The sequence below is a fragment of the Xyrauchen texanus genome, chromosome 20 (assembly GCF_025860055.1).
Source record: "Xyrauchen texanus isolate HMW12.3.18 chromosome 20, RBS_HiC_50CHRs, whole genome shotgun sequence".
Lineage (NCBI taxonomy): Eukaryota > Metazoa > Chordata > Actinopteri > Cypriniformes > Catostomidae > Xyrauchen > Xyrauchen texanus.
In genome coordinates, this window is record NC_068295.1 from 7837225 (window position 1) to 8320271 (window position 483047).

At 38.5% G+C, this 483047-nt stretch overlaps 4 protein-coding genes and 1 pseudogene across 6 annotated transcripts; 2 read left to right on the forward strand and 3 right to left on the reverse strand.

Moving 5' to 3' along the window:
* The first annotated feature begins 39799 nt into the window (after positions 1 to 39799).
* pcdh15a (protocadherin-related 15a) lies at positions 39800 to 289935 on the forward strand. The gene is made up of 39 exons (XM_052150614.1): positions 39800 to 40038; positions 72394 to 72512; positions 111386 to 111400; positions 112015 to 112080; positions 143748 to 143908; positions 146974 to 147129; positions 150243 to 150362; positions 152020 to 152130; positions 153386 to 153556; positions 164235 to 164343; positions 166631 to 166743; positions 168776 to 168982; positions 170201 to 170335; positions 175802 to 175951; positions 178393 to 178583; positions 178728 to 178860; positions 180059 to 180138; positions 187135 to 187228; positions 192126 to 192254; positions 200353 to 200658; positions 207317 to 207541; positions 211141 to 211257; positions 226390 to 226530; positions 227503 to 227615; positions 241779 to 241888; positions 242194 to 242334; positions 244171 to 244298; positions 246093 to 246308; positions 249007 to 249095; positions 252336 to 252512; positions 257986 to 258204; positions 264409 to 264417; positions 264819 to 264929; positions 267201 to 267203; positions 278092 to 278110; positions 279596 to 279637; positions 280139 to 280212; positions 284457 to 284568; positions 288820 to 289935. The coding sequence occupies exons 2-39, from the start codon at positions 72422 to 72424 to the stop codon at positions 289396 to 289398; spliced, it is 5163 nt and encodes a 1720-aa protein (XP_052006574.1). The 5' UTR covers positions 39800 to 40038; positions 72394 to 72421; the 3' UTR covers positions 289399 to 289935.
* A 60478-nt stretch (positions 289936 to 350413) lies between these two features.
* dkk1a (dickkopf WNT signaling pathway inhibitor 1a) lies at positions 350414 to 353743 on the reverse strand. Its single transcript, XM_052151634.1, has 4 exons — positions 353495 to 353743; positions 353047 to 353188; positions 352776 to 352937; positions 350414 to 351358 (listed from the first exon to the last, which is right to left on the reverse strand). The coding sequence occupies exons 1-4, from the start codon at positions 353681 to 353683 to the stop codon at positions 351108 to 351110; spliced, it is 744 nt and encodes a 247-aa protein (XP_052007594.1). The 5' UTR covers positions 353684 to 353743; the 3' UTR covers positions 350414 to 351107.
* Positions 353744 to 357251: 3508 nt separating this feature from the next.
* On the reverse strand, positions 357252 to 435625 carry prkg1a (protein kinase cGMP-dependent 1a). 3 transcript variants are annotated; one of them, XM_052151293.1, is made up of 18 exons: positions 435372 to 435625; positions 416499 to 416665; positions 409903 to 410016; positions 395749 to 395854; positions 390513 to 390576; positions 384753 to 384830; positions 384554 to 384648; positions 378872 to 378937; positions 372425 to 372499; positions 365301 to 365397; positions 364960 to 365099; positions 364286 to 364375; positions 363766 to 363907; positions 359544 to 359707; positions 359310 to 359432; positions 359094 to 359156; positions 358942 to 359008; positions 357252 to 358784 (listed from the first exon to the last, which is right to left on the reverse strand). In XM_052151293.1, the coding sequence occupies exons 1-18, from the start codon at positions 435623 to 435625 to the stop codon at positions 358686 to 358688; spliced, it is 2004 nt and encodes a 667-aa protein (XP_052007253.1). In that variant the 3' UTR covers positions 357252 to 358685. The 3 variants fall into 3 exon arrangements, with proteins under 3 accessions (XP_052007253.1, XP_052007254.1, XP_052007252.1); XM_052151294.1 differs by lacking the exon at positions 435372 to 435625 and adding an exon at positions 431354 to 431446; XM_052151292.1 differs by lacking the exon at positions 435372 to 435625 and adding an exon at positions 430065 to 430613.
* A 23596-nt stretch (positions 435626 to 459221) lies between these two features.
* Positions 459222 to 460757, reverse strand: LOC127660293 (NK1 transcription factor-related protein 2-like). Its single transcript, XM_052150428.1, has 2 exons — positions 460541 to 460757; positions 459222 to 459829 (listed from the first exon to the last, which is right to left on the reverse strand). Exons 1-2 carry the CDS (start codon positions 460755 to 460757, stop codon positions 459222 to 459224), a joined length of 825 nt encoding a protein of 274 aa, XP_052006388.1.
* A 15137-nt stretch (positions 460758 to 475894) lies between these two features.
* LOC127661061 (MORN repeat-containing protein 4-like) lies at positions 475895 to 479458 on the forward strand (annotated as a pseudogene).
* Positions 479459 to 483047: the final 3589 nt, after the last annotated feature.

Below are 483047 nucleotides of genomic sequence, written 5' to 3' on the forward strand. Positions count from 1 at the left end.
AACAGGCAATTAGAATCATCATGGCACCAACCAGTGATTGCTCAGGAAAACTGTGTATAGAATATATAGTTTGTTTTAGTCTTAAAGGAATAATACGGGTTTGATACAAGTTAAGCTCAATCTACAGCATTTGTGGCATAATTTTGATTGCCACAAAATTACATTTTGACTTGCCCCTCCTTTTCTTTAAAAAAGCAATAATCTGGGTTATAGTGTGGCACTTACAATGGAAGTGAATGGGACCAGTCTGTAAACTTTAAAATACACACAATTTCAAAATTATAGCCTAAAGACGTAAACAATATGCATGGTGTTATTTACACGTCTATTATTACACATATATGCATCTCAGACATGTGTGCAACTTGAGACCACATGCTATTCTGCAAGCATAATGACCATGTGGCAGGGCGGAGGGCGGGGCCGGGTCGTGATCCTACACACCCGGTCCCGTATTAGGCTAATTATGTCTCCGTGAGGTTTTAAAGGCTGACTGCAGAGGGCCGTGCGGGAGAGAGAGAGATTGTTAGCGGACATGTCCGTCATGTGTGTTTTTGTTGTCTTTTAAGTTTACCATTAAACTATGATTTATATTGTCAAGCCGGTTCTCCTCCTTTTCATTGAATACTTTACAGACCACAGACTAAATAGAGGGCAAATTTGATAACAAAGCTATTGGAGTGAAAAGTGTGCTGTAAGAGAGAGAGAGAGAGAGAGACTTATGATTTTAAGCTGCTGACTCGGAGTGCAAACAAACAGTACTTCCTCTTGATAGATGTGTATCTCTGCAGCTTAGCTGAGTGTTTGCTTTCAACCCCAGGAAATTGATTTATTTGTTTATTTTTTGCATAGTTTAAGGATATTACAGGTTTGCAAAGCAGCTCTGTATTTATATTTCTCAAACATTCTGGTTAGCAATTTGTTCAACCATCTAACCATAAGCAATTAACTTCTGCAATGAAACCGCTCAACATATGGACTTTTTTGTTTTGTAGATGATTTGCCTTGGGTGTCTATTTTAGTTTTTTGTAAATCTTTTTTTTTTTTTTTTTAGTAAAATCAAGATTATAGTTTGAAAAACTCCCTCTGAAAGAATATTTAGCATTCAAAATGTAAACAGCAGAGAACATTGTTCATAATATTTGACTACTGAATTGCATCATCTTTCTGTCTGTATACTGCATTTTACTTATGCATAACCAAAGCCTATGACCTAAGCTTACCTAAAACCTTAACACTAGTCTTTTACTGCCTTTCAAGCACTGATATTTCCTTCAAGAAATGCCAGTCAAGTTTCTTGGATAAAACACTTGACTGATTTCAGTCATTATGCTGTTTTATGGAAACATTGTTGATGTTACTTTCTAATCTTGCAGATTCGTCAAGCATATCAAACTCCATTAAAAATAGCAATTGTTTATTTGTTTTAGGATTGCTTGTGATTTTGTCTGTATCTGTTTGTATGTCATGCAGTGATGAATTATTACACTAAACTCAACTCTTCTTTATTTATATAGCACTTTTTAAACGTTTACGTTATCCAAAGTGCTTCACAATTTTTGTGGAACAAACTATAAAAAGGAAGAAAACAACAGAACATCAGAGAGATACCTATACAACACACTTGATAATTTCTTCACTCACTTCAAAATGTCTTAATTACTCAGACATAAAAGCTATTTCAAAAAGATAAAACTTCAACTTTGATTTAAAAAATCTCAGTTGAAGGGGAGGAATAGGGAGATCATTCCATAACTTGGGGGCAACCACAGAAAAGTCTTTAGATATCTGTAGAGATCTTGGAACTGCTAACAGCATTTGGTATATGTCTAGAAGAATAATAGGGCCTAAGAAGGTCATTGATGTACTGTGGAGACTGGCCATGTAGTGCATTAAAAACAAACAATACAATTTTAAAGTCGACTGTACTTAACTCGCAACCAGTGAAGGGAAGACAAGAAGGGAGGAATATATTCCCTTTTCCTGGTGCCATTCAGAAACCCGGCTGCCGCATTTTGCTCAATTTGTAGACGGGATAACTGCTTATTATCAGTTCCCGAGTAGAGGGAATTACAGTAGTTGAGGCGGGATGAAATAAACGCATGAATTATCACCTCCAGATTTTTAAATCCAAGAAAAGGCTTTATTTTAGAAATAACTCTAAGATGATTGTACCTGCTTTTAAATATATCATTGATCTGCTTATTTAAAGTTAGAGCTGAATCTAGTATTACACAAAGATTGCTCACATTGTCCTTTACACTGATCCCTAGTGGTACAAGTATCTGTGCTAATGCCTCTTTAGATTTAGATGGACCAAAAATAACAGCTTCTGACTTATTGTCATTTAACCAAATACATTTTTTAGTGGGAAGTAAAGCTGTGTGTCGTCGACTTTCAAGTGATAAGAAATTCCATGTTGGCGGAAGATAGATCCTAGAGGACGCACATATAATGAGAATAATATGGGGCCTAGTACAGAGCCTTGAGGAAGACCATATTTTAAAGGAGCTGAAGATGATGTTGAATTTCCAATTTTAACAGAAAATGTTCAGTCTGCTAAATCCCCTACATGCCAACCTCAGATTTCAACCAATCCAAAAGGATAGCATGGTCAATAGTGTCGAAAGCAACGCTAAGGTCTAACATGATTAAAATTGCAGAGAGACCTGAGTCAACGGCTAATAAAATATCATTAAAAACTTCCATAAGAGCAATCACTGTGAACACTGTAGTGTGTTTAACCTTGTGCAGCCCCATGTACACATGCATGTACGTTGCATTTTGGCTTTGCTATACGCAATGCAGAAATTAAATTAATTTAAACTGACTGAATACTGTTCACAAGACTCTAGATTATAATTTAAGGGGTAAACATTTGACGCACGAGTCACGTGACAACAGCATGGGTTGATTTCCATGAAGTGCTTCACAGGCTCAGAGCCAACAAAAGTGCCTCTAGTAAGAAAACTCTTTAAGTTTTTTCATTGAAACCTGTTTAGGTGTAAAGAGTAGCATCTCTAGTTTTGTTTGAGATGCCAATTTAAAAATGTATTCATTTTTCTTGAGTCAGCGTGATGATAAAAATGATTCATTCACACACATGTATTGTGGGACATTTTTCCACAAAAGACGAAAAAATATATAACTTTCAACATTAACAAATCTGTGGGTTATTTCCCATAATTTTAATATACATTTTGTTATCACGGTACAATGCGGTTCTATTCATTAACATTAGTAAATGCATACCTATATTTTATTGTGCATTATCACATTGAGTATCAATGGGTTCATCCAAAAGCTGAAAAATGTTGCTTTTAGAGGATTTATATGGAGTTATGATGAAAAGAAGGTGCATTTAGAACTGTTCTGAGACCAGTGCAAGCAGACAGCACACTGCTGGTTAAGTCATTCACTAAATAAGGAGCTAGGGAGTAAGGGGACATCCTATAGCTTTCTGTGCAGATCCTGTAAGTCCATTCACTCCTAAACTCTGACCAACAGTTCAGTTTCAGTTGATGTCTGGACCACTCAACATTTTTGACAGACATGGGACAATGCAAATCAGCACATACAGTATATTCAGAATTTATAATTGTATATTTTATTTTAACATGGTTGGGATTGATTGGATGATGCTGGCCATTACATTGAATCAGAATTAATTATGCTAATTTCTGATGTAATGTCTGTAACATCTCAAAAGCATGAATAACCAACACTCCTGGAATCATAACAAACAATTTAATGAAAAACAAAATTGACTTTCTATTGCTTGGTATTATTTAAAATTTAGCAACTTAGTCCTGTCACGGACATGTATTTTTAGGGAATGTTTGCGAATGAGTGGACGGAGTGAGTGACATTTATCCTTCTTTATTGAATATGATATCTTTTATATTATTTCGTTACCTTTAAAGTTTTGTTTTCTTTGTAAAACCTGTTTAGCTGACTTTAGTCAGCCATCAGGTGAAACAGGGATTTCTCGTGTTTGTCTGTCAAGCATGGCTGCAAATGCATTTCTGAAACCTCAGTGTCAGTTGAAGATTGCCTGCTGGCCATGAGCAGTGTAGATAACATTAGGTTGGCATAATGTATGAATAAGGCTATACTGTTTTCTTTAAGTGAAATTCAAATGGTGGATGAATTAATTGTGAATGGCCTAACAAATAATGACACATTTGTACTGGTGCTACCTTTGTTGAGCTAATGAGTCCAATCAAAATGATTCCGCGTGGATGCAAAAATCCTGACCCTGCACTCTGACCCCAGCTTAGCTGGAATATGTGAAAAATAAATAATTTCACCATGTATATGCAGAAATGTATGTATAATGTGTGACAATTGATCAATTAATTTATTTATTATGATTCTGAACTCTCAGAGTGATCCTTTGAACCTGTCTGTGAAGTTGAGCATTGAAAGCAAGGATTACACTATTTTCATCAGTTCAAACTCAATGAAATGCTTTGTTTGTGGCGAGTATGGACATGGCCGACAGACCTGTCCAAATAAATGTGAAAAGATCACGGTGAGGTGGCCATTGTTGATAAAGTGCAGAGCGCTTGAGTGACAGAGTGAGTGTGAATGGTGAGGAATCAAATATTTGTGCTGAACCACAGATCGCGAATGTGGAACCCACACCTAATCAAGGGCAGTCTGTATCATATAATTCAAATGGTGGTCCTATGGAGTCTGCTGAAGTGACAGCTGATCCAAGTGAGATGATTACAGTCCCAATAGAGTCAAACCCTGTGTAGGGGAATACTGAGATCGTGTGTGATGCCATCTCAGCTGTTGATGAAGGGCAAACACATTCTGATGTAACTGGAATTTATGATGATTTGAGCAGTAATAGCTCAGAAGTTTTTGTTTCCCAAGATTTTCTGGATTTAAAGTTACAAACTGAGGAATCGGACCATGATTATGAATATACTGAGAGTATGGATTTAAGCATGCAGATATAGCAAGCCTATAGTAAGACCAAATTGTATTCTGTTAAACAGATCAATGATATTCTTGATAGTACTAAATGGTTTTGTATGCTGAAAATGTAATCATTTCTTCCTGATTTGAAATTATTCTAGCGTCTGGTACTGTTGCGATGAGAAAGTCCTCTTTTGATGAGCTTGATAATCCCAAATGATAATGTCTTAAAAAGTTCTGTCCAATGTGAGAGAGTTCTTTGAATGTACATGGTATAATTTAAGTTAAGTATGGATTGGTTGACTCTGAGCAATTTCCACATATTACAGAGTTTTTTCTTCTTGTCTATACCATGGGACCCTTGACTTTTGGCTCTTTAAATATAAATGGGTGCCATGAGGCTGTTTTTATTTCATTTCTGTAAAAAGAACCAGTGTAATTTTTCTACAAGAAACTCACACAGACCTTAGCAATAAGCTACAGTGGCAAAGTGGATGGGATGGACAGGTCATTCTGAGCCATTTTTCTAATAATAATGCAGGAGTTGCTATCCTTATTAGACAAGAATATAGAGAACAACCAGTGAATTTGTTATACATTTAATGGCTGGTAGAATACAAAGTGTTGATGTGATGCTTCATGGTCTTATCTTCTCACTTTTTAATGTGTATTCCCCCAATAATGGGTTAGAACGGATTTCCTTTTTTGAAAACTTCATATAGCTATTAAAAATTGTCCTTGTGATAGAATAATTGTTTTGGCAGGGGACTTCAACTGTACATTAGATCATGCTCCGGATATGAACCATGTAGAACCCCATAGCAATTCTGCTGATGCACTTAGATTTTTTTTAACTTATCATGACATGGTGGATGTCTGGAGGTAGATGTTTCCTAACACCAAACAGTATACATGGCTCAAGGTTAATTTCAACATGGTGTCTGGAGCAAGACTTGACAGGTTTTATGTATAGAGAGGTGCTAGACAAAACATTTTCAACAGTTGCATAATTCCTACTGCATTGTCAGACCATCATTTTATTTATGTAAATGTTTCTGTTGCACAGAACACTTTTACAATTCTCACTGGCATTTTAATAGCAGACTTTTGCAGGATAAAAATTTTGTTTTCTGGGAGACCTGGAGAGAGAAAAAATAGAGTGGGACATTGGCAAAGTGCAAATTAAATTGCTTTGCCAGAAGTACACAGATTATTATGATATGGTTTTAAAAGATAAGATGAAGCAACTGGAGCAAGACATTCTTCACCTGAGCTTTGAAGGGGATGATGTGGATACTCCTGAAGACCTAGAAAGGAAAAAACTACTTTTACAAAATATCTTAGAAGAAAGGGGCCAGGAGACATTTATCTGCACAAGATTTACATCTTTTAATAGTATGGATGTTCCCGCAGAGTACTTTTTTAACTTGGAAAAGAACATTTCTTAAGTCATCTAAAGCATCCTGAAGGTGGAGAAATAAAGGATGAACATGAAAATATTTCTTTATGAAGAATTTTACAGAGCTGAACAATGTGATTCTGACATTATTGATACTCTTTTTAAGGATGTACACAGTCTCACTGAGGCAGAATAATCCAGGCTTGAAAGACCACTCAATCTTGGTGAGCTGACTGTGGCTGTTCAAGAACTATCTCTTGGTATAGCTCCAGGAATGGATGGGCTAACTGCTTTATAAGCAGTTTTGGCCTGTGCTTAGATTGGGGCACGCTACCAGTGAGTCAACGAAGAGCTGTTGTTACACTATTGTCCAAAAAGGGTGATCTTCGGACATTAGGAACTGGAGGCCGGTATCTTTACTTGGGGTGGATTATAAAATATTTTCCAAATTGTAAAGGGGTAAATGGAAAGGAGGAGAACCGGCTTGACAATATAAATAATATTTTTATATAAAACTTAAACAAAAGACAAACACACACACACACATGACGGACATGTCCGTTAACGATCTCTCTCTCCCGCACGATCCTCTTTATCCCTCTCGAAGGCTTGATTAGCCTAATACGGGACCGGGTGTGTAGGATCACGACCCGGCCCCGCCCTCCACCCTGCCACACAAATGTATAACCAAGACTTAAATGATGTATATCAACAGTTATTCATGAAGATCAGTTATTTTGTATTCCTAATTACACAATCTTTGACAATCTCTTTCTTATCCATGATCTGACATCTTTGCCAGAGTGCATAAGCTTGATGTAGGGTTTGTTTCTCTGGACCAGGAAAAAGCCTTTGACAGAGTCGATCACTCCTTTCTTTTTAGATGTTTTAATGCTTTTGGTTTTGGTCCTGTATTTACCTCATATGTAAAACTTCTCTATACAGACATTTATAGTATTTAAAAAAAGTATATGCCTTCTTACCGGACAATTTACTATTGGCCGGGGTATACGGCAAGGGTGTGGTCTATCAGGACTTCTGTATGCTATTGCTATTGAAACATTAGTGATAGCTCTGAGAAGACAGCTTTGTGGAATCTAAGTAGTTGGATCGTCTAACGAAGACCCAGTAACTGTTAAACTTAGCGCATATGCAGATGATGTAACTGTTGTCATAAGAACAAATGAGGATGTGTAGAATTTACTAACATGTCCTAAAATCTATCAGAAGTCTTCCCTGCACAAATAAATTGGCAGAAAAGTACTTCCTTCTTACTGGGTCAATGGAAAGATGGTAACCCTCCAGAACTTCCCCTGCATTGCTCCTGGAATTCAGAGGGGTTTAAAGTGTTGGGAGTTTTATTTGGAACTGATCATTATTTGCAGAAAAACTGGGAAGGTCTGTATGATAAAGTGTCTGGGCAATTACAGAGATGAAGATGGATACTCCCTCAACTCCCATACAGAGGAAGGGTGCTTGTTATAAACAATTTGGCAGCCTCTGTGCTATGGCACCGGTTGACTGTGATTGATCCATCTAATAATCTAATGAAAAGTTTACAGAAGGTTTTTGTGGACTTTTTCTGGGATGAGTATCATTGGCTTCCACCCAGTACTCTATCTTTGCCATTGAATGAAGGAGGACAAGGACTGATCAATCTGGCAGCAAAAGGTAAAGCTATGAGATTAAAAGCTGCTAAGAGACTGCTATTCAACATGGAATATAAGCAATGGATATCAGTAGGTCTGGCTTTACTCCGAACTTTCGGTAATTTCAATCTGGATAAGCAACTATTTCTAATGTCATCTAATGCTGTTAAGAGGTTTTCACCTAATGTCAAATTTTACCTCTCAGTTTTAACTTCTTGGAATGTATTCAAGTGTTTTAGGTCAGAAAATGAGCATTTCGGCTTGAGTAAACCTCTTTTATTAGTTTCTTTTTAGGTAATGATCATATGTCTAACACAGTTGTTGAAACTTTTATGACGGTCAGCCTATAGAGATTTCTAATCAAGTGGGGCTTAGATTTGTGAGGGCAGTAGAGCAATTGATAGGTAATCTGAAAGCTGCCTTTCCTCCTCCTCTTTTCCAGCTTGTGAACTGTGTAATGGTAGTCCCACTCAGTTTTTTTTCCAGAGCTTCAGGTATCTCCTTTTTGTCCAGACAATGCTCCAGAAGGCAATCTTCTGATCTTTAAGGGACTGCAAGGGTTACATTTTCAGGTAGCTGGAAAGAAAGAGTTATATTATGTTTGTGTTAAAACTGCTCATTCTTATGGAATTAATGAAAGATGTGATACTAAGTGGAGAGATTTCTTTACTGTTACTGATAATGTGTCTCCTTCTTGGAGGCTTTTATTTAAAGGCCCTCTTCCAAAATGATCAAGAGATCTTCAATGGAGGACTTTGCACTGTGTGTTGGCAACTAATGCTTTTGTGTCTAAGTTCAAATCAAACATTAGACCACATTGCAATTTTTGAAATTTAACTGAGACAGTTTTTCTTATTTGTGAATATCACAGACTGTTACCTTTGTTCACGCTATTGGAGGGAATCTTGTCAAGGTTAGGTTTTACCTTCAACAAAGTAATTTAATATTTTTGGTTGTAGGTATTTGAAAACACACAGAGAAAATTTTACAATTGCAAACATCATAATTGGGCAGGCTAAACATTCTATTTGGAAGACTTGTCGATTATCAACTGAAGGTTAAAATGTAAATGTTCTACATCTTTTCACTGCACTGATAGAGTATAGAATCAGAGTTGAATACACATTTTATCAATCTACAGGAAATATGTATGCATTCAAGAATAAGTGGTGTGTGAATGGTACTTTACTTTCTCTTTATGAGTATGGACCCATTTAATTCAACTGGTGATAATATGTGTATTATTTATTTATTTATTATTTTATTTATTTATTTTCCTCTGAAAATGTATAGTTTTTAGTGACTGAATTGTGCATGATAAAATGTGTTTTAAAAAGAAAAACCTCTCTCTCTTTCTTTCTCAGAAGGTTATATTGTTATACAAACATGAAAACTATAATATCATGTTCAGATATAAATAAACAAAACATCATGATATACATCATATATATATATATATATATATATATATATATATATATATATATATATATATATATATATATATATATATTAAAGTCTGTTTTGTTAATTATATATACATAAAAAAGTACACATATTTAAGTTTAGTAGCTTACTTTAGTGCTTCTGAAGATTTCAATAAAAGAGCTATTTCCTTTGTCTCTGGGTCACGTGGCCCGCAAATGCCGTTCTCACGACACTCTGTCACCACACCTCAACAGTCCCGGCACGCTGGACGCAGACCCTCCGCCCTCAGCCCCTCGACTGTTCCCCGGCCAGCCGGTTCTGACGAGTTCAGAGTATGCTGCTACATGACCTCCTCCTCAGTCACTGACCCGCCCCTTGCCGGGTGTGTGGAGCAAGGTAAGTGCTTTTCTCAGCACCAGAGCCTCGGGAAGTGTCTGCTTATCTACAGTACATGGCGAACATGCCAAATCCCTGCACGCAGAAATTGCTACTCTTCTACTCAAAGACGCGATAGAGCCTGTCCCTCCAACAGAGATGAAGAAGGGTTTCTACAGCCCTTACTTCATCGTACCCAAGAAAGGCGGCGGCTTACGACCGATCTGGGACTTGCGAGTTTTCAACCGGGCCTTGCACAAACTCCCGTTCAAAATGCTCACGCAAAAACACATTCTAACTTGCGTCCGGCATCTAGATTGGTTCACAGCGGTAGACCTGAAGGATGCGTACTTTCAAGTCTCAATTCTGCCTTGACACCGTCCCTTCCTGCAGTTCGCATTCGACGGCCAGGCGTATCAGTACAAAGACCTCCCCTTTGGCATGTCTCTGTCCCCTTGCGTCTTCACGAAAGTTGCAGAAGCAGCTCTAGCCCCGCTCTGAGAAGCCGGCATCCACATACTCAATTACCTCAATGACTGGCTCATACTGGCCCACTCCCGAGAGTTACTATGCACTCACAGAGACCAGGTGCTCAGGCACCTCAGCCGTTTGAGGCTTCAGGTCAACCGAGAAAAGAGCAAACTCACCCCGGTTCAGCGTATCTCTTTTCTCGGCATGGAGTTAGACAGTCTCAATGATAGCACGTCTCTCCAACGAGTGCTGGACTGCCTCGCCACCTTCAGGCCAGGCACAACGGTCCCTTTAAAACTTTCCAGAGGCTCCTGGGGCATATGGCATCCTCCGCGGTGGTCGCACCGCTGGGGTTGATGCATATGAGACCTCTTCAGCACTGGCTTCAGACTCGAGTCCCGAGATGAGCATGGACTCCTCCTCCTTTGGAGCCAGCCACGACTAAAGTCGCTGTGCACCACTCACATCCCCGGCGACCTCAATGTGATAGTGGACGCGCTGTCACGACAACTCTGACCGGGTGGAGAGTGGAGGCTTCACCCCCAGGCGGTCCAGCTGATTTGGGAACGAGGTAGACCTGTTTGCCTCCCGAGAGACCTCCCACTGCCTGCTCTGGTATGCCCGAACAGAGGCTCCCCTCAGGGCAGACGCGCTGGCACACAGCTGGCCCTCGGGGCTGCACAAGCACGCATTTCCCCCAGTGAGACTTCTTGCACAGGTGCTGTACAAGGTCAGGGAGGACGAGGAACAAGTCACCCTAGTGGCTCCTTACTGGCCAGGGAGGGCCTGGTTCTCGGACCTTGTACTCTTCGCAACAGCCCCTCCCTGGCGAATTCCCCTGAGGAAGGACCTTCTTTCTCAGGGATGGGGCACTCTCTGCCATCAGCACCCAGACCTCTGGAACCTCCAAGTCTGGCCCCTGGATGGGACGCAGAAGATCTAGCTGGTCTACCACCTGCCGTCGTAGACACGATCAGCTTTCCCACTGGGTAGTGGACGCCATTTCATTGGCCTATCAGACCCAGGCCGTGCCCCCCACCTTACGGGTCCGAGCACACTCAATTTCTGTGTTGCGTCCTCGTGGGCACTGGCCAGGGGTACCTCCCTGGCAGACATATGTAGAGCAGCAGGTTGGGCAACACCCAATACCTTTGCAAAATCTTTCAGTCTCGGGGTTGAGTCAGTATCATCCTGTGTTTTCTCAGGTCCGAGCCAGTAGAACTTGGTAACACACTGATGGACTGGCCGGGTGGATCGCTTGCACTTAGCGCCCTTTCCCTCGGTTGAGGTAAAACTGTGTGCTTTCTCTCCCAGGAGATTCCGTACATTCGGATCCCTGGACGATTCCTCCCTAGCCCTGTGAGTCCGCAATTCAGCGGAGGAATTCTCTCTCTGGGCAGGTGTACTCTCCACAGGGTCTTTTCCCCCTGAAAGAATATGAAACCGGGTAAGACCCCCTTCCCACGATGCGTGTAAGGGCCCCTGCCACTTTGGCTCTATGCGAGAAACATAGAGAGACTATGGCTAGGCTCGGCCCGTTCCCAGATTGGCAAGCGTCACCTTGTTCCCCTGCTTAGGGCAACCAAAAGGATCCGACGACTTTTTAGGTTGCATTGGGGAAGGGTACGTGCAGTCTGACAAAACTGGTCGCCTTTGCACGTGAAAATCCTGCCCGCTCATTTGTCAGCTGTACACATACGCGGCTCAGCGCATGGCATGATTTGAATTGGACCCCTAGTGTCACTTCTTCGACACAACGTCGCGAGAGCGACAGACGGGGAACATCTAGGTTACGTATGTAACCTCTGTTCCCTGATGGAGGGAACGAGACGTTGTGTCCTTCCGGCCACGTTGCTGAGCCGAGCCGCTGTAGTGGCCGAACCATTTCCGGCTCCTCTGAAAAATCCTGTATGAACTTGACTTATTTGCCTGCTTTTATACCTGTATGTCCAGGGCGGGGTATGCAAATACTGTCTTCCTAATTCCCATTGGCCTTTTTTCATAGATCAGAGGCATATTTTGAACTCAAGAGAGACCCCTAGTGTTGCTTCTTCGACACAACGTCTCGTTCCCTCCATCAGGGAATGGAGGTTACATACGTAACCTAGACGTTTTTCTTTCTATATGCGTTGACTTTCACACAGTTTTAACTAAACAGGCAGTATTAAATAAAATCATTGTTATAGCGAACCAGTGTTGTTTTGGTTTGAATGGCTAGTTAAAGTAAGCTTGGTCACCTGCATGGATTTTAGCATATCTTTTAGAGTCTAAAACCTATTTTTAATGAGATTGTGTCACAGATCCACGTTCATTTTTCAGAGTTCAGTGGCATCTATGTATGCAGATATGGGTATGGTCACTGTGACTATGTATGAGCAGCAGCTTATAAGAAAAAAAAAAAACTCAGAGGCACAGATGTCTGTCTGGCTATCGGGGTCACAAGAGTGTGTTGGTAGATGCACACTCCATACACATACTTGTTTTGACTGAAACAACAGGACATACAGGGACGGGGAGATAAAAAAACTAATGAAATGGCAAAAAAGATTCCAGTGGCGATATGGGATCCCAAGTCATCAATCACATGTTCCAGCCTCCAGGAATTAAATAAGTGACCTGTGGGTTACCAGACCAGATGCTGAACTACTGTATCTATCTCCCAACACATTGCTCACTATGACAGAAGATTGTCACGGACCGGCAGTGATATAACAGAGACCTGCGAAAGACTTCGATCTCATTCATTTAGAAATCATGATTATATATCAATACGTTTGTGTACATAATTGTTACTGCACTTATTAGTAAATGAGACCCAGTCATATTAGTATAATAAAAAATTTAAATTTGAATAGGTCAGTAGTCTTACACTGTACTTACACTCCTTCTCCTTTCCTGCCTCCCCTTGGTTTATTGCTTTGCTTTTATCTCCCTGTATCTCATGGATTTTAGCTTGCAGTCTCAGATAAGACCAGAGAAGCGTTAATCCACAGAAAGTTAGCAGAGTGAGCACGTGGAGAGGGAGATAACTTCAGGCCTTGAGCTCTAATTCCTAATTGGAGGACTACGCTCTCAGCCGTTTTGATGCTAGTCAAGGCAAAGCACCTCTAAGATATCAGCATACCTCTAAGAAAACAAAGCTGGATTTTTTACATCACACAGGAGGATGTTGAAAAGATGCATTGATTAAAGCCCAAAGGAAATTTTGGGTTTGACGCAAATGCTTAGCATCTGCGTACAGTCGAATGCAAGCCTTTAAACGTATCCTTCATTTGACTGTGCGTGCATACACAGGTGGTTAAGAGAGCCTGGACTATTTATCTTCAAGAGTTTAGACCCATACCCCAAATGTAGGCATTTTCTGACCTCCTCACACAAGCATTCTTGACATGCACATCCACTGTTGTTGTTTCTACATTTGTCTCCTGTTGTTTAGCGGCGATTACATCTAGCAATTCTTCGTGACAGCTATGACTCAAATGACCACCTTGTAGACCCACCAATTAGTACAAATAATTCCAGGCACATGCGCACACTGCGCATTAAGAATATGTGCGGTTAAAAAAATCTGTCTACATGCATTCATTGCTCGAGCACTGTAAATTTACGTCACTTGTCCTGTATGTAGACGCCCAGGGTTCGAGTCTGATCAAAGTGTACTTTCGGCCTTTGACTAATGAACACAGGAGTTAGGCTATTATATTCCAACTAATAATAGGTATTAGTTGCTATTTTATATATATAATTTATTTTTTTATTGTGATATATATTATAAATATATACTGTATAAAATTAATATTAATCAGTTCACAGTAACATGTGTGATCTTTTAAAATACATTTTAAAGTACTGATGTTTACTTTTCGAGTGTAAGCATGATTGATTATAATGACTGTAGTTTATATCTGACACAGTGTCAGGGGAACAAGTAAAGTTTTGTTTTGGAAAGACTTGGCCACCGTTATTCCATTTTTCTGACAGTCAGATTCCTAATGGAGTTCCTAGAGCTTTTGTGGCTGTGGTTGCAAAAATAATCATCTGCAGCAGGGCTGTGGACAATTGTTTGTGTGAACGCAGGTCTAAATGTAGGTGTGAGGTTTGACTCAAGTCTTTGAGAGCATGTGTATGAGGGAGGGAGAGCATGAGTCTGATTGTACAGCTAATTGTATGTGTCTGTGGGAAGGCAGTCTTATCAGAGAATAAGTGTAAGGTTTATCCCATAGGCTTTAGCTTTAGATCAGAAGATCTGAGCAACCCAGTCTCTGTTCTCACTGTGTTCCTATCATCAAGTTCTCAGAAAGAGTTGAACTCCAGCCTGCAGGCACATGGTCTTCCTGATACCACCCTTAGCTCAATGATCTACACAGCACTGTCAAGCGTAATGGTTCTAAGATCCGGCACTTAGCTTATAACTCAGCAACTGGGCATATCTGTAACAGCATCTAAACTATACTAAACACTGTGCTCAGTGCAACCCAGAAAGTTGGAATTTGCTACTTGATAAAGTGCAATTGAACGCCCCAGGGTCCGAAATTAACTTTTTAGCTAAGGTGGCTGGTAGATGAAAAACAAAAACAGCTTGTCTGATTTCTTGCAGGCCAATTAGTTATTTATTTATTGCATATTAAAAGTGTTTAGCGGGTGAAACTGCAAAATTTACTGGCCAAATAGAAAATTTACCCGCACTTGGCGACCGGCAGGTATTCATTTCAGACACTGAAAACGCCTCATCAAATGTCCAAACTCGTGTGAAAATACGTTAAACGTTAAACTGTTTTAGCGATTTCCAGGTTTAATCTTTATTTACACCAGCCAGTAGGTGAGAGACAGAGTGTGTATTAGCACCTTCCAGGGGGAGGTTGTTTATCCCTTGACCATTCTTAACTCACTTCCTGCTGAGTCAATGGTTCCAGCACATTGAAAAGCACATCAAAATTATTTGAAAAATTTGTTTTTTTGTTGACACAACAACTCTTGTGTTCTCATCAAGTGACCAATGAGCATCTTTTTTTACTTAAGAACTGACAAGACTTCATGCTGATCTGAACATTTATATGAGAGATCACACTGAGCCATAAATCATCACAAATACAGATTGTAATCCACAGTGACTCTGTCACCAAGCTTTGGCCAAGGGATCTTACCTTTACTAGACCATTGCATTACAGTGCAATTGGGCTGTAATGCTGTGATCAATAGAGGCTGATTGAGCTGTGCTGTTCGTCTCTGTAAATTTGTTTTCTTCCCACAGATCTACTTTTACCTATAAATCATTTCAGCACTTTCCCATTCTAATGCAAGACCTTGGGTATGAGGTTCGTTTTAAACTGCTTTATCTCTATATGTGTTAAAAACTTTTACTCTTTTATACATTACTGTATATGAGTATGTAAGTTTTGCCATTTTTGGACATAAAAATTCGTTTCCAAAAGAGATCACTCTTAAAACTTGGGTCTTTTTTTCCACTTAAATCTGGCAATTGGACTTTGAAAAATGTACAACAAAGAAGTGTTATGTTGAAAAATTAAGAAGGATTACTTAATCACTAATCACATGTAAGCAAATTCACTTTGTGGAATCATGGAGTCAGTGGTTCAAATCTTAGGTCTTAGCTGCATGTTGTGCCACTGTGATGTGGGTGGTTTCTACATATTGAGTTTATTTCAATAAACATTACAGACAGTCTGCTTGAGAGGAAGTGGAACAGTCACAGATGGAATTAAAGCTTGTTTGTTAAGGAACGTTGTGACAGACTTTTGCAGTTTTACTGTAACAGTCCATAATCAGCGGCTTATTATAACTAGCAAGGGCTAGTCATTTGGTCACAATGGGCTACTCTTTGTTATACATAATGTAAACTCAATGTAAATACTACATATTATATAAAATATTTTATCAACAACATAGTTTGTCTTGACATCTAGTTTATTTATTACTTTTGAACCACAAAGTAAAATATAATTTTTTATTTTTCCCAACCCAAGTTATTTTCGTAATGTAGGGCAAATATGCAGTTACTGTATAGCAATGAATAGTATAATAAATAATTTTGTTCAACAACCCATTTTTACAAAGAATAAAGCTTAACCACATAAAGCCTAACATGAAATAAGTCAGAAAATATTTGTTTTAAACCTGATTAAACCTATTTTTCTACAAAAGAATGACATCAAGCTTATAACATGTGCACATGACATGTTTCTTGAATTCAATACATACTACTTTTGAAATAAATAATAAATAAACAAAAAAATAAATAAACATTATTGTTTATTTTACTTCAATGTCAGCAAACATTTCATACAAAAAAGATGAGTTCATCAAACATGATGGTAGCTATTTTGGAAAATTAAATAACAAGGTGTTCTACTTCCAGTACAGCATAAAAACTTTCACCAGGAGACAGCAGACATCTCATACACATCATGATGAGGATGTAGAGGCTTCAGAAAGTAATGTATCAAATATGATACGCATAGCATTATAAGGATAATGAGTTACTCAAAAAATTGAATTAGAAACATGCAAAATGGTCCTATAAGAGGGCTGGGTGCCCTCATAATCATAATGGGCCCTATTGAGGGGGCCTTGAATAAGCTCTCACATATTTAAGCATATGATAGTTGATAGAATTTGGTAGTCCAGGGCCCCTGGGCACTGGCCCCATTGGCCCGATCCATAATTCACCTATGTCCATAGTGAGAAGATTAAGCTTGTCAAGTTGCATTTCGTCATTCATCAAATGAGTTTCACTTTTTATTATTCCGCATCTTCGGTTTCACCCTTTCCTACGTTCTCAGCATGAGTCACTCACAGAAATGTTTCGCTAAATGTCTGTGTATTGTGTGCTCACAACAAAACATCCCGCTCGCACACACAATCTGAAGTGTATTTCAGGTTATTTTGGATGAATTTGGGATATTAAACCATACATCCTCTCAGTGGTGGGTACGTTGTTTGATCTTCAAGCAAAATCTGAGCTTTGTTGTCATGTTTAGAATCTCCTCTGTGTATAATGGTTTAACATGACAGCTTGACTTTACAGCGATTCATAGAAAACCACAGCATGCTTCCAGTATCTGTTGCATTAAAAATGCATCATGTCCTGCAATTTCACGATTCACTCATAACAAAAGTATGGCCATTTATTTATTACTAATTAAAAGCAGCAGAGTAATGCATTGTGTCTATATTCATTTGGCCAAAGATGCTGTCATTGCTGTTTTTCAGTCTACCAATTGAGAGCAGATGCTTATATAAAATAGTCTATGCAACACTTACTTCTGGCCCTTTAATCTGATTGGATGAATAGCTTTAATTTCTGGCCACAACTCAACCATTCTAATAGTAATAAGATTAGTGTTTATATATATATATATATATATATATATATATATATATATGGAATAAAAAAGGTGCAATGAAAGTGAATGATGAAAGGTTAACATTCTGCCTAACATCACCTTTTGTCTTCCACAGAAGAAAGTAAGTCATACAGGTTTGAAATAACACAAGGGTGAGTAAATGATGACAGATTTTTCATTTTGTGTGAACAATCCCTTTAATTGTGCTTAGCTGCATTTTATTTCATGCACTATAGCTGAAGCAGGTGGGATTTTCTTTTTTGATGTCTAATTAATTTTGAGGCTCATTTGACCTGAGAATATGCACACACATCGGAAACAAAAATAACAGGCTTGAGAAATGAAGGCAATAGGAGCAAGGTGCATTTGTTCGGGTCTCACTGCTACCTTGGCTGTTTACAGTAATGTACTGTGAGCTTAACTTAAGAACATAATTCTTTGTTTAAAGCAGCCAGATCTCTCATGCAATTTATTGTGTATTTCAGCACTTTGGAAATCCAGGTTGGGTCGACAGCGTGTGAAATTAGCATTTCACGGCACCAGCACCACCACACATTTCAGCACCACGGATAGCACCAGTGTGCTTTCACTGACACAACAGCCCCCTTTTCACTATAATTTAGATATTACATGCATCTCGGTTCTCTTTAAGGTTTGTTTGTTTGCTTTAGTCACCCGTGACATCTCAGAGAGCAGATTCCTTGCATATGTATCTGGTACAGAAGTGTAGTCTTCTCTTGATTAAAATGACAGAATGTTTTCTCTGGGAAGGAGCAAACACAGGTGCCTAGTTCCTCCCCAATATGACCCCCTATCCTTAGCTCTTCTCCTTCATATGCACCTTTCCACTTTTATTGGCTCATTCATAGAGCTGTAAAGTTCCAGTGCTGTGGGATCATATACAGCTGTGCACTAAATGACCCACAAAGCTCTGCTCTTTTTTCTCTAAATTAACATATTCATTACCACTGACACAACGATTTGCCCAGCACCCGAAAATAATATATTTCTCAGTGTGCCATGGGAAGCATTGAAATTCAAAAACAGCCACAACTGTGATAGAAACTATATTTGAAAACTTTGTGAGCTGCCTACCAAGACAGCATTTGAAGATATCATACAGTAGGCGCTATGGTTGAGCGGTATACTGTACTAAATAAATATCGCGATACCAAAGATGTTTAAATGGTATTTAATCATCATGTTGCTAATTTCAGTATAGTGCTATTAATGAAATTTAAGTGATGGGACATTTTTTTAGATTTGAGAATTAATCACATTCTAATTTTGATATGGCCAAGTGTGATCATTGCACAACATAAGGATGTCGTTTAATTAAATAATATACAGTGCAGTCTGCATGCGCTGCACACTTTAGAAGGAACTAGGGGTGCCACTGTGCTCTCTTTCAAAGTTCACACACAAACGCAGAGAGAGAGAGAGAGAGAGAAAGAGAAATCGTGTGTGATGCTCAATGAGGTTGGTTTATTGTTTGAGCAGCTGTGAACACATACATTTATTCTCCAGTGGGATTTCAGCTTGTGAGTAGTACAGCATTTCCTTTGGAATGCGGAGCTTATTAAAAACTTAAAGAAGAACTAAAAGGTCCGCCAAAATAAAAGCACTGTTTACCTTATATTTTTTTTTATTTAATTAACTGTTCATGTCAATCATATTTTCGTTTGCTTAAAGTTTCATGCATTAATTTGTTTAAATATTGTAATGATAACAGTTTTTATTAAAACATAAAACATGGAATACACAAAAATGTAAATGGTAAAACACAGAATTTGTCAAGATTTTATGCAGTTCTTTTAATCAAGTCATTTTCTGTGTAAATCCATCAGTAATCTGAGGCTATTTATTTGTTGCCTAAGTATCGATTTTGAATCTATACAGAGGTACCAGAGCTGGAATGGTACCGAAGCTACAATTTTGGTATCGGAGCAACACTTGTTTTCGCACTCCCAAAGTTAAAGCAGTTCCAAAAGGTAGACAGCATTATTATGCTAAATACCACATTTTTGCCCAACTCAAAAGGGCCATATACACCAAAGCATTTTTCCATCCATTTGCACTGTTTTTTTAACTGTTTTTTTATGTATGCATGCGCTAGACAGACGTCTTTGACTGATGATGTGTCATTTCTTGCTGTTTGTTTTTTTCACCTCACATAGGAGTTAGATGATACATTAAGTTGAAAAAAGACCTTCAAATTTTAAAAACATATCTGAAGACACCTCTTTTTGTGCAAGAACACATTTGGTCTGAACGGCCCAAATGAACGCCTGAGAAGAAGAATTTCTTTTTTCGAAAAGAGCATTTTGTCCAAATTTTTAAGCAAACTAAATGAAGCCTTTATGCAGAGTAAGTATTATTTAGCCTATGGAAGACATTTTCCTATGTAGGCCTTATACAGCAAGGCTAGGTTGCAACAGTGATGGAATCTAACTGGCAGTGGCAGAGTTAGGGGGTAGCCAGGGGTGGCCTTGCCCACCACTCACAAATGCCATTTTGGTCATTTTTTGTCTTGGGCACAATTTCGTTTTTTTAGAGGTGGAACCGTCTCTCTACAACCACAACACACAGGAGACTTAATATGTGCGCACACCAAGGTCGCCGCACCTCTCTGTCCTGGGTGTCATGTATCCACTCCCCTCCGTTTTTGTATCCACGCGCCTCCGCTTTCTACCCCAACAACCACCGATGATACGAAAATGCTGTCCGAACATTTCTGTGCCACCACAGACTGATCGCTGTCCCCTGCTCGGCCACCCCTGTGAAAAACTCCTGGCTCCATCCCTGCTCACTGGTGGTTTTTGAATTCACTCTGTTAAATTCTTTTAATGACTTCTAGATTATTTTTATCTGGAGAGAAGCCAATGTTTTGTTCAGAAGAATTCAAACTACCATATGTAATGCATCAACAAATGAAGAAGTCACTTTCATGTAGCATCTTTTTTAATGAGATAAGACCCTACTGGGGACAAAAATGCTTAAATCAGCCTAAAATTATCTTGTTTAAAGTTGGTCTAGTTGGTCTCCCATCTCAGCCAAGCTAATGTTCAGTTGGTTTAGCTGTTTCTTTTCAGACCAAAGATCCTGTAAATAATGTTGTGTGTCTTAACAGTATTTGCTTAGTCTAGTTGCATTAAATGTAAAGTGTAACCCCCCTCACCTTGTGAAAATCAAAGCTCTAGACTGGCTGAGGTTTCACTTATGTTCTGCTGGAGTCACATCTTCACCCAGCGCTACAACAATTACTTTACATGTCAAAAAAAAACTCCTTGCTGTGAGATTAAGATGGATACACTTGCCTCTAATGACCTGGGGCTAATTTCATAGGCTGGCAAGTCTCAGCAAAAGACACACACACATTTCTATGCTCCACAGATGTGCCGTTTATAAACAGTTAAGTGATACTCACTGACAGTCTTGGCAGGATGGACCATCTGTGCTGTTCACAAGCTCCACAGGGCTTGAAGGAGATGTCTGTCACACATTATTAATGAGACTTTGTTTGTAAATGCTTCGTTCCAGCTAATTATTAGTACACACTGAGAGCTTCTACTCTCTGGAGCTCTAGTGAACTAGATAATGATTGTGTTTTGGTTCATGGCCTCCCAAAGCAACTTGTTGCTTTAATAAGAATTCCAATTCAACAACAACCTCAGAGAGATCTTGCAGAGGTCATAGGCAACTGGAGGAATATTTTCCCAAAAATGCTTGTGATATTCCATTGCTAATTGCAGAATTGAATAAGTTGTTTAACAAATAACATCTGAGCATGCTCATGAGAGCATTCATACAGTGTGTGCACAGTCTGAAATGGCTGTGCTGATACAACAATTCTGTGTAAATGCACAGATGTTATTTTTTCACAATAATTAATTATGCGCTGTGTATTGCTATGCACATGACTGTACAGCTAGTTTATTGATGACAGTAAGAAATGCCCACTGTCATTTTACAGCTCAGCCTGTTCGTTTTCTTTTCCAACAGAACTCAGTAGATCTGTTCCTAAACCTAGTGAGCTGTCTTGATGCCTTCTGTCTTCATAGGTAGCTGCCTTCTGACACAGCATTAAAAATGACAGTGATTTAGATGACAAGTCATTTATTTTTAATGAAAGTTGGCAATATGAAGTGACATAAGCGACCGCAGGTGATGCGACAGAGATTACTCAGAAATAAGTCAACAACTGAAGGATCTTAGAACTTATTTTACTATAATCACATGTAACACATGGAGCCAGCTGGAAAGTGATAGCTGTGTGGTATGTGTAAACCTCACTCCCCTGGCCTCAAGTGGCGCACTAGTGAGCGATGTTAGAGGTTGTAGCCTTTAGCCTTCTCGTTAGCATGCCCACCTCATATGCTGGCTGACGCCGGTTCAAATTCCACTTGGAGTGGGTTGAGCAGGATGGGTACAGTGGTGCCGTGACCGGATGGGAGTGAGGGTTAGGTGGTGTGTAACGGGGGCCAGCAGGAACGTGATAGTTGTGCGGTATGTGTAAACCTCGCTCCCCTGGCCTCAAGATGCTCACTACTGATGCTAGAGGCTGTAACCTTTAGCCTCCTCCTTAGCATGCCCGCCTCCCCTGCCAGCTGATGCCGGTTCAAATCCTGCTCAGAGTGGGTTGAGCAGGTCCGGTTACACACATCGACACAATGTGCTGATATATTTCCTATTAAATCAAGGTTGGGTGGGATGTACTGAAGGGCTTGTACTTTTTTTTATGGGGAGGGATATTCACATTCTAGTAAGCATTTGATTGCAAGATAAATCATCAATAGTTATCACCTGTTTTTTTTTTTGTTTTTTTCTCTGAAGGGAAATACTGTAAATTGTATATGGGTTTATCTGCTAAAGGTTATTTTGTCAACTTTTGGGTGTACACTAGCAAATAGATGGCTTCAAAGCCTAATAGACGTGGACTAAAAGCCACAAAACAAAGCATATTAAACTAAATGGAACCTCATAAAGGAATGGTCTTGAACAATATACATGGGCAGCAACTCAACAGTTCAATCACGCACAGCAGACATATAGTGCTCCTCACATAGACATGGCATCAACATGTTGGTAAGATAACACAACACTTAAACAGACAGAGAAATATATTTGAAGTAAGTTTGGAGCAGAAGAAATAGGAATAAACTTTGTTTATGCTATTTCTAGCCATTTTACATGCACATGTTAATTGTTTTTTTTTTTTTAATTTTTGCATTTTTTTTCCTGTAAAAATATAGAAAAAATCCTTAAAACAAGATTAATTTGATTGATCTTGTTTTAGAAACAACACTGCATAAGATATTTAGGTTTTTCAGAGAATGTATTTTTAACATGTGTATTTTGTCTTCCTGTACTGACAGTTTTTATAGTCAAAACAAGTGAAAAAATCGACCAGTGCTGAAGATGTAATCCAAAGTATTTAGAATACATTACTGACCTTGAGTAATCTAATGGAATACATTACAAATGTAACCCTCCCAACCCTGAACACGAATGCATGCACTCATGCACACACACACACACACACATTGAATCTTATTCTATTTAGTTACTCATTCATGCCCAGAAGACTCCGGTGATCTGTTCTGACCTCTTATGTGATGCCTTACGGCCTAAGAAAGCTCTCTTTCTCTTTTCTAACCCAGTTGTATATCTAAATCTGCGCCCCAGAGGGATATAGCAGTGTGATTAAACTTGGCTTAGCTATAGCAAAGCAGAGAGCAAGTACTCTCACTAACACTCTTATTAGTAATGTTGATATGTATTAACAGAAGACAGTGGAGGAAAACACCACAGTTTGCAATGAAAAATAAACAAGCTTTACTGGTCTACAATGCAATGGCTTCAGTCATTTTTATCTTACTGTAACTTTAGGCGACTCACGCAATGTTTAATAATTTATGACCTGAGGGAAAAGTGAGAGTTTCTATTAGCCAAGCCATGTCACTGAAGGGTTATCCAGTTTTTATTAATAGCACATAAATCACACAACTACCAGGGATATACAACTTGAAAATTTAAAATACAGAAACAGTACATTTGCTCATTTCTGAAAAATATACACTCACTCAGCACCTATTTATTCATGTCTTTCCATATAGAATTTCCCAAAAAATAACCAAATGACCAAATTACCTCTATTTTAGAGCCCCACATCTTTCAGCCCTTCAAAGCTCTCACAATGGAGTCTAAAGTCTTTGAAAGAAATAGGGTTAAGGGATGATCACTTCTGAATGGAACGCACCCCAAGTTGCTCCCAATGGCATGCTAGCACCTTGCATGGCAGCTCTGCTGGTGTGTGAGTGTGTGTGTGTGTGTGTGTGAATGGGTGAATGAGAAACAGTGTAATGCGCTTTGTAGAACCACTCTTTAGGTTAAAAATGGTGCTATATAAGTGCAGACCATTTACCATTTACCATCATTTACCAAACCCTTTCATAGGTACTGTAGGAGCCTAATGTTAACTCTTTGTTAACTTCATCAATATTTAAAGTGATGAAGTTAAAAATTTCACAATATATTATGACCCCATGTGTTTTGTATGCATAATTTGTAGTATTTACATTGAGTATACATTATGTACAACTAACGTTAAAATGGTACTGTCTCTTTAAGAACAGTGGCGTTTCAGCTAATGTGTTTCGTTTGAGCATTTTCTTTACCACATCTGTGCTCTGGGTTTGAATTAATCTGACTGTAAATAACAGAACAGGTATTAAAAGAGCCTTCAGTCAATGAAAATTGATTGTGTAGATTCAACTTGAAAAACTTCTAGTCAAAGTCTAGTCATAATCCGGTCCTGTTTATAATCTAATATTCAACTTGTCCATCATTATTTATTCATAAATGATCAAACTCAATGCAATGCATTCTGGCATTGCCTTATCCGTGAAGAAACATGCATTGCTGCATTAGAATTTGGCCAAAATTAGGTACTTTAGGCCACATCCACACTAATACATTTTCTGTTGAAAGCATATTAATTTTAGTATGTTTATGCCTCTCATCCACAATAGAAATGCATTTTCCTCCGCTGAAAACAGAGTGCTTTATAGACATTAGGAAACTGTAAACTGAGTTTATAAAACTTGAATGAATGAATTAAAATGAATTAATATGGATGTGGCCTTAGAAAGCAGCTTAAATTTGGTGCATATGTTTTGGAAGAGCCTTCAGCCGTCACAAGGTTGAGTAAATAATGACAGAAGATTAGCTCAGCCAAGGACACTCAAAGTGAAAAAGAGGCGAAAGTGCCATAGAAGCGACACAAAATTACGTGGCTGCTTAAGTAAATGTGCTTTTCATGTTGAATATGCTTTTAACACTATTAGTTAGGTTTAGGTACTGGTCTAAAGCATTATTCCTCAATTGGTTTTAACCAAGGGCCAAATTCTGGGCTAATGTCCTTGATGTAATGATAAAGTGTTTGTGCTGCTGCTATTACTATTATTATTATTATTACTACTACTACTACAACAATTGTTGCTTTTATTATTCTACTTTTGTTAATTATTATTTTATTATTTATTTTTCTTAGTATTAGTAGCCTGTTTTATTTATCCAAACAATTATGAACATTTTGTTTGTATATAGATACACAAAACTTTGCCAGCTGGAAAAAAAGAAGAAAAAACTTTAATGAAGAATCTGGATCTCCATGTCCTCAATGCGAGTCAACTGTACTGTCTCTAATTACAGATTCAATTATTAGACCTATTGGTATTAATATAGTTATTGTTCTTCAGGATAATATAACAAAGTATTGCAGTAATTTCAATAAAGAAAAGTCTGTGAGCCAGTGTTTTCTTATAAATAATTTGTAATATTAGGTTATGAATCAATTATTATTTTTTAATTTTACAGTGTTATTCTTATTGTGCAGTATTCCACATGTATTTGAATCACAGTACCTTGTGTTATATGATCCAGGCATTAATTTGTATAAAAAAAATACAAAAAAGAGTAGTTGGCTTCGGGAGTCCGCTTGGAATATACTTCTTGCAAAATAGATGTGCAAATATAAATAGGATGTATATTTATGCAACAGCGCTTTTCACTTATCTCACTCGCATAAAATCACAGATTATATACTCCTCAGAATGCATTAACACCATGGAAAGAACATAATGAAACAATGCCAAATTAGGTAAATAAATTATTTAACAGCGTTCAATATATTAATCTCTAGCACTGACACCTGGGCAGGAGACTGGATGGTATAAATGTTTGAAGAACAGCAACAGTGCCGCCTAATGTACAGGGGTGATATTGTTTTTCCTCTTTATTTTTTACATACTCTGTGTATAAACCTATCATTGGAAGTTTGCCTCGCAAAAAGATTTTGTGTGAACAGGTCTTTAGCATGGGCCAAACATTTGTCTCTTCCCCATGGGCCGCCTATTGAGGAACCCTGGTCTAAGGTAAGGATGGCTGTTTTGTTCACCTCTCTTTTCAGACACAATTGGTTAGGTTTAGGCTAAAGTTTTAGGTTAAGGAGGTACATTTTACTCATTAAAACATCCATCTAATATTCCCCATTTAAACCTCATCTGATAATAACATATCTTCACTCGCTTTTGGCACCCCCCGCTGGACATTTCACTTGAAAACTGCAGCTAAATGTGTAATGAAGCACATAATTTTGGTTTACAAACATTTTTTCATTGTAATGTAAATTTCATGAGAACAGGCTGTTCAAAAACGTATATTGACTGACCACTTTTAAAAATAGTTTCTACACAATTGTGAAATTGTAATTTTGTTCATAAAACCTATACATTTTACGATACAATGTATGCAAATATGAGGTTTGGACTTGACTTGAATTGTTATGAAATACTTGAATTGAAATGAAATCTTGAATGTCTTTGCAAACATCAGGATTTTTATAATGTGTAGATGTACTGCATGCTAGAACAGAGTTTGTTGTTCTTCTATATTGAGAATGTTTGATCCTGAGCTTGCTGAGGCATGAGCGAACAGCTACAGCGTGTTTCCTGCGTGCATGTGGGGTTTATTTTTGATAGCAGGGCATCACTGTGTTTCAGCTTACATTTCCTGAATAATTTTCTGTGGGAGGTGCGCCGCTTTAGCCGAACGGTTTTAATTTTGTATTGTTTTGGCTGACTTTGGAATATGTGTATTTTACCTCTGCTATTTTTTTGTTCTTATTCTTTTTCAGACCACCTACTCATAGCTTTATTAAATGGGGGTCTGTAGGTTCTGATTCATTAAAGCTGCAGCTCACAGCCCACTTTAGCTAGAAGACTAGACTGCATTAGTTTGGTTACTGTGAGTATATGAAGACACTCTATTGGCAGGTAGGTATCTGTCTAAGACCCAAGGAGACTTCCAAAATCCACTGGTCCAAAGTCCAAAATCTAACTAATGAACTAATTGGTCTGCTATGACTACAAATTACTGTGTTGACCTTGGAGTGGTTTTTCGATTACATTCCCTTTCTTCAGTCTCTTGTCTCTCTCTCTCTCTCTCTCTCTCTCTCTCTCTCTCTCTCTCTGTTGCTTTCTCTCTCCTTTCCATTTTCAGGCCGTTCAGTACATTTTGTGATTGCCACATGAGTCTCCTGGGGTTGGTTGCTGATCTACTGTGCTCAAGGTGTGGATGTGAACTATGATTCGGAGATGTGTATGCATGTATTTTTCCATGTTCAGTAGAGAGTTCCATGTTATCAGTAAGTTGCAGACAGCTATGGTAACAAAACAGGAAAGATAGATCGAAACACGATATATAGAAGCAGAATACGGTTGTCAGTCCTCAACTGTTTTATAGTGCTAAATATGGTTCCCCTTCTGTCACTCACTCAATGTTGTGTCGATGTAGTGACACTATGGGTTGCTCTTGAGAGACCCTAACACCTCCCATTCTTTGAGAAAAGGCCAATGAGAATTGTCGAGTGGAATTTGCATGCTATATGAGCTGGAATGCAATTACATTCAGATTTTATCTTTGGAGTACAGCAGTTGTACTATCAGCGAGCTAAATACTATTGCTCTTCCATTCACCTCTTAAGAAGCGTATGCTGTTGAATATACAATGCATTTCCAACGTCTTTCTCTCCTGCCCCTGGACTCTTAGACAGTGCTAAAAGAGTGTATATTCCTGCTAAAGAGTATATTTTCTCTATAGAGCACACACATTGACGTCGAACATCTTTTTAAAGATGCGTCTTTCTAAAGATGCCTTTCCGTCTTTGTGTGGGTCCTGGATGCGTTCGTTATCTCTCCGCTTCCGACGGCCATTCTCATTGTGAGAATATGACCATGGCAACGTTGCGGTCATGGCTTTCTTTCTTCCACGGGAAAGCCACTCTAGCTGCCCCCTGTGCCTTCTCAATAGAGGCTTGCCCGCTGGATCATGGACGCCATTGCATTGGCCTAACAGACACAGGCCGTGCCCGCCCCCTTGCGGGTTCAAGCACACTCTAGTGCCTCGAGTGTGGCGTCCTCCTGGGCACTGGCCAATAGCTCCTCTCTAGCAGACATTTGCAGAGCAGCGGGCTCGGCAACACACAATATCTTCACAAGATCGTGTGTTCTTTCAGGTACGAACAGGTAAAGTTCAGTAATACGGAACAGCTGGCCAGGTGTATCACTTGCGTATAGCATCTTTCCCCTTCCCATATGCCACAACATCGAGTGAGTGACAGAAGGGGAACGTCTTGTTTACTGTCGTAACCTCCGTTCCCTGATGGAGGGAACGAGACGTTGTGTCCCTCTTGCCACAACAATGTACTAGTCGCTGAAATGACCAGACCTTGTCTCGACTTCTCAGCACAAAACCTAAATGGAATCACATTCCAGCTCGTTTTATACCTGTATGTCAACTCACCGATTTTCATTGGCCTTTTCTCATTGGCCTTTTCTCAAAGAATGGGAGGTGTTCGGGGCTATCAAGAGCGACCCCTAGTGTCACTACATCGACACATGGTCTCGTTCCCTCCGGAACGGAGGTTACAATAGTAACCAAGATGTTACATTTACACACAGTTCAGTTATAAATGAGAATCACAAACACGTTCAAATAAACTAACTTTTTAGGACCTTTTTGAGACCTGAAATTATACATTTTTAGTCATACATTTTTTCACATGAAAGTAGTAAGATAATTGTCATAAAATAGGAGGGCCATTGACAAATAAAGCTGTCCCAGGTGATAAAAATTAAAAACCTTTAAGACATGCATGTCAAGTTTGCAGAAATGTAACTTTTTTGCCCAATTTGGTAGAATACATTTTTGAAAATTCATGAATTAAATTTTTATTAAAAATGTAACTTAAAAATGTCATGTGGTATAACCATCTAGTAAAAGGTAATACGATAATTTCCTTGCATTCTGAATACATGACACTGCATGAAAAGAGTAAAATCTGGAAAGATGCGAGAATAGTAAACTCCCACTTAACTTCAAGTTTGTGAGATGTTTTAGGGAAAAAACGGACCCAAGTAACATGTAACCGCTATAGACCACAAAAAGCCACATACCTCAATTCAGCGGACATGTAAAGGGAGCTGAGAAGTTGGACGGAAATTTACAGAGGAAATTCGGCTGGTTGTGATGACTGATGGCAGTCCTGCTGTGAGGGCCCTTTATGTGTTAATGACTGGCAATTGCGACTGAAAGGTGATAGGTGATTGCTGTGTTTTTAGAACACGGGAAGGCAAATAACTGAAAGTTTGGCTTATTGTAGGCTAGAGCGAACCACATTACTGTACAGACATGTGCTGTTAGGTCAATGAGTTCTGCAATGTGCATCTTTTTCCTGAGCAATAATGTGAAGGTGATCAACAGCTTTTTTTTGCAACCAACAGTGCTATAAAGACCAGCATGCAATTCCCATGATGGTCTAGGTCAAAACATACTCTGATTAATATTTACTGGAGAAAAATGTGTGACAAATTGCCCGGTCTCCCATTGTTGACTATTAATGACAGGCTGACGTTGACATTCAGAAGTTTGAGAACTCCCTCCAAATCCGTGAGGTAAATTGAGGTCCTCTGTCAGAGACGATGTCGTCAAGTAAACCATTGAGGCAAAACACTTGATGTAAGATGGTCTCTGTCTTTTCTAGAGCAGAAGGTAGTTTCTTGAGAGGGGCGAGATGGCAGGCTTTGGAGAACCTATCCACCACCACCACTGTCTTAGTTCCCCTGAGACACAGGTAAATCTGTAAGGAAATCAATGGCAATGTGAGACCAGGGACGTTGTGTGATGAGTAAGGGGTGGAGGAGTCCCGCTGGAAGAAGTCTGGAAGTTTTAGTTTGGGCACAGATAGAACACCTCTTTACATGCTGAGCAACGTCTCATGACAGGGAAGGCCACCAGAATTTTTTCTGAACAGATTGAACGTTGCGGTTCTCACCTGGGTGACCAGAGCTCAAGGAAGTATGGACCCACTGCATGACTTGAGGACAGAGCTTGACAGGAATATAGTCATGGTCTCTAGGGCCACCGGGTGGGGGTTTATCTGTCAGAGTGGCCTGCTCAATGTCCTTCAAGATGTCCTACTGAACAGGGGCAGCGATCACTGATGTGGGCAGGATGGTCAGAGGGGACTCAGGAGATTCAGGGGAATAAATCTGAGAAACGGCATCAGCCTTAGTGTTACTAGACCCAGGATGATACTTCACAGAGAAGTTGAATGTGGTGAAGAACTGAGCCCAAAGAGCTTGTCTTGTGTGGAGTCATTTGGAGGAGAATAAATATTCCAGATTGCGATGATCAGCGAGGGTATGGGTGTTGGGAACCCTCTAACCAATGGTGCCATTCCTCAAGTGCATACTTCATGGCCAGAAGCTCACGATTCCCCACATCATAGTTCTGTTCTATAGAGTTGAGTTTGTGAGAGAAGAAATCACATGCATATTTTATATTGTATAGTGTATATTGTTATTTTAGTTTTTATTTTATTTGATTCATTACCTGGCAATGTATTATTATGTAAACACAATCATGCCAATAAAGTACTTTTAAATTTAAATTGAAAATTGAGAGAGAGAGAGAGAGAGAGAGAGAGATATTTTGATTTTCAAAAACCCATTTTATTACAAAATGTACATGTCACAAAAAATAGATTAAGTATCAAAAAAAGATACTTCATCAACTAGAGACTTTACATCTTTATTAGACTGTTTTGAGTTACATCAAGTTGTGGATTGTCCTACACACAATAAAGGCCACATTTTGGATCTTGTGATTCAAAATGGTACACTTGTGTCTGGGCTGTCCGTATCTGATTTTGGGCTATCTGATCACTTAGCCATTCTTTTCAAGTTGGAGTTACCTGATTTACTGACTACTACTTCCCGTATTATTTATTACCGTAAGTGGAGATCTATTGCACCCACCGACTTCTCAGACTTTATTGACTCTGCTATTAGCTGTATTATACCATCTGATGCATTGGATGATAAAGTAAATCGGTTGTACACAATTCTTTCATCTGGCCTGGACACTTTTGCTCCTCTGATGTCACGTGCTGTATCTTTTAAACGATCTGCCCCGTGGTACAACGATGATCTGCGCGCAATGAAAACTCAGTGTCGCAAAATGGAGCGCAGATGGCGCTCTACTGGTCTAACTGTGTATCATCTGGCTTGGAAAGAAAGTTTGGGAGAATACAGGACTGAAATTGTATCGAGAAGGTCTGCTTATTTCTCCCAGATCATTGCAAGTAATCAAGATAACCCAAGAAAATTGTTTAATTCTATCAACAATCTTTTAAACAGAAATAACATTCCCAATGTCCCTCCTTCTGTTCAATTATGCAATAAGTTTCTTGTGTTTTTTGGCAATAAGATTGAGGGGATAAGAGATCAGATTACTACCACTAATACAACTGTTACCCCAAAAATAAGTAACATGGAATTTTCTGGTGTTTGTTTTTCAGAATTCTCCATGTTAGATTCTCAATCCCTGTGTAATGTGGTTCTAAAAATGAGGGCTGCCACCACAAGTGTTGATCCCATACCAGCTGGGTTGTTTCAGTCATGCTTTTCTTCTTTGTGTCCGGCTGTATTGAGTATTATAAATGACTCACTGTTTTCTGGTGTCATGCCATCTGCACTTAAAATTGCTGCTGTAACCCCTGTTCCAAAAACAAATAGCCGTGACTTTGAGAATCTAGCAAATTTTCGTCCCATCTCTGGTCTCCCTTTTATTGCTAAAATCCTGGAACGTATTGTTGCTTCACAATTGCTTTCTCATTTGTCTGCAAATAACCTCTTTGAGCCACTTCAATCTGGCTTTCGTAAAATGCATAGCACTGAGACAGCATTAGTCAAAGTCACAAATGACTTATTGATGGCTTCCGATGCTGGTTGCTTATCAATACTGATTCTGCTCGATCTCAGTGCTGCTTTCGACACTATTGATCATAGCACTTTACTCTCGGCTTAGAGTCTGTCTTTGGTGTATCTGACTCTGTTCTGAGCTGGTTTACGTCTTATTTTTCGGATCGCAAACAATTTGTTGTGCTGGGTGGCTGCAGATCTGAGGCTGGTATGGTAAAATTTGGTGTTCCTCAGGGTTCAATTTTGGGTCCCTTACTTTTCACTCTTTATATTTTTCCTCTTGGCCAACTCTTGAGGTCTCTAGGTCTTGATTTTCATTTTTATGCGGATCGACACCCAGATATATGTTCACTCAAAATCTGATGTAAATGTGGCAGTATTACATCTTTCTAACTGTATCACAGTTATTAAAAATTGGATGTCTGCTAATTTTTTATGCTTAAATAGTGATAAGACTGAGGTGATGCTTATTGGTTCAGCCTCACCAGTTACGCAGAGTGCAACCTGTAGCGTTACAAGTGGACGGCTCTGTAATCCAGTTTCAATCAAAATTAAAAAATTTGGGAGTAATTTTTGATTCTAATTTAACATTCGATCTTCACGTATGTAATACTGTTAGAGTTTCTTTTTTTCATCTCAGAAATATATCCAGATTACGGCCCATGCTGTCCTTTCCTGTATCTGAAAAATTAATTAATACTCTGGTTTTTTCTAGAATTGATTACTGCAATGCCTTGTTAGCAGGAGCATCAAAATCAATTCTGAATAAACTTCAGTTGGTACAAAACTCTGCCGCACGTATTCTGACTAGGACAAGACAAAGAGATCATATAAAACCCATTTTAGAGATCTTGCATTGGTTACCTGTTAAATTTCGTGTTGATTTTAAGATTCTGATGTTGACGTACAAGGCATTGAATGGACTCGCCCCTCAATATCTCGCCGAGCTTTTAAAGCCCTATATCCCAACACGTAATCTTCGCTCTGCTGATGCCGGTCTTTTGCAAGTTCCGTAACGAAGCTAAAAACAATGGGTGATAGGGCATTCTCCTCAGTCAGCCCCAAAGTTATGGAACTCCTTGCCTTCCGAAATCAGATCTGCACCATCTTTGAAAAGTTTTAAAACATCACTTAAAACTCATTATTTTACGGAAGCATTTGGGTAAAGGTAATATTGGTGGTTGTCAATGAGATGTATCTTATGGTCTTAATCTGTCTTGATATTTATTTATAATTTGTTTTTAGGTTTGTAATCCTGTGTGAAATATTTTGTATTGTGTGATCATGCCTTTTTATGTGTTTTTTATATATATTTTTTTTTTTTAATTCTTTATTTTTATTTATTTTTTTTTTTTAATTTTGCTATGTAAAGCGCTCTGAGAATTAACTTTTAAAAGCGCTATACAAAATAAAGTTATTATTATTATTATTATTATTATCAATTAAAAAAGAAGAAACATTCTAATTAAAAGGGGAAAAACAACTCTTCTTCAAAAATTTCACAAATGATCCCGTTTAAGCACCAAATTGCTTCAAATAATGGAAGGTCATGCATTAATCTGTAGTAATGAAAATCAATCATAACTCTAGATTTGACTAATTTTACAAAAACAGCTTCTATACTACTAAAAACATTTTGTTCCACTTTCTCTTTCCTTGTGGTATATATTGCCATTTTTGCTTGACCTAATAAGAAGTTCAACAATTGACACTTCTGGCGATGTTTTTTAACATATTTAAAACCACAAATAAACACTTTCATTGAAAAAACTACATTGAAAGAAATAAAAAACATATTCAGGATATTAAAAAGAGGTTGTAACCTATCACAATGCATAAAGGCATGAAAAATAGTCTCTTTTTGTGAACAGAAAGGACAACCTTCAGTAACGTCATCATTTATCAGAGAGACAAAAGCATTGACAGCAATGGCACCATGCAACAAACTCCACTGTAAATCTCCATTTTTTTTAACTAATGGTGATTTATATAGTGTTCTCCATTCAGGCTTTTCATTTACATCAAGATTAAGAACCTTTCGCCATGGTGTGTCACACTTGTTATCTAGAAATGTTTTGTTAAATGCCTTCACACAGCTCTTATACATATCTTTACCAAGTGCAAATTTTGGACCCACAATTATTAAATCTTTACAATCTAACAGTATGCCACTGCACTCACCTAAACTGGGAGAAAGACTCAAGTTTGGAAAAGGGTCTTTGCAATCAGGATAAATGGATCGCTTTGAGTATAGATCCAACAGTTCTGTTTCTTCACCAGTGAGGGCTGATCTCCATTTTTCAATTGCTTTAGTCACTATTCGGTGCGATTTGATTCTGAAACGCTCAGCAATGGCGTTCACATCTTTAAAAGCAGGACCCGTTATTTGATGCAAGTGTCCGATTGTTGTTACCTTAGCATCACACAAAGTCCGTTCAGGTATGGCAAAGGACATCTCACGAGATAAGTCCAGTCGTGAGCCAATGACTAAAGGTTCTCGTAGTAGCCAAAACAATGAAGATGAATTGTTTTCTCTGCTTGTTTTAAATAAGGACCAGACTTTGAACAGGTTGCGGTAAAAGATTGGAGAATCATGTAATTTTAGTCTCTGAGGATCCAACCAGAATAAAACTTTGTCCAGTCCTAGTCCTGCAATATTTCGAAGAATCGCACAGGCAGCACCCATCCAACTTGACTCATCAGAGCACCTTAAGAGTCTTTGTATAAATTGCAGGCGAAATGCAGCCGTTCTGCTCTGCAGGTGTATTAGACCAAGTCCCCCATCATCTTTAGACAGGTACAAAACACTTTTTGGTACCCAATGCAGTCTGTCCCAGAAAAAGTCAATTAAAATGGACTGGATTTTCGTTAAAACTTCAGCTGGGGGGTCTATGCAGGCCAAACGGTGCCAGAGTGCAGAGGCTACCAGATTGTTGATGATCAAAATACGTCCTTTGTAAGACATTTTGGGGAGTAAAAACCTCCACTTATCCAGTCGCCCTTTTACTTTCTCAATAGTACCCTCAAAATTATTTTTCACAAAGTGTTCATCACCTAAAAAAACTCCAATATATTTAAATCCATCTCTGGTCCATTTTAACCCCTCAGGAAGTCTCGGTTCGACTTTTAACCATTTTCCAACTAAAATGGCTTCACTTTTTTCCCAGTACACCTTTGCAGAAGACAGAGTTTTAAAATCATCTAAAATCTTCAACATAACACTGACATCATTAGAATCACTGATTAAAACAATGACATCATCAGCATACGCTGATATTTTAAAAGTGTTATTGCAGTTTGGCATACACAGTCCATGCACATTAGCTCTTAGCTTGCTTAACAGGGGTTCTATGGCTAAAGTGTACAACATGCCTGACAGTGCACAGCCTTGTCTTACACCCCTATTTACCCTAAACGGAGAACATAAATCACCATTAATCTTTAAAATACTCTCAACGCCACAATACATAACTTTAACCATGGAAATAAAATCAGAATTAAAACCAAAAGCTTTTAAGACACTCCATAAATAAATATGTTCGACTCTGTCAAAAGCCTTCTCCTGATCAATTGAAATCAAACCAAAATCCAAATTGAAGAGTTTTCCACAGTCTAAAATGTCCCTAATAAAAGAGACATTATCAAAAATTCTTCTTCCTGGCACACAATACGACTGATCAGGATGAACTATAGATGCAAGGACTTCACCTAATCTAATTGCGAAGGCTTTAGACAGTATCTTATAATCATTACATAGCAAGCTAACTGGCCTCCAATTTTTAATTTCATTTAAATCTCCTTTTTTAGGCAAAAGAGTGATAATTGCTTTACGGCAGCTCTGTGGCAGTTGTCCATTAACCAAGCTTTCATTAAAAACAGCTACTAAATCTGGACCCACCTCTAACCAAAAAGATTTATAAAAATCTATTGTAATTCCATCTATGCCCAGTACTTTTCCACTCTCCATTCTTTTAAGAGCATCCTCTAATTCTCCTAAACTCAGGGCTTTACCGATTTCTATGTTAGCATCTTTGGTTACTTGTGGCAAATTTTCAAAAAAACCAAACCTTTCATCTTTAGCCTCTAAAATTTCTTTTTCAAACAGGTCTTTGTAAAATTGTGAAGCTCTTTTTCTGATATCTAGGGGATTTGACAATAAGACTCCAGTTTCGGACTTCAAACCATGAATAAACTTTTTCTGTCCATTCTTCTTTTCCATATTAAAAAAGAATTTTGAAGGAGCATCCATTAAATCAGCACTCTGAAAACGGGATCTAATTATTGCCCCTTGTGTTGTCAAACCCAATATATCGGCCAATAGATTCCTTTTCTTTTTAAAGCTTTCTGAAAAATTGACATCTTTTGTGGAGTCTGCAAGCCCTTGTATTCTCATTAAATCATCTTCCAAGACGTTCATTGACTTATTTATGTCTCGTGTAGCGTTGTGAGTGTATTGCTGACACAACTGTTTGATTTGAACTTTTGTAAAATCCCACCACAGCTGCAATGACAAGAAAGACGATTTCATAGCTTTGGCATTTTTCCAGAATTCTTTAAAAACATCTCTAAAAAAAGAATCACCCAATAAATTATTATTAAAATGCCAATATGCACTCTTTGATTTTATGTGATTATTTGCTACAATACATTTGACCAAACTATGGTCAGAGAAACTTACTGGGATTATTGAGCATTCCCTAAACATACTTAGCTGGTGCTTAAAACCATAAAATCTGTCAAGCCTTGCCATTGATAACTGATTATCATAAGCATGAGCCCAAGTATATTGACTCTGCATGCCATGGAAATTTCTCCATATGTCAACAATACTATGAGACTTCATCAATTGAATTAGCTTTTTTCATGATTGCATATGCGGTTCGACATGATTTCGATCAATGCCATTCTCAGTACAATTAAAATCCCCTCCCACAAATAAAAGCTCGTCAGCATTACAATCATTTAAAACATTATCCAAAGTATTCAAAAAGATCATTCTCTCTAAAGCCACGGTTGGAGCATATACACAGACAAATATAAAAGTACTATTTTCAAAAGAAGCTTTTATCTTCAAAAGCCTTCCTTTAATTACTTCTTCTATGTTATAGGAATGTGGAATAAAACTCTTAGAAAATAAAACTCCAACTCCACCACTTAAAGAAGTATGATGACTTAAAATGACTAAACCACTAAATTCTCTAGCCCAATCTGTAGCATTTGATGCATCACTGTGGGTCTCTTGCACAAACAACACATCAAATTTTTTACACTTCATTGTTTCATAAACCTGTGCTCAATAATATCTCGCTCCATTAACATTTAAAGAAGCAAGGTTTATTTCCCCCATTAAAAAGAAAAGAAAAGAGCAACAAAGGCAATAAAGCCAAAAAGGATTTACTATGTTATCCATTAAAAAATTCCCCGGAAAACTCTTGACTAGTTACTTAACTTTGTTATTATCTTCTTAAGACGGTAAACATCCTGATTAGCGAAACGGTTTTCACTTCTGAAAAACTTTACTTTCTCAATGAACTGCATAATGTCAGGGAAATATTCATCCACTTTTACGTTCCTCATATTTTTCGTCACCTTTAAGAAGGATTGTATTTCCTCAACAGTGTACTCTCTGCTAGAGAAACCGCTTTGGGGTAAACTGGCATTAAAACTACATTCTGACATATCATTTTCACTCTCAATGTCAGCCTGTTTCTCACAATTTCCATCTAGTCTTTTAGCTTGACTGTCAGCATGACAACCCAACAATTTCCTTTTTTGGGGAGTTTTAAGAAAACAATCTTTATCTCCCGACTCAGAACCCTCCGCCTCTGGTAACGCCACCTCATTAATAGCCTCATCTTCACTGATACTATACTCAGACTCATCTGAGTCACACACTTCTTCTTCAGTTCTTCAATGAACTGCATAATGTCAGGGAAATATTCATCCACTTTTACGTTCCTCATATTTTTCGTCACCTTTAAGAAGGAGTGTATTTCCTCAACAGTGTACTCTCTGCTAGAGAAACCGCTTTGGGGTAAACTGGCATTAAAACAACATTCTGACATATCATTTTCACTCTCAATGTCAGCCTGTTTCTCACAATTTCCATCTAGTCTTTTAGCTTGATTGTCAGCATGACAACCCAACAATTTCCTTTTTTGGGGAGTTTTAAGAAAACAATCTTTATCTCCCGACTCAGAACCCTCCGCCTCTGGTAACGCCACCTCATTAATAGCCTCATCTTCACTGATACTATACTCAGACTCATCTGAGTCACACACTTCTTCTTCAGTTCTCACATCACTTCTGACTTCTTCCCCTCCAGCTACAACTTTTCCTTTTTTTTCAACAATTTCTCCTGTTGGAAGCTCAGAACTATCCTTCACAGTCTTTGGAATAACCGGCGCCTTGCTTGGGCCTGGCATCTCTTCATCAATTGCGGCAATGTCGTTCCGCACTTCAGCTACATTTTCAGATGTTACATTTAAAACAGATTCGTTTTGATTGTTTACACCTCTCGGACAAGCACGAACAAGATGTCCATTTTTGCCACAACCAAAACATTTCATTGTGTTCGTTGTGGCGTAAATCACATAATTAAAACCCTCATGACTGAAATTGAGGGTCAGATCAAGTTCATCTATGTTCTCTTTCAAAACCACATAAACATAACCTCTGAAAGACACCACATGTTTTAATAAAGATGACTTGCTACTAATTGGGATCATCTTTATTGGAGAGACCATTTTCCCGTACCTTACGAGCATTCCGGCAAGAACCTCGTTTTTTATAAACGGCGGCACATTAGACAGTGTTACTCTTTTGGAGGGAGTAGAAAGAGGGAGAACTGACGTAAAAATACCACCAATCTCAACACCGCTCTCAACTAACAGATTCGCCAGATCAATAGTCTTGACGAACAGAACATTAGCGCTGTTCATCCGCGATGCTGACAGAACATTTTCATGCCCAACAACTGCACTTACCGCTAAAACACACTCCTCTACACTTGCGGTAGTATCAATTTTCACCCCATGACGTCTTGTCAGAAACTCCAAACTTTCCGCACCTGGAGCGGCCATACTCCCAGTACACAGACTGGGAGTTAAAAACAGCCCTCCCTAGACAACCACTCTTTACTTACTGATACTACCCAAAAAAACAATAACAAAAAGAAACGAAAACACAACGCCTACAAACCACAATAAACAGAGATAGAAAAAAGGAAGAAAAAAAAAGATTACAAACACTCGTACCTTACTCAGCAACCAAACACTCCGCATCCACGCTCCACACTCGCTCAACGCATGCGCACACACACACACACAGAGAGAGAGAGAGAGAGAGAGTATTTTTTATACAGTTTTTTTATGTTCATAATGTGTTATTTGTTACTGTTTTACTGTTTTATTTTATTCTTATTATTTATTAATTTATTATTATTATTGTTTTGTGTATTAATGCTTTGGCAATATTGTATGCAAACACACGCATGCTAATAAAGTACTTTAAATTGAAATTAAATTGAGAGAGAGTGAGAGAGAGAGAGAGAGTGAGAGAGAGAGAGAGAGAGAGAGGAGGAGGAGGAGGAGGCATTGAGGGTTGAATGTCATGAGGGCTGTGTGAGGTGGGCAGCACTTTCATTCGAGCAGTGACGGTACTTTTCACCATTACTTTAAGAGGACAGACGAGCACCCTCCTGATTCTGAGCCGCTCGTGGACTTTAACCGCGTGAGGACAATCTACAAGAACTGATATCACCGGGACTCTCCTGCTTTGTCCTCTTATAAGAGAGAGAGAGAGAGAGAGAGAGAGAGAGAGAGAGAGAGAGAGAGAGAGAGAGAGAGAGAGAGAGAGAGAGAGAGACTGACACCGTGAGACTGATGCGGGATGCGCTGCTTGAGTCTGTCCGGAGAGACTCTGGATCTTTAACCGACATGGTGGGTTTGAGTGATACGGAGACCGTTTGTTAAATTCCTGACGGGAGTAATGAATGATTTCACACGCGCGCGGGAGTGAAAACGAGCGCGCCCGTAACTGTTGCTGTCAACGAGCTGTTTTAAGGGAAATGAAGAAATGAAATATCTCAAATAATCAGCGTGAGTAAACAGTATTATTATGATTAAAAGTATATCTAACATCTTGTCATGTTCTGAGAGAGAGAGAGTGAGAGAGAGAGAGAGAGAGAGAGAGAGAGAGAGAGAGTAAATTAATTGAACTGAGTGTGATTAGCTGATCTTTGCGTTTCTCTTGGACAGGGATGTTTTTGGGATTATATGTGATCTATGTCTTTAAGGTTAAATCCCTATTTACATTTAGCAGACTCGTAGCAATCTATAGCAGTCTTTAAAGAGATTAAATTGAGACCGCACACATGTAGCCTACATGTATTTTATTCCTCACTCAACCTCTCTCTCTAGATCCGCATCTTAAGCCTTCTGAATCTATATGAGGGAAAATCGATAATTTTCTAGAAAGTTTTTTTTATTCAATCAAGGCATATCTGGTAAATTAACTCAATGGCGTCTGGGTCTAACTTCATTAGTTTGAGTTGATACAGTCACCCTGTGCAGTGTGCTTTATTTGGAGATCAATTTCAACACGTTTCCTTGTAAATACAAGAAATGAAGGAGCTCTGAAATCAGTCAGGAGTTTCAGTCACTCTGAACCATGTCATAGAGTGACGACACACCTGCTTCGTCTTCTCTAACCGGAGTTCTTGACGTAATGGCACAATTTCTCTAAAATGGCATTAATGGTAATTTGTTGAAATTTGGTGAAAGCGTGAAGGCGTTCTTTTTAGAGGAATATTCCGGGTTCAACACACGTTCAGCGCAATGGACAGCATTTATGTCATAATATTGATTACCACAAAAATGTATTTCGATTTTTCCTTTTAATAAAAATAATTTCTTTAAATAAATTTAAAAAATCTGTGTTCCAGTGAGGCTCATACTATCAGGGTTGGAGGGTTACTTTCAAAATGTATTCCACAACGGATTACAGAATACATGCTATAAAATTTGATTTGTAACATATTCTTTTAGATTACTCAAGGTCAGTAGCATAATCTGAATACTTTGGATTACTTCTTCAACACTGACAGATTTTCTTCTCACTCAATCTGACCATAAACAAGTTAATAACAAGTGAAAAAACAAACAAACAAACATCTACCAATAAGACAAAATACACTTAGATAAAAAAGCCTAAATATCTTAATGCAAAGTAAATGTATCTTGTTTCAACAATGATTTATATATATAAAAACTTATTTTTCACTATAAATTGTGAGCGATCATGATTTGAAGCACGATCAACTTCCTTGCGCTTGATATTTAAGTAAATGAATTCTGTCAGAAGCATCAAATCACTGCTCCAAATGATTCATACTTTTTTTATTCCCTAAAATGAGTCGCTCTGTTGTTGATTCACTTAAAAGAACCCACTCAAAAAAGTCATTTGTTTGTAAATCAGACTACACTGGTCACGCTTTGTTTCGCACTGTATATTCAGTAACGAGGTGTTGTGGTAGGGGCGTGGTCAAGCGCCGGCTTGTGTATGGAGAGCGAGATTAAAAGATGAGAATGGTGAGGATCATCACCTGTCAATGATTGTCTCTAACAGCTGTTTGTCATTGCAGTGAGAGTGGGAGACTTTTTTTAAGAGTGAGCCAGACGCCAGTGAACTGGAAGAGAGACACACGCAGCAGAGTTCTCTGTGTACATGTTATCCTAAGCTGAAAAGCAAATTTGTGTTTGAGAAATAATCTTGCAAGTTTGAGTTGGATCTCGCAAAGAACTTGTCACACTAGGTTATGACACCACTGAATATGAGTGCAGGTAACACTGTTGTAGTAGGCTACTTTTAATACTGTTTTCTTTGTGCATCTCCAGAAAAAAAATCATGTTCATGAACCGTTAACAGAAATCTTTCAGTTCCAGTATTTTAATGTGATCATTATTAGAGAATTACCTAAAAATTAATTTGAAATCTGACAGTGGTCATTTCTTCTTCCCAATGGATTGAACCATCCTAAATATTGTCTTTATTTAGCTTCTAGATTTACAACTGAGGCTATCGTTGAGCAGTGGAAAACTAACTATTACTATTCAAGCTGTAGTATCTGCTGTTCTATCAGGAGTTTCTCTGGGAATGCCGCAAAAACATTTGTGACTTTACTGCATGTATGCCAACAGACTCCCCTAGAGGACAATAATTTTTTATTGCACCAACCATAGTGGCAAATTTCACAGACTAAATAAAAAAATTTAATCGCATTTGGTGCATGGCGGGAGTTATTATTTTGGGCCCTGTTTATAACCAGTGAAGTTATTCACCAGTGAGGTTATGCACTAATGAGGTTATTGGCCAGTGAGGTGATACTGTCAAAGTAGGGTTACATTGCCAGTAAGGTTGTACGCCAATGAGATTATACTCCATTTATCCTAGGCCAGTGTTTCTCAATTGGTGGGACGCATGTCTATTCGGACCGGGTCGCGGACAGCAGGGAAAGAACATGCCATTGTTGTCCCATTGAACATTTTTCTATGGCCTAAGTGATTTTCTAAGTGAAATTTCAGTGTTTTATACACACAAAAAGGCTTCTCATCTGCAATGTGATACTTTCGCGGTGTGATTAAGCTTGTTTTTTGCGTGAGTGTAATGGAACTCATGCCAATGATCTGCTCTATGATCAACTGTATCTCTGGTGCTGCGCATCAATGCCCATTTTAATTCTAGTGATCATTTTTCTTGTTTAAATCACTATGAAGGAAGTCAAACCTCTCAAACAGGCAGCCCTGACATTATACACAGCTGTGAGGTGGAACATAGTAACACTGAGCTATGTGCCAAAATAAAGTTGTTGTTTTTTAAATTACATCATTACCCATACAAACATGTTTAACGATTTTACAGTGGTAACAGTAAATGTGATCTTTTGACTAATGTTATAGTTTCATATTAAATACTCTATTATGTAGAATCTGTACTATTTTTCATGAACACTATAATTTATTATTATTATTATTATTATTATAATTATTAGAAAGACTAGCTAGGTTTACCTAGCCATGGTAATGAGGGGCCATTATGATCTTATGCCTGTACTTATACTGTATATCATTGCACTTTAAATATAAGGCAAAAGACATTAAAGGCTTTAAAATATGGACCTCCAAGACTTGTGGACAAGTTTTCCTACTTTGTAATATATGTTCTGTTAGAACGATGTTTGATATTAGGAAATAAACTGGATAATAAATATATTGGACTTATATAAATAAATATTCTCATCAAGTTTTGATGAGAAAAATAATGTCACTTGATAAATACATTCATACTTGAAAACCATGAACAAAACTGTGCAAGATAAAAGAAAATGCTATCCAGTAAATACAGGTTATGTGTTTCACTATGATGGGTCGCCACTTGATGTCCAGTGTAAAATCTGGGTCCCAAGGCAAAACCAGTTAAGAACCACTGGCCTAGGCTATACACCAGTGAAGTTGTGCATCTTATTGTGAAGCTTTGCCCAGCATGTTGCTTTAGTTAAATTACACAAGTGTATTTTTTATGCTTTCTGCTTGAAAGAAAGCACGAAAATGTTAAAGGGAACTCCCTGTTCATGTTAACATCTTTTGTGAAAGTTTTTGATGTTGCAAAACTGTCTCAGGACTTTTTTTTAATGTGGCCTGCGTGTTTGTGGTCTGTTGCTCTGCACAGTGGAAGTATTATGAGCATTATACTCTGATCAGTGAAGTGAAGCAAATGGGAGCTATACCATGACATAGTATAAAGTGGTCTAAGGCAATTACACAGTGGTCAAAGTCTTACACATGCACCTGACCTTCATCTGCCTTGTGTTGCAGTTGACCTCAGACCTTTTCATGCCCATAATACAGCTTGAGACATCTTACAACTGACCAGAGGTCTTATAACCTACTAATAGGAGGTGATAGAGGTCTTTGAGTATGTATGTGTGTGCATATGTGGGATAGTAAGAATATCATTATATATCGCAGTTTTTTTAACGTTTGGACTGGAGTATCATGCTGTGTGCAATCTGGGTTTAGACATGACTGTATTCATGTGCACTGTGGACACCTTAGGGAACTACTCAAGGCATTAGTCTTGAGTAGCGATGCCGGAAATGATTTCCATTCACAGAGCCAGACAGATGTTGATGGAAGGAGAGAAAACCTGGAAGGCAGAGAAGAAAATAGATAGAGAATAAGATAGAGCAGCTGGATAGAGTCTAAGATGGACAGAAGCACAGCAAGTAAAGCAGCACCTTGAGAAGGAGAGAAAGACGAAAAAGGAGCAGAAAGTTCTATGTAAAAGTTAGATGTTACACAGTTAGGGTTGGTTTCAGGATGGATTGACTAGTCATTCACCAACAGACTAGTCTGTAAGTGAGGTTGACTAGTTTATCAAGAATCATTTTATTTTTTGACCTTGTTATTTCTAGTGGTAGTGCTTCAAAGGGGATTAATTTAGAATTTTTCTAAGAGGATTTTGGGTGTTGACAGTGTGCTGTGCTTTAATGTGCTGTTAGACTGTTAGGATGGTAAATTTTCTTAGAGAAGTTAAGTCTTTAAATTGATCCAACTGCAAAGACAATATGCAGTAACTAGACATTTGGTAAAAAATTCATTATTACTGAAATCAGATCTTTTGAAAACTGAGTGTGGGAAAATAATATCATATAAATATAAATTCAGTCAAAAACTTCAAAGCCATTTTTTCAGTGTCACATTGTAGTTTGTTATTTGTTTTGGTAGGGAAGGAAAGATGTTCCACAGCAGGCATTAAAAGAATACTTAAGGAAAAACGCCTTTAACAAATAATTAAGACGCTAATAGGTTGTTGCATATCTGTTAATTACCCTATTGAATGACTGCGCAGTCTGTACTAATTTATTTATTAAGTAATTGTTAGTTTATTTACACATGCAGGGGAATGTCTTTGACCATTGCATCATGTTCTGCTCTGTTTTTTTCATTGTCTTGCACCATGAGAGTTGCATTTTTATGATGGTGTGTCTTTAATCTTTAAAAATGTGTATCAAGACCCTTACATTCTGTTCCATTCCATTGCGCACTTTCCAGCTATTTGTAAATACAAGAATGCACCCTATGTGAACGCCCCCTAAGAAATGCATCCATTCACTGTGTATGGTGGTTATCAGCATGGATATACATGGTTTCCTTAATACTACTGGTTCTAAACCTTATTGATTTGTCGAAGAAAATATTTGAAGTCTATCGATTGGTTGTTCAGGCAAGGTACCAAATAGTCAATTATGAAAATATGTTGTTTTGCACATTGTTGTTGTGTTATGGTGATTTGGCCTCTCTATCAATGTCGCAGCATTATTTGAGCCAAAATACTGTAGCTGATTATAACCCAAATTAAATCTGAATCAGTAAGAGCCTTATTACCACGTATGTTAAAACACAAGGAAATATCTTCCAGTACACTTCCAGTATACACACAGGACAACTAGATACTGTACATACAACAGTATACATACAACAACTAGACACAGAAACATATGTAAGAAAGACAGACAAAAAATATATACAGTACAAAAGAGTTGCTGCACATATTTACAGTCTTTATGCTATGTACAGATATGTGCAAATGGCAGTTAGAAGCAAGGGTGTGTACTGTTAATATGAATAAAATTGACCTCTCTGTCAAGTATGTAGTCTCTGAAGTGTAAAGGAAAGATCCAGGCCAGTCCTGATGTCTCCAGTATACACCTTTACCTCACTCAGCCTCCCTCAGCTGTCTGATTCATGTCTAATCAGCTTTTGTCTGCTGGGATTCCCCTGGGACGGCAGCAGCAGTCGAGGCCAGCAGAGGTTTAGTGCTCCAACATAAAGGGAACAGTCGGGGAGGTCGGGAATTCAGGCTCCAGGGCATAATAGAGTGCTCAGTTATTGGGCTGAGACACTACAGTTGCAGGCCCAGATGGGTTAAGTGAGCTGTTTAGAAGAGAATGGTTGAGTTTGGAGGACAAAATGAATGTGTAAAGGGGCTGCTGTTGAGCAGGGTTGATTTAGAGAAGATACAAGACACAAGGTCTGGGCTGAGGGTGGTGAGAGAGTGAGACAGATGCTCAGGGTGGTTAAGGGTGTGTGAATGATGACAGAATGTGCATTTTTGGGAGAAATATCACGTTAATGAATAAAAAGGATTGATTTATCTTTGAATTAGTCTTAGTATTCAAATAGTTTTCAAGACATTGGCTTTGAAAAGACTTTGCTACCTCTATGCATTTATTTCCCCTTTCTAAGTAGCATACTGAAATATTAATAGAGGTTTGCCAAAGCCAAGTGCACTGGGTAGAGGTGCATTTTCATGTCTAGCTAAGTGAAGCTTAGAATCTGAACTTTTCTCTTTAATGTACAACAGGGAGGCTTGTGCTGTCTGAAAACCATCAAATGACACTGTGCCTCTGCATTGGGTTTCAGAATATTCATTCTTGGGTTCTTGGAAAGGCTCAACATTGCTGCAACAATGGCGTTGTGAGTGCTCAGTTAAAAAAAAAAAAACATGGAAAAGAAAACGCCTCATCTCTACACTCTAGGGATGATGTTTTTAGAGCCTTTCAGAAGAAATGTTCCTATACAAGCCATTAGTTCAGTTCCACAATAGGGTCATTCATTCTATATCAGATCTTCCAGCAGAGTTCAAAGAAAATTTGATGCCTGTTGGTGCCTGTCAACATATCTGTGAATGATACTGTTTGCCAGACAAATGGGAAACAATCTGGTTATCTGATTAGCATAAAATATATGTACTACTAATTACAACAAAAGTCATAAAGTGTATCTTTAATAACACATAGTCATATTAAGCCTTAAGTATTATGGATATGATGAATTTAAGGTTTTCACTAAAAGAATCAGCGGTGTAATTATAGTCCCACATGAATTTACAAAATGTATTTTAAATCAGGGTAAGTTTCTGTCAGGATCCTGTCACCGTTGTCAGTCAGGTTTATTGTGGTGACAGGATCCTGACACCTATGTTCTATGTCTCTGTGTAAGCGCACTTTGTTTGTTTTCCTTGCCTTGTGCTCTTCTGTCTAGCCTGTGTTTCATGTTCAGATCATGGTGTCTGGATTGGTCTTGTTTCTGAGCCGGGACCCGGACACTCATGCTCCATGTCTTGTCTTTGTGAGCGGATGGCATCGTGTTCTGTTTTGGTCTCTTGCCATGAGTGCACTCTTTTCTGGTCTTTGTGTTTGAGCACATAGCTGATGATGGCTTCTTTGCCATGTGCTCTTTCTGTCTGGTCTGTTGTGTTTTTGTGAGCACATGGCTCTTGTTAAGTTGTTTGCTATGTGCTCTCCTGTCTTTCGCCCTGGCCCTGCCCCCTTTTTACCTAATTATTTGTTAATTTGCTTCACCTGCTTTACTATTACCCTCCTCATTTGCATACCTATTTAACCCCATTGTGTTTTTGTCTTGTGCCTGTTGATTGTGGTTTATAACCCTGTTAGGGTCACCTGTGTTTGCTCCTGTCTTGCCCTGTCATGCCTGTTCCATTCCAGAGCATCAAACCCAATCTGTTCTATAGTGTTCTTCCCTGGACCTTTGAGTTTTCCCTTTCAGGGTAGTTTTTGTTTGTTTTGTTTATTTTTTGAGGATTAAATAAAGCTGATCCTTCTCACTTTCTACGAGTCCTTGCCCTTTTTTCAGAACTGCCCAACAGAAGACTCAGCAGAAGATGGGCATCTTCTTTTTTCCTCCTACTTGCGCTTACTCCATCTGCTATCTTATGGTCTGGCTTGTCCACCTCCGCAAGGTCTGTTAGGGGGATGCTGACATGAGGGACTTTGCCTGTGAATTTCTGATCGCAACGGACAAGCTGGACTATAATGAGACTGATTTGAAAGAGGTTTTTAACATCTGCCTCTTTCAGCCTCTAAGTCAGCGGCAGATTGAAAAGCTGGGGAATCTGGGCTTCTAAGATTTAGTTTACCACATTTTCTATCTTGAGGAGCCAGAACTTCCACTCCAGGAAGAGCTCCCCCATGTGAACTTTCCCCATTCTCCCACCCTTGGTCAGCCAGATCCCCAGCCCTCTGATGATCCATTCTAAGAGACAGAGGAGGAGGAATAATTTTCCTGGCTCATTCTTCAGTGTTTCCAGCCTTAATTTCTTAATCTCTAGTCTTAATTTGTTTTGTCCCTTTTGAGGGTGTGTAATATAACGATGCTGTCACCTTTGTCAGACAGGTTTATTGTGGTGACAGGATCCTGACATGTATGTTCTATGTCTCTGTGTGAGCACACAACTTTGGTTGATTTTCTTGCCATGTCAAGTCTGTGTTTCATGTTCAGAGCATGGTGTCTGGATCCTGACTCTTCATTTTGGTTCAGTCTTGTTTCTGAGTAGGGATTCGGACATTCATGCTCCATATCTTGTCTTTGCGAGAGCACAGCTTCGTGTTTGGTTTTGGGTCACTTGCCATGTTCTTGTTTGGTCTTGTCTTTTTGTTTGAGCACATACCCAATGACGGCTTCATTGCCATACGCTGTTTCTGTCATGTTTATTGTGAGCACATGGTTCTTGTTAAGTTGTATGCCATGTGCTCTCCTGCCTCTTGTGCGGACTCCGCCTGCTTGTTACCTCATTATTAGTTTATTTGCTTCACCTGCTTTCCTTATTACTACCCTCCTCGTTTTCTTTCCTATTTAACTCCGTGGTGTTTTTTGTCTTGTGCCAGTTTGTTGTGGTTTATCACCCTGTTAGGTTCTCCCATGTCTGTTCCAGCTCAGAGCATCAAACCTAGTCTGTTCTGCAGTGTTCTGCCCTGGACCTTTGTGTTTCACCTTCGGGGTAGTTTAAAAAAAAAAATGTTTTACTATTAAAAGCCCATTCTTCTCACTTTCTACGAGTCCTCGCCCTCTCTTCTACCATTCCCCTCAATTTCTTGCTGGCATGATGTACAGAAAAACTAAGAACCATGGTATGGTAACTTGATGTTAAATATGTATTTAAATTTATAGGTCTTATAAATATAATCGGTTATCCAACTGCATCTTAAATGAACGCTCTGATTGGTGGATCAGCTTAGTCAGACTGTCTTTCTTGCCTGTACCATCATTGCCCTCCCACCTCTCACTGCTCCTTGCATGTTTAGAGAGAATCTCAGTACACTTTTTAAAATAATAATAACAATAATAATAAAAACACAATTCAAACAAAGGTGCTGTGGCATCGTGTTATTAGTTTGAAAAAGTTCCTAGTCAAAAGCCTACTCGTTGTACTGGCGGCCATATGTATCATCACTTATTTTAGGTGGGCATACGCAAAATCCTAAGAAACATAGGTGGGCATACGTAGTATGCGTGTATATGCCCTAGACTACACTACTGGTTTCATGTAGTGTTTTTGCAGTGCCGCTAAATAGTAGTGCTTGAAACAAAAGAAGAGTATCTGATAACACTTTACAATAAGGTAGCATTTTTTTATATTATTTAACAATATAGTTTACATGAACTACCAATGAACAATACCTTAACATTATTTATTAATCTTGGTTAATTTTAATTTCAATTTATAGTAATAAATTTTTAAAATCAAAAGTTGTATATGGTAACAACATAGTTAATGCACTATAAACTAACATGAACCAACAATGAACAATTTTTTTTTTATTAACTAGCATTAGCAAAGCTTAATAAATGCTGTTAAAAATATTTCACTTAGGACAAGAATAGTCTCAGAATACTATAACATATTATTTTTAATCTCTATATATTGTATATAACATGGTATGGGCTTGGTCTTGGCTGCTGCTGCTGCTGCTACTTGACTTGAGTAAATATGCTGCTGCTGTTGCACGGAACCTGTGTGCTGCTGCTGACAGTGAAGCGTGCTGCTTCTACTGAACAAACATAAAATCCCCCCATAGAGCAGATCTAGACAAATGATGCTGGGAGGTGGAGGGGGAAATGCTTCGTGTTACCATGCTGCTGCAGCCGGGCCACTACAGTGCGTAAGCGGGTAATATATAATTTGATGAGGAAAAAAGGGGTTCTGATTCTGTTAACGTAGCAAGGTGTGCTGGGGTGACCTATCAGCCTGCGCCATAGAGTTTCCTAACTGAACTTAATTTTTTATTTCAGTTAAGACAGCTCTCGGTGTAGTATAACAATATTTTTTATTATATATATTTATATATGACATGGTATGGGCTTGGTCTTGGTGGAGTAGATCTGCTCCACGCATGCAGCTGCTGCTGCTGCTACTTGATATTAGTAAATATGTTGCTGATGTTGCACGGATCCTGTGCACTGCTGCTGACTGAGAGGCATGCTGCTTCTACTGAACAAACATAAAATCCCCTAAACCACATTAAAAGAAAATAAATAGACAAGACCAGCAAATAAGTTGATCCATCCCTCCAACGGGCAGATCTGACCGCAAGACATATGGGCTGCAGTGAGGTGGATTTCAGTTGCCTCTAGCTAGCAGTGTATCCCTAGCATGTGTTAAAAATGTGTTCCCACTGGGGTTTGTCTAGTTTATCTAGTTATTAGTTTTTTTTTTATAGACGCCACAGTTGCGGCACCTGGACAGCACATTTGCGCTGTTGCAGTGTCGACCTATCGATGTTGCAGTAGTGGCACCTGGACAGCATATTTGTCCTGCTTGCAGTTTGTTTTTTCTCCCTTGGCTTGAGCCAAGTTAAACAAGACTAGCATGGCACAAGCTGACAGCACACCCTAGCCAGTTTAGGTGATGACTAGCACAGCACAGCTGACAGCATACCCCTGCAACCACCTGAGCAATTGTATGATCAGCTGAATCCAGAATTCATAGCTTGAGTATTCAAAATAAATTGAACTGAAACACGTGCTGCTGAAAACCAACATTCCATTCTATTATATAGCCAACAAGGTAACCCTGTATGCTGAAGTGATCTTGTTCCAGCTTTGAAGAGTGCTAGTGTATGCTTCTGCATACAAAGTGCCTTCTGTATACAGAGTCCCTTGAGTAGACATATTTGCTTCACTGCAGGCGAACCATGACTCCTCATAGGTTATCCGTCAACAGTTAGGAAGACCGGGTCATAAAAGGAGTTCTGGTCTCAAGTCCAGAGACATGTTTAGAGAGGACAGAACTGTGTTAATTTGGATTAGGCAATACGGGATCCTTATTAAAGTATAGGAGAAGTAAATAAGTGAAGTTTTTTTGTAAATGCTGCAATTGCGGCACCTGGACAGCATATATGCTTGCAGTGTTGTTAGGTTTTGTTGCTTGGACCTAAGATGCCAAAGTTGTGGCACCTAGACAGCACATTTGCACTGCTTGCAGTGAATTATGATTGGACACCACTGATTATGAATTAAGAAGTGTAAGCCACAGAGGGAATGTTCTTCTATTTCATATCTTATACTTAACAGTAGGTGCGATCATGCGATACAGCCTCAGACCCTGTTGGATAATGGTATGAATTTGTTGCTCCATTACACAAGCGATATGTCTTTCCAAGCTTATAATGCGTGAGTGACCCTAGATGATGCATACCGATTTAGGAAAATCAAATGTACGCCTAACTAAAATGACGGACAGGAGAATGCTGACGTTCAAATTAAGTCATAATATCAACAGGATCTTATGAAATAACTGCTTGTTTAAATTGCTAAAGCATGCAAAATACAGCCTTATGTCCAATTACTGCATGCCTGCTGATTTCGATTTAATGATAGACTGAAACCATTTGTGGAAGGAAGCTTCTATAATAGTCAGTATGATATTACCGTGAGAGGGTCCGAACAGTATTTCTCTGGAAGATGCCTAGCAGCATGAGTTCCTGCAAGGGAAGACTCTAGACAGACATTGAAAAGGTGGAATAGAAGCTGCATCTAAAACTGTGGTTCTCAACCGGGGTTGAGGACTCAGTAAGGGACCTCGGCACACTTCCAGGGGCCTCAATATCTTTAAAATGATTTAGATAGGAAGATTATTATGATTTAAATATTTATTACATTATAAAACTTACAGAAAATGCTAAAATTAATACACCCTTCAGCAACACTTCCTTTAAAGAATATACCGTTCTAGATGTTCTTTAGTACAAATTACAATGATTAATAGTTTTAATCTATTGTCGATAGTAGTTTCTTTCATTAAAACTTGAAAACAGGCTTTGTTATTATTACAGCAGAAATAGAGGAAATATATTATAATAATAAAGTACCCTACATTGTAGGTGTTTGAATGCTTTCTCTGACAGTGGGGGCCTTCAAAGGGTGGAGAACCTCTGATCAAAATACATTCAGGTAAATGTTCAAACAGCTTAATGGTATTCAGTGGTCATGCATGCATTTATACATAAATTATGGTGCAACAACTGATGATGGCCATTATGCTTTAAAATATAAAATAAAATGTAAAAATATATGACAGTTTAAAGCTGCTCTGAAGCTGCCATCATTTATGTAAAACCAGCGTACAAAACTTACACGAGACTGAGTTTGAAGAATAGGAAGATTTATGCTAAGTTCGGAATGGCACACCACCCCCGCTACCTCGAGCATGCTAGAGATGGAAATTACACAGGCTACTAAACCAGTTTTCCGCCAGCAATCCTGCATCTGTGTGGAAAGAACTGTAAAGCATTACCAAATATAAGACACCTCACCCTTGCTCTTTATAGAATCAATAAATGGCTGATGAACTGAATTTGTTTTACTGCAGATTTGAAAAGCCCAGTATCACACCCTTCCCCCACTCTCATATTCACTTTACACACACACCAACACCTCCTGGAACCCCCCTCCTGCTACTCAACTTGCACTTATGGTCTGTGAGGAGGATGTGTACCGGGTCTTATGGAAGCAAAAGACAAGGAAAGCTTCAGGCCCAGACGGTTTCTCACCTGCCTGTCTGAAAGTCTGCGCTGTCCAACTGGCCCCCATCTTCACACAGATCTTCAATAGATCACTGGAGCAGTGTAAAGTTCCCTGCTGCTTCAAATGAAACAAAAAAACTGAATCACAGGACTTAATGACTACAGACCTGTCGCCCTCATGTCTGTGGTCATGTAGTCCTGTGATTTGGGTTTTTCTGTAGACCGGAATGATGGTGGACCATTTGAAGCAGCAGGGAACTTCACACTACTCCAGTGATCTATTGAAGATCTGTGTGAAGATGGGGACCAGTTGGACAGTGCAGACATACCTGCCTACCTAAAGGACATCACTGGACCCCTGCTAGACCCCCTTCAGTTTGCTTACCAAGCAAACTTGTTTGTTGATGATACTTTCAACATGGGACTGCATGGGACTGCATCCTGTAACACCTCGACAGACCTGGGATTTATGCAAGGAAACTATTTGTGGACTTCAGTTCAGCCATCAATACCATCATGCCTGATCTTCTCTCAACCAAACTGACCCAGGTTTCTGTGCCAACCACAATCTGTCGGTAGATTAACAGCTTTCTGACAGATAGGCAGCAGCTAGTGAGACTGGGAAAAATCACATCTGGGACCCTCCCTATTAGCACTGATGCTCCTCAGGGACGCGTTCTCTCTCCACTGCTCTTCTCCTTGTACACGAATGACTGCACTGCAAAGGACGCCTCTGTCAAGCTCCTGAAGTTTGCAGATGACACGCAGTCATTGGCCTCATCTGCAACGTTGACGAGTCAGCATACAGATGAGAGGTTGAACAGCTGGCTGTCTGGTGTGGTCAGAACAACTTTGAGCTGAACACACTCAAAACAGTGGATATGATAGCAGATTTATATTCTGTGTCTCACTGTAATGTTCTGTGTGCACTTGTTTGTTTCTCCTATCACCAGAAATATTCCTTGTGTACATGAGCACACTTGGCAATAAAGCTCATTCTGATTCTGATTCAACTTTTGCCAGTATTGCCCATTCGGGCGACAATTCGCTGTAGGACTTTGTAAGTTGTTGAGAAAGTTAAAACCTCTGTGGAGGTGAAGTGCTCTAATCTTTAGGATGGGACTGGTTTGAGTTAATATTATAACTGGACACAAACCGCTATAAGTAAATAAAAATAAAAAAAGACAGATTGCACCACTGGCAGGTTTTTTTTTTTTTAGCATTTTCTTTTTTTTGGAGACCATTTTTTCACTCTCTTGTGAGCGAGAGGTTTTCTCCGAAGAGCCAGAGACTCTAACTCTACTAGAGCATGAGTTAAGTTCAGTGGTGAAATGCCAATGTGTAGATAAGCAGATTTACAATTTTCTGTCTGCTGTCTCCATTCTGCCAAAAGCTTTCTGCTTCCAGTAGTAAAAGAAAGTCACTTGGCATCTGGGAGACACCTACATTACTATAGCAACCATTGTAGACCTGCCAGAAAATGGTTACACTGTCTTATCTGATTTGATCACTTTCAAGTAATAATAGTTTTTAGTATGTTTCTCTCATTCTGTATGTTCTGCATGATTAAGAGGGCTTTCACACTGGTAGTATAGTCAGAAACAGAGCATGGTTTGCATGAAAAACTGGTAATATCAAAGATTTTTAGCGGACCAGGGAGCGGACGATGGTACCAAACCACAGCAAACGCACCCAGTGTGAAAACCACCTAAAGTTGTTGCTAGCTCTTGTCAGTATTATTTGTTTGATAATTTGTAATTTTCCCCTTTAGTCTCTTTAACAGACAATCAGATTGTTTCTTTATCTTTAAAAATAGTGCATTTTTATGCACCAAAATGTTGCTTTAGAAGACTTTAAAGTCTTTGAATGTTACAGTAAGTGCAATAACAGTAGGTTATACAGTACATGGTGCATTTCTGATATGGTTTTTAATGCTTGTACATCCCTTTCCACAAACTAATTACTGTGTGTATATGTATATTTTTACAAAATGTAAAAAATATTTTTTTATGTTTTTGCACATTAAGTTTAGATATTTCATATTTTTTACGTTATATTAAATTGTTTTCTAAATGGTTGGCACAGGCAGTAGTTGTAATGTACTGCATTGTAATTGCAGTGAAATATTAAAGAATGGCCAAACATAGCTGACATTTTAATGTAAAAAGGTTCTTTATTTAGTCAGTTGTAACACGTTTCAGATTTCAAGCTCAGAAAATAGTGGCTCACCTCAACAGCCAACAAATGTCTGTGGTTCATACAACCCTTAAAATACACAAATACCAACACTCATTGATGTGTGGCTTGATGTGTTGTCAATTTTGATGGAGTCTGAATGAGATGCTTTGACCTCCGGTCTGTTCTTACGCTCTCTGAAGTGGTTTTCAGACCTGTATGCTGTCCCTAGGCCTCAAACTTCATCACTCTGTCATTCACTCTCACTCTCATTGTTTTCTATAACCTATACTTTTATTACAGCATGCATTGTTCTTTCCTGTGTGATATTTTCCCCTTGCTTGTTTGATGTTGTAGTATTGATTTCAAATTGCTGGATACAGTTCTCAAATGGTGAAGTAACAAACACTCTACTGTGAATTCTCAAAAAATATTAACGTAATTGCATGCTGGTCTAGGCTAGTTTATACTGGTTTGTGCTGGTCTAGCTAGTGGACCAATGGGGGTGGGGGTGGCTACTTATTTAGGTAAGGTGAGATGCAAATACATTACTCTATCTCTGTGGATGATTGGCATCAATGTTGCTGTAGAGAATGTCTGGATGGTTGACATGGGTTAATCAGTGGAGTCATTAGTGTGTGGACCCCTGATGCTCCCTGATTACATCTCACACTAGGTAATGAATTTCTCTGCTGTCTTTGGCAGCATTCACTCTTTCTGGTTCAACTTAGCACTCAGGTGATACTGAGATAGAAGATTAGAGTGAAATAGAGTGAGAGAGAGATGTTAAATGAATAGTTCACCTAAAAATTAAATTATTTTCTCACCAGTATGTCATTCCAAAATATATATTGCTGTTATTTTTCTGTGGGACACAAAAAGAGAATTACTTTTTTCCCTTTTTCTCCCAATTTGGCATGCCCAATTCCCAATGTGCTTTTAAATCCTCATGGTCGCTTAGTGATTCGCTTCAATCCAGGTGGCAGAGGATGAATCCCAGCTGGCTCCGTGTCTGAGACGTCAAACCTCACATCTTATCACGTGTCTTGTTGATCGCGTTGCCACGGAGACATAGCACGTGAGGAGGCTTCACGCCATCCATGCTCAACTCACCACGTGCCCCACCGAGAACGAACCACATTATAGCAACCATGAGGAGGTTACCCCATGTGACTCTACCCTCCCTAGCAACCGGGCCAATTTGGCTGCTTAGGAGATCTGGCTGGAGTCACTCAGCACGCCCTGGGATTCAAACTTGCGAACTCCAGGGGTGGTACCCTGCGTCTTTTACCACTGAGCTACACAGGCCCACAGAAGGAGACATTTTTGAAGATTCTTTATTAGAGGTGGGACGATATATCGAATTTTGATATATCATGAACCAAAAAAATAAATAAACAAAAAACGAGCCATATCGAGGCAAAACGTGTTATTTTGACATTAGGGATGCACCGATACCACTTTTTCTCTTCCGATATAGGAAATCTCATTTTCGGCCAATACCCATCCCAAGCTGATACCAGTGTTGTTGTGTTTTTTTGCATAATCAGTTTAGAATATCTTTACATTATTGTGTGGAACTAATTGGGAGTACTCTTTAATATGTAAAGAAACACAAACCTCTACACATTATTTCAATATAAATGTATAGCTTATTAAGAAACGTTTTATTATTAACTAGCATACTGGATAATGTAGCAGCAAAAATTAACAGTAATTCCAATCATCAAGTCTTCAGTAGAAAAGAAACCAGTTTTTTTTATTAAATTTTTTCCCCCAAAAATGTTTAATCTGGCCTCAGATCTTTTTTTTTTTCAATTTAGTTGCAAGACATCAGTCCACTTTTCATTCACACAGTTCTTTTTTGGAACCCATTCAACTTAAATATTGTTATAAATTGTAAACAAATACTAATGATGACAATAATAATAATAATAATAATAATAAATTGTTATTAATATTATTATTATTATTGACTTTTAATTTAAATTTAAAATATAACAGTAATATATTTAAATCGTGCACTTTTTAAACCCTCACACTTTTATTTTGACATTCTAAACTCTCCAGGAAGTCCTGTATATGTGTCTATTTGTAGGCAAGTTCACAGTAGTTTAATTTGTTCTTATTCAAATTCTCATAAAATGCTCCTCCGGTGCCATTCTAAATGCATATTATAAGTGAACCGAAATATTGAGTATCTACATCTGAGATGCTGTTCTTGAGTAGCCCTCAAATATTGCGCACCATTGTGAATGCTAAAAATAACCGCAAGTGCATCACCAGCCTGTGTGTGAGTTTGTGTCAACAGAGCAACACCATTCACTAACGCACTGCGCAAACTATGTATTTACTTATTAAACACAGCCTTTTGTGATTCACAGAGCTATCGCACGTGCCTTTGAATAAAATGCACGAGTCATATGAACTGCTTTAATGGTGTTTTTATGGTTCTTTTATGTCATTTGTGGAGCTTGACAATAACAAACATGACTAACACAGTATCGGATTTGGATCAGGCTCATTGGACCGATACCCATTCCATTTAAAAGCTTTAGTATTGGTGCATCCCTATTTGAAATTTGCAACATTGTTTTCTGTTCACGTGATCTTAAATGAAAATTACCTGTCAAACATCTGCCACTTGATTTGACCCCAGCCGTGATTTATTTTTCTACACTGTTTAGAGGGTACACACAAGGTCCTTCAAGTGCTTACACACTTGAAGGACCGTGATTACTTACACACTTGAAGGATCGTGATTACACACGCCTGGCCCCCAATCGGGGTAATCAGCAGAGGAGGGGGATTAGTGCAGCTGGATGCGGCAGTTCGAGAGAGAGAGAGCCACACGTAGGTGCCGTGTGTGTATTTGTGTTGTGTGTCTTTTTTTCAATAAATATTATTTTGAACGTTCAGCCTGTTCCCGCCTCCTCTTTTCCCATTTTTAATCTTGTTACATTGGTGCCGAAGGGAGGAGGGATGCGCTGTCGTGGAGTCCTCGCCACTGCCGTCTGCCCAAAGGAACAGCTGCTGCTGTCCGCCGGCTCCACTGCCTGGATGTGGAGGAATGGCTGACATCCGCGAGGGGAGGAGGTGCTCCCTATCGGCCGCCAGAACACGGTGAAATTAAACTTTGTATCTGCTCCAGATATCCTCATTCTTGTATTATTAATTCTATTTAAAATATTGTAACAAGGTTAAAATTGGCAAGGAGGAGGCGGGAACTGGCTGAACAGTCAAAGTAATATTTTAATTTAAACTTTTACAAAAAGACACAAAACATAATTGCACACACGGCAGCTGCGTGTGGCTCTCTCTCGAACTGCTGCATCCCTCTGCACATATCTCTCTCCTCGGCTGATTAGCCCCATTGGGGGCCAGGCGTGCATAGTCACGGCCCAGCCCCACCCTCCTCCTCATGACAAATATGTAACTTTAATATGATAAAATTTAAGCGCAGCCTTTGTAAAAATATGAAGCCAAACATAAGTGTGTACAAATTACGATCAGATTAATGTGTAATATTAACCGACTAGTAATTCCAGTGTTGACTAGCAACATCAGTAAATAATTACAGAATTTCCATTTTTGGGTGAACTTTAAAGCAGGAAGAAGCACAGCGTTTTATATTACATTTACTGTAAAGTTTCAGTAACATCTTGTAGGTGTTTGGTGTTTATGACAAGTGACTTACTGTATGGCCCATTGGTGATCAGTTAACTGTCAAAGGGCCATTTTTTGTGTGGCTTTCGAAAGCATGTAGGGTGAATAAATGGCTTGTCAGTGAAATTTAGTCATTCTAAATTATTTAGTGATGCAAAACAGTGTCCTAGCATGGCATAGCATCAAAGTGTCTTTGATGAGGTTTAGCTTGACAGATCGTTTCTGAATAAATGGCAGTCGAGCATTGACTGTAATAGGGTTTAGCTCGAGATGTCAGCAATTTTCACTGAGTTCTTATTTGCCTGTGACAGAGGAAAGAGTGGGTGCTATTAAGGCAGGTTGAAATTACAGTTTGCATCTGTGGCCTTCTCACCTCAGATTGCTTTGCTGAAGCATAGTGATGTCTATCACTTTAAACCATTACCCTTCTCGCAAGCAAAAAAGCGAGGTAAGAAAGAAACTGACACTAATTGTTTTAACATAGTTTATTAGATTAACAGATGGAGAAAGCAAGAGCAGGACTCTGAAATCTACCAAATTAGTCACATTACAGCACAAAGGAATGAAACATCACAAATAAGATTTCTTTAGGCTCAAATGGAGTCTCCTGCTTCTCAGATTTGTCTGCTGAGAAAAAAATACAGTAGTCTCATATGTGTGTCCTCTATAGTTTCAAAGGAGAGCTCAACAATGTCTCTGTGTTCACATTTGCTGCAATCCAATGTCCAAGATTTCATACTATCCACATTATGTATCTTCTTACTATTCACTTACTGTATAAAATCAAGTTTCTCAATTTTGTTCTTGTTTTTTCTTCCTAAGGAATTTTCGGAGAAAGGTTAAGTTGAGTCATAAATAAAACATAACTGGGAATTTTACATTCAATGTCTTCAGACGGCTTTCAATAGGTTTTGGTGTGGAACGACCTGTAATTTAAGTCCTTTTAATTAAATGATAAAATAATTGTTTTGTCATACGTCAATGAGAGAATTTCATTCACACTAGAACTGGCTTTGTATAGCACTGCAGCAAAAAAACAAGTGTCATAAAGCTACACTTTGATGTTGCGTTGATTTAGCGCAGCTGTGAATATGTGTGCAACACGTCAATGAAATTGACCAGAATTTATAGCCTCTGCTGGTGACATCATTGGATGCACCTGTCGCAGGGCTATAAATAGATACGTCACAGGTGCATCGTCAGATCGTTTGTCTTCAGATCATTCTGTGTGTTTTGTGCTTCTTGACTGTCAGAACTTTCTACTTTCCTCTGTTAGGAGTTAGAATTGTTAGGCAGTGCGCCGAAACCTTTTTCTTTACAGTTGTGACAGGGTGGAGGGCGTGTCCGTAAACGACAGGTCCGTAAGCGATCTCTCTCTCCCGCTCCACCGTCCGCAATCGGCCTTTATCCCTCTTATCACTTAATTAGCCTGATAAGGGACCGGGCTGATCCTTCTCGTAAGCCTGAAGCACGGTTTCTTCGGCGCCTCTTTGGCTCACGAGGGGGACTCTGAACATTCCACGCACAATAATAAAGCGGCTGAGGAATTACTCGAGGTGGTTACTCGGGCTGTGGCCAGACTATAGTTAGACTGGCCACACGAACAAGAGACCACAAACGCTCCAAACTAGAAGACAGATTTCTGTCTGGTGGCCAAAAAAAAAGAAAAAAAGAAGGGAATGCTATATCAATCCGCAATCAGGGGGAGTGCCTTGGGCGATTCCGTACAGAAGGGACCTTTTGTCCCAGGTGCAGGGGACAATATTTCATCCCCGGCCCAAGCTGTGGAACCTTCATGTTTGGCCCCTGAAGGACTCTGGGTTTTCACCTGATGTTATTGAGACCATTCTAAGTGCTAGGGCTCCCTCTACTAGAAGAAGTTACGCCAATAAATGGAGTGTCTTTGAGAGATGGTGCAGTGCACATAATGCTGATCCAGTTAACTGCCAGATTGCTTCAGTTCTGGACTTTCTGCAGGAAAGATTGTCAGCAGACATATGCCCCACTACTCTCAGGGTTTACATGGCCGCTGTATTGGCTTGCCACGCCTTGATTGACGGGGTGCCGTTGGGGAGACATCTTCTGCTCGCTCGCTTCATTCGTGGAGCCATGCGATTGAGACCTCCTGCTAGGACCAGGATCCCTTCATGGGACTTAGCAATAGTCCTTGAGGGGCTGGTCAGAGACTCTCAAGTCAGAGAGTCAGAGACTCTCAAGATGGTTTTTCTTATGACAATTACTTCTCTAAAAAGAATTGGAGATATACAGGCTCTCTCTGTCTTGCCAGCCTGCTTAGATTTTGCCCCAGGAATAGCTAAAGCAATTTTGCACCCTCATCCTCACTACCTGCCTAAGGTTCCTTTTTCGAGTGTACTCCGCCGTTTACAACGCCGGAGCAGGAAAGACTTCACAGACTTTGTCCAGTCTGTGCCCTTCAGACTTATGTCCACCACACTAGCCAGTGGCTTAAGTCAGGGCAACTATTAGTTTGCCATGGGGGCCGCAACAGGGGCGGCGGCCGCCACAAAGCAGAATATGTCGCATTGGGTGAGGGACGCTATTGTCCTGGCCTACGAGGCGCGAATCAAGCTTTGCCAGTAGGTATCAGGGCTCACTCTACCAGAGGGGTCGCCTCATCTAAAGCCTTGGCTAGAGGTGTCCCTCTGCAGCATGGATGGTCCTCTCCGCACACATTCATAAGATTTTATAGTTTGGATGTTCATGCCAATCCGGGCTCTTATATCCTTGAGTCAACATCACAAGCTCATGTCTGAGACCTCTCGCGCTCTTGTGAGCACAACTACATAACCGTAAGGGGTCCAGACATCCACAGTGTGGTGGTGTGGGCATTCTCATTCCCAAAGCGCTAAATCAGCGCAGCATCAAAGTGTAGCTTTTTGACATGGAACGTCTTGGGTTACTTAACTGTAACCCCTGTTCCCTGATAAAAGCGGAACGAGATGCTGCACTTCATTGCCGCACTGGAATGCCCCAGGACTGCTCTTCAGACGAAATACCTGACGATGCAACTGTGATGCATCTATTTTTAGCCCTGCCACAGATGCATCCAATGATGTCACCAGCAGAGGCTATAAATTCTGGTCAATTTCATTGACGTTTTGCGCACATATTCACAGCTAGTCACACCTAAAGTTGTTCCCAAATGCTAAATCAGTGCAGCATCTTGTTCCGCTTTTATCAGGGAACAGGGGTTACAGTTAAGTAACCCGAGACGTTGTCTATTGTGAATGATCAACAGACATAATTATTTTCACTGAAGAACTTTCACTTAAATTACGCGTAAATGCAGAACTTACATTTCCACTGCATGGCAGGTTATCTAGAAAAAAATACATACAAATAAATTACTCAAAATGCAATGAACAACAAAGAAAAATAAATAGACCAATGTTTCCCCAAAGTTTGGGCTGCTCAGGTAATGTGGGTGTCCCATGAGTTCAATGGAAAATTAATATGTTTTACTTTAAAACTAGGCCTGTCAAAGTTTACATGATAACTTGTGCATTAATCATAACATGATTACATTTAAATGCTATTTAACACATTAACAAAATTATGTTTGAGTTGTAAAGACTAATAAGAGGAAGAGCAGAAAAACAGGCATCCATCATAATCACCAAATCAGCTTTATCTTACAATTAGTTCCCTCGCAAAAGCTTTATATATCTCTAATACAAATTTTTAGTATTTCATGGTTTTAGTACAACAACCTTAGTTCAGAATTATTTTATTTATTTATTTATGTTTACCAAAGTTTTGTTTGTTTTTTGCTCCAAATATCATGGTTAAAATATGGTTAATCTAGTAAAAACTTTTGGTTACTGTAGGTTTACTACAAATACAATAGAAATATGATTAATGTATAAATCACTGTAGTAAAACCATCATTTCCATAATAAAGCAGACTGTGTGGGAACAGCAAACTTATTCTGAACTCACAATGGGATTTATAAAAAGTAAACTTGATGTGAAAATGTGCAGACCTCCATGCAAGCTGTACCCCTTGCGAAAGCACTCTTACTGCTGTGTGTGAATCAGCAACTCCAGATGGATAAGTAATGAACTGAACAGACAGATTATAAACTGCTTTTCATTAAATACACAGCATTTAGAATAAAATAGTAAGCAGTTAAGCCCTTGAATCAAAATTATCATTATCCAGCTAATATTAGGCTATATTAATTTTATATACAGTAACTAACTGAAAAGGCTGTAACAAGCAAATATTGGTAGTGGATGTGCAGCCATTCAAATACAAAAAATTTAGTAATCCAATGATGTCATAAAATAGTTTAACACTGCACACATCATGTTATAATCTTTGTTGTGTTTCCAGTATTAAATATTTAACTTATTATACAGCACCCTTAAATATTCCATAGATTTATGCTTGCAACAATAAAAACAGTTGTCCAGGAATAAGATGTATTCTCTGAAAGCAAGTTAATATCTTAAAAAATTTATATTTCTCGGGTTAACAGATCTTGTTTAAAAAATGTCTAGATATTTTACTAAAACAAGACAAAGATTATGAAACGATATTTGCACCAGTATACTTATGGGCACTTGAGGCCATTAACAATCTGTATTATCTTCCTTGTTCATAGTTTCGTGTTCGACTCCCGTTAAATCTGGTAGTCACGTGTCTGTATACCAATATGCATATGGTAATTGTATGTAAAGGACGTTCCGCATAGTAAAAACAGGCATTGTACACTCCATATATGGCTATTTCGGGGAGGAGACGGGGTGGGGAATAAATCACATGCATGTATGAACAATCTTCTGTTAGCTGGTATTTAAAGAAATAGTTCACCCAAAAATGAAAATTTACTTATAATTTATTCACCCACAGGCCATCTGAGATGTATCAGTTTTTTTCTTCATCAAAACAGAATTTAAGATTTTTAGGATTTCATTTCTAGCCTCATCCTTCAAACAACGCATGTGAATGTACTCCATTTTTTGAAGGTCCAAAATGCATATTTAGGATGCATCAAAATAATCCACATGACCCCAGTCCACAAATAAAGTTCTTCTGAACCCAAACAATTGATTTTTTTTTAGAAACAAAACAATACTTATATATTTTTAACTACAAATGTTCGCTTTCGTACATCTCTGTGACGCACGCACGGATGACGTAAGCTATTTGGTCAGGTCACACGTCATGTGGAGGAGGAGGTAGGTGATGCGTGCATACTTTTGTGCTGTTTATATGCTAAATCTGACTTTTGTGCATATGCACACTTTTAGGATGAAATCTATGCAGAGATTTATACATGAGGCCCCAGGTCTGAAAAAACATGCACAAAATAAGGGACTTGCCTCACCCAAAATAGGTAATAATAAGCAATACAATTTTATTTTTTCCTCATGTGGGGAATTATCAGCATAGAAATGATAACAAGCAGGCCATACAATTGCCTATATAAAACAACACCTTTTCAATAACTGTATACTTAATAGTAAATATATCCCCAAAAATATTAAAAATATTTAAAAAATACATCTGGCCATCTAAAGTCAATTCATAGCCAAACTCTCTCTTTCCTGCATGCATGCTCAATCTGCTTGAGAGTGTTTGAATTAAACATAATTATATGCAGGCTGAATTATTTTATATTAAACATGTAATAACTATTTAAATATTAAATTTTAATTATTTGTTTTAATTACAGATCTGCTTCTTGGTCAGAACCCTGCAGCATCACATCTCTATCAATGCATAATATCTAACAATATTTCAGTGAATAATTGGAAACAACTGAACAAATTTTTCTTGTAGCTGGATTAACCGTGTATGTATACGTACTGTAGTAATTATATATCGTTTTCTAAAAGGACTTCAGCATGTCACAGAATGCTACATCCACAATGTGCATTAAGGCAAAGAAATGTGTGATGCAGTAGTTTCCTTCAGAATAATAGCACATGCTTATCATGTTCAACTAAAAAGAGAGAAACCAAATTTTTTGGGCAACAGAAAGTGGTGTAAATCCGGAAAATTACAGTAATAAACCATTTAGACTATGGTTTATCAGAAAGTAATTAAACAGCTATTAACTGGCTACCAACATTTAATTTAAAAAAAAATTAAAAATTATGTTTTCACTCCGGAACAATTGAAAGGGTCTTTGTTTCCGTTTTCGGTTACGTTATGAAACAAATGCCATTGCTTTTGGTTTTAGTTTTCTTTCCTTGGAAAGTTTTCAGTCCCTGCAGACAATAAAATATTATTTTACAAATTAATTTGAATTGTCTTCAACTCTCTCAAACCCAAACTTTGTTCAAACACAAATTTATACATGAAAACTGACTCGAACATGGCACAAAACAGAAAAGCTAGTTTGTAGGGTCGGATCGAGGAGCAGACCTCTACCGTTCATTAGGTAGTTTAAGTTAGTCAATGTTTGGTAAGACATAACAACATGTTAGCATATTGTAAATGTTCCTAAATCCCAATAGAAAAAAAATGCTCTTTCTCTTTGGGCTTAATGAATGCTAATTGAATCACCACATCAACATTCTGGTGTTGGTGGTGTGTTTTGATAACGAGACAGATCAGAGGAAACTTGGGTGTATAAGAGCTGTTGTTTGAGAGATAACAGTGTGGATTTAAGCTTTTGCTGTAGGGGTTGGTGTTTAGAAACTTCACGTCTGCTGGGTGATTTTGACAGCAGGAGGCAGCTTGTTCAGAGGTCTTTGGATCTTTCCTGAAATACTGCAGCTTTGATATCAAATGTTACGGTAGACGATGCATTGACCCCCGATAATAAAACCCTGCCCAGCCATCTGTGCTCGTCTTAAGAAAAACAAGCATAGAATTTGAAGAGTGTTTTATATGATGGAATAATGGACCATTACATGCAGTCAAGTCAAGTCAAGTATATTTTATTTGTATAGCGCCTTTCACAACACACATCGTTTCAAAGCAGCTTTACAGAAGATCAGGCATTAACAGACGATAAAACTGTAATGTCTATAATGTCGATGAGTCATCATTATGTAATTAGATAAAATACGATTGTGAATTGTGTTTAAAAATAAGTAATTAAATAATAATTGTATTAATAACCCCAGTGAGCATGCTGAAGGTGACTGTGGCAAGGAACACAAAACTCCATAAGATGTTGGTTAATGGGAGAAAAATAACATTGGGAGAAACCAGACTCATGCATCAATGCAGCACATTGATGATATAAAGGCTGCTTAAACATACACCACACATGCTATTCCACCTGTAGGAATTGCTGCAGGTTTCAATCTGGTCGTAAAATGTCAAAATTATATTATTTAGTCCCTTTGTAATTTAGCCTAATGAAGCTGTTTTAAATATATAGCGAAACACATTGCTCTGTAAGTTGCTTCAGTGCACCCTCTCTTATGTTTCTCTTGGCTGTTATGAGTGTCATTTGGTAACTCGGAAACCAGCATCACCCCATCATATGCCGGCACCACCTGTCACTCTCGCAGATACACAGATGAAAAGAAAAAAGTGTATTTAGTGAATAAAGAGGAAAGTTGGGTATATACAGACAGATTCCTCTTGAGAGCAGCCAGAGAATGTGTCTTCTGATGCCATTACTGTTAATTAGGCTTAGAAAGGACTCTGTGCATTATACTTTGATTAAAGGACATAGCTAGTGGAGCAAAGAATCCTACCAAAAGCACACAAGGAATAATTTGTCAGAGAGAAAAAGAGAGAAAGATCTACTTCATGGCTAAACCACCTGCCTCTGAGTGTCTGTGTATATAGTGGCAATGTGTGGTTTCTAGGTGTGTGTGTCTACTCTGTCTGGAGTTTTAAATCTGAAGTGTTTTCTATGATAGAAAAACTTTCAAAGTAGACCTGTTTCACAAGTCTTGCATCTGCAGTGTGTTAGTGATGGACATTAATTTTGCTACCCATATTAACTGCAATTAAACAGCACATGCAAGCAGTGCTGCATGTAGAGTTTCTCAGCTGATTTGTGCTGTGTTTTGCACGCTGAACTCAGCAAAAAATACAGTTATAATGCACTGTGTATCTATTTATCAACATGGCCTTTTACTATTCAGGCTTTTATGAAGCAAAATAATGGTAGCTGACATAAAATATGCTATGCTCCATCTAAGAGCGCCCACACAACTAGAGTTGACGCTGCATCAGAGAATGCTGCGAATGCAACGATTTTAATGGGTACGGTGCGTCAGAAGGACACAGAGGGAAAATGCAAGGGTTTGCAAATTGACCCTCTGTCATGCGACTAAAAGTTAAGTACATTTAACTTTTGCTGCAATGCACTGAACTGGGGTAAGAGTCGGCATGTAAGCTGAAAGTGTTGTAGGAGAACCAAAAAATTACTTGGTTTCTTTATCGATTGTGTTTTTCATGTCACATTAGCTTTTTATGACTGTCATTAGGTGTAGGTTTAAAGTTTTTCTTTTAAAGCCCTTTAAAAGTCCCTTTAAAGTCCTTTTAAAGGGCACCTATTATGGCATTTAAAATGTTCCTAATATTGTTTTGGGAGTCCCCAACAACAGTTTTACATACATGCAATGACAAAAAACACTTTTGTTGTCTTATAATATGCATTTATGTTTACCTGATTTGCTCACCGACTCCCAAATGATTCGTTCAACAACTCATTTTTCCAAACCCCTCCTTTGCGTGACGCTAATCTGCGGTGATTGGTCAGATGACCCAGTCAGTTGTGATTGGTATTCTCTGTGCAGAGATTGTCGGAAACGGAACGCTCATCACCGCTTTGAAGTTAAAAAAATCTAAATCAGAGAAGGAATTTGAGTTGATATATGTTAGCGATCATAGCCCAAAGTTCGGTGGTAAACACCCAATCAGTTATTGTTTGCGTTAGCCCAACGCATAAACATATTGGTAAAGCACTGCATTACTACAAGTTATTGCTCTATTCTTTATGACAATTCCAATAACATCGACAAACATTTCACATATTTCAAAAAAATTGACATTGGAGACCTAAAAGCTGTGCTGAGCGTAACTTACACAACACACACAAATACTTATTAAGCATGCTAAAAAACACATAAAAGCAACAATTATTAATAATACTACAGGTTGTGATTCGGAGGAGGAAGCTGATCCAAATAAACTTGGTACTGAACCTTCCTTCAGTATCAACCGGCTCGCGAATCCACACTTGAAAGCATTCATGTTCGTAAAGCAATCGTCATTAAAATGATGCGAACACAGCACAAGTTTCGGGCTATACTTGTGTGGTATAGTTGTAAATATAAACTCTAGCCACTGATTCTTCACATGCTCGTCCCTAGGGCAGTGAAAAAAAGGTCGCTTTTGATATGCACTTCAGAACACAGCGTCTTGTTGTCAACATGATGTTTTCAAGTTTTCCCTGGTGTCTGCGCGCGCAATGAGTGGGCGCGGACAATTTGATCATTTTTCGTCTTGACGTCACAACGAAAAGGAAAATGACTCATTGGAAAAACGATTCATTACATTGACTCAGAGCCGACTCCTACTTTTGAGAGACAATAACTTTTTTACGGTGAACTTTCATATATAAAATTTTGCAGGATGTTTTTGTTCACTTAAATCTATGTTACACACTACATGAAAGGTAATTTTCAAAATTCCATAATAGGTGCCCTTTAAAACCTTACCCAGATGCAACCTTATGTAACTCTCGTTCCCCTTCTGTCGCTCTCTCCACGTTGTGTCAGAGAAGCGACACTAGGGGTCTTGAGCGCTGATATTCACCTCTGAACTATGAAAAAAGGCCAATGAGAGTTGGCAACCAGTATTTGCATGTCCCGCCACCAGACATACGGGTATTTAAGCGGCGCAAATACGGGAGTTCATTCAGAAAATTTCTTTGGAGCCGATGGTCGTGTCTGCAACTGCTGCGTGTACACACCGAGTTCCTGCTATCCCTCTGCTGCATGCTGTTGGATTCTACGGCGCACAACAGCGGCTTTCTCCTGTTGCACGGCTGTGTACTTCCTGCCCCTAGGCGCTTCGACAGCGCAGATTAAAGAACTCTCACAAGTTTTTTTCATAAAAGAGTGATTTTATTTAAAAGATTAATTCCCAGGAGATCCCAGGTTTGGGACACTGGTTGATTCCTCCCTAGCCCTCGTGGGTCGCAGTTCAGCGGAGGAACTCACCGACCCAAGCCACTGCGGGTACCGCAAGCTACCCTGTACTGGTATAGGTGCTCCACAGGTAAGGCATCCTTCGGACTCCCCCTGTGTGTAACACCACAGTTCTGTCCCCTCTGGCGAGCAGACTCCCGTGTTTCCCTTAGGCAGTCACGGCTGCCTCGGTTGCCTTGCTGTATGTTCCCCCCTCTATGAGGCTGGATCCACCACCGCACCAACTTTTCCACATAGGCCCTAAGTCAGGCCTCTGTTGGTTTTGCCACTTAAACTTGCCTCCCCTCTCGCGTAGGCGTGGCCTCCGCAGGGTCTTCTCTGCCCTGAATAAGGGCTAAGACCCCCTTCCCTCAATGCGTGTAAGGGCCCCGGCCTAAGTTGCTCTATGCGAGAAACATAGAGATAAGAGAGGCCCGGCCAGGCTTGGCCCGTTCCCAGGTTGGCGGCCAGCACCTTTTTCCCCCCTCCAGGGTAACTATAAGGAATCCTGATGGCTTAAATGGGGCATTGGGGAAGGGTACGTGCAGCCTGATACAGTTTGTCGTCCTGCACGTAAGAATACCTGTTCGCTCCTGTATCAGCAGTTCACGTACACGGCTCAGCGCATGGCACTTTTAGAAGTGGACCCCTAGTGTCGCTTCTCTGACACAACGTGGAGAGAGCAACAGAAGGGGAACGTCTAGGTTACGTATGTAACCTCCGCTCCCCGATGGAGGGAACGAGACGTTGTGTCTCCCCTGCCACGTCGCTGAGCCGAGCCACTGTTGTGGCCGGACCATTTCGGGCTCCTCAGAAAAATCCTGAATGAACTCCCGTATTTGCGCCGCTTAAATACCCGTATGTCCGGGGGCGGGACATGCACATACTGGTTGCCAACTCTCATTGGCCTTTTTTCACGCTCAAGAGAGACCCCTAGTGTCGCTTCTCTGACACAACGTCTCGTTCCCTCCATCGGGGTACGGAGGTTACATACGTAACCTAGACGTTTAGTGCCACACAGTGCACATTTTGCTAAAGAACTTAGAAGGATGTAGCTGCATGCTAACCTAACCCTTTCCGTTAGTGGAGGGGACGCCCCCTTCTGGAGTAACCCCACCCTCGTTTGGAGATTTTGCCCCCATTTGGAGATCTCCATCCTGCAGCAATACTGCTTGAAGGAACTGCTGCACCTGTAAGGAAAACAAAATACAATTTTGCTAAATTCTTGCCAAAGTCATGAGATCAGACTGGATAAATAAAGTCCATAGACATGTTATGCATACAAAACACAAAATAATGCAGTAAACTACTTCTCCATTGTTTGAAAAAAAAGAAAATGATGGAAGTTCAACACACACAGGCAAACAAACAGCACTTTTTATTCATTCTGACTGAATCCAGAAGATTTAAGCTGTTTATAGCTACACTTTAGGGTTAATTAGGACTCTGTATAAATTAATTGCCATTTGGATTTAAATCTGGTCACATAAGATTCATGATGATTAAGTTTGTAATCAGTACCGCCGCTCCCTATAAGCAGACTATGCAGTCTGCGTAGGGCACCAACTTCCTAGGGGGGCACCATCTTAGCTTAGGAGGGAACCAGAAAGTCCACCAGCTGCCCTTACTCGCACGTTATACATTAGTCAAGGACCCAAAAGCAGTTGCGGAACACAGATGATCGCTTCACGCTCATATCACGCGAACCCCCTGTCCCCGTCCCGTCCGTCCCCGTCCCGTCCGTCCCGTCCACCTGGAACTCTGCGTAGGGCATCAGTTTGACCCTGTTTGTAATAATTCCCAATGGCCCACTCCAGTTATCAAATGTAAACTACTCTATAATACTCAATGTAGTACACCAGAAATGTTTGGTAAAGTAGCTTGAATTGCCTGCTGTGTAAAAGGGATAAGGTTGAAAATGAACACTTGAAGTGCCAAATGTGAGTAAGATGTGCCCAGACATAACATTGACTCAACCAATGAAGTTTGGGGGCAGAGCGACCTGTTTGAACAATGGAAGATGGAGGAATCTTTTGAGATTCTGATTGGTGTCACTAGTGACAAAGAAATGACACACACTACCTTTAATGAAGTAATGCAAAATACAGTTTCATGGCTGGCAAGTTTTCTCAGTTCAACTGCCTTTGACAAATGTGGCAGAATGTTACAAAAATAACCTTTTTTATTGTTGTTATATTTCACAGATGTTGAGCACTGTAGATATGTTATGGTGGGAGCTATCATTATCACCCTTCAGACTCCAGAGACCTGCTTTAGCTGTTTTGGGAATTGAGAATCTGTCAGTGGCGGTGATGCGGTCTGATGTTGTATTTAGATTACTTTGTTGACGCACATCAGCGTCTGGTTTTACAGGTCTTTTAGTGGCTTACGGCTGCCATAGACACATAGTGGTGACTGTGAGCATAAATGCAGGTGACAGATCAAATGAAGACACTTGTTTTTTAAGTTTAACTTTACATCAGCCTCAGAATGAAGGCAGCGACTGCTGAGAAAGGCAGCTGCACAGCGGGACATGCAAAAATGTATCTCATGTGTATCCTTATTTGTACAAAATCAAGTATTATCTGTGCTCGTGCATCAAACGTTTAGAAATCAGAGTAGATTAAACCCTCATTTTTAGGAATGACGTTAGAATTAGTATCATTTTCCAGAACTCACATGTAGGGTTTAAAATGAATTTTTTGGTTCACCTAACCATGACAGGGGAATTGCGAACATTTACCGGCCATAAATATTTCTTGAAACTATTTATTTTGCCTAGTTTTTACACTCACATCTGATAATACATTTTCCAGAGGGTTAGTATGTGATACAATCATTAAAAGACTTTTAATTAAAGTAAATTACGATATTTTACAAAAAAAGTACGGTTTTATTCAGTATGTGGCTAATATGTGCTCCCATACAGAAAAAAATATATTCATGCTGTAAACATTGCAATTGGAATGGCTTACTTAAAGTTCAAATATCTTAAATTTCTTACTTATAGTCTCTGTGCTTTAATCTGGATTAGGTTAAAACATTTTAACATAAGGTAGATACAGCCCAACTATTTCAGGCCACGTCCACTGTAATACATTGTCGGTTGAAAATTATTTGATTTTGCAACATTTACATCTCTCATTCACACTGGAACACCGGTTTCCTCCACTGAAAATAGAGAGTTTGAAAAACACTCTCTAGTACTGCATAATTTGTTAAACTATGACGTTGAGAAACTGACAAGGGATTAATGGGCAAGGAGGAGGTGAGAACCGGCTTGACAAATAATATTTTAATGAAAAACTTAAACAAAAGACACAAACATAAACACACGACGATCAGCTGCCCGTAAATGTTCTCTCTCTCTCTCTCTCTCTCTCTCTCTCTCTCTCTCTCTCTCTCTCTCTCTCTCTCTCTCTCTCTCTCTCTCTCTCTCGCATCACCATCCGCAGTCGGCCTTTATCCCTCTCGGAGGCTTAATTAGCCTGATAAGGGACCGGGTGTGTATAATCACGACCCGGCCCCGCCCTCCACCCTGTCACAGTTACAAATTCTAATTATCCTTTGAAATTAAACTCTTTGTCTTTTGTAGGTTGGTTGGCAATAGCCAGTAACTGAAGATGAGGAGACGCTGGTGGCGATCGGGCTTTCTGAGGTCTGCGATTTGCCTGCTTGTTATCTTTACCCAAATCTTGGCTCAAAACACTGAGGGTAAGACACAGTTCTTTAATTTATGAATTCCTTGTTACAGCCCTCTACATTGCATTGCATATGTGAATAATTTGCATGCTATGTGACTAAAATATGTCTGTTATTAGCCACTGGTTAGTAAATATTAAGATTTCAATTGCTAGTAATTGAGTGGGTAAGTGGCAAAGCACCGAGATCCTTTAACTGAATAAGAAGCTGGCGATTAAGAAGCAGGATTCAGCCTCGTGTTTTACAGCGTGTTGTGTCTTGTAAGCATGCACTTTTGCACAGACTGTTTTTACAACATGCTCCGTTTTGCAGCGTGGCTACAGACCTGTAACACGCTTATCCTGTTGAATGCCCGTTGGAAGGTAAAAGTGTTGCAAAACCCGAGAGCTTGTAAATTTGAATTTGAGAACTTGTACAATAAATATTTGTAAATACAACAAGTCAATATTTATTATGCAAATAATCATTCTGTGTATTTCGTGTCCAAAGACGAGATCCACGCACCCCATTTTCAATCCATGTCTCTTTAAATATCCTTTCTGTTATTTACTGTCAGTTGGTGATCAAAAAGGTAAAAATAAACATTAATTCTAATAGCACATTGCACGGATATGGTAAAAACAACTGCAACTTCTCTCTCATTTATGAATGATGTGCTCATTCAACCGCTGTTTTTTTAAAGAGACCATTTTAGCTCTTGTTAAACATATCGATATAAACTCTGTGTCGCACGAGTGCTTATAAAAACATATAACAAAATGTAGTAATGTAGTAAGTGTAATAAATGTGTACATACATACATACATATTTAAAGGCATAATCATACATTAGGAAATATTTTAACTTCAGAAAAAACTTGAAATGGGGGCCTGCGTAGTTTCACCAAATTGGCCCGTTTGTTAGGGAGGATAGAGTCACATGGGTAACATGATCTAGTGAACATTGGAAAATGGGCATGACAATTTAAGGAGAAAAGGGGATAAAGTAAAAAAAAAAGGGTTGGTAAATTGTATTTAATTAATTTAATAATTAATTCATTTATTTTGCAGAGTAGTTTTGATATAGCAGCTCTTAAATGATAATTTTTATAATATTGTTTTATTATTTAATAATTGTTATATGTGTAATTCTGTGTTCATTATTAGGTTCCAAACTTGAATATTATGTTAAAAAATATGTTTGAAATTTCAAAATAGAGGCAACAGTTTGTATCATTATAAAAATTGAAATTGAATGACATCATATGAATTGATTTATTGTAAAATGTGTTTAAAAAAAGATACAATACTAAAATAGATATTATGTGAAGTCATATTTATGAATACTACAGAAATGTGTAGATCCCCCCTTCTTGATTTTTGTATAATTTCTTTTTAGTTTTCAGTGTCATTATGCCTACATGTCGTCATAAGTCTTGCGAGTACAAACAAAAATATACTAGCAATGGGCCTTAGAGGGTTGTGTTACTACAAAAATAAAAGGTTTAGCAATTTGGCAAAATAAAACATTTTGCTCTGGGACCATCACTTATGGTTTATTCCTGAAGTTTTTGAAATGGGATATAAGCCCAGCGTTTATTCTCTGAGCAAAGTCACAGAGATAATTGTATATGTATCATTGTGTGGCAGCATCAGTCAGATCAGTCTGTCATCTCTACATACCATCATTACTAACAGAGCCAGATGCAGCTCTCCAAATGGTGCATCTGGTAATGTATGAATAATACCAGCACATCTGCCAAAGACAAACTGACAACCGTAATCAAAATGTGAAAACGATCATGGAAATGACACGAGGCTGAGTGGAAATAGAGGGAAATAAATTGTGGCTATTGTCAGACTGCTCAGATTAGCAGTTGAGGATAAAAGATTTGTGGGTGTCCATAGTTGACATTTTCTGATATCCTTGTCTGTTCATGCAGTTTATTGTTATGGATTTACTTTGTATGATTTTAGGAGCACAGTGAGAGTGCTATGTGTACTATCTCAGATGTTTGCAGGGCTCAACAAAAAGGAGGGCCTGAGGCGTCTCAGTGTAAGAGAGTTTCAGGCCAGTGCTACGTTGTCACTTTGTCTTATGTTCGTTGATCATGTGAATGCGATATTATGCCCTGCAAATGTAAACATTTGGATTTCTGTAATGTATTTAATGTTGTTGTTGTGAACTGTGATGATTTAAAAATGTCACTGCTCATTTACAAAAGTTGAACTTGGCTCAGCTTTGTTGTATTGCCAATAGACGCGGTTGATAGTGTCACGAAGGCTGATACTACTAGGTGATAAAAAAGCAAGAAGTGTACACAGCAAAGTACACTGCGTCTATCTGTACTCCTGCAGTCTATTTGGGATGGACTCCGAAGAAACTTAATCTTACAGTTCGAACACTTGACTTTAGTTTAAATTGTTGCCTAACAAAAAAGTTACATCACTTAATCTACCTAATTAAAACATGACTTGTTTTACACATAGTTAATTAAAATTGCCATTATGTTCATGCTGTTTGGCCAAAGTTAAACTGGCTCTCCCTGCTGAGTCTGGTTTTCCTCTCTACTAAATAACATCTTGGAGTTTTTGTTCATTGCCACAGTCTTTGGCTTGCTCACAGGGGGCTTAAAAAATAAAACATTAAGGCATGGGTTTCAATTAAGTTTTTCAATGAAGCGGTTCACAGGGAACTTTAAGACATTTAATATATTACAGACATTAAAGTAGGGCTCTCAAGATTCTGAAGTTTGGCTGACGATTACTTGTCAAACAAATAATTGCGATTTATGATTGATGAATTATGATGATTAATTGTCTGTTTTAGGGCTATGACGATTAATTGTCTTATCAATTTTCTTACTTCATATTTTACTTCAAATATATAAATCAGATAATAAAATAGGGATATTTGATTTCCTTTTAAGGCTTTAAAAACTTATAATTGACATGAAAAATAATGTTTAAATATCAAAATATCTCTATTTTTGGTCAGCTTTAGTTTTGGTCAGGTTTACATTAACACTGTTGTTTTGGAACGCCAGTATTTTATATTATATATTTGTATAAAAAAAGACAAAAAATAAAAAGAAAAGAATTGCAGCTCATTGACACACGGAGATCAACTGAATGACACACAAATGCGCCGTTGACGACTTTTAGCATATACAGGTATTCGCTTAAAATTCAGTTATTTGGTCATTAAAATGGGATTGAAATTTGAAGTCCACAATAATCGCAATTGTCTCAAATAACTGCGATCGAATGATTATTTAATAATCGTGACAGGCGTAATAGTAAGATTTTCTGTAAAGCTGCATTGAAACAATGTTTATTGTGAAAAATGCATAAAAATGAGTTGATTTGACCTGTAGGCCTACACAGTTAAAAGTAAAAACATATATATGGGTTTAGAACAGAAAGAAGTCCTGACAATTGCTTTGATACACTGCAGAAAGAAAACATTGTGTGTAAGTTTTTCTATCTTAGGTTGCTAAGATAGGATGGATTCTTGGATAATTTAGATTACTTAAAGAAGAGCACCATGGCAACCAAAGTCTTTTAATTTTTCTTTCTTTTTTTTTTCTTTAATTTTTCGCAACCAAAGTATTGTAATATCAAGGTGTTTATAAAAAATCATAAAGAAATTGAGACATTCAAATAGTTTTCTCAAGATAATTATCTTAAGATAGTTAAAACATTTCTTCTTGCTTTGTACTATAAAATTTTGACTTCAACTGTGCCTTGCTTTACCATTCGGCAAGATTTTTCGTTTGCAGGACTTGAAAAGAGACCCTTCAAACTGGACACTTTAGTGCTTCATGTCGTGTGCTGAACCGACATCAGACATGGAAAATGTTTCTTTATTGCAGATAATATGGATGCGATATAAATTCAGATAGACAGCCGCTTCAATTTTACATATAATAACCAGAAACACTATTCATTTGAATAGACAATGTGCTGCTTAATGCAGTGCCTGTGTATAAGCAGAACATCTGATATAAACATATACTATTTTAATACCAATAAAGGAGTCAGTATTTTTGAATAGTTTTGTTTTATGAATAAACATGATGATTGTACTGTTCATTTGTGAGAGTTTAGCGGAACTGAAAGTGTCAGAATAAACACCTCGGTAATGGCATGCTACCTGTTTTGTAAACCTGCACCTGCCCCGCATCTGGTAGACAAAATGTTTTAATTTGCTCACATAGCACAAGCAATCAAACTAACATTAGGCACTCTGAATTGGAGCATTTAAGAAAATTAGATACGTAGCCTAATGTTGTGGTGAACAGAAAAAAGTTGAGATTAACATTATTTGACATTTAAAAAAATAGCCTTGGCTATTTGACCCTCAGTCTGTCCGTGCCTATTGTTCCCCTTCTGTCGCTCTCTCCACGTTGTGTCAGAGAAGCGACACTAGGGGTCTCTCTTGAGCGCCGATATTCACCTCTGAACTATGAAAAAAGGCCAATGAGAGTTGGCAACCAGTATTTGCATGTCCCGCCCCCGGACATACGGGTATTTAAGCGGCGCAAATACGGGAGTTCATTCAGAAAATTTCTTCGGAGTCGATGGTCGTGTCTGCAACTGCTGCATACTACACACCGAGTTCCTGTCATCCCTCTGCTGCATAACTGTTGGATTCCATGGCGCACAACAGCGGCTTTCTCCTGTTTGCACGGCTGTGCATTCCTGCCCCTGGGCACATCGACAGTGCAGATTTAAAAACTCTCATGAGTTTTTTCCCTAAAAGAGTGATTTTATTTAAAAGAATAATTTCCTCTAAAAGAGCAAAACACAGCGGCGTTGAATGTCCTTTTAAGGACGCGTCTTTATTTTTTTTAATTTATTTTATTTAACCTTTATTTATCCAGGTAAACTGTTTGAGAACCACTTCTCATTTACAAACTTGACCTGCTAGCTATTGGCGGAGAGGAGATGGTAGATTGATGTAGCCAATTCAGGGATGGAGATTATTAGGAGGCCATGATATATAGGGGCCAATGGGGGGGAATTTGGCTAGGACACCGGGGTTACACCCCTACTCTTTACGAGAAGTGCCCTAGGATTTTTAATGACCACAGAGAGTCAGGACCTCGGTTTAACGTCTCATCCGAAAGATGCCCTTCCGCCCCTGTGTTGTTTCTGGATGCGGTAGAGTGCTCTCCGCTTCCGACGGCCACAGGCGCTGTCTCGTGTGTCTGGGTAGCGATCACACCGAGGCTGCGTTTGTGGATGGTTCATGTTCTCACTGCGAGAACATGACCATGACAACGTTGCGGTCGCGGCTTGCTTACAACCGTGAGCAAGCCACTCCAGCCGCCCCCCGTATTGCTCCTTCTTCCCACGGGATTGAGGACGATGCGGCTGGCGATGGAGGCGATTTGGGGATGGCTGCGGGTGCAGCTCCGCCAGGTACGCCCCCTCGGACCACCCGTGCCCCAGCACGCTCGTTGATTCCTGTCCGTGCTCGAGGCGGCGGCGACTCGCCTCACAGCCAGTCAGCCGACCCTCTTGCGATGGAAGCCGATGAGCTCGCCGCGACATCGGAGGGCGCGGCATCTGATGCAGAGGACTTCCCTGGGGTGCCGCCTTCGGGCTTGCACGCCCAGGCTGAGGCTGACGCACAGATGTCCGACATGCTTTCCCGGGCAGCCAACAGCGTGGGCTTGGATTGGAACCCTCCATCCTCCCCACAGCCATCACGGCTGGATGACTGGTTCCTGGGGTCTGCGCGCCGCTCACAGCCTCGCCCCCCCGGTTTCGTTTTTCCTGGAAGTGCATGACGAGCTGACGTCTTCGTGGAGAGCATCCCTCTCCACTCGTCACACCGCCACAGGCTCGTCCGCCCTCGCCACCCTCGACGGCGGAGCGCTCCACGGGTACGCGGCGATTCCCCAGGTGGATAGGGTGGTTGCGATCCATCTATGCACCGGTACCCCTACCACCTGGCGAGATCGCCCCGTACTCCCTTCCCGGACCTGTAGAGCAACCTCCTCACTGACAGCGAAGGCCTACAGCGCCACCGGACACGCCGCTTCCGCCCTGCATGCCATGGCTCTCCTGCAGGTCCACCAAGCCAAGGCACTTCAACCCATGCACGGGGGTGGCCCTGATCACGACACGCTGCGGGAACTGCGCTCAGCGACCGACCTCACCTTGAGAGCGACGAAGGTCACAGCGCAAGCGCTCGGGCAGGCGATGGCCACGCTAGTGGTCCAGGAACGTCAACTGTGGCTGAACATGGTTGAGATGCGTGAAGCCGACAAGACTCGCTTCCTCAACGCCCCTGTCTCCCAGTTCGGCCTCTTCGGCGACACTGTCGAGGACTTTGCCCAGCAGTTCTCCACGGTAAAGAAGCAGACGGAGGCCATCTCTCACATCATGCCTCGCCGCAAGCCTGCCGCCACGGCCCATGCCCCGTCTGCTCGCCGAGGGCGTCCTCCCGCGTCCAGAAGACAAGCCCCTGCTCCGCCTCAACCCGGGCCCAGCTCTCAGCCCCAGCGTCGAGCAAACCGCGGGAAGCCCGGAAGGCTCCCAGGCGCTCCTGAGACAACGCACCAAGAGTCCAAGAAGTTAGCTCCGGAGGTGGTAAGACCGCTCCGTCCCCCGGTGGAGGGCCGGGAGGAGAATCCTTTGTTTTTTCATTTGCTGCACCCCTTAACGGGGGCTGCGGTACCCAAATTCTCAATAAAAGAGCTATTTCCTTTGTCTCTGGGGCATATGGCCTGCAAATGCTGTTCTCACGGCACTCTGCTTTCAGGCCTCAACAGTCCCGGCTCCATGGACGCGGTGTCCCCGCCTTCAGCCCCATGACTGTTCCCCGGCCGGCCGGTTCAGACGAGTCCAGAGGACGCCAGCATCAGACCTCCTCCTCAGTCATGAACCTGCCCCCTGCCGGATGCGCGGAGCAAGGTAAGTGCTTTGAGTTTATTCTCAGCACCAGAGCCTCGGGACGCCATGTTGCCTCCAGACGCCACGTTACCTGTTCCGCACCGCTGCGAAGCCCGCCGGGTACGTCCAAAAAACCCGTCCCTTTGGTGCCCCTAGCATTGAGTTTAGAGGCGTGGCTTTCACTGCCCAACCCGTCACGCTGGCTGCACCGGACCATTCGACTCGGTTACGCAATTCAGTTTGCCAGGTCTCCGCCCCCCTTCGTGGGCGTACATTTTTCCGCAGTACACGGCCAACATGCCCATTCCCTGCACGAAGAAATCGCCTCCCTTCTATTAAAGGACGCGATAGAGCCTGTCCCTCCAACCGAAACGAAGAAGGGTTTCTACAGCCCTTACTTTGTTGTACCCAAGAAAGGCGGCGGCTTACGACCGATCTTGGACCTGCGAGTTTTCAGTCGGACCTTGTCCAAACTCCCGTTCAAAATTCTTACCCAGAAACAAATTCAATCTGTCGTCCGGCATCTAGATTGGTTCGCAGCGGTAGACCTGAAGGACGCGTACTTCCACGTCTCAATTTGCCCTCGACATTGACCCTTCCTACGGTTCGCGTTCGACGGTCAGGCGTATCAGTACAAAGTCCTCCCCTTCGGCCTGTCTCTGTCCCCTCACGTCTTCACGAAAGTCGCAGAGGCAGCTCTTGCCCCGCTCCGAGTAGCCGGCATACGCATACTCAGTTACCTCGACGACTGGCTCATCCTAGCTCACTCTCGAGAGTTACTATGCGCACACAGAGACCAGGTGCTCAGGCACCTCAGCCGTTTGGGGCTTCAGGTCAACTGGGAAAAGAGCAAGCTCTCCCCGGTCCAGAGCATCTCTTTTCTCGGTCTGTAGTTAGACTCAGTCTCAATGACAGCACGTCTGTCCAACGAGCGTGCTCAGTCAGTGCTGAAATGCCTCGCTTCCTTCAAGCCAGGCGCCGTGGTCCCGCTAAAACGTTTCCAACAGCTCCTGGGGCATATGGCATCCTCCGCGGCGGCCGCGCTGCTGGGTTGATGCATATGAGACCACTTCAGCACTGGCTCCGGACTCGAGTCCCGAGACGAGCATGGCGCCGCGGCACGCACAACGTGACAGACCTTTGCTTTCTAAGGGCTGGACAGACCCTTTGCTTTCAAACCCTGGACAGACCTTTGCTTTCTAAGGGCTGGAGTACCCTTGCAGCAGGTGTCCTGACGCAGGCACGCAGTACCCTTGCAACAGGCGCGCAGCTGCAGGCCGGTGGAACCGAGGCCCGCTGCGCTGGCACATCAACTGCCAAGAGCTGCTGGCTGTTTTTCTGGCCCTGCAGAAGTTTCTTCCGTTAATTCGGCACAAACACGTCTTAGTCAGGACAGACAGCACCACGGTCGTAGCCTACATAAACCGCCAAGGCAGAGTACGCTACCTCCACATGTCACAGCTCTCCCGTCGTCTCCTCCTATGGAGTCAGCAGCGACTGGAGTCACTGCGCGCCACTCACATCCCCGGCAACCTCAATGTGATGGCGGACGCGCTGTCAAGACAAAGCTTGCCCGGTGGAGAGTGGAGACTCCACCCCCAATCGGTCCAGCTGATTTGGGACCGGTTCGGCAAGGCCCAAGTAGACCTGTTTGCCTCCCAAGAAACCTCCCACTGCCCGCTCTGGTATGCCCAGACAGAGGCTCCCCTCGGGGAAGATGCGCTGGCACACAGCTGGCCCACGGGGCTGCGCAAGTACGCATTTCCCCCAGTGAGCCTTCTTGCAGAGGTGCTATGCAAGGTCAGGGAGGACGAGGAGCAAGTCACTCTGGTAGCCCCCTACTGGCCTACCCGGACTTGGTTTTCGGACCTCACACTCCTCACGACAGCCCCTCCCTGGCTGAATTCCCTGAGGAAGGACCTTCTTTCTCAGGGACGGGCACGCTCTGGCACCCGCACCCAGACCTCTGGAACCTCCACGCCTGGCCCCTGGACAGGATGCGGAAGATCTAGCCGGTCTACCATCTGCCGTCGTAGATATAATCAATCAATCCAGAGCCCCTCTACCAGGCATCTTTACGCCCTAAAGTGGCGTCTGTTCACGGACTGGTGTTCTTCCCGAGTCGAAGACCCGCAGAAGTGCGCAGTTAGGTCAGTGCTCGTGTTTCTTCAGGAGAGGCTGGAGAGGAGGCTATCCCCTCCACCCTCAAGGTGTATGTCGCCGCTATCGCTGCCCACCACAACACGGTAGACGGAAAGTCTCTTGGTAAGCACGACTTAATCGCCAGGTTCCTAAAAGGTGCCCGGAGGATAGCTCCCTCCCGCCCTAACCTGTTCCCCTCCTGGGATCTCTCAGTCGTCCTTACGGGACTCCAGAGACCCCCCTTCGAGCCGCTTGACTCAGTTGGACTCAGGGCCCTCTCTCAAGACCCCCCTGCTGATCGCGCTCGCTTCCATCAATAGGGTCGGGGACCCGCATGCGTTCTCTGTTAGCGACGCTTGCCTGGAGTTCAGTCCGGCAGACACGTTCGTGATCCTAAGACCGCGACCGGGCTATGTGCCCAAGGTTCCTACCACACCCTTCAGGGATCAGGTAGTGAACCTGCAAGCGCTGCCCCGGGAGGAGGCAGATCCAGCCCTTTCACTGCTGTGTCCAGTACATGCCTTACGTATCTACCTGGACCGCACACAGAGCACTAGACGCTCTGAGCAGCTCTTCATCTGCTTTGGGGGACAGCAGAAAGGGAATGCTGTCTCCAAGCAGAAACTCGCCCATTGGGTTGTCGACGCCATTTCCCTGGCTTATCACACCCAGGCCGTGCCCCCCCTTTGCGGGCCCGAGCCCACTCCACCAGGAGTGTTGCGTCCTCATGGGCACTGGCTAGGGGCACTGCCCTAGCAGACATTTGTAGAGCAGCGGGCTGGGCAACACCGAACACTTTCGCGAGATTCTACAATCTCCGAGTTGAGTCAGTATCGTCCCGTGTTCTCTCAGGTACCGAGCCCGTAGAACTCGGTGGCACGCCCACGATCTGACCGGGTGAATCGCTTGCATCTAGCACCCTTCCCCCTAACCAGGGGAAACAGTGCGCCTTCATTCCCAGGAGATCTCAGGTTTGGGACACTGGTTGATTCTTCCCTAGCCCTCGTGGGTCGCAGTTCAGCGGAGGAACTCGCCGACCCAAGCCACTCGCGGTACCGCAAGCTACCCTGCACTGGTATAGGTGCTCCACAGGTAAGGCCTCCTTCGGACTCCCCTGTGTGTAACGCCATCGGTTCTGTCCCTCTGGCGAGTGGACTCCCGTACTTCCCTTAGGCAGTCACGGCTGCCTCGGTTGCCGTGCTGTATGTTCCCCCCTCTATAGGCTGGATCCACCACCGCACCGACTTTTCCACATAGGCCCTAAGTCAGGCCTCTGATGGTTTTGCCACTTAAACTTGCCTCCCTCTCGGGTAGGCGTGGCCTCCACGAGGGTCTTCTCCGCCCTGAATAAGGGCTAAGACCCCCTTCCCTCAATGCGTGTAAGGGCCCCGGCCTAAGTTGCTCTATGCGAGAAACATAGAGAGAAAAGAGGCCCGGCCAGGCTTGGCCCATTCCCAGGTTGGCGGCCAGCACCTTGTTCCCCCCTCCAGGGTAACTATAAGGAATCCTGATGGCTTAAATGGGGCATTGGGGAAGGGTACGTGCAGCCTGATACAGTTGGTCGTCCTGCACGTAAGAATACCTGCTCGCTCCTGTATCAGCAGTTCACATACACGGCTCAGCGCGTGGCGCTTTTATAAGTGGACCCCTAGTGTCGCTTCTCTGACACAACGTGGAGAGAGCGACAGAAGGGGAACGTCTAGGTTATGTATGTAACCTCCGTACCCTGAGACATTGTGTCAGAGAAGCGACACTAGGGGTCTCTCTTGAGCGCCGATATTCACTTCTGAACTATGAAAAAAGGCCAATGAGAGTTGGCAACCAGTATTTGCATGTCCCGCCCCCGGACATACGGGTATTTAAGCGGCGCAAATACGGGAGTTCATTCAGGATTTTTCTGAGGAGCCGGAAATGGTCCGGCCACAACAGTGGCTCGGCTCAGCGACGTGGCAGGGGAGACACAACGTCTCATTCTCTCCATCAGGGAACGGAGGTTACATACGTAACCTAGATGTTTCCCGACCCGCACACACACACCGCAACTGACAATGTAAATAGTTTTCCATCCGTTACATCAAATATTCACCTAACGGATACCCACCCATGTGCAGGACTCTGATTGGTATTATCCCATTCCGAACTCAGTCCATTAAAATGCACATCATCTTTACGAATAACCCGTGTCGCCTTCAGAGCTTGTGCAACTGCTTTGGAGCAAAAACTCCACATGCGTTGGTTCAAGTTTTACACTTCCCATAATTCCCTGCTCTCATCACTGCCAGCTGTCCTTCATTGTCCTCATTTAGTCATTATAATTTGTGTATTTAAAGCCCTGTTGTCTGCTCATTCCTTGTCAGTTGTTGAATGTGTTTAGACCTATTGTGTTTTGTCTGTGCTCTTCATGGATGTTTATGTATGTTATTGTTTCCCATCGTGGATGTTTGATTTTGTACCTTGTCTATTATTATTTTTCATTAAAATCCTAGCTGCACCTAGATCAAGCTCTCCTGACAAATAGATCAACCGTTACTGATATCCTCAGAGTTGTACTGGCTTGATACAAAGAATGGAAACTTCAGAACATCATGGTTTGCAGTTTACATGAAAGTGGAGTAGATGGTTTATTTATTTATTTGTATTATTATTATTATTATTATTATTATTATTATTATTATTATTATTACTATTTGTAATGTAAACAGAGCTTGACATCATGTCCTGTTGCCAGTATTCATTGCAGGGTCCAAACTAATTTTGCATGCTCTAGCCTAGCCTAGTTTAAACTGTACTGAAACTGACTCCGTAGACAGCTCACTAGGGTTTATGAACTGAGCCTTTTGGTCCTTTCCAAAGGATGTTGCCTTCAATGTTGCCATCCGACGTGTCTGTCTTTTTGCTTAGCTTTTTTTGCCCTGTTTGCTTTGTATGCATGATATATTCTTTATGTGCCAACTAAAAGTACATGGAGAAGTCTGGGTGTCCATCTCAAGATATGAGCCAGATATCAACTCCAGCTATTTCATCCTGTCACTGAAATTAAACTCTGCTGGCAAGCCACGACTGCTGAGTGCATGAATTGGCCAACATTCCACACTCTGTTTTGACGATTGAAGAAGTGCGTCATTCGGGTACTCTTAGTACACTCGTTTCTGTTGCATTTTCAGTGTAAACATACTACTCGCACTACTTAAACTTCAAAATAAGTACAGTAGTGCAGAGGTGTGTGGTTTGAGATGCACCTCATGTCTTATGCAAAAGACATGGCTGTGTTAAGCTCTGGACTTGTACGCTAAAGGTTGTGTGTTAGAATCCCATCAATCCAGGTCTTAAGGTCATTCTTCTCTTGTCCTTTGACTCTTAAGATGGGGATTATTACAGTATAAAATATACTTGGCCCTGTAATTGATGTTTGCAGCTACAGTATTTTTAAATTTTTTATTTAATGCAAAAAAAAAAAAAAACCTTAGGCTGGTTTAAGCTGTTTTCAAATCTTTGCATTTCCCCTCTGCATTCTGGAATTTCATTATTTGTAAATGATATATACAATTCTGCCTTTGAATTAGGCTCAAATGAGGTTTCTTCGATGGCAGCATAATGGAGGCAGAATGACATGTCAGTTTATGTGACAGATGGATTTCCTGTAAATATTTTAGATCAGCAGAAATAAACTCATGTTTTGCTGTCAGCTGGAGTGTGTCTCTTTGACCTTTTTAATGGCTAGAGGAAGGCTCTCTAATCTCATATGCCTCTAGAAAAACAATGGATATCTGCAAATGCAATTTTAACACAAATGTTATATTTATGCAAATCATGCAAGTCAATCATTTACTCTGTTAAACACACTTAAATCTTTCCATGGTTCACGAATAGACAATCAAACTTAAAGGAATAGTTCAAGTCATTATTTACTCACCCTCATGCTGTTATTTTTTCAGCAGAACACAATAGTTTCTAAACATACAACGAAAACCTTAAAAGTAACGGATATAGGTAAGGTATATAAATAGTATATTCTTTCTGAATAATTCTGAAGCTATGCAATAGCTTTGTGTGTGGAACAAACTGGGGTTGCACGATTTGGCCAAACATTCATATTGCGATTAGCATGTGATTGGATTATGTGCTTGGAAAGAATGCTGCTCATTCACGTCAGTGCATGCAGACAAAATACTGTATTTATTTAATTAAATTGCATCTTTTGTGGTTTAATAATCACTCTAGTCATATCGCAATTCCAACTGAATTAAATTCATTGCACAGCCTTGGAACAGAACAAAATGTAAGGTGTTATTCACTGATTATCTTTACCTCTCACAAAACGTCTAGCTAGTGCACATCAGTGTCCAGATTCCAAAAAAGTGCACTGGCATTCACGCCAAAACATCATTGGTTCTTGTGCTTCATATTGAGCCATACTGATTACTTTTGTGATACTTTCAGGGTGTTTTTTTGGTGCTTTTTATTTTTAGAGCTTGACAGCCATGATCAATGTGGGTTATTTTTGTTTGGAAATTGCTGCGTAAAGATTTCCCCTTTTGTGTTCCACCGAAAAAATAGCAGCATATAGGTTTTGAACAACATGATGGTGAGTGAATGGTGACAACATTTTTAGTTTTAGGGTCAACCGTCCCTTTAACAAAAAAAGAAACATACTTGTATAGCTGTATAGTATAAAGTTTGAGGACAAACATAATTGTGATGTGGTTGTGCTGGAATTGAATCTGCAGTGAAATTAGCACTTTGTGGTTGTTAGTAATGGTTTTCTTGTAATGTCGGGGTTGGAATTAGTTCGGTCACAGTCAGTCGCTCACTGTCTGTGTTCAGCGTATCAAAGGAACAAAGCCCCACATGTCCTCTCATCACCACGGCGACCAGAGAGCGCTTTTCCAAGTCCAATCTCCCATCCCCTGTGTGGAGGGTGTATCAAATACAATTTTCTCTCTCTCTCTCTCTGTTTGTCTCTCTTTCTGTCTCACTATCTCTTGCTTTCTTTTATGCTTCATTTTATATTGGTATGGTTTTATTATAATCACTCTTATCTGTTTATCACCTCTGTCTCCTGCACTTCTGTTGTCCTGCTGTAGCTGGCTCTCTTTGATGTTTTGTTTCAGTGCTTTCTGGGAGTTGCCGTGGTGGAGTTTGGGTTTGTGATCTTCAGATCTCTTTTTGTCTGTTCATCTATTTATTTTTATTTTTGGGTAGCAGCACCAACTCTCTTTGCATATACAAAGTTTTTACCAGTTAATTTAATTTCCTAGTGGGAGAGCAGCTTGGCCAATACATTCCAGCTTCTATAATTGTATCTCTGTCTCTTCATTTTTTCCCCATACCTGGAGGTATAAAATCATTCATAAAGAGTTCCAAGCCATCAACCAAAACAACGAGCTCTGAGGTGATTCACAACATTACAAATTTGATTTGAAGCAAAAAAGATAAATTAAAAAATCTGACCAAAAGACAATGGTAAAAGACTGGTTTCACGGTATACCACGGTATGAAAATTGATGGTTATTATACCATGTACATTTGCTTATCTACAGTATTGAGAAAAAAATGCAATCGGACAGAGAATCTCACATGAGCGTGCGCATCACCTTTCGTCAATTTGCGACACACACACACACACACACACACACACACATGCAGCGGAGAAAATGTCAGAGAGAAGTGAGTGTGTGTATGAGTTAAACAGTGTTTCTCATCTGGTCTATTCGGACTGGGTCGCGGACAATAGGGTAAGAACTATGCCATGGTTCAACCATTGATGATATTTTGGCGGCCGCCCAAGTGATAGCCAGGGCTGGACTGGCAATCTGGAATACCGGACATTTTCCCGGTGGGCCGACACATTTTGGGACCGATCATGGGCAGACTGGCCAGCGGGAGAACCGAATGGGCCGGTGGTCGCGAATGTGCAATGGCCGATAATAAAAATTTGCCGCCATGCAGAATGGACCACAAACACGATATGCAGCAGCTGATGTGACCATTCAATAGTGAGACTTTTAGTCCAGAGGAAGTAGCGACCTCTCAAACGTCGGCAGCCACAGCACGGACCAAAAGAGCAACACTGTGCTATGTGCCAAAAATAATTATTATAATTACACATCATCACCTTTACAAAATTGTTTCACGATTTTACATGAATAAAAGTAAATGTTATATTTTGACAAAAGGTGAAATGATTTTAAGGCCTAATTTTATATTAACAGTGGCAGTTGTAGTTAAAGTTTCAAGATGTGTTTCAGGTAGTGCTTATTTTTTCAAAAATACTTAAATTTTTTATTATTATTACTATTATTTAAGACTAGCACACTGACCTAACCATGTTAATGAGGAGCCTTTCCTCCTGTGTAATATGTATGTTCTGTTTGAATCATGTTTGAAATTAGGAAACAAACGGGATAATAATGAGCTCATTTAAGTAAATATGTTCTTCAATTTTTAAAAGGGGGAGAGAAACTTACTGTTGCTTTTGTTGTTTATATCATCAACAAAAATAATGTCACTTTATGCATGTCCTTGTACTAGAAAACCATGAACAAAACTATAAAACATAAAAGGAAATGCAACCCACGATACATTAAATGCAGGTTATGTTTTTATTATGGTGGGTCAACGCTTGAATAGCAATGTAAAATCTGTCCTGAAGCAAAACCAGTTGAGATCCACTGAGTTACAGTATTTGTTCAATATTAATAATCATAGGACATTACTTTAAAAGCTCACACAGCTGATGTTATCTTTCATTTAGTAGTTAATTTAGCATGCTATGCTAACATCTAAACTAACATGGTTTAGTTATATAACATGTTATATTTACATGGTATTTTTTAATCATGTTTATAATTCAGTTTATTATTATAATTCTGTTACCTTTCTTATTTTTTCTATTTATTTTATTTATTTCCAAAATGGAGACTTTTTTTTTTACACGTACTTCAATAAAAAAAAATTCCAATTATAATAAAGTGTTTGCTAAAAAAATACAAAAATACAATAAAATAACCCTTCTGTTTTCACTGATAATAGTAATTGTGTAATACCGTGATATTTTCTGAGGCGGTTATCATACCGTGAAAATCTCATACCGTTGCAACCCTAGTACTGATATAAAGTTTAGAACCAATATATTAACATTTTATTGTAAAATATAGTAAAATATAGAAATATATACATAGTTTGAAAGCATAGAGAGACTGACTCGATTGCATCAATCACACCACGCCATGTCGCTGCATGGCTAGTATGGCTTGCTTTGCTGCCTTCCCTTCAGGATCATGGGTAGTGAAGATCTTCACCTGAAATTCGGCTATTATTCATGATTTGTTTTAAATGAAGATCAAATAATGCAGACTGATGGTTTCAGTAGAAACATATACCATCAATGAACTATCTTGGAGCTCACGGTACATCTGTCTTTAAAGGTTAATAAGTTATAGTTAAATATCTATTAATCTACAGAGAAAATGATTGGGACGTTTACTTCTGGAACCAGACTGTTGCACTCTATTCAGAATTTCCAAAATTCAACAATTGTCCATGACTGAAAATTTCCAAAACCAAGGCAAGCGATATGAAAGATTGCAAGTAAACAAACCAACTTGAACCAGCATGGAAATTCATGCTGGCTCTTCAGCAGGGTTGCTTTTCGGGTGTTAGATGGGCTGCAGGTTTTTTTACCTCTTTTTCCAATTAACTTTTTGAAAGCTAAAAAACTTGAAAACCATTTCAGTGAAATGTTCCAATTTCCTGAGTTTTATCTAAAAAAAAAAAAAATCAGAGATGGGCTCTCCGCAGATCATAAAAGGCATTTTAGAGGATGCCGGGAAACCCCCTGAAAACTGACCCAGGAACTTAAATGGAAGATATTAGCTTCACATATATGGCATGACTGAATCCTTTAGTTTAGCTTTTTTTTTTGTAACAGCTATCCTGTGCTTTTGTGGAGAGATCACATTTTGGCCTTGGTTTGGTATAAATTATATAAATTGTATGGTAAAAAAATTTACATGAGACATTTATGAATCAATAAGTGTTTCTTTCTTTGTCTGTGTTCTCACATTCCTTTTATTAGAAGGCTTGTTAATGATCTGTACTTATATAGCAACCTTAGAGGTTACAAAAGCGTTTACAGTGTCCCAATCACACACACATTCACACTCACATTCATACACCAATGGCGACAGAGCTGCCATGCATGGTGCTAGCCTGCCATTGGGAGAAACTTGGGGTTCAGTGTCTTGCCCGAGGACTTCGGCATGTGGAGTCGTGTGGGCCAGGAATTAAACCACCAACCTTGCGATTATCAGCTGACCCACTCTACCACCTGAGCCACAGCCACCCGGCTTGTTTTTGTGTTGTGAGCTTTGGGATCAGAGAACATGTTCTCAAATGGCGTTCATGTTTATGGCTGTCTATGTGCTGAGAGATGTCAACCGTTTACAGAATGTCCCTGAAATGTCATGAATTTATAATGAGCATGACTTCATCAGAGCAACTCACCCTGATGTCTGATTGAGGTGTTTTGTTTATCGGGTTGTTGTTGTTTTGGAAACATTTTGATCTTTCCTGTGTTGCCCTGAGTTGGCATCACATTGTCACGACGTCTGCATTTAACTCTACACTTGAATATCATGTGAATTTATAACTAAAAAATAAATGAATAAATCCTCTAGAATAATATCAACCTTTTTATTATCAGATAATGTCTCCAACATGATATGACAGATATGATATATGATGTGATATGAAAGTAAAAGTGAATTTATACTGCACCATTTGAAACAAAACAAACTGCTTTACAGAAGACGTATGCATGCGGTGGGGCCGAAAAGTCTGAAACATGTTTATCTGAACAATCAAAGCTGTGAGGTTGTGATTGTTTGAAATTTAGTTTGGTGCCACTTGTTGCACAGAAATTACAGTATATTCATAATGTTTAATCTCAAAAGCAATACCAAAATAAATAAAATGAAGGATGTCTGCACAACAAGGAAAAGCGTCAGACAATCAGTGGCAGCACAAATTATTTTTGTATTTTTTTACTGAAATATTACATAAACTGTCTGTGATTTGAAAGGGTCTAATCAAGGTTTTGCATCATCTGTTTAAATTGTATTTTGTGTTGAAAAACACAGATAATTAGTTTGTTTTTGTGAAGTGCAGGGAAGGACAGAAAATCTTCTTTCTCCCTCTGCAATGGATCCTGACGTTATACGTATGTGATTTTGGTAGTTTAATGAATGTTGGGCTGCTTCAGGGCAGACAATCTTTGATTAGAGTGCTATATCTGCTCAAATATTGCTCACAGAAATATCAAAATCTGCATATACATTTTTTTTTTAAAGGGATAGTTCACTCAAAACAATTATTTCATTTTGAACTCTTTCTTGGAACTCAAAAGGAGATGTTTAACAGAATGTCCAAGCTGCTCTTTTTAATACAACAAAAGTGGACAGTGGGGTGGACGATATGACCAAAATATTATATCAGGATATGAGTAATCTTTTAGCATGATAACGATATATATACAGTGATCACAATACAGTAACATTTTTCTTTAAAATCAATTAAAATCTTTTAACATAATAAATAACCATATTGTAATTCCTATATTTCGAAACTTCAAACTCAAATATAATCAAAGTAAAAAATTAAATAAATTAAAAACGTAACTCTTTTATTGTCTTCACTTTTGGGACCCTCTGGTATCTCTCGGGTCAAATTGACCCGGAACATATTTTGGGTTTTAAAAACAATTCTGAAATAAAAATGTACTTCATAAAGCAGTAACATAGATTGTCTTTATCTTAATTTCAAACAATTGAGATAACATATATGTTTAAGGATTGCAATCAGTCTCTACTAGAACACAATTAATAATGGAAGTGTGATTAATTTTTTTTGTCATAAGGTTATAATTGATCCACTATACTCAATACTTGGGTGTCATAAATCATGCTTATCTTGGAAAAAATGAAGTGAGACAATGTTTTCATTAACAATTCTTATTTTTAATGCAACCTTTCAATACATCAACTGGAACTTCAACAATCAATCACTTTTATCTTATGAAATGCAGATGAACAACTGAGTCATAGTCCTTCGAACAGGGGGTGGTGCTTGGGAAAAAAGATGTGTACCACAGATGTACTTTTTGCAGTTTCTGCATGTGAATCCTTGAGAATACATGGAAGCTCTTCAGAGACATTGTGGCTCTAAAATTGCTCTCCCTGTCTCAGCATCCCACAGACTTTCAGTCGACTCCCCTCTTGACCTGTAGACACCAGCAAGAATGATGATGCCGAAGTAGGCATGCCGATGCATGATGTCCATCTCTTTCTACTGGTCACCGAAAACACGTCTCCCCTCAAGATTGGTCATATCCAGAATAATTTTCTGAATTGAGTCAGGAATCAGCAGCTCAAAGGATGACTTGATATCCTGAACATGAGTCACTGCAAATCGTGTGGGCCCTGGAACCATCCGTATTATGTTAGCAGCTGAGCAGGGGGGCTCTCTCACTGGGGATGAAGACCATTCAATCTGTCCATTCTTAGACAAAAATGGCTGTGGGGCTCTTCCAGCGGCTGGCTGTGGGGCTCTTCCAGCGGCTGGCTGTGGGGCTCTACCAGTGGCTGGCTGTGGGGCTCTTCCAGTGGCTGGCTGTGGGGCTCTTCCAGTGGCTGGCTGTGGTGCTCTTCCAGTGGCTGGCTGTTGGGCTCTTCCAGTGGCTGGCTGTGGGGCTCTTTCAGTGGCTGGCTGTGGGCTCTTCCAGTGGCTGGCTGTGGGGCTCTTCCAGTGGCTGGCTGTGGGGCTCTTCCAGTGGCTGGCTGTGGTGCTCTTCCAGTGGCTGGCTGTGGGGCTCTTCCAGTGGCTGGCTGTGGGGCTCTTCCAGTGGCTGGCTGTGGGGCTCTTCCAGTGGCTGGCTGTTGGGCTCTTCCAGTGGCTGGCTGTGGGGCTATTCCAGTGGCTGGCTCTTGGGCTGCTCCAGCAGCCGCCTGTGGTGCTCCTTGTTGTGCATATTCCGAATGAAGACCATCTTCAAATTCACTTTCAGAATCAGAATACTCTGAATTTATATCTAAAGTATCCTCATATTCGGAGACATCTTCCTCTTCCACATCGCTGTGTGAGTGACTCTCTTAAAAAATGAACTCTACAGCCCTCTGACAGCTAAATCTTCTGGTCATACTGAGGGTGGAAGATTCTGTACTGTGATGTAGAGGTATTTATCCCTTTTGTCCCACCCCCTTGATGTGCAGGTGCGAGGCGCATAGTGCGAGAAAATGTTTGATGTTTCGAATGTTATGGAATAAGATTCTAAAAAAGGGGTTTGCAGATGGAAACATGAAAGAGGGTAAAGTGTGCGAGAAAGTGTGAGCAAACAGCTTCTCTCTGCTTAGATTATAATAATGTATGTGTGTGTGTGTGTGTGTGTGTGTGTGTGTGTGTGTGTGTGTGTGTGTGTGTCTGTGTGTGTGTTTCTGTCTGTGTATGTGTGTGCAGGCATGTTTCTGTGTGTCTCTGTGTATGCAGGTGAAACTGACCCAAAGACCATATGAAGGATGTAAATGTGTGGGGTATAGTAGCATGTGTGCTCAATTTTTTTTTGTTTGTTTGTACATGTTTATCACAGAAAATATTATATGTTGTTGACCATTCTTCTTATTATTATAACATTTTCTCAAGAAACTTAAGATCTTGTAAGATCAAGATCAATGCAACAAAGCAAATTATACAAAAGTAAAAAAAAATAATAATATATATATATATGTAATCCAATGAATATAAACACTTCTTGCCAATTTATTTTTTTACCAAATCAATGTGGAGTGCATCTTTTGGCTTTAATAATGTTATTTTGAGTGCTTCATTGTGAGGTAGTAAAACAGATTGCTTGTATTACAAGTGAATAACATCATGGGACACAGTTTGCAGATTACATTTTTCTGCTCTGTGTCAGCTTTCGTGAACCCAGTCTACAGATGTCATACCTGTTTTAATAATGAGCAGAAAAATTTGCAGTGATGTAAAAGCCCAAGCTTCTTCAAATCTCTCACATGAAGCCCTGCCTAATGACAGATAAACCCATGCCGCGGATATGGAAAGTTACGTATCTCAATTATAGCCCGACCGATATGGGATTTTTGAGGCCGATACCGGAATTTTAGAGGGGGGAATTTCACAGAATACTGACATGGTGGCCGATATAGTTAATATATCAGCTGGAATGAAATCTGGCTCTGGATATCTGGCTCTTTTACCTGAAAGGTGGGACTTCCTTTCTACATCCATTGACTCCAATTCATATTCATAGAAGTGGCACGTCTCTAAATAGTGCTAAATAGTCTCTGACCTTATCTATGTCTGTTGAACAAGAACAGCACTTAGAAAGCCTCCTTCACCTGAACTACCATCCTTGTGGTCTTCTGGAAACATGAAAAAAAAATTGTGAATTGCTCTCATATCAGTGTACATGCTGCCCAGACTCTGTGCTGGATTGGCCACATCCACTGGATGAGGTGTAAACAGATACCCACATGTCTCCTTCATCCGTGTCTGAGCAGCACATGAGAGCTCTAGATATTGACACTAAGCACTGGGGAGACACCACAGATGACCAAAACAGATGGAGATGTTTTCTCAGAAGCAGGTTGAGCAAGCCCACATGGAATCTGTGTGTGCAGAACTCCTCAGAAAGCTCTGCAGAATTAGAATGCCCATCATTCAAAAAGATCAGACCCCTTTTGTGTTTGTTTATTAAACATTTTGACTAATTTGATGATGCTTTTAGCTTCCAATAAGAATAGTTCTATTGCTATGTTTAAAAATGTTTACCATGTTCAAATCCATTCCACAGAATTACACAGATTTTCTCAGAAAATCAATGGTAGAATCTAATGCTCCTCTTTTAAAAACTCAAAAGACAGTGAATGAGTTTGAGTGATTTTGGCTGGACATTCTTATGCAACATTTATTGCTCAGAGGTTCCTCTTTCATAGCTCAGGAGACTTAATTGAGTATATATTTCACTGAAGTATCAGCTTTTTCTCAGATGTTTCTCCTAAAAAAGTAATTTGTTGACACACAGTTATAGTATAGAGCTAAAATGAATGTGTATAACATAGTTCAGTAAATTGTGATGTTTAACTTGACTTCAAATTGGTATATTTGATTTTGGATTGCAGAATATGGTACCTTGGCAATTTTGAGAGCAAGTTGAGGTGTTGTTGAGATGCCTTCTGGAGCCCAAGAGGAGACACATAAGAGATTACTAAGATCTTTTTATCTGAGCTGAGCTGCTGTAAAAAGGCAATGCCACCCTCACATACAAGACAAAGCAGCCAGACAACAAAATGGCAAAAGCTTTCAAACGCATTTTGACAGCAACATCATTTTTTGCACTATAGACAAGAAATTTCACAGTGACTGAGGTTTAAATACAGACAGACAAATTTTATTAGCATTGGTGCTCTCTAAAGCTGTTTATCATCAGACAGAAAAGCTGAATTCTGCATTTCATGTAGACGTTATTTTATACATAGGAAATATTTTGCCCACTCAGACACAACCATGGTACAGAAATCCCAGAGCCACTATTAAAGCAGCCAAGAGTTTATCAGGATCAAAGTGAGACTTCTTGACTGGCTGAGACAGTCTGTGTGACTGAGCTGCTTTTCACATTCACAAAGTAATAAAGCCCCTGTGAAACAGCAATGCATGCGGGAGAGCATGAGCATGGAAAATAGCCAGTATACACAAATGTCTGTGATCTGAGTTGTACACTTCGGATATTTATTATATACAGACAATATGCAGACACATATTAGGTATAACAGTAATATTTGGCATAATATGGAACTAGGTCTATCCCACGAAATTGATTGAGAATATGTCTGGGTCATATTTCACCACTATTGCATTTTGCTTAAAGAAAAAGAATACAATTTTTTTTACCATATAGATTCATATTTCCTCCCAGTACACATTACTATAATGCAATCAATAAATCAATAAATACATAATCCATCCATCCATCCATCGTCAACCGCTTATCCTGTGTACAGGGTCGCGGGGGGCTGGAGCCTATCCCAGCTAACATTGGGCGAAAGGCGGGGGACACCCTGGACAGGTCGCCAGTCCATCGCAGATAAATACATAATATATCATTTAAATTAAAAAATATGTATACATCATAGTAATATTTGCTGCACTGCCTTTAATTCATGCTGATTTAATGAAATAATACTGCAACAATACCTTTTTCAGCAACAATTATTGCATTATAGTAATGAGAATCTAATAAGAATCACCATTGAGAATAATGGGAATTGCAAAAAAACGGCCAGTTTATACTGGACCAGTAATATGCATTATTGTCATAAAAATAAACTGCTCAACCTAATTTATTATTCATAAATACATGTATTTATTTATTTTCTGACAGCAATTATTATATCATTTATGAATTTATTTTTAAATTTTTGCAGTGAATATTTTTTTTTCCTATTTGTTTTATTCTTTTTTTTTTTTTTTAACCATTATTGTGTTTTATAAGAAATATACTGTATATTTTTTTCAGTGGTGTATTTTTTTATTTGTATTTTTTTATTAGATGTTGATTGTTTTGCTTGTGTATTTAGCAGTTTCTACATGCTGTGTTATTATGGTCACAGTTCTAAGCTCTCAGCTGTCTTATTTTGTTGTTGTATTGTGGCACTAGTCTAATCACCCAGAGAAACATTTGAGGGCATGCTGGGAATCAGCACAATTCTCTGATCAGTGAATGGATGGGGGGCTTAAATCCTTTGCTCTGCTGTTTTTAAGTCTCATTCTCTGTGTGTAAATTAAGATTGAGAGACCTTCATTCCATCTCTCTGTCTCCCCCTTTCTTGCTCTGATGGTTATCAGGCTGAAGCAGACTGTTGTCTCTAAACCATCTCATGTGCCTACAGCTCTTGCCCAGAAGATCTGCATGAACATTCAGAATGATCTCTATAGAGGAGGCAGGGGCTAGTTGTCACACAGGGAAGTAATCACAAGTGCTATATATCAGTAGTTATTAGATTTTGAGTTAAAGACCAGTTACAGTAGTATGTTGGTTTCAAACACCTAGTTCATTTTTTTTTATTAGAATTATTATTGTGAAATATGTACTCTAAACAAAACAAAAAAATCATGTTTTTGGTTGTAGAACTTGGGTAAACAATGGTGTCAATTAATGAAGGTCGATTTTAACCAAAAGGTTGAACTGTATTCTCAAGATGTGGGTAAATTAATGGGTAAATGCCACATCAGGGCAAGTTGTCACTTGTTTTATATTGTAGTGTTATTTAATACATTAATAGTAATCTGTTTCTGTTTGCCTAAACAGTGGTTTGACATCTTTTATTTTTGCTGTTTCATGAATTGTTTTGTATTTCATAATTGTTTTAAGCCTAAAATAGCCTATTTAATGTCAGGTCTTAATTTTGCTAGCTTGCCCCATATAGTGTGACAGCATGACCTGCTATTGAGTTAAATGGTATGTTAAAGTTGAACTGTACAGTATCTTATTCCTGGGCAATAACAGTAGCATTCCCACTGTTATTGCCCAGGAGGAATAAGACACAGTTCATTTACCGCATGTTTACCTTTTGAACCAATTGCAGCGCATTTTTTATTTAGCTTTTGTCAATAGACAATTGTTTTTTTTTTTTTTTTTTTTGTAAGCAGGACTCACCGCCTAATGATATTTCATTTATAATAATAAAAAAAAGAAAAAAGAAGTGAAAAGTCTCCGCAGTCTGCACATGCGACGTGATAGGTCTAAATTACTAGACAAGTAATATAGTGTAACATTACACTCACCTAAAGGATTATTAGGAACACCATACTAATACTGTGTTTGACCCCCTTTCATCTTCAGAACTGCCTTAATTCTACGTGGCATTGATTCAACAAGGTGCTGAAAGCATTCTTTAGAAATGTTGGCCCATATTGATAGGATAGCATCTTGCAGTTGATGGAGATTTGTGGGATGCACATCCAGGGCACGAAGCTCCCGTTCCACCACATCCCAAAGATGCTCTATTGGGTTGAGATCTGGTGACTGTGGGGGCCATTTTAGTACAGTGAACTCATTTTCATGTTCAAGAAACCAATTTGAAATGATTTGAGCTTTGTGACATGGTGCATTATCCTGCTGGAAGTAGCCATCAGAGGATGGGTACATGGTGGCCATAAAGGGATGGACATGGTCAGAAACAATGCTCAGGTAGGCTGTGGCATTTAAACGATGCCCAATTGGCACTAAGGGGCCTAAAGTGTGCCAAGAAAACATCCCCCACACCATTACACCACCACCACCAGCCTGCACAGTGGTAACAAGGCATGATGGATCCATGTTCTCATTCTGTTTATGCCAAATTCTGACTCTACCATCTGAATGTCTCAACAGAAATCGAAACTCATCAGACCAGGCAACATTTTTCCAGTCTTCAACTGTCCAATTTTGGTGAGCTCTTGCAAATTGTAGCCTCTTTTTCCTATTTGTAGTGGAGATGAGTGGTACCCGGTGGGGTCTTCTGCTGTTGTAGCCCATCCGCCTCAAGGTTGTGCGTGTTGTGGCTTCACAAATGCTTTGCTGCATACCTCGGTTGTAACGAGTGGTTATTTCAGGCAAAGTTGCTCTTCTATCAGCTTGAATCAGTCGGCCCATTCTCCTCTGACCTCTAGCATCAACAAGACATTTTCAGCCCACAGAACTGCCGCATACTGGATGTTTTTCCCTTTTCACACCATTCTTTGTAAACCCTAGAAATGGTTGTGCGTGAAAATCCCAGTAACTGAGCAGATTGTGAAATACTCAGACCGGCCCGTCTGGCACCAACAACCATGCCACGCTCAAAATTGCTTAAATCACCTTTCTTTCCCATTCTGACATTCAGTTTGGAGTTCAGGAGATTGTCTTGACCAGGACCACACCCCTAAATGCATTGAAGCAACTGCCATGTGATTGGTTGATTAGATAATTGCATTAATGAGAAATTGAACAGGTGTTCCTAATAATCCTTTAGGTGAGTGTATATTAGCTTTATTTGATAAGCATATTTGTAATGGCAATAGAAAGACGATATTTCTTATTAAACAGAGTATTTAAGAAAACATAAGTAATGTAATGTGACCATGCAGTTTAAAACTTAAATAAATATGCCTAATAAATAATTACAATTTGGTTAGAGGAGATTAGAGTAAAAGTGTGCAATGATAGATTCCCTATCTTTCTCTTCCTCCTCCTCTTCCTCCTTCCTCCAATGGCTGGTTCGAATCAGCTCACCTATAGTCTTTTACAAGGCAGTAACAAATTGCCTGATGCACTGTATAATGGCAGCAAGGCTACAACTACACAGTGCCTTGAACTTTAACCAGATGATCTATTCATATTTAGGTCTATGAGTAGTTCAATACTGATGTCCATCATTTTAATCCTGTTCTGTGTGCATTTGTTCAGTTTCCAGCCAAACAACTTAAGGCTGTGTGAAAGTCGCTTATGATTCACATCGCGAACATTCACGTCACATGCATTTAATGCATCACTTTTTTAAGAAATCAAACTCTGAACATATTTGCCAAAATGATCAGCACCCTTGGACCGGACATCTCCCGCAACAAAGCACATAAGTTCTACTTTTTAACGAGCGATCTACATGCTGGTTTGGGAAACAGGCGTTACTCCATTGTAAAATAATGAGCAAAGTGTTTTAAGAAGATCGTAAAAGCTTAAGTTGCAACATTATCTGGAAACCCAGCCCGTTTCTTTAGTTCATGTAAAATGTGGTTGTGATTCCAGCTGTGAGACACTGAGAAGAAACTACTGACCAACAGTCTCATGTGGTCTGCGACCACTGTCTACTTCTATTCCTCTTAAAACACATTAATAGAATCTCCTAGTGTCCTTGAGCCAGTGTGTGTCTGTGTGTCTCTGTGTGTTTAAATTAACTGACCTCAGGAAACGGTGCCATTCGTGCCTGGATATTTCAGCATTTTTAATGTATTGGTTTATTTATTTAAAGAAATCACATTTTCCCCATCTCAAGCCCAAAGAACCAGGGTTGTAACCACCACAGAAATAAGGGGACCAACTTAGATTATGTATCCCCCCCACTAGGGTTGTGCCTGTGGACGATATCATCGTCCATCGTGATGGCTGACCAACATCACGATGTAGTGCCACCATCGTGATGCCACGCCCCCTTTCGCGAGTCTTGCTAGTGTGACTCACTAATCTTAGTCTCTTCTATAGTTAACCTAAAAACTTTGCAGGGATTGCTCTGTAAATTAAATTGAGAATATAACTAATGCATATATGCTATTTTAAATACTGTAGTATATGCCAGAGACGTGACGTGTTAGTCTGTGAAAATACCGTGTCAGGCAGGCTACACAAATATTGATCTTGACATTGTTAGCTTCTTGTCTTTTTTTTACATGTCTTACACTGTACATTTAGATTAAAATATTTTATGTTGTAGGCTACAAGAAAATAGCCTTTATTAATTAATTATTAATAGTTGTAGTGTCTCAGAAAATCTTGCTCATTGTCACATAGCTGTTGTATACACTGAAGCGGCAGTTTAAGATCAACCCAGACCAGCGAACGTCAAATAACTTTTGTCTGGTTAATACTTTTAAAGAAAAATTTCCTTGGCCATATATCCATAATGTCAAATCAAATGAAAGAAACAAGGTGAATATGAATAACACACATTTATTAAAACATAGAAGAACAACAAATAAAACAAGAAAACGGGAACAACACTCAGACCGAAACTCGGCATTAACATTTCACTTATAATTAGCAGCACAATTAACTTCAGCACAGGCTACAAAATAAATTATGTTATTGAAATATTGTAAAGTGGTCATATGAACTACACAAATGAACGTTTAAAAAATAATATGCAAAATCGAATAGCTCCGCAACGGATGGTGAAAAATGCGTAAAGAAGTCTAATATCTTTCACCATAGACCATGTTTAAATTTCGATGTTTCTGGCCAGAAATACCAACATATTCACTTTATCTGGTTTTAATAAGCTGCGTATTGGAGTAACTACACTACCCGCTGTGCTGAAGACCCGCTCTGATGGAGTACTGGTAGCACATATGCACAGATATTTCCGTGCTAATCTTGCCATGAACGGAAACCTTTTGTCGTTCGTTTTCCACCAAGTCAGCGGGTCCTCTTCCCCATCAATGGCCATTTCCTGCAGGTACATGGTCATTTCTGCCTCGACCTTTTGCTCATCAGTGAGTAAAATAACGAAATTATAGTTTTTAAGTGGAAAATAGTATTTATGTAAAGAGATATATTAAAATAAAAAGTGCACAACCCTTCTTAAGTGAAAGCTAAAAAAAAATTCTTCACGTGTCGTGCAACCTACTGATAAAGCGCCGACGAGTCATTAGTTGGGTTAGTAAAATAACAAAATTATTTGAAAATTATATGAAATTGTATAACCCCCTTGTTAGGATAATCCTCCCATTCAATGAAGGTAAAATTAGCCATATACTTGTGCAGATATTCATTAGTAAATGGAGAACAAACTGATTTGATGATGTTCGGGATTGAGAATGCTGACAAAGATCTGTAAACCAAACACAATCAGGATACATGTAGGTTCAGTGATGCTTCACGTTATCACACTACAGATGCTGAACAGATGAGACACACCCATTAAAAAGTTGAAGAATGTAGAATAAAAGCAAACTTTTTTTTTAAGGTTCGATTTACCTTTTGTTTAAAAAGATTGAGCATATGAGCTGACGTCACTCCAGTAACAGCTACTGTGATGTCTAGTTTTGAGGCAGGCTAAACAATTTGCATCAACACATTTAATTGAATAAGACACAATAAAATGTGCTCGCCTAAAAGTTGCTGGTTCATGTTTTGGAGACGAGTGTAACTGAACTATGACCAGACAAACTTAAACACACTGGACCACGGAACTGTCAGGAACTGGACCACGGATCACTCCTGACGACTGCTGATGCTGATGTGTTGTTAAACTCATAAGTGAGTTTGCACAGAGAGTACTAAGATGTTTAGACTGTGACATGATTTTACCTAAATCAATCGGAGGATCACCCACTGACTTACATTAATTAAAGAAATTACATCGTACTGGGATACTCTTGAGAAGTGATGGTATGCATGAAAAACTGTCCGTACTCTGTAGACTTTTAAAAGTGCAGGTACTGCGTAAAGATAATTGTCAGTCCACTTCAAGCACTATATATAATCAATTGATAAAGTTTATAATGGTGATGAATGTGGACATGCAATTTGGCTGATATCCCAAAGACATTTTTTTCTTAAATAATATGTAGCACAAGCTGATCGCAAGAGTCTCAAAAAAATATATATTTTTTTAGCCAATTTGCCAAGTAGAAGAATTTGTGAGGATGAGGAGCCTTTAAAGATGTGTGCCTAGGGCCTGTGGGATCTAGCCCTGCCATTTGATAAGTAGCTATTTTTACCAGTCTATCTCTCTTTACACTCCTTCACAGATGCTGTTCATCGCTCCTTGACTTCGCTAAATAGCTATTCGGCTTTGCTTTAATGCAGCTGATTGCTGCAGATTAGTTTGAATCATCTGACTCAGTGAGTGAGTTCTCCATTGTTTCTTGGTTTATGATTGATCATGCTCTTTCTAGCCATGTTATCTCTAGACCTCAAACTATAGCTTCAGTTTTTAGCTTTCCAAGATTTGCTCTGGCCTCTCAGATAAGTGGATCAAGCCGTAAGCTGCTTTACTGTGAGTGTGTGTGGGTGGGTGAATGCGTGACTATACACACTCAGCAGTTTGTCCAAATTCTGGAACCCAAATCATGTGACAGTAGTTAATAGAAAGAAATGTGCATAACACAAGAATGAAGACAGGTCTGTGTGTGTGTGTATGTGTGTGTGTGTGTAAATGTGTAAGTGCAAATGTGTGTGTGTGTGTGTGTGTGTGTGTGTGTGTGTGTGTGTGTGTGTGTGTGTGTGTGTGTGTGTGCGTGGGTGGGTACCAAAGTATAGTAATAACATGTTCTTTGAGTTGTTTTTGTGCATCATGAAAACATGTTTAGGTCACATTCACATAATAAAGCCAAAAAAGAAAACTTTAAGATTTTTTGGCTTGATTTTAAGCAAGATACTTCATCTGTGGCCAAAGAAAGTAGTTAATTAGTTCTAATTAACAAAAGAGATGATTATCTAAAATACTGTCTTGAGATAAACATGTGGTAACTATTGTGTAGGCGGAATAATTAAATCTGTACCGTTGAATGATTGTAATTTAATGCACACCAAAATGTTACTTTACATATTCCCTGTTAAGCTGCTTTGGAGCAATATGTATTGTGAAAAGTTTTCACAGTCTGTCTCCCTCGTGTTTCCTTGGACTCTTATTTTGAAGTTTTTCCCCCAGACTACGTTTCCCATCATGCAATGCCCTCATCACTGCCATTTGTTCCTCATTGTTCTCACCTGTTTTCCATTCCCTCATTAGTTCTTGTTTGTATGTAAACCCTCTAGTTTTTGCATTCCTTGTCAGAACTTATTTGTTGTTATTTTGAGTTCCTGTTGGTTGTTTAACTGTCATCATTTTTATTAAAGCCTGCCCATAGATCCTACATCTCCTGTCAGCAACCATTCGTTAAAGAAGAACTGACCAAACAAGGATCTAGCGGCTGTCCGTATCCTGCTTCTCAAGGGACCGTTAAGTTGAGGATCACACCAGTGAGTTCTTAGAACTAGTGAATTTAGTGCACTATCCAGACCGCTCTCTGGTGGTTTTCTTCCAGACCAGTCTGAATAGTGCACTGAAGGAACTGAAGCCTCTGGCTGATCCTCACTGGACGCTCTGTGAATATGTTGAGAAGGCTTTGGAACTTTGCAGTTCCCCTTTCACAGTGGATTATGGTGGGAACCCTGGGCCAAAACCTCCATACACAGCCTTCCATGGCTCCTTGCTCCAAGCCTGCCCCGGCCAATGAGCCTGCGCCCATGCCTGCCCTGGCCAACGGGCCAGTGCCCACGCATTCTCCCCAGTCTTTGGCTGTGCTCATGACCACTAAGGTCGTTCCCCAGATGCTGCCAGCTCTCGTTGAGCCTCTCCCAGCTCCGCCTGCCTTTGTTGATCCTCTCCCGCCTCCGCCCTCAGAGTCTTCCACGGCTCCGTCCGCCCTCGTGACTCCTCTTACCTCTTTCCATATAATGTTTTAATCATTTCTTTCAGCTTTAGTATAATTACAAACAAAAAAACTAATTCGAAACAACATGCTGTTTTTATAATATCACACATACTTTTTCGTAGTTAATCGCAGATTTTGAAAGTGCTGAAATTTGACTGTGCAAAGTGCAATTTTTTCCTTCTTCGGAAAGAATCAAAAGAAAATATGTAATATTATAATGCTTTATTAAAATTTTACAAACAAAGCCTTCCACACTAAAAAGACAGAAATGCACTAAAATATCACCAATTCAAGTAATACTAACCCGCTTTTTGAGCACAAACCATGAAAATGATATACCTGAACTTAAATGGTTGTATTTACTGGACCCTTTGGAGTATGGACACAGTTGTAGTATCTTTTGAAAGATATTATTATTTTCCAAGTTTCAGAATTAATATATGTTGTTATTGTTTTTAAGTTAGAGAAGCTTTTATAGTAATTTAAATATTTTGTTATGAACATATTTTTATAATCTAAAAAACAATAATAAAATTGCCAAGACAACCCAGAAAAACAATGTTCTCAAAGCCACAAGTCTAAAGGAGTTATGTGTGGGGGAATTGCGTATCAACAGGTTAAATCTAAAGTCTAATTAGGAAATTGACAAATTGAAAGAACTAGTGTCCACGTATGTTGCATAGTCAAGTCATTTTTATTTGTATAGAGCCTTTCACAACACACATTCAAAGCAGCTTTACAGAAAATAGACCATTCAAATCTCTGTACGTACTTTGCAGAATTTTAAAATGAATACAACATTTAACAGGTAGCCAATGTAATGACGATAAAATGGGGCTAATATGATAATATTTCTTGGTTGTATTCAGCACTCTGGCTGCTGCATTTTGAACCAATTGAAGTTTATTTATTGATCTTACTGGACATCCTCCCAGTAATGAATTAAAATAATCTAGTCTTGAGGTCATGAATGCATGAATTTGTTTTTTGGCATCAGCAACAGGTGTGTTGTAATTTAGCAATATTTCTTAGGTGGAATAATGTTCTTCTACAAACTTTGGTAATTAGATTTTCAAAGGACAGATTGTATCAAATATAACACCTAAGTTCTTCGCTGTAGAAGACGATGTAACAGTACATTCATCAAAAGTCCTTTTGATATTTTAGCGGCTTGTTTTTAGAGGTTTTGGTCCAATAATTAGTACCTCTGTTTTGTCGGAATTGAGTAGAAGGAAATTTCTGGCCATCTAATCTTTTATATCATTGATACACTCTGCTAATTTGGAGAATTGTGAAATCTCCTCAGGTTTTGAAAAATATAAATTTGTGTATCATCATCAGAAGAGTGGAAACTTATTCCACGATTCCTGATAATATCTCCCAGGGGAAGCATATACAAGGAGAAAAGAGGTCCTAAAACTGATCCCTGTGGCACTCGATACTTTTCTTTTGTTTTGGTTAGACAATTCCTCATATACAGCACTACTAAATATAATTACAGACAATAGTTGCTTTTATAATTTAGGAAGTATAATATTAATGGCCATTAATATATTGGCCTGCCCTAATGTGACTTATGTGTGTATAGCAGACAAAGATGATTTTGACATCAGTGCTTTTTCAACCATGTTTATTTGTATGTGTGAAAGTGAGAAAGTCACTGCCTTTATGCTCGCTGTGTGTCTGTCGGCTCACAGTAGGGTTTGTTTTCTCAGTGCCATGTGATGTTTCCTCTGCTCTCCTTTAATCGAAGTCTCTCCACTGTTGCTATCACAAAAACACCTCTTTAATAAACCTCTGCTCTGTCCTGGGACTCATAAAGGCAGGGCAGCAGAGAATGGATTCTCCTTTAATAGGTTAACTAGGATTATTTGGGTATAGACAGTTACTAGAGTAACTTTACTAGAGTAAACAGAGCTTACAGAAGATTAGCTGCTTTTTGATGCGAGGAGGAAGTGCGTCTGTGGCCTAGTTGTTCAGTAGAGTTTGTGTCTATCAAAGGAGTTACAGAGCCTCTTTTCTCCTTGGCAGATGGAAACATGTGTTCTAATTGAAGCAGATGTGGGCTAGATATTTCGAAGAAGAGCTCAGAAAGAGAGTGAAAAGGTCCTGCAGAGCTCTCTCATTTGATCTTTCAAAGAACTGCAAAATGAGAAACAGATGATGCTGATTCGAGTCATATAAAGTGTCCTTATCAAGTCAGTGGTCTTAAAAGCCAGAAATCAAGAGTTTTAAATTTAGCTGTTGTTTATGTAGTCATATTTAATGGTCGTTTTAAGGTTTAGTTTTAATGACATTGCATCACCATGGCAACAAAGTTGTAAAATTAGATATAACTTTACACAAAAAAGGTTAGTAAGCAATTTTATGTGTTGCATGCATGTGTTTATGTCTTGTATACTTTTGAAACAGTGAGTATTTTTAACATTTACAGATTTGCTCCACTCACTTCCATTGTAAATTGGTGTAATGTGATTACACTAGGCTGGGCTCAGAGGCGTACGATCAAACTGGTGTGATCTGCATTCATGTTCCAGCAAAGAGGGACTGAAGCAATAATGCATCAGGTGCTCAGATCTTTTCAACATCACAATATCTTTATTTTTTATGTTACAAACATTAAAACAATCACTAAATAAAAGTTTAAAGCTGTTATCGTCGGATCTGACTGTTTTGATGCAGCGATGCGACCATGTTTTCTGATGTTAAATAAAGAATATACTAGTAAGTCTACTTGAGGTTTCTCCCATTCTGTCAGTCACTCATTCTCACCACTTACGGTGCAACAAGTGGAAGGTCTATATTTTTGGACCATCTATGCTTGATGAACTCAGAATTGCATGCTGCATTGCAATGTAAAAAATATGGCAGACCTTAAAGCTGGCAATCACATCTTAGCAATCAAAATCAATCATTATAAGCATCTAAAAATCACTTGATATGTTTTTCTGCAGTGCATCTGCTGTGAAATGTAAAGTGTAACACCTGTACATGTGAAATGTGTAACATTGCTTACTTGCAGGCTGTGGGTTTACTGCGGGTCTCATCTAGTTGATGTTGCTTTATCCCTATATATCAGACTTTTTGCTAAACCTACATTATGTAGTGACAGATTTACAAAACAATCCACTGAAATGTGATTGGTAAATTGGTAAAGTCTAACTTACATGACCAGAGACCTTGCTAAAATGTACTTTTAATAACGCTTTAATAATCCTTCAGAAAGATATGCAGAGCAGCTTATGCTACACACATCCAAAAGCAGTACAAAGTTTGCAAGATATTCCCGTGTTTTACACTTATCATTACTTACCAACTGGTAGAATATTATCCATTCTGTTTCATTACCTCACAGTGACTGGGTGAGTTTCAAAACACCAAGTAGACATTGTTGACATGTAAACATGGGTGGCCTTGTTGTGTTAATGCACATTATCTGAAATGAGAATAGTTTCAATAAATGGTATGTTTAGAATGGGAAGGGAGTTTTATATTCTCAAAGTTACAATATGTCTACATAGCACATACATTTTCAGACATCACCTATTCACTTTAATGCTGTGTGCAATGCATCCCAGAGTTCCATCGAAATGTGAATGCATACATCTATTTGTGTTCATTTGGCAAGATGCTTTTATCCTATGCGACTCCCGGTCCATTCAATATATCATTTTATTTATTTAGATTTTTGGGGGGTATAATTGTGTTCTCAGAGAATGGTGAGTGAAGTGAAAACTACAGTACAACATGTGGTTTTCTGAAATTGACTGTCAGCATACAGAATCTCACTCATATATATATATATATATATATATATATATATATATATATATATATATGTATATATCCTGAGTACTTCAACAAATATGAAAATGGGCAAGCGAAGATGAAACTATACTTCAGAACAAAATATAATTCCTGTGCCTGACAAACAAACCACAGGATAAAGAAAGTCTTGAATACAAACAAGGATTAATATTAGGCATGCAAGTTATACATTTTGACTTTAGATGCCGCTACCGGTGCATCACGATAAAAGTAGAGTGAAAGCGATTCGAGACCAGCCACCTCACTATTTTGTTTTATCCATATTGCTGATGTGTTAAAAAATGGCAATGCTTTTTAAGGTAATGCTAATTTCAGTTCAATAAACAGTATGAAGTAGTTTTGTAATATATACTCACTGAATACTTTATCTTGAACACTATGGTCCTAATAAAGAGCCAGATGTGGTCTTCTGCTTTTGTAGCCCAACCATCAAATTGGTTACTCGAGTTACCATAGTCTTTCTGTAAGCTTGACCAGTCTGGCCATTCTTTATTGACCTCTCTCATCAACAAGGCGCTTCCGTCTGCAGAACTACTGCTCACTGGATGTTTTTTGTTTTTGGCACCATTGTGAGTAATCTCTAGAGACTGTTGCACTGTTAAAATTACTGAGCTCAAATATTTGTCCAAATTCTGATGGTTGATTTGAACATTAACTGAAGCTCCAGACATGCATTTGAATGATTTTATGCATTGCACTGCTGCCACATGATTGGCTGATTTGATAATTGCATGAATATATAGGTGTACTGGTCTTCCTCATAAAAGTGCTTAGTGAGTGTATAGGGTGCATATTTTAAGAACCCCATGAATGTAGTGAAGAGTTTAATTGAGTCTTTCAGAATTTACAAAATGACAATCACAATGAATTTTGAATTTAATTGACTAAAAGCTGCAACTAACAACTGCATTTTGGACAGCTTACTTTGTGCCTCTACCAATTTTAAGAAGAAAAAAAAAAGTAATAAAAACAAAAAAAATTCTTCCTGATGATTGTGGTTCTCTGTAACAATCTGGCCTGACTGTGCTTCCCATGACTGTCTATGTGTCATGTCTGTATATGCCATGTCTGTGTCTGTTGGTGTTTTCCCTCTCATTTCTCACAGGTGCTACCCAGCAGCAATCAACATTGCTATAGCTCATTTAACAGATCTGCAGCCCCTGTGTCCCTTTATTTTCTCCTTTATTTAAACTCTCCTCTGCCTCATGTTCCCTGCTCCTTTGTTTTGTGAGTTTGTATATTGGTTTGGTATTGGTTCTCCAGCCGGTCGGTTTGACTTTCATAGCCCTCGTCGGTATTGTTTACTAGTCAGTTATTGACTCGGTTTTTCTTTTCATTTTGTCTCCATTGAGAGAGTTTTGGTTTGTTTTTTGTTTTTCTGTTAATAAAACTTTATTTTGCTTCCATCTCTGCGATTGGGTCCTTCATCTCAGCTGTGATTGTGACATAAAAAATGAACCCTAGTTGGACCCAGCTGAGATGGATTTAAAAACAAAATCTGGTTCTCCTGCACGCCAGCGTGCGGTGCTTGTTAAGAGGCTGTTCAGGCTTCGACAGGAGGACAAGTCTGTGTGGGGTTATGCCGTAGAGTTTTTGGCTTTATCCTCGGCTTTATTGAGCTTTTTAGGGCAGGTCTAACTGAGCTCATTAAATCTTGCTTCCCAGATTGGGGTGAAGGTGGAAGTCTTTTCGAGACAATCAGGCTGGCCATGAAATGGGATGAGTTCATCACAGCCTGTACCTCGAAAGACTACCAAATTCATCCCAACCTGAGGATGATGACATCCCCCACAAGGAAGTGGATGCCTCGTCCACTGCTTCCGCACCTCAGAAGAGGAGAATAAGAAGGAAGACGCCTAGCCCATCGGCAGAGCCCAGGGGGCAGAGGAGCCCGCTGCTAACCACCAGAAGGCGTAGGAGCCACCTCTTTTGGATGTATTGTAACCCTGACACTCATTTTATGTGTCTTGTCTAGTCTGGGTCTGTGTTGAGCACATGGCTCCATGCCATTTGCCTGGCCATGTGCTCTATCTGTCTTTTTTTTTCTTGTTTGGGTGCACAACTTCGGGTTTGGTTCCTTTGCCGTGCACTCTTCTGTCTGTTGAGTTTCATGTTTGGAGCATGGTGTCTGGATTCCGACTCTCTTGTCTAGTTTGGTCTCAGTTCTGGTATTGGGACACTGGACAATCATGCTCCATGTCTTGTCTGTCTTTGTGTTGAGCACATGGCTCAGGATTTTTCTCCTGGCCATATGCTCTATCTGTCTTTATTTATTTCTCTGTGTGGGTGTACGGCTTTGGGTTTGGTTCCTTTACCATACGCTCTTCTGTCTGTTTGGTGTTTCATGATCGGAGCATTGTGTCTGGATCCTGACTCTCCGATCTAATTTGGTTTCAGTTCTAGGGCCAGGATCCAGACACTCATACTCCATGTCTTGCCTTTCTCCCCATCCTCCCTACCTTGTCGGTCCCCCTTGTGTTGGTGTGCCTGTTGCGGACATCAGTAGGCGTCTGTCAGTGGAGGGGTACTGTCACAGTCTGGCCTGTGCACGCTGTGGGTTTTTCCCCTCGGTGCTTGTCGTAGCTAAGACGCGTCATGCTCATAAGCTGCACTCATGTCCGTGTTTAGTTTTAGTTTCATCAGCGATCTGCATCAAATAAAAAAGTTCTGTTTCTCCTACAACATGCATTCACGTCTTTTGTTATTATTTTCGGCCCTATGCACATTTTCCTATTCCTATTCCCTATGCACATATTCGGCAACAGTTTAGCATTTTTCCTATGCTGACACAGCACTATTTGGGTAAAGAAAAGTTTACATCTGTGGCTTGAACAGCCAGATGCATTTACAGTTGACCAAGTTTCATCTGGAATTTGTGGTTTGAGAGATCGGATTTCAAAACATATTGAATTTGTTTCGGAGGGCATTTACAGGAGGTTTTTTTTTCATGATCGGATAGTAATCTGATCAGTGAATACACATGAAGTGGTCAAGAGTAAACAGGCCCAATCGACTCCCTTTCAGTTCAAGATTTGGAATTTGATATTAATTTGCCACACCCCACAGGATGGTGAATTAAAATATCACATCAAAAGGAATTCCTTGCTCCAACCCATGCTTTGCCAGAAATCGCAAATACAGCAATATTGAATAGTTATGCCTCTTTATCACCAGATATGAAGAATGCTGAATAGGCTTATTTTTCTACACTGTCAAAACAATTAACACAGTCATAAAAGCTGTTTTAAATTTGGCCATACAGACCCTTTTTAGAAGTTTAAATATTACAATCAAAATGTGATTTTATTGATTCTGTAAAATGTTGAACTTTCTCACATATTTCCTCTTCCTCTTATAATACCCTCAAAAGTGTACTAATTCTGAATGTGTATCTGAGAATTCCTCTGTCCGTTAATCTTGTGGCATTTTTTCTATACTGGTGAATGAGATCATGTTATGTCATTTAAATGTTTATTAGTATGTTGTTTGGCTCCATTTTTAAGTATTTGGGGCAAATTAGAGCATTCTTGGAAATTAAGTGTTCTTCCATCATGTTCTTTTATATGAAAGTTAATTTCTATTAAATACAATTTAAAAATATTTTTTTAGGTGGTATTTCAAATTCATTATCATGTAATGTATTGTATCATCAAATTAAATTCTCAATTTTAAAAAGTGCACAACTCTGTGCTGTACACACACAGTTTTCTCTGTGTTCCTCTCTATGACTGTCTTTCTTCTCATATGAATCTTTCCTTTTCTCCTCTTTTGTCTTCTCTCTGCTGCTGACACTAACGTCCCTCTCAGACTGGCACTATGAGGGTAAGATTGCTTCCTTTCCCCTATCACTTCATTTATCTTTTTAGACAGACTTTTGTCTTCTCTTTCTGTTTCCACATTCATTCCCTTAGTAATAATTAAAATCCCACTCCTGTATTCATATTCAACATAATTTCACGAGTGTGTTCAGTGAAAAAATTATTTTTTTTAATCAATATTTTGTTTGGCTTTCCATTAAAAATATGTAAACATCCTCAAAACATGATAAATTCACTTTTACGTTGATATTTTACATTGCATAAGGCCTGTTTTCACACAATACACCATCAAATTAGATTTTTTCTTGTCCCACTGGTAAACAACATGTTTTCTTATGTTAAGCATAAATCTAACATATTTAGTGGGGTTTATGCTTGGAAATCAGTGATCTGAATACAAGCATTATTATTTACGGTATCTTACCTTACACAATTTTGATTCTCAACTACATTTATCTTGTTTTAAGGGAACTTACACCATGTTTCTTTATATAAATTTTTTTATGGAAAACATGAAAAAAATACAGATTAAGGTAATGAATATTTGCATTTTTGTGATGAAGGTAGCAGTAGGTTTGACACTGACTGTGTTTCTATCTCCTTCTTTTTCTGACACAGAGTGTAAGTTGTCTCGGTCCGGTCCACCTGCTACTATCGTTACCATCGATGAGGAGAGTCCGAATGGTAAGCATCTCTGTCCTCTTTTTGTCATGACGTACCTGAAACATGCTTCTTCCTGTGAGTGATCACGACTGGCCCTCTATGAGCCTAATCAAGGTTTCACTTGTGATTTGTTATGAATGGTGAAAGTCACTTATCTTAAGTTATCTGGTTTCTGTGGTCCAATTCAGAGTTTCCCTGAATTTAGTGTTTCCATGAAGCTGCAGGGTTTCATGATTGAAATGCATTGACTTTGCAAGATTTTGAAAGAGATGCCAATGCCAATTGAAAAAAAAAAAAAAAAAAAAATATATATATATATATATATATATATATATATATATATATATATATATATATATATATATATATATATATACATATATATGTATATATATATATATATATCTCACTTATGTAATATATATATACATAAGTGAGAGCCACTTATGATTCACATCACATACATTCACGTTATATGCATTTATTGCATAATTTTCATTAATCTCTATGATTGAGCATCAATACATCTGAAACTCCAAAGCCATAATTATTTCTTTACTTAAATTCTGTAATAGTTCGGTAATACATTTCGGAGCCTCAACAATGTTACAAACAACTTCCATGTTTTTTAGAATTTCCACCTTATTTTCATTTTGAGAAGACAAACACCTGGACATACTGGCCAAAGTAATCAGCACCTTTTGACTGGACAGCTACCGTTAGGAAGCAATTAAGTTCAACTTCATAACGAGCAATCTACGTGCTGGTTTGGGAAACAGGTGTTAATCCATTGTAAAATAACAAGCAACATTAGTTAAAATGCTCGTTAGAGCTTAAGTTGCAACTTTATCAGGAAACCCAGCCTTTGTCTATTAAGATGCACTTAGCTGTGTACGATTACTCCAGAGCACTTGTAAATCTATGAGCATTTTCAAGGACTACTTAAGATGTGATGGCTTTGGGAAATGGGATGTAAAACTAAGATGAATTTCAAGATGTATTGTATAATCTAGGCTTACAATGCTTTTATGAAAGGAGGCCCAGATCTACGCAGTGCCCTCACATCTGCGATTAAAAACTTGCAAATAAAATTTTAACCCATTCACGTGTGAGCGATAATTTTTGTTTCTATCTTGGAAATTCCAACCATGCTCAAGAGATGCAATCCATCATTTAATGAGCTGTACACAAAAACAAGAGCAGGATATATTGAGAGGTTTTCAAATAAAATACAAAATATTATTCTGTTTGCCCGACAAGTCATGCATGTGAGTCCTTTATCTAGATGCTTCACTTGAAGAGAACAAGCTTAAAGACACAGTAAAGTTTTGTCGATATAGTGACACTAGGGGTCGAACTTGGGAGCCCCAATCACCTCTGATATTTGAGAAAGGCCAATGAAAAATGAAAACGCACATGTTATCACCTCAGGGAGGGCAAAGGCGCTGAGTGCACGTGGTACACCCAGCCAGCTGCCCGCATATTTACCTGTTCGTACCCACTAACACACGGGATGTAACTGGCTAAACCAGGAGATTACCCAGCCTGCTGCTCTACAGATGTCTGTTAGAGAGGTGCCGTTTGCCAGGCTCCAGGAGGATGTTTGTACGGACCTGGCATGCCAAAGCGATGGCATCCACAATCCAGTGGGCAATCCTCTGTTTGGAGACAGCCTTCCCCTTCTGCTGTTCCCCAAAACAGACAACAGCAATGTAAATACACAAGGCGCGTACTTTACTCAACTCAACTCAACTCAACTTTATTTATAGAGCACTTTCAAAACCACAAGTGGAACCAAAGTGCTGTACAGAAGGTATAAAAGTAAAAACAAAAACATAAAAACAATGCAAACATATGACAAAAAATCTTAAAAAGCATTGTCAAAAGCTAAAGTGAACAAGTAAGTTTTAAGCGCACTCTGAAAAGCACCCAATGAAGGACAAGTTTTTACAGACAGAGGAAGGTCATTCCAGAGCCTAGGAGCTGCAACAGAGAATGCCCGATCACCTTTACATCTTAAACATGATCAGCGGAACCATGAGAAGCAATTGATCGTTAGAGCGCAGAGATCTACTTGATTGACAGCGGCTGATTAAATCAGTAACATACTCAGGTGCTAGGCCATGCAGAGACTTAAAAACATACAACAAAGCTTTGTATTGGATTCTGTATCGTATGGGTAACCAATGTAATTTAATTAAAACCGAGTAATGTGCTCTCTCTTCTTAGTGCCCGTTAAAAGTCTGGCAGCTGAATTCTGAACGAGCTGCAAGGGAAAGAGAGAAGCCTGACTCACACCCAGATACAATACATTACAATAATCCAAATGGGATGACACAAAGGCATGAACAACCTTCTCCATATCGTCAAAAGAAAGGATAGATTTCAATTTAGAAACTGATCTAAGATGGAAAAACTATTCTTAACGACAGCATTGATTTGCCGGTCAAATTTAAGCTCAGAGTCAAAAATGACACCAAGGTTCCTCACGCTAGACAATTTTTTCCCAGGAAACAACCCCAGGCAGTCATCATCCACACAGCCCTTATTTCCAAATAAAATCATCTCTGTCTTATTCTCATTTAATTGGAGAAAGTTATTCGCAAGCCAACACTTAACTTCGGCCAAACATGCACGAAGAGACTGAATGGCACATCTATGGCCATGTATCTGTGGTAAGTAAATTGGAGAATCATCCGCATACAGGTGATACTGAATCCCAAATTTCTCAAAAATCGAGCCTAGAGGGAGCATATAAAGGGAAAATAAAGTTGGTCCCAGTATAGAGCCCTGTGGAACCCCACACACAAGAGGGGCAACAGAAGAAAAATAATCCCCTAAACTGACTGAAAAAGTCCTATCCTTCAAATAGGAAGAGAACCATTTCAGGGCTAAGCCCTGAATACCAACCTGATTCCTAAGACGACCAATGAGAATGTTATGAACTTTACACAGCAACGACAAGGCTGGGTCTGCATCCTCCTGGGGCAGTGCTTGCAAGTTCACCACTTGATCCCTAAATGGGGTAGTGGGAACCTTGGGCACATAGCGGACCAACAGTATGCCGGACTGAACTCTAGGCATGTATCGCCAACAGAGAATGCCTGCAGGACCCCAACCCTCTTGATAAAAGTGAACGCAGTCAGGAGGGATGTCTTCAATAAGAGGGCTTTTAGCTCGACTGACTCCAGGGGCTCAAAAGGGGAACTCTCTAGGTCCAACCAAACTACAGAGAGGTCCCACAATGGATTGAGGCGCAGCCTAGGATGATTAAACCTGATGTTCAGGTCGTGGTTCCCAAAGGACTTACCATCTACCGCATCGTGGTGTGCCACTATGGTGGCCACATACACTTTTAAGGTGGAGGGGGAGAGCCGCCCCTCTAACCTCTCCTGCAGGAAGGAAAGCACCGACTTGACGTCTCTGTGGGCTTCACCGCTGGTGGTAGCCCACTTAGTTCTACTGCATCACGTCCAGGAGCCAGACGTGGAGGTTCCAGAAGTCTGGGCATAGGTGCCAATTCGTGCCCCGTCCTTGAGAAAGGAGGTCCTTCCTCAGGGGAATTTTCCAGGGAGCAAGTTTGGGTGGGCCAGTACGGTGCCACCAACATGACTTGTTCTTCATCCTCCCTGATTTTGCAAAAAGTCAAGGGGGGCAGTGGTGGCTCAGTGGTTGAGGCTCAGGGTTACTGAACAGAAGGTTGGGGGTTCAAGCCCCAGCACCACCAAGATGCCACTGTTGGGCCCTTGAGCAAGGCCCTTAACTCCAGGTTGCTCTGGGGGGATTGTCCCTGTAATAAGTGCACTGTAAATCGCTTTGGATAGAAGCGTCTGCCAAATAAATAAATGTAAATGTAAGACAGGGTTTCAGATTGATTGTCAAATTTATAGAGATTAATGATGGAAATTCATGTATGTGATGTAGCCAAAAGTTTGTTTCTTTTTGCTGGAAACAGAATGCACAAAGTATTGTCATTTCATAAAATGCATCACACATTCATTGATTTTCCTAAATTAAGTTGTAGAACCTGGTGTAGTACTTTTTTCAGTTAGTGCAAATTGTCCCTTCATTTACCTGTGCATTTGCTTTCTGGATTTTGGAAAATAATTATGTAACATTTATGACTAAATATTAAGCATAATATTTGGTTAACTGATAAAAGTGTCATTAATTTGTTTATGCTCATAAATTGCTTATGATGTAACACAGGGCTAAATAGAAAATACATTTAGTGCAAAAAATAGTTACATTTGTGAATGGTAATTGTTATTAAAGTAATAAAACATGTCACTTTATTATGCATCAGTTCTTGAACACAGTTTTCCCTTGGCACACCCAAAGCCTTGTTTCTGGCTATGGCATTCCAATGATCCAAATATATCAATACAAGCTATTAAATGTCCCTTATTCTCTGATAAACTGTGAAACGTGCGAGAAAGATACATTTAAGTTGTACTTATGACTTTAGAGTGGTTCAAAGCCCTCGTTAATTTACAAAGTTTTTACTTTACTACTTTGATAGGTATGCTTTTTGGGAAATGTGCCATAGAATTCAGTACTACTTTAGTGATACTAACATTCTACTTAGTGCTTCGGGAAACCCCGCCATGGACAAATATATTAAATGAGACAAGGCTTCATGTCTATATATCCTTCTCTGAGTAGTATCATTTATGTCACAGGTATTCCTTAGTCCAGTTGCTTGATGAGAGAGAGATAATATTGTGACGAGGAGGAGGGTGATCAGCCAAGGCTAATCTGCCAAGGAGAGGGATAAATGCAGCGTATGCGTCAGTTCGGGAAAAAGTGTGTTTGTGTCTTTTTCCTGCCCTAATCGTATTACATCGTATATTTATATTTCCTGTCCCACCATCATATTATAATGAGCCGTCTGGAATAACATTTCCCGACGGCTCTGTGGTATCAACAGCAGGGTTGGATCCTCTTTTGTCTGAGCATCCTGCATCGCTCGATACAACCGCTCTTTTATAATAGCAAAATAGGGATATGAAAGTGCAATGTTTGGTTAGAGTTGTTGACCATCAATAACTTTCACTTGGTCATGGACATGCCTAAGGGTTTCATCTCTTGACTGCTCTAGAGGGAAATACATTTTGAAAATCCTCGAAGGTCAGGGGGAGCCGAAGCCTCCCCCTCCCTTATGTTATCCTGACCTGGCGCTGACAAGGACTGCCCCGGCTCTGCCTCCCCTGCCAAGGCATCGCACATTTCACATCAAACAACTTTCTCGCAGGACCTTCCACACATATTCCCTTTAATACACTTTTAAACTCTGGACAATTATCTCTTCTGCCCTCTGATATGCCGACATATGTTCCTCTGCCAGTTGGACGGTCTCCTCCAGCAATGCCGGGCTGTGCACTAGACCCACTTTGCCGTTCCATTCAGGAGACGATGGAAGGGCAACTTGATGAGGGCAACCGGGGGCTTAGGGGCTGCTGGGTCCAAGTTCGTGGCCGGGGTTTTCTCCTAGTGTAGTAGGCTGCATGTATCCCTCTCCTCGGCTGATTAGCCCAATTGGCTAATCAATTATCCCTCCTCCTCATCACAAATATGTAGTTGCAATAAAAGTTGAGCAGCAGTAGATAATTATTCTGTTGCACGGCATTGAGGAACTGATAAGGTGCATTTCATGAACTTTACCTGTCTAAAAATCTAGATGGTATTTTCAAATGAACCAAATATTTTGGAAATGAACTTTGGAAGCTGAATATTTGTTGGGTAATTTTTAATAACAAAATTAGTTGTGAAATGTTTCCAAATTATATATCCAATGCTAAAAAAATGCAATAGTGTTACATTTCAGCATCCCAAAATGCAAGCACTGTAAATGCAACACATTTAAATGCAAGCACTGTTAATACATTTATTTTTGCGATTAGAGCAATTGGCTATTTTGAATAAGCATTATCTTTATGCTCAAAAAGGTATATTGCTCTCTTATATATTTGTATAAGTTCACATATATTTGCCCAGTCACTTATGTCCTGTATTTACACTATATCACTTTAACCCCCCTTGAGGTCTTTTACCCCAAACAAATGATGTTGCTCCATCTATATTCAATATGTTTTGTTTTTCTTTTTTCAATCCTGATACACTTTGTGACCAGAAAAACAAAAACAAAAACAAACAACACATTTTCCTTAAGGTGTGCCTTTAGCCACGTTGTACCCTACTGTAGACTTGGTGTTTTGGCTGTTTTTACTTGGTTCAGCAAGCAACCACCTAGCAACCACCTAGATTACCTAAGCAACAGCATACCAACACCCTGGTAACAACCCAGCACTGTGGTGTGTGTTTTGCATGAGCTTTGAACGTGTACTGTAAAAATATAGTTATAGGCCTATTTATTGTTCATATATTTCTTGAAAGATTAGAAAATTTCTTAAAAACCCAGGGGTACTTCAATTGGGCCACAGGAGGTTCAGTTGGGCACCTCTTGGTATACAGTAATTGGCCTAATGTGAAACCATGGTTTAGAATAGAAATGATGAACAACTGATTTAGAAACATATTCAGATGTAAACAAAAGTTGTTTCAACAGTTGTCTTAAACTTCCCAGACATCATGTTGTTCACAGCAGCTCGAAAGACCGATACCTGTTTCTATTCTGGCTAAGAATGTGTGTGTGTGTGTGTGTGTGTGTGTGTGTGTGTATGTGATCACTTGTTGGAACATAGATGGTGTTTTTTGTTGTGGCTGCACACTGGGGACGATTATCATACAGTATCTCGGTGCAGGCGATGCTACAGTGCATCACACTCTGATAAACGAGCCGCGAGCCACTGTAGTGCTCAACCGAGCATTTGACAACACTGTCTGTTTGTTTATGTGATAAGTGTTGGCAACTGCTTGCGAGTTTACTGTCTGCTTTCTTCTCCCATCTCTTTTTTTGTCATCTCCATTTCCCTCTTTTCTCCCTCTCTCTTTCTCTCTTTCCTGAAGGTTTTTGTGGTTTTTCCTCTCTCTGTGGGTCAGAGAGTTCATTCAACATCCGTTTGTCTGTTTAGGAATGTGCAGTGAGCCAGAGGCCTTCTGGGAAATGTTGTTCCTGTAACAGGAAACAGTTTAATGTATATTTGCTCAGGCTGTTTACTTCTCTGTGTTTAAATAACTAGTTTGTTTTATTTTTGCTTTGAAATTTTGTGTTTAGACAGCACTCCCAAAGAGACCCTCAGGCTCACTGCAAGACAGGAACTCTTAAATACTGTATATCTGTAGCATTGATATGAAAGCAACTGAGGCAGAAAAGTTTACCTGCAGATTACCCCTGTGTTATGATTTACAGTATTTCAAATTTCACTTCAGGTAAAAACAGAGCCAGTGCAATATTGTAGGCTTCGGTATATTTGTGTACTAATTTAAACTACTGTTCAGTTGCTGTGCTTTAGAATATGATTTATTTATTTGACTTAAAATTGCACATATTTTGTGCTCTAAATAGTGCCAAACTTTATTTGAATAAAAGGTTTTGAACAATCTTGTCCTGTTCTTATTTTAATTGAACTTAAATTAATGTATTTATGCTGACTAAATACAGCAAAACTGTAATTGAGTATACTCTCCTTCAACACAGTTCTAAAAATATAACTACAGTATATTATTACATAATTCCATTATGGATTTGTAATATATGTTTTGGCTTTTTACCAAACATTGATAATTCTCTTTAGGAAAAAATAAATAAATAACAATATTTTAATTTAGTAGACTAGTGAATTGAATAAACTAGCCTACATGGACGGCTGATTTTAAGAAACAAAAACCATAATAATAATGGTCGACTTTTTTATATATATAATTTTTCTCCCTTTTTCTTCCCAATTTGCCACACCCAATTGTCAATGTGCTCTTAAGTCCTCATGGTGGTGTAGTGACTTGCCTCAATTCAGGTGGCAGAGGACAAATCTTAGTTCCCTACATTTCTGAGACAGTCAATTTGTGCATCTTATCATGTGTCTTGTTGACCACATTACCGGGGAGACCTAGCACGTGTGGAGGCTCACGCTATTCTCCGTGGCATCCACACACAACTCACCACGCATGCCACCGAGAGCAAGAACCAAATTATAGCGACCACGAGGAGGTTAACCAAACGAGATTCCAACTTGCGACTCCAGGTGTGGTAGTCAGCGTCTTTACTTGCTGAGCCCCTGACTCGTTGCTCATTGTAATGTAGTCTATGGAATTTTTGGACACTTTGAATAGGCTTAAATGATGCCTTAGCAGGGCTTTTTGATGGAAGAATAATAATGGTAGCCAAGCTGTAGGGTCGTTTCAAACAGTCATTTCCAAAGAAATGACCAAATGATCACTATTTTTGAGTTCCATGCCTCTCAGCCCTTCAAAACTATCACAATGGAGGGTAAAGTTTTTGAAAGAGATAGGGTGTAGGGATGATCACTTCTGATGGGTGCATTGTGGGTGAAAAAATCTTGAAGGATCATCAGAGACTCCAGCCACCTGAGCCATGGGCTGCTCTCACTTCTACATCAAGCAGGCAGTATCGCAGCATCAGGACCCGCAGCAGCCGACTTCATGACAGCTTTTCCCCCCAAGCAATCAGACTTGTGGACTCTTGATCACTCACGATATATATATCAGCATCACACTTTATTAGCCTCAGACTGGACTCACATTTTATACTTCTCTTAATAACAAACTTGCAACTGACTATCAACCGACAGCAGTATGTCAACACATTTGATTAATTTCCACTTATGTATTACATGGGGGGTACAGTGTTTTTTTATTGTATACAGTCTTCTTACTTTGTGTATACTGTATTTTTTATATTATTAGGTGTATATAGTATATTTTGTTGTGTAGCAAGATTTAAATTGATGTTAAGTTTAAATCAGATGTTTATTGTCAACATCTTCTCATTTGAGATGAGATGAGTTAGAAAAGATACAGTATAACAGCACGAGCCAGAACTACCTGAATTCTTTCACCAAACCCTTGCATACATACTGTATGAGTGTACTGTATTTGTTAAATTCATCAATATTTAAAGTGTTTGATGAAGTAAAATATTTCATAATTTATTATGACTTTGTGACGAGGAGGCCAGGCCGGGAGGATGCACACCTGGTGCTGAATTGTCCTAATCAGTCAGGAGGGGGATGAGGACCATCCGGAGACACCAGTTGAAGGGAGAGAGAGATGCATGTGTCTGTGTGTGTTTCTATGTTTCGTTGTACTGTTTAAATTTGAGTTTGAAATTAAAGTTCTGTTGATTTTGATGGGGACCTAAAAGAAAATTTTCCCCAGGGCCCTTGCTATTCATAATCCACCCCTGGCTTGAAGAAACTCACTTTATTATATTTTTAAGAACATATGAAAGAAAAGCCGTCTATGCAATGTTTGTTAAGAGGTGTGCATCGGGAGCATGTCTTGTGGAACATGTGCATGTAAAGAGTTTTCACTCTTTCTTTTCTGTTTCAGTCATCTTAAAAAAAAAAAAACAGTTTGCAAGTATAGTGTCATATATGAGAATGCTGCATGACCTCAGATCATCACAGGAAGTTCGCTCCAGTTCGCTTTAACATGCATTTTGAACAAAATTCTGCCGGTTCACTTTATAGCCTTTACATGTGTATGCAACCTAAACATGTTCACCTTGAACCTAAAATTGATTTATATTTAATTTATTATTATTACCATTATAATAATAATAATAATAATAATTTGTATTATCTTTACATTCATAATTGTCTATAGATCTTAAGGTGTATTAGTAATTTTCCACCTGTCGTAGAGAGGTACTTGCGTGACAGAAAATGTAAGGGTGGTTATATAAAACATTTTTGACCACATCATTATTTTAATTGATTTTTTATTTTGTTTGAAGTTCAATTTTAATTTAGAAATCACTTTGGTTTGAGTTTTTCGTGTTTCAATAAATTAATGTATTTTAAAACCAAATCAATTAAGCAAGAATATACACTTTATGACCACTCACAGGTGAAGGGAATAACCGAATCTCTTAACAAGGCCACATGTCAAGGTCTGGGAAGATTAGATGGTAAACGAACAATCAGTTCTCGTAGTCAATGTGTTGAATGCAGGAGAAATGTGCAGAAGTAAAGGCCTGAATGACTTTGACAAGGGTCAAATTGTTATGGAAGACTACTGAGACAGAGTATCTCTGAAACGGTGGAGGCAGTGTGATGCTCTGGGCAATGTTCTGCTGGGAAACCCTGGGTCTAGCCATTCAGGTGGACGTCAATTTGACACGTGCCACCTACCTAAACATTGTTGCAGACCATGTACACCCCTTCTGGCAACGGTATTCCTAGATGGCAGTGGCCTCTTTCAGCAGGATAATGCGCCCTGCCACACTGCACACATTGTTCAGGAATGGTTTGAGGAACAGGATGAAGGGTTCAAGGTGTTTCCCTGGCCTCCAAATTCCATCCACAATGCTTCCAAATTCTGTCCACATGAATGGCCACAGGGATTTGCTGGATCAACAAGTCTGAGACATGGCTTGAAGGATCTGCTGCTAATTTCTTGGTGCCAGATACTATAAGACATATTCAGGGGTCTGGAAGAGTCGATGACTCTGCGATTTGGCACTGTTTTGGTGGCACATAGAGGACCAAATGCATATTAGGCAGGTGGTCAAAATGTTTTGACTCATCAGTGTACACAGATTCCTCGGCCAGGGGGTTGACTATGTAATTGGATATCGCAATATTTTTTATAAAATATATTTTGAACACACAGTATTTCTTGCATATCAGCCAGCCATAATATCTACTAAACACTGTTTTGGTCTCATTCTCTTAATTTCTAAATGAACACAGAGGTGCTCTAGAAAAGGACACACAAGATGAGAGACAGAAATGTAGAGAAATTGCTTGTGGGAGGAAAAGTATAGAGTTAGTTTAAGATTATATAAACACTTGACATTTTGAAGTCAGATGCACCGGGATCTGTGCAGTCTCTGTTCTGCTGTATATGAGAGACACTTAAATAGATCTCATATCAGAAAGAATCCTACTTATTAAAGGCCTCTGTATGTTTGGAATGATATCAGAGCTCAATTGCTTTGGTAATAAATTCAGCTGGAGCTGCCGGGTATACTTTGATCCTGGCATCACAGACATTATATCTGGTCATCAAAAGTGACCCATTTTAAAGATATATTTAGGGATCTGAAATATTAGTGTCCGTTTGACCCAAGAGTTCTTCAGGGCTCTATGTGGCAAGGATTTTAATTCAGAACCAGATGAGTTTGAACATATACTGTAAGCATCAGGATCACTTTACTGGCCAGTAGAAGATTAGATGAATGTTAGGATTGGTTAACATCAGGCAGGCTAATTTGCTGTTTTCTTGACAATATTGTTTAAATTGGTAATCAGGTTTATTTGTCATTATGAAGACAAGTCTGCCAAGCTTCCTTGGATGAATGAATTTGGAAGGACAGGAGGATGTAGAACACATCTATTGCAAGCTTTGAGATGTGCAGCAAACTCCCTGTTGCACAATTGCCCTTCCCAGGCAACATTTCCCGAAGCCTGTCACTGCATGGACAAGGCGCAGATATAACACACATATTACAAGCTTATGGCAGTCGAAAGTTACGAAGGATTTTGTTCTTCTTCAAGAATAAAGAAAGTGACATTGATGAGTTTGCAGGTTAGTGTATAAAACTGGTGTAAATGCGCAAACTGAACGATTAGAAATGGTGAAATTTATTATGCTCTGTATGTAGCCTTGAATAGGTCTTACTTTCAAGCTGTCAAACCACAGAAAAGCGTACTTGCAACTGATGATATATTTTGTAGACTATATGAAAGAAACATATACAAAATATTTAATCTAGTAATAGCTAGAGTAAATGATCGTTGTCCTTTGGTAATGATTTTGGTCAAATCTAATGTAAAACTAAAAGAGTTACGCTCTATATAGCACTACAGAATTTTGACGCTTAGCATTGGCGGTGTGTGTGCGTACATTCATTGTTAATGAATAATTGTTTAGAAATTTAGAATTCTAAATTCTCCGCCAGACAAGTCTGGTTTAATTTTTAATTTACCCTGCTGCTCACACTTTAACAAAGTTGTGTTGAGAAATATGTTTGAAAAGACTATTTTAAGACTTTTATATAAGTTAATGTGCAACGAGCTGCCCTATTTATAACGGAAAAATCCTGATTTATATAGATAATCATTTGGAAAAACTTCTAATTATTGATGCGTGAAAAAGGCATCAATCCCATGTCTGAAATTTACATTTATGTTGTAGAGTTCAACTGGTACTGCAGAACATGAATGACCCAGTTGCACTTGGATGTACACAATTTGTTGAATCAGGGCCATTATTGAGCAGGTGGTTGATGACTTCATGTTGGATAGATGCTCAAAGCTTATGGTCTTCCATCACTGACCTGAGTGGAGTTTAGTAGGAAGTAATGTTAGAGTGCTGCACTTAGAGTGGACAGATCTATGTACCAGTGAACTTCTCACGTGAACAGATCGTTCACTGTATGCTGGTCTGGGAGCAAGAAAAGGAGGAATATGTTTTTACATGGTTGCCATCTTGAACTGGATCAGAATGAGAGGGGAGAAAAACATCCTGTGCTGGACTTTTTATGAAGTCTTTGGAATGGTCCCTAGATATTTAAATGACTCAACTGTGCTGTTAATTAGCGGGAGTATACTGACCATTTCATCTGGAAACTGTACCATCTCCTCTTTACGCATCAAGCTCTAGACCACTGGACTGTCTCTCTCCTATAGATGAGAGTTTTTTATTGAGTATTGGAACAGAAACAGATACAAGATGGCAAAAAATAATGTTTATGCACCAAGGGAATTTTTTGTTATTACACAGCTCTCTGGAAGACCTGATTCTAATTGGTCAATAGCTCAAATTGGAAATGTTTTTTAATTCAGTAGAACAATATACATAAGAATTTATTTCAAATAATATTCCAGGTTCAATAGAAATTAAGCTCAAATGACAGCATCTGTGGCATAACATTGTTTACCACAAAGATTATTTTAACTTGTCCTTCCTTTTCTTAAAAAAAAAAGCAGAAATCTGGGCTTCATTAAGGCACTTAGAATGAAAGTGAGTGGGGCCAATCTGTAAACGTTAAAATACCACCAACGAAGTGATCATCACATGACTTAAGGGCCATCTTCTGAAGAAACCCCCATGGTTGCCATGGAAACCTAAGACACTCCTTTTGTCCTTCGATATAAACAATTATATATATATATATATATATATATATATATATATATATATATATATATATATATATATATATATATGCATGCATAGAGCAGATCTTGTCAGATAGAGCAGACCAATACCATACCATGTCATATATATATATATATATATATATATATATATATATATATATATATATATATATATGACATGGTATGGTATTGGTCTGCTCTATCTGACAAGATCTGCTCTATGCATGCAGCTGTTGCTGCTGCTTCTTAAAATGAGTAAATAGGCTGCTGCTGTTGCACAGAACCCATGCGTTGCTGCTGCTGACTGAGAAGCATGCTGCTTCTACTGAACAAACATAAAATCCCCCTCTAGAGCAGATCTAGATAAGTCGATGTGGGGAGGTGCAGGGAGAAACGCTGCATGTTACCATGATGCTGCACCATGCCACTACAATGTGTAGGGGGGTTATATACCTGGATGACTTGTATGGTATTCAACAGAGAGAGCACACCATGAGAAATACTACATGCCACAATTTAACATGCTTGACTTGACCTTTGATTTCCAGTGTGATGAATGAACCGGCAATAATTATAGCCAAGATTTTCAACTCTTTAATCTTTTTCTTGACTTATTATTCAATCAGACTGCCATGTTTTTTACACAACATTGTATTAAAAATGCTAACTAATATAGGTATAATTTTTTTTCTAAGACTTCTGGATTTCACTCACTGAATTAAAAGTGATATACAATGTAGCATACTACAATTTGAAGCATTTTTTGTTGCATAATATATTCTTTCACATAATATTTTAAATAGTAAGCAGTATACTGTGTATAATGTGCAGTATGCAGTACACTAGTATTCCATTCAGAAAACAGCCTTTGTGTGTTTCTATTTACTCACTGTCGGCTATGATACAGTATGAGGTAATAGGTGGTGAATATTCAGATGATGCTTTAGAAGTCAGCCTTCATCACTGTGAACTGGAGACCTGCATTAGTAACCAAATGCGTTACTGGCTATTGAGACAGTGTGTGTGTGTGTGTGTGTGTGTGTGTGTGTGTGTGTGTGTGTGTGTGTGTGTGTGTGTGTGTGTGTGTGTGTGTTTGTGAGTCAGCAGATTTAATTAAAGGCAGTATGACATAATTACAATTTTAGTGTAAAATAGCAGGATTGGCTCCCATCCTTTTTTGTTTGTTATTTGCTTGTGCTATTAATGTTAGTATTTAATAATATATCTGCCCTATGATGGATTTATATAGCTATGTGCACCAGTATTATGCTTTATTTACATGAATTTTTATTGTCACATTTTAATTTTAGAAAAACTGCACACAGGAACTTCCGTAAACATCTTTCGATGATGATGCAAACAAAGTTTTGCGAAAACCAAACAAGTCAAATCATAGAATTGAGTCAGCTCGATCAATCAGATCCAGCCTGTTCTTATGATAATTAAGTGACCGTGACGAAATTTTAGCAAAATGACATTACGTGGTTCATTGCACATATTGCGGCAGTTTGGGAGTGCACCCCTAGTGTTCATTTTACCGGGAAACTTTTGTGATATGTACAATGAGCCACGTAAAATTTATTGAGATCTGGTATATATTGATAATTTAAAAAATGCTGATCATATAAAAATGCTTATCTTAGCCAATATGAATTTAGTCACCAGTTTTTTAGTATAATTAGTCCCCGGTTTTATATACTTTCTTTTAAGTTGTTTACAATAGCTAGTCCAACCACCCCCCCACCCCCCTCGATATTGGCTCCTGTTGTAGATCTTTACTTTCTTAAAAGTGTCTCAGATCTGACTGATTCATGCTGTACTCTCTAATCATCCTCTGTTAGACCTGCACAGCCTCCCAAAATTAAAACAGTTTCCAAAAACAAATTAAAAACAAGCCTCACACTATCAAACTGATCACATTTGTATCTGTAATTAGCTACAATAGCAAGTTCTGTGGTTGTCATTAGAATTAAAATTTCGTGTCCTGGTGTTTATTATTAATATAACAGATTCATTTATTCATGGATTTTGATTCCAGTGGTGGCTGCATAGGATTGTTTCCAATTTCCAATAACTCCAGAGCGTTGTAAAGTCCAAAAGTCAACATGTTTTGAAAAAGGATAGATGTAATAATTTCCAAAATTCACAACATGTTTTTATCTAACGAAATATTCCGCCTCAATCCATGTTTGTTGGCGTTTAGACTTTCAAAACCCTTTTCACTGTGGTGGAAAAAACTTGCTGTACACAAAGCGAGGCACGCACCTTCGGGGCAGTCTAGCAGCTAATATATAATATATATAGGCCTATGTATGTGTATAGTCTAGCACTATTATATATTACAAAAAAGATTGTATTATGTAGGACTATCTGCGTTTGCTTGGCTCCATTTGATCCATATTATTCTATTTTATTCAATACATTTTTAGGGTGATGACGCCATAAAATATGACGACAGACATTAGAAGCTTCATTCTAAAACCTCAATAGAAGTTTCGAATGTAAATATGACATTTGGTACAGTCTAGTATGAACGGTCAGAATGACTACTATGGCCATTCTAGTAGTTCTAGAATTCCAGTAGTTCTAGTGTTAAATGCAAGTACAAGTCTATTGCTTGATTAGTGTCCTTTGGAAGATCAAAGCCTGTCTCAGCCATGACAGTATTACAAATGTCATAGACAGTAATGTCTTTGTATTGAAGGCCAAGTTTAAAATATATCTCTATAAATTCATGCGCATCCAGCTAAAATAGAGCTCCTGGCAGGATTTTGAGGGATCTCATTAATTCAGAAAAACAGAACAGAATATTTTTTTAATGAAAAATTATCTCATAATTCTGAGATAATTAAGTCGTTAATTCAGAAAAACAGAACAAAATATTTTTTTAAATGAAAAATTATCTCGTAATTCTGAGATAATTAAGTCGTTAATTCAGAAAAACAGAGCAAAAACTTTTTTCCATGAAAAATTATCTCGTAATTCTGAGATAATTAACTCGTTAATTAGTAGATTGTTTTTTCTCAAGTGAATGCAATACGCTTCCGTAGTTTTCTATACTTATTAGAGTTAAAAATATATTTTGCAATTAATCTCAATCTTAATTTTAATGATCCTGATATGGATACTTAAAATCACAAGATCAATATTTTACTCTATGCCAGAGGTGATCATTACCTTTGTGATTACCCAGTCGGACTTGAGGTGTAAATGCAGCCTAATTACATTTCAGTTCTGATGATGCCTTAGACAGCAAGACAGCTCACAAGGTTTTGGAATCGAGCAAAAGTTGACTTTATATTTCTGGGCAAACTCAATTAATCTGTCAAGCTGAGCTTCAAAAGGTGATGCCTTTGTCTTTTTTTCCCCTGCACTTGTTGACTGTGGCTTTCCTCACAGATGCTCACTGAAATCCATCAGTAGCAGTCTGTTCTGCCTTTGCATTTCTTGTCATCTTCTCTATGGATGGATGAATAGATCGTGTGACTTAGGGGTTTGTGATATGACCAAAATCTTATATCACAATATGAGTAATTTATATCACGATAATGATGTATATCACAACGTAGTAATTTGTTTCTGGAAAAACAATACAAATTGGTTAATATAATAAACATCCATATTGTAATGCATAGTCAGTGAAATAAATACTTGAAATGAAATGACTTCCTCTTATATAATTTTCTCTTTATTTAGAACTTGACAAAAAATAATATAAACACAGTTTTAAATCAACCTTACCATAATACTCAATTTCACATTATGCCGCATTTCAGTCTGATATGTTGTTGACCAGTATTACTATAAAATTTCCTCAAGAAACTGAAGAACTTTTGAAAGCAATGTAACAAAATATTACATAATTTAGTAAAAAAAAAAATGACATGGAATGCAGAAAATAAATTTTAAATGTATTTATAAACACTTGCAAAAAATTTATAAATAAATACATTTAAAAGACGGAATTAATGCAGAGTGAATCTTTTGGCTTTTGTGAACCAGATGTCACACCTGTTTTAATGACAAGCTCCCCTTAATTTTCTTAACTTTTCTTTTGATCACATCAGCAAAAATGTATCAAATGATAGAGACGTACAGGTGTGCGGCAAAGTCATGCACACCTCGGCATGTTATAGTGATGATCCATGTGTCTGGATCACAGTGAAGCTGACCCGGCAGCGTGTGTCAGTCAGATCACGGTGGACTTCTGCATCCTTCGCTGTAGAGCGCTCAGAACCAGCCTGCAAAATCAGAATAGCAAAGAATCAGCCACGAGTTTGTGGACATATTTGTGACGTTGCCTGATATGCATAATTCCTTTAGTGAATCTGGCGTTAAACCAGAGCACACATAGGGCTGGGACGGTTACCGCATTACCGCAATACCGCGGTCACGTGACTCCAACCGCGGGTCTGAGCTTGTCACCGTCGTCACCGCAAAAAAACAAAAACAAAAAAAACATTGGCCTGCACATGTGTGCACGTTGTGTCTAATGACATGGATTCGTTGTGTCTAATGACATGGATTCATTGATTCTAATGATATGGATTATGTCTAATGATATTAGCCTACATGGATTCAAGGTTTTCTAAACAAAACTTATCAAAATATGGAGCAAATCCGACCTTTCGCGAGTTGGGGAGCGCAATGTTCCATGACACATAATAACATTCCATTTGTATTAGAGATGCTGCGGATGGGCTATTATTATTTAATCCGCAACCGCATCACAAAACTCATCTGTCCGCACCAACGTTTTTTGATAAATTTTCAAAACCGCATCCATGGCGCTGACTGTTTTAAGGTCTGAGCGATGCAAAGCGCTGCTGCCGTGAGGCTAGAAAGCTCTTGGCTGTTCTAGAAAGGAGACTGATCCAATGCGGCAAAGATATTTTAAAGGCTAAAGTCCCTAGTAGGCTATAGCCTATTGGCTATGTTGTATCCCCAGAATATCAGCAGTGAAGTCCGTTTCGATTGGCGCACAGGGATAAAAATAAATAAATAAATAGTAACGCACATCGGCAAACCTGACTACTAGGCTACTGTAGCCTAAAATTTTATCATTTTGTTTTGAATTTTGTTTAAAATGCATTTTAAGATTTCTATTTATTTCTCATGTCTGTGAGGCAGTAGGCCTAGCCGCCGAGTTTCGGTTCATTTATGAGAGAGCTCACGCGCAAGAGATCGCATCGGCGCTTCCACGACCTGCTGCTGATTATATGTCTGCTATATTTGCTTCTTATTTATTAATTCCAGGCAATTAGCTAATGAAACAGTGATTCAAATTAAGATACAATTTATACAAAACAAAATTTTAAGTTAAAGAAAGGCTTTCTACAAAACAAAACTTAATAAAGTGGTCAAAATCATGTCTGACCCATCTTCAATGCGAATGTATCTGAGAATAATCTTAAATAAGGAAATCTATACAGTGATTAGTTCATGCCAAATTACTGCTTGATGAAAATTTGACTATTTAAAATTGTGCTCGTTTTTTTTCTTCGGATGTAGGTGACAATATTTAAAGTCTGTCTATCAAAAGCGACTTCTGATGTGTGCGCCAAAGTCTGTCGGGGGGACTTCTCTGATCAAATGTAATGTATTTAATGCGGTTTACCGCTATACCGCGGGAATATCTTGCTTTTCAACCGCGGTTAGAAAAAATCCATACCGCCCCAGCCCTAAGCACACAAATAACTGGCAAATTCATTCCCCGCTCAACCCTGGTTTCAATTTCACGTGAAGTGTGCCCACTAATAGAGACAGTCACACTGTGCACATGGATAATTACATATAACATTTCTGTCGATTGACACTTTATAGTGTTGCCATGATATATATCGTCATATCACCCAGACCTAGTGTGACTGAAATTTAGCTAATAATTGAATGCAAGATGACTTTAACTGAATCATGATGTAAAAGCCACAGTGATGCGGGCATGTGAGTGTAGACAGCTGTTCGTAGCAGTTTGACAATGGTTTACGCTTGTGAAAAAAGCCATAAACATCTTTTCCACAAACCGCACTTTTGTGTAACTTAAAAAGTGACATTTTAGCAGTTCAGATCAAGATTCTCTTCATTCAGGATGTTTTGCCAAAGTTGCGATGTCAAGCTAGTTATACGGATTTCATTATCAACATTATAAGTAATATCTTTTAAAAGCACTGGCAGATTTAAAATAAAATTTTTATGCATCATAAAAATCATGTCTTGAGGATATCTGAGCAGTTTTGAGACAGCGCCACCTATAGTTTAAAAGATAATCCACATTTGTGTGCTGCAATGTCTCTTTGCCTTCAGACTGACATGACAACTAATTGGCTCAATGTGTTTAAGCACTGGCTTATAGTTTTAAAGATTGTGGGTTTGAATCCCCACATTGACAAATCTTGCTGTTAAAATTCCTGTTGCTACGGATATCTTTGAATTGTGCTTCAAAATGTTTGCTGGGCGTTTCCTCTAATCAAATTTTAATTTTAATTTTGTTGTAAAGTTACATTAATATGAAGTTGATCATGGTGACTATAATGATTGGCTGTGAATACTCTATGCTTGGTATATCCCTTTGGTGACTAACGAAAAGTCTTAGGTTCAAATCCATCCTGAGGCAATGTGTAATGTTGTGGTTGCACTTTATGTCATATGTGATCTTTGGGTTGTTGTTAATGCTGTGCAATGCTTGCCATTTCAGTGCTTGGTCCCGTAATTGCAGCCTGCAGCTATATTTATTATTATTATTATTCCTCCACAAGGGGAGTCTATGGCAGCTCATAGAACCGTTTGTAGGAAAATGATTACATTTGGCACACTGATATGGGTGGTCATGAATACCCCATACCAAATTTGGGGTCTCTAAGACATACTCTATCATGCCACCACCATGTAAAAAATGCACTTTTATTTTGTGTGTATATTTTTAACTGTATGTCCTAGAGACATACTATTTTTTTGTCTGATTACTCTCCTCTTGATGATTCCAACAGACTCTACCCATTACAGTAGCTGCCATCTTGGATTATGTTGTTTAGAGTTTTTTTTTCCATACTGTTTCTTCAAACTTTGTCTCAAAAATGGCTCAAATAATTATCCACACTGAGCCGCACAGAATGAATCATAGAAAATTTATATTTTTGACTTTGTTGAACTATTACACAAACACATATTTAATTAGGTGGCCTTGAAAATGGATTTGAGGCTATATCTCAGCAACATTTTGTCCTATCAAAACGAAATTTGGTATGCTTCATGAAAACAATGGTCTGAGGACACCTGCAGAGTTTCACGACAGTGCCACCTTTGGGTAAAAATATATATTTTTGCCCATATCTTTTGAATCATATGTTCAAAGTTTGGTGTCTGTGGATTCCTTGAGTCATGTGGATTTCAACGATACCAGTTTTTCCCATATCGGCCATACTCCCTCTCTACCATATTAACATTTATATTTTAAATGATGTATCTTTTAAGTTCATTTTCAGATTTAAAAGAAAATTGGTATGCATCATCAACATCATGTCCTGATGATAAATAAAGGTGTCTGCCCCACCCCAGACTCAAAGATCATGCAGGTTGCTGGGACCCTCATAGCTAAATTTAATATGGTACCTAATATAAGCAAGTAGCTAGGTATGGTAACTTATTAACGTTACTCGATTTGGATGTCAGTATTCATTAAACGTATAGAGTAATCATGTATAATTCGTATATTGAGTACATTTTGAGTCAAGCTTGTGGTTTCTGTTGTATTTTTTTGTCACGCTGGCTGTTGCTGAGGTAGTAAACAGCCTTGGCCCATCTGCTCACCGCATTGGTTGGGATCACTTCACCGGCTGTGTCTCACTGCCTTGAAACCAGGCTGCACATGAAACACAGAGTATGAATGCGAGTACTCAAATGTTGAATTTAATCAAAATGTCCATCCCTACTTGTAGCCGAGATAAATTAGATAGCTAATTTTAGATGACGCTCAATGCTTAACTGTTAATGACAAAATTAGCCAACTCAGCATCTGTTTTAAAGGATTTCTGGGCTTTAAGCTGTCTGCATCTTCCAAAGACATCTCCAATATTTATTCTTGTTTTACTAAGCATTTGGTCATGGTGGTATTTAGATGGATTGCGAGGCCTATTTAGGTCAGCTGGAATCTGTTATCTCTGATCCAGTTTGTTTGCTGGCTTCCATGGCTGCATCATGCAGTGTTGTTTGCCTGCAAACTTGTTAAAATCTGGCAACCCGGCATTGTCTAAATACTATTGGTGAGTGGGCAGTGGGTGGGATCAAACAGGCCAAAACATAAACATAAATTCTGGCCCGGAATGGAAACTTCAATGTAGAATATACTGGCAGTAGCATTGTTATCGGAGAAGCCAGTATTTCTACTTAGCATGTTTCCTAATTCTCTAATGACATATTATGGTAATTGTATGATTTAGTAGAGTAAAAATATTGCATATAGCACCTTTAAGCAGTTTGGAGATTGTGCCACCTATAATACAAAAGATCACCTTCACTTGTGTGCTGAATTTAACCTCAAGAAGTGTCAGTGCCACTCAGTAGGCATGTCAACTGAGTAGCTCAATGTGTTTAAGCACTGGTTTATAGTTCAAAATGTTGTGTGTTTGAATTCCAACCTCTTTAAGTCTTTCTGTAGTTCTGGTGATTTTTCTTTTATATTGCTTAATGAATGGTTGCTGGGCTGTTCCACAACAAAATTCTGAATTTGATCTCTGTTGAAAAGTTACATGAATACAAATTCAATCATATTGACTGTTGTGCTTAGCTGTTAAAAAACTTCTTAGCATAGTACGTTCCTCTTGGTTGTTGTTAGCCCAGTGGGTGAGTGGATCAGTGGTTAGAGCCATGCAATGTTAAACATATGGTTCACAGTTCAATCTCCACCTCAGCAATTCATGCGTTATGTAATGTAAGAAGTTTTGAAGATATTTGTATTGCGCTACTGAATGGAGGTTGGGCTTAACCCCAATCAAATGTTGATTTTCATCTTTGTTGAAAAGTTACATGAATATAAATCATGGTTGATCTTGGTAAAAGCTGTGCTCAGGTATGATTCATCTAAGCTTGATGTGTCCCTTTGTTGTCTTGCAATGTTATGGCTGTGTGCTGCAGTGCATAGCTTACTGAACTGTGGACCAGAAAGTCGTGGGCTCATATCTGTATGGGTCAATGTTGTCTGTGCTTGCTCTGTAAGATCTTAGTGTTGTTCACTGGTGCTTGGCCCCATAATTGCAGTTTGCAGCTATGTTTAAATTATAAACTTTTCTAAAGAAACTCAACATCTTTTAAAGCAATGCAACAAAGGAAATAATATGTTAGTAAAAAAAAAAAACATTCCAACAAAAATAAACACTTCATAAAGCTCTTAATGATTAAGTCATCTCTAAAGAGAATATATTAATATCTGAAGGCAAACATGGATGGTTTGTTTCCTAATATCTAAAATCATTCAAACTGAATTTTATTAAGGTGAAAGTTAAAAAAAAAACAACTCTGCATTACACGTAATCGTTGGCGCAATACACAGTGTTTTAGCTCTTTTCCTCATCAGTGTTGGTTAGAATGTTGGGTTCTCTAGCCGTTTGAGATGTTGGACTTCCTCTATAGCAGTTTACGGTAAAAAACTCAAATTAAAACTCAAAAAATTTGAATTCAAATTGGTCACTTAAATTGTGTGGTTTGTGCACGATATCGAGAGAAACTGGGTTGAGTTGCACAAGTGATGCACTCTGCACGCTTCAGAGACAGGAGCGTGCAGAGTGCATCACTTGTGCTATTCAACTGCTGGACTCTCTAGTGCACCTGTGTGCTCTGAAGAGAGCGTACACAACAATAATTAGAAACGAAGGTGCACGCATCAGATGTGAAGCATATTTTGTGAGATGTCAAATTTCTAACAGTTTATTGTGTCTATATTGCCTACAGCAAGGAATTTGGCACTCTCATTAATAGGTCAGTGTGACAGTGGGGGGCAGGATTTGTAATGTTATGTGGCAGAGGAAATACAACAAAATGCAATGACCTTTTCACTAAAGTGTTTGACATTCTCTCTTCAAACTGCATCTCTGTCTCTCTCGCTTTAATTTGTGATTTTCTCTTTAAATGGCTCTCTGTTGTTTCTTTGAATATTCATGCACAACTATGCTTGTTTCGTATACAGACTTGTGTCAATACTGAATAACTTTTATCCATCAATCTTAAAGATTAAAGGCTGATTTGGTGAATCTTCCGAAAACATGTCCAGGTCACAATTCAATAGGAAAATAGAAAAAATTAAATATCTATTTTTCATAAAGGAAATTAAGCCTATTTATAGGATTTATTTATTTTAACATTATATCTTTTAAAACATACATGTAAGATTAATGGGTGTATTTCTATTTCTAATAAAGAGACTTCAGCAAAATTCTTAATTTGCTCACGTTGCTGTCTAGGAGAAACAAATTTACTCTTAAAGAATTGTCATTGAAATGTTTTCTTTATGGGTGCTTTCCTACAACTGTATAATTTAGAGCAGTCTAATAATTAATACACTTATTTCCAGTTTATTAGTTTTATGCAGTGGAGTGAGTTTTGGATATGTGTCACAGATCTTAAGTAATGATTTGACTCTTTCTCCAGCATATTGTGTGCACACGTGTACACACACACACGTGTACAAGCACACACACACACACACACACACACGCAGACACACACACACAGGCACGCACGTACACACGCACACACACATACACGCATGCACATACACACACACACACACATGCGTGCACACACACACACACACACACACACACACACACACACACACACACACAGAGTAAAAGACCATCATTCTTCATTCCACCAGGTCTCTGAGAAGACAGTACTTCAAAACTCCCAAAGGAGCTTTACAACACAAAATAAGATTACCCTCTCCTGATGTATTTAACTCTGGAATTTCAAGGCGTAAATTACGCATTACTGTGTGTGTGTGAGAGAGAGAGACAGATAGAGAGAGAGAAGGAAATAAAAAAGCCTTAACACTTCTGCTGTGTAATGGTTTGAAGAACATATCAGAGGTATCATTTAAAGATTAGACTTGGCATTTCTGAGCACTGAGACATTGTTGAGATCTCCTTTGAAAGAGACACATGTGAGATTACTTGTTTCTTTATATAGTTCACACAATGGCATTTCTGTCATTATTTAGGCATATTCACCTGCATGCTCTCCATTTAATCTCACTGGTGTCTAAGAGAAACAATCAAGTAATTATTGAGATCACATTTGTGCTTTGAATATGAATGAATATGATTGAATATGTCATTTGTCTGCTGGGTGATGGAGTGTTGTGATTGCTTGCAGTTGTCCTGAATGATTGAATGGTAAACCCAGTCACATAACCCCTGTGCTGTAATGATTTTGTGACTTTAAAACTCTTAAGGCAAGGCAGATGAAGAACAAAGAATTTCATCAATAGGGTAAAGTGATATTCTGGGATTTTCACTTCAAATTTGATTTTTCTCCTAATCGATTCTGCTGGATTTCATATCTTTCCTGCAGTTCTAATACACACACACACACACACACACACACACACACACACACACACACACACACACACACACACACACACACACACACACACACACACACTCGCTGCAGGCCTCCTTTAATAGAGCTCAGCCTCATGAGGCATCTGAACACAATAGTCATTTCAAGTCAAGACATATTTATTTGTATAGTGCTTTTCACAACACACATTGTTTCAAAGCAGCTTTACAGAAAATCATGCGTTAACAAAAATGAAACTGTAATATCTATATGAAGTATTGGAGTCATCATTGTGTTGTTTGATTAAATATGATTGTAAACTGTGCATAAAAATAAATAAATAAATAATAACTGTATTTAGAACCCCGGCGAGCAAGCCTAAGGCGACTGTGGCAAGGAACAGAAAACTCCATAGATGTTAATGGAGAAAAATAACCTTGAGAGAAACCACACTCATTGTGGATGCCAGTTCCCATCTGGCTAACACCGTGGATATAATGTCAATATTACTTATGTATAGTGCAAGTCATGGTTTAAAATTATTAAACTAAGTAAGTGTTAAGGGTCCATGTTTAAACAAAGATTTTGTCTAAGATCTAAAAGCACTAGAAGAGAAATGGCTTATTGAAAATAATATTAAACATATTTAGTTACAGCTTTGGAGCAAAATCTTTTAAAAACAGGGATGAGTTTATTGATCAAATACCACAGTCAAATTATCTTTAAAAACAGACAAACTTTATTGCTATTCTAAACGTAAAACTAATCTAACACACAAGTAAAGTGACAGAATGTGAAATTAATGATCAATACATAGAAAATGAACTTTAGAGAATCTGTAGACAATGCCTTAAGAACCATTTATCCTTTGAGTCTATATCGATTTGTAATCGGATTGCCTAAAGTATTCAACTAATACACCAGCACTTTGAGCAAAAGTCTGGAGATATACGTGTTTGAAGAAAGTTCATTCCGTCTAAGTTTTTGACTCTGATGATCACAGAAAGTTATTGACTGTATGAAGCAAAGCCTTCTGCAAGGAGGGCTCCCAACTCCCGTTGGGTGTATGAACTGAAGAGCAGAGAGCGAGAGGCTTCCTCAGGACTTTGAGTTCAGAGTTTCCTTGGACACGATATGGCATGGAGGATCTGGAAGCAGCAAGCGAAGCTTCAGCAGAAGAGTTCAGAAGAGAGGAGCCAGAGAAGAGAGAAGAGGTCGAGAGCAGAGAAGAAAGAGTTCTTCCTGTTTGGAAACATTTTAACTGAAATTTGCCACATCCCCAAAGGTGTCCTGCGCCAATCAGAAATGACTTTTCATAGTCACGTGGTTGACTGGTCTGTCCCTTTTCAGAAATATTTACAACACTTTGTTTGGGTGATTATTGGGACATCCTGCTCAAAAATAGTGCATGTTTAATTGTGAATGTTTATATTTTGACATCAGTACAAGAAACATAACATTCTTTGTCATCAACATGCTCTACTTAACCATACATCCCTGGTTACAAATCATATTGGTTAATTCAGTAGTTTTACAACATGGATAATATATTACACATTATGAGAAACCTGATTGTTGGGGTATAATATCCAGTTAAACCTTGAAGTCACCATACAAGATTAACGATTTTAATCATCGAATTGTTAGTTAGAAATGATAATAAATCATTAAACATATTTTTAAAAGATACATCAGGCTGTAATCATTAATTTGTTAGTTATAAAAGTTACCACAGTTCATAGAAATTTTCAGAATAGTCTAGCAAGGCTAAGTGTGGTGTAAATTGGGGGTTCTCTGTATATTTTATAGGGTTAACACAGCAAAGTACTGTGAAAATGTACATTCACATTTATGCATTTGGCAGACACTTTTATCCAAAGCGACTTACAGTGCACTTATTACAGGGACAATCCCCCCGGAGCAACCTGGAGTTAAGTGTCTTGCTCAAGGACACAATGGTTGTGGCGATCAAACCTGTGACCTTCTGATTAACAGTTATGTGCTTTAGCCCACTACACCACCACCACTGCCTGGATGATGCAGTGTCCTTTTTAGCTGCTGTTTGCAGGATAAAAATGATGATGTCTCGTGATCTGATGCAAATTGGTTTATATCGGAGGACAAAACAGTTATTACTTCAAGTTCTTCAAGACTTTTTGGTTTTTGGAATTTTATTAGTGAAGCTATCTTTTGTGGTTGAAAGAATAGTTCTACCTGAACAATAGCATGGTGTAGATTAATGCTGATCGCAGCATAATGATCTGATATGTCATCACTCTGTTGCAGAATTTCTATAGTATCAAAATCAACTGCATATGACAGAATTAAATCTAGTTTATGATTATGCTTATAAGTTGGTCCTGTCACATTTAATATCGATAAATGCTAATTCCAATGTGTAATTTTCATTATCTATGTGAAAGTCACCAACCAATAAAGCTCTATCCACAGTAATTACAAGATCTGATAAAAATTACCAAATTACCAAGAAAATCAGAATACGGCCCGGGTGATCTATATACTGTAGCAAGGGCAAAAGATGCCAGAGATTTTTTATTTGTATCTAAAAGTGTCACATTAAGCATTATTAGTTCAAAAGACTTAAACTTATATCCTGTCCTCTGAGGAACACTGCGCAGGGTACGACAGGATGACAAATCTGTGTGGGGGTATGCCCTTGAGTTTTAATCAATGTCCTTGGGCCTGGGATACGATTAAACCTCCCTAACTGATCTCTTTTGGGCAGGTCTGAACGAACCTTTAAGTTCTTGGGTCGTACAGTCCAGCAGTCCAGTGGCCACCATCCAGTTAACTGCCCGGGATGGGGGGCAACATGTTTCTCAGCGGGTGTATCACTGGGTGGGGAGAATTGATTTTGGAAACCCAAACAGGAACAAGAGAGGGTGTCGCTTTGCTGTGCGAGTATGCAGCCGAGACATCACCAAAAGGCCCTGTTGCGGGGGCTCTACAGCCGGAACCAAAGTGTGTGTGTTGCTCGCTGTTCTACCCACATCCGAAATGCATGCAGTTGAATCACGAAAAGAGAATAATGAGGGGGGAACCTGATGCGCACTGAAAAATGGCAGATATTAAAGATTAAAAGCTGAATACAGCATGTTAAGCAGGCTACTAAGCTACAAACAAACACAGACTTGTGCAGCGTGCCGGCAGCAACCAATGAAAAGCAATGCAATCACACAATCCCAACAGCTGGATGACAGCTCATTTCTACATCCAAATAAGCATTCAGATCCTTCAGTTTTAATCGGACCTGTGTCAGTCAACAATTATAATCATGTCTCAGATTTTTCTGTTTTTAACCTAAATGGCAAAGCATTTTGCCATTCTTCAGCTGGCAGAAGACACATCAAATGAGTTAGAAAATAACCTCGCCCTGCCTCCTATCTCCGGCAGGATATGACGGTTCCGAGTACAACTTCTTCGGACCGGCGTTCCAATGTACAGTAAGCATTATTACTCAATGATTTTTATTTAATAATATGTATTAGTCCCAATACTGTCTCCTTTTCTCAAAAGGTTAAAGACCCCTGCCCTAATTATAAAACTGAGATATAGTATTAATGATGTCTTCCTTAGCAAACACCACTAATCATGCCGTTCATCAGGCAGCTGGTCATTTACGAATAGATGCGTAAAATGTGCACATTTGCAACAGACCTCACACCTGGTTATGGGTGTGAAAAGGATTCTGAGAAGCTGCCTGTGAATTGGTGTATGTGGTCTGTGTGCGTGTGTCCCTTGAGTCTCTGCAGTGCCGGGTGTGATATCCCCCTTAATTGCATTTGATTTTCCCCACTGTGAGGTAAAGAAATGATTCAGAAGAGCAATTTTCCTCTTGTGTCTGCATTGCTGTACTGTTTCATCCATACATCCGAAAATGATATAAGAGAAATAAAGAAACATAAATGAAGAACAACATACAGTAGATGCATGTTTGCTTTCTCGAAGCTGTACACAAAAATAGGTGTCTTTTAAGACCTCCGATAATTAGATCCTTTTATGTTAACATTGCCTATGCTCTAACTGCTCTAATGGCTGATATTAGCTGGTTCTGGATGGGTTTTCTGTGATTTCAAGGGGCAGCAGGCATGTTGTGACCTCTGTGCGCCCTCACTGGCAGAGCGGAGATGCTGTTTACCTAGAGATTCTGTCACGCCGCCCTCACTGACGGCTGATTTCTATGTGGTATGTTTTAGCTCAGCTCACATGCTAAGGCTCGTTTCACTCAGGTTGTGGATTTTCTTTCAGGTAATAATGGAGGCAAACAGCAGGTCTTCAGAGTCTGTCTACATCTAATGGTGTAGGAGGTCTATTATATCTAAGTTTCCCAGGGAACAAGGCTGTACTACTCATTTAAGAATGTTCTAGTTCTTCTTAAAGGTGGTGTGTGTAATTTCTGCACCACCAGTTTCGCCAAACAAAAATCAAAAATAAAAATTGTCTTAACAGGTTTCTTGAACAGTCCTAGCATACTTCCCATGACTTTTATGAGTCCTGCCCCAGACTCAGAGGCCACTATGATGCTGCCTTCAAGTTGAGGACAATGAGGACATATTGAACGGCAACAAAAGTCAATTTCTATTCTTTGCCACAGCAATCTTAATGGTTATAAGCATGAACTTTAGCTTTAAAAAGGTTACATTTATCATTTAGATTTAAAATAAAGTGGCATAGATGGATGTCTTTATGTACTAAATGAATACTTATGAGACAGTGATGCCCTACACCCTTCAGAAAGCTCGCTTCAAGCTCTCCATAATGATGCTAAATTTCCTATATTGTGTTTTAGCATGGCTGAAATTCTGTATTGACCAATTATTATGCATTCATAGACAATTGTATTAATTTACCATATTTGACATATTTTACACATCTTCTTGAATATAATTGACTACAATGGTTCTGTGGCTGAAATAATGGAATATTTTTAAGACACTTAAGAGCAATGTAAATTGTATTTTAAATTGTAATATGTATGCATGCATGTATATACACTCACCGAGCACTTTATTAGAAACACCTGTACACCTAATTATTTACGCAGTTATGTAATCAGCCAATCGTGTGGCAGCAGTACAATACATACAATCAAGCATATATGGGCCAGGAGCTTCAGTTAATGTTCACATCCTACATCAGAATGGGGAAAAATTTGATTGTAGTGAATTCCACTGTGGCATGATTGTTAGTGCAAGACAGGTTGGTTTGAGTATTTTTGTAAATGCTGATCTCCTGGGATTTTCACGCACAACAGAATTTAGAGTTTACTCAGAATGGTGCCAAAAACTAAAAACATCCAGTGAGCGGCAGTTCTGTGGACGGAAATGCTTTGTTGATGAGAGAGGTCAATGGAGAATGGCCAGACTGGTTCGAGTTGACAGAAAGGCTACGGTAACTTAGATAACCACACTGTACAATTGCAGTGAGCAGAATAGCATCTCAGAATGCACAACACATCGAACTTTGAGGCAGATGGGCTACAACAGCAGAAGACTACATCGGGCACTTTATTAGGACCACACACATATGTGATGTTTTCACATATCCTCATAAATATAAAATAGTTGTAGATTTAGTTTTAGATTGATGTTCAGTTTATTTTCTTTAGCATCCTCTCTTTGATCATAAATATTTGTGTTTGAGAGGCTGAGCTTGTAAGAATGAGAAGATCATAATTTCAGCCTGTGTTAATGTATGGTCGGCTGAGTTCTCTCTACAATGATAATTACACTTCATTTTATGGTCCAATGTATTACAAATTATTTCAACCCCCTATGAACCCCCGCAGATAAACACAAAAACATCAGCCCTCCCTTTATTCTCACAGAGCCCAAACCACAGGCGATTCTCAACCTAGGGCAGTCTGACTTGGGGTCTGTATTACACACATATAGCCTACTGCACATAAGGTTTAATCTTTTCTTTTTTTTTCTAGATGTTTATTCTTGTTATCTTCAGGTATATGTAATAGGTTGTAACTGCTCAGAGGTCCTGTAAACCAAAACAAATGGCCTGTGTGTTTGTGTGGGCATGTTTATGGGGTTTATGAGGACAATTATTTAGGTTACAAACTGGTAATTACAAGGGCATTATGCTATAAATGTGGTTTATGAGGACATTTCTAGTGTCCCTATAATTTAAATAGCTTAAAAAACATATTAAACAAGCAGAAAGTTTTTTGTGGGGGTTAGGTTTAGGGGTAGGGTTAGGTTGTACAGTATAAAAATCAGAATATCTATTTAGAATCCTCATAATGATAGCTGCACCAACATGTGTGCATGTGTGCGTGTGCGTGTGTGTGTGTGTGTGTGTGTGTGTGTGTGTGTGTGTGTGTGTGTGCATGTGTGTGTGTGAGAGAGAGAGAGAGCACACTTGGTCAATAAAGCTCTTTCTGATTCATTCTGATTCTAAAGCCACTTTTTGTCTATTAAATTCTTTCGTCTGCCACAATAAACTAATAATCTTCACTTGGGGGCTTTTCTCAGCAAATGTTGATATAAATCTGATGAATTGCGATTAATTTGTAATTAATTAAAAAAAAAATGTTTTTATTGGAATTTACATTATTAAATAACATTAGGGTTATTTGACATATCATGAAATAATAATAATAATAATAATAATATGTATTATTATTATTACTATTGTACTACTACTACTACTACTACTAATGCTATTATTATTCTTATAAATATTTAAGTTACATTTAGTTTTCATATTATTTAGTGATTTCACTCACTTGCTAGCTATGGGTATATTCACAATATAGCACAATATAGAGCTAATATTGTTAATTATTTATTATAAATATAATGTATTCTTGAGGTGAAATTTCAGAAGTGTTTGGATTTGTGTCTCTCTCAGGTACGATTCTGGTGGAAAACATGCAGATCAACGGTCGTGCTCAGGATCCACACAGAACCATCTCTTTGACACTGTTGGACAACTATGATTATTGGGTTATCCTAGACCCTGCACTACAGAGACTGTATCTTAACAGCACTGGACAAGTGCTCGACCGTGACGTGAGGACACACATACACTCTGCCGAACGTAACATATTGCTGCTGCTGTCCTTCGGCTGACACACACACAGAAAAGCTAGAGTATTCTGTATATATTTATATGGCGGTCTGCCTGATTCCTGTAAGAAAAACAAAAGCTCTACAGTAAATTCTGTCCCATTTAGTGAGAACACCAACACGTTTCACGGTAATGAGATCATCACTGCCATACGAGTTTAAGACTACAGTTTATGTAGTGACAATAGATGCACATAACATGGAGCTTATGGGATGTCAGTGATTTTATGCATCTTTACTGAGATGATTTGTAAGGTGTAAAAGAAAAGAAACTCTACACTACCAACAGAGGTTTACTCTTACAGTCCGAGGAGGTCAAACAGGCCTTAAGTGGCAGACACAATATGATCATAATTAGAGGAATCCTCCTCCTTCTCCCTCTTCTCTTCAGGAGGTAGTGTGGGATTCAGCCACTTCATTCAAGAGCGTGACTGTTTGTTTTGTGCGGAGCACTTGAGTGCAAACACCTTTATTTATCCACAAGACAGAGAGATGCAGAGAGAAAGAGAGAGAGAGAGCCATAACACTAATCCAGTTTGCCTTGTTTCATTGTCATGTATAATGGGGCGTTCACTAGGGATGCTACGATCAGGATTTTTACAGCTGATACGATCGCCAATCTTCTTGTCACCCGATCTGCCAATCCCGGTACCGATCATTTCACCTTTTATCAGGATCACTGTGTAACTGGCAATATGCATGCTTTCTGCACACTGTCTCTTTTAATACATTTTTATTTTTTTCCTGTTCCCAGTAATTTCATTTTGCCTTGTTTTTGCTGACAAAAACAGTTTAAAAGGTTTCAAAGGCTTAGATAAAAAAAAAAGACTTGAAATCATGTAAAGGCTAGCAAAATATTCTCTAGCTATATTAAGATTTTAAAAAAAATGCAGCTTAGTGTCAAACTGAAGACAAACTGATAACCCATAGGTGCAATTAAACTTAATGTGACATATTTGGTTATTGATTCGGTGTCATTATTTCATATAATTAATATTCCTTATTTTAGTTAGATTTTATATTTGCATTATATTTAATACATTATTTTGTGGTATCTTAATATTGTATAAAGAATTATTATATTTATATACGCCTGTTCGAACACACAAAGGAGTCTTTTGCGACATGAGCGGTTGGTTTATGAGATCGGCCAAATTATTGATCACCAGTGTTGGGTGTAACGTGTACAAAGTAATGTAATCCGATTACATTAAGTGTTACTAAACACAATTAAGTAATCTCATTACAGTTACAGACATGAATAAAATTAAGTTACTTGGATTACACATTTATTGCTAAAACAATAATATTAAGTAGAATGCATTTTAAAATGTATTACAGTACATTCCTATGTTGATACTTTATGTGTGTTGCTGTGTCAGCTAATGAGCATGCACCTTGGCATTGAGGACACGTATCGAGGCGATGGCAGATGATTGAGGTGTGTTAACATGGATGCAGTGGAGTGTAGTTGTTTATTCAAATTGAAAATGAAAGTGAAGCATTTCAAGTTTTTATGAGCTCACAGTCAATCTCAGCGAGCTCTGTGCCAGCATGCTCCCAGCCCTGACTGAGACAAGCAAGGCTGGGCCGCCGACAAATCCTCTTTAAATATCCGCACTCCGCCCCATCGGGTGTCCCTCTGCAGCTGCAGAGGGAAGAGAGGGGATCAGTTTCAGGTGTATATGGAAAACAGCGCTCATTCCCGTTTGACAGAAGGATATATTGCTCACAAGGTGGGATCATTTCCAGAACTAAGCAAACGGCTTTTGTGTTCTTTATGTACTGTACACAATAAAGCACAAACACATTGCTATAGCATTACAGATGAGCAAGTGATAAAGGATACTCAATTCTTCCAAGCACAAGCAGGGAGATAATCCACTCGCTGTAGAGTTGTGTTAACACACACATACTGCATATGTACACACACAAACAGAAATACATGCACACAGACATGCATGATGCTACACACAAGCAAACCTGTATATGCACAACAAAAAGTAACAACAAGCATTCAAATACACAATGGTTTTAACTTTTACTATCAAAGCTGTCTGCAAATGGGTTCTCAGAAATGTTTTCAGTATTAGTATTATTTTTCTGTCTTTTACACCAACACAAACACAGGTAAACTAGATTACTGTACACATACATAACCACACATAGCTAAGAAGGTTGTAGATAGAGGACACACACACACAGACACACACACAAACATACCTGAAGATACTACAGCATATTTGAGATAAGAAAGATGCATTTTTAGAAATGCATTGGAACTCTAATTAGCCAAGCTGCTGTATTTGTCATATTTCTGTACTTTGGTTAATATTTCAGTCAATATTAAAGTACTAATAGAGCTATTAGTGTCACATTTGTTTTTTTTCCGCAGGTTTGGTTGGTTTTAGAAAGTAACTTCAGAGTAAAGTAATTAGTAATATAATTACTTTCCAGATTAAGTAATTAGTAAAGTAATCTAATTACAAATTTCCAAAAGTATATGATAATCAGTAATTTATTACTTTTTATACACTGCTGATCACCGATCGAGTCATAGGATGTAAATATCAGCCGATACCAATCGGTGGCCAATCAATCGGAGCATCCCTAGTGTTCACACATACAGTGATTTAATCTCTGGAAGTTGCCAAGGGGCTGTATTGTTGGTCATAGTGACTGTTCCTACTGGTGGATTTCCTAATGTGATTGGTGGGCTGCACAGCTGGTCATACATTTTTTAAATTTGATCACAATACAGATACAGTAGTTTGTATTGCCATATCTAATTTGTCAAGGAACCATCCTTTCAAGCAGCAAAGTTTTCTTGCTGCTTAAAAATAATTATGAACTATATGTTAACTAGAAATAGTTCCTACAATGGAAGCTATAAATATAAATTTGTTAATTTGTATTGTCTAATAACTATTTCCTAATGTTTTAGCCCTACATATGCATACTCTCCCTATATTTAATTAAGTTTTCTGTATATGCTCTCTCTCTTTCAGCCACCCAGTTCTATCACCAGCATCGTAGTTCAGGTTCAGTGCACCAATGAGCTGGTCGGGACAGTTATTCTACATGAAGTACGGATAGTGGTGAGGGACAGAAATGACAACACACCTTGTTTCCAGCAGCCTCGTTACTATGTAGCGGTTAATGAGGTGAGTATGTATACTGTTATAGTATTGAGCAGTTATTACAGCTGTGATTTTCTAACATTTTGGGCTGCCAAATGTATCAAGATATTTCACACAGACCTGGCCTAAATATGCACGTTACCTTCATTTTCAAGATATATTAGAAATATTAGAGCTGTCAGAGTTAACACGTTAACGCATGAGATTAAATAAATGTTCCGGATTCAATACAAGTTAAGCTCAATCCACAGCATTTGTGGCATAATGTTGATAACCACAAACATTTATTTTGACTCGTCCCTCCTTTTCTTTAAAAAAAAGCAAAAATTTTGTTTCCAGTGAGGCACTTACAATGGAAGTGAATGGGGGTCAATTTTGTAACATTAAAAACTGACTGTTTCAAAAGTATAGCCACAAGAAATAAAGGATATGCATGTAAAATTGATTTTAATGTGATAAAATTGCTTACTAACCTTTTCTGTGTAAAGTAAACTTCATTAATATGACAATGTAATGTCAACAAACCCTAAAACCTTAAAATGACTGTATAAATGACGATATAAACAACTTTACAGCTCAAATAATACAAAAGCTTTAACAGAAAAATGTATGTAAGTACTTTAATAAATGTATATGCTTCACAAAATTGGACCTTATTATTAATATTGACCTTATTACATTATAAGTGTTCAAATGCTGTCGATTGAGCTTAACTTGTGTTGAACCCTGAATATTCCTTTAATTTAAAAAAGTTGAACATGTTATTTTTTCTTAAACGCGATGACCTTATTTACCGTTAATACAGCATAAACCAGCATAAACACTTGTTGGGGGACGGAACCTTTGCGATGTGTCCACCGATGTGTCATTACTCTGACGCACACCACAAACACACACAACAGTGCTTCCCTGTAAGAGATAAATTGATGGAGAAAGAACCTCTTACCGCTATTTGATGTACAAAACAAGCCCAGATGGGACCTATACAAGGAGCATTTTAATTACCACAGAAGCTCTCCAAATCTTAACTACCGCCAAAACACAGAATGAGATGTTTTTGTCTGCAAGTGTGGAGTTCAAAGTGGTATTTGACGCTTACGTTGATACTCTGAAGTGAATCATCAACATAGCTTCATGATTGCTGTAAAGCGTATTGGAAAGCTGATAGCCACAGTATGCAGATTAATAGTGTAGAGGATGTGAGTTTAAGAGATTTAATGACCATTGCAATGAATATTCAACTTATGGGATGACCATTTCTTTAAATTAGTCAAACTCCCACTTAGACTTTGGGAAACGTTTAATGTTATTTGAAAGGGGAGGATAATTTATGCATGCGCCAGGTGCTTTGACAAAATAAATCTTCTGCATAGGATGTACCTGTGCTTCCTCGCTCTGTCCTCGCCTCTTCGTGATTTAGAAAATTGATACGACTTTGATCGGTTTCCGGGTAATGGACTAGAGGATGGAGGAGCGAGGAAACGAGGATGCAAAATTTAAGAAAAGAGAAGCACCCCATGTCTGGTAGCTTGAAGGCCATCTATTTGTTAGTTTACCCCTAAAAGTTGACAAAAAAATAACTTTTAAGAGATATGTATTTAAAATTCACAGGAAAAGGTACCAAAAATATTGATGACTCATGGTCATATAAAACGTTTTGTCCAATAAAATCCTATTGGACAATTTGGACAGAATATCCCTTCCCTTAATACCACCTGCCAATAATGGCAAAGTAGCAAATCAAATTTCACAGCAGTGACGCAACCAAAACCTGTTTGTTTTTTAAAAAGAGACAAGCTCTTCAATAAATCTCATCCAAAATGTATCTTACAAAATGCATTAATTCAGGAAAGAAAATTGCCCTCTTAAAATTACTTCATGGAGCCTTTTAACTTTGTGGAACGGAGAGCGAGAAGGGCTGACACATACTGTATAAAGCCATTGTATAGTCCATTGGCATACTCCATCTGTTATTCAGATCTTAAATCGTCTTGCCTTGGCCTCGGCTCAAATTTCTACTCAACATTATACACACACACACACACACACACATACACTTGACCCTACTTTCCACAAGTACAGCCATGATGCCTATTTTTAGCTGTAATGGCTTTCATTTATTTGGAATATGTTTGAATATCTTCTATGCACGTACGTGTTAAGGGTGAGTAAACGGTTGGCTTCTTTATGGCTGTCAGTCTATCTCTCATCTACTTGAGGTCAAATATACAGTCATCCCTTTCTACTTTCCCTTTTGTATTTGCAAGAAGACATGATTATGTGACCCTGTGAGTGACTGTGCCCTGTTTTAGATTCAAAAAGTCAGTGACTGAGTTCTTGGGGTTTCTGGGTGGTTGAGCTTGTTTTTTGGACAGATTCCAAAAAAAAACCAAAAAAACCTTTTAAACCAGTTTAGCAAATACATACATTACATACTGTATATACTTAATATCAGTGGCTCTAGAATTTAATAATTAAGTCAAATTATAGATTTTATTTTTTTACAACGCCTTACTACATCTTGAAAATCAACTTATTAATGGAACTTGTGAGTGATGTTACTGGTTCCTGTTTTTTCAGGTGTAGCACCAGCAGCACAGCTGACTGGTGGTATTCAAAGAACATGGCAGCCAATAGCAAATTACATGTATTTTATTTTTTATACTATAGTTATTTTTTGTGACCTTGTATTAAATAAGAAAGAAGAAAAAATCATCAATATAGCACAGTAGGTGTATTGTATTGTTGATTCGTTTTTTTTTTTTTTCTTTTTTAAGAAAACTCTTAAAACTGGAAATTCCATCGCAATTGTAGAATAACCCAGGAGGTTATGTGTGTGTGTGCGTTTGTGTATTTGTTTTTAAGCATATGTGTGAGTCTCTTTCTTTGAGTCTTTCTCTCTCCCTCACTTTGTCTTCTCTTTTTTTTTTGTCTACTGTCCCTGTCTGTTCCAGGAGGAACCAAAAGACACACACACACACACACACACACACACACACACACACACACACACACACACACACACACACACACACACACTGTGTGAAAGAGTGACGCCTGTTAGAGATGCTGTGTTGTTGTTCCATGGTAATGTAGTGAGTGTGCGATTTTTGTTTCATGTGTTGTTTTCTTTCCAGCTCACTCCAGTCGGTACCACCATCTTCACTGGTTTCTCAGGAAACAATGGAGCCACTGACATCGATGATGGACCCAACGGACAGATTGAATATGCCATTCAGTACAACCCAAGTGATCCGGTACTTCTCCAGTTACATCCATGTTCTTTGTGATTAACTGTCAATTTAAATGCAGTGATTTTGTGCAGAGATTAATATTGAACCCTCTTACTGTAATATTTGATTTATAGTGACAAGAAAAAGTATGTGAACACTTTGAAATTAGCTGGTTTTCTGTATTAATTTGTTATAAATGTAATCTCACCTTCATCAAATGTACAACAAGTATAGACAAACACAATGTGCTTCAGCCTACAACCCACAAACAATTGTAATCTTTCATGTCTTTTATCACATCCCATTAAACAGTCACAGTGCAGTGGAAAAAGTAAGTGAACCCTTGGATTTAATAACTAATCAATCATCCTTTGGCAGCAATAACATCATCCAAGCATTTCCGGTAGCTGCAGATTAGACCTGCACAAAGTTCGCACAAATTTACAGAACTGTTCAGCTCAGCCATAATTCTTGGGATGTCTGGTATGAACAGCTCGCTTGAGGTCATTCCACAGCATCTCTATTGGGTTGAGGTCTGTGCTCTGACTGGGCCACTCCAAAAGGTGTATTTTCTTTTTTTTAAGCCATTTTGTAGTGGATTTAATTAGATGTTTAGGTTCATTGTCCTGCTGCATCACCTGCTGCATTCATTTTTCCAAGTGTATCATTTTCAAGCGTTCCAGGTCCTGAAGCAGCAAAACATCCCCAAATCACGATGCTCCTTCCACCGTACTCACCATTGGGATGATGTTTTCATGTTGGTACACCATGCACTTTTTATATCACACATAGTGCTGTGTGATCTTGACAAATTATTCAGTCATAGTGTCAATCCACAAAACATTTTCCCAGTAGTGTTGTGGATCGTCGAGTTGGTCTTTGGAAAACTTCAGGCTTGCAGCAATGTTTTTTTGTTGGAAAGTAGTGGCTTCTTCTATAGTGTTCTGCCATAGACACAATGCCTGTTTATTATTTTCCATTTAAAGACTCATGAACAGAGATGTCATCCAGCTCCATTGATTCCTTCAAGTCCTTAGCTGTCACTTTATGGTTCTTTTTTTTTTTTTTTCCTCATTGAGCATTCTGCAGTGTGGCCTTTGAGTCATCTTGACTGAATGGACACTTTTAGGGAGAGTAGCCACAGTATTAAATTGGCTGTGTCAACTGTGGACAGATGAATATCTAAGCTCTTCAAGATAAATTTGTAACCCTTTACAGCTTTATGCAAAGCAACAATTGTTGACTGAAGGTCATCTGAAATCTCTTTTTTGCAAGGCGTAGTCTTGTCCATCCGCAGATGCTTCTTATGCAAACTCAAAATGTTTAAGTGCTTTTTATAAGTCAAAGTATCTCTAACCCACACCTCCAATCTCATTTCATTAATTGGATGCCAGGTTTGCCAACTCCTGACTCTAATTAGCTTTTGTTGACATCATTAGCCTAGGGATTCACATACTTTTTCCAACTTACACTGTGAATGTTTGAATGATGTATTCAATATGTACATGAACAATACAATAATTTGTGAGTTATTAGTTAAAACAAATTGTGTATGTTCATTATTGTAACTTAGATGAAGATCAAACCAGATTTGAAGAAAAAACATAAATAAAAGCAGGCAAATTGTGCAATCTGTCTCTCTTTCTCTCTCTCTCTCTCTCTCTCTCTCTCTCTCACGCAGATTTCAAACAGGACTGTACGGGTTGCTGGGACTCTGTCTGGTAATATTGTTTTGGCAGAGCGACTGAACTATGAGGAAAGAACTCGCTATCTAATTGTAGTCCAGGCCAATGTAAGATTATTAACACATTAAATATATCCTTTATTGATGTACCCTTAATTAACTATTAATTAAAAAGTTAAACTGTTTCCAAAAGTCACCCCTTAGACTGAAAAATGTAATATTGTTTACATTAATAGACTTATAATGGCAGTCTATATGGCAAAACATTGCACTGGCACTGGTTTAAATATGCACTTTTCGAAAACTTATCTTCAAAACTTTAACTTTATGGAGTATGTGTTGGAAAAGACACTTGTGTGACAAAATTGTTTACTTACCTTGTCTGTGCAAAGTTAATTGTTGTTAACACAATTTTTGTTAGTTTTGTTTGTTTACAAACTGAAGTGTAATTTTGTCATAGATGCTGTCAATAGAGCTGAACTTAGTTGCATCCAAAGCAATCCTTTAAAGACAAACCATTTCCAGTTAAAGGCTGTTTTTTTGTAGTGGCTAAATTTTAGTGCTGGTACTCAGCACTCTTTATTTTCTCAAGTCAGATCACCCTTGCAGATCACTCTTATCCTTTACTGTTCATGACAGTTCTATACAGTACATACAAAAAATTATCTTGTCTTTTGGGTTAAATGGTGTTGGTTCTTTTAGGCTGCTAGTTTGCACAATGCACCTTTTTTTAATTCCAGACATTCCTCTAGCTGTCTCTGAATAACCAGCATCCTGATTTACTTCCAAATGCATCCCTCCACCCTCACATGAGTTGCATACACAAGTAGCTCTGAACTCATCTTGAACAGTGTCTCTGTGAGGTATGCAGGAGCCAAAGGCCATTGAGCATATTTTCATAAAGCCAAATTTCTCAAAAAAATGCTTTACTCAGGGCTGCAACAGCTCTCCTTCAAAATGAAATGACTCAGGATGCGGAAAACGATGGAATGGCTTTAAAATGTATCCCGCTCTCTCTCTCTTTCTTAAATCTGATTGGAGCTGTGATGCAGGACTTCCTGATTGGATCCTTCCATCTTTTTTGTGTGATTTTGTTTGATATTTTTGTTTGGTAGCTTAATGCAACCTCCTCTCTTTTTTTAAGTTTATAATGTGGAGAGTTTTGAGTTTGAAAAGTAAAAGTACTGTTTCCATAGTACATTAAGTATTGTTCTTTTAAGAAAGTAAGTATCGTTCAATTAGCTCATTATCATTCTTTCACTCTCGTTGTCTTTCACTCTCTGAATGCAGATCTGTGAACCTTTGTAAATGCTGTATCTAAAGGTCTGTAACTATGGTAACATGCCTGCTTTTTTTTTTCCAGGACCGGGCTCTGTTTTCAGGAAGTCGTCGCACAGCAACCACCACTCTAACCCTGGATGTTTTGGATGGAGACGATCTGGGTCCCATGTTCCTCCCGTGTGTTCTGGTCAACAACACGCAGAACTGTAACCCCATCACATACCGTGTGGCGATTCCTGAGCTCACAGACCCAGTAAGAACTCATTAAGAAATTGAGAAACCAGCCTAATCCGCTTTGCTAATCTTAAACTGATCTATCAATTGGACCTAGCTAGTCTCCCAGGCTGGCCAAGCTGGTGAAATGTCATTGGTCCAAAATCCCGCTCCACATAGCTGTACACTCACCAGCCACTTTATTAGGTACACCTGTACATCTACTTATTCATGAGATTATATATTATTGGCCAATCATCTGCCAGCAGTGTAATGTATAAAAGCATACAGATACGGGTCAGAAGCTTCAATTAATGTTCAAATCAACCATGATTTGATCCCAGTGATATAGACCGTGGGATGATTGTTGGTGCCAGACGGGCTGGTTTGAGTATTTCTGTAACTGTTGATCTTGGTATTTTCACACACGATAGTCTCTAGAGTGTAAATAAAATGGTGCAAAAAACAAAAAACATCCAGAGAGAGGCAGTTCTGTGGGCGAAAACGGCTTGTTAATGACAGAGGTCAGAGGAGAATGGCCAGACTGGTCCAAGCTGTCTGGAAGGTGACAGTAACCCAAATAACCACACGTTTCAACAGTTCTATGCAACAAAAAAAAGAATTTCCGAACACACAATACTTCGAACATTGATGTGGATGTGCTATAGTAGCAGAATACCCCTCCGGGTACCACTACTCTCAACTTAGAACAGGAAACTGAGGCTGTATTGGGCACAGGCTCACCAAAACTGGACAGTAGACAATATGGACAATTATTGCCTGGTCTGACAAATCTGGATTTCTTCTGAGGTACACAAATGGTAGGCCCACTCAGACTCAGTTTTCTGTTCTTGGCTGACAGAAGTAGAACCCAACGTGGTCTTCTGCTGTTGTAGACCATCCACCTCAAGGTTCAACATACTGTGCAATCTGAGATGCTATTCTGCTCAATACAATTGCACAGAGTGGTTACCTGAGTTACCAAAGCCTTTCTGTCAGCTCTAACCAGTCTGGCCATTCTCTGTAGATCTCTTATCAACAAGGTGTTTTTGTCCTCAGAACTGCCGCTCACATGTTGTTGTTTTTTTTGCACCTTTCTCTATATACTCTAGAGGCCGTTGCATGTGAACATCCAGGAGATCAGTTGCAGAAATACTCAAACCAGCCCATCTGACACCAACAATCATGCCACAGTCTAAATCCCTGAGATCACATATTTATTACACATTCTGATGGTGTATGTGAGCATTAACTGAAGCTCCTGACCCATATCTGCTTGATTTTATACATTACACTGCTGCCACAAGATTGGCTGATTAGATAATCGCATGAATAAGCAGATGTATAGGTGTACCTAATAAAGTGGCTGGGGATTGTATATATAACATTATATTAAACATCATGTTCGACAGTAGTTTCACGTTCGGTGTGAACAGATATATTGCCTGTCACTGAAAACTTGGTAAAGACACGGTGTAAGGTGCTCAATCTGGGTTTTTCTGGAACATGGTAACAGTCTTATTTTTTCTAGTCGAGGTGGTTTACCAGCCCCAACCAACTTGAAAAGGATGGTCTACAAGGTCCACCCTGTGGTGGACCAGCTGATACACCATCTAGAATCTTGACCAGATAATGACCAACAATGACCTGCTCAGACCAGCTAGAAACCATGTAAAACCAGCTATTTTCCAGCAAGGATGTTGTCAGATCTGGTTTTCTACCCTGAGCTATGACCATGATGCTCAAAATTGTGGTTGTGTTAGCTAGATATATAAATATGAAAATGTCTTAAACTGACTGGAACATTTGACCTGCTCACAGACAGAATGACCTGAGGAAGGGCAGCGGGCAGCTCGTGAGTTCTTGGGAACTGGGTATCTGCAGAGGAGTGTATACTTTGATGGAGAGAAACAAACTACACAACTCATATGGTACCACCATAGATTCATGGCAGACTCGCCAAAAATGGCAAACAGGGTGCAAAGGTTTTTATCTGTCTGCTGGGAAAAACTTCCAAGGAAAAACTAGCTGCTGCGTATGCCAAAGTTTGCGAGATTCAAGACATCAAATCATTAAGATTTCATTTGTTTGAAACATTTGTAACAAGTGAACAACACCTGAATATTTTGTATAAAATATATACTTTGTATAAATTTGTTCTCAGTGTTATGTCCTACTAATACAAAACAAAGCACAGTTGGTCAATTTACAGTGCTGTCAAATGGCCAGAACAGTATTTAATGTGGTACAGATTTGACTTTAATAGTCAAATGTCTGAATACACAAGACTAAATGGAAATTGAGAATAGTGGTACTAGGTGAAGGATAATGTACAGTTAGCCAGTCATTATCACAAAATAAATGACAGGGTGATAAGGATCTCGACTCAAAGGGGAGTCCCGTTTATTACATGGCTTACATATTATATGGATTACATTCCTAACAAATACATAAATTAAATGACATTAAATATTTAAATATAATGTCATTACTTGAGTTTGTGTAGACCTGCTTATGAAAAATGGAAAGCTCTTTTTTTATTTTTGTCATTGTGTTGTTGGTGTATTAGACCCTTACTGAGTTAAATGTCATTTCATATTTTCCATCACTTACGCTGCTCATACTGACCTATGCTTGGCAAGAGATGAGACACAGAATGCAGGGACAGGAAGGGTGAGAAACGAGGGATTTCGATGAAAAAAGAGGTGCATGATGAAAGTTGGCTGGTGCAGATTTAAAAATGAGATCAGGGACAGGGAGTAGAGACCAAGCAGGAAAGGACCTTCTCTGAGACCACAGGGTTCATCACCCATCAAAGACAGGATGTGGAGCTTAAATCAGCCCCCAGGTGAGGTGATCTGGGGGTGGGGAGACCTCTAAGGTGGATCTCTGTGGAGTTGAAGCGCATGATAAATGAGTCCAACACAGAGATGGCTGATATTTGCTCAGGGGCGACTTAGGCAGCGTAGTAATTTATGCTAAACTATGTTTCTGCCGCATATGCTGCACTCCTAAAGGCTGCCATTTCTGCACCTAATAAATGTGCAGCACATTTGCTCTCTCTGTTGCATACTGCACATGTTGGCAAATGTAGTAGATCATTTGGATATTCCATAAATGAAAAAAATTAACAATCTTAACATATGCACAGTATACTACAGTAATGGTAGTATGCTATTTTGAACATTTTCACATAATATTGTTAAAAAATAGTAGGCAAGATTCAGTGTATACTGTGCACTGCATTCCATTACGGACACAGTAACCCATCTTTGGCAGGAATAGTGAGGTATTATTAGAGTTCATTAATAATGGTACATATTTCTCCATTAGAGCTGGTATATGGGCACAGATTAATTGGTTTAATGCCTGCTGAAGTGTGGGGTTGCACTTCTCAGGTGGGCAAGAATGGGCAAGAATTCTTATTTACTGCCTTTTCATATTAAGATCTAGCGTCTGTATTTACACTTATATTTTAATGAAGTGGCCATCCCAAAATAGATGTTTCCTATAATCATACCAGTTGAACTGCGTATCTTATTTGTAGAGCACAAACTGTAGCACCAGATTAATGCTTTGGATGATCTGCAGCATTTGTGAAGTATCTTTATTTTTTTGCTTTTAGACCAGAGGAAATGTTTATTGGTCAGTTGTTGCTCTTTCATAGCTATAGAGAAATAATGGCATCGTAGGTTATGCTCTGATAGCATAGGTCAGATAATTTGGTTTTGGAAGAATTTGATGAGTTGTTTAATTTTCTATTAAATTGTCCGACTTTTAGTGGCAGACTTTGCTATCATGGCCAGTCTGAGCTCAGTCTGAGCCATATTTGAGGTCTTTTCTGAAACTATGTTGGAGACTTGTGATATTACTGGGGTCTTTATCTCAGAAGGAACATCTAAGAAGCATGAGACTCGGGACTCTCCATTTAATCTTAATGCAGTCCTGGAAAAACAACTTGGATATTAAAGTGAAAATATTTATGATATTCTTTTTCATACAGTATATGGCAGCTTTTAGTTAGGATTCTCATCATGTTGTTGACTCCAGAGTTTAAGTTCGATGTATATTATGATGCTTGTGCTATGGTACATGTGATGGTTCTGTCTTAAAGGAATAGTTCACCCAAAAATGAAAATTTGCTGATAATTTACTCACCCTCAGGCCATCCAAGATGTATCAGTTTCATTCTTCTTCAAAACAGAATTTAATATTTTTAGGATTAGATTTCAGGCCTCCTCCTTTAAAGAATGCAAGTGAATGTCCTCCATGGTGGCAGATCTGCCATGCAAGGCACTAGCCTGCCTTTAGGAGCAACTTGAGGTTCAGTGTCTTGCCCAAGGAGACTTTGGCATGTGGAGACGTGTGGGCCGGGAATCGAACCACCAACCCAGTGATTTGCAGCCTACCCGCTCTACCACCTGAGCCACAGCTCAAAAAAACAAAAAGGGATGAAAGGGATAACATGAGCTTGTTGGTAAAGTAACGCATCACATGGAGGAGCCAGGAAGTGCATCATTGTTTACAAGAGAAACTTGCACAGACCAAAGGGCAAGTTGTGCATTTTCTTTGGGGTTTCTGAATGTTGAAGCTTCCAGGATACACATGCCAAACGACCATTTTGAACAATACAAATCTACAGCAAAGACAACTAAACACAGTGCTACTCCTCTTGTAAAAAATGACACGCTTCCTATCTCCTCCTCCACGTGACGTGTAACCTTACCAACGAGCTTACGTCATCCCTCTCGTGAGCGCGTGGCACAGAGATGTACGGAAGTGAACATTTGTAGTTAAAAAGTATTTAAGTATTGTTTTGTTTCTAAAAAGAATAAATGGTTTGGGTTCAGAAGAACTTTATTTGTCAACTGAAGTAATGTGGATTATATTGATGCACCCTAAATATGCATTTTGAACCATCAAAAAATGGAGGACATTCACTTGCATTGTTTAAATCATGACAGTTTTTTTTTTAGAACTTGTTTAGGCAATTAAAAACATGATCTCAAACATCACCATTGGTGGGAAAAAGGCAGAAATAAAAAAAAAAAACGAAATATCAGCAAAATGCAGTTCAGTTCACATCATATCATTTGTGAAGAGAACAAAAATATTTCAAATAACTTACGCTTGCTCTGGACTCACTCTCTCAAAGATCAAAATCACAGCAAACCCTAACCAGGACTAGACACTTCAAATAAATAGCAAACTGACTGACTAACTAGGCAAGACACACACTGAAATTAAAGGAGGTGGCTAGCACCATATACACTCACCTAAAGAATTATTAGGAACACCATACTAATATTGTGTTTGACCCCCTTTTGCCTTCAGAACTGCCTTAATTCTACGTGGCATTGATTCAACAAGGTTCTGAAAGCATTCTTTAGAAATGTTGGCCCATATTGATAGGATAGCATCTTGCAGTTGATGGAGATTTGTGGGATGCACATCCAGGGCACGAAGCTCCCGTTCCACCACATCCCAAAGATGCTCTATTGGGTTGAGATCTGGTGACTGTGGGGGCCATTTTAGTACAGTGAACTCATTGTCATGTTCAAGAAACCAATTTGAAATGATTCGAGCTTTGTGACATGGTGCATTATCCTGCTGGAAGTAGCCATCAGAGGATGGGTACATGGTGGCCATAAAGGGATGGACATGATCAGAAACAATGCTCAGGTAGGCTGTGGCATTTAAACGATGCCCAATTGGCACTAAGGGGCCTAAAGTGTGCCAAGAAAAGATCCCCCACACCATTACACCACCACCACCAGCCTGCACAGTGGTAACAAGGCATGATGGATCCATGTTCTCATTCTGTTTATGCCAAATTCTGACTCTACCATCTGAATGTTTCAACAGAAATCGAGATTCATCAGTCCAGGCAACATTTTTCCAGTCTTCAACTGTCCAATTTTGGTGAGCTCTTGCAAATTGTAGCCTCTTTTTCCTATTTGTAGTGTTGATGAGTGGTACCCGGTGGGGTCTTCTGCTGTTGTAGCCCATCCGCCTCAAGGTTGTGCATGTTGTGGCTTCACAAATGCTTTGCTGCATACCTCGGTTGTAACGAGTGGTTATTTCAGGCAAAGTTGCTCTTCTATTAGCTTGAATCAGTCGGCCCATTCTCCTCTGACCTCTAGCATCAACAAGGCATTTTCGCCCACAGGACTGCCGCATACTGGATGTTTTTCCCTTTTCACACCATTCTTTGTAAACCCTAGAAATGGTTGTGCGTGAAAATCCCAGTAACTGAGCAGATTGTGAAATACTCAGACCGGCCCGTCTGGCACCAACAACCATGCCACGCTCAAAATTGCTTAAATCACCTTTCTTTCCCATTCTGTCATTCAGTTTGGAGTTCAGGAGATTGTCTTGACCAGGACCACACCCCTAAATGCATTGAAGCAACTGCCATGTGATTGGTTGATTAGATAATTGCATTAATGAGAAATTGAACAGGTGTTCCTAATAATCCTTTAGGTGAGCGTATATACAGAAGGGGGAATTAACAAACACAATATTACACAAACACTAAAAACACATGTCCTGGAAACAACATTATATATACTACTTGTCAAAAGTTTTGAAACACTTACTCACTCTTTATTTTAATTGTTTTCTTTTTTCCAAATTTTTGAATAATAGCAAAGTCATCAAAACCATGGAATAACATGGAACTTTGGGAATTATGTTCTGACTAATCAAAATCCAAAATATATAAAAGCTGTGTTATATTGTAGCACCTTCAGAGTAGTCACTCTTTGCCTAGAGTTTGCAGTTTTTAAACAGTATTGAAGATCCCATCTATGTTTGCACTTATTGGCTGCTTTTGTTTATTATTAGGTCCAAGTCATCAATTTCAAAATACTTTTTTCTTTATAACATTTTGGTTTTGTAATGAAATAAATTAATATAGTGGCACAAATATATTTTTGTCTACAAAACTAATTTCAAACATTAAAGCATACACCTTCAGATCAAAAGATTTATAAAATCATGAGAAACATTTCAGTCAAGTGTATTAAAAGTTTTGAAAGGTAGTGTTCATTAACCAAAATCAGAGCCATGGATATAATTTCGGTTAACTGAAACAACATTCTGCTATATTAAATCACATTTACGCAAGATTCCAACTTCCTCAATGTTCCCTCCAGAAATTCACAGTTGGTCTATTGCATCTATTCTTACAATTTCCTATAAAACAGTTCCATTTCCTGTTTGAAACTCTTTGCTGCTGGACCAGTCCATCTGAACAAAATGAAACAACCACAGGAGGTGCCAAACATTTTAAATGTTGATATAACTGATTTAGAGCATTTCCTATAGTTATTTAATCAATATAAATTAAAATGTGTTTATCGGGTTTTAGTAACATTTTAGTCTAAAATGTTAGTTTTAGTCTTTAGTCTTTCCTTTAAATAAGATTACAAAACTTGTGCACTGACTCAGTATAATGGCAAATAAAGATGGTAAACCAAACCAATGGTGCAGTGTTTTGTATTTATTGGCAAGTCCAGATATAAAAGTATAGACCCCCCCCACATACCCCTCACAAACACACACCTAAGGTCTAAGAATCTCCTCAAAGGGCCCTTGCCATTTATTAAATAGCTTGCCATTTAGTCACTAGGCAGTATCACCAACACCTTAGCTCCAGGTTTGCTGTTGACTTTGAGATGCAATCAAATTATTTTGGGCATGTTGTGTCATACTCTCCAGCTTTTCCCTCATTTGGCGTATATAGGCGACAACACTCTGGGGACCGATGACCTCTTGGCCTCGTTTCCAGGTTTTCCTCAAAAGCGACAGAGGTCTTCATACCTCATGGCCGTACAACAAAAGGGGACAACCCCAAAGATGCCTGAATTGCTTCTCTGTATACAAACAAAACTTAAGAGAGCCACTGGTCCCAATTAGCCCCAGTATCACTGACAAACTTGTGCAGCATTTGCTTAAGGGTCTGGTTAAATCTTTTACCCAGACCACCCATCTGTGGATGGTAGGGTGTGGTCCTTATGCCCTTTAGCCCTAACAGATGATACACTTGTTTCAATAGTTTGGACATGAAGACAGATCCGGGGGCACACCACTGTAGAAAACAGCTGGACAAGACAAAGAGCTACAATCCTCATCCTTACTGTTTTAAGAGGAAAGACCTCCAGATACCTAGTGGAGTAACCAGTGAAAACCAACATGTACCGGTTCCCTGTCTTGCTACGTTCAAGAGGTCCTACCACATCCATTCCCAGCTGTTCAAAAGTTATACCAACAACAGGTAGGGTTTCTAAATGAGCTTTAGGGGGACCTCTAATGGCTGAACACTGACATTCGGGACAACTCCTACAAATATCACCCACATCTCTTCTCATGTTTGGCCAAAAGTAATGACAGCCTATATGTGTGGTGGTCTTTTGTCCCCCTAAGTGACCTGCCTAGGGGACTGAATGGCCTAAATGAAGCACGTCTCTAGCCTTCTACGGTACAACCATATTTGCCTCTGAACCCTTCTGCCTATACATCACTCCATCCTGCTTATTAAACTCATGGCCCTCTCCACAACTGTCTGTACAATATTCATCTTCAGTTCTGTTTGCAACATAGTGGAATTTGTTCTGTCTCTTAGTTTTGCAGGCTTTATCTGGTTGATTATCTAAATCTGAATCAAGGAAAGGCAATGCACTGAGATCCTTTCTCTTCCTAGTCATAGACTGTTTCAGCCACATAGCATTCATGACTACCAGGAAACAAATCAAACAACACTGGTAAGTCTTGGACTAAAAGCATTGAGTAAGAAAGGTCATCGACCAGACCAGCATTCAGAAAAGAATCCTGCCTCTGCACTTCCACATGGAGGATTTGGATATAGGATAGCATTCCTCATCTCCATGAATGCAATGGATGGGCACTTTAATAACAGTATTTCTGAGCGTTTCTGGATGTAACTTTGAATGAACCAATGACTGTATACTACCTGTATCAACTAAGGCTCTTAATTCCTGACCATTATCCTTAATACAGTTGCATAATGTAAAGAAACATCCTTTCTCTGCTCAGTGTGAACAAGTCATGGCACACAACACAAATTAGCATTAATGGAGGGATGGTTGGGATACTTTGGCTTAGTATGACCTTCCTGTCCACACCGATAGCACACAACACCCTTCCTACTATTAAACTTCTTGTTAGGACCACCCCGATCACCTACAGACTTTCACTCACTTGTGGACTTGGTCCAGGTTGAAGACATCTTGGCTTGACTCTTTGATTATTTGGACCCCCTCCACTGGCTGAAAGTCCATACTGGGTTCTTTCATCGAGCTGACATAAAAACATCCGCCAAAGCCGCAGCAGCAGATTTTGGGTCATGTGCTTTTTCCAGAACAATCACTTCCTCAATTTCTTCCTTGGTTTTGTTATGGGGCTGAACCAATTTGTGATACAGTTCTGCCAGCTGTCCAAGCCCAGGGTAGTTGTATTACTTGGGAACTGATAATGCCACTGGTTGTCTTCTACTAGGACTCTGTTGGAGTCATCATGGCTACTGCTGCTAAGAAGTAGACTAAACTGATGATGCATGGACTTCCATCAGGCTTCCTGGCGAGCTGCCTCTTGCTCCATACGGCTGTCTCATGCCTGCTGCATCTCAATGTGCATTTGGAACATGTCCCTGAGCTCCTGGAGAAGCATCCTGAGGAAGGTTTCCCAATTCCATCTCGGTACCCTCCTCTGGCGTCCTTAACTTGCCAAGTCTGAACTTTAAAATAGGCAAAAAAAAAAAACTGACTGCAGTAACACCGTAATAAGGGTCAAAAAGTGAGTGAAAGAAGGAAATACCACTCACTTCTGCCCCCTAGTGGCATCACACCACTGCCATCAGTTGTGATTGATCTGCCTTTTATTTGAAAGTCTTTTATTAACACTTGCTTAGGCAAGTAAAAATGTGATCTCAAACATCACCATTGGTTAGAAAAAGGCAAAAATTGTAAAAACCAAAATATCAGCAAAATGCTGTTCAGTTCACATCATATAATCATATATATATAATTATTTCAAATATTTCAAACAACATATAGTTGCTCTGGCCTATAACTCTATCTAATTTTGGTTCATGTAAACAACATTTGGCTATATTAAATCACATTTACTCAAGATCCCAACTTCCCCACTGTTCTCTCCAGAAATTCACAGTTGGTCTATTCCATCTATCCTTACAATTTCCTATACGGCATGTACCAAACATTTTAAATCAAGATATAACAGATTTAGAGCCTTTCCTATAGTTATTTGATTCAATATGAATTAAAGTGTGTTTAAGTAACATTTTAGTCTAAAGGAATTATAACAGATTGTAATATGGTTTTCCTTTAAGCCAGATTACTAAACCTGTGCACTGACTCAGTATAATGGCAAATAAAGATGGTAAACCAAACCAATGGTGTAGTGTCCTTTAATTTACTGACAAGTCCAGATATAGAAGTAAAGACCCTATGTGCGGCCTAAATCATGGCCGTAACAGTACACTAATAAATCATGGATTTTGCTGTGGATATTGTTCTATAATTCTAAAATTTTAGAGAGGTTTGTCCTTTCAGACTAACCTGCCTTTTTTATCAACCTCAAAGGCATTTAAACATTCCTATCTCTAACACGCTCTGTCTGAGATTTTTCTAGTGTGCAGGTACCATTAGTTATTTATTAATGTCTCTCTGTTCTAGAGCAAACTGAACCCTCTGAATGTGACTCCTCCTATTCGAGCTGTAGACCAGGACAGAAACATCCAGCCACCCTCGGATAGACCCGGAATCCTATTCTTCATACTTGTTGGTAGGTACTTTGGTGTATATTTTACTGTACCTGTTCACAAGCTTGAAACAAAGACCAGTAGATATGCTCATTGTGTTTCCATTCCTTTGAAATAAAAATTAAGCTCTGTAATAAATATTATTGTAAATATTTTGTAATAAGTGCTTAAAGGAATAGTTCACCCAAAAATGAAAATTTGCTGATAATTTACTCCATCCGAGATGTATAAGTGCATCAAAATAATCCACATGACTCCAGTTGACAAATAAATTTCTTCTGAACCCAAAGATTGATTCTTTTTAGAAACAAAACAAAACTTATATACTTTTTAACTACCAATGTTTGCTTCTGTATATCTCCGTGACGTGTGCTCATGAGAGGGATGACGTAAGGTCACGCGTCACGTGGAGGAGTAAGCAGGAAGCGAGTAATTGTTTACAAGAGGAGGAGCTCTGTACAAAAGTTTAGTATCCTGTAAATAAGTGTATCCTGGATGCTTCAACCTTCAGGAACCCCAAAGAAAATGCATGCTGGGAAAAATATTAACATTTCATCGATTTCCTGTACATGATCATGAGCGATTGACAATTGATCGAACATGGATATTAGCACACACCTATATTCTCTCAAATATTGGAGGGTGTGCAGTGAACATTTTACCCCTGAGGGTATGAGGGTCTTTATTTCAGACCATCGAAAGAAACAAAGGGTCAATATCTGAATTCATCGGCTGTACCCGTACTGTTTTTCCAATGAACTCGGGTATGTGTGAAAACTTAGCCATTGTTACGCCTCCCTCAGCGCTCCTGTCATCACCCGATTTCTAATTCACCACACCTGCACTCTCTTCGCTCACTCATCAATGCCTGCATAAATAAGTTTGTTAAGTTTCTCTTACGTGTGATATCCCCTGTACCATTGATCTCACTGTTAATCCTATGAATCTCAGTAAACACTCTCACACATGGTTTTTACTACAACAAGTGGCTATATATTTCTGCTAAAGAAAAAGCACAAGTAGATAACAAAACGGCATTGCTCTGAAATAAAGGATGGTTATTTACAGCAGTAATATTTTTTTATTATTATTTGGAAATTATTTTTATTTTATATTGTTTTGAAATTAGTTTGGACTGTTTTGGTTTGTGAACGGCACTTGGTCAGTGGTTTGTGCAAGTTTCTCTTGTAAATAATGACACGCTTCCTATCTCCTCCTCCATGTTACGCGTGACCTTACCAACAAGCTTACGTCGTCCCTCTCATGAGCGCGTGGCACAGAGATGTATGGAAGTGAACATTTTTAGTTAAAAAGTATTTAAGTATTGTTTTGTTTCTAAAAAGAATAAATGGTTTGGGTTCAGAAGAACTTTATTTGTCGACTGGTGTCATGTAGATTGTTTTGATGCACCCTATATATGCATTTTGGACCATTAAAAATGGAGGACATTCACTTGCATTGTTTAAATGAGGAGGCCTGAAATGAAATCCTAAAAATCCTAAATTCTGTTTTTCTGAAGAAAGTAAATTGTCGGCAAATTTTTATTTTTGGATGAACTATTCCTTTAAAGGGTTGAAATACAATTGTGTCACTTCATTTTTTACATGAGATAAATTTTTTAGGCCAATTTAGATTTGCATAGCCATTTTCCATCCTCTCTCTGATCCTTAGAATTAGGCCATTCTTTTGCTGTTGTACCTGCAAAACTTCTATATTAACAACAATGTCCTATGATTGACTAACCTCATTGCATGTGAAAGAGTTACACTTACACATGGAGTGCAGGTGTGCTGTTGCTGCTGCCCAAGTTCACTTGTTTGCCATCTTGACAGTGCTATTTTCATTACAGCTATTTTCTCATAATGTAAGTACAGCTCCTAACTACTTGCTGTTGGACACTATAGTATAAAAAAGCACTAAAAATCCCAGGGTACTTCTTCTATAGATTAGGGATGTAACCCTGGTGTCCTGGCCATTCAGAATTCAGAAAAAAAAAAAAAAAAAACTTTGAGTACCGAAAAGTATCAGTACTCACTTGTTCTGAAAGAAAAAATGATATTGGGATATCCCTGCATATTTTTTCTGGTTGGTCCATGTATGTACATATCTCGATTAAGAGAAAAAAGCTGATTGGCTCTTTTATCTGAAAGGCGGGATTACAACTGCCATATTGAACGTGTTATGTTATTGAATTTCTATGTCGGTCTCCTCCTGCTGATACCCTCTTCTAAGACAGTAGGTAAAAAATAAGAATAACATGAATTAGATAATAGCCTATATGTTGTGTTTCTCTATGTAACAATGTTTTAGGGCAACCAGCTGCTTACCTAGAATTCTTCTCACTTAACAAGAGCACAGCTGAGCTTCGGCTGCTTAAACCTGTGAACAGAGAGCTATACCAGCGCTTTACTCTCGTCATTAAGGTCAGTATATCATCATCTTCATCTTCTGGTTTTACAGTTCCAGGAGTGTAGGAACATTCTAAATGATCTAACTTAATATTACAAAGATTTACATTTCTATTATATAATCGCTGCAATGTATATGCAGCCTACAATGGTAGATTACCACATATCAATACACTGGTGAAGCCAAAGAGTTCTAAGTTGAAGTGACCAGTTGGCAGATGCTTCTGCAGGGTCCTTTTTATAGCCACTGCTATTTCTCAGTAAGACCACCAAAGCTATTTACATATAATGTATAATTTCCACAAAGGTAAATATAATGATTGCCACGCACTTTAAGAGTCACAGTTCAGAGTCTCTTTAGAGCAGAATTACCATCAGTCCCACATATCAGAATGATTAATCTAATGTCCTGTTCAGTAGGAGTGTCATCATTTTGACTATACTATAGGCTGAATGGTTTACAATCTTTATCACACAGCATGCTCTACTGCATGGTTTTAACTGTAGAATATTTCTGAAAATATTATGTGCATATCATAGCATCATTATTTACACATACATTCACAGCTCATTCATAGGGGAAGTGCATTATACAACTATCATCACCAAGCAGAATCGCAAAAATAATTGCCCTTTCAGATTTCCTGAACACTCCCCCGTATGCCATTGGTCATACAAACTGCATGCTGGAAAAACTGTAATTATGCTACCTACTATTTCTTCAAATAGTATGTGAAACTCTATGTGTTATGATAAATGTAATAAACAGTAGTGTGCTGCATTGTTTTCATAAAACTTCATTACATTGCATGTATAATTCAGCGATTGGCATACTGTTATCTCGGAAATGAAACAGTTATTTCATTTCACTGCTTATGGAGAATGTTTTTGAATTAGTAATTTGTAAAGTTCATTTTAAGTTACAATGCCTGAAGGTAAATGTATATGTATGTCATAGACAGCAAGCTAGCTGATTATGTTGTAAAACTTGAGTCAGTGTAGATAAAAGCCTTAGTAATAATAAACTTGCAATTATGTCTTATATTTTTCTTAACTTGAGGGGTTTGGTGCAGCTGGGCAAAAAGCCTTTGTATATTTAATTACATTAAATATATACTCTAATTGAAAACAGCTTGGATCAAGATGGAGGGAGCGAAAGATAAATTGTAATATGTTGCTCTGTCACAGATTTGGGTGCAACAACAATGTAACAGCAGGGTAATTTAAATGTGTCCACTGTGAAATGATGCACAACTTTTTTTCCCGTTACAATCTCTTCATTTCATAATAACAAAGAACGTTATGCTTTTCTCATTTTGCTTCAAGCTTGCTGATATTCTTGACCAAATAACAAAACAAATCATTGCTACTTTGTGTGTGTGTGTGTGTTTGTTTGTGTTTGTTTCAGAGAGAGAAGTGGCTATTCAATTGCAGAGCTACACTCTTTCATTGCTTCTTAATGAATGTCAGTAATGGACAGGGTCATAATTGAAATTAGAATATATCCACACACTTTTATTCAATAAACAAGAGCCACTTTGAGCCATTTCGGTCTGTGAAATTTGGATGGTGTTTTAACTATTGGACTGTAATTATAATGACTGATGAAGATGAATTAAAAATCCTTATAATTAAGGATAAATAATTATAATTTGCGTTTACAGAAAAAAAATATTACTTTTTTCTCGACAGGCTGCACACATTCCAGCTACAGCTCTGCACATGCTAAACTGAAATAATATAACTTCAAACATTACCTTGGTAATACCATGTTTTTTTGGACATGTGCTATGTTGATACCATGTTTTGAAATATGTGTCATGGTAATACCATGTTTTTGGTGTGCATCATGGCAATACCATGTTTTTGGACATGACATGGTGGAAAGAGGACCATTTAAATACCACGGTATGAGAATATGGCAATCATTCGGATCCATAGTATTGCCACCGTCACACTATAAATGTACCTAGCTTGTTTGCACATTATAACATATGAATGTTTTGCACAATGAAAATGACAAGTTTGCTTGTTTGTTTATGAACAGGCTGAGCAGGATAATGGTCACCCTCTCCCTGCCTTCGCGGACCTGCAAATTGAAATTTTGGATGAAAATAACCAGGTGCCATATTTCCAGCAGCCATCGTACCAGGGCTTCATCAGTGAGTCTGCCTCTGTTGGCACTACCATCTCAGGGAATGCCAACCTTACAGCCCCTCTGGGCATCATAGCTTTGGACAATGACATAGAAGAGGTGAGGTCTGCTTATGAAATGAGCCAGACAATTTTCATAATTAGTTATGATTAGTTTCACTTGTCCTGAGGATACAGAGACACATTCAGTCTGATGGTTTCAGTCATTTCTTGTTAAAGACCCCATGAAATAGCTTGACAAGCACAGTTTGTCTCCCCCGTCCGTTGATGCATTTGCTATTAAAACAGGCAGTTTAGGCCAAAAATATCAAATGGCCATTATTGAAAGTAGCACTGTACAAGCCCTCTATAAAAACATTTGTATACACCCCTGCGTGATGGGTCATCAAGATTTTTTTGTCCTGAAAGATTTTGGTCTGCTGTAAGTGAAAGACTGTACATTTTACGTTTATTTGTTTATTTTGATTTCATGGGGTCTTTAAATACCATACAAAATTGCTATTAAAATCATTTGAATAATTATTATCATGATAAAAATATTATTATCACTGTGTGTGTGTGTGTGTGTGTGTGTGTGTGTGTGTGTGTGTGTGTGAATAATAATAATAATAATAATAATAATACATTTTATTTGTAAAAAGCACTTTACATTTGTGTGTGTGTGTGTCTGTGTGTGCGCGCGTGTTTTTGTGTGTTTATGTGCTTGTGTTTGTGTGTGTGTGTGTGGATGTCTGTGTGTGTGTGTGTGTGTTTATGTGCTTGTGTTTGTGTGTGTGTTTATGTAAGATCTCTCAGGTCTTGAAAGAAAATTACCACAATCTAATCGATTAATCAATCAATCAGTCAAAGATGACATGGTTGCTATTGTTTTATTATTATTATTATTTATGCTTTTCTCTCACTCTCTTCATCGTTCTCTGTGATTAGTGACTGTGATGAATTCATCAAAGAAAGCTCGATCAATAGACCAACTAATGCAGATGTTTAGCAAACAAAGTGCCTGTATTGACATATATAATCAATTATAATTACCAAATGCTTAAAGGAGTTCTGCTGATTTAGAAATCTAGATTTATATGTTAGAATTTGTTTGAATGCTTAAACTTCTCTGTACTTTCAAACAAACAATTAAAACTGGTTTATTTCCAAAGGGGCTTTTGGATGTCAGATTTAATGAGGTAGTTGTGTGACTCATTTTTGTGTTTCTTCAGCATAAGGATTTCATGTTTGCAAGACAATTGTTTGGATGGTGTGTTATAAAAGGCTCATTGTTGTGCAGTAATACTAGTGACCTAACATATTTGTTTCTCTTCTGAAGACCAAAGATCCTCAGTTGCAGATCACCCTGAATGACTACACCTCCATCTTCACCATCACGTCTACTGGTATCACACGGTACCTCACCCTGCTAAAACCAGTGGACAGAGAAAGACAGACGAACTACACCTTCACAGTACGCAAACAAACATACATGCAAATGCATATGTTTCAGCTTATCTAAATTGGGACTTCCAATTGACTATTGATCCTCTTAGAATGAGCAAATTCTAATACTGTTAGACTAACATAAACCTTTAATTAGAGCATGAGTCTCATGAGAACAAGTCCAGGTCACATTTCACCCCAAAATTAATACAATAAAATTATTTCCATGAAATTTAGTGATTCTTCCTCAAACTCTTGTTTTTGGAATGCATCTGGAAATAGATTAATTGTTTAATTACTGTTGGTGGGAAATAAGCTTTATTCTAATAAAAGTTATGTAAAAATGCAATAGTAGTCCTAAAAATAAGATTTTTATTATAATTAATAAATTACCTTTTTACCTTTTCACATGTTGGGTTTTACCCTAGATGCAATTAAAGACAGTATTTAGTCTTTATTTTGCATTTTTATAATTATTTTTATTTATTATTATTTATTATTTAGAATGTATTATTATTATTATTATTTTTTTTTTTTTTCAGATTTAACATATTGGGGTATTTTTTCTTTAGATGTTTTGACTCAAAATACTGACAGCATAGTTAAGTGTTCCTATATGAATACAGCTCCCAAATGTATCAGGAAGCATATAATGTGAGTTCCACTGACTGCACTCCTGTGATAGTCTTTGTCACATATCCAACAGTCACTCTCTTATGTTGCCTCAAATTGCCAACTCTTAATGAAAATTAATGGTTTCTGGTTGCTCTGTTGCTGCAAACCTCTGTCAGAGAGAACACCCCTTTACTGTTCTGTCCTATTAGTTTCTGTCATGACTGGTGGCACTATGTGAACAGTGTCTAATATAGTAACAACAGGGAATCTTTTTAGAGATTAATATTTCTGTCTTAAACATCAAGTCTCCACATGACCCCTGTTCACATTGATGAACAAAACAAAGTGATTTGAATGATGCTGTTGGTTCTTGTAAATGAAGTGTCTCTTTAGGGATCTGTCCATTGATTGGATCTATCGATCTGAGTCTCTGTGTTCTTTGTGGAATCTCTGATCTTCCAGGAATAGATATAAAGACAGCTGGATCACAGGAGGAACATTAGAGCACACAGTTTTGATTATTGTCTCATCCGAGAATGATTGTGTCAGTTTTGAGGACTGCTCATTGCAGTAGCATGACCAGACTTTTTGTCTGGGGTGGCGAATGTACTTTCCTGTTTTTTTCTGCATATAGATTCTAAAAATGTCTTCAATTAAGAGTATTAAGCCATGAACCAACCAATCAGCTCTGAGATGAACCACAACATCAAAACCTTTGATTCTAAACAATAAAGTATTTGGAAATTGAAAAAGACAAAGGGACAAGACTGTACTTAATTTCTTTCTGGAGGGAATAAACTTCACATCCCATGAATGACTAGATAGTGTTGACAGTAAGTCATTAATTTTAAATATAAAATATATTATATTTACAGTACATAAAAAGTTTGAGACTGTGATGAAACGTAATTTGCACTACTTTTTGGGAGTTTTTTTTAGCACCATTATCATTTCTGTGGTAACAGCAGGTTCTCTGATTGGTGGATCTCCCTTCAGGATTATGGGTAGTGCAGTTCTTCACCAGCAATTTTTTAATTAAACACAATTCCTTAAAAATGTTATATAAAATCAAACTTGTGGCTTCTACATAAGCACATATTATTGCTTAACAACATCTAAGCTCATGACAGGTCAATCCTGAAAGGTTTAAAACTGAAGAAAAAAAACTAAGAATTTTGGGTTGTCACTCCACTGAAGCCTGTGTTAATAGGATAGTTCATCCCAAAATTAAAGTTATGTCATTATTTACTCAAGTTCATGCTGTTCTAGACCTGTATGACTTTCTTCTGTAAAACTCAAAAGGAGATTCTTTCCAGAATTATAGCCTCAGTCACTATTCATTTTCAATGTATGAAAAAAAGTTGTAATGACAGTGAATGATTACTGAAGCTATCATTCTTCCTAACATCTTATTTTGTCTTCCATAGAAGAAAGTCATATGAGTTTGGACTGAACTATACCTTTTAAAGGTTTCTTTTTCTTTTGTGTGTGTGTGTGTGTGTGTGTGTGTGTCCTTTTTGGCTCAGAGTGGTCTCATCATTCAAACATGTTCTGTATCAGGGGTACACCTGAACAGATGAATCTCTGACAGGACAAGGTTTGAATTCCCGTACCGATTTTCCTATCTACCTTTACTGAGAAACGGCTCTGATCCTTCCTCTCTTGTTCAGCACAACCCATTGTAAATAAAGGCTATCTTCGAAATAGCATGCTAACTGTTCTATTTCTGCAGCATGTAGTATTGTTGGGCGCTTCATCAGGAGTGGGTTTGGTTATTAACAATAAGTAATATTAATAATCTGCTAGCGACCAAGATAGACTTGGAACGTGTCTGGGAAAGTTTGGAAGACATAGAGAATCATAACCAGCAAAACAACATCCAAATTATTGGAATTCCTGAAGACGAAGAAGGTTGAGATATGGTGTATCTGGATGGGCTCTTCCTGAGTCTGCTCAACATAACAGGTCATAAGCTGAAAATCTAGTGAGCTCACAGAGTTCCGGCTTGGAGATCCGCTGAGGGAGATAGGCCCGATCAATTCTGGCCAAATTTCTGATCTCATCCGATAATGATCTTGTGTTACGTGAGGAGTAATGGAAGGCTTTCTTGGAAGAACCACAACATTTTCTTGTTTCCAGACTTTGTGAATTTGTGAGAAATGTGATCGATTCAAGGAATGCAAGAAACTCTTCCACTTTTACAACTCTTGCACTGATGTTCGCGGCCAAATTGAGAATAGATACTAGAGAATAGCCGTTTGGCGCTGTCGTGCACGGGATTAATGCACACGTTGTACTTTTTTCTGTGATTTTTTGTTCGGGGAGAAGTTTGGGGTTTGATTGTTGCACTAATGTTGGAATGTGGTCATTAATAATTTTTTTTGACACACAATAAATTCTTTCTAATATGTCAAAATGTCAAATGTTAATGTGAGTGGATTATCTCTCCACATAGAATGTGAATGGGTTGGGGCACCCCATAATAATAAATAGGGTTATTTCTTAAATGTAAGAAATACGATATTGTGTTCCTTCAAGACACACATCTTTCCCCGCATGAAACTTTGGGAAGATATGGGTTGGACATGTTTTCTTTAGTACTGGCTCAAGTAAGAGCAGGGGAGTCATTATATTGATAAGCATCTGCAATTCAAAATATCTCAAACAGATTAAAGATAAATACGGAAGAGTCATTATAGTTTTAGCAGAAATTAAGGGGAAAAGGTGGATTTGGGCTAATATTTACACACCCAATGCTGATGATGAGGGCTTTTTTATATATTTTGAAGGGATGTTGCAAGCTGCTGGCACCCCTCATGATATAATATTGGGATGAGACTTTAATCTTTTGATGACTCAGTCCCCTAGAGCAACAGTATGTGTACAAATATTGGTCTTACAGATATTTGGAGACTTTTGAACCCATCTGGTAGGATCTATAAATTTTTTTCATCAGTCCATAAGATTTATTCTAGAATAGATTTTTATATATAAGTCTCTCATTCCATCTAGAAACATTTTATTTTCAGAACACGCCCTGGTGAGTTTAGAGGTGTTGCCACATATGGAGAAAAATAAATAATATAGTTGACACTTTAATGTATCCCTTTTGCAAAGTCCCTTTGCAAAGGCTGAAATCAATGTCTTTATGGAGACCAACTGGTCCTCAGTATCCTCTGTGGGAATGGCTTGGGAGACACTCAAGGTAGTTCTCAGGGTCGGATCATACAGTACGCCTCAATCATCAAAAAATCCAAAGCATGAGAACTTGTGGAGTTGGAAGGGAATATTAAAAGTGCCAAGGCAGAGCTGAAGCGGTGAATGTCCTCTGATGGCCTCAGAGAATTTACCCGATTGAAATACAAATATAATACTATTTTGTCGCGGAAGGTGAAGTTTTGGCTATTCAGGGCAAGACAGTCATATTATGAGTCAGGGGGACAAAGCAGGGAAGCTTTTGGCTATATTTATACAGTAGAGAGATATTTTCTACAATTCCCTCAGTGAAATCTGCTGGTGGTGAAATATGTACTGTATTAATAATGCTTTGTTGATGCGCCGCACCGCAACAGATGCTTCCAATGTAGACAGCATAATTGATTATAATGGGTTCTATAGCTTTTAACACAACACGACACTCACGTCTGTTGTAGACAGCGTGTACGTGTTTTGTGCTGAAATTTATAAAATGACAATATGAAGTTTTTGCCCACTGAGAGGTCAGATGATGGTGTCTTTCATGCTGTCATGGTCTGTTACGTTGACTTAATTCTATCTCTTCTATATCTCTGTATTGCCTTTCAATATACAGTATAACTCTTAGCATCTGATTGAGTTTGTACAGCTCTGCTGATCTGAAATTCTCAATAGGTTTTCAAAGCCATACTATAACTGTTGGATGGCTGTCACTGAGAACATCATGAAGCAGATCTTAAATATTCCCCTGAGTTGACTTCATCAGCATACATAAGGGCTCTGCTCTAAACCCTAGTGAGATGCCTAAAAAAGCATTTGTAGGCCTCATGGTCTAATAATAATAACACAACTGAGCAATCATTCTTCCAATGTTTCATGCTGAAAGTCTAGTTTGAATCAGGCATCAGACTAGATTCGCTCTGGAGATCTGCTAGCCTGGAGCTGTTCTCTAGCACTCAACACACAGCTGTGGTTACAAAAGCTCTGCCTCTCTCCTGCTCAGCTGGAGGATCTGCTGGGCTTTGATCCACATTTCTTGCCTAGAATCTCTTGGGACAAACTTATGGAAATGCAAGCTGTTAGATCAGCACTTTGAGTGCCTTTGAAAGGAACACAGTTGGAGACTCTGGACAAATGTTTGCAGTCGCTGAACAATGGCTTTTTTAGCTGATACATTTGTAAGCTGTCCTATAATGCTGAAAATTTGTTGTATGAGGCGCTCACATCCTGTGTGCACTTCAGAATCTAATTGGCATGGCTTTACATTTTAGTCATTAGCCACAAGAGGCTGTGCATAAAGGACCGCTGGTAATGGTTCTTTAACTGTAGTAAAATCGGTTTAATGCACTGCCTGAACTGGCTTATTGCCTTTATAAAATACAGTAGCAGCAACAGCAATGTTGCAAAATTCAAAGGTTCATAAATTCACATTTTAAAACAGGTTCAAACACATACTGCTATTTTGTGTTGTTTTCAGACTTTTGGACCCTACTGTATGTTACTGAAACATAAGCTAGAAAAACAGATTTGGATATTTAGATGTTTCCCTATTTAAGTAGGTGGAAGCTGTATTCACATGACTGGAAATAACTGTCCATGAGTGAACTGGGTTGCTTAAAAGGGAATTTTACTGCATTGAATGATGTATAATACAATTGAAACTATTATGTTTGTTTTTTTAAAGCTGGTGGCAACTGATGGTGTCCAGCAGAGCAGACCTGTGACTGTGGACATTGTGGTCATCGATGCGAATGACAACACACCCACCTTCACTCAAGTGTCCTACAGTGTGGAGGTCTTCACTAATATGCTGCCTGGAGAAACCATCCTACAGGTGAGGACACATGATTTGCTTCTGAAACAAGTTTACATGGCACTACAGCTGATAAATATCCTCACTCATGAAGAGCCATTTGAGTCATTTATTCCTAGTGAAAGGTTTTTTCCAAAACTATAAATGTGATTTGCAGATTTCAATGAATAAATTACATAATTAAAAATCCAGGGTAAACAGTCATTTTTCTAACTAAATACAAAAGATAGCAGGCAACAAAACAGCTTTTAAAGAGGAACCAAATAATCTAATAGACAGTTAATGAACTGGAGAAAAAAATGTCTGTCACTTGTACCACTGTCTTTTATCATATGCCCCCCCTTCTGAGATTTCGGGTTATTTTCTGATGTTGTGTAAATGGTAACGGTTTAGAGGTTTTGTTCAGACTGAGTTGTCAAACTGATGTTGTGCTTTCTGGACCGTCTTGTGCTTATCAATTATCTTTATTAACAAACTATATTAACTAATTGAAATTACAGGTGTGAAACAGATTAAATAAGTACAAAGTAAATAGAATACAGTGGTAAAATAATGGAATACAGAGTGTGGATACGTGGTGCAAAATGATATAAAGTGAATGTAATGGGTGCATTACTTTCCCTCAGGCAATGACACTTTCTCTCTCAGTAATAAAACTGGATTCTTGTTTGCTTTATTTTCAATCTTTGCTCATATTTTGCTATCAGTCTATATTTGTCTCGTACTGTCACGACTGGGGCAGAATTTAAAGAAAAGTCAAACACATAAAGACCCGTAGTTCCTCTTTAAATAACAAACCGCCCTGATCCTCCAGAAATGGGGTCGGGGGTTACTGTCAGGTCACCTGGGCCACTTGGCAGTGTTTTATAAGCCATTTTTGCAGCTCTGTAGTGTGTGTGTGTGTGTGTGTGTGTGTGTGTGTGTGTGTGTGTGTGTGTGTGTGTGTGTGTGTGTGTGTGTATTTCTCCTTACCTTAACACTCAAAAGCTCTAAGCAGCTAAAAGCACTGCGGTATGGATTGGTGCTTCTGAAGCGCTCAGGTGGAATTCTCTAAATAATGAGAGCCGAGAATGGAGGTGGCGCTTGCTTATTAACAAAACTTGAATTAATTACCCTTAGGGAATATTAATTGCCCCTTATGTCTCTGCTAAAGGCTGGAATTAAGATGTACGGCTTGTGCTTTTAAAGATGTTAGTGTTCCACGTTAAGTGTTTACATCTTAATTCTCTTGTTTGAACCTAATCGAAAGTGTTTAGTCTTTGATCTACACGTCTGTGTTCAAGAATTTAAGCAGAATAATCATATTATGCTGCTTTTAAACCTCATTAACACAGAGTTTAATCTACATTTTAATAAGGACGAATGGATTTGCTGCTATAGTTGGTTTAAAATAATAAGTATTGAGTTTAAAGAAAGAAAGTTTAGAAAGTAGAACTGCATTTGACATTTACATTTATTCATTTTGAAGGCACTTTTATCCAAAGTGACTTACAAATGAGGAATATAACAGAAGCAATTCATCCTAAGGAGGCAGTAATATTAGAAGTGTTATAATATGAAGTTTCACATTTCACAGAGAAGCACAAATAGAGAGGAAGTTGAGAGACAGTGGTAAAAGAATGGATTGTGAACTTTTATTATTTTTTTTTTATTTTAAGAAGAAGAAATAAGACAGTTATAGCATTAGTGAGATTGTTTCAAGTGCTCGTGAACAAGATGTGTCTTTAGATGTTTCTTGAAGGTGGCACCAATCACCCTCTAATTGTAAGCTTCTGGGGGGCACATAGACTCAATGTAGCGAGTGTATACAGGGGTGTGCGGAGCCAGTGGTTGTTCTGTAAACGAGCATCAATGCCTTGAACTTTCAGTTTCGATGAAGTGCGCTCTTTTGGGCTTGTTGAACATGAATTGTACCATTGCGTTCTGGATCAATCACATAGGTTTTAGTGTACATGCAGGAACTCCTGCCAGAAGAGCATTGCAGTAGTCCAGTCTAGATATAACAAGAGCCTGAACAAGGAGTTGCGTAGCATGCTCAGATAGAAAGGGTCTGATATTCTTAATGTTATACAAAGCAAATCTGCATGATTGGGCTTTTCTTGTGATGTGGTCCGCGAAGTTCAACTGATCATCAAACACAACCCAAAGATTTCTGGCTGTCCTGGATGGTGTAATTTTTGATGAGTCTTGTTGAATGGAAAAGTGATATAACACCTCATCTGGCAGTATTATGAGATAACGCCATGGCATTCACAGAGAAAATTTTACAAAAAGTACAGCGGTAGTTTCATGGTGTGCCTTGTTGGACAAGTGCATTGTAGAACTATATTATTCTTTGTAAAATAACTTATTGATATTTGTATTACAGAGCAGCTTGGCCACAGACAATAAAGAACAGTGTAAAATAAATAAAAAGAATGTTACTTAAAATAAAATAATCATGTCTCTGTGTATTCTCTCAGCTGACTGCACAGGACGCTGATGCTGGTTTAAACGGACTGATCACATACTCTATCCTTGCTGGAGATCAGGGCAATTTCATCATCAATAACCACACAGGTCGAATCACATTAGCACCAGGGGTCACGCTGGTCATTGGTTGTTCCTATGCGCTGACCGTTAGAGCATCAGACAATGCTCCTGATCCAGAGAGGTCAAAAATGACTTAATTCCATCATTGTTTGTCTTTGATCTTTTATTTTCTCTGTTATACTTGCATCAACAAACTAATATTGTGTCATTATTACCTCATTCCTGTACATGGATTTATTGATGAATGATCTTTCATTTTGTGTAGGAGCTCCATAACTATGGTGTACATTGAGGTTCTCCCACCCAACAATCAGAGTCCCCCAAGATTCCCCCTGCAAACCTACAACCTGGAGATCAGTGAGGCCATGAGGATAGGAGCCATACTTTTAAACCTGCAGGTACACATATACTGCATACTGTGCAGTGTACACTCAATACTACCTCCTAACAGTAGTATGATACATTGTTGCCACAGGACCTTAGAGTCATATTGGAAATTAATTTGTTAGGTCACTCCATTGGCCACCCCACTCGCAATTACCATTTTTGAGCACAAGACTTAACACGTACTGCCCGAACATTCCTGTGCCACCACAGACTGATAGCTGGCCTCTGCCCGGCCACCCCTGTGAAAAACTCCTGGCTCCGCCCCTGCTTCTGCTTCCTCCTTTTGATCCAAATACGAACATCTGTTACAGGCAAATTTATACTAACTGGGCAAACATGCTTTTTAAGTTCCCCTAAAATGATGGCGAAATGCACTGGAAAAAGTTATGAAAATTTCCATGGTTAATAAATATCTCTGTAGTTATACTCTGTTCTATACAATTGCTTTGGCTAGAAAGTGCTGTTTGTGAGTGCAAATTGCTGTAAAATTATTTTTGTAAATCATTCAGATTCAGTGTCCTAATTTAGTGATCATGAATGACTGTAAAGTTCAAGAAAAATTTAATCATGTATTCGTCAAACTGTGCAATGATGACTTAAAGACATTACAGCTTCATTTTCTGTAACGCTGCTTTGAAGCAATGTGTGTTTCAAGTTTGTTTGTCAAGTAACAAATTACTTGATTGACTTGACCCTGGTCTTAACTCTTGGCAGTCCAGTCAAATTATGAGTCTAGAAAATTATCCTAAAAAATCTCAGTTCTGTTGTAAAATGCACATTTTGTCAAATCCAGGTATTGTGTGCATACAGATAATGTGCATGCTATACACATTACACATACAATATACTGCAGAAATAGTAAGAGTAGCATGGTGCTATGCTATTCCGAACATAGACACACATTTTAAAGACAGAAATTGCTGAATACAGATGTTATGCATAGACTACAGTGTAATCAAGATATTGATCAGATCAGATATTGCATTACAAACCAGAACATTCTTGCAAAGGTGTAGGGTTTGAAATTCTGACATTTTTTAAAATGTCACTGATTATAGTTTTGTGCATCTTGACATTGGCCTTTTCATTTGAGTGTGGTATATTGTTATCCTACAATTGATTTTATGTTGCATTGATTTTATGTTTCACCAGCCAGTACCAGCCAGAACAACTGGTGTAAATTGAAAGTTAATGGGTGTATTTCTACAGGCTACAGACCGTGAGTTGGATCCCATCACCTACTGGATAGATAGCGGAGACCCACATCACGTCTTCAATCTGTCAGGAACGTAAGTTTTCATTAATAATAAAAACATTAATTATTTGTTTATATCAATATATAATTATAGGGATATATACAAATTATATATCCCAGTTTTATATTATACACTGCCTGGGCAAAAATGTCGCTGTATAGATTTAACTCTCTGGAGTCTGAGGGTGTCCCTGGAAAAGTTTTGACATGCCTTGACATTTGTGCTTTTTTCAGTTGCTTAAAACCATATTAATGGCTAAAGTCTGATAACACTGTATTCAGCACAAAATGGGCTACAATAATATGTGAGCAACATGTGTGTACATGTTTGTATTTTTGAGAAAATAATATTGTTGCATGGTTTTTGAAAAAACTAAATTTTTAAGTCATCGAAATAAGGCCATATAACACATAATAAACATTTGTCCACAATACTTTTGAGAACTGGATCTTGTAGCCTAGAGTTTTTGCTAAAAATTATGTGAAAACCATCCTGATCACACATTCATACAAAACAATATATTAATTTAACATTTATTAGACACTTTTAGTGTTAGAAAGGTCATATGCGAGGAGGCGTGAACTATCATGAATATTGATGTATTTCACACCTGAGGAGACAAAGACCCCTCCCCTGGGCCTATCAATGAGGAATGTGACAAAACGAGAATGAATGTGAGGAGACTTAATGATCAAAATCAAGTTTATGTATCTGACTATACATTTTCTTTACATAAAGACTTCACTTAATTTTAGACCTACACTGCTGTTTAAAAGAAGTCTCTTCTGCTCACCAAGGCTGCATTTATTTGATCCAAAATACAGTAAAAACAGTGATATTGTGAACTCTTTTTTACAATTTAAAAGAACAGTTTTCTATTTTAAAATATTGTAAAATGAAATTTGTGATCAAAGCTGAATTTTCAGCATCATTACTGCAGTCTTCAGTGTCACATGATCCTTCAGAAATCATGCTTATTTTCTAATATGGGCATATTTACACCCGAACACATATTAGCAAGCACAAGCTTGATTGATGATAATAAGGCAGAATAAACACTAGTTGAAATCTAAACATTCATCTTATTTTTATATCATATTACATATCATATTTATATCATACAGCATACAATTTAAATACCTGCTTTAGCCGAAACAGCATTTAAATGTAACTAAAACATGCCTGTTAGGACATGTTTCAAATTTCAATACTCTGAATCATGGCTGGCAAGTCTGGAAACAGTCCCACTAGTAAAATATGTACATGTTTATATAAAATAGCATGTCAACTAATGAAAACTAAATGACTTACTCATCTGAAATTGTATCCGCGTCTGGATCAAGTCTCTCTTCAAAATGCAAATGTTCATCGGAGTCCCGCTCTTCATATGAGGAAAATATTAACTCTTCGTCACTATCCAGGAGTTTCCTCGCATGTGTATCGTCTGTGCATCTTTCAAATGCGCAGAAAAGTGAATGAATTTTATGTTTTTACAGTACAATCGGGGGCGTTTACCATTTGCATTGATCGCCTCAGCACATTACCTTATGAATAGCGCCCTCTGCCCGTGGGTGTGATCACATTAGGGATAATTAGCTGAGGCAGGAGAAACTGTACATTGCTTTTTTTCATACAGATTACATTGCAGGAGAATATTTGTTTTAAATTTGATTTGTATTATTTAAAAGTACACATTTTAAGCTTTTTTAGACATATGTTTCATGTTTGTGTGATAAGTATTCGCGGAATTTCAGTTCATTTTTGTGACGTGTTTCAGAAATATGCTCACGAACACAGAGACTGCTGTGAGCACACCCTTTTTATTTTCTTTATTTTACAAAATCACAAGATTTTGTTGTTATTGTGAGTGTACAAAAATAAAAGAAGACCCTTTATAGTCTCTAATGATGTCTTACACTTATCTGTATGCCCCAAAATGACGGAGAATTTGATGTTGTTTCCGCTGTAATGACGGAAAAAATCCAGTAGGGCGTGCCGGCGCATCCGTCGACCCCAGAGTGTTAAATAAGCAGATACTTAAGATCCTATGATTGGATCATTATTGCAGTGATTAATATGTTTCAGCTTGCAACAGTTCTTTTAACCCTAACTGATGCAGCATGTAGCTTCTCATTTCTTAAACAACTATGTCGTAAGATGTATCCCGTGGTCATGGAATAGATGTTACTGTGTTTCAAAAGGGGCAAATTATTGGCCTGCATCAAGCAAAGAAATTAAGCTGAAATCGCTGGAATTGAGTTAAGAACTGTCCAACTTATTATAATAACCTGGAGAGATAGTGGTGAAACATCAGCTTCATGGAAGAAATGTGTTTTGAAAAAAAATCTTGAATGATCATGATCAGAGATCGCTAAAACTATCGTAAAATGTTTTAAGTAGAATTCACGGCTATATTTACTAGCTAAAGTTGGAGCATTTCCACAAGCACAATGTGATGAGGAATGGGACTAAACAGCTGTGTGGCCACAAGAAAGCCACTTGTTAGTGAGGCTAATCAGAAAAAACTACTTCACTTTGCTAGTGAGCATAAATATTGGACTGTGGAGCCATGGAAAAAGTCATGTGGTCTTATAAGTCCAGATTTACCCTATTCCAAAGCGATGTGCGCTTCAGGGTAAGAAGGGAAGGACATGAAGTGATGCACCCGTCATGCATAGTGCCCACTGTACAAGCCTCTGGAGGCAGTGTTATGATCTGGGGTTGCTTCAATTGGTCAGGTCTAGGATCAGCAACATTATGCGGCAATAAAATAAAGTCAGCTGACTATCCTGAATGCACTGAATGAGCAGGTTATCCCATCAATGGATTGTTTCTTCCATGACGGCACAGGCATATTCCAGGATGACAATGCCAAGATTCATCAGGCTCAAATTGTGAAAGAGTGGTTCAGGGAGCATGAGGAATTATTTTGACACATGAATTTGCCACCATAGAGTCTTGAGCTTAACCCCATTGAAAGTCTTCGTGATGTGCTGGGGAAGATTTTATGGAATGGTTCGACTCTTCCTTAATAAATACAAGATCTCGGCCAAAAATTAATTCAACTCTGGACGGAAATAAATGTGGTGACATTGCATAACAATGGCACAATTAAATCTAAAGGCAGTCCAATGGAATATTAGAGTATGTGACTTTTTTTTGGGCCAGGCAGTGTATGATTCCCAGTTAAACAAGAATACATAACTTAAGGTGTATGAAGCACACATACCCCTTAAGAAGTTTGACAAATAATCGTAAATCCCCTAAAGTAGAAAATGAATCATCATGATTGTGATACATTTTTTGACAATTAATCGTCAGCTAAATTTCATAATCCTGACAACCCTAATGTCATATGTTCTGGTCTGGTCTTGTCTGGTCTCATGTGATCTTCTCTTGCCTCATCTAGTCTTGTCTCATCTGGTATTGTCTCGCCTCATCTGTTCTCATTTGGTATTGTCTTGTCTGATCTCATCTGGTCTTGTTTGGTCTCTTCACGTTGCGCCTCACCTCACCTCTTTTCATCTCATTAGGTCTTGACTTAACTTGTCTCATCTGGTCTTGTCTCGCCACATCTGGTCTCATCTTGTATCTTCACACCTCAATTCCCTCTTCTTATCTGGTCTTGTCTCTTTTGGTATCATCTGGTCTTGTCTTGTCTGGTCTCATCTGGTCTTGTTTCACCTCTTCTCTCCACGCCTCACCTTGTCGCATCTTATCTCATCAGGTCTTATCTGCTCTTTTCTAGTCTAATCTCTTCTGTTCTTGGCTTTTCTAGCCTCAAATCATCTCTCCTCCTCTTCCCTGTCCCTGTCTATTGTATTGTTAGTAAATGTTAAAATCAGCAATAATGTGATGTGAAAAGAATGGCAGAATTATTAGTCTTAAAAATGTATTTATTTCTGTTGAAGAAACAGCAAAAGTCATTAAAGAGCCATTGAAAAAAGGATATAAAATTTAAAGACTTTGCCTTGAATGCCGTGTGGCCTCCTTGAGGTTTGTGAGCCCGAAAGGAAAGAGAATCCTGCCATTGAAGTGCTTTATACGACTGATTCACAGGCTCCAGAGGACACGTTCAATATCGCTTTTGTAGGGGTCAGCTAAGGAGGAATTTAAAAAACACAGGCACACACACACACACATGATCAAGCAGAACAGCAGCCTGTTCCTTCTGCTGTGTGTGACTGCAATGTTAACAGGATCCGTCTGTCTTATGACACTCTCTCAACACACACACACACACACACACACACACACACACATGTTGTGTTTCCATGTTTTATGGGGACTTTCCATAGACATAATGGTTTTTATACTGTACAAACTTTATATTCTATCCCCTAAACCTAACCCTACCCCTAAACCTAACCCTCACAGAAAACTTTCTGCATTTTTACATTTTCAAAAAACATAATTTAGTATGATTTATAAGCTGTTTTCCTCATGGGGACCGACAAAATGTCCCCACAAGGTCAAAAATTTCGGGTTTTACTATCCTTATGGGGACATTTGGTCCCCACAAAGTGATAAATACACGCTCACACACACACACACACACACACACACACACACACACACGCTCACTATAGGAGGAGCCTGGTGATTTGCAGGAATGCTGTTAGTCTAGAGGTGATAATGGTGTCCCTATGGCTAGCTTTTCAGCATGGAGGACCATAGATGCTGGTTTATTAGTTGGTCAGGCAATATGTCAGATTTTAAGGCAATACTTGTTGTTTTTTCTTGTTTTAAGTATAAACCTCACAAAATGTTGTTAGATTTCTCAAAAGACAATCAAGTAATTGTCTTTTTTTATGGATGTTTAGATATTTTTCCCGGAATACACCAAACCCATATGACTGGTTCCATACTATGGGATCAATATCCCATCAAAAGTGTTGCGGTCATGGATCAAAAAAAAAAAATTGTAGCTAAATAATTAAGCGCAAAAATAAATAAAAAGCGCAGATCAAAATGATAAGCGCAGATCAAAAAATAACAAGCATGAATCAACAATATATATAAACACAAAAAAATAAAATTTAAGCAAATTAAAGTCATCAGAATTGCAAACAAATCACGTTTTCCTTGGCTATATTACTGTTTTTTGTGCTGTCTGACAATTTAGCTCATATATATTTTTTTTATGTATGCTTACACTGTAATTTTCTTTGCTTTTGTTTCCAAGTTCTGCGCTTGGTTTTCCAAAACGTTTAGAGTTTTGTGTAAATCAGGGGGCGTTTTTTGTCCCTATTGGTCCACTAGTTCTTGATCGACAGCTCCTCCTCTAGCCAATCATTCAAAGAGGGGGAGGTGACATCACTCCAATGCGACGACGATGGCTGCTGCTCAATTGCAGGATGGTAGATGAAGATGAATAACGCCAGTTGACAAATAATTGACTATTTTCAAAAACAAAGTTTTTCAATAAAATATTTTTTTTTATCTTGCCCATAGTCTATACTCAAAAACAAGCAAATATGCAATGCGGGTAGATGAGCAAAATTACTTGCGCATGAAATACCTGCATTTGGACAAATCATGAACTGGATTGAGCCTCGCCGCATTTGGAGGGTGGCATATTTCAGACCTTGGGCGCACATAAAAAACAACGAACATTCATAAAATTGCTCACACTTTCTGCAGGAAAATTAGCTCTAGAAAGTTTTAAATGATCATATGTTGGTGAATATTAAGACACCCCGGTGAGCCACTTGAGGCTGGCGAGCCATAGGTTTCTGACTCTGCTCTATATGATGGAAATGTTTGTAAATGTTTTGGATATGTATGTTCCAATGTTGCCTGTATCTTTACAGATGGTCCCTAAATTTGTGATTATTTGTGAATAAAGAACGTCCAACGTCAAGCCAACTTAATGGCATTATTTATTGATGTGGGGATGTTTGGTCACTTGTTTTTGCTGCAGTATCATGGAAAATCAAACTACATGTAGCCATGCCAATGATGCCAACGTAGGAAAAGCGGATCAAGTTGGGTTCTGAACTCACGACTACATTGTTACAGCTAGTTAAAAACATGCATCAAACATCCACATCAACCCAGTCTTGTTTTGTTTTTTTAGTTTTTTTTTATGCAGCCAATAACCTACAAATAATGAAGTCTTAAATAATACCTAAACTAAAGACTCTGCTAACTAATTTTAGCTGACTCGATACATGTGTTAACGGACCATGATAATGGCCTACTTAGACAACACATTGTTTCCTAGAGCTGGCAGATAATACTCAAAACAAATACAAGCAGTTTATCTATCAACCACAAATATTCTGTGATTGTCCAGGATTTGCCTGGACAATCACATTTGCCAACTGATGGTTATTCATCTTCATCTACCATCCTGCAATTGAGCAGCAGCCGCCGGCATTGCATTGGATTATTGGCTAGAGGAGGAGCTGTCGATCAAGAACTAGTGGACCTATGGGGATGCAAAACACCCCCTGATTTACATGAAACTCTACTCACAAGTTTTCGAAAACCAAGCGCAGAACTTAAAATACAGCATAAGCGTACAAAGTTTTTTTTTTTAATATGAGCAATTTTGTCAGAGCACAAAAAACAGAAATATAACCAAGGAAAACATGATTTTGTTTGCAATTCTGATGACTTTGTTTTAATTTTTCTGTTGTTGTTTTTTTTTTTTTTTGTGGCATATTTTAAATGTATATATTTTTTATTCGTGCTTGTTATATTTTGATCTGCGCTAATTATTTTGATCTGCGCTTTTTTTTTTTTTTTGCGCTTATTATTTTTTATCTGCGCTTTTTTTTTTTTTATTCACGCTTGTTATTTTTGGATCCGTGACCACAATACTTGAGATGTTAGGCAGAATGTTAGCCTCAGTCACCATTTAATATCATTGTATCGGGAAAAGGTGCACTGAAAGTGAATGGTGAAAGATATTAACATACTACCTAACATCTTCAAAGTCATATGGGTTTGGAAAAATTTGAAGGTGAGCACTCATTAATTTTGCGTTGTGTGTGTTAATGGGTGTATTTTGTGTCGGTTCAGTATAGGTCTTCTGGTGTTGGCCAAACCTCTGGATAGAGAGAACACTGACCAGTATCGCCTTATTGTCACTGCATCTGACGGCCACCCAGGAGGGGTGAGACTCAATGCACCCTATCATTTCACCTCTCTGCTCTACACAACACCACTAACTGAAGTTGCTTTAAATATATTTTCACAAATGCAAAGAAAGCAAAGAGCATCCACAAAAAAGACAAAAAAATAAAATATTTAATGTTGTGCTCACTATATTCCCTTTTCATTACTGTTAAAAAATCTCCTCAAGGCTGTTTCTGTTATGGGACTAAATGCAAATCCAAGTCTTATTTAAAAGTTCTCTCCTTTTTTAAAGAACATTTACTTGGGCGTTATCAGCTCACCTACTCTAATGAGGGAACTTTAACAAACAGAGAAATGGTGATGTACAAAATAACTGCACAAAGCTCATTTATCAAACACAGTCTCCTATCTTCAGGAGGTGTTGAGTTTTGTTGGGGTTTTGATAGTCATTTGAATAGTCATGAATAAAAGTCTTTCAAGACAATAAACCTGTGCCCTATAAACAAAGATAATTAAATAATTTCAATTTCAGGTAATTTCACGTCATCTTGTTCAAACGGGTCATATCTGAAGTGTGTAATTTCTTTGATGTTAAAATATTTTCTTTTATCCCAGCTCAATATGCAGAGTATACAGTACATAAGCCATTTGTACTTTAGCTTGATTTCCCCAAAATGTCTAAACACTTTCAAAACATTGCTCTGTTTGTTTGAGCGTCCCAACCAGGGGTGCGTTTCCCAAAATTCAACCAACCAAAATATTTCAACAATTTAGTGTTTCCTGAAACTGTAGTTCCAATGAACATTTGCATACAGCTCCAGCTCTTTACCTGTGTTCACAAGCATAGTTTGTTGGACATTATTTAATTTGACTGAGGTTTCTATATCTTGTCCTCCATCTTTAACTTTCAGTCTGTCAACACTTTGACCATGTTTACATGCATTTAGAAAACGTCTTATTCCGGAGGTATATATACTTATATATAAGTAGTGTTTTGAAACGTTGCATAAACACGAATGCAGCCATTTAAGGGATTATAGTCTGTTAAGAAAAAGTGAACACAGCTTTTACATGTTTATGTTACCACAAGTGTCGGTTATATATTTTTGAAAAGTGCACATGTGCGTATACGCTCAAGTGTGTCGGGGGAATCCCAAAGTTTGAAGTAGAGGGAAACCCATCTATAGCAGCATATTACTTGGTGCACACCGCTTTCGTGTCTTCAGTGGCTTTCTCACATGAAACAGCTTCCTGGTGTATGTGCAAATGAGCATTTATAATTTAATATTCGAGGAAGTTATTACTCCACCCCCTGAGTAAGCTCATTAATGACAGCTATGATGTTGAACCAACATGGTTCAAACAATGGATGTGCAACATAGTTACTACGGTTTCAGTAATCAGACGAGAATAGCAAGTTCGTTTCCCCAAAGATGCACCGAACTATGGTGGTTAAGCAGTGAGTTACATTATTGTATGGGAACCGCTCCCCAGCATAGTATTGCAAATTTGACTCAATTTTATTCCGATCAATGGATGATGAGGGATTGTCTGTAACTAGGGTTGGGAACCGAGAACCTTTCTTGTTCAGAACCGGTTCCATTCTTTAAAAAAATACCGGAATCAAATGATCTTCATGAATTCCAATGTGGCTGGAACAACATTCTGAAATACTCTGACAATGTTTCCAGCAACACATCTCTGCAGCAGCGTTGTCCTCTACTGACTCTACAGCATAAAACACACAGCTCTACCAGTGTATTTGGTTACCGATCAAGCGAGTCTCGAGCCGACTTCTAAAGCATGAATCTAAAGCATGAATCACAGTATACGGTATTACACAATTATTATTATCAGTTACAATGGCCCTAAAAGGAGAGAAAACTGAAGGTTTTTTTTTTTGGTTGAACATTTGAGCCTGATGAAAAACATGCTTTATTGTAATTGAAACTTAAACAATAAATGGAAAAATATTATAACATGTTATATAACTAAACCATGTTAGTTGAGATGTTAGCATAGCATGTTAAATTAACTACTTAATGTGTAATAACATCAGCTGTGTGAGCTTTAAAGTAATGTCCTATGATTATTAATATTTAACATATACCGTAGGTGCATGACATCACAGCCAGCCTTTATCGCAGTGGTTCTCAACTGCTTTTGCTTCAGGACCAGATTTTACATTGGAAATCAAGTGGCGACCCGCCATAGTACAAACGTGACCTGTATTTAATGTATCCTGGGTCGCATTACCTTTTATGTTGCATAGTTTTGTTCATGGTTTTCAATTACAAGGACATGCATCAAGTTACATTATTTTCTCTCCCCCCTTTTAAAAATGTAAGAACATATTTACTTATTTGAGTCCATTATTATCCCATTTGTTTCCTAATTTCAAACATAATTTCAAACAGAACATACATATTAGGAAAGGCTCCTTATTACCATGATTAGGTCAGTTTAGCTAGTGTTGAATAATAGTAATAATAATAACAAATTATAGAATTTATGAAAAAATAAGTACTTGCTGAAACACATCTTGAAACGTTCTGGTTACTTCCATAACCTCCGATCCCTGATGGAGGGAACGAGACGTTGTGTCGATTTAGTGAAACTAGGGTCACTCTTGAGAGCCCGAAATGCCTCTTATCTTGATAAAAGGCCAATGAGAATTGGCGAGTGGTATTTGCATGCCCCTCCTCCGGACATACGCAATGAGGACATGACCCATCCATGAAAGAAGTCTTGGTGTGAGTGGCACTCAGGCACGAAAGACAATGATTGTGGCCGTCAGAGGGTGAGAGATATCAACCGCAACCAGGAATAACATATAGCCGGAATGTTATCTTTAAAAAGACTTGTCTTGAAAAAGACGTTCCGGTGTGTGCCGCTCTTTTAGAATGTACTCTTGTAGGAAAGGCAAAATGAAACTCTTTCAGAATATACTCTTTTAGAATCTGCTGAAGCACCTAGGGGTGATCTCTTCAGTGCACCCTTGCAGAGAGGGGAGAAAGCCATTGTAATGTGACGTAAGGATCCAGCAGATGTGAGGGATCGCTTTGCTCAGCTTGAACCATTGACCGCTTGGCTCCGAAGAGAAAATCTAATGAGTGGTATGCAGCATCCCCTCCTTTATACCCGTATGTCCGCGTATGTCTGATCTTTTATCAAGATCAGAGGCGTCTCAGGCTCTCAAGAGTGACCCCTAGTGTCACTACATCGACACAACATCGAGTGAGTGACAGATAGGAACTTTAACTACAATTGCCACTCTTGATATAAAATGAGGTCTATTAGATTCTACCTTTATATTATCTCATATGAAACTATAGCATTTTGACAAAATATAACAATTATTTTACTCATGTAAAATCGTGATTTTTTTTTTAAAGGTGATGATGTATAATGACAAAAAAAAAAATGTGCATAGCACAATGTTGCTCTTTTCCTCCTCAGTGCTGTTTGGCATGCCAGGGCTTCCGACTGTTTGAGAGGTTCGACTTGACTTCCTCCGTAATGCTTTAAACTAGAAATGTCTCATTAGAATTGAAATTGGTCACATCAGTTTTGAGGTCTGCACTCCGCAATATCGAGGGAAGCCCAGATGTTGCATGCTCGTGTCAGAGAGCAGAGCAGATCATGATCAGTAAATCTGCCTTGGCAGTCATAAATAGGCTATCACTTGCGCAGCCTCCAAAATATCTTTAACGGGAGAACCATGGCATTGTTCTTTCCCTGCTGTCCGAGACCCAGTCTGAATAGACCTGCGATAAAATAATTACTGGAATCGATACTGGAACCATCAAGGAGCCGGAATCGTTAAGAGGAATCGGAACCAGAATCGTAAAACTTTTTGCGCTTCCCAACCCTATTTGTAACACCGCTATTGTCGCTATTGCAGTTTTATTTGGTGAAGCTAGTGGTCAAGTTTCACACTTCAGATTTCATTCATTTATTTGACCCGCCCTCTGCCTCTAAATGCATCATATGACATTTAATGAAATATTCACTACACACTGTTCCTGAAATGAAACAAGCTTCAATGTAATTTTCAGCTTCAAGAGACATTTTCAATGTTAGTTCAGTATTCCTGTGTTTGTGCCTCTCAGCGCACACTGTATGCCTCTGCACATCATTCTTCATTATGTAGCTACCTGATAATTTTTTACCAAATCAACAAATCCAATTGTGATTACAAATTTCCCTATCCAGAATAAATCTTTTTTTTTTATGATAGATTTTTCATGCACATCTCCGTCCCATTAAGATCTGATTTTGAATGATCGGTTGAATTTATATTTACAGTATCACTGTGTGCTACTAAACCTTTAAGCCCCAGGAAGTTAATTGCTGTTGATTTAATTATACCTCTGAAAATGTGTCGCTGGAATGGAGTCAGAAAATTAACGGTGACACTCTTTTTTTTAAGCAGACATATTCAATATTTAAAAAGAAAACAAAAAAACACAGATAGACAGCAGCAGAGGGAATGATTGAGTGAAGGGTTGCTCTAGCTTTATAGCTGTTAGAGTATTGCTGAAAGTTTTTGCTTTTTTTGTACGTTTATATGCAACACAATGTTTCTACAGACACCTTTATCTGAACATTCCTTAATTAATAGTTGCATGTCATTTAGGCGAGTATGACATGATCCTGAATCAACATCATTTGTTGGTCATCAAAGAAAATTTTTATCAAACAAGCATTGCTATAATCCTAACCACAATCCTAATCTACACCTACTATCATCGAATGATTGGATCAGAACGTTGTTTAAGCCCTTAATGTCAACCATCAACCTAACACCATAAAATGTGATTGTTTTCCAGGACAAACAAGGATTTGGATCCAATACCATTTTGTACTTGACTAAATCATACTAGTTGTAATAATTTAAATACAACTGGTATATAATTAATCTGTATTTGCAGACTTCCACTGCTACAGTCATCATTGTCGTAACAGACGTTAATGACAATGATCCCACCTTTGACCACACTCTACTCAGAAACCTGACAGTGCAGGAGGAAGTGGCCAATGTGCTTGTTGGTCATGTCAGGGTAAGTATCATAAAAAGTAAATAAAGGTCTTTTAATTTGTGTCATTTTTAGTTTACAACTTTATTAATCCCCACTTGACAATTGAAAGTAGGTCTGCATAGGTTATTTTACACACAAGTTTCCCAAAATTATGGAATTATCTTGTAGGAATTGTCTGAAAATTGGGCTGTCTTCACAAATATCACATAGTGTTACTTTTTGCCACGGATTTTAATTTTAATGTTTAATGTGAAAGCTTAAAACATCACTATCCAGAAACTTCAGTCACATAATAATTTTTTTCATTAGTTTAACAATTAGCCCTAAGACATGTATTTCCATCTGCCCCACCAGCTTTAACTGCTTCTGAGGGTCCTGCTACATTCACACCTGTTGCAGCTTCACCTGTCATGCAGCTCAGATTGTCAAACAACAATCTGTTTTTCCCTAATTAATTCATCGGAAATCAGAGTCATTAGTCGCCTTACACCTTACTATGATGACTGCCTCTGTTCTGTTCTGCCCTGTCAAGCACTGTGGATCTTTAATTAGTCTGTTTGATTTATTATGCTTTTGTTGGTTAGAAAGATAATCAATAAATGACACAACAGGCTTTCATTCACAATGCCGTATTGTCATTCGCTTTGGCATCATGCTGTTCTTTACCGCTCATTTGTTGTGCTGTGATGTCTTGATCTGTGAGTTTGGCTTTAAAGTGATTCACTGGTGGGAGATGATGTGTCGGTACCCTTGTTTATGGATGAAACAGCTGTGGAAATTTAGTGGCATTTATTCCGTGTTGCAGTGTTTCCCTATAGAATTCTGCTTATTTTTGTCACCCCCACCTAAAATATTAATTGTATTTAATAAATACATTATTATTTATTAAATATATTTTTATTGAAAAAAATATTTGGTCCTAACTACAGACTTTTGGTGACAGACTTTAATGTTATAAGGATTTAGATTATAATTTAATCCTTTAAATTTTTAAAGCTGTTATGATATCTATATTATAAAGATATTATGTGTATATATATATATATATATATATATATATATATATATATATATATATATATATATTTCACTGAGGACTTTGTTAGAAACATTTGTACACCTACAGTTCTTACTCGTGCTATTTACCTTTTTAGCCAAATGTGTGGCAGATACTGGTAAAGAGCTTCAGGTAATGTCCTCATCAACCGTCAGAATGGGTGATTCCCAGTGATTTTGACCAGGGCATGGTGCCAGACGGGCTGCTTTGGGTATTTCTGTAACTGCTGATCTCCTGGGATTTTCACACACAACATTTGTTTTCTCAGAATGGTGCCAAAAAAATTCTAAATAAAACTTCCAGTGAGCAGCAGTTCTGCGGACGAAAATGCCTTGTTGATGAGTGAGGTCAGTGCAGAATGGCCAGACTGATTTGAGCTGACAGAAAAGCTACATTAACTCAGATAACCACTCTTTACAATTGTATTGAGCAGAATAGCATCTCAGAATGCACAACATGTCAAACATTGAGGCAGATGTGCTAAAACAGTTGAAGACCACATCTGGCAATTTATTAGGACCATGGTGTTACTAATAAAGTACTCAGTGAGTGTAAATAACCATCTTAAGACAAATGTTTTTGTGAAACATCTTATGTGTCTTAGACTTTTGCACAGATATTATATATCACAATCACATATTTCTTTTTTTATGCATTTGGCAGACGCTTTTATCCAAAGCGACTTACAGAGCCTTTATTACAGGGACGATCCCCCCGGAGCAACCTGGAGTTAAGTGCCTTGCTCAAGGACACAATGGTGGTGGCTGTGGGGATCGAACCAGCGACCTTCTGATTAACAGTTTACCAGTTAGTTGGTTTAGACCACCACACCACCACCACTCACCACTACATGGCGCTGCAGATGGCTGCTTCAGTGTGGAGTACTCTAGCATTTTTGTTACTTTTGTTTGTTTGTCATGTTTTTTGTCACTCTTTCCCAATCAGTTTCACCAGGGATGAACTGCTGAATATTTGGCAGAGCATACCTAATAATGTTTTGCCGGTGTTTGATTATTTAGACGTTTTATTAAACATCTTGGTTGGAGGCACAGTGGTGCTCTACAAACGATCCAAAAGACGCATATAATAGAAGCGAGCCAGAGTGCTGCCACCCTGCATGTGGAGATCGCGACTCTTCTTTGCAAGGGTGCGATAGAGTCTGTCCCTCCAGCCTAGATTGGGGAAGGGTTCTACAGCCCTTACGCCATCGTAACAAAGAAAGTTGTGGGTGTTGCCAATTTTGGACTGCAAGTTCTGAACCAAGCCAGAAACACATTTTGACTTGCATCAATATTGGTTTACGCCAGTAGACCTTAAGGATGCGTACTTTCACGTCTCAGTTTTACCTCGACACAGACCATTCCTACAGTTTGCTTTTGATGGCCGGGTGTATCAGTACAAGGTCCTCCCCTTCAGACGTCCTCTCCCTGTCCCATCGCGTCTTCACAAAAGGCAGCTCTTGTCCCGTTAAGGGCAAGTGCGTCTGCATACTCAACTACCTCGACGACTGACTGATTCTAGAACACTCTCGAGAGATGCTCAGGCACCTCAGCCGTCTAGGGGGCTCAGCCGTCTAGGGTCAACTGGGAAAAGAACAAGCTCTCCTCGGTTCTGAGCATCTTTTCTGGGCATGGAGTTAGACTCCGCTTTTTATTGAATACATATGAAACAGCACTGGCTTCAGACTCGAGTCCTGAGATGGGCATGGCGCAGTGGCACATATCGCGTAGCTATCATGACGCTCTTCCACCACTTATTTAGCCCTTGGACAGACATCATGTTTTGTGGCAGGAGTTCCCCTATAGCAGGTGTCCAGACACGTCGTGATCACCACAAACACCTCAAAGTTGGGCTGGGGTGCCATGTGAAACTCGCTGGTTGGCACATCAACTGCCTAGAGTTGCTGGCCGTACTGCTCGCCCTGCGGAGACTATTGCCTTTGATCCGGGGCAAGCATGTGTTGGTCCGGTCAGACAACACAGCGACAATAGTGTACATAAATCGGCAAGGCGGCGTACGCTCTCCTCTCATGCCGCAATTCGCTTGCCAGCTCCTCTCTGAACCCTCTCTGCCCCTGGCTGCCATGTTTGTAAAGCTCCTCCCCTTTGATGCAGGACCTACCACCGCACCCCTTTCATGTGCGGCTGGTGAGCCAACATGTCATATTACCACATTTTGACCTCCACTTTAGGCAGGATGTTGTCTCCGATGGGTCTTTCCCCCTGAAAGAATAGGAAAGGAAAATAAAACCCTCCCCGATGCGTATAAAATCGTTAGATGAAGAGCAGGATCTAATACTCTGTGGAGGGAAAACATAGGGAGAAATGCCTGCAGCTGGCGTGGCCTGCTCCCATGCTAGTTCCGCCCCCCCCCCCTCAGGGATGTGGGGAACTACATGACATCTTTTTGGGGAGTTGGGGGAGGTAACATGCAGACTGCAATTACACACACGCGCAGCAGCTTAATTGCACTTGCATCAGCAGTTCACGTAACACGGTTCAGATGTTGTGGCATTTTTCTATAGGGACCCCTAGTGTCACTACATTGACACAACGTTGAGTGAGTGACAGAAAGGGAACGTCTTGGTTACGGACCTTGTCTCAGCTCCTCACCCACTCTCATTCAGATTGTGTGCTATTCCTTCTCCTTTTATAGCTGTATATCAGGGGGAGTGGCATGCAAATTCCACTCGCCAAGTCTCATTGGCCTTTACTCAAAAGAATAGAGGTGTCCGGGGCTCTAAAGAGCAACCCCTAATATCACTACATTGACACAACATGTCGTTCCCCCATCAGGGAACGGAGGTTACAATAGTAACCACGACATTCTGTTATATGTCCTAATATTTGTGTCTATTTATACTCTTGTTTTATATTCTGTTTCTACACACACACACACACACACACACACACACACACACACACATAACTATAGTACATGGTGTTGTATGAACAACTAGACAGTGATGAACATCTTAATCTTAAGACTTATCAGACTTATGTCAAACTAGTAATTTGTGAGTTTGTGGTTGTTTTTGTGTGATTCATTAAAAGAACTGGCTCATAAGAGACATTTGTTTGTAAATTAGACCACAGTAATCCTTCTGTATATTTGTTTTTAAGTGCAGCATATAAAGACAACACAATAGAAATACAGATTGTCTTGGTACATTTCACGGTACATGATCTTTTTTTATCTTGTTATATCAATTTAGACTGTAAGCCATGGCGCTGTAGATTTGTGATTTTATACAGTTATGGCCAATTAAACATGAATTTGACGGACGTTTGTGCTCAAGTCAGATCTGAGCTTGTGAACTTCTCTCTATTTTCATCCTCTTTCTTTTAATTTCATCATCCCCTCACCTCATGTTCTGTGTAGTCTGTCATGTTCACAACACGCAGGTGCTAACCAAACTTTTGAGTTCTATCTCTCTCTCAAATGCACACACGAATCCCAGAGGAGACCACAACCACCTGGATTGTTTTTCTGTCATGACAAACAAACAAGCATGCATACATGGGCACTTATTTCATACATTAGAAATAACACACCATACACAAAGACTCCAAACCGTCATTGTGATACTGTACTACAAAGCACAAAACCTAAAGCCAAACATTTTACAGCTGCAGTTTTTTAAACAGGCATTAGCAGGAAATATTGCCACACGCTTTGAGACTGAGAGCGAAAATTTGCTGTAAAAATTCAATGCAAACAAGATTTTAAATGAATCAATACATTCATATGGACCTTTTCATATTGGGGATGAATTTAGTCTGACTACAAAGCAAAATTGTATTCCTTCTGTAGGTAACTTTTTCCCCTTTGTAAGCTAGCACTATTTTATTACAGCAGTTATACTATTATAAATAATAGTACACCTCTATTATTGTAATTTTACCGCATTTCACTAGGTATGGCTTACTTGACAAATCACAAGATTCTCTTCAAACTTTTGCTCTTACAGTAGTTAAATTGAAAGACAAAATTTGCCATAGAAGAATTTACTCTAATGCCTACTTTAGCGCTCCTTGTGGCAACGCTGCATACTTTTGAAAATGCATAGTTTTGAGTTATAAATTGGCTAAAAGATGTTCTTTTTGTGTAGCAGTAAATTAGCTTATTGATTAATCACACTTACAATACATTACTGCATAAAAGCAAATTAAATTTGTATTCTAAGATGGTTGTATCTTGCATGAAAGTATGTAATAGACCAATCCATCTTGTTGTAAATAGAAATATAAAAAATTAAGAATTGCTTGAGTGAAATTAAAGTGCCACACAGCAGCTGTTGAGAAACTCTCTTGGGGAGGCCACAATACTGCAGACTTGTCTGCTCTGACTTATTATGGCAAACAACACCAACATTAGGAAACAGTTTTTTATTTATACATTGTGTAGGTTTGTTTGTTTATTTATTATTCTTTTTACATATTCATTCCAATAGTTAATTATTGAGGCAAGCAGATGTTGTGTGAGTGTGCTGACAGTAGGTTTTGATGAGTACGGCTGGTGAGAGGGGCCATGGGCGGTACTTTGATTTCTCACCGCTCAGATGTGGTGGTAATTTCTTAGGGCTCAGACATGCTCCTTTTTTATTTAACTTATTTCCATTTGCCTGCATTTGGATTCCATTGCTTCATCCTTTCATCTTCCTCTTCCTCTCTCCTTTTTTGTCGCTCATGTCGGTTACTCACCATGTTTCTCTAAAAACCCTCTCTCTTGCCCTCTCTCCCATCTGCACATCAAGTCAAGTTATATTTATTTGTATAGTGCCTTTCACAACACACATAGTTTCAAAGCAGCTTTACAGAAGATCAGGCATGAACAGAAAATGAAACTGTAATATCTATAGTATAATGTCTTAAAGTCATCATTGTGTAGTTTGCTAAAATATGATGGTGAATTGTTTAAAAATAAGTAATTAAATAATAATTGTATTTATAGCCCCAGAGAACAAGCGAAGGTGACTGTGGCAAGGAAAACAAAACTCCATAAGATGTTGGTTAATGGAGAAAAAATTACCTTGGGAGAAACCACACTCACTGTGAGGGCCAGTTCCCCTCTGGCTAACATCATGAATATAATGCCAATTTTACTTATGTATTGTGCAAGTGCAAGTCATTGTTTAAAATTAAGGGTCAGTGTTTAAACAAAGATGTTGTATGAACTGTAAGATTAATGATTAATGTCTTTAAAGTCCATCCTGAATTAACTGCAGAAGTTCACATAGATGCAATTGTCCTTGTTAATTGGCTGATGAAGGCTTTTGTTGGCAATTAATTGATAGTCTATGTATTCCATTATAAGAGTGTAGTCCATCATTAGACTGAGGTGATGCAGGCAGAGATCAGTTTGGTGCATCGCAGTTCAACCTGGCCATAATTCCGGGGAGGTCTATCCTAAATCCAAGGTTCAAGCAATGGCATATGAAGCATCCCATGTCTTGTGGTTGGATTTGGCATCAGTTCATTCTTTGAAGTCCATCATAATAGACTGAAGTGATGTTTGGCTGGCACCGGCTGCTATTAGTCATCATCACTCAGCAACACGTAGCAGTGGAGTCCAACACAAAGCAGGAATGGAGCTCGATCCAGCCGGTTCTGGTGACCTCAGGATAGGAGTCCGAAGGTTGAGACAGGGAAACAAATAGAAAAATATTAGCATAGATGCCATTCAATTTAGTGCAGATTTATAGATCACGATCAATGTTTCTGGTTCCGGCAGACCGAACTAAAGCAGCCTAATTGTGAGATGCCTGACTAAATAGATGAGTCTTTAGTCTAGACGTAAACTGAGTGAGTGTGTCTGCATCTCGAATAGTGTTAGGGAGCCAAATATGAGAAGGATCTACCTCCTTTTGTGGATTTTGATACTCTAGGAACTATTAACAGGCCATCATTTTGCATATGTAATTACTAGGAAGGAATTATGGCAGGTACCTCTGAAATTACAGTCAAACACTGCTCCCATGCTCGCATACAAATGAGCCATTCTAATCACACAGGAATTAGGATTAGTTAAGAAACTTTTTATTTATTTCTCCTAAAGAACCACCAGATATTATTTTTATTTGTGATTTTTCTTTCTTTCTTTCTTTCTTTCTTTCTTTCTTTCTTTCTTTCTTTCTTTCTTTTTCTACTCACACTTTTTTCCATTATGAAGGCTGTGGTGTAAGTGTCTGGGGGAGACAACATATGACATCATTGGTCCTTAAAGGGATAGATCACCCAAACATTTTAAATCTATCATCATTTACTAACCCGAATGCCATCCAAAATGTGCATGACCTTCTTTCTTCTGCAGAACATAATGATTTTGGTGGGAAAGAGGTGTGGGTAAGAAACATATCAATATTTGAGATATTGTTCCATAAATCTCCACTTTCACTTTCACATGCTTCTTCTGTTTTTGGTTATTTGCAATATTCATGTATATCACCACCTACTTGGTCGGGAGGAAAATTTATTGTAAAATTTGGCTTAAATATTGATCTGTTTCTCACCAACACCTATCATATCGCTTCTGAAGATATATATGAAACCACTGGATTTGTATGGATTACTCTTATGCTGCCTTTATGTGCATACATGTTGGTGCCCATTCATTTGCATTGTAAGGATCTACAGAACTGAAATAGTCTTCATTTCATTTGTGTTCAGCGGAAGAATGTCATACACATCTGGGATGGCATGAGGGTGAGAAAACTATGAGAATATTCATTTTTGGATGAAATATCCCTTTAAAACCTCTGAAATTTCTAACCCAGATCCAAGGAGCCTTTTGTAAATGGCCTTGTAGATGTTCCACACTGCCTTGACATTGAGATGATGAGATCAGCTTATGGTTTGCTCAGATATTTTGAAGCAACATTTTACTATGTAATAAATAGTGTAAGCAATGTATTAATCCTGAAGTCGGATCTGTAGATCTGTAGATTTTATTGCATTGTTACGTTGCCTTTGCCTCAGGGTGGCAAAATGTCATTCCAAACAGTTAGAGACGCTGAATATAAAAAATTAAAGTGTATTATCATGAGTGTGTCTCTGTTTTCAGGCCACTGATGCTGACGCTGGGCTCAGTGGTCAGATCCAGTACAGGCTGCTTTCCTTTGCATCTCTCTTCACCATAAACGCCACAGGCAGCATCTTCACGGTGGTTCCGTTGGACCGGGAGACGCGGAGCCTGTACGATCTGATCGTTGAGGCATCTGATGGGGCAGTGGTCCCCCGCAGGACCACCATCACACTGCTGGTGGAGGTAACAGACATCAATGACAACAGCCCGGTGTTTTTTCAGCCCACTTACACAGTGAATGTCCCAGAGAACACCCCAGCAGGAACCATCATTCTGAGACTCAGTGTAAGTGCTCCACTCACGATTGACTCGTCAATAACTCTTGACTTAAGCTATTGAGAAAGTGATTAATCTTAAAGGTAATCACCATATTTGATTTGGGCATGGTATACAAGAGTTGATCATTGGTTTGGTAGGAGAGTCAGCTTACATTTTGGTCTCTTCATCACAAAAAGTCATTTTATCACTTCAGAAGACTTATTATAGTGTATGAGTCAAATCAGCTAATTTTACTCTGGCTTAATATTCTTTTATTGTCTTTTTGGAGATTGACAGCCCAGTTTTTCTATTTACTTTTATTAAATGCAAAATGTGAAGCTGTGTGGACATTTTTCTTATCAGTTCAAGGGAAGAGAGAAGTCATATTTGTTTTGAGTGACATTTGCGGTTGAGTATATTCAAACTTGCTGCATCATGATCACTCACCTGATATGCAAGAACCAATGGCATTTGTCATCATCAGCTTGTCACCGCTGATAAAAAACCATTTGGTAAAATTTGGTAAATGTCTCCTTGTGTGTTATTCATGGGCAAATTCACCTTAAGTCATGGTTAAAAAAGACATTTACCCAGAGTTAAATCCAGTGTTAAAAGCCTAATATTTGTCTCTGGGTGCTTTGGGGGCTTTTCATTGCTTTCTTCTAAATTCTGCCTTTAACTTTAACGGCTGCAGAAATTCCACACCAGCTGGTCTCCATTTGACCTGAGCATCTATCTTGACTTTTGGAAGACATTTTTTTTGTCTGTTTTTGTTGGGTTGGATTTTCTGTTTATTCCCGATAGGCTGCATATTTAACTAGATACATATTGACACGCTTGACAGACTCTGTGTGAAAGGCAAGAATGCTGTCTTGTGGTTAATGTGCCTCTAAACAGTTTTGCACTTGGGAATTTTAGAGGAATGACAACATAATAGAACACAGTCACCAAATGTGCGAGATATTTAAGAGCAAAACCCTGCGTATTATTCGTATGTCATCCACAGTCCAAGTTATCCAGCCATTAAATGGTATAACTCTTTACCGCAACATGAATATATAAATTATGTCATTGTTATTTGTTTCTTGGCAAATATACAATATATATTGTTTTATAATGCACTAGATTCACAAACGGCAGCACTGTTTGCCTGCTGCAATCAACAATGCACTTCACTATTAGTGCCCATGGAAAGCTGCTACTGTAAACTTTGAAATGTTTATTTTTAAAAGGATATTTGTGTACATTTTGTAACTTTATTAGTAACTGCAATATAATAAATGGTTAGATATCGAATATTAAGAATGACTGGTTTGCTTTTAACGAACAACACACACGTTATTGTATTGTTCTTGTACATATTGAATACATCATTCAAACTTTCAGTGCATTTTGGAAAAAGTATGTGAACCCACTAAGCTGATGATGGCAACAAATCTAATTAGAGTCAGGAGTTTGAAAACCTGGCATCCAATTAATGAAATGAGATTGGAGTTAGAATGTGGGTTACAGATACTTTGACATATAAAAAACACACAAACAAGTTTGTATCTGATGACGTGGACCATGCCTCACAAAAAAAGAGATCTCTGAAGACCTACGATCAAGGATTGTTGCATGCATAAAGCTGAAAAGGGGTTACAAAGTTATCTCAAAGAGCTTAGATATTCACCTGTCCACAGTTAGACAAACTGTCTGTAAATGGAGACAAGTTCGTACTGTGACTGCTCTCCTTAGAAGTGGACATCCAGCCAAGGTGACTCAAAGGGCAGACCGCAGAATGCTCAATGAGGTAAAGAAGAACCCTTGAGTAAGAGCAAATGACTTGAAGAAATCATTGAAACTGGTTATCAAAAGTAGCCAGTATCAGAAGGAAACCACTGCTTTTCAACAAAAACATTGTTGCGCACCTGAAGTTTGCCTTGACCACAACACTAATGAGAAAATGTTTTGTGGACTGATGAAACTAAGGTTGAATTGTTTTGGAGGAAGACACAGCCCTACATATGGCATAAAAAAGACACAGAATACCAATATGAAAACATCATCCCAACTATGAAGTACAGTGGAGGGAGCATCATGATTTGGGGCTGCTTTGCTGCTTCGGGGCCTGGACCGCTTGCCATCATTGAGGGAAAAATGAATTCCCAAGTTTATCAAGATATCCTACAGGATAATGACAGGGTGGCTGTGCACCAGCTGAAGCTCAGTAGAACTTGGGTAATCCAACAGGACAATGACCCTAAACATCAAAGTAAATCCACTAAAGAAATAAATTAAAAAAATTCACCTTTTGGAGTGGCCCAGTCAGTGCCCAGACCTTAACTCAGTAGAGATGCTGTGGAATGACCTCAAGAGAGCCCTTCACATCAGATATCCTAAGAATATTGCTGAGCTGAAGCAGTTCTGAAAGAAAGAATTGTCCAAAATTCCTTCTGAACATTACAAGAAACTCTTAGTTGAGGTTTTTGCTGCCAAAATCACAAATTTGCTACCAGATCGATCTGTTATTAAATCCAATGGTTCACTTACATTTTCCACAGCAATGTGAATGTTTAATGTGATGTGTTCAACGAAAACATGGAAGAATATAATTGGTTTTGTGTTATTAGTGTAATAACTAAGCACATTGTGTGTCTGTAATTGTGACTTTGATGAAGATGAGATCACATTTTATAACCAATTAACAAGAAAACCAGCTAATTCTTGCCACTGTATAAAAGCTGTCTGCTAATGAAGACATCTGTCACAACTCAGACTTCTCTAATTCCCCTCTTGGGGGTGGTGGGGGTTACAAACTGGTAATTTCAAAGATATTATGCTATAAAAGTAGTTTATGAGGACATTAATCCCCATAATTCAAATCACTTAAACATTCTAAACAAGGTTTTTTGAAAAAGTTTTTTGTGAGGTTTAGGGATAGGGTTAGGGCAAAAAAATCTATAGTTCATACAGTATTAAAATCATTATGTCTATGGAAAGTCATCATAAAGAGAGGTGTGTGTGAGTGTGTGTGTGTGAGCGTGTATTTATCACTTTGTGGGGACCAAATGTCCCCATAAGGATAGTAAAACCCAAAATGTTTGACCTTGTGGGGACATTTTGTCGGTCCCCATGAGGAAAACAGCTTATAAATCATACTAAATTATGTTTTTTGAAAATTTAAAAATGCAGAACTTTTTCTGTGAGGGTTAGGTTTAGGGGTAGGGTTAGGTTTAGGGGATAGAATATAAAGTTTGTACAGTATAAAAACCATTGTGTCTATGGAAAGTTCCCATAAAACATGGAAACACAACAAGTGTGTGTGTGTGTGTGTGTGTGTGTGTGTGTGTGTGTGTGTGTGAGTGTGTATTTATCACTTTGTGGGGACCAAATGTCCCATAAGGATAGTAAAACCCGAAATGTTTGACCTTGTGGGGACATTTTGTTGGTCCCCATGAGGAAAACAGCTTATAAATCATACTAAATTATGTTTTTTGAAAATGTAAAAATGCAGAAAGTTTTCTGTGAGGGTTAGGTTTAGGGGTAGGGTTAGGTTTAGGGGATAGTATATAAAGTTTGTACAGTATAAAAACCATTATGTCTATGGAAAGTCCCCATAAAACATGGCAACACAACAAGTGTGTGTGTGTGTGTGTGTGTGTGTGTGTGTGTGTGTGTGTGTGTGTGTGTGTGTGTGGTTGATGGGAAAATGAGTAACACTGTTTGAAGAGCATGATCTTGTAGCCTTATTTTTATCTCAGTATGTCTGACACATCCGGGTCCCTGCAGCACTGGCTGGTGTCAAAGCGCTGTGGGCCCCGGTGACAGCATCTGGTCTGGAGCTGATGAACTGATCAGACTCCTTGTGCTGCTTCTCTCTGGGGGTTTTAAAGCTTTATTTATATATTTCTCAAATCTTTGAGATCGGTGTAGATTTTAAATCTATGTGCCCCCAACATCAAAGAAAGGCAAATGAAAGGTTCCACACCCACAGAGGCAGAGCTGCTCACAGTGTCTCTCCTCTACTGTCTAATGCTTTCACTGTTAATCAGCATCAGGAGCATACACACATGTGGAACACGTGTATTACTGTAGTCTGTGCATGACTATATGCAGGGCTTAACAATAAGGATTGCCCGGGGTCAGTTGATGGAACTGTCCATTGTTCCAGTTATCTTACATTATTTGATTTTAGATGTTAATGTTGTTTTGCAAGGAAATGTTTTGCATAATATATGTAACATTTTTGCAAATTAGTAATAAAATTTGTCATCGGCAGTACAATTCTTTTTTATTAGGAATGAAAACAATGTGTTTTGAAAAAATGTAACCTTACTTTTTTGACACTTTCTGAAAAATATATATATATATTTTTGTGGTGGAATGTTTGATGTGCAAGAATAATCTAAACTACTGGCCAGACTGGGTTAGCAGAATAATAAAAAAAAAATCATTATTGTTGAGCCCTGCCATGTGTGTTTTGCATGTATGTGTAAATCTGCATTGAAATATGTGTAAAATGTTTGTTTGTGCCAGATAGAATGGTTTCAGCTGTTCTTGCAGGATTGTTGCATCGACTTATGTTCTTTAACTAAATGAGGATTCTTTAAACATTTATTTTAGGCCAGTGTTTCACAACCATTTTGCCTTATGTATCCCCATATCACCATTGGTAAGGCCAATGTATGCTTTTATCAACACAAAACTAAGATTTGTATCCAAAACTATATCATTTAACATTGCCATTAATATGGATTAATATTAATGATAAAAATAAATTATTTTTAGGATATTTTTTAGTTATAATGTCCAATTTGCTTACATAGGAAAGAAACTGACTCCTAGCTAATTCTGTAAATTATACAGGGCACCTTCTAAATTGGTTCATTATGAAACATTTCATAATTTTGGATGCATTTCAGCTTTTTACAAATGTACAAATTCCATGATTTTTTTTATTATTCTGCTAACTCAGTCTGGCCAGTAGTTTAGATTATTCTTGCACAACAAACATTCCAACACAAAAAAAGCAGAAAGTGTCAAAAAAAGTAAGGTTACGTTTTTCAAAACACATTGTTTTCATTCCTAATAAAAAAGAATTGTATTGCCGATAACTAATTTTATTACTAATTTGCAAAAATGTTACATATATTATGCAAAACATTTCCTTGGTGACACATCAATAAATATGATGTCTTGGAATTACATAAATTATATTGCATACATATAATTTTATGACATGTTTATCGTTCACATGCATAATTTGTACTATTTACAAGTATATGTAGAACAAGAACTAAAAACTGAAAAAAGTCTCTTTAAGACTACCGGCAACAGTTCAGCAGGTGAGGACATTAACGAGAGAGAATACACCCTATTTCTTTAGTGCATTTCTTCTATGTTTGATTATAATTCATGTTTCTTTTTTGTTGTTTTCAATCAACAAACTGTGAAGAACAGAATGGGTACTAAGAGATGTTATTCAATGACAAATGGATTGTGTTTGTATTATATTTATACATGCATTTCATGGAAAACAAAAAACTAATTTCAACATGCAATGAAAAGATCTTAATGCCAAACTTCACATAGAGTAAAAGATCCATATCGGGATTGTTCAAATTAGTATCAGTATTTTTATCAGTATTTTATTAGAAAATCTGTATTTTTATCAATTGTAAGCAATACATGTGATTTTGTTGAATTCAACAAAGCAAAATCGAAATATTTTCGCTACCCCCTGGAACCTGCTTAAGTACCAACTTGGGTACGCATACAATCAATCGGTTGGGAATCACTGTCTTACTTGATCTGAGCACAAGTGGTCAATCGAGACCGATTTCCATTTTCTCCTTGCAATAATATGAGTTTCATTGGAGTTTTAGAATGTAGGTTTACATGGACAGTCAGAATTGAGCTACAGTGGTTTTTTCCATAGTTGATCTACAGTCTTCATCTGTCTGTCCAAGTACACATGTCTCTGTGCAAATATAATATTTTGAGGAAGGATGTCGGCTGAGGTTGTACCTATAATACAGGTAAAGTGTCACCTCTGTCTTTCGGAAAATGAGCACAATGCAGAGGCCAGTTGTGGTCCAATTAACCAAGATACATATGAGAAGAAGCGCAGCTACAATCTCGTTATCTAGATCTGTTAGTCTGTCTTTGCAAAAAATGGTACTTGTACAATTCAGTTGGACTAAAGCATTTGCATGACATTTTATAAAGATAAATTATTGTTTTCTATGGTAATGTATAACGGTCCAAAATATTTGATACTGTAGATTTGAAGACTTTTACAAATACACTGTAGGACTTCTTTTCTTTTTTTATCAGTTGGAAGTTTGTTTTCTTTTAAAGTCATAACTAGATGACGATGTCTTGGTGTAATAATTGCTTGTTAGGTGAGTTGGAGGTCCTTTGATTTTTTTCCACAACAATTCAGGATGGAATACTTTGCAGTACTTTCACACTACAAAGGAACATCATATTGGATCATAAAACATCTCCAAGGCACATTTGACCCTATTTACACCTGTCCACTTGTGCTCAGATCACCCAAGACCGATGTTTATACCAGGTGTAAATTGGGTCTGAAAAATCTATGATAGATCTTAAAGTAACTTTTAGGTTTCTTGATTCCTACAGAACCATGTAAAGTGTGAGATCATTATTTCTTTTTTCCCTATCTTTCGTCTTTTAGGCGGTGGATGCCGATCTAGTCTCTAATGTGACCTACAGAATAAAAACAGAAGCTGCTCGGCAGCTCTTTGCCATGAACTGGCTGAACGGCACCGTATCGGTGCTACAAGCTTTGGACTTTGAGGACTTGGCAGCAGAGAACAGCACCTACACCTTTGAAGTCGAGGCATTAGATCATGGTGGAGTTGTACCACCTGGCACAGCAACAGTTATCGTTAGGATCACGGTAAGATTCAAGCCCAGCTTTGAAACGCTCTTAGGCAAATTCACTACAAAGTTACGCCATTTTGCGCAAACATGCCTACATCCTATGTAAATTAGACTCATTATATATTACGCTTTATTCAAAGAACTCAATAAATGTTGCGCTATTACTGCCTGTGCAAAGCAGCTGATAAACTACATTTACCTTAAATGAGTTGTTTATGTTCTATCTGGATGCTAAAACTGCACTTAACAGAGTAGAAAGTGCCTGCTCTTTCAACAGATTCAATTTATTCTTGGTGAATTGCACCTTCTCTTTTATCACAGCACTTGTAATAGCACCACTAGGTTTTCTTTTTCCTGAGTTCAGCAGGTTCCAGTCATACAAAGTATGAACTTGGGAGGATAGAAGCACATTTTCATCAGGTCTAGTGCCATCAGAAAGAGATGTTGATTGGATTAAAACTTCCAAAGCTCGTCCATAGTGTCGATTTACTAACACTTCGTTTTGTAGAAGCTGTGTTGACTGTGTTCCAGTAATGCCTACAAAAGATTTGATCTCTGAATTTAATTAGTCATGAAAGGAAATACGCTATGTTGGCAGGATTGTGGGTATTGTGTACTGGATCTTTGCCTGAGTTTGCCTACATTCCTGTTGTGTTATTTCTGGTTGACGCTGACAGGGGTGACAGACAAAGCTTGGTGCAGGTTCTGATGCTAGCCTGGCACAGCTTTTTCCAGGCCTGAATGACTCATTAGCTTTGTGACTGCAATTATGTGAGGATTTTAACAGGAGCGCTCTCCAGCGCCTCTGAAGATTAGCTGCGGGATCAGTACACAAGGATTAGACTCCTACAGTTTTCAGCGGCTGAAGCATTTGGCTGTGATGAAAAGTGCCTTTTTAAAAAAAAAAAAAAAATTTAATTTGAAAACTTCCAATTTAACTCTTTTTAAAATATAGTTTGGCTAATGATGGTCACACAATTTTTTTTCTGCTTTTAGACATTAACCTTCAATATTATAATCTAAATGTTTAATAACGGAAAGTTCTGACTCTCAACTCTGATTTGATGAGTCATGTTCGAGACTGTAAAATAGTCATGTGAATGGCCGACTGATCTCAGTTCAGGAGGCTCTGGGATTTCAGTAAAAGTTAAACTTTTGATGTATGGAGTCATCTAACAAAACAACATGGTGCCGATCATAGAAGAGTTTGCTTTGGGAGAAATGCCAACAAAATAACATATGTTAAGAAACCTAATTATGTTTTTACATTGAAACCTGTTTGAGTCAAAAGGTTAAAATTTCTTGTTTCATCCGATAAGCCATTTTAAAAATTTGAGTGATTTATCGTGAAATGCCATGCTGCTAAACACAATGTACACTAATGTGTACTTTAGCCCATTTTTCCTATTTCCATTACTATGTGAATAACTGTGTGAATGAAAAGTGGATGGATGTCTTTCAACTAAATTGAACAAAAAGTCCAGATGTAAGTTGAAAATGTTTTGGGGAAAACAAAGAAGAAGAAAAAGGCAACAATTAAACACTGGTTTCTTTTCTATTGAAGACTTGAAGACTGGAATTACTGTTCATTTTGCTGCTACATTATCCAGTATGCTAGTTAATAATAAAGTGTTTCTTAATAAGCCATACATTTACATTGAAATAATGTGTAGTTACAGGTTTGTATTTCTTTACATATTAAAGAGTACTCCCAATTAGTTCCACACAATAATGTAAAGATATTCTAAACGGATTATGCAAAAAACAACACTGGTATTGGATTTCCAGTATCGGAATCTGATCGGAAGAGAAAAAGTGGTATACCGATACCCTATCACTAGTCACAATGCAAATATACTTAACAGTTAGCTAAAGCAAAAGTCTAATTTCTTATCTCTGTCATTGGATTTTGGGTTAAAATATGACCTGGACTGATTTTGTGATATTTCCTCAACCAGAAGTTGTTCCAACTACAAATGTTCTCCCACTTTTAAATGACCATTTAGACAGCTTCACAGATCAAATAACACATAATTATTTACAAAGCAATTCATGTGAGTGTTTCTTGCCTGATTTGTTTCTGCAAGTTGTACTGTAACTGTAAATGTGCTTTCCATTTGTTTATCTGAGGAACGAGTCGATGTTATTGTCTGTTGTAATCGACAGTACGTAGGCATTAGGTTAATAATAACCATGACTATCATGTTGACTCGTTCTTTATGAGACACAATTAAACTCAGATTTTCTCAAGTGTTTGTTGTGGGCTGAAAAACAAAGACTTGAATCCTAGTTTTGCTGCTGCTCTCTTCAGATGTCTCTTGAATGTTGAGTTGCTTTGCAGAAACAGATTCCAGATATCAGAGATGTTTACCTTAGACTTAGCAAAGTTTGCACCTTGTTAGATTTACTGCGACAGGGAAGGTGTAAAGATTGCAGTGAATCTCTAGCTTGGGTGAAGGGAATATCATTAATGTTTGGGTTGAGTCATCATATGTGGGCTTGTGGGAGATTCTGAAGATCTTGTAGAAGAATATTTTTATTACCTACATAGGGATGGGAATGAGGTTCCAATTGCAATTTTTCTCTGTACTTTTGAGTAAGAATTCAGAGAAAACACAGTGAGACTATTCACGTTTGCCTGGACAATCAAAAATCTGTTTCACTGTTGACATAGTTACTGCATTTTGGCTATTTGGGGAAGAAAATACATATATTTGATTTACATATGATCGGTTTAATGTGTTCTTAGTGTTGGACATGAGTGGGTCTTCATTAAAAAGAGTCAGCTCATAAAAGTAGAGAATCAGACTGCACATGACCTTGTTGTTTCTAGTGTCATGATCTATTAATTGAGCTACAGGACCTACAGATTGTGGTGAACTTTCAGAATGTTTCATTTTACCTCTGTGAGCAGTTTCATAGTTGTTTTGATGTTTTGTGAGCCTGCAGCTCTCATCCCCTCAACCCCCTGAGAAGAGCAGCCCACTTCAAATAAATCCATAGTTCTTCTGCTATATTTTCAGCCACTTGAACTCATGCTGAGAGGTGAAGGGTCAGAAAATATTTATGTGTTTTTCTGGTGGGCAAATCTAAATGAAGAGATGTTGAATTTAACAGCTTCTCTCCAAGATGCAGTGCTGAAATGTCATGTCTCTCAGAGGCTATGTTCCAAAACTCAATGAGAAGCTATCTTTGAGGGCAGCATAATAATGCTAAGTTATTTAATGGCTGATACAGGGGTCTTGGACTATATAAAGACACTTACTAGTGTAGATGATTTAACTTCCACAATATGACATTTCTGAGAGGGGTAAAAAATGAAGAGTGGGACTTCATTTTATCCATTGGGAATTGATTGAATCATAAAAAAGTGGTTGGAGGGGAGGGACCTAAAATGTTAAAGGGCTTGGTGGCGTCAACCAAAACAACCTGAATGTTGTTTCAGATGCAAAACAAGTACATTTTGAGAAAAGATAAGCTGATTGTCATTGGAATAGGGGAAGACAGCATACAGAACAGATTCACATTGCCAATGTGTACTGCTTACATCAATCCCGTTATAATAAATGTTGATAATACATATTTTATCCATATTTTCTTTGTCTGTTTGTATAGGACATGAATGATTTCTCTCCGGTCTTCAGTCAGGCACTTTATAAAGGGATGGTGGCTCCAAATGCAGAGAAGGGGACAGTCATCACAACTGTTTTTGCAGAAGATCAGGATCCTCCCGTAAGTACACAAAGCCATGAACCATTCTTCAGTGATCTCTGACTTATTCTCAAATTAAAAGCCTGACAGGAAGGCCAGCCAATCATAGCAAAGGGGCAGATGCTGCCTTTGAGGATGTGCTCAAAGGGAAACAGATCCTGTGATATTATGCGGTGTGGATAGACGTAATTAGTAGAGGGCAGTCATGTTTTATTCTTTGAACACCGATTGCTAATGGTTTAGTCAATTTCTCACATTGGACCACCAAAAACATTTCGATATTGATCAGCAATGGCAATAAGCTATTGTTGACTTCATATCACCGACGATGTGTATAAATGTATGAAATTGTGGCACGTTTCATACTATTTTGTTAGGCTATACTCATTTTTCACCAGTCCTTTCTTGTCCCGAAGCCGATACACAACTTGTGCTTGGCCGGGGATCTTTGAATCTCTCTCACAAACATGGAGAAGCCATTTCTATTGTGTGTTTATACTGTGCACATGTCAATAAACAACTAATGATTCAGTTACTAAAAGCTATTTTATTTGGTATGCACATTCTGATAGGACTTGAACTAGACTGACTAGAACACAAGACCAACACCGATTGAACAAACAAGACAAACTGGCACTGGACAGCACACGAAGAGACTAAAATAGGGAGAGAAATACACAGGTTAACAAGACAAGGCACGTGTGACTAATAAACTGTAATGGGTAAACAAGGAGGCGGGGTTTGACGCAAGACAGAGAGAGACACTCTGCGATAAAAAATAAAAAAAAGCCACATGTCATCTCGGTTCTGGCTCGTTCAGAGTTTGATTGGATTATTATTGATTTGAATGTGAATGGATATCATTAAAAAAGAAACTCTACATACATGTGATGAAATCGTTTTCAATGCTACCATAATCTATAGCCCATGCTTTCATCCAAGAATTGCAACATTTATTAAATTATTTTACAACAAATATTATTAAAGACATTCTCCGCATCCATGGTCGCACAGACGCAGCAATCGACCGAAATCACTCAAGTGATAAAAGATGAATTCGTCCACAGCCACTAATCTAGAGTCAGCCTTTTGAATTTGATGTAGGGAAGCTGATCCTAGACCAGACGTTACAAGCCAGCGTATGTGTCCTTTTGTTAATTCATAAAGCTAATCAACCAGATTTAAAATGAATCACTTAATAATATTTAATTCCAAGCAAAAATATGTAAAAATCAATGCCTGTGTGGAAAAAATTATAATATTCGAAATTTCCCAAATATTTTTACACAGGCTTACTTTGCCAAGCGTGAGCCTCCACACACGTTAGTTCTCCGCAGTAACGCATGTTTGATTGAATGGATGTAATTAATTATTAAAACAGGTAAAAAATGTAAAAATAAATGCTAAAAATTTAGAATAACTTGTTTTCAATGCAACCATGATTTGATCCAAGAACTGCACTATTTAATATTTGTTGTAATTTTTTTTATAATTTAATCAAAAATGGAAAGGACACCGCACTTGGCCGAAAGACCAGCAGTTACGAGCCAGTGTTTTCCCAGAGCTAAAATCTAAATTCTGTATCAATTCAGAAGAATCAGAATGAGCTTTATTGCCAAGTGTGCTTACACACACAATTAATTTGTCATGGTCATAGAAGCTTCCAGTGCAAAGAGAATACAAGAAATATACATATACAACATATATCTGTATATGTATACAGTGAAATAAGAATAAAAAATAAGATACAACAGATAAGTACAGATCAATTCACACATCATGCCCATCACCCTTGACCAGCCACACAATCTACCTATTTATGAGCTGTAAAACAAATCAACATGGTTTGAAATGAATCACTTTAAAATATATAATTCCAAGCTAAAATATTTGAAAATCAAAATAATAGGATTCAAATCTGTGTGCTTAACATATTTAATTAGGTAATTAACTATATGCTACTCCCATAAAAATAATTGGGAATGATTTAGGCCAGGTGTTCTCAACGGGGGCGGTACCACCCCCCAGGGGATGTTCAAAGGATGCCAGGATGCGCTGAGAGCAAATGAGTGGAGAGGGGGTGTTAGGTTACAAATGGAGGTTGTTTATTATTCATAATAATCAAATCTATCATCAAGTTCCTCTTTGCATTAAAACATTTATCTAGACTTGGAGTATATCAGTTGGTTCTCAATTATACGGGTTGGTTCGCATTTGTACTATGGTTCATCTGATCTTGAAGTCTAGTGAAGCACCTGAAGTATCTGGTTTAGCAGCGTCAAATACACAGGTGGAGACACAGCCTCAGCTAATGCACCTGTATGGCTCTGTAGAAGGATACGGCTCAATGAACAGAGCAGCTTGAGTGCAAAGCTCTTAAAACTTGAGCTCTTAAACTCGCAGCTTTTCGATAATCAGTGAGAAGCAAGGTGCGAGATGTGGAAACCATTTGAATTCGGCACAGAATTCTACATCACCACCCTTGAATTTACTATAGTAACACTAACTATACTTTAGAAAGAAATAAATTGATAATAAATATTATCATATCACTACTTCAGCTCTATTGAATTTGTCATAGGCTACAGTAGGGGAGTAAGGGAATATAATTATCAGAATCAGATCAGAACCAGAATGAGCTTTATTCCCAAGTGTTCTCACGTACACAAAGATTTTGTATTTTTTTGGTGATAGGAGAAACAAGTGCACACAGACCATTACTGTGAGACAAAGAATATACATCAAGGTTGGAGTATAAATAGACATGCAAATAATAGGACATATAACAGAATGGCGTATGTACACGTGCAAGTGGTAATGTATGCGCAAGGCTGGGGTATGTACAGTTATTGAATTAAATATTCTCCTGGGGGGTTCTCCTGAGGTCCACTATCATCTCCACTGTTTTGAGTATGTTCATTTCAAGGTAGTTGAGAGGGGTGTGAGACTGGGCTTTTCAAACCTGCAGTATAGCACATTCAGTTCATCAGCCATTAGTTGACTCTCAACAGAGCGAAGGGGAGGTGTCTTGCTCTTTGTGATGCTTTTCAGGCCTTTCCACACAGATACAGGAACATTGGCGGAAATTTTTTTTTTTAGCTTTTCACAGTAGCTTCTTTTAGCCAATCTGATTTCCTTAATAAGTGTGTTCCTGGCCTGGTTGTACATTATTTTATCCCCTCTTCTGTAATCATCCTCTTTGGAATTAAAAAGCTGCCTGAGTTTTCCTGTAAACCATGGTTTATCGTTCTTGAATTATAAAAATGTCCTAGTAGGGATGCGAATATCCTCACAGAAACTGATATATGATGTCACAGTATCTGTGAACTTGTCCAGGTCTGTGGCTGCAGCTTCAAAAATACTCCAATCAGTGCAGTCAAAGCAGGCTTGTAGTTCCAACTCTGATTCATTAGTTCCCTTTTTACAGTCCTTACTACTGGCTTAGCTGATTTTAATTTCTGCTTGTAGGTTAGGAGAAGATGAACCAGACAGTGATCAGAGAGTCCTAAAGGTGCACGTGGGACAGAGCGATATGCATCCTTTACAGTAGTGTAGCAGTGGTCCAGTATATTTTTGTCTCTGGTGGGGCATGTGATGTATTGTTTTTATTTTGACAGTTCATGGGTAAGGTTAGCTTTATTAAAATCTCCCAGAATAATAATAATAAGTTAGTTCGGGGAATAATAATAATAAGTTAGTCCGGGTGTTGTTGCAGTGCTGCGTTCACGCATGCTTGTGGCGGGATATAAACACTCACCAGAATGAATGAGGAAAACTCCCATGTTGAGTAGAAAGGTTTAAAGCTGATGAAGAGCATTTCTAAATTAGGACAGCACAAATTCTTCAATGCTGTTACATCTGTACACCAACATTCATTGACGTAAAAGCATGTTCCATCACCTCTCGTTTTCCCTGATGATTCCGCAACGCGATCCGCTCTGAACAGCTGGAAGCCCAACAGATGAAACGCGTTGTCCAGGATAGGTTCATTCAGCCAGGTTTCAATGAAACACAGAGCAGCAGAGTTAGAAAAGTCCTTATTTGTTTGAGTGAGCAGAAGCAGTTCATCCGTTTTGTTGATGAGGGAACGGACATTCGCCAGATGAATACTCGGCAGCGGAGTCCTAAAGCCGCGTTGATTAAGCTTCAAAAAGTGGCCGGCTTGCTTCCCTCACGTACATCTTTTGGATCGCTTATAGAGCACCACAGCACCTCTGACTAAGATCTCTAATAAAACGTCTGAATAATAAAACACAGGCAAACAATTATCAGGTATGCTCTGCCAAATATTCAGCAGTTCATCCCTGGTGAAATGGGTCAGGAAAGAGTGACAAAAAATATGACAAACAAACAAAAGTAACAAAATCGCTAGAGAGTTCCACACCAAAGCAACCATCTGCTGCGCCATCTTGAACTTCAGTATTGGGACGTTCATCAAAAAAAGGTTGAGAACCACTGACTTAGGCAAATAAAAATCCAGAGATTCTCAAATTTAATAATCAAACAACTCTCTAAGAAATCGGGGAAGAGTCTGTGTTTTATAATCAACTATCCATGAATATTTTTCACATTACACTAAAGATTTTTATTTATGAAATAAGACAAGCATTCACATATTCTATTTGCAGTGAAATTAACATTGCATATCCAAATTAAACATGATTTAAAAACAGCAATGAATTTGCTTTACACTTTGAAATGTATAATCATTTAAAATAATCTAATTAATTTTGTCGAGGAACTAGTGGCCTCCCTGCAAGAAACACAAATAGCAGCCCACACTTTGGAAACACACATATTGGAGTCAATCTCACTTTCAGTCACCTTGCTGTCCAGCATTTTATTTATTTATTTTTTTTATTTTTTTATCAGAGCGAAATGTAGCCTTTATAAGTAATATTTTCTAATACCTTTTTTACAAGGTAATAAATTAAAATGTGCATGCGATACTGTATGAAGCACCCACAAAAGACACAGCAGGTGAACTGTCACTGACAGAAGGGCGTGAGCTCTTCCTCAAGTCTTTCATGCGCCACCTGGTGGATATTGTGAGAAGTACAACACATGTATTTTAATTCTAAGAAGCCCCTGTGGTAAAGTACATCTGGAAAGTATTCACAGCGCTTCAATTTTTCCGCATTTTGTTATATTACAACCTTATTCCAAAATTGATTCAACATGACACTCAAAATTGAGCTCAGGTGCATCCTGTTTCCACTGATCATCCTTGAGATGTTTCTACAACTTGATTGAGTCCACCTGTGGTAAATTCAGTTGATTGAACATGATTTGGAAGGGCACACACCTGTCTATATAAGGTCCCACAGTGCATGTCAGAGCACAAACCAAGCCAAGAAGTCCAAGAAATTGTCTGCAGACCTCCTAGACAGAATTGTATTGAGGCACAGTTCTGGGGAAGGGTACAGAAAAATGTCTGCAGCATTGAAGTTCCCAATGAGCACAGTGGCCTCCATCATCCATAAATGGAAGAAGTTTGGAACCACCAGGACTCTTCCTAGAGCTTGCCGCCCAGCCAAACTGAGCGATCGGGGGAGAAGGGCCTTAGTTAGGGAGGTGACCAAGAACCCGATGGTCATTCTGACAGAGCTCCAGCGTTTCTCTGTGGAGAGAGGAGAACCTTCCAGAAGAACAACCATCTCTGCAGCACTCCACCAATCAAGCCTGTATGGTAGAGTGTCTGGAGGAAACCAGGCACCGCTCATCACCTGGCCAATACCATCCCTACAGTTTAGCATGGTGGTGGCAGCATCATGCTGTGGGGATGTTTTTCAGCAGCAGGAACTGGGAGACTAATCAGGATCGAGGATAAGATGAATGCAGCAATGTACAGAGACATCCAAGATGAAAACTTGCTTCAGAGCGCTCTGAACCTCAGACTGTGTGAAGGTTCATCTTCCAATAGGACAACGACCCTAAGCACACAGCCAAGATAACAAAGGAGTGGCTACGGGACAGCTCTGTGAATGTCCTTGAGTGGCCCAGCCAGAGCTCAGACTTGAACCTGATTGAACATCTCTGGAGAGATCTGAAAATGGCTGTGCACCAACGCTCCCCGTCCAACCTGATGGAGCTTGAGAGGTCCTGCAAAGAATAATGAGAGAAACTGCCCAAAAATGGGGGTGCCAAGCTTGTAGCATCATACTCTAAAAGACTTGAGGCTGTAATTGGTGCCAAAGGTGCTTCAACAAAGTATTGAGCAAAGGCTGTGAATACTTATGTATATGTGATTTTTTGTTTGTTTGTTTTTTATTTTTAATAAATTTGCAAAGATTTCAAACAAACTTCTTTCACATTGTCATTATGGGGGTATTGCTTGTAGAATTGAGGAAAATAATGAATTTAATCCATTTTGGAATAAGGCTGTAACATAAAATGTGGAAAAAGTGAAGTGCTGTGAATACTTTCCGGATGCACTTTATATCAAGTGATTTCACATGATGGATTGCATGATGGTGCATGAAAAAATACAAGTTTTCAAAGGCTGCATCTGTAACTAGGCCATTTTGATGAAAATGGCGGACAGGTTTAGTGTTTGGGAAACCTGTTTGAATTAACATATTATTTGTACAATTTAGCATTTTCAATTTTGCAAAGCATAATAATAAAAAACGTATATATAATATATATATTTTAGTTCGAATTAGTTAGTATGTGATTTCTGAAGCATTGGTCCCAATTAACAGATTAAACACAGTGTTACCAGAATTGGCAATATGTGAGGTTGCCCTCTATTAGATCAGAGGTTGGTTTGGGATTTGAGGTAAGAGTTTAGTTGAAGAGGTAGGGTTAGGGTTGGAGGTGGGCTAAGGTTAATAGAAGGAATGGGTATTTGTGTTAGAATTATATGCTGGAGGTTTGGGTTAAGATTTAACTAATTTGGCTCAGAGGTGTACGATCAAACCGGTGTGATCTGCATTCGTGCTGTTATTTACCATTAAAGAGGGACTGAAGTGGTTGTCATTATGAACCACCTTCTCAAAATCACAATAGCTTAATTTTTTATATTACAAACATTCAAAAGTTTAAATCCATTACCATCTGTGCTAACTGTTTTCATGCAGCGATGCGGCCATGTTTTCTGACGGCAAATACATTTTTTTGCCTATAAACTAGTTTGTCCACTGGATCCTTCTCTCATTCTGTCTACACTCATTCTAACCACTTCCAGTTCAACAAGTGGAAGGGCTTGGGCTTTTTAGAACATTCTATGCTTTATGAAATCAGAATCCCATGCTGCATTGAAATGTAAATATGATGCCACGCATGGCTAGCAATCGCGTTCGCAATCACATCTTATCTATCATAATCAGTCATTATAAACATCTAAAAAAATCCCATTATATGTTTGATAACCTGTCCTCCATTGTATCTGCTGTGAAGTGTAAAGTGAAATTTTTTTTTACAGTGCGCATTAGAGAACTCATGATGGGGGAGTTGGTTTACTGTATATGATGGGGGTTCAAGGGGGTTGCTATTAGATTTGCGATTAGAGTTTAAATAAATTATGCATTTATTTAAGTGGTTTAATCTATCACTGAACTCTTTAAACTTGGGTTTGGGTGTCAGTTATTTAATTTTACTCTAAGTCTCTTTAAAGTGTATATGAGGTTTAGTTCTGCACCTGGTGTCTACTTCATACCTGTTCCACACTGTTTCCACATTTCTTCATTAGCATGTTAATCTGCTGGTGTGGTGAATGAGTTTGTTCTCCTCTGTCAATTCCTCGCCACGTCTTTATTTGATTAATCTGAAAGAGCGCTTTAACGTTTGCCATCTGAAGACCGGCCTCTCTTTCTCGCTCACTAGACAACTCCGAAATGAAATTACAGACTTCAACAATTACATTTTGACACTGTGGTGAATTTGGAAAATATTTTTGCATTTTATCAGAGAGTGGAAATATATATAGGATTTCCGAATGCAGCCCAGCATGCTCCTGAAACAGTTACAGCTGGAGGGAATTACAAGGCCATTACAATACAGCAAAGACACACATCTCTTATTGCCTTATAAATTACATAAACAAGGTTATTCGCTGCCTGAGGTTTGGTTTATTCAGAGTGGCAGTGCACACTAGGGTCTGGATATGCACAGACTGCCTGTAAATGTTTATCATCTGCAGACAGTTAAAACAAAACAACAGTTTGTGGTTTTTTACATTTCTCTATATGCTGTATCTGGACTTGAGACAGGAGGAGCTTGTTAACAGACTTTATTGGCTGTCTAAAACTCTGGGCCCGCAATGGCGTATAATTTTAAAGACTATATGAAGTTCTGAATGTACTGTCGTTTATAGCTCCAATGGCACTACTCTCAAGTCTCAATCACATTGCCACATATTAAAACTTGGCCTTTTGTGATCAGTAACGAGACACGAGAACCAATGGCATTTGGCATCACTGAATGCATGCACACCAAAATGCTGATAGCTATTTTAAGGAACTTAAAATACCTGAACAAACCATCAATTAATTAATTTAACCCACTTATTGATTTAAAATGAGGTGTTGAGATATGCACCAGTTTAGCAATAGTCTTTACATGCATTTTCTTGGTTCATTGGGAAGGAAGTTCTTTGGGTCTTTGAGTCGATGGCCTAGAAATCTGTTTGAAGATGTGTGTGAGTTTCGGAAGAAGCTATATAAAGACAGAGGATTGGAGGATGGGATGGTCCGGATGGAGTCTCGTAGATGGATTGGAGAAGAAAAGCTCTAAACTTCCACAAACTCACGAGAATTCAACTTAGTCCGTATGACATGGTATTTTAACCCTTTCTGTCTGACCAAACCCCAAAAGAGTTTTAGCCTTTCAGAAATCGTCTTTGAGCTGGAGTGTGGCCCGCTTTTTCCTCCCATCACATAAATTAGCATATTTGTATTTGGTCTCATGTTGATCTGTTCACTGCTCTTAAAAGAAATATTGTAGTCATAAACTTATAACATGAATTTGATTTAAATTATCAGGAATTAATCTAACTTCAATGGCCTGCAAATGAAAAACCAAGCTCATTCATAGGAGACATTACATACTTGCTATAAAGGGTTAAATTGTTAGTTATTAGACATGAATAATACAGGATTAATGGTCATAATAGTAAATTTAAATGATTACAGCCAGACTATAGCAGTATGTGGGGTAATTATACTACCGTGAAAAACTTTATTTGTGTGTAATCTCAAAAGTCCTCCTTTTTTCCTGTGGCGGTTGAATTTGGGCAGATGTATAATGAGATCCACTTAAGTCAGACACCTTGGCACTATAACTCCAGGATTTTAGTTTATGACAAACTTATTATTTACTTATTTTTAAAACAATTTGCCGGGAAGTCCTACCAAAAATCAGCTTATTCAAAAATCTGACTGTGGCAGCGGGGGCGTGGTTGAGCATCCGTCTGGAGAGAGAGAAAGTGTTAAGGGTGCTTACACCTGAGCTAGATGATGTCTAAAACCTGTCTGTAATTACACTGAGCATGGGGAGTGTGGCATATAAGTGGCCACGCCACCAGCAGAGAGGGAGAGAGACTCTGGCACAAGAGTCTCACGGTAAAGCTACCTAGTTGTGACATTAAAGAGTTGTGATAAAGACTTTGAGTTGATAAAGAGGCTGTGACTAGGAGCCTGTGCTGCTAAAGAGTTTGTGAAGCTGAAGAAGTTACTGTGCCAGTTGTGACTGTGTTACCCCGAAGTTTGTGATTAAAAGCTCACCTGAGACCTGAAACATCCTGTCCCAGTGTCCTCCTTCCCTAATTCTTTGTGACTTCCCTTACACTGACAATGCATGAAAATCACATTTATTTGACTTGAAATCAATTATAGTTCTCTGCTTTTGATGTCAAAACATAAACAAGCATGCACACAACACTTGCGCACATAGGATAAGCTGTTAAGAATGCCGCATGTTCTTTACATGCAGAGTGAAATCAGGGTAAAAGTGCAAAAATAGTGGTGTGCCGACTGATATTTGAAACCGTTGACATCACCCCTGACAAAATAACACTGTTTAAGGCATTTACATGACCTTGCAAGTTGTCGGCTAATTAAGAATACTCTTAAGCATGATCTTAAGCAAAAACGTTTATGTAAATACACTCATTATTTCTTGTATCACTGTAGGGGACAGGTGCAAGTCAGAGAGAGGTGCATGCTGAAGTCTCTGACACAGAGGTTAACCTGCAGTAGTCTGCTTCTGACAGAGACACAGCACTGCTTGACTTCACGCTAGAGCTTTTCTGAAAGATTTTTGGGTATGCAAGTGTTTTTATTTGGTAAGAATTTATGACTGTCAATGCCAAAGAGACAAGATCTATGACCACATTTACATCTGGTATTAATATGCATCTCAGGTGATCCGATTACATGGGTTCAGTTGAGACACATCGTTGTTCACACCTGGTCGCTTAAATGTGTCTTCTGTGTTCATTTGTGTTTCAATTTGGAGTGGAAGGTCTATGTTTCATGACGACATACATCAATCACTATGTCAAAGTGTTATTACATGATATTAAAGCGCGACAAAGTCAGTAAAGACAAAGAAAGCCTGAAAAAGACGGTGTGCTGTTTCTCCCAGATAAATTTGTCTAAGTGCATACACAAACTGTCAAGCAGAATTATCCATTATTTTAGCGGATTACCTGTTTTAAAGGAGCTTCAGGTGTTCGTGCTTCTCAGTTGTGTTGATATCAAACACACTAAAGAAGATCCGTGAAGCTCTCATGATTGTGTATGTATCCTCTTTTTAAATGTTCTGATTGGACTGTTACAGTATTTCCTTTTAAAGCCGCTCGCAATCTCCAAAGTTTAAACTCTTGTTTTAGCACAGCGGTTGATTGACAGGTGAGTGGTGGTGCTTCACTGCTGCCGGTACACATACTAGACGGATTCGTGTTTGCACCTCAAATGTGGTGTGGTCACATGCGTTTTTGACCCCATTCCTATGTTATGTGACCTAAGCAACCAAATTGGCCCGGTTGCTAGGGAGGGTAGAGTCACATGGGGTAACCTCCTCATGGGCGCAATTAGGGGTTCTTGCTCTCAATGGAATCATGGTAAGTTGTGTCGATCGCAGAGAGTAGCATGAGTCTCCTCATGCTGTGAGTCTTCGCGGTGTCATGCACGACAAGCCACGTGATAAGATGCGTGGTTTGATGGTCTCAGAAGTGGAGGCAACTGATACTTGTCCTCTGCCACCACAAGGACCTACTAAGTGCATTCCAATTTAGGACAGAAGTACAGTGAGGTCATAATGTCCAAAACCAGACAAAACCAGAGATTCTGTATTTAAACCTGTAAATAAAAAAAAATTTACGGAAGAAATGGGCAATATACTGTAGAAGCATTTTAAAAAGTCTCAGATTTTTTTACCCTACTGCATGTTGCTAATTTTTTGCATTGGGGCCAGTAAAAAAGTCTCCAAGGCATGTAAAAATCGAATCGTCTGGCCCAATCCTTATTTTTGAGCCCTGAGTATACTCGTGTTTTATTTTTGTTTTGCAAGGTTACATGTGTTTGCAGCCAGCCAAGGTTTATAGAAAATTATAAGAGAAAAGACTCTTATACTCATTATAATGAGTGATATGGATTTCTGTTTCTCTCCAGACTGCTTTCTTAGTCTATTTTGTGGGTGCGCGTGTGTGTGAGTTTGTGTGCCAGTGCGTTTTTGTTTTGATGTCTGCTCAAGAAAAAGTTTGTGATGACCCTGTATGCCCCAATGAAATACCAGATTCTTCATTCCAGTTGTGTTGTGAATCACCATGGAGACATGGTGCGGCTCAATCCCTGTCTCTCTAAACTAAACTACTCGGATAATTCTCGCATTTAATATGTCCTTCTGAGAAAAGGCCCTGAAAGCTAAAGTGTGGTACAGCACAAGGACAGGAAGTGACCATCCTCATTAGGATCTAGCTTAAACACAGATGATTACAGTACAAGAATCGCTGCAGTTCCAGGCAGTGCCTGTGAATGAGATAATGACACAGTATTTATAAGCGTGACTGCAAAGGTCATTATAGTACGAGAACCGCTACAGTTCCAGGCAGTGCCTGTGAAAGAGATAATGACACAGTATTTATAAGCATGACTGCAAAGGTCATTGGGTAATGAAAGCTCCTCCTTTGCCTTGTGCTGGTTAAACCTTGTGACCTCCATCGCGACTTGTTTTTTATACTTTTTTTTTTTTATTTGAAAATATATAAAGAGATGAGTAATGAACTTCCATCCTTGAAGTGTCACTACAGAGCAGAACAACCGATGCCATTAATCATTCAGGCAGCGCTTCAATACAATCAGCAGGCAGAAATGTAATGTGTCTTATTAATGCGCCCGGTTCACATTTGAGTGTTGGCAGTGACACCTGCTGAAAATTACTCATGAATGTCATATATTAAACAGCTAACTGATTTTATCCCGTATTAGCTGAGAAGAGGACTGTCTAATTTTGTGCTTTATCCAGTCAGAGGATTTCCTTTTCTGGCAGATTGGATGGATTTACTGCATATGTCTTCACTCAAAAAGAGTAGGGCTAATTTCCTCATGATATTGAATGAATATGTCATCAATTGCATCGATTAGTGGTCATTCAATAGGGGTCAATACAATATCATGTGAGCAGTGTGGCTGTTATAATGCTGATATACAAACAATTATTATTATATACACTGGCAGCCAAAAGTTTGTAATAATGTACAAATTTTGCTGTTTCGGAAGGAAATTGGTACTTAAATTCACCATAGTGGCATTCAACTGATCACAAAGTATAGTCAGGACATTACTAATGTAAAAAAACAGCAACATTAAAATGTCATTTTTAATCAAATCTAGACAGGACTATTTCCAGCAGCCATCACTTATCCTTGAGTAATCATGCTAAATTGAAAATGTGGTACTAGAAAATCACTTGCCATTATATTAAACAGTTGAAAGCTATTTGGATCATTAAATTAAGCTTAACATTGTGTTTGTGTTTTTTTTTTTTAGTGGCTACGGTGCAATAGACTGGCTTGTCTTAAGTTCAATATTAGGTCAGAAATGGCAAAAAACAAAACAAAAAACAGCTTTCTCTAGAAACTTGTCAGTCAATCATTGTTTTAAGGAATGAAGCCTATAAAAAGATTTCATACAAAGGTGTACACTACAGTTTTCAAAGACGTAGGACAACTGTCTCTAACAAGGACAGAAAGAGATGTGGAAGTCCCAGATACAACTTCAGAGTTTGAGAAATAGACCTCACTTGTCCTCAGCTGACAGCTTCATTGAATTCTACCCGCTCAACACCAGATTTGTGTACAACAGTAAAGAGAAGACCCAGAGCTGCAGGCCTTAATGTAAGAATTGCAAAGAAAAAACCACTTTTGAAACAGAAATACAAAAAGAATAGGTTAGAGTGGGCAAAGAAACACAGACATTGGACAACAGATCATTGGAAAAGAGTGTTATGGATCTTAACCTCATTGAGCTTTTGTGGGATCAGCTAGACTGTAAGGTGTGTGAGAAGTGCCCGACAAGACAGCCACATCTATGGCAAGTGCTACAGGAAGTGTGGGGTGAAATGTCACCTGAGTATCTGGACAAACTGACAGCTAGAATGCCAAGGATCTGCAAAGCTGTCATTGCTGCACATGGAGGATTTTATTATGAGAACTCTTTTCAAATTGTAATAGTAATGTTTCACGTTATTAATGTCCTGACTATACATTGTGATAATTTTAACGTCATGGTTACTGTTGTAACCTCCATACCCTGATGGAGGGAACGAGATGTTTTGTCGATGTAATGACACTAGGGGTCACTCTTGAGAGCCCCGAACACCTCCCATTCTTTGAGAAAAGGCCAATGAGAATTGGCGAGTGGAATTTGCATGCCACTCCCCCGGACAAAGGGTTATAAAATGAGCTGGAATGCCACTCCATTCAGGTTTTGTGCTGAGGAGCCGAGACAAGGTCTGACCATTTCAGTAACTAGTACATTGTTGTGGCAAGAGGGACACAACATTTCAAGGTTACAACAGTAACCATGACGTTCCCCATCTGTCACTCACTCGACATTGTGTCTTTGTCATTAGTTTTCTTTTTTCACTTTACCACTCCTAATCAGATTGTCTTGATAGAGCTTACAGTCGTCAGGTGATGTAAATCTGTCTTTTTTACTCTTCTTGGTTGTGTCTTTACCACCAAGCCAACTCCAATGTTGTTTATTTCCATGGCCTGCCACACAAGCTGTTAAATTATTCATCCCTTCTTTAAATAAGGCTTTGAAAACATGGGGGAGCAAAAAATAAATAAAAACAATTATGACACAAAAAATAAGACACAGAAAAATGTAGACATGGATTTAAAAAAGAAACTAGAAACCAATTTCTTGGCTGTCAGAGATGTAAATGTGATGTTGTTTCTGTCTCTTTCTCTTGCAGTATAAATTACTTTGTATGTTTACCACAGCACAAAGCATCAAACATTTATGATACAGCCAGTCAGATGGGCCGTAAAGTATCAGTAGAATGAGGTGCGGCTGACTCTGTAGCTCTACAAAACAAGATGCACAAGAGACCTTTTAGAAAGTTCAAACCAACCATTCAAGGACACCACTTTAAAGGAATAGTTAATAAAAAAAAATGCAAATTCTGGCATCATTTACTCACCCTCATGTCATTCTAAACTCATATGACTTTGTTTCTTCCAAGAAACACAAAATTTGATATTTTGCAGAATGTTCAAGCTGCTCTTTTCCATACGTTGAAAATAAATGAAGACTGGGGCTGTCAAGCTTCAAAAAGTGAAAGCATTATAAAAGTACCATGAAAGTAGTCAGGTGACTTGTTTGCTCAATTTCTGGTCTTCAAAAGCCATACAATAGCTTTGTGTAAGAAAAATACAAAAATTTTAGCTGCTGTATCTCTTATATCTCATTCTTTGTTTCAAACACAATATTCAGTCTTGTCGAGTTTTATGACAAAAAAAGAAAAGCTTAAACATCCTGATCTGATGTCATAGAAAGCCCTTTTGAGGCAGAGATAATAATATAACTCTGTAATTATTTAATAATCTAATGCATGTAATTAAATGTTATAATATCTCAGCTTTGGTCCTTTGGTGGATATGCTTTAGGTAACGTGTTCATACAAACCATGTTTCTCCCTCAGGGTACAGCTGCAAGTGAAGTGTGCTACAGAGTGGATCAGGAGCAGTGTCCATATAGTGGCAGTATCTTTGATGTAGAGCAGGACACGGGCAGAGTTATCACCAAAGTCAACCTGAATGAAGAGCCCAACGCCATTTTCAAAGTGAGTCTGGGCCAACAGGCCATCCTTATGTTGTTAAACATTGGCAATTTACCCTTCACTAAGCCCCGCTCTCCTAGGGCTTGTTCTTACAGTTACAAATAAGAAGCAATCTGATTGTGTGAATTACTCAGTTAAGGAACTATTAGGAAAAATACATGTATTTATGTTGATTAGTTATATACAGTACAGCCACCAAAAATCTGTCCTTTCGGAAGGCTATATGCAAATATAAAACTGAGCCTAAAGAAATTTGAGATTGATATGTTTTCTTCAGAATCAAGATAAACGCTTATCACAATCATTTAAAAAAAGAGAGAAGTGATAACAATTATGTAAGTGAACATAACTGTTCCTAACGTTTCTACAAGATACACGCTGTGATATCGTGAACTCTTTAGTTACTATTGCCTCTACATTTACATTACCCCTAACATCTGTTAACTTTACCCCTAACCCTAAACCTAACCCTACCCGAACCCTGACCCTAAACCCTAACCCCTATCCCCTAATCTAAACCCTACCCCTAACCTACCTGTACCTCAAACTCATTAGCAGCAAATGTGAATCTTTTGGAAATGTTGCAGTAAAAATGCCTTACATAATAGTATTGTATGTATTTTAATGTTAGGGCATAGTAGTTAAAGACCCAAATATAAAGTGGACCGTTTTTCTTGCTATATGACACAAAATGTTGGTTAAACCACACACTTTGATTTTTCGAACATTCAACACTACTTCTTATTCACTTTAAAATGAGTTACACTAAATACGAAATGTACTTTCCTCAAGAATGTCAGCCTTTTAATGACACTTGTAATCTGTTACAATCTCAGGAAGGTTATGCCACCTTCACAGGGGACAAAAAACAGTGGCATGTCATTGCCCCTAATTCATCTTTTTTTTTATATATATATATATATTTTGTAATGATCTCTATTTAAAAAATTGTAATCTCTCAAACTCTGCTTCTAGCTGGTGGTGATCGCCTATGATGATGGAGAACCAGTGAAGACAAATAGAACCACTGTGGAAATCACTGTTCTCCAGCCCTCCAGGATCCCCATCTTCACCCAGGAGGAGTACAGGTGGGCCCTGTTGTCTGTAGGCACAGAGAACAGGAATTAACTCATGTATGACAAGTTCTCTTTGAGGTTTCCAAATAATAATTTGTTCAGCGTTGTTCCCTGTAGGCTGATTCAGAATCCCTGCATGAGTAATAAATCTTATCTATGAATATGTGACTAGAAGAGCTGGGAGGTTGAATCTAGCTAGTAAAGAGCTCTCAAACGCTGTTGTTTCAGAAAGGGTACGTCTGCAGCCCATCAACGTGTTTGAATGTGGATACTGAAGATTCTGGTTTAGTGTGTGAGGGGTTTAAGGGTTTCATGGTACAGTAGTGTTTAGTTTTCAGTTTTTATTCCAATAAGACACCAAGTCAAATTACTTTACTGGCACAATCAATAATTCAAATTGTTCACATGCAGTCGAGCATGTGAAAAACATTCCTTATCAAAATCATCCTACATCAAATTTTGGTGAAGTGTTGGTTAATATTATCTTTAATAACCAGTTTTCAAAAATAAACCTGCCCTGAGAAATATTCATATTCAAGAGTAAAAAGTGTGACAGCTAGCCCTGGTCACCCCTATTCATTAAATATCTGACATGTCATTATGGGATGCCTACCTGTGACAGAAAGATCCATTTCAGTGTCTGTACATTTCCATGAGGTAAAAACAGCATATACAAAATCTTGTCGTTCTCTTACAATTCTTTCCCTCATTCCTGCCTCATTTGTTTTATGTTTTCATTCTCTTTGTAAATGCACCGTTGAGAGAGATTTTTGTTCTTCTGGCCAGAGAGAATATATATCTCTCTCTCTCTCTCTCTCTCTCTCTCTCTCTCCCTCTGCAGAAAATTTAAAACTCCCTCTAACTCCAAAAATATAATTGAAAATAGGGAAAATAGAGCTTCAGTCCTGCATGTTCTGGAAGAATCAACCCAACTGCAGGGATATATTAAAAGATCTGTAAATGATTCCCTATATTGAGCAGATATGTGTCATTTGCATGAAGAAAAAAGATCCAATGTTTTAAGAAAGTATTTAGATATCGTCACATTTACTACACTGGGTTATAAGCTCTTATCAAACCCTTTTTGAGCTCCCTTGCTGCCTACTGTAGTGTCTACATAGGCATTTGCCTCCTATATGTCTGTTCAGACCGAAAGTGTTTTTGCACAAAAAAAAAGCTAGATACAATGCAACAAATAGAACACAATGCAGGGGTCAGGAGATGTGTTTTGAAAGGCTGAAATTCCTTTAACTTGACACGGAGTCTTAAAAACACGTCCGTCTAGTGCATGTTGACATAGAAAAACTATTTTACTAAATACTAAATTGTCCGAATCCATTCAAAAGGCCGAAACATAATCAACACTTGTATGTGAACACAGACACTTCTAGCTACGCAAGCTTGATTATATGCATAGTTGCATTCCAAAATGTGTCAGACCGTATTTCATAACACAACGCAAGTACCCTTTGCAAGTACCCTCAACGTTGTCATTTTTATGTGAGATCACCTAGTTAAGTTAAATAAAGGCACAATATAATTCATGCACAACAGGCCAACAATAGCCGCACTGATTATTTACAAATATATATATATATATATATATATATATATATATATATATATATATATATATATAAATATTTTATATAAGGCCAAATTAACCATATATCTGGTTATACCAATTTTTAAGAATCAGATTAGGTAGCAATAACTCTTTAAAGTTGAATTGTGTAGCTTTTCTGATGTTAAAATACTTCAAATACCTTCTCTCTGACCCGTACTGAAAAATAAATAATACCAGTTCACCCAAAAATCAATTCTCTCATCATTTTCTCAGCTTTATGCCATCTCAAACCCATATTACTTGTTTTCTTCTGCTGTTTTTGTCCATATTTACCAATTAGGTCCACCTTGCCATGGATGTGTCAAGCACAAGTAATGATCATGATCACTTTAAGGAGACTCCAGATGTCAAGATATATATTGAAAAATGTATTATATGTTGGTCTATTTCTCAACTAAAACCGATTAGAAGACATGGATTAAACCACTCGAGTTGTATGGATTACCTTTATGCTGTAATTTGTTTTTCACCTCATATCTTTAGCAAAATATCTTTGTTTGTGTTCCTCTGAAGAATTAAATGCATAAGGGTTTGAAACCACATAAATGTGAATTAATCATGAATGAAATATTATTTTTGTGTGGACTATTCCTTTAAGCTTTCATGTTCAGACTGACACGATCAGTCTTTAATACTCAAACTTTTTATCACTCATTTCTAATATTTGAATCTTTCTTAAGGATCAACATATTACTCTTATCTTTGTCAATTAGCATCTAAAAAATTGTATTTGCTGTGTAAATGTGAGTGGTCAATGTATTCATCGTTGACATATACAAAAAAAAACACAGATTTGTTAGTTTCAATCTTCAGTATAAAACAATGTTAGTGACTCTTTTTCTGCATGAAACATGACATTTGGTAAGATGTTTATTTATTTAGACTTTTGGATTTTATCCATTGGAATTTATTTGAATAACGAAAAGCTGGTGTTACATACCAGAATGAATCCAGGTGATTGCGGGAGAGGGGTTGAAAAGAAGGATTTGTTATGTCAGTGGAAAAAGAAAGTCATGTCAGAGGTGGAGCAAGTTATTGCATTATGGTAAAATATTTATTTGAAATACATGAACAAATGAATTGTTATCAATGAGACCAGGAACCTGAATTAAAAAAGTCAAAAATATAAATGTATCAAAAATAGATTTTATTTTGGAAAATTCAAGTTTTCATGATTTAATCCGGTTTGGCATTTTTGAATTCTCTTCAAAATGGAATCGAAAGAAACTTGACTGAGGAGATAATAAAGCTGTATTCCGTCTGTTGGGATTTGGGTTTTGCTGCTCATTCAGCTCTGATGTTATGCAGTGTGCAGTCTGTTCTGAGTGGGGTTGATGTTCGAATGGCTGTGTGTTGACTGAAGCAGTGGGCCAGAGAACACTTCACAGGAAGCCGTAATGGCATGAGCTATAGAGATCATGCAGCATTCTCAGTAGACCTCATTAAGCTACAGACTTTAGCAGAGAAACTCTGGATATCTGATTAAAGAACACCTGAGAAAAAATGGGTTAAATGAACACTTACAAGCTTTCACACACATTTTTTTTTTTTTTTTTTTTTACTTTGAGGGAAAATTACTATCCCTGTAATGTTTGTCAAATGTCCTCATTGGATTGCTTTATGCTTAAAGACTTTTCACATTTTTTGCACTGATTTTGGGGCCAAATTTATATCCTTCTTTTTCTGTGACGCTATAGAATATAATATCTCTGACGACAAGGTCATATTCTCAAAGATTAATGATTTTTGTTTACCAACAATTTACACACAATACCACGCACATACATAGAAACATGAACTGCAGAGAAGTTGTTAACTGTTGTCAAGCCTTATCACTGTCATCCTGTGCTTCGCCCAGGGCCGCTGTCACACTGACACCTCTATAGTTTACAACACTGTGTGAAGCTCACTAAACCTGTCAAGAACATGTCTGGGTTGTTTTATATTAGCCAATTATTTTAGGGCAAGGAACATTTTTTATTTTTTTTGAAAGTGAATGGTGATCACCAGGAGCGTCGCTAGACTTTTGTCACATCTGGGGCTTAGCCCACAGTAATCTTTCCTACCATGACATGGCCTGAAATTCAGGGAGGATTGCAGACATTGTGCACTATAGACCTGTCGCGCTTATTAACTAACCATCTGATCACATTTATTTCTTTAATCAGATCTGAATTCTAATTCCAATCACATTTTAATGCCCAAAAAGGGGAATTTTAAGGGAATATACTGTATAAATGCCATGCATGGCACGTTTGTGTCATTCAGTTGAACTCCAAGTCCGAGAGTCACTGAGGTCAACCAGCTCCTGTCCAGAGGAGTGTGAAGCGATGTAAATAGAGGCTCACACCAAACTCCCACGAAAAAGTATAAACTGTGTTAGTTAACGAAAAGCGATGCAGTTTCACTTTAAATGAATGTGTAATAGCAAATGCTACTGGTTCATACATGCTGTTAATAACACGCAGTAACAAAGAGATGAAGACGCACACTTACTCTATTTCTGTGGAGTGATAAAATGATGAAACAAAATCTTGTGGGTTTAATCAGAGCATTAAAATAAAATGTGAAAGTGAAGAAATTGGGATATAAATGTTTTACTATTGCATAATATAATAGATATTAGATAAATATAAAAATATATATATAAAAAAAATATTTTTTTTTTAATTTTGTATATAAATATATAATATAAAATATATGGGTTAAATAAACAACAGTGTAAATGTACAATTGACCAAAACTAAAGTTGACTATAAATGTTTTAAATATTTTCATATTATTCATAAGTTTTTAAAACCTTAAAAAAAGATATATATACATTTTATTATTTGATTTATATATTTCAAGTTAAATAAAAATGACTTCTTAAGGTGTATGAAGCACACATGCAGAAAAAAGCAAACCTTAAAAAATGTGACAATTTATGACAATTAATCATGAAAACCCTTAAAGAAATAATTAATCGTCATAGCCCTAAAACGCATTGATCGCAATTATGTATTTGACAATTAACCGTCAGTAACATTTCAGAATCGTGACAGCCCTAGCGCACAATTTTAATAATTTCCGCACGTTCCACATTCATAGCACAGGACATTCCCACACACTTTTATTGACTTTACAGTCCAGCGGCAAATTATTAAACCAATAAATACAGATGAACAAATCAAATCAATAAACTTGTCTTTGCATTAAACTGTAATTCCAGAAGATGCGCGAAAAAATCCGCTCTATCACTCCATCTCCGCGTGCACAGTGAGCAATCTCTTTGTCGCTTAGTTACTGAATTTAAGATGTCATAGATTTGTGCTCCCATGCTAAATTACCTGACCTTTTGCTCCTATCATTCAAAATCTACTACTGTCCTAGTGAGTAACACTATTCACTAATCACATCTCTGATCATTTTCATTTTGAAATGTTTATTTTTTTTCCTTCTTTTATTCAATTGGCATGGAGTTGCTAAGTTTTAATTAAGGTTCCGATCTACTGGCATAACAATCACACACCATACAAATTATCCTTGTTAAAGTTAATTGTTGATTGATTGATTGATTGATTGATTGATTGATTGATTGATTGTCATTGCAGTTACAATGAAATGTAGAGTAGCGTCATCTCCAAATAGCTCTCACCAAATCCCTACACATATAGAAAAGTGCACAATATAATAATATTTAAACATATATTTGCATGCTGGGACATTACACAATGTGGCAGGACTTGCAACAGAATGAGTATCTCATCCTAGATCAGTCTTAGTATGTATGTTATGGGTAGGGTTGATTGGATTGTTACGTACCTTCTTCATTCTGATCAATTAATGCAGAATCAATTCTGGTTGGTTTGCCCTTGAGTGAAATTTGATCATGGTAATTGTTAAATATGCTAGCTGATTTAACCTGGGAAGAGTCCATCTTAGGGAGTGAGAAGGTGTGCTCTGTCCAAGTTGACTGTCACTGGTTCATGCATTTAAATCTAATAAAATTGCTGTATTGATTGTTAAAAACAAATGAAGAATAGAAATGAGACAATCATTATTAAAAGTTAGTGCTATATATATATATATATATATATGTGTGTGTGAAGATTACATATTTAGAAATAAGGCTTGCGTAATGAAACCTTAGTGCCTCTGGTAGAGAAAAGCTGCACTCTTCTGAGAGAAAATAAAAAATATTTCTCACACAACACTATGTATGGCTTCAGAAGATTTGAAATATAGTGCTGGAGTGATATGGGCAACTTTTATGTGCTTTTGGAGCTTGACAGTCACAATCACAATCCTCTCGTCCCTCAACCTTGTGTTTTACAGATGATAAAAAGTCATACTGGTTTTGAAACAATCATGGCAAAAATTCAAAGCTTTGGGTGAGCTATTATTTATTAAAATTGTATCACTTTTTATATATTCTATTCTATTTTTTATGTTTTAAAAATATATAGGCATAAATAAAATGCTTTATAGATTAATGTAACAAAGTGAACAGGACAATGTAAGCCTACTGACAAAAAGTTCATTCAGATTTATTTATTTATTAATTTTTTCAGTTACCTTTTCTTTATTCAGCAGAACAGTGAAAACTGAAAGTATTTTCAGTTTTCATTTTGGATGGAATTCACCAAAATTGCCTTCCATAAGCTTCCAGCCAGACTGCGATGCTCCTCACTGAATGTTACCTATATCACCTTGGTCAAAGGAGGGACAACATTCTCTTAAACTTCATTGAAAATGAAATAACCACTAACAAAAGCCTTCATCAGCAAAAACCAAAGGGAAATGCATCTACTTGTATTACGTATTAATTTGTGTTGACTTCAAGGACTTTAACACTAAAACGTATAGTCATATATAAAATCATTTTGACCATGACCAGAACATGTTTTCATGAGATTCACCTTACTGAATTATTGTTGTGTGTTTTTGTTTTTTGCATTTTTACATGTGTTTGAGGAGAAAAGCATAGAGAACAAAATCCATTCCCTTACCCCTCCATATAAATTAAAAATATATATATGTAGATATACTATACACATAAATAAACAAACATTTTAATTTTCCTGCTCCATTATATGTCTGTCTTCAAGATTAGATCTGTTAAATTAGGGATAACGTGCAGTCTGAAGCACAATAAAGCCTGATAAGATAATCAGGATCCTGATTCAAAACAAATAACAGTACATTATTATCTTATAATACAGCTACTTACCAAATACAATAAATGGATAAGAAAATATTGATTTGAGTTGAAGTGTATTATTATGTGAGAGCAAAGAGGCAGTATAGTGATACGAAATACATGAAACTAGCACAGCTTTGTGGGAAATCTGGTGCCTGGGACCACAGTCAGATATACAGATTAACGTTCATCCAGAAAGATGTGTAATAAATCATTGTACTATGCAGTTCATGTAATAAGTTGCTTATGGTACCATAAGCAATAAACAGCACTGACTGTCTAAAGATTAAATTAACATTCCTAAGGGTAGGCCATACTATAGTCAAGTCAAATCAAGTGAAGTGGTTTTTGTTGTCCTTCAACCATATACAGTTAATACAGGACACAGTGAAACGAGACAATGTTCCTCCAGGACCATGGTGCTACATAAAACAACATAGGACAAACACAGAACCACATGAGACTACTCAAGACTAAATAACATACCTATATAAACTGCATGTGCAAACATGTGCAAAAAGTATGGGACAGTACAATAAATTACTAAAAATTAACAGGACAATGGGCACAGTGAGAGACCAGTACACAGTAGTGCAAAAAGATGACAGTTTCTAAAAATGCCAAATGTAAACATAACATACTATGAGATAGTGTTCTATGCACATAGCAGTTATTGAGGTATCTGCCAGGTATAAAGTGACGATAATTAAAGTGTAACTCAGGACACTTTTGTGTGTGTCAGTCCAGTCTCTGAGTATTGAGGAGTCTGATGGCTTGGTGGAAGAAGCTGTTATACAGTCTGGCCGTGAGGGCCCGAATGCTTTTGTACCTTTTGCCAGACAGCAGGAGGGTGAAGAGTTTGTGTGAGGGTTGTGTGGGGTCATCCACAATGCTGGTTGCTTTGCGGATGCAGTGTTTTTTTGTAAATGTCTTAGATGTAGGGAAGAGAGACCCTGATGATCTTCTCAGCTGTCCTCACTATCCTCTGCAGGGCTTTGTGGTCCGAAACGGTGCATGTCCCAAACCAGGCAGTGATGCAGCTGCTCAGGATGCTTTCAATAGTCCCTCTATAGAATGTTGTGAGGATGGGGGGTGGGAGATGTGCTTTCCTCAGTCTTTGAAGAAAGTAGAGACGCTCCTGGGCTTTCTTGGTAATAGAGCTGGTGTTGAGGGACCAGGTGAACACCAAGGAATTTGGTGTTCTTGACAATCTCCAGTCCGTTAGCCGCTGCACCTCCTCTCTGTATGCTGATGAGACCCACCACTCCTGGGCCCCAGGGCTCAGTTTGGTGGTGGTGGAGATGCTGTTCCCGATCCGGACTGACTGAGGTCTCCCAGTCAGGAAGTCCAGGATCCAGTTGCAGAGGGAGGTGTCCAGGCCCAGCAGGTTCAGCTTTCCAATCAGGTGCTGAGGCATTATTGTGTTGAATGCTGTCTATGAACAGGCGTCGTCTGTTGAACGGTTTGGACGATAGGCAAACTGCAGTGGGTCTAGTGAGGGGGGGCAGCTGGGTCTTAATGTGCCTCATGACGAGCATCTCGAAGCACTTCATGATGATAGGTGTGAGTGCAATGGGATGGTAGTCGTTGAGGCAGGACACTGAAGAATTCTTTGGCATGGGGACGATGGTGGTGGCCTTGAAGCACGTTGGAACGACGGCGCTGCTCAGAGAGATGTTGAAGATGTCGGTAAGAAAATCTGCCATATGGTCTGCACATCCTCTGAGCACTCTGCCAGGAATGTTGTGTGGTCCAGCAGCCTTCCGTGGGTTGATTCTACATAGAGTTTTCCTCACATCAGCCGTGGTAAGACAGAGCACCTGGTCGTTGGGAGGAGGGGTGGTCTTCCTTGCTACCATGTCGTTCTGTTCTTCAAACCTAGCGTAGAAGTGGCTCAGCGCATCTGGAAGGGATGCATCTATGTCACAGGCAACTGATGTTGTCCTGTAGTTGGTGATGGCCTGGATGCCCTGCCACATGCGCCGCATGTCGCCGCTGTCCTGGAAGTGACTGCGGATTCTCTGGGCGTGTGCATGCTTTGCCTCTTTGATGGCCTGGGACAGTTTGGCCCTCGCTGTTCTTAGGGCAGCCTTGTCGCCTGTTCTGAAGGGGGAGTCTCGGGTCCTCAGTAGCACAAGCACATCCGCAGTCATCCACGGCTTCTGGTTGGAGCGTGTGGTGATGGTCTTGGAGAAGGTGACATCATCAATGCACTTGCTGATGTAGCTGGTCACTGATGCTGTGTATTCCTCCAAGTTGGTAGAGTCACCATATGTTGCAGCCTCCCTGAACATGTGCCAATCAATACACTCAAAACAGTCCTGAAGAGCAGAGATGGCTCCTGCTGGCCAGGTTTTCACCTGCTTCTGGAGCGATTTTGTGTGTCTGACGAGCGTTCTGTATGCTGGAATTAGCATAACCGAGATGTGTTCTGAGTAGCCAAGGTGGGGGCGGGGCTCCGACCGGTACGTGCCTGGGATGTTTGTGTAAACAAGATCAAGTGTGTTCGCCCCTCTCGTTGCAAAGTCCACATACTGATGGAATTTAGGGAGCACTGTCTTGAGATTTGCATGGTTGAAATCTCCGGCAACAATAAACAGTCCGTCAGGGTGAGCATTCTGCAGTTTGCTCTTAGCCCCATACAGTTCACAGAGCGCTTCCTTAGCGTTAGCGCTGGGGGGAATGTAAACTCCGGTTATAATAACAGTGGGTCTGCATCTAACAGTCACAAGCTCCACCAGCGATAAGCAGTAACTAGAGACTAGCATAGAGTTATTGCACCATTCTGTGTTGATTTAAACACACAAGCCACCACAGCAAGTCTTAATGCACAGAGCTGCGTTTCTGTCGGCACGAAACGAGGCGAGCCCGTCTAACTGAATGGTGGCGTCCGGATCTCTGTCGCTGAGCCACGTCTCCATGAAAAAAAAGACGTGAGCTCTAAGCTCACGCTGCGTAGTCTGCTGGAGTCGGATGTAGTCCTGTTTATTGTCCAGGGAGCAAACATTTGAGAGCAGGATAGACGGGAGAGCCGGCCAGCTAGGGTTTGCCCACACTAAAAACTAGTGTTTTTTGTGCTTTTCTACAATGTACACACTGTACAATCCAATGGTCATAATGAACACAAATATCAGGGTGAAGATTCATTTCTTAACTATCTGTTTCTGAGAGCTGTACTAAAGTCTCAAAAGTCATTAACAGTGAATTAAAAGTACATAAACTCTGATTCAGTAATCTATAACTTCTAGATAAGACCCAGCAAGTATTTTCTACATTATTTAGTTAATTTAATTGCAAGACCATTTTTGTTCAGTAAAAAAACCCTAAAGTGTTGGTCAGATCTATTGAGCTACACAGAAGTATTTTACAGTATATTAATGATTTATGCAACCACCACCTAACACAACACTGTCTGACCTGATGACGATTCAGACACCAAAACAACCTTAGAACACTCAAGGTCTGTTTACATCTCTCTAAAAGTCTCCTCTGTGAGCCGTTGGAGGCATCTATCCACAAAATTATTGTCACTTAGCCCGACTATTACGGCACATGGACATCGGAGCAACCAGTGTTCGTGTCTACCACCGCCAGACACTGTTAAAATATAAGATTCATGCAACAACCAAGCTGTATGATGATCTGCAGGAGTTGCTACACGAACTCGGCTTGCTGCGGAGACCAGGCCTCCAGTCCTCGGCATCGCCTGATGCCAGTGCCCGGGGGAGGGGACGTCATAAATGGTGTGCGAGGAAGCGAAAGCGCGGCAAGAGGGCGGGAGTCCATGCTAGCCTAAAACCAAACCCTAGCCAGCCGGCTATCCCGTCTATCCTGCTCTCAAATGTTTGCTTCCTGGACAATAAACTGGACTACATCCGACTCCAGCAGACTACGCAGCGTGAGCTTAGAGACTGCTGCGTATTTGTATTCACGGAGTCCCTACATACCAAGTGTTGCCACACGACAAATATATGCTGTAGAGCACAATAGTTTCTACAATTACACAGCTATGCAAATACGAATAATATAATCAGCATAATGTATACAAGTGTACTGATGAAGATGGTTGCAAGTTATTCTGCTGCAGTAACTAAGCTGTTTTTTTATTCCAATTGTAATCAGCATGAAGCTAAGCATCGCTTAGATTTTCATGCGACCTTGGTTTTTTCGCTGACAGTGTAGCAGTTGACTGCACTAGTTTTGATGCACACCTGGGTTCGAATGACGTCAAAGCTCGGTTCATTTGAATGATGTGAACACTGTTTTCGAACTCGGATGTACACATGCAAACCACACCCATGTCTGCTTGAAAAGGTGATTGTAACAGGGTTTAGGATGGACAAGGAGGAGGCGGGAACTGGCAGAACAGACAACATAACTTTAATTACATAAATTAACTTCAACAAACAAACACACCGACACACACATACACACAGCGGCCGAGTGTGTCTCTCTGTCTCGAACTGGCACCTACGGCTCGTCTTTATCTCCCTCCCGGCTGATTAGGACAAATTAGCACCGTGCGTGTGTCTTCACGGCCCGGCCACACCGTCCTCCTCCAACGCCTGATTCAGGCTGGGGAAACCTCCAGCTTGACATACTCGCCTCCCTTCCTAGAGAGGAGGTGTTGCCCTTCTGGCCGTCCTTTTGCTGGCAGTTCATCCCCGCCTCTCTGGAGCCCTGGAGAGACAAGGGGAGCGAGAGTGGAGAGAGAGATAAACTTGCTCGCCGGTCCCCGGACATGCCGTCGCCTGGTCCTCAGCTACACCGCCATGCCCTGGTGGATGGTAGCCGCTCCTCCGCTTCCCAGTGGACAGCAGCGGCGATGACTCCATGACAGTACATCCCTCCTCCTTCCCGGAATTTGGCACCAATGTAACAGGGTTCGGGATGGGCAAGGATGAGATGGGAACCGGCAGAAGAGTCAACATAACTTCAATTACATAAATTAGCTTAAACAAACAAACACACCAACACGCACACACACACACACACACAGCGCCTCCAGCTCATCTTTATCCCTCTCCCAGCTGATTAGGACAATTCAGCACTGGGCGTGTGTCTTCACAGCCCATCCACGCACTCCCCCTCGTCACAGTGGTCTAGGGTACGGTTCATGTGAACTCCAGTATAGTTTGCTGCTAATATGCTGCAATCTCAGAAGTGAACCGCTTGTGATGACACATAATTCACTTCTTTGCAGGCTACCGATCGAATGTAGTATTATGTATTTCTCACACCTGCTTATGTCTAAATAAATCATCTCACAGAGCAGCTCACATTCATCACATCACTTTCAACACTTACACAGACTCGCGGCAGACAACGCTAACATTTATCACATCATTGTACATTTAATGCATCTGTGGTAGAAACATAAGTGTCGTTCTGTGCACGTAAAGGTTTGGTGGTAAATCCAAAGAATTGAATACTTTAATAAAACAGTAAAGCTGATGTCTTCTTGAGTTATTACCTATTTACAGCGGTAAACAGCTGCCGCTTGTACTCACATTGATGATGCAGTCAGACTCTGGTTCAGACCCAAATAATAAGATAGAACAGAGACCAGTGGGAGGGGGTAGGAAACAAACTCGTGTTCGGTCAAGCAATAGAACCAAGTGTGAAAGCACCCTAAGAGATCACCTCAGTTTATACACTTAAGAGCTTTAGAAATTTTTCTTTTGAAGAGTTTTCTTTTGACCAGTGATTCATCTGCTTAAAATGCAGTAATTAAACTCTCTTCACCTCTTAAATGTACTCTATCTGTACTTTCTGTAGGTATTTTATTGTGGTGGAGGGCCAGTTGAAATGCTCTGATGTATATGTAATAATATAATTTAAAGGAATAGTTCACCCAAAAATTTTAATGTGCTGATAATTTACTCACCCTCAGGCCATCCAAGATGTATCTGAGTTTCTTTCTTCATTAAAAAAGAATTTAAGATTTTAAGTATTTCATTTCAGGCGTCCTCCTTTAGACAATGCAAGTGAATGTCCTCCATGTTTTGAAGGTCCAAAATGCATATTTAGATTGCATCAAAATAAACCATATGACTCCAGTTGACAAATACATTTCTTCTGAACCCAAATTATTGATTATTTTTAGGAACAAAACAAGACTTATATACTACAAATGTTCACTTCCATGCATCTCTGTGATGCACGCTCATGAGAGGGATGACGTAAGCTGGTTGGTAAGGACACGCGTGGAGGGGGAGGCAGGAAGTGCGTCATTGTTTACAAGAGAAACTTGCACAGACCACAGACCAAGTACCGTTCACAAACCAAAACAGTCCAAAACCATTTCAAAACAATATGAAACAAACAAACAAAAAAAACATAACTGCAGTAAATTAACATCCTTTATTTCGGAGCAATGCCATTGCATTATCTACTTGTGCTTTTTCTTTAGCAGAAATAAATAGGCTATATGACTGACAGGATTTCAAGCCACACAAGATGTAGTTAGTTAAAACCATGTACGAGAGCGTTTACTGAGATTCACAGGATTTACAGGGTTTACACAGTGAGATCAATGGTATAGGTGATATCACACAGAAGAGAAGCTTCACAATCTGAAGAAGAGGTAACAGGCAAAACAGAAGGGTATCGACGAAGATCAAGAGCAGACAGACAGGTAATAATAAACACTGCGTGAGAGCAGTGCTGTCAAACTAGAGTCCTTTGTGTGAGACTTGACAAGGAAGTGACGTGAAGGTGAGTTATTTGTGCAGGCAGTGATGGGCGAGTGAATTGAGTGCAGGTGCGGTGAATTCGAAATCAGGTGATGAGAGGAGCACCGAGGGAGGTGCAGAGCCCGAGGGAGGCGTGACAATGACAAAGTTTTCACACATACCTGAGTTTGCTGGAAAAACAGCACGGGCACAGCCGATGAATTCAGATATTCGACCCTTTGATTCTTTCGATGGTCTGAAATCCTCAGGGGTAAAATGTTCACTGCTCACCCTCCAAGTATTTGAGAGAATATAGGGGTGTACTGATTTCCAGGTTCAGCGCGATAAGCCAGAGCTTCAATCCCTCTTGATCATGTATAGGCAATCGATGAAAAGTAATTATTTTCCCACCGTGCATTTTCTTTGGGGTTTCTGAAGGTTGAAGCATCCAGGATACAAATGCCAAACAACCATTTTGAACAATACACTTATACAAATGCAAATCTACAGCAAAGACAATTAAACTTTTGTTCAGCGCTCATCTTGTAAACAATGACGCACTTCCTGACTCCTCCATGTGACGTGTGAACTTACCAACAAGCTTGAGTAAATAATCCACAAATTTCCTTTTTTGGGTGAACTATTCCTTTAAGTACTAATTGAAGCTGGTTTAATTATGCTGTGTTGTGCAGATTTAGTCCAGTGAGTGAGAATACCCCTATCGAAACACCTGTGGGACTAATTCTGGCTGCTGCCGTCAACACTACTGTCTTTTACTCCATAGTGGATGGAAATCGTGGAGGTGAGTTTTTACAACACAATGCAGGGAATTGCCTAAGAATTAATTGGACATGTGAATAGCATTGTTTATTTGCACAGGTTGTCTTTATTGCTTTTCCACTGAATTCACTAAAGGAATTGCACAAATTATCTGTATAATGGCACAATTTGAATAGGCTAAAAATGCGTGGAGAGAGCTATGCGTAAGCATTCTCATTCATCTCAATCGTAATTGCTTGACTGGAACACCGTGATCGGCCAAACCTTTACTCCCTTGGGTGGCAAATATGTGTAGTGAATTGTTCTCTGAACTGTTTTTGTTTGTAGGTCAATTCAAAGTCAATAACCGCACTGGGATCATATACACAAATAAAACACTGGACTATGAGAAGGTGACCAGTTATGTGCTCTGGGTGCAGGCTGACTCCCTCGGCATCATCCTTGCCAACCTACGTGTTCCTTCCAAAAGTAAGACCAATACCAAATCAGCCTTCCTATTTCTCTATAAGGATTTTATTGAGGAGGATCAATCAGCAGATGTCTTCATGATTTAGAAACTACATAAATTACTCTTTTTAAGATGTTTATCAGATGTTTGCACACAAATAATTAGAATTTGATGTTTTCAAGATGTAACACTCTTTAAAAAATATCTTGGAGATTCTTGTGTGCTTAATGGGCAACTGTGGCAATACCACTGCCTTGACGATGGACGCCTGGCACTGAGTAAGGAGGAGCCAGGGATGTCGTGGGGGCGGGCGGGGAGTGGCACGTGTGTTTTTTTTATGGTGAAAAGCACTTTTATGTCCGTGTTTTGTTTGTTTTAAAGTTTTTTGGTTGATAACCCAGTTCATGCTTCCTCCTTTCCAATGAACAAGAGGCTTGTCTGCCACACTCACTTCCTTTCTTGTATGTTATTGCCTCAATATATCTCATGTACCTTCACATCAGCACATGGTCAGTTAAGATCAGGATGTGAGTTTACTTGAGAGGTCAGTAGTGTTGTACTCATGCACTTTATTGAGGTTAAGGAATAGACAGCACAGACAGGTAGAGTGAATGATATAAATCTGTGAGAGGTTTGATCTTCCTGCTGTCAGTCTGTGTACTTTATTAAAACTTCATAGATGTGTGTTGAAGGATCAGAGCAGAACACCATTTAGATCAGGGGTGGGCAATTATTTTGTTACAGGACCCACATCAGGCTTTAAATAGATCATGGGGGCCATATTGTACTCCTTTTGAGGTTCTTGAATCTTTTAAGCTCAGAAATAGTTGCGTATTCATTCTAATGCATGATGCACTATTTTGTGTATATTTGACTGATGGGACTATTCTGAAATTGTCTAAAAAATTTCTCTACAGAGGTAGATACTTTTTTTTTTATAAAAAAACAGAATAAAGGCTGAGCATAATTATAAATGGTTTATTTTTACATCACTACTTCCCCGGTAAATTATTCTCAATTAACCACAAATACAATGCATTTTCGTCTGTCGCTTGCTTTTGCTTGAGTGTCAATGATTACCTCTCCTTGTGTCAATGAATTCGAGATCTATGTTTGGATTGTATTAAAGTTCATCACTGAGAACCTTTGCTCATGAACATAGTTGCATTAAACAGCACAAGCAGCCTTAAGAATGGGCACAGAGTGGCCGTATAACACGTTTCCCTGAGCATGGAACTCATAGCACTATAGATTGCTTGTTTGTTCGAAGGGAAAAGCGAGAGCTAGAAAGAGTGCACTGGCATGTATGTTTGCCAGATTGCACAAATTAAGTATAAAATTAGGTGGCAAACACTTTTTCATGTTGACTTCTAGTACATTGATGAGCTCACAGGCCTCCAGCATAAAGAAATGTATAAACCACATACAGTACATCAGAAAGCAATAATATGAAAGCAATTATGATATATATATATATATATTGTTGTATATAACAGGACAGGCACACATTGTCTCTGTCTTCTCCATAATGGCTGGTCTTGTGCTGCCCACCAGCTTTATTTCTTTATTTTGTTTCCCTCTTTCATGGAGCTGTGATATACAGCACTTCATCTGCGGTTTCCCCTGTGTGTGCTTAGATCTACACTAGATGACTTTATATACTGTCGCGCAGCACAACAGAAGACAAATGCTTTTTGACAGAGCATATTTCTCAAGTCTGCAGCAGCGTGGAGAGGGTTGAAGCAGCTGTGTGTGTTTTCATTAACTTTTGTTTTTACACTAACTTTGACAAATAGGGCCAATATTTCCATAAACTGAACTCTGTTTCTCCTCTGTGTATATGGAAATATAAACAGCAAACACAGCAAAGGTTTTCATCGACATTCAGGATGAGAATGATCATCCACCGGTCTTCACGAGGTCTCTTTACATCGGAGGAGTGACAGAAGACATGAAGACCTTCACTACAGTCCTGAAAGTTGTGGTAATTATATGTGCTTATTATATTTTTACGCTCATGAATTTTAATGAGGTGATGTAACGTTTGCTCAGTAGTCTAAGCGGATATGCTGAAGGGTTTTACCATTTATTGCTTGATTTTAAAGTCCCTGGTGAAATGCCTTGATAAGTGCAGTTCGATTTGGTGTTTTGAGATGTTTCCTGCTAAAACAGTAAGTTGGAGGGTGGGGTGGGCAAGTTGAACGACTCGTCCCATTAAAAAAAATAGCCAATAGGCTTATAGGCTTTAGTTTACAGCCACACACCAACACATATACCCCTTTTCAACATGCGGCTCTTGTCAGAGAAGAAATTCTCTTAATACAGGCCAGCTTTTCCAAAAACTTACAAACTGAACAATGATCTAACGGACAACAATAATGCATAACCATCCCACAAACGCACACAGCACATTGAGGTCTTTGCTTACAACGAGGCTGGAACCATTGCAAATGTATGAGAAACAAGCGAGTAAAAGATAATATATCCATGTTTTAAATCACAATACACTAAGCATAAAGAATAAAAAAACACATACTTGAGCGGTACATCCCAGCAAAAAATAAAAACATTCCTAGCATCTCTTCTGCATGCCCTATTCCCTTCAAAGGCAGTTACCGTCCACTGTGAGAGCTTAAAGTGGCTGAAAGGTGATAACGCTCAGTCAGAACTCACTATTTAAGCAATTCTTATTGGAAATTCTGTTTGGAATGACTCTACAACATAGATTGTGCTCAATTTGAAGTGCTCTGCCAAGGCATGATCAACATCAGTTGAATACAGCCAGATGTGCTTAACAGTTGTAAGTTGAGTGTGCATTCTCGTTCTAGAAAGCATTTGATTGGACAAGGTTTCTCAACCTCTATGTGACATCATAGATATTTATGAGTATTTTTAGCTGGTGGAGAGACTGCAGATTGACCGCCCTAGTTACTACAAATAACTTTGATTTTCACATCCTGACACACCTGTCAGCACTAGTGCACAATCACACTATATGTTCAAATCTACTCATTTCCCCCGTATTCTCTTACTTACTGTGCTTGCTTAGATAGCTGTTCTTTCCATTTCTGACAATGTGGACAGCAAGTAAAATACACCCACTGGACTCCTGCTAGGTGTGGTCATCTGATAAATGTCACATCTGGAGATATGGAGGTTATTGAATTAAACTGTTGATGTGAAAACAACAGAGAGATTGTACTTATTGTTTTTGTTGCCTCAAAATCATTTTAAAGGCTTTTAAAGGTATAGTTCATCCAAAAATAAAATTGTGTCATTATTTTCTCACCATTATGGTGTACCTTTAGGATTTTATCTATCCTATGAATTCAGAATAGAAATATATGTCAATATCGTCAGCCTGAGTCCCCATTCACTTTCACTGTATGGAACATAGAAGTCAGGTCCTCCTGCAAAACATTTAATTTGTGTTCAAAATAAAAAATAAACTCAAGTGGGTTTGGAATGACATGAGGGTGAGCAAATTTTGACAGAATATTTCTTTTTGGATGATAATGTGCATTAAAGCCATGTCCTTTAAGTGGAGGATGTGGAAAATGTATTAGTGTGGACATGACCTAAAATTCTCCCTTATGCTGATGTTGTTTCAATTAGGAATGCAGAGGAATTCTTTCAATAAGTTTGACACTTTTTATATATAAATATATTTATACATTGTGAGCCTTAAAATAGTGATGTTCTTCCTTCATATACTGTACACAGACAATGTTGTTTGTGACACTCTATTTGTTTTTGGATATTTGTGTTTGTGTATCAGGCTTCAGATATTGACACAGGAAACTACAGTAAGATGGCCTACAGACTAATTATCCCTCCCACGGCCGAAGGGCAGGACAGTTTTGTTATTGAGCCATTCTCTGGCATTATCAAGAGCGCCATTATGTTCCGAAACATGCGGCGATCCTACTTCAAGTTTGAGGCCATCGCCACAGACAACTATGGGCAGGGGCTGAGCAGCAGTGCAGATGTTGTGGTGAGTGTGTGTAATCTTGACCTATGACACTTTTATTTTAGTTATTTGTCTTACTTAAGTCCACTTACAATGTTGGTAAAGTTTTTTTTGCACCAAAAAGCCCAAGTTATATATATATATATATATATATACTGTATATACATACATACATATGGTATGATGGGTGTGTGTTCCCAAGCTGTTTATAATTGCATTCTTTTGTTTGTACAAATGAACGTGGTACCTTCAGGCATTTGGAAATTTCTCTGAGGTCTTGGCTGATTTTTTCTTTTTTATTTTCCCATGATTTCAAGCAAAGAGGCACTGAGTTTGAAGGTGGCCCTTAAAATACATCCACAGTTACGCCTCCAATTGACTCAAATTTGCCATGTAGCCTAATTGGCTCATTGCCTAAAGGCTTGACATAATTTTCTGGAATTTTCCAAGCTGCTTAAAGGCACTGTTAACTTAGTGTATGTAAACTTGTGACGCCACTGGAATTGTGATATAGTCAATTAAAAGTTAAACAATTGTAAACAATTGTTAGAATAATTACGTCATGTCATGCACAAAGTAGATGTTCTAAACAACTTGCCAAAACTATAGTTTGCTAATTTGAAATCTGTGGAGTGGTTAAAAAATGTGTTTTAATGACTTAATCCTAAGTGAATATAAACTTCTGACTTCAACTGTATATATATATATATATAGTGTGTGTGTATATATATATATATATACACACACACTCTATATGACCATTTCCATTCTCGCTCTGACCTTTAAAATTAAATAAGCAGTTATTTGCTGCTGTGCCTGTTAGACTTCTGTGTAAACAACTTATTTTGTGAAATGAGCTACATCATTTTGCTGTGAGTTGCAGGTTTGGTGTCGAGTCCAAAATAGATTTTAACCACCCACTCCCTTAAAATGTTCTTGCAAAGCCTGTATTACGTTGTGTCACAAAATAATCTACACTGAAATGTGCCACTCAATCTGTGAATGTCGAATTTAAATGACCAGGGACATTGTGAAAAATAAGCTTTAGCTGCTCATTCTTAACATCGGTTTTTAGAGAGATATGCAGAGTGTCAGGTGCTACACACATCCTTGTTCGGCCAACTGAACATGGTTTAAGTTTCCCTTATTTAACCCATATCATTAGTTGTTCTAAGCTTAGGAATAATTAGATGTATCATGCTTATCCTTATTACCTCACTGTGACCGAGCAGGCCATGCTTCTGAACACCCTTTAGGCATTGTTGACGTGAAAATATGGGTGGTCATACAGTATATTCATGTTATATTGATCATTTATTTCAGAACGATATATTATTTTGCAACTCTGTTTTAATAAATGATCTTTTTGAAATGCAGAGGAAATGTTGAGTTTTGAAAGTTACAGTATGTTTTCAAAGTACAACAAACTCTTATTTCAAGAGGTCAAGGAAAATGTAATTCCTCATGATGATATGATTCATGCACCTCATGCAAGACGATTGAAACACAACATTAGCTCTACATCATTAGAGTTCAAACACAGATTATTTAAATGAAAATATTTTGTAAAGTGTTTATGATGTTTGAATGTTTATGTTTAGTTAAAGTCAAGTCACTGAATAATTTTAATTGAGTTTAAATCACGTAACAGTAATCAGCAATTGCTAGAGGGTAAAAATATCTCTCTAGAGTGCCGATTGGTTTGGTAAATATTTCATCAGTTTGTATACTTGTGCATTTCAGCATGTTTTGCTAGAATAAAATGTTTGTTTGCGTGAGTACATGTGGTGTTTGTGTGCTGGTTAGTGCAGTAATGAATATATAAATAATCTCTTTCTTTCAGCTGAATCATTTATGCTTCTATATTTTGAATTTTTCAAATCTCTGAAGCTAATGTATGCCTAATAAAATAAGAGGGATTTAAAAATAGCTATATGTGCATCAGGTTTATAGAAATAATATAATTAATGTTTGCATCATTTTAATTTTCCATTGGCAGTATAATTTTCTTCTGGTTTATAGCATTTCTTTAAACATTCAATGAGCCATTACACTGTTATTGACCAACTGAATTAAAGGCCATAAAATCTGTATATAGCCTAGGACTTTAAGTCATGGTGATATACAGTGGGGTTCAAAAGTATGAGACCATTAGTGAAAATTCTTATATGTATTACACATGATATTATCAGCATAATAATTTGAGTGAAAATGTACACTGATAAATCAGTTTCAGAATGTATTTGTATGTGCATATGCACATTTTGCTTTAATGAGAGCATGCACTCATGATTAAAACCATATTATTCCAGTATGATTTAATAATAGTCATAAAAGCATTTCGGACCCACACTGTTATAAATATTTACAATATATTCACAATTTAATTGATTACATAAAACTAAGCATCATCATGAATATTGCAGTGATTGAATGTGCTTTTTATTTGGCCATGAAGTTAAAGGCCGTGTCAGACTACTATTGTGATCCATGTTGAGACAGCAACAAAAATGTGAATATATTATGGATATTTAGCTGAAACAAAAATTTAAATCACACTTTTAAGCTATTTTAGAGTAAATGCATAAATACCAAACTCTGAAAATATCAAGACTATTTTTTTAAACTACATCACCCAGCCTTTGTGTATATAGCATGTTTAATGAACAGTGAATTAAATCTTCTCATCAAGTGTCATATGTTCTGTGTGTGTGTGTTGTAGGTGTCAGTTGTGAATGCATTGGACATGCAGGTTGTGGTTTCGAATGTTCCACCCACAGTGGTGGAGGAGAATAAAGAGCAGTTGATAAGGTGAGAATTCCTCTGTCGTGGTCTGGCTCTGCACTGCTGCTCTCCTTAAGTCACATTTAAATGTTTCCTGCAATGTCAGCAGCTTTTGTTTTCTCAGTTACCTTGATTAAAAAGGGCATCTTAACTGTACAATCACTTATATCAAATAAAAAATCTAATAAACAAAATGCAGGAACTTTCCTCAGTAGTTTGCAGTATAATAACATTTTAATAACAGATTACCTTAATAATGCCAGTATAAACTATTGATATGTTAACTCTCTCTTGTATGCATAAATCTTACTCTATGCTTAAAACATTTGCCAGTTATATATAATTATTTTGAGAATTTCAGAAAGAACACATCCAGGTCATGTTTCACCCTGAAATATAAAGAAATAAGCCTAGTTTGACATTGTGACATTTTCATGATAATTAAGAGAATTCAGTTTTAAAACAGTAACGTAAACAAAATAATGCTAGGCCTATATTATTTTGATTGGGAAGTATTTATACATTGTAGTGTTTGTTGTACTTATGTTGTGTTTTAAGCGTCCAGACCAGGGCTGGGCGACTTTAAAGATGGCGAGGTTCATAATTTTTTTCTCCTTTCTACCAAGGGGCTGGATTAAAAATATGCACTCACAATGTTCACCCCCTTACTCAATTTCCTCTATGTGGGTAATCTATGCACAACTAATGCAATGTGCTTTAAAAGATTTTGTTAACTATATTGTGTTTTTTATTTAATAATATTAATAAAAACATAATTATTTTTGTACAACTTGCATATTTACTAAAACATGCATTTCAGATGTACCAATTTAAGTTCAGTTGACAAGTAATAGATAAATAAAGACAATTCATCTCATTTGCATTGTCTGTACATTTGCAACACACAAATGAAAACAGACAAGGATTGTATTTTCAATATTTTCAACCGCACCTCATAAAACAGCTTATGGGTATTAGTTAAAATCAAAATATTATCGGCAAAATCAAAATATTATCATCAGTAACAATACTGGATACAAAAACATAACATTTCAGTGCATTAATTCAAAAAATATATTTAAGCACCACACCAGCCCCGCAACACGAACGGCACAATTCCATGTATCAGAGAAACATTCTCAGTATTCGCAAGACTTTTCAACAATAGACCTTATTCACGCTAGCGCCATATTTTATTTTCAATGGGAATGACAACAAGGCTGTAAGGCAGGGCTCTTCAACTATTTCTTGCAGGGGCCAGATTATCCAGATGAAAACTTGGCGGGGGCCAACATTTTGTATGTATTTATCTTAGCTAACATTTTCATCGCAAGTAACATGTTACTTAAATAAATCCCCTAATATTGTGCATGTATTCATATTAAAATAGTCACAGGGTATAATGTATGTTGAATTATATTTTTTAAGGTCTGGCCATAAATTCCCTCATAAGACCTATCTGAAGAACAAACATGACTTATACTCATAACTAACAAATATTTTTGATCAACTTTACTGTGAAAAACAAATAAATAAACATAATAATCATTTTAACATTTTAGAGCTATTGTTTACAAATCATTAAAACATATAGACCCGCTAAAGCCCTCAAACTGTATCGGCCCACATATGAAAACAATGGTCATATAAAAATGGCCATTAGACATACCATTTCTTCAATGGCATGAACGATATAAAGCTGTATAAATCTCCTAGATCACATCTGATTTTTCACAACACATGTTGTCTGGAGTTCTTTATATACTGAATGTTTTTGGACAGATATTTTATCAATGTTTTTTTTCTGCAGAATGATCCAAAAACATTTTAAACTGCAGGACAGCCCATTGAAGAGACTGTCAGTCTATCCCTAACAACCTTGTTGTCATTCCCATTTAAAATCAAAGATGGTGCTAGCATGAATAATGTCTATCAGACGACTTTTTCGTTTTACGCAAGCATGAGCGAAACAGAATAAGACGTCTTTGGTGATCCTTGCGCTGTCACAGATTTTGTACAATTTTTTGATGCCGTTATATGTTACCCTTACAACTGTGAGTAGAGCAGCTCTGGCTAGCAATGGTGTACGTATCTCTCATACTGTACGTCTCTTTGATCAGTTGATCAGTGGTGTTGTAATGGCGAATCAAATTGAAATCTTTAATGACAGATTTTGTATCCAGGAAAACAAAAGACATGGGTTTACCCTTCATACATTAACATTAGTGCTCGCTGACTAGCTGAAGAACAATTTTGCTCAATTTAACTTACAAATGATGAACAAGTGTAAGAAGTTGCATGCTACAATACTACAGTGATCAGCAGGTCTGCTAAGAGCAAGTGACCTCTTCTGGTTGATAGTTGTAATAACATTATGGCCTTAATGCAAGCTTTACATAATCCCTTTTTCAATTAACTAAGATCAATCCTCAGTCTTGTCCGACTGGCCTTATTCATTGACACTGCAGGCTGTGTATGGCCTGCGGGCTACCAGTTGCCCATCCCTGATCAAGACAGTAATATTTTTGCTGTTTAACTACTCTTTGCATTACAGTAATAAGATTGAATGTCATAATGCAAAAATAAAAATGAAATCTGAATGGTCCTTAACAAACCTTATTACAAATTTATTTATGCATATCTATTTATTTTGAATTAAATATGACCTGGTTATGTTTTCATCAGATTGATCCAATAGGCTTAAAGGGATAGTTCACCCAAAAATTCAAATTCCCTCATAATTTACTCCATCCCAGATGTGTATGATTTATTTGTTCTGCTGAACAGATACAAATAGTTTTTTAAGAATATTTCAGCTCTGCACCAAAAGTTTGAAGCTCTAAAAGCACATAAAGGCAGCATACAAGTAGTCTATATGAATCCAGTGTTTAAATGCATATCTTCAGAAGCTAAATGCAAGGTGTATGTGAGAAACGGATCAATATTTAAGTCCTTTAATATCAATTTCCACTTTTACTCTAACTTCCACATTCTTCTTCTTTTGTTTTGGCGATTTGCATTGTTTGTGCATATGGCCACCTACTGTGCTGGGAGGATATGCAGCAAAAACTGATTTAAATATTGATCTGTTTCTCAACCAAATGTATTGTGTCACTTCTGAAGAAATAGATGGAAACCACTGGAGTAACTGGAGTATAATTGAGAGAACCCTAGAAATGACAGACTGAGTTGGGAGGTGATTGAGACACACCCATAGTCATAACAATTGTAATTTTTATATATATATATATATATTTTTTTTCCCAGTATTTTGGAACGCTATGTGCAAGATCAGATCCCTGGTGCTAAAGTGATAGTGGAATCAATCGGCCCGCGGCGGTACGGAGTGGGATATGAACTGGAGGACTACTCCAAATCAGACCTACATGTCTATGCCATCGACCCTCTCACCAACAGAGCCATCTCCAGACAAGAGCTCTTCAAGTAAGCCAAACTCACACCCACTCATTATGCCTTCATGCAGCCTACTATGGCTTTGTTCAGACACTGCTAGTCACACGTTTGGACAGACAGACAGAAAGAACTAAAGAAAGAAAGAAAGAATGAATGAAAGAAACTCTGCTGTGCCCTGTGGCCCAGCGGGGAGAAGCGTCTGTCACTGGGATCCAACACGAGCCATCAGGCTCCAGTTAAAATTTGCGTTTACTGAGCAACATACATCTCATTTATATTCACAAACACAGACCACATACCTTTTTCTCCCTTCTGTATTTTAGATTCTAACCACAATTCATACACTTATACCCATTCTTGCTTGAACATGCAAGCAACTGTAAAGCTTTTCTCTTAGCACTCAAATGGCACAACGGATATCAAGATTTTAACTGATAAATAACTTAAATTGTATCGTATGCCTACAGAAGACTTGATATATGATGCACAATTTGCATAGATTACTTTTACTTTCACTATCAACTTCCATTGTATTAAAAAGACAGACACAATATTCATTATAAGAAAAAACATTTTGTGTTCTGCCTCAGTAAGAAATTCTTACAGGTTTGGATAAAAATGTTTTAATTATGATCGAATTTTAATATGACATTATTTTGGGTTGAACTATTCCCTTAACTATTCCCTGGGTTTTCATTCAAGAAATAATGCAGATCTTTTTTTTTTTTTATTCTTTGGGAGAAATAAAGGACAAATGAGACATTATTGTAGGCATTCAGTAAGAGTATAGATCTAAAAAATGAATGTGGAACAATATAGATCATTTTGTCTTTTTTTAGTTCTTATCGAAAGCTCTGACATTTGATGTCAGATTTTTTTTGTTGACTTTTTAAGAGGTCCTTCTCACGAGGTCCGAGAACCAAGTCTGGGTGGTTCAATACGGTGCCACGAGGGTGACTTTTTCCTCATCCTCCCTGGCAGCTCACTGGGGGGAACGCGTATTTGCGCAGTCCCCTGTGCCAGCTATGTGCCAGTGCGTTGTTTCTGAGGGGAGCACCCACCAGTGCGGGCAGTGGGAGGATTCTCATGATGCCTGTGCCTTGTCAAACCGACACCAAATCAGCTGGACCACCTGGGGGTGGAGTCTTTATTCTCCCCTGAGCATCTGAAATTATTTCAGTGGGTCTACCATTCTCACCCTGAATAAGTTCAGGCAGTTCAGCACTGACTGCGCGCATTCACTTGTGAGGCATGCTGACATTGAGACTGAGTCTAACCCCATGCAGAAAAAGAGATGCTCTGAACCGGGGAGAGATTGCTCTTTTCCCAGTTGACCCGAAACTGAGGTGTATGAACACCAGGTCCCTGTTTGCACACAGTAACTCTCAGGAGTGCGCTAGAATCTGGCAGTCATCGAGGTAATTGAGTATGCCAACGCCCACTTCCTTTATCCTGGCAAGGGCTGCCTCTGCTACCTTTGTGAAGACACGAGAGGACAGGGACAGGCCGAAGGGGAGGACCTTGTACTGATCTTCACACGTAGGACGGTGGCGTTTTCGCCTTTCACGGATGTGAACTGGACGCCATGGAACCAGGACGGTCGCCTGGCAAACTGAATCGCACAGCTGAGTCAGATGGTTCTGGCCAACCAGTACGACGGGTTGGAGAGAGTTAGCTACGCCTATCAGCTGTTAGCTGTCCTTATGGACCTGTAGGAGGTCCATGGCATGCAGGGTGGAGGTGGCCTGACCAGCGGTAAAGCCGCGAGTGCTCAGGGTTGGGTGGTGGGTTCCGGTCCAGCCCGAAACTCGCAGTGGCCCAGGAAATCATGGTGATTAGCTCCGCGTCGCCCTCGGACTAGACTGGCACACCCCAAGGCACCAGCCCGTTCAAGTCCTCGCCGTCAGACATCACAAAGGCGCTCTCCGATGTGGTGATCGACATTTCATACAAACCGTGAGCTCCGAAAGAGACATTAGGCTAGCACTGAGGCGAGCTGCCTGTCTCATCCCAGAACTGGACGGGAGAAAATGAGCGTACCGGGGAATGAGAGGTCAATGGGGGATTACCTGCTGGAACCGAACCCATAGATGCCCGCGAATCGCCTTCAGTGTCAACCGGGAACTACACAGAGACAGAAAGACATATTTAAAAAGACATTAACATTGTAGGTTTTTATATAAATAATTTATATTTATTAATCATTAATTAATTTCAGCAGGATTGTCCATTTGAATTCCTATTGCATTGAGCAGTCAGTAGAAAACGATCTGGAGTTGGTCCTTTGTCTTAAGCTCGTCAGCGAAAAGACGCATCTCTGCTTTTTCCTCGAGTCCGGTGATGGAGAGAAAAACAGGTGATGGTCAACAATGATAGAAAATGAGGGAGAAGGGAAGCTGGTCGCCTTTCCGTTTTCTAACTAAATTCACTGTTGTCTTGCAGTGAAAATGAATGAACTGGTTGTAATAAGTATACTACTAGACTGGAACAAAACTAAGTTAATCTTACTCTACCATGGCCAAATGGTGAGGTTAAAAAAATGTGGTGTCTTTCCTCCTTCGTATGTGTAGATACACGTCTGGCTTAGAAGCTGGGTGCAGAGAGGCCGAAATTCACCTCTGTCTGCTAGTTTTATTGACAAGATGACGTCATCGGTCATAGGCCACTTTTTGAGATTGGGTCCATGGGTGGACTTCACATTTAGCTGTGAAACTTTGAAGGACCCTGTGAAACTGAGTTCAATGTCTCATCTTTGATCATAGAACAAAGGGCCATGCGGTCTCTGCTGCCATTTTGATTGGGCAAGGCCCTACAATGTCAATGTGTTTGCTCTAATAGAGGAAATATTCTCTGTAGAGGAGAAATGCACTATTTTAGCACTGTCGAAGTGCCCAGGAGCATTGCTCTGATCTAAGCGTGCAGATGGAGAGAAAGATGCTGGAATGCGCCGTATATCCAACAGCAAACACTTCTTTAGAGGTGAATTGGAACAGCAGTGGATTCAGCTTGCTGATACACAACCGCTCAGCTCTGAAGAAAAAATCTGAATGAATCCTGCATTCCAGCTTCCTTTTATACCTGTATGTCCGGGGGAGTGGCGTGCAAATTCCACTCGGCAATTTTCATTGGCCTTTCTCAAAGATTTGATGGTGTTTTTGGGGCTCCCAAGAGCAACCCCTAGTGTCACTAAATCGAGTGACAGAAGGGGAACTGAGATATTAGTGTATAGAATGATACAGTAAGATAACAATGTACTGTATAGTTGTGTGTTTTTTTTTATTATGCATGACACTCTTTTTTTGTGCATGTTGATTTTTCACACAGACTTTTCATGATATGAAAGTTACATGGAAACACTTTGTTCTTTGGACTTTTTTGTTTACTTCTCTAACTGAGTGCTTTTTTCCTCCTTTCATATGTTCTACTGCAGACAAGTTTGTTGTGTCTCAGGCCATAATAATAAAATCTGTTTCTTTAAGCTTGAGAGTCTGAGCTGCATTCACAGTCTGAAACAACTATTCCACTCACAAAACTATTTTTTGTGTCCAGAATCTATCTGGTCTCTCTCAGGGGTGTTTAGTATTGACAAGTCCAATCATTCTGCATGTTAGTAGCCCGTCGACTCTGAAATACGGTACAAAAACAGCCAGCCATTGTTGAGCACATTTACACTGTGTCTCTGTAACAGTGTGAGATAACCCATGCTGTGTCTCTTTATCCATACAAGGGACCAAATGCAAAGAGATAAAGGACTAGTAGGTAAAACTATTGTCGGTGTTCATGAATATGCCAGTCATATTTGAAGTTCAGCTGTCTATAGATTAATTTAAGTTTATTGTGTTTTTTAAAGGTACAGTACAAAAGGGCCAAAGGCCTTCCTTAAAGTAATAGCTCAGCCAAACATTTTTAATTATTACATAATTTACTCTCCCTCTTGTTGTTCCAAACCCATATAACTTTCTTTCTGCAGCGGAACACATAAAGAGACGTTTTGAAAAACTGTCTTAGTACCTATTTTTAATACAAAGCAAAAACATTGCAAATGTAAACAGGTCAACATGCAAGGTCTAAGCGAACAAGCTTCTCTCATGAACGTGCAACGAGCCTCAAGATTTGCACCTGATAATTACTTAAATATCAGCTAAAACAGAAAACTGATTACTGCATGCTGTGCGGTATATACTATACTGTATACTTTCTGCTATATATATTTTAAAAAGTATGTGAAACAGAATGCTTTATCCAACAGTACACATTTAAAATACTATGGAACATTATTGTCACATGACTTCATTACGTTTTTTTCAGAAGGTGGTGTGCAGTTATCATCTCGGAAATGGCTATTTTGACTTTATAATCCAATTTTGTGTAAAAATGTTCAAAATTTTGGCAGCCTGTCCAAATTATAAGTCAAGAAAAGATTTTGGTTAATTCTGGTTCATAAGTCTTCTATTTCAAACATTGCCAACAGAAAAAAAAGTATTCGTATAGTATACTTTATACACCTTTAAAACCAAAATCTATTCATCATTTCTCTTATACCGAAAGTAAACTGGTCAAATGTTTTGAAGTTCAAGTACACAGACTTGTTGGTCTATTTGACCACATAGATCAAAAACACATCAGTCTTTATACCTGGAACATTGATCGTGTTTGAAAAATCTTGTTAGCGAGGTACTTCTCTTGAAGTGTTCTGTTGCAGGAGTGCTAACTGGTCTGGCGTAGATACTTAAAAGTACTTGTAGTACTTAACATGCAGGTCTGTTTAAACATTATTGATCAGCAAAGTGTGTTCAAGGAATGCCATTTTCAGTTTAGGAAAACTGCTCTGCTTTCGAACAGGCCAGGTAATTGGCTCTATATCTAGACATCAAGTGATAATAACCCATAGCACAAGCCATACAGCTACACAGGGGAGAATGAGGGTTTCCATCATGTTGCCTAGTAACACATATAATGAACTGAAAAAGGCTAAATACAGCTGAATGTCCTTATTAGCAGAATTCTTGGCTCCTGGTCCACTGTTGACATGCGTTACATTGACACTGAATCTTATCAACATCTTACTGTCAATCATGAGGTTTCTAGGCTGGAGTGTTGTATAGGCACTCTGCATACACTGTATATGTAAGGTGTAATCAACAGTCAAGCCAGTCATTATTACAAAATAAAACCTGACAGGTTTATTCTGAAGGGGTTTGTTTAGCAATTTCCTTTTTAGCAGTCATTATACAAAAATATTTGAACACAGAATGTGTCGATTTACCAATCAGAATGAGGTATTCCAGAGAGCTGTGACATTTTCAATAAAATATAAATAGTTGTCCCTAAATGCTAATTGTGATCAAATAAACAATCATTAAAATTGTACCTTTGATCACCACCCAAACCCCCCTTCCCCTTCTTTTTTTTTTCTCAAAATGATCTCATAACAAAACAGGAGGTTTGACAACTGTAAATGACAGCATAATGAACAGTTATGATCAGTGTTTGTGTTTGACAGATTTCTGGATGGAAAGATTCTGGACATCAACAAAGAGTTCCAGCCATACCTAAGTGAGGGCGGGCGCATTCTGGAGATACGCTCTCCTGACATTGGGGCGATTGTGAAGAAGGCTGCACAGGTGGTGGGCTACACAGAGGGGGCGCTGTTGGCACTGGCCATTATCATCATCCTGTGCTGCATCCCTGCCATTCTCATCATCATGGTGACATACAAACAGTGGGTATTGTCACAGGTGTGACAAACATTCTGATGGAAACTTCTTTAAATTGTATCATCAGAGGAAGTTCTATTAACTGGATTTTAAGTTTAAGTTTTTGTTTTAATGCATGGAGTATACATTGTTGACATAGTTATCCATTCATTAATATAGGGTAAATGGATGGAATATCCAGTAGATATAGCTATTTTCCAATACAAAACACGCAAACACTTCAGAAGTCAAGAGCAGATCTGCAGGAATCATCCGCTGAAGCATAGTGAGGTGCAGAGGACAGTCGCCAGCAAACTAGAATGCAATCACTCTCCCGACAAGCGGGCAGAGATTGGGAATCCTCCATTGAATTCTCATAAATGCTGAGAACAAGCGTACAGAAAACTGGAAGGCAACCACACTCCTGACACGCAGGCAGAGATGGGCAACCAAACAGATGCACGATAAAGGACCGACTAGGCAGAGAGTACTTCACATCCACCAACACTCTAGGAAAGATACTGAGAACATGATGGGCTTAAGTAGGGAGTGAATCAGTGGAGAAACATGTGCTGCTAGCATGATAATTAGTGTTCCCCCGTGAACACTGATCATGCATGCCGGCAGCGCCTGAGAGACACGAGAAAGAGAAAATGACAAAACACACATAGCAAACCGACAAAACTCAAACCGACAAAATACAAGATGAATGTGTTTGAGGTGAGGAGGTAGTTTAAGACGGGCCGCCACCGGACTAATGACCTCGGTGATGGGAAACTGCCAATAAATTTCCTTAGAGAACAACCAAACCTTCTGCCCGCACACGTAAGCAGAGGGCTTAGACCAGTGCTGGTTTCGCCGACCTCACAAGTGCCAGTTCATATGAGGGCTTCTCTGGCATCTTTTCTGGTGCGCCGAAACTCTTAATAAAGGCATGGGTGGACAGGACCTGAACATCGGGTTCTAGTGCGGGGAACAGTGGGGGCTGATAACCGAGGCTGCACTGGAAGGGTGATAACCCTGTAGACAATGGCTGCAAGGAGTTGTGGGCGTACTTGACCCAGACTAAATGATCACTCCAAGAAGATGGATAATGGGAGGCCACACAGCGCAGGGTTATTTCCAGTTCCTGATTTGCCCATTCCGCTTGCCCATTTGTCTGGGGGTGAAAACAAAAAGACAAACTCACCGCAGCCCCCAGCTGTAGACAGAATTCTTCCCAAAAACACAACATAAATTTTGGGCCTCTGCCAGAAACCACATCGACTGGGAGGCCATGAATGCGGAAGACGTGGTTTATGACTGCTATCACTGTCTCTCTCGCTGTGGGTAATTTGGGGAGGGGAATGAAATGAGCCACCATCGAGAACTGGTCCACTACAGTCAAAATTACTGTGTTGCCATGGGAGGGGGGAGACCAGTTACAAAATCCCAGGCTATGTGCGACCAGGGTCTCAAAGGGACAGACAGCAGTTGGAAGAGCCTGGCCGAGGGGTTACAGGAGGTATTATTAGTCCCACAAACGGGGCAAGTGGCTACGAGCCAGCATACGTCCTGCGCTAGCAATGACCATCACAATCGCTGTCTAATGAGCGTCTGGGTTTGAGTCACCCCTTGATGACAAGCGATGTTGGATGAGTGACCCCACTGTAGGATGTGCGTCCGAAATGATCACAGAACAAATACCCAACCCGCTGGGTGTGTAGCGGGAGGCATGGTGTTTTGTAGTGCAGTATAGACTTTAGACTCCACCTCACTGGATACCATGCCCACTGCTTGAGTTGCAGGTAGAATGGTGTCCGGTGGGAATGTGGAGGTCTCGAACTCGAAGCATTGAGACAAAGAGTTGGGCTTGACATTCGTAGAGCCTGGGAGATATGAAAGGACAAAATTAAAATATGTGAAAAACTGTGCCCAGCGAGCCTGTCTAAACTCTCTAACCAATGATGTCACTCGCCTAAAGCCAATCGGACAGCCAGCAGAGACCAGTTAGATGCAGAGATCTGATCCTATGGATGTCCCTGTAAAACTCCCTGATGAGAGAGGATGGAGTGAAGACTAGACTCATCCGCTGGGTCCAAACTTGGCTAGATTGTATGGTCAGAGAGCGAGAACGAGACAAAAAGACCCAAGAGCAGAGGATCAGTTCAAAGGTTTTTATCAACAATAAGTATGCATTTCAACTGTGCTGGCAAAGGCCAAGGATCCCAGATGCTGCAGCAGCGGGGAGAAGCTTGCGAATGCTGTGGAAGTCAGGAGCAGATCCGCAGGAATCCTGGTGTAGACAGTGCCCAGCAGACTGGAAGGCAATCACGTGGGCAGAGACGAGGAATCCTCCGTTGAAGAGACATGAGCTCAGAGAACAAGCGTACAGCAAACTAGAAGGTAATCACATTCCCAACATGTGGGCAGAGACAAGCAACCAAACAGATACACAAGACAGGACCAACTAGGCAGAGAGTGTGAGGTAAATAATTAACATCAAACAACAATTTAGTAAAGATACAGAGAACACGAAGGGCTGAAGTAGGGAGTAAATCAGTGGAGAACCAGGTGTTGCTAGCTCACTAATTAGTGGCATGATCAACGTTCCCCTGGGAACACTGATCATGCATGCCAGCAGCACCTGCGAGACATGAGGGAGAGAAAATAACAAAACACACAGAGCAAACCGACAAACTCACTGGAGCTGTGATATATATATATATATATATATATATATATATATATATATATATATATATATATATATATATATATATATATATATATACACACAAACACTTAACAATGTTTTTCTTTATAAAAGTTGACAGATACGTATATTGGATATTTCTCCTCATTTTCCCCATTGTAATGAATGGACAACTATGGTAACTGGTATTTTTTCCCTTTATACTAATCCATCTAACTGAAAGTTGGTGAGAAAAAATTATGCACACAAAATGAGAAAATGAGAATGAGATAAACATCACGTACTGTACATGAAAGCGTTTAGTCACGTTACATGTCAGACAGCTGCTTCTTGACCAGAATAATCTGCAATGGACCAGACTTAACAATGATTGTCAAAACTTTGGCTATTCTAGATTTGTAAACCTCTAGCGTGGCAGTAAAAATAAAAAAATATACATTTTATATCTAAAATCTTGTTTCTTTCTGACTTTCTGTCCCAGAGCTGCTCATATACTGACTTTTAAAATTTTAGCAAATTCCATGGACAACCAAAAATAACAAATTCATGTAGACTTTTTACTGTACAGTTGTACTGTACATCTCCATGTGTAACCTCTAAAGTTCTGATATAGAAGAGGAGAGGTTAGAACAACATGTGAGAGAGAGAGAAAGAGAGAGAGAGAGAGAAAGAGGTGAGAAAGCTGTAATTGGCGCAGCCAATAAAATGGCTCTTTTTTTAGTAATTAGCCATGCTAACCCAGACTAATCTCCCAGCCAGCTCTGTGTTAAAGTAGATTCATTCTTGGCATTTGTGACAGATCCCCAGCATTCACTCCATCCATCGCACATCAGGAACCCCCTCGACAATTTAGCATGTGGGCCTGTTCTCCATACATGTCAGTTCCTCTGAGATAGAGAGAGAGACACACACTGACTCAGAGATAGAGAGCACGAGTGTGGTCTCCTGCACACGCCAATGAGTCTGTCATCAGCTGTTAAATACATAACAGATGGATGATTACTGAATGGAAAATAAAAAGCTAAACACACACACCAAAGTGTGCAAAAGTTGCTATAGAGCGCAACAGTAGGCTTCCAGATGGCTCTTTCATAGAGTCTACACAATGTATTTTAAGTTACGAGTATGCCTTTTTGTGGTTTGACAGCTCGTCACATTTGTAATTGTTCAGTTTGCACAGTTACACCAGTTTCATACACTAACCTGCAACTCATCAATGTAACTTTGTTCATTCTTGAAGTACAAAAACCTTTGTTACTTTAGATTGCCATCAGCTCATAATGTGTGTGATACCTTTGCCTCTTCCATGCCAGGACCGGCTTCAGTACATTTTATGTCGCCCCCTTGTGGTCTCCAAAATATATTACGTCAGTCAACATTGAATGGAATGCAACTGGCAATGAATTGAAAGCACACAAATTAGGCTCTTAATTTAAATATCGACTGATGTTAATATATCGATGCTCAAAAAATTTATTGATTACATAACGTCCTGATCAATAATCGATATGTCAATATTTTATAACATCCCTAAATCCCAAATAAATGGGTTATTAGTAATAGATTTTTTATTTCATTGTCGTGGCTGATTCAATTTTGTCATTCACAGTGCTTCATGGGAAGTGTAGTTCATTCATTCATATAAGTCATTGGCCCTGTTTCCACCTGGTATTACAATGTATCTCGGGTGATCCGATCACATATGGTCAGATGAGACACATCACTGTTTACACCTGGTTGTTTAAATGCGTCTTCTATGACCACTTGTACAGTATTCAGATTTTTAGCGGAGGGCCTCTGTTTCATGATGACCTACATCAATCACTATGCCAATGTGTTACTGCATGATGTTAAATCGCAAGAAACTCAGAAAAGAAAAGGAAAGTGCAAACAAACAAAAACAAAACAGCATGCTGTTTCTCCCAGATGCGCTTGAAATTTAATCTAAGCACAAATGCAAAATGTCAAGTGGAATTATCAGTTATTTTAGTGGATTACCTGTATTTAAGGAGCTTCAGGTGTTCGTGCTTGTAATTTGTGTTAATATTAGACACAGTAAAGATGATCCATGAAGCTCTCGTAAGTGTGTAGTTATCCGCTTTTTTAAATTTTCTGATCGGATGGTAATTTCCTTTTAAAGCTGCTTGTAGCCAGGAAAGTTTAAAGTCTTGTTTGAGTGCAGCGGTTGATTGACAGGTGAGGGGCGGCGCTTCACTGCTGCCGGGATGCATACAGGACAGATTAGCGTTTACACGTTTTTTGCGTTTTTGACCACATTCGTATGTGTTTTTTGTGTACCGATCTCAAAACAGTTTAGATCGCATGTGATTGGATGACCCAAAACGTATCTTAATAGTAGGAGGAAACAGGGCCATTAAGCACACAGTTTTTATACCTTAGTTTTTTTTCTATTTTCAAATACTTTCTTGCATTGAACCTAATGTTATAATGCTCATTCATTTTGGAGCTGGTTGGTTTGGTTCAAGGCTTAGAACTCTTTATTTAAGATTTATTTTGACATGCCAATGGAGTAAAAAATGAGGAAATATACTTCCGCACACGTTTGACTTCATACAGATATTTTCACAGTTTACATAGCATTAAGTTTAAATTCAGTGAGTTGAGTGCATTAAGCTGGATGATATATTAATAGTTTGTTTTCAAATGTTTTTACCAGCAGCTGACATGAGTGTTTACTGAGTGTGTGTATATCGCAACACAAGATCTCATGCCATCCTCTGAGTTTGCATTCTGGTTAAATAAATAATGTTGAGAGGGCCACATCTCCGATAGCCTGCAGGATGCCCAGGGTCAGGATGAGAGAGAGCGTGTGCAAGAAATACAAAGTGGGGAAGGAGAGTGGAGAGCTGTATTGTTTCTAAGCAGTGAAGATGTTAGATAAACTGGGGTTATCCTGTGCTCTTATCACATTTTAAAGTGGAGCATGAATCATTAATACACACACACACACACCCCTGAAGCAGGAGTTGCATCCAAAACAACTCCAGAAGGCTTCATGTGTTCAACACTAAGAACATGTTTTGGTTCTAAGAAAAGCCTGGAAAATCAGTTTTAATGAATATCTTCCTGTGGGGCCAATTTACTAACATTGCGACATTACCACCCATTGTTATTATTATTTACAAGATGTTTGTGAAGATTTTCTATTGATCATAGTAACATTAGTTAATCTTATGTTGGAGAAGAGCATTATAACTGGGCATATTTCCTGACACAATGAGCAGATGAGCGTACTTTCTGCATTTTAAAGAGCCAAAAATGCTGTACAGTCTTAGTATAGTGAGCCTGATCCTAAATCCGACCTGCACCATTTGCAGGAATTGCTTCGTGCAAATCGTTTGGGTCTTTTTGCACCAGTACCTTTAGTGAATCAAGTCCTAAAACAATGCAGACAGTGTGCTTTTTGACCCAGTGTGTTTTGAGGAATTGCTGCTGTGCTAATTATGTAATAAATCTCCATTTCTTTTCCTCTTTCCCTGCACTTCCTGTGGCTGCATGTGGATCCTTCTCCTAGATTCAAAGAGTAAGTGTGCTTCTTCTATTTGATGAATTATTCGCCGGACTCTGTGTACTTTCACAGTCCCGTTATTCAGTTCAATGGATGAATTGAGATGAGCAGGGAAGGATATGCTTTCTCCGGTCCTCTCTGATTTCAGCACAATAGAGACCTTTGAAAATGAACATATATGACTAGTTTTATGACCTCATATAGTACAAAGAGGGAGAGTTTAGTTCCATCCTAATAAAACACATCATCTCAGTGTGAAAGGTGCTGAATAACCCACAATATATTACATTGTATGAATAAAAGGAGCTGGAACAGATCAAATGAGATTTGCTGGTGTTCCAGACCTCATATCTTCCAATAACACGGCTGGAATGAATCTTTTGAACAAGAGAAACTCTTCTTTGTATGATTTGCAGGAGGCAAGCCGAGTGTGCCAAAACCGCCCGTATCCAAATGGCACTACCTGTCGGCAAAACGACAGCAGCTACTCCGATCAATCTCTATGAGGAGCTGGGAGACAGCAGCATGTAAGTCACCAAAATAACTTCAATCTTCAAGAGAGACAGAAGAGAGACAGTGAGCAAGATTGGTTTGTGTTTGTAAATACTGGAGAAAGTGTGGATGTCTTCAGAAGTGTGTGTATTTGAAGGGCAAGTCAAGAATATTTTACCCAAAAATATAAATGTATCATTTGCTCACCTGTTTATATTTTCTTTTTTCTTTCGGTGGAACACGAAGATGTTTTGCAAAATGTCAGAGCTGTTCCATACAATGAAAGTGGATTGAGATTTGGTCTGTCATGCTCCATTAAGGACAAACAATCACCATAAAATTAGTCCATATAACTTGTGTGTTGTATTCCAAGACTTCTGAAGTCATACGATTTGCTTTGAGTAAGAAAAATATAGAAGTGTGAGTTGTTATTTGCTTAAAATCTTCCCATCCGACTTAGCTCTAAAATCTCACTTATGCTTCTACATATTCAAATGATGTCTGTCACAATCAGTCACAAGAAACAAAGACTTTTAAAGTCATTAAAGTTTAATCTTGTGTGATGTCTCTTGAGATGCAGCTTTGACTGTGCATGCGTGAAAAACTACAAAAGAGGCATCTTTGCGTGAAATAGATTTGAAAAAAAAAAAAAAAAAGCTGCGAAAACATTCTGCAAAATCGAATTGTGTGTACCACACAAAAAAAAAAATCAGTGATTAAATGATGACCAAATATTCCTTTTTGGTGAAATATCGCTTTAATGCACTGACCTGATTTTTCATTTGAGAAAGTAATGTGTTTTTCCTTATAAAGACGTGATGCTCTCCAAAGGAAGAGAGTGTTCCTTTTTGCCATCCCAGAGGTAATTGTTTCTTTGGGAAATGATCTGTGCTTTTGGCTTTAAGATTAAGCCTATACATGGAGATTCTGCATGCCAATTTCTCACTGGTTTTTTCTCAAGTTCAGAGATGTGCAAGGCTCTCAAGGGAGACCTTTAGTGTTGCTTCTTCGACACAACGTCTCGTTCCCTCCATCAGGGAACGAAGGTTACAACAGCAACCTAGACGTTAATGCTGTAGTCCATCTCCAACTAAAACTGGAATAAAATGTTAATAGATTAAAATATTATTGCTACATCATTACCTCAGGTAAACACTTTTAAAGTGCCTTTGATTTTATGCAATCAAAACAAATGTAACTACAAACAGAAATAAACAGCAAAAAATAAGTGATTTTTTTGTAGAAGCCATTAGAATATATGCTGAGATTGCTGTGCTGTTTTCTTTAACAGCCGTTTAACAACATTGACAGAAAGTGATTTGTTTGGTTGTGTGTGTGTGTGTGTGTTATTGCTTCACAGCTTTGTCAGATATGAATAAAAACAGTAGAATTTCAGCAACCTTACAAAATAGTCCTTAAGTATTCACTCTGTGACTCAGAGTTTTTTAATTTTTTATTTGTTTGTTTTTTTGAGATGGCTGATTATTACATTATAAAAAAAATTAACTAACCAATAAATAAATACAAATAATACATGTCCAGATCATTATTCACCCCAAAATAAAATTAAAAATTATATTTTGCTTCAATAATTATTATATTTCTTATTAATAATAATATAAATATTGTATTTTTCAATACAATTAAGCATTATAGAGCAGTAATGAGAATCTAATGAGAATCACCCATGTCCTCACATATACAGTAATGAGAATATTTGAAACTGTGCTAAAAAATAAATAAATGAAAATTGTTGAAAACCCAAAAAGAGGCTTAATTTTGTATACAAAGTATTTTTTTTATTATTATTATTATTTGTTTTATCATTTTGACTTTGGGTTGAACTTTGACCTTGTTTTCAATTGGGCTGTCAATCTATTAAAATGTTTAATCTAATTGATTACATGATATGCCGATTAATCAAATGAATCGCATAAATACATACATTTTTGCAAACAGCACAAATAGTTACATTTAAATAATTATAAATAATAAATATATATTTATTATTTATAATTATTTAAATGTAACTATTTTTGCTGTTCGCAAATATACAATATATATACAAAAAGTGTCTTAAGCATGCAATATATTGTTTATTTAGCTTTTGGAGCATCTCAGTTGCGTCACATCATAAACGTACCATTTTTAGGTCGCTGTGTCATCTTGAGATCCCTGCCTTTGGATTTGCGCTCCATCAAGCTGTGTTTGTACACGAACATTTTCTCATTTTGTTGTCTGATCTCAGTGATTGTGGTTTGCGTTGCCTACAGCAAGTTTCGCTTACAGCCCCCTGGATAAAAAAGGAGGTACTCTAAGCTTGAATTGCTCAGATGGAAGGAATAATCCTTATTACGGTCCAGGGACATGGTTAATTGCATACATTTTTTAATTACGTTTTTTTTATATATATAATTAATCACGTTAAATCAAAAGGCATAGTTTTGTGAGATTCCCTGTTATACAGTATATTCTTTGAAACTGAAACTATTTATGCAGTTTTTATCATATGTATAATGTATGGACATCCATAATGTCCATACAATCCACATTTACATCACATGGGTAATAGATGAGTGGTTGCATCGACATTCAAGAATGACACAGTTACGCACATGCATTCCCCTTTATCTTTTTCATGTTTCTCTCTGTGAAACTCATCTCAAACTCATGTCTATCTGCATGTCTTTTTTTTCTCACATTTCTTTCATTCTCTGATCTGCTCTGATGTGTTTTCCAGTCTTGAACTACAGTGAGTAGCATGAAATACTCTGTATACCCCTGCTGTATTCACTGTTCCTCCTTACATGATGTTATCAGTGTATTTTAAAATCCCTCTCAATTCACAGTTGTGTTTTGTAGTTTCATGTCAGTGAATCGGCCTCAGTAGCTGCTCTACTAGCTATTGTTTGACCTAATGAAACTTTATTAGATCCAAACAATAGTTAGCATAGAAGCTACTGAAACTATTGTTTCATTAGATCCAAAACAGAAAGTTCATCTCCTTTTTGAAAAGTGAAGTGTGTATTTTTTTAAGCATTAAAATACTTTCTCTTATCCCAGCTTAAGATGCAGAGACAACTATAAGGAAGCCATTATTAGGTAGATTCACCTCAAAAGTTTAACACTGTGGCTAATATTTTTTAGCATCCCAGCCAGCAATATTGGCTCAACCAATGGCATGAATTTGGGGCTGGACTATCTATCTGGCTAGCCTGTAGAAGACTGGGTGTGTTTCAAAACACACTCTATATAAAACAATCACTATATAAAAAAAAATAAAAAAAACACTATTTCTGTAATTCCATTTGGTGCCGCTAGTGGCTCAGAAATTACACACTTCACCTTCAAATAAAGCAATGATCTATGTGTGTTGAGTTATAGAGGATTAAAGCATTTTGTAGTTTAGCTAGATAAACCCCTCACCACCAACCTGTAGTGGGCAGTTCTCACCGCTAATCAATCGTCCTTCACTTTGAGACTTGCCGTCCTAGAACATCTTGATTGACGTTTGAACTTAGATTATCTCAGTAGATATGGAGATGTCTGTCTGGTTTATAGGTGTTATAGTTTGATCTTTGAAATTCGTAGCTGGAAAAACAGAGCTTCGATATGGGCACCTTTAATGCTGTGCAGATATTAAAGCTGGATTTGGAATATTACATTAAACAAGATGAACTTTATATCAATTTATGAATCAAACACACTGCCAACACGGTTTTCCATCATTTTATTAGACCAGATCCATGCATGTGTTTACAGGCAATTTATATAAAATGGTGAAATCGGTCAGAGAAGCTTTTAACTTCTCCTCCATCTTGCCTTTATTTGTCTCCAATGTCTTCACTCACAGCAGACGGGTGACGTGACCTTCACTGTCTTCACTCTCATTGGTATTCTCTAGCGAATGTCACTTGTCATTGACATATATTTTAAATATTCTAAAGTTGTCTTGTCACTTGTCACAATGATCTCTGTCGCCAATGGTCATGGCAGCTTGTATCAAAGGAAGTCGCTGTGCTCTCATTGACAATTAATAGTATTGTGTCACTATGGTGCGCAATGTCGCAGGCGGTATGAACAGGCCATCACGCATTTGCTGATTCTGATTTCAATCAGGATCAAATTATGATTTTGTAATCCCTCGTGATGTATTGAATCATGGCATAAGTATCATGATGTGTATCGTATTGTGAGGTAGTTACTGAAACATGAATGTTATACAGTATGTTTAAAAAATTGCTTGTTTGTTCGAGCTCTTTCTGTGAAGTCCTGTGGATAGTGGGTCTTTAGCAAGCCATCGTCCCATTGCTGTTTTCTCCCTCAATTCCTTCCTCTGTCTTTTGACACATGCTTCAATCTCTCTCACTTCTCCTGTTGTTTCCTCTTTTGTGGACTGCAGCGAACACAGGAAGTCTGTAATCAAAGAGGCTGATCTACAGAAATTCATAAGCGCTTTTGTCTTTTGCGCTGTTGATGCACACAAACAGTCTGGAAACAGCAACTTGCACAACAAGCATCCCAGATCAGAGAGTAACATCACCTTTCTTTCGGATCAACAGCCTCTGACCAACCAAAACCCTCTTCACCAGGATGGGGTGCACAGCAGTCCTGAGCCCAACTCTGAGGTGCAAAAGCTGGGAGGCTTTTTGGACAGTGACTCACCTTCTCCAGCAAGTTCTAGCCGCCAGATGATGTCTTGGTCCTTGCCATCCCGTATTCGAGGGTGTGGGCTTTACGATGCTTTTAGACGACAGGCTCTCTGGGACCCTGCTGAATGGGAGGAGCAAGAGCTTAAGGTGGGGATTAAGGAGGAGCTTGATGCAGATCTGGATATGAATGGTTGTAGCACAGAAACAAAGCTGTCAGTCAGAGAGCAGGTCAGGCATTACGAGCAGCAAGCTTTAGCCGAACGGACTCCCAGACAGAGTCGGGACTCTTACGCTTCATTGGATCCGTTTGACCCACTCATCAGTGCCATCATGCTCTCGTACAGCCCTGTTTCTGTCGGACAGGATGTTCCACCCTGCATCTTAATATCCAGGAGCCATGGCGAGAGCCCTCCCCCAACCACGATACAGCGGCTGACTCCACCAGTTCTAAGGAAGTTCAGCTCTAGTATATCCAGCTACGTGATGGTGGAACCCTGTGAGGTCAGACTGGAAATCATACCGGAACCCGCAGACAGACCAACACCCTCTCTTCCCATTCCTCCTCGCTCCTTGCTATCTCCTCCACCTCTACAGAGGGACTCCACCCTAGTCCCCAGCCACCCATCAGTCTCCTGGGCTGCCCATCCACTCTCCGACTCTACACACCCTGGCCAGACTCCATCCTGTTTCTGCCCATACCATACCTAAATTGAATGGGACCCTTAAGAACCTTTCTAATGGATCTGATGCAGATAGATCCACCAAGACTGTAGATGGAATAGATGACACTAGTTGTGAAGGAGGATGTAAAAATCCCAAGACTGTCTTGCTGACAGAGCATGAGGCTGAACAGGAAGATATAGAGGCCAACCTGTCAGATTCCGACACTTCTACTCAACTGCCTTCAACTGTCGTTTTTGAGACTCCATTTCTTAAACAAACTCTTTTAAAGTCTCTTTCAGTGATGTCACTTTACAGTAGTGAAAATATGATTTTTTTAAAAAAAGCACATTTATCAAGGCAGAAACTATAGAGCAATCTGAAGTGGAACAAAGTGCATATGACTTTTGTCCAATGCACAGGAGCACTTTATATTAACGCTTCAAAGAAGCTCATAATCCAGAGGTGTTTTTTGTGGTGTTTTTTTTTTCTTTGCATATAACTCATATATTATTGATCTTCAGAAAGCTGACAGCATCTCTGCTTGGGAGTGGCAACTGGTGATCGCACATCCTCCATCTCTCTCTCTCTCTCTCTCTCTCTCTCTCTCTCTCTCTCTCTCTCTCACACACACACACACAAACACACTGTTTATCCATCCTTCCTTGTTTATCCAATAACTTGTTAAACAGCACAAGCCATGATACTATTTCTGTAGTGCCATTTTTTAATTATTAATGAAGGCTTGGACGCTGTCTTCATTGCAACGGCAGATTCTGATCCATTGCTTAAGAATAGTTCCATGCACAAATGCGTTTTTTTGACCGTACTCAGTTTTTCCTATTTTTTTTATTTTTATGTACTTGTTCATTGAACTGTCTCACAATCATACTAGATGGCCCTAAATCAGCACTGCTGTGATTTGGCCACAGACCGTGTGCCGTAGGTAATCACAGCAGTTATTATTGATAAAATGTATGTTGTTGGACCATGTTTATTTTTTAAATGAACCATATTTAATTGAAATCCTACATGTAATGAAAGTAAATATATTTGTATAAGAACATTCTACCTCTTACCGGTTTAGTTTATGGTTTGTTTTTCTTTATTATAATTTTGTATAATTGAGAAAATAATATACAGATTATCAAAATATTTAATTGACATTGGTCATACTGTATGCGTTTCACAGTTAAGAGGTGGATTTTGATTGAAGAGCAGTTATTATGATTGTGATTGTGATTGTGAGAGGAATGTTACTGGATGTTGATTATGAAGGTGATGACTGATTATAATCTGATTTGGGTGTGCCTTATAATTAATTCATGTTGAATATAGTTTAAAGATATCATGTAAAAAGAGTTAGAAATGCTCTTTTTTATAGTTTTATTATCTTCCCTGAGGTCAACTGATAATGTTAGTAAAGATTTTTTGCATTAAAACAGTCATAATTTAGTATTAAATGATCATGTCTCTGGCCCACTGTCTGAAATGCATGGTTTTGACCTAAGCATCTCCTTAAAACTTCAACATAAACGCCCACTGTTGTGATTCGCGTCAACAGCACTAGAACCCATTATAATCAATTATGCTGTCTACCGTGGAAGCATCTGTTGTGGCGTGTCACGTTGCGTCAACAGTAAACAGATGTCCCATTCCATTTTGCACTGCATGTGTTGGCGCTACTACTGCTAACAACACAAATAAATGGTTTAGAAAATTTGTGTCCACTCGGTGTAGACAGCCTCAAGCCATTGCATTGTGTCACGTTAACGGGCGCACACAGTGTAAACTGGGTGTCAGCATCATCTAGAATATCACACAGTCATGATATATGAAATATTAATGAATGAAACTGTTTACTCACTTGCAAAGCGGCCAAGAGATATGTATCTAGCGGTCAAAGACATCTCTGTCTGTGCATGTTTATGTAGAAAAACATTTAAATCTAGACAGACACATGAAGGTGTCCTGTGTAAGTCCACTTAGGATGAATATCCCATGACAGGCTCCATCTCTCTCCACTTCAACTGTGTGACTGACTAAGAGCCAGTTTACAGGCCAAGGATGCATTGATGGAAAAATAGGTGTTTTTATATGCAGATGCATTTGGTTCTTGTGACGTCACAAGTTCCATGAATTACAAACATGCTGTTTTTGCAGCTTGGTTTAAGTAAATGCTGTTTTTCTATTAATTAGGAAGTTTTCGGTTCTGAAACTCACTGTAATCTAATTACTTTAATCATAAAAAGTAATGTATTATATTACATTTTAAATTATTGTAATCAGATTACATTTACTGACTTTCAATGAAAATAATTACTTTTAAGTACAGGTTTTTGATTACAAATATTTAAAAAAATATATGATTTATGTGTAATACAATTAAAATGTGAATTCTTTTGTTCATATGTAAAAAAAAAATTGTTTCTGTGACAGCTGAAGTGTGTGTGACAATGAACAAGGACAATATAGACATTATTTTGAATTTGTTGTGGAAAAACAAGCAAAAACAAAAGTTATGTGTTCAGAAAGTAAAGTGTAGTTAGTTATGAGATGACTTTTTCCAAAAGTAATTATAAACGTATTCTGATTATACTTTTAGATAAGTAGTTAGTAATTTGTACTGGATTATTTTTTTAAGTAATTTATCCACACTGATTACATCACAACTTTATTTCTTTCTATAACAAATTACAAAAAATATTCAGTTGACCAAAGTGCTTTTCAGAATATACAGACTATACATATATTCATCACATGCTCACTTTCTCTCTCCCTCTCTGCCTCTGCTCTTTCCACACACTTTCACTCTCAATAACCCCTTTTAAATGCTGTCAGGGGTGTCAGACCTCCTGAAGCTCCCTAGCCACAGCTCAGTCCTGTGGATGTTTTTGCCCTTTTAGAAATTCAAACAGTCGAGAATCACTTCAAGATTAAACAGTGCAGCTAATCGTTTATGTGGAGCATGGCAGGGGACATTCAGTCTGCCGTTCCCTGCTGTACACGTAGTCAATATCTCTGCATTTAGATAAACAACTCCCAACAATATCACTGCAGGCTTTCCGTTTAGACAGACATCTCCTCTCTTAAAAAGACCCTCCTAAAGGACAGATGGCATCGGCTTCATCCATGTCGTAAAATATGTTTGAAATCTGTCATCATCCCATAAGTAATAAAAATGCAGGTTTGCTAATGTAGTATAATCTTTTGTTTTCATGTATTTTCAGGCGCCAATGCAACTTGCAGTGCATTCAAGCTATACATATTATCAGTATGTGCGCTCCCTGGAAATCAAATATGTGACCTTGACCACAACCAGTACAAATTGTAGTAGTTTTTCTATGCATTGGAACTTGATTTGAAGCTAGTAAATGATCAAAGATAATATAAGTTTAGTATGCTGGATGGATGTTGAGTTGATGTATCAGGGCTTATGTAAAGGTCCAGAGGAGAGTGTCTATTCACGTAATCGGCTCAGCAGGATGAAAGCACAGACTGTGATGTCTAGAGGAGCAAAGGAATTTAATTACTCAATCGATGAGTCTGCTGTTGACATCACTAACCCTAATTTCTTTTTTTCTCTGACTATCTCATGTGTTCTTATCTTTCCGACATCTAACTCTGTCTCCACCACGCATAATAACATGAATGTCTCCCAGTCTGTCAAAAACATTTTTTTATCAATGCGGTATATCCATACATTGTTACAAAATTTTGTACCTTAAAACATAAAAACAATCAAACTTCATTATAATGCAACAACCAATACGTTTGACATCATCATCAGGTTGCAGTCTGTGCCTAACACAAAGCTATTGAATGACAGAAGACATTAGAGACATGATAGTGAGGAAGTGTTGTCAGAATTTTCATTTTTGGCTGAACTATCCCTTTAAAAGAAATGTCTAAACAAGAGCTGGGTAAAAATTTAAATGTTCCGATCCCAAGATCGATCTTTAACTTTAACCCTCTACAATGCGAGAAAATCTCTCGTATATGCAACCAAATTTTGTGCTACGCAACTACAAAGGTTTTTGATCAGCCACTGGTTGGTAAATGTTCAGATTTTACTCAGATCTTCACCAGAGATTGAGTAATGTAGTGACTAATGACGAGATCCATGCAATCATTTGTCTCTTCTAAAATCCTTTTCACAATCAGTTGTTGAACAAAAACAACTAAAATAAACATTAAATTCGAATCACACATAAAACGGATGGGTTAAAGAATCTTTTGTGAATGTGCGCTCAACCAAAACACTTCTGTGATGCTTGCTGAACTGCCGGTATTCTTAAAGAGAAAGTACCATTTTAGCACCTGCTGTACAAACCAATGAAAATAATTGTTAATAGTACCAATTATGCATGTAAAAAATTCACATGTGACAAAATATATAAATGCAGCACATTAAGTTTGGATTTTGTACATTTTTAAAAGGCTAAAATGTGACCAAAATTATGAAAAAACAAATGATAAAGTACTTAGTTAGAAGGTCCCCTGTATTATTAAAAGCATCCGCTTGTGGATCATTTCTTTCATATGTTAGCACAATGAGGTGTCATGCCCATTCAAAGTAAGGGGGCATGTGCCCCCTCAGATATTTGAGCCTAGAGGATTTTAAATGGATTATTTGACCTTCCAAAAACATATTTTTACCATTGATAATTAAATTGAATTATTATTGTGTGTACAAAAGAATGTGTATGTGGCAGACATCTTTATTCACATTCTAAATTAAAGCTTTTGTCACATGTTCCACTAAAGGCGGCGTCCCGTGGCTGCCTTGGATCGCGTTCACAGGGAAGGTTGAGCACATACGGGAAAGCATGATGTTAAGCTGCTTAATTAAATCAACTTTTGTGCAGTTAACCTTTTCTGACTGTGCCTGTCTCAGTGGAACAGTCAGCCTTTTTTTTCATAGGCTAAAATAGGTCACTGATCATTTCCTTTGGTGCTGAAATGTGTTTGGCTGGTTTTGCAGTGTAACACTCTCTTTAATTCATGTTTAAAGAAAGCAGCTGTTCCTCTCCTTTCCAGTTATTATTAAAAAAAAATAATAAGTAATGGAAGGCAGTTTTACATGGATCCTCTGTGGCAGCAGATTTTGTATCCATGAGAAAGGCGGCGGTTGATGGAACGGATCGAGACAACCCGCGCTGTTTACGTTCTCTGTCTAGGGTAAAACTGTAATATGTCAAAACATACATATAACTTACACTGAACATGGAAAACTACATTTACAGTAATCACCTCATTCAGGGGAAGGCTACATGTTTTATACTGTTTCCTGTTATTTATACTGCTTGCTGCAGAAATATGAACTTTGCATAAATGGCAGTGGTGGGTTTGGTTTGGTTGATCCGGGTGCCCCCTCAAAACAGTTAGGTGCATGACGTCCCTGGTACTCAAAATCAGAATCAAATCAAGGGCTTGTAAATCGGATTCAAATCGGAAAATCTGTATCAATACCCAGCCCTAGTCTCAACTCACCTTGTTGTGTTTTCTTCTCCACTCCACTGGTTCTGAATTCATTTTTGCATTTGAGTGTTATGTGTTTTAATATCTGTCACAAGATCAGAAGGTAATCCAATTGTTAAATGTGGGTGTTTTGATGTTTGTCTGAATGTGTTCTGTGTTTGTATAGTGTATATTTATGAATGCCTGAGGGATACAGCAATGCTTTTCTTTATTTACATACATAACAAATGTACATACATAAGCAGAACATGTTCACATGACATTAAAGTAACCGTGTATGTCGATCCTTCACCATTTGTTACTGTCACCTTCCTCCCACACACTATAATTTTAACTCATCTTCCCCATTCATGCCCTGTAAAAACCTAGTAAAAAAAATTATAATTATAATAACAACAGAAATTATAATCCTAGATAGATAGATAGATAGATAGATAGATAGATAGATAGATAGATAGATAGATAGATAGATAGATAGATAGATCTCTTACTCTATGTAATTGTATTTTATGTTGAATTTGGTGAAAAGAATCCACATTATGATCATGAAAAGGGTTTTCTGTATCGCTCGCTCACTGTCACAGACACAATTTATTTTCTACTCCATTGGTTCCCAAACTGTTTACAATGGCGTACCCCTCCAATATCCTTTCATGTACCCCCTCTCTAACACATAGATAACATTCACACAAGGTATTTTGAAAATATGTATAATTAACACAATTATCTGTGTAAAACAACTCCCTTATATTAAACATTATATTAGTACATGTTTTGTACATGATAAATGAATCATATACATATTCAATAAATGGCTTACCGATTGAGAGGTGTGCTGCAGGTACGGCATTGCTGGCTGGCTTCAAGCATTGCGGTTAAGTATCTTTGCAATTGTGCGGTCAGCTCAAGGTGCTATTTTATGTCACATTTGACACTGTTAGCAAAGTGGAGCTCATCTGCTGAAAAAACATAATGCAATAATGTAAAAACATGTCTTTAGTGTATGAGCAAATGTGAGTGAAAATTACTATGCGTGAATGTGGAAAATTATTTGGCCACACCAGATGTCTGTCATCAAAGCTTATGAACTTATACCATCAAAAACTCCTCATGCATGTAAACTTAAATACAAATTACGTTTTAAAAATCCCAGACAAACTAAAATCATGAACGACTGACCTGTACGTGTCTGGGAAAACAGTGAAGTATCAATTTATTTGCTATCACTAAGCTATGTCACCTAGCAGTGGCTGGGTAAAAAGATACTTTTGTGACGGATAACGCATGAGTAGAGGCATTTTTTTTAACTGCATAAGATAGGGTTATTTCATTAAATATATATCTGACCTTCATGACACAACCATTTTGGTGTTTCTACACTAGAGGGCACACAAAATAATTTTTGCCAGTGAGAAATACATGAACTGGGTTTAATGTTATTTTAGACTGTGATGAAATTAAAAGAACGGTAAACCTCAGAATTGTATTCACGTACTGTACCCCCATTGTCACCTCACTTACCCCCATGGGTATACGTACCCCAGTTTGGGAAACACTGTTTTCCTGGCAATTTTTGAAAGTCTGCAAAACTTTTGAAATCGTGCATTACCTTTAGTGGTGTAAGTTTCATTTGAACACACTGGGAAGAACAGGTCAACCCATCGCAAAACTCCAACATACCTGTTTGCCAGTGTTTTCAGAAAACTGGTGTCTCTTCTGGATCAAGGTTGCCAGATTGTATGACTAAAGTGGCACCCTTGCAGAATATTTCCAAACTGTAAAAGTATCAAGATTTTATTGGAGGATTTCACTTATAGAAATCTGGCAACCTCACACATGTAATTTTGACCTGTTAATTACAGTTATTTAAAGTCTGTTATTTATCAAACGTAGAGAATTAAATATTTTACTTGCATGGTTAGTTCTAAGTAATACATGACACAATTAATCTAAAGGGAACAGTAAGGGGGGATGATGGTTTTACAAGGGGGATGCTTTTTGGTATTTCTTACAACAAGGGGGATGGCATCCCCCCCTCAACTCGAGCTCTGTATGTAGGTGATGCAAGTGTGTTTGTGTTGTCGTTTGCAGTTCATCAGAAAATGACATATTTTTGTAGAGCAGATTAGTAAAACTGCTTGTGTCAGGAGTATTGCTGCCATTTCCCTGAGTGCATTTCCATCTATGAAACTTACAAGTGCTTTGCCACTTAAACAAGGTTGTTTCATATTGGCCCAGTGATAAAGACGATATCAAGTGTTGAAATGCTCAAACATTGAGATAGAAGTGGGTCAGGCTCTTGATGAAAAGAAACAAACCTACCGTAAATGTACTTAGCTTGGCAACAGATTTTACATTTACATTTAAATGTAATTTTTTCTAACACCTCTGTTCCCTTCTGCAGGCGGGGCATGGGCAGACAGGTAAGTCATTTTGTCAGCATTTCCTCTTGCCTGTTTTTCATATGTGGTGTGCTAAAGCAAGCATCACCATTAGTATTGCTCATTCTTAAAGGAATAGTTCGCCCAAAAATGAAAATTTGCTCCACACGCTTCCTGACTCCTCCCCCACGCGTGACCTTACCAACGAGCTTACGTCATCCCTCTCATGAATGCGTCACAGAGATGTACTGAAGCGAACATTTGTATTTAAAAAGTATATAAGTATTGTCATGTTTCTAAAAAGAATCATTTGTTTGGGTTCAAAAGAACTTTTTCGACTGGAGTCGTGCAGATTATTTTGACGCACCCTAAATATGCATTTTGGACCGTCAAAAAATTTAGTACATTAATTTGCATTGTTTAAAGGACTCCTCCTTCGCCTGAAACAAAATCCTAGAAATCTTAAATTCTGTTTTGATGAAGAAAGAAATTCAGATATATCTTGGATGGCCTAAGGGTGAGTAAATTATCAGCAAATTTTCATTTTTGGGTGAACTATTCCTTTAAGAGTTAAGGATTTGAACAACCCCTACATATTCAATTCGGCTCATAGTTTCTCACCATTTGCACTCATGAAGGACACATGTGGTCTGTGGAGAAGAGGTTTGCTATTACTTTTCAAAACAATCAAACAGTTATAGCCTGGTGGACATTCAAATGAGTGGGGAAAACCCAATAGATTTACATTAAAGGAGGGACCTGAGGCATATATAGGGTTAAATATCTTGTGGCTAGGTTCTTTTGACTTGACAGTAAGCAACCATCCAGAAAACCCTTGCAACCACCCTGGATAGCCCTAGCTAATGCATAGCAAAGTCATGGTGGTGACTTTTGTTTGGCCAGGGTTTGATTTAAAGGGCTTTTCTTTAAAAAAGTCCCAGGTAAGAAACAGCCTTGTTCCTTGTCACTTCAGATTACCAATCAAGTCTTGTGAGAGAATTCCTGTAGAATCCTAATGAGATGAAGGCAGCGATAGAAACTCAACCATTAAAGATACATTTAAACCCTACTTAGGAAATTGAAAGTCTTGTCTTATCTCATTTCCGCATGCATACATAATTTTGCGAGAAAATGTCACGTCAATGTCTGAGATGGCAAGTTAATGCAAATATGTTGCATGTGGTGCATGCTGTCAATTTTGAACTTTTCTGACCTTGCAAGCACTTTATCTCTTTAAGTTTGAATTACTTGTTAAGATGGAAGATTGTTTTCTTGCCTGCATCTCTCCATCATTATCCTTCTCACCAGGGCCTCTTTTTTTCCTCCCCCTATTTTCCTTCTTTAATGCACATCTTTTTGTTGTTGTGCTCAAAAGGTGTTGATACATTTATTTCAAGTGTATGTATCAACACCTTTGTTTGACATTCTCTTTGTCTTTATGCCTTTTATTCTGCTTTGCCTCTCATGTATTCTCTCTTAGTCTCAAATATTTTACTTTCCCTCTCTCTCTTTCTGTGACCGTGCCAGCAGCAGCAGCAGCTGTTGAGACCCTCTCTGCTCCGACCTGAGGTAGCAGATCTGTTCCTCTGCATGTCTTTTCCAAAATGTCCTATTGTAACTGCAGATTCTGGATATCATTTATTTAAGGGATAGTTCAACCAAAAATAAAATAATTTCCTCTCCTGCATGTTGTTCCAATCTCATCTGACTTTTTCTTATTCTGTGGAACACAAAAAGTCAACCTCAGTCACCATACACTTTCATTGTATGGAAGAAAAAAAATGCACTGAAAGTGAAGGGTGACGAGACTAACATACTGCCAAAAAAAAGAAAGTTGAATGTGTAATAAGTGAGTAAAATTGAGTAAAGTATGGCAGAATTTGAATTTTATTGTAAACTATCCCTTTAAGATATCATATTGCTCCTTCTGTTGTTTATAAATCTCTAATACTCATAACACTTTAGTAATGTCATTGGTTTCGATTGTAAATTGTGCACCAAACATTGACATATTTCTGTACCCTGTGGGAAAATTAGGTGTGGCATCTTCCTTTATGTCTGTATTTTTAGGCTCTCTCCATGGAATCAGGTATTGACCCTGGGCAAGATTACTATACCCAAGACTACTATAGCTATGATCAGGGGTAAGTTTCATTGGATATAGTAGAATGTATTTGTTACAGACTGACTCCAAATTTAGCAAGTTGTCTATCTGTGTATTATAGATATTTTAACCTCCTAACCTGCATATTCTTCATCACTAGTTGCACCATACAAACTTCCACAGAGCTCCTCAAAACTATTTATTGCGAGTGAATTCAGATGTTGAATGCAGTAGTGTATAGAACCGGATTTAAAACAATATTTTTTTGTTGTAGTGTTTATATGGCTCTAGTGAGTACAATACATTAACCTTGTCTTCGTTACAGTCCGACAGTTTAGTATGTCCAGTCAAAATTGACTGGATACAGTAATCATGCATTTTTAGTGAAATTGTTTTTATTACATTTCTTTAAAATAAAAACACTAAACGTATGCATTTCTTTTGGAAATGTATGGGTTTTAGACCTAATTTACCTCTAAATTACTAAATATAAAATAAACTCATTTTATATTACTTTCACTTCATTAAAAACATACACTTCATTACACTTAAAATATAAAAATGTGTCATGTATTTGGAGCATCTGATTCCATCTGCTGGAAATAAATCTATACATTTACATGAAATTACAAATGTAAACAGTAGATGGCTAGAGCAATTCACACATGCTGCCAGGTCACTACAAAGTTAATTTCTAGATATTAAGTTATTAATTTGGATATATATTTAGATAATATCAAAGACTATTACTTATCAAAGTTGAGATTTTATATAAATATATATATGTATATATATATATTTAGACTTAGAGAAAATCTTTTTTACAAACCATTTATTTTGCAAACATGAAAATTCAATTCAAATTCAGTCAGTGAAGTATAAAAATGGCAAGATAAAGAACAGCAAGATAATGAACAGAAAGGTATTAAACAGCAACAAACAAATTGCTCATAAAACAGCAATGAACAGTGAAGAAGAAAGTCTTGTTTGTAATAAATAAAGTCTGGAAAATCACACAGAGTAGATATAATCTAGTTAGCTTTTGTGTGTGTGTGTGTATGTGTGTGTGTGTGTGTGTGTGTGTGTGTGTGTGTGTGTATGTGTGTGTGTGTGTTGAGATGACAAGTTTAGAAAGAGTCACCAAGCCTTGTAGCATTTAATTGAAAAGAAGTGTTTTTTCTGGATGATTTGGCTCCCACACCTAAGTTCTGTATATATGTGTGTGCGTGCGTTAAAGTGTAATTCTTTGTTTTTTCTTGTGCTTGGTCGGGAACGCTAAAGGATAACATTGTTTGATAAAACCACCTAGATTCATAGAATCAGTTAAAAAAAAACATTTGTGTGTGTTCAGATGGCAAATGTAGGAAAAGTCACCAAGCCTTGTACCACTCCTATGAAGGAAACCATTTTTATTATAAAATAAAATCTGTATAAAAATTACAAAGACAGAAGAAGGGTTAACTAAACATCTTGTTTGTGCAAATAGAAGGAGGAGACTGCAGACACAAAGAGAGACAAAGTGAGAGGTGTAAACATACTTACAGATATGACAATGTATTGAGTTTTACCATCAGAACAGATGCTACTCACATGTTGCTCTGTGAACTGCATGGTTTAACTTCAGCCACTTTGAGATGCCGGAAGCTTAGATGAGATTAATGTGTCTTCAGCACTATACAACCATCTTAATCTAAGCTCAGTGGATTCATTAAGATCCATATTTGTTCAAACTCAAGTGCAAAGGCTTCATCCATTGCATTATCTAGACTCAGTCCCTGCCAAAATGAACAGCAAATGGTCTTTGGGGGCACTCTATTGCTCTGAGCATAAACTGTGATGAACACAAAGATCTCTGTTGATTGAGGTCTTCAGCAATTAATCATAAGATCGATAGTTCCAGTCCTGGATGCTTATTGTTTAATACGGCATTCTTTTTATGCTAAAAATACACAACATAGTAGCAATGACACAAAACACCTGTTCGTCTAGCTACTGTATATCACAGCACACTTAGATGCCAATTATTAAAAAACATATACTGTACAGCATGTAAACTGGTAGGTTTACATGCCAGGCTGGTTTATAAAAGCAATCAGTCACTAAATATTGTCCTAAATTGTAAATATATATTCACAGTTGAAGGGGTTGCACATCATGCCGGACAACACCATTTGGCTATGACTATGGTCACAATATAGCACAGCCTTTACTGCCTTATTGCATATTTAACACACCTTTAGAGATTGAAGCAAACCTCTTGACCAATTTGCCAGAGCAATGCTGCAAGAGAATTTTCTTGAGAAGTCACTTAACCTTTTATCTGATAGCACCCTCTCAAGATTTCCTTGTCCACACTCAAGACCTTCAAGGAAGAAAGATGGCTTTGATTCCACAGACATCAAGGGAGAGAGTGTAGAAGATAAACGTTGCATTTTTTTCTGGCTATAGATCTGTCAAGCCTGAACACACCTGCTATTTAAGTGGCCTGGCCTGTTAAAGATCCATGGCTATTTAGAGAGATTAAGAATCGTTAATGGGGGATTAGTCTTTCATCGCTGTCTGCATGTCCCACGCGGGTGGGGTCCCACGCGGGTGGGGTCGCACGTCGGTTATATATTTGTTATGTATTAAATGTAACTTTTTGCCTTTATATTCATAATTAAAAACCTGGTAGAGATCATACCCCCAAAAGACTCAAAATCTACATTACTATACATTATGTGTCCACTGGCCCTGACCATGCTCAGGGCTTTTCTGTTCATTCTCTATTTGAGTTACTGTAGGCTGCAAGCTTGTGGGATTGTGGTACTGAAAATGGAGCAAGCATTGAGAGGTTCAAAAAGTTGTGAAATGCTGAACTTTATGCACATGAGAGGAGAAAAAACATTGGGCAGCAGCAAATTGCTATGATGTGAAGACAAGATAAGGTTGTGACGTCTCATAAATTATAAGTTCGTGGTGGAGACTCTGAAAGTAGTGCTCAAATCACATTGTCACATGTTGTTATATTTAATTTACATTTCCAATGGATTTTGTACACTTTCATTGTAGTGAGGCTGTGGCTGTGTTAAATTTAAACGTGTGTTTCATTGACACTGTATGTGTTTACTTTAGAGTGGGGTCCACACAGCCAATCTGGGATTCAAAATCTAATTTAAACCTGGAAATAAACAGAAACAATAAGCATCATGACATACAATTAATCAGAATTTGAATAACTCTTTGTAGGTCACTCATTAAATAAGCAAATTTGAGACTTTGATGATGTTAGTTACTTTTTACTGTGCAATAGGTCATCATTTCTTGTTTACATTGAAGCACACAAGATGCTCTTTATTGTCCATGTATTAAAAGTAGTGCTGTCAGTCGATTGAAATGTTTAATCGCGATTACTTGCAATTAATCTCAGATTTGGAAAGTGATGAAATTTGACTCTAAATATACTTCTTTTTCTGATAAACAATGCATATTAGGAAAGAAAACAAAACAATATAATTCTTTATTAACATTTTCCAATCAACTCCTTCCACAGCATAAAGATAGAAAAGCACTAAAATAGCACCAATTTAAGTAAAATTAAACATCACCCAAAGTCTAATTGGGAGTTTGACTAATTGAAAGAACTAGTCCCCACATAGGTCGTATGTACATTGCAGTGGGCATTAAAGCTATTAAACTCTCATCTTTCACAATGTTAATCTGCCTTTAAACTGTGGCAATCCGCTTTGCTACAGGAATCTTGAAGGCATTTTCATGATTCGTGTTAGGGTGTCAATGCCAGCGTCGAGTGCCGCTTTGAACGCCACATGAAAAGCGGTTGCAGATAAAAACATCTCAGTCTGCGTTTTGACGATAGTTATGACTTGACATGCTTCTGTGGTAATTAAAATCCACCTTACATAGGCTGGAATATACTTGATTTATATCACTAGTCCCATCTGGGCTTGTTTTGTACATTAAATAGCATTAAGATGTCGTTTCTCCAACATTTTATCACTGACACGTTAGTGCTGTCGTGTTTGTGTTGTGACATGTGCATCAGTATAATAACTCTGGGCGGACACATCGCAAAGGATCTACCCTTCCAACTAGTGTTTTTGATGTTTTATGCTGTATTACTATTTAATGTGTTAATTGCGATTTAAGAAATGTTTTTGTAATTAATCGCATGTGTTAACAAATTAATTCTAGTTAAAAGCAATCATAAACCTTATATTTTACAGACACACTATCAAAAATGGAAGTCAGATTCAAATGTTGTAATGTTTTCCTCCCCAAATCCAGATATGATCCCTTTCCACCCTGTGGCAGCCGCAGGAGGCTGATCACGCCCATGTATGATGAGTACAGAGAGGCCATCATGGAGGATGAAGCTTATTACTATGGTGGACCAGAGGTAATCTTGTATTCATTACTTTGAAAATTCAAATACATTTTGCAGGTACACAGTGCATTTATGTTTTATTTTTGTTCTGTTACTCAGAATAATCATTATCATTTTATGTATCATTTAATATCTGATGTCACACAGTTTCATTTTGTTACTTGTGCTGGGCCAAAATCTTCCCAATGATTTTTTGGAATGGGAAAAAAAAACGGATTATGCCAAGCTGACATCTGCAAGCCATATTGACACTCAAGAGATCCTGATGGGTGGGCAGAGTCCAAGCTGTTCCATTGATGGCACATCCTCGGTAGGAGTCGACTTGGGAAAGTCCTGAAATGTATTAATCTGGAGTGACGAGGAGGTGGGCAAGGCCGGGTCATGAGGGTGCACGGTCGGCACTGAATCAGATGATCAGCGGGAGAGTGCTATAAAGGGGGGCCGGAGACACCAGTTCATGAGAGAGAGAGCCGCTCACGGCCGTGCTGCATGTGCGTGTGTTCCTTTATGTTTGTTTTATTTTTAGTTTATATTCAAATTTATGTTGACTGTTCAGCGGGTTCCCACCTCTTCCTTGCCCGTCCTTTATCTGTTAAATCCGGCAAATAAGCTAAAAGCTTGAAGGAAATCACAGAGCAGCATCAGTCTAAGTTCTGTTAGCGAAAAGGATGAATCAGCCGAGTCAGAGAGGGAAAAGATGAAATCAAAAGTGTCCATCAGTGTCAGCAGGCCAGTGGGAGTGGATTAAAGGCGGAGAGCCAAAAGAAGGGCTTAGATGAGGACGAATCATCTGAGAGGAGCAGTGTAGAAGCCTGTACAGAAGATAAGGGATATCTGAAAGTGGAAGTGGACCGAGATGATGCCAATGATAGCACAGTTGATTCTGAATCAGAGCCAGATGAACTAGGCAATTCTGATGCAGAGAGTAAATCTAAATCTGGGACTAGGAAGTCGGGAAATTAAAAATATTCAGAGGCAGAAGAATCCAAAACTGAGATGGGATCGGATTCAGAGGAGGAATCTGGCTCGGAGGACGGGTCAGGGTCTGGAAAGTCCTCGGAAACAGAGAAGTCCAGAACTGAAAAATCAGGAACCGAGGAAGAGTTGAGTGTTAAGAAGAGATCTGCCAACGAAAAGGAGTCAGAGGAAGAATCAGAATAAGATGAGGAATCAAAAGGAACGGAAGCTTCGGGATGAGGTTCGGAGCCGTCTTCTGCTTGCTCTTCAATTAAATCATCTGAGGGCTCCTCGGAGTGCTCTAGTACAGGAACGAAGAGCAGCAGAAGTGGGAGTGTTTCCAGTAGTACTAGTGGTACTCCAAGGGGCAGTGGATCAGCTGGCAGCACAGTAGGGTCTTCAGTAAGGTCTTCACAAGTGTCAGTGTCTGGTGAGGATAGCAGTGCCAAGTGGGGGTCAGGAAGTGCGTCAGAAATGAGTGGATCAAATAATGTTTCCATGTCCGGCAATGAGAGAACCTCTATAAGCTCCAGATCTGCAGGATGAAGTCAACACTCTCTCAAGAGCAATATTACCCATTCATCCCAGGACACCTTTGAGGAGGAGAGCGAGGAGGAGGAAGAGGAGGTTTATGAAGAAGAGGAGGATGATGAAGCTGCAGAGAAGAGCAGAAAGTCATCCAGTGAGCTGAATGATGGATCAGTGTCACGGAGGTCAAGTGTGATCTCAGCACCAGGAAGTGGAGGAGCTCCAAGCCCAGTGTCACAGAGAGCTCGAATGAAGCATTTGGAGGCCTCTCACCCATCACAGAGGTGGATGAGGATGCCAAAACTTTGCAGCGCCTCAGCATCTGAGCGTGGCTCTGTGCGATGATCAAAGAAGTGAGGAAACTGAGGAACCATAGAAGAAACTGAAGTAGATTCTGAATCAGGAGATTACAGTCACAGCTTTCTAAAAATACAACGGAGTGGTCAAGGCGAAGTAAGACTAATTTGTTTCTGCTGTGGAGTGAAGTGATTCCCCCTTTTTACAGTCTGTACTCCTAATCTGGTGTGTTCTGAAGCAATTCCAACTGCATGGGAAAACTGAAAATGCCGTTAAATCTTCAATCTTGTCTTTCTGGTGTGTGCTGATATTTCTCCTCTTGAGTGGACCAACATTATCGTCGTCTCTAAACTAACTGCAATGCATGTTTATAATTTCCATCTTCTCATGTTTTCTTTTCTAAAAACAGAGTTTTATGAGTGTTTTGATATGTGTATTGACACCACATTAGGGTGTCAGTTTGCTTTTATACTAGAGGGGTAAATACTTTCTCTGACAATGTATTGAATCTCTTACAATTCTTTACATAATTACAAAATGCACTGTGAAATCTGTTCATGGTTAGGATTATTTTGGTGCTGTTCATAAGTATTTAAAAAAAATATGCTAAAGATACATGCAACTGGATGTACAATCAAATAAATGTGACCAAAGTAGACTGGCAATCTAGAAACTGAAGATAGCTCAAGAATTATATTTGGTAAAAGAGAGGATTGGATAATTGGGTATTATTATAGCAATTCTATTATGTTGTGTAATCAATGCATTGATTTTTACATTTGATGCAGTGCAACCTATCAATGTATTTTTTCCAAGGCAGTGGCGGGCCGTGCATTTTACACCTAGGAAAGGATGTTGCATCACAAAGACATCACATAACCCAAATAAATAATTACCAAAGAAACAAGAACAAACTCACAACAACCAGCCACATTGACTCATACAACCACCAAGCAAGCAAAAATGCCATAAAACACAAATAACATTGTCAAATTTGACAAACCTCTCCTTGATACCAGTGTCTGTCACATAACGGAGCACCAGTGCCAGCTGAGCTGCAGTATTCACATCTGTAGTTTCGTCCTCCATAACTGCAACAAAAGGTGCTTTATTGATCTCCCTTTTTATCTCCTCTCCCATCACTTCAGCTATAGCACTAATCAGGTCATTTTGTATTTTGCCTGAAGTCCCAGTAAACACTTTGTTAGTGGAAAGGTGGTAATGCAAAACTTTTTTCGTGCTAGGCCAGGAAGGAAATAAGCTCGAAATAGTCTATAACTCTATTTGTAGACTCCTTGCTTTCATCATGTCCCCTAAATGAGAGCTCTTGTTTACCTAGTAAGATGACACATTCGATCAGTCTTTTCAGTATTTCCCTATTTTGTTTTACTCTTTTGTTGTGGAGCTCCGTTTCCCTTTGCATTTGTTTGCTAAGTTGTAGATCCACTCGAGTGTCTTGGAACGTATTCAAGAGCACCGTTGCTTGCAAGTGTCCTGCCGTGCTTTGATGTCTCGTTGCGACCTTGGTTAGGCAATTCAGGTTTGCAAACCCAGTGTGGTTCCAAACACCATATCGGTCGGTTGCAAATAACAGGCATTCCCAGCAATACATTCAGCGCTGTATGCCAGGTGTACCTTTTCTAGTTGGTCGATTAGAAGTGCCGCACAAATCATTTCCTTGGCTGGGACAGGCCTGCTAGCTGCGGGGTTAGTCGACCCTTTCTCACAATTTCCAGCTTTTCTTGAAAGGTCCTTCTCGAAAAAGGCTTTGTCAGTAAATCTGCCACCAAATAAATTTCTTCTCTTCCTTCAGCCATTGTGCGTTTAAAAAACTACAGGCTAGGTAAAAAATATAAAAATCACACGGAAGAAAGTTTACATGCTAGCTAGTTGTACTTCAGTTTCAGTTAGCTAATGGTCCTCCTCCTATCATGCCACGTGAAAAATGCTGACGTAGGCGGCTACCAGCTAGAAGGTTCCGGCGGGTTAAAGAATACGCCCAACATGGCAAACTCGAAATCTAATTGGTTAAAGAAGATGACAGTCAACAACATCGTCCCCATTTGTTTCAACAGCAGAGGGGATTCATTTGAAATTTTGAAGGCCTCGGGGTAGATTTTTCACCCAGAGACAGCACATTGGAAAATCTGATTGGATAAAATATCTAATTGAAATGAGCTGCACTGGAAGTAGCGCAAGCTGCACTGCACAACTGAGGGAGAGTGTGGCAATGAAATTATGTTAATACTATTAATAGACTGATGGGAACAAACTTTGTAAAATACATATATCACTAATTATATATACATTAAATTATAAAAATATAATTTTCTGATTCTGACAATCTCTAGGCCAGCAGAGAAGGTCTTGCTGGCCCTTACGGCCCACCTCTGTTCTAAGGAATGGGCATTCCCAACTAGTGGAGGCTTTATCTTTGATAGTTTCTGATTTTTGTTTATAAATTCTCTCTCTGATGTCTAGGCTGGCAAAAAGAAGAGGATCAGACTTATTTTAGATGGAGAGCACGACACAACTTCCACCAGAGAGGACAGTGGACCGGACGTCCTACGGAATCGTATACCCAACATCGACAGCCACAGTAACATCAATGGATCAGTGTACCTTGCCCACAATGGTACCATCATCCGAACACGAAGGCCCCCTTACCCCAACAACTTAAAACTGGGCTCACCAATACGATTAGGTAAACAATTTAAAAAACTGGAAAAGCTAGGTGTCACACATGAAGAGCATTTCCCTTTAAATGGCACTGCAGATAATGGTCCTACTGTTGGCACCACTGCCCTTTCATCTTTTACTGATCACAACCTCAACTCCAAAGAGTGCAGTGTAATTGGCCCTAACTGCATAGGGCCCAAATCCAACATCGATAAAGCCCGTTTGGAGCAGGATAGAGGGTGCTGTGAGCAGGACTCTTCGGTAGACAATGGGGAGATTAAAGAGTCGATAGTGTCTCCATGCGAGCAAATGCTGTCTGATGAAGAGGAGCTTTGGATGGGACCCTGGAACAACTTACACATACCAATGACAAAACTCTGATTTTCAGTTTTACTAATGCTGATGGTACTGTATCTATTTAGTTTCCTTTTTATGTTTTTCTATGTTTTATTTGGGTTAATCAAAGAGTCTTGATAATGTTGTATACAATCCTGACACCGACAAAGAAATGTGATTCTCTTATAGGATTTATGTTCTTTTTTTATTTTCATGAATGTGACTATTATATTTCACTTCTTACTGTAGTGTCAGACCAATTGTTGTGAATGACAGGGCTATTCTGTGGAAATTACTTTGCCTCAAGTCAATAATTTCCAATTTCAAATAATAATTAAAATGATTAGCTGTTGTCTGATATCATTACACAAACAGACAATATAAAGAAAATGCAGCTGATTTTAACTTTAATTTATAAAGTGTGTCCATTAAAGCTTTGATTGAGGAGTATTTTTTAAAAATGAATCTAATTTGAATCCCTGAAATTATGTATTAACAGTGATGGCTGCTACACTGATAGAATTATTCCTCACATGTTTTATAATGGATGTATTTTTTACATTGAGAATACAGTATATGATTGTAAAGACACTAATATTTTCAAAAGATTATTGACCGAATATAAATATACAACTAAGTATAAAATATAAATGTATTTTGATAACTATATGTTATATACTACTTGTTTTTCATTCCTTTTTTTCATTAAGAAATCAAATTACTATTATATTACTATTTATATTGATCACTTTTTTCTTTACCTTTTTTTTTACATTGGTCATATAGTTTGAAGCTTTGATTTATTATTATCATGATTAAAATGTGAACGTGCAGATAATGCAAACATGTTTGTCAATAAAAATCTTCATCTGTCCTTCAAAGATGCAACGCGGCTCTGTGCTGGCAGATATGAATGTATGTCTATAAAGACTATGATAGATGCCTGGGATTGAGGAGACTATCTCTGAATACTATTGAGATATGATAATTAAAGCTTTCTGAAGTGATGTAATGATATATTTACTAGAGGAAGGCCAATTTAACAGTATAATTTCAGAGCTGATACTCTAAATTTGAATGATACCTGGCTATCATGATCTTTAAAGGATTTAGGATTATTGTGGCTCATTCATATTATTCAGTAAATGTTTTGTCCCTATCTAATTTGTTAGCTAGTTAGTTCTCAATATCACATTTAAAGGCTTATTCACTCTGCCCCAACAAATGCCAATACACATGGTTGTTAGTGTCTGTTTAAACAGTGTTAACTCTGATGGTGTTTGTTGGTGCAGAGTAAACTGTAAACCTGTAAAAGTGAACATAGTGGTGAATTATAAATACATTTACTAACATGGGTTCCCCTTCTGTCACTCACTCGACGTTGTGTCGAATGAAGTGACACAAGGGGTCTTCCTGGGACGCCAAACATAACTCTAAACCTGAGAAAAGGCCAATGTCAAGTTGGCAGACAGACATACGGGTATAAAGGGAAGCGGAGCAGCGAGTGCCAGTCAGAATTTTTCTTCGGAGCCGAACGATTGTGCAACAGCAAGCTGAGTTCACCACTGTTTCACTCACCTCTACTGGCGATAAGCACTGCTGTTGGATCTACGGCGCGTTTCCAGCTGGCGTTCTCTCTCTCTGTACTGTGTGCAGTCTACGCCCCTGGGTGCTTCGACAGTGCTTTCATTGCCTGAAAGAGTGTTTCTCCTCCTAAATTTTTTTATTTCCTCTAAAGGTGTTTGAGTTCCCACTCATAAAAGAGCAATACACAGCAGGCGTTGATAGTCCTTTTCAGGACGTATCTTTTTAAAGATGTCTTTCCGCCTCTGTGTAGTTCCTGGATGCGGTTGATTTCTCTCCACTTCTGACGGTCATAAAAGCTGCCTCGCGTGCTTTGCACTCAAAGATCTGCACCTGGGCATTTCCGGCCCCGACGTGCTGCAGGAACTGCGCTCTGCCACTAACCTTGCTCTCAGAGTCATGAAGGTCACAGTGCAGGCACTCGGGTGGGCGATGGCCACCCTCATGGTCCAGGAGCGTCACCTCTGGCTGAACATGGTTGAGATGCGCGACATTGACAAGGCACGCTTTCTCAACGCCCCCGTCTCCCAGCTTGGCCTCTTCGGTGACACCGTCGACGACTTCGCCCAGCAGTTTTCGGCGGTGAAGTAGCACATCTTGCCGTGGCGCCGCCAAACCAGCGCACCCCGCCTGCTCACTGAGGGCATCCCCCTGCGGCTAAACAACAGGTAGCTCTGCCTCAACCTGGGCCCAGCTCTCAGCCCTAGCGCCGAGCACCTCGCAGGCGGCGTACGCCCCCTGTCTCCAGGACCCTTTCCAGGACCAGGAAAGCTCAGAAACACTGCTCAGACATTCACTCCAGAGCTGGTACCAAGACCACTCAGTCTCCCAGTGACGGAGTGGTCCTGCAGAGACACTGAAGAGACAGCTCTTGCCCCGCTAAGGGAAGTGGGCATCCGCATACCCTCATGGTGTATTTGCCACATGTTACCTCCCCCTAGACTGGGCAGGATGTGGCCTCTGCAGGGTCTTTTCCCCCTGAAAGAATAGGACTAGGAAAGACCGCCTTCCCCGACGCGTTTCGTAGCTTTAAGATAGCCACAGCCGCTTCACGTCCTATGTGAGAGACATAGTGAGAGAAAAGGCCATGGCTGCTGGGCTTGCTCCCATGCTAGTCATGTAGCGACCTACCACTGTAAACGGCCGTACCTTATTTTCGGCACCTCAGTGCAAAATCCTGACTGGCACTCGCTGCCCCACTTCCCTTTATACCCGTATGTTTGGGGCTGGGCATGTAAATTCTGTCTGCCAACTTGACATTGGCCTATTCTCAGGTTCAGAGGTACGTTTGGCATCCCAGGAAGACCCCTTGTGTCACTTCATTCAACACAACGTCTCGTTCCTTCCCTCGGGGAATGGAGGTTACAACAGTAACCATTACGTACTATGCACTAACTTAAAAAATGACAAACTTGCAATGTAATATTCCAGATGTAACTTTTTTTCCAGGTCTTTTTTTAATTTATTTTTTACCAGGTATATTTTATTTTATTTTATTTTTCTCCAATGGAACGTATTTCAAACAAACATGTTTTCTTGGGAATTTAATTTTATTTAGTAATCAGAGTATTGCTTTTTTCCTTTTTTAATATCCCTTTAACTTACAGAAGCCAGTTCCCTCATGGCATCATTCTCCAAAAAGTGACATAATTTTGGTGGGAAAACAACAGTACATACATCCGTAAGTATTGGCAATACATTTTATGAATTCTGTTCAGTTTTGTGGTTTTTGTTTGTGTCTCACTTTAAAATATTCCTTTCTGTTTGATAAAAAACTACTATTGTTATAATATTCTTGTCATTGTATAAACAATTAAGCTATAATTAATAAAGTTTAAGTGCATGAACTTGAACGGCCCTTTCTCCTAAGGAGGAAAAGGGTTTGTGTGATGTAAGGTTAATTATAAGGGCAGAATTAAACATTTTTATGTGATGCTAAAGGTTTGACTTTACTGCAGAGTACTGGGAATTTTATTTTTTATTGTGTCAGTTGAAGTTAAACTGTACCACTTGACTTCTGTATACACACACACACACACACACACTGGTAGCCAAACCTTTGGAATAATGTACAGATTTTGCTCTTATTGAAAGGAATTGGTACTTTTCTTCACCAAAGTGGCATTCAACTGATCACAATGTATAGTCAGGATAGTCTTTGAAGACTGTAGTGTACACCTTTGTATGAAATCTTCAGTTCTTTTGGCAATTTCAAGCACTGAATAGCCTTCATTCCTCAAAACAATTATTGACTGGTGAGTTTCTAGAGAAAGCTGTTTTTTTTTTTGTGCCATTTTTTTTTTTACCTAATATTGACCTTAAAACGTAAAGTTTCACTTTTTAAATATCACTAAAATATCACTTTTTTCAAATAGTGATGGTGCTGACTACACTTTGTGATCAGTTGAATTCCACTTTGGTGAGTTAAAGTAGCAATAGCTAAATCTGTACATTATCCTATAACTTGTGGTGTGTGTGTGTGTGTGTGTGTGTGTGTGTGTGTGTGTGTGTGTGTGTGTGTGTGTGTGTGTGTGTGTGTGTGTGTGTGAGCGTGTATTTATCACTTTGTGGGGACCAAATGTCCCCATAAGGATAGTAAAACCCGAAATTTTTGACCTTGTGGGGACATTTTGTCAGTCCCCATGAGGAAAACAGCTTATAAATCATACTAAATTATGTTTTTTGAAAATGTAAAAATGCAGAAAGTTTTCTGTGAGGGTTAGGTTTAGGGGTAGGGTTAGGTTTAGGGGATAGAATATAGAGTTTGTTCAGTATAAAAACCATTATGTCTATGGAAAGTCCCCATAAAACATGGAAATACAACATGTGTGTGTGTGTGTGTGTGTGTGTGTGTGTGTGTGTGTGTGTGTGTGTGTGTGTGTGTGTGTGTGTGTGTGTGTGTGAAAACTTTATTGCGGGTAAAACTTTATTGCGAAGTAAAGTGTTTGCAATCTGTTTGGGGAGATTTTTCATAATTTACTTGCCATGATGTAGCTTTTTCCCCCAATATTTTTATACAGTTTTATCGACTATTTTCCACCCTTTATTTTTTATAGTTTACATGATGTGTTCGTGTGTTTCTGTCCTTTCATGTGCATGCTTATAGCTTAACTGTGAAGTGATTAACAGTTAACTGCAGGTTTCTACATTCACCAGCAGAGGGAGACACACTATTGACCCTTCCATTCTTCTCCAAGCTCATGGTCATTACTGTAGTTTACTTATACAAATCATATGTAATCTACCTTGTATGAGAGACATCAAACATGTATGGCTTTATTCTGTGGAACACAAATGTAGATTTTAAGCAGCATTTTAGTCTCAGTCAGCATTCACCGTCATTGTTACAATTCACCAATCATTTTCACCAATTATCAAGTGAATAATGACTGACACTGTCATTCTACCTAACATTTGTATTCTATGGGAGGTTACGGGGACATCTTTTTAGGTTACAAACTGGTAATTACAAGAGTATTATGCTATAAATATGGTTTATGGGGACATTTCCATATGGGGACAAGTTTTTTTTTTTTGTGAATGTTAGTGTTAAGGTATATAACCTATAGTTTGTAGAGTATAAAAATCATTATGTCTATGGAGAGTCCTCAATGTGTGAGCGTGCGTGCGCGTGTGTGTGGGCAGGTTTTAAGTGTACATGAGAAGTGAAGTGTGTGTGATCTATTTGTGTTTGTTGCACTTGATGGTTCAACATTACATTCCATATAATAGTTTATAATAGCAAAATAAAATACTTATCTTATTATCTCTGCAGTAGGCTATGTATACAGTGCACAGTATGCTTATTTTCTGCACGGAATACTGGCAATATTCGGAGAGCATATTAATACTACTAAAATTACCATTACTTTTTCTGCACTATGCATATTGTCTGTGTGCAAGTGATACAAGGATGAAAAACAACATTTGTCAAAATGGGCAGTACACAACAGAGCAACCTACATGGAATACTGGCAATGTTCAGAATTGTATGCTAACGTTCTACTCTTACAATGTCTGCTGTATATAGTATGCATACTGTGCACACTATGCAAATTTTCTATATGCATGCAAGAGTTGGATGACGTACTGTACCACCTTTACTAAAATGTGCAGTATACAAAAGAGCACACAGCATGGAATATTGGCAATGTTCACAATTGCATACTATCTACTTTTACCATGTCTGCTGTAATTACAGTAGTATACATACTGTGCATGCAATACAAGAATGACGTACTGTACCACATTTACTCAAATGTGAAGTATACACCAGAACAAACTGTACAGATTATTGCAATGTTCGGAATAGCATACTAACATTCCACTCTTACTATCTCTGCAGTATTGTTTGTATACTGTGCACAGTATGCAAATTTTCCATATGCATGGGATGCCTGAATGACAAACTAGATTTACATAATAGTGCTATAGCATATTATACAGTATGTAGTGTACTATATGTGTAGTATACAACAAAGCACTCTGTGTGGAGAACTATATCATTGCAATGCACACAACATTCCATTTGCAGTGTGAGTGGATTCAAGTATTAGCCTATCCACTTCAATTTTGAATAAAAAAAACACATTATTACAAAAAATGCCAAATCTGAACATAATGAAGATTATGCGATAACAATGTAGCATAGTAAGCTATTCCATTCCAAACATACGCCATTCTCTCTTTTATGCGCACACACATGCACTGTGATCTCTGGATAAAAACATTCCAATAAAACATCTTTTCGATGTGACTAACACATATTTTGACCCGTGCTGCAGAGCTCACAGGCACATGTGATAATAGGGCTGCTAGGAAGCGTATGTTTCAGCAGTCAGTGCTATGTGTGAGGTTTGTGCTCAGGTGCTGTAATACAGGGCTAAAGCTGTTATTTCTGCCTTCTCAGATGAGCCTCTATTGAATGTTTCAGAGCTGCTATTACAGCGCAGTCAGATGACTTATGATTCTAATTACTCAGATTATATAATTAGCTACTCAACGTCTGCATCCTGCAGGGAAGAAGTGCACACGCAGGTGTTTATGAAAGAACGAGAGGTTGCATGTGTGTGTTTTTAGAGAACTGATGTGCTTTTGGTAAGACCCGTGACAGACAGGCTGTACTGCCGCTTGTGAGGTGGTTGAGGGGTAATTATGTGGTCTCGATGCTGCAAACTAATTTTCTCACAAGAGAAAACTACACTGTTGAAAAGATGCAACTTTGAGTGTCAGGCATAAAACCTGTGGCCTCGGGACTGACAGGAGCTGTCAGCCTGATTCTCTTGTCACAGTTATAAACTTAGGATACTAAATAGACCTTTATACTGACTCTGAAAAACACCAAAAGAAAGATGCCCATGGTCCCTGTTCATCTGCATGAACGTGCCTTAGTCGTGCTGCATGAAGGCATGAGGACTGCAGATGTGGCCAGGGCAATACATTACAATGTCCGTACTGTAAGATGCCTAAGACAATGCTACAGGGAGACAGGAAGGACAGCTGATCATCCTCGCAGTGGCAGACCACGTGTAACAACACCTGCACAGGACCGGTACATCCGAATATCACATCTGCTGGACAGGTACAGGATGGTAACAACAACTGCCCGAGATATACCAGGAAAGCACATTTCCTCCATCAATGATCAGACTGTCCACAATAGGCTGAGAGCGGCTGGACTGAGGGCTTGTAGGCCTGTTGTAAGGCAGGTCCTTACCAGACATCACTGGCTACAATGTCGCTTATGGGCACAAACCCACCTTCGATGGACCAGACAGGACTGGCAAAAGTGCTCTTCACGGACAAGTCGCGGTTTTGTCTCACCAGGGGTGATGGTCATAGTCAGAATGAATGAGTGTTACACCGAGGCCTGTACTATGGAGCGGGATTGATTTGGACGTGGAGGGTCCGTCATGGTCTGGGGAGCATCATCGGACTGAGCTTGTTGTCATTGCAGGCAATCTCAACGCTGTGCTTTACAGGAAAGACATCCTCCTGCCTCATGTGGTACCCTTCCTGCAGGCTCATCCTGACAAGACCCTTCAGCGTGACAATGCCACCAGCCATACTGCTCATTCTGTGCATGATTTCCTGCAAGACAGGAATGTCAGTGTTCTGCCATGGCCAGCGAAGAGCCCAGATCTTGATCCCATTGAGCACGTCTGGGACCTGTTGGATCAGAGGGTGAGGGCTAGGGCCATTCCCCCCAGAAATGTCCGGGAACTTGCAAGTGCCTTGGTGGAAGAGTGGTTTAATGTCTCACACCAAGAACTGGCAAATCTGGTACAGTCCATGAGGAGGAGATGCACTGCAGTACTTTATGCAGCTGATGACCACATCAGATACTGACTGTTACTTGTGATTTAGCCAGAAATATTTAGCCAGAAGACGTAAACAATATGCGTGTTAACATGATTTTACTGTCCTTTTCTGTGTAAAGTTATAGCCTATTTTACAACTTTGTTGCCATTACGATGTAATATAAACAAAAACTAAAATCCTAAAACAACTGTAAAATTGACAGTTTAAACAACTTTTCAGCTCAAATAATGCATGAGTTTAAATAGCATAATTAATGTATGTGCTTTTATAAAAGTATAAGCTCCAAATCAAAATTGTTACTTTTTTCCTCACAATTCTGAGATATTACGTGTCAGCTGCTTGATATAATCTGGCAATTTAGTGATAAAACACGCAATTGCATGGAAAAAAGACACAATCAAGAGATAAAATGTCAAAATTACCTTTTTTTATTTCATGGTGTCTTCTTTGCATAAAAGGCCAATGGTGTGACAAATTTTGTATTTTTTTTAAGTAGCCTACACACACTTCACAGTCTCTCAAAAAATAAATTCATAAAAACAGTATATAATGATACAAGCATTAGAAAATACTGCTAATCATAATGGGTATCTAAATGTAAAGTTGCATTCTTAACATTCTTCTGCTGAATGAGATTGCTGTGTTAAACTCATAGCTGGTCTGTTTGTGGGAAGGCCATTATCTGAAAATGGAGTTCAATGAGGGCACAGCTTTGTGCCAGTCATTTGTGTTTGTGTGTGGAATGTCTTAGCAATGTCAACATTAACGAGCACGTGTCGTCTCGATCATGAATGATTTACTGCCCCCTGCTGTCCACTCACCTCTTCTACAACTATAAACTGCCCTCAGGCCGACGGTTTTCAATGCATTAAAACCTCTAAACATTTTTACATTTTAACATTACACAGTCTTCTCGTCGTTTTCATTTTCTGGATAATTTTAGACACATAAATCATTGAAGAGATGGTTTTCAGTAGGAGAAAGAGCGTATATAACTTTAAATGCTCGATGTCTGGTTGTCGATAGTAAGTTCTGAAGACTTCGTGTGTTTGTTTTGACATTTGTGTACCTCTAATGTCCACTGGGTTTATTTTTGGGGCACCATTTGATGTTTTTATTTTTCAAGGCAATTTTAAAAACCATTTTTGGCAGCCATAAGTATATATTGTTGGTTTGGGGCACTTATAATTTCTGTCTTGTACATGGTTATTTTTGAGATGTACTCGTGCCCAAATTACATTTCAACTGTCAGACAATCTCACTCGCAGACATACGCAATAATATGCAGGAGCTATTCGCGGTTCCATCCCACCCGAGATGTTTTATTATTTCTGAAATACTGGGTGTGTTGAAAAATAGATAGTTCACAGTCTAGCACTTTTAATGAGTAGCTGCTGTTCATGTATATTTGTGTACGAACTGCTCTCAGCTTTGCCGCAAAACTAAGACGACACTCTGTCCTGCTTTGATGCTCACTCGCTGTATTTGTTTTCTCTTCAGTGGTCAAATCATTTTCTTAATCAGAATTTGGCCTTGTTTATGAGGAAAATATCTAAATGTCTTTAAAACCTCCTGCCTAAATTTGTTTGCTGGTCTTAGCTGGTTTGCTGGTGGTCTTAGCTGGTTTAGATAGGTGGCCAACCCAGCCTGACCACGTTTTCTGTGAATTCTCAAATTAAGCTTTTTTCTCTTACCACATTGGCATTTTTTTTCCTCACAAATTTTTTTTGATTTATGCTTAAAAATTATGACGACAATAAGTCTTAAAGGAATATAACATGTTTAATACAAGTTAGCTTAATTGACCGCATTTGTGGCATAATGTTGACACAACCACAAAAAAATGTATTTAGACTTAAAATGTATTTTGTTCCTCTTTTCCTTAAAAAAAAAGAAAAAAAAAAATTCCAGTGAGGCACTTACAATGGAAGTGAATGGGGCCAATCTGTAAATACTCACTGTTTCAAAAGTTTAGCCACAAGACATAAACAATATGCGTGTTAGCATGTCTTTAGTGTGAATAAATCGCTTACTAACCTTTTCTGTGTAAAGTTAGGCAATATCCATAAACTGACCTTAAAACAATGCTTTAAACAACTTACATGAGTTGTTTGTGAAGAATTAATATGCTTTTATAAAATTATAAGCTTCACATTTCTGCATTTAAACTCTCCAAAAATTGCCGCCATTATTTTTAGTGCCCCACTGTAGTCTTGATTTTGGCTTTTTTATTTGTTTATTTATTCATTTATTTTTTAAGACAAAAGCTGTGCTCCAAATGCTGTGGATTGAGCTTAACTTGTACTTAACCTGGAACATTCCTAACCCTAACCCCCAAATTAAAATTATGTACTCATTTTCTCCAAACCCAAGACAATACAGTACATTTGGAAGAATGTTGATGCTACTGAGGCTGTCAGTCTTTAACATTCTGCCTAACATCATCTTTTTTGTCCCACAGAAGATTTTTTTTTTTTTTTGGAACAACATGAGAGTGAGTAAATGATGACAACATTTTCAGTTTTGGGTGAACAAACCCTTTGATATCATATGAAATGTTGCTTCTCGAGTAAACAGGCCTATATCTTTTGCAAAGGATGGATGTTTAGATATTTTATCTGAAAAACAAGACAAAATACTAATTACATTTTTGTGTGTGTGTGTGTGTTGAATTGTATTGCTATCATTCTATGTTGCGTTAAAATAATACAGGCACTTGTTTAGAGTTTTCTCCCTGGCATGCAGAATGGTTTTGTCAGCAATGCATGTCGGTGTGTCTGGACGGAGTATGGCAATGGCTGGCGTCTGTGGCATGGTCCAGGATGATGATGATGTGTGTCTTTGCGAGTGCTATTTTAGGCCCAGTGTGCATCTGTGTCTCGTAAAGTCAGACAGGCTCTGTTGCTGCTCACTTTACACACTCCGTGTGTGAGTTAGCACATTGACTCGACTGCTCTGATGTGGTCCGATGCCTGTGTGGTCCTTAGAGGAGAGAAAGAGAGGGAGGGTCACACGCAGCACTTAAAGCATTACACATTATTAAAAGACAGTCTAACTTTGAGGAGAGTTTCAAAGAAAGTGCGTCTGACTTTGACACTACTGTTCGCCTAATGTACTGTTTCAGGTAGAATGAAATATGTTTTCCAGACTCACATTTTCCAAACAGCTAAAATGCTCTCACTTTTTCAGTAGATGCCAAGCGGCAGAGAAAGACCAGAGATGCAGTTGTAGAGAAAATAGAGGCAGGGAAACCACAGATCGGGCACAACCACACGTTTGAATCCTTTGAGAGAGTGTAAGTTGTCATTTTTGCTGTAGCCTACTGTACTCCACTTTGCCTGAGTGGTAAAGGAATAGTTCACCCAAAAAATACAATTCTGTTATTTACTCACACTAATGTCATTCCAAACCTGTATGGCCTAATTTCTTCTGTGCAACACAAAATAAGATGTTTTGTACAATGTCCCAGCTGCTGTTTATCCATACAATGAAAGGGAATGGCAATTGGGGTTGGCATGCTCCAAAAAGTCAACATAAAAGTAGAACATTCTGTATAACCTGTGCACTATAGATAACATTACCGTAAAAACACGCTGCAGGCATCCACACTTCCAGATTCTTTTGAGCAGCTGTTTTCCTTGGTGAATATGAGCAGTGCTGTGATTTTAATAATCTATTAAGCATTAACAGTTTGTTAATGTTAATAAAAGTTATTATAAATGGCTTATATCGAACATATACAGTATGGTTATTTTTAACCTGTAACAGGTTAATGGCTAATACACGTTCTCACACTTTTAAAGCACGAGAAATGTGCATATAAAAATGAAAATTGTACAAAAAAGACGTGACGTGTTGTGCATACTGAGATGCTATTCTGCTCACTACATTTGTACAGAGGGGTTACCTGAGTTAGCGTAGCCTTTCTGTCAGCTCCAACCAGTCTAGAAATTCTCCATTTCTGTCCCCAGAACTGCCGCTCACTGGATGTTTTTTTGTTTTTGCACCATTCTAAGTAAACTCTAGAGACTGTTGTGCATGAAAACCTCAGGAGATCAGCAGTTACAGAAATCTCAAACCAGCCCATCTGGCACCAACAATCATGCCATGGTCTAAATCACTGAGATCACATTTTTCCCCATTCTGGTGGATGATGTGAACATTAACTGAAGCACCTGACCCATATCTGCATGATTTTATGCATTCGTTTGCCACACGATTGGCTGATTATATGATCAAATAAATAAGTAGATGTACAGATGTTCCTAATTAAGTAAAAAGTGAGTGTATTGTGTGAAAGTTATCTGTCTAACAAATTTTTAGGTGCTTTTTTGTCATTCTGGAGCTCAATATTGCAATTCACCATTAACTTTTATTTTATGGAAAAGAGCACCCGTGACAGTCATTTTTGGCTGAACAATTTTTTATTTAATTTTAAAAGACCAGAGTTGTCAGAAAGTGGAGAAATGTTCTGTCTGCAGTCTCCACCAGTTTCCTTCTTAAAATGTCACCTGTATATGTACAACCCTGCATACTTTAATGAGCCTCTTTGTGTCGTAATATTCTCGTCGTAATATAATACCTTTAATACATTTAGCCTGATTCAAACAGCTTTCAGCCCATGACTCCTTTAAAGTTCCCTTCAAAAAAGTATCACAAATTGGTGTATTTATGACTCCCCCTAAAGGTTAACAAGTATTGAGCTTGATAGATTTGTTCAAAACTCATTATGGTTTGATTATAGTCAGCTCGTCTGCTCAGTTTAAAGCATTTGCCAGTGCTGACTCACAGTTGCTGCTTAACTTTGATGAGATGTTTTTCAGTGAATATCGTCTTTCAGTTATGATGTCTAAGCATATATTTTTGTCAGAGGTTAAATGGTTTGCACTTTGTTAAGCATTGTTGGGCAATAATGTTTTTGCGTGGGATAAACTTGTTTTTCTCAGAGTGAACATTTAATTGCAGTGGAGGAAACCCACATATTGTGACCTGCACATACAAATGCTGCATTTCAAAAACATGCTGTTTTAATGTAATGCCTGTTTGCTGCTCTATTACACATTATTGATTCTCAGCTTCGTGTGTCTATGAAGTTAAAACAGAAAATTGGAGGGCAGCTGAACAAATTAGATATGATTTCAAAGTCATAATATAGAATATCTGTTGATGGTACTTTTACATTTATGCATTTGGCAGACACTTTATCCAAAACAACATGTGAATTCAGTGAATTTAAAGGAATAGTTCCCCCAAACTGAAAATTCTCTCATCATTTACTCACCCTCATTTCATCCCAGATGTATGACTTTCTTTCTTCTGCTGAACACAAACAAAGATTTTTAGAAGAATATTTCAGCTCTCTAGGTCCATAGAATACAAGTGAATAGTGGCCAGGATTTTAACTTCCAAAAAGCATAGAAATGCATCGTAGAAGTAATCCATAAAACTTCCAGTGGTTAAATCTATATCTTCAGATTGGTATGATAGGTGTGGGTGAAAAAAAAAGATCAATATTAAAGTCCTTTTTACTATAAATCTCCACTTTCACTTCCACATTCTTCTTCTTTTGTTTTTGGTTATTTGCATTCTTCTTGCATATTGCCACCTACTGGGCAGGAAGGAGAATTTATAGTAAAATGTGGGAAAGTAAATAATTTTTGGGTGAACTATCCCTTTAAATAAGAGTAGTTTTAGTAGTTTCAGTATTTCTTAGAGTGATGTTATGAAAAGATGAATAATGAAAACAGCCCACCACCTGCTGCTGTTTACTGTCGGTCGAGTCATTGATGTGTTTAATTGGTCTCAAGTGGATGATGATGATTGTGAACAGTGTAATAACACACTAAATATCACACGAATAAAAAACATAATTAGTTGAGTGAGAAGAACAGGGTCGATGTCAGCCTGCCATTCTGTTTTTCAATTTGTATATATTTAAATAGATGGATGATTTCTTTAATCTGCTGATTCCTTCAAATCAAGCAAGGGCAGGATCAACTTGGCCCACTAAGACCAGCGGTTCAGAGAGCAGAGACCTAATCAGCAGATTAAAATGAATATGAATCAATATTCAATACAAAATAAGCTCAATTGACAGCATTTTTGGCATAATGTTGATAACCACAAAAATTAATTTCTAATTGTTCCTGTTATTATTTCTTTAAAAAAAAAAAAAGCAATAAAGCACTTGCAATAGAAGTGAATGGGATACATTGCTGCTAACCTTTTCTGTGTAAAGTTAAATCCAATTTCACAACTTCTTTGCCATGATCCCGTAACACCATAAGCCCTAAAACAATTATAAAAACAAAGATTTAAACAACTTAACTGCTCAAGTAATACCCACATTTTAACAGAAGAATTCAAGTAAGTGCTTTTATAAAATAACACACTTCACATTTCTGCCTTTAAATACTCCAAAAAATGGCCCCATTCACTTCCATTGTAAGTGCCTCATTGTAACCACTAGTCTAAGTTTTTTTTGTGGTCGATTGAGCTTAACTTGTATTGAACCCAAAATAGTCCTTTATGATTAAGAGATAGTTCACCCAAAAATGAAGAATGTGGAAAGAAAATCATACAGGTTTGAAACAACCTGAGGGTGTGTAAACATTTACATGATTGTTATTTTGGGGTGAACTATGCCTGTGAACAAGGAAATCCAAAAATATGACATTACATAGAACACTTGTATACTGAATATGTAGTGTACTGCCTCTATTTGGCCACTAGAGGGGGAACAGAGGCTTCAGTTGAGGAGGGCAATGTTTACCAAATATTATTTACTGCCATGTCATAATTACAGTTTTTGACTGCCAGCGCTGTAGTGTGTGTGTGTGTGTGTGTGTGTGTGTGTGTGTGTGTGTGTGCGTGTGTGTGCGTGCGTGTGTTTGTTTGTTTATTTAGGGATAAAGCGGAGTTGTGTAATACTTTCTAAGAATATATTTGTGGATCAGAAGACTTCAAACAAGGGCAAACCAAGAACTGCAAAACACTTGTAAACATGCAAACATGCACGTTTATCAGCATGGATGCTCTGCCAGTTTAAAATTTTGAAATTTTACATGTAGAAAATACCAGGATCATCACAGAACAATTAAAATGATTGAAACAATCTTTAATATGGGGGTTCGTTGTTCATGCCCAAAAGGGTTTTCAAGTTGGGGGGGGGGGTCACCAAACTAGATCTTAAAGCCCAGGGCACCCCCGGGCAGTCAAGGGCCCCCTGGTAGTCAAGGGCCCCTGGGCACTGGCCCCATTGGCCCGGTCGGTAATCCGTCCCTGCGTCCCATGTACGTTTGGAAATACAGGCTACCCATTTAACGGAGACAGTTCAGTTGCTCAGGAGAGAGATGTGGTTGAATGAAGATGTCTGTATATGCTCTCCCTCAGTTGTGTGAGGTAAAACTTATTGGTGGCTAGAGAGAAGTCAGTTCAGAATATTGTTCTTTCATTTTTTTTTTTACTCTCATGTCATATTGTTTGACACTTTATCTTATTTATTTTATTTTATTACACTTTATCCTGCCTTTGGATTTACTTGGGAAATTAAAAATAAAAAAATCCCATCTTTGATAAAATCCTGTTTCCTTGCCTCTGAGTGTGCTAGAACATCATTAGAGCAGCCAATAATACCATAAGTCTTATTATAGCAATTGTTCGATCAGATTGTGGCCTGTGATTCTTGTACAGGATGTGTGTGCTTTAATAATCGTTGCACAGCTGGCGTTCACGTTCACATGATACAAGACTGAATGCTGTAATTTTTAAATCATCCCAGCATCATCTCAAACTCTCTCATGACCCTGTGGGACTTGTCAACCTATCTGCATGTTCTTCTGTCTGTCTCTGTGCATGTGGCTGTCTGTCTCTCCCTGCAGTGTCCCAGCTTGTAACCATGTGGGTCGTGTCTGACTGTAAGATGAGTGGCATGGTGGGTTTTCATCCAGATAGTTGTCTCAGAATGCTGGAATTATTTAGTGATGCTGGGATGCTTTTTCTCAGTGTCTTACAATCATCTTAGACAGTATCATCCTTTTGAACTTGAGAAGTGACTGCGCTGTGTTTTCACACTTCGTGAATCAGTATGGCAGCTTTCGTTAACAACCCTCAAGGCCTGGCATTATTAAAGTCAAACTGAAATGAGTATGCAACCCTTAAGTATGCTTTATTAATCTGACATATTTCCAAGTGCAACAGGGTATTCAACACGAAAAAATGTAGCCTTTAGAGTTCCTACTATGATTGAATTCTTGGAAATATAAGGACATTTTACATTTGTGATTTCTAGGCTGGAAAATGTCATGGAAATAAAGATATATATATATCAAACATGTACATTTCTAGTATAAAGTGAATATAATTTTTTCTAGTCCATACAAATTTCTCTGCTCTTAAGTATTTAATTGGCTAAAAATCCTTATCCATTATTCACAAACGTCAGGAAAAGTCTCAGAAATACATTGGTTATACCTGACTGTACAGATACATTTTATCCATCGGAACTGAGTGGATCATGGAAATTGGGAAACCAGAATGGAAATTTTCAGATAGGTCTACCTAAATTTTTTAATGTTCAATTTTGATATAGTTTTCTTTAATATCAGACTTGTGATTATTTAATTTATAATTTAATCTGACTGTTTATATGACTCTTTCTTGATTTGTTATGATGTGCAGAATGCATGCACCCTTAGAACAGCACCCAGAAGTTCACTGGCCATTTAGAGCACTGAGCATTTTCGGTGGGCTGGGATACAATTGAAAAAAATTGTCGGTTGCATGTACCTATATTTATTTAGCAGGGAAAACCATTATTGATGCAATTCATAGCTGAAGCTTCTGTATCGATTACAGAGAGCTGAACTGAAGCTTAATCTTTGGGTGGTTCAAACTCATGATGATTCTAGTTATTGGACCAAGAAAAAGCATATCATCAGAGTTTCAAATATAGCGAGAGTAATCCCATGACTGTGGGGTTTATAAAAATGGATAAGTACCTCTGATGAATGCACCTGCAGCCTTCAAATGCTGCTTGAGTGTTTGGAAAATGTTAAAGATGACACCGTATTTACAAAATGTGGAGATTCCAAATGAAGTCTTGTTTGTGGATAGGATTGTATCTACTAAAGAACAGACCTGTGGACATCAAAAGTATGTGAAAAGATGGAAACATGCAGTAAGTGCATACATTTACAAGAAGCCTGATTCCCAGAGATGGTGCAGAAATGCTTCAAAATCACTAGGACTATTTTATCATTTCTGTTTTCTTGCCAAGTAGGAAAAGATGACCCACTCTTCAAGTGGAACCAACCTGACATTCTTAGGTTCTTAAGAAGAACATCCCACAGAAGTACATGCTGACATGGAAATCCCAGATTGAGACTTCTAGATGACAACCCATTTTACTTCCATAATGTGAATGATTTCCAAGTGAAACATAACATTCCATTTTTTTTGGGGGGGGGTTGTTGGGCGATGGACAGGTAGATATTATCCATTGGAGGTCAATTGTATTTTCTTGTTGATATCTATGACAATTTTGCATTATAAACACCCAAACATTATTCACCAGAGTTAACCTATGGTTCAGGACGTGGCACAAGACATGACCAAAATGATCTGTGTCCCTAAATGTTTGAGCTGCAATGACCATTTTTTAGTCTCCATTCATTCCTGACCACATAAGGCATATATTTTATTCTCAGCTGTTACTAAATGGAACATTATTTGTTGATTTTAGTCAACCATAAGGGTTATTCCATCCTTAGTGTGCTTCAGTAAAAGCTGTCTTACCAGATTTTCCCAAATGATGAAACTTTTCAGAGAAAGAAACCATGCCCACTAATTAATTGGAGCATTATTAAATGGATACTTATTTATGATGCAATTACTAGGGCTATTTTCCATACTGACACTTTCCACAACTTGCAAAGTGAGAGACTGAGAAGGATTTTGGATCTGGTTTTGATTATTTAAACGGAGCCGCTAAAGTTTGACGCGGTGTGAGGCCAATTTGTGGTGGGTGAAAAGTGGAGACTTTTTTATAGAGTTGTAGACTTGACAGCTCCTATTATCACTCATACCAAGAAGGTGTGTGTGTGTGTTTACTGTACTGTATGCACAATAGATCCACTTTTATAAAACACTTAATTACTTCAAACATAATTTCAACCCCTAAAATTGTGGACATAGATTTCTGTGAACACAAGCTGAAGTTTCCATCAGCGCTCTGAGCAGAACTATGAGTCAGCATTCATAAACCCTGAGGAGTAAAGCAATAAGCCAATCGTGGCACTATGCAAAGTCAGTGTATACAAGAAAGGCAACAACAATATGAGAAAAGACACCAAAGTCAGATTTATCACCAAGTTCAGTAATATGATCAGTGTTGGGAAATAGTCATTTTTCTAAAAAAATTTAATTCGATTAAGTTACTAATTGCTTAATTGAAAAAGTAATCACATTACTATTTAATTTAAAGTTTCTATAACACTTTTCTGCTCAGCAAATTCCAAATAATGTCAAATTCATTGTTATGCACAAGTCATACACACAGCACCTCACATTTCTGCTTCACAATGATTCATTAAAGGGCCTACTTCTTGTATTCTACAAAAATAATATATTACAAAAGGAATAACCCGATAATGTACTTAAAAGTAAGTTAATTGAAAGTCAGTAACCAGGCCGGCTGTCAGAGTTTCAAAGGGTACAGATGACCCCGGGCCCAAGGGGGCCCATACAAAGGTCTATAGTTGACCCTTAATGGGATCAAGTACAACAATTTACTTACTGACTTATATCACCAAAAATAGAATGCATCTATATGTACATGATAAATATATACATTTTTATCATTAAAACACATTTCAACTTGTCATCTGATGATACCCCATCCCCCCCCGCTTTTATTGTGAAAATGGTTCGGTCGAAACACCTGGCAAATCAGATATGCATTGTCGAAAGCGGGGACTGAATAGAGAGTCAAAATGCCTCACCAAAGGCTAAAATCAAGAGCACAAAAAAGTAAGGCGAGCAAACAGAGAGGCGATGGCCAAATTTCTTGCCGAGCATGAAGCACGTAGGCCTATGACAGGCGAAGCTGAACGTGGCAAAAGTGAGGAGCTAGTGTAGACTAGCAAATAAAACTGCTGGTAGCTAGCTTAACCTTTAAATAACGTGAGCACGTTCACTTAACTAGATACGATATCAATATAATAGATGGATATAAATGCCATTATAAGTAGGGATGGGTACCAAAACCCGGTTTTAAACGGGAACCGGTGCTAAATTATTTAAGACCGTAGTATTGATAAGCTCCGACATTACGGTTCTTTTTAACGTTTTGGTGTAATTTATGACACGCACATACATTTTTTATATGACGTCTATGTAAATTATAAAATAAACATTGCAATTTTCCCCGTCGAGGTAGGCAGCAGAGATGGTGGCAGGTCCACCTGCACTTGACCCACATGTGCGCAGTTTGATTGACATCAAACACAGCCCCTTGATGACAGCCTTCCCTGCTTTCTTCACAGCCATTGGATACAATTAATTTATTGACATTTTTAGATTTGTTTCTTGTGAGATATTGAGTTTTATAGTGACTTTGCTGTTGTAAACATTACTGTTGCTACTCTAGAAACAACATTCTTTTAAAAAAATAATATATTTTTATCAATTATTTAATATTTGATAAAAAAAACAAACCGATAAGGAGTATAGATCAGAGTAATAGTATTGATAAAATCCTAACGATACCCATCCCTACTTACAAGGCAATTATATTGCAATCTGCAGGAATTACTAAAGCTTGCAATTAGCTCATTTTTAGGCCTGAAGCCAGCAAGAAAATAATCAGACTCTTCCTATGATATCACCCTCTATCAGAATCTGAGGAAGAGATGAGCATCCTCGCCATGCAGAGCAGGTCCACTGAGGGAGAGACTAGCATCCATAAACAGTGAGTAACACAAGGATGGGTGGGTGGTGGTTGACGGTGCAGATTGGTTTGGATGAGGGCATTGCCGCAGTAAGCAGGGACAGATTACCAACCGAGCCAATGGGGCCAGTGCCCAGGGGCTCTTGACTTCTAAGGGGCCCTTGACTGCCCGTGGGTGACCTGGGCTTTAAGGCTGCACAATCTAGTTTGTTGATAACCCCCCCGCTTGAAAACCTTTTTGGGCATGAAAATGACCCAACCCCCCCAGGAGATGATTGGCCCCGGGGCCTTTGCAAGTCATAATCTGTCCCTGGCGGTAAGTAGGGATTGCTGTTTTTTATTTATTTATTTTTTTTTTTTTTTTATAAATACAACAAAAATCATTAAGAGTAAGAAACCACCCTTTATTAGAATATTACTTTTTCATATTCAGGTTGGCAATGAGTATGTACAAGCAGCGTGCAAGCACTCCGCACAGTCAAAGTCTGTTGCACACCCCCCACCCCCCCACCCCACCTCAACACAATTAGTTTGGAAAATGTTGTCCCCCTGTCCATAAATCCTGATTGCGGCCCTGTCAGTAACTATTAATTTAAAATGTAATGTATTATACTACTTTTTTTTTTAACTTAAAAAGTCATTATATTACAGTAACTATTTACTCTGTTGTTAGATTACACCTAACACTGAATATGATGATTTCCACAGCTAGGTTGCAGCACATTCTTGTCATGACGCATGCTATTCAGTAACAGCAGTTTTAAAATTAAAGGATTGCTGCATACTTAAGTGTATTTTAGATTAATCTGATTATCTTTTGTCAGAACAATTTGTGCATGTGTGTCTTTGCCCCTGCATGTTGTTCTGCAGCACTATGAGGTGTCTTGGGTTGTGGCCGCTCTGTGGCGTCACTGGGAATGAAGCTGTAATTTGACAGTCTTTGATGTGTGTAGCATTACCTGTAGACTGCAGTCGTCTCTCTTTCTCTTCATTTATCTGTCTCATCCTCTCTTCCTGTCATTCTCTCCATCTCACTCTTCCTCTGCCTGACCAGAGTCTTTGAAGTCTTATGTGGCGTGACGTGTAGACTTTTTCCATTTTTGGCTCTATGCTTTTCTCTTTCCTGCTCTTTCTCGTTCTTTTTTCAACTAATTTCTCTTGGCTTTGATGTTTTGTGTGCCATTACCTGCTGTTGTTCTCATTCATGTTCCTGTCTGTCTGCTCTTTGCCTCCTATAAAAATTATAATGATGAGTAATTACCCTGTTTTGTAGTGCAAAGAGGAGACTGTGTGTGACAGAGAAAAATAGAAGTGCCTGTAGCTAAATGTTATTTCTCCGAGGTTGCTTTTTAATCACTCAAGGGACTGAATAGAGTTCTCAGCTGTGTTTCATTGAAGTTGTGTATCAACTTCATTCTCAGGCCACATCTACACTAATACATTTTCATTTGAAAATGCATATTTTTCTCTACGTTTTGGCCTTCTAACCACATTGAGACAAAGTTTTTGTCCAGCGAAAACTGAGCTTTTCGAAAATGCTCTCCCAAGTGGATACATTTTAAAACATCTTTCCTTTGCAGTGTGGACAGGGGAGATGAAGGTAGACCTATCTGAAAATGATGACATTTTTGTTGACATGTGTAACAGTCATGTGATCCATTCAACCCAAAACAAACAAGATGGCTGTCCATGTTGTAGCGCTGTTGTTTGCTTGCTATCGACTTTGATAACATTGTTAAATTGTTACTAGGTACAACCTTAACATTGCATTCCATCAAAGGCGACAGGAAGTTTACTCGGAATTGCTATCTGGTGACGTAACACGAGGACAATTGCGTTTCAGACCGTACATGGAACTGTGGATTTAAGCGTTTTGATACATTTCAGTGTGGACGAGAAACTTTTGGAAAACACTTAAAAATGGCACTGGTGACAAAGAAATGTTTTCAAATGTATCTGGATTAATGTGGACGTAGCCTCAGATGTTTGTCCTAATATATCCGAAAGCAAGTGAGACAAAAAGATTAGGCAATATTAGGTCCAAAACATATTGTACGCAATTATTTAAATGCAAAAGCTGCTAAGCAAGCTCAATTTCACATTGTTGCATTCTGGTATGTGACAGAGCGCATTTGTAATTTAACACAAGAATATGTTGCATTAGGCGTGGTTTAACCACAGGGCCGATTTGGTCGTTACCCAGGGGCCTCCGCTCTAAACCAATTATTATTATTATTATTAACAATAATTTTTTGGTGGGGATATAATAAATCCATCAGCCTTATATAAAATACAATTTGTTCAGCCGAATGTGTGCTGTACTTGCAGCTCGCGCATGTCGAAATGTAAAAAAAAATAATGCCAATTTGCCCTAAAATATAATGTTCAAACTCAAGTAATGTTAATTTCCAAGTTGAAGTAATAGATGGGTGCAGAGTATATAATATGTATTATTATTTCAATATATAGCTAAAATAACGTATTAGAGTCGCCTGTAAAATCTATTTTCTTTATCACTCGAAGCGCTCCCACGTGTTAAAGAGTGGCGTGTTTCATAGCAACCATGTTATGCTTTGTTTCCGTTTGTCCCGATGGCCATGTAATTTAACTTGTTTAAAGGAGGTTGCTCGGTATAATGTAGCCTTCAAAGGACGCATCCTACCAGCATGCAGCCTTCGAAACGAGACACAGCCAGTAATTTAGGTAGGCTATTTGCTTAATGTTAGGCGCATATAACAGTTAACCAAATTCCGACTATCCGTGCATATTCCTATTAATAACGCATGATTTTGGTATGGTTCATAATTGAAAATTACATATAATTCACTGTGTAAGATATTGCTCAGGTTGTAATTGCTATAAAGTTTTCCAAACTTTTCTACTGTCTATTTAAAAAATCCAACCAGATCTGCCAAGCATCCTATAGAATGCATAACGATGAATGTATTCACTTAACTAGTGTCATTTATTATTATTATTATTATTATTATTATTATTATTATTATTATCATTGGGCGTGGAGGGCCTCCATGGTGTACTGGTGGAGACATGTAGATGCAAGAAACGTAACTGCTCATTAACCCTCTCTGACACACACACACACACACACACACGCGCCAATGCACGGCTATCCTTGATTGATTTTTACACACACACTGTTTAAAGTTTCATGAGAGCACATTTCTGACTAAAAATCCCTTTATCTGACTTTAATCTGACCTCTTTTGTGTGTGTGTGTGTGTGGGTGTTTGTGTGTGTGTGTTTGTACATGTTGAGTAACACACTGCAGGGATTCCAGACATAGCTCAGATTTTAATGCTCCTGTTTACCTCTGAGTCACCTGCATACTTCAGATATCTGGGAAGAGGAGAGCACAGGAAATGACAGAGCAAATGGAAACTAATGTAGTGAAAGGGTCGGCCTTACCGTCATGCTGTCGACCAGTCAATCATCCACTGGATTTGTTACATCACCAGTTTGCGAAATATACCATGAGTATTCTCTTTTGGCGCCACCTGCATAGCTCCTGGTCACTGTTTTGAGTCACCTTTCTGAATTCAGTAGTTCATTTTAAAAGGTTCTGTTGTTTAAAAAAAATTAAAATTATTGCAAAACAAACCCAGAGAGGGTGATCAGGAGAAATATATGGGACTTGTATTACCCCTGAATGTAATAAAAAAGTCTTCAACATTGCTGTTTAAATGCATATAATGAAGCATGTCACACCACAGGACACGTCGTATTCACAAAACAATGTTATTCCTTTTGAGACCCAAATATTTAGTTTTGACTTACATTTAAGCATTTGGCAGACACTTTTATCCAAAGCGACTAACAGGGCACTTATTACAGGGACAATCCCCCCGGAGCAACCTGGAGTTAAGTGCCTTGCTCAAAGGCCCAACAGTGGCATCTTGGTGGTGCTGGGGCTTGAACCCCTGACCTTCTGGTCAGTAACCCTGAGCCTCAAACACTGAGCCACCATTGTCCCCATGCTATGGGGAAGTCTTTCTCTGTGATGTGGATGGTGCCGGAGGGTCTGTCTGAACAACATGATCACACGTGAAGTCAGCTTGTTTCCAAGAGTTCTGGTACACTAGGATCGGCCACATTAAGCCATCTTGTAAGTTTATAAGATGGCTGCCTTGGTGTGGAGCTCTCCAATTCTTTTATGGTTTTTGTTTGTCTGTCTTGTCTTTAGTCATTTTTTCAAATAAGTTTTACCAGGGACTAACTTCTGAACATTCAGCAGCACATACCAGACAATCTTTTCCCGGTTTTGGATTATTCTAACGTTTTGCTGGACATTTTAGTCAGTCACACATGCCCATACACCCTACAACATTTGCTGCTTTGGCCACCGGGGGCAGTGTTTCACATTTCAGTAAGCACAGTTGGATTTTAGCTATTGAAAATTCAACCTACTGTTTCTGATTTCACTGTGAGATGAGTCTTGTGTGAAGGCCATGTGATGCCACACAGACTGAGGGAGAAGTTTCCACTATGGCGATTCCTTTCTGCTGACAGAGTGCTGCCACTGCTTGCGTCTTTACAACTGAGTTAAACGTCCATTAAATGTTCTCTCAGCCAGTAAAATTAACGAAATGAAGATGTTTGGAGGAAGGCTTCTGCTCCTTCATTGTGTATGTGTTTTTTTTTTTTTCACTTAAAGCTGATGTGTGTAATGTTTGCGTCAGTAGTGTCAGCAAACTAACACCCTGCCATTTGTAAAAAATTAACACGACTGTTGGGTCGAACTGGTTGGGATGTTCAAACAAATGGTGCAATATTTTAACAGAGATACAGTGTGGCAAAAATTTATGTAGCGTTATTTAAGGCATGTATAATGTGCACACTTTCACATTCTCTTTTAAAAATAATAGTATGCAGCATGCAGTATACGCATACTGTGCTGGTTGCAGTATGCAATAGGCTATTATTCCATTCCAAAAAACAAGCTAGTTTTGAAAGGATTTCCAGGAAACATCTCCTAAGGAGATGATCAGTTTTAGATTACATTCTATTTTTGTTTGTTTGTGTCATTAACCTCAAAGAAACAATTAGTGATTCCCTCACAATGAATAGCCTCAGCTATGCGAGGCCATTAAAATGTCAACAAATTAGCTGCAGGCAGCTTAACTCAAATAGAGAGAGAGAGAGAGAGAGAGAGAGAGAGAGACATCTGAAATCCTTTATCACAAGCTCTCTGTGGTTTGTTTTGTGAAGAGTCTGGCTGCTCGCGCTCCCATTATCACTCTGTTGAAGCGTCTTTCAACTTTCTCAGATCCTAAATCACTCCTTCTGCCTTCCCTTGTTTCCCAAATTGTAAGGTTTTCTTAAATCCTTCCTATATTGAATTTTCATTTAGGTGATCAAAGAAACATTTGTATTCTATTACTGCATGAATTACACAGATCATAGCTTATTCAAACATGTCTCAACTTGATCAGATACTTGTAATCAGCACTTTAAGATGTACTGAGTGGTTTCTAGCTAGCTGCTATGGTATTCTGGAAAGTAGGGTGTTGCTATGTGGTCGCTAGTTGGTTGCTTGAAGTCAGAATCTCTCCTCAGCAACTTTCATGATTTGAGGCATCATTCCTATCCATAGAGCACCACCAATAAAACTCTTGGTCTGCCGAGCATGCTCAAAGGTCCTGCCTGCTTAATACTTATGAAGATCAGATTTTTCTGGTGGCTGGACACTTCAGAGATGGCACTGATGCTGGATTGTGTGCGTGAGTTAGGCATCAGTTGTTTTCCAAGGGTCACGGCAGGCTGCTTTCTGCTTTCAACATGCACTGGTTAGGGGACGCGTGCGTGACAGGAAATGATCATTGACTTTTCAAAGAGAAAGTTGGGAGTTATTATGCAGAGCTGAGAGGATGGACTGCGTGCGTTAGTGTGTGTGTGAACTATGACTGTCTGTTGTCTTATGTAAGTTTTGAGGCAGGTTTATTTGAAGAATTGTGACTCACTGTATCACAAAGAGTAATATATCTTAATTGTTTCTCCAATACAACAAATAGATTCAGTAGGAAAAATAATTAAGGGAATTTCTGTTTTATGATATCACATTCATTTTACATACTGCAATGTCAAGAGTTGTCACAATTGTGTCTCTTTTGATTTCTCCAGAATAATTTTAGGAGAAACATCCGATAAAAGGAAAAGATGATACTTTAAAAAACTCTGTTACTTCTGAGGTATTTAAGAGTAAATACTGAGCAATACAATTTGATTTGATTGAGGTGACAATGAGGGTGTGTGGTTTTCCCCTGAGAGCTGTGAATCACAGTAATGTTCTCTGGTAATGTGATCCACAAATAAAAAAATAAAAAAAATAAAAACCCTGCTATTGTCTTGTATATGCCACTCCAGTATAATAATCTGTTATCAGATTCTCTTTGAAGTGCAAATGCTTTTTAAAATTTTGTTAACTGAAACGAGTGTTGATGATTAAAATCAAAACCACATATGGTTAATGCAACAAGTTACATAAATGAAAAGATTCCTTACCATTCTCAGACATTCCTGACATCTTGGAATTTCCCTGGACATATGCACCTAGGGAAAAATGCTATTGCTCAAAGGTTCTCTTTTATTGCTCTTGAGACTCAAAAAGAGTTCTCAGTTAAGCTTTAAGAAAAGGTTCATCCAAAAATGTAAATTCTCTCATATTTTACTCACCATTATTCCATCCCAGATGTGTATGTATTTCTTTCTTCTCCAGAACACAAACAAAGATTTTTAGAAGTATATCTCAGCTCTGTAGGTTTTTTAAGCTTTTGAAGCTCCAAAAAGCTAATCCATAAGACTGCAGTTGTTTAATACATAGTGATCTAATCAGTTTTGAGTGAGAACAGACAAAATATAACTGCCTTTTCACTATAAACCTTGACATCAGCAGTCTTTTTGGCAATCGTGATAGCAAGCTTGATAACATTTTCTAGTGCCATCTAGAGGTCTACGCATGCGTCAAGCACTAGGAAGTGTAATCGAGCTTGAAATCTTGATCATGCCTAGATACTGCAATGGCAAGATGTACAGTGAAAAAGGTTACACAAAGTTGCATTTTGGTCTGTTCTCACCCAAAATTGATTAGCTCGCTTAAATAGATATGGATTAAACCACTGAAGTCATATGAATACCTTTTATGCTGCCTTTATGTGTTTTTGGTGCTTCAAAGTTTTGGTCACCATTTACTTTCATTGTATGGATCTACAGAGCTGAGATATTCTTCTAAAAATCTTTGTTTTCTGCAGAAGAAAGAAAGTCATACACATCTGGGCTGTCACAAGGGTGAGTAGATGATGAGAAATTTCATTTCTGGCTGAACTGAACATTACATAGTGAATGAACGTTACATTTATATATCTCTTTTTCTGACACTACACACAACGTGCTTTACACAGGGAACAGGGGACTCTCCTCAACCACCACCAGTGTGTAGCATCCACATAGATGATGAAACGGCAGCCATAGTGCACCAGTACACTCACCACACACCATCTAATGGTGGAGAGGAGAGAATAGAGTTATAGAGCCAACTAATGGATGTGATTATTAGGAGATAATTGAGAACGGCTAATGGGGGGCATTTGGCCAGGACACCGGGGTTATACCCCTACTTTTTACATGAAGTGCTCTGGGATTTTTAATGACCACAGAGAGTCAGGACCTCAATTTAACATCTCAACCAAAGGATGGTGCCTTTTTTTTCATTATAGTGTCCACATCACTATACTGTGGTATTGGGACCCAGACAAACCACCGGGTGAGCACCTCCTGCAAGCCTCCCTTATTCCTCTTCCAGCAGCAACATTATATTTCTCAAGGAGGTCTCCCATCCAGGTACTGATCAGGCTCAACCCTGCTCAGCCTCAGTGGGCAACCAGTTTTGAGCTACAAGGTGAAATGGCTGCTGGCTAAACCAATTAAAGTATCAATTAATGTTTTTTCCACAATTCCTTATGAGAAATGAAAATAGACAGAAATTAGGTAATTGTTGACAGAATAGAATAGAATAAAATTACATGCAAACTTACCTTTCTGTAAAGTCACCTTTTCTGAGGCTAATTTGCCCAATATTAAAATAACTTTAAAGGGTTATTTTAAGCTTAAACACTTCTATTCTATTCTGTTCTGTTCTGTTCTATTCTGTCTATTCTATTTTTAGGGAAATTGTTGTATGTACAGCAATGTAACATACCAATGTGTAAAAGTGCACATGAGCAAATGTACTGTAAATGGGTAAGACAATACAATATTCAATACAATGTAAGGCAACACAATAGACAATAAAGTTTTATTATACAATACAATACAAAGCACTCCATAACAATATACAATGCACTAAAAACAATGTAAACTATACATTTAAGTGCAGAATACAACGCATTACAATTTACTGTAAAACAGTACAAGTATAGAGCTATAAAATGTATGTTGATATACCCATACAATTTGGTCTTGTAAGAAATTGATGATTAATATTTGAGTTCAGATTGCAGACATTTGTATCTTGCCAGATCTGAGCACAGAGATCCGAAAAGCAGGAGACTTAAGCAAAATACTCCATGCTTCACTAATCTCAATGTTGTCTTGGCGAAACAATTGAGGTATTAAAGGGCCCTCTGCTAGCATTTCTATCCAAAATCCATTTTGTGCAAATTAGTCACTTTGATTTAGCCAGAATGTAATGGGATGTTTATTCTGAGTCAAACAGTCCATCATTGGGCCAATCAATGATACTGATGGAAGTGTTTGATAGGACAGGGTCTGTCAGTCTTTAGAGTCACCATAGTGAAACGTATGATCCAAAAGGGCTGGGTTTAAATGAAAATGTTAAATAACTGCCAGGCTGTGTCATTACAAAGTATTACTTGCCTTGTGCTAGCGGGGCCGAGCCACAGTAATGATTACATCTCCTGCATGTTGCTCTGCCTTGGAGGAGACAACACTGGCCTTTAATAGAACGTGTGTAATTACACTGCACTAAGAGAGCGATGCCCCACTAACAATCACATCTGCCATAGAAACATGGAAATCATAATGTGTGAATGTGTGTGTTTCTCTCTAAAACTCAACATATTAACTGTTTTAGAATATTGTTTTAGAATATTATCTTTTTTGGAATCATATGTTAAATTTCCATAACAAGGCAACTATTGCAATACAAATTCCTTTGTCATTGTATATGTTAACCTGTTTTCATAGAATTATGTTACTGTACATAACTGTGGCTCGTTTTATGTTTCATGGCAGTTTCCTTGTTAAATTAACACAAGAGACTAAAACAACAGAGGACATTCCTCACATAATGCTATCTTATGACATCAAAACACTTTTACTATAATCCATGACTTAAAAGGCAATGCATTCATAACCAATTACATTTACAAGCTTTCTTGCGTATATTCAACTTGACCACTTTATAGATTTATTTCATTTATATTCAATTTGATTAATTTATTCACCACTGCATTTGCAATGCAAAGGATCATGGTACGAGTCCTAAAGAGCACACAAGTTAATATGTGAGCCGGAAGTGTCATACAAGCACCAATAAAGGAGCAATTGAATTTTTAATACCATAGTTGCTTTTTATGACATTAGGAAAGCCATGGAATATATATATATATATATATATATATATATATATATATATATATATATATATATATATATATATATTGTCACAAATAATGTCACAAAATTTGCATAAAATCAGTCTATGAATGCAATAAAAATATTTGCAATTTCAGTTGTGAAAATACTTTGGAAAACAGTTAAAGTTGTAATATAACATTATTGCAATTATAAATTAAACTTTAAAATGTATGACTTCCTTGTTTGTCATTTAATAACAGTAACTGTAAAATAGTCAATTATTTATCAAACCTGCTGTTAGATTGTGTTCCCCTTAAAAAAGTATATATAATTTTTTGCATTTATATAGCGGGTTTGAAAGAACCATTAAAACAAAACTTTTAGGTTGTTTTTCATTCACATTCAAATAAATTATTAGGTTATAAACAGAATTATTTTCCTGACACCACTGTGAAGATGGAATTGAGTAGAGTGGAAGCCACAAGAGCCTCTCTAAGAAATGCAACAAATGTGGATTTAAAAAATATAAATTCTGTCATCATTTACTCACACTCATGTTACTCCAAACACATATGACTTTCTTTCATTGAACAAAAAATGAAAAATTAAATAATAATAATAAAAATAAAAAATAAAACCACAGTAAAAGTAGTCAATACGACTCACACAATCACTTTGTGTTAGGAAAAGGCCAACTTTTAAGTAGTTTTAAATGAGTTCACATAAAAATGAAACTTCTCTCATCATTTACTCACCCTCATACCATCCCAGATGTGTATGGAAGTCCTTTTTTTACTCTAAATGTCCACTTTCACTTTAATTTCCAGATGTGAAAGTGAAACTAAGCAGGCACCATAGAGTGGAGATTTATATAAAAGAAAGGATCTGTTTCTCACCCGCACCTATCATATAGCTTCTGAAGGTCTGGTCACCATTCAATTGCATTGTATTGACCTACAAAGCTGAAATGTTCTTTTCAAATTATTTGTTTGTGTTCAGCAGAAGAAAGTCATACAAATATGTGATGGCATGAGGGTGAGTAAATGATGAGAGTTTTAATTTTTTTAATTTTGGTGAACTATCCCTTTAAGCTATTATTCACTCTCAGATCACATCATCGATCAACTCCCATTTTACAGCAGTCAAATAAAAAATGGTGACTTTGATACCGGTTTGACATTGTGCCATTTGATTATGAAACACACCAGAATCCATAGCCGCTTTTCCACTATAGGGCCAGTGCGAGCCAGGGCTATCAACTGGCCAGCAGGGGCCAATAGCCTCGGACATTGAGCCGCAAGACTAAAATCTATCTCCGTTCCCACCATCAGGCCAGTAGCCCCGCAGCGTTGCCCTAAGTTTGGCTAAACCTCGCCTTTGACATTGACCCCGCCTCGGGGTGTTCGACCCTAAAGTGGCACGATGAAACCCGGAAGTGACAGTGGGAATGCAACTGGCCCTGCCACACACTAGCATGCACTCATTTGGGCGGATAGAGATAGTGCAGCTATCAATATTTGATGTTATTGATGTGCAGCCTGCATTGTATTTGATTTGGCCAAAGCAAATATGAGTTAATCTGGTTTTGGATGAACCATTCCTTTCAACAAAAGCCTGAGTCAAAGAATTTGAGCTAAAGTCTTTTTGCATGTTTCATGTGCTATGCTCTTCCCACAGAGTCATCCAGCTCCACTTCACATTAGAATGAATGACTGATGTGTTAGAGTTTTTGACACCATGGTGGTGGTTATTTCTCAGGCATGGGGTTTGCTAAGATGTGAAATTATTTCAGCTGTCATCAGAATGGGTTTATCTGAACTATTTATAGCAAGTGTTTGATGACAGATCTTTGATATCTTTGGGTTTGGTTAATACTTAATTTTTGCTGTCTGTTGGTTGACAGCAGAACAGAGGCCAGAGCAAAAATGCCACTGAATGTGCCAAAAATGCCCCAGATATTTAGAATGTGGAGGCAAACAAATTCCCCTCACTGGCATTCCTCTGATTTTAATATATTATCCTATTCTACTCTAGGCCTGTATATGAAAATGAAATGGTGATTATATCAAAGTCTACCTTTATAGACACTAGAGTGATGTATAATTTATCATAGTGATGGGCAATTTTTTTAAAATAAATTCTAGCAGAATGTTCATTTTGTTCTGATATATTGTGCATTTTTTGTTGGTTTAATATGTGTGTGTGTGAGTGTAAGTGTGTGTGTGTGTTATGGTTAGAAACGAAAATGCCCTTGTGACAGAGCGGAGGGAAGGGCCGGGTCGTGATTATACACACCAGGTCCCTTATCAGGCTAATCATGCCTCTGAGAGGGATAAAGGCCGATTGCGGACGGTGTTGCGAAGAGAGAGAGATCGTTTACAGGACATGTCAGTCATGTGTGTGTGTTTGTCTTTTGTTTAAGTTTATCATAAAAATATTGTTTATATCGCCAGGCTGGTTCTTGCCTCCTCCTTTCCATTGAACTGCTTTACAGCCCTCATAAAGGAAAAATGGCCCTAAAAATCCAGAGGGCTAAAATTGCTCACTATTATCTCTCCGACTCGTACACACACATGCACACATACACGCTCAATTCACGATGAAGGAAGCTATTTCTCTATATGAGTGCCACTCACTGCTGCTTGTTTCACATCCTTCCTGATAAGCATACAAACAAAAGTCCTTTTATTCTGACACAGAGGCTTCAAACAGCATCTTCCACATTGCCTCAGATAAAAGACAGTCACAATGTCAACTTAATTTTCCCTCATTCTCAATGAGAGAGAGAGAGAGAAAAAAAATGTCATCTTCACAAATGCCACATCCTCTTACTATTGTGACAATTTGATGCAATATCAACTTTTCTCACCACTAACTGAGCAAAATGCCTGCTATTGGGACAAGTTGTCAGGTCAATATGTGTTCAGTGAACTGTATCTTTCCTCCTGGGCAATAACGGTGGAGATGTTCCAAATCTTTTTTGTAGCCAAGACTTCGAGTAATGTGGTTATATAGAAATGTACTTAGTAAACCAAAGCTGAGACATATTCTGGACTTAAATGTATGAAAACTAGACCCAGTCTCCACTATATTTTTTAGGTTTTAATTGTCATATATCAAAAAGTGTTGACATTGTATCCCCAGGTTATGCATCAACACCCTTCCTATCATAACTATTCAAATAATAAATAAAAAAATTCTCAATGACATCATACTTTCAGAAAGTGAACTCTTCATATACACTGCCTGGCCAAAAATGTTTTTTTTTTTTTATATTTCCTCATATTTAATTGGAAATGAACATCATGATCATTGGCGCGTATTTGTTTAGGCAATGATTCCACAACCTTATTCAATGTCACAACTTTTATTTCCATCCAGAGTTGTATTGAGTTTTGGCTGAGATTATGTATTTATGACGGGAGAGTCGAACCACTCCGTAAAGTCTTCTCCAGCACATCCCAAAGACTTTCAATGGGTTACGGTCAAGACTCTGTGGTGGCCAGTTCATGTGTGAAAATGATTCCTCATACTCTCTGAACCACACTTTCACAATTTAAAATATGCCTGTGCCGTCAGTGAAGAAAAAAATCAGTTGATGGGATAACCTGCTCATTCAGTGCATTCAGGATGTCAGCTGACTTCATTTTATTGCCACATAATGTTGCTGAGCCTAGACCTGACCAATTGAAACAAGCCCATATCATAACACTGCCTCCAGAGGCTTGTACAGTGGGCACTATGCATGACGGGTGCATCAATTCATCTGCTTCTCATATAATCCTGACGTGCCCATCGCTTTGGAATAGGGTAAATCTGGACTCATCAGACCACATGACCTTTAACCATTGTTCGACAGTCCAATCTTTATGCTCCCTTGGAAATTGAAGTTGTTTTTTCCGATTAGCCATACTATCAAGTGGCTTTCTTGTGTCTCTTTTTTTCACTATTAAACATAGCCGTGAGCCATGAGTTCTACTGACGATTTTTTACGATGTGACTTCACCAATCACGATCATTTCAGATTTATTTCCCGATCACATTTCTTCTGTGAAGCTGTTTCATCACTATTCTTCCAGGTTTTAATAATGCGTTGGACAGTTCTTAACCCAGTTCCAGTGATTTCAGCAATCTCCTTAGTTGTTTTCTTTGCTTGATTCAGGTTTGATAATTTGCCCCTTTTGAAACACAGTAACATCTTTTCAACAACCATGGTTGTTTATTTACATAACTGCATCATTTAGTGTTAAAAGAACTGTTGCCAGCTGAAACATATTAATCTGCAATAATAGTCCAATAATAGGATTTTAAGAATCTGCGTATTTTAATCCAAAAGGTGACTTCTTTTTTTCAAGTTGAAGAGAATGTATAAATTCTTCCAAAAAATTACTTTAAAAATCACCTTAAATTGGAAAAGGCACAGTTTGATAAAATGACTAATTTGTTTCTAATAAATGCATTGCACTATTAAATTCTTCTCAGCATCTTAAAGTATAAATACTGAACATTGCAGATAAATGCCTCATTGTGTTGCCATATTTGTAAATGCGTTCCAGAGTGCGGTTCTGGGAAAGGTCCACATCACATTGGTATGCTTGAAATTATCCTGGTAATTGGTGTGTGAAAATGAGAGGGGAGCAAAACAAGCGAGGGCAGGTCACATTCTGATTTCCAGAAATGCTGATTCCAAGCCCAGAGTGAAAACATTGACTTTGCAGTTTCATTATGCCAGTTTACACAGCACACACCGCATGGGGTCGAGGCAACACATTTTAAATGCATCAACTCGACTGTAAATCACATGCAGCGAGAGAAACACAAAACCGTGGCACTGGCATTCAGCATCATTTTAGAAAGCTGCTTTGTGGCTTTTTTGGATAACTAACAACTAAGTGTTCAGTAAAAAATACTGCCCTGGTATTCAGACCTAAACAATTAGAATTGAACTGAGGCAGCTGTAGTGGTCTGGAGTGATCCCAAGCAGGACTGAAGGAAAAATGTTTGCTGCTCTTGGAAAGGTTAAGGAGCATGTAAGCATGTTTGTGTAAATGTAAGACACCTGTAAAGAGGCAATGATGCGAGTGCAGAGTCTGTCTGTGAGACCTTCATTAGATAACCTCTGTTGCAATCATCATTCTTTGAAAGACTTAATGTTCCATGTGATATTGGCACAATTTCCACCCTACATATTACAGTGCATAAAAAAGAAAAAAGTCTTAATCAGTATTTTTGACTTGTTTTCCCGTACAAATGCCTAAAAATGATTGGCATTGAAGGCTGAAACGCCGTTCAATGTAAAGGATGAGGCGAGAACCGGCTTGACGATATAAATAATAGTTTAATGTGAAACTTAAACAAAAGACAAACACACACATGACAGACATGTCCATAAATGATCTCTCTCTCCTGCATCATCCTCCGCAGTTGGCCGTTATCCCCCTCGAAGGCTTGATTAACCTGATAAGGGACCGGGTGTGTAGAATCACAACCCGGCCTCGCCCTCTGCCCTGCCACAATCCTCCCTCGTTCTCTCAGGCTGGGGAGCCCACGGCATGACGTACATCCCCCCCCTCTCCCTAGGGAGGGGCGTTCCTTTCGCCCCATCTGCCGGCAGGTCATCCCCGTCTATCTGGATGAGGAAGGGGACAAGGGGAGGGAAACAGAAATAATAAAAATGGGGGGGGTACTTCCTGTAACAGTGTAGTACCCCCCAAAAAAACACTGTAAAATTTAAATGAGAGGGAAAAGGCCAATGCGGAGCGGCAGTGAGAGAGAGAGGGAGAAAAAAACAAAAACACTTACTCGCCAGTTCTCCGATACGCCGTAGCTTGTTCCTCGGCCACTCCTCCACCCTCTAACGGATGACAGCCACACCTCTCCGGGCTGATCAGAGACAGTACTCCAGCCCCTGGCGGACAGAATGCCCGCCACGTTCTCGGGGAACAAAAGGGGTCTCCCCCGCCCCTGGCAGTGGTTCTCCCACTCCAGGCGGTCGCAGCGAGCCCCTCCCCGCTCGTGGCCGGCGGTCTCAGACCCCGATGCGTTTCAGTGGCTGGTAGGGGACTACTCCGCCCCTGGCAGTGGCCCTAACCGCTCCAGGCGGTTGGTTAGGAGCCCCTTCTCCCCTCGCGGTCGGCGGCCGTTCCTCCGCTTCCAGGCGGCTGGGCTCCTCGTCCCCCGGCAGATGGCGGCTGCTCCGTTGGGGTGGACGGTAATCGCGAGATCTCTACTACGGCGTATCCATCCTCCTTCCCAGGTTTCGACACCAGTGTAACGCTGTTCAATGGAAAGGATGAGGCGAGAACCGGCTTGACAATATAAATAATAGTTTAATGAGAAACTTAAACAAAAGACAAACACACACACATGATGGACATGTCCGTAAACGAGGCTTGATTAGCCTCCGACCTGCCACAAAGGCATTGAATGAAAGTAAATGGTGACTGAGGCTAACATTCTGCTTAAAATAATTTGTGTTCAACAATAGAAAGAAAGTTATATTTGTTTGAAATCATGAGGGCAATTGAATACATTTTTTTCTGTGTGAACAATCCCTTTAAAACAAGCTTAATTTACTATAGATATTTGTTTTATCAAATATTTCTTGAATCAAGTTTATTCTTCTTACCTCATTGGCAAATATTTTTTTCTTGTTTTAGGCATACAATTAACTCATTAATGTTATTTATTTATTGATTATTTATTCTTAAAACAATTACATATAATTTGCCAAAAAGTGTAAGAAAAAACTTAATTCAAGATTTCTCAAAAATGATTTGAAAATAAGTCAAAGTAAGTTTATTCTGTTCAAAATATTTTATATATATATATTTAACAGAAAACAAGACAAAATTAGTGATAGGAAGATGATTTTTACAGTGTACAATTAGCATAACGGATACTATAGTTATCTTGATACGCGATTCCTGTCACTACTTTCAGATTTTATTATTGATTATTTGTTCCCTGTCTGTCACTCACTACGACTTTTTTTTTTGGGGGGGGGGGGTGTGTGAATATAATATTGTTGCTCTATTGTGCAAGTACGTCTAGGTTACTATTGTAACCTCCATTCCCAAGATCTCTGAACTTGAGAAAAGGCCAATGAAAAAACTGGCAGACAGAATTTGCATGTCCAAACGGGTCATAAACATGGACATACGGGTATAAAGGGAGGGAAATATGCATCTGTCCATTCAGATTTTTCCTTCGGAGCCAAGCGGTTGTGTGATCAGCCAGCTGTATTCACCAACTGTTTTACTCATCTCTACAAGAACGTAGGCTGTTGGATCTATGGCGCATATCAGCGGCTTTCTTCTTCTCTGCACAACAGTGCAGCTTTGCCTCTGGGACCTTCGACATCGCTTCGAAAAGATAATTCGAATTAAAAGAGTTTATTTCTCTAAAAGAGCAATACACAACGGCGTTGAACATCCTTTTCTGGACGCGTCTTTATAAGGACGCCCTTCCGCCCCTGTGTAGTTCCTGGATGCAGTCGAGTTCTCTCCGCTCCTGACGGTCACAGACATCCATGGCAATGTTGTGGTCGCGGCTTTCCTTCTTAAAGAGAAACGCCACTCCAGCCGCCCCCCGCATCGCTCCTTCTTCCCACGGTATTGAGGACAACCCGGCTGGCGATGGAGGTGATTTGGGGATGGCAGCGCGCTCTGTTTTGCTGGGTAGATCCCCATGAACCACCCGCACCCCGACAGGAATAACATTCATACAGACTGGTGAAATTATCCTTATGGAGTTATGAAGAGGGAAAGATAATAGCCTAATGGCAATTTATGTCAGTATTCACCCTAGAAAAAAAAAAAAACACTGTTCAGTTCTCATATAAATGGTTTCCATTAAAATGTCCAGGATGCTTGTGGTGCTCAAGTAAGGCTGAAAACCACTTAGCAGAGTATAACCAATCCAACATTTATACCCAGACAGAGTTACTGGCATCTGAGGTTCCATCAGTGGCATATTAGTAATTACCCTCCAACAGAATAGATGAATTTGGGCGACCACACATCACAATTCTGTAAGCTCAGCTGTTGGGTGATTACAGGAACAAACCACAGGTTTTCACACGTCTGAACTCCCAGATTATTATGCCAATTACAGCATATACAAAAACTCTGTCTGGGGGCATATAGTACAACAGCCCCACAAAATATTTAAGCCACTTTAAAAATGTACAGTATGAATGTCATTACATTAGATAACAAAATATCAAACCATGAGTCATCTGCAAACAAATGATCCTAGACCATGCTTCGAACTAACTTCACCTTTTTTTCCCCTCTTTATTCTTTTTTTGGCCATTTTTAGTGGATGTATCAAGTGTTGTTTCCCTCAGGTAAAACAGGTGTACTAGCAGTTTAGCCACAGGTGTAGTTCATCACATTTACTATTACTAACATACAACTTGTGTGCTATATTCCAAGTCTACTGAAGCCATATGATAGATTTGTTTGTAGGATGAAATTTAAGTGTTCATTCACTGATTCTGTTCCCCTTTGCCAAAGCTCTTAGATGTACTTAAGAAGTCGTTTGGACTGCAAATAACACCAAAGGCCATTCGTTTTCACGTGTTTCTATGTACTAATGGCATCATATTTGATTTGAAGGGGAAGATTTTCAGTGAATAATTACTTAAATACTCATATGTCTTCAGAAATCTTGGAATATAGCATGCAAGTCACACTGGACTGTATTTGTAATACTTTAATTGTGAATATACTTTAAATGATTCACTGTAATAGCTTATTTTAGTGAGAAATTGCATGTCAAATGTGCCAACATGTCACTGTGTGCTGTCATTTTGGGTTATTTTAATGCAACACCGTTGAATGCTTCTTCTCTTGGCTCATCGCTCCCTCTTTTCTGATATCACTTTATTCTGGACATGTACTAAGTGATCAGTCGTGTCTGATGCTCTAGGGAAGAGCACAGAACAGAACCAATCTGTCTGGCAAGTGTTTCCATATGGACACTGAGAGGAGGCGCATTCCTCTGGAAATGAAGGCAGTTCCTTTCATCACAAAGACATGATCAATTCATGATAAGGATGCCAGGAGCACTACAAAGTGAGGGAAGAGAGAGATATAAAGAAACAGAGGAAGGGAGGGATAAGGGAAGATTAAAAAAGGGCTTCAAGTATGTAGACAGAGGGACAGTGGGTGAGAATAAGTGGAGGATTGAAGAGATGGAGAGTGCAAGAACAGGAAGAGAGAAATTGGCAGTGTAAAGAGAGGGCACCCAGATGTGAATTAAAACATTATGCAGCAAGTTTCCCTCTAATCAGGAGATGCCATCAGGCCCTGAGGTCACTTCCTTTGAGGCCAGCTTCTCTCTGTCCAGTGATCATCACTTTATCAGGAAGGAATGCAAATTGCAGTACAAATCTACAATGGCACTGCTGTGGTATGGTAATCACGGACAGCGGTGTGTCATGAGCGCTTCTTCAGATCAAGAGAGCTTTTCATAACAACTTCAAACAGATTTACTCATTTTCATCTCTTTTTAAACTGACTTTTTTCTTATTTATTTATTGGAATATAAACAAAGTACAATTGGTTTTTAGTTCTAAATATATGTATTTTGATTTAAAATTAAGGCACATACAGTATTATATTACATGTTAGGCATTATGTCTAAAGGCCCATTCAGACCTAACACGTTCTTGCAATAAAAAACACAGCGCAATGAATACAAAAAATATGCAGGTCTTGAGACAAGTTTTTTTAAAGTTGAAGTTCGATTAAACTTTTTCCTGCTCAATATAAAAAAATAAATAAATAAACGATGCAACTTTTAAAGACATTCATCTAGTGCAGGAATGTTCAAAATTCGGCCTGCAAGAGATTTTAGAAATAGAATAGAATTTGGCCCACTATTTAGTAATTATTCTCCTGAAAACACAGCATGACTTCTAAGTGCATCTTCCATTTCATTTTCTGATTTGTAACTAGTAGCACCTAATAAACAAGACATTGTTTTTCAAGAGAAAATCGTTTTCCAAAAAAATGCATGTCCTTGTATGTGGACAGCGAGACTAGGTTGTGAAATTTAAGAAATACCAAACTATAGAAAGTAGTAATAGTAATCTAGACATTACAGCTGATTTTCTAGAAAGATGAATACATCATAAAAGTAATGGCCAGCATCATCAAATCGCTGCCAATCAAAATGACATTTTTAATTATACAATTGTGAATCTATGTAATGATTATCATTGTCCTATGTCTGCCAAACACGTTGAGTAGACCAAACATCATCTGCAGCCTGAAACTGAACTTTTGGTCAGATTTGAGGAGTAAATGCACTTAGCTGCATAGCAAAGCTACACCGTGGCGGAGCAAGGGGGTGGTCAGGGGCCACCACGCTCGCAATTGCCGTTTCAATCATTTTTTAGGTCTTTTTTTAGCACAATTTAGTTCTTTAGAGGTGAAATCATCTCTGTACAAATGTACAAACTTAACATGTGCGCACACCAAGGTCGCTGCACCTCTCCCTCTCTGGTGTCATTGTATCCATTGTACCACGACGATATAAAAATGCTGCCCCAACATTTCTGTGCAACCACAGACTGATCGCTGCCTGGCCACCCCTTTTAAAAACTCTTGGCTCCGCCCCTGAAGCTACAGGATGCACCCTTGCTCCCTATTTAGTGAATTACTTAACCTCCAGTGTGCTGTCTCTCTGCACTGGTTTGAAATGCACCTTATTACACATAGAGTATACAACTGATATAAAGTAAAACAAAAAACTTTCTTAATTCTTCAATCTTCACATTTGTTGATTTAAAAAAAAAAAATGCGCATTGCAATATAGCGAAACAAAATTATGCAAAATGGTAATGAAAAAATAATATTTTTAGTTAACTCCACTTAATGCCAATTGTTTTATATTTTTTGGCAAACTAACTCTAACTAACTATTTTAATTTTATAATTAATATCATGCAATGATTTTGTGAATATTTCATAATCTCAGTTGAGTGGCTTATTTATTAAGAGGTTACTCAGAATGAATTTTCAGCACCATAACCTTTCTATAAACTGGTGAAATTATCCATATTGAGTTATGAAGAGAAAAAGATGATGACACCCTAATGGTGAATGTCATTATGAAAATCAGATTTAGCATACATACAGCAGCCAAATCGCAGGCAAACTGTTCTAGTCTGCACTGATTTGTGTGTTTGTCTCTCTCACAGTGTATGGGCCGCACTAAATGTTTCATGTAAGATATAATTCAGCCACCCATGGTGACAGAACACACACAGACAACAAAACCTCAAAACGGAGGGACACACACAGACCTCCGAATTGACACGAGACCTCGACAATCTTTTACCAATCACATCGTATATTTCAGTTATAAGAACCAGCCAGACAACAGCTGGTGCTCCTGGATATTTTGGAACTTTCTCAAAGGATTTTCAGCCACATTTCTGCATTTTTTACATGGTCCCATCTTGACTGGGACCAGCCTTAACAAAAAACATCAAACTTTCTGGGAAGTCATATTTGTGGGTCATTCCTATTATGCTGTACTTTTTGAACTCTATAACTTATTACATTTTTTTTTTATTGTGTGGTAAAGGAAGTATATCTATAAAACGGTATACCAGACCTACAGTAGACACTGTATATGCTTTGGTCACATTTAGACACTTAGACTTCATAATTTCTAACTTGATTATTTACACAATGGCGAGGAAATTGTTTGCTTACATTTGTGTAATAATGTATAATGCAAGATAATATTTTTTCCATCTTTACAATTGTGGGTTTCATATTTTAACCAATGTAAAGTCCAGTTTGACAGAACTTTGAGGTGGGACTACCTGTTTGATTTACTAATGGAAGACAGAGGAAGAGTTCTGGAAAACCTGTTTGAAAAGAGTCTTTCTGCCACTGGTAGCACACAAATTACAAAATATATGTATACATTTTATGAATTACTAAATTCACCTTTTCAATTCAATGTTATGAATTACAAAACAACAAAGTTCATCTTTAAGAAATATTTGATGGAAAACATGAAAAGACATAACAGGATTACGCTTGTGCATTTTTTGTGTTAAATACCAAAGGCCTTCAACAATCTTAATTGTGGACTAAAAGCATTTTTGTTTTTTTTGTTTTTTTTCTCTCACTCTCTCTCTCTCTCTATATATATGCAGGTCTTTAGTGACCTGGGACCTCATTCCATCCCCTGGACCTCATCCATTGTTTGGAGTTATACACACACCTCTTCAGTATACTTTAACCTTTCTCTTCTTAATAGTGTTACAAAAAAAAAAAAAAGACAACATTGCAAAAAACTATATATATTTTTTATAGCTGCTTAATTACCTAAATTGTATAGGGTCTTCTATATATTTAATGTGTCTGTATTTATTTATTTTTTCAATTCCATAAATCATGTTTTTATGATTAATTAATAACTATATAATTAAGTTTACTATCACAGATATATATTTCTTTGGTTAATATAATACAAATTACTACTTTATCACGTTGATTTTTCTGTGGGACAATGGTGAATTAAATGTATAATAAACTGTATGTGTAATGGTGGCCAGCTGATATATAGCTGTGCAATGTGTCTCCTCACTAGCGACTGTCTCTAGCGGCTGTAGCATTTAGCCTCCTTGTCAGTGCACTGGCCTCCCATGCCAGAGACGCCGGTTCAAGTCCCGTATGGAGCAGGTAGAACAGGATCGTCACAATGGTGCTGTGACCCGGATGAGAGTGAGGTTTAGGGGGGTGAGTGTAGCGGTGGCCAGCTGATAGATAGCTGTGCAATGTATATAAACCTCACTCTCCTGACCTCAAGAGTAGAACAGGAGTGTCACATTATGCATGTACTCATACAAGCTATTTCTTACTCAAGGTGGCATTGTTGTTTCAGTGATTGACTTGATATACATTTGAGATTGCTTTTTGACTAAGAAGAAACATTGAAGTCAACTATTGCAAGTGTAACATATGAACAGTTTGATTTGGCTTTTGTCATTTGGGTGTACTTCTGACATTATGTAACTTGTGCATCTATTTAGACTCAAAAAGTGCCTGATAAAGTACTTAGCTTATGTGTAGATAATGTGTTATGTGTAGCTCAATATTTGTTTGACAGCCAGATGTGTATCATGAAATTTCAGTGAGGAAGTAGTGATTCCTGTTCCATATTTTTTGCCATATTAATATATGTCATATAATCTATTCTGTTATTTACTAATTGGCTTGAAAATGTTTTAAACACATTGACACTATCTGGGCATTTTGTAGATCCATTTGTGATAGATATATGTTCTTAAGACCTGAGTATGTAATAATGTTTGGTGAAACACCCATGCATTTAAGGGTTAATGACTTCAAGCTAAGACTGAGGGAAATGCCCTCTGCTTGATGAGTGGCCATCAGTATTATTTGGCTTCACAGAGCTGTTTAATGAACTCTGGGGTTTCTGTGTGTATGTGCTCTTTGCCTCTAGACTCATATGAACTTGTGGCGCCTCAAATAGTCTATGATCATGCCTGACAGCGGCTGTTAGCTAGGTATTTCTGAAGCAGGTGTGAATGAACAAATGTTTTTACACCGTGATGAGACTGCGATGGCCTCTCTGCAGATAAATGACTTTGAATTAACCTCTCACTTCACCCCGTGGACAAGAGAAAGAAACCCAATCAGCTCCTCACTATGATCAAAGCCAGTTTGCACCTGTCATTTCTCCCTGCTGTTCAGACTTGTGTTGAACTAAAGAAAAGGCTAGTTTTGTGGAGGGAGCGATTAAATGTGATGCCAAGATCGAAAGTGATATTTAACTTATTAAACTCAACCTGTCGACACATAAAATGTACTTAACAAATCGCAGCCTGTCTGGTTAGGCAGGGTATTTTCATTACTTAGATGTTCTCAGTGGTTTTTAGCACATTGCTATGTAGTTGTGAAGGTGTTTTGGGTGGTTGCTAGGTGGATGCTTACTGTAGAAATGGCTAAATTTCCTATTTTCTTGCCAATTGTCCACCTGACAAAACTTCTAGTGTCCGATCACATAAAGATTAAGGGACAAATTATAAACCAAGGACTAATGTCCATGACTGGCAGCCCAGAAATTCTAAATACACGGCAGTTCGCATTTGTGTGCGTTGTATGCACATGCTTCGCATTGACTGTACTGTACATGAGACGGAACGACACACAATAAAACTAAGTATACCCCAGCCTTAGGGTTATTTATTTATTTTATTTGCCACTCTTATTCACCTACAAGTGACAAATGCCATTTGTGCTGGAAGCTATTGGTCCATACATGTGCAATATGAGGACAGATGGCTTTCATAATCATCTTTCTTGTGTTTCCCCCTCGTTTATAAGTCTGTATGAAGTTATGGATCAAATGTTTTGGATCAAATGTGAATTTTTCATAACTGCTGAAATTATACATATATTAATAAAAATGCTAGCACATAAACCATGTGTGTCATTTCAAATATATGTTATTTTCTTTATGTCGGAAACAGAGTATACAGCACTGGAGGGAATACTCTGTCATTTAAAATCAGTTTAGCCCTCGATTCCCTTCTTTCTGGATGTAAGCAGCATAATGATGACACACACACTAAATATCTGGACATACACTAGCTCTGTTCCAAAACAATAAAGGTGCTGTAAGTGGATTTTAGACCTTAAGCTGCGTACACACCGACAGCCGACATCGCGCGAGACACCGACACCGACACCGACACCGACACCGACACCGACACCATCCCATTAATTTTCAATGAGAGCTGGCGAATTCTAGCGACACGACACGAGCTGTCGCAAATGTTGGCAACCAGGTGTTGCCGTGTCCAGCGACGCAACAAAGTTGAGACAAGTTTAACTTTATTCAAATGAAGAGCGACTTACGGGAGCAACAGCCAATACGAGAGAAGAAGGTAGAGCTCACGTGATCCTTCTCTCTCTCTCAGCTCATGCAGTAATGGAAAGATCAGGGGACCCACCCTCTGCAGCAGCGCATCAAACTGGGTCCTGTCAAGCCTGAAGTACTGCTGGAACCGGACTTCCTCCAGCTGTACCTCCTACAACAGCCGGTGGTACTCACTGCACTGACTTCGAAATTGAATGGTTTTGTGGACGCAGACAGATCAGCGTTTGCTTTTTCACCGCAGATAAACAGCCACTATGGCAAAGAGCATGTCTTGTTTCTCGTTCATCTTTGATATAAAGCATTTTATGTACTGATTCCGTTTATATTTAGTCTTTTCCCTCCAAAATTTTAGTTTTTAGCGGCAAGAAAACTGATTCGCTGTCAACAGCAATGGAATGGCATCCGTGAATGTCATTTATAAACATTACTAGGCAACCAATAGTGGGAACGCCCACTAGCGACCTAACCGCCAGCCACTGGCGACCTGCAGCGACAAAGTTCCTGGCAGTATGAACGCAGCTTTAATCTAGAACTTTCACGAGACTAAGCCATTAAATTAGAAACATTCTATTTTAAAACACCAGCATTGATTTTCAAAACAGTGCTATCCAAAGATAGCATTGAGACCATCAAAGAACAGTAGAGCAGTGCGTCTTCTCGCGGTTGTCAAACACATCAGCTACAACTCAACTCTAACTCTAACTCTAGTCTTCAACTACAGCTCTATGAGAATGTGCAAAATTATTGTTAAATAGATAGCACATCAAAGTTTCCTGATTGGCTTATCAAAAAATTTGTCCATAGCTCGCGGTTACATTTTTGTTTGCTGTTTACACTAGGAATGTGCACGAGTAGTCGAGTACACATTCTGCACCAGCTACTCAAGTATTAAAAACACTACTCGAATATCGCAAATGAATTTTCCTTTATGCATTTGCCTGCAGACGAGGGTCTCATTTTATCTTTGAAAGAAAATGCAAAGTGAACTCGGAAGCTGATCAGACCATTATGTGTGTACAGTATGTGCATTAAATCTCTGAACACAGGAAGAGCACATTTTATAAAAAACAAACTTTCACTACTTTTTTACTAAATTATAAAATGTTAAATGATAAAATTGTGGTAGCCTTTATGTAGACTCATATGTATGCTTTATTATTATTATCATTATTAATGTTTGTTTTTCATTAATTTGTTTCCCATTTTTATCTTATTTTGAAACTGTTCGTTAGGTTAATAAATCAAAATACAATTCATGTACATGTCACACTTGTTATTTCTTACATGCATTTTAATTTATGAGTATTTGTTTTTAGTGGGTTAGATTACTCCACTACAAAATTACATGAAAATGCTGTCACACAGACTGATGATATATCTGAGGACGCTTATTTCACTGTTATCTTTCAGGCAGGAACATTTTCTGCATACCATTCCATAAAAAATCACTTACAGCACCTTTAAAATATAGATATAAATTATAATGTACATCTTATTAAATTTGACTATTTTACCCAACAGATAGATTATGCATTAGCTTACCGAGATGCTGACATCCAAATACATTTTTTGTCATTAGGATGTCTATTTCTGTGGCACACAAAGTTGCCGTCTATGAAGAGTGATCCAGATCGCACACTTAGAGGCTTCATTTAGGTTAGGATGCATTAGATTAAAGGAAGCCATTTCTCTAAATGAGTGCCACTCACTGCTGATTGTTTCATATCCTCCCTGATAAAGAGAAAAACACAAGTCCTATTGTTCTGACACAGAGGCTTCAAACAGCATCTTCCACATCGTCTCAGTTAAAAGACTCTGAGAAGTCACAGTATAAACGTATTTCTGCTGCCTTACTCTCAACGAGAGAGACAGAGAGAGAGAAAACGTTTGTGATTTTCAGAACTGACATATCCTATGGTACTATTATTTAAAGTTAAAGGTATAGTTCATCCAAAAATGAAAATTATCTCATTTACTCACCCTCATGTCATCCCAGATGTATATGTTCCCTTACAACTTCAGTCGACTTGACATTGCGTTTACTAACGCATATGGGGAGTGCCTTCATATACTACCTATTTGAAACCTCTCTACAATAATGCCAATATTCTAATATTGGCTATGGTGTTTGAGCCCCACCTGTTTTGGCACGAAACTGACCACTATAAAACAGGTGCACACACACCATTTCCTCAGAATTTCTTCCTTCAAGACAGCGATTACCTCTTGTCTCGAAGCCCTCTCCCTTCGCCGTCGATTCACACTAGTCAGCGGACGGAATCTTCACAGCAGTGAGAAGAATCTCTGCTCCCCTGCAGTGCTCCGGCAAACATCACTCCGCCTCGCCATGTGACGCTTCGCAGGTGAACGGACCTCAGCATCCTGATTCTACGCAGCGTATCGGCAGGTGTAGAGTATCCTTTTAAAGCAAATGCTTGTGTGTTATAAATATAAGTTATATAAATATACACACATATATATATATATATATATATAACATGAAAGTCATGGTGCAGGCCATCGGGAATTCCATGGGTAACCTGGTCGTTCTGGAAAGGCATGTATGGCTGACCCTCACGGAGATGAGTGACAGAGAGAAGACATCTCTATTGGCTGCCCCAGTGTCTCCAGCCGGCCTCTTTGGCGACGGAGTGAGTACGTTTGCTGAGCGCTACGTCATGACTCAGCAGCAGTCACAAGCCATAAGGCACATTATGCCCAAACGGAGCATAGCTCAGACGGCTCGCCCCCAATCTGTCTCAAGCCAGCGGCCGGCTAAAAGACCCATGCCCGCTAACTCAGCACCTGCACCAGTCCCCGCCGAGCCACCAGTGAGGTCACGCAAGCCTTGGCCCAGATGGAAGCAGCCACATCAGCGTCCAATGGGAGGAACTCCCCCGCGCATCGGAAGCACTCCTGACGGGCGCAACGCTATGAAGCGGGAAATGGAGCCCATTGTTCCTTCCGGTGCTCCGAAGAAGGCTCGATTGGAGACACAGAACACTCTGCCCCACCTTCCCACTGCTGTTCGTCGAGAGAGGAATATTGTTGTTCACAATGTTTTAAAAGATGTTGTTCTGTGTCATATGCAATATAAAATGCAATAAAGAATACAGCACTCGTTGCAAATGCACAAGATGCTCATACATTCTCAAAAAAGAGCCCTTTTCCACTTCAAAGCACACACATTATGCACAACCGCTTCCCTGTGGAAAGTGATGCATTATATCATGCATTGAGCAAACCTAAGTGCCCACTGTTCCATTAAGCGGATGCGTGGTGAGCCCTAACGGGCATTTCAGAATGGGTGCAAAAAACTATCGAACATGGCTATACGATCCAATTTGCTTGCCGGCCACCCCATTTCAACGGCGTTCTGTCTTCAATGGTTTCGTCCGAAGACGCGTCAGTGTTACGAGCCGAAATACACAATCTAATCATGAAAAGCGCGATAGAGATTGTGCCAAATTGTCAAGCACAAAAAGGGTTTTACAGACCTTATTTTCTTGTCCCAAAGAGAGACGGCGGACTTCAGCCAATCCTGGATCTGAGACATTTGAATCGCGCACTTATAAAGCGCCCATTCAAAATTCTTACTCAGAAACTAATTCTATCACATGTACACTCACACGATTAGTTTGCGTCGATAGATCTGAAGGATGCGTACTTCCATATCCAAATTGTACAACACCTCAGGATGTTTTTGAGGTTTGCGTTCGAGGGAACAGCGTATCAGTTCAATGTCCTGCCCTTCGGACTGTCTCTGGCTCCTCGCACATTTACGAAGTGCATCGATGCGGTGCTCGCCCCTCTGAGACCGAGCGGCGTACGCATATTGAACTACCTCGACGATTGGCTGTTACTAGCACAATCAAAGGCTCTGTTATGCCAACACAGAGACTTACTGCTTCAGCATCTAAACAGCTTGGGCCTCAATGTAAACTGGGCGAAACACAGGAAAGGCTATGTACCCAAGGTTCTGACCACACCCTTCAAAGCGCAGGTGGTTCAACTCCAGGCATTCTTCCCTCCTCCATTTAATTCAGATGAGAAACAATCATTGCATTCTGTTGAGTGTACTTGCCCGTTCAGACTGTCTGATCAGTTCTTTATATGCTATGGAGGACGCACAAAAGGAATGTCCATCTACAAGCAAAGACTTTCTCACTGGATTGTCGATGCAATTACCCTGGCTTACGAATCGCAGGGTCAGACTTGCCCAATTGGTGTTAAATCACACTCAACTAGAGGCATGGCCTCCTCATGGGCATGGACGAATTGTGTGTCCTTACAAGACATATGTTTTGCAGCAGGATGGTCCTCTCAAAACACGTTCGCAAGGTTTTACATCCTAGACGTAACGTCTCTTTCTTCACGAGTCCTCTCTGTTTAGAGCACTTGCTATTCATTGGCCATATATATATATGTGTATATATATATATATATATATATACACACACACTTATGCCCCCTTTTTAAGTATGGGCTCCGCATAATTTACACAACCACCTGCATTCAGGTTGTTATAATTCCAATTATAAGTCACAAGCACTTCATTATAAATAAACTCCCTTCCCGACCGGGTTCATATTGAGTAATTCATACTATATGGCTATAGCTCATATATTCATTATGAGTGCTCTCCTCCTGGCCATCATGAGGATCACTCACTGCGGCATACACATGCCGGTCATCGTCCCATAAGACTTTGCCGCCATGTTTTCTCTTTAGGAAGATATGTCATTTAGCGTGATGGGATTCTGTTCCCCATATGCATTAGTAAATGCAATGTCAAGTGGACTGAAGTCGTAAGGGAACATCTTGGTTACATATGTAACCTCGGTTCCCTGAGACAAAGGGAACAAGACATTGCGAATGCTAGCCGCACCACAAGACTCAGAGTTCTTGAGGCACGAGCAATGCGCTCCTTGTTCTAAGTCAGAAATTCTGAGGAAATGGTGTGTGCGCACCTGTTTTATAGTGGTCAGTTCGCACCGAAATGAGCGGTCAGTTTCACGCCAAAACAGTTGGGGCTCAAACACCATAGCCAATATTAGAATATTGCCGTTATTGTAGAGAGGTTTCAAATAGGTTGTATATGAAGGCACTCCCCATATACGTTAGTAAACGCAATGTCTCATTCCCTTCGTCTCAGGGAACCGAGGTTACTTACGTAACCGAGACGTTTTCTTTGTTCTACAGAACATGAACAAAAAAATATATCAGCTCTGTAGGTCAATGCAATGTTAAATGGTAACTAAACCCTAAACCAACTTTTTTTAGTTAATGATCTGTAAGAATGGGGCTTTATTAGTACTGGTCATTGATTCAAGAAATTTTTTTGACATTTGTGTATAAAGTGTTTTAATTCTACAATATATGGCCAAAGCCACTCCAGTCACTCTCCATTTTAGAGTCTGACAGCAGCTGTCAATTAATCTGTCACTACGGGTCTCAGGTGTACGCCCCCCAACGTATTTTCTTTGTTTATTTTTTTTAGCTTTTTTGGAGTTCCACTTTCCTTGAATGGAGAAGAGCAGCCTGCCTCTGACGTTCTCCAAACTTTTACTTTGGTTTTCCACAGAGGAAAGAAGTCATACTGGTTTGGAATGACCTGAGGGAGAGTAAATGATTGGTCAGGTCACGTAATTCTTGTTTCATTAATCTCTAACCACCAAATGAATAAAAACCTGATCAACATATCATTTTGACTGTCATGACATTCATCCCCCCCAAATATATATTTTCAAAAATAATTTAGTTTTGAATTGTTGTGTATATTTTTCTCAAGACATCACAACGTTTCTATTAATGTCTTCTGCTCAGTGTCACACTAGTTAGGCAGTTTAGACAGCAAGGCAGCTCACTAGTTTTTGGTACTGAACTACTGTGTGTGAAATTAAACAGCATTCTGTGGTTTTTTAAAGCTGGGGTGGGCTCTTTAACACTCAGTGATGCCCTGCACTTGGCCAAGCCAAAACAAATGTGAAAGTGTGCTAATTCAGAGCAGGCCTGGCTGCCGTAGACCCCTGCCGTGGATCTACATTTGTTTTGTTTAGTCTGGCAGCCACTCCAGACACAGAATATTGTTTTATTACTTTCAGTAAACAATGGACAGATTGTTGCAGGGAATAAAGAAGCAAACGCAACCGTAGGCCATGCACCAGACTCACTTGAGAACAGCAGGTGGCACAGCAGTTATGTCAGTGCCCAGTGTGTATAACTGGATGGACATTGTCCCACAAAAAGTATTTGGACACTTAAGTGACATTTAACATGTATGAATTTTATGCATTAAATAAAATAATATTTGCCCAAACAATTATGCTAGACTTTTTCTCACAACTAATTTCACTTTTAAGAGCAAATTTGTACAGTTACTTTTAACCAGCTGGTCCTGCTGGTCCTTGCAGAGTAACCACTGTTGTAGTTCATCACCCTATTAACTATTCAGATTTGCTTACACGTTTTTGGCAAGTTCCATTCTGCCACCTACTTGGCAGGGAGGACAATTTATGGTAAAAATTAACTTAAATATGAATGTATTTCTCACCCACACTTATCATATAGCTTCTGAAGATATATATTTAATCACTGGAGTCTAATGGATTACTTTTATAAAGCCTTTATGACCATTTTGGAGCTTCAAAATTTTGGTTCTAAATGTGGAACAGTAGTGATCTTTTAGGCAGGGGATTCTCATTATACCTGTCAAGAAAATGTCCCGGTTATATTTAATAACAAATTACACTCACTGAGCACTTTATTTGGAACACTATGGTCCTAAGAAGTTTCCCAATGTGGTCTTCTGCCCATCCACCTCAAGGTTCAACATGTTGTGCATACTGAGATGCTATTCTGCTCACTACATGTCTGGCAATTCTCCGTTGTCCTCTCTCATCAACAAGCCATTTCCATCCACAGAACTGTCACTTAGATGTTTTTTTGTTTTTGGCACCATTCTGAGTAAATTCTAGAGACTGCTGTTATGTTCCGTAATGTGTAAGTTTTTGCTGTGCTGTCCTTGTTCTTACACTGTTTGTTTGTGGGTGTGTCTCCTACTCTGAGTGTCTTCAGGTGCCGCTAATTTACAGTTTGGCCAATTCTGATTGTGTGCCTATAAAAACCCTTTGCTGCCTTTCAGATGGGTGCTGTTGTGACTTCGGGCTGGTCACACTCCTCCACGCTCCCCACCAGCTGCCAGACCAGTCCCTTGTGTTCTCGAGCTCGGAGTTTCCTACATTGTTGCTCTTCAGAATTAGAGTGTTTTCTGAGCTATAGCAGTTAGGTTTGTAAAGGTGCCTTGCCCTGTTTATTTGATATTGTTCAGTCTTTTTCTGTTATTGAAGTCAGATTAGTTTAATTGTATTTTTATTTCCTTTAAGGTTTGTTATTCCAATGTTTTCTTCTTGGTCGTGTTTTTATCATTTTGGGCCCAAGGTCACCCTGAAGTACAAATACCTGCTGCATTATTACATCTTTAATACTTTATCAACTTCCAATAAAAAAATATGATTTTGAGCTTGTTGTCAGGGTTTTGGGTCTGACGTTTCTGACCTCCCTTTACTTTGTTGCATCCCACCACTTGGGGACGTAGCACTGTTGTGCGTGAAAATCCCAGGATATCAGCAGTTACAGAAATATTCAAACCAGCCCTTCTGGCACCAACCATCACGCAGCAGTCAAATTCACTGAGATCACATGTTTTACCTATTCTGATGGTTAATTTGAACTGAAGCTTCTAACCTGTATCTACCTTATTTTATGCATTGCACTGCTGCCAAATGATGGGCTGATTAGTAAATCGCATGAATATGTACGTGCACAGGTGTTCCTAAAAAAGTGCTCTGTGTACACTCATATTATACAAAAAAATTATGTTTTGCACAAAGAAAATGAAGCCTAAGGACCATTAAGATTTGTTTGCATTGTGACATCATTTTTATAAATAGGACCAGAAAATGTTCTTGACAGGTTTTGTGAGAATCATCCAGGTATTAGAGAAGGCAATAATGTTTATTAAAGTTCATATCAAAAGTTTGTATAAAATGTTACAGAGAAAATCTTGTTTTTTTATATTGGGGTCCTTTGGGATGTCTAAGATTCTGGATGGGATCGCCCTGGGTTTGTGAAGGTTGATGACTAACTTATAATAACCAGTGTGCTCAAAGCCTTAGAAAAACTAAATCGCAAATATCTTTAATTGCAATGATTTTTTTCTAGACACCATGATCAAATGATGGGCAAATGGAGATTTTTGTTTTTTAAGGATAGCTCATCCAATAATGAAAAGTCTTACTCATTACTCATCCCCATGTAGATCCAAACCCATAAGGAACACAAATGAAGATATTAGGTTGCATGTTGGTCTCAGTCACCATTCACATTCAATGCGCCTTTTTCCATACAATCAACATGAATTGTGACTAAGGCTCTAATTCTGCCTAAAATCACTTGTGTTTAATGGGAAAAATATATGTTTATGGGGTTTTAACAACATGAGGATGAGTAAATGATGGCATAACATTTTTGGGTGAACAATCTATTTAAGTCTTATGTGACTCCTCTTGACTCAAACTGTGCTCATATTTAATAAGATACCAAATTTCACAATCAAAAGTCAGAAATTTCAATATGAAACATTAATCATCAAATTATTTTAAGACAAATTACAGTATATGAGATGTGCTATCCATATTAATGTATAGCTCTATACTTTTAAGTATATGTCTATGTTTTTTGTCTCCAAAGGATTTTCAGGAGAATCGTCTCAGACAAAATAGATTTTTAAATTAATATAATTTGGAACTCCATTAGGGATCTTGAGCTATGAAAAAGCAACCTGTGAGCAATACAATCTTTCCCAGTTCCCTTGTGAAATATGAGTAGGCCTGAGGCTCTGTGCTGTTTACAATTCACTCAGAACAAAAGTCTTTTTAATTGTTTGTTTTGATAAGTAAGTTCAGCTAGCTTCGGAATAAAAGGGGTTTAATTAATGATTGCCGTTCTCGTTTTACACAACTGCTTTCATTTACCTTCCTCTGACTGACAGCACAGAGATGAATGGAGCGTATTGTTTATGAGCGGATGTGTTGGGTGTAGGAATGACACCCGTTCTAAGACTGTTTTGATAAGCTTGGTATAAACTGACTCGTGCCAGGTGAGAAGCTGCTTTAATGTGCCTAATGAACACGGACATTCCCACCAAGAACAAGGCCCACTTATTCTGTCGAACATTGTTTGTGTGGTACAACCAATCACAACAGCAGATTCACAAAGACTCTTTGAATTAGGATTGGATTTCTGTGCACCTGTGCCAAAGAAAACAGTGAATCAATTATTCAGAGATATATGAGAAGTTTGTTGCCACATTATCTCTAGAATCAACCATCATCTTAGTAATTTCTCTTTTAAGCAGGCGTAAGCATTGTACGCAGACGAAGAAAAAAAAAACTTGTGAATTTTTCGCGGTCAGAGTAGTGACGCAATTCTGTTTTGCGCTCCAACGCTTACGATAAGCTAATTGTTGTCGCGCAGACCTTGAATATGATGTAGCTGGCAGTGAGATCTTTGCTTCAGCTCAGTGGTGGAGTTCACTCCCCCCCAACCGTCACCACAAACGCACTTATACACACACTCACACACACATGCCTGTGGGCAGCAGAGATTTGTGGTCAACCCAATAACGAGCAGTTCAGCATAAGCACGGTTTCTAGACTGCCCCAAACCCCAGAACCCTCTGCTGCTGAAATATTACTCAGAAGAACTGTCACCCTGAGTGTGTTCATGCAAAATACTAGAGATTTGATAATGGAAATATGGCATGTGAAAATACTGTAGGCCTATATACTGTAGTAATACAGGCTATAAAATACACAATTTAAAATACAATAATATATAGGCTATGAAAAACAGTTTTCCAATTTTAATATGTCTAGTGGCAACATTTAAATTTGTTTGCAATGCTGTCTTTAAAGTATTTAGTCACTTTCTTGTCAACCTGGTCTCATAGAATCACATTACTATGCTTATTCATATTTGCTAAATTATATTTACATGGCTGGTTGTACATATAGCGGCAGTTTCCTGGTGAAATGAACACTAGAGGTGCTACAACAATAAGGACATTTATTCCCTATCACACAAATCATGAGTAAAACTGCAGAATATCATTTCATAAACACTTAATTTTCATACAGTGCGATCTTATGACATTGTAACACTTTTACTGTAACGCATGACTATCATAAAGCAAATGTTTTTCATGGTTGCACTGCATAACCAACTGCATTTACAAGCTTGTTCGAGTGTGATCAAATTGCACGGGAGATCAACTGATAGAGTGTTGCACTCGTGATGAAAAGGACTGGGATAGGAGTCCTGATGAGCATTCGAGCTGACACGTGAGCCGGAAGTGCAATAGACGCACCACAACATTATGTGGTTGCTTCAGCAATTGGTGATTCATCTCAAATGTTCATTCAAGAACCAGCTTAAAACACATCTGTTCCTTTAGCACTTAACTAATTGTACTTACGAGTGAAATTAACTTGCACTTACTGTACAAAACAAAAAAAACGAAATCAGTTTCTGTCTCTTTTCTTTTGCGCTAGTGCCTATACTACTCCAGCCACCTTGAGAGCTTGGCAGTACACCACTGTATATGTTGTTGAACTTTGTATGACAAATTGCTTGCTATGTTTCTCGTTTGTAAGTCGCTTATGATAAAAGCGTTTGCTAAATGACTAAATGTAAATGTACTTTGTCCCCACACTTACTAATATATATATATATATATATATATATATATATATATATATATATATATATATATATATATACACACACTCACCTAAAGGATTATTAGGAACACCTGTTCAATTTCTCATTAATGCAATTATCTAATCAACCAATCACATGGCAGTTGCTTCAATGCATTTAGGGGTGTGGTCCTGGTCAAGACAATCTCCTGAACTCCAAACTGAATGTCAGAATGGGAAAGAAAGTTCATTTAAGCAATTTTGAGCGAGGCATGGTTGTTGGTGCCAGACGGGCCAGTCTGAGTATTTCACAATCTGCTCAGTTACTGGGATTTTCACGCACAACCATTTCTAGGGTTTACAAAGAATGGTGTGAAAAGGGAAAACCATCCAGTCCTGTGGGCGAAAATGCCTTGTTGATGCTAGAGGTCAGAGGAGAATGGGCCGACTGATTCAAGCTGATAGAAGAGCAACTTTGCCTGAAATAACCACTCGTTACAACCGAGGTATGCAGCAAAGCATTCGTGAAGCCACAACACGCACAACCTTGAGGCGGATGGGCTACAACAGCAGAAGACCCCACCGGGTACCACTCATCTCCACTACAAATATGAAAAAGAGGCTACAATTTGCAAGAGCTCACCAAAATTGGACAGTTGAAGACTGGAAAAATGTTGCCTGGACTGATGAATCTCGATTTCTGTTGAGGCATTCAGATGGTAGAGTCAGAATTTGGCGTAAACAGAATGAGAACATGGATCCATCATGCCTTGTTACCACTGTGCAGGCTGCTGGTGGTGGTGTAATGGTGTGGGGGATGTTTTCTTGGCACAATTTAGGCCCCTTAGTGCCAACTGGGTATCGTTTAAATGCCACGGCCTACCTGAGCATTGTTTCTGACCATGTCCATCCCTTTATGGCCACCTTGTACCCATCCTCTGATGGCTACTTCCAGCAGGATAATGCACTATGTCACAAAGCTCGACTCATTTCAAATTGGTTTCTTGAACATGACAATGAGTTCACTGTACTAAAATGGCCCCCACAGTCACCAGCTCTCAACCCAATAGAGCATCTTTGGGATGTGGTGGAACGGGAGCTTCGTGCCCTGGATGTGCATCCCACAAATCTCCATCAACTGCAAGATGCTATCCTATCAATATGGGCCAACATTTCTAAAGAATGCTTTCAGCACCTTGTTGAATCAATGCCAGGTAGAATTAAGGCAGTTCTGAAGGCGAAATGGGGTCAAACACAGTATTAGTATGGTGTTCCTAATAATCCTTTAAGTGAGTGTATATATATACACAAATTTAAGTCATAGATATGTAAAAAGACATAAAATATCCAAAAGTAATAAGAAATATGTCATATACAACAGCACAAATAACAAACATGAATTGCAGTATGCCTGAAATGATTTAACCAAGACAGTGTAAAATACATCTGTGGTTTCTCTGCTAAGACACCTATGTGAAGGGGAACTGGCCACATATCATATGTCCACTAAAAATAATATTTGGAGCAGCTGGTTAAAAGTATTTTCTAAAATTGCTCAGAAAAGTTAAGTTTGTTCTTAGATAGGCTCTACCATCTTCTATTTTCATATACCAATTGGTTTGATATTTTGTTGTCAAAGTGTTGCTTAAGTGTCCAAATACATTTTGTGGCCACTGTACATAAATCAAACTGTGAGATTCTGAGAAAGTCTCCGAGTTAGGAGGAGTGAATTTTCCAATCCTTCATGCTCTTGCGTGAAAACATTACCCTTCTCTCCAACCCTTGACCCTTCTGTCTCTCTTACCTTCTGTCTGTCTCTCCTTCTCTCTGGTGACAGACACTGTGGACGAAAATTACAGACAGGCAGATCTGTTTAATGATGTCAGGCGTCAAAGATTTGAGTGCTCAGGAAAACTGATTATTTCAACTGTGGACACGGAGACTAGAGGAGACGGCCTTTCACACACACACACACACACACACACACACACACACACACACACATACACACACATACACACACATGTTGGTCTACCTAGCATTATGAGGACTTTCCATTGACAAAATGGTTTTTATACTGTACAAACTATAGATTATATCCCCTAAACCTAACACAACCCCTAAACCTAACCCTCACAGAAAACATTCTCCCTTTTTACATTTTCAATAAAACATAGTTTAATATGTTTTTAAGCTATTTAAATTATGGGGACACTATAAATGTCCTCATAAACTACATTTATAGCATAATACCCTTGTAATTACCAGTTTGTAACCTAATAAATTGTCCTCGTAAACAACATAAACATACCCACACACACACACATGTTGTCCCACATGACTGCAAGTCCACTCTAAGAACAAGCTTTGGTTTTCTAAGCTGTTCTCCTTGTCCGCTGTCAAAGTTACTCAACAAATAAGCTAATTATTCCGAAACAAGTCCAAACAAACCTGCATTTGGTTTCATCTCAGTAGAGCTGGCCAAGTATGTGTGTATGTGTGAATGTCTTTTCTGTGTTTTTTGTGTGAATTTTTGTAACATTCCCTTTTAAAGTATAAGTTCAATGAAAAATGTACACTCACTATGCACTTTAGTAGGAATACCTGTACTTATTCATGTGGTTATCTAATCAGCCAATTGTGTGGCAGCAGTGCAATGCATGAAATCAATGAGAAAATGTATCTCAGTGAAATCGACTGTGGCATGATTGTTGGTGCCAGACAGGCTGGTTTGAGTATTTCTTTAACTGCTTATCTCCTGGAATTTTCACGCACAACAGCCTCAAGAGTTTACTCTATGGTACCAAAAACAAAAGACCCAGTGAGTGACAGTTCTGAGGACAGAAACACCTTGTTGATGAGAGAGGTCAACAGAGAATGGCCAGACTAATTTGAGCTGACAGAAAGGCTACAGTAACTCAGTTAACCACTCTGTACAATTGTAGTGGTCTCAGAATGCACAACATGTTGAACCTTGAAACGGATGGGCTACAACAGCAGAAGAACACATTGGACACTTTATTAGGACCATAGTGTTCCTAATAAAGTGCCCTGTGAGTGTAAATTCTGTCATTATTTACTCACCCTGGCGGAACACATAATGAGATGTTTAGCAGAAAGTTTGGGACATATGATGCAGTTTGACGTCATAACTGGTGTTGACATGCCATGTTTGCAAACTTTAAAGAGATTTGAGAGCTATGGCAGTGGCAAAGATTTTCAGTGAATAACAACTTAAATTTCTGTCTGTTCCTCACACAAAGCTATCATATGGCTTCAGAAGACTTTCCATATAGCACACAAGTCATATGGACTTTATGGTGCCTTAATAGTAATTGTTAAACCCTTGACAGTTTAAATCACCATTCACTTTCAATGTCTGGAAAAAAAAAGCGGTTATCTGAGTTTCCGTAGCCTTTCTGTCAGTTCGAACTAGTCTGGCTATTCTCCGTTGACCTCTCACATCAACAAAGCATTTTCATCCACAGAACAGCCGCTCACTGGATGTTTTCTGTTTTTGGCACCATTCTGAATAAACTCTAGAGACTGTTTTGCATGAAAACCCCAGGAGATCAGCAGTTACAGAAATACTCAAACCAGCCCGTCTGGCACCAACAATCATGCCACAGTCAAAATCACTGAGATCACATTTTTCCCCATTCTGATAGTTGATGTGAACATTAAGTGAAGCTCCTGACCTGTATCTACATGATGTTATGCATTGCACTGCTGCCACATGATTGGCTGATTAGATATTAACATGAATAAGTACGTGTACAGTTGTTCCCAAAAAAGTGCTCAGTGAGTGTACAGTATATCTGATAATTGTGTTTTTAGATCTTGAATTTTTCAAAATTGCCACTTTTATATCTCATAATTTTGTCTTTATTCCTCACGACTGCAACTTTATATCTTGCAATTGAGACTTTCTTGCAATTGAGACTTTATTTCTCATAGTTGTGACTTTATTTTTGACTTTTTTTGTGACTATTTTTTGCGACAATTTCTCTCAATTGTAGTTTAATTTCTCATGATTGTAACTTTATACCTCGCAATTACGACAATTTCTCACAATCGCATATATCATGCAATTGCCACATACATAGTTGTAACTTTCTACCTGTATATCGCAATTTCAACTTTATTCCTCACAATTTCTACTTCAATAATCATAACTTCTTGTTTATATCTCACAATTCCAACTAATTATTGTGATTACGAGATATAAACTAGCATTTGCTATATATAAAGTTTATATATATATTTACTGTTTTTTTGTTGTTGTTTTTGTTTGGCGATATCTGACTTTATACTATATGGCTTTAGACTGATGAAATATATTGATCAGTTGCAGTTTAGTTACATAACTGAAAACACATCAAATCATATATAGTAGAAAATCTAAAATGCAATTGCTTAGTGAATCCAGAACTCCCTTTACTAAACTGTACATGCTACATGTGTGCCAAAACGGCAACATAATAAAGTAATTAAAGGGGTCAGATATCTCTATGATTAACCTGCAATTCAGGCCTGACTGCAGGACTAATTAGAAGTTAGCCAGACACACCAAAGGTTTTTGCAGCTGATCCTCTTTTACTTCCTCTGGATTCTTCTCATTTGATATCCTCCTGTCAGCTTTGTACTTCCCTGCTGTTTGGGCACATTCAGTCTTTCATGTGGTCAGGTGTTTTTCTGTAGACAGGGATATGGCTACCCAGAGGATTACATCCCTTTATGAAGAGCTCTAAGCTTGTTTATTTGCCATGATAACTTCCGCCTGGGGTCTAATACGAGGCACCTACATTGGGGGTGGGATATAATAGGAGGCTTATATTTTAAGAGTAATGTTGTCACTGCTCAGCTTATTTTCAGTAAGAGACAAACTTACACTCTCCACGGCTGACACCTGTCCTCACCGTTATGTCCACATGTTCCACATGCATTATAATAAAGATTTGTTCTGTGTACTGCATGATTGCACATCTCCCACAAAGAAAAAAGCTGTGTCTATGGGGCAAGCAAACAATGGTTGAGCTATGAGTCAAAATTATTTTCTGTGGGAAAGAACAGCAACATGCTCTCAATGTATTGTTTGAACTGGGGAATGCAGTTGTCGATTAGCAGTCTACAACACCTAGTCTATGGGGCAAGCTTACAATCGTGGCCCCATAGACTTCAATTGTAAGTGCTTTTCTATCGGGAAGACACGCAGGCCTGAGTGAAGTTTGAGATGACATTTATTTGATAGATGTAAAACGGGAGGTGATGTCTCTCTCTTTGGCGTAGGCCCCATCCGGCAGTCCGAGGGAGTTGTACCCGGAACTGTCATGTCCTGCCGGAGATAGGAGGCAGGGGCGAGGAGCCTACCCCCCTGCGGGACAGGGCTCAACTGGTGGTGGTGGGGAGGTGGAGGTTGCAGTGTTAGCACACCGAACCAGCAATGTGATAGATTGAGCAGACTTATAAAGCATTGGCTTACGTGTGATTGGCAAGGAGTTACCCAGCTAATGATGTGATGATGTACACCTGCTGGTCTTCCTGCTAGAACTACGCTCCACTTCCATTTCTGTGTACACTTTTTTTTTTAACAAATGAGTCTTAATTATGTGTTAATCACCATCAGCTTGCTGTCAATGTTTTGTAAAAACTGAGATTAGCTGCTGATGATTAGTTAAAAAAAGCTGTACAGTGTACAATAAATCCAATGGGGCAACCATTGTGCGCTTGCATAGGTGCTGTTATTATAGCTTTTCTTGTACAGTATTAAATGTTTAATCGTGCAGAAAGACAACACAACTCAAAACATTTCTTGTTTTCTATGCAATAAATTAGGAAGGCACTTTTTTACATTTACAAGTACATTTATTAATCTAGTAATTGCTTTTATCCAAAGTGACGCCACAACTCAATATATAGCAGATTTGTGCAAAGTCAGTGATTAATTTCCCCAAGTTTAGTTTAATTTCTCTCCAGATGCTGTTGGAAGCTACTGTAAACCAGCTGAATATTGTGAACGGTCATTAGACTAAAGACAGTGAAGTGTTTTTTAGAGTTGCAGCTATGGCAGTTTGGATCAGAAGAATCCATCAAGAGAACATACTGTAGAGCATCCATTACTTGTTATTATTATTATTATTATTTCATTAATATATTTTAATAACACCAATATCTTTACAATTTACTCGAAAATAAAATTAGAGTACAGATAACACAATATAAATCATATGACTTGCATATTTACAATATGTAAGTGTGTGAATCATAATATGCTACTTTTATAGAATTCATATTCTCAGTGTTAAGTGCAATATCTGACTACTTATTTACAATACAGTAATTTACTGCAAGAAGAATAAGAAGTTCCTTATAAAGGGAAACAAAAGCATTCTGCATTTTGTGATGACCCAGGAAAAAAGTCTTAAATAGCAGAGTGTACAATAGAAACATCCATATGGTGCAGTTTCTCTGCATCCGTCCAGGAAATACGATCAGTCCTTTTAATGATGCATCCTTCCGTGGAGTCAGTTTTCCTTTGTCGCTGCAGCATGTGTGCCGCATGCATGCTTGTGTTGTGAGAGCAGTTCTGAAGAGTCAGCGCGGTTGGCAGGTATGGAGGTTTCGGCTTTCTGTTCCAGCTCTCTCTCCCTGGCCTCGGCAGGTCAGACCAGCCCTGCAGTCACAGCGCTGGAAGATCTCCAGACCGTGAGTCCCTTTCCGTCTGTGCCGTGTGCACATCTGCCCCTCAGTCAGCACTGGTTTACAGATTCGTGACCAGAAGTGCCTGGCACAGCACAGCCCATCCAGACAGTCTGAGGACCTTAAACACGTCTCGCCCTCGCCACCTGAGAGAGAAAAGACAGATTTACATCAAACTGATGTTCATCAGTTCTGTACTGTAGAGATCTGTAATGTTATTTATAACAGCTATGAGAAGTGGTGGTTTTTGGTATCAGACTCCTGGTAAAGTTGATGTGAGAAAAAAAGAGACAAGACAAGAAGTGAATAGAAGAGGAAGGGCCAGGAAGAGAAAAGAAATGAAGTACTTTAGAGACGAAGAAAAAAACTATTAGATGAGAAAAAAAGAGTCCAACATGAGAAGCGATACGAAAAGAAGAAGAAGGTATGAAGAGACACAATAAGATGAGATGAAAAATATCCTTTGTAAGGTGGATCAATTAAATATATTTTTATTTCAGCTATATAGGAAAGGAATATAAGATAGAAAAGACCAGACGAAACTAGACCAGACTAGACCAGATAGGACAAGACAAGAAGAGAAAAGAGACCAAAAGAGACAAGACAAGTCTAGACCAGATGAGAGGAAAAGAGAGCAGACAAGACTAGAACAGATGAGACAAGAAAAGTAAAGAAGAGATCTGACTAGACCAGATGAGACCAGAAAAGTAGAGAAGAGATCAGACTAGACTAGACCAGATTAGAAGAGAAAAGAGACCAGACAAAACCAGATTAGACCAGAAGAGAAGAAATTAGACCAGACTAGATAAGAAGAGAGAAGAGACTAGACAAGACTAGACTTGAAGAGATGAGACAAGATGACAAGAAAATAGAATAGACTAGATGAGACCAGAAAAGTAGAGGAGAGACCAGACAAGACTAAACCAGATTAGACCTGATGGGAAGAAAAGAGACTAGAACAGAAGAAGCCATAAAAGTAGAGAATAGATCAGACAAGACTAGACCAGATTAGACCAGAAGAGAAGAAAAGAGACTAGACCAGATGAGAGGAAAAGAGAGCAGATAAGACTAGACCAGATAAAACCAGAAAAGTAGAGAAGAGACCAGACAAGACTAAACCAGATTATACCTGAAGGGAAGAAAAGAGACTAGACCAGAAGAGACAAAAAAGAGAAGAGATCAGACTAGATTAGATTAGACCAGAAGAGTAGAAAAGAGACTAAACGAGACAAGACCAATGAGAGGAGAGGAGAGGAAAAGAGAGCAGACAAGACTAGACCAGATGAGACCAGAAAAGTAGAGAACAGACCAGATTAGAAGAGAAAAGAGAAAACCAGATTAGACCTGAACAGAAGAAACAAGATTAGACCAGAAAGATGGGAAGAAAAGAGACCAGACTGGACTAGACCAGAAGAAACCAGAAAAGTAGAGAAGATTTCAGACTAGACTAGACCAGATTAGAAGAGAAAAGAGACCAGACAAAACCAGATTAGACCAGAAGAGAAGAGAAGAGAAGAGAAGAGAAGAGAAGAGAAGAGAAGAGAAGAGAAGAGAATGAATCACCTTTCACTGGATGCTGTGGGTTTGTAAGGATGGTGTTTCTTTTAGGATGCTGCACCGCAGTGAAGTTCTTTTCACGTGTGACTGCTAAAGTAGGAGCATCCGTTTTGCCAACCTGTTGCGTGGCATTTACCCTGCCAACATCATCAGCAGGTTGGCACACGCCTGAGAAAGAAACAAGATGCATGTGGAAAAATTCACCTTTATGCAAACTGGCAACAACAGTAAACTGATTTAAGCTCTAAAAATATAAGAAGCATTAGGTGGTCTGTACCGTTAATGCATTGGTTTCCAGCGCAGCACATCCCGTCGCGAACGCAGCGTTTCCTTCGCCTGCGGCAGGTTAGACAAACTCCCCGAGAGCCGTTACAAAACTCACCGAACTTGCACTCAGCATCAACGGCGCAGTGTGGTGACTGTGGACGAATACATAATTATTATTAATTTCAAAAACCATGTTTACAAAGTGCTTAAGATTATTGCATATCATGTGTCATATATCTACATAAAATATTTGATAGGCTATTTATTTATTTTTAAAATATATGTTTTAATAAAAATAATATTTATATATTTTTCTTCCCCCAATTAAACGAGCTTATTATTACGAGCTTTTAAAATGAGCTCAATAAAATTTCTAAAAGGCACAAAGTCTAAATGCAAACTGTTGTATAATTTTAGAAGCTCGCTCAGTCAACATATCCAGCGATGTGCACACGTACCGCCGGAGCGTTGCTGTCTCCGGTGCCGGTGATGCGCGGGCTCGCGCTGACCGCATCACTCGGGCTGGATGCGGCGGGCAGATGCCTGATGGAGTTCTGTAACACAGGTCCTGCTTGAGCATCTGCACTGATTCCTCCGCAAACAGCGAGATAAACAGTCACAATGGTTAGTAATGAGACCAGTCTCATGTTCTTCTCTGCCAGCTTGTCACGAAGTTCCAGATGAGTGAATGAATAATGTCTAGAGCACTTCATGTGTCTCCAACAGTTTGTGTTGGACACGTGAGTTTTATGCGGGACTGTTTGTATGTTCCCGCCCCTTTTAAATGACTGTATGAATGCATCAACACGCTCTCCACCTCCCCTCTATCATCGCCTGTGCAGACTCGTGCAGATAACCCAGAGCAGACGTCTGCGCAGGCAAATGGAATATCGTTCGGCTATTAAAGCTGTCTGTCCTGCTCATGAATATTAATTTAGTCACGCTAACGCTGAATCAACTATAGGCTACAAAAATAAACAACATATAACAAATAACACTACACATTCCAAGAGTGTTACAAACAGTATACTTTATTATATCACTTAACGCATTCTCACGCTGAAAAAGTTAGACGCAACGCCAAGAATAGAGCCGAACGCAGGTGTTTTGAGACGCGTTATATGAGTCGAAGACATGCGTCTAAAAACGCGACACTTTTCCAGATGATGTTTACACATACATACAGCGAGGACGGACATTTAAAAAGAAAATTGCACCTGCAAAATCGTTTGGAAAAGTCATAAATTGTTAATGTAGCCTAACTAACTTCCAAGATTTCGACTAAAATAGAAGTTATGGGATATTCTCCTTTTATTTATTTATTTATATTTATTTTTTCAAAATAGTCAATTCAAAACACTTTATAGACACAATCTAAAAACAGATGGTCATGTTTGATGACAGAAGACACAAATGGGTGAAATACCGTCACTAAACTTTGCTAGTCCATTATTTAGCTAACAGTTATGACTTATGTGAGATAACTAGTTTGAGACAACTAGTTTGTTAGAAAAAAGAAATGCCTTCCCAAGTAGCCACACTACTTTCCATTCAATATTAATGCTGACGCTGCTTGGCAACATTTCTGTAGTTGTGTGGGCTAATTAATATTCATAAGTCACGCCCTCATTATAATAGGGATTGGTGTAGTCGTCGCATCTTTCTCAATACTTGTGTGTAATTACCGTTGCGCCCCCTCAGAAACGTAAATCGCTCAAAGTGAAATTTAAGGGATATCATTATACACGACAGTACCTGTCAGCAGCCCATGTTAAATATGTCCTAAGCTTCAACCTAACAATTTGTCTGTCAGCACTCAGAATTTGTACATTAATGTTTCATGCGCTTATCCAAATTACTGTAGGCCTAGTAAAAAAGCAGTTCCTCCGTGTTTTTCGTCACCAAATTTAAAAACAGAGAAAAGTTTTTTTTTTTTTTTTGGTTTCAGTTAACAGCATTAATGGCACAATTGTTATGATAATTAAACTAATGTGAAATTTCCCACAAAACTACCTATTTTTAAGATATATTTTGTTTAGCTTTTTGAGATTTGTGAGTCTTAATGCTTTTCTTTTTCAACTTAATTTTATCCTTAGCTAGTGTAAACCTAAAATATAATTTTTAAACACGTTCTTAATAGTGTACGTCTGAATTAATTTGAAATACGAAATTATGCTTTTCTATAGTTTCAATGACTGTTAGTGCAAGTGTTCTCTAGTGAAGTTTATATGAATGTTGAGAAATTACTGTATTCAGGTGTCACAGTACTGCTAATGCGTCTGTCAGAAATTCAATGATGAATTGGTGCCCCCTACTGATCATGATGAAAACAATCATAAAAAAACTAATCATCAAAAAAATCTAAATTGCTCCAATGCAAGCACATGCAAAAATCACATTTCAAAGTCACTGCAGCTTTATGCCCCCAAGTAAATGGATACAGGCACTGTTAAGCTCCAAAATTGAGCTTATATAGAAAGTATGTGTGTATTTATATACACAGTGCATCCGGAAAGTATTCACAGCGCTTCACTTTTTCCACATTTTGTTATGTTACAGCCTTATTCCAAAATGGATTAAATTCATTATTTTCCTCAAAATTCTACAAACAATACCCCATAATGACAACTTGAAATAAGTTTGTTTGAAATCTTTGCAAATGTATTAAAAACAAAAAACAAAAAAATAACATGTATATAAGAATTCACAGCCTTTGCCATGACTCTCAAAATTGAGCTCAGGTGCATTCTGTTTCCACTGATAATCCTTGAGATTTTCCTACATTTTGATTGGAGTCCACCTGTGGTAAATTCAGTTGATTGGATATGATTTGGAAAGGCACACACCTGTCTATATAAGGTCCCACAGTTAACAGTGCATGTCAGAGCACAAACTGAGCCATGAAGTCCAAGGAATTGTCTGCAGACCTCCGAGACAGATTTGTATTGAGGCACAGATCTGGGGAAGGGTACAGAAACATTTCTGCAGCATTGAAGGTCCCAATGAGCACAGTGGCCTCCATCATCCATAAATTGAAGAAGATTGGCACCACCAGGACTCTTCCTAGAGCAGAACCCAATGGTCACTCTGACAGAGCTCCAGCATTTCTCTGTGGTGAGAGGAGAACCTTCCAGAAGAACAACCATCTCTGCAGCACTCCACCAATCAGGCCTGTATGGTAGAGTGGCCAGACGGAAGCCACTCCTCAGTAAAAGGCACATGACAGCCTGCCTGGAGTTTCCCAAAAGGCACCTGAAGGACTCTCAGCCCATGAGAAACAAACTTCTCTGGTCTGATGAAACAAAGATTGATCTCTTTGGCCTGAATGGCAAGCCTCATGTCTGGAGGAAACCTCATCACCTGGCCAATAACATCCCTACAGTGAAGCATGGTGGTGGCAGCATCATGCTGCAGGGATGTCTTTCAGCGGCAGGAACTGAGAGACTATGGTTCGAGGAGAAGATGAAAGCAGCAATGCACAGAGACATCCTTGATGAAAACCTGCTCCAGAATGTTCTGGACCTCAGACTGGGGTGCAGGTTCATCTTCCAACAGGACAACGACCCTAAGCACACAGCCAAGATAACAAAGGAGTGGCTATGGGACAGCTCTGTGAATGTCCTTGAGTGGCCCAGCCAGAGTCCAGATTTGAACCTGATTGAACATCTCTGGAGAGATCTGAATATGGCTGTGCACCGACGCTCCCTATCCAACCTGATGGAGCTTGAGAGGTCCTGCAAAGAAGAATGGGAGAAACTGCCCATAAATAGGTGTGCCAAGCTTGTAGCATCATACACAAAAAGACTTGAGGCTGTAATTGGTGCCAAAGGTGCTTCAACAAAGTATTGAGCAAAGGCTGTGAATACTTATGTACATGTGATTTGTTTCATTTTTTTATTTTTAATACATTTGCAAAGATTTCAAACAAACTTCTTTCACATTGTCATTATGAAGTATTGTTTGTAGAATTTTGAGGAAAATAATGAATTTAATCCATTTTGGAATAAGGCTGTAACATAACAAAATGTGGAAAAAGTGAAGTGCTGTGAATACTTTCCGGATGCACTGTGTGTGTGTGTGTGTGTATATATATATATATATATATTACACACATCATTTCTTTCCTTCAAAATTTCATGTTTTGTGTTCCAAAGAATTCAAAGACATTTGGAAGAATATGATAATGATTAAATGACAGAATATTCATTTTTGGGTGAACAGTATGATTTTACAGTATGATCATTTTACATATATAACAGATAGATCATCACACGAGGACACAGACTGTTTAAACAGTTGCTTTATAGTGTAAAAAAGAAGACAGAGCATCTGATGGACATCAGCAGGCTAAAGGGGTCGTATTCTGACATGCAGCATGAGGAACGTTTCAGAATGCCGTTGATTTAAGGCACTAATACTGTCCATGATCTGATACAGCTGAATCTCTGGAGAAATGATTACATTGTACCTGCATTCAAATTAGTCCTAAGAGCACAAGAGTTTAATAGATGACCGTAAAAGGCAAACCAATCCCAGTTCCTTTCCTGTTTTGACTCTACCCTGTTCCTATTTAAAATCTGTCTATTTACAGTGGTTTAAAATACTTACCTCCTCCTTATAAATGCATCTGGGACAATAAATACAGTACACTCTATTAATGGAGCTATGAATTTGAGGCACATCATTTCAAGGGATTACAGTTTGAGAAAACCATCACAGGTCTCAGAATATCATAAACTGTAATTGCCATCCTACTGGACAATAAATTAATGGCAAAGAGAGGCGAGAGAATGCGACTAAAGATATCTGTTTGTGTGTTTGCAGAGACGATTTAAAGCCTGGTGCACAAGCCTAGTGGTATTCAGAATGAATATGCCTTCATGTTAAGAACATATTATCGAAATTATCTCAGATTCGCTCTGATGAATGAGCAGAAAAAAAGCACAATGTGCACCAGGCTTTGGGGTGAAACTTATCCATGAGGGTTTTATGATTGACGTATTATGTGAAAGATTAACCGATACATGACAAGAACGGCAGCGTATGCATGTGTTTTTGGAATAGTGATTCTATGCTACTATGTACATGTGCTCTAATGAATGAGTATTACTCTAATAGTAACATTCAGGTCTGTCTGGACTCCCTTGACATGTAGCTTTGACATACAGTTTTGTTTTCACATAGATAGTCTTAATAAGAGTAGTCTGGACACAGATTGGTGAATGAAGAGTTTGCAGCCAATCAGGGAGAAGAACAAAGCACTGAGGTCACAACCTTTTCCCTAAATGGACTGCCTCCTCAATTACCTCACAGTAAAGGTGGCTATTATGGGTAAAAGGTGAGCGCGCACACACACACACACACACACACACACACACACACACACACACACACACACACACACACACACACACACACACACACACAAGATTCATTTTTAAAATGTTAAAGTCTACAGTCATTTAAAGTTACTCAACAAGAACTTAATTTGATGATGGACAAAATCCATTTTCTCTCTTAATTTCTCATCAAGTCCATACAGTAGTGCAGCATTGTCCAAGGGAATTATGTCTGTCCCAGGCAAAAGTCCCATGTGAGCTGTGTTGAGTGTCTGTGTGCGTGTGTTTACACATGTGTTTAAAAGTCTTTTTAGAAGTCTATATCCCAGCCTGAGTTATCATCAGGTGGAGGCTCTTCATTGTCCTCTGGAAAGCTGTCAAAGTTACTGGTGTCTGTGGAGGATGTTACCTGCATAATGGCAAAAAATAAAAAATACAACGGCAGAAAATGTTAGCTTGTGACATCCTGAACATCACGTTTGCAATGTGCTGGCCAAGAATTCATGTCTGTGTACATTTGTAGAATGTGTTTCTGGCCTAACATCGGTCGGCCAATAAGAACTTACATTGGGAATGATGGGGGGCGTCAGTGTCCCCTTCCTCAATCCGTCCCAGTTAAACCCTTCAAACCATCTGTAAACATGTTCATTACATGAGATGACTCATTGAACCCTATCAAGACAAGACTCTTTTTCTCAAACTCAAATCTCAAACTCACTTGTGCTTTTGGATGTCTTTGACACCGTTTTTCAAGTTTCCTAGTCTTTCAGAGGGAGCATCTCTGAGAACAAAGAAAAAAGACAGGGCAATTTCAAGTCTCCAATTCACTTAACCTGCTTGTTTTTTGGATTTGTGGGGGAAACCAGAGCAACCAGAGGAGTTGATAAGAGCCACTAATAGAACAAATGTTTTTCCCCACTCTTGATGTACATACCTGCATAGCTTTTTGATGAGATTGGCAGCATTTTTGGTGATTTTTTTGGGGAATTCTATCATGTCAATGCCTCTAAGAATGATGTTGTATGTTTTCATTGGATCAGGACCTGAAAAAGGAGGACTGAAAAATATAAAGGAAAAAGGAAAAAATAAAAATCACTTTGCATGTGTATAAATTTGTAATCATAATACTTACTGATATTTAATGGAGTAATTTACCCCTCTGTCTTACCTGCCGGTCAGTAACTCGTACATGAGTATACCGAGAGACCAGTAATCTGCAGAGATATCGTGTCCTTTGTTCAGGATGATCTCTGGAGCCACATACTCTGGAGTACCGCAGAACGTCCATGTCTTCTTCCCAAAGCCGATCTTCTTAGCAAAGCCAAAATCCACCTTGAACATATTTACACACAAGATTTAAGTTAGGCTTTTTTGTCACTTGAGGTCTCTTAAATTCAGACCTCTTTAAGTGAACCAAAAAAATTAACTGAATGTAAAAACATCCAGTTCTCTTTGCATTTACATTGTCACTGGCCTTTAAAGTGGATCTCTTTTTGGTCAACTTTGAGATTCTTTTTGAAGTTGACAATATTTCATTTGTATGGTAATGCTTTGTATTATGCGAATGTAAAAATGGAATTAACCTTGGGCCTGTTATAAGTGAATCCAAACAATATTTGTTACACTGGCACTATTTATTGTAACTTTTCATAAATGCATTTCCAGTGGCCCCAGAAGTATTTGGACACTTAAGCCAAATGTATGAATTTCAATGCAAGAATATGCAAATATCAAGTGGCATCTGTAAATAATTCGAATCAGGTGGTTTTTGGTGGATGTATAAAACAGGTGGTTTTTAGTGGATTTATAAAGTTAGTTTACCTCAAGTTCACACAATTGTCCTAGTAGAATAATCACAGGTAAATTTCATCATATTAACTGTGGGCATGTTCCACTAAGTAACCCGGAACTATCAGAATAATTTTTGTCTTCATTTTGACCAGTATATTATTGGTTTTATTGTTTTGCTTGAAACATGGACTTGAGCATCTCTCTTAATGAATGGCACTTATTTAGATATTTTGCAATCTAATGAAATGACATTAATACATTAATACAAGTGTAACTTAAATGTCCAAATACTTTATCATTGTGCGACCCCATGTCCACAAGCATGGACGTTGTATTTTGGCTTCGCTAAATACAAAGCATAATTTAATTTTATTAATTAATTAATTAACTGACTGAATACTGTTCACAAGACTCTGGACTGTCATTTAAGGGTTAAACTTCTGGCGCACCGAGCCACATGACATGTTGCATGTTGTCGATTTCTTTGAAGTGCTTCAACAGGCATAGGGCCAACAAAAGTGCCTCTGGCAAGAAACCTCTAAGTTTTTTCATTAAAAACTCTTTGGGTGTAAAGAGTAATATCCCTTGTTTGTTTAATGTGCCACTTTAAAAATCCATTAATGTTTCATGTGTCAGCATGCTGATAAGCATGATGCCCACATACGTGGATTTTGGCACCATATTCCCTCAACAGTTGAAAAGACACGAATGCTATTTTATAAATGAGATTAATAACTTAAACATTAACACATCTGTGGGTCATTCCGCATCATTTTAAAACTGAACTATTTCTTCCCAGGATGGTACTGCGAAAGGCTGCCTTGGTTTGGAGCTCTTCAGTTATTTTGTTGTTTTTGTTTGTTTGTCCATTGTTTAGTAACCTTTTTCCTGTCAGTTTTACCAGGAAAGAACTGCTGAACATTCGGGAGCATACACCAGACAACATTTTCCCGGTTTTTCGAAATATTCAGGCTTGACATTTTAGTCAAGAGGCGCAGCTGTGTTTAAACGCGCTACGAGACACAGGCGAGGTACAGTAGACGAGCCGGTGCGCTGGTGAAGCACAGCGCTGCAACAGCTGACTGATCAAATCACAGACACAGAACAACAATACCCAGACTCATTTATTATTATTCTTGGGGATTTTAACAAAGCAAATCTCACACGTGAACTGCCCAATTACAAACAGCACATTACATGCCCCACCAGAGGCTGGAATATACGGAGCAGCTTTGAGACTCTCTGACCACTGTCTGGTTCATCTTCTTCCAACCTACAGGCAGAAATTAAAATCAACCAAGCCAGTAGTAAGGACTGTACAGAGATGGACACAATGAAGCAGAGCGGGAACTACAAGCCTGCTTCGATTGCACGGATTGGAGTGTTTTTGAGGCTGCAGCCACAGACCTGGATGAGCTCACAGATATGGTTACATCATACAGTATATCAGTTTTTGTGAGGATAAGTGCATCCCTACTAGGACTTATTTATGATTCAATAGTGATAAACCATGGTTTACAGGGAAACTAAAACATCTTTGTCAAGCTAAAGAGGATGTTTACAGAGGTGGGGATAAAGTCTTGTACAATCAGGCCAGAAACACACTGAATAGGGAAATCAGAGTGGCTAAAATAAGTTTTCAGCTAAAGACCCTGCATCAGTGTGGAGTGGCATGAAACAACTCACAAATTACAGGACTCCTACCCCCAACCCTGTGGTGGACCAACAACTGGCTGACGACCTGAATGTGTTCTACTGGAGACTTGAAAGGCACAATCTCACACCCCACACCCAATATGACCTTCACTTCACACAAACACCAACACCTCCTGCAATCCCCCTGCTGCTATTCAACCTACTGAACTTTAAGATCTGTGAAGATGATGTGTGCTGGGTTTTTCGGAAACAAAAGACAAGGAAGGCTTCGGGCCCAGATGGTGTCTCACCAGTGTGTCTTCGATCCTGAGCTAGCCAACTGGCAACCATGTTCACACAGATCTTCAATAGATCACTGGAGCAGTGTGAAGTCCCATGCTGCTTCAAATGCTCAATCATTATCCCTGTCCCCCAAAAAAAAAAAAAAATCACAGGACTTAATTACTACAGACCTGTCGCCCTGATGTCTGTGGTCAAGAAATCATTTGAGAGACTGGTGTTGGCCCACCTGAAGAACATCACCGGACACTTTCTAGATCCCCTTCAATTTGCTTATCAAGTAAACAGGTCTGTGGATGATGCAGTCAACATGGGATTGCATCATATCCTGCAACATCTAAACAGACCAGGGACATATGCAAATATCCTTTTTGTGGACTTCAGTTCGGCTTTCAACACCATCATCCAAGCTATACTCCAGAACAAATTACACCAACTCTCTGTTCCCACGTCTATCTGTCAGTGGATTACCAGCTTTCTGACGGACAGGCAGCAGCTTGTAAGACAGGGGAAATTCACATCCAGCACCTGTACAATCAGCACTGGTGCCCCCCGGGGATGTGTGCTCTCCCCACTACTCTTCTCCCTCTACACCAATTACTGCATCGCCAAGGACTCCTCTGTCAAGATCCTGAAGTTTGAAGATGACAACACTGTCATCGGCCTCATCCGAGATGACGATGAGTCTGTATACAGTAGGGAGTTTAAACTGCTGGATGTCTGGTGCAGTCATAACAGCCTTGAGCTGAACACGCTCAAAACGATGGAGATGATTGTGGACTTTAGGAGGAACACCCCAACACTGACCCCCCTCACCATTCTAAACAGCACTGTGGCAGCAGTGGAGTCATTCAGGTTCCTGGGAACAACCATCTCACAGGTCCTGAAGTGGGAGACAAACATTGACTCCATTGTGAAAAAGGCCCAGCAGAGGTTGTACTTCCTTCACCAGCTGAGGAAGTTCAACCTGCCACAGGCGCTGCTGATACAGTTCTACTCAGCAGTCATTGAGCTATGAAACCAGACATACGAAGAACGACAGTTCGGTCTGCTGAGAGGATTATTGGTTGCCCCCTGCCCCCCTTCAAGAACTATACACTTCTAGAATGAAGTGAATAACTCTGGACCCCACTCACTCTGCTCATTACCTTTTTGAACTGTTGACTTCTGGCCGATGCTACAGAGTTCTGAGCACCAGAACCGTCAGGCACAGGAACTGTTTTTTTCTCTCAGGCTATCCATCTCATGAACAGTAAAAATTACCCCACTGAGCAATAATTTTGTGCAATACACAGTTTAGTCTTTTTATATTTATCCAACACATCTACCTCTTCTGCCATTTCTGCCATTTTATTCCTCTGAAAAAAATGAATTGCACTATACATAACAGATTTATATTTTGCACTGTAGATAACAGATTTGTATTAGAATTGCACTATGTATGTTGCAAATATATTTGTTGTTGTTTTTTTGCTTATTTATTATGTGCTACTTGTTACAAATCAAAAAGGACAATGGAAAATGCACTCAGCAGTCACGCTCAGGTCTCAGGAGGCTATGGGGTCCACCTTATGCTGTGCTTCCCTTGAAACTTTTGAAAGGGTGGGTACTGGGTGTCAACATGGGTGGCTTTATATGACACAGAAAACTCTTCCTGTTCTCACCAGTTTGGCATAGCCTCTGTGGTCCAGTATCAGGTTCTCTGGTTTGAGGTCTCTGTATATGATGCCTTTGGAATGCAGGTAAGCAAACGCCTCCACCACACATGCTGTGTAAAACCGTGTAGTTGAATCATCAAAGTTCCCCCTGTGATTAGAAAATAAATAAATAACACTTTACAATAAGGTGGTATTCGTTAACATTTGTTAACACTATTAGTTAACATCAAAATGAAAAATATTTTTACAGAACTTCTTAATGTTGCTTAATGTTATTTTCAACATGTACTAATAATGAATTCAAAATTGTATACATTAATATTAGTTAATACATTAACACTAACCAAGATTAATAAATGATGTACATTTTTGTTAGTTTTAGTTATGATAACTAATGCAAATACTGATGTTAAAAAATGAAACCTTATTGTAATGTTTTCCTCAAAAGTAGATTGTTGTGATGAAATACAGACAGCAACCAAACGAGAGAACATACTGATAAAGAGTAAATGAAGGCAGCTCTCACCTGTCTCTGAGGATTGTCCACAATTCTCCGCCTAGACATGCCTCCATCAGCATGTAGAGGTATTTACTGTCCTTAAATGTCCTGTAGAGTCTACAATAACAAAAGGAATAGTCCGAAACTACATTAAAAGACATTCTAAATCATGAAATTATGGATGTAATATTTTTTGTAATAGGAGAATATGCTCATTTTCAAGTAAAAACTGGAATGTCCATTTGTTTTGTTTTTTAAATACGTTTTATTGCATAAAATAGCAATTTTAACAGCACACCGAAAGGCTTTTTGCAATATAAAAATAAGTTATAAGTTTCACAGTTGGGGGTGCAGCGTTTTAAACCTATTCCAGTGCTCAAATGAACTTTGTCTGAATTTTGTCTGCTAGGGACAGTGTACAGTAAGATAGTATGGATAAGTTGAGATCAGACACTAGTATACAGTCAAGACTTGTTGGTGCCTAATTGTTGATATTACAGCAGCTATAGTTAATAGCATACAATGCTATTATACACTTTCAAGGGTAAAAGAACATCCGCTTATTGTCACATTTCTGATGTAACAGCTAAAACTACCTACAGTACACCACGCTTGATGTTAATGACTTTAGTCATTAATCAGGGCATCAGCTGTCAGAATGGTTGAAGTTTTATGTAACAGATGCAAGGTGCTGGAGGTACCTGACAATAAAATCTGAATGCGCCTCCTGCATGATGAGTTTTTCAGAGCGGATGTGCTCCTGCTGTCTCGTGTCCACAATGTGACGCTTCTTCAGGATCTTCATCGCAAACGTCTTCACCTCATCACTCTTGAGCTGGACCTGAGAACAAAACAAGAGGAGTAGGGAGTATCATTTGTGTCATTAGCTTAGCAAATAATTGTTTCCTTGATTGTTAAGAACACACAATAGGCCAAAAATAAAAATACAATCTTAATCTGCTGACATAATAATTTGGAAAACATAAATACACTTGTTTATACAATAAAAATAAATATTTTACACATTTAACATTCACAGTACCAGTTCAACCCGTCCAAATCCTCCAACTCCAAGAGTGTCGATAATGTTGAAGTCAGACAGGCTTAGGTTTGAGAAGAAGGAATTCTCTGCTTCGTATCTGCATTTCAAAAAGCAGAACATTTGTGATGAATGAGTGGAAGAACAGATGGAGGGAGTTTTTCCTTTGTCTGTCCAGTGGAACAACAAACAAAATCTGTATTTCTTCCCAAAAATATCTGTCCTCTGGTTCTTTTTCCCCTTAAATCTCTGATGTTTAATCTAGTAAAAGTCAGTGGTGTACCACATTCCTTGTCTGTTGCCATCGTCAGTTAAAGGGATAGTTCACCCAAAAATGTAAATTCTCATCATTTACTCACCCACATGCCTCAATAATTGTAAAGATTTTTAGAAGAATAATTCAGCTCTGTAGGTCCATACTATGCAATCGAATAGTGACCAACACTTTCAAGCTCCAAAAAGCACATAAAGTCAGCATAAAAGTAATTCGTATTTCTCCACTGTTTAAATCTGTGTCTTCAGAACGAAATTATTGGTGTGGTTAGGAAACAGATCAAGTCCTTTTTATTATAAATCTCCACTTTCACATTCCTTGGCAAAAAGGGTTGAAATGTTGATCTGTTTCTCATCCAAAGTGATTGCATCACTTCAGAAGACATGGATTAAACCACTGGAGACATATGGATAACTTTTATGCCTTTATGTGATTTTTGGAGCATCAAATGTCTGACCACCTTTCATATGCACCTACAGAGATATTGTTCTAAAAATCTTAATTTGTGTTCAGCAGAAGAAATAAAGTCATACACATCTGGGTTGTCATGAAAGTGAGTAAATTATAAGATAATTTTCATTTTTGGGTGAACTATCCATTTTGTGCATAAAATATAATGCTGGCTTGACTGAATGAGCTCTAGCGGTAGTCTTTTGCTTGCACAAATTGCTCCCTGGTGTCACACAGAAGTTATGTTTTTCCATGCATATTGCCTGGACAATGGAGGGGGAAATCTTTTCTGGGTCAGAAATGTGGATAAAGGCTGTTGAATGCTGGGATGTTCTGCAGATACAGAGCAAAAATAAATAACCCCCAAGCTATTTGAAGCTTACACTTGTATACATGTCAATGATGTATAGTAGATGCTGACTGTGGTTCTGTTCATACGGCACCCAATCAATCTTTTAAAATTCAGTTGGGGCTTCGAGTGGTCACTTTGGATTTGGAATGCAGACTTAACATTGTAACATTTTTGTACTTTTATTCATTTAGCAGATTTTATCCAAAGGGACTTACAAATGAGGAACATAGCAATTAATTTGTCATACAAAAGCCAACATCATCTGCAGTATTGCAATTCCAAGTTCCAGGCCTAAAATAGTACAGAAGCTAGAGCAGAAGACATTAATAAAAAATAAATCATTTAAAATCTTTCTAATATTTTTTCTTTCTAATATTTTTTTTCTAAATCCTTAAAATACAAATAGAGAGAGAGAGCGATAGAGAGAGAGAGAGAGAGAGAGAGGGGGAGGGGGAGACTGAAGGAAGAAAATAATGTTTTTTTAATCATCAAATGAACTGATGATGGGTTCAGAGGTCATATAAATGCACTGGTCTGATAACTGTCTCCAAGAACAAGAGCAGCTCATCATAAACATGAGTCTGAACATGTCTGATTCTGAATAGGTTTTCAAATGCAAGCATAAACCCAGTCAGCCAAAACATAAATGAGATTAAAGATCCCATAAATGAATACACTGTGGGTGTTTTGGACAGACATGGCTATCTGAAATGGATTATGATGTTGTTAACTTCCAGCTTATTATTATTATTATTATTATTATTATTATTATTATTATTATTATTTTAATCAGTATGCATAACACTATTTACAGTACTAGTTTCTGGACAAATGCCCACAGAAATCAACAAAATAATCAGTTTTAAAACGGCTTTGATAAAAAATAAACCCTGAAGCCACTGTTGATAGAGCACGTGTGTGACACTGCTTCAGGCTCACAGTTCCTATAATTCTTTACGAATAAAAAGACTGCCAACACTCACTCTCAACTAAAGAGCGAATTTTATTGACCACATGGTGGAAATAAAGAGCTTTATTTCTCTAAATGCTATTGTGATGTATAGAAACAAACTTGTCAGACACTGACTTTTCTGTCAATGTTTAAAAATGGAACAAAACAAGAGTAATGGCATGTCTTAAAACTTGGTTAAAAATTACCTGGATGACTAAAACTGTAAGCTTCTTGACAGTCAGTCTACTACTATTGTGAAAGGTTACTCAGTCGCACAAAAACTGCAGCTGAGTACTGACACTTTCAGTACATCATTCTGTAGCTGTTTTTTAATTGAAGGATGAGTCTAAATTGTTTTTTAATAATAATAATAGTAATATTAACAACAATTCTATAAATTTTATATATATATATATATATATATATACAGTGAGGAAAATAAGTATTTGAACACCCTGCTATTTTGCAAGTTCTCCCACTTAGAAATCATGGAGGGGTCTGAAATTGTCATCGTAGGTGCATGTCCACTGTGAGAAACATAATCTAAAAAAAAATCCAGAAATCACAATGTATGATTTTTAACTATTTATTTGTATGATACAGCTGCAAATAAGTATTTGAACACCTGAGAAAATCAATGTTAATATTTGGTACAGTAGCCTTTGTTTGCAATTACAGAGGTCAAACGTTTCCTGTAGTTTTTCACCAGGTTTGCACACACTGCAGGAGGGATTTTGGCCCACTCCTCCACACAGATCTTCTCTAGATCAGTCAGGTTTCTGGGCTGTCGCTGAGAAACACGGAGTTTGAGCTCCCTCCAAAGATTCTCTATTGGGTTTAGGTCTGGAGACTGGCTAGGCCACGCCAGAACCTTGATATGCTTCTTACAGAGCCACTTCTTGGTTATCCTGGCTGTGTGCTTCGGGTCATTGTCATGTTGGAAGACCCAGCCTCGACCCATCTTCAATGCTCTAACTGAGGGAAGGAGGTTGTTCCCCAAAATCTCGCAATACAGGGCCCCGGTCATCCTCTCCTTAATACAATGCAGTCGCCCTGTCCCATGTGCAGAAAAACACCCCCAAAGCATGATGCTACCACCCCCATGCTTCACAGTAGGGATGGTGTTCTTGGGATGGTACTCATCATTCTTCTTCCTCCAAACACGGTTAGTGGAATTATGACCAAAATGTTATATTTTGGTCTCATCTGACTCACATGACTTTCTCCCATGACTCCTCTGGATCATCCAAATGGTCATTGGCAAACTTAAGACGGGCCTTGACATGTGCTGGTTTAAGCAGGGGAACCTTCCGTGCCATGCATGATTTCAAACCATGACGTCTTAGTGTATTACCAACAGTAACCTTGGAAACGGTGGTCACAGCTCTTTTCAGGTCATTGACCAGCTCCTCCCGTGTAGTTCTGGGCTGATTTCTCACCTTTCTTAGGATCATTGAGACCCCACGAGGTGAGATCTTGCATGGAGCCCCAGTCCGAGGGAGATTGACAGTCATGTTTAGCTTCTTCCATTTTCTAATGATTGCTCCAACAGTGGACCTTTTTTCACCAAGCTGCTTGGCAATTTCCTCGTAGCCCTTTCCAGCCTTGTGGAGGTGTACAATTTTGTCTCTAGTGTCTTTGGACAGCTCTTTGGTCTTGGCCATTTTAGTAGTTGGATTCTTACTGATTGTATGGGGTGGACAGGTGTCTTTATGCAGCTAACAACCTCAAACAGGTGCATCTAATTTAGGATAATAAATGGAGTGGAGGTGGACATTTTAAAGGCAGACTAACAGGTCTTTGAGGGTCAGAATTCTAGCTGATAGACAGGTGTTCAAATACTTATTTGCAGCTGTATCATACAAATAAATAGTTAAAAATCATACATTGTGATTTTTGGAGTTTTCTTTTAGATTATGTCTCTCACAGTGGACATGCACCTACGATGACAATTTCAGACCCCTCCATGATTTCCAAGTGGGAGAACTTGCAAAATAGCAGGGTGTTCAAATACTTATTTTCCTCACTATATATATATATATATATATATATATATATATATATATATATATATATATATAAATAATTGATTTATCTATTTATTTTTGCATTCGTCAGAATCCCACAGATACTGTCGAGAGACTTTAGGTTAAATATAACCAACTCGTTTTTTCCCCATTTTATAGGTGCTGTAAGTGATTTTTTCATGGAAAGATATGCAAAAAAATGTCCTCCCTGAAAGATATTAATGAAATAAGTGCCCTGAGTTATCTCACTGGTCTCTGTGACAGCTATAGACTCTCTAAACAGCAAACAAAAATGTGTCTGCGGGCCACAGACAATGACACTTTATGTCTGTCAATCATTTTGCACATTATCATAGTATTGTAGTTGCAGTGATTTATTGAGGCATAATGCCATTTTTTATGCCATGTTGCTCATAACAGTTGTCAGTTGAGGGCACTATTTCACTACTGTTGTTTTTAAAATCCACTTCTGCTCTCAATAAAACATATCTTGTTTTAAGGGTGTTTCGATATTTTTACGGGACACCAATTAAATTAAATTAAATAAAAAATACAAAGAAGCTTATTTTTTTTTTTTTTGCAATGCAGATCTAATCTAAAAACAATTGATTATATAAGCAGGCCTGTAAACACCACTGACCTGTAGCTAAATGTATAGATGCAATGAAAGGTAATAAAATAAACTTCAACAGGGGGGGCCAGATATAACTACAGACAAAAGTTACAAACATACCCTTGAGATTTGGTACTATAAATATGTAGTTTAGGGTGTATTTCGTCTCATTAGAGTGTTCTCTATCTGTCAGCGTAGCGGCTGGAGATTTATTTATTAGTGGCAGGTTTGTAGTTTAGATCACAGTGAAAGCAAGTGCAGGAGGTGACAGCTTTAGATGTGTCTTAATAAGCTTTAATCTTTGACAGTCACACAGGCCACAGACACCTTTTCATTATATATCTGCAATATTTTACATTGCAGATGAGCTGATAAGAGTAAGAAAAGTTTCTATTTCTGTAAGATGAATGAGATAGGGGATTTTTGAGGGAAATGAATTCCTAAGCTGCTGCAGAATCCGCCTCTCTCGCTCTCTCTCTCTCTCTCTCTGTGTCACATTTATCTGAGCGGATTCATTTCTCATCACTGCGCAATGATTGCATCTCTCTCTTATCATGTTTCTTGTGATTATGAACCATTGCAGACAGCTCTTATGTAATGTGTATTCTGTATGCTCTTACAGCCTTTCCTATGTCACAGTAGTAGTACACACATTTGCGTAAGGAAAAAACTTGAATTAAAATATAATTCTATTAATATGAATTGTAACTGAAACGACTCATTCAGATTGGTTTAACTGGCATAATTAAATATAATAATTGTAATAGTCTCACATACCCCGACTACTGATAATCGACAGAAAATCTGGTCCACATTGCAGCTTATTCTTTGCCAAGAACCACCCAATTAAACAGGAAGGGCCATCTGACCAACATATAAAGTTCACTTGTTTTTGCGTGATGTATAGAGGCAGGACATAACCCTGAGAGGAAAGCAGAATATATCAAAAATATCTCTTTTGCTACAAAGACTCCATTAACACCTGTGTTTCAGGTAATCCAGTCAAGTGGTCAGCAAAATGGTCCAAAACGTTTTGTGATCGGATAACAAAAACCTCATATGGAGGTAGTCAAATAGCATGTGACCAAATCACATTTCAAGTGTAAACGCTAGTCCGTCCTGATGCCTCCATGACAGCAGCAAAGCTCCACCCCTCACCTGTCAATCAACATCTGCATGAGTTTTAAACTTTGCAGGTATTATGCATCTTTAAAAGGAAATAATCATCCAATCGGAAAATTTGAAAACGCGCATACATACATTGCGTGCTTATATTGTATATACCCAAGAACTTCATGGAACTTCTTCAGTGTGTCTGATATCAACATACAGGGACACAGATGAGAATCACACACAGCTAAAGCTCACTTAATTCACACAGTATACTCCACTAAAATAACAGGGAATTTTTATCGAAATGTCACATTTGTGCTTAGATTAAATTCAAGTATAATAAGCAGAAACAATGCCCGGCTTTCTTTGTCATTTTAATCATCATACAAAAAGACACTTACATAGTAAGTGATTTCAGTCATAAAATCAGAGACCCTCCCCTTGAAATCAACACAAGTGGTCACAGAAGACACATTTGAGACTGCATGTTAATACCAGGTGTAAATGTAAATGTCTCGCTTGTACACTTGTGATCAAATCACCCAAAATGCATATTAATACCAGGTGTAAAAAAGTTTCAATGCCATGAACCTTACTCACATCAGTTTGTTTCTCTTTGAAACTTTGTTTCTCATTGAACATAAAAACATGTACCTGAAATGGACAGTTCACTCAACAATGACAATTCTGTGACCATTCACCCACATTTATGTTGTTCCAAACCTGTATAACTTTATTTTTTGAAACACAGAAGATTTTAGGCAGAATGACAGACTCAGTCACCATTCACTTAAATTGTATGGAGAGAAAAAAGTTACGATGAGAGTAAATGGTGACTGAGAATGAAATAGTACCTAACATCTTGGTGTGTTCTATGAAAAAAAGTCAATCATACAGGTTCACATCATGAAGGTGAGTATGTGATGACAACATTTTCCTCCTTTTTGGATGAATTATCCCTTTAACTCCTGGAAAATTGTATATGGCCAGCTAATCAGAGTGGAGCTTGCTGATTTTAGAAAGCTCCTTCAATTTTTCTGTGCAGTATGCATCAGATGGTCCATGGATGTGATGGCTGAGGTTGAGACTAGCATACTCTCTGCAACACTTATGACAGTGTTGTGTAATGACTCATTTTAATGACTCGTGTTGTTCATATTATTAAACATTTTTTTCCAGTGGTGTACTACAGAAACATACTGTATATGCTTTCAGAACTGAAAACTATTGTTTTGGGTGCAAGAAACCTTGATTAAAATTATAAGTGGAGCTCAGGAAAGAAAATAAGATAATAAAACATGATGATATGACACTTTTAAAAGGTTTTCAGAAAAGATTTCACCTACTTTGCTTTTGCCTCTGCATCTTCACAGCCTTTGTTAGACACATCTTCCAGACCTCCAATCAAGTGTTTGTACGAGCTAAAAAATAAAAATGGCACAAATAGCATTTTTTAAACAATTTCATCTTTGTGACGGTGTTCTATTTATCAAAGGTTTAATTTTCAGCCTGATCTCATGACAGTCATGTTCCTATGGCCACATTTTTGTGAATCAAAATTTCCCAGTGAAATGTCCAGCAGGAGGCGTCAAAAGCGAGTGAAATGGTGCTGTAATTAGACGAGGTGAATGTTAGATGTTTTAATCACTAAAACGTACCTCCCTAACCTAAAACTTTAACATAAACCTAACCAATAGTGATCGTAAATTAAATAAGAGGTAGACACAAAACACAAATCACTCTACTAGGTGAGCTACTGCTTCCGCAGAAGTTAACCAAGCTGGAATAAATGAGTAAATGTAGGTGGGTCTGTAATAGAAGCATTAAAATTGATTATTTTTCAAATCGTGTTTCGCTATTATAACTTAGCAGTGTGTGAGTAATTATACATGTTAATAAAGTTATAATCAGCCATTGTAGTTGTGATTTGTGTGAAAGTGACTGAAATACAACATTGGTTGACAATGTTCTTAGTCAGCTGTCATTCAATTAAATACACTTCATAAAAGGAATGTTTTACACGAAAAGGAAAATTCTGTCATTATTTAATCACTCTCATGTTGTTATTTTTTCACACAAAACACAAAAGTAGATATTTTTGAAGAAACATCACACAGCTCTTGCCATACAATAGTTGTGCCAAAGCTTGCATCTAGCCCCTGTCTGTGTCCAGATTAAAATGGCCAGTCAATGTCATTGAAACCAAAAAGGAAATAGTACAACAAATATGGCAGCAAGCAAAATGCAAAGATCAATAAAACAGAAACCAGATCAAAGCAAGAAACATGCTGATACAGACGGCGAACGAGAGGCAGAAGGGTTGGCCATTGGAAGATGCTGTGCTAAACAGACTTGGAGGAAAGTTATCTCGCCTCAGCCATAAACAACATGAGAGATGATTTCTTATCCAAATTTGATGATGTCCTGTCTGCAATTCAATGAATAAAAAATTGATTTCAAGAATTTTCCACAAGACTTTTGGAAGCTGAACAAAGAATTGGCAACAACGAGGACAGTGTCTTAAAACTAAATATTCTCTTCAAAACTTGACGACTTGGAGAACCGTCGTCATTGAAGGTTTCTAATAGTCCTTTACGATTGTTGCTTGTCAGACTGTATGATATGAACGCATTGATATCGCCATGGAACACTGTGCGACATTATGTCAGACTGCACGATATCGTAGCCGACTGTGGTCTTCATCTTGTTTTAAAGATGTTTTGATATTTTTACAGGAAAACAATAAAAAAATATTATTAAGAATATGATTTTTGCCCTAAGATCAAAGATCTTGCTAGAAAAAAATTTATTATTATCCAACGTGAATTTTCTTGATAAAATTTTTTAGTAACGTGCATGTCAAATGACTAGAAATGGCACTTTAAAACAAGATCAGTTTGATTTATCTTGTTTTGAAAAACAACACTGCATAAGATATTTAGGTTTTTCAGAGAAAGTATTTTTAACTTTCTGTATTTTTGTCTTTCTGTACTGGCAGAGGGTTTATAGTCAAAACAAGTGAAAAAATCTACCAGTGCTGAAGAAGTAATCTAATGTATTTAGAATACGTTACTGACTTTGAGCATTCTAATGGAATATGTTACAAATTACATTTTAGAGCATACATTCTGTAATCTGTAGTGGAATACATTTAAAAAGTAACCCTGCCAACAGGAATGTTTACCCAGCGAAGCTGAGCATCATACAACTAGGTCGGATGAGACACTTTGACGATCCAGCTGATGTGGTGGCATTTTTTTGACTTAAACTTAAACATATGTGATGAAAATCTGATCATTTTATTATTTTTTTTTTGTGATAAAATTTGGTATGGAGATGATCCTGTTGAATAAATATGGACAATTTTGAGTTCTGAAAAAAGTCAGACAGGTTAATGAACAGTTATGCATTTTTTTTGTTGTTAAATTGTTAAAAAAAAAAGTGATTGTTTGGCTTGCAAAAAATTGCTCCTCATGGTAGGATCAGTGAAGTGTCATGTTGTCACCATTGAACTAAAGAGTGGGGGAAACAATGCAGTCATGTTTGGTGTGGCAGCATTGATACTGTCATTTCAGTCTATAAAGTGCATGTCAGTTTACTTTTTTGTTTATATTTTTTGTTTTATGTCTTTTCTTTTATACACTGATTTGGGATAATAGACTATTCAGATTGTCTAATAAAACTATTGATTTCTTTAAAATGATCCTCAAAGTATTGATTTATTGATTGGCATAGTGGAATAAAGCACATAACTGTTAATCAGAAGGTTGCTGGTTCGATCCCCACAGCCACACCATTGTGTCATTGAGCAAGGCCCTTAAATCCTGGTTGCTCTGCGGGGATTGTCCCTGTAATAAGTGCACTGTAAGTCACTTTGGATAAAAGCGTCTGCCAAATGCATAAATGTAAATGTAAGTAGTATCAAGTGAAACTATAAAGGTTAGGATGAGATGGTTTGGTCAAGTTTATGCTGCATCATTTTCTTCCAATGCAACGGGTGTAATTAACACTGTTACATAAATCTGTTCCTTTTAAGTTGACAAATGTAATATACAATGGGTAGATTTTGAAAATACAAGGTTGATTAATACACGCTCTAGTAAATTTGGTTAATGTGTATAGCCCAAATTATGATAACCCAGTGTTTTTGAAAACAGATCTTTATTATTAGTCACTCTTCCGAGAAAATGTATTATGTGTGGCAATTTTAATTTTACAATTTCTCCACGTCTGGATTGCTCAGCTGGTATAGATATTTCACATCAACAAAGTTATTTGAGTTTCATTTAAACGAGACTTCTGCAACCACAAGATGGGAGGCCTTTAAAGCATATTTACAGGAGATAAGTAATACATTTGTATAATTTTTTCAGACTCTGTATACATCAGATCTCTGCAATATCTTTATAAACAGTCACAGTTTTTAGATAATTTACAAATTCCATTCTTGTCTGGCAATGCTAAAGGCTTTCTAGACAAAGAAATAGGTGTGAGCAAGATCGATGTGGCAATTACTAATATGAAAATTGGGAAATAAGCTGGTCCAGATGGTATGCCATTTGACAATTATAAAAATTCCAAAATACATTAGCCAGACACCTTTTAAAATCTTTCTAGAATGGAATTCTTCCCACCACTTTAAGAAGTTCATTGATTGCTTTAATTCCTAAACAAAATAAGCCATTATCTACAGTAAACAATATATAAATTGTTTATATTATTTGATTTAGTTAAAATTAAATAATTTTCTTATCGAGCAAACAGGTCTGTGGAGGGTGCAGTCAACATGGGATTGCATCATATCCTGCAACATCTAAACAGACCAGGGACATATGCAAAGATCCTTTTTGTGGACTCCAGTTCGGCTTCCAACACCATCATCCAAGCTATACTCCAGAACAAATTACACCAACTCTCTGTTCCCACGACTATCTGTCAGTGGATTACCAGCTTTCTGACGGACAGGCAGCAGCTTGTAAGACAGGGGAAATTCACATCCAGCACCTGTACAATCAGCACTGGTGCCCCCAGGGATGTGTGCTCTCCCCACTACTCTTCTCCCTCTACACCAATTACTGCATCGCCAAGGACTCCTCTGTCAGGCTCCTGAAGTTTGCAGACGACACCACTGTCATCGGCCTCATCCGAGATGATGATGAGTCTGTATACAGTAGGGAGGTTAAACTGCTGGCTGTCTGGTGCAGTCAAAACAACCTGGAGCTGAACATGCTCAAAACAGTGGAGATGATTGTGGACTTTAGGAGGAACACCCCAACATTGTCCCCCCTCACCATTCTAAACAGCACAGTGGCAGCAGTGGTGTCATTCAGGTTCCTGGGCACTACCATCTCACAGGAACTGAAGTGGGAGACACACACATTGACTTCACTGTGAAAACGTTCTACTCAGCAGTAATTGAGTCTGTCTTCTGCACTTCAGTAACTGTCTGGTTTGGTTCAGCTACGAAATCGGATATCAGAAGACTACAAAGGACAGTTCGATATACTGAGAGGATTATTTGTTGCCCCCTGCCCTCCCTTCAAGAATTATACTCTTCCATAGTGAGGAAAAAGGCTGGAAAATCAGTCCGTACATACATACAATGTATATATATATATATATATATATATATATATATATATATATATATATATGTGTGTGTGTGTGTGTGTATGTATGTGTATGTATACAGTATATACTGCCTTATTATTGTGTATTCTATATATACTTTATTTTCTATTCTATTCAATTTTTTTGAATAATTTTTTATTATTGTCTATGTATCGTTGCTATTTTGTACACTGGAAGCTATTTATATGCCATATGACAGAGAGGGATTAAAATTGCCAAATTTGCTGTGGTACTTTTTGGCAGCACAGTTAAGGTCTGCTTTTATGGAGTTGATTAACAGAGAGGTTTGGGGGGAGCATGTTAATTTTAATCTGACAAATCACAGCCAACGAGCAGGAGTATATAAACTGCTGGTTACCTGCTTTCTGTGACAACTCTACTGACATGAGAGTCCTTCCGGCATTCAGCCCCACCCATTTCCCACAAACATACCCAGGCAGATGGATCATAGAATGCAACTTCCCTGCAAAGCATTCGGCTCCACCAGAACAGCTCTTCCATCCAAACAGTCTAGCAGCTCTTTGTTTTTAGCAGTATTGACAGCTACCACATGAAGTGTTATATATACAGTATATATATTAATCTCCATGTACTGGAAAAGCATCTCTTGCCCTTAACTTAGCCAGTGGCTATTATAATTATGACTTATGCTTTAAAGGGAAAATGTTATCAATTTTATCAAATTTGGGTTTATTTTGGGAATTTAAAAATAAACATGACAGTTAGAATAGAAAAACATATATTATTATTATTTATTTATTTTTGGAGGGGGAGGGGTCTGGATTTATATACCGATTTATGTTTGAAATGTATTGGAATGTGGTGCTGTCTGATTATTATTATTATTTTATTTTTGTGTGTGTGTCTTGTGTTAGTGTCCTTTCTATTTATAATCATTATTGTATATATATATATATATATATATATATATATATATATATATATATATATATATATATATATATATATATATATATATTTATTAGATACTGGGCACGAACATGGGTTACACATAAGCTTTGGCGTTGATGAACATTATCAATGCATAATAATAAAATAATTAAAATGTTTTTGTATGGCAAGAGCTTCTTAAAACAATCTTCTCAAAAAATAAAAGATAAATTGGCTTTCTGTATAACATGGAAAAAAATAAATGCAAGAGGGTGAATAAATATGAGATAATTGTTTTTGTTATTTATTCCTTTACTGTAAAGACACTAACACGACTATACTGTATATTAGAACACGACTCCCATTTGTCTTTCAAAAGGAGTAGATTTTAGGTTAAAGGTGCACTAATGTTTTCCTCATTCAAAAAGTTTAACTCCTAAAGACATGAATTGCAATTTTGCAATGTCAGAAATCATCACCACTCACATTAAAATGAAGACTCCAGTCATATCAGTAACCTTATAAAAGCTATTTTATTCTGCATGGAGAGGGTCCACACATGGGTGCTGCCATGTTAGAATCACGTGACCAGCCGAATACTACTCGCTTAATCTCAGTAGCCATATTTGAAACTTTCACTCATTGATTAAAGTAATCATGGCTGACTGTGAATACATAATTTCTACAATGGTATCTGAAACTTAAAACTATTGATTTTAAATGATGCTGCATCCAAACCACTAGGTGTCAGTGTAAGTCCAAGATGACACATGAGTGCACCTTTAAAGATCTATCCCTCTAACTTTCTGACCCTTAATTATTACTTTGTTACATTCTTAATTTAGAAAGTCAGTGATAATGTATGGTGAAACTTTTATTAAAAAATGAATTAATGCTCATAAAACTGTAATATATTCAGATGACACACTGTGTCATAGGGACTGGAATGAGAGTTTCCCCACTGGAGGGACCCCTAGTTCCTTCCCTCTCACTCTCTCCATAATATTTACACATGTGAGTCTTTAGCTATTTAGGTTCAGCTTGATTTATTGACTTCTATAAGGGAGCAGATAAGCGCCTTCAAACCCACAGTGTCCCTCACACACAAAAATAGGAAGATCTGTGTAAAATCCATAGATGTTCAATGAACCGTAAAACATGGACTGAATTAATTCTGCTGGAGGTCAATGACACTTTAAATGTTTTAAGCGGCATATATTTATATACAGTACAGAAACACGTGCCACAAAATGAATGAGACATATACTCACTCTCTGTCAATCACAAGGCAGGTGACAGTCTCTGCTGCAATGAAGTTGGCAGTTCTGATATCCTCCCTGTTAAACGACACAAATATAATCCTTACAAATATGTTGTAATGGTGAGATAGATAGATAGATAGATAGATAGATAGATAGATAGATAGATAGATAGACAGATACGAACAGACATACACATGTATGTTTACGATTTTCAATAATTGAAAAACGTAATTACATATCAACATTTAGCTCATTCAGTCAAATGAATTAAATAAACAGTAATTGTCTTACTAAATGTAATAAAACTTAAAGCCTTATAATATATAACGAAATAACTCATCATGCATCAGAGTTTCCTGATTGTCCTCTTCCTCACTGTCGCCCCAGTAGCAGTCATCAGAGTCTGAAACACACACCGACCTCATGATGGTCTGCGTGTGTTCACTCGCTTTCTGATCTGAGCACAGCTATATGCCCACTTACACCACTATAGTACATTACACATATACAAACACTGAAATAACTTTTATATATAACTTTTTTATATATAACATATAACTTTTTTCTGTCCCACTATCGGAAGTTCTGTTAAGTGGAAGACCTCTCACGTGCTGACAGTTTGAAAGCAAAGAGGGCTTGACACTAAACACAAATGTGGGCACACTGTCTGATCCTCAGTCCAATAGCAAATAGTGCATGACACCGAACACACACATGCTTTTTAATACATTTCTAGTGAGGCACACTCACATATGCAGAGGTGAGAATTCTTCACAACATAACAGCTCTAAAGCTGTCACAGCACAAATACACAATAACACTGCTGCAAAGGTCACAGCTGCATAATGCAATACTACTTAGCAGAGGAGAAGAGAGGAGAATTTACTCACCCTCATGTCGTTCCAAATCGTATAACTTTTTTCTTCTGTGGAACACAACATGAGATGTCTGCAGAATGTCCAAGCAGCTCTTATCCATACAAGTGAATTATGACAGGAGCTGTTAAACCCCCCCAAAAAACATGCGATAAAAGTAGTCCATATGATTTGTACACAGTATTCCAAGTCTTCTGAAGACATACCTCCAGGCTTTATGTGAGAAACAGACCGAAATATCAGATTTTTAGTCATTTGCTAAAACTCTTCCTCTTCGATGAAGCTCTACAATCTCATTCACACTTGTGTGTATTCAACCATGGATCATGGCTCATGCCGTGTTGTGCCAGGTTTGACATCAATGTCAGATGCTATTGGTAGTTAGGTATCTTGTGATCAATCGTGACACAACACAAGTTTTAATGTATGCAAGAACAATGTAAAGAACAAATGTAACAGCGGAGAGGAAGATTTTCAGCAAATAGCATTCTTTCCACAAAGATATTGTATAGATTCAGAAGACTTGGAAAAAAGCTTACTCGACATATGGACTACTTTTCTGGAGCTTGACTATCTCAGTCTCTATTCACTTTTGTGGAATAGAAAAGAGCAGTTTGGACAGTCTGCTAAGCTTCTCCTTTTTGTTCCATGGAAGAAAGAAAATCAATCAAGCTTAGAATGACATGAGGGTGAGTAAAAGATGACAGAATGTTACATTTTGGATGAAATGTTCCTTTAATTGTAAGATGTGAGTGTCAGTACATCTTTAGAAGAATACATCCATCTGCTTGAGGAAATGCAACATGAAAATGCAATACCAACATAACTGTGAAACGTGTCCGTGATCCAAACGCTTCAATGTATACATTTCCTCATGCATCAATTTAATCCTGGGATCAAGAGATTCTTTGATGAAGTTCTGGTTGCTGTTAATAATGATCTCTGAGCATCATGACACACACACACACATACACTTTTCTGAGTTACACAAGGGCACTGTATGTGCTTTTATGGGAGAGCTTTTAATTGGTCCCTTAGGAATTGTTTTAGGAATTTTAGTGACCATGTACAATGTTCTGAACTTCAAAACCGTGGCCCATAATTCACATATATATATATATATCACACACTCACAGCAGAAGACTGTTGAGCAGGACACCTGATACACCAGAGCGTATCAACATGCTCACAGGATCACTGTTACCTAGTAACACAACCAAACGCAGGGTTATAATTAGGGGTAAACAGTCTCCTTACCACAGCCAATAGAACAGAATTGAATAGAATAGAATGGAATAGAATAGGAAAGAACCGAAAGAAAATCTTAGAACATAACGGAATAGAACACACAAAAAACAGAATAGAACACAAAACATTTACATTTATGCATTTGGCAGACGCTTTTATCCAAAGCGACTTACAGAGCCCTTGTTACAGGGACAATCCCCCTGGAGCAACCTGGAGTTAAGTGCCTTGCTCAAGGACACAATGGTGTTGGCTGTGGGGCTTGAACCAGTGTCCTTCTGATTACCAGATTACCAGTTATGTGCTTAGACCACTACACCACCACCAGCTTAACAGACTGGCATGGCAGATTCTCCTTTGGGCCCAGCACAAGCTCCTGTCAACCAGAGCAGCTTATATCTTTGGATGCCTGAATGTGGGAGCAGATTTACTGTCCAGACAGAAAATACCGACGGGGGAGTGGAAACTCCACCCCGAGGTAGTGGAACAAATCTGGGTGAGATTTTACAGGGCAGAAGTGGACCTCTTCGCCTCTCAACAGACAGCGCAATTGAGACCCGCTGGGTCTGGACGCGAGAATGCGCCTTTATGCGTTTTCCCCCGGTTTCTCTGCTCCCGGGAGTCTTGGCCAGAGTTCGCCAGCAAGGGTCCTGCCTCTTACTGATAGCGCCACGCTGGCCGGACAGGGTATGGTTCTCTGAGATAATGTCTCTCCTAAATGGCTCCCCTTGGGCAATTCCAGACAGGCGGGACCTTCTGTCTCAGGCGCAGGGGACAATAGTTCATCCCCGGCCCGAAATGTGGAACCTTCATGTTTGGCCCCTGAATGTTACCAACTGAGGGACACTGGGCTTTCACCTGAAGTTATCGGGATCCCTCTACTAGAAGAAGTTATGCCAATAAATGGGGTGTCTTTGCAGTGATGGTGCAGTGCACATAATGCAGATCCAGTTAACTGCCAGATTGCTTCAGTTCTGGACTTTCTGCAGGAAAAATTGTCAGCAGGCACATGCCCCGCCACTCTCAGGGTTTACGTGGCCGCTCTATCAGCTTGCCACGCCTTTATTAACGGAGTGCCTTTGGGGAGACATCCTCTGCTCGCTACGCTTCGTTCGTGGAGCCATGCGACTGTGACCTCCTGCTAGGACCAGGATCCCCTCATGGAATTTAGCAATAGTCCTTGAGGGTCTGGTTGAGACCCCTTTGAACCTCTAGAGTCAGCGTCTGATAAACTTCTGACTCTCAAGATGGTTTTTCTTATGGCAATTACTTCTCTAAAAAGAATTGGGTATCTGCAGGCTCTGTCTTGCCATCCTGCTTAGATTTTGCCCAATGACTAAAAGCAATATTGCATACTCATCCTGACTACCTGCCTAAGGTTCCTTCTCGACCATACATCCGGTCACTCTCGAAGCCTTCTGCACCCCGCCGTTTACAATGCCGGAGCAGGAAAGACTTCACGGACTGTATTCAGTCCGTGCCCTTCAGACTTATTTCCACCGCACTAGCTAGTGGCGTAAGTCAGGGCAATTATCCGTTTGCCATGGGGCCGCAACAAGGGGCGGCCGCCACCAAGCAGTCAATGTCGTATTGGGTGAGGAATGCTATTGCCCTGGCCTACGAGGCACGCGGTCAAGCTTCGCCAGTAGAGATCAGGTTCTCACTCCACCAGAGGGATCACCTCCTCTAAAGCTTTGGCTAGAGGTGTCCCTCTGCAACATGTTTGTTATGCGGCAGGCTGGTCCTCTCCGCACACATTCATAAGATTTTATGAATGTGATGCTATGATTTTAGCTATAAGATTTTAGGCTCTTATGTCCTTGAGTCAACATCACAAGCTCATGTCTGAGACCTCTCGCGCTCTTGTGGGCACAACAACACAACCGTAAAGGGTCCGGACATCCACAGTGCGGCGGCGTGGGTATTCTCGTTCCCAAATCGCTGAATCAGCGCAGCATCAAAGTGTAGCTTTTTGACAGGGAATGTCTCGGGTTACTTAACTGTAACCCCTGTTCCCTGATAAAAGCGGAACGAGATGCTGCGCTTCATTGCCACTCTGGGATGCCCCAGGACTGCTCTTCAGACAAAATACCTGACGATGCACCTGTGGCGCATCTATTTATAGCCCTGCTACAGGTGCATCCAATTGATGTCACCAGCAGAGGCTATAAATTCTAGTCAATTTCATTGACGTGTTTCACACATATTAGGGTTTTCCACACTCTGCCTAACAGATCTAACTCCTATCAGAAGAAAAATAGAGAGCTTGAGAAGCACAAACACATCACAGAATGGTCTGAAGACAAAAGACCTGACGATGCACCTGTGGCACATCTATTTATAGACCCTGGTACTGGCGCATTCTGATGATGTCACCAAGAGAGGCTATAAAGTTTCTAGTCAATTTCATTGACGTTTTGCACACATATTCACAGCTGGTCACTCCTAAAGATGTTCCTATAAGCTCAGCATTAAGTGTAGCTTTTAACAGGGAACAGATTTTTTTATTTTATTTTATTTGTATTTATTTAGCCTTTTGCTGTTCAATATTTGCATAAGGCCATACATTTATTTTGCTTAGTAATTAGATTAATTGTGCAGTCCTAAGTTGCATTCACACATACAGCCTTTTCCATTAAAGTATCTACATTTTCCAGTTTAGAGGTCATGTGTGTTCTGGCAATATTCCTTAATGAGAAGTTTTATTATTACCTATAAATAATAATAATTCCTTATTGATGGTATGCATGAACAGCACATTTGGCACATTAACCAGTAAAGGCAACCCAACAAATTTCCTGTAATTTACCTGGTTGCAAGTGTGAATGGGGGTCTAATGGAATAGAATAGAATAAAATAGAAAAGGACAGAAAAAATATTAGAACAGAATAGAATAGGACAGACCACAGAATAAGAAAGCAGAATATTATAGAATACAATAGAAGGGAACAGAATAGAAAAGAACAGAATTGAAAAGAATAGAACAATAGAAAGCAGACTGCATTTATTTTATGCATTTTTTATTTTATTTTGCATTTTGCTTTTCAATATTTGCAAAGAAAAGGAAAGATTAGACTAGACTAGAATAGATAAGAATCTTAGAAACAGAACAGAACTCAATAGAATAGAAAAGTATAGAATGCAGACTATACTTTTTTTATTTATTTTGCATTTTGCTATTCAATATTGGAATTAAATTATTTTGATTTATAATTAGATTCACTGTGCAGTCAAAATGTAACAGAACATAATGAAATAGAATATAATTAAATAAGTCAAAGAACTAGAAAGCTCCCAAGTGGTAAGTGCATGAGAGACCAGTGTGTCTAAAGCTGAATGTGCAGTCATCTGTTTGTTCTGTGAGTGCAGCCACTCTAAACAGTGTTTATTCCAAGACCTTTTCCATTCCAGGAGTGCTTTTAGTACCTGCCACACGATGGCACCACATCCTTTAAAAGCTAATGAAATATCTTCCATGGTGTGTCCCAAATATATCTCTTTGCTTGTTTTTGAGTTAAGACTTATTAATTCAGCGAATGGAAAATAACTGTGGCATAGAAGAAAATCTCACCCTTGTAAGGCTTTTTCCCCAAACGAGTCGCCCTTTCCCAGAGAACGCAGGTGGATGGGATCCTGACCCGGACAGTCTTCTCGAGTCACAGTCACCTGAGCAAAGTCAGCATGGACAGGATTGAGAACAGGAGAAAAAGACATGAACATGAGTTTGTCTTCATGTCAACTGTGCTTGTGCTTTTCTGAAATGGACTTACTTTTCCTTTACTGATAATGAAGAAAGTGTCTCCTCTTGCACCCTGTCGAATGATGTAAACACCATCCTCATAGTGTGTCTGTATACGAGAGAGAGAAAGAGATGAATTGAGAGTTGAGTCTCAAGTAGTGAATTTGCAGTCTGAATTGAATATAATCAGTTAAATTTGGCAGGATATCATACAATTAACCAAAAGCAACACATCATTCTATTGCATTGCCTTGACTGGCTGGATATAAAAACAAACAGCACAACCAGTGGGGTCTGATTCACAAAATGAATAACTCTAAGTCTTTTCTTATAATGAATCAGTAAAAAAAAAAAAAAAAACAAAAACAAAACATACATCTGAAACTCGAGTTACTCAGTTAAATCAGTCTACTGTAGCATTTACTGAATTCATCAGAGCATAAATTCATAATTAATTCACTTAATTCTGCTGAACTGTATGTCAAATGAGTGGATTAGCATATGGATTTGCAAACACAAGACCCAGCAGATCTCTAAATGGCTCACTGAAAAGAGACAGCTCAACATTTCTCTGACCCACTGTGTGCTATCCTTGACCTCCAGACACATCAGTCTGAAATCAGATATTATCAGCAGAGTGGAACCTAAACCCAACCCATACTCTGACACACGCAAACATTGTTCCAACATCACCTACAGTCTGACCTCTAACAAAACACACATACACCTCCTGCAGTGTGAGGCCTGTGAGAGCAGAGACCTATTTTGTGATTTCTTTTCTGGTTACACGAGGGAAAGAGCAGAGGTAAACAGCTCTGTGATGGATGCATTTTGTATTTTTCCAATCTTGAAAGTCAGTTTAGATTAAAGCCTTTCCTCTGTGTCTTAAATTAGATTTAGAATACCTCAAAATTATTTTATATATTATTTTAATATTATTATAAGTCAAACTTTGTGGATGTCAAGGAGATTTTAGTGGATGTATAAAGTCAGTTCCACTCAAGTTCACACAAGTGTCCTAACAGAGTAACCACATGTGCATTTAATCGCATTAACAATAGACTGACAATGGATGAACTACCATAGAAAAATAATGTTTGTGAAATTATTTGTTTGGGGGGGATCATTTGAAAAAAAAAAAAAATCACTTAGTTTGATATTTTATCTATGCAATGACATCCAAACATTATAAGTGTGGCTAACCTAACCCTAACTCCCAGATTTTTAAATTTGTTTAGATAAGGGGGTGAACATAAATGGAAAGCCAGTGAAATAATTCAGTAATGCTATGAAGCAAGAATATCTGGATTTAAAGCATGCTGCTACACTGTATGTGAAAATAATTAAAGAGTTGCTTCGAATAAAAGTCTAGAGCAAGACAGAGTGAAGATAGTTTCAATCATGTGTTCAGACTGTCATTCCCCAGAGCACTCCAGCATAATTACATGTGCAAAATGAACATGTAAGTTCCAAAACCTTCAGCAAATTGAGAGATAGAGAGAGAATGTGACTGCCAGTTGAGTCATTTTAATGACACAGTACTCACAGTGGCATTAAATACTTTTTTGCATGTGTCTTCCTCAGCGGACATATGTTCTTCTGTTTATTATAGATTGAGATTATAATTTTTTTCAGTTTACGTCATAAACTGAGCTATACTCAATCTTTTGTTTATCATGCTGTACATCTATCATAGTTGCTGTAATAATAACTGAACACATCTGATGGTGTCCATGATAGACATATTACACAAACATGGAATTTACTAAACTAGCAATACCAGAATAAATACCTACAGACTGTTCCTTAGCAAAACTATATTGTATATTAAAACCAATGAGTGTAATACAAAAAAAAAATAGAAATAGAAATAGAAGAGTTTAAAACGGTGACTGCTTCTTTGAGTGCCCCATCAAGTCGGACACAGCAAAATTGGCTCGACCAATTTAGTAAAGGTGATATTTTGAGTTGTAATGTGATGTCCTCTGATGTTTTGAATTGCTGTGTTGTGCTGTGATGTTTTGAGTTGTGCTGACCTGTGATGTGTTGATTTGTGTTGTTCTGTGATGTGATGTTTTGAGTTGTGTTGTGCTGTGATGTTTTGAGTTGTGCTGACCTGTGATGTGTTGATTTGTGTTGTTCTGTGATGTGATGTGTTGAATTGAATTGTGCTGTGCTGTGCTGTTTGAGTTGTGTTGTGCTGTGATGTTTTGAGTTGTGCTGACCTGTGATGTGTTGATTTGTGTTGTTCTGTGATGTGATGTGTTGAATTGAATTGTGCTGTGCTGTGATGTTTGAGTTGTGTTGTGCTGTGATGTTTTGAGTTGTGCTGACCTGTGATGTGTTGATTTGTGTTGTTCTGTGATGTGATGTGTTGAATTGAATTGTGCTGTGCTGTGATGTTTGAGTTGTGTTGTGCTGTGATGTTTTGAGTTGTGCTGACCTGTGATGTGTTGATTTGTGTTGTTCTGTGATGTGATGTTTTGAGTTGTGCTCACCTGTGATGTGTTGATTTGTGTTGTTCTGTGATGTGATGTTTTGAGTTTAATTGTGCTGTGCTGTGATGTTTTAAGTTGTGTTGTTCTGTGTTGTGTTGTGAAGAGTTTTGTTGTGTTGAGTTGTGTTGTACTGAGATGTGATATTTTGTGTTGTACTGTGTTGTACTGTGATGTGTTGATTTGTGCTCTGATGTGTTGCGTTATGCTGTTTTGGGATGATTTGAGTTGAGTTGTTCTGTGATATTTAAATTGAGATCTGTTGTGTTATGATGAGTTGTGCTATGATGTTTTGAGTTGTTGTGTAGTGCTGTGATGTTTTGAGTGTTATTGTGCTATGATGTGTGTAGTTGTGCTGTTTTGAGGTGTGCTGTGATGAGTTTGGTGAGTTGTGCAGTGCTGTGATGTTTTGAGTTGTTTTGTCCTGTGATGTGTAGAGTTGTGTTGTGCTGTGATGTGATGTTTTGTTTTGTTTTGCCTTGTGAAGTGTTGAGTTGTGTTACAATCTTTTGAGTTGTGTTGTGCTTTGTTAAATTATGTTGTGCTTTGCTGTGTTGAGTTGTGCTGTGATGTTTTGTTTTGTTTTGCCTTGTGATGTGTTGAGTTGTGTTACAATCTTTTGAGTTGTGTTGTGCTTTGTTAAATTATGTTGTGCTTTGATGTGTTGAGTTGTGATGTTTGCTGTTTTCAGTTGTGTTGTGATGTGCTGTGTTTCATTGTATGGTGTTTAATTTTGTTGTGGTGTGTTGTCATGCTTGAGCTGAGTTAAAAGTCTGTGAAAAACAGCTCTGACCACAGTCAATGCAAGATTGTCTACAAATCCACACAGAATGGAAAATAATGACCTTTTACCCTTTAAACGCAGAGGACTGTGTTTATCCATCGCTCACTCCCCAGTGATAAATGTAGACATTTATGTCTGTGAATGATAGACTGATGACTGAAGATATTCACGATGTCTATGGCCCATTTTCTCATGCTATTCTTGGATTAAAACATAGATTTGCTGCTTTGATGCTTTGTGGAAAGTACAAGTGGACCTCAGATGTCTACTGTCTGAGAAGCAGTTATTCTCAATGTCATTCAGACAGTAAAAAAAAAAGAAATCTCAATGACACATACAAATTCACTTCACCACAAATACTTATTGAACAATGTACATTTACCAAAGTGACAAAAAGTTCTAAAATTGCTTCATAAAATATGGATAACAGTATAAATACTGATACTTTAAAATACTTTAAAAACATGAGGTGTGAGTTTTTCTAATACTAAAAGCCTTAAAATGTGACAGAGTACATATACAGCTGAAGTCAGAAGTTTACATACATTAAAACAAATTTTTAACTACTCCACAGATTTTATATTTGCAAACAATAGTTTTGGCAAGCCATTTAGGACATCTACTTTGTGCATGACATGAGTAATTTTTCCAGCAATTGTTTACAGACAGATTGATTCACTTTAAATGGATTCCAGTGGGTCAGAGGTTTACATACACTAAGTTAACTGTACCTTTAAGAAGCTTGAAAATTTCCAGAAAATGATGTCAAGCCTTTATACAATTAGCTATTTAGCTTCTGATAGGAGGTGTACTGAATTGGAGGTGTACCTGTGGATGTATTTTAAGGCCTACCGTCAGACTCAGTGCCTCGTCGCTTGACATCATGGGAAAATCAATGGAAATCAGCCAAGACCTCATAAAAAAATTGTGGATCTCCACAAGTCTGGTACATCCTTGGGAGCAATTTCAAAATGCCTGAAGGTACCACACTCATCTGTACAAACAATAGTACGTAAGTATAAACACCATTGGACCACGTAGCCATCATACCGCTCAGGAAGGAGATGCATTCTGTCTCCTAGAGATGAACGTAGTTTGGTGTGAAAAGTGCAAATCAATCCCAGAACAACAGCAAAGGACCTTGTGAAGATGCTGGAGGAAACAGGTAGACAAGTATCTATTTCCACATTAAAACAAATCCTATATCGACATAACCTGAAAGGCTGCTCAGCAAGGAAGAAGCCACTGCTCCAAAACCGCCATAAAAAGCCAGACTACAGTTTGCAAGTGCACATGGGGACAAAGATCTTACTTTTGGAGAAATGTCCTCTGGTCTGATGAAAATGTTTTAACTGTTTGGTCATAATGACCATCGTTATGTTTGGAGGAAAAAGGATGAGGCTTGCAAGCCGAAGAACACCATCCCAACCGTGAAGCATGTGGGTATCAATATCATGTTGTGGGGTGCTTTGCTGCAGGAGGGACTGGTGCACTTCACAAAATAGATAGCATCGTGAGGAATGACAATTATATGGATATACTGAAGCAACATCTCAAGACATCAGCCAGGAAGTTAAAGCTCTGTCGCAAATGGGTCTTCCAAATGGACAATGACAATTTGTGGGCAGAATTGAAAAACTGTGTACCAGCAAGGAAGCCTACAATCCTGACTCAGTTACACCAGCTCTGTCTGGAGGAATGGGCCAAAATTCCAGCAACTTATTGTGAGAAGCTTGTGGAAGGCTACCCAAAATGTTTGACCCGTTAAGTGTATGTAAACTCCTGACCCACTGGGAATGTGATGAAAGAAATAAGAGCTGAAATAAATAATGATATCTACTATTATTCTGATATTTCACATTCTTAAAATAAAGTAGTGATCCTAACTGACCTAAGACAGGGAATGTTTTATACGATTAAATGGAAGGAATTGTGAATAACTGAGTTTAAATGTATTTGGCTAAGATGCATGTAAACTTCTGACTTCAACCGTACATTTCCTTTATAGGTGTTTTTTGAAGCGTGTAAAAGTGTTTGTCTGAGTGGCACCACAAGTCACCTTCTGGCTTAAACAAAGGCGTCAGGTGGACAATTTGGTTTAGTGCTGCTAGTGCCATAGAAATTACACACTTTACCTTTAACAAAGCGTCTTGCAAACCATATTATGTTGAGACAGTGACTTCCTCAACATAAACAGACATGAAACCAACAGTTGCCAATAAGAACATAAGCACACAGTATGCAGAAAAAATGGAGGTGTTAAGTGTTATAGTTTGAATGGTTGAAATTAAAAGACACATTTAGTGAACCTAAGTCTGCCAAACAATCTCTAATGTGTCTTTAACCAAACAGGTTTTATTGTGGTTATTTTTATTGGAATTTATTACACCCAGAATAAATAAACTATAATCAAACAAGCCGGGGTGCTGTTGTAGAGTTCTAATATTTAGACATGTAAAGGCTATGATTTAATAATGTCTGTGTTTGCTCAAGAATAAGGGAGATCTCTTACCTCCTCAAGTACATCAGACAGCTTGCTCAGTATTTCCTCTGAAAGATCTTGGAATGTTGGGACACTGTTGGTGAGAGACAACGTACATCATTATGGTGTAAAAGAGAGACAATCTAAATCTGAATTTGGATGAAGGCAGAGGTCTTTATCCAAAGTTGAAATGTATGAAAAACAAGAAAACAAGTCTTATTTACACAAGTTTGCTTCAAGTAAATTGATCTTGATTAAAGCATGTCTAGACATCTTTTCTGAAAAACAATAAAAAATACTGATTAAAAAAAATGTATTGTAGTGTAAGGCTTGTTCTCTCTAAGACTGTGGAAGCAGCTGGTCATCATCACAAATTGAAATGAATCCAGAGCTGTTCTCTGCCACGGAAACAATAATATCATTCAATTACCACAATACAAAACTTCTAAACATTTCCGGTCATATGTCAGTTACATTATAGAGGAAAAGGTTTGTGTCTGGCTAATTTGTACACACAAGGGCTAATAAGACACAAAGCCAAGTCATTTTTTAGATTACACAATATACTCAGTAATTTATAATAAACCAAATTAATCATGTTTAGTATGAGACAGCAAAAGAGGTTGTATGATCTGCTGTAATGAGGGACCATGAAATGTCCCTGATGAGATTTGAGATTTGTGCTTCTTTGTCTGGTACAATAGAATGTACCATACAAAATTTACAAAAATGCTGTGCCCATTTTTCACTTCCGTGTGTCATGAGATGATCATACTTAAATAACAGCTCTTGAATAAATATTTCACATGTCATAAAAAATTCAAGAGTCCATTAAAGTCTCCAATTACAGTTTAAAGCAAAACTTGCAACATAAATGTAAAGATGTTCTGGATACACGCAGTTCTCTCTCAGGAAACAATGGCAGTTCAGCCTGACAATTTCTGGATCATTTCATTTATAAAAGTTAATTAATTACATGAAATCACAATTTCAAAAGTACCTGGTTATGACAACCATGGGGGCCAAAATGAATGAACCCTCAATATTAAACAAATATGGGTTTTTCAATGACATAGCATCAGTCCTTGGTTACAGACTTGCAAACTACCAATAGTTATTTATCTTTACTAACCCTAACAGTAAAGCACTACATTAACCTTGTCACAGAAAGGTTGTTAGTTCTACAGTATATATATGTACACTGTATATATATTAGAGCTGTCAAAATTAACGCATTAACACATGCGATTAACTTAAAAAAGTTTAATGTGTACGTTTTTCTTAATCACGATTAATGCATTTACCGTTAATACAGCATAAACCAGCATAAACACTTGTTGGAAGGTGGAACCATTACACAGATGCGCAAACAAAAACACACACAACGGCCATGCCAGTGATAAAATAATGGGGAAAGGAGCTCCTATTTGTTGTACAAACAAGCCTAGATAGAACTTGGAAAGTCTTAACTATCACCAAAATGCAGAATGAGACGTTTTTGGCTGCATATATATATATATATATACACACTACCGTTCAAAAGTTTAGGGTCACTTACTCATTCCTTATTTTTAAGGAATTAAAAAAAACTATTCTTCACATTTTAGAATAAAAGTAAAGTTATCAAATCAATGGAATTATAGAAATGGAAATATGGGAATTATGTTGTGCCTAAAAACAAATCCAAAATAAATCAAAACTATATTATATTTTAGCATCTTTAATGTGGCTACACTTTGCCTAGATTTTGCAGAAATGTACTCTTGGCATTTTCTCAACCATCTTCTTGGGGTATCACCCTGGGATGCTTTTTAAACAGTATTGAAGGAGTTACCATCTATCTAGGCACTTATTGGCTTCTTTTCTTAATTATTCGGTCCAAGTCATCCATTTAAAAAAAAATTTAGAACTTTGTTTTGTAATTAAATAATGTGTTGGCACAATTATATTTTTGTCTACAAAACTAATTTCAAACATTTAAGCATACGCTTTCAGATCAAAAGGTTTTAAAGATCATGAGAAACATTCCAGGCAAGTGACCCCAAACATTTGAACGGTAGTGTACATATATATATATATATATATATATATATATATATATATATATATATATTAGTGCCCGACCGGTTGTCTAATATTATCAGCCGATACTAGACTTTCACCGATAAATCGGTATCGGCATATATGTTTACCGATATGCGCAGATTTTAAAACTTTTTTTCAGAAAACAATGCTTTAGAATTGGTGTCATGGAGTAGTTTGTCCAGCAGAGCACGCTCTGACTCCTCTGTTTACAGAGCTGAGCTGATGGTGGCTCTGCAGAGAGGGCGGAGTTAAGCAGTGTGGTGTTAAGCAGTGTGTTCTCAGTAAGCTAGTGAAATATATAGGCTACTGTTCATAAACAATGACCCCATCATTTTCCCTTTTCAATATAACTAATATAATGTTAACACTGTCCGTGACAACCATGTCACTCATATTTATCACATCTGTTTGCTGTTAGCCGGCTATAATTTGTTAGTAGAGTAAGTAATGTAGCAGATTGAAAAGTAAACATCCAAGTATCTTTTTGCAGCTCAGCAGACAATGGTGTTGTGGTGGATTGTGTCTGTTGAGTGTTGATTTCATGCTACGTTGTTACCTAATTGGTGAGATGAAATGCTGGAATGTAAATAAACAACGTCCGTCTTTTACTCTCCATGGCAACAAGCTTATAGCTAACTAGCTAACCAAGTAGCTACTTTCATAGCTTGTCAGTTGAGTGGAAGCTAATGTGTAAACATGTATTCACCAAACTATTTTGTTCAGGATTCACAGTCTGGTACCCCCTTCAACTGAACAATTCCAGTTGTTGCATTTATAAAATTCTATATTTAAAAGTTTCCCCTGAACTTGTATAGCAGAATACGGTGTAACACCACTGCCACTGTTTATCTCTTGACTCGTTAGGTGAACATGCTTCTTGTTTTACAACCAGCCCCTAATTGACTGGCAGTATTAAAATAGTAAGCATATGACTGATAATAAACAGTACTGATGTTTATTTAGCTATTTATTTTATTTGAATTTATTCTTTATTTTAATGGTCAGCAACTGACTTATAGAAAAAGTCACTTTGAAACAGAAAATCAAAAAGGTTAGAATGGGCAAAGAAACACAGACATTGGACATCAGATAATTGGAAAAAATTGTAATGTATCCCCATTGAGCTTTTGTGGGATCAGCTAGACTGTAAGGTGCATGAGAAATGCCCGACAAGACAGCCACATCTATGGCAAGTGCTACAGGAAGAGTGGGGTAAAATGTCTCCTGAGTATCTGGAGAAACTGCAAAGCTGTCATTACTGCAGATGGAGGATTTTTTGATGAGAACTCTTTGAAGTAGTTTAAGAAGTTTAAAAATAATAATAATAATTCAAATTATAATAGTAATTTTTCAAGTTATTAATGTCCTGACTATACATTGTGATATGTTGAATGCCACTTTGGTGAATAAAATGTCCTGGTTTCTTTCGTAACCTCCATTCCCTGATGGAGGGAACGAGGCATTGTGTTGATTTAGTGACACTTGGGGTCACCCTTGGGAGCCCCAAACACCTCTGATCTTTGAGAAAAGGCCAATGGGAGTGGAATTTGCACAACGTCTTGTTCCCTCCATCAGGGAACGGAGGTTAAGAAAGTAACCAGGATGTTCCCCATCTGTCACTCACTCGACGCTGTGTCTAGGAGTCCCTATACAAAACGCCACAACTAGCTGAATTGTGTTACGTGGACTGGTGGTGCGAGATAGACCCTTGTGTGCCTCATAGCCAGCGCACCTGGCCGTCACGTAACCTCCCCCAATGCTCTTACAAGCGTCGCCTTATGGTCTCCTGCACCTTGGGGACATGTCGACTTCACCTTTTTTCTCCCCAAAAGGAACAAAATCGTTCAGCTGGGGGCCATATAGGGTCCGCGTTGGGGGGTGTCCTTCCCAAGAGGAGGTCACCGTGGAGATTACCTTGGGGGGGTGTTGTGTGGAAATACATCACATGGTCTTATCGAGGTAGGTCCTACCCCGGGGGGAGGAGCTCTACAAACACGGTGTCCTAGGAAGACGCTGGTTTACCAGTGGGGAAACCATTTCACAGGATATACAACCAGCGCATGTGGAGCACAGGACAGGAGCAGTACAGGGTCTAGTTAGCACACGTACTAGCGATTTTCTCCATAACTCGCCTGCCATAGAGCTAAGGAGATCCAGGGTCCACGACTTCATGAACATGACTGGGGTAAAATGCGCACGTCTTCACCTCAGGGAGGGGAAAGGCTCTATGCGCAAGCGGTACACACGGCCAGCTGTCCCGGAACTTACCTGGTCATACCTGAAAACACACGGGATGAGACAGGCTCAACCCGGAGATTGCAAAACCTTGCAAAGGTGTTGGTTGTTTCCCAGCCCGCTGCTCTGCAGATGTCTGCCAAAGAGGCCCCATTGGTATGGGCCCAGTACGTCCTGGGTATAATAATCCAAAGCGATTTGGAATCGCCCAGTAGGCGAACATCTGTTTGGAGACAGAGCTACCTTTCCGCTATCCACCAAAGCAGACAAAGAGCTGCTCAGAGCCTCTAAAGCTCTGCATGAGATCCAAATAGATGCATAAAGCACAAACCTGACACAGCAACGCCAAGGCTGGTCTGCCTCCTTATGCGCTTGCAGTTTCACCACCTGATACCTAAACAGGGATTTCACATGCACTCTGCTTTTGTTTGATAATGTTAACTGCTAGTGAATTATCATTGAAAAAATTAGGACTTGCTTAATTATTCAAAACATACACAAAGCATGTGTGGTAATGCCATTCAAATTAAAAAGATTTCAGAAATATCATATCCACATTAGATGACTCATTCAAAATAATTTCATTACTTTTAATTTTTCTTATTTTTAAACAAAAGTTTGAAAGAGAGAAATCATGAAAAGAGATGAGGAAAGGAAGATACAGAGCTAGAGTCTCTGTACCAATGAATTGCTGAAGCTTCCAAGAAACTCTTCTGTTTGGCCTCAATCTCTTTAAAGTCTTTGATGAAGACTTCTTTCATTGGGCTCAGGAGCCCAACAATGCAGAATTCTGTCTTTAATATGTAAAATATGCCCCATGCTCTCTTCTCTAGTTGCAATTATGCAAATGAAGATATCAGATGACTAAAAGGGAGACAGAGATAGAGACAAAGGAAGAGGAGGATCTTCCAGTGAGTAAATACTCAATGATGAGACAGCTGCTCACCTTTTTACTAACTCCATGTATTCGGCATGTTTGATGAGGCCCGTCCTCATCATGATGGTTTGGAAGCACTGTCTGTCGATGGCCCATAACTTCACACTGGTCACAGCTGAAACACATAATCAGTATTATTCCCTCAGTTTCCTAATTAATATCTGCATCCAAAGCTTTTTGTCATAACATGAGGCCTTAATTCAAAGCCAGATATCCTTAACATTATTTATCAGTGTCAGACAGGGTCTAAAAGATGAAATTAGACCCAATCTTGATCAGTGTTGAGGAAGCTACTTTGAAATTGTAACTTGCCAAGCTGCAGTACAATCTTTCAGGTTATTAATTACACTATAGTCAAGTTACCCTTTTGAAAACTATATATATATATATATATATATATATATATATATATAAACCCATTATATAACATATTATATAATTAAAAGTGAAATGTGCGGTATACTTTATATGTGGCTTAAAAACAACAAGGATCTCAAATTAGGTAACAGCATCAGCATAAGCACTAAATACAACTAATAAAACTAAAAAGACAATAATTTATGTAACTAAATATTATATTTAATTTTAAAAAAGGATGTAAAATACTGCACAGGGACTTCTGAAAACACTACTGGGTGACTCAGAACAAATCAGAAAAAAAACGATTCACTAAAATGAATCAGTCATCCCAAACATACAAAAGCTACATGGCCTCTGACTTGTCATGATGGATCAACATCTGTTTATAAAACAGAGACTATTCAATGTTAGAAAACTCCCTAACATATTAAACACTGGCTGTTTTTTCTGGGAAGGCTGTATGGTTGTCAGAGTAATGCACAGTCAGTCATATTAAACTGAAGCAACAAAAAAAAAACAAGGTGACACTGATGTGTGTGAAAGTGACTTTTAGAAAATAATACCTTGATGAAAAAAATGCAATTATGTGTATCATTTACTTGCATTTGCTTAAAAAAAATATACTGACGTGTTAAAAACAGCACAGAGAAAAGTTCCAGCAGTGAATAATTGGAGAACACTGAAGCATAAATAAACAGACGTGTGCTGAGATGAACTGATAGTAGAGCTGTCTTGTCTTAATGCAGTCACTGACTCACCTTGCAAACAGGACTTCATCTGACTTTATGATGGGCTCAAATCTTTTAACAGATGCTGGTAATGTCAGGACATAAAACTACTCTGCACATGAGTTATTTACTGTATCATTTGAAGTGTGAAAATATTCATCCTTTATCACACCGAGACACATACACACACATACACATTTATCAGGGGAATTGTTAAAAAAGTATTTATTTTACTAATATTCTCTAAACAATTCACTATTTTTTTTCTAACAGCTAATAATTGCTGTAAAAAAATTATTGTTCAAATTATTAGTGCGTGATAGTTAAAACATTAAGGGATAGTTCATACAAAAGTGAAAATTTCGTTTTTCCAAACATGCAGAACCTTATAGTAAAGTGTTACCAAATATACATAAAAAGAAGAAATATTGTCACAGATGTGTATGGTACAGTCAAGAGGCTTTTATACATTTAGCACATGTTTTCTGCACAATGATGTCAATATAACCTGCACTCTGCAAAATTGCTGATGGTCGGATTGATTTCTGGTCCTGAGGCATTATTAGAGGTCTATTCGTTCTGCGTGTCACAACATGTTTGAGGCAATGTTTTCTAAAAACCTAGAGGAACAACAATAATCATTTTGACTTTGTTGAGCCATCCTCTCAATCTCTGTACAAAGCAAGACAATTCCCTTGGACAACCCTGCAATTAACTCACAAAACAACATTCAACAAAAGTACTTTCAATAGCTGCTGAGATTTAAAAAAAAAATGGGTGACAAAGTTTTGTTTTTTTTTTTTCTCCCACTTTTCTCCCAATTTGGAATGTCCAATTCCCAATTTGCTCTAAGTCCTCGTGGTGGCATGGTAACTCGCCTCAATCCGGGTGGCGGAGGACGAATCTCAGCCGCCTCCGCGTCTGAGACTGTCAACCCACCCATCTTATCACGTGGCTCGTTGAGCGTGTTACCACAGAGACAGAGTGTGTGGAGGCCCACGCCATCCACCGCAGCATCTACGCACGGCTCACCACGCACCCCACTGAGAGCAAACCACATTGTAGTGATCACGAGGAGGTGACCCTGTGTGACTCTACCCTCCCTAGCAACCAGGCCAATTTGGTTGCTTAGGGGACCTGGCTGGAGTCACTCAGCACGCCCTGGGATTTGAACTTTACCCAGGCCCCGGGACTGAAAGCTTTTTTATATCAATAACAGATAAATAGCACTGTAAAATATTTTGTGAGGATTCTTGAAGTTGTTATATTGGCCTTGGTGAAAAGATCTACCCCCAAGTCTTTATGATATTCTGGTTCCTGCAATAAACTGCATGATTTCAGGCATCAATAATGACTATAGCACAAACAGTGCAGGACGAGTTACATGCAAGTATAATACTTTGGTTAAGGATTTGTTCAAAATTCCTAATCCTATGAGGGATTTAGCAAGCACCATTCATTTTGTGGAATAACAGATAAAGAACAATGCTTGACAGTGAGCTATTCTCTTCTCTTCTAAAGGGTAAGTTAACCCAACTCAGTTCCTCTGAAGTGATCCTGTTGGTTTTGGGTGAGAACAGACCAAAATGTACGTGCGCATGCGTCAAGCACAAGGAAGTGTAATCAAGCTTGAAATCATGATGGTGCCTGGAGACTACAATGGCAAGATGTACAGTAAAAAAAAATATTATAAAAAAGTAATAATTTGGTCTGTTCTCACAAAAAAACATCTGGATCACTTCAGAAGATATTAACTAAACCACTGGAGTCGTATGGATTACTTTAATGCTGACTTTATCTCCTTTTTGGGGCTTCTCGGGTCATTTAGGATCACTATATTTTTAAGAATGTGAATTGTCAGAATAATAGTAGAGAGAATGTTTTATTTCTTTCATCACATTCCTATTGGGTCAGAAGTTTACACTTTGTTAGTATTTGGTAGCATTGCCTTTAAATTGTTTAACTTGGGACAAATGTTTTGGGTAGCCTTCCACAAGCTTCTCACTATAAGTTGCTGGAATTTTGGCTCATTTCTCCTAACAGAACTGGTGTAACTGCGTCAGGTTGTAGGCCTCCTTGCTCGCACATGCTTTTTTCAGTTCTGCACACAAATGTTCTATCGGATTGAGGTCAGGGCTTTGTGATGGCCACTTCAATACATTGACTTTGTTATCCTTAAGCCATTTTGCCACAGCTTGGGGTCATTGTCCATTTGGAAGACCCATTTGTGACTGAGCTTTAACTTTCTGGCTGACGTCTCAAGTTGTTGCTTAAATATATCCACACAATTTTTCTACCCTTCTGTCTTCTACCTAATGTAGTGACACTAGGGGTCACTATTGAGAACCCCGAACACTTCTTTGAGAAAAGGCCAATGAGAATTGCTGAGTGGAATTTGCATGCCACTCCCCCAGACATACGGGTATAAAAGGAGCTGAAATTCAATTCCATTCTGATTCTTTCTTCGGAGCCGTGTGGTTGTACTCTCAGTGAGCTGAATACTACTGCTGTTCCATTCACCTCTTAAGAAGCGTATGCTGTTGGATATACGCCACATTTCCAGCGGCTTTCTCTCATTCTGCACGTCGAGTGTAGATTTTGCCCCTGGGCTCTTCAACAGCGTAAAAGAGTATATTTGTAGTAACCTCTGTTCCCTGATGGAGGGAATGAGATGTTGTGTCCCTTTTGCCACAAAACTGTATTAGCCGCTGAAATGGCCGGACCTTGTCACGGCTCCTCAGCACAAAACCTGAATGGAATTCCATTCCAGCTCCTTTTATAACCGTATGTCCAGGGGTGGCATCTCGTGGGTGGTGGTTGCGTAGTGGCTAAAGCACAGGGCTGTTAATCAGAAGGTTGCAGGTTCTAACCCCACGGCCACCACAATTGTGTCCTTGAGTAAGGCACTTAACTCCAGGTTGCTCCAGGGGGGATTGTCCCTGTAATAAGTGCACTGTAAGTCGCTTTGGATAAAAGCGTCTGCCAAATGCATAAATGTAAATGTAAATGTAAATGTTCTCAAAGAATGGGAGGTGTTCGGGGCTCTCAAGAGTGACCCCTAGTGTCACTACATTGACACAACGTCTCATTCCCTCCATCAGGAAAGGAGGTCACAACAATAACCATGACGTTCCTCATAATACCATCTATTTTGTGAAGTGCACCAGTCCCTCTTGCAGCACAGCACCTCCATGCTTCACAGTTGGGATGGTATTCTCCGGCTTGCAAAAAATAACGATGGCCATTATGGCAAAAACATTTCATTTTTGTATCATCAGCTCAAAAAGTAACATATTTGTCCCCATGTGCACTTGCAAACTGTACTCTAGCTTTTTTATGGCAGTTTTGGAGCATTGTATTCTTCCTTGCTATGCAGCCTTTCAGGTTGTCCATATAGGACTTGTTTAAATGTGGATATAAATACTTGTCTACCTGTTTCCTCCAGCATCTTCACAAGGACCTTTGCTGTTTTTCTGGGATTGATTTGCACTTTTCACACCAAACTACGTTCATCGCTAGGAGACAGAATGCGTCTCCTTCCTGAGCGGTATGATGGCTGCCTGGTCCCATGGTCTTTATACCTCTGTATTATTGTTTGTACAGAGCACATGGTACCTTCAGGCATTTGAAAATTGCTCCCAGGGATGAACCAGACTTATTGAGGTCCACAGTTGTTTTTCTGAGGTCTTGCTGATTTCTTTTGATTTTCCCATGATTTCAAGCAAAGAGGCACAGAGTTTAATGGTAGGCCTTAAAAAACATCCACAGGTACACCTACAATTCAGTACACCTCCTATCAGAAGCTAATTGGCTTATTGCCTAAAGGCTTGACATAATTTTCTGGAATTTTTTCAAGCAGCTTAAAGGCACAGTTAACTTAGTGTATGTCAAGTTCTGACCCACTGGAATTGTGATGTAGTCAATTAAAAGTGAAACAATCTGTCTGTAAACAATTGCTGGGAAAATTGTCAAGCACAAAGTAGATGTCCTAAACGACTTGTCAAAACTATAGTTTGCTAATATTAAACATGTGGAGTGGTTAAAAAATAGTTTACATGACTTCAACCAAAGTGTATGTAAACTTCTGACATCAACTGTGCAGAGCTGAGATATTCTTCTAAAAATCTTTTTTTGTGTTCAGCAGAAGACAGAACATCATACATATCTTAGATGGCATGTAGGTGAGTAAATGATGAGAGAATTTTCATTTTTGGATGAACTATCCTTTAATACAAAAGGAAAAAAGTATAGTTTGTTTTAAATGTTTTTGTCATGTTTTAAGCATAAATCACACTAAATGTTGTTAATAAATAAGACTTAATATCTAATGTAATTTTGCTTCTCAAGTAAATTTAATTTGTTTAAAGGGTGATTAGATACTTTTCCTTGAAAACATGACAAAATAGTGATTAAAAAAGGTTTTTGGCTGTGTATGAATATCTATGTTGTTGATCAAAGTTTATCTGACTGTTAACTTTTTAGCTTAAAGTGCAAAGAGCAAAACAAAAAAAAAAAGACAGCCCTGGTAGATTTATTATTTAGTGCCAAACAGCCGGTCTCCAGACGGGTGGCTATTTACCCTTTAAAACACCCACTCTCTGCTGTTTATTAAAGACCAAACTCAGGGAGAGAGAGTGAGCAAAATCATCTCCTGTTTGGATCATAATGGAATTCATACCTCTGGCAGATCACAATTCATCAGATACAGACATAAGCTTAACAACATCCACCTACACAACTGCCACGCAACATATGTTCATGAAGACAAACATTACTTGAGTCACATTTCAATTTTATTCAAATAGCCATCTCAAATGTCTATTTAATCAAAACCTCGCTTAGCTTCCATCCTCTGGTTTACAGTGCATTCAGAAAGCATTCAGACCCTTTCATTTTTTCACATTTTGCTATGTTGCAAACTTTCACATCAATCTACACTCCATATCCCATAATGACAAAGAAATTCACAAATGTATTAAAAAGAAAAAACTGAATATAACATTTATATAAGTATTCAGACCCTTAACTCAGTACTTAGTTGAAACACCTTTGGCAGCAATTACAGCCTCAAAGTCTTATTTGGGTATGATTTGACAAGCTTTGCACACCTGGATCTGGGGATTTTCTGCCATTATTCTCTGCAGATCCTCTCAAACTCTTTCAGGTAGGATGGGGACCGTCAGTGGATAGCTATTCCCTATCTTTCACTCACTCGACATTGTGTCGATGTAGTGACATTAGGGGTCGCTCTTGGGAGCCCCAAACACCTAAGATCTTTGAGAAAAGGCCAATGAGAATCGCCAAGTGGAATTTGCATGCTAATTTGCAAGTACTTCTCTGCCGGTCCATTCACCTCGAAAGAAGCAAATTGCAGTTGGATATACAGCGGCTTTCTCTCCTTCTGCAGCGGTTGCTGCAGAGTATGCCCCTGGGTGCCTCACCAGCTTAAAAGAGTATACAGTATATATTCCTGCAAAAAGAGTATATTTCCTATATATTGATGTGAATGTCTTTCTAAAGACGCGTATTTTTAAAGATGCCCTTCTGTCTTTGAGTAGTTTCTGGGTGTGGTCGTTATCTCTCCACCTCTGATGGCCACGATCGCTGCCTCACATGTCTGGGCCGTAATCATGTTGAGGAAGCGTTAATTGCGAGAACATGACCATGGCAACGTTACGGTCGCGGCTTTCTTTCTTCAGGGGGAAAGCCACTTCAGCCGTCCCCAGAGCGGACCTTCTACCTTCGGGTATGAGGCTGGCCAAGTTGATGCTGGAGGTGATTTGGGGGCTCCAATGGGTTCGGTTTCGCCGGGTAATCCCCCATGGACCGCTCATTCCCCAGCACGCTCGTTTGTTCCGATCCAGTTCTGGGATGAGACAGGCAGCTTGCATCAGTGCCGGCCTAATGTCTCTTTCTGAGCTCACGAGATGGATGAGCTTTCGATTGCTGCATCGTAGAGCACCTTAGTGATGTCGGATGCAGAGGACTCCACTGGGCTAGCGCCCTCGGGTGTGCCCACTCAGTCTGAATCTGACATGGAGCTGACCGCCATCCTTGCCCAGGCTGCACTCGCAGCTTGCTGATTGGTTCCTGGGTTCAGGTGCTGCTCACGGCTACACCCCCCCATCCCCCCCGTCCCTTTCTGCCCGGTGGTGCACGACGAGCTGACGAGGTCGTTGGGGGCACCAGGCATGGTGCAATAACTTTCAAATACGTCTACATGTATGCAAAAAACATTTTTAAAACAGCTCAGACAGACACAAATGTGTTTGGTATGAATGGCACCTAAGATGTAATTAGTTTAATTTTGCAATCCCTCTGTGACTAGTGACTTACGAGTATAAAGGCACATAGTAGCCACCATGAGCCAATTTTTGCTTTAAAATGTTTTAGCAAATATATATGTTCCTTTTGCTGTTCATTACTATGTATTGATATATTGCTTCATAAATGAACATGATTAAATCTTAGTCTTTCTTGTGTCCAGTAAGTGAAAACTGCAAAAGATGCCTTGGTTACCATTTAACTAGAATTTTTTTATTATTATTTAACTAGAATTTTTTTGGCTACAACAGCTCTTTGGTCGGAATGATTCGATGATTCCTCTGCTTGAAAAAAAAACATCCATTTAAGCCAAAATGTAAGTTTCCCTGCAGACAAACAGGTGACCATCAGCACCCAGAGATTCATTTTAGCAGCGCTGATAAAAAGGAAGTTCCCAATTAACATAAAGATAGAAGCTGTGTGGCCAGAGGGGATGCATGTCCCAGCATGCTCTCTGATATCACATCAGTTAATATTATTCATCAGAGAGCCAGAACTTATAACAAAAGAACTTGCCCTGACACGACCTGTTCTCTGCCAACCCTATACTGACAGACTCATCTCACCCATAAATCCAGATTGACTATGTTATGATCTACTGATATGTTTCAAAGGTGTCAGACACTGTCACACAGACAGAGGCCTTTTTCAAAGCACGATATGAATAAAATAGATTTTTATTTAAATAGACTTGCAATTCCTAAATGAATTGAATGACTTCCAGTTGTTGCTAAAAATTGCTGTGAGTGTGAATTAGGGATGTGCTATGGTGGCCGACTAATCGTTCAACAAATGACTAGTCGATTAGTGGGGTCAACTATTAACATTAATATTTTTAGTAGTGATGGTTTTAATGTGAGATGCAATTATCAAATTAATTGAGAGATGCAACTACTTGGATTGCATTTTTGCATGATGATAGCTTGCTACACTTAAAATTGGACAACAGTCAGAACAGTATAACCCCCTGAAAGACATTTTGTAAGTTTAGTACATTTATGCCGCTGCTATTACAGCCATCTAAGCGCTGCATCAACAATACATTTCAGGACGATCACTGTCAGAAGTTAAATGCTCTGCTGTGAGTAATGTTCCTGTATTTGTGAGGTGTTGTGGGGAAATTAAAGTCTTTTTCCTGATTCTGTCAGACACTGCTTAAATATTGGAGTGGTGGTGGCATAGTGGGCTAAAGCACATAACTGTTAATCAGAAGGTCGCTGGTTTGATCCCCACAGCCGCCACCATTGTGTCCTTGAGCAAGGCACTTAACTACAGGTTGCTCCGGGGGGATTGTCCCTGCAATAAGTGCACTGGAAGTCACTTTGGATAAGAGCGTCTGCCAAATGCATAAATGTAAATAAATAGTTACAGTTAGAAAGGTTAAACTGCTCAATGTCGTGAACTAGCGTGTACCCACATCATTATCTTGCAGTTCTACATGTTTGACTGTGCAGCAAGGATTGCCTTGAGACTCCCATTACCCTGTTTACATTTAAACAAATTATTCTACGGCAGATGCACATAAACGGTTTTGTGTCGATCTTTATTGGAGCCTTTCTTATGTCTTTTCTTACTTCGATAGTTTTGTGCAATAAGATGTTATTAGTTATTTAGCCTTTTTATTTGTTGAATATCCATTAGCTACCATGTTGTAGTGCTGCACCCTCTGAAATGTGTCTGATCGGGGTCACATGACCATAACGGAGCCTAATTATATATTATCCTTAACAAATACAGAACTAGTCGACTAGTCATTCAAACAATCAACCGACTAGTCGATTATGAAAACTGATAGTTTTGCACACCTCTAGTGTGAATAGGGTTAGTGGCAGATACGCAAGTCAATAAGAAATATTCAAGGTTTCGTTTTTTATCTAATCTTAAATTTTGACCACAAAAACTTTAACTATGACTAAAATGATCTACAAAACAAAGTATTGTTAAGCTGAATTAAATGTATTGAGAGAACAGAGTAACCTTTTGTTTTATGGTCCAGAATAAACCTTTGTTCAATCAAAACTGCATGTGGAAATGAAGGCGACAATGGTTTCATGCTTTTAGAAGGATGTCTTTTTCAAGTGCTGTCTGATTCAGTGAATCATTCAAGAGAGAAGACAGAAAATGTAAACCTCATGTAAAGAGAGAAAACTGAAAAACATATTCTGAAAACATAAATGCACGGCATCCCTTATAAATAGCAGTTTCAGGCCAGTATTGAACAGAGCTGAGATTTCCATTGCTGCTCTTTCTCTAGAAATAATGCTGCCATCATATCAACATTTATATTATATACATTTACAAATAATATCCAAGAACAATATTATATATACAATTTCAATGGTAAGAAGAAAAATAAATCAATGCAATCCTCATCTGCCAATAAAGGGGAGTCAACAAACACAAGAATAAGACAAAGATTCAAAATAAGAAATGAGATTCATTGTATTATAGAGAGAGAGAGAGAGAGAGAGAGAGAGAGAGAGAGAGAGAAACAGGTGAATTCTTAAGGCAATTCTTTTATTTTGTGGCCTCTAAGTTTTACAGACTTTCAGGAAGAATTTAATCTTCAAATGAGCCTTGACTTTTTGTGCCATTAGAGTAATCTCTCCAAAATTATAGATGTTCTCTCAAATGAAATGAAAAGAGATTAAAAAATATATGATCTTGAATAAGGCTCTTATTTCAAATGTACAAGTGTTTCAGCTTTTCGTGTGAATATTGTGCTTGTGTCCATTAAAGACAGTTCAACTGACTACATCATTTGCTGTCATAACAGTTTGTTAAAAGCATCAGATTAGATGACAACATGTTATTCTGTATGATCTTAATCCCATAAAACCACACCACCAGCATTAAATGTGGACCATACAAAAAAGCTTATTCTGGAGAAGAATCGTTTAGACAGTAAGCGGCTTTCTGACTGATATGTACATTATGTTTATGTAACATTTACTGTAGGAGCAGACAAATCTGAAATCTGACATAACTCTGGATAATATATAGTATTTTACTTGCTTCTAGTTTCATTTTCATGAACACTGAGAATTTTGGCAAATTCACCAACTAGTTCTTCCTTAGAAGAGCTCATTACAGCACCCTAGGAACCTGCAAAAACAGCAGACGGATACAAATATGTGCACCCTGCCTCCAGAAAATGGCTTAGCAGTCAGCCAATCAGATTAGATCTGCAGATTTTAGCCAGTTTTGCTAATATTTGTTTACAGCAGACCATGATGGCAGCACAACAGTTTTAACTAAAACCAAAACACCTCGAGCACGGTGTTTATTTCTCAGCTGGATTGCTTCATACAGATAATAAAACAGGCACTGATAAATTAGTTTTGGCCAAAACAAGTTCTGTCTGAAATGCAAACTGATGCCTTACTAAGTATTTTTGTCACAATCTAACAAAACAACACAAATCACATCTAAAACTCCAACTGTTCTAACAAGTCTTCATCAAACTACTGCAGGGCCACAGTTTGAGATTTCTGATGTAGTGCCAGGATGGTCTTATCTATGAGTACATCTCTCAAACTTACATTTTCAGTTTTTAAATCCTATTGGACAGAAGCAAACAAACTCTAAATCATAGCTGGCAATGCAGCAAATGAAGGTGCCAAGTCAAACGGTTACTGATGGAGCATTTGTAAGTCAGCAATGTAAGGAAAATTTTCATTTGTGGCACTTGCAGAGCGCTTAAAAAAGGGTTGTTAAATCTGAAGTGTGTAATTTCTGCAACACAAGCAACATCGAACACAATTGCAAAAATAAACATTGTTTTTAAACAACTTCCCAAATATGCCCACCGTATGCTATTGATCAAACAAACAGATCTCAATCACAACTCACAGCATTGGTTGAGTCAATATTGTTGTGTCAGGGTGGAGGGGTCGCTTAAAACAGAGGAATTGTTTAGGGTTGTAACTTTTTATAATTTGTTTAATCGAGTAATCTGACGATTATTCTGATGATTAATCGAGTAATCGGAAAAAATATGATTTTTAATCGGATACAAGTTATCAAGGTAATGTCGCGTTTGGATAAAATGCGTTCATTAGCATAAGTTTTGATGTACTCCATGACTGAATAACAATAACAAAACAATTGTGCAAATAATATCTAAGGCCAACAGACAATATCTAAGACCCAAAGCAGATCTATAATATAAAATAATTTATATAAATTAAGCTGACAGAGATTGGTTACTCCAGGTGTGCCCAACATTTTTTTTAATGTATGATCTACTTTTTCTTTAACTAGTTCAACGCGATCTACCCTTTTCAGTTTAGAATGTAAATATGGGAAAATGTGGGAGTAAAATATTTCATCTTTTCAGAAACAATGTCTGCCCACCAATGTTGTTTATTGAGGATGAGTAATAAGAAAATTAACCTAGCAACTCCAGTTTAAAAGCAAAAAATACTATTATCGGTTACCGTATTGGCCAGAATGAGCTGTGAATTATTGGTTATCGGTATCTACCAGGAAATTCCATGTCAGTGCATCCCTAGTTTATAGCAAATAAGGGCAAAAAACCTGTATAACCTGTATCTAAACACTTCCAAAGACTAATAGCTGCAGTAAAGACTCATATTCTCTCAAGCAAAATAATAAAATGCCATATTAAACGTTTGCTGTAATATGGTTGTTTTCCAGCAGGTCATAATGTGCTTGTGAAGAGTCAGTCAATGTTTCTCTTACAATATCTGTAGAGCATCCACTGGAGTACAATAATTACAACAGAGTAATGTGATAGAGAGCCTTTATCTTGCATTGTCCTTTCAGGAGTATGAATCATTGGGCTTTCTCTCTTTGTTGAGTCCTACTCTGCTCTTTTGTTTATAGCTGAAAAGACAGGGTAGCAGTACGGTGGGTGAGATCACTGCAGGTCAACAGCACTTTAAGCACTGGTATATCTGTGCAGATTCCCCTGTGCATTCTAATACTCTAAGCCACAGTTTCTCCAGAAAACTCATTTACATGCTAACACCACTGGAAACCAAATACAACAAAAGGTGTGTGTTTGAGAGAGAGAGTGAGAGAGAAAGAGGAATAACAACACAGCAGCTATGCAAATGATTTTGATGTCATAAATAACTCGATTTTTACATTTCTTTATGAAAAAAAAAATTGCTAACTTTGCCAAGTCAAAATCCTCAATTCTCTATAATATTCTGGTCCCTAGATATGGCTTGGGTCCCTTCTTCAATAAGTCTGAGGGATTTTTACCCGTTAACAAGCACCACATGTTAACGGGTAAAAATTGTATTGAATTAAAAGTTTAGCACAACTGGATATGTATGGTCGGCTTTGGTGTCACGGTGGTGATTACAACAGAAATTATTCCTGATGCATTCCTCATTTGGAAAAACAAACACAAATCATGCTTACACTTTCACACTTACAATGGAACTCTAAGGTGCAAGGGATTAATAGCAAAGAAGTGCAATTAATTAATTGTGTTTTTTTATCTGTAAAGTTGAATAAATCATCCTTTGAGGTAGGAATACTTTTTAAGTATTACCAATTAAGGTAATTGTTCCTCTGGTAACCTTGCACATATCAAGTGAAAGTTTACATGAGTTAAGACATGCACATAAAAGGATTTTCAATGCTTTCAAAACAGTGTGATTATTGTATGTTTTTTGTGTTTTTTTAGATGATAGACATTTTCCCATTTGGCATTCATTGTACGAGCATTACTGTATAAACGTTTTCAGTTCTTTTTACCAACCAAGTCTTTTTTTGTATTATAATTTTTTTTAGGAATCAAGATTAAATTGTATTTATCCTAAAATATTTCTTACATAAACTGAAGCGAAAATAATTGAATTGAATGAGAATTCTCCAGACTCTTCTGCAAGTAAGATTAGAGATTGCTTTGCTCTAATGGCAGTCATGGACACAGTCATGTGTCATATTTGGCCATGTGTGGGGAGATCAGACACATGTATGTCCCCTAATCCCAGCCCAGCTCATTTTCTGTCCCAGACGCTAACCAGAGAACCAGAGAGCAGGCTCACAGGAAGCATAAACACTGCCAGAAAAGAGAGAGCTGACGGAGAGAGGATGGAAAAACAGAGCCAAGCAAAGGAAAAAAGATAATATGTATGAAAGAGAATGATGGCACAAAGAAAAAGAAAATGAAGAGAAGAATGGAATAAGAAATGAAGGAAAGGCTTGAAAATGATCCAGAAATGACAGCACACAGGCATGTGCATATGAGATTATCTAGATAAAAAAAATTAAAAAAAAGATTTATGGGATAACAATGGATTTTAATTACAGCTGTGTTAACTGGCTGGTAATTATATAATGAGAACCAGTAGCCAGAAATATTCTTAGAAATAAAATTCTTCTAAAAGAAAAAAAAATTGAAACTAAAGAAAAAAATAAAATTAACTTAAAATATTTAACTTATTATTTCTTAGAATTTATCCTACTATCCTACAATTTATTTCTGTTCAACCCTCATATATATCCTAGTCTGGACCCCTCTCTATTTATAAGAGCCATATTAAAATCACAGATGGAGTGATTTCTAGTGTCACTGTTGTCTTCAGTCATACTGAGAATTATTGGGAGGAAATCGCACTGTAGCAAGATAAGAAATGTTTCCTGGATGAAACTCCGACTGTAGAATCAGTATATTACCACTTCGCTTAGTGAGCAAACTACCCCTAAATGTTCCTTTGAAAACTGTTTGCTTGAGTCATCAGAATTACTTCATTCACTACTGTGTACTCACTTCTCACAGTGGCCGTCCTGGTGCAGTTATAAAGGATGGCGAGTTCTCCAAACACTTTTCCTGGTCCCATAGTGCACAACTTCAATCCTTCTTTAGTCACTTCAACTTTCCCCTCTGGAATAAAAACATTTAGACATACTTCAATAATTTATATGCATGTTAAATCACAATCTGTTTGGAAACTAGTTCATAACCAGTCTGTGAACAATTCAGTGAAATTTGCACACACACTTGAACAATCTTGAACATGACTTTTAATCCACTGAACACAACTTTTCACAAACATGTCCATGTCACATAGGCATGAGGCATTTTATAATGTATCATTTGAAACACTATTTGTCTCATTTGTGATGGAATTAGATAAGAGAGATTAGGATGACGGAACTGATAGAATTGACTGATAGGAAATTATATGCTGTGCCCAACAGGTGTTTCATCACATACACACACAAAAAGAGGGCAGCTTTCCTCAATTTTCAACAGACAAGTAGACACATAGGGGATGACACAGGTGAACAAAAATGTGAGAGGAGACAGAGAGATGCAGAGAAAGGTATTGAAAAGTTGTGAAGGACATCTCAGGTTTTCAGATGAGAGAAAGAGAGATTTACATGAGGAGAATGTAAGAATAAGAGAAAAGAGAGAGTTGATGACCCATATCTTCAGATGGACAATTTAAATAATCATTAATATTTGGCTCTGGCTAAAGAGGATTATAGCCTTGATCTTAATCAAACCTTTTTCCATATTGATAATGACAAGGGTCCAAAATTACTTTTTCTCCACACCTGCCAATGGCTGAAGAGCAATAATTTACCAGCCATGAAACTTTATTTTTTGAACCAACAATTTTCTTCATCACAGAAAGTGCTCAAATATATTGTTGGCTCAGTTTTGAACAGCATATCTATTTGTATGGTTTAAAACCTAACAAACCTCTTTTTGTTAAATATTTTATCTTGAAAATTCTGTTTGTGCTATCTTCCTTTAAAATAAATAACACTTGATTTGTTAGATTTATTTCTATTGCAACGATATGATTATATATGATTATTTAAGACAGTGTCTTAAATAGTGTCCAAATACTTTTTGGGGCCACTGTGTCTACAGCATGTGTTTTTATTAAACAGAAAGTTAAGTCAATAATTGAAGTAATATTAATGAAATGAATATTACTTCAACCTAAAAACCTAAATTTGAGGTTTTTAAAGATTGTGACAAAGTTGGGTCAAAGTTGTAAGGTTCAGCACAAGGTTTGATCAAACTGAAAGGCTGTAGTAATTTTAAGCTCCTTAAATGTTTTTTCCAAAGCTAATACACCCACCACCAAAACAGGAAGTAATAATGTACAATAGCATGACCTCTAGTTCCTCCTGCGACACACACAGGAAGCAATGACCCTTAATGTCAAGGACATTGCTGTGAACAACTCATTACATTTCCCAACATGCACTGATGTGCTTCTTTGGTAAAATAAAGTCTCTTGTGATGCCACATGGGGCACAGGCACTGATGTGTTAAGGGCTGGCACTGCAAGAAGACAGGTGACCCCCCCTCTAACCTGTTCATAATGTTTGCTCTGTCAAGGTTATTAAGCTGTATTGTTCTGTATAGCCTTGAGCTTCTATTAATGACCTATAGCCAATCAACTATTACCCCTGATTCACAAAGATGAAAAGAAAAAGGAGAGATGTTTGTCCAACATAGGCTCTACTAAATAAACATTAATAACTCAGGGACAGATGCTAAGTGATCAAATAGACAGGAAATAAATAACGCATGAAATGAAATCAAGAGTGTGGACTGCAGATAAGCCCACTGAAGACAGATATTAAATGATGGGAGATTGCCTTGTGTTTACTCTGCAAGCTTAAAAGTCTCTGCAAGCTGTACACCTGAGTAAAACAAGGAAATAACACTGAATGGGACATGATTAGATTGAATTGTGAAAAGTTAAACTTTTGGGGTATGATATTGTTGGTTCATTTGTATTTTTCCTCACCCATACGGTCTTGGTTACGTCAGCAGAAAAGTTGTTTAAGAGTAGTGAAAGACCAATAGGTCAAGCAGGCCAATTAATATGCCAATTGTTGCCTAATTTGAGAAGATCAGCATTATTTAAAGTTTTTTTTTTTTTTTTTTGTGCCAATGTGTGAACTGCTTGTAACATTTAGACTGATTTTCATGCAAAGGGAGCGGGTCGCTTTTGCCAGGAAAATCCAAAGGATGTGACGTTCATGCGTGCTCCCGAGAGCCTTGCCTCAGACAGTAATAGCTTCTCTTCTGCTATTCAACAGTGACAACAAACTGCAACACTAGGTAACGTTATCTTAGAGATGGAATCCAGCAAACGTCCGGCTCCCAGCACAACACCGACTCCTACACAAACTCCGAGTAAGCCAAACAAAAAACAAAAACAAATCTACTCAATCCAGTCTGGCTAAGCGGAAAAGTGATCGCGGTCGAGCAAAAACTAGAGTGAACGTCGGAAGGGCATTTGATTCCTAGAGGGACCTTTGTTCGGTTTTGGGGATCAAAACCGATCCTGAATTGGCGTTCTTCTTATTGGACAGGTAAGCGTACATAACTGCAAAGCATGTGAAATATAGTGCCATAAGGGTCCAGAAAGTTTATTATCGTGAAGCTGAAAAGATTATTGTGTGACGCTGCAAGCGTTGTGTGGACATTAAAATCATTACATGTGAGTGAAACAACCTGTCTCACGTGTCCTCCTTAACGACAACTCTCACAGACCCATTAATTAATGTAACGTAACTTAGTTATACAGAAAATATTTACATTATATTATTATAAAACTATAGCGCATCGATATAACAAAATGACAGTTGTGATGGAATCACATCAATACTGAATTGTGTCAACATATTTATAATGTACAGTCTATTTTATAAACAGCTACTGTCATCATCCACAAAAAGCGTATTTACATCAAAATGTCGGACTTTACTTACCAACCTGTTTCATGTTGTATGTGTTAGATTAGTTTTATGTTTAGAATAGCAATACATTTAGTCTGTATTCAAAGATAATTTGACTCTGGTATGTTTTGATAAATTATATCATCCCTGTTTTTAAAAGATTTAACTTCAAAGCTGTACCTAAATATTTGTAATATTATTTTCAATAAGCCATGAGAATAATATTACTCCAATGCTAATTCCTTACAGTAGAAATTGTAACAGGATACAACAAAACGCTGTATTACAATTTTAATGGTGGAGAATTTTATGCAGACAAATAATCTAGTTATTGGTCATTTATCTAATTTATAATGGTTATATACTTATACTAACTTATATATGCATGAAGAATGTGAATCACCCAAAACGCAAGAAGAAAGTGAAAGTTAAAGTAGAGATTGACGTGCCAAATATCCTGCTTATTTAGCATTTTTTTTTAATTGTTTGAACATGTTTTATGCACAACAATAACGCTCTGTCGGCATTAAGGGAAATGTAGACCCTACACATAAACTGATTTTAACGTAACTGTTTCATACATTATGATTTAAAATGGTTGTCAGTGTATTGAAAATAACTTTTTAATCTTTTCATTTCTGTTATCATATCTGCCTTTTATTTTTTAGAATCAGATTCATGTAGTGTTTATCATAGATAAGTGATGTATTTTAAAAGTTGCCATACAGTGTTCATTATAATGAGGCATAGGTTTTGCAACTCGGTACTCAATACTCACTACTCATGAGTACTTTTAAATGAGCTAAACTTTTACTCTTACTTGAGTAGTTTTTAGGACAGCTACTTGTACTCTACTCACACTACATTTTTTGGGAAGTAACAATACTTCTACTTGAGTATGATTTTTCAGAACTCTTTCCACCCCTGGTTATTACATACTGATGAAAACAAACAATATTAACTTTAGAATAAAAAGTACTGATGAATCACAAAAAGACAAGAACATTTTTTAAGTAAATGGGGTCAATTCTGATTTAACATTTTCTTTAAAGGAACAGTTCACCCAAAAATGTATATTCTGTCATAATTTAGTCATTGTTATGTTTTTCCAAACCTGTTTGACTTTCTTATGTAGAAAACAAAAGGAAACATTTTAATTAATATTTCGGTCTGTCTTTGGAATACAATAGCTGTAGATAGGGACACCCTTTAATGCTTGGAAAGCACTCAAAAGGATCAAAAACTTTGACACTATGCTAAGCTCTGACCTTCTTGGCTACCGTTGCTCCCTCTGACAAGCTTTGCTGAACTTCACATAGTAATAAATGGGAGAGTGCTGTGAATGGCGCATTTTATTTTGATTTTTTGGCACAATATTCTCATTACCGGAATTGATAATATGCTTACATTAAATGGAATGAAGAGTGACATTTTAAAGCATATATTTCTGACATTTTTGTAAAAGAAAGTATTAAATTACACAGAAGTTCGATTGAAAACTGTGGAGACTGTGAATCAGAACTGAGGTAAACAATCATTACTTGACATTATTTGATCATTACGTTACTTGAAAAGAGAAAAGCATCATTTGATGGCGATTACTCACCTGACAACATTAGTGAAAGTGAACAGAACTGCTCATAACATCTCATAGCACACTCACTATGATGCTGTGAACTTTTTATTTACTATCGCCTTTACTAAGATCTGAATAAATACATTAATGAATTAACATTTTGTTATCATCTTTCATTAAACAGTTGTTGTAGGTGTCCTTGCTGATGTTATTCATATTAATTTGGGAATGAGGGCTGACACAGTATAATCAATAGCATGATCTTCTCGTGATTTATTTAAAGATTAAAAATAACTAATAAAAAATGTGTCACTATTACAAGTGACACAGCAACAAAATCTTTTACATTTCTTTGGACAATTTCTATATAAATTCCACTTAAAACTACTCAAACACAGATTACTCTCATAGACTCTCATTGGAAAAAGCAAAGGATTGTCAGAGAAAAACAGTTGCTAAGATATGATTGGTCAAAAACGCTTTTAAGCCTGGTCAATTGCAACATATTGCAAGTCTTCTAAAGGCATATGGCATTTTCTCGACCAACGTCTTGAGGTATAACCGTGGATGCTTTTTAAACAGTATTGAATAAGTTCCAATCTATGCTAGGCACTTATTGGCTGCTTTTCTTTATTATTTGGTCAAAGTCATCCATTTCCAAAAACAATTTTTTTAATAAAATGTTTGTTTTGTATTAAAATAAATTAATTTGTTGGCACAATTATATTTTTGTCGACAAAAATATTTACAAAAATGTAAGCATACACCTTCAGATCAAAAGGTTTTTAAGATCATGAGAAACATTCCAGTCAAGTGACCTCAAATATTTGAATGGCAGTGTATTTATTTTATTTATTTATCATTTCCTATCATATGGCCAAACTAATTATCTCAGCTAAAACGTCCCACTCGTGTGAGCTTTTTAATGTGAACAAAAATACCGGACTCACCTAATGTGATTCAATATTCAGTTCAGCTCAGATCATTATTATTATTGGTCATCTGACTATACCATCATTGATCTTTTACTGTGAGACAAAGCAATAAGCCTATTCGTCATTTGTTTTTTGCCATGGTTGATACACTTTATGAAATAGTTTGCAACAGGGATTTCTCTAATACAAAGTAAGCATAAGCTGGAGTTTTCATGAAACATGGGGTGTTATAAAGAAAGGTGGCCTAGCATTTATATACCTAACAGCTCCTTTTGTAATATGACCTTTGAACCACATGAAGGTGAGTTAATGATGAACCATGAACACAACAATTTGTGTGGAAAACACAATTTGAGTTGTTAAAAAATAAAGTACGTTCCAAATCGGTCACCAATATGGAAGCTGCCAATGCAGGCAGTAGGCAACAAGGCGGCTCACTAGGTTTTGAAAAAGAGCTAATGTGTTCTGGGATTTTATACAGCAGATATGCACTCACTCTATCCCTCTCTGCATAATTGGCTTGTGGCAGGTTTTGGTGTGTTGGGGAAATGCCCAATTTGTACCACAAAAGCATTGAATCTCTGGGGCATGACTAACGAAATCCTATAATTCAAACCGTGTTCCTTCACTTCCTCAGAAACAGAAAAGCAGAGGACAGAGAAAATCCTCTAATCCTTACAAATTACAAATCTCTTTTTTTCTAGTTAAACTACACACATTGACAGATGTATTGACAAATGTAAAGACATCAGAGACAGGTCCATTGACCAATCAGGGACAGCAACAACGGCAAAGTCCAAGTCAAATAATGTTGATGTTTAAATAAAATATTGCAATACATTTTTATATAAGTGACATATTGGTCGTTAACAAACAAGCCTGCTTAAATACATATAGAAAATAATACATTTGTGTGATGCTGAACACTCTTTGTCTATTGGTTGACAGTATGTGACAGATCCTTAGGAAACTTTGCTATGGTTTTACATGAGGCATGAAGGTGAGTATATAATTAAAAAAATTTCATTTTGGGTGAACTATCACTTTTAGAATTTCTGAACATACTTAAATATTGGCTCACTCACACACAGAGAAAGCTCTCACACTCTTTTCATGAGGAACTTTTCCATTCCTGTCTCTCACCTTCCATGACGTAGACGAGGGAGCCCACATCACCCTCTTTAATAATACAGCTGTTTTTGTCATAGTCCACTGGATACATACAGTCTACTATCTCCTGGATCTGAGACATCTCCAGGTTCTTCATGAAGTCATTGTCTAGGATAGCTGACTTGATCAGTTCCTTAGACCTATAAAGTGAGGAAAGATGATGATAAATAAGGCTGTGTCATTTCTACAACACTGTTTAGATAATGGCTATGTTTGGAATGGAATGCAAGCCTTTTGTTTGTTGCGTACGGTGCAGTTTACGCAGAATACTAAAAACTTTTTGTAAAAAATACATTATGCCACAATAAACGTTTAAACATTGTTGTCACATGACCTTATAACATTTGTCAAATAACCTTAAACTCGAGAAAGTTTATTACCATGAATGTCCACTTGTCATCTCGGAAGTAAAAAGTTTAATTTAGCATTTATTACTCATTCAAACTGTGAGTCAAGAAAAACATGTTTAGTTAATTTGGTTATTCTTTGCATACAAAATAATGGCATATTATATACAGTATGCATTTGATGCAGTATACGGCAGGAACAATAATGGTAGAATGCAAGAATCAGAATAGTATTATGCTATTCCAAACATAACCACTGAAATGCTTCAGGAGTGAATCCACTCGGAATGTGGGCATCAAAAAAATTAAAAGATATATATAAAAATAACAGATAAAAATAGACCAAGTCTCTTAGCCAGTGCTGAACGTCAAAGCAAACAAAAAACCAGAATACTTCAAAATGAGGATTGCCAAGTTTTGCATCACAGACACACACAGTGAACATTTATAAAGATGAATCCATTAAAAATGTATTTATCTCAGTAAAACAATCTAACAGGTCTTACAAATGAAATACATAATTTTTTTCTAAATACTTTCTCCACATTTGTTTAATATGCAGAGACAACTAAAAGCAAGCCATTCATAGGCTGACTTCTGGCTCAACCAATCACATGAGCTTGGTGCAGGCTTGTCTGGACCATAGCATACAGGGATTGTTTTGGAAGCCTGTTTGGAAACAGTCATCATTTTTGCAATTCTTTCTGGTGCCGCTAGAGCACTTTTAATTGCTCAAAGGATGGTAAATGGAAATACTGTACATGGCTTGATGTGGTGTGTTATTTAAATCTCATGTAAATCTCATTATCCCTGCAGAGTTGACATATGCAACGTATAGTTTATATCACACTTCCGAAGACTTTGAGTGTTCCTTAACAAAAAGTGACAGCCGTGCTCTTGTTTGTGTGAACCTGGACTGATGCCAGACATCAGATTTAGCTGCTCAAGCCCACAAAAACTCACCTCTGAACCACACAGTGTTTACATTCCACAGACACGCTCCTCCGACAGCAGAAACAGGGCCTTTTAAGATCTCTGCATTACATTATGTAGTTCCTCTTTCGTTTGACTCTACACACATGGACAGTCTCACAAAGAGGAAAATATTATTGAATTCAACTTACTGGAGTTCTTAGCTGTTTCATTTAAGTATTAATGTTGTATTTTAGGTTTGCTGCTATTCTTTAGGAGAAATAAAAATGGACGAATGTAGACAATTGTTGACATCATCTAAGAATATAGAGCTATAAAACTATTGTGGATTGTATAGCTCAGATCATTTGATCTTAGAAGAATTGAATGACAAATTCTCATGAGAAAAAGTTCACATTGAAATCTTTGACTTTTCAATGCAGAGTTTGGTACCTTGGTAAAGCTGAGCACATTTTTGTGAAACTTGAGCAACATTAAGGAGATCTCATTTGTGATATTTCTTTCCAATGGTCAGTTCTGCACCAGTAAATTTCAGCGCAACAACCTAAAACACTTTTAATACATGCATACACATCTGCAGATAAACTGGGGTATTTTCTCTGATGTTGTGCAATTGAGGATGTAAGACAGCAGGAGCATAAATAACAGCTGACCAATTTGACCTATTTTAATTCTACTGATAATTCTCCACTTTGCAGCTATAGGATGTCAAACATTTCAAATGGTGCTTATCTGAAACTATGTCAAACAGCTCTGACATTCTAAAAAGCATTGACGAGGAAACCCTCTTTTATCATAAAGTGAGATCTGCTGTCAAAGTCTGTGTCCATTTATCAATGGTGACATATTAATCGGACAGTTTAAGATGTTTAGATGATCAATAACAACCCACAGATCGAGACAACAGAAATTGCCACTATATACACATTATTAATTTAAGGGATAGTTCACCCAAAAATTATATTTTCAGGGTAAACTATCCCTTTAATTACAAAGAAAATAAAAATAAATGAAGCTACCATCAGACCATTTTTGACCCAGTAGAAGTGCAGGGATCACTGGCCTCATTTACAGCAGATGACCTCTGGACCTTCCCATGATAGGTTTGAACACTTCAGCATCTGTTTGACTTCGATTTTTACTTACTGCCTTTTGCGAGAGGACATTCACATCACAGGTCTACAGACTGCCTACCTTAAAAGGACAAAGTATGCTAAGACTCAAAGCTGAGAAAATTGGAGTAAGCCATGGACATGGAGCCATAATGGCTAGCCAGATTGTTGTGGTATGCAGACAGTGAATGCATCTTGCTCATTACAGACTAAAACTATTACCAGGATAAGTGTTAATCATTTAAATTTGGGTTACGGATCTTCGTTGGTTTACTTGTGCTGTGTCACGTTGCAATGTGAAGAAGGGCTGAGATAATGTGACATTTAACCAGCAACTAGATACTGCTCAAAATAATTCCAACGTTTCTCATTAAAAAGGCCTTTTCTCTGTCACATAATATTTTCCTAAGGGAGAATTAATACAAATTCTTCATCCAGGGGACTGTCCCAAGGATCTGTTCTGATTCACTTGCACTTCTGATGTGTTTACTGTATGATTGGTATGGGCTAATTTGTAGCTTTGTGTTTGTCTATAGAGGTGTGTGCTAATGTGTTAATGGCCATTTCTCCCTCCGTTGTTTATTCTGTCTCTCAACAGAATACTTAAACACAAACCAAGGCCTCTGTACAGATAATAGCTTTTATTGCTCATAATACTTCATGTGGAAAGTCAGGGCAACTAAATGGTCACAAATATGACAAAATATAATTGTGATAATAAAAACACTTTGTGTGCATTCATCTGTGGTTTCGTCAGATATCATCTTGTGAGTTACTAAACTGATTTGAACCGAGAACATTACTGTGATGTGTTTTTAAGACTTAACATCCGTCTAATTACTGATTAATTGTTCATACAGATGGATCTCACAGTGAACTCCGAAACAGAAGGTTGACTTTTCTTTTGCTAAAATCAGTCTGTATTACCAGAATTCAAAACATTGCCCCCAGTGGCCAAAGCAGTAAGGGTTGTTGGGTGTATGAGCATGTGTAAGCTCCATTTTCTGGGCAAAATATCCACAGAGGGGTGCCAAAAGCAAGTTGTGAAGCTGTACAGGCTGTAATACAGTGAACAGGAATGCAACCTCCTAATCACGCTCATCACTGAAAATGTGGGCGTGATTACATTCTGGTTTCAACGTGGGATCCTAACACATGTCTCTCATGCAGCTGACGCTATATGCTTCCGGTTGCACCACAGCGAAAGGTAAACACACTGGAGCCAATGCAAAATTGTCTGATAGGAGATGACGCTTGTCATTGATTCAGCAAAATGTGGCCAATCCTAGGGTACCAGAACTCATGGAAAAAAATGCAGATTCCCTGTGTGATCATGTTGGTTCATATGACAACGTATAATTTAGGATAAATATTCATAAAAAATGGTTTTATATATATATATATATATATATATATATATATATATATATATATATATGAAAAAATCATAAATACTGTTCTACAAGTTTTAAATATTTTACAAAACCCTTATTGATCATTGCTGACTCTGGCCCGTTAAATTGTTTAAAAATAATGCACACTTCGCTGCGCGTCGTGACTGCATTACCACCTCGGGTGTGCATTATATTTAAACAATTCAACGGTCCATTGTAAGTTATTTCTTACTTCATTAATTGATGAGATTATGTTGATTTTGTCTGACGGTGTGGATAGAGAAAGGAAAAAAGTATGTTTTAATAATACAGAATTACCAGAATACCAGACATTTCAAACATGCAAACGCCGATGAACTTCGGTTAAATTGTTTTTTATATTTTTTCTAAATAATCACTTAGTAGTGTTTGTATTTTAATACATTGTAAATGACTGTAAGTTTGAATATTTTGTTTCACATATCTGTTTGTAAGAGCATCTGGCTGGCAGTACAGACATTTAAAAATAAGAGTCACTTGTGTATTCTGGGCTTGTTAATAATTACGCATTATGTAAAAAACAATTTTTTTGTTTCCTGGTTATTATTGGGATTTTGATTGCACAATAAACTGCATCAGAGATTTCATTCAGTTTGGACTCTTGTAGCCTCTTTGTCTGGGCTGGCCCATCAGAGCAAAGTTTACTAACACATTTTAAAAGTCTCGACCAAATAATTAGTTCTCTTACGAGAGGTTCTCTCATATTGCGTAAGCTAGCTTACGCTACGGGAAAGATTAATCTTTTCTGAGATATTGAAGCCAAAAAATTATCCTTAATTTTGTATCATTTGTCAACGCAGTGCAGCAACTGCAGACCTTGAGCGGGCTAGCTAGCGAGCTCATTGGTTGCTCTGCAGCAACTGCTGCAGCCTATAGACGAACTTGGGCGAACTCGCGTCCAATGAGAGGCGTCCGCGCGCTTACTGCATCAAAGCCCGCCAAAATGGGCGTGGCTAGATTGCATATAAGCGTAGTTCGTAGGCTGGAACCCTGATTTTCATCTCTTCAGCGAAGCTCTTCGCATCTCTGAACTGGAAGCCGCGTCGCCATTCGAGGGGCATCTAGCAAGCTTGGACAGCGCTCGAAGAAGCCGGCCGTCTTCGCCACCTTCAGCCATCCTGCGAGCTACGCCATCCGGCGACGTATCCTTTTTTTAGAGCAAGCTAAGTTCCTCAGCGAACTTCACAAAAAGAGTATCGAGCGTCTTTTTAAAGATGCCTCGCACTTCCTGCGGCTCATGCCGCGCTCCTCTCAGCACCGGAGACCGCCACCTCATCTGCGCTCTCTGCCTGGGACGGGAACATGCAGAGCTCGCCCTCGCTGACGGCGGATGCGACCTCTGCGAGGAGCTTCCGATGTCGACCCTGCGGGCTCGACTCGAAGCATGCAAAACCGAAGCCGCCGCGCCGCCTTTCGTTTCGCCGCGCAATAAGAAGCGCAGCTCCCAAAGGCTGCCGGAACCGGTGTTAGAAGCGACTGCCTCGCCAGAGCCTCTCCCTCGAGACTCGCTTTCACCCTCCCCGCCCCCCCGGGATGCGCAGTTGCCACAGAGCGGCCGCACTGCTGCCATCTGGGATGACGAGGCGGAGGATAAGGGTTGCTGTTCCATCATGGCTTCGGACAGCGAGGAGTGGTCAGGCTCCCAAGCCTCCTCCTCGGCCCAGGAATCCAGAGGATTCGGTAGCAGCACACCTTTGCCCGCCCTCCGCGAGATGGCGGTCTAAACCGGTGCTCCCGTCTAGGCCTGCAGAACTACTTCCGCCTGTGTTGGCCGCGCCTATGCCGCCGCCGGCCAAGCCGCATCTGCTCTGCATTCCATGGCCGTCTTACAGATCCTCCAAGCGGACCTCCTTCGAGAATGGGATGAGAAAGGCGGACACCCAGAGGCTGTTTCAGATCTAAGGAGCAAGACGGAAAATGCGCCGCTCTCTCCATCCGGTCTCTTTGGTTCCGCGGTGAGTGGCATTGTTGACCGTTTCACGGAAGTCCAGAAAGCCACCCAAGCCATGAATCTCTTCCTGCCTCGTCGCGCTAGCTCCTCTGCAGGCCACCCACGTGACCAGCCTCCTGCACGAGCCTCTTCACAGCGCCCAGCTCAGCAAAGCCAGACTTTTCAGCGTCGACAGGGCGGCCGCCCTAGGTCACGCTCAGACAGCCACCGCAGACCGCCGCCCCCCCCGCGGGCCTCGGCCAAAGATTGCGTTGAAACCTGAGCAACCGACAAGCCGGTGATACTGCCCGCTTGCCTGCACTCAAACGCCGGTTTCACGGCGACCCAAAGAAATCTTGTAAAGAGCAAACATGCCTTATGTGTAGAAAATGTGCCCACAATCCAGTGTTCACCCCTACACACAAGCGTTACACTTCCCGTGTTCCTATCAGAGCCCACTCACATAAAGCGGACACAGCCCGCTCGAGTGTTACAGTCAATAAACGCGCCAAACGAATCCGTGCGCGCGCCCCTTCTCTGGCCGCTCTGTCACACAGCCAGCCTTGTGTAGAAAATGTGCCCACAATCCAGTGTTCACCTCTACACACAAGCATTACACTTCCCGTGTCCCGATCAGAGCCCACTCACATAAAGCGGACACAGCCCACTCTAGTCAATAAACGCGCTCACAAATACGTGCGCGCGCCCATTCTCTGCCCGCTCTGTCACACGGCCAGCAAACACTTCTCTGTATGTAAATCCCGTGCCCGTGACTAGGCTCGCGCATCACTTAACAGATGTGACTCTTTCCCCATTCACCTCAATCGGGAAGTCACTCACAGAACAGCCTGTCCCTGCTGTCTGCGAGCAGTCATGCATAAGCACAGTAAGCGCGCTCACACATTCTGTTCAGCGGCTGTGTGCGGCAATCAGGGCGATTTGGCCATTCACCCTCTAGCGTTACGCTTCAAAGCGTGGAAAGCTATCCCAGGATATCCAAATGGGTGTTAAGCACAATAAAACAGGGCTATTTGCTACAGTTCGATCGCCGCCCTCCCGCTTCAGAGCGTGGCTCGAAACTATTGTGAACACGGAAGCAGCCTGCATGCTTCGTTCAGAAATAACAAACCTTCTGTGCAAAAGGGCCATAGAAAGTGCCGCCTTGAGCTGAAGTCGGGGTTTTACAGCCGTTATTTTCTTGTTCCCAAGATAGACGGCGGCCTCAGACCAATATTAGATCTCAGGGTTTTGAACAAGGTGCTTGCAAAAGACCGTTCAAAATGCTTACAATCAGGAAATTCCTCGCGCATACGCGCCAGGGGACTGGTTTATCTCTCTCGATCTGAAAGATGCCTATTTTCAGATTCAGATAAATCCCGTCACAGGCCATTCTTGAGATTCAGCCGGCGGCCAGGTTTATCAATACACCGTCCTTCCGGTCGGCCTGTCTTTAGCACCCGTACTTTCACGAAGTGCATGGATGCGGCGCTTCGCACCCCTCGCGAGTCAGGGCTTGCGAATTCTGAACTATTTGGACGACTGGCTGATTATGGCACAGTCACATACGGAGCTTCTGTCTCACAGAACAGTTCTCCTCAGCCATATGAACAGTTTGGGTCTTGCAGTCAATTGGACCAAGAGCTCACTACAGCCCAGTCAGGCAATTTCCTTCCTTGGAATAGAACTAGACTCCGTGGCAATGGCGGCTCGCTTATCTACACAGCGCGCCGTGTTCAGCGACTAGCCGCGTCCTTTCAGATGAACAGCCTCACGCCTCTGAAAAAATTTCAGAGAGTGCTAGGTTACATGGCCTCAGCCGCAGCAGTACTTCAGCTGGGTTTACTGCGCATCGCCCGCTTCAGCATTGGCTAAACACCCGCGCGTCTCGCCGGGCTTGGGCCACAGGCCGCCAGCCGATCAAGGTGACTCAGACCTGTATTTCAGCTCTGCAGCCCTGGACAGTGGCCGAATGGTATCAGCGGGGAGCTGTATCTCGCCGAAAAGTCATCTCGACAGACGCGTCCAACACGGGTTGGGGCGCGGTCTGCGAGGGCTCTCCGTTTTTTTTTGGCCTATGGTCAGTTCAGGAAAAGCTCCTTCACATAAATTGTCTGGAAATGATAGCAGTCGAGTACGTGCTTGTGCGCTTTCTCCCGGTCATTCAGGGTCACCACGTCTTTCTCGAAAAGCGAGGACGAGCTGGCCCAGGACTGGCCCAACCGCCCGCTTTACGCCTTCCCTCCCGTCTCGCTATTGCCACAGGTAATGCAGAGGATCAGGGAAACGCGTCACTCGGTGCTCCTCATAGCCCGCGTTGGGAGAATCAGACATGGTTCCCGGAGCTTACGCAGCTGTCACTGACAGCGCGTGGCCCATCCCAGTGAGAGCAGATCTCCTCTCTCAAGCTCGCGGCACGATCTGGCATCCCCACCCAGAGCGCTGGGCGCTGCACGTGGGTGATCAACGACTACCCGTCGCTCTGCCAGAAGGGGTAATAAACACCATCATACACGTTAGAGCCCCTTCCACGAGAAGACTCTATGCGTCAAAATGGTCTGTGTTTTCAAAATGGTGCACCGACAGAGACCTGGACCCACGGACATGTGGGGTGTCGTCGCTGCTCGTGTTTTTACAAAGAGCTGCTGGATAAGGGCAGATCCCCATCCACGCTCAAAGTGTATGTGGCGGCAGTCGCAGCGTTCGCTGAACCCCTGCACGGCCAGTCACTGGGAAAAAACGAGCTGGTCATCCGCTTCCTCAGGGGAGCTAGAAGGATGAACCCCCCCGTGCCCCCCATCGGTTCCTATCTGGGATCTTTCTATAGTTCTCGAAACTATGAAGCTAGCTTACGCAATACGAGAGAACCTCTCGTAAGAGAACGAATCGGTTACCTAACGTAACCTCGGTTCTCTCTAGACGAGGGAACGAGTATTGCGTAGCCGGCCATGCTCGCGCCACGAGCGACTTTCGCTTCATTCAATGATAACCAGGGTTCCAGCCTACGAACTACGCTTATATGCACTCTAGCCACGCCCATTTTGGCGGGCTTTGATGCAGTAAGCGCGCGGACGCCTCTCATTGGACGCAAGTTCGCCCAAGTTCTTCTATAGTCTGAAGCAGTTGCCGCAGAGCAACCAATGAGCTCGCTAGCTAGCCCGCTCAAGGTCTGCACTGCGTTGACCAATGATACAAAATGAAGGATAATTTTTTGGCTTCAATATCTCAGAAAAGATGAATCTTTCCCGTAGCGTAAGCTAGCTTACGCAATACTCGTTCCCTCGTCTAGAGAGAACCGAGGTTACGTTAGGTAACCGATTCGTTATCAGCTGTATTTGTTTTCTTGACTTTCTATCTTATTTCTGAACAACCATCTAAATCGAGCAATTCTGTCATTTGTAGGGATGTCAGTGTGTGTTCAGACTTGTAGTTTGGTTCTCTTGGTTCTCTTGGTCCAGACCTAAAAAGAAAATTATACATTTAGTCCTAGTTCGCTTAGCGTTCACACTGGTATTTTTAACACTGAACCTAAAGATACAAAAAAAAAGGCATAAGGATAAGGTCACAACCTGATTGGACAGATTTTTTTACGTATATTTTGCGACGGAACTTGCCAAACATCCAAAACAATGCTGGCTGCTGGGCAAAATGCACTCTCAAATAGCTAATAAAATGTGTAAAGGAGTCAAAACAGTGCCAGGAATTCCTCCGTTGCACACAAAAACTAAGATATGCTGCCAGGATAGTTGACGCCGGTTTTGACGCCTGTACAGAATTGTAATGGGCAACATAGCTCCTTTGATGAGAAGGTATGCTTGAAGTCAGTATTAGACAAATTACTTCCTGTTATTGGTCCGTTTATACATCTTTGGTCCATGCTGCATTCATATATCAATCAAACCGCTCAAGAGTTTGTTTGGAAGCGGACCGAGACCCACTATCCAGGTGGTCTCGGTCCACTTGTTTGGTGTGCACCAAGGATCGGATGGCAGCGTTCACGCTTGTTCAAATGAACCGCACTAACAGAGCAATCGCACCAGAGTTTGTTTTAATCTAACCAAACCTGACAAGTGTGAACACACCCTAAAAGGTACGTGCAGGCGGCTTCGTCACAACATTGTCTCCACACAATTACAAGCATTTACATTTACATTTATGCATTTGGCAGACGCTTTTATCCAAAGCGACTTACAGAGCACATATTACAAGGACAATCCCCCTGGAACAACCTGGAGTTAAGTGCCTTGCTCAAGGACACATTGGTGGTGGCTGTAGGGATCGAACCAGCAACCTTCTGATTAACAGCCCTGTGCTTTAGCCACTACTCCACCACCCCTCCAATCGCTCCTATTTGAAGCGCACAGCACATTCAAAATCTAATTTATCTCATTAAATTGGAGCTTTTGCTGCTAAATAATCTTATTAGGACATAAAGTGATTTTAATTTGTGCTCTGAATGTTTACACAATGACACAACGGTTTTTGGTATCTGAGCATTTTTATGAGCATGAATGCAAGTATGTGTGTACCAGTATTGGTATCAAGACATCCCAAGTAATTTGGCTACTAAAACAGCAATTTGGCTTGTAAATGTTTCAGTTTATGAGCCAGTGACTCCTACATTGACATTTTTTAGACTGGATCCTCAAGGAAGGTCCAAAATCTCTAGAAATATTGGGTAAGATTCGTATTCAATAACATATTTCAAATCCCCAATGATATTTGACAAAATGTGTATCTTAAATGATACTTCTTTAGCTAAAATAAGGCTAAAAAAACATCTCTGATGAAGTGTCTTACATAAAGGGCACATTGTGTCAAGGGCACAATGTCAATGGCTCGTGGCTCACCCCTTTTGGGTAATCGAATCAGCAACCTGGTTACCAACTCTGATCTTTAACCTCAACACCAAGCGAAATAAAATTTCCAGGCACATGTGATGAACTCACATATCCAGAGGTCAAAAAGTCCAATGCAGACATTTCTGTTACAGTACAGATCTCTGATATTTCATAGGGCCTCAGAAAATCCGGATGCCGCAGACCGGCTCAGAGGAAATATTTCAATCAAGACTTCAAACAAAAGATCAAAAACTTCTGGTCTTTCATCATTTGTAGTGTGTCAAATGCCACCACAGTGGTACAAGGTTTTATACAACCGAAACAGAAAATGTCAGACCCTACCAAAAGAACTCAAAATAAATTTTGGCAACTATATATATATATATATATATATATATATATATATATATATATATATATATATATATATATAGTCTAAAAATATCTAAAAATCTAAAAATAATAATCTTCTCCCGACTCATTCTAAACTTTCAAATACTAAATCAATATTGAAGCTTTTTTGTTACCATCTGGCAGCCCAACACAAGCTGTTCTGAAGCTCTTTCTTCAGTCATTTTTATTTAAATGGCAATAATCAGTTCTTGAAGAGCTCATCAGCTCAAGACATAAGCAGAAGAGGAAGACAAGATGCAGAACAGGCTCCACTTCATCTGCGTTCAAAGAGCTTTTCTGCACAAAACAAGTTATGTTTTAAATTAATACAGTGTTGAGCTGTCAAATGTCAGATGCACAGCAGATGGGGAAGGCCACGCTGGTCAGAAACGGAAGAATTATGTTCCTCAGCTGCCAAACCGCTAGATTCAAATTAATTAAGGGAAAGCAATATGTGTTCACAGCAGCAGGTTGAAACACAAAGATCCTTCATGTCCGAAATAATTGTTTAGTCTGGTTAGGTCCTCCGGTCCTGGTATTGTTTATTCCATTTAAAACACTAAATGACACACTGATATTGTGCGTATAATTACAGCTGATTATGTAAATAGCATGAGCAAATGTTCCTGACCCACCTGCTGCATGGTATCATGCTGCTTTGATAAGCAAATTATCAGTCCGTTAAACAAAGCGGTTATTATGTGTTATATAGCCAGTGTTTGGGCATTTCTCTCATCAGTGCCTTCTCTCTTCAGCTACTCAGTACTGACTCACTATTCCTGGTTCAGATATTTCCTTCAGGGAAATCCAACTTTCTTACAGTGTCATCAATTAGAAACTTTTGCAAATGTCAATAAATGCCATTCTGAACAAAATATAAAGAGTTTAGATAATGAGTGAGTTGTTGGATTTACTGCAGAATATAGAATGACTTTAACGGTGCAACCTGCAAAACTCATACTGCCCTCTGTTTCAACAAGTTGCCATGGTAACCAGAGTTTCTGCCAAAATGCAAACGTTACTCCAGTTATTGTCACTACTGTCATCTGAAAAAAGAAACTACTGTTACATGGCAAAGATTCCAAAAGTTTCTTACAACATTTGAATGAGATCCCATATAACTACTTTATATATTATAATTTTACACCAGTAATATTAAATGGAGTAACTATAGTAATATTGCAGATAACATTAAATAATTAGATCACCCAAATATAAAAATTCAGTTATTGATTACTCACCCCTTTTTTTATAACCTTATATGACTTTATTTTTCTTAACCTAACCCTATCTTAACCCTAAACCTACCCACCCAGCTAGAACTGTACACATCCAGAGTAACAAAAAGGGCTGGTAAAATCACTCTTTACCCCATTCACCCAACACATCCTTTTTGAACCGTTGCCCTCTGGCTGGTGCTACAGAGCACTGAGTAGATCAGCCAGGCACAGGTACAGTTTTTTCCATCAGGCCATCCACCTCATGAACAGTTAAACCTGCCCTAAATACTTTCCTTTTTGTCAACACAACCATGCATTTATATGCCCAGCCTTACTTTTTTTAAACGGAGTTCTTGGAAATGCAACAGAAACATAGAGGAGGCTACAGTCAGCCACAGTCATACCGTGTCCTAACCTGATGGCAAACGACATGTGATAAAAGGTATATTTTCTATGGTAATCAGTTTTTGTCCACACCAGCAGTGACGAGCACGGTTCATTCAATCAATCAATTTTTTTCGATTTTCGGCAATGCGTAACTCTGAACTGGCACCGGTACAAAAACTTTCCAAAAAATAAGGCTGGGCATAGCAATGCATGAATTCTTAGACTACAAACTCTTCAGACATTTTTAGTAAGTTCTGTTCACGGTTTTTTTTATAGATGTGTTGTGTTCTGTTGTTGCTATTGCTGTGGTGGACCTGTTTTTAGATAAACAAAATGTTTTCACTTGAACGTCCCAATGTCGCGAGGGGGCTGCGTGACCTGTTGCTATCATGCCCTACTGTATCTTGAACATTGTTCACAAAATAATACATCTGATTTTGTTTTATTTCTCATCAAGCCTAATTATGTTATTTCATAACAATCACGAGTCTCATGGAATAATTTATTAGACTTCTGAATTATACTTTTGCGTTTTTAAGCTTGAAGAGGTAGTCACCATCAACTGCCATTGTATGACATCACTGAGCACAACATATTTATAGTTTCTCCCTTTGTGTTAAGAAAATGACAGAAAGTGTGAACAGTCCCTTTAAATGATACCAGGGTAAATTTTGGGGTGAATGTAAACATAAATGTTCTTATGAATAGCAATTCATTAAAAGTAATTAAAAGTCTAAGTTTAGGATAAAAATCAAATGTCATGATTTGATGACGTATTTAAAGCATTGTTTAAAGCTGTATGTAATGACTGTAATGGGTGTATTGAGTTTAAGGTGGTGTTGGATGAATTTAATGTCATATTTGATGGTTAATTGTGGTATTAGATGTTTTTATTGTGGTATTAAATGTATTCAGTTGGTATTATATTCTATAATATTTAACCTACTTGGCGCTTTTGGGGACGTTTGACAGCGTCACGTGACTCAGCTGCTGGACGTTGGCAGGTTCGGCGCTTATCGCCTGGCGTTTGGTGCGCTGATGCTCCTGCAGCTCCGACCGACTCTGGACCTGTTGGGTCGCCGGGCGGATCACGGAGCGGTACTTATCCAGTTCGTTCTGCAGTTTCTGAATGAGTTCGTCTTTTTGGTCCAGCTCGAGCTCCAGTTCGTCAATGAGCGCGTCTCTCTGCCTCAGTTCTTCAATCTTTTCCTGAAGCGCATACTGGAGGTCGCGTAATGTCCCCATCGTCATCCCTTCCAAACCGAATAAAACCGAACAGAACCGAATAAATACGAACGTATCCTCACAGAACCGCACTTTTACCAACTTTACTGAGAGGAAAGAGATCCTGCTCACTAAACCAGCTTCTTTCTATTCTACAAGTACAACAACCACACAAAACAGAATACCCTGTGGAAAAAAAGTATGTCAGTGTATCCATGTAACAAAAAAAGAAAAGAAAAGAAAAAGCGCTCAGCTTCACAGAAGCGCACAAAACCTCACAGCACAGACAGACGCGTATCCGTGTAAGCGCGCGACGTTCGTGGGTAGTGACGTGAAGAATGAGCGGGGCTCAAGCAGCACTCGCGTGCGTCACAGAACAGCGCGGGATTCCAGGACATTCAGACGGATGTCCAGCGCCGGAGGGCTGTATTGCCCTCTGTGATGATTTAATAGCCTTACATTTATCTTAATAACTTTAACAAGCATTTTAATCACCCCACTATTCAACAGTTATGTGTCAGCTTTATGTTGCATTGTGATCTCATTAAAACATCCCAGGACAAGGGCATTTTTCAAAAATGTCAGGTTAGGGCATTTTGTCTTTGGCTATTTTTTTATTAGTACAATGTTTTAGATACCGTTATCAGAATGTATTATTTGCAATTTCCGCTGGCTAAATCTGACAAGATAATATTTAGTGTGTTAAATTGTTAACACACTAGTTAACATGAACTAACAATAAACAATATTTTATAGCATTTATCAATCATACAGTTTTATGTTAACATGTATATGTTTACATTACTTGCACTATGAACTAACATGAAATAGCAATGAATAATTGAATTTGTATTAACTATAGCATTAACAAAGATTAATAAGTGCTGTAATAAATATATCGTTCATTGTTAGTTCATGATACCTAATTAATTAAAATAAAATTATTATTATTTTTTGCAGAAACGACTATAATAGGCGATTTTATACCAGGTTTCTCTATTAGCAACTTACCCCATAAGGTCGTAAAATTCAAAAGTAAACTACCATGAGAAATAGTCCCTGGACTATTTAATATCTATGACAACTTGCCCCGGTCTTCTTTATTCATGGTTACTGTAGCTATATTAGTTAAATAAATGATATCTGTTTTGGAGAGGTGGTAAGGATACGTCATGTCTGTTTTGCCTCAAGTTTGGGCTGACAAATTTTAAAGGACATAAGGCGCCCTCTGGTGTTTCAAGATGCAGGACACACAGGACAAATTAAGAGACGTAAGGGCTAATGATGCTGAAAAGTGACTAAACAATAAAAACGCAGGTATGGTGTAAATTGGGGTGTTAACCTTCATATTTAAGTATAAGGCAAATGATACCTGTGTCAGATGCTCTATCGATTACAAATTGAAACCGCTTGACAAACGATTCCAAAAGCCCATGAGCACCCAGATTATACCTTTTTATTTTTTTAACCAGAAATTACAAAAATGGAACTATCTAACTAATATCTGAAAATGACCTGAATAATGTATTGTGGAATATTAGTCCTCCTCTCTGATGCTCTTTTTTTCTACCATCTATCTCTCTCACTGTCATTGTCCTTGAAAGGAACTCTCCCTGAAAAACAGGCTTTAAATTTCACCTCTATAAACTCTTCCTGCAGGGTTCTTCCTCTGTGGATCGATGGAAAGAGGATCTGTTGGAACATGATGTGTGACTGCTCACGTCTGCCACAGACTCACAGTTGCCACAATTTTGTCTCTTTGGGACCCTTACCAGTGCACCAACTCTTTTTTTTTTAGATGACATCAACAAGATATTTCAAAAATAACTCTAGAGTCAAGCAAAATGTCCTTGACAAGTCAATTAAAAAACATGCATTATTGAGTAAAGCTTAAATTATATCCAGGAAAGCTCCCTATTGATTTTTCATTCTCTTATTTTATTTTTAAATTCTATTTTCTATCTGTATCTTATTTAATGTATGGGAACATGTGTAAAGCACTTTGTAAACACTGTTTTAAGGTGCAATATACACTCACTGAGTACTTCATTAGGAACACCTGTATACCTACTTATCATCATCTAATCAACCAATCGTGAGGCAGCAGTGCAATGCATACAATCATGCAGATATGGGTCAGGAGCTTCAGTTAAAGTCCACATCAACCATCAGAATGGGGAAATAATGTGATCTTAGTGATTTCGACCGTGGCATTATTGTTGGTGCCAGATGGGCTAGTTTGACTATTTCTGTAACTGTTGACCTCCTGGGATTTTCACACTCAACAGTCTCAAGAGTTTACACAGAATGGTGCAAAAAAAAACAAAAAACAGTGAGTGGCAGTTCTGTGGACAGAAATGACTTGTTGATGAAAGAGGTCAGTGTAGAATGGTCAAACTGGTTAAAGCTTAGACATCAGGTTTGGAACAACATGAGTGAATGTTGGGTGAGTAAATGATTACATGTTTAATTTTTTTAGATGAGCTATCCCTTTAAATTTGGGATTGCAACGAACTGTTATACAGCACCTCTTTGTTACTAACAAGGTTCTAAAAGTAACTGGACATGGATTGTAACATATGGACTAGGGATGTCCCGATCAGGTTTTTTTGCCCTCGAGTCCGAGTCCGAGTCATTTGATTTTGAGTATCTACCGATACCGAGTCCCGATCCGATACTTCTATAATACATAAAAAAAAGAATAAAGAAGAGCGAAAAAACAGATCCAGGATGTTCCTTATTTTTTATTGAATTCACCTTATTTTAACATTCAACAACTCTGTTAACAAACAGAGCACTTCTGTGAGGTAGCTTGAACAAGTAATAAATAACATAAATTCTTCACTTTTGGACTTCAGTACAACAGTAAATATAAAAAAGTCTACCATAAAAACAAATAGCACCTCAACTTAAAATGCCTGGCAGGCATGTAAACAAATAAAAAAATAAAAGTGCCACAAAACTTGAGTCAATCCATTGTGCGGTAAGGCTTAGTAGAGACATGGGAGCTACGGACGAACTCCAGATGTCTGTGGTGAACGAAACATGGCGTACATCTGATAACAGAACAAGTAGTTTGTCAGAATTCTCGGTGAAATTGTGGCAAGACGGCATTTCAAATCGAGGTTCTACGAGCTCCATGAGCATAAGAAATCCAGGGTTCTCTACAAAGGCGAATGGCAGGTCACTCATTGCGATCATTTGTGCTATCTTGATTGTGATGTCCTGCGCCTTCGTGCAGTCACGGGGCATTTTTTCTCTCCTCTTCAAACTCTCTTGCAGCGTGAGCTGACTCGTCTTCAGCTGTGTTGCCTGGGTAAACTCGCTGTATTGTGTCGGACGTTTGTTTTTGAGGTGCCGTATCAGGTTTGTTGCGTTAAATGTAGCCTTTTCCTTTCCACCTCATGCAATCCCCAGTTTACATATCTCACAGTTTGCTATGGCAATGTTGTTGTCATCAACTTTATAATATCTCCAGACCGCAGACATACTCGCGCTTTCCGCTTCAAGCTGCTTCCATATTCTACTTCGCCTGCATTTAACCAATAGCGTCTCTGAAACAAAGTGATGTCATGCCGCACGCGTTGCTGTTTCTGTGTGGAGTCAAAAGGGTCTAACTCTGCCACCGCATAACTATAGATGTGTTAAAAAATAATGAGAATATATATATACATACATATCCGAGTCCTGATCGGGAGGTCTGAAACCACGTGGTCGGGCCCGATTTAATATCACGTGATCGGATCTAGACATCCCTAATATGGACACTGTTTGTTTATCGGCATATGGTATCAAGTGCTCATTAAGCTACAAACTGCTTTTGTCTCTCTGCCTCTTTCATAATTAAATCATTGAGTAAGAGTCATTAGGCCAGCACCAGGGCTGGACTGGGAAGAGAAATTGGCCTGTGATTTTACATGGCAATTGGCCCAACTGCTGTTCTCCCGATGACCATTACGCCCCTGATCGGCCTAAAAGTGTGTTGTCCCACCGGGAAAATGCCTGGTATGCCAGATTACCAGTCCAACCCTGGCCAGCACATCTACCTCATGCTATACAAACACATAATTGCACATACTCTGCTCCAAGTGTGATCATCCTAAAAATGCAACTGAAAAGACTTTTAAAGCACTTTTGGTTGTTAGTTACAGCCCTTAATTGATGGGGAAAAAAGGAACAACAAAGAGGACTTCTGCCCTCTTGTGGACATTGCTGCATGCAAATCAACTGTGGGGTGATACTAAAATAATTCAGCAGGATCTTTTGAAACGCAGACCACCACAACTCATTAACACTGCAAAGGATACAGATTTCCACAGGCAAAGTCTTAAAATAATTAAATGAGTTGTATTTATCTCTAAGCAAACTTGCTGAATAGTAAGAAGCAGTAAATACAGAAGCATTTCAGATGAACTACTCAGAATCTGTTTAACAATGTTTTAGATGGTTTGAAAGACCTTTTGGAAAGCCAATCTCAGAAAATACAATTAGCCATACATTGTATGTGTACATTATATTGTGCACAATTATCTGATTTGAATTCTTAGAAAGTTCAGCCAAATATTTTTTAAGGATGCTCACATGAAGCGATGCCCCGTATCAGAGGTATATGGCTGATGGGAGGGGAAACATATGGTCAAACAAAGCACTTTCTAATGGCGTATTAAATATCCTCAGACAAGCTCTTGGGCGCTACACGTTCAAACCCTAAAAGCCGATAATGCACGAAGCTTCCTGTGCTCAGGTCCCTCTGGGAGCAGATGATGATGATGATGTTTTAGATCAATGATACACCCTCTCTCCTCCTCCTCTCTTTGAAGCTTCACAAAGATGCTCTGTCATCCTAAAAGCTTCTCTATTCATGTCCCGAATACTCCAAACACACAATATTGCACCCAACACGCCCTTATAGTGACAGACAGTGCACCCAAAAAGCACCAACAAGGTGTCAAACTATTAAAAGTCCCAAAACCACCAAGGATCAGTTGCAGATGTTTAACAGTTGTAAAACATTTTTAGAATGTCTCACCTGTCAGATTTGGCAACTCTCCTAAAGCTTTGGTTTGATATATCCTGGTGCGTTTGCGGTTCGGCTGATATTCCCTGCGCTCGGTGCGTCCGGGGTCCGATCTGCGCGCACGGCAAAACCGACTGATATTTGTGCAGTTTTCGTTTTAGTTCGTTGATCTCGTCTTCTCGATCCGCCAAACGCCTCTCGAGATCTCGTATCCTCTCCTCCTTCAGCATTAAAATCTTGGCAAAGTCTTCCTCCAGGTCACTCATTGTGAGGTAGTAGAAGGAAAAAAAAAAAAAAAAAACTTTAATCCCCGTTAAATCAACCAGGCGCGTTCTCCAGCTGTGTCACGCGTCCGGAGAAGATTTGGTTTTGAAGATCCACCGCTGATCTATCCACGTGTTTACTGTAGGAAATGGGAGTCGGTGTCGGTCCCGCTGTTAGTCCCGTGCGCTGGTGCTAGTGACGGTCACTGTCCCAAACATCCCCTTCCAAAAACATGCACCGGGCACAGGCTGTCGCCTCTTCCACGGGGCTTCGGCAAAGGCGGAGTTTCACTTTTGTGCTTGGGAGGGTGGGGGCAAAGCCCATCGTAAAGGTTGAAGCTATACCTCGAAAGATTGTAACACCATTCAAATAAAGAGTGGCATACACAGACATTTTAATATAGGCCTAGAGGGGGAATAAATGTTATTTGCGAGAATCACAATCGCGGGAAACTATATGACATACAAAGCTATCAAAAACAAGACATGTTCTGATTGGAATCACAGCGAAAAGGACTGTGGCGCCTGTTTTATGATTGCATAGTAATCGCACAATCGTTTAGTCATACAGTAACAACAGCATTCTACACACAAAATAATATTAACAATAATAATATATCACAACGAATTGTATTTGTTTTATTTACACGCTCAAACAATGATAAAACAATTTCGTCTATGCCCCACCTGGCACCCCCAAAAATGAGTGTGCTGCTTCTTCCCAGTCACGTGATGGACGCATGACGTAATTTCGTGAAAGCCGACACGAGAATCACAAACTGGAATAGACAGATACCTTACCATTCTATCTAGAGTAAAACTCACTCTGTTTTCGGATTATTTTTTATCCTATGACCAGTGGAGAAGCTGGATAATGCCACACACAGCACTATGGTATTAAAGCAGCATTATTTCATTAATGACCTGGCCATTGTACAGTAGAGTATGCTATTGTGCATTCATGACCATCCAGCCATGGTATGAAAGCATCATCCCTCTATTCATTCATGAGGGAAAGGCTCTAAGGGATATACATTATCAGGGAGAAATACTGTAGATTGAAATACTGTACTGTAGATAGAGATAGGCCTATATAGAGACAGGGAGGAACAAGAAAAACAACAAATCTACTTAGATAATTATGAAAGGCAACCATTGCACCCAAGTCTCTTAATAATGAAAAAAAACTGTTTTAGAAGTGAAGTCAGGATTATTTTTTATATCATCTAAAATATTGCAACATTTTTATGGAAAATCAGATCATCTGAAAATTGTCTGGAAAAGACAACAGACTTTTGCAGACCATATCTGTCAATTTACATTCATGTGTTGATGGACAGCTCTTGACCTATCCAATATGGCCGACGCACCAACGTATTGCGCTCCATAGAAACAGCTGCCAATCAGGTTTCTATGTATAGACATATATGCAGTATGCCATTGAGTAGGGTGTCCAAATCCTCAGCATTCAAGAAATACCCAGATGACCTACTACAACTGGCAATATTTTAAAGTGTACATCCACTGTACATCCGTACTATCCCATTTCAGATGTGTATGACTTTCTTTCTTCTGTTGAACACAAACAAAGATTTTTAGAAGAATATCGCAGCTCTGTAGATCCATACAATGCAAGTAATTAACTGCAAGTGGTCAGAACTTTGAAGCTCAAAAACATATAAAGGCAGCATAAAAGTAATCTATATGACTTCAATCAATGTCTTCGTAAGTGATATAATTCATGTGGGTGAGAAACAGATCAATATTTAAGTCCTTTTTTAAATCTGGATCTACTTTCAAACAGCCCTTCTATGCACGTTCACAAGAGAACCGAGTTCTTCTTCATCTGTGTTTTGGCGATTCGCATTCTTCATCCATATTACTGCCTACTGGGCAGGAAGGAGAAAGAATAAATAAATTGTATTTGCCAAAAGCTCAGAAGGTGGTTATATTTATGAATAATGTGAATCACCAACAAACACAAACCTTATTGCATTAAAGGGTTAGTTCACACAAAAGTGAAATTTACTTACCATTAAGCCATCCCAGATGTGTATGACTTTCCTTCTTCAGCAGAACCAAAGTGACATTTTTTATAAGCACATTTCAGCTCTTTTTGTCCATTAAATGCAAATAAACAGGTGCCATCAATCTGCTGACTATTTGACGGTCCAAAAGTCATATTAACGCAGCATAAAAGTAATCCATATGACAATCTTAACAGACAGTCAATTAATTAATGTCTTCTGAAGCAAATTGATATGTTGGTATAAGAAACAAATCGATAATTTAAATGTTTGCAACTTTAAATTTTTGCTTCTGGCCAGAGCTGAATCGATGTTTGAAATGACCTAACTCTCGCGTGACGTTCATTCCTCTGTTGTATAAAAAGCGCACGCTTCTGACGTCTGTGTGAATGCGCCATTTCCCTTACGTCACTGTTGGCAGGAAGCAATTTTTTTAAGTTAATAATATTTTATTTATCTATTTATTTTTTACACAAACCTATCAATTTGCCTCAAAAGACATTAATTGATCAACTGGCTTTGTGTGGATTACTTTTATGCTGCCTAAATGTGTCATTTATGGGTGAACTAACCCTATAATAAACCCCAAATTAGGATCAAAACATATGGCTGTGACTTAAATGACAATCCAAAGACACTCTATTACTCATGTTATCTCTACTAAGGTGATTGATTATTGTAGCTTTATGTTCGTTTACAATATGTCTGTCAGTGTATGAGGTAGCCTATGTTTTTATCAAAGGTGAGCATGTATCAAAATAAGTTATTTGACTTTGGTGCAATCACAGAGATGTGATATGATCTCCAGCTTTGTGAATGATGACACAGTGATTAGCACAGAACTGCTGTGCACCTTAGGGAATGATTGGATTACAGGCTGAGTTGGGGTGGGGCTGACGGGAGGTGCTGAGGGTAAGAACAGTGGCAGACATTACTCACCCCTTTCCTGTTACACAGTCTCTCTTCCGCTCCCTCTTTCTCATTGAAACTCAATAGGATGGCTCTGAGCTTCAGGACCAGAGGACGTTTTGTCAGTCATTGATTAGTTCTGCCTCTGCATTCTGAAATAAGGAATACAGGAAGTCAGCAAGGAGATATGGTCAATAAGGCTGTAATAAGTTCATCCATGTGCCTATTAAAAATATATAAACCTTCCTGTTTCTAAAGTTAGAGATGGGGATGCCTTCCTCAGCAGCTTCCTTGTGTGTCAGTACAAAATATGGGCTGAGAAATGTTGAGACTTAGCAGTCGCTACACCTTCAAGAAAGAGTAGAGCTCAGTCTAATTACTGTATCTCTGTCTGCTTATATTTTATCAACTGTCAGTTCACACAGCCTGGGCGAGGAGGTTGATGAAAAACTGAACTGACTCCTGCTCTCATCTCTCTCTCTCTCTCTCTCTCTCTCTCTCTCTCTCTCTCTCTCTCTCTCTCTCTCTCAGCTTCTCACTTATTATCTGTTTCTTACACTGTTGTCTCCCCTCAGGTTAAAATGCTACATTTTTAGGTGAGTGTTTGTACACACTTTTCACAATGACTATTTTCACTTTTCTCAGGTGATGTGTATTGGTGTCTTATAATTCTTGGTGATTGGACATGATTCATTAAACCAATGGAATATTTAAATGTGCTGGTGATCACTCATCAAGTTGATTTCACCATCTGAGCACACTGTACTGTTCATGTTTCTATTGTATTTCATGAGCTTCCATTTTAACAATATGTAAAGAATAGTTTTAGATACAAGCCTTTTATGGAAACGTTTTTACACAGTATTTACAGTGAATAACACCTTTTTGACTCATTCACTCTTTCTGACTCACTCATTCATCCTCAGAACTATTGTGGCCATCGTCATGCATGGGCAAGGCCAAATGATTTTCTTTTATGGTGGATCCTCAGCTTTTCTCTCACAGACTGCCCACATTTGGTCTCAGCTTTGAAGTGTTTTCTTCACGTCCAATATGGCCTATTATTCTTGTCTCTCAAGAGTGCTGAAAAAACATGCTCTGGTAGTAGCCACAGAGTCTACACTGGTGCTCTTTTCTTATCCCAGGTCATAATCCAAACCTCTCAATTAGGGATGGATTAATTGTGTCATTCAACAAATGCACAACAATAAGTGTGCATATATCTGCTATTTTGCAACATATGCAATCAAAAACTAGAGTTGAAACTATTCATTTTATAATATTAGTTTAACTCTTTTGAGTCAGAGTAGGTGGTACATAATGTATATGCTTTTGAAAAGATATCAGACTTATCAATGTTGTGAATAATGTTCAACAAGTTCCAAATAAAAAGAGAATATAATCAAATTTGATGAAGTACCTTTCTTTTGTAAAAGTTTCATGGAATTTCCATCTAAAATAGTTATATAATAGGATAATTTATTCTGTGACTGTTTTAGATAAGACAGACAGACAGACAGACAGACAGACAGACAGACAGACAAACAGACAGATGATAGACAGAAAGACAGGCAGACAGGTAAACAGATAATAGATAGACAGACAGACAGACAGACATGCAGATAGACAGACAAATAGATAAACAGAAAGACAAAGAGATAGATACAGACAGACAGATAGAGACAGTCAGACAGACAGACAGACAGAGATAGATAGATAGATTGATAGACAGACAGACAGACAGACAGAGATAGATAGATAGATAGATAGATAGATAGATAGATAGATAGATAGATAGATAGATAGATAGATAGATAGATAGATAGATAGATAGATAGACAGACAGACATGCAGATAGACAGACATATAGATACACAGAAATACAGACAAAGAGATAGATACAAACAGATAGATAGACAGACAGACAGACGGACAGATGGGCGGACAGAAAGACAGACAGACAGATAGACAGATAGATAGATGATAATCTGTCTGTCTGATAGACATATATTTTAGCTTCTGCTGTGTTGACAGTGGTGTAGGCTATTTGTGCTCAGGCTAGATTATTATGTGTGTGTGGTGCAAAGTAATGGTGTGTGTATACACATGTGTGAGTTGAGCGTAACAGGCCTTAAATGGTGCGGCTGGGTAAGGTCAGGCAGCGGAGGGAACCTCTTCATGCCACAGATCTAAAGACAGCAAACAGATTTCTCTACCTCAGTGACAGAACTGTATAGCAAGTCCACAGTCAGAGTCACAACCCTTCTTCAGATAACCTGATCTAATTGTAGCGACTGTGGAAAACAGCATATCTGTCTACATTGCTGCCCCTTCCTGTGTGTGGGCGCTCCAGAGTTTAGTGTAAATGTTGTTGAATGTTGTGAGCATGTATCATTCAATTGGGAAAGGAAACATTGGTGGAAGGTCAACAGGCAGATATCTTAGCTAGCAGACAGAGGCAGAGAATCTGTCAGAGAGCATAAGGTGCTGTATTTTTTTAAGGGATGGAAAAACGTGGAAGTTAACTAGGGCTCAGTCCTTTCTGAAGACAGACTGCACAGGAACTTGAATTGATAAGACCTGTCACAAACAGGCAAACTCTATTCACTCCTGATTAAAGGAAGAACTCTCAGGATAATACGTAGTTACTATATGCATGGGATGGGCATATGGGCAAACTGGTCCAAAGCATTTTTTAAACCTAGAGGAGGCAAGTTCAAGTTTAGGACTCAGATGCTATTTTATTTTATTTTAACTTGGGTGTATTCCATATGGACTAAACCTGTACAAGATGTTTGCGTCAACATTTCCGCACATCCAGATATATATTAATTTGTTTCTGGGCCTACTCGTACCCAATAAAGTGTTTGTAAGTAGACATAATATTTATGATGAGGAGAATTTCTCAGGCCTGGGCAGTTTTGATTGGTCAAGAAGAATCTGTGTGGCCTAATGATGGTCCACAGAGCCACTCTCTCGTAATATAAAAACAAGGATATGGAATGTCCTCATTGAGACAGCTAAGTGTCTGTGTGTGTGTGTGTGTGTGTGTGTGTGTGTGTGTGTGTGTGTGTGTGTGTGTGTGTGTGTGTGTGTGTGTGTCAGGCAGGTATGTCAGGCATGATTATTTGGTGTTACATTGTGTGAGCAGCAATGCAGCTATGGTCAGCTGTCAAACCAAAACACAGTTTCCCTCAAACATCTTCGTAAAAGCCCAGCTCACTATAGATAGATGTAGTTTGTTCTATACATAACTGAATGACAGGCCCTGCCAAAACAAGCCTTAAACTTTGCATCCCAAACAACATCACCTCTGAAACCCAAGCCAATGTGGTTTAGACTTTCTTCTTGATGAACCTAAACACAACAAACCTGTCTGATCTCCAACAATTTATGGATTAGTTAACCCAAAAACCTTCTGTGGAACACAATAGAAGTTTTTTTTAAGAATCATCTTGACATACAATCAAAGTGCATAAAGAAAATGGTTTGTCAAGCTCCAAAAAGGACATAAAAAAGCACCATAAAAGTAGTCCATACAACTTATATTTTGTAATCCCACATCTTCTGAAACCATACAGTACAATACCTTTGTGTGAGTGATAGAAAAGGCATTGGTTGTCACAGATATAGTAAATTAGCACAAAGTGGCTTTTTTTCTAATTAAACGCTGACAAGACGCAAACTTTGGGGAAGGGCAAGATTATCAGTGATTAATGTCTGTAATTTGTATAAAATAAATGAACTTAAAGAGTCATATGGAATACTATAATGATAGTTTTATGATACTGTTTTGGTGTGTTTTATTTATTTACTTTTGTCCTTTTGGGAGTTTGACAGCCTCTGGTTTTGCGGTATCTGTTTTGTTTTGCCGAATTGAGTCCCAATGCTCTTCTGTTCAGTGCAATGCCAACCCTGAGTAAAAAAGCTCTGTTCCACATCCCTGACAGAAGAGCTTTGCCTCAGGTGTTTTAGTGCTCACAAGGGCCCTCTGACCTCTGACTTCTGGATAGTTTGATCTAGTTCAGCCTCAAGATCTACTGCCCTGTCTGGCCACACATTCCAGAGGGTCAACACCTGTTGAACATGCTGAAAGAAAGAGAAAGAAAATAAATGGATGACCAGGGAGCGAATATGGAATAAAGAACGAGGACATCCACAAAAGAATAACAAAAATGGACAGAAACTTGTCAATTTATTAATCTGTACAGTAATCAACAGCTGTAGGCAAATTATCAAATGATTAAAAAAGACAGCTCGAAAAACTTAAAGATACAAATATTACACCTCTATGGCAGTGTGCATAAGTACAATACTGTCAAATGCATAAATATAACACTAAACCTTTACTCTAAAATATCTTAATAATGTATTATATTAAATGTATACTCCAATGAGTCATCCACCCCAGCTCAAATAATGTACACAAACAGAGCTGCCTCTGTAATCTCTTTATCCAACTGTGCTTTTATTGGTGCTATAAAGTTATATACTTTTAAAGATTATAATACAAAAAAGTTTTCTCCTTTTTTTCCTGACATCACTTTCTGTTCCTGTTCCTGTTGCTGACGGCACACTGCACAAGTGTTTGTAGCTTGCTAGCCTGCTTAGCATTGCTTATTCCTATTCTTAATTCATTTTCTGATTGTGCCTGGTACAATGTGCATGTAAAATGGCTAGAAATAGCCTTTTAGCTTAGCGTAAAGCTGACAATTTACACAGGGTTTATTTCTATTTCTTCAGCTCCAAACTTACTTCAAACTTACTTCTCTGTCTGCTCGTATGAATGTAACGCATCATAAGAAAGTGTTTCACCGCTGTTCAAATGCACTTGGGATCGCATCATTAAATGAAACAAATGCCAATAAAATGCAAAGTAATCTCTTCAGTAATCAAAATACTTTTTGAATGTAACTTTATTCTAATGACCAATTATTTAAATTGTAACTGTACTGGAATACAGTTACTTATATTTTGTATTTTAAATATGTAATTCCGTTACATGTATTCCGTTACTCCCCAACCCTGACAACAATTTACAATTTACGTAAGTTTTTGCTGTTACTAAGAGGACAAGATGTGAGTTTAAGTCTTTTGAACTAATAATGCTTAATATGACACCGACAGCTATAAATAAAAATCTGTGTCATCTTTTGCCCTTGCTACAGTATATAGATCACCTGGGCCTTACTCTGGTTTCCTTGGGGAATCTGATCTAGTAGTTATTGTAGATAGAGATTTAATTGTTGGTGACTTCAGCATTCACATAGATAATGAAAATGTCAGATCGGGATTAGCATTTATTGATATTCTCAACTCTCTTGGAGTCAGACAAAGTATGAAAGGACCAACTCATCACCATAATCATATCATAATTCTGTCATATGTAGTTGATGTTGATACTTTAGAAATTCTACCACAGAGTGATGACATCTCAGATCATTACCTCGTCTCTTGTTTGTTGCAATCAGCTAATGTCACTCAATCTCACCATGATATCGTTCAGGTAGAACTATTCTTTCAACCACTAAAGATAGCTTCACTAAAAATCTTCCAGAATTGTCTCACATACTCAGTAAGCCAAAAAGTATAGAAGAACTTGATGAAAGAAAATTAAAGTAAAAAGCCTCACACCATGGTACAATGATCACAATCATGCTCTCAATAGAGCAGCTCAGACAATGGAGTGCAAGTGGAAGAATTTAGAGTTATTTTGCAGTGCATGGAAGGATAGCGTCACTAAAAGCTGCCGGGTCTGTAAATTACATATAAAGCTTTGAATGTTCTAGCTCCACAGTAATTAAGTGACATTCTGACATGCTATATTCTATCACATTCATTAGGATCACAAAATTCTGGCTTGATAGCAATTCCAAGAATATCAAAATCCACAAAAGTAGGTAGATCCTTTTCATACTAGGCTCCTAAACTATGGAATAGTCTCCCTAACACTGTTCGGGACGCAGGCACACTCAATCAGTTTACGACTAGACTAAAGACTCATCTATTTAATGAGGCATACACCTAATCTATCCTTCAACTCACCATTAGGCTGCTTTAGTTAGGTCTGCCGGAACCAGAAACAGTGATCATGATCTATAACTCTGCAATAAATTGAATGGCATCTACGCTAATGTTATTCTATTTGTTTTCATGTCCATATGAATCCCGAGGTTTTCCGTTCCAGATCTGTTGCTAGCCAGACATCACTTCAGATATTTTACTTCAGAGGATGAATTGATGCTAACTCCAACTGTAAGAAATCGGATACTTTATATGCCACTGCCTGAACCTTGGATTTAGGATGGACCTCTCCGAACCTCACCAAAATGACCTGCAGGTTGAACTGCGATGCACCTCATTGATCTCTGTCTGCATCACCTTTGTCTATTGATGGACTACACTCTTGAAATGGAATCCATAGACTATCATTTAATTGCAAACAAAAGCCTTCATCAGCCAACTGACAAAGGACAATGCATCTATGTGAACATCTGCAACTAATCCAGGATGGACTTCAAAGGCATTAGTTATTAATCTTAAATTTCATAAAAATCTTTTCCTTTCCTTTTTAAAGCACTGGACCTTAACACTTACATAATTTACAAATGTAAATCCATGACTTGCATTGCACACAAATGACTAATATTGGCATTATATTCATGTTGTTTAGCAAGAGGGGAACTGGCCCCAACAGTGATTCTGGTTTCTCCCAAGGCTACTTTTCTCCAGTAACCAACATCTTATGGAGTTTTGTGTTCCTTGCCACAGTCGCCTTCGGCTTGCTCACAGGTGTTCTAAAGACAATTATTATTGAACTATTTAATTTCTACACACATTTTACAATAATATTTAATCAAACTACACAATGATCACTGTAAGACATGTGTATATATTACAGTAAAAAAAATAAATTGTTCTTGTTAATGCATGATTTCCTGTAAAGCTGCTTTGAAATGATGCATGTTGTGAAAAGCACTATACACATAAAAATGACTTGACTTGTTCCTTTCAAATGTATTAATAATAATATCAAATGAGGTTTTACACCAAATTCGGACTGAAAGCCATTCCCAGGGTGAATCTCATGAATCTCATGTTTAGCCCAAAATCTTATTTAAACCATGTGACAAGCTTTAAACTGCTTAATACAAACCAAAATACACCTGATACTATGAAGAGCAGTTTCTCAAGACCTTTCGTGGTTCCTTTGGAGCATGATACACAATGAGGTCCATGGAAAAATGCTGGCGTCTCAGTGACAACTTTGTTAATAAAATAAACACAGATAAAACCCATTTCCAAACATTTCTGAAAACAAATCCTTTCAACATTCTGCCTTTTTGGGGAACAGAGTATTACTCAACCTGCAAGTCAGTCATTAGTGGTGCTCTGCTAAGCATCACTATTACAATTGCTCATTCTTACATTTGGAGATTTGACCAAACTCTAAGTATTAAACTTAGGCTGTTGAACCTTGTACCTCATTCCGCAGTGTTCATGCTATTAATATTGTGCTTAGGTGTCTTTCTACTTTTCTAAGCAATCAGACTTACAGTTTTTGCCAGGTGAATTTTGGTAAAAAAGAATTAAAAAAAAATCATATAGACATATTTTTCATATATACATTGACATTTTTTTTATATACATTGAAAAATTAACCTGGACTATATCTAGGCACAGAATATCACTTTGGGGTGGACTTTTTTTTTTTTTTTTTTTACTCATTTGATGGAACTAATTAGCAACCACCCTGAACACCCTAGCAAATCAACTTGCAACACCCGAGAACCCACCTAAAACACACTAAAAACTGCACAGCAATTCCTTGGCAACCCGTGGCAGCAGGTTTTACATTCAGAAAATTAAAAAAATCTCAACTCATTCTCATGACAAGTCATAATAATAGTATAAGATGGTGAAATTGTAGGAAATCATGTTGTCACATTCAAAAACATAAAAATTGCACTCCCACATAGAAAAATAAATAAAGCAACAAACAATATTTAATAATTTAATAATAATATTATAAGTTTAAAGGAATAGTTCACCCAGAAATTAAAATTCTCTCAACATTTACTCACCCTCATCCCAGATGTGTATGAATTTCTTTCTTCTTATGAACAAAAATATTTTTAGAAGAATATCTCAGCTCTGTTGGTCCAATAAATCAATTCAACTTTTTCTCCAGTGGTTTATTCAATGCCTTCTGAAGCAATCCAGTTATATAATCCAAAATATAACTCCTTTTTCGCTGTACATCTTAACACAGTCTCCTTGGCTATCATTATTTCAAGCTCGGTTACACTTTTTTATAGCGCCATCTAGCGTTCTACGCATGCATCAAGCACTAGGAAGTGTAATCGAGTTTGAAAACATGATCGTGCCAAGGGACTGTAATGACTAGTTGTTTAATGAAAAAGGGGTCATATTTTGGCCTGTTTTCACGCTGGCATTAGAAGACATTGATTAAACCACTAAATCAAAATGGAATTAAAGTTGGACCTTTTATTATGTGCCAAGTAGTACGATATCTTACGATTTTGGCATCTCAAACAAATGATTACGAGTTGTTAAGGGACTGTTTAAAAAATATATATATAATTGAAAGATTTAATATAAATTGTGTGGACTGCAGTGTCAGTAACATGCATGACTTGAATTGCATTAAAACAAACCCCTGCAGTACTATCACATCCCCCACTGCAATTCCTCAAACTCACCAGCAGAGGTCATCATCACACGAGTATTAACTCGGACCTTAATTCATATCTACTGTTGCTAGTTTCTAATCTCATTACTATGTGTATATATACTCGTTGCTTTCTTTGGTCAGTGCGAAATCTTGTTATACCGGCTCCGGTGTCATACAGCACATCACGTCACTCTGAAAGCCTGGATCCTTCACTCTGAAAGCTTTCAACTATTTTCTCCTCATAATCCATTCATTCTGGGGTTTCCATGGCTCACCCAACATAATCCTGTGATATCCTGGAGTGAGGGACAGATTTTGAAATGGCGCCCTCAATGTCATCAACAATGTCTCGTCACCTCTCCTCTGCCATGTCGCATCTCTCAAATGGATGTATCCCATACTGATCTCAGTACGAAGGATCCTTCTGTTTGCTCAGACCGGATTCAGCAATACCAAAGCCATAGTAATAGTAATTCAATAGCAGCCCAATCTTGTGGATGATGAGGTGGTAACCTCATCATCCACAAGATTGGGCTATTGAATTACCATCTGGAATTTCCCCTACAAATAAGATAATGTATGTACTTTCCGCTCCTGACACCCGGGACATGGAGGAGTACATCAACGAGGCACTTGAGCTCTGGTTTATTCACACTTCCACTACTCCGGCAGCTGCCGGTTTCTTCTTCATTGAAATGAAGGATGGGGTCTTCGGCCTTGCATTGATTATCGTGGTCTCAACCCTTTAATGATCAAATATCGTTACCCACTTCCACTCGTACCAGCAGCACTTGAACAACTACGCGACTCCAAATACTTCACCAAACTGGATTTCCGCAATGCCTACAATCTCATCCGCATTTGTGAGGAAGATGAGTGGAAGACAGCTTTTCTGACGGCAATAGGATACAACAAATATCAGGTGATGCCAGCTCCCCTTTGGTTTTTCAAGCCTTTGTGAATGAAGTATTTCATAACATGATAAATAAGTGGGTAATCATCTACATCAATGACATACAAATGTATTCATCCTCAATTGAGTCACACACTCAACACATCCGACAAGTCTTGCAATATCTTAAGGGCAACCTGTTATTCTTCAAAGCAGAGAAATGTGAGATTCATCACACCACCATATCTTTCTTAGGATATATTTTGAGCGCTAAGGGAGTGGAAATGGATAACTCGAAAGTGCAAACGTTTTCTGGGCTTTGTTAATTTCTACAGGAGATTTATCCGGAACTTACGCTTGGTCACAGCCCCTCTCACTTCTTTGTTTAAGGGTCAACTCAAGAGATTGCAGTGGAATGATGCAGCGATATATGCATTTGAGGAACTCAAGAACCATTTCACTAGCATTTCCATCCTCCGTCACCCCAATCCCGCTTCGCTGTTTGTAGAGGAAGTTGATGCTTCGGATAGTGAAATTGGGGCAGTTCTTTTGCAAAGACATGGAACAGCTTCTAAATTATTCCACTGCACCTTTTACTCCTGCAAACTTATGGCAACATAACAGAATTACGATGTTGGTAATCACAAGCTTTTGGCAATGAAGAACGTAATCTGGAATACATAAAGGCAGCCAAAAGTCTCAACCTTAGACAAGAACGCTGGGCTTTATACTTAACCCGGTTCAACTTCTCCATCACCTATAAACCAGGCTAGAAGAACAGTAAGGCTGATGCCCCTCGGGTTAGGATGGAACACAAGTCTACTGCCTTCATCTCTACTATTAGCACCCGTCCAATGGGAGATCTTGGGTGAGATCCAACAGGCTCAGGAATCTGATCCTCCCATGAGCGATTGCCCACAGGGCAGGACATACGTCCCTGAATCTGTGCATACACAACTATTTCACTGGGTACACACCTCTCCGAGTTCTGGACAGCCAGGAATACATGCTACTACCATATTCATACAAAACAAGTTCTGGTAGCCTGCCCTTCTTTCTGATGTGTCTATATTTTAAGAAGATGTGATATTTGTGCACAATCCAAACCCTTGAAACAAGTGCCTGCTGGATTACTTAAACCACTACCTGTTCCACAACAACCTTAGTCTCACCTGTCTCTTAATTTCATCACTGATCTTTCTGCATCCCAAGGTAACACAACTATTCTGGTGGTTATTGACAGGTTTTCCAAAGAATTGTCACCTCATTGTATTGAAGAAACTACCAACCACTCTGGAGACCGCAGAGATGATTTTACAGAATGTTTTCAGCTTCTATGGTTTACCTGAGGATAGTGTGTCCAACCGAGGAACCCAATTCACCTCACATGTCTGGAGAGCGTTCTGTCAAATGTTAAACATTAATTAAGGCTAACATCTGGATGCCCTCCACAGTCAATCAGACAAACTGTGAGACTCAATCAGGAGATCAAACGATCTTACTGATCTTACAGTCATCAAAATCAACACAAGTGGAACCGTTTCTTACACTGGGCAGAGTATGCACGAAATTCACTGATAAAATCATCAATCAATCAATGTGTTCTGGGTTTCCAGCCTCCTCTCTTCCCATAATCTGGTGAACCATCCGATGTTCTGGCAGTGGATGATTGGATCAGGAGATGGTAGAAAACATGGAACACAAGCCATGTTCATCTCCAATGAGCCATCAAATGGCAAAAACTATATGCCAACCATCGTCGCCATCCAAATCCTCATCTGAGACCTGGCCGACGCATGTGGCTCTCCAATTGGGACCACCGTTTCAAACTGCCATCAAGGAAACTAAGCCAAAGGTATGTAGGACCAATCAAGATAATTAAACTAGTCACTCCTGTATCTTACAGAATTTTACTGACCTCTCATTATCACATCTCTCCTACCTTTCATGTGCCACTGCTCAAACCTGCTGAATCGAGGTGCAGCCCCTCGAACCAGGAAACCCAGGATGCCTGCCATCTGTATGTTTATTTAATAAAGCTCTGCTTATGGATCCCAATGCCTCTGCCCTGTCAACATCATTACAAGTACACAGGCGCTCTGTTTATCTCTTTTAGCAGCCACAACAAATGTGATGGGAGGAAAGAGATATTCAATCAGGGTACGTTCAGAGAAGCAACAACTCACAACAGCAAATTCAGAATAATCAGAACACAAGCCATGAGGAAGAATAATTTATGAAAAAGATATCTAGTGCATGGTCAGATAATCTCAAGAAAAGTTAATTAGCAGAAGACAATTCCTCAGATATCAAGACAAGAGGCCTCATCAATGTGAAGGACCAGAGACAGACTGAAGAGTTAACAGATAATCCTAAAGTAAGTTAGTTAGAAGGAGAGGATGAAAACAGCATGGCAGAGAGGGAGACTTGCATATTTTGTGTTTAATGGTCCTGTTACTGCTCCCCACTGTGGCACACTAGTGTAGTCTTTCACAAAGAGAGCTCACAGAACAAGAACACTGGAATGTGCAAGTCAGACATGAGAGTAAACATTGCCCTAGGACAGAAGACCAAAATATCATGATTTGATGTATCACAATCTCTTTAGACAATATAAAAATGAGCTGATCTACTTCTAGTGTCTTGCTCAACTCTGCCTGCAATGGTTTGTGTTATCCTCTATTTAAAGTTGCCTTCTCTTAAAGCCGTACAGGGGAGTGTTTAAAGATTGCCACAAATGGAATGTATCTCATGCACATTTTAGGAAAAATAGCTATTGGAGTGCTTTGCTTCAGATTTTTGTGCATGACTGCTCTGCCCTGTTCAACATTACGTCACATGTATCCCAGAATGCCATAAAACTATGGGAAAGGAACAGGGTGACAGGAGAAGCCCTTGGCATACACCACTTATGAGCTATTCCTTGACCAAAACATGTCACTGTTTTACAATTAGCCCAAAATAAGAGCCAATAATAAAAGCCCCCATCTCTCTCTCTCTCTCTCTCTCTCTCTCTCACACACACACACACACACACACACACACACTATCCCCATGATGGTACTATCCTTGGTGTGGTTATCCTCATGAGGACTATCCATAGACATAATGATTTTTATACTGTATGAGCTATAGATTCTATCCCCTAACCCTAAACTTACCCCTAAACCTAACCATCACAAAAAACGTTTTACATTTTTACATAAAAAAAAAACATAGTTTAGTTTGTTTTTAAGCTATCTGAATTATGGTGACACTAGAAATGTCATATTTTTAATGAAATAAATAAATAGAAAAACATTTATAGCATTATACCCTTGTAATTACCAGTTTGTAACCTAAAAAGATTTCTTCATAAACCACCATGACTCTAGAACAAGAATATCCTTCACCCTAAAACCACCTGTCTGAAATGGACTCTTTTCACTGGTTTGGAACGCGGACGCAGGTTAAACTTCTATAACGGTGAACCAGAGAACACAGCAAATATTATTTTTGCATTCCCATTTGCTAAACATCAAAAGAAGAAAATTCACTATTATGTTTCCATGACTTTCCAAATAAGGAAACAAATAGAGTGGTGGATTATGGCAGTCAATATAGAGAAGGATGCCAAATTTACTGTTCATTTCTTAGTAACTGTATTAGAAACCTCATTGCAGCAGTGTTGACTAGTTTTTTTTTATTACTAATATCAATGTAATATAAGACAAAGTATAGTCATATAAAGGTATTTTAAATCATGTAAAGAAAGAAAGAAAGAAAGAAAGAAAGAAAGAAAGAAAGAAAGAAAGAAAGAAAGAAAGAAAGAAAGTAAGAAAGTTCTTCGATATGCCCTACCCACATTTCCAGTTTCAATAGGATACAGTTTAATCACAGGACAGAAAACGTGTCAAGCAATTTCATGGGATCTTTAAATTCCACTGTAAAAAAAATAAAAAAAATAAAAAAATAATTTGACAAGAAATTAAGTGATGGACTATTGTTTTTTAAATCTCTTGATGGGGTGAAGATCTGGTAGGTTCCAGAATCCAGATTGGATAACAGGCTGATGAAACGGCAGCCAGAACAATTCAGAATGAATTGTCACTCAGCCAGAGGAACACACAGGCCATAATGGATGGATCCAAATCTACTTCACTCCTACACAAATACACACATAATATCGCAATCACAGAACACATGCACATGAAAACAAATTTTAGGGAATTTAGTTCCAATTGGATGAGAGAATGTCTGATCACACTGTTACGTAACTCTTATCTCTAGTGCATATAGAATACACTTGGTTTGTTGGTGTTTCTTTTTCATAATGACATATTCAAAGTCGAAGTCTGGTAAAGACTACTTTAACTAACCTATTAAAAGTATTTGTATCCTAATATAACTTCTGGCATGCATGTAACTTTTATATTGTGTTTTGGTTAAAACTGACTGATGAACTTTTTTTTTCCAGTCTAAAGTGATCGGCAAATGGAAATGAATGGATTAGACTAGAAAATACAGTAAAATTAAGTGTTCAGCAGCATCTCAATCCTTTAGATGAGCACATATGTGGATTTGTGTTTACACACAAAGTGTTTGCACATGTGCACACACATACAAGTGTTTGGACATGTGCACACACACATACTAAATGTGTGTTGAGCACCTTTTTGTGCATAGTCTTTTACTCTTTTCACTGTACACTCTTTGAGGAATACTGCAAGATCTACATATAATTTTATGTCATGTTTGGGCTCATTTGAATCAACTTAAAGACAAGATTCTAAGCTTTAAAATGACACCAATTTTGTTTAGATCAAGCAGTGGTTATTCATTTATTACATAATTATGATTATGTTTTATTTATTTTTTCATTAGGCCAGTATAAGTTCAGTTCAATGAATCCTTCAATCAATAAAAAAATATATACTTTTTGTAATTCTTTAAAGTGTGATCTGAAACAGTTGAAATAAAATAATTTAAATTCAGAGACCAAACAAAAAAATGAATTCAACACTTTAGTAATAATATAGATGTTTCACATTCCAAATCAACCCAAGTAATGACACCTGAGCCAATACTGCCCTCTATTGGGCACATTGTGTTATAACTCTGCTTTTGTAATTTACCTAGAGTTGCCTGCAGTGCCACTAAGATCAATATTTCCCAGGCCCTTTTGATCTCAGACACATTAAAACGTTATTCATGCTGCTCCATTGATCTAGACAGCCTATCAAAAGGCAGTTCCCATAAGCTAACAGTATTTAAAAATACTCCCTAAAAATCACTAATAATACTGGATTTTAAATTTTGCAACAACTTTCAATTCAGTGGAGGATGGGGGAAATTCTGAATAATTAATTCACAGTACATTTGACACTTTATTTTGTAATGCAAGTAAATACGCATTAAAATTGACACAGCTATGTATGGAATGGAATACAAGCATACAGTACTGCTTACTGTGCAATATACAAGGTTTTAGGTATGTATAGGTATGACTGTGTGTAGTGGTGGTGGCGTAGTGGGCTAAAGCACATAACTGTTAATCAGAAGGTTGCTGGTTAAATCCCCACAGCCACCACTTGAGCAAGGCACTTAACTCCAGGTTGCTCTGGGGGGATTGTCCCTGTAATAAGTGCACTGTAAGTTGCTTTGGATAAAAGCGTCTGCCAAATGCATAAATGCAAATGTAAATTTATATTGTGGAACAAACAAGTCTCTTTGAATAATGATAACCACATGCCTTATTTAAAACCCAGAAGAAATTTAGAAGGTATCCTATGGCTTTAAATTGCTAATTCTCATCTGGCTTTTAGGACTACAATCTAAACAGCTCCATTACTGATGCAACAATAGGTTACTTTGCCTGGCCCGTTATCTCTTTTAAAACTTTCTAACATTTTGTTAGTGATATGATGGATGAGTATTTTTATTCCCATTCCAATTGAATCTGTTTTTCAGGTCCAACACAGACAGAGAGTGAATGGTCCACCAATGTGTCACAAAGCTGGGATGGTATCATTGTACAGGAATGTCAAGGAATGTCAAAACATAGAGGCACCTCACTGAAACTACCTTATGTCAGCAGCCTTCTTTTAGTTGCTCCTCGTGAAACCATCATGATGAAGAATAAGACATTCATACCTACCAATTTAATGTTTTTGGACCAGGGACAATCCTGGCGCACCCTGTTTATTAACAATTCTATATTGTAAAAATATATGTAAGTTAACATTGACTTTTTATTACTGTATTGAGTACTGGTGCATACAAATTATATTGATTATATTATAAATTAAATATCATTCTTACTTGAGTCCATTTTGTAAAAAACAATACAAATAATAATAATTATAAATCTTTTAATTCATTAAACATTTTGAATCTCATTTCTGAGAAAATAAACAATTATTAAGATATTTTTCGAATATAGTCAATAGCCTGGAAAATAGGCTACTGAGATATATGTTTTGAGCCATATTATCCCATCCCGGGGCCCCCAGTTGGACAGTTGCTTGAAATTGTAACTCTGCCCCTTGTTGAGCCTGTTTCTGAGAACACACATGCCAAACCATGATTCAAACCCCAACACTGTTAGTTGTTATGGTGGACCAAGTCGGCCAATAAAAAAAATAAATACATTTGTAAATAAATCTGAAAAAAAGTAAAAGTATTCATAGAAATAAATATATTAAATTTAATAAATTACATAAATTAGCATTTATACTTTTATTTCCTTATCTATGTATTTATTTTCACATATTTATTTCCTCATTTATTTCCAACATTTCTTTCATTGTGTAAATGTATGTACATAGGGAGACCATACTTGTATGGACTCTGGATTTCTAAAATGTCCAGGAGTCGGCTGAAAATCAGAACAGATGAACAGAAGCCTGAACAGATCAGATCTGATAACAGAGACGACCCTCTCTGTGTAGAATAAAACAGCTTTTATGAGATTACTGATATGATTGATGACTGAAGTCATGATTTTTTTTAATTTTTAAAAAATTACAATTAATTTCTTTTTTAATGAGGAAAAAAATCACTGTGCACCTTTACGTTTCAAATTAGTTTCACAAGTTAAAAATGTTTTAAAAGCACACCAGATGCATGTGCATCCGTCATGTTTTATGTAGGCTTATGGTTCATCATACTTCTAACATTTTGACCAATCTTTTTTCATTACAATTAGTGTATGCCTTGCCTACGGTAGGAGTCCATTGGCGCAGAAGTAATCTACTAAACTACATTCACAACGCTAGAGAGCTTCTGCTTAAGGGTATGTTTGTACGGTAACGGTACTGTAACGATACATGTCCACTTGGGCGTAGCTGGAGTGGAGCTGAGGGAGCATTTCAATTCATTCCAAGGGAAACTGAGCGACATACTTGTGAGGGGTATTGTGGGATTAACAATGGTGACATTGAGAGCGGTTGAGAGCATCAAAAATTTGAGAAATGCTCAACTTTATGCAAATTAGGAGCAAAAAATGTAAGCTGAAATTAGACACACTCACTCTGCATGCACAAACATGCCCCAAAGAGGCAGCTCTCTATCGTTATGAGCAGCGTTGAGCAGATTTCTTCCGTTATATGGATATGTCAATAAAACACTAGTGTTTCTTTTGTGAATCAGTGAATCTTTTAAGTATATGAATCATAGCTAAAACACTTTGTATTTTTTAATAAATCAGTTCAACATAAATTAAGCTCAATCGACAGAATTTTGTGGCATAATGGAGTAATGGTCATTATGACTCATCCCTCCTTTTCTTCAAAAAAACAAAAGCAAAAAGAGAATTGGGACAGTTTTTGGATGGTTTAAAGGCAGAAAACTAGAGCTTAGAATTGTATTATTTATATTAATCTTATATTAAATATTGTGTTAAAACTCATGTATTATTTGAGCTGTGAAGTATTTATTATCATATATTGTCAGTTTAGGGTTTGTTGACATAGCATCGTGTTGGCTTACTGGGTAAACGAATGTGAGTGCGACTTGAGTGGCTGTGGCTCAGGTGGTAGAGCGGGTCGGCCACTAATCGCAGGGTTGGTGGTTTGATTCTCGGCCCACATGACTCCACATGCCATACTGTCCTTGAGCAAGACACTGAGCCCCAAGTTGCTACCCAATGACAGGCTAGCACCTTGTGTGGAAGCTCTGCTGCCATTGGTGTATGAGTGTGAGTTTGAGTGTGTGGGGGAATGGGACACAGTGTAAAGCGCTTTGGTAACTTTGGGGGGAGTGGTGGTGGTGATGTAGTGGGCTAAAGCACGGAAATTTAGAGTGGTGGTGGTGTAGTGGTCTAAGCACATAACTGGTAATCTGGTAATCAGAAATTCACTGATTCAAACCCCACAGCCACCACCATTGTGTCCTTGAGCAAGGCACTTAACTCCAGGTTGCTCCAGGGGGATTGTCCCTGTAATAAGGGCTCTGTAAGTCGCTTTGGATAAAAGTGTCTGCCAAATGCATAAATGTAACTGCTAAGGTTAAAAAAGGCACTATATACACTCACCTAAAGGATTATTAGGAACACCATACTAATATTGTGTTTGACCCCCTTTCGCCTTCAGAACTGCCTTAATTCTATGTGGCATTGATTCAACAAGGTGCTGAAAGCATTCTTTAGAAATGTTGGCCCATATTGATAGGATAGCATCTTGCAGTTGATGGAGATTTGTGGGATGCACATCCAGGGCACGAAGCTCCCGTTCCACCACATCCCAAAGATGCTCTATTGGGTTGAGATCTGGTGACTGTGGGGGCCATTTTAGTACAGTGAACTCAATGTCATGTTCAAGAAACCAATCTGAAATGATTCGAGCTTTGTGACATGGTGCATTATACTGCTGGAAGTAGCCATCAGAGGATGGGTACATGGTGACCATAAAGGGATGGACATGGTCAGAAACAATGCTCAGGTAGGCCGTGGCATTTAAACGATGCCCAATTGGCACTAAGGGGCCTAAAGTGTGCCAAGAAAACATCCCCCACACCATTACACCACCACCACCAGCCTGCACAGTGGTAACAAGGCATGATGGATCCATGTTCTCATTCTGTTTACGCCAAATTCTGACTCTACCATCTGAATGTCTCAACAGAAATCGAGACTCATCAGACCAGGCAACATTTTTCCAGTCTTCAACTGTCCAATTTTGGTGAGCTCTTGCAAATTGTAGCCTCTTTTTCCTATTTGTAGTGGAGATGAGTGGTACCGGTGGGGTCTTCTGCTGTTGTAGCCCATCCGCCTCAAGGTTGTGCGTGTTGTGGCTTCACAAATGCTTTGCTGCATACCTCGGTTGTAACGAATGGTTATTTCAGGCAAAGTTGCTCTTCTATCAGCTTGAATCAGTCGGCCCATTCTCCTCTGACCTCTAGCATCAACAAGGCATTTTCGCCCACAGGACTGCCGCATGCTGGATGTTTTTCCCTTTTCACACCATTCTTTGTAAACCCTAGAAATGGTTGTGCGTGAAAATCCCAGTAACTGAGCAGATTGTGAAATACTCAGTCCGGCCAATCTGGCACCAACAACCATGCCACGCTCAAAATTGCTTAAATCACCTTTCTTTCCCATTCTGACATTCAGTTTGGAGTTCAGGAGATTGTCTTGACCAGGACCACACCCCTAAATGCATTGAAGCAACTGCCATGTGATTGGTTGATTAGGTAATTGCATTAATGAGAAATTGAACAGGTGTTCCTAATAATCCTTTAGGTGAGTGTAAGTGCAGACCATTTGGCTGCAGACATTTTAGACCCTGTTTACAGCTGGTATTAAGATGCAGTTCGAATTAAATGATCACAATTGTTCAGTGCTTAATATAGTTACAGTATAAACAGGGTGCAAAACATTTAGTCATTTGGATCACAAAAAAGCAAACAGAGGAAGTCAAAAACTTCCCAAAAATTGGGAAAAATGCATGTTACAACATCACATTTGAGGTGTAAATGCTGTCATGAATGATGCGTCCCAGACGGCAACAAAACGCCACCTCTCAACCCCTGTGCCGAACAAAAGTTTAAACTTATGTGGAGATTTAAAAAGGAAATAACCGTCTGATCGGACAACTTAAAAAAGCAATTAAATACCCAAGCACAAAAACTTCAAGGCTCTTCCTCAGTGTGTCTGTCTGATATCAACAGGCAGGGTGACAAGATGACAAGCACACACATACATCTGAAGCCGAACTAACAGAAGTAGCCTACTGCACTAAAACAACAGATCATTTTGCTTGAAATGTTACATTTGTGATTAGATTAAATTTAAACTGCACATGGGTAAAACAGTGCCCAAGTTTTGTTCGCGCTTTCTTTGTTTTTATGACCTTTTTACGTTTATTATCATTTAGTAACACATTGACATGGTGATTGATGTATGTCCTCATAAAATCAGACACCCTCTCCTCAAAATCCCAACACACCAACGAAAGAATAAATGGATGAACGGAAGTAATCCCCACATTTCACGCTTAGCATGGTAATTGGGAAAAAGTTAGTAAGCGATTTGATCACATTAAAATCATGTTAACACACATATTGTTTATGTCTTGTGGCTATACTTTTCAAATACAATTTTTACATTTACGGATTGGCCCCATTCACTTCCATTGTAAATGCCTCACTGGAACCCAGATTTTTTGCTTTTTTAAATGTTTTATGCTAATCAGTATTATGCCACAAATGCTGTCAATGGAGTTTAACTTGTATTGAATTCAGAACATCCCTTGAATACATAAAAATACATTAACAGATGAAAGTCGCCACCCACTGATCTGAAGAAATAGTCACAAAACATATCAGTGGAAGAATCTGAATGAAGTTATTTATTTATTTATTTATTTTGTGAATGGAATAATGTTGAAAACGCCCTTGAAGTCTCTGAAAATAAATTAAAAGAAAAAAAGAGCAATCTTGAAAGTTAAGCAATAAACATGATGAAGGAGTGGCTGAAACTTCAATCTGATCCGAACAAATCTCGTCCTGATGATCATAAAACACTCATAGTCCGATGTACAAGGTTTAGCTGTAAATTCACATTTACAGGTAGTCTATGATAATTTCCCCTTCCAGACCTCATACATGTGTGGGGAAAAATGGGTGTTGCAGAAAGCCATCAGCCAAAAAGGGATGCAAGAGTCCACCAGATGATGCCAGATGAACCGGACCAGCGGGATGAAAGATCACATTCCCGGTGCTGAACGGAGGGTAAAGGGCAGGTGTGGATCCACAAGTCGGGCTGATGCTGGGCAAGGAGTTGGTGCCAGGTGGCAGGGAACTCTCAGCACCAGGGTTCTGCTTTTTCCACTTGGTTCTTCGGTTCTGGAACCAAATCTTGACTTGAGTTTCGGTCAGGCTCAGGGAAAGTGCGAGATTTAGTCGCTCGCACACGGATAAATAACGGGTTGCGTGGAACTTGTTCTCCAGAGCCACCAGCTGTTCGTACGTAAACGCGGTTCTGGCACGCCGCGGCTTTGCGCAACTGTGATCGGACCCACGACGTCGCTGGCGTGACAAATCATCCGATGCTGCAGTTATTCTCTCTTCACCTGCCTCATCTGGGTCCACACATGGAGAAAAGTCCGATTTAAAGGTTCGTGGAGGGGCTAAAGAGTCCGAGTCGATATCTGGATCAGGCGGATGCAGCCTAACTAAACTTTGATGCTCTTTAGCTGAACGATCACCTGCCAATAAAAAAAGATCAATAGATGTTTTAACGTCTGTTTATTGCATATATAGCCCATATATGATTAACGTTCAATATGTAGTTTATTTATTATTAATTATAGCCAATCAAAATAATTGTAGTGTGTGTGTGTGCGTGCGTGCGTGCTTGCGTGCGTTTGTGTGTGTGTGTGTTAAAAGGGGGTGGAATTGGCCATAATCCCTCAACAATTTTTAAATTCACAAATCGCCTCAAATGTCATGTTACGGAAAGACACCAGTAAAATCTTGCTCTGCCATCCAGCCATGACGCGCTAATGGAGTTTCATATTTGTCTGCAGATCGATACATGTCATCTATTTAAAGGGAAGTTTTAATCGAACGATATTTGGTATCAGACATGGCAGGGGTTTGAAGTTTGGAGGCGCAAGCTGCTGGAGGGAGATATGCAGCATCCAGTAATGGGATATCGATCAAAGTGAGCGCAGGCATCCTCAATGGGACGATTTAAACAATTATCTGCCCTGACTGTCCCAATGGCAATCACTTACTCAGCTGTAGCTGATTAAAGAAAACGACGCCTTGGAAATGAGGGGAAGGTCACATTCAATAAGCTTTAGTGGATAAAAAACTACATAACGAAAAACTACAAACATAAATAGCCTACACATAGGTATATTTGACTAAATAAGAACAATAGCGTCTGGTTATTGTTGAGTATGTCGCCTTACCGATATTTTTGCAGAGAAGCGACTCTCCGTGTCCAGGACTTTCTTTGCCGGTGCGCTGTTCCTCTAAACTTCCAAATGCTGTGTTTTCTAAAGGCGATGTCCGTTTGTTATCTGCCTTTTTACTTGTGAACTTTTTGGGATCCAAAATGTCAAGAATTGAAAAGGAAATCCTTTGACCTGATGTCATTTTCACTCCTGACTCCTGATATTCAAGCATTTTCCAAGATGTCTAAATTCCAGGAGTATGTCTGAAATGGTCTCTTAATTCTGTATAGCCTACTTGTATTAAGCAGACACATGAAGTGCGAGCAGCTTCTCGTCAGATGTGATGCGGTCAGATGTTAGATGATGAAGGTGTGCTTGAGCTGTTTAGCAAGTCCATTAGAGGAGACGCGCGAACACGAGCGTTTAACGGGATCTCTTTCGATTGGCTGAGAGCACTCGGTACTTAAACCTGCGCACATTTCAGTCAGTACATCTTGACGAGTTTCCAGGCTGAAAAGTGGTTTCAGAAAACTGTTGCATTTAATCCTTAGAATTCAAAAAAAGAAAGAAAAAATGGTTCTTCAGTTCACCTTAGATTCAGCAAAGTACTAGCCTACTTAGGATTCTTTAGTTTGGTATATGCTATAGTTCTTTGGAGATTAAAAATAGTATTGGTGAAAAACAATATATTTTCAAACATCTTTAGTTTCAGTTCAAATCTATTAAAGTTTTGAGATTATATTCTTAGCATAGGCTATCATTTTAAAGTGAATTAACAGAGGAACATGATGTGGAAAAAACAACAATTGCTTTTTCCTGACAACTTTAACCATTTTTTCAGTCTTTTCAGTAACAAAATAGACATTTAGAACATCATCATTGCACTCAATAAAACTAATATCGATATTGACATCAAGGGCAATATTTTTTATCACACACACACACACACACACACACACACACACACACACACACACACACACACACACACACACACACACACACACACACACACATATATATATATATATATATATATATATATATAATATATATATATATTATTTTATTTTTTTTATTTTATTTTTTTTTTTGCAGTAGCCTAACTATTTGGCGTCAATTGGACAAAGCTTGAGATGGATCAATAAACGTGTGTCTAGCACTGAAAAATGAGGGGCACCCCTTTGGAAGCATTATGATTACTTTTTCATTAGCTTACAATTTAGTGCTGTAACTTTGTTTGCCTAAAATACATAGAAATACTGTAAATATGGAAAGGGTTGTAGGATAACTCCAAAAAGAATAAAAAAAAAAAACTCTCTCAAAACTCATCGATTGATTCCACATAAAATGACAAGTATTTATTTGACCATTAAACCTAAATGTTGTATCACTTCCATGGCCAAACAGCATAACTATGCCCAATTTAATCAAAGTGCCAAAGCTGACTTGTATGCCATGAGGTAAACACCTACATAGGCTTTTGCAGATATTTAAAAATGGCCCTGAGAAAGTATAGTTATTAGATAGTTAATGTGGTGAACTACACCTGTGGTTATTCTAATAGGAGCTGGTTAAAAAATAAAAAGTTAAAAAGTTTTAGAAAATTGAAGTTAGTTCTGAGGAAAGCATGATATCTCTGCAGATGTCATAATGTGAAAATTTTTGACTGACTACCACACCTGGAGTCGCAAGTTCGAATCCAGGGTGTGCTATGTGGCTTCAGTCAGGCTTCCTAAGCAACCAATTGGCCGGTTGCTATGGTGTGTAGTGTCACGTTGGGATATTTTGGTGGTCGCTATAATGTGGTTCCCACCGAGAGTGGCATCCACGCACAATAGAGTGAGCCTCCACATGCGCTATGTCTCCGTAGTAACACGCTCAACAAGCCACATGATAAGATGCGTGGATTGATGGTCTTAGATGCAGAGGCATCTGAGCTTCGTCCTCTGCCACCAAGATTGAGGCGAGTCACATTGTTAGAGCACATTGGGAATTGGGCATTCCAAATTGGGGAGAAAAAACTAAAGTATGGCTCAAGTGTCCAAATATCCTTTGGCCTAACATTAGATCAAAAAGACAAGTGCATTGTCAGAAAACAACACACATTCACAAACAACACATCAAACCACTCCTCAGATCACAGATGTTATTTCCTCTCCTTTATGAAAAAGGGACACTTAACCTGCCATTCATTTGCATTTCTGCTTGTTTGCAGGGTATATTTTGTGGCTGTAACATGGTCCAACTTCAGACAGTCACTGTCCAAACAGGGACTGTTTGCTTGCATTAGCATGTGTAAGCCCAGCGGCTTGCACTGAGTGGGCTCCATAAGAATGGGGGCTGATGTCTTTCCTGAAAGTTTACAACTTCCTCTCTGCTGGCCTAACAGCATGCACATCTGTTTACACAGATCTAGAGAACAAAAGTGTGGCCCAGGGGGCAAAATGCAAGTTCAGGTATTGGAGATAAAGAACCCACAAGAGGTAAGGTGGAGATGGAGCTTCTGGGGGCAAAAGCAAGATTTTAGCCCTGGGGTACACAGCCTGGGGAGGGAGCACACTTTTGGACAAACCTCCCCACTGTTCCTGCATCCCCACCTCCTGACCCATAAAGTCTTCAGAGCACCAGGGAGGACAGTTTAGTCTGCTAAATGTCGGATCATTCATGTAGTCGCGTCTTAAAGTGGAGCTCTGTTTACGGATGGGCGTGTACTCTTTGTTTGGCTTTGTCTCTTTATTCCTGTCCACAACGCAGAGTCAGACTGACAATAGAATGGAAATTGAGACTTTTAGAAGATTACAGCTTCAGAGCACTAAACGTCTTGTTGATTCCCCTCTTTAATTAGAGAAAAAGACTTCTTAAAAGGGGTGTAAATAGTTCACATGGAATACATCGATTAAAAGGAGTTTAATCTGTATCAAAAAAATTGATGTTTGCCAGGTAACTGACAAATGTAAACTTCATTACAGACAATTCAGAGAGAACAATGCATCACAATGCATCACAATGCATTCAATTTGCAGAATGTCTCAACTATTTAGATCCAGGTTTTTTCATCATTTTGGTCTGTGGACCGATTTATAAAACTTAAAATTTCTTCAAAATGTTCAATGATTCTGCTTCTAAATCTTCCATTTTCCTAAATGGTGTTAATTTTATGTGTGTGTGTGTGTGTGTGTGTGTGTGTGTGTGTGTGTGTATTATCTGTAAAGACATTGTATATTATCCATGGATAATATGGGTACTGTAGTACATACATTGTACATATCTCTTACATATATTATGACTAATTACTTGCATATACATTTTTTATAAATTCATACTGTTACCTACTCAAAAGCTTCTGCACATATTCACTGCCATAGTCTTGTTATTTATTATTTACTGTATATATATATTTACATATTACACCTGAACTTTGTTAATTTGCACAATGAGACTAATCTCAGCAAAAAAAGAAACATCATCTCACTTTCAACTGCTTTTATTTTCAGCAAACATGTGTAAATATTTGTATGAACATAAAAAGATTCAACAGCTAAGACATAAACTGATCAGGTTTCACAGGGGTGGGAGGGGTGGGGGTCAAAATCAAAAGTAACAGTCAGTATTTGGTGTGGTCACCAGTTGCATTAAGTACTGCAGTGCATCTCCTCCTCATGGACTGACCAGATTTGCCAGTTCTTACTGTGAGATACCCCACTCTTCCACTAAGGCACTTGCAAGTTCTCTGGGAATGGCCCTAGCCCTCACCCTCAGATCCAACAGGTCCCTGTCATGCTCAATGCGATTGAGATCCTGGCTCTTCGCTGGCCATGGCAGAACACTGACATTCCTGTCTTCCAGGAAATCATGCACAGAACGAGCAGCCATTGTCATGCTGGAGGGTTGTGTCAGGATGAGCCTGCAGGAAGAATACCACATGAGGGAGGAGGATGTCTTCCCTGTAACGCACAGCATTGAGATTGCATGCAATGACAACAAGCTCAGTCCGATGATGCTGTGATGCACCGTCCCAGATCATGAAGAACCCTCCACGATCCCGCTCTAGAGTACAGGCCTCAGTGTAACGCTCATTCCTTCAATGATAAACGCAAGTCCAATCATCACCCCTGGTGAAACAAAACCACATCAGTGAAGAGCACTTTTTGCCAGTCCTATCTGAACCAGCGAAGGTGGGTTTGTACCCATAGGCGACGTTGTTGTCGGTGATGTCTGGTAAGGACCTGCCTTACAACAGGCCTACAAGCCCTCAGTCCAGCCTCTCTCAGCCTATTGTGGACAGTCTGAGCACTGATGGATGGATTGTGCATTATTCCTGGTGTAAATCGGGCAGTTGTTGTTGCAATCCTGTACCTGTCCTGAAGGTGTGATATTCGGATGTACCGATCCTCTACAAGTGTTGTTACACGTGGTCTGCCACTGCGAGGATGATCAGTGGTCCTTCTTGTCTCTCTGTATTGCTGTCTTAGACATCTCACAGTACGGACATTGCAATTCATTGTCCTGGCCACATCTGCAGTCCTCATGCCTCCATGTTGCATGCCTAAGGCACGTTCACTTTGATAAGCAGGGACCCTGGGCATCTTTCAATTCGTGTTTTTCAGAGTCAGAAGAAAGGTCTTTTAGTGTCCTGAGTTTTTATAACTATGACCTTAATTGCCTACCGTCTGTAAGCTTTAAGAGTCTTAATAACCGTTCCACAGGTGCATGTTCATTAATTGTTTATGGTTCATTGAACAAACATGATAAACATTGTTTAAAACCTTTACAATAAAGATCATTAAAGTTATCCATCCATCCAAACACCTTTGAAAAAACCTTATTGGACCCTATGAAATACATGAACAAAAAGGAACTGCAAACAATTTACTCAGTAAACACAGTCATAAAAAAACATTTGATGGAAAGCATTACCAAAAAACTTTTGGGCACAATATGGGAGTGATGTTTTAGGACGTCCAGGCGGGCACAAGGTCGGCAGCATTGTTGGGTAATTGCCTAAACGGTTCTACCTGTTCAGCAGCAGGCCTAATGAAGGCTCTCTGGCAGTGTCCGGGATGGGTGAGCGCTTCTGGCAGATGCTGACATGCAGCAGATGTGGAAAGTTGCTGGGTGATTTGTTAAGGGGTTGGATCATAGCAAAAGAGGGCAATTACACCAGGGACACTGTCACACAGTCATGGACATCGGACCCTCTGCACACACACACACACACACACACACACACACACACACACACACACACACACACACACACACACACACACACACACACACACACACACACACACACACAGGTAAAGGTCAGTTCACTCCACATACTTTCCACATGCTTATGTACATTGCAGGTACCACGCAGGCAAAACATGTATTACTGACAGGGAAGGAGAAATAACTTGCCAGAGAATGCCAACAAGGTCTCATGACAAAACAGTATAATAGTAGAAGATGGCAAAATCGCATATCAAATGATTGTCCATATAAACTTCAAAGAGGCAAAACCAAAGACATTTCTAGTTATGAAAGAAACAGATTGTTTTTGTCCTTTCAACACATATAAAAACCATCCAATGTGTCCAACTCCCTAAATTGTTTAAGCAGCATAATCTGTGTACACATGCTTTTGTTGGTGAAGCTTCTCTGATTTTGTTTTTTTTAAAAAGACAAAGAATTGAATTTTCGGACCTTACAAAATGTTTGTAAATGCTTAGGTGGTTTAATAGAAAATAGAAAAAGGTTGACATTGGTCCAGAATATAATAGAATAAAATAGAACAGATGATTGCCACACAACTGGCACTGGAGGAAAATAACATAACATTACATGATAAAAAATGCTGTATTAAATCAAATTATTTACCTTTAAGCTTAATGTCATGGCAATTGGAGGGAAACCTTATCAGAAGACGTGGGTTTACCTCTGCTTTTCCCCATATCTTCTGTGGTCTTACGGTGTCAGAAGAAATGACAAGACACTGTGAGCGGTGTAAATTTCTATTGGCTGCTGTCACATTGGAAATGCACACACGTCTATGAGTTGTGACAGGTGTTTAGAGATACACATACTATATGTATGTGTAGCTGCCAGATTTCATTGGCTGAGATCAAGTAGAACGACAAAGGTTATACAGAGAGAAAGGATGCATTTATAACTGCAGGGTGCAACATAATCACAAGCTCTGCTGAGAATGGACAATCTGGTTAGTGCACTGCTAATGTACAGTGTAAAAGAAAGAATTACACAGTCTGAGGTTATATGCCGCAGTCAATGTGATGTTCAGTCACTCAGCGCTTGCATTGATTGCTTATTGGTTGCAGAAGGTCGCATCATAATTCATTAAATCCTAATGAGTCCCCCTGGAACCACCTGCACGCCTTTCCTCGATTTCCTCTTAAATTATGAGCGACTCTCACGCTCGGCTCACTCAGAAATGAAGATATATTCTCCATGTAAAGAAGAGAGCTATTAGTTACATTATTTAAACAGCACTCTTTAAAGCAAGGGGGAGAATGACTTTATGAAGGACAATTAGGTACTCACTATAATTGATAATTCATACTCATCACAATTAGCCTGTATAAATAGGGTGCCTGGGATTAATGGTTATGGTTGTTTAGAGAGAGAGGCACTGGGCAGAACTGGCCAGGCATGGCTGACAGAGTGGAAGGAGGCAGAACAGAATTCATCTCTATTTGTGGAGAAAACAGATTGTGTTTGTCCCTTCAACACGCACCCAAATCATACACCTTCACCTTGAGCTGTTTAGGTAGCAATAATCTTTTTGTAGATTAAGTTTTTTCAAAGCTTCACACGAATGTTCTTGGATCAATTGAAGTTAAGCTCAATTGACAGCATTAGAGGCATAATGTTGATTACTTCAAAAGATATTTTCAACTCGTCCCTAGTTTACTTACTGAAAAACATGATTTTTGCATTTTTTGTAAGGCACTCACAGTGGAAGTGAATGGGGCCATTCCATAAGCATTAAAATATGCACTGTTTCTAAAGTATAGCAATAATGCAGGGTGCAATTAAAAAAAACTATTTGAATGTGAATGTCATTAATGAAATATTAATGTAGGAATTGTCACAAATTGTAATATCAAATGTACAGTCTAAAATTCTAATAAAACCATAGTAAATAATTGTTTTAACTGCATTAACTGTCTCTTTTTGAAATGAAATTAAACAATTAACAGGCCCCTGAGACATTAGGTTAAACAGTCAAACGTTTTGATGCAGGGCTAACCTTGGCTACTTCTCAGATAAAAAACAAAAAAAACATGTTGAATCCATTTTAGTCCAGGATAAGCTGCACGCATGTTTTACCAGTAGACTGTCTGCAACGTTGAAAAGAAATTCTGAAACACAGGCTAAAATAATAATCAGTATTGATCTGGTGAAACAGAAGTGGCATGACTGGATAAATCTTGGCTAATTTAGAGGACACACTAATGACTGGCCACTTAGGCCTAATATTATAATAAAAGACTGGGCCTCAGTCAGACTTGTGAAATTTCTGTGTCGCAGAAATTACATGCTTCGGCTTTAACATTCTACTATGACAGCAATACTATGGAGCTGGATTTATTTAGTCATTCAAGCTGATATCATCAAACTATCACTGCAATATATGCATATGGCCACTGATTTATTCCACTCAAAAGAATCCAAATACCGCACCATCTACTGTCAGATATGGGAAATGCATTCAGTCTCCAGGGATGAAAAATTAATGATCAGAAGGGGGGATATCAAAAGTAGAGGAAGATATCCTACAAATCACTCCCAGATTATAGATGATAGCATGATTTTAGTGCAATAAAATAACTTATTACATGGATCTCTGAAATACTGTCTTCTGATTCGTCAATGGCGCCATCTAGGAGCCTAATATTTCTAAGCAACAACCGCACATTCAGGCTACGTCCACATTCACCTGGATACATTTGAAAACAGCATTTTTTTTAAACAATCTCTGTCCACACAGCCATTTTCAAGTGTTTTCCAAAAGTTGCTCATCCACACTGAAATGTATGAAAACTCTTAAATCTCCTTACTGCACATGCAAAAAATGTCTGTTCCATGTACTGTCTGAAAATAAATGGTCCTTTAATTCCAAGTAACCTTCCTGTAGCCTTTGAAGGAATGCAATGTGAGGGTTGTACAAAGTCACATTCATCATTATCAATGCTATCAAAGTGAATAGCTGACAAAACAATGCCGCTACAACATAGGTAACCATCTTGATTGTTTTGGGTTGAATGGATCACATGACTGCGTCACATGACAACTAATATTTCATTGGTTTCAGATATCTTCATATTCCCTATCCTCACTATTTTGCACTTGAGAGAGCATTCACGGAAATTCACAGAGTCTTGGTGTGGACGGAAGAACAAAACGTAGAGAAAAACAAAACAAAAACATATTAGTGTGGATGTGGCATCAGGTATTAAGATATACAACAGTATGAGACTGGTCATCCGGGTATGGCGAGTCATCTTTTCTGGTTCTCGGATCGCTGTGCGACAAGTAAGCTAAAGTAATTTACACTCAAATAAATGCTTCATGTCCATTTTTTTGGCAAGTAGTCTTGTAATAAGCTAGCTATTGAGCAGTCAGATGGTCATTATTTACTAAATTAACCAACAGAACTCTACTTCATGTCTAGGTCCTGATCACACTGTCAGGTTTATTTTGTAATAACAACCGATTGACTGTAAATTATCCCTTAATTACCTTGTCAGTGTATAGTTTTATCCAATATTGCAACATCATAGTGGCATGACGACGTTTTGCCAGTAATTACTGTAACTTTTTTATCACACTAAATTATGTAGTTATTACATTCAAATCATGTTAATGGTAAATGGTCTGCACTTATATAGCGCTTTTTTCTAACCTCAGAGGTTACCAAAGCGCTTTACACTGTGTCCCAATCACCCATTCACACACACATTCATATTATCAAATCATGTTAATACATAATGTTTACATTTTGTGGTTATATTTTAGAAGTAGTGTGTATTTTAGCATTATTCACCTCATTATGCCACAAATGCTGTCAATTTAGTTTTTCTTATAATGAACACAGAACATTCCTTTAACCAACTGTAGCAAAATTGCTACACATGTTTAAAGCAAATTACATAATACTAATTTTTCATTAAATAGGGCTATAAAACTGCATATAACAACAGCACACAAAACAATGTAGGAATGAATTTCAATCTCCCAACATGCCAAAATCACACAACATGGTTACTGACACCACTTCAGACTGTTGGATCAAATATGGCCAACTTTCAGTGATAATTATAACCAGTGGCTTGGATGATTTCATAAAGATTAGATGCATTCTACATGTGAGATCATATGCTGTGTTATGGTATCAGACAGCTGAGGTGAAGGTCTTTTGTAGCTTTGCTCTCTGTTGACGCCAACATAATTGCTATACTGCGCGCTGGATCAAGCAGTCCTCACTAATCAATAAAGTCTTCACCAGCCATTTCCCCCAGTAATTCTGCCCTTGTTTCTCAAGCAGCAAGGTCTTTGCCATGAGCAAGAGGTGTGTGCACATGGGCATGTTCCTATTACTGTAAACTGCAATCTTAAAACAACACTCTGCAGAAAGAAACTAAATATCACATTCCTGATTTTATAATTTTTCCCTTCCACACCTAATCTTTATATTGTTATATAAAAAATGTTTGCAATATTTATTTTTTTCAAGTTTCATAACAAAGCAGAATCAATGTAATATTAATCCTTTTTCTATAATATGATGTGCTGTGTTGAACGTGCACAAACATTATTGAAAATAAATCTAATTTAAAGACACACCACTCTCATAAAAATGGCTAAATAGGACTTGTTTAGCGTAATTACACTCATGTATTAATTGTATATATCTAAAATATAATCTAATGAATAAAATATTTAAAAAAATATTTGTCCAATATTATCCTTTAAACCATTTAAGTCATGTCCACTATTTTGTACATTATGTGTGTGTGCAGCCTCTATTATATATTGAGTAGGACCATCCATTGAAGTGAAATATCACCAAAAGCGATGTATGAATTAAAGAATAAAGCATTCCTAATTCCTACACATTATAATTTTCGAAGAAAAACCAAAAAAGTATATAAATAATGAAGGACAACTACTATGTAAAAAATATACACATGATCTGTTCTGGCCCTGAGAGATGAACGTAGATTTCAATTTGCAGCAAATACTATGCCCTTTTTTATCTTTTTTATCACAAAAATGGACAGATTAATGGATAATGATATTGCTTATGAAATAAAAGCCCCTCTCCGCTCTAGGACATGAGATTTAGAACCAGAGTGTGACAGCATGTCTTCTCTAACCTTGATGTTGGATGCAATGATCATATTCAACAAACTTTTTTCACACGTTATGGCTTGCAGAGAATTATAGGTCAATTTAGGCTTGGGCAGTGAGATGACCCTTGTCAACAACCTCTGTTCCACCATCCCATCCCTTTTGAAGTTGACCTTTGTAATTTTTCTTGCAAGGAGAGCAGACTCTATTGGAGTGATGTTTGTGTGTGTGTGTGTGTGTGCGTGTTGGTAGTGGTAAAGTGTGGTCAGTCCTCATGAGCACTCATGTGTAGTGATGCTTGCAGGGCCCATCCTAAATCTGGGGCATATGGACTCTACTGCCCATTTCCCTGGGGCATTATTGCCATGCTGATTTACTACCAGTGAAGGACAATCATCAGAGACCAAGTAATACCCAAATCACATTGTGTGAATGTTTGTTCATGGTCTTTAGGTTAAAGCAATGAAGGGTGGAAATGGATATAAATAGTCAATTGTCACACAATTAGTAAGGTACTAGCTACCGTTCCATATTTTAGTAGTTTAGAGGAATATCTTGCTTTAAAAAAATATCCTCTATTACAGGAAAACACCTGTTTTGATGAGGGAATGAGTCTAATGGTCAATTTATTTCCAACATTGCACTCACAGTGTTTGACATACTGCACCATATTTAGAAAATGGGTTTCTTGTTGTTTGGAAGTGAGAAGCACTCATCTTTAACATTAAAGGCGATAGATCTCGAGGGTGAGATTTTTATTGACATTTCTCATTACCAACCTATTGGTGTTTATAGCGACGGTCATAAATGGCCCTCCCTGTGGTGCTGTGTTTTATGAAGAGATCAGCTGTCAGGGGATATATGTTTGAACTTCCGCAGGATGCACTGACACCGGTCTGGTCTAAATGACCTGAGAGAAGAAGGAGAGAGAGAAAGAGAAAGAGAGAGAAAGAGAGAGAGAGAGAGAGAGAGAGAGAGAGAGAGAGAGAGAGAGAGAGAGAGAGAGAGAGAGAGAGACTTTGTTATAAGGGAGACCGGGGCTAGCTGCCAAACTCAGAAATTGTCACAAATCTCAGTAACTACATGGTTATGAGTCAAAAGTCCAACTATATACATGCTTGTTTTCTCTTACAGTGGCTATCTATGTTGGTTCCAAACACCCAGTTCAAAAATGTCTCAAATATTTTTTTTTCTGAAACTTAGCTCTTGGGTAAACTAAAGAACCAGACTAACATTCATTCAACTGTATTACAAAGGTCAATTTTACAGACAGATTTTGTTCAGATTTTAAATGATGCCATGTTGAGGCAAGTTGTCATCTATGTTGTTCTGTATATATTTTTATTTTATGAAATTCATTATTGCAATTTCTGTTGGCTAAAACAACTTTTTGATATTTTTACAATAATTGTTACAATTTCCTTTTTGTTGTTTCATTTGTATTAATTTGCATAAATATAATTAAATAGTCTATAATACATTTTAAATACAGATATACACTCACTGAGAAATTTCTTAGGAACACTTTGGTCCTAATAAAGTGCCCGACATGGTCTTCTACAGTTGTAGTCCATCTGCCTCAAAGTCCGACACGTTGTGCATTCTGAGATGCTGTTTTGCTCACTACAATTGTAAAATCACAGAGTGATTATCGGAGTTACCATAGCCTTTCTGTCAGCTTGAACCAGTCTGACCATTCTCCGTTGACCTTTCCCATGAACAAGGTATTTCCGTCCGCAGAACTGCCACTCACTGATTTTTTGTTTGTTTTTGGCACCATTTTGAGTAAACTCTAGAGACTGTTGTGCGTGAAAATCGCATGAGGTCAGCAGTTACTGAAATACTCAAACCAGCCCATCTGGCACCAATAATCATGTAGATTATACCAATAATCACTGAAATCAAATTTGTTTTCCCCATTCTGATGCTTTATGTGAACATTAACTGAAACTCCTGACACATATCTGCATTATTATATGCACTTCACTGCTGCCACATGATTGGCTGATTAGATAATCGCATGAATAATGAGTGGTACAGGTGTTCCTAATAAAGTGGCCAGTGAGTGTATAGTGAAAGTTTTTTTTTTTAAGGTAGATATTAGTATTTAATATTGTATAAAGTTTTTCCCTATCAAAACAGTGTAAATAAAAAGCTTGTTCCCACTGTGACAACAATTAAAGTCTTTTGTAGTTATTTTTAAGTCCCTTACGCATGCCGTCTGGGACTTACACTGACACCTAGGGGTCTGGATGCAGCATCATTAAATTACAATAGTTTTCAGTCACTGATGCCATTGTAGAAATTCACTATTCACAGTCAGCCATCATTAATTTAATCCATGACTGAAAGTGTCCAATGTCAGGGTGATGACTGAGATTATGGAAGTAGTATTTGGTTGATCATGTGATCATAACATACCTTCCCCATAAGAAGACCCTCTCCATTTAGAATAAAACAGTTTTTATAAGGTTATTGATATGACTGGAGTCTTCATGTCATTGAAGTGGTCATGATGTTATACATATAGTATGTTTCAAAATTACGATTTATTTCTGGAGTTCAACTTTTTTAATAAGGAAAAAATTACAGAGTGCACCTTAAAGTTTCTATACCAAAACCGACTTTAAAAATGAACTCCACCCTGAGATATAGTCACTGCAGTCAAAAGTGTGACAATTAGCCTTTGTGCATTCTTATTTTGAGAACCAAAATTCAGAAAATTACCTCGGAAATATAGTATAACCTCTAAAAAGGCTGTCCTAACTTGTAAACAAAAATAAAAGTGTATAAAGTTAGGCTGATGCTATTGTAATTGATTTAAAAACAACAAAAGTCAGTGGGATATCCGCATACAGTATGACTGTTTCTGTGTGTTAGTGGTCTCTCTTGTTAAGAAATGAGGCTTCTGAGACAATTTCTCAATCAAATGATTCAACAGCCTAAGAAATTAAACGCAAAGGCGTGTTTTAGAAATACAAGCCACAGTTTGAGCGAACATGAGTCAAGCCATTAAAAATATATATTAATGTTGTTGACAACAAAGAAAAAATATCCTAGCTCAAAACTACTCTACTCATTGTCAACCAAATAGTGGTGCATGTTTACTGGGCTTGAGCATTACTTTTAATTTGGATCTAAATTACACTTAACTATCACATTTTCAATGTGGAATGGGTACAATGGAAATGTGTATTTGTCAATCATATTCTCAAATGGTATTGTTCAGGGAGAAATACACTTTACATTACTAACCCACACTTTTAACATCATATCAACAGACAGCATTCACACAAAATTGATCTAGGCAACTGCAGAGCCATATAAAGAGAGAGTTGCGACAATTCCATTGACTCCAATGGAACGTTTTTTTTACAGCAATGGCGGCTCGTGGAGCCTCTCAATAGTTCCCGGAAGTAGCAGCAAACACCATAGAGATGCATCAGAACAAACCGCTTATGCACGCACTTTTAAAAGGTGAGACGTTTAAAGAATAATATTATCTTATTCTGTATATTATCAGTACATCTAAATAAAAATTACTTGTAAATTAAAACCTTATAGTTGAGTATTACTCATTAAATTAGGAGATAAGGGATGTTATCGGATAACTAACAGATTAGGCAAGGATTGGAGCTGGATAAAGTTAGTAACGAACACCCTATTAATTGTAAAAATCTTTGCAAATACCTCACACATTTTTTTGTTGTTGTAATTTTTATTTATATTTAGATTGCTCCTGCTGACTTGAGCCAACCATTTTTTTCTCCTCTCCATGTCAGTGGGGAAGCCATACATTCAGCACACCTTTCTCTGAGCTGATTGGAGCATCCCCATGCAGCACAGCAAACCATGGTGAAGACTATGCAACGACAACATGAAAGAAAGGACACATACAAAATGCTTGGCATGCTATTTAATTTATTAGAAATGTATTCATGAATTGCTGTAAATAGTTATTGCATTTATTTGAATAAAAATACAAAAAAGTAATATCAGTAATATATTATTACAATTTAAAATAACTGTTTTCTATTTTAATGTATTTTAAAATGTAATTTACTCCTGTGATGCCAAGCTGAATTTTCAGCCTCATTACTTTTGATCGGCAGTTTATATACGAATATGCTTAAGTTGTTTTAAAGCTGAATATATTGTGTATATGAATAAGTATTGTAAGAATTATACAGTAGATATATACATACATATGTCAGTGTGTTACATAAATATATAAAATAAATGCATTTATTGACTACTAATTACCAGAAATCGCAGTTCTGTCACTCTATTCTAACAGATTGGAATGACCGCAAAAGCACTTCCTGGAACTATCTGAAGTCTACGTGAATCACGTGATGATCAAGCATTTATAAAACATAAATAATTATATTACTATATATAGAATTGTAAGAATTGTAAACAATAAGCTTCATTTCACTAAATTTTACATTTACGTAACTGCTGCTAATAGTTAATAGTTAATTGACCCATTGTGCGGTGCGAGCTGGAAATCACCTGTCACCAGCCTGTCTCTGTACTATCTGAAAAGTCATAAATATGACATTAGTTACCATGAGATTAGTGAAAACAATGAACATGAGGTAACATAAAAAGGCAACAGAAACCCTAGCCTGAAATAAGTTGAGGCAAATAACGGTAAGCGAACACTAATCCTCAAATATTAGCTGATTTGATCTTTAAAAAACAACATCGCTGTAACAACATACTCATGCTACATACATATGTCGGTGTGTTACATAAATATATAAAATAAATGCATTTATTGACTACTAATTACCAGAAATCGCAGTTCTGTCACTCTACTCTAACAGTTTGGAATGACCGCAAAAGCACTTCCTGGAACTATCTGAAGTCTACGTGAATCACGTGATGATCAAGCATTTAGAACTTCCATTGTCGCAACTGTTACGCCGATCAGCCAATCAGCGCTCAGTATAATTGCACCGCGGATACAAGCAGCCAGTGAAACAACGCGAGATTTTCAAGAGATGAAGCGAATCATCGAGAGGAACCGAGACCCGTGCGAGTCTGAGACCGAATCTCCCTGCGGATCCGCTCAGGATAAAGCGAAGGGGTTTAATGATCTTAAGGCTCCATATAAACATCTCAGGTAATTAACTGTTACTCTTATGGTGTGAAAAAGGCGTTAAAATGCAGCGCTCGCGTTTAAAGGTCTTCTAATTATAGTCGGAATGACGTCACCGCTGCCGCTGCTCTTCTTTAAGACCGTAAACCCGTTACTCCAGTGCGTGGTTAAAATGAACTATCAGTATGCATTTTATTCTGACGGAGCTTTTATAAATATATTTATTTCGGTGTGGAAATTGGTGATGTGTTCCAAATTTGATTATACACAGAAATACTGTAGGCAATTCTTGTCTCTCTCTCTCTCTCTCTCTCTCTCTCTCTGTATACTTATTGGATTTCGTTATGTTAATGTTACCTCCTTAATATTAATTAGTTTTGTTTGCAGCTTGGTGGAGGTATGACATTAATCAGGGGCTCCTTCACTTATTCCAGCGGAGAAGAATATACCGGAGAATGGAAGGAAGGCAAGATATTTCTGCATGTGCAGTGGATAGCATCATTGCTGATTTTATTATATAATTTATCTCTTCATTAACATATTAATGTTTTATATTAATGTTTAAGATGGAAATTGTTGTACCTGTTATCAGGGGCGTAGAATCTACACCCTTGCCTGTTATGCAATTTTATTTTGATGATCAGAATGGAAGAACATTGGAAATGTTATGTTCCTAATAATTTCTAATTATAAAGCACTAAATTGTTTTTGTTACTTATTTTGATTTGTAAGGCACCTGTATTTGTAATTAATGAGGGCAGGCAGAATGGCTTGAGGTGGTGGTAGCACACTGCCTAATTATCGAAAGGGTTAATGTAATACATGCAGGTGGGATCCCAAGTTGGGATTACAATTCTAAATACAGTTCTAATGATCAGAGGTTTAACAAATAGTGAGATCTCCATTTGATTAGTATATTGGATAAAACGTGTCTACTAAATGTTAAATTGTGTTTGCTGTGCAGGTCGGAGGCACGGCAAAGGAGAGCTGAAGTTTGCTGATGGCACTTGTTATAAAGGTCACTTCGAAAATGGCCTGTTCCACGGATCAGGGATGTTATTATATCCTGATGGATCCAGGTGAGTGAATTTGTGATCAGGTTCATAGCTTATGAATATTTCAAATTTCCCTAAAATGAGGTGAATATGTTAGAAGTAGTGACTTTGTGGTTGTAGTGACTGAAATGGGGTTTTCAATGGCTGATACCGATAACTTAAGAATTAATATAGGCTATATGTGATATAGGTTAATAAAGTTTAATTAAAGCAACAGATGTGATCTTTATCTCTTCCATGAAACAAGAAAAGTAGATGCTAGGTAGAATGACACTCTCAGTCACCATTCACTTTCATTGTATAGAAAAATGCAATGAAAGTGAATGGTGACTGAGGCTGACGGTGATATCGGGAGATGCGATATTCTCAAAATGGGCAAATATTGGCTGATTTAATATCAACCAGGCTGAGATTTTGATTTATCTCTAATAGTGACACTGTTAACCATAGTATGCTTCGGTTTTGAAGTGAACACTTAGCATCTGCGTACAGTCGAACGCAAGCCTTTTAAATTATACTTCAGTGTGCATTCACAGGCGGTTGGCTACTGGACTATTTCTCCTCAGGAGCTTAGACACAAAAGATGACTTTATAGTCCTTCAGACTCGAGTTATACAAATGTTGGTATCTTCAGACTTCCTCACACACACACTCTTTGTGTGCACAGTCACTGCTGTTGTTGTATCCACATTCGTCTTCTGTTTTATAGCAGTGATTATATCTTCTTCTAGAACTTCTTAGTTACAGTAATGGTTCAAATGTGAGTATTGCCACCTTGTGGTCCCACTAATTAGTGCAAATAATTTAAGACGCATGCGCATTCTGTGTGTTCATATATGTGCGGTTAGAAAAATCGGCCTGCGCATGTTCAGTGCTTGAGCAAAAACATGAAAAATAAAGAACATGCAAAAAAAAAAATGTTTTTGCGTCTGACTGAAGAATACTTTGAGCTTAAGAACAGTTATGTGTAATAAATCACCATGTCTGATCAAACAGATACGAGGGTGAATTCGCCCAAGGAAAATTCCAAGGGGTTGGAATCTTCAGCCGATTTGATGGCATGAAGTTTGAAGGGGAATTTTCAAAAGTGGTCGCGTCGAAGGATTTGGTAAATATTCCACATTAATTTGACACCACTTCATAGAACCAACTTAATTATCAAAATTGTTCTTGAAGTTTTTTTTTTGTGTTGTTTGTGGGATTAGGTTAAGAGTTCACCAAGATATCATCAAAATTAAGGATAATATCAAAGGAGATTGTCAGGCCTGGAAATCTAACGCAAATTAACAGCAATAAAATCTTAAAATGACTATTTCTGAAGTGAATATACATTTTTATAGTTATGCTCAACTCTAAAATATTTCATTGTTTAGCAATTGCGCTTTCAGAGTTTTATCTTTAAAATAATGTTTTTTAAAAATCCAGATTCCGAAATCATGAATAAAAAATGTAATGGAAATTAAGTGGTCAAAAGTTTTGTGAACCCTATAATGTGCTCTTTCTTGCCCATGTAGGACTGCTGACATTCCCAGATAGTTCCCATGGTGTTCCACGGAATGAGGGGGTTTTTGAGAATAACAAGCTTCTGAAACGTGAAAAGTGTCAGGCTGTGGTGCAGAGAGCCAAGAACTCAGCATCAACTGCCCGAGGCATTTCTGAATGAATAACTGAACTCAGTAAGCGCACCCCTAACTGCGTCTCTAAGATCAGGCCCCCGAATACAATACGGATTGCACAGACCTGGATAAAAATAGCAGTGGATCTACGTTCAGGGGTGATCACTGCCTTCAAACAAAGGAGCTTGAAAATACATGAGAACCATCAGACACTCAGGGATGGATGAAAGACTTACCATTCCACACATCTCTATCTTTCTTACATTGTTGCTCTGCCTTGCTTTCCTCTGTGGCTTAAATACATAATCAAGTTTATTATGTATTTTATTATGTAAAAAAAAAAGCAGAGAAAGCAGGGTCAAACTAATTACTAATTTTTGGCAACTTGTTTTACATACAGTGGGCTCCAAATATGTACAGTATAAGCATTATTTCTGAAAAAATAAAAGCACTTTTACTTGTGGTGTCAGACTTTTGGAACCCACCATACATGATATCAGACAAAAGCTATAACATTGTCTTTGACGTTGATGTCAGCTCCCCTGTCCTGAAGAACGTTTAGTGCTGCAAGACTTCCACCTCTGCAAGCCCAATGTACTATTAATCTATTTATGATTACATTAGAAATTTTCATAGTTCTCACCTTAGCTTGCTCCTTTGTCCAGTAATGTTTCCACAACTTTAGCATGATTTTCCAGCGCAGCTCGATGCAGAGCTGTTTTCCTGAGTTAAGAACAGTTCCTGAACAGTTATGTCAGCAACTGCAAAGAGAAACATCATGTAGCAGAGAATGCATCATTTTTTATATACTACACCTTATCACAGGAGTTTAGATCTCCTCCATCTTCCAAAAACTTCTCAGGAACTATTACTGGTCCCTGACAACATTAGAGATACAACTACATACTTTACTCACTTACAGCATCATTAAGCTTGTTAAGAAGCCTGAAGCACTAAACATATTTTTGTTCAATAGAAATAAATTATTAATTTTGACAAATTAACACTCAAATACACAACAAAAAGCAATAAAACCCCTCTGTTGGTAACATTCTAAATAACATAACAACTGTAAATGCCAAAAAAGACAGATAGACAAATGGGATTCTCTCACCACAGGAGCATCCACTAGGTCTTTGCAAGCTGTTGCTTTGTTCTTGATCTTCTTCCTCATACATTTGCGTCACAAATCTGCTCCCCCTAGAGGTAATAATATTAATATGGATATGAAAATAATTTCAAATCAATTGAATAGACAAATTATATATCAAATGAAAACTTTCATTCTCAGGAATGCAACTGTACAGTTTATTTTGTTGCCCTAATACCACAGTTCCAAGGATATCCCAAAGAATTATAAAGTGAAATATGATATCTGTAAGACATCAAATACAAACGTCACTTTCATGCACCGATCACTGCTGATGTAAGCCCCAAATGCTGTAGCTAAACACTTTATATCTGCTTCTAAAAATTAGCTATGTATTACTTGTCTGTTAGCTTGTTTGTGTGAATACTCCAATATTCACATTATATCAATGTTATACATAATCAGAAATCTTAATCAAATTTTTGTCATGACACCTAGATTGAGCTTCTAGTCCACTCAGAGGTCAAAATATTCTGTGAAACAATGGGGGTGGTGTGTGAACTGAAAATTAGACTGAATGTCTGTGGATGGGATCTGTGAAGGCTAAAATGCATCCTAAATTTCAGATCGGCATTTTATGACAGAAGGTGATACAGGAAAATATTTTATTTCTATTACTCGCTGCCATCTAGTGGAATAAAATAAGAAATAAGAGGGAGGTGGAGTGAACAAAACAAGAATTGCATGCTTACAAATTTAGGACAAAATTTTTTTATTTCATCATAAGATTGTTAACATATACAGTATTATTTATGAATAATTGGAGTCTTATTTTAATTTGGAGTGGTGTCTGAAAAAATTAGACCAATTGTTGGCAATTAGTTCACAGTATGTGTATATGGTGAGCATTTAAATTTGAGTGTAAATAATTGCAGGCGGCAGCCCAAAATTGCTCCAGAGTTGAAGAGGTGTTAATCATTAACTCATTCAGTCCACATGCATACAAAAAAAATGGTATGTTGTTTTTGATTGACAGAATTGTGAAAAAAAAAAACCTATATATATATATATATATATATATGTATTCCTGACTGTATAATATACAGTGTGGCAAATAAAAATCATATAAGATACCAATTTTGATATTAGTCAGTAATATTATCAGTAAAGCATTCTGGGGTGCAACATTACTTTTATTCAAGGGGACTGGAAAAGTGTGTGTGTGTCTGTGTGAAAGATTAACATGCTATGTGATCACAATACACTTTCACATAATTTTTACAGCATGAAGGCTTAAAGCCAAAGTCCCACTGGGCAGCTAATTTCTGTCTCAGCAAGGTGTACAACTACTGGTCCCACAGTATCTACTTGAATGGGGAAAGAAGATCATTTTTAGAGTTTTTTTTAGCTGGAATCAAGCTTAAAAAATATTTGTTCAGGTTTGTTTTTCTAAAACATGCATTCAAATCAATTAAACAAAGCACTGCCTTTACCAAAATGGCAATTTGCTCTTTTAATTGAAAGGTAGGTTTTGTTTCATACAGCTGCTATATTAAGCATTGCGATTTCACCTTTTACATTTTCTACAAGTGGTCTGTCTCCTCCTATTTTTACTGTCTCTGGTGCAGCCCCTGTTTTTATAAGGTTTAACCTTCTGGTTGTCGTTGTTGGTGCCTGATGTTGGGAACATAGTCTTGGGAGATTTGTCATAAATCATAAGCTGTTCCACACAGATGTGCATAAACCCTAGCAATGTAATCACACTGCATGCCTGTCCTTTAATACAGCAGTCTTGCTAATAGAGGTTGTTGCTGATGGCAGCAGCTCTTGGCTTGTTAACATCAAAGGCTTAATATCGAGTGATACTCGAATAAACAGAAGAAATAGTAAGGCACAGTGGCATTACTTGGATCTTATGGGCCCCAGTGCAAGGAACCTGTCAGGCCCCTCCTTGGGGGACCTCTGTAATATTTAATTGTCCATCAGGAAATTGGTCGACCTTCACGGGCCCCCTCTCACCCCGGGCCCAAGGGTGGCTGCCCACCATGCCCTCCCCGTTACGCCCCTGATAAGGCATCTACACACACCAGGTTTAAATTTTAGCTAGACCACTACAACAACAAAACAGGAATGGAAAAATATCTGTCTGATTTTTGGTTCAACAACTAAGAGGAACATTTTGATTGCTCAGAGGCTGCTCAATTATCTTAATCCAACAGAGAACCAATTATCTTAAACAAGTAGATGTTGGAGAGATCCAATTTTTCTTTCCCATGGGAATAGATATTGTGATCTGTGCTGTGTCAACAAAAGCCTTCATCGGCCAACCAACATAGGACATTGAATCTATGTGAACTTCTGCAGTTAATCCAGGATGGACTTCAAAGACATTAGTCATTAATGTTACAGTACATAAAAATAGTTTTTTTAAACACTGGACCTTAACATCTTAGTTTACAAATTTTGAACAATGACTTGCATTGCACACAAATGACTAATATTGGCATCATATTCATGTTGTTAAGCCAGAGTTTGGCCCTCACAGTGAGTCTGGTTTCTCCCAAGGTTATTTTTCATCCATTAACCAACATTTTATGGAGTTTTGTGTTCCTTGCTACAATTACTTAAAAGTAATTACCTAGACTGAAAGTCAGGTCCTGTTATCTGAATGCAAATATAATTTTTTACATTACTTTTTGAACACAAAAGTAATTAGATTACAGTAACCACACTCACTGAACACTTCATTGGGAACACCTGTACACCTACATATTCATGCAATTATCAGATCAGCCAGTTGTGTAGCAGCGGTACAGTACATGAAATCATGCAGATACGGGTCAGGAGCTTCAGTTAATGTTCACATCAACCATCAGAATGGGGAAAAAGTGACCTCAGTGATTTCAAACATGGTGCCAGACAGGCTGGTTTGAGTATTTCTGTAACTGCTGATCTCCTGGGATTTTCATGCACAACAGTCTCTAGAATTTACTGTTGCCAAAAACAAAAAACATCCAGTGAGCTGCAGTTCTGCGGACAGAAATGCCTTGTTGATGAGAAATGTCAATGGAGAATGGCCAGACTGTTTCGAGCTGACAGAAAGGCTACGTTAACTCAGATAATCACTCTGTACAATTGAAATGAGCAGAATAGCATCTCAGAAGGCAAAACACGTCAAACCTTGAGGTGGATGGACTACAACAGCAGAATGCCACGACGGGCTCTTTATTAGGACCATAGCGTTCCCAATAAAGTGCTCAGTGAGTGTAAATCCTTTGTAATCAGATTACGCCCA

Coding starts and splice junctions, on each gene's coding strand:
- dkk1a (XM_052151634.1), bottom strand. CDS start 353,683: ATGAGACTGGTCTCATTACTAACCATTGTGACTGTTTATCTCGCTGTT. Junction 353,189..353,494: donor GAGACAGCAACGCTCCGGCG/GTACGTGTGCAC, acceptor ATTCGTCCACAG/TCACCACACTGCGCCGTTGA. Junction 352,938..353,046: donor TGGAAACCAATGCATTAACG/GTACAGACCACC, acceptor TTTCTTTCTCAG/GCGTGTGCCAACCTGCTGAT.
- pcdh15a (XM_052150614.1), top strand. CDS start 72,422: ATGAGGAGACGCTGGTGGCGATCGGGCTTTCTGAGGTCTGCGATTTGC. Junction 164,344..166,630: donor CCTATTCTTCATACTTGTTG/GTAGGTACTTTG, acceptor ACAATGTTTTAG/GGCAACCAGCTGCTTACCTA. Junction 178,584..178,727: donor AATGCTCCTGATCCAGAGAG/GTCAAAAATGAC, acceptor CATTTTGTGTAG/GAGCTCCATAACTATGGTGT.
- prkg1a (XM_052151292.1), bottom strand. CDS start 430,369: ATGACGATGGGGACATTACGCGACCTCCAGTATGCGCTTCAGGAAAAG. Junction 395,855..409,902: donor CAGGACGGCCACTGTGAGAA/GTGAGTACACAG, acceptor TATGTGTTTCAG/CTGTGACCAGTGTGAAGTTA. Junction 359,433..359,543: donor TACGAGTTACTGACCGGCAG/GTAAGACAGAGG, acceptor TATATTTTTCAG/TCCTCCTTTTTCAGGTCCTG.
- LOC127660293 (XM_052150428.1), bottom strand. CDS start 460,757: ATGCTTGAATATCAGGAGTCAGGAGTGAAAATGACATCAGGTCAAAGG. Junction 459,830..460,540: donor GCTTCTCTGCAAAAATATCG/GTAAGGCGACAT, acceptor TTTTATTGGCAG/GTGATCGTTCAGCTAAAGAG.